Below are 576,716 nucleotides of genomic sequence, written 5' to 3' on the forward strand. Positions count from 1 at the left end.
TGGTCCTCTCCACTCTGAAGCATCTTTTTTGAGCATCTGAGTCTGCAGCATTCCACAGCCTGAATATGCACCGTGGTAGGTAGGTACACACACACACACACACACACACACATCTCTTAAAGAGTTGATCCTGCCTACAGGTAGGACTTGTTCAATGTCCAGGGTTTTCTACATATTTGTACTAGAAAGTAAGAAGTAACTTTAAGCAAAGTAAGTGTCCTAACAGCCAGGAACCACGCTGAGACAAGGAATAGGTCTCTAGTGTTTATTACTGCTACATTAGACAGAAAATCCTAACAAACTGAAGAAGTGTGGGAAAAACCCAGACAAATAAACCCCAAAAGTCAAGGCGGGTCTGATCTGTGTCTCTTTGAATGGCTGCTTAACTCCTCAGTACTACGCATGCGTTTTCCCCCCTGGATAGGGGCCCCTTCCTGCTCACCATCAGTACTCATGACATCACCCTCCCCTCCAGATTCACATTCCATTTCAGCCCCCACCTCTCCAGAGTTCCTTCCTCCCTCCAGAGTCTCATGAGAGTCCATCTCCCCCTCCAAGCTCCCATGGGAACTGGGCAACGATGGGAATTCTTCAAAGGAAAACTCCTCCAAGGATGAATCAGTGCTGCTCTCCAGGTCTGATAACGCTTCTGGCCCAGGTGGCTGCTGCTGGAAAATAGCTAGATAATTAGAAGATTCTTCCCCCCACCCTTGGGAAATGCAAGCCGGAGGTGAAGGGCTGCAGCTCTCCCTCCTCTCAGTCTGGCCTCAGAGCCTCAGGCAGGGGTGGAGGTTGCCAACTTATGAACTCCTCTGCTTGGGATTCCTCTGCTTGCTCAGTCAAGTGAGGAATCTCTGGTAGAGTGCGAGGCTTGGGTTTGTGAGGGAAAAGCTGATGGAATCGATGAACCAGTGTTGGTGCATGCATATCTCTGGCATTTTCCCACGTGCGCTCTTCCTCAGGGTACCCTTTCCAGTGTATTAAATATTGGATGCCCTTTCCCCTCCTCCTAGAGTCCAGAATTTCCTCAACTTCGTATTCCTCCTCCCCCTCCACAATTACTGGAGGTGGGGGGGGGGGGGATTTGCGATTGTAAGGTACTTGGGGGAGGGTCCTTGGCTAGCAAGGCTCTGTGAAAGACTGGATGGATTTTCATGGATGCTGGCAGCTTTAAGCGATAAGCCACGGGATTTATCTGCTGTACCACAGTGAAAGTGCCCACAAACTTAGAGTCCAACTTCTTGGAGGGCCTGGTAGAGGTCAAAAACTTGGTAGAGAGCCACACTTTGTCTCCCACCGAAATCGCTGGCCCCTCTTGTCTGTGAGCATCTGCAGCTCTCTTGTAAGGACTCTTTGCCCTGTTCAGCTGCTCCTTTAACAACTCCTGTGTGGCTTGTTGCTCTTTAAGAAAATCAGCCATGGCTGGAACAGTTCCCTGCTGGGAGGAGGTGGGCAACACCCGAGGGTTAACCCCGTAGATTGCTTGGAAAGGAGACATCTTGGTAGAGGATTGCACAGAGTTGATATAAGTAAATTCTGCCATGGGGAGCAGGGCTGGCCAATTGTCTTGCTGATAAGTGGTGTAACACCTGAGATACTGCTGTAACCATTGGTTAATTTTCTCAGCTTGCCCGTTACTAGCCGGATGATGCGATGATGATAGGTGGATCTGGACCCCTAATGACTGGAAAAGGACCCTCCAGAACCTGAAAGTGAACTGAGGGCCTCTGTCACTCACCGATTTATCATGCCTCTATACCTAAAAACATGGTCCATAAACAACTGCGCTGTGGCTTGTGCAGATGGGAGGCCCTTGCAAGGAATAAAATGTGCCATTTTAGTGAAAAGGTCCACTACCACTAGTATGGAAGTCACCCCCTGGACAGGGGGTAAATCAGTGATGAAATCCATGGAGATTGTATCCCAAGGCCTACTGGGGGTGGGTAGGGGTTGCAAGAGTCCTGTGGGCTTCCCTGGGAGAGGCTTGGCTCATCTACAGGTATGACAAGAAGCAATGTAACCCTTTATGTCTGCAGTCATCTTAGGCCACCAGTAGTCTCTCAGAGCTCTATGGAGAGTTTTGAAAACACCTACGTGGCCTGCCGTTTGATGGTCATGGCAAAGTCTCAGTACTTCTTCCCTCAATGAGGGGGGAATGTATAATTGCCAGAGGTTTTCTGCCTCCACATTAAAGGGGGAGGCAGTGTCTTGTGGGCCCCTCTGGAGGTCATCCATCCTGGCCCTGGCATACGGGTCCTGTTGCTGCTGAGCTCTGACTCTTGTAAATAGGTCCTCTGCTTGTCTGCCTGCTGCTAAAATCTCTGTCTGGTTCCCCCTGATAGACTGTTGAAAGTTGTGAGGTTGTAATATGGTAGCCTGTACCTTCTGGTGAGTGGCGGGGGTTGCCTGAATGGATTGAGACAAGGCATCTGCCAAACAGTTTTGCACCCCGGGAACATAAGAAATAACAAAATTGAAACGGGAGAAAAACTGGCTCCATCTGATTTGGTGTGGGGTGAGGGATCTGGTGTTTTGTAGAAGCTGTAAATTCTTGTGATCGGTGCAAACTTTCACAGGAAAGGTTGCACCTTCTAGCCAGTGCCTCCACTCTTGAAATGCTGCTTTAATTACTAGCAACTCCTTGTTAAAAACATCATAGTTTCTCTCTGCTGGTGAGAGCGTGCGGGAGAAAAATGCACAAGGGAGCAATGTATTCTCTGTTTTGTTGGTATATTGCAATAAAACAGCCCCAATAGCAATATCTGAAGCATCTGAATGCATTATGAATTACTTTGTGGGATCAGACTGCTTTAAAAGCGGCTGGGATGCAAAGAGCTGCTTAAATTCTTGGAAGGCTGCTTGCTCCCTCTCCCCCCAAATGAATTTGGATCCTTTCTTCAAAAGCTGTGTGAGAGGTTTAGCCCTGTCACTAAATTTATTTATGAATCGCCTGTAAAAATTGCAGAACCCTAGAAATTTTGGTACCTCTTTCACATTTTGGGGGGGTTGCCAAGAGAGAATTGCCTGGACCTTAGAAGGATCCATGGATATGCCTTCTGTTGATATTTTATAGCCCAGGAAATGTAATTCAGTTAAATTGAAGGGACACTTCTCTAGCTTGGCAAACAGCTTGTTCTCTCTCAGTCTTTGTAAGACATTATGTACATGGGTTACATGAGTTGTAGCATCCTCAGAGAATATTAATATGTCATCCAGATAAATGACCAGATACTTATCTAGTGAATTAGAGAAAATTTGATTCATAAATCAGGAAAATATGGCTCCTGCATTAGACAAGCCAAAGGGCAAAACAAGGTACTCAAATTTACCAAACCTGGTATCGAAGGCAGTCCGATATTCATGCCCGTCTTTCATCTGGATCAGATTGTATGCATTCCTGAGGTCCAACCTAGTAAAAATGTGTGCTTTCTGTAAGCGATCCAGCAGATCAGTTATTAGTGGGAGTGGGTAATTTTCTTTGACCGTGACTTTATTGAGGGAACTGAAATCATGCACCACTCTCATGGGTGCCTCCTGGTTTGCCAGTGCCAACAGGTCAGGCTTCTTTGGTACAAAGAAGGTAGGAGCAGACACTGGGGAAGTAGATGGTCGGATGAAACCCTTTTGGAGATTAGAATCCAAGTAATCCTTTAAGGTGGCTAGTTCTTTGGGGGACATGGGGTATTGTTTCCTTGCTGGAATGTTGGCTCCTGGTATCAACTCAATGGTGCAGTCACAGTCCCTATGGGGGGGGGGTAGTGCTGTGGCCTCTTGTTCGCTGAAAACGTCTGCAAAATCTGCATACTTGCCTGGCAACTGGACCCCCCCTGCTTCCGTGACTGCGTTGGTTGCTGGAGAGATGAGAGTGGCTTGAATCTTGTGGTGCTGGCATTCCTTAGCTGGGAAGGAGATTGCGTAGTCCAGTTCAACAATGGGTTGTGGATCTTCAGCCAAGGTGTGCCCAGGACTATAGGCACTTTAAGTGATGCAGTAACATAAAGTTGGATCCACTCAGTGCGGTCTCCCGTTGTTAGTTGCAAAGGTTCTGTGAAACTTCTAATTGGCCCTGCCTTGAGGGGCTGGCCGTCAATGGTCTCAACTTCTATGGGACGTGGCAATTCTATGGTCGGGATGTTCAGGTCTTGTACAGTCTGTACATCAATAAAATTGGTGGAAGCTCTGGAATCCACGAGGGCCTCTAGCTTGACCTGGTGCTCTGGGTTTACGTGCATTATGACTGGTAAGTAGTAAAAGGATTGCCTGGAATCCTCGGAATGAGCCCTTCTTAATTGATTGATGGTCTCCCTGCTGAGCTCTGTGGAGGGAGACTGACGGAGTTTCCCTGGTTGGAAGTCGAGGTGGAGGTGGCTCTTGGTTCTGCTGCTTGCCCTGGGGCTCTTACGGAATTTGCTTGGCTTCTCGCTGGGCAAGCTCTCACCATGTGCCCCTGGACTCCGCAGTAGAAACAGAGGGCTCTCTCTCTCCTTCTCTGTCTCTCAGCCTCGGAAATAAGCCTCCTGCTCACCCTGATCTGCATCAGCTTCTCTGGTCCTGAGTAAAGAGATGCTGCGGAGAGAGCTGGAAATCCTGGAAGCGCTCTGAGGCCCCTGTTTCTCCCTGGCTGCATCTGTCTGAGCTCTTCTAGCCTGGCGTCTATGACCACGGACAGTTGATATAAACCTTCTAGGGTAGCTGGTGTTCCCTGGTGCACTAATTCATTTTTAATTTCTTCATCCAGCCCCTGTTTGAATTGGTCTTTCAAGGCACTCTCATTCCAGTCCAGATCTCCTGCTAACAGCTTGAAATCAGCAATGTAGATTCCCACCCTCTTGTTGCCTTGCTTGAGCTTCCGAATTTCCCGGCTGGCAGTGACCTCTCTGATTGGGTCGTCAAAGTGTGCTCCGAACCCTGCCAGAAAATTCTGGTAGTCATTGAGAATTGGGTCGTTGTTCTCCACCATGGGAATAGCCCATTTGGCTGCTTGGCCCTTTAGCAGACTTAAAATGAAGGTGACTCTGGTTCTGTCTGTGGGAAACTCTGCCGGTCTGCTGTTGAAAAATATTGTGCACTGTGTGAGAAAGGTTCTCAACTGTCCTGCTTCTCCTCCAAACTTCTCTGGTAGACTGCCCTTGGATCTCAAGACTACTGGTGGAGCTGCTGCTGCTGGCACTGGTTGTGGGTTAATCGGAGCTGGTTGTTGTAACTGCTGTAGCATGGCTGCTTGTAATGTGTTGATCTGGAGATCTACTTGCTGTTGATGTTGTTGCAATGCTGCTGCCAATTGTTGAATGGCCTGCCGAATTTCCTGGTTTTCCGAAGACATTTTCCCAAATGTCTCTTCCTTTTTTTTTTTTTTTGTTCCTCCCTCTTTCAATGGGAGTAGGAGTTTTGTTCCTCCCTCTTTCAATGGGAGTAGGATTGATGTCCTAACAGTCAGGAACCACACTGAGACAAGGAATAGGTCTCTAGTGTTTATTACTGCTACATTAGACAGAAAATCCTAACAAACTGCAGAAGCGTGGGAAAAACCCAGACAGATAAACCCCAAAGTCAAGGCGGGTCTGATCTGTGTCTCTTCGAATGGCTGCTTAACTCCTCATGCATGCGTTTTCCCCCCTGGATAGGGGCCCCCTCCTGCTCATCATCAGTACTCATGACAGTAAGTGATAATATGAGAAGGATCAGTGATGTAGGTACATTAGGGTAGGGCAAATAATCTAGATAGTTTGCCAATTCAACAGATTTTTATTGCTTTATCTGCTTCAACAGATTTTTACTGCAGGCAGTTCTTCCACTGCAGGTTTGTTCTAGACCATAGGCCAGTCATAAAGACTGGGTGGAGAGAGACCATCATAATGGTCTTCAAGCCACTGCTCAATCTGTTCTCGACTTCTTTCATCCTGCTCTGCAAAATGGAAAAAAAGACATCAAATCATATATATCAGTATATATCAGACACTTGAGATGACATCAGTAGAAAACACCATGCAAATCCTAACTATCAGTCTGGAATATTTTCTCCAAAGGGGGAGGTACATTTGAATTACAGATCCAAACTACCAAATTACCAAACTGAATCCTGGATCCTGTAGGGCAAAAAAATGAGCCAGGGCATTAATTGCTTGGGATACTGGTAGCAAGGAGTTCTTCAGCATCTACAACAGTGTTTCTCTACCTCAGCAACTTTAAGATGAGTGTTAAGTCCATTCATCTTGAAGTTGCTGAGGTTGAGAAACACTGATTTACAGTAAATATCTGGTTAACTTTTTATAAGATGCTTGAGGACCTGTTAAAGCCTATCCTCTGTTTGAAGGTCCTCCTCTTTCGAAGGTTGTCTAGGACATGTCTGGTCTAAAGATCCAGAATCTGAGAAGATGCCATAAAGTTTTCCATCATGGAGACTGCGGACAGAGAAAACCTAGTCTCTATTTTCCCCTTTATGATGAAAAGTATTTCAGTGATTATTTCTGGATTTGTCCATATGCATATAAAATAGCACCTGCAATTTTTATGCAAACACTTGTTGAATCTCATCTTATTTTGGGGTGATCTTTGAGAGGGCTAACTTAAAAATAGCAAGTAAACAGCATCCTTTTAGAAAAGTCTGTATTTATTAGGGCTCTCAAGATTTCAGCTCTGTTCCCTTGCTAGTACATCCAAAATCCTTTCCAAGTTCTTTTCAGAATTCAAGGTCTAATTGTGTTCTTTTCATATGCAGAATGACTTGCAATCTGAGACAAGAAGGAGTTTTTTGTGTATCTTTCAGCAGTATCATGTGGCTCACATTTTAAGAACCATTAAAAAGTAGAAATGTAACTCACATGAAATGGAGACTTCTGAAACGGTATCCAAAAAGTAAAGAAAGATTCCTTTCTTAGCATCACTTTTCTTTCACAAAAGGCCTTCGTTCCCATTCACCACCCACCCCAGCTTAGAATTTAGGCTTCAGCAGTATTTGTGAGGCATTTAAGTTAGGCTTCTCATAACCTGGTACCTTCCTGATATATTAAATTAAAACTCCCATCATCCCCAACTGTCAATGCAGTAGTCAGTGAAAACTGTAGTCTAACACATGTGGAAAGCCCAGCAAATGGGTTGGAAGATGGAAGAAATGTAATGGACCTCCTCTAATTTAAATGTGCTTCTCAGACTCTTGCAGTTCTAGCTGGTGATAGGTCTCCCCAAAGCATCTCAAGATGTTTAACTCTGTGTCCATTCCACTTCTGCTCTTACCATCATGCTCTTCTTCAGTGAAGTTCTCAAATTCATTTCTCTGTTCTTCTTCATCTGCAGTCAGCAGCAAGCGGTTCTTGGCTGTTGGAAAAGGTATATAATATGAGCTAGTGGGCCTGAAGTGAGGAGAAGACATGCCTCTCATTCTTTGTCCATTAACTTACATCTTTTTAAAGACCTCCTTCTCTTTTGCATTTAGCTTCTACATGGTGTCTCTCTTTCTTGAACCAAGAATAGATAGCTTCCCCCAATGGGCTGTGTGGAAGTATCAAAATGCTTTTATATCTTAAAATTATACATATTAGCTAATGCAGCCTGAGTAGATTATCTCAAGATCTTTGAAAAAATGATAGAAGAAATACCTCAATGTACAGCAGTGTTTTTCAACCTTGGCAACTTCTAAGATGTGTGGACTTCAATTCCAGGAAGGGATGGGAGGGCTCTAGAACTATTTGATCTGTGATAACATTTTTTCATCTTTCAATCTGCTTCCAACCCTCCAAAGATCTGGACTGTGTCAAGCTGGTGTGCGAATGGGTTCACTTTGTGTCCAGAAAATTGAAGTTTGTTTAATAAGCAAATACACTTGAAAAATAAATGACCATTTGAACTTTGGGGGGATGTTTTCAGTTTGAAACATTTGGAAATGGCTTGGAAATGGCTGGGCAGTTGAAGTCCATACATCTTTAAGTCGCTAAGGCTGAGAAATACTGGTCTAGAGCCAGTGATCCTGACTGTGCTCACAACTGAACTTGTGCACATCAAAACCCATGCGTCTATATACGGTGGACAACTACCTCATTACAAACACCTAAAGAGCATATCAGGTGATCCTTTTTTTAAAATGCCCCTGCATTTACTTCCCAACCTTGCTCAGCAATGCTAGGAGGTAACTCATACTTGCCCAAGGGGAAATCATTATCCCTGGCATTGTTTGGCACCTGATTTAAGTCTTCCACATTCTAAAATGTTGACCCTGGTACTCCATTTAGATAAGTATGGATTGGTACAATTGACAATTAGCTGTTACCCTGCTACAGTCAACTTCAGAAGGGACACAGTGCCTGGAAAAATTTGGTCCCTTGATGCATCTAATGAGGATGGTGGAGCTGCTGCCAATTCTATCATTCTCTCCATGCATATTTCTTGGTTGGCAGATGCATCAACTCTCTGCGTGGGGACTGCTAATTTCTTCTCTGTTACAAACTTTCTATCCATTTAATTTGAGCTGAAGCTAAGCCTTGGATCCCGTAACAGAGATACAGGTAGTCCTGGACTTACAACCATTCATTTAGTGACTGTTTGAAGTTATGATGGTGTTGAAAAAAGTAACTTATGGCTGATGACAGTCGCAGCATCCCTGCGGTCATGTGATCAAAATTTGGGTGCTTGGCAACCGGCATGTATTTATGACAGTTGTAGTGTCCCAGGGTCATGTGATCGCATTTACAACCTTCCCAGCCAGCTTCTGACAAGCAAAATCAATGGGGGAAGCCAGATTCACTTAACGACCGCAGTGATTCAATTATCAACTGCGGCAAAAATGGTCGTAAAATTGGGGGTGGTCATGGGATGCCTCCCTTAACAACCGCATTGCTTAGCGACTGAAGTTCTGGTCCCAGTTGTGGTCATAAGTCAAGGACTACCTGTACTGAGCACTTAGTGAAAGATTTTCTTGTTTGCCTTGTATTTTGCATGGCATTCCTTGTTTGTTTCTTTGATTTATATCTTACTTTTCATTCAGGAGGTCAAGGGAATGTACTTACAGCATTCCCTTTTTCTATTCCCCCCCACATGAATCCTGTGAGGTAGGTTGGGCTGAGAGAGAGTAACTGGCCCAAAGTCACCCAGGGAGCTTTCACCCAGGATCTCTCCACTCCTTAACAAATACTTTAACCTGTGTACCACATCGCTTGACCTTCTAGCTCTCAGAGAAATAATGTGGGGTTTCCTCACTGTTTATAAAGCTGCATATTTCTTGGAGGCTGACTGAAAATATGCCTACTGAGAAGAGCTCAAAATAATTCAGTGCCTTGAACTTTTGATGCCACACTTGGAGTATTGTGTACAATTCTGGTCCCTGCACCTTGAGAAAAATATTATCAAGCTAAAAAAAGGCATAAAATGGCAACCTTTTAAGGCGGTGTTTTTCAACCTTGGCAACTTTAAGATGTGTGGACTTTATCTCCCAGAATTCCCCAGCCACCATGGCTGGCTGGGGAATTCTGGGAGATGAAGTCCACACATTTTAAAGTTGTCAAGTTTGAAAAACACTGTTTTAACGTGTTGGAGCAGCCCCCCTACAGAGAGAAATTGAAGCAGTTGGCACTCTTGAGTTTGGAATGAAGACAGGCAGGGGGAAATGATAAAAGTATATAAAACTCTGCACTGATCATGTGGAGACCGAGCATTTTTCTCCTTCTCTCCTTCAAGGCCATCCCTTGAAACTAAATGCAGGAACTCAATGAAGGGAGTGGTTTTTACACACACAGTGAAACAGTGGAATTTCCTGCCCAGAATTATGACAAGAGCAGCCCATCTGGGTAGTTTTTAAAAGGAACTGGATGGGTTTGTGGGAGATCAGGTGCTCAGTGGCTACCACTGTTAACAGCTGTTGACTCACTCCTGAATCTTAAGCAGAAGTTCTCCCAAAGTATGTGGCACCCCTAACGCACACAGCGCCACCTCATTCTAAAAAAGATTTGCTAAAAAAGGTTTTAGACTCGACTATAGTTTCAACTGGGAAACTCAAGCTAAATCCAAAAATGCTAGAGAATTCCTGGAAGCTTGGCACTTAGACAAAGCAGCCATCAACTGACACATAGAAGTAAACCACATTTACACACCATTCAAAAGAGACAATAAAAAAGCTAAGAAGGAAACAAAAAGATGCATCCTCTTCAGCGGTCAACAGCCAGATAAGCAGGGATTAACACCAGACAAACAGCCAAGCAGAAAACTATGCCCTCATCAAGGAATTACTACAGAGACAAACAATCAAGCAGACAAACAATCAAGCGGACAACAATGCCCTCATCAAGGAACTACCAAGGAGAAACCCCCACCCCCACCAACACTGGCAGGGCAAGCAACTGTGTATAAACAGGGAGCACACCCCACATGCACCAGCACTGATGATGTTATCTAGTTGGGTAATGAAACATCTGCACGCAAACAACCAAGCTCAGAGAGCACCAAGGACTCCACATTTGCTTTTTTAGAATGATTTCACAAAGAGGGGTGGCACTGACACTCTCTAAGTGTCTAGTGGGAGCCACCCAGAGTTTGGTATAAGATGGGCAGTCATATAAATGTTTTAAATAAATAAATAAGCAAGCCACAGTGGGCACTTCGGCTGCTGAGGCCAGTGCCCACTTGGCCTTCACCTAAAGCCAGCCCCAAGGTCTCTGATACTATTTCTGGGAGATGACAGTGGGACTTACATTTGTCACTGTGGGATCCTGAAAGTTGGATTCAGTGACCTGATCCAGCAGTTTTCCTTGTGCTCTTGATTGATTGATTGATCGGTCGATCATGTGCCATAAAGTTGGTGTCAACTCTTAGCGACCACATAGATAGATTTTTTTCCATGATGATCTGTCCCTAACCTGGTCTTTCTGGTCTTCCAATTGTGTCCCTGTCACCATGGCTGACCATTTAGTGACTTACAAGTAAGTCAGAGCAGATCCCACCATTGCCAACCCTATCATGCCTTGTTCCTCCAGCAGCAGCTTGCTAATCTCTCCCTGTGCATTTGAAGCAGTCAAACAAACACCCCCTTCTTTCAGACATACTGATCTGGCAGATGATGCTAATTCTTCTTCCCATGCAGGATGGCAGCTAATTTAGGAAAGCTACCCCAAACAAGTGAATTCAAAAAATGGAAATAAAATATTATCTTATTGGTGCCTACTGTACACAGTCTTCCTTTGTAACCATTTTGACGGTCACTGTTTTCTTTCTCTGTTCCAGCCCTTTGCAAGAATGGGTACAAACTACAGCCTGTTTATTCTAAAATAGCTCAATTCACAGAAACAAGTGCTCTAAACTATCGTATCCAAGCATTCCCTAATATCCGGGGTAGAAGAGAAGTTGATTCCACTCTGAAACTCTTCAACATCATGCACCAACGGATAACTCTTTTCAGAATCTACTGTACAAGTTAACGAGGTGCCGGGGACGAACGAGGCATCCAACAGCTTTTCCATAAACATCCCACCCGCAGTCTCACCGTTGACTTCATCTGTGAAGCGTGCAGATCTTTTCTCTTGCTTCTTTAAAAAGTTTGAAGCATCCATTTCCTGCACAAAGACCCTTTTCTTCAGATCTGGAACCAGAGGAACAAGTGAATCTGACCACTGGTAAGAAATTGGAACTGGGCTTAAGGCTAAAGAACGTTAAATAATTCCTGTTTTGTTCCTATCTTTCCTCTTTTGCTTTCCCCAAAAGAATTGACATTGTATCTCTTCACTTACTTTCTTCACTTGATTCTTCCCCTGTTGCTTTCACGATAGTATCGCTGCCATCTAGAACTAGGTGAGGAAAAAAATAAAGCATAATTCATTGTTTGTAATTGTGAAAAGAGATAGGATCTCAAAGTCATCACAGATTAACGTTTAAAATTACTACCCCTTCAAGCCCTTCCTAAAGTATATGCTGACTCATCTTCTCAGATACAAGAAACCCTGGATCTTTAGCTTATCTAAAACTCAGGTTAAAAGAAATAGTATTCCTCAGGAAAATGGATCGTAAATATCATTTAGCAGTTGCAAACTGATGTGATCCAAATGTCTACAAGTTTTCCAGTTCCAGAAAACTGGCTGGCTCTGCCATGCATTGCAATAGGACAGGCAATAGCCTAAACTCGAAGAAAACTCAGGTTTTTTATCCTTAAGTCTGGCTGCCAATCATACATACCAATCAGAAGCAAAAAAGTCACGAAGCAGGAATGAAACCACATTTTTCTCCACCTCATTTTTCACTGTTTTTCAGCTGCGTGATAAGGAATATCACGGTGATTTTGGAAGAGACACTGGTTCCAAACAAAAAAAGAAAAATGGACTTCTAACGTTCCTCTAGGAAGCAGCACAGAAATGGGAGATCTTCCGTTTAAAGTGGGAGGGTGAAAAAGTTGGCGCTTGAGTTAGCAACTGCTGGCCACACTGGGCAGGTCCAAGAAGGCACAAAACCACCTGAAGCCTTCATTGATGGATCATACCAATAGCCCATTGCCACATTCACATGGAGAAGCAATATTTTCTAGGCAAATACGCTCTTCAGTTGCAGCTGCTAAAAGAATTGCAGGCAAGCCATGCTGCGATCACATTTGTGCATCAAAGATCTTATTATTAGCTAATGCAATATCATTTTTTTTGGCAGCGGCTAGCTACATAGCCCTGAAAAGCCAGCTATATTTTTATCACCTTCTTCCAATCTTCCCCTGCCGTCATATACAAGCCAAAAACAAAGGAGGTAGGTACATTTTCAGAATAAATTTCCCCTGCAAAATGCAGAAGTAACTTTCAAAGATCGCTAGGCATCCAGTCGTCAAATGGAAGAGAAGGGATTAAGCTGTATTGTCTGGGTCCTGCTGTCAAAAACTGGACATGATAACATAACATTTTGTTTTAATACCCTTCCCCCTGCAGATGTTCCCATATCAGTGTTTCCAACCACAGGTTCAGAAAAATTTGTACAGCCTTTTTTCCCAGCCTTTTCTTCCTTAATGGGTTTTTTTAATAGCACGAAAATAGTTGATCAAAGAAAGGTATTAAGCTTGTGGCTCCTAGCAAGACCATTTGCCAGCTGAATCCCATTACAGTCTTAACATCTATCAGGCTTCCCAAGCTATTCAGGTAAAAAACTCTCCATATAATTGAAAGGGTGTTGGCAGCTGGCAAGTGATGGAATGTAGAGATATGTTGGGAAAGAAACAGTCGCTGTGCTCCTGGCCAAGGAGTTACTAGATCCAGTGAACGAAGAGCTTGAGGTTTAATGATATCTTTGTCCTCTTAATGCTACTACTACAAACTGTACGTGGTGTTTCTCTGAACACTGGATGTTCTTCAGTCACTGAATGTGACTTAAAACCAGGAGTCTGGTAGCACCTTTTCTGCAGCTTTGCAGCTCAGGAAAGCTGATGCCTTTCAATAAAATGTATTAGTTGTAAAAGGTGCTACTAGACCCCTGATGTTTTGCCAGCATAAGCTAACACGGCTCTCCTCCTGTAACAACTATGGCTTAATAATTTTCTTCCAGCAACCAGAAACTGACAGCACATGGATAATTCTTCTGACTAATATTCACTCTTCCGTTTAGCATGGTTGTGACGGTATTTCCCGTGGCCAGTACATGAAAGAATTCTAGAAAGGCTTCTGAATTAAAACTGAACCTCTTTCCATAGCTGTGTCTAAAATTATATTTATGACCTCTGCGCCTAGTGAGCATTTTCTGTCCACTAATGGAGAAATGGCATGTACATTGTTTATTTTTATTTTAAATCAGAAAGGCAGCATAGGGTGTGATTCCTCTCTCACACGCTGGGCTTACAGTGTGGATGTCAGGCGAGGTGGTCACAGCAGGAACTATCAAGCCATTCTTCCAAAGCAGGTGGCAGCACCAACGTGTGAAAGGTCAGAAGCTCTGGGAGAGATTTGGGGCTTCACCCTGTGGGCCTCAGCATTACTACATGGTGGCAGTGTTGACTAAACACCTGGGTTAACCCAGAATATTATTTGTTGTTATTTCATTTTTTATATAGCACAGGAATTAAGAGGCAAGACAAGCAAAAATTTCTGGTGGGTATAGTTTTGTTGCTGGAGCCAAAAAGTCTAAGTATCGGCTCGATCAAGAAGTCAATCCTTTGTCTTCCAAACTGATATGCTAATAGTTACTACGGTAACTAATTGTCAGTAACCTAGATAAAGGTGAATCCTAAACCGCTGATTTTTCAGCAGCTCGATGGTTCCACGGCGGGAGGGGGTCCGGCCACCCAGTTTACTGGGGAGGTTACGTTGCGAATGGGCACACACATCGAACTGATCCAGTTCATAGTTACTCCAGTGGGCAATCCTTTGGTTGTTTTGGGGATCCCCTGGCTAACTGAGCACAACCCGTACGTTAATTGGAAAACCCGTACTCTAACGTTTGAGGATGGTTTCTACCAAGCTCCCGTTGTGGGGAGATCCCTCACTTTGGCTGCGGGGAGGGCTGAAATTGTCGACTCTTGAGCTCCTGCTCCCCCCATGGAGGGACTGCCAGCAAGGTACTCGGACTTTGCTGACGTCTTCGGGGAGGAGGAGGCTGACCAGTTGCCCCCCCATTGCAAGACTGACCGTGCCATTGAACTTCTTCCAGACATTCCCTTGCCCAAGCCAAAGATTTATCCTATGACTAAGAAAGAACTGGAGGCGTTACGGGAGTTCATTGATAAAAGCCTGGCTAGGGGTTTCATTAAACCGGCAAACTCCCTGGTTGGGGCTCCCGTTTTATTCTGTGAGAAAAAGGATGGCACCCTGAGACTGTGTACGGACTATTGTGGGTTAAATTCCACCTCCCTCTCGAACAAGTACCCTCTGCCTCTTGTAAAAGACATGTTAGCTCATTTGTCCACTGGTAGAATTTTTTCCAAGCTTGACCTTCGCGAAGCATACTATCTCATTCGCATTCGGGAGGGGGATGAATGGAAAACGGCTTTTAATTGCCCTTGGGTTTGTTTCAATATAAGGTTCTTCCTTTTGGCCTTGCAGGAGCCCCAGGGGTTTTTATGCAGCTCATTAATGAGGTGTTACATGAACATTTGTTTAAGGGGGTTTTGGTTTATTTGGATGATGTTCTCATCTATACCAAAACTGAGAAGGAGCACGAAAAGCTCCTTACACAGGTTCTCACCAAACTCAGGAGCGCTAAGCTGTATGCTAAGCTTTCTAAATGTGAATTCCATAAGTCTCACTTAGATTACTTGGGCTACAGGGTTTCTGACCAAGGCATTGAAATGGATCCTGTGAAGGTTCAGGCGGTTCTCAACTGGGAGCGCCCACGCACCCGTCGCCAACTTCAAAGTTTTTGGGGGTTCGCTAACTTTTACAGATCCTTTGTCCAGGGGTTCGCGGAGATTGCTCTGCCCCTGATTTGTTGCGCACCAAAGAGGTGGGGGAGACGCGCCAAGTGAAAAACCCAGGGGCCGTGCTCAATTGGACTCCTGCCTGTCAGGCTGCCTTTGATCAGTTAAAACCCCTTTTTACAGCGGAGCCCATTTTATCCCACCCTGACCCTGAGCGGCCTTTTGTTGTTCAGGTTGATGCTTCTGATTTTTCTATTGGAGCTATTTTGTTGCAAAGGGATTCTGCTGGGCTTTTAAAGCCTTATGCCTATCTCTCCCATAAGTTTTCTGAAACGGAGAGGCGCTGGCATGTTTGGGAAAAGGAGGCTTTTGCGGTTAAGTCTGCGTTGGAAGCTTGGCGTCACCTTTTGGAGGGGGCTACCTCCCCTTTTGAGGTTTGGACAGATCACTGCAACCTAGAAGCGCTCTGCACGCCCAGGCGTCTCAGCCCAAAACAGATACGCTGGGCTCAGTTTTTTAGCCATTTTAATTTCCAACTTAAGTTTATCCCAGGCAAGAAGAATTTTTTGGCTGGTGCACTTTCCCGCTTGCCACAGGACACGGAGCCTATCTCCGATGTAATTGGGACTGCGCTCACAGAACCACAATTGGGTTTGGCCACTGTCACCCGGAGCCGCGCTCGGGGGCAGCCCCCTCTCTCCTCGCAAACAGCTCCGGTGCAGCGCTCTCGTGCCCGCAGGCAACTGCAAATGCCTGGTGGGTTGCAGGCAAATTTTGTCTCAGCTTTGAAATCTGATCCCTGGCTTCTTGCTAACTCTGACAAGGTTTCGATTGAGCACGACCTAGCTTGGGTGGGGGGGCGTTTATATGTGCCTGACTCTCAACGAGCTACAATACTTGCCCGTTCTCATGACAGCAAGCAAGCTGGTCATTTTGGTTTCCTCAAATCCCTCCATTTTGTTTGGCGGCAATTTTGATGGCCCTCCTTGAGGAAGGATGTCAAGGCTTATGTCACTTCCTGCCCTGTCTGCGCTATGTCTAAATGACCATCAGGTAAACCCCAGGGGCTTTTGCAGCCTGTGGCTGACCCTTCTCACCCTTGGGAAGAAATCTGGATGGATTTTATTGTTGACTTGCCCCCCAGTCAGAAGAAAACTGTCATTTGGGTGGTCAAATACTATTTTTCAAAGCAAGCCCACTTTGTTCCCTGTGCGTCCATTCCATCGGCGCAACAGCTGGTGAAACTCTTTTTGGTGCATGTCTACCGCCCCCACGGCTGCCCCTCTCGTTTGGTGACCGATAGGGGCACACAGTTTACCTCACGATTTTGGCGGGCTTTTTTGAAACTCATTGCCACCGAATAGGCATTGTCAACCTCTTGGCATCCCCAGACTGACGGATCTCCTGAGGTCCTTAACGCCACCCTGGAGCAATTTCTTCGCTCTTACATCAATTATCACCAGGATGACTGGGTTGATTTGCTCCCTTTTGCTGAGGTCGCTTACAATAACGCAGTGCACCAAAGCACTGGTCAAAACCCCTTTCGGGTTGTTTCTGGCCAGGATTTTGTACCCATCCCTGAGTTTCCCCAACCCCCTGGCCCGGCTGTGGCAGCCTGTGACTGGGGTTATCGGCTTGCTGATTCCTGGCCCGTCATTAAGACCGCTCTCAAAGATGCCCAGGCTTCCTATAAGCTCCATATATGCACACACCAACTTTATTTTAATTTCAAGCTTTTTTGAAACAGACATTATTATTGTGAGTGGTTCATAGGTAGGCAACAAAGGGGTCTGCAAAGAAGTCAAAAAAGGCAAGATGGCACCACAACTGTGTGCTTGAAGCCCCGCCCTCTTTAGGTCTGCCATGATTCACATAAAAAAGGGCAGAACTTTTGATTGCATCGTTGTGGCCACCATCTTGACTTTTTTGACCCCCTCCCTGCAGACACCCCTGGTAGACACGTGATTTTTTTCCCAATTCTTCTTAGCAGAGCATAATGATTTCAACACACAACAGTTACTTTTATTTTCAGCATCAACGTTCAACAGGCCAACTATATTAAAGTCAAGGGGCAGAGCTCCTGTGTATATTACTTCGGAGTGAGAAGGGTTTGCCCATCCAGCTTGCAGAAGATATCTTGAGGGACAATATGCTGCTCATGCATGAAGCCAGGGCAGCCAGCCTATTCACCCCAAAGCAACCCAATAATCCAGTCACAACAATGGAGCCACTGATCCACTGAATTAAATAAATTGGACATCCAAGCCCAAAAATAATGCAAAAGGAGAGAGTTGGAATTCCAGAAAATGCAGTTGACATACTGAGGTTTGGAAGGTGCCGAGAGTGGTTTCTTACAGTGCTGCAATCTGGTTTACAGCCAACACCGAAGATCAGATTCTGAGCAGCTTACAACAGCCCTGCAGTGATGTTCGGCAGCATTAGGTTGTTACAGCTTGAATTGCACTGGAAAAACTACAACAGTGCCTAGAGAATCACTGATGTTCTACCCTCGCAGGTTTGAAAAAGAGCAACTTACAGCAACATGACAGGGTAGTCCCCCATTAATATTAGAGATTTTTTTTTCCTGTCAGAAGCACCTACTTCAAGGTGCTTCTGTGTTGAAAGGATTTGCTGGTGACATCACCACTGCCCAGGGGATGCCCAAGAGGGCTCCTTTCATGTCCATTATTTTCCCACCAAAGTGGTATCTATTCATTGTCAGGGTCAGTCTCGCTTCGCAATAAGGCACAGACTCACTTAATAGGTATTAAGGATTTCCGGTTTATTGGAATGGTAGCTGACAGAACAAAAAACGGGAACGGGGATGTGGTGGTGAGGTGTCCTTTTTATACCCCTCTTGCTGGGTCCCGTGCTCCCCCACCCTCCATTGTCCCCAATCTCCTTGATGGGTTCCTTGACAGCTGTGTGGGTGTTTTCCCGGTTGCTGTCCTCGCCTTCTTGGTTCCGGTGTGTCCTCCGGGGCTCCAGGTGCAGGTTATCGATGCTTATCTGGAGTCCTCCTATTCAGCTGCATATGAGTCCATGGGTGTGGCCGCTTTGGGTGATTAGTTTGAAGGTTGATTTAATCATCTCCTTCCTCTCTTTACTGATGATCATGATCCACGTTGTGAGGCTCTTTGTGCCTTGCAACGGGGTCATGACACATCTACTTGCATTTGCATGCTTTCGAACTGCTAGGTTAGCAGGAGCTGGGACAAGTTGACGGGAGCTCACTCTGTCACGTGGCTCGCACTCTCGGGTTTTGACCTGCCGACCTTAATGCTCCTCTGACTCAGCGTCTTAACCACTGAGCACCACGGCCCCAGTGTTAGAGATCAAAGAGAAATAAAGGTGTTTTGGAATCCCAGATGGAAAACCCCCATATTTCTTAGGCTGCAATAAAAGTAAATCCACAAGGAATTGTGAACTCAGCTCTGCTGACAGATCTTAAGCTGGCACTGCAAAGATGCAATTGAAACATTTGAAAGCAAATTCCATAGATATATTCTGCCAATTTAATGATGCCCAGGGTAAAGCAGAAACTCCATCCTAACTTGAATGAGGAGGCTGCTTCAAACCCCTCCCCCCCGCCACAGGATTCAATAGTAAAGATTTCTTTGAGATCAACTCACTCCTGCTGAGTACTGTGCCTTAATACATTTCCTTGATAAGTCTGTTTTCCATGATTTCAGTCTAGCCTCCACCCTGCTTACCTTAACTTCAGAGGATGTTCAGGATTCTGTGGATCTGAAGAAGAATGACCCAATGTCACACTTTGCTTATTATTGTAAAAAAAGCAAGACTGTTAAAAGTGGGGAAACCATGCTTTGTTCTTTATTATTTTCTTTTTGCATCACAAATATATTAACTGCTTAATGCAAGGTTTTTTCTCCTCAAGGCCTAAATGTCTCCCCTGCAAGAACTAATGCAGAAACTGTGTCTGAAGGAGGAACAAGAAAAAAAAGAGATGAAAAAAATACTTGCACCCTGGGCTATGCAAACAAACCTCTTTCATATCATCTTCTAGCTATTTTCCTTCTAAAGTAACCCCCCCCCACACACACTGTAGCATTCCTGTCAGGGAATCTGCTTGCCAATCATTGCTTGACTTTTCCTGTATCTTTTCCAGTCCATAATATTCTTCTGAAATAAAACAGCTCATTCCAACTCTTGAAAACCAGTAGAACTAGCTGAGTAAAGTAATTTTAGCCTTGATTTAGCTTATTTCCATTGTTCTAAGATGAGAATCCAACACAGTAAAAAACTCACACTTGAATATATGTATTTGTCCACTCGCCAAATGACTGGGACACTAAGAATTTAAAAACATCAGGGATGCCTCAACCATACCCCAAAACACATGTAAACACATAAACTGCTGGAGACAGTAATTCACATAGTAATGGTCGATGCAACATCCTGGCCCAGTGCTAGAGGGAAGAGCCAAGTTTCTGGATGCTCCTAAGCCCAACAACACACCAGGTATTCTTCCATACAGCAAAAAGGTCTGTGCAGGATTACTTGTTTTGCATTCATTTGCTATCTCTTCTTGGGTTTAAAGATTTACTGAGTAGTCAATTTCTGAGAAAAAGCATCACAGAATTCAGTACAATGAATAAGGTCGATACACTGCTTAGCAGAGAGGCAGAATGCTACCCATTCACTGCTGCCCTAACAAGGGAACAAAACAGGTCAAACTTGTATCTGTCAGGCAAAACTATCTATGCACCTTGGTGAAAATCTGTTATAAGTAATGTTTGCCACTAAAATAAATCCTAAAAAAACTTCCTCCAAAGAAAAATCTAAAATCACCCTAGTTCGGAAAAATGGGGCACTGCTTAAAGAGGACTGGAGGTTTTTCCAAATGCTACAAAATAGTTTTACTGTAATGATTGCCCCAGCCCAAATACTCAGACTCACAAGAGGCTGCTATATGAAATCTGATTTATTAAGGAACTTATGGCAAATACAGAGAAAGCTGAGAATGAGCAAAAGCGCGCCAAATACAAACTTAAAACCCTCGGTGCAAACGTCTCCCGCCTCCCTCGTAACAGCCCCGCCCGTCACAGGTGCTAGCAATCGTCAGACCGGCTAGCCTGGGAAAGTAACCTTGAACACAGCAGATAATACAAATACATTCCAGAGCAAAGCCAAAAGATAAATACTCCCATCCTCCCGTGAAAGATGAAACACGCATCCAGCTAATGACATGCGAAACGTAACGATGTATCAAAGACATTGCAACGCGAACATGACATACCGCCTCCCCAAAAATACACCTAGGGACCCGGCTTAGTGGGATAAGCAGAGTGGAAACGGGCAACTAGGACAGGGGAAGCCACATCTGGTGCAGAGACCCACTCCGGATGAGGGAAATGCTTCCAACGAACTAAGTATTGCAGAGTATTGCGAAGGCGTCTAGAATCTAAAATTTCTTTAACTTCAAAATGTTGCTGACCGTCAATCATGATGGGGGTTGGAGGTGGAGGTTGGTGATGCCAGCGGTCAGAACGAATAGTCGGTTTGAGTAAACTGCAATGAAAAACAGGGTGTAAGCGTTTGAGATTATGAGGCAAGTCAAGTTTAAAAGTCACAGGGTTAATTTGAGTGGTAATGGGGAAAGGACCCACAAATTTAGGAGCCAGTTTCTTAGAAGGTTGTGAGGACTTAATGAACTTAGTGGAAAGGTAAACCGAGTCCCCGACTTGAAATGCAGGCTGAGGGGCACGCTTCCGATCAGCATAATGTTTGTAATCCAATTGTGCATCAGCTAATGCCTGTTGAATCATCAGCCAGGAGTCTGCCAGTTGCGTTGCCCAATCACTGGGAGTGGTTGATCCGCCTGGAGGTTGCGGTAGATCCGGGATAGGTACAAAGTCTCTGCCTTGGGCAACACGAAATGGGGTTTGGCCGGTGCTTTGATGAATCGCATTGTTGTAAGCCACTTCAGCAAAAGGGAGGAGGTCTACCCAGTTGTCCTGCTGGTAATTCACAAAAGCTCGAAGGTACTGCTCCAGAGTAGAATTTAAAGCCTCTGTGGCCCCGTCCGTCTGGGGATGCCACGCCGTGGACAGGGCTTGCTTCGTTCCTAACAATTTGAGGAACGCTCGCCAAAATTGTGAGGTAAATTGTGTGCCCCTGTCCGAAATCAAGCGGGAGGGACATCCGTGTAGCCTGTACACGTGTACCAGAAATAGGCAGGCCAACTGACGTGCCGACGGAATGGACACGCAAGGGATGAAGTGGGCTTGTTTTGAGAAATAGTCTTTGACCACCCAAATGACAGTTTTGCATTGACTGGGTGGTAATTCAACAATAAAGTCCATGGAAATTTCATCCCAGGGGCAAGAAGGGGCAGCCACCGGCTGCAGCAGCCCCTGAGGCTTCCCCCCCTTGCGCTTAGACATCGCACAAACAGTGCAGGAGGCAATATAGTCCTTGACATCTTTGCGTAGTGTGGGCCACCAGAACTGCCTCCGAACCAGGTGTAAGGTTTTAACAAACCCGAAGTGACCCACTAGTTTGTCATCGTGTGAACGTAGTAACACCTCTTTTCCTAGGCTTTCAGGGACGTAGAGGCGGTTAGATTTCCAGGCGAAGCCTTGGTCAAAAGTAACATTGTCTTTATTCGCAAGCAACCAAGTATCAGTTTTCAGGTCTTTTAGAAACTTTTGTTGCAACTGGGAAGGAATTGACAAAGCGCTCGGCTGGGCGGCGTCTGCAGCGGGTGGCTGCTGCGCGCGCGTTTGGCTACGCGTCACAGCCTGCATACCTAATTGGGGCGCCGTCCACAGGGTGCTAACCACTTCTGGCGCTGCCCCAGAGTCCTGAGGTTGCCTTGACAACGCATCAGCCAGGAAATTCTTTTTCCCCGGAATAAACTTCAATTGAAAGTTGAACCGATTAAAAAATTGAGCCCAACGGACTTGTTTCGGGCTCAGTTTTCGAGCGGTGCTAAGAGCCTCCAAATTTTTATGGTCAGTCCACACCTCAAAGGGATGATTCGCCCCCTCTAACAAATGCCGCCAAGCCTCTAACGCGGCTTTTACTGCGAATGCCTCTTTCTCCCATACATGCCAATGTCGCTCAGTCTCGGAGAATTTGCAGGACAGGTAGGCACATGGCTTGAGGCATCCTGTCCCGTCTTGTTGCATCAACAATGCCCCAGTGGAATAATCGGAGGCATCAGCCTGAACCACAAAAGGTTTCGAGGGATCGGGATGTTGCAAAATGGGCTCTTTGATAAAAGCTGCCTTGAGCCGCTCAAACGCCGTTTGACAAGCAGGCGTCCAGCACAACAGCACCCCTGGATTCTTTACTCTTCGAGTGTCTCCCAAACCCTTGGTTCGGAGCAATTCGGTTAGTGGCAAGGCAATTTCAGTGAATCCCCTTATGAATAATCTGTAGTAGTTACTGAACCCCAGGAAACTTTGAAGTTGCCTGCGGGTGCGGGGGCTTTCCCAGTCCATGATAGCCTGCACCTTAGCAGGGTCCATTTCAATGCCTTTATCTGAAATTCTATACCCCAAATAGTCAATTTGTGTCTGGTGAAATGCACATTTAGACAGCTTGGCATACAATTCTGCTGATCTGAGTTTACTCAGCACCCTTTTCACCAGAGAGACATGCTCTTCCATGGTTTCAGTATAAATCAATACATCATCCAAATACACCAATACCCCTTTAAACAGATGCTCATGCAGTACTTCATTGATCAATTGCATAAATACCCCAGGGGCCCCGGCCAAACCAAAAGGTAACACCTTATACTGGAATGCACCCAACGGGCAATTGAAGGCAGTTTTCCACTCATCGCCCTCCTTGATTCGTACACGATAGTAGGCTTCTCTTAAATCGAGTTTAGAGAAGATTTTTTCCCTTAGCCAGATGTGACAACATGTCCTTGATCAATGGCAGGGGATATTTATTGGAAATTGAGACGGCATTTAATCCGCGGAAATCGGTACAAAGTCTCAATGTCCCATCCTTTTTTGGGCGGAAGAGAACCGGCGCCCCCACCGGTGAATTCGCTGGCTCAATGAATCTGCGCGCCAAATTTTTGTCCACAAAGTCTCTCAACAGAGTCAGTTCCTTTTGTGTCATGGAATAAATCTTTGGCTTGGGCAATTGGGTGTTGGGCACCAGTTCAATGGCACAATCCGTTTTATGATGAGGGGGCAATTGATCTGCTTCCTTTTCACCAAACACATCAGCAAACATCCGGTACTCCGGCAGCAAGCCTTCCAGAGGAGGGGCCGGGAAATGCGGAGTCGCAGCTGCCGCAACCCCCACCATCTCCTCTGGGGCACCCTTCCCTTCTGTCGCTTGGTAAAACCCATCCCTAAACGTGATAGTCCGGTAGACCCAGTTTATTTGGGGATTTTGCTGAACCAACCAGGGCACCCCCAACACCACCAGGGGACCCCCTACGGGAGCCACGACAAAAGACAAACCTTCCCGATGGCTGCCCAGCTGCAAGGCTACCCGCCCTGTGAAATGGGTGACTGGTTTGCCCCCTGCCATGGACCCATCCAGCTGTGTAAAGGCGATGGGTCGCTGTAAAGGGAAAGTGGGTAGCTCCAGAGCCGCTACCACATCGGGGTGCATTAGACACCGGGAACACCCTGAATCGATCATGGCCCATACTTCTACAGTCTTGGATCGGGAGCCCAACTTCAACTTCACCGTGAGAATGCGATAACTGCCACTCACCGATGAAGGCTCGCGCCCTTCTTCCACCACCTGCCCTGCGGCGCCCTTTAAAGCAGGTGGCTGGCGTTTCCCGCCGGCTGCAGTAGTTCGGGCTCACCCTCATCCTCGTAGAACATCACATCGTCTCCCTCGCTTTCAGCCACCGCGGCTTTCTGCTTCCTCGGCAGGGAAGGGGACTTCGTCGGTGGCTTGCCGAGCCGTTCCTCTCCCTTTGCCTTCGGGCACGCTGCCACTCGATGCCCCTCCTTACCACATCGCAGGCACTGGCCTTTTGCATACCGCTTCTCTCGCTCCTCGTCCCAGGGTCGTTGCCCTGGTCGCCCCCCGGTGCTCGGTGGGCGACTGGGCTTCACCTCCCGCCCCGCTTTGGCGGTCTTTCGATGGGCGAAGATCTCATGGGCATGCTCAGCCCTTCCCGCCAGCTGGATCCACTCGTACAGCGTATAGGGGTCGTCCCTCCCCAAGGACCAGCGCAGCACCTCTGTGTTCAGGCCGTCCTTGAATAACTCGATGATGGTGGCCTGGGACCAGTCATCCACCTTCCCAGCAAGCGCTTTAAACTCTAGCGCGTAATCAGCCATGGATCTTGACCCCTGCTTAAGTTCTTTCAGAGCTCGCTTTGCCCTCTCTTTCGCCAGGGGATCCTCAAAGTGTTGCCTCAATGCCCAGAGGAACTCGTTGAATTTCTCCAGTTCAGGCGCTTCCGACTGGCACATCTGGACATACCAGTCTGCCACCCTCCCTTTCAGTTTGGTGGCAATGGTGATGATCTTTGCCTTTTCCGATTGAAAAAGCGACCCCCATTCTTCCATGTAGGCTTTAGCATTCGTCAGGAAAAATGAGAGTTTGGTCGGATCCCCATTGAACTTGACAGGGAAGTCTCTCATCCCGCCCCCCGCCGGGCTGCACCCCGCCACCGGGGCTACTGGGGTTTGCGCTTCCCGGGCTAGTGGCGGCGCGGGGGTGGCCGCACCGGCGATGCTATTTCCATCTGGACCGTCTGGTCCCCCTCGCGCATCCGCGCCGTCCGTCGCCGCTCCGGGGACTGCCCATGGGACGAAGGGGTCGAATGCCGTTGGCTCGATCCTTCCCGGGTTTCTCTCAACGAGGTCACGTCTAGACTCAGCTGCTTCAGTATAGTTTCCAACGAGTCCATTTTTGACTCCAGCACTCGGATACGATCCGGGGTGGGGGAGCCTACTCTTGGCTGCACCTGAACCACTGTGGGGGATAATGGGTACCTCTGCCTCCAGGATGGGCCCCCCACCACCGAGGCATCCCCTTGGGTCTCATTCCAGGTGACCAGCTCACCCGGGGAAGTTACGGTAGTCTCCGGGGCAGTTTTCATGCCCCCGGCTTCACCCTTCGACTCGGAGCTCGCCTCTTCTAGGATGGCTGACAGCTCCCCCACTTGGGACGGTCGGTCGGGTCGCCTCACGGTCGAATCCGGTTCCCCTTCTTCCATCATCACGATGTCGGGTTCGGTCATCGCTGGCGCTCTCCCTCACAGGGTTAGACAACTTGCCTTTTCCTGGACAGGGGCCAGTGGAGTTGGGATCTTAGATTCTCAGCTTTATGTAATGATTGCCCTAGCCCAAATACTCAGACTCACAAGAGGCTGCTATATGAAACCTGATTTATTAAGGAACTTATGGCAAATACAGAGAAAGCTGAGAATGAGCAAAAGCGCGCCAAATACAAACTTAAAACCCTTGGTGCAAATGTCTCCCGCCTCCCTCATAACAGCCCCGCCCGTCGCAGGTGCTAGCAATCGTCAGACCGGCTAGCCTGGGAAAGTAACCTTGAACACAGCAGATAATACAAATACATTCCAGAGCAAAGCCAAAAGATAAATACTCCCATCCTCCCGTGAAAGATGAAACATGCATCCAGCTAATGACATGCGAAACGTTACGATGTATCAAAGACATTGCAACGCGAACATGACATTTACTTAATTACTTAAATACATCAGTTCAAGTTGTTATATTGAAAATATAATTCTGTGTATGTATAGTTAAAAGTTCAAGTGTGTTCAGTTAAAGGTTTCTTATAGTTAAGCAGAGTAGGATTCCATCTTAAATTCTTTTCATCTAAGCAACAGATGTTCCTTGTAGTTAAACAAGAAAAACGAGTATAGGATTGCAGGTTAAATTCTAATCACTGGTTGTTTTACTCAGAAAGAAAATCTCACTGTATTCCTTGTACTAACTTTAGTATGTCTAGAATTGCAGCCTTTAATTTATTTCCAGATACAAATATCCTTCAAAATGCTTTGAGATTACTGCTAACTACACAGCACTTGAAAAAAGGGAACAAGAAATAAAAGCTTAATTGTAGAAGTTTTCTTCAGCAGTTTGGGAATTGATCTGGACAGCATTTAAAGATTTTTTCTCTTTCCTTTAACAAGTCGAATTCGAAGCTTGGAAACATCCTGAGAACAAAACATAGGAAAAATGAGAAGCTTCTCTCTTATTCCGATTTCCTATTCCAGTTACAACACATGCTGAGATGTAAACGTGTTGGTTAGTTGACCCCAACTCCATAAGGCTTGAAAATTCATTTAAAAACGCAAAATTGTCCAAGTTTGGAATGCAGTACATCAGATGAAGCAAAACCTACCAGGAATTAAATCCTCTTTTTCTAGTTTCCACTAGAAGGAAATCATAATCCATATGGATGTAAAACATACCTGAAAATGTCAGATCAATGCCTCCTGAAATCTCAAAGCTATTAAAAACGATTCTCAGAATGTTTAACCACACAGTAAGAGAATAGTAACAACAGGAAACTTGAATTAAACCTATAAGGGATCCTAATGCAAAAATATAATATATTAGTAGTTATTATTGTAGATGCTTGTTATAGAAGTGGGAGTACTAACTGGAAGAATTTTTAAAAATTGATTTATTTTAACTGGGCTTTACATAGAGATCAAACAGGAACTCATTTGCAGACCAGACAAAAGGGGGGAAAAAACCAGACATGCTGTTATTTAAGATTGTGGTCCAACAATACATTTCCATCTCTGGTATCAAATTTAGCTTTCAAAAGGAGGCACAACTACACTGCAAAAGACAGGATTTACACTAGCCAGAAATCACTCTGGATACAAAAACACTGTATTTTACTACTAGCATCGAAAGGACACACTAAAGTACATGGATATAGGAAATACTTCATCACTTTTTGAATAGTTCGTTACCACATTTGCTATTTGAAGGCTATCAAAGAGTGCTGGTCCTGATAAATCTTACAATGTACTAATTATAGAGAAGAAATATCAGTAATCAAACTGTTCAGCATCATTCTTATATAAACTGCTTCTACTGAAACAGAATTCTTTAGATACTTCCAATTATTAAGAACTCCTTATAAGACAAGTACAATACAAAACACTTTTGAACATGGTATTTTTTAAAAAAGAAAAGACTTACTTTCAGAGCAACCAATGGGTCTATATTATACTTCTTGTTTGCAATCTCTTGAATTTCCTTCTCTATAATTTCCTGCGTGGTCCCTTTCACATCAATATAGTGGCAATCACAACTGGCATAATGACAAGAAATCGCCTGCATAAAAAAACAATGAGAAGTTGCACCATTCTTTACCCCAGCTTAAACTGAAAATATTTAAGTAGTAAGCTGCCACTTTCCAAGCCTTATTACTGAAAAGGATTAGAAATATTACCAAATGTTAATTTAAAATACAGTAAGGCCTTGAATTTAATGAAGCAGAGAAGGATCTCTGAGTACCTTTCCTGCCTACTATTTGGATTAAGATTTTACCTTTCGAAACCCTTGCGTCTTATTACTTCCAGAACCATGAATTATTAAAGGGTGGAAGAACACCGTGTCTCCTTTCTCCATGGCAAGGTGAACCCTAGGAACACTTTTGTCATAATCAGATATTCCATGGTACATCTTGTTTACACCACCCTGGAAAAACAATGTAGAAATTACTTTCTGACTTCTGAAAGATTGCTTACTGCTACAAATACTACAAAGCTACAAAGGGATCACGCTAAATTCAAAAACTGATAAGCAAGCTATTTTAGATACCCACACAAAGACCAGCATTCTATTTCTAACAATGGTCAGATGGAGGAAGCACCCTGCATGGTTTATCCCTAGGATCTGATACAAGAAACGACCCTTAGTATCTTTGGTGTCCATAATCTGGCAAATCTTTTTCATGGTAGTGTAACCAGGGGATCATCCGCACCCCTTGTAGCTCTGAAATCCTTGCAGAGGAAGATCTAATTCAGCCTTCATCATGGCTCCATGCTGAATCTTAGGAAAGACGGTTTCTCATAATCATCCCACAAGGTTTTCTTCTTCCTGAACCGCCGTTGTTAATAATATAATTGTTATTGCCTGTAGTTCTGCATTTTGCCTCACCTTAATCTTACAATTCCAAGTAAAATGCATGGCAATATGAAAGCAAACAAACACGATGAACAATGAAAAAAAGTTGTTTCCAGCAGGAAAGACACTTAAGTCTGCTGCACCCAACTCAACAGAGAATATTGATACGTTAAAAGTGGCTTTCCTCTGAAAATAAATCTGTTCTTTTGATGCCGCTCACCTTTGTCTATTTGCTCATCTTTTCAACCTCAGGAAAGACAGGATACCTATCTTTCAAAGGTCATTTCCTGGGGTCTCTGTGATAAATCCTCACGCAAACCAATCTCACAATTATGTGACCTTACATTTACATACTTCAAAAGTATTAAGTCTACCAAGATAAAATGTGCATGTGTGTATGCACATGTATGTATAAATCACACGGTTGAATAGTCCAGGAACTAACATGAGAACAAAGACCTTGCAAATATTTTGCCATCAAATGGTGTTGTGCAGTGCATGGCCTCTATGGATGCTGTACTGCCAAGCTCTACACTAAACTCTGTGTTAAAATCCTAAGGAGGAAATTAAGGCCTTAAACTGCAGTTAATTTTATCTATGGTTTAGGAAAAACAGAGAAGCACTTCAGTGTAGGGGTTAAAGGTACCAGGCTGGAAACTAGGAGACCATGAATTCTAATCCTGTCTTGGGCACGAAGCCAGCTGGGGGACTTTGGCCAGGCAGTCGCCAGGAGTCAAAAACTGACTTGAAGCCACAAAATATATAAATCCTAGGGGAAAAAAAAACAATCTCATAAATTAGTTTAAATCTGATCTTTTTTCCTAAAACATATGAAAGCTAATCACTTTATATGGGTTCAGACCACACTGAATAAACAATTAAAAAGGGAAACAAAAGCTTCTGTTTTTCAGTTCAAATAAATGATGACCCAGAAGCTCATTTATGTAATGCTAACCTTTAATTGAGAGTTGGTTTGGACTAGTGCTTAAGGTACTGCTTTAGAAGCTGGGAGATGGTGAATTCTAGTCCCGCCTTAGGCATGAAAGCTGGCTGGGTGACCATGCGATACTTCATATTTCTCCCTCGTGAAGGATGTCGTTTCTCCCAGCCGCCTTCTAACCTGTTTTCCATTTATTTTATTTGAAGTCACACAACTATACCCTGTGTTTTTGAGAATGAAATCTCAAAAAACACATATGCCTCTTGGCATATATAACATATATTATAGTACCCTAACTTCTTGATGCCATTCATCTCCCTCAGTTGCACATATGCACGCCTCTCCATATGTTACCTCCCACTCCGGATACCGGTGCTCCTTCAGACAGCCCTTATGAGATCCAGGCAACACTACCAAGCATCCGTTTCTCTGATCCACCCTTTCCATGGCAGTCCAGGAACAAACAATTTGGTCAGCAGGCCGGAAAGGAAAAAAATGCAAATCTTGATGCAGAGGATGACGAGAAGTTTTCTTTCCTGGAAAAAACAGGCATTCCTTTTGTTTCAGAAACAGGGATTACAATTATATGCTAAAACAGCAATTGATGTACATATTTCTCTCTCATAAAAAACAGGAAGAAATGAGATTTATCAACTCTGGAATCAGCACTTCTTTTGGCAGTTCATTTCAAAAGGAAAAAAATATTTAGATTTTTTTCCACACTCCCTAATTCTCTGACTCCAAAGAGAAAAAGCTGTAATTCACATCTCACAGTATGCTAACAGAAGAATGCCTCTCAGAAATTTTAAGTTTTCATTTAGTTAGTATTTCTTACCTGTATCTGGAGGTTTATTAATCAACATGGTGTGCACTGCCACGATGTCTGGCCCCGTGAAGCATTCAACGTATTTTATAATCTAAGGTAAAGAAAACAGCTCCATAAATAAACAAATATTTCACAAACCTGCTGACATGCCTACAATTGTATTATAAAAATGATACGAAAATAGCAAGCGTATATTTAATTAATGTATGAGTTTTGAAAAGCAACCCATTTTATGCAATGCTATCAGAGTTCAACATTTGCAAAAATGCTGTGTCTTGACAAAAACAGGAAACCTCTAAGTTATAGTCACAATTCACCAGCAATGTCCTTAGCCATAAAAAATGAACATCTATAAAAATCATACCAAGAAAAAGCTGCTCTGCCACTGCTAGCAATTTAGATGTTTGCTGATCAAACTTAAAGAGGCAATTAATGTCACAGTGATCTTCAGGCATTATACTATTTCTGTATCTGTTTTTGTTAAATTTAAATCAAGAGAAGTTAGCTCTTTATTATCTAATTTTGTGAGCACCAAGAAGTGAGGCAGGACACCAATTTTGCAACAAACAAGCAAGCAAGCAAACAAATCTGTACAACAGCCCCATGGCTGACTGCGGAATTCTGGGAGTTGAAGTCCACACATCTTCAAGTTGCCAAGGCTGAGAATCACTGCTGTAGAGTTTAGTCAAACCAGGTTAGATTTACAGCAGCTTTGTTTTTTAAATTTAAAAATTACGTAACAGTGGGCCAAATTTAGTATCTTCCCACTATTCTCCAACTGAAATCCGTCCAAGTGGTTCATTCCACAGGAGAAACTATACAGATAGTGCAAAAGGACCTGCAGGTTTCCTTTTACAAGCCAGACTTAAAGGAAAAATAGCTGTGGTAGGAGGAGGAAGAGTTCACAATAAAAGTTACGGCAAGTAATCCTGTGTGTCAATTTTTGGTATCATATGTCATTTCAGCTTCTCTGACAAGTAAACATCTATTAGCAGAGCATGGTAGTAATATCTAACAACACAGAGAGCAGAGCTAGTTTACTGAAGATGTGGCAGGAGATAGTAGCACCCGATAAAACTTTGCTGATCAAAAAAACTTCAACAGGATCAGACCCTATTCCTACTTAAATGGGAGACAAAAGAAAGGCCACACAATAATATTAAGAAGTTCATATAATCATCAAGAGAACCAGCTCATGTAGTGGTTACAGGTCCTGGGCTAGAAACTAGGAGACTGTGAGTTCTAGTCCTGCCTCAGGTACAAAGCCAGCTGGGTGACCCTGGGCCAGTCACTCTCTCAGCCCTAGGAGGAGGCAATGGCTAACCACTTCTGAAAATATTGCCAAGAAAACTGCAGGGACTGACTCGAAGACAGGCACGCACAGGGACACAAATACAAAGTCATAAGGGATTGAACATGACTGAAATGAGTCTTTCATACCAAAGTTCCATATTTAGAATTGTCTGTTTTTGTGGTTGAAAAACATTACAGCAGCATGGTTCTATGTTTCAGAACGTAGATCTTACGCAAAGTTCATTGAAATCCCCCAAGTTTATGTAACTTAAGACATTTTCCAGAACTTCTTTTTAAAAAAGGGGAGGTGCTTAAAAATGCAAATATTTATGATTTCAGCATATTTCTATTTTCACCTGAGGCAACGTGCAATATCTGAAGAGTTCTTCATTAAGTACAAAGTCCTGTATTTTGAAAACTGCTTTCTCATCTGGAGCAAACTCAGACTTTGCAATTGCTATATCTCTCATGATGGTTATTCCAGGCACCTTCACTTCCTGTCTGCAGATCTTTGCAAACTCCTCTCTGAAGACAGGGTTAAAAAACGAAAATTAAAAGCATTTTTAATTGGCCTTGAGAACTCAGTTTAATGCATCTACTTTTGCATTCATTCTGCATAAGACTTTAAATTATGTATCAAAAGTGAATTATTCCAGAGGTCAATTTTTGAAAATTCAAGGGATCTATGCCCAGGAAACTATGGACTGCAACCTGCAGGGGGGCCACAAACAACTTATCTACTTACTTATTTTGCATGCCACTGAATGTTCTCACACCACAATTACAATAAAAAAAACCCACACGGTAATAAAATTAAAATACACCCACTCCAGAAACAAAACAACCCTCTTTGCACAACTCCCACCTGGAGCTACAAGTGCTCAGACTGCAATGACCCAGGTAACTAAGAGCCAGTTTGGTCTAGTGGTTAAGGTGTTGGGCTAGAAACTGGGAGCTTGTGGGTTCTAGTCCCGCCTTAGGTGCGAAAGCCAACTGGGTGACCTTGGGCCAGTCCCTCTCTCTCAGCCCAACTCATCTCAAAGGGTTGCTGTTGTGGGGAAAAAAGGAGGAGGGAGGAGTATTAGGTATGTTAGCTGCCTTGAGTTATTTATAAAAAATAGTAATAAAGGCTGGATAGAAAATAAACAAATGAACAAACAAAGGGCGTCTCCTGGCTTGCCCAAGTAACATCATTGCTGCAGGAGTTGCACTGGTTGCCAACTAACTCCTAGGAACAATTCAAGGTGGTGGTTTGAAGCCCTACATAGCCCTGTGGAACATCTTCTCCCAGTGGTTTCCGCCTGTCCAGTAAGGTCTAGTAGGGAAGGAACCCTCCAAGTCATAACCTTGGGAGACTGCCATCATCAGAGACCGGTGCCTTTCCTGAAGCTGCCCTTCTTCTTTGGAACAGTGCTCAGGTCATTCAGCCCTTTCGGGCAGGCTAGGTCAAAAAACAGACACTGCAGGATCCCAGGAATGCTCTTTATTAGAGGAAGGTAGAATCACAGAATTTTGAAAGCCTGTTCAAGATTTTCTCTGTCTCACCCTATACTAAATAAAATCAAGGTGAGATTATGTTGAGTTTCTTTCTCACACTTCCCTCTTTCTTGGGAGCATGTAATTGTTTCTGCAAGTCTCTCCCTCATGCCTCTCTCATTCCTTCCCCACCCCCAGTGCCAGCTCTACCTTCCTTTACAGGTTGGAACTAACCATGTTGGTCTGCAGGAAACCCACCAAGAGCTGGGTGTTCTGGAAAGTCTTGGGGATTAACATGATGTGTCAACTTCCTGAAGAAGGTGAATGTTGCCCTTAAGACTGTTTTCCTTCGTGTATCCCTGGCTGGGATGTTGGTTGCTGCTGGGTTTTACTTACTCATTTTTCTTTCTTTGTAATTCTTTGTTTCAACTTTTGTATTATTGTAAGCTGCTCAGTGCCTTGCTGAAATTCAGCAGCAGATAAATCAAGAAATACATACAGTACGTACATATATACATACCAGAATACAAAAATCAACCTAAACATAATTAATAACTAATGATAATATGTATTTGGTTTTTTTTAAAACATTTGGAATGTATGTTGGTTTACTTCTGTTGTTTTTATTGTGACATAGACATTTTGGGTGTCAGTGAACTGAAATGGACTGGCATGGGCCACTTCACATCAAATGACCACCAGATCTACGACTGTGGGAAAGCGGACCACAGAAGAAATGGAGTAGCCGTCATAATTAATAGTAAAGTGGCTAAAGCAGTGCTTGGATACAATCCAAAAAACGATAGAATGATTTCAATTCGAATTCAGAGCAAGCCATCTAACATCACAGTGATCCAAATATACACCCCAACCACAGATGCTGAAGAAACTTAAGTAGAGCAGTTCTATGAGGATCTGCAGCACCTACTGGACAACACGCCTAAAAGAGATGTTCTTTTCATCACGGGAGACTGGAATGCTAAGGTGGGCAGTCAAATGACACCTGGAATTACAGGTAAGCATGGCCTGGGAGAACAAAACGAAGCAGGACAAAGGCTGATAGAATTTTGCCAAGACAACTCACTCTGCATAACAAACACTCTCTTCCAACAACCTAAGAGACGGCTTTATAGATGGACTTCACCAGATGGACAACACCGAAATCAGATTGACTACATCCTTTGCAGCCAAAGGTGGCGGACATCTATACAGTTGGTAAAAAGAAGACCTGGAGCTGACTGTAGTTCCGATCATGAACTTCTTCTTGCACAATTTAGGATCAGACTAAAGAGATTAGGGAAGACCCACAAATCAGCTAGATATGAGCTCATTAATATCCCTAAGGAATATGCAGTGGAGGTGAAGAATAGATTTAAGGGACTGGACTTAGTAGATAGGGTCCCGGAAGAACTCTGGAAAGAGGTTCGCAGCATTGTTCAGGAGGTGGCAACAAAATACATCCCAAAGAAAGAGAAAACCAAGAAGGCAAAATGGCTGTCTGCTGAGACACTAGAAGTATCCCAAGAAAGAAGAAAAGCTAAAGGCAACAGTGATAGGGGGAGATATGCCCAATTAAATGCAAAATTCCAGAGGTTAGCCAGAAGAGATAAGGAATTATTTTTAAACAAGCAATGCGCGGAAGTGGAAGAAGACAATAGAATAGGAAGGACAAGAGACCTCTTCCAGAAAATTAGAAACACTGGAGGTAAATTCCAGGTCAAAATGGGTATGATCAAAAACAAAGATGGCAAGGACCTAATAGAAGAAGAAGAGACCAAGAAAAGGTGGCAAGAATATACAGAAAACCTGTATAGGAAGGATAACAATATCGGGGATAGCTTTGACGGTGTGGTCGGTGAGCTAGAGCCAGACATCCTGAAGAGTGAGGTTGAGTGGGCCTTAAGAAGCATTGCTAATAACAAGGCAGCAGGAGACGACAGCATCCCAGCTGAACTGTTCAAAATCTTGCAAGATGATGCTGTCAAGGTAATGCATGCTATATGCCAGCAAATTTGGAAAACACAAGAATGGCCATCAGATTGGAAAAAATCAACTTATATCCCCATACCAAAAAAGGGAAACACGAAAGAATGTTCAAACTATCCAACAGTGGCACTCATTTCACATGCCAGTAAGGTAATGCTCAAGATCCTGCAAGGTAGACTTCAGCAGTTCATGGAGCGAGAATTGCCAGATGTACAAGCTGGGTTTAGAAAAGGCAGAGGAACTAGAGACCAAATTGCCAATATCCGCTGGATAATGGAAAAAGCCAGGGAGTTTCAGAAAAACATCTATTTCTGTTTTATTGACTATTCTAAAGCCTTTGACTGTGTGGACCATAACAAATTGTGGCACGTTCTTAGCGGTATGGGGATACCAAGTCATCTTGTCTGCCTCCTGAAGAATCTGTATAACGACCAAGTAGCAACAGTAAGAACAGACCACGGAACAATGGACTGGTTTAAGATTGGGAAAGGAGTACGGCAGGGCTATATACTCTCACCCTACCTATTCAACTTGTATGCAGAACACATCATGCGACATGCTGGGCTTGAGGAATCCAAGGCTGGGGTTAAAATCGCTGGAAGAAACATTACCAATCTCAGATATGCAGAAGATACCACTTTGATGGCTGAAAGCGAAGAAGAATTGAGGAGCCTTATGATGAAGGTGAAAGAAGAAAGTGCAAAAGCTGGCTTGCAGCTAAACCTCAAAAAAACCAAGATTATGGCAACCAGCTTGATTGATAACTGGCAAATAGAGGGAGAAAATGTAGAAGCAGTGAAAGACTTTGTATTCCTAGGTGCAAAGATTACTGCAGATGCTGACTGCAGTCAGGAAATCAGAAGACGCTTAATCCTTGGGAGAAGAGCAATGACAAATCTCGATAAAATAGCTAAGAGCAGAAACATCACACTGACAACAAAGGTCTGCATAGTTAAAGCAATGGTGTTCCCTGTAGTAACATATGGCTGCGAGAGCTGGACCATAAGGAAGGCTGAGCGAAGGAAGATCGATGCTTTTGAACTGTGGTGTTGGAGGAAAATTCTGAGAGTGCCTTGGACTGCCAGAAGATCAAACCAGTCCATCCTCCAGGAAATAAAGCCAGACTGCTCACTTGAGGGAATGATATTAAAGGCAAAACTGAAGTACTTTGGCCACATAATGAGAAGACAGGACACCCTGGAGAAGATGCTGATGCTAGGGAGAGTGGAAGGCAAAAGGAAGAGGGGCCGACCAAGGGCAAGATGGATGGATGACACTCTAGAAGTGACCGACTCGATCTTGGGGGTGTTGACGACCGACAGGAAGCTCTGGCGTGGGCTGGTCCATGAAGTCACAAAGAGTCGGAAGCGACTGAACGAATAAACAACAACAAACTGCCAAGAGTTGTGAGAAAAACTGGTAGTTGTGCCCCTGGAAAATGTGAGACTCCCTGGTGATATATAGATTTAATTATTAAAAGCAAGCAGTGTGCTTTATTCCTTGCCTAACCCTCACCACAATGAAATGATTCATTTACTTCATGGCTGATCACACAAGTTAATTTATCTTAGTAGCACATCATGGTATCTCAAAGTTTGAGAACTTCTAATCTAGGCAAGGGCAGAATTTCCAGGTGAGCCTCTGAAGAATTACTGGGAAAAAACCAATCCAAGGCATATCACAAGGGAAATTTCTGGACTGCAGTTAAGAATGATTTCAGCAACACGGGTTAGGATACCTAGCTTTGGTTTACCTGAAGCACTCAATATCCTCATCAGCCACTAGATTTTTGATGAGAAGATATCCATTGTCCTCATAGAACTGTCTTTGCTCTAGAGTTAGGACGTTATTATCCAAGGTATAACTGTGGAAACATGAAATATATATATTTTTTCTTTTTTATTGATGCAGAATTAAAGCCTGCGAATTCCCTTGCAGCCCTGGGGAACTTTACAGAACCACAATAAACACAATCCCCAAAACCTTATTTAAAACAAGATAACACAAGATTTTAAATATTTTCTATATTTTACATTTCATATTTATATTTTTATGATGTACTTGTTTTTATGATTTTAATCTCTTGTTATTTTAATTGAATTGTAAACCTCCCAGAGTCACTGGCGAGATGGGTGGTGCAGAAATGTGAGAAATAAAATAAATGAATATATTAAATCCTAAAGCAAGACACTTGAGGTTAAAACACTGAAACGTGAAAAGGCCTGGATACAGAGGTGTTTTTGATCCTCTGCTGGAAAGATACAAAAGAGGAAGAATTCACTGGTGTTGACAAAGTCACCGATCAGAAGATCTTCCTTAGGCCCTAAGAGGGCAAGGGGGATTATGTAGGAGAAGGCAGTCCAGAAGTGTTCAGGCCTAAGAACACTTCATACACCATTGTGAACAAGTTGTCTTGAAAAGCAACATGCAGCCAATAGACTAATTTCCCCACTTGGATAACGTGGGACTTTGGTGAGGCTGAAATCTCTATATATCAATCAGACATCAGCTAACTACATGGCCAAAATGGACCAAACCTTAAATCTGTGTTTTCATGCAAGAAAAACAGAGCAAAGTTCTACTTACCGGAACTGTACTGGGCGTTTCATAGGAGCAACCTGCGCTGAAGTAGGAAATGGTCCCTTGACAGTAAATTAAGAAAATTACAAAGATTGCTTTGGTTGAATATCACAAGAGCAGACGTCAGAAATAGACTCAGAACAAATTTATAATCACAGAAATTACACTCATAAAGAGGAAAGAAATTAAACATAATGCAGCATTTTTGCATCTAAATTACACCCCCCCAAATAATCTTTTAGCTGGTACCAGTTTGAAATTTAAAAGCTGATGAATAAAGAAGGTGCTTAGCACTGTTTGCTCAGATGGGGCATTTGCTTCCTACAGAAGAAAATACAAAACAGAAACATCAGGGGGAGAAAATAAACAAGCGAGGCAAGAAAATAAAGGCGTTTGATGCACATTAACCTGAACGCAGTGGAGCTTTCTCCTAAGAATTGTACTTTCAGACTTGCAAGACTGATGTCAGCCTCGTGGGGCAAACCAGATGGGAATCACAGCCAGACGAGCTAATGCTACTTTATTGCAAAGCTACCTTGACAGGATCTTGCAAGTCTGAAAAGTACAATTCTTCCCCGCATCCCACCGCTTTTACAGCCTGGGAGACTAGCGAGCGTCCCTCCGGAGCCTCTCGCCCCGTCCACTACCCAGCCGCAGGCTACGCCCTCTCTTATCTGACCGTTCCCTTGGCAGCCCCTCTCTGCCCACCTCCCAAGGACTTTGCCCCACACCATCCCTGGTACAGCCCGTGCTCGGATGCCTAACCCGGTTCCGCCGCTTGACGCCAACGGGAACCCCTGAGCCCTGGGCTTCCGGTGGGCGTCCGCCGGGAGGGAGTTCGGAGTTGCTCCGCCGAGCGCCTGAGCCCCGCCGCCGCTCGCGGCGCTCAGCAGCCCCGGCAGGAGCCCCTCCGCCCGTCCGCGCGCTCTGCCCGGAGGCCCCCGCGGGGCCCGGAAGGCAGAAAAGCGCCGCCGAACCACGCGGCCGCCGTTGGGCAGCCCCTGCCCGGCCCCGCGCCGCCCCAGCCAGACAGCCGCTGCCTCCCCTCCCGCCCGGGCGCCTTCCCGCCCCGCTCTGGCCCTCTTCCTGTCTGCCCTGGCGAAGGATACGAGGCCGGCGGGAACGAGGTGCCGAAGCAGGATTCCCAGCCGGCCGGGCGCGCTCGGCCCCTTCCCGAGCCTCTCCATGGCCCACCGGACAGCCTGTCCTCCTCCGCCGCTCAGCCCCGCAGCTCGGGCTGCTCGACGGCCGGGCCGCGCTCGGCTCTGCGGGGATGGCAGGCAGCCCAGCCGCTGAGCCTGTTGGCCGAGGCGGTGCCCGCCGCGGAGGGGCGGCCCGAGGGGCGGGGCGGGGCGCCGGCCGGCCTTCCGGGTCGGTCGGGGCAGGTGGCGGGGCGAACCAAAGCTAATTCGGAGCAAAGGGAGGGCGGTGCTGTCAACAAGGCTTCGGGCACGAAGTCGGCTTGGGTTTTAAAGGCGAAGCGTTTCCATGAGCGCTCTATAGTGCTTGAGGTTCAGTTACAATCAGATCAGTATTTAGCTGACTGAATAAAGTTCCTGAATACGCCACAAAAAGTTTTTGTCCCAGGTCTGTCCGTAGATCATTATCCATTATACTTCGATGTATCGCACTGTGCTCCAAAGAGAGAAGAAAAGTATGGGACAGAACTTGATACCTTCTCTTCAGCCATTTACTGCAGCAGATGTCATGTCATACATGTCAGGCCTGCAAGAAGGAAACACAATTTCAGTTCTCACTTAATCCTTAAGAGTCAAACCCAGTTTCTCAATGTCAAGCTGCATTAGGGACCCAATTTGTCATGGAGGATAAAAATTTGGAATGAACTATGTCCAATTGCACAGAGCTGTGGAAAACCAAATCTGGGTCGCACGGAGGAAGTGGCCAAGGAATGTCGACCTCAAATAAACCGAGGTATTTATATCTATACACCTGATGCATGATGCTAGCTTCTGACATGCATCTGTGTTTGCGCGGCCATTTGGTATTTGTGCGGCCATTTGGTATAAACAGCATTTCTGTTTTTCAGGACACTTCCTCGTTGATCTGAAGATTCTGACTGTTGAGCAAAGATAACACCATTTCTTACAGATTAAACAGAAATCAGAATTTTCTACTCTACCACGTTAATTGGATCATCAGTGTAAGAAAGTATTCAGCACACCTAACCACAGATTTAATAAGTGGCTGTCTAAAGATAATTCTGCTTTTTAACCACCCTTTCATTATTCACTATTAACTCCTTTATCCACATATTAGATGAAATGGATTATAATCCACTAATATTTACACAGTAATCAACCAGATAGTCTTTAAGATGTTGTTCCCTGCTGGTTTATTTGTTTGTTTGTTTGTTTATTTCGTATGGCATAGCAGAATGCAGCATTGTTGCATAAAAATCACAAAATCAATATATATAAGTGTATAAAATATAGGACTTTGGGACAATAAATTATTTTAAAAACACGCAGTACAAATGATGAATAAAATTATGAATCAATTAAGTTATGTATGAGCAGTTGCTAAAGTAACTAGGCCTATGGCTGGATATCTAGATCATTCAGCCATTGGACAGCAGTACCCTCAAGATGATGTAGTTCTTGCAGGGAGCCAGATGTAAAGTTTGTGGGACGTTCCCACAGTCACAGTTACGATTATCAACCAGTCCCCATTTATGTTTCCAATACTGGCACCTGCCATGATTAGTTCGAATCCGATTAAGCGCAGACCAGTTTTTCCTTGGGAGATCAAAGCCGTAAGGGCGTTGTGCTGGATCAGACACTAAATTAAAGAGATCTGGGTTAGAAGTTGCCCACTCCAGGTGCCATGCTGTCTCAATGTCAAAGTTTTCTCTGACTAATTGCTGTCCAAGTTTCCACTGTGGGTTCTGAGATTTGAGTCTAAATATTTGATTGTGGCAATCCTCGTGTATAGGTAATAATTGATTTGCCTCGCATTTCTGCCACTCCCTTTTTAAGGCAAGTTGTCTTCTAAGATGTGGGGGTGGTCTGTTGGATAGTACTGGTAGCTATTCAGTTACTGATTTAATGGTTCCTGATATTAGCCTCATAGTGTGGTTAAGCTGGGTGTCCACTGCTGGTAACATCAGTATTAAAATAACCCTGCTGGTAACATTGCAGTATTAAAAACCATAAAAAAGGATAAGCTGAGACATTAACCAAGAACCAACCATTTTTAAACTACATGCCCTCAAGATGTATTGGACCTAATTCTAAATTCCCTTTAGAATTATGGAAACTGAAGTTCAGCACATCTGGGTTGGGGAAGCTGACTCAACCCTATGTTTACATTAACAAATGCTGTGGTTCTAACCATATTTGATTTCTAAATTTCACTAATATCTAAATTAAAATCTTTGGTCCTGGATGGGGTTGCACTGCCCCAGACAGACCCGGTGCGTAACTTGGGGGTCCTCTTGGACTCATGGCTCCTGCTCAAGGAGCAGGCGGCAGCCATGGCCAGAAGGGCCTTTGCGCAGCTTCGTGTTGCCCTTCGAACGGTCACTCATGCCCTTGTTATCTCCCAGATTGACTACTGCAACACGCTCTACATGGGGCTACCCTTGAAGAGTACCCGGAAGCTTCAGCTGGTCCAGAATGCAGCCGCGTGGGCTATTTGTGGAGCCCCTAGGAGGGCACATATAACACCATTGCTTTGCGAGCTGCATTGGGTGCCAGTTTACTTCCGGGTCCAATTCAAGGTGTTGGTTATCACCTTTAAAGCCCTACATGGCATGGGACCAGGTAACCTGAGGGACCGCCTCTTCCCCGTTACATCTGCCCGCCCCACCCAATCCTACAGAGAGGGCATGCTGAGGACCCCGTTGGTAAGAGAATTCCATCTGACGGGGTCCAGGAGGTGGGCTTTCTCTGCAGTAGCGCCCGCCCTTTGAACATCTTGCCCCCAGAGGCGAGGCTAGCCCCATCACTCCTGGCCTTTCGGAGAAACGTGAAGACCTGTCTCTGCCACCTGGCCTGGGGCAGGGAAGGGAAGAGTCATACTTGGGGTTGGCTAGTGCCTTGAAGTACCCCTCCCACATGAAGACGGAATAAGACTCAGCCATCTGGATTTTATTTCTATTTCTATTATTAATGACATATAATTTTATAAGGGATTTTATATATTTATTTTTTTATTGAGTGTTTTGTTGTAAACTGCCCAGAGTCCCTCTAGTGAGAGGAGATGGGTGGTGACAAATTTGATAGATAGATAAATAAATAAAATATTTATATCTTGAAAATCGATTCACTGATTTCAAAAGGTATTTGGCCCTTGTATTGAGATCAAAATATTGAATGTTAAGTCAGAATTTGTCCAAACCTGATGAAGTTTTAAACATTTCAGAAATGGAATTAAATATTTGCTTATTTTAGGGATGTGTTTTCCCACCAAGTTCAGGGGGACAAAGTGTTCTCTCAGGTTGTTTCATCACCCTGATTTTTAAAAGCCCTGCTGAATTCCTTCTCTAGATTTTGGAAATTTGATTGTCTTTGCCAGCTTTTGCTGTCCATACAGAAAAGTACAAACTATAAAGACGTAGCTTTGGATCATTTCCCTCAATAAATAAATGAAAAAGTATCATGTCTTTTGCTTAATTGTATAACTGGGTTCCCTTTATCTAGTTTTAGGTCTTGTATGGCGAACAGATCACATTTTAGGTCATATTTATGCAGAAATATGCACGGGAGGAGATGGGCGGGGATAAATTAGATAGATAGATAAATAAATAAATAAAATATTGAAAATTCAGAAGGGTTCAGAAACATAAGCACCACAGTTACACACACATACACAACCTATTATTGTTTTTAGGGGTATATTTGAAAGATGCCCAGAACCGTGAAGGAAGTGGGAGGTATATAAATGTTGTCAATAAAATAACTATGCACAACAATTGTATCTTGTGGTCTCTGCTGCAACCTCTAGCAGATACAAAAATCAGACAGCCATATTTGGAAGTGCCACCTAAATTCCTTCATGTAGTTTGAGTTTGAAAAGTCCTTCTGAAGAACAAATGACATTTTCCTTTCTGACGAAGTATTGGGGTGCATGTGAAATTAAAAGAACGAATTGCTTTCAGACTGAACGTGCATGCTGATTCTTTCTATTAGCATCATTCATCTGTAAATACTGAAGGAAGAAAACAGTTTATATCACTGTTTCATGTATTAAATAAAACATTTCTAGCCTACCCTTCTCCTGAGATTCTCAGGGCAGGATACTGGGTGACCTGGCGAGCCACTCTCTCTCAGCCCTAGGAAGGAGGCAATGGCAAACCACTTCTGAAAAACCTTGCCAAGAAAACTGAAGAGACTAGTCCAGGCAATTGCCAGGAGTCAACACTGATTCAAAGGGACACATACACACAGACAAAAAACAAAAACAAAGCCATAATGCAATAATAGAGACAAGAATGATTCCAATAGAAGAGAATATCTGTAGCTCAGGGTTGAACTGTAGAGTCCTTGGTGCTCTCTGAGCTTGGTGGTTTGATTACAGACATTTCATTACCCATCTAGGAAACATCATTAGGAGGTGTGGGGTTTGCTCCCTGTTTATATCTGGTAGCTTGCCCTGCCAGTGTTGGTGGGGTGTAGTTTTCTCCTTGGTAGTTCTTTGATTAGGGTCTTGTTTTCTGCTTGATTGTCTGTCTGGTGTTAATCCTTGCCTATCTGGGTGTAGGGTTCTGAATGACTGCAAAGGACAATGGAGCCTGGCTGGAATTCATGACTGAACGAATAAAAAGCCATGTTTTGACTTGGAGCCCAAAAGCAAACTGTTGGTGTCAGCTTGGCCTCCAGAGAAAGGGTATTCCAAAGCCAGTTGGCAAGATACAGAAGGTCTCTTTTGCATCTACACATCGCATCTCCCCTAGCTGTGAGGTGCTGAGAAGCCACCTCTGCAGATCATATAGCTAAGCTTTTAAAATGAAGAGCTACAGTTCATGGACATAATCCACTGGTGGACAAAGGAATAGTTCCAAGTTGAATTTGCCTTTATGGATATGTTCATGTCGTGGTTGTGTGACAATATGGAAGTGGTTGCCATTAAGGTTTCCAGAAAGTACCCTACATAGCTTTCTGAGATCAGCCAAGGTCAGCCCTTGTTGGCAAGAAAACTACAATCCATGTAATCAGGAGCTGAGCTCAACTTAAGGGTGCTTTTACCAACAGAGACCAAAGTTTATAAAGAACACAATCTTTACCGTCTGAATAGTAAAGTCTGAGGCTCTGCATTTTACCAAATGCCTTCTTCTGCTTGCAGTTTCATAAACTTAGGGGTGGGGAACACCATTTCTTTGTGTGTAGTCTTCTGGAATTCCAAGCAAAAATGTATGGGACCAAAGCCATTTTCTTTCACTTCTCAGCCCTCCATGCACCAATTATCTTTAGGGGAAAAAGAACAAATTTATGGAAATTATGTATTTTTTCTTCTTAAAGCAGATCGTTAGGCAGGGAAAGAATGGAGCCACTACATCCAGTGTGTATGTCAAAACTACGTGCCTTGGGCCCTCAAAATGGAAGTCTGAGCCATTAGACCTTTAATATTTCTCAGTCCTTGGTGTGAGAAGAATGCTCTCCTGGTTTTCAGTATTGAAGATATGACAGCTTAGCTTTTTTTCCTCAAACAATAGCCAGCTGGAACTAAGGAACCTCTGACACTTGTACAAAATCTCTTACTCCTGACTAAAATTAGCTGTCATAGAATATGAGGATCGTCCTATATGAAAACAAATAGAATCAAACCGCCTTCATTATGAGAAACTCCCTCAAAGATATTAGGATCAAGACTTTTCAACTTACTAATCTTCAGGAACTAAGAGTTGAGTAATGAAGTAGTCAGACCTGTCTGCGATGGCAAATCATTTGGGAGAAAGCAAACAAAGGACTGTGGGGAATTCAAAAATAAAATGGCAATAGTGGTTCAGTGAAGGTACAAGTCATGTAAATTGGATCAAAAAGTCCTATCTATATATAGACAATTGGGAGCTTAGCTGAGGTACCAGTTAGGAAAGGAAGCTTGGAGCTGATTCACTGAGAAAGTTGACCTTGAGGATAGAAACTGTAAAAACAGTAAATTCCATAGGAAAGTGTAATTAAGAGGAAGATTGAAAATGAGCCTAGTATTATCCTAACACTTCTGTGCAAATCTATAGTATGGTTGTACATGGAACCTTGTTATTCGCCTGGTTGCAGCACTTTAGAAAGAGCATCACCCAAGTAAGAAAGCTTTAAAGAAATGCAGTTAAAATGATTAAACAGGATAGAGCAATTGCACTACAGCAGTCAAAACATCTGGAGAAATATATGACTAAGAGGAAGGTGAGGAAGTCTATAAAGTAACATGGGGTGGGAAAAGGGGTGAGAAAAATACTACATTCTCACCAGAATATAGGCTCATCCCAATGAAGCAAAATAGTTCGTCTGTAACACAGAAACAGGGAATTTTACTATCTCAGTATAGGACAATGGTCACCATGTTAAATAGCTACCATAGTTAAAACAGGATAGGACAAATGTTTGAACAAAAGGCTAGCGTAAATGGCCACTACTAAGGCTTTACACTACCTCCAGCTTGCTTAGAGGCTGGTGAACAATATGAAGGAACTATTATTTCACTTTGCGTTTGTGGGATCTTCATAGGAACTCACATGGGATGCTGAATGATAGATGATTCTGCTCAGGTCCTGTGGGACTGCTGATAGCTTTGAGAAGCCAGGCAAAATCTACCCCGTTTTCATTGGTATAAATCAGTTTTTCAAACTTGGCAACTTGGAGATGCGTGGACTTCAATTGCCAGAATTCCCCAGCCAGCAAGTCCACACATCTTAAAATTGCCAAGTTTGAAAAATACTGGTAGAAATAGTATTTTATCTGCCCATTTTTAACCTGTTGCTTTGTAATATTTGTTTTATTTATTTATTTATTTCTCAAACGTCTATTACTGCCCATCTTCCCCAAGGAAGGGGGACTCTGGGCAATTTTAGCTGTGTCTGGTATTTTATCATGAAAGTTTTATTTGAACTGCATTATTGTATTTTCTTATTATATAGCTGTGTCCGGTATTTATTTGAACTGCATTATTGTATTTTCTTATTATATAGCTGTGTCCGGTATTTATTTGAACTGCATTATTGTATTTCCTTATTATAAGTTGCCGTGAAGCTGGAATGGCAAAATGGAGAACACAAGTTCTATAAATAAATCAATAAATCACCCAACTACAGAAGCCAGATTCTATTATCACTGAATTGGTAATTTATTCCACTACATTTTCTGCATGACACAGAAACATTACACTTAAAACAATGCTTGTTTGAAATCACTATTTGTGAATTTTAAAAAAAAGTGCAGAAAGAAAAATAAGGTGACTTGAAGACTTATATGCCAAATAATTTTGGCAAAACCTGCTCTGTATTTTTAATTGCCCACTGTACGCTATAATTAGATTTCCTACAGTTGAAACTCCGCCATCCAAGCCAGTTTATGCCACATGGGATTTGCTAAAAATTCTTTTTCCACCCAGAAATTACTCAATAGCTGCTGCTAATTAAAGGACTGCTTGAGGGTAGCATCCTTTTGCCATTATGGGTAAAGAATGTAAGCGTGCGGGGGAAATTGATGAAGGGAAGGGATTTAAGAAGCTACACCCTCTTTGAGTTCTACATATCAGGACGTAATAAAAATCATCTGGTCCTTAGCAGGTCTTAAAATTAGGTAAGTACAACTTCAGATGAACAACACATGACATATTACATGGTGTCATTATTTATTTTACAAAAATAAAGCCAAAATGGAGAAGCCATGTGTGAAAAACTAAGTACACCCTTACTGCTTCCTTAGGTATTAAGAGGCTAAGTAGCAGCTAATCAAATGCCCTTGATTAATTGATCATGGGCAACCGTGATCCCCTCTATAAAAGCCGAAGTTTCAGGAGTCTGCTGGTCTTGAGCATTCAGGTCTGCGTTAACACAATGCCAAAGAGTGAAGACATCAGCAATGAACTCAGAGAAGCAATTGTTGCTGCCCATCAATCTGGGAAGGGTTATAAGGCCATTTCCAAACAATTTAAAGTCCATCATTCTGCAGTGAGGAAGATTATTCACGAGTGGAAAACATTCATGACAGTTGCCAATCTTCCCAGGAGTGGACGTTCCAGCAAATTCACCCCAAGGTCAGACTGTGCAATGCTCAGAGAAATTGCAAAAAATCCAGGAGTTACATGTCAGACTGTGCAGGCCTCAGCAGGTTAAATGTTAAAGTTCATGACAGTACAATCAGAAAAAGACTGAACAAGTATGGTTTGTTTGGAAGGGTTGCCAGGAGAAAGCCTCTTCTCTCTAAAAAGAACATGGCAGAGCGGCTTAGGTTTGCAAAGTTGCATCTGAACAAATCACAAGACTTCTGGAACAACGTCCTTTGGACAGGCGAGACCAAAGTGGAGATGCTTGTTTTGCAGCCACAGGACCTGGGCACCTTGCAGTCATTGGGTTGACCGTGAACTCTCTGTATATTCTAGAGTCAAACGTGAGGCCATCTGTCTGACTGCCAAAGCTTGGCCGAAATTGAGTCATGCAACAGAATGATCCCAAGCACACCAGCAAATCTACAACAGAATGGCTGAAAAAGAAGATAATCAAGGTGATGCAATGGCCCAGTCAAAGTCCAGACCTCAACCTGATTGAAATGCTGTGGCAGGACCTTGAGAGCTGTGCATCAACAGATGCTCGCAAACCTCAATGACCTGAAGCGATGTTGTAGAGAAGAGTGGGCCAAAATTCCTCCACAACGATGCGAGAGACTGATAAGGTCATACAGAAAACAATTATTTCAAATTATTGCTGCTAAAGGTAGTTCTACAAGCTATTGAATCATAAGGTGTACTTTGTTTAGGTGATGACTGGGGAAGGCAAGGGCAAACCACCCCGCTCTATAGTCTGCCAAGAAAACGTCACGAAAGCGGCGCCCCCCCAAAGGGTCAGACATGGCTCGGTGCTGGCACAGGGGGCCTTTCACCTTTCACACACTTAGTTTTTCACACATGGCTTCTCCATTTTGGCTTTATTTTTGTAAAATAAATAACATGGTGTAACGTGTCATGTATTGTTGTTCATCTGAGGTTGTATTTACCGAATTTTAAGACGTGCTAAGGACCAGATGATTATTATTATGTCCTGATACGTAAAACCATAGGGTGTACTAAACTATTATATGTATATAAACTATTTGGAGTCACTTCATATTGATTTCATACACGCAGTTTTCAATTATTTATGTATATTCCCAAGTGGAGAAATATAAAATATGAAGTGAAATACATATGGAACTTCCATAGACGTTGCTGCAATTTCTCTAAACATGACGACTCTCTCACATGTGAAACATCTGTGTGTTAAAATGATAAATCACAATTTAAGGACAAATTCACAATGTGCAAGAGTGCATACCAGATTATTGCATACCAAAAAAACAAAGAACACACCTGGGCATCTTCATTCAAAAGAGCCTGTTATATGCACGGAATCTTTCAGAATAAATGAATTACATATTTCAGATTGCTTTTTAAAATGTAGCTATTCTTTCGTTAAAAACTGTAAGCACAAGAGAAAGTTCTTATTGCAAAGGTTTCTGTAACAATCTCTTTTAAGACAGTTTTATACATAAAACCAGATATAGAATACAGGTATCCTTCATCGTGGTAACTTCCTGAAGAGTCAGAAATATTTATATGTGGCAATTGTTAATAGGAGGAGGTATTTATATGATCTATTATCATGATTTTAGAACAGACACATTTTACATTGTTATACTGGGAATTAAACGCTATGATACTTCAGATGAAAAAGAAACCTTCTTAAACTTAGTGGTAGTTAATCTAAAGGTCACTACCAGATTTAAATGCTTTGCACTCACCCTCCCCAGTAGTTTCGACATAAAATTTAAGAAGTCATCCACTTGCACAAGAGCAATAAAAAATTAAATATTTATTCAAATAATAAGCTTAAGTTCAGGCTGCGAAGTTGGCAACGTAGATCTTAAACACATCACAAAAGCGTGCACAAGAATGTATGCTGAGCAGAAAACAAAAATACTAAGCATTACACTAGACAGCTGCTGATTTTAAGAAAAACAAAAATATATAATAATCACTATACAAAATAGAAAATGTATTAAACACTACCATCCACAGAACAGGTTTTTTTTTAATTGGTTATATTTAAAAATTATTTGTGTAATTATATAGTGAATTGTAAATGATACAATATCCTCCCTTCAACTGGCAATATGTTGTTGCTCTACAGCACATCCAATCACGTTGAAAACTGAGCATCATCATTTATACGATCAGTAAAAGGAAATGATTATTGATAATACAGGTAAACATTGTCTGAGCTACGAAGAACAAAATGACTCCTTTCCTTCAACTCTGAAGGGCCTTCCATGCAAAGTCAGCACTTGCGGGTTTCAGTCAACAGAATGTACTACCAAGTCAAGTCCAAGGCTGTAGATTTTCATGGAGAAGACTAAATGTTATAAATCAAAGACTGAATGGAGACATGCAACCCTCTTTGCTTCTGGGTAAAAACCCTTGTGCATCACTTATCAAATTTATTGCCTCTTAGAATTTCATTCAAGGCATCCAAAATTAGAGCTAATGATAAATATACATATAGCAAAAAAAAAAAAAAAAAAGGACACCAACTCTATTTGATACCACTATTGGTAATGCCTGTGCTACGTGAAAGCACCTTTTAAAAAAGAGCCTATGCGGCAAGAGATAAGTGTCTAAAGATTCAAAATGAATCAACAGTATTGGATAACAATATAATTCTCAACTCAGAAGCTGCCTCAAGATTAGGTGCATCTTCAGTTAATGTAACAGGAAAAAAAGGCAATGGGTTTTATTTTATTAAACTCATTCACTCCAACTGACCTAAGGCCACCAGATTTGCAGACACAATGTGTTTCTTCTTCTCTTTATACAGTTCTTTAGGCTGTAATATGATAAAGGAATATATCTATTTTTTAAAAAACCGAAACAAAAAAAAATAACTATTTCATCTAGATTAAGAAGTTGCCCCAGGTGTTGGGTTTACGTTCTGAGTGGCTACTTGGGGCGCAACTTCAATGATTCGAGGTTTGTCTATAATTCTGGCAGTGCGATTGCCCTTTTCTACAATCCCAATAATCCATGCTTGGTGACCTTCACCGTATTTGGGAGACTTGATTTCAGCGCAGAAACGTGCTGCCTGTTCACGTGGTAAGCAAATGAGAAGGCCTCCTGCAAGGAAGAAGGACTGGCATTAGCTCCTGTTGACGTATCAAATCCAAAGATGCTGTCTTGCTTGCTCAGATTTTAACTATTATCTACTAATTAAACTTATCTGTGACTTTATAGAGTAAAGAAATAATATCCTTCAGCACAAATTATGATGGTGCTTTTCTTCATGCCCCAATCCAAATAACTGTTTCCAAGAAATCTTGCAAATGTCTTTACACTTTATTTCAAAGCAATGCTACTACTCCTCTTAAAAGTACCAGATAGGAACATGACATTTCAAACTAATATCTGTCTACATGTTTAAAGTTAAAAGGAACTTGCTATAAACAAATAATGGTTGTATGCCATCCAGTCACTTTATGTGAGATGGGCAGCCATATAAATTCACTAACAAACAAACAAACAAACAAAATTGTGCCAGACCACCTTGCTTATTAGAGTAGAAGATCAGGTACTAATCAGGTACCTGGACCCCAGCAAAGCCTTCACCATAATATTTTCCTTAATAAAACAATGAAATATGGCCGCTGTTGGATGGACCCACAGGTGGCTGAAATGGCCACATCCGAGAGCACTCTGTAACGGCTTCACATCAGCTCGAAGGCCAATTTCGAGTGGAATGCCACAGGGCTCTGTGCTGTTCCAAAATTTTATCAATGACTTGGATCAGGTCTGCAGATGACACAAAAATGGCTGACATTTTGGAGGACAGCCAGGAGATTTAAAAAAATCTAGACAGGGCTTCAGCAGTGAGTTGAAATGAATAGGATGGAACTAAACAGGGAAAAAAAGTGAGCCAAAAGTGTGATGCAGCTGCTAAAAAGGCAAACACTATCTTGGAGTGGATTAATAGCGCCATAAAGTCCAAATTATCATGTGACTGTTCCGTTCTACTTCTCCCTGATCAAATCCCATTTAAAAAATAAAAAAGAAATAAAAAGAAAAAAGAAAATACTATGTTACGTTGGGTTCTGTGCGTAACAGCTTGAAAAGGGACAAATGAGCAAATTCAGAGGAAGGCCACTGAGCTGAATAGTATGGAAGCCAAATCCTATCAGGAACGAAGGAAGGAAGGTAGAATCAATGCCTATGGCATACTTTAATACCAATTCCTAACAGATATAATTTAATAGAATTTAGATTTATAATTTAAATATCATTTAATATCAATGCCTATTCATCTAGGAAGCATCTAATTCAAAGGAACGTAAACTATTATTGATCCTTCTGAAGTGTGAACGATCTACTATTACAGCTTAAAATGCAAAGCAATGTAACTCACCGAGTGTGAGAAAAAACAGTAATTAGGAATGTTTTGTATAGGAGAATTTCTGACTTGTACAATGTTACTTATATACATACTGCCAAGTCCACATTTGTCCAACAGTTGAACAAAGATTTCTTCAACATGTTTGCAACATACAGCCTAGTTCAGTGTTTCTCAATCTTAACAATTTTAAGATGTGGGAACTTCAATTCTCAAAATTTTCCAGCTAGCACACTGGCTGGGGACTTCTGGCAGTTGAAGTCCACGCATCTTAAAGTTGCTAAGGTTGAGAAAAACTGATCTAGCTGTTTTGTGCTCTCTGGAGAAAACAGCACCATCTACTGACCATTTATAAGAGTCTCTAAGGAGCAATTTTCGTAGATGCACAGTGACTACTGCATGTCAAGGAGATCCCGAGATAATATACTGCACACATTTTCTTTTCGTAAGTCTTCTATTTGCAATAGGACAAAGGGGCTTGAAGATAGTACCTTTCATTATGAAAATTCAGTTGATCTGAAAGGTGATTACTGTTACTTTAAAGAAGTATTTTTCATACACTGGAAAGCCAGAAATTGGCCTCACTAGGAATTCTAGCATTGGTACAAATGAGAATGGCCAGGAACAAACTTGCTAGAAGTTTGATAAGGAAGCACCAATATTATTCCAGTTAGTAAGAATGACAGGCTGAACTACACACACAAAAGGCATTAGAGGCTTTGGCATTTCACTGGCATTGTGGATTGCATACTGTTCATATTTATGTCAATATTTTTATGTCACTTTTAATCTTCAGTCTCAATTGTGCTTGTTAATTTATTGCTGTGCAACCTGAGAAACTTCTGTGAAGAAAATCTGGATGTCTTTTATCATCAAATAGATGACTGAGGAGTAATGTTCACATTTCTTCAGTGCATGGCAGGCTCTCAGTCAGTCGCGCAGATGTATGGAGTTTTCTGCCCTGTCTCTTGATACGGAACAAATTTTGCCACGGGAATGAGACTGTGGGCCCTACACGATAACAAAATGAGAAGTGTTTCCGTCTGTGGATGTTACCTGCCTAGACACTTTGCTCCTTATATCTTTGGCCATATTCAGGAAGATACAAAGCACTAATATGAGGACTGGCGTGGCCATGTATTCTGAGGAACACATCTTGGAGCAGCTGGTATGATCGCTGGATTTCAGTGTCAAGAGAATGGTCAAATGGGCTATCTATTCCAGACAGACAGGTTTTTTAGAGAGGGCAACTGGTGTGATCTCCTCAGGGTCTGCATCTAGTGAGGAGACAGACAGGTTTTCTCATCTGGATGATGAGACAGCTGATTCATACTCTTCCCCAGAGGAGTGGGCCCTTACTGGAGAGAGCTTAAGGGCCACTGTTGTAGACATGGTTATCAGACCATGAGAAAGTCTGGCACTGATCTCAAGCAGCAGTACTGGAATAAAGCAGGAGTGTAGGGTCAGTCCAGGGTGGAATGCCCAAGGATCAACTGAGCATCGGTTTTGGCCAGGAATCTTAAGTCTCCAGTCTAGAGACTTGGGATGGACTTGTTGGCAGCAATTTCCATCTTCTGTATGGTGTCAGATGCCATGGAATCTGGCACCAACATAACAGAGTTTAGAGCCTGGAGAAGGAGCCCTCCCCCATGGAACAGGTTGCAGAAAATCTTCCATAATCAGTGCAAATGGAATGGATGGCTTGCCCTTATTTTTACCCTTGGAAATGGAATCTATTGGGTGCGAAGTCCATTGAGAAAACGGAGCTGGCTGCAATGGGGGGAGGTGGACTCTCTCTTGGAACTGACAAAGAGTGGTGGAGGGCTGAATAATATTGAGTCAGTGCCGAAGCATAATTTTAATGCTTCAGACACTTGCTTATAGCAGACAGTTCACAGAATCTACATGACTAGGTAAGGTGCTCTGTTGTAGGCAAGACAGCACACATATACACTGTACATAAATTTGCACACTGCAAAATAGAGAACTCAAGGTGTGTGTGTGTGAGCGAGCGAGCAAGCGAGCATGCATAGGCATACATGCATGCTCCAGGGATGTGTGTAGGCCTTTTCTTCCCACCTTTTTGAGTTAGCAGACTTTTGAGCATTCTACAAGTCATAAACACCTGCTCAGTGCTTTGCCAGCTGTAGCCCTTCCAGAAAGTGGTGTGATAGCAGAGTTTACTATGTGGTCTGATGGGACTGACAGTTTATATTTTCTCCATATGCCTTTTCATAGGTATTTTCTTCATTCTGTGCTTTGGTTTGTTTAATTCAGAAGGAGTTGCTGAAGCAAGATAGCACATGATCAATCCACCTGGAATCAGCAGGGCCTGCAGAATAGTCAGTTCTCCTTTTTTTCCCCCCCTTAATCCAAAGGCCCATGGCAGGGACCAAACCAAAATTTACAAACCAAAAAAAGCAGATTTAGCAACATGAAGCATCTGCTGTTGGAACAATGTCTTCAGTCTAGATAACTGGCTTCTTCTGGCCTCTTTGGCAGAATCTTTAGCTCTGGAATGTTCTGAACAAGGTCACTTGCGCAGCTATAGAACCCATGTGTAATTCCGAGACACCCAAATGAAGCATTGGTTAAATAATACAGTCCAAAAAGGGGAAATTCTTTTACCTGATGTCTCAGGACAAGTCCCATGCATAAGACCAAACATATTCCCACAAGCTTTGCTAACTGCAGCCATTTTGGCAAGAACAGGGAGATTATGTATAACGAAAGACACTTCATTACGTTGCTGCTTGGCTAAATTTTGTGCATGTCCCAGGATCCCGAAGCCTGTGATGTCTGTAGCTGCATGAGCATTAAACGTATGCATAAGCCCTGCAGCTTGAGATGGAATAGAAAAAAATGTTATGCAACTTCAGAATTCAGCCTATCTCTCAATATTAAATCAGTATTTAAATTAACATAATTTACAGTTTCATTCAAATTAGAGTAACAAGAGCAAAATAAAGTTAAACTTCTTCAAGAGGAAAAACATACATTCCCATATACAGATGATCCGTTTCTGATATATCTTTTGGTAAAACCATTTGGAAATACCATCCCATCTCAGAATATTTATTTTCACAGATACAAAATTCTTTCCAATTGCTGTTAGGGTGTGATAGCCCTGAATTTTCTGATAATGCATAGCAGTGATGTTTTTCCAAACGTTTTTCCCAACTGCAACGTGAACAGCTGCACTTTATTTGGAAAAATTAACAATCATTCCTGAGATATAGATGGTTCCCTTCTATAATAACAGACAGTATGAGAAAAGCAAAGAACAGACAAGTATAATCCACACCTCTCTTCTTACAGAATGATAGCTGGTGAAGATAATTCTGGCGCAACAAGCCAAATCATTTCAAACCTAACCATTCTTCACAGATTTCATTCTCTTTCTTTAATGCAGAATTACTGAATCATATCCTTTCATACTAGCGCGAATTATTCTATTTTTTTACAACTGTTCACATTATAGAAATAAAGGACTGAAGCCCTCCATTCAGAACTGGCCAAAAGTTAAGCCTGGTCAGGCAAAATCCAAGAAGCTGTTTCCGAAGTACCAGAAAATGAATAATGACATGAAGTCGGAATATTTGTATTAGACTGTTTATGCCAATTTTAATACCTTAATAACTGTGCTTAAGGATATTAAACATTTCTTTAGCTGAAGAAAGCTTTATGCAAGTGGGAACACAGGAATTAAATGAACAGGCACTGATACAAATGGCAGAGGTGTCCATGGAGGTGGAAGGAGCAGGGGGGCAAGTGAGAGAACGTGTGTTACAACACAAATGCTGCCCTTTACGTAGTTGCATGCAACGCTGCAACTCAAGCATGAAGAGGCAGGCTTTGTGTTGCCCCATTACAACATGCATTTTGTTCTTTGGTGGTTAGAAAAAGATGCCTATGATGAATGTGGAGGAAAGAGACTAAGATATAGAAAATCAGAAGTTCTGATTTGATTATTAGGGTGGATTTCTAATGTAAGAGGATCACATGCTAGAAATGATAGCATGCTATATAGCAGGGTTTCTCAACCAGGGTTCCGCAAGAGCTCACTAGGGGTTCCCTGGGAGATCGCAATTTATTTAAAACATTATTTCAAATTTGGGCAACTTCACATTAAAGAGGTAAGTTTCATTCTGTTTTTAGCCTAAGAACCATGTAAATGCATATATACAGGCCTACACATGAAAGGAATATAATAATTTGTTAACTTCTGGCCTCTGTTTGAGCCTGAATGTGCAGGGGTTCCCGGAAGCCTGAAAAATATTTCAAGGGTTCCTCCAGGATCAAAAGGTTGAGAAAGGCTGCTATATAAAATGATCTCCATACCATTCTATCATGGAAAATTTCAGAACCTTTCATTCACACATATATATATTACATGTATATTTGTTAAAGAGAAATTGCTATTCTATATGTCTCCACTTTGAACTCTGTTTTTAAAGATATTTTTTAAAATTTCCAATACATTAGACCTGCATTTCCCACAGTGAATGCCATGGACCTAGTAAAAAAATGGCAGGTCCCCCCAAAATATCATCACGCTTTTCCCCTTCTAACCAGAGCAGTGCAGTCATGATCTTGCCAGCGCTCTGGCTGGAAAGAAGAAGCCTCTGCTCTGAAGCCCTCAACCAGGGCACTGGTGATCAGGTGACATAAGCTTTAAGAAATGTTACTTGACACATGTGCAAAATGGGAATTTTGCACATATATTTTTGAGCCACAAAAAGGTACTGAAACCCCCCGCCCCCAAATCCCCAGGTATTTAAGTTTGTGAAACTGTCCTGTTCACTGTTTCAATGTAGTTCATACATCGTAACGCTTCACATGCCATGGGGCTGACGCGCGTTTCTGTTCGGGAGGGAGCTGCTGTGAAACCTTGCACCAAGCTCTGTATGTGAAATCAGTACAATGGAATGTGTTTGGGTTATTTTCTCTGCTCAAGGACTTTTCCCACAGACCATCAGAAGCCGTTAGGAGCACCTGGGATTGTGGACTTGGGAAGATTCTACGGGGGGAGGGATTTAATTTGCACCGAGGGTTTTTAGTTTGAATTTGGCACGCTTTCATCATTCTCAGCTTTCTTTGCGATCCTGCATACTATTCTTCAATAAATCAGATACCTTTGAAACCCTGCTTATGAGTCTGATGTACGTTAGAATAGGCAATCCTTACAGAAACCCTGCATTCTAGCATTTATTAGATTACAATGAGTGTGCGTGTGTTGACTCTGGCAGCTGCCTGAACAAGTCCATGCCATTTTCTTGGCAACATTTTTAGAAGTGGCTTGCCACTGCCTTCTTCCTAAGCTGAGAGAGAGTGACTGGCCTGAGTCATCCAACAGGCGTCATGCCTAAGGCAGGTCTAGAACTCACAGCCTCCTGGTTTCTAGTCCTGATGCCTTTAACCACTACGTCAGAGTGGCTCTCTGTAATGAACTATGTCTTATTCTATAGCTAGATACACTGTGCAAGGTCTCTTAAACATTCCAGAGGGCTATGTTAACAACGTTGCTTTCCAGCAATCTAAACAGACCTGTGCCACGTATACCCATTTCCTTACCACCTCTGTTTTGTCTTGGCACTGACCAAAATAACCTACCCCTTCCCTTACCTGTTCTGTTGAGTCTTGCCATGTTCATCATTGCTTCTTGATACGCTAGTTCCACATCTTCTTGTGTAACAACCAACTTGATTTTATTCCATTTTTCTGGCTAATGCATAGAAGGAAAGAAAAAGGCTACATTTGTCCATGCTGTTGGTAGAATGTGAAGTTTTATACAGTTACTTCTTATCCTTTCCTGATAACTTTAGGATGGAATTTGACATTTCACATTAGCAGCATACTAGAATGATCTTTCTACTGAACTACTCACAAAACCTATTTCTTAGTTGGACACCAATTCAAGCCTAGCAATCTACAGGTGCAGTTAAGATTCCCCCCAGACCTCCTAGTTCACATTATATCTGTACTGAAAAGCATTAAGTGCCAATTCACTCAACCTGAAGAGGTCCTTTGAAGCACTTCATATTCCACTTTGATTTTCACTATTTGAACAATCTAATGCTTATTTAGTCAAAGACAGGTCCTTTGGGGCACACGTAACATTAACATGATTTGAAATGCAAGTTGCTAATACGAATATCAAGAAATTATGCTTTTGGACGGTTTGCTATGCAATACCATGGAGATTCCAGCAATATACAACTATTGCTATAAAGAGGAAATCCCAGTGATCAATGAATCGAGAAGCGTTCAAAGTCTGCAGAAATGCCTGATAAGAAGATGATTCTATCAATGCTAACTATCCAAACTCATCCAAAAAGATCCTATAAAGAATTGGAGCCTGGATGGTTCAATCTTCAAGTCCTCTTGAAGAATCTGAGCTTCCAAAGTGCAGAGATAGTATATGGAGATGCAGACTACACACTCCAATCCCCAATCTCTCAATATTGATGAGAAAGTCTGAAGTAAAGCTTTAAATGGACTGTGCATGGTCCCTGACTACTGAAAACACTGTAACAACTTAATCACTGACTTCCCTATCAACACTCAAGGGAGGACAGTTATCTCCATACTTTCCAAATGTCGGAAGTAGCCTTCACTGGTGGGAAAACAAATAATTAGATGATTCCCTGGACTGTTTGCTACTGTCTCCTCATATTAAGAGGAAGAAAGTGGGCAAATCACCTTTCTCTCAGGATTTTCCCAAGGAAAGACCTAGAAGAGAAAAAAATATCCAAAAGGACCTCAGGGTTATGTCCAATAGAGGCTCTGCCTTAATGCAAAAACAGGAAACATGCAAACAGCTTCCAGTATTGTTAAAATCCAGACGAGATCATCCCTAGCTGTAACCATCAATGCTGAGGGTGGACTGTCCATTATCTGAAGGCCACAGGTTGTCCACAATTGCTTTCATGGAAGACGTTTCTACTCATACAATTGGGAAATCAATTTTATCAATCCTTTCTTCATATTTTGCTTACTCTACTCTGAAAGGCCCTCAGATATCAGGAACAGTTTGGGAGGGGGCCTTAAGCAGGCAAGGGAAAATCAGTAAAAATTAGTGGTTCCACCTTACACAAGCAGGAACGGGTCTGTTAGGCTAGGCGACTGCTGACATACCATGTAACTATTTTTCTATGATGTAGCAGTTCAGTCCGTTTTCCAAGACATTTTTGTAATCCAATTTAAATGTCCTTTAGAAGCTTTGCATATAATATACATGGTGACTAATACTGGTTTTAACATTTTTGTCTTTCCTTGAAAAAGAAAAGAGGCCAAAAGGTGGCACAGTGAAGAACTTGTTTACACAGCCACAATCAGAACACCTCTTTTGTTTATAATTAGATTCAGGTTAACTTCTTTCTCTGCTAAGTGTTTGCTGGATGAGAACCAAAGAGAATTAGCAGCACCTGAAATACACAGTTTCAGAATGTATTTTATATATATTTCAGAATATATACACAACAAATTTCTAAGGGTAAATTAGAAAAACAGTGCATCTTGTTTCTTTTCTACACTTCTTCTTCTTCAATAAGTTTTGCTTGAAGTACAATAAAGTGTTTTTCTGAAACAGAGCTCTACAGTCAATGTGCATCCAGAAACGTATTTTTACAATGACAGTTTTGCATGCATAAATAGATACAACCATATTCCAGGGTCTTATCTCCAGATATTTAATGTGTATGAACAGAACGCTGGCCAACAGAAAAGGCTGGTATTAAGGAAATCAGATTTAGCCCAGTTTGTTCAAAGTTTGGCACAGCTTAACCACAGATAGGGGTATCTTAACATTTCTCTGCCTCTTTATCAAATTCATATTCGAAGTGATTTACTTACAATGTCTAACCACTGATGGACAGCTACAGCTACTTGTGTTCCCAATGGTTTGGTTAATACCAGCACATCTCCTGGTACTGCATTATCTGGCCTGGAAGTAATGAACGTATATTTTTAAAAAGCACACATGCCATCATTATTTTTCAGTAATTATTCCACAAAGTTTATTTAATATTATCCAAAGATCATATTTTTGTTAATAAAAAATACAATGAAAACAGCCAAATAAAAGGCACTCATTTAAATACCATAAATTATCTTAAATGAGTTTATTCATTCATATATCCACAATTATCAAGACTTACAAATGTATAATGAAGATTACTCATAGATCCTATCTGAGTCACGTTTAGTGCTAGCGTGACAACTTTGCCCTCAAAAGAAAATTGTTATTGCATTCAGTCTCTATGACTTCTATACAAAACATTTAAAACTTCAGTATAAGGTTCTGCTGCCTTTATTTTATACACTGAAAATAAGACAGATTTTCAGAGCTTGGATATTTTAACAGCTGGAATCTTGAAAGGGTTTACACCCATACTGTTCTTCCAGTTTGGATGAAATGGAGCAGCTTCCTTCATGGTGCTCATTAGTGGAAACAGCACAGCTCAATGTAACCACAGTAGGGGCAACTATGGAGCTGCTGTTGCAATGAATTCTCAAGTATCACTGAAGCCGCAATGTGATTTTTTTTTGTTTACAGCATTATTTTAATCCAAACACTGAATATTGCAAACCAAAGTTTATTGTTTGGCATCTTATGTGAGCCTGACCAAGTGTAACTTTTTAAATAAACCACAATTAAACCAACTATGGCTTTTCAAGATGAACCCTCTAATAAATTTGCAAAGGTTCATCAGAAAAACATGCATCATCATCAATACCAACTAGTCCAGAGCCAATGACAAGCACTTAATTTCCTTACAGTTAGTAACACATATAGGAGGAAACAATTCAGAATTTTAGAAGTAGCTACCTCTTTTAATACTTTCAGCACCTTTTCCTTGGGATAAAATGCTCCAACTTACATTATAAACTCATTAGGCTGACAGACAGTTGTAGCTACTCCTCCTAAAACAATCCAAGGGTTTAATACTGTTTGACCACCAGTCACTGATGTTCCTGCCTCTTCTGCAGCATCTTTAAATCCTTGGATAATTAGAGGCATTATTTTATCCCTTTCCTTCAGATGAAAACAAAGCACAAATAGGAAAAAATCAATTACTAGTCAAGCATCTACTGAATACATTAACAACTTACAAGCCATCTCATAGGAACTCATACTTCAATAACTACTAAAGGTTAATCACCTTCTCACAGCTTATGTACATATAAAAATAGTTTACGGATTGAAGCTTACACTTCCCTGAACCCCAATAAAGCTAAAAGACTTGGATATCAATGGGTATCAATCAAAGCTGGATTCCACTCAAAACGCTGGATGAGGCCAGTTCTCACAAATTAAATGAGAACAGGCTAGTTTGGCAAATTCTTCTTTATACTTAAGCACCTCACTGGTTTCCAAAATATTCAACAGAGTCTGGTGAATGTTCTATTAGGAAATTACAAGGGAAACTGGCAAAAATATGCACCATGCCTTTTATTTGTAGAATCTCCAGCTGGACTGAAACGAAAACGTTCTTTGACTTGTTCACACAAGTGAAGCTTTGAACAAGCAGATCATACTATGTCTTAACTCAATGTATCAATCGAACCATATTGGAGTTTTTTTTAATGAAGGGTTATGCTTAGGGTTTATGTAACAAAACTTGGTAAAACAAACTGAGGCTTAATGAGGTGTGTGATCCCAACTCCCACTCCAACCTTCTAGCATGCATTTCTAGAAATGTTAAAAAACAGATGAGATGATTACTGGCTCAAGCAATGAGTCAGTAGCTTCTCTTTCTCCATCTCTCTTTCTCTCTCAATTATTTCAAACCTTTTTGTGCAACTTCCCCCAAATCCTGTGAGGAATCATGAAAATATATATTGGTTTAATTCAGATGCAATACTTAAAAAAATCATTATATGTTGTTATGAAATAATGAGCATCAGACTAAAAATCCTCCCAATGTATTTTATTATCAGTTCTAAAATGGATATAGTGAATTCTTTAAATTATGAGGGCTTATTTTGCTTTTCATGATTCTGAACTGTTTGAATATAAAAATCACACCAGAATCTGTATTTTCAGGAATTTTCAGTATTTTCAAGAACTGCGGTATAAGCAACAGCAACGGTTAATCTAAAGCAGCATTTCTCAACCTCAGCAAGTTTTAAGATGGGTGGACTTCAATTCCCAGAATTCCCCAGACAGCCAACAGTAGAGATAGACATTCAGCAGATTCAGAATTATGGATGCTTGAAATATAATTTACTTATATTATTATGCAGATTAATGTTAATTGATAGGTACAGAAGGTAATATATTAGCATTTCTTATCATCACAATTTAAAGAACTTACCCTGTCTGTCATTTTATTGCTGATACCCAGAAGCATCAACATATTGTCACATTCAGTAACTCCCATAGCATAAAGATCACTAAGAACATTGGCACATGCTATGCGTCCCTGAAAAAGGCAACACAAATAATTCTCATTGAATTGCTATTTTAATACATTAAACTGCTTTCTAAGCTGGCTTTAAAAAGACATGTCATACCAAGGAACTTACCAATTGAAATTTGAGGTGGCAGATGGAAGAAGCAAGTGTAATGAATAAAAGAAAGTAACAGAAATGTTATTACTGTTGCATTTAGCTGTGTTGTATCTTGAGCAGACTAAGCATGACACAAGTTTATTTATTTATTGGGACACAAAAGAGTTTGGACCGTTAAAGCAATCTTAAACAGAACCAACAATAAAACCAACAAGCCTTGAAAAACAACATATATAAAAAATTAAAAGATGATTCATTTTAAACAAAAAATGCATCAGAGGACTGTACAAAGCATTTAAGTACACTGGCATAAAAAATTATCTAATACAAAACCACCCTGGCAGCTCCGTCTCTTAAAAAGCTCAAAACAGCTGCTTCAAAGGCCTTCCCAGCTGGTGTGTAAGTTCATGCACATATGACATTTCTCCTGGCAAAGCAAAGCAACTGCATTAAGACTTCCAAGGGACACAACTTCACGGAAGGGCACTTTGTTCACACTAACATTCTTTGCAAAACATTCTCTGAATACTTTGCATACTCCTATTGCTTCACTGGCCTAGTCAAAGCCCAGATGTCCCCAACTTTCGGGACCAGTAGAGTGATTGGACATTTGAGAAAAAGTAATGGGTATTAAAGAGAATGGCTGCATATAGAGAGGAGGTAGGACTTGCCTATTCCACACTGCTACAGTGAATGAGGACAGTGTCAAACACCAATTTATCAGAAGGATTCATCTACAGAGCGGGCCAAACAATTTCTGGCTTAAACTTACTGCAAAATAAAATGCTGTCCTCTTTCTTCTGGCTGAATGTTATTCAAGAAGATGGTGTAAACTAGACTTTAAAAAATAATTAAAAGGTAACTCTGAGATAATTATTAGCAATTTTATCCTAGAAGTTCTCAAAGTGAAAACAATAGAGTTTGCATATTCCTATGACACAGGAAACCTGCAATATTATGAAAAAGAACTATCCTGTTAACCATTCAAGGTAGGCCAGGTCAAGAAACAGACACCACAGGAATTCTTCTTTACTAATGTAGGGTAAAGTAACAGAATTAATTTATCTGATTTTGGTACCGCCAACTCCAGACTGACTCTGGGCCCAATATGACAAAACAATACGACAAATACATACAATATGACAAAGCAAGGTAAAAAAAAAGCAATACACAATAAATAATTAATGAGGTAGGAGGTCTGGCCAAACAACACAGAAAAAATGTATGCAAAACCCAACAACAAGGGGCTCCATCCACCTTAACCCAAGGCCTGGGAAAACAACCAGGTCTTCAAGGCCTTACAGAAGGTCAACAGGGTGGGAGCCACATAGATTTCAGGGGGATCTCATTCCAGAAGGCAGGTGCTGCAACAGAAAAGGCCCAATTTCTGGGTCCCAATAGGTGATACTGTTTAACTGAAGGGGCCCATAGTGAGCCCATTCTGTGTGGCTCGTACCAGTCAGGAACAAACCACGGTAGATGGGCAATCCCTCAAATAATCTGGCCCTATGCCATGGAAGGCTTTACAGGTGATAATCTATCCAAGCTTCTCTCTGTTCTATCTTATACTAAGCAAAATCAAGGCAGGTTATTTTGAGTTTCTTTCTCATGCTTCAATCTCTAGACTGTGTTGCCTCTTTCCAAGTCCCTCCTTAATGGCTTCCTCATAATTTTACCAAGGTGAAAGGTGAAAGGTCCCCTGTACAAGGATGTCATGTCTGACCCTTTGGGGGGATGCTGCTTTTGTGACGTTTTCTTGGCAGACTATAGCAGGGTGGTTTGCCATTGCCAGTCGTTTCACCAAAGTCATGTCTAAATTCCTTTACATACGTGCACTAACTCTGTGTTCAAACTATAAAGTATTCAACATATTACATAACGTGTATTGCATTTGGGACAAACTCACAATCTATAAATACTATCTGATAATGTATGCTTATTATTTGCCTACCTTGCTAGAATTCAAACATTTGATAAAGAATAACAAGAAAGCTTCCTTGTAAACCCATTCATATGTAGTAGGCAAGCTGGTGTCATTTTTGTGTTTTAAAAGTATTAGTCTATAAACTATTACTTTCCAATGTTTGCAAGCAAACTGTTGGGACTGACAACCTTGTCATTGAACCTTGATGGATTATTTTAAAAATGAAAGGGGAAATTAAAAAAAAAGCTACTATTCTATAGATATTCTTGTTATTTGTTAGCAAGGAGAAAAATAAGAGTAACTCATTCCCTAATCCTGCAGGTGTCGATGTATGAACAAACTTTGTATGTTCTCACAAAACCAAGAACATACAAAGTTTCCACAGGTGATTTGCTCTAACCTCTGGCATGACTACCTAGGAAAGCAACAGCCATTTATCAGTGGGAAAGCCTACTGGCTAAGCATTACATTGGGACCAAAGAGCCTTGGGTGCAAGTCAGCGTATTACAAGACATGCTGGCCGAGCGCATTATTGTGAGGACAAAAGGAGAGGGGAGAACCAAGAAAGGAGAGGGCATGCACATTGTACACATGTCCTTAGTTCTTTGAGGAAGAAGTATGAACAAAACAGTGAAGCAAAATAAAATTATTACATATTTTTTTATTCTTTACACCCCAACAGAATGTTGGAAAAAATATGTAAAGGGACCCAGCATTCTGTCTCCCTGTCCATCAGCAGGACTGCTTTCTGAAAACAGAATGGGACCAAATTTGGGGGGTGGGAGGTAGAAGCTGGTAAAAGAAAGATTAAGTTAAAAATGGTCCAGATCAAGTCTGGAGCTTTCTGGAAAAAAATCTCCCAATGCATCCCTATGGAAGATGCAGCTGGGCAATGGCCTGGAATGGTGGCAATGGCTCTATTCTAAGCCTCTGTCCCTTCTGTATCCCTATGTTTAAAATTCTTGACTAAGGCTTGATACTCAACTGACTCTATGTTAAAGTAATTTGCATTTACTCTTTTTAAATACTGGCCAAACAAAACACTTTTCCCCCACCATTATAATGTAAGATACTTCCCATGCATTAACAGAGTTGACATCTAGAACTATATAAAATACATGGTAGCTCTAAAACAGAAATAAAAATGTATAGTCCATCCAGCCCATTCTGTACTAAAATAAATAAATAAAATTTGCCTAAACTCTAAAACGATTCTCATTTAGAGTTTTCCATTTCACCTTTAGATGGAGAAACAGATATAGTTTGTGGGATACAGTACCAATCTTTCATAAATTGTAAGGAAGTTGAAGTTGTTAGAAGACAATTGTGCAAAAACTGGTCCCAACATTGGGCACTTCCAAGATACAGATTAAACCACAGCCTCCACAAACTTTAATAAAAAATAAAACTTTATCTGCAATATAAAAAAGCAAATGACATATCACTGCATGAACATTTATTCATTTGTTGCTAACATCCAGAAGGGCAATGTAAGACTGTCAGTGACATAGCCCCTTTCCCGTTTTCAAAGAAGTGTGTATTTTCAGTAGCAGATGATGCTATGGTATAGGCATTATACATGCTCTTGGTGATATCTGCTTTTATGGGCATATATCATATATGTTCCCAAATGAGATTCCTCGCCCCCCCCCCCGCTTAAACAGTTACTTATGAATAGGGGAACAGTTGCTGAAATACACTGGTGAGAAGAACCTGGAAAAACGCTGAAAGGGAGGCAGAAGGCTACAGAACCTAGCCTTGCCCTCTTCTTGCTGCCCATATACAGATGGTGAATGTTTGCAACAAGAACCTCTCTTGGGCCTGGAGGTCTTCCATACAAATGAGAAATGGAAAGTAGGGTCCTCCATCAACGGACAGTCTCTATGGATAGAAAGGCTCTCCGGTGCAGAATATGACCTTCACACAGAGGAGAACAAGGGGAAAGTGACTTTGCCATGCTGACTGAGCACACCTGAGGACCTAATCATATTTACCTGGAAGTAAGAGCCATTGAACTCAATGGGGCTTACTATAGTAAACATCAATATATTTGTGTCTGCAGTCCAGCACAAAGACATCTATCAACTCATTTCCTGTTGCAATCAGAAGGAAAAACGGAACTCTTCACTTTGCACCTCAGTTTATATAGAGTACATCCATCCCCAGCAGTCTACCTATGCTTACCTGGATTCAGTAAGAGCTTACTGTTATATTCTTATATTTATATTCAAAAGAGCTTACTACAGAATAAGCATGTGTTGATTTATGTTTGCTGAGACCAAATTTCCAGTCTCTCTCTCTCAGTGTTAAGTGTATATGTGTGCAAGAGTTTTTCTATGTGCATATGCACACTAATTTTACAAATAGGGCATCTTATTAGACAATTAATTTTAACCAATGGTTATTAATCCTGTTAGTATCAACTGACATTTTGTCCTTGGCTTACCCTCTTTAAAACTGTAGTCTGTATCTAGTGGACATATACCTATATACATGCATGCATATGCAGATATGTCACATACACATATTTACTGGGGATGGGAGTTGGGTGGGAATCATCTGGTTTAGTTGTAGGGTAATTTGGCAACCCTAGTCAATAAGTTAAGTAGAAAACAGGATCTCTCTGTTTATTATCTTCCTTTGGAGTAAAATAGGGCATTCTAATTTGTTGACTGTTTAAGTCGACCTATAGACTTAAAACTTTTTGCTCTGAATGTTTATATGAATATGACAGAATACTACTAAATTCCTTATATAAGGCAAGCACTTATTTAGTTAAGAGAGTAGAAAGAATTTTAGATGCTCAAACCAAGGTCAGTCTCTAGCTGGAAAAAATGAGATTTCTTCAAATGTTTGCTAGTTCCAGCAAAACTGAGAAAGACTAAACCAAAACCAGATAAAACCAGTAGTCTCTCTCCCACCTTGATTCCTTCAAAATACTTATTTGACAAAAAGTGGCAAATATTTTTAGGCATCTTACCATCATATAAGGGTCATCCACAATGGGATAAATGTAGTCTGTTGTCTGGACCAAAGACAGACCTCCATGTCTTAAAGGAATAACACAAGTATCCATTCCAATTCCTGTAATACAGAACATCAGTAAAAGTAACTAGCCTCATTCTTCAGAATTGGGCTGTCCTTGTAATTTCCCTTCTATTACTACAGATTCCTAGGATACTAAAATAATCCAAACTGTGCATACATTGTAGCCACCCAAGTGCAATTCTGACAGCAAGGAATGATAGTTTGGTTTTTCTTTTCTCATCAACGCTGCTACATTCTTCAGCACTGCCTTCAGCAGGACTCTTCGCAGAAAAAGTTTAAGGTGTATTAGTTGATTAAGCTAAATAATGGTTGTAAATAAATCTTCTCCTCAGTCAGATTCTCTTTAAGAAGTTTTGCTTGTTCCTCCTGCAGCAACGGTCATACAAGTATTTGTGAAATCACCCAACAGCTATACTACAAGGAGTACAGTTGTTTCTACATCTCATACTAACAAGACACCCTCATTTCTCTTTCCATGATGAATTTAGCAGATGTGGATTTGTCATGCAAACCTGTTTTACTTATACTCAGAAATGGAATATAATGAAAATGTTTCGAAAATAATCAAAACATTAGAACCTGCATCAAAATTCCTCTCAAGGGAAAATTATATAGTTAGGAAAAAATCAGATAGGTACATGATTTTTTCTTGGCTTTCATATGGAATTCAAGGTATATCTTCCCCCGACCTTATGATTAGTCAGATCTCCAAGAGTAACATAAAGTAACATTCTTGGGGCTGGTTGATTCCCTAGTTCTGCGGGGACCAGTTTTATGCCCTTATGGTTTGAGTTAGATCCACCATGGCTTGGATTTTATTGCATTTTATGCTGACTGATTAATGGTTGTATTTATGATTTTACTGAAATTTTAATGGTTTTTATTGTGAACCACCCAGGGTTCCCCATGTGGGGGAGATGGGCGGTGATAAAAATTTGATTGATTGATAAATAAATAAATAAATACCAATATTTATACATTACATTCTTAATTAGCAGCTAGTTTCAAGGATGGAAAGTTGAAGGCTAAAACTCTGTCTTCTCACAAAGCAGACTGTCAGGAAAAACCTGTGCCTCAGCCTCTAACCCTTCCACGCATTTCTTTCACCTCCAGGGGACAACTAACACTGCCTGTGGTACAGTTCCCAGATTCAAACATGAAGCGTCAAGTTCCTTTCTACTTAAAAAAATTAAATTAAGCAGATAAATAGGTGGCAACATCTCTGTGTCTATGTATAACCTTGCATTAGGAAAGGGAATATAATCTCAACCAAGCTGTAAATACTTTAAACTGAAAAGAAACCGTATTTGGCAAAATCAACCTGAGCATGCATAACGAAATTATGGGTTCTATACTACATGTGACTACTTTCAATTTTTGGTTTTATAAATTCAAGGATGTATTTATCAATATGAAAAACTATGGAACATTCCTTGAACCAGCTCCCTTTATTTTAAGCACTACACATAATCAAGGACTATGTCAGAATCACTATGCTGTCCAGATTAGCTAGTGCTGACTCAAAAATATGTTGGTCCCTGCATAAATTGAGTATTTATACAAGAACTGGAGCAGCAGTCACATGAAGTTGAGACTATGATCAATCAGCTAGTTGAATACTGCTGAATATCCAGCAAAGTTAAAACTACTTTACATAGATGGCTGTCTTATCTGTTTAAATTATTTAAATTCTATCCAAAAGAAACAAAGAATCCTTCAGCCTTCCTTCATTTAGAAATAAAAAAGCATCAATTGACCTACAATATATAGAACCTGACTTTTCTATGCCTGTCTCCAATGATGAATTATACCTGGAATGTTAAGATAAAAGCCAACATACAGTTTTGGTTTTTAGTATCATTTGCATTTTCACTTACATGTCTCCCAGTCAGATACACAGAAATCAGAAAAACACAAAAATAATTATTATGGACTTAACTCACCATTAGCAGGATATAGTAAAAAAGAAGACTCCCATTTTTACCACATTCAGCCAATTATAGCTATATAATTATATAAGGAAGTCCAGAATTGGCTTTCTCAAAAACATTCTTTCTTAACAGCATTTCCATACATTTATATAATTAAGGCAACAATCTGGCATATAAAAGCTTTTCTGTTATAAAATGAAAAGTCAGAGGTTTTTAAAATGTTATATAATCCAACAAAGTTTTCATATTACTATTTCAGCAGGTAACTAAATGAAACTGCCTTATGCCTGAGTCAGACCACTAATCCTAGACCAGTTTTGCTAATACTGAATGCCAGTGGCCCACTATGGTTTTAGGTAGAAGATTTTTAGAGGCACTAGTTACTTAATCCAGGAGCCTCTATGTTTTACTCTTCAATAATGTGCAACAAAGATCTAAGAAATGACTTCAACATTTAAAACACAAAACCAATAAAAATGTATTCTTACCCAATCTTGGCATAACAGCCCCCAAAAATTGTTCATCTTCTTGGAAATGATTTTCTTGTAAAGATTCAAGCAATTTCTGCAAAATGTCCTGAGGCACTTTACAGCCAGTGCCTTTAAGTTCTGTGAATCGGGTTAACCGAAAACTTTTGTCAAGTTCATAAGTTTCTGGATTAAAGGACTCGCGAACAGACATGATTCTCACACTGAAAGTAATGGCAGATTTTCTTCTTCTTCTTTATGAAATAGGTTGGTTTGTTATCCTAGGTATCAGTCTAGGTTTAAAAAAATATAGCATAAAATTAATCTATAATTTATGATAGTTTTTATACTTTATATAAAAATGTAAGCTCGAATATTTCTGCACAGAAAATACATGCAAATTCTTTGCAAAATAGCCTACGGTATTAGATTTCATTTTATCTCCTAAATTATATAGTAACAATCCAGTGGAGTTAAATCCCAATGAAACAAATGGGAACTCACTATATGCAATTACAAACTGATTTTTGTGCATAATCTTTGTATACTACATATAATTTAGAAATAAAAGGCCATATAAAATCCTTTGAAAACAACTTAAGATTTATGAACGCCAAAATGCAATGCCTATTCAAACAGTAGCTGTTTTTGTTTTTAGTCACCCTGTTCTTGCTTTGTAGACGTTAATCCATGCCAAACTGTGATGCTTGAGCTGAATTTTTTTGAGAGTGCTCTAAATACACACCAAAAGACCAATTCAATTTAATTCAGTGCATAAATGTGGCATTAGTAGAAGATGATAGGGGAAAAAATCAATGAAGTCAAAGACAAACAAATTATTGATCAGGACAATCAATATCAGCACAATTCAGAAGTCCTCATATGAAATGGTTTTGTTGAACAGCCTTGAAGAGGCTAAAGGTTCAAAGTTTTGATAAGTCTTGAATCTAATGCACACCAGTCTTATTTAAGATCAGCTTTTCTAGCTAAAGCTGCAGTTGAGGAACAGGCCAGAGTCTGTAAAAAAAACACACACACATTCCTGGTAACACTAGGCCTCCATGGTAAGGACCACATCTAAAAGTGTACCTGACTCTTTAAGGGGAACCCAGCCCACTTCTCCATTCACACTGAGAGTTCCCCATCAATAACACTTTGGTCTTGCCTGGATTAAGCTTCAATTTGTTTGCCTTTATTCATCCCAGAACTTGTCATCTTTCCACCTTCTTGTTTAGGTTTTCCACTGTATTCTTGGAATTAGAGGAGAGACAAAGCTGCTTACAATTTGTATACTGATGGCCTGTTAGTCCAAACTTCTGGATTATTTTTCCAGAATTTCAAAGGGGATAAAAGGATGCCCTGAAGCATCTCAAACACCTGATGAAATTCCATTAAAAAAAGTTTCACATCTGATGATGTTTCATGAAAGCTTATGCCTTTTAGCAGAATTTGTTAGTCAGAAAAGGTGCTACCAGACTCCTGGTTTGATGCCTCTCAAAGAACAAGAGATGGGAATAGAGATCTCCTCGCGACCCACTTTCTGAACTCTTTGCTCCAAGTTCCAATCCATACATACAATCCAAAAAAATATCATGGATGATAATATGAAAACCAACGAAAATATAAGAGACCTAACTGGACACAGTCATGTCCATTTCTTGACCTGTATCATCTACCAACGTGACTAAATAATTTCCTACCTTGAACCCAGACAGGAAGACAAACTGGAATGGATTCAATTTGGAATGAATTTCAGAGTCAATATTCCTCAAGTCTGTCTGAAAATGACAGCTACTAAATGATCTAGACCTTAATATCAAACAACGTAGCAGCTACACCCATCTCTTATTACTTGAAACTATGGCATTGGATATGGGCAATTTTGTAAAATATAACCGTTCCCCCCCCCATATGGGTCAGCAACAAGCCTGTAACAACCTGGAAAAGCCAATCTGCACATCAAATGGGGGCAGCAAAATAAACTTTTCTTGCCACAGTCCAGTGACAATGTATATCCTGATTCTTCAGTTTGATTATATTAATCCCCAGCCCTTGTTCTGGCTATCAGCCTTGCTACTTCACTGTTCTCAATTCACTGGAATACTAAAAAGCTGCAATAACATTGTGACTTGGTTGAGGAAGCTTATAGTTTCCCTAACCTGAGTCATCTCCCAATTCAAGGGTCAACCCTCTCTTATAGATTTGCATGATATACGTTGGCCTGTTTAAATTAAATCACACACCAGTCCCCAGAGTAAATTGAGGCTCAGTCCTAACTTAGAATGACCAAGTTTTTGAAGTTGCACACAACTTTAAAATATCCTGGCTGTATAAATGGGGCTTCTGAATTAACAACATATTGGCTCAAATAACTAATTACAATTTCCCAGAGATTCCATTGCCTGAAATTGGCAATATGACAAAAATCTGATTTTATTAGGCTCAGGTGTTCTTTTTTCAGATTTTAGAACACACTTATTTTAATTTATCTGGACCCAGCATAGTTCCATAATATCCTTGTTTTCTGTATTGGGCTCACAAATCATGGTACCTATGGTCTATTCAGTCATAATTTGTTGAATAAACTTGGGTTCATATGACCTAAGATTTAGGACTACGGATCATAAACCAAATGCACACACTACACCATAATCAAACCATCCACATTATCACTTCCTATGAAAATGTTACTATCCTGGAGTCTTTTGTCTTTATTAGTCCATCACTGTATCTGCCTTGCTGTCTACTCACACTGTTATCTAGATTCTCCAAGTGTGTACAAGAAATCTATGTGAAGTTTTCTAGATCTCTTACATTATTCCTTGTTATCCTTACGTACCAAGGGACGTGGTGGCGCTGCGGGTTAAACCGCTGAGCTGTCGATCGGAAGGTCGGCGGTTCGAAACCGCGCGGCGGGGTGAGCTCCCGTTGCTCGTCCCAGCTTCTGCACACCAAGCAGTTCAAAAACATGCAAATGTGAGTAGATTAATTGGTACCGCTTCGGCGGGAAGGTAACGGCGTTCCGTGAGTCATGCTGGCCACATGACCCGGAAGTGTCCTATGGACAACGCCGGCTCCAAGGCTTTGAAACGGAGATGAGCACCGCCCCCTAGAGTCGGACACGACTGGACTTTACGTCAAGGGAAACCTTTACCTTTACCTTATCCTTACGTACCACTGTCTCTATTTTGGCTCCTAAACCCCATTTTCCATACTCAAGGCACTTCATATCTTCCTTGATCAATTTGCTGCCTCATTATCTGAGAGAGACCCATTTGTCTTAAGAACACTTCCTGCCCTGATAAACATCCAGTGACCTCAGGGCTCTGGTTTGCTACAGCTATCATTTGTTTTAGGAACGCTTTATGGGTTGTAGGAAGAAAACACATCCTCTTTGTGAGATTCAGGTTCTGAGGTAACCTTTCTGATGGTCAAGAATGCATAAGAAACTGCTATTTACCACCTCAACAAAAATTAATTATTTAGTATTTTTCAAATTATTTTTAGCCAAATTACCCAAAGAATGGCTTGTTTGGCCATTCCATCATCACAAAAGGGACTTTTTGGCACATCTGGTACATTTTTCTGAAATATACTCAAAGATTAGATGCATTTGACTTCATTCTAATTTGGACCTAAAAACTGAGTCTCTACTGCTACCCCCCAAATGTTGCTGGACTGGGCTCTAATAGTATCTGAAAGACCTTATGTACTTCACAACTAAAGAGAACCCCTAGTCTGTACCCAGGGAGACCTTGCATGTAGTCCAATCCAAAATCCCAGTCATTTCTGGATTAAAGAGTTGGAAAAACTGCAGCACTACCCAAGGCTGCACAGAATGGGAGTCTTATGATCTCTGTTGCTGTTTTCCTTTTCACCCTCACTCAAGCATGTGATGAAACAGGGACAGAAGGGGAAATGGGGAAAGGTCAGTGTTGATTTCCCCCTTTCTTTTCCTAAAGTGTAAAAAAAAAGGGGGGGAACATGAGCTATCAGCTACAAACATGGGTGACACACCATTCAAAATGGCAATTTAATTGGGTCAGTCTTTAGTTCTTTCCTTTTTCTAACACTGCATAACCATATTACTGTAGATAGTGACACAGTTACCTGGGAATAGCGGCAGACTGTCACACAAACAGGGTTTGTGGTTATTTTTTTTCTCTCCCTCTCCCTTCAATCTTCTGTGTCAGGATAGTTAGTATGAGAGTCAGTCTGGTCTAGTGGTTAAAGCAACAGGCTAGAAACCAGGAGTCTGTGAGTTCTAGTCCCACCTTAGGCATGAAAGCCGGCTGGGTGACCTTGGGCCAGTCCCTCTCTCTCAGCCCAACTTGGTGCAATGTAGACTAGCCTCCTCGTGGTGCACCCTGGGCAATGTGACTTGTCACGGCTAAGTAGTCTACACATCTGGCTGCTGGACCTCACAAGGATTTCCCAGCAAGAAAAAGCAGCATGAACACCGAACTGCTGTGCCATACGATTTTAAAAAAAAAGTATGTTTTTTAATCCACAAATAACTGAAATACTAACCAATCCCTTTTCTATTTTGTATGCAAATGACTGCTTCTCCAGGCTGTGCGGGTAGACAATTTACTAAACCATGGTTTAACCATAGGTTACTGAATAAGCTGCAACAGGTTATGTTCATACAACCCATTAAGCCTGGGTGCAATTAAAATGGAAAAACAAACAGGTTTGGGGATTTTAAGGGTTCTTTTTAAAAGGATTTTAAGGGAACCAGCCCATTTTAGAGGTGGGCTGGGAACCACACAAGGCTGCAGCTTAAATGGTTTTTTTTTCTTTATTTTGGCATTCCATGTTGTGTGAATTTAGCCTGTGTGTGGGTAAAATAAATGTGTACTTCCTTTGAATATTGTTTATTCAATCATAGTTAAGTCTGAATGCTTAAGTTAACAATTCCCTTTAGCGAGTTGCAGTACAATATTTGAGATAATCCCACCAATTAGAAATTACTGTTACCCTAACACTGAGTCACAGATTTTGCTATTAGGGTTATGGTTGTGAAAAGATCCTTTGCATCAGGTCCTGCATGTGAGTTTGGAGACACAGATGAACAGAGAATACCCAGGGGAAAAAAAAAAGAACATTAATTGCCAGGTCTAACCGCTTCAGACAGGGCCACTAGTAGTATATAACTGGAGACAGTATCAAGATTGCTATTGATGCCTTCCTAGATAAAACTGTTCCAGAGCACCACTGTCATGTTCACCGTTGCAATGTTTGATTTGCATCTTAACGTTTCGCCTGCCATGGTGCCGACGCGCGTTCCAGTTTGGAGGGACCTGCTGGGAGACCTTGTACCAGGCTGTCTATCTGTTTCCTTGGGGATGGAATGTGTTTGGGTTATTGTTGGTATTCAAGGTCCTTTTTGCCCGTTGATTAGCAGAACTCGTTAGGGGCACCTGGGATGGGGAACTTGAAACGGTTGTACGGGGGGAGGGATCACGTTCGCACCGAGGGTTTTAGTTTGTATTTGGCGCGCTTCTGCTCATTCTCAGCTTTCTTTGTACTTGCATACTATTCTTAATAAACCAGATTTGATTCAAGCTATCGCTTGTGAGCCTGAGTGTGTTTAGGATAGGCAAACATTACATAAAGCTGAGAATCTCTGTAATTCCCGTTAATTCCTTCCAAGGCTATTCCTTGCGAGGAAATTAGTTAGTGATGACCGAATCAAGACCAACATCCGAGGGGCTGGAACCACAAGCTGGTCCAGCACCAAAGAGCCCCATTCCCCCCGACCTTTCGTTCTACCAGAGGGGCTCCAGCTCAAGCCCTGAGCTGGGGGGATCCAGCGATGAGGGTGAACCCAAGGAAGAGGCGGCTGGGAGTTCCTGGAAGTATCGATTCCCCTTGACTCCCGAGGGAGAGTCGACCAAAGTGGCCCCAGAGAAACAACCGGACACCCGGCGAGGGGAAGGATCGCTGACCCGAGAGGGTGAGGAGGTTGGAGGCGAAGGTGGAGTCGATGGAAGACCTGCTGAAAACCCTCTCAATTGTGCTGGGTGACCAGGGAAGCCGCGACGAGAGTCCTCGCTCTCCACAGCCCTCCCCCCCTCCTCCTAGCGGACCGCAGCTGGTGCGGGGCCGGAGGAGACATCGCGACGGAGCCTCGCCACAGAGAGGGTCCGCTGGGGTGTCCTGGGCCCCTACAGCTCAACCCGCAACTAGGTTCCCCTCCAACCAGGAAGGTGGCAAAGGACTTTGCTGTCAAATTTGATGGAGACCCCACCAAACTTTCCTTTTTCATGACCAGCGCGAAAAACTACATGAAGCAATATGGGTCGTGCTTCACCTTGGAAGAGGCTAAGGTATCAGCCATCACCCCTAAGCTGAAGGGCAGAGCAGCGGACTGGTATGTCCAACTGACTGAAGCAGAACCTCCTGAGCTCAGGTCGTTCGACGACTTCATGTTCGCCTTGAAGCTGTTCTCTGAAGACTCCCTAGCCAAAGCCAGGGCTAAGGAGGTGCTCAAGGAACTCACTCAAGGACCCAGGTCGGTACTGATTATGCCCTTGAATTCAAAGCTTTGGCGGGCAAGGTTCCTGACTGGTCCCAATCAACACTCATCGAAAGATTCAAAGAAGGACTCAACCGAGACGTCCTCAGGTGGGTGCTGGGCAGAGATGATCCGGAGTCACTGTATGAGTGGATCTGCCTGGCCGGAAAAGCTGAGCATGCTCAGCACACCTACATGCAGACCCGTCGAACCGAGAAGACAACAACCCTATTGCGGGGACCCCGGAGCAGAGCAACAGCTGCCCCACCGAGCCACTGAGCTGGAGACGAGGAGAAGGATCGCCGCTATGCGTGAGGGCAGTGCCTCTGTTGTGGGAAGGGAGGCCATCGAGCCGCTGAGTGCCTGAAGCTCAAGTCCAGGGAGCGGACAACAAAAGCCCCGGCTAAATCGCCCCAGCCGTCACACTGGACGACCACAGCCAAAGGCGCCACGCAGAGGTTGAAGAAGATGCAAAAGAGCCGGCGGGAAACGCCAGCCACCTGCCCTGAACAGCGCCCTGGGGCAGGTGGAGGAAGATGGGCGTGAGGATGCTATGGTGAGTGCTGATTGCCCCACCCTGGCAGTGAAAGTGAAGCTGGGCTCCCGCACCTGAACCACAGAAGTTTGGGCTCTGGTTGACTCTGGGTGTTCGAGATGCCTCATCCACCCGGATCTAGTGACTGCCTTAGAGCTGCCCAGTTTCCCTCTCCAGCAGTCTTTACTCTTTACCCAGCTAGACGGGTCAACAGCGGGAGGGGATCCGGCAACTCATTTTACTGGGACTGTAGCAATGCAAATGGGCAGCCACAAAGAGGCTTTAAAATTCATCATTGCCCCTGTGGGCGATCCCATGGTAATTCTAGGGATCCCTTGGCTAACTTGGCGAAACCCCTACATAAACTGGCAACACCGAACCCTTACTTTTAGCGATGGGTTTTACCAAGCCCCTCCAGTGGGGAGACCCTTATGTGGGGGGGGGGGGGGCAGGGCTGCAATTGCAGCACCGCGCCCCATTTTACCACAGCTTGAAGGGCTGCCGGACCGCTACTGAGACTTTGCAGATGTTTTTGGGGAAATGGAGGCAGACCAGCTACCACCCCATCGTAGAACTGACTGTGCAATTGAGGACACGCAGCTGCCTAAACCGAAAATTTACCCAATGACCAAAAAGGAACTAGAGGCATTGCGTGAGTTCATTGACAAAAACCTGGCACGAGGATTCATTGAAACGCCAACTCCACAGTAGGCGCGCCTGTCCTCTTTTGGGAAAAGAAAGACGGCACCCTCAGACTCTGTACAGACTATGGGGGGTTAAATTCAGCCTCCCTATGTAACAAATATCCTCTGCCTCTAATGAAAGACATGTTAGCCCACCTGTCAAAAGGGAAAATTTTCTCTAAAGTCGACCTCCGTGAAGCCTACTTTCGCATACGCATGTGGGCTGGAGATGAGCGGAAAACCGCTTTTAATTGCCCATTGGGCTCCTTCCAGTATAAGGTCCTCCCGTTCGGCTTAGCCGGCGTGCCTGGAGTTTTCATGCAACTAATTAATGAAGTGTTACATGATTATTTATTTAAGGGGGTCTTAGTCTATTTAGACGATGTACTGATTTACTCTGAATCCGAGGAGCATGAACGCCTTCTTCGGCAAGTATTAGAAAAACTGGGGGCAGCCAAATTGTATGCCAAGCTGTCCAAATGTGAATTTCACAAAACTCAACTAGACTATTTGGGCTATCGGGTCTCTGACAAGGGGCTAGAGATGGACCCTGAAAAAAATTAGAGCCATCTTAAATTGGGAACACCCTTGCACCCGACGCCAGCTGCAAAGTTTTTTGGGGTTCAGCAACTATTACTGCCAGTTCATCCAGGGGTTCACTGAAATTGCCTTGCCCCTTACTGACCTGCTTCGCACGAAAGGGTTGGGTGAAACACGTAAGGTAAAGCACCCCGGGCCAGTGTTGAATTGGACTCCAGAATGCCAAGCTGCATTTGATAAACTAAAGACCTTCTTTATTGCGGAACCCAGTCTGAGGCACCCTGATCCTGAACGCCCCTTTGTTGTCCAAGTAGACGCCTCTGACTTTTCTATTGGAGCTATATTGTTGCAAAAGGACTCTGACGACATCCTGAAACCCTGCGCTTATCTGTCCAGGAAATTTTCTGAGACTGAACGCCGGTGGGATGTTTGGGAAAAGGAGGCTTTTGCTGTCAAAGCTGCTCTAGAAATGTGGTGCCACCTCGAGGGCGCCGCCTACCCGTTCGAGGTTTGGACGGACCACAGAAATTTGGAGGGTCTCCGCACCCCCCGCCGCCTGAGCCCCAAACAAATTCGCTGGGCTCAGTTTTTCAGTCGGTTTAACTTCTAACTGAAGTTCATACCCGGCAAGAAAAACTTCCTCGCGGACGCTTTGTCCCGCTTGCCGCAAGACTTTGACCACACCCCTCAAGTAACTGGCACCATTCTCTCTTCACCACAACTGGGACTGGCTGCGGTCACCCGAAGCCAAACCTGTGCTCTGCTCCCACAGAGCACCACCCCAACCCCACCTAGCAAGCAGCCGCTCCCTTGTCAATTACAATCAGATTTTCTGCAAGCAGTGAAATCTGACACTTGGTTACTAGCTAATCCAGACAAGGTATCCTTTAAGGATGATCTCGCATGGCTCGGCCGCCGCCCTTATGTTCCTGAAGCTTTACGAGCTTCAGTGTCACAATGATCCCATGATGATAGATTGGCGGGCCATTTCGGGTTCGTCAAAACTCTGCATTTGGTGCGCCAATTTTGGTGGCCCTTGTTACGGCGGGATGTCAAAGACTATGTTGCCTCTTGCCCTGTCTGTGCAATGTCCAAACGGAAAGTGGGGAAACCACAAGGTGTTCTCCAACCTGTTGCTAACCCATCTCGCCCCTGGGCTGAGATCTCTATGGATTTTATCGTTGACCTCCCCCCCAGTCAAAAGAAAACTGTCATTTGGGTGGTCAAGGACTTTTTCTCCAAACAAGCTCATTTTATCCCATGAGCCTCCTTGCCATCTGCCCAGCAGCTGGCTCACCTCTTTCTATGCCACATCTACCATCTCCACGGCTGCCCCTCCCGTTTGGTGACCGACCGCGGGACACAGTTTACCTCCCAATTTTGGCGGGCTTTTTAAAAACTCATTGGCACCGAACAGGCATTGTCAACGGCGCCGCATCTGGAGACGGACGGATCTACTGAGATTCTTAACTCCACCCTGGAGCAATTTCTTCGCTCCTACACCAACTACCATCAGGACAATTGGGTCGAACTTCTGCCCTTTGCGGAGGTTGCCTACAACAACTCCATTCACCAGAGCACTGGGCAAACCCCTTTTCGGGTTGTTTTCGGCCAGGACTTTGTTCCCATTCCTGAATTGCCTCAACCCCCGTCTAACCCCTGCTCCGCTTATGATTGAGCTGCACAGCTGGCTGACTCCTGGCCGATCATTCAGCAGGCTCTGGACGGTGCCCAGGCTTCCTACAAATGTCATGCTGATAAACGCCGTTCTCCCCAGCACACCTTTCAGGTTGGGGATCTGGTTTACCTCTCCACAAAGTTCATCAAATCCCCTCAGCCTTCCAAGAAGCTTGCCCCTAAGTTCATCGGGCCATTCCCCATTGTGGCTCTTATCAATCCTGTTACTGTCAAACTATAGCTGCCTCACAATTTATGACGTTTGCACCGTTTTCCATTGCAGCTTGCTCAAACCGGCTTGTTTCTCTGCTCACTGGCATCCCCAGCCTCCTCCACCTCTGCCAATCATGATTGATGGCCAGCAACATTTTGAAATCAAAGAGGTCACCGACTCCCACAAGCTTCGCAACTCCCTGCAGTACCTAGTTCACTGGAAGCACTTCCCCCGCCCTGAGTGGGTGCCTGCTCGACACGTCAATGCTCCTGATTTAGTTCGCCGCTTTCACCTTGCTTATCCTTCCAAGCCTGTGGCTTGACTGTGCCTTTCACCATTATTAACTTTCCTTTGCTTTCTTTTGGGGGGGGCGGTATGTCATGTTCACCATTGCAATGTTTGATTTGCATCTTAACGTTTCGCCTGCCATGGTGCTGACACGCGTTCCAGTTGGGAGGGAGCTGCTGGGAGACCTTGTACCAGGCTGTCTATCTGTTTTCTTGGGGATGGAATGTGTTTGGGTTATCGTTGGTATTCAAGGTCTTTTTAACTCATACCTGGTCAGAGGGAAACATTACTAAGTTATGGGAACCTGGTCAAATATCTAAAATACATGTAACTCTACCTATTATAGCTGATTAAGAGTCTGAATGAACATCACACTGCAAATTAGTTCTGGCAATCAATGAGTTACTATTTTCTGTAAATAACTGCTTATGTGAACAATTTAATCTGTTTCATTCCACAATCAAGAGGGGAAAACATATTTTTCCTGTTTACAGAAAACACAAGATGCTTACTTTGTTTCTTTGTTAAAGTAGTTCACATAGAGTAGAAGCAAATGACTTGCTGAACATCAAAATAAGCTCCCAATACTTAATTTAATAAACATCTAAGGTAAAGGTAAAGGTTTCCCTTGACATTAAGTCCAGTTGTGTCCGACTCTAGGGGGCGGTGCTCATCTCTGTTTCAAAGCTGAAGAGCCGGTGTTTGTCCGTAGACACTTCCCATGGTCATGTGGCTGGCATGACTAAACGGAACACCGTTACCTGCCCACCGAAGCGGTACCTATTAATCTACTCACATTTGCATGTTTTCGAACTGCTAGGTTGGCAGGAGCTGGGACTAGCAACAGGAGCTCACCCCGTCACGCGGATTCAAACCGCCGACCTTCTGATTGGCCAGCTCAGCAGCTCAGTGGTTTAACCCGCAGCGCCACCGCGTACCTCCAATAAATGCCAAAGATGTAAAATATTTGAAATCAGTCATAGAAACGCTTATTCAGCGAAAATGTTACTGAGTTGCACCAGGTAAATTGGTAAAGGAGTGCAGCCTAAATGCTTCACTGAAAAAAATGATACTTGTAATCAAACTACATTTGGAACTGCTGTAAGTATTATTTAAGCTTGTATTTTTCTCCAAAAGAATATTCAGGCTGTATTACTACCTAAAATGTTACCATTCTATTAGTATGTTACTAAATAGTTATACATTATTACTGAAGCATATTTGATATATTCTGCAACAAGGGATGGATAGAAGGGCCGCAAGCCTTAACAGAGGACACATGCTGCAATCTTGATTTGCATATGAATAGATCCATCGCATTCAATATGAATTTAAGTCAAAATCCAGTCAGAGCTGAATACATTTTAAGAGGCCAGCTAAATATTGTAAAGCAAATTACACAACTGGATCATGCCACAATATTTAATGGGAAGTTTTAAATATTTCTGACTTATAACTAGGAGCAATATTTTAAGAACAATTTTCTTTCCTTCTGTTTCCCAAAACAGACACCACCATTTATTTACAAAATGTTGAACAGTAAGCACACTCTTTGTGACAAGAGGCCCTTGCTTGTAGATATATGAAAGACTGGGAGCATCTAGGCATCATACACACACAGAGACCAGAATCTTGAAAAAATTTGGATAGCAGCCTGCAGAATTCCAAAGGTGTCATCCTGGAAATTTCCAGCCAGGAAATTAAACGGGAAGACCACAGAGCCTTTCCAGCCAACTGAGGGGCTGAGTTCATATAATACCCCTGGCTAAAGTGTGGCGGACTGGTGCATTATACGAACCCGAGGGATTAAGCGCATCCAGAAAGCCATGCCTCTGCTACCCGTGGACACAGTCCCTGTTTCACCCCCCCCCGTTCCAGCAAATCGACGCATTTTATTCCGTATCTCCGAGAACACGCGGGGTTTCCACGAAATGCTTCCGCGAAGTCAGTCCGGCGTCCCTCCGAAGCAAAGGCGTGCTCGAGCGCCCTGCGTCGTCGACGTCGGAGCATCCTGAGCCTCTCCTCCGCCATAGTCCTGGCAGCGGCGCGAGCAGCCCGCCAGGGACGGGCCCGCGACTCAGGCTCCACCACGTGGGGAAAGCAAGAAACCCAGCCCGGCCGCAGCCGCCGCCGCGTTTGGCTGCCTCGGAGCGCGGCGAGGCCAGGGGGAGGAAGGAGCCACTTCCCACGCCGAAGCCGCCCGCCCGCCCGCCTTCTCTCCGGCCGCCAGCAAGGCGGGCGGAGGCGGACACGTCTGCTGCTGCTGCTGGAAGGGCCCGGGGTGGGCGTGCGCGCGCGTGCTTTCGGCCAGCGCGGGCGGCTTGAACCCCCGCCCGCCCGCCGCTGGGAGGGAGGGAGGAGGGGCGGCGAGGGCCCGGCCCGGCTCGCGCTCGGGGTTCCACGCGTCGCGCGCACGCGCGAGGGCCCCCGTCCCAGCGCGAGCCGGAAAAAAAAAAATGTCGGCGGGCGGAAAGATTAACCTCTTCCCCTCCAGAGGCGGGCAGTTTTTTTTTTTTTTTAAAGGAGCGCTTTCGGGCCGGAGCGGCCCCTCCGCGCCTTCCTCCGCCGCCCCTCTTCCCGCGCGCCCCACCACCCTCCGGATCCTGGGGCGGGGAGGGGGCGCGTTCCCCTTTAAGTGCCCCTCCCCCCTCCCCCCCCCCGGGTCGCCCTCTTACCGTTCCCTCGGCTCCTCTCCCGCCCGCGGACGGGACTCCCCTGCGCCGCTCCTGAAGCCCCAGTCCGTCCCACAATGCACCGGGCGCCTGGCCGGCCCGGCTCGCGCTCTCTCTCTCCCTCTCCCCTCAGCGCCGCCTCAGTCGCGGGGGGGGGGAAGGAGCGTCGGTGCCGCCGCGGGCACGAGGGGGTTAATCCTCCCCGCCTCCTTCCCCTCCCTCAACGGCCGCTCCCGCCCCGCCCGCTGGGGGGGGCCGAGGGGGGGAGAGACTAACGGCTGCGCCCGAGCCCTGCCTCGGAGGGGAGGGAGCTGCCGCCCCCTCCCTGCGCACGCGCGGGACTCCGGTAGCGCCTGCGCAGGAGGCGGGCGCACGTGCGGCTCGGTTTTGAAGCGCGGGGGGCGGGTCCGGGCAGAGGCACGCGCCCTGGAGAAGAGTCTGTCTCTCTCTCTCTTTCCGCCGCTTTTTCGTTTTCTGGCCGGCTTTCTCCTGTGCTGCGCGGGTGGGAGGCCACCAGGAGATCCAGGGCTTCTAATTGCAACTAAGGATTTCGAAAAAAAAATCCAGAAGAAGACAGAGACACTCCATGACCCATCTGGAAAAGTAGAGATCAGCTGAAGGAGACTGCAGGTGGTAGCACCTGGTTGGCATTGGCTGGGCTAAGCATGGCCAGAACTGGCTTGGATGAGAGACCACTGGGAGATCCCAAGACTTCTAGGCTCAGCTAGGAAAACATCCTGGAAACTGCTTTCAAATTGCTGCCAGAAAATTACGGGAAACATCTACAAAGTCTCTGGAAGTTGGGATCTGATAGCATCTGGGAGGTCTTCTCTGGCCTTAGAAGCTAAACTGGGCCGGACCTGGGTAGTGCATGGATGAGAGACCACCACAAAATGCCATTCAGTAGACTAGACTAGGTAGTTGCAAAAAACAGCTGTGGAGAAGGCAAAGCATTTCTGAATTGTCCAGAAAACCCCATGGATGTGGCCCCTGAAGTCATCAAGCTCAAGTTAAAGGGGAACTTCCACGTTCATGCATTTCATTTTAGTGGTTTCCTTAAAATATATTAGTAAGCACCTGAATGAAGTATAGGTAGTCCTTGCTTAACGACCACAATTGAGACTGGAATTTTGGTTGCTAAGTGAAGCAGTCATTAAGCAAATCTGGCCAGATTTTGTGACCTTTTTTCTGCAGTCATTAAGAAAATCACTGTAGTTGTTAAGCAAGTCATGTGGTTCCCCTCTGATTTTGCTTGCCGGAAGCTGGCCAGGAAGGTTGAAAATGGCGATCATGTGACCACGGGATGCTGCGATGGTCATAAATGTGAACCAGTTGCCAAGAGCCCAAATCATGATCTCATGACCACGGGGATGCTGCCACAGTTTAAGTGTGAGCATGGGTTGTAAGTTGGTTTTGTCAGCGGCATTGTAAGTCTGAATGGTCACTAAATGAATGGTCATTAAGTGAGGACTACCTGTAGCTCCATGACATTTGGAGCATCCCCCCCCTTTTTTTTCTTTCTAGGTATATGTAGGCTGGACTAGGAAGCTTAAAGCAGGCACTGGCACGATGTGACCATGTAGGGCACGTTAGGAGTCAAGCTGGACTTGAAGGAGATGTCGAAGTGCCATTAAAACTCACCTGTGTGCAGATTTCTATTCTGAAAGAAGCAGCTTGAAATAAGGATGACAACCCCCCCCCCCCTTTTTTTTTTTAATTTCCCCTGGCATCTGAGGCTGAATGCTTTTAAGCACATCCAGAGGGCTTCTCCATTATGGAACAAGTTTTATTAAGAATGCCTGGCTCTTGGTGCACCCATGCATAGCGCATTCCCAGCCTAAAAGAGACAGGCTGACCTTATTTTCTGGCAGCTCAGGCTGAATACTTCTAAGCATGTCTAGAGTCTTATGGAACAACCTTTAATACAGATGCAGGCTCGCCAAATATCTACGCCTAGCTGCAGAGCGTGTTTCCTCTCTGAAAGAAGGCTAAAAAAGAAAACAACAACAACAAAACAAAATACTTCTTATTTGCCCAATACACCTCCAGGGCTCCCAAATGCAGGGTCTTTACCCTTAGCAAGTTGCATGTGCCCAGCCAAACTGACAGGCTGAACTGTCCATAATTCAGCAAATCACAATGTTTAGTACAATGTTTGGATCTAGTCTTGATACATGCAAACTACAGCAAACTTAGGGGTTCCCCAAATCATAGATGCTAATTCTAATATTTGAAATGAAACATTAAGCCAATGTTTCTCAACCTTGGCAGCTTTAAGATGGGTGGACTTCAACTCCCAGAATTCCCCACCCAGCATGTGCTTATTCATTGGCTTCCCAGACTCCAAAAGACTGCCCACATTTATTTAAAAAGCAATGCCAAGTTACAGAAAGTAAGTAAACAGCGCTGCATACACATTTGCTTTTTCCCATTGTCTTTCTATTCTGGCCACTGTTCAGAAAGATTACAGCCTGGCCAAGCCACTGAGGAAATTATGACGGGATCCTGCCTGCGGCCAGACTGTTCTCTGGTTGAATTCAAATGCTGCAGCTGTTCTAACATAGTTTGAATTTGGCTTCCTGCATTGTAGGCACTCAGCTAATCCAACGAACCACCATTAAACAATTACGCTTACAAGGAATCAAGTGACCCTTTTTTCCCTCACTACTGTGCCTCAAGTTTTCTATTAAAATATTTACTAAGGAGCTGGATTTTAGCTAATTTAGACTTGATGGGAGCCAGCTTCTAGACTGCATATAAAATTAAGTTGGAGGTTTATGGATCTGTTGGTAGCATTTTGAGTTCTCAGGAAAAAAAATCACTTGATTTTTTTCTTTTTCTGTTTTGTTTAATGAATATCCAAATTATCCCTTTAGCTATTGATAGATTGGTTATGGACCATCAAACTCTTAGCAACCACATAGGGAGACTTTCTCCAGGATGATCTGTCCCCAACCTGTCCCTTCAGATATTCCAGTAGTGCACTCATCACCACAATAATCAAAGCCAGCCCCCTCGCTTCTGGTCATCCTCTTCTTCTCCTTCCTTCCCCTTCCCAGCATAATGGACTTCTTAAAGGAGCTAGGACTTTGCACAATGTATCTGAAATAGGATAATTTGAGCTTGGGCATCTGTGTCTAGAGTGAGAACTTTCAACATTCAAATTATCCTACTTCGGACATGTTATGTGAAGACCCAGCTCTGTGGAGAAGGTTCTAATGCTCGGAAAGGTGGAAGGAAAGAGAAGAGGAGGACAACCAGCAGGAAGGTGGATGGACTCAGTTGCAGAGGCAATGAGGGGAGACCATTGGAAGACCCGAAAGTCCAGGTTAGGGACAGTTCCTCATGGAGAAAATCTATAGTATGTGGTTGCTAAGAGTTGACATGAACTTGATGGCACATAATCAGTTCAAGATCTTCTTCACTCCCTTTGTAAATCTAACTTCCCTTGATTTTCATTGCAACTTTTTGAACTATTGTTAATGGGCATTTTTTAAACCCTTATAAACTGAATTCTGCCCATCAGTTATATTTTTGTGTTTTTATTGTATAACTGATAAATAACTGACAAACACATATTGTTAGACCTTATGGGTTGCAGCTATTAAATAAAGAAATAAAACATGACAGCACATAATCAATCAATGGTATATGTTACATTAAGTCCACTGATATTCCAATGAAGGTTGATAGTCTAATGATAAAAAAAAAGTCTTTACCCAAACAGCCCTAGTAATTATTAAATATATGCCTATGTTACATGTATAGAAATAGCATACCTTCATGGTTGGAGCAAGTTTTACCTAATAATAAAACTACCTGCAGATTGTATTTACTTTTGCCTGGTTTACATCTTCTGTTTTCCATTAATTACACATCTAGTATCTACAGGAAGCTCCGGCGTGGGCTGGTCCATGAAGTCACGAAGAGTCAGAAGCGACTGAACGAATGAACAACATGGTTTATCGTGGTTTAAGCTCCTGCTGCTTCTGCTAGAACTACCATTTTGGGGTTGCTAGCAAGAAGTCACAAGCTTTCCTTATCTCTTTGCTGCCATCGAGTGGTCATCAGGATTTCTGCAGCCCATTCTCCTTCATTAAAGGCCAAAAAGTTGTTGAGCTAGGAATAAAAGAACTCTCTTCCCCATTAAAAGATGCTTTTCCTAGGCCTTAGGGCTTCTTGCCAACACTTGGTTGCAAGGTAGAAGTTTAACTTGTATTAGTGGATTATCCTATTGGGTGTGAAAGCAAATTTGTTCAAAAACTTTTAAATTCATTTTTTATCTGTTTTATTCAATTCCTGTGGCCGCCCATCTCAACCAATGGACAGCTGACAATAATGAAAAATTACGTATCTGCTCCAGAACAAATACATAGTTGTATTTAGTAAGCAGCACACAACCCTCATTTAAAAGCAGCCACCTCAAGGGTTCCAAATTTGACCCCCATGTCTGGGAACACAACCCTGTCTTCAGGGCCTTGTGAAAGGCCAACAGGGTTGGGGCCAATTTGATCTCTTGGGGGGATGATGTTCCACAGGGCAGGTGTAATGACAGAAAAGCCTCTCTTCCTGGGTCTCACCAGACACTTTTTAATGGATGGGACCCAGAACTGCAGCTTCCAGATGTTATTTGAGGGCAGTATCATGTAGAGCCCATTGCAATAGTCCATCTGGGAGGGGACTAAGATGTGAGTGACCATGAGTAGACCCTCCTGGTCTGGGAAAGGGCACAATTGGCACACCACCCAAAGCTGTGCAAAGGCTGTTCCGGTCATGACCATTATGTGTTCCTCAAACAGGAGCTGTGAGTTGAGGAGGACCCCCAAATTGTGTGCAGGTTCTATCTGGGGCAGGGCAACCTCATCCAGAACAAGAGACAAAGAATCCCCAGAAGTGGGAGGCCCTAAAACTCAAAGCCAATCAGTCATGCAAGGGCTGAGTTGAAGCCGGTCTGCCTGGTCCAAACCCCTACCGTCTCCAGATGCCAGGACAGGACTTGTTGTGAAGAATTAGAAGATTTTACAGTTTCATTTTCATGCAGTCTTCACTTAATGGATTTCTTTAGTAACAGTATGTGAAGTTTAAAAAATATCCTATTTGCTGTTGAATTGCTTTACTTTGTTCAAAAGAGAAGAGTTTGGTACCAAGAGAATCTGCTGATACCTGATAGGGGGTAGCTCCCCTGAGGATGTAAATGTGGCCATCAGCTTTCTGTATTACCATCTTAAGCAACAGAGAAACTGACAGAACTAAAGCCAAGCTCATCTTGCAGTGGCTGGCAGCGATCAAAATGTGCTTTTTATTTTACATAATCTCACACATATCCCCAATTGCTTGCATTTGTAAATAGGGTTTCTATGAGTCAAAACCACCTGCTTTAAATGGTGCATATTTCCAAGAGGTTTTTCTTTTGCCATTTCTCGCCACTCACTAAGCAAACCCAATCCTCAAACCACCCTCCTAAGGCATCTCAGAAATGTCTGCTCATACACTTTTTATTAATATCAATTTTCCCTGCTAAAGGATTGTCAAGGGCCCTCTTTCAGAGAAGAAAAGAAGCAAAAGTTCAATGGGAATGGTGAGGTGGATCCCAAAGAGCCAGAGCCTCATTTTGAGGTCTTGCCAGAATTGCCCTCTCTTCTTCCCAACAAGGTCCCACTGCCACGTCTGTGACAGCATCTCTGAATCAAGCAACAGACAAATGGAGGAGCACCAGATGGCTTGGCTGGGCATCTGGGGGTGGTGGTGGTGGTGGCCTACTTGCAAATAGACGGCTGAAACCAGCAGCCATAATCCAACCTGAGCAGCCCTGCCCATGCTTTGATGGAGATTAAGAGCTTTGGGCATCAAAGCTTGGCTTGGGGTCCCCCAAGCTGTCATAGCCAAGCGATGCTCTGTAGCTTGAACCCTGCACTGACAAGGTGGTGGACATTTTGGCCCCTGCTGAACCTCTGCCCAACCTTGCCCTCTGACTCTTTGAACTTTTAGACAACGATCATAACTGTCTTTCATGACCTCTGGACTGGACTTCAACCAACCCTTCTCTACTGAATTTGCTGTAAGTGCCGGGGCTGGTTCTCCGCCTTGGATTGTTAACTTCACCTTTCGCCATGTGAAATTCCAGACAGGCCAAGAATTCGGAGTCACTGAAGCTTAATGTTGGGTGTTTAACCTTTAACTCGGCCTTTTAGAATAATTTTAAAAAACCAAACAAACCTGCCACCACAAAAATTAGCGTTTGGGATATGGCTCCGTGTTTGGTTTCTGGAAGAGACGTAAGTAATTACCTGCATGTGATCTGAAATTCATGAGCAAATTCTCTGCTGTTTGTCAGCTGTAGCTGTTGTGAGGACAAGGGACCATCCATTCCTTTGTTAAGCAGATTGCTGGTGCAGGTTGAACATTGCTTGGGATGTTCCATCAGTTGGAACAAATAGTTAGGAAATGATTTCTTAACAGTTACTCTTTAAATGAGGAAGGTGACAGGTCTCCAGCTGAGGAGATAGAGATGTATGTGTGAGAAAATTATCTTGTTTAAAAGAAAGCTTTATGCATAACCCTCTCATGCTTGGTTTTTATATTATTTGTAGCGACAACTTTCAAAAAGTGGCTTGAATCCCTAATTAGAGAAAATAAAATCAGTGTTCTAATCCTTGGAACATCTCCACTCAAGGAAATGGCTAGCATGGTATATAATTTCACTGTCTATCTTAATCAGTAAAACATTTAAGTGTCTGGTGAGGGTGAATGTGCCAAACAGGGGAGTTGTAAATAAAAAAAGTTCAACTCACACCTCCGAGACCTTGGATGAGAGAACCTTCTGTTTACAAAGGATGTCTTGCAAATCTATGTTATAAAAAACATATAAAATATAAAAATATATTTTAAAAAACCATCAAATGCCCCTTCCTTCGTTCCTTCCTTCCTCCCTTCCCTCCCTCATTTCATGTATTTTATGAAGCCAGGCATTGTGGTTTGTAAATATAGTATATGGTTGGTAGGTTATTCACTAAACCATGGTTTAACAGTGTCTGTGAATCCCGTCCATTTTGCTACATTTGAGTGATGTGATTTGGCTTCATATAGAGATAAGAATAATTTAGAATCTTATTTTCCAATATTATAAAACATGTTTTATGATCTTTTGTATTTTAGTTATAAAAATGAGCTCTCAGCAACTTTAATAATGAAAGATGATTCCCTTAATTAGCATACAAAAGAGTACAATTGGATCATCTTATCCATGTACTTTGTTGACCACGATTGTCAAGGGCAATGACCAAATTTTCACCTATGAAACACCTTAATAAACTATTCAATATATAGATTAGAAAGGATCCAATATATTAGATCGTACAGTAATACTTTCAAGAGCTGGTTTGGGTAGTGGTTAAGGCTACAAGCTTGAATCCAAAAGACTGTGAGCTCTAGTCCCACCCTAAGCATGTTGGTGGACTTTCGCTAGTCATCTCCTCTGGTATGAAGAACTTATTCAAGGAGATAATAAGCCACTAGTTTTGATAGGCTTATGGAACAGATTTTATTTGGGATTCTCTCTGCATGGGATAGTTCACTTTCCTTTCATCCCCCTGTTCCCATTAAATCCTTTCTTTATCTTGAGGTCTGCCTTAATTTGTTTTAGGAAGGAATTTCTTGTTGAAGCTTTCCCCATATGCAAGATCGTGAGATTACACAGCTACCCCTCCTGTTTCAGGACTGGCAGAAGCTTTGGATTTCTGGTCTTTGAGCAGGAAGATCCAAAGAACCTTCTTGTCTGTCATCCTTGATTTGGATTAAAGAGAGACATTCTGGGTAGACTCTCACCCTGGTTTTCATGGTTATCTTATGCTGGAATATCCCTGGTAGAAAGTGTCTGCCAGGAAAGTTTTAAATGATTTCCCCTTCCAGTTTGTAACAATATTTACCAGATGTAGATGCCTAAAGTGTATTTTGGGAATTGTCAGATGTCAATGAAAAAACAATAAAACCTAATTATTGCAAAATAATTCATGTTCCAAAATTGGAAGAGTAAATCTCCACTGACAGTGCCTTAGTAGACAGCAAATGATATTATCTTTTTCAAATTTTAATGTAGTAACACCTTCTACTGGCAGATCTTCCAAACACTTATATTTGGATGGCAGGCTGTATTAACTCATGCATTTGCCTATGTATTCTTTTTAAAGAAATGGTGGACTTGGACTATACCTACCTTATTCTCACATTACTTTTTTTTTTTTTTTTTGCAAACTATAGCCTTTTGACCTTGTATGTGAAGTTCTTGTCAAGCCATCGTCTCTTGTTATGGACAAAATGAAATTCAATGGAAATAGGCATACATATTTATTTTGATAATTTACTTGCTAAGATTTTTGCTGCTACAATTTTTTTTTAATCTGTTCAGTCATGTCTGATTCTCAGAGACTGCCTGGATAAGCCCCTGCTGTTTTCTTGGCAAGGATTTTCAGAAGTGGTTTGCCATTGCCTCCTTCCGAGGGCCGAGAGAGGGTGACTGGCCCAAGGTCGCCCAGCTGGCTTCGTGCCTAAGGCAAGACTGGAACTCCTGGTCTCCCAGTTTCTAGCCTGATGCCTTAGCCACCACACAACACTGGCTCTGTTACAGTTTTAGACAACTGTTATTTCACTCTAAGAATTTCTAGAGGAGTACCTTCTAGGAGTGCCTTATCATCATAACATTATCCATGGAATTTGGAGATGTGAGAATATAATATACCCTCATGGTGTAGGATTTGGGGTGGATGTACAGAATAACAGATGATCTTGGATATTTCCCTCTGCAATCTACAGCTCACCACGGCTGTGAAAGTTGGACCTAAAACAATTTCCTAAGTGTATGCTAAAAAATAAAGTATGTTGAGTGGCATTATCATCATCATCATCATCATCATCATTATGTAGTTTAATATTGGGTGGAAGGCATGATTCTCACTTTATACCTTTGCTTTGGAACTGTGGTGTTGGAGGAAAATTCTGAGGGTGCCTTGGACTGCAAGAAGATCCAACCAGTCCATCCTCCAGGAAATAAAGCCAGACTGCTCACTTGAGGGAATGATATTAAAGGCAAAACTGAAGTACTTTGGCCACATAATGAGAAGACAGGACACCCTGGAGAAGGTGCTGATGCTAGGGAGAGTGGAAGGCAAAAGGAAGAGGGGCCGACCAAAGGCAAGATGGATGGATGATATTCTAGAGGTGACGGACTCGTCCCTGGGGGAGCTGGGGGTGTTGACGACCGACAGGAAGCTCTGGCGTGGGCTGGTCCATGAAGTCACGAAGAGTCGGAAGCGACTGAACGAATAAACAACAACAAATTTTAAGCTACACTTAAAGGACACTTGTATTCTGTGGCATGTTTCTATCTCTTTTTTTCCTGATTCAAATGTGGAAATTAACAAATCAACATAAAATAAAAGTCATAGTCTATTCTGTTATAGTCTATTCTCACATTAAAAATGCAGTGAAATTGTTTGTTCTTATTGATGGTGACCCACCATTTGGAATATATTTAGAAAGTCATATTTGGGGGGAAGTGGGGAGAGGTTGTGATATAGTACCGTATGGAGAAATACATATATAGCTCATTTTCAGTGGTTGGTAAGAGTATTTTTGAACCTTTGAATTACTTATTTTTTGAGGAAGAATCAAGGAAGAACACCTATCAGCCATAGGTTCTGGAGTTGTTACAATATGATTGTCCAGGGTTTTCTACCCCTTTTTCCTATTTTCCTCATTTCCTTAAGTTGTTGTTATTGTTGTTATTTCTATAAGACAATTACAGAAACCTAAAAGCAGTTTCGTTTCAAAACTTAAGCAACGCAAGCAAAATCTCCTTCCACCCCTTCACAGTGCTGAAAAGTTAAACCCTTCTGAACAACTTAAACAAAGCCTTCTTGACTGAATTTATGCTAATGGATCTCCTGTAGGCATTTCTAATTCATTTCCATTTCATTTCAAAATTGCCTCTGAGTTTCCGATTACCATTACAGGAAAAATGAATGCGTAACAGGTCAAATGCCACAAGATGGCATCAGCTGAAGTGCAATTTGCCATAAGGAGGAGCTGGATGGTGGATATTTATTATTTATTTATTTACTAACCCACCTTTATTATTTTTATAAATAACTCAAGGTGGAGAACATACCTCAGACTCCTTCTTCCTCCTATTTTCCCCAGGACAACAACCCTGTGAGGTGAGTTGGGCTGAGAGAAAGGGACTGGCCCAAGGTCACCCGGCCGGCTTTCAGGCCTAAGGCGGGACTAGAACTCGCAGTCTCCTGGTTTCTAGCCCGTTGCCTTAACCACTAGACCAGACTGGCTCAATTCTGCTACAACTGTGTTTTATTCGAAAGAGAAAGTCTACTGCTCGGCTTAGTTATTTTCATCTACAGATAAGAAAGAACTTCCTATAATTAGATGTATTTTTACACCAAAGAAAAGATGGAGGAGAAGCCTTGTCCCTCCCACGAACATCTGCTTGCATTTATGCCAACTTTAAATGATACTGCTAAACCCAGAAGAATGTAGGATCAACACCTGCTTGTTAAGACTCAGTTTTTATGCACTGCTTTGCAAAATTAACTTCCTCTGACTCCAAGGAGAACGTAGGAAATGGGTAGTTCTAAACTGGACCAAGTACTGTTTGTGAAAGAAGTAAGTCCACACTTTCTTCAATTTCCATGGGCACCTTGCTTGCTTATTTATTTAAAGAATTTATACGGCTGTCCAACTTGAATAGTGTGATTCTGGGCAGAATAAGCTAACCCAGTTTAATTTAACAATAAAAATAAAACAATCAACAGTAACAGCAAAAATCACTAAAACACAGCCTGGCTCACCTTCCTAGCCTCTTCGGATGGGAACTTGCTCATCTTGTTCCCGATGCTTGGGGAAATAGCCACATTTTAAAACCCTTTTAAAGGCCAGTAGGGTTGGGACTAAGCAAACATTGCAGGTGGGGTGGGGCAAGATGGTTCCAAAAGGCAGGCACCTTCAAATGGCATTCAAATGTTGTTTACGTAGTTGGAAAAACAGTTCAGAATTACTGTTCAAAATAAATTCCTGAAGTCTTGTTTTGTGAATAAACTATATTTATCAATATAAATATCTAGAGATTTGGCCCTGCTGACTGAATAAAGGAATTTCTCACTAAAACGTTCCCCACTTGCAACCCTGCAGAGACACATGTCTAACTGTGATGTTTCAGGTTTGGTTCAAAGTTTAACTTTGGTTTGAGGCAGGAAGATCTCAATCATTGTCTTAGGGCTGGGCTTAAGGGAGAAATCCAGCTGATCATAGTTACCTTCTACTAAATTATCCTTTGTTCCAGTTTGTAACCCCAAGGTGAGCAAGTCTCAGCAGCCCAGAGCAGCCAAAATGTAGAGCAGTGTTTCTCAACCTTGGCAACTTTAAGATGTTGCTGGCTGGGGAATTCTGGGAGTTGAAGTCCACACATCTTAAAGTTGCCAAGGTTGAGAAACACTGCTGTAGAGCTTGCATAAGTAGAAGAAAGTTGAGTGATCAGAGCTTCTGAATTCTTTGCCTTGCTGCTAAGAGAAGGCAGCAAAACATCTTGCTGACATTTGTAAGAGAGACGAAATGTTCCTTCAAACACTTAACAGCGGTGCCATCAAATCAGCAGAAGGAAAAACATTCTGCTGGACCCTTTTCCTTTAAGAACAGAAGCTTGGACTATCTATAAATCCATATAAATTCTCTAAAAAAATACTTTTCCTTTATTATACTCTAAAGGGGTGTGTTTGTGTGCTAAGGCAATGCATTGCAATAAGAAATGATAATTTTGAAGGCTACCAAGTCTGCTTTCTAAATCATGTCATTGCTTTCATGGGATTTGGATTTTTAGTGCAATGTTGTTGTTTTCTTTTAGTTTACACTGTACACTGCCCAGGAATAAATATTTATAAAGGATGGACTAGCAGTGCCTTAAACAATGTGTATTTTAGATTGGCATTGGATTTATGAGATTCATGAACTGGATGCACTAAAATATTCACTGGTCAAAATGGAGAAACGGGGGCTTATACTTTTAGAGAACTGTCAGCGCTTACATAAATGATCATGCCAAACATCTGGCAGAGGAAGCATGTATAGTTAAGCCTGTCTCTCTCTGGCATATGTATCAGGAACATTCATAGGTGGGAGGTCAAAAAAGTCAAGATGGCCACCACCACTGTGCAATCCGGGTCAGGTACCTTTTTCATATGCAGTGCATGGGCGATGCACGTAAAAAGGGGTAGAGCTTTGGCTGTGAGGTTGTGGCCGTCATCTTTTTCTCTTTATGTTGAAAAAAAAATTACTATAAACATATAGCCAGTTGACATTCTACCAGTTGATGACAGAAAAAAAAAAGAATAGAGATACAAAAGAGTGAAATACTAAAAGCAAAATAAAACATAAAACATAAAAACATCATAAGGAGGAATTTTAGATCACATGTTGTCTATTTACTTTCTATTGTTCCCAACCACTAACTGCTACTTAAGCATTTGTAGGTTTCTGTGAAGGCTGGAGATGGTGCCTGTCATGTTCATCGTTGCAATGTTCAATGTACATCGTAACGTTTCGCATGCCGTGGTGCTGACGCGTGTTCCGGTTGGGAGGGAGCTGCTGGGAGACCTTGTACCAGGCTTTCTATCTCTATTCATTGGGATGGAATGTGTTTGGGTTATCGTTTGTGTCCAAGGTCCTTTTTGCCCCTTGATTAGCAGAACTCGTTAGGAGCACCTGGGATGGGGAATTTGAAACAGCTGAACGAAGGGGGAGGGATCACGTTCACACCGAGGGTTTTTAGTTTGTATTTGGCGCGCTTTTGCTCATTCTCAGCTTTCTTTGTGTTTGCTCACTATTCTTAAATAAGTCAGATATTACCAAGCCCCGCTTGAGAGTCTGTGAGTATTTGGGATAGGCAACTGTTACATAAAGCTGAGAATCACTTTTGTGATACCCGTTAACTCCTGCCAAGTGCAATTCTTGTGAGGAAAGTAGTTAACGATGGCAGAGCTGAAACCAACGTCCGGGGTGCTGGAACTGCAAGCTGACCCAGTACCGCAGAGCCCTCTCCCCCACGACATTTCGTTCTACCTGAGGGGCTCCAGTTCAAGCCCTGAACTGGGGGGATCTAGCGATGAGGGGGAACCCAAGGCAGAGACGTCCAGTGCTTCCTGGAAGTACCAGTTCCCGCTAACTCCAGAGGTGGAATCAACCAAAGTGGCATCAGAGGGACAGCTGGACATTCGACAGAGGGAGGAAACGGTGACCCTTGAAAGGATGAGAAGGTTGGAGGCGAGGATGGATTCGGTGGAGGACCTGTTGAAAACCCTGTCTATCGCGATGGGTGACTAGGGAAGCTGAGACGAAAGTCCTCGCTCCGCACGACCCTCTACTCTTCCTCCCAATGGACCACTGATAATCCGGGGCAGGAGGCGACACCGAGACGGAGCTTCGCCCCGAAGAGGGTCCTCTGGGGTGACCTGGGGCCCTGCCACTCAGCCCGCAGTTGATTCCCCTCCAACAGGGAAGGTGGTGAAAGACTTTGCTGTCAAATTCGATGGGGACCCCACCAAACTATCCTTTTTCCTAACCAACGCAAAGACCTACATGAAACAATTTGGGTCGTACTTCACTTCAGAGGAGGCTAAGATATCAGCCATTACCCCTAAGCTGAAAGGCAGAGCAGCAGACTGGTACATCCAACTGACGGAGGCTGACACTCCTGAACTCGGGTCGTTTGAAGATTTCATGTTCGCCTTGAAGCTGTGTTTTGAGGACCCCCTGGCCAAGGCAAGGGCTAAGGAAGCACTCAAGGATCTTACCCAGGGACACAGGTCCGTGGCCGACTATGCCCTGGAATTCAAAGCTTTGGCGGGCAAGGTTCCTGACTGGTCCCAGTCAACGCTCATAGAGCGATTTAAAGAAGGGCTTAACTGAGACGTCTTCAGATGGGCGCTAGGCAGAGACGACCTGGAGTTGCTATATGAGTGGATCTGTTTGGCCGGTAAGGCTGAGCATGCCCAGCACACCTACATGCAGACCTGGCGAACCGAGAAACCAACAACCCTTATGCGGGGATCCCGGAGCGGAGTGACGACTGCCTCACTGGGCTACCGAGCAGGAGACGAGGAGAGGGATCGCCGCTATGTGCAAGGACAGTGTCTCCGATGTGGGAAAGGAGGCCATCGAGCCGCAGAATGCCCAAAACTCAAGACCGGAGATCGAGCGATGAAAGTCCTGGCCAAGTCGCCCCTGGCATCACGACGATTAACCGCAGCCAAGGGGGCTGCCAACGTCGAAGAAGACATGTATCTCTTTGCAGAGGTCGAGGATGCTGCAAAGGAACCGGCAGGAAACGCCAGCCACCTGCCCTGAACTGCGCCCTGGGGCAGGTGGAGGAGGATGGGCACGAGGATGCTATGGTGAGTGCTGATTGCCCCACTCTAGCCGTGAAAGTGAAGTTGGGCTCCCGCACTAGAACCACGGAAGTTTGGGCTCTGGTTGACTCTGGGTGTTCAAGGTGCCTCATCCACCCCTATCTAGTTGCTGCATTAGACTTGCCTAGTTTTCCTCTCCAGCAGCCCTTGATCTTCACCCAGCTGGACGGGTCAATGGTGGCGGGGGGGGGAGGTGTCCAGCAACTCATTTCACTGGAAATGTAGCGATGCAAATGGGCAGCCACAAAGAGGCTTTAAAATTTATCATTGCACCTGTGGGCGATCCCATGGTAGTTCTGGGAATTCCCTGGTTAACTTGGCGAAGCCCATATATAAATTGGGAGCACCGGACCATTACATTTAGGGATGGGTTTTACCAAGCTCCTACACTGGGGAGACCCTTAACTGTGGGGAGGGGGGGGAATGGCTGCAATCGCCACGCCGCGCCCCAGCTTGCTGCAGTTGGAAGGTCTGCCGGACAGTTATCAAGACTTTGCGGACGTCTTTGGGGAAATGGAGGCAGACCAACTGCCCCCCCATCGCAAAACTGACTGTGCAATTGAGTTGCTTCCCAATGCGCAACTGCCCAAACAAAACTTTACCCAATGACTAAGAAAGAGCTAGAGGCATTGTGCGATTTCATTGACAAAAACCTGTTGCAGGGGTTCATTGAGGCTGCCAATTCCCCAGTTGGTGCCCCTGTGCTCTTCCGGGAAAAGAAAGATGGTACGCTCAGACTTTGTACAGACTATCGGGGGTTAAATTCGGTCTCCCTGTGTAACAAATATCCTCTTCCTCTAATGAAAGACATGTTGGCCCACCTATCAAAAGGGAAGATTTTCTCCAAGCTCGACCTTCGCGAAGCCTACTTTCGCATCCGCATACGAGCTGGAGACGAGTGGAAAACCGCTTTTAATTGCCCGTTGGGGTCCTTCCAGTACAAAGTCCTCCTGTTCGGCTTAGCCGGTGTGCCAGGAGTGTTCATGCAATTGATTAATGAAGTGTTGCATGATCATTTATTTAAAGGGGTCTTGGTCTACTTGGACGATGTTCTCATTTACTCTGAAAATGAGGAGGAGCATGAACACCTTCTTAAGCAGGTGTTGGGAAAACTTAGGGAGGCCAAGCTATATGCCAAACTGTCCAAATGTGAATTCCACAAGACCCAACTGGACTACTTGGGCTATCAGGTCTCTGACAAGGGAATTGAAATGGACCCTGAGAAGATTAGGGCTATTTTAAATTGGGAGCGCCCCCGTACCCAACGGCAACTGCAGAGTTTTCTGGGGTTCAGCGACTATTACCACCAGTTCATCCAGGGGTTCGCTGAAATTGCCTTGCCCCTCACCGACCTGCTGCACACGAAGGGGTTGGGGGAAACACGCAAAGTAAAACCTCCTGGGGCTGTGTTAAATTGGACGCCAGACTGCCAGGCCGTATTCGAGAAATTAAAGACTTTCTTTACTGCAGAGCCTATTTTGAGGCACCCAGATCCTGAATGCCCCTTCGTAGTCCAAGTAGATGCTTCTGACTTTTCTATTGGAGCTATATTGTTGCAAAAAGACTCTGACAACATCCTGAAACCCTGCACTTATCTATCCAGAAAATTTTCTGAGACTGAGCGCCGGTGGCATGTTTGGGAAAAAGAGGCTTTTGCTGTGAAAGCCGTTTTGGAGACTTGGCGCCACCTCCTTGAGGGTGCTACCTGCCTGTTCGAAGTTTCAACAGACCACAGGAATTTAGAGGCTCTCCACACACCCCGGCACCTTAGCCCAAAACAAATTAGCTGGGCTCAATTTTTCAGTCGTCTTAACTTCCAATTAAAGTTCAGTCCGGGCAAGAAAAACTTTCTTGCGGACGCTTTGTCCCGGTTGCCTCAGGACTTTGAACAAGGCACACAAGTGGTTGGAACTGTTCTCACTGTGCCACAATTGGGCCTGGCTGCTGTCACCAGAAACCAGACTCAAACTCCACCAGCCCAGGGCCCCACCCCTTCCCCAAAACGAAGGGCGCCGGTTCCTTGTCAGTTGCAAATGGACTTTCTCCAGGCAGTGAAATCTGACACTTGGTTGCTGGCTAATAGAGACAAAGTTTCTTTCAAAGATGATCTCGCATGGGTGGGCCACCACCTTTATGTGCCTGAGACCTTGCGAGCTTCGGTGTTACAATGCTCCCATGATGATAAATTGGCAGGCCATTTTGGTTTTGTTAAAACCCTGCATTTAGTCCGCCGTCAATTTTGGTGGCCTACGTTGCAGCAGGACGTTAAGGACTATGTTGCCTCTTGTCCTGTCTGTGCCATGTCAAAGCAAAAAAGGGGTAAACCTCAAGGGCTTCTCCAGCCTGTGGCCAGCCCATCTCATCCTTGGGATGAGATCTCTATGGACTTTATTGTTGACCTCCCACCCAGTCAAAAGAAAACTGTCATTTGGGTTGTAAAGGATTTTTTCTCAAAACAAGCCCATTTTATTCCATGTACTTCTGTGCCTTCTGCCCCGCAGCTAGCTCGCCTATTTTTATTCCACATTTACCATTTACACAGCTGCCCCTCCTGTTTGGTGACCAACCACGGCACACAATTTACCTCCCAATTTTGGCGGTCCTTTTTGAAATTAATTGGCACCAAACAGGTGTTGTCCACAGCATCGCATCCAGAGACGGACGGATCTATGGAGATTCTTAACTCAACCCTGGAGCAATTTCTTCGTGCTTACACCAATTACCATCAGGACAATTGGGTGGATTTGCTGCCCTTTGCTGAGGTGGCTTATAACAATGCTGTCCACCAGAGTACTGGACAGACCCCTTTCCGGGTTGTTTCCGGTCAGGACTTTGTTCCCATCCCTGAATTGCCGCAGCCCCCCTCTGCATCCTGCTCGGCTCACAATTGGGCTGCTCAACTTGCTGATTCTTGGCTGGTGATTAAGCAGGCTTTGGACAATGCTCAGGCTGCCTACAAACTCCACGCCAACAAACACCATTCTCTGCAGCACACCTTCAAAATCGGGGATCCGGTTTATCTTTCTACTAAATTCATAAAATCCCCTCAACCTTCAAAGAAACTTGCCCCTAAATTCAATGGTCCATTCCCTATTGTTGCTCTTATCAATCCTGTTACTGTCAAGCTGGACTTGCCTCACAATTTGAAATGATTACACCCTGTTTTCCATTGCAGCTTGCTCAAGCCGGTCCACCACTCCACCCACTGGCACCCCCAACCTCCTCCACCTGCTCCGATCATGATTGATGGCCAGCAACACTTTGAAGTCAAGGAGGTCGTCGATTCCTGCAAGCTTCACAACTCCCTCCAATACCTAATCTGTTGGAAGCACTTCCCCCACCCTGAGTGGGTGCCTGCTCGCCACGTCAATGCTCCTGATTTAGTTCGACGCTTTCACTTAGCATACCCTTTGAAGCCTGCTCCTTGACTGTTCTTTTCCATGTATTTTTTCGGGGGGGCGGTATGTCATGTTCATCGTTGCAATGTTCAATGTACATCGTAACGTTTTGCATGCCGTGGTGCTGACGCGCGTTCCGGTTGGGAGGGAGCTGCTGAGAGAACTTGTACCAGGCTTTCTATCTCTATTCATTGGGATGGAATGTGTTTGGGTTATCGTTTGTGTTCAAGGTCCTTTTTGCCCATTGATTAGCAGAACCTGTTAGGAGTACCTGGGATGGGGAATTTGAAACAGTTGAACGAAGGGGGAGGGATCACGTTCGCACCGAGGGTTTTTAGTTTGTATTTGGTGCGCTTTTGCTCATTCTCAGCTTTCTTTGTGTTTGCTCACTATTCTTAAATAAATCAGATATTACCAAGCCCCGCTTGAGAGTCTGTGAGTATTTGGGATAGGCAACCATTACAGTGCCTTGTATCTGCTTAAATCATTTCATCTATTGTTTTTTATTGGTCTCTTAATTCTTTTCCTTAGAAACCTTATTCCAAAACTTGCCTTATAAACTGCTTGGTAATTTGTTGTATGCAGGGGAGCCATTCCTGCCTGGATTTAGTTAACCTTCTGTTATGAATATATTAAATCACTTTTGCCATGGTTGTATGTTCTCTGATTTTCATCTCCCATTCTTGTATTCTCGGCAAGGTTTCACTTTCCCACAGTTGTGCCAAATCAGTTTTTGCTGCTGTCACTTGTGATACTTTTTGTTTATATGTCTAGAATTAGGATGTTTGTGGTTTCCATTCAAATTTTATTTTTAAGATTTTACAAGTGTTTTGGTGTATTTCCTTCCAACCCTTGGATTTTTTTACATGACCACCACTTAGGATAAAATGTTCCTTCTTTATCATGGCATTTCCATCATTTGTGGTTCTATGACTTACCCATCTTGATAATCAGTGACGGGGTTATATACCATCTGTAAAACATTTTGTACCAATTTTCCCTCAAACTGTAGCTTGGAGTGACTTTTATTGATTTTTCCCCATAATTCTTTGAAGTTTTGGACCTGTCTCATCAGGCAGGTTTTAATTTGTTCCATTTCCATGTCATATTTCAATAACAGTTTATCCATGTGTCCCAATAGCTTATCTGGATTGTGTATAAGTGTTTCAAATTCCATCATCCTGCTTAATGCTCCTCCTTTCCTGAGATACTTTTTATTCTTCCAGTAATTTGTAAGTATATAGGTTGTGGCTACCATCTTGACTATTTTAATCTCTCTTGTGGATACTCCTGATATATGTTCTAAATCTTTCACATTGGTATTCTCCAAATAAACTGTCTTGGGTGTCTCATTTGCTGTGATTACAGATGGAGAAGAGAGACTTATTTACCATAATTGATTTTCTAAGGTTAATTTATATAGAAGGAAGCTGTTGTGTGCTGACTGCTGTAATTGATCCTGAGTTACTAACTGTGTAAAAGACGGACACCTTGAGCAGTATGAAAGTGTGATGTCTTGGTAACCCCCTTACTTTCAAATGCAAAACAGGTTTTAGGTCTTCCTGTGATTTTTACTGCTGCCCTTTTTTCTAACATTATTTCATGACTATTGTTGCTTCTGCTGCAATTATGTGACATCTACAAGGCATCAGCATAAGTGGTTAGCCAGACAAAAAACAAGGAAATGTTGGCAGCAAATAAGGCAAAGAAAATAGATGCTGGATTAGGACTGTTGGGCCTGGGTTGCAATATTCAGGGTTGCCACTGGATGGAAGCAGGAGTTTTGGTCTCTTGGATGTAAGAGGTCTCCAAAAGATCAACAGGTCCTCTGCAAGCTTTGGAGGAAACTATTACTGCACTCATGCCTCAAGGCTGAGGTTCAGACGCTTTCATGGTAGTCCTCTGGGAGGGAACGCATAACTTCTGAATGTGGAATCCCTCTTGATGTTCCCAGCTGAGATGCTTCTGTTTTTCCTTCCCGTTTCAGGAAGAAGCTAACTTCAACCAAGCTGAGCCACCCCTTGAAGCTTTCTCAAGGAAACCACGGTGAAGCGAGAGTCAGAAGCTGGCAAAATGGCTCGTTTTTACACAGTAGGTGTAATGTGGATGACGTTACAACTGGTTTGTCAAGTAATGGCCACGTTGCAATGCTTGGAGCAAACTGCTGCCAAACCTGTTTATAATCCCCCTTGATTCTCTCTCTGTTAACATTACTGCTGGCTGCTTGCTCGGTTCCAATAAACTGTGTCAAGTGTTTTCACCTGCATATGTTATTCTCCAAAGTATTTCTGATTTTGCCATTTATTTGTAATCCTGGAAACAACCCAATATTGGAAATTATGCTCCCCACAGTTTAAGAGTCTCTAACCTTTTCCTGGGACTTGCTACTAACACATCCCATCCATCCTGTCACTGTTTTGCACACAGGAGCGGAAAAACACACACATTGCTTGTTCCTGCGTGTTGGTTTTGCACTCCCTCCCCCTCGTAGAGGTATGTGCAAATAACAGGACGCTTTAGTGCATTGTTGTTGATGAGCCACTTTGCAAAGTTCATTTGAATGGCAAGGATAAAAATTAGGGCTATCCTTTCTCCAGATATCTTGCCTTTGTTATGTGAATTTGTGACAAACTTTCACTCTCCCACTGACAATCTAGAATCATATAGCCATTGTGTTTTCTGTGATGATCTGCTGATTATACCCCAAATTTCTGATTTTTATCCCGATATAAAGCCTCAATCATTAATGAATGGTCCTTTTCTGACAGCCGTAAATGGTGAACATTAAGTCCCTCCTTTCACATTCTGATCTGGATTATGTGTAGTCTTGCCAATGTCTCAGACAAGTAACGTATAATGCCCTTTGAACATGCTAACGATTTCTGTTTTTCTATAGTGCTTGACTATGCATGGGATAAAACAGATTCCTGTTCCTTCCCTGTACCTGAGAAGTTGCTTTTCTATTCAGTTGCCATCAAATAAAATTCTTTTAGAACAGTGTTTCTCAACCTCGGCAACTTTAAGATGGGTGGACTTCAACTCCCAGAATTCCCCAGCCAGCGTGCTTAGTTTAGCATTGTAGTTGCAGTCACGTCGCTCACCTTGGAGTAGGTCAAGGCTGGGCAACTTTATGATGTCTGGAGGTGACACTTGGCATTTTACTGGTGGATGAGAGCTACAGTGGGGAGGAAGACAATGCAAAGTGGATGGACCCAGAGTTTTCCAGGTTTTGAAGTGTGTGTTTCCTTTTACAAATCACACTAAGCCTATTTTCAGGTGCCCATTGTATCTTTGGATATTTCCCCTTGAAACGATAAGACGATCATTTTGGAGTGGCTCCAGGGATTTAGAGAAGGGAATCAGAAGACATGGGTTGCCCACCTCTGGAGCAGACGTGAGAGGACAACGGCATTTTTAGAGGGAACACAATCACTGTGTGCCATTTTTTAAATAAACAAAACCACAATTGTTCCTGTTTGCCCCATCATGTTTTAAATGGGGCAAGTCATTGCCATGTTACAGGTTAATAGCAAATGTCCTCCCTTCCACCAAACAAACAAACAAACAAAGATGAAACTGAGCACGGCTATTAATTTGATCCTGGCTATGGGGCGGTTCATTTGGTCTTACTGCTAGTTTCCTGGATGACAGACAATTGATTAACCACTCTTTTACATTAGTAACAATGTGACACTGAAATGAAGGAATCTGAGGAAGATACAGCTTGTTATTTAGAAAAACTGCTTGTAATTTTTTTTAAAAATGTCAAAAAAAGCATAAGGACTCTGATTAAATTAGAGTAATTTATTATTATTATTATTTTGCTGAACTTGACAAAGAGATTCCCAGAGATTGATAACACAACACAATCATATGCACCATTTCACGACTAGTCCCTTGTTGGTTTTATTAAGAACATAGTAATTTAAAAAATAGCTAAATATGTACATATTAATAAAACATATATACATAAGATTGAGACTTTTACCTAAGTATGGAATGATTTTCCTAATAAAACCTATAAAAAGACTTCTGGATAAAAGTTTTAACAGTAGTCACAGTTAAGTCAACACAATACAATGGTTTTTAAGATTCATAAGACTGCTGATTGTTGGTTAATTGTTACAATATGTATGCCTCATTTGTAGATTTATGAAAAAGACCAAGAATTTTTTATTCAGGGATGAGCAGTTCCATCAGCCTGAAAGAAGGAAATGGGCTTCTTAAAGACTACAGCACTAGCCAAGTTTATCATGTCATCAGGAAAAGACAGCCACATTTCAGTAATAAATTGGTTGTACTGTATTAAGTTTAAAAATTTATAAAAACATTACCGAACGGCAGAAATGATTACTTTCAGCCCAAGATTAGCAAGTTGAAAAGAGGATTCCTAAGCACACCAATAGTCTCTGCTAGAGATGTCTATGACGAATATCAATGAATTTCTCATATGTGTGGCATTAACCCTTCATTTGAAGCATGGCCAAACAGCTTCTCATACAGAACATAGGACAGATACCGGGATCTTCAAAGGTAAGAGAAATACAAATATATTCATATGGTGTTTGTGAGATTTTGGAGTGTAATCGTCTTAAAGATTAGTGGATAGTTGTATGCATACTCATGCCAGCTTTTTTTTTTAAACAGAAATATAACATAGACCCCAAATATCCTATCAGCTGTTAAGGGATGGAATAAGGAGAGGAAATGTTCACAAATGGAAAGAGTCTCCCCAAATTTGGTATTTTCCATAAATATTCTGACTACAGCTCTCAGAATTCCCACCCCCCATGGCCTACCAGAAACGGGGGAACGGAAGGTAATGCAGCTGGGTGCACACATGTTGACAGAGTTGAGGATTCTTAGTTCAATGAAGAGAGAATAAATTTATTGATTTTTACCCCTGTACACATTCAGGTAATTTGCACGTGATACAGAAAGTGTGCAAAGACTCCACCTGTACAAGTCTTTCCCCTCAAAGATGGCTGAAATCAATTGATCTAGCAGTTAAGGCTCCAGGCTAGAAACTAGGAGACTGTGAGTTCTAGTCCTGCCTTGGCACGAAAGACAGCTGGGTGACCTTGGGCCAGTCCCTCTCTCTCAACCCAGCTCACCTCACAGGGTTGTTGTTGTGGGGAAAATGGGAGGAAGAAGGAGTATTAGGTATGTTCACTGCCTTGAGTTATTTGTAAAAATAATAAAGGCGAGATAAAAAACATTTAAAAAATGACTACAGATGGCCAATAAGCTTGTACAACGTCTCATATGAGCAGCAGTAAAGACTCTCTGTTCCCTCCGTTTGCTCCTGCCCAGCTATTCTTGAGGACTAAGTACATAAACCAACTAATGTCAGAGCAAAGGTATGGGAAATCCTTCCTGTACTGAGATGCTGGACAAAAACTCAAGGACAAAGGGAAACTAAGATACATGTCTACATGCATGTCCTCCTTTGATAAGGAAGGGCTGTCCAAGAAGCTCTTGAGGAATTAGGCGAGGAGGAAGACATGAACATTTGTGCAAACCAAATGGACAAATGTTATGGGAACACACAGAAGTGCTTTTGAAACTACTGGCAAGAATCCTGCCTTGGGCAGTGGCTTGGGCTAGGAAATCTCCAAGGTCCCTCCCAAGCCATTGACTCTATGAATTATTCCTGAAATACTCTTTTTTGGAACTGCAAGGAGGTATTAGGAGACTCAACTACCATGGAAAAAGTAAGGAGACTACAAAATATGGAAAACAATTTGTCATATTTAGGAGTATTTGATGTGGATTAAAAACGGCAATGCTAGTAGTATTAATTAGTACCTTATGGTCAAATACAATGACAGCAATTCTGTATCTTATTCTGAGAAAAAGGTAATATCTTTGCCCAAGGAGAAATTTACATTTCAAGGGGATAAAAAGGGAAGGCTCAACTCAGGGAAGAGTTAAGACTCATTAAATTTCAAAAATGAAATAAGTTTTATTTTTGGTCCCATGATTTCTGCACAAAAAAGTCTATATGAAATGGAGGTGTTAAGCGCTCCCTTCTAAGATGAAGGGAAGCCTTTAACTTTTTCCCCCCCCTATTTAAATAGAATAGCCAGCACGCATGTATTTATGTGGGGAAAATGCCATCATAAAAGCAAAATTCATTCTATCACATTGGTTACCAGACTAATTGCACTATAGCCTTGCTACCGAACAAACCTAGTTATTTTGATTAAATTAAAAGGAAAGGAATTTGTCGCTTAATTATTCCACGTTAGAAAAGCATGAAAAAAAATTGATCTGAGATCATGGAACAGGAGAACAGGGATAATGAAGTAATCTAGAAATGTTGCTGGCAGCATCTCAAACAAAGGTCTGAATATGCTAACAAAACACTGGTGCAGAAGGTGTGGCTTCAAAGAGGGTACCTAAAAAAGAGAGAAAGTTTAAAATTAGAATTTTAAGGAACTATAATGGTACATATTCCTGAAAAGCAACCTGTGGGCTTACAGTGAAACTTTATTAATGAAATGCATTCTCTGTACCGTGTGGATGGTCCCGTCTCTTGGCTGTATTAATATCTATGCCTTGCTCACTTGGCAGCCATATATATTTATTTTGTATTTATTTTATATTTTGACTGTTTTAATTATAATTGTTTTAATTGTTTTATGGTTTTATTGTTGTAAGCCACCCAGAGTCACTTGTTGAGATGGGCGGCTATAGAAATCAAATCAATCAATCAATCAGTCAATCAATCAACACTATTATACGCTGTATTTGCACAACATTCTTAAACTATTTGAGGGATTGCACAATGTACTGAATAATAAGACTAACCCAAAGGGCTGAATTTGGGCAAAGCTAACTAACGTGTGTAGCCACACACACACACAGACACACACACAAACTAACCAAAGTTGATGCTAACTCAGTTTTGCACAGTCTACAAATGAAGGTTCTGGGTCTTTAACATGTAGAGCCAATGTGCTTCCATAATTTATTCCTGGATATATGTTGCTACTTCCCAGGAATCACGAAGACAAGGAATTATTCATTTAATAGAAATGACCATCACTGTCACAAAATTATTGGGTGTAATCTGAATCAGCTCTTGATGAAAGTCCCTGTGATAATATCAGACAAAACTTGAGTTCTTTGACAGGCAGAAGAAATGAAACACAACTTCTTGGTTTCATCTTGTCTAGTTAATCATACACACATTAAACCAGAAGAGGGCAAAACCAGTATCCAGAAAGACTTTGGAGGAAGGTCTGAGTTAAACTAATATTAATTAAAGGGTATTTATGATGGAATTGCAGCAAGTTTGGGAAGGAAATTAAGATATTGTAATCTAACTTTTGTTTTGGGGTTGTATGCACACGTTCATACAGATTAACTGAAAATCATTTGCCCATGTCTTCCCCTGGATTGATCTGCTAAGAACGGGTTGCTTCTTAGTCATTATAATGCTTTGAGTGATTATTGGTGAATTCACACATGCAGGTCTATGCCTGTGCAGAGCCTATCACAGAATGTTCTCAAGAACTGCTTTGTGGAGGCACAATACTTTTATCTAGGATAAACAATTCTTCACTAAGGCTTCTATATGGTTGTTTTTATTTTTACTACATGCATCCTATATTTTTTGGCATTTATTGTACTAATTGGAAACTTCTATGACGTTTTAAAAAGTAAAATATTATAAAATGCTCTAAATAAAGAAGAAAAATGTATTTGTGCTTTGGTTTACTCGTTGTGGTCCTCTGTAACTTTTCTGCCAGAAAGATGATAAAAGACTGCAGAAGGATTTAAGAAGATTGATCATATGAGCTGGCAGAAGTCATTAAATTCTGTATCTATGTTGGTAACAGTCATGCTGGGAAGAGTGTATTGTACACTAAATATATATCTAAGTTGCAGGCAGAAGTTCATTCATAATCTATTCTCCAAACAGTTTAGTGAAGTCTGCATCCAAGGTAGATATAATGCTTTATTCTTAATAGAGGTCATGGTGGACCTGGATCCATCTTACGTGCGGCTCCATTCTGTACTGAAAGCACAGTATCTACTATCATAGATAAGGCCTATACTTCCTTGTTATTTTACCTGGGGTCAGCTAGTTAGGACACATGCTTCTGAAACATTTTCCAATGTGCTGGTATGGAACGGATCTACTTAGGCTGCCAAATGATAATCAGGCATCTGGCAAGCACATATAGACTGCTTAGAAGGGTGAGCTGTACCGTCAACAACTTAAAGACTCATGACAAATGAATATACAAGCCCCTCCCAAATCTAAAATCAGATTTAGAACACCCCTTATTAGATATTCTTTAAAGGTGTTTTTTAAGACCAACACATATTTGTTCTTATATAGTCACTGGTTTTTGATTGCCTGCTCTCAGATATCAAGAAAAAAAAACACATCATAGATTGATCACAGCACAAGGCACTAAGTGGGATATTTATGCAACCGTTAAAACCACAATTTCAGAGTTTTGCCGCTCTATATTTTTTGTAACTGAAGATCCAACTAGTATTAACCATATCAATATAGAAGCAGAGACCAAGTAGTATCTTGATAAATGCTGTGTTCATAGAGTTCTCCAAGCCAGGGTTTCATTATCGTATTAGGCAATCAAGTTGGGAGAACTCTAACAACATAATAGGCCAACCCTACATACATTCTCAACAATTACAAACTAGATGTATGTCAGGCAGAAGTACCTCTCTTGCAAATACAACAGAAAAAGCCTCCATCCTTGCAGAATGATCTCTAAGCCAGTAGCATCAGTTACTTGGCCAAGTCATAACCAAATTTGAGAGTCAACATGAGCTACTTTTGCCAGGCACTTTAACAAGACTGGATTGATCTTCTGAGAGCCAGCATAGGAACCAAATCAGCATGGATCCTTCCACAGTACTTTCTAATACCCTGTAGATAGGATGTTACTGCTTGATGATCATTAAGTGTATATAGAGATGTCTCTAAATCAGTTTGGGGCTTTGAAAGAAATGTAGAAAAGATTCAATCCTATCATGAATATAATTGCCTATGAAATTAGGGACTGCCTGGATTTCACCATCAGTTGCTTTTTAGTGTTTGGGCCTGGCAGGTGTTCCTAGGGAGGGAATGTTGTGAATCAACACTACAACTGGACTTACTTGACCTGAAGCAAGGCATCTAAGGAATTTATGATACATGCCATTGTTTTTATTCCCTGATGCAGAATATAGAAGGAAGTTAGTATAATAATACGATGGTTTCCTTCTAATCAGATGGAGGATAGGTAGTGTCTTCGATCTGAATGTGTGTTGGCATTTTTCTTTAAAAGGTTTTGAGTCACCCAGTTGCGGCATCAAGCTGACCTTGACTGATGTCAAAAGAATAACCAGGGTGGACCTGGTTAACACTTGGATGGGAGATAATCAGGAAATCCTGGGCTCATATGCTAGAATGGGAAGTTGAAAACCACGCTGGAAAAAGATAACGGGAATCAATTTTTGTACTGTGGCCAAGAAAACTACAAGGATATTAGCCTTATTAGCACAGCTAATGTAGTGAAAGGAATAGAAATAATATCTCATAGCCCTTCCTTGATATTCATATACTGCGCGAGGATAAAGGTATTTGTATCTGATAAAACATTAGTATTATGTAAACAACACTTAACAGGCTGCATGTTAGGAAGCAGGATGCATTAAAAAAGGATGGGGCTTTGATGGTGCAGTCACAGCTACCAAGTTCTTGATCCCCGTGCCCCGGATGCCACTGTTAGGAAGCAAAGCCCCATGGCAGCAAACCAGACCTACTTTTGAATTGTCATGCACCGTATTAACAGCCAGGCTGTTAAGCAGAAATAGGATACGACAGATAACAGCGATTGCAAATTCTGGCCGTGGTAGAATGCTTGGTGAAAACGGCTGAAAGATGTTGAATAAATAAATAAAAGCAATGACACCCACACAAATGAAGTGAAAGCTATTATTAACTCCTGCCAGTTTCACTTTACCTTCTTTCTGTATTATAGCAACTGTTCTCTGCATCGAGCAAATATTATGATACTGTGTGCCGAAAGAATTGCTTTAATTCCCTGAACTAAGTCCATCTGGTTCAACGTTCTGTTTGCGACAACAGACAGCTAAATGTCTTTTGAAAAGATTTGCAAGAACGTGAAAAGTACCAAAATGCTTGCAGTTGCCATCTCCCAGAGGAACATAAGCTGCTTCTGTACATGTTGCTATCTTAGCTATAGTACAAGTCACAGAGACATTTTCAAAAAAGTGATCTGTCTAGCCAAACTGAAAGAAGTGACGGTGTTCTACGCTAAAAAATACAAAGTTCTGCTGCCCAGCAATCAAATTCTGTGCTATAAAATGCTTGCTTCTATAACGGGCATAAATTATGCAAATTAATGTGATTAGATAGGATGGTTTTCCACTCCAAACAATCTGAATTGAGAGGTTGGACAACCCTCTTCCACCAGCTTCATTTTGTGTTTCTGTCTAACGTAGTTCTTACCATGACTGTGAGGTTCTTTAAGGCTATGTATAGTTGCTGACTAAACCTTCAAATGTACTTAAATAAAGGAATGCAATGGTAGTAGTAAGTGGAACAGGGCATAGGCATCAGAATGGAGCTCAGCTGCAGGCAAGGAAGATCCGAGAGAAGATGAGATGGCTTAGTAGCCCAAATCATGTCCTATCTGTTACAGAGGACTTTAATAAAAAGCCACTCCTGGCTCAAGGCTACAGGGAAGAAAGCTCTCCTGTTAGACCAGCTTTTCACATCACTGTCATACACTGAAAGCAGCATCAGTGAGCTGTGCATCTCATTGCGGCTGTGGAGATACAGGAGGAGCAGCAGGGAAGTTAGAGACTAGCCTATAATTTCCCATTTATGAGGGGTCCCGGACGAGAAGAAGAGGACCAATAACCACCTCCTTTGAACAAGGAGAGCAGGGATCAATAAAGAAGCATTGTGCTTGTTAGTCTGAACTGCAGTGCTGTAGCAGCCTGTTCCAAACTATTCTCTGATAATTTATTCCTCGGGAAAGAAACGATGCCGCACTTCCACCTATCCCGACAGAAGAGCCGCTACAATCTCCTTGCCCTGGAGATGACCATGGACCACGCTATGGATAAGGAAAGGGATTTGAAAGCTTATCTAGAGACAGTTGCTACAGATGACAGAAAATACAGTTCCGGTAAAGACGTTACAAAGGACATTTGAGGAAGTTACCCTGTCTCAATTAAACCAAGAGCAACTATGACCAGTATGCTCTCATTAACTAAAGAAGAGCCAATCCTGGCACCAGGGATAGACTGAAGGTTTGGTTTGGGCACATCTGCTCTGCCGTCTGACGGAACCTCTGACTGAACTGGTAGAGCTGGTCTTGGAGAACTCTTATGGAGCTGGGAGATCTCAATACCCCTTCTGGTGTGGGATCATAGCAATGGTGACAAATATGGGCCTATCTCCATCAGTCAAAGGGACAATCCATGTTGCAGGTAGCAGACTCGATCTGGAGCAATATGCTCTCATCAGGGAGAACCTTAAACCATATGTTGCTAAGGTGGTTGACACAACAGCCTCTAACAGCCCTCTCCAAGGAGCTTCGAAGGCAGCCTTGTCACACAAGAAGAACTGTGGGAGCTGAAGTAGCAAAGCTGATGGTTAAAGTGTAGCTGGGAGATGGTAAGAAATGCCTTAACTAACATCAGGTGTCCAGAGAAAGCAGGATGCTTCCTTGTTTAAAGGAGGCCATTATTAGTCCTCTTCTTGTCCTGGATCCCTCATAAATGGGAAATTATAGGTCTAACCTTCCAAGGTTGGATAAGCTAAGTGAGAGAGGGATGGCTTCTCAACTGTGGAAAAAGCAGATTATCTGGACCTATTTCAGCCTGGCTTCAGAAAAGGCTATGGGGTTGAGTCTTCCCTGGTCAGCCTGATCTTCAGGGACTGACAGAGGGAGTGTGACTCTACTGGGTCATGCTCTCAGCAGTTTTCAGGACCCTCAATCATGCCATCTTTCTGGATCACCTGAGATTTTGGAAAGGGGGTAATGGCTTCGCTTCTGCTTCCATTTTGGTCCCTCAGGCAAATCTCAGAGGATGTCACTTGCAGACAGCTGCTCCCTGAAATGGGAGCCATTATATGGTATCCCTCAGGGCTCCATTCTGTCTCTAATGCTTTTCAATATGTACGCACAACTGCTGGGGTAGATCTTCAGCTGATTTGGAGCTGAGTACTATTGGTATGCTCATGATAACCAGATCTATTTCTCAGGGTCATCTTCAGGAAATGAAGTAATGAGCTAGATGAGGATAATAAACTGAAATTGAATCCAGACAAGATGGAGCTACTCATTGTGAAGCCAAACTTCCAGAGATCTGGCTGATATTCTGATATGAATAGGCTTACATTCTCCCCAAAAGGGCAGATCCACAGTTCAGGGGTACCTCTGGACCCAACACTCTCTCTGTTTCCCAGCCACAGCCAGGAGTGCTTTGATTGGCTTCAACTGATCTGCCAACCGCATCCCTTCCTGCACGATGATGCCCTTAAAACTATGGAAGCTTTTCCTTGAAAGCTCCCAGCTGGACTGTAGCAACGTTCTCTACCTGGAGCTGCCTTTGCACCTAGTCCAGAAACTTTTGTTGGTCCAAGTCTTGGCAGCCAGGCTGCTCTTAGAAAAATGCAGAGTCCATAGTACACCTGAACCAGCTGTTTTTTTTGACAGGTCATTAGCTCTGAAGCCCTACATAGCTCAGTTGCAAGCAGTCTGAGAGAGGCCCCCTTTCTGATATGAACCTCCCTACTCCGGAGATCATCTGAAGAGATCCTCCTACAGTTGCTGGGGGCTTCACCAGTGGTGACTCACGGCCAAGCCTTCTCTGCTTCTCTGTGATAGCCCATTTCTCTGGAGTGCCCTCCCTGATAAAGATGGTGGAGGGATCTGCCCTCTGTATTAGTTTTTTTAAAAGTCCTCAGAATACTTACTTTCATCAGGCTTTTGGTTTTACTTGTTTTTAATTACTATTTCAGTTGTTCTTGATTTTAAAACTTGTTTTTATTGTTAAGCTGCCAAGAGACTCCAGTAGTTAGTGGTATATCACATTCAACAAAATAAAACAAAGAAACAAACCTCAGTGCCATTTACCTGCCTCTAGCAGAGACATGTCCAGTTTCTCATCTCCATCAGTTGTCTCTGCTAAACAAAGATAACACACAAAAGACAATTATTTTACTTGCGTGTTTAAAAAAAAGACTAATTTAGGATAGTGATGGTAGTAAAACCAGACAAGAAATGAAAAAAGGATATTTATTTAAAAACAACAGGCGGAACTATGGTCCAGCTGTTGTTTTTTTCAAAGACCACCCTGGTACCACTTTTCCCAAACTGGTCAGGGAATTATGGAAGTTGTAGTGCAATCTATCTGGGGGTAAGTTTTGTTATTTCTTTATCTACGCTGATTGCAGCTCACTTACTTTATTTAATGGCACCGATACAAGAGAGTGGCTGTTGACCGGCTGCATCTGCACTTTTGTCTCAGTTCAGCTTGGTCCTTGGGCCAAATAATGGTCCTTATTCTTGGTCTAAATTCTCCAGCTCAAACAGGATGTGAATCATGATCAGAATTGGCAACTGGAATTTATACAACTATCAAGGGCTTATCAACTAAATGGGTGAATGCCAGCCCTTCAAGGTAGGTCAGACTAGGAAACCAAAGTCATGTGGGCTAATACTAGAGCATTATAGAGTGATTGTAACAGAATCTGGCATGTCTGCATGCGCTTCTCCCCCTCCCTCCCTCCATCTTCATGAGCATCAGGGAGGGTCTTGCCTGAGACATTTTCTCAGGTTACAGTTCTGGCTGGACTCAGGTTGCTTTTATCTGACAGTTGTCTTGGTAGGTGCTCTTCCTCCTGTTCCTCAAGGTCATTCCTTCTTCCCATTACATTGAAAGTGGGAGTGGCTAGACTCAAAGATTTGCTTCTTATTCCTCAATCCAATTCCTTTTTCTTTGCAATCCAGCTCCCCTTCTCTTTTCTCCTTTTCATCTCACCTAATCTGGGAAGAATCCCTTTCCTTCCTTTATACCCTGGTTTGTGATAGCAGCACTTTGTCGTGAGACCCGAATCAAGGAAATCATAATGACTGCTAGCCAATTTCACCTTACCAGAAACTGGAACAGCAATTGGCTGAAAAGATGCGAGCTCTGGCTGATATATTTGTATTCACAGTACTTGGGGCATCCATAGGGACCGTCAAAAAAGTTAAGATGGTGGCTCCAACAGAATACTCAAAACCTTGCTCCTTTTTTATATGTGTTGCACACCCTTCTTAGCGTTTTTCCCATGCTATGGCAGGGTTCTTTGTTGCACCCTGAGTGCATGTAATACATATTGCAATAGAAGAGAATATCTGTAGCTCAGGGTTGAACTGTGGAGTCCTTGGTGCTCTCTGAGCCTTGTTGTTTTCTTGAAGACATTTCATTACCAACTAGGGAACACCATCAGTGTATTATATTTTGTTTAACATTTGATGTATAGGCAATAAGCTTAGATTGCTTATAATTTTGTTTTGTTTTGTTGGTTATTGGTTATGATTAATTTTCCCCTTTTTAACAATGGCTTATAGTTTTAGTGTACTTTCTTGTAGTTAGTTCGGGGGGATTGTATTTTTGTGTATTTTTTTTTCAAACTTGTACTAAAATAAAGTTTAAAAAACCCTCCTTGGGCATGTATAAAAAGGGCAGACCTTCAATTGTGCAGTCGCCAACTTTTTTTTTTTTTTTTACACTGCCCCAGTATTACTTCTGCTTAAAGTGATTTTAGTAACCTAGCTGCTTCAACCAAAGTTCAATTTGCACCTCACTAAAGGCTAATAAACTTTTGAAGTTGGTGATGATTTTATTGCTGAATAATGCACATGCACTAGTAAGTGAAATTCTTTTCAGATGTAAATCAATAACTGAACTGAGCTGGAAAAATGCCAAGGAACATAAAAATACTTTAATTACGTAAAAAAAAAAAAAACCCGCATTAAGGATACAAAACTGAAAATGTGGCTTTAAGTTCCTAAAGCTGTATTCCAAAAATCCTCTTCAAGGCACTTTTGTTGATGAATTTTTCTCAGCCAAACACTTTTTTGAGGCAATGAATTCTAGGAAAAAAGCCAAAACTTCCAAACAAAGGTGTGAAGTAGACCGTAACTACAGCTCAACAAAACACTGCAAAGTCAAAGTACTTTTTAAAAGCAAAAATCAGGGCAGGGGTGTCTGCAGGGGCGTCAAAAAAGACAAGATCAGTGTTTCTCAACCTTGGCGGCTTCAAGGTATGTGGACTTCAACTCCCAGAATTCCCCAGCCAGCATGCTGGCTGGGGGATTCTAGGAGTTGAAGTCCACACATCTTCAAGTCGTGTCCATTTCATTCACTGTCTCTGTTTTTCTGAAATCATTAAAGTCTTAAAATTAAAAAAAAATGTTTTCAATGTCATTGTAAACCATTTCACTATGGATGTTGATGCAAAACGGTTGTTTTTCTTAGCATTTGTCCCTCTGGGTTGCAGGAGCCCCTTGTTTTGCACCGCGCTTGCTTGGTTCTTATGGCAAAGCTATCAACACATAATGGGACAAAGGTATGTGGCCACAATCCTACGTAAGTGTACCTGGGAGTAAATTCCACTGAGATCATGTTTAAGCAGGCGTACAGGAGACCATGATAGAACGACCAAGCGTTTGAAATAAGCCTTGGCTTTTGCTGTTTTAAAATTGAAATCAAAACCTAATCACCCCTTTTGTAGTAATTAAGTCTAGCTGAAATGTGCTTCTAATTTAAAACCTTAACTACACAGCCTTAGCTGGAAAGTCCTCCCTCTCTAAAGTTTGATCCAGACATGTCGCCACAGGTTCTTTACTTGCTATTCTTGCATTCTCATTCTTAAAATGTTTCTGGGGATGCCACCGGAGGGAGGGCCAGCTTTCATCTGCTTGAAGGCCAATGAAAGCTTCAGGGAATCTGTGCTGGGCACGTATCTCAGATTCATCTTCATTTGTTGAAACGTTATGAAAGTGCCAAGTCCCTGATTATTTTCAGACCGCTCTGCTTCAACATAACTTTAGGCAGTACTGGAAAATCTCCTGCAAACCTCCTCTTAATGTAAAAGGTGGTAGCGATCTGCCCGTCTATCAGATAGTCGCTTTGCAGAGCCGTAACTCGCTCTGTAAAGCTGAAGGAAGGAAAAAGTAAAGCAGTTTTTCCGATTATTATGAAACATACATAACCAAATAGCAAAACAAGATGTTTCTTGCCAGGGTTATGTTGAGAATCGGGTGTTGTTTTGTGCTTAATATGGCCATCCCAATTTAGCGATGAAGCCACAATAGGGAAAGGGGATTATAAAATGACATGAATCTGCCATTGTATTGGCTTTCTGTCTTAAAAGCCCAATTTTGAGTACGGTACAGCAATGTGTGTCTACTTAGGGCATGGAGTGTTCGAATGATTGCAACACAAACCCTGTCCTTCTTCCATGTGCAACGTGTTGTCTTATGCACACCCAAAAGGGGTGGAGGCTGCAATGCAACACTGTGAGATTGTTCTCACCCTTCAGGTAAAAGTAGTGACAACTTGCAAACACTGCTGTTGAAAAATATGGATCTCTTCTTGCCTGTCTTTTGATGGGCTTAATGACCATTGTTATTCTACAACTGCTGCTGCTGTTGTTTCAAATGATAATGTAGAGGTTATTATTTTGTTCCATCTTCTTTCTTTTGTATTTATTATTTAACAGTAAGAAATATACAAAAAATGTTAATGATGCTCTTTTAGGGAGCTGTATTTTGCTTTGAAATGTCACCTGGGGAACATTAATCCTGGGGAAGGATTTACTTCAAAGAGCAATGAATGAATTTTTAAATAAAAAAATCAAATGCACATAGCCTAACTTTGGCTCTATGATCTGCTAGAACTTTGGAATTAGAGAAGTGATGAGAAAATAGCCAGCGTGCCCCAACCTGTAGCCCACCAGTTTTGCACTGCAACTTCCATTAGGCCAAACCAGTCAAGGATGGTGGGATATCAAGACCATGAAATACACATGAAATACACATAAAATACAGAGCTCTCTCAGATAATCCCTGTAACGTAATTCAGGATCATGCACATACAAAGCAATCAGAGATCAGACACCACAGAAAATGTATGTGTCGTCCCCAAAAGGAGAATGTCCGAATGCAAACCATTCACACTTTCACTCCAGACTGAGAACATGGAGTAAAGAAAGACGATGAAGAGGGACAGAGATCTATGCCTAACCTATGTTTAGAAACATTAATCCCCTGCCTCAATTAATGGCAGATTCAACTTCACGACAGGATCATAGGGGCCTTGTTGCCTTTCCCCCCACATTCTTGCCTCCCCTCCTTGCTTCTTCCCACTAACCTGATCCCCTTTTCAACCGTCTTCTGGCCAGCTTGATTTGATCCTGCAGAATCTGTACCCAGTCTCTTGGGCCAGGCAGTTTATCCACATGGTTTACAGTACAGTATTTTTCGGTGAACACTAAAATGAGAAAGGAAAAACCTTGATGAGACAAAAAAACGAAACAAAACTCTCCCACTTTTCAAAGTTTTTAAGCAGATGGACAACTTCCAATAAAAGTTTAAGCAACTGGATTGTTTTGTATGTAACTTTGGAAGCATATGTTTGAAATCTTCTCTCAGGAAATCTCTCCCCCATACACGAGCTTTTTTCCACATCCAACCATTTTCCAAGGACAAGGAGAGATGAACATTGGATGCTTCCATGCGTGCTCCGCTCGTTCAGGCTTCAGATAGCAGAGTTTTGTGAAGAGCATATTTTGGATTAGGTTAATTTTAATTTGTGGCTTAAAGATGCTCACTAAGCTTAGACATTCTGCAAATAAGAGCACAACGTGCGCAACTGTTCGCAACTTAGCACTCTTGTGGTAAGTGCAGCCTCATAATTCCCATCATTTCTAGCTAAAGAGCAAGATAGTTGGGAATGAAGAGAAGGGTAGTTCTCAATATTTAAGAGGGACTTGATTGGGGTGCTAAGCCTTCAAAAACAGAACTGCGCAAGATATGAATAACCCAAGAATATTGTTAACTAGAATTACCTGCCTCCAGACAAACCAAGAAAGGTAAAAATATTGTCTGGAATACAGAGATATAAAAATACAAGATTTAAACTATAATAAAACCTAAGCCAGTGCATTCTACCAATACAGAGATTTAACGAATACATATCCCTGCCCAAACTCATTATGAGTTGGGGCTTTTACAAATTCAGTCAATCAATCAATCAGTCAATCCATTTTTGTTTGTTTTTAAGGAAAGGGGATTGGGGATTAAGAAAAATACTCAGGCTGGCCTAACTCAGGCATGTCCCTACACACATTCTGCAACATGCATTTCTGGAGATCACTGCGACTAGCAGAGGGGATAAAGACGCAACCCTGCTGTTATATTAATGATTCCAACAAAACAAAAATGTCTGCTAAGTCTACGCCACTGACTCTGCTCTCCACATCCTCCTCACATCCTGTTTCACCAGAGAGCCAGACTGGGGAGAAAGTCTGGAGAAGGGGAAGTAATCAGAGCCAGGAGAAGTTTTGATCTTTCACTTGGAAAGACATCACAAAAAATAAAGAAGAGAGAATGTCAACGAAGGTATCACCAACGAATAGACCAATCAATTCCCCTCTCTGGCAAACGAGTACATTTCAACCTTTATGAAGTCAGGGGCCAAGACACTCCTTAATTAAGAAGCACTTAAGAAGCAGAGCAACCCTTGAGCTGCAGAAAGCTGTCTAACCTAGCCATTTAAGAGGAATTGCACAGAGCAAGTTTTTGGCCTTTGAGGACAATTCAGAATTTTTGGGGTGGGGGGAGCCATGTCACAAATATGGGTTTAGCCAGGTTTTTTTTTCCCCCTTGGGAGGAGGTGTGAGGATATGCAACCATGCCATTACTTTTCACAACTGTAGCTGGAGGGTGCTCTGGGGGCACCACAGAAAATAAATTTTAGGCCAGCTGAGATACCACTTCATGAGGTTGCACATGAGGCAATAAACAGAGGCAAGGGTTAACAGAAATGGCAAAGAGAGCAAGGGATTAAAATGTGTGGGAAAACCGGTCTGGAAGGGAAGTAGGGTTTGACATCACAAACTCCATTCGGCGACAGTGCTTTTAATGGTCTCATTACCAACCTCTTTGCTGAGTAGCTCTACAGTAATAAAAAAACCTTTACAATCCCTATTGGACTGATTTATTGGATATAGCCTGCTCAATTCATAGTAATGGGAAAGAGAACCAAAAGTTTGATAAAAGATCATCTTGAAGGAATCTCTTATGCCAAATAGACAACAATACCTTCTGATTCTCAATGAGATCTAAGACTGACTGAGCCACGATAAGAAATAAATGGATCTTCAGTATCTTGAAGAACAGCTTTTCAAAGTCAACATGTCTAAATGGAGCCAGGCAGAGCAAAGTTCTGCAGTGCCATCACTTGTTACTCATGTCTAGGAGAGTCCCTGCTGAAGCCCAGCAGGATTCCTCAAGACCTATCACTTGGGTGGTACCATCAAGTCAATAAAGGGAGTCTTCTTAGAATAGTGCCTACCAGTACCACCCTAGAGAGATCAGCTGCTGGATGGAACTGAAAACTCTGATTCAGATGCATACTGATATTTGAGAAATATATTGTTTTTTTAATTCCACGATGTTGGCTTTCTTTACTCAACTGTCTTGGCTTCTTCTTTCTACAATGTTGGTTAAGAATGTTTTTTTTTTAAACAGAAAACCTGAAATCTAACTGCTTTCTTAACTTTTTCTGAATGTATCGTAAGCATCCTCTGCTGCCTTTGAACAGGCCTAACTATTTTGTCAAATATGCTTCAAAGTGCTGATAATCCATTAAGCTCACCAACCATGATGATGCCAAAATGCACATCATGATGTCACGATACAAACTCCACTCTTTCATACTTGCATCACAACATCTCACCCCAAAAAGTGATCAGTGGAGTTCACATTGTGAACATCACACCAAACATTTTGTCCCTTGTCTCCCTCTCTCTCACGCTCCAACCACACACACCCCAGCCCTTGGTGGACATCTATGGCTAAACTGGAAGCGTGCACACACACACACACACACACACACACACACACACACTTCAGCTACCTCTCTCTCCCTTCTCAGAGCTTCTCAAGATCTTTATTATTATGGGAATCAACTAATGGACTAGTGGCTGTACTAAATACAACAGAGTGTGTAACTGGGCAAATTTGGACTTCTGCTGAAGTATAATTATCAAAGGAACTGTATAGATGGTATATTTATCCTAGCTTCCTTTCTATGGTCTTTTAAAATATTTACCATATCTCAGAACAAGGGACACGGTGCCCATAATGCTAGTTATACACAAAAATCAGAAGCAATCTGGTAGCACCATTTTAGATCAACTAATTTTTTTAAAGGGCATTTCATGAGCTACATTCCTTCAGATTTTTGGCTCCTATAGACTAACATAGCTCTCCTTCTGGAAATTATACATAAAATACAGAAATATCTAGGGCCAATATGTATTTACATTGCATCTTACTCAGAGAATCACAGATTAGGAAGGCATCTTAAAGGTAATCTAATCCAACCCACTGCTCAGTGCAGGATTCACTGCAGCATCTCTAACAGATGATCACCCAGCTTCTGCCTGAAGACCTCTGGGAAGGAGAACTCACCACTTCATGAGGCAGCTTGTTCCGCTAGGTGAGAGCTCATATGGGTAGTCCTCAGTTAACAATGACAATTGGGACTAGAATTGCCGTTGCTAAGTGATGAAGTCGTAAAGGGTGAGGTCACGTGACTGCACCGCTTAGCAACAGCAGTTCTGGCAGTCCTGGTTGCTGTTGTTAAACAAGGACCATGCAGGTTGTTAAGCGAGGACCTCACATGACCGTGAATTCTGACTTCCTGATGGCTTCCCCATTGACATTGCTTCGGGGAAGCTGGCAGGGAATGCTGGAAATCATGCTCATGTGACTGTGGCTTGCTGCAATGTTGTAATTGCAAGCCGGCTGCCAAGCACCTGGATCAAAATCATGTGACCGTGGGGATGCTGCAATGGCCGAAACTCCAAGGACCGGTCCTAAGTCCCCCTTGTTCAGCGCCGACACAAGCTCAAATGATCGCTGAAGAATGGATGTAAGCTGAGGACTAACTGTACAGGCAGGAAGTCCCCCCTGGCATCTAGCCTGAACCTATCTCCTTGCAGGTCCTGGTCCTGTCCTCTGAGCCTATACAGAACAAGCATTCTCTCTTCTGTGTAACAACCCTGAAGATATTGGAACACTGCGATCGTATCTTCCCTCAGTCATTTCTTCTGGAGGCTAAGCAAATTCAGCTCCTTTAACTGGTCCTGACAAAGCTTGGTTTTCAGGTCCCTCACCATTTGGGTAGCTGCCCTCTGAACTTGCTCCAATCTGTCACTGTCCCCTCTGAACTGTGATATCCAGAACTGGACACAACATTCCATGCAGGGCCTAATGAGGGTAGAGTAGAATGGAACGATTACTTCTGTGATCTGGACTCTGTTGGTGGATCCTAAAATAGTATGTATGTATGTATGTATGTATGTATGTATGTATGTATGTATGTATCAAATTTGTCACCGCCCATCTCCTCCGACCGGAGGGACTCTGGGCGGTTTACAACACAGAATAAATATACAATAAAAACTCAAATTTGCTGGCCATGTGTGCCCAAGTCTGGTGTGATGGTTCTTTGTCAGAAACTGACCTGCCTGGAGCTGAAGCTAGATGATGTCAAGGAGTTTGAGAATGCCCACAAGGAGCTTGAGACTCACAAAAAAGCAGCATGAAGAGGTGGATGTGCTAGGAGCCAATGACGGTGAGGGTGTTCTGGCACTGAATCTAGATCACGAGAGTTGGGAGTAGATGATCCATGACTGGATTGGCTACAAATCTCAGCTCAAGCCCAACAACCATTCCTCTCATTTTGGGAACTCTGAATTCTAGAGCAATGGGGTGGACGATTGTCATGTCACTACCTTTGGGCAAGGTAAGGGGGATTATGATAAGCTGATTTAGGAATGGACAAGAAAGATGGATGGAGCTGACAGGATTTCACTCTTCTAGAAGATAAAATAAGATTGGATTCCTTTTCACACTAGGGCTTCTTTCATTCAACTCTTGCCCTATTTGATGTCATTAACACACAGGCACACACTTGGAACCTCGGTGCTTTAATTTTATAATGGCACAGAGAAGCATTTTATTTGAGGGTGGTGGCAGAGATGCCCTTTATTAGCAGCATAGCCTCTGCAGGAAAATGTTTCCAGATTTCACTGCTAATACCTCTGGGAATTTTGGTGGTGTAGCCCTACCTAATCTGGACAACACTGCTGTGTTTCTACAGTGCCACCCATCACTGAGACAAGTGGGACCCAGAAGCCTTCTCCCAATCAGTTAGACAAAGATTAGCTTTCATGGGGTCATCTTTTCCTAGACAGCATTTGCCTTTTTAGCATCTGAACCATTATACTGGCTCATGTTTAATTTGGGGTTAACAAGGAATCCAGATCCTATTCTCATATAGTATTGCCAAGCTAATCACTCTCATACTATACCTGGCCTTTAAATTTTCCTACCCAGATGCAGAACTCGGTACTTCTCCCTGTTAAATTCCATCTTACGCATTTCAGATCACTGTTCAAGTCTAAACAGATCTTTTTCAACCTTTTCTTTCTCCTCAAAAGAATGTGCCATCCCTCCTGGCATTGTGTCATCTACAGACTTGACCAGTGCCCTTCAAGTCCCTCATCCACGTCATTGTTAAAAATATTGAACTGAGTGGGGCAAGGGGCCACTGCCCAACGGAGATGGCTGCATGGAAAGGCAGAAAAGTTGTCACATGGATTAGGGTTCAATGTAATATCAGAGGGTAGATCAGCCATGCTCCACAGCCATGACCATTCTGTATAGCCAACAACTGGCTATGATATTCTGTGTCAACACTTGTGTTGCATTCCCACATATGCTAGAATTTTCAAAGGAATAAGGGTTAAAGAAGAGAACTTATAAATAAGCACAACATGTTTCACTAATCTCCAAGTATAAAGCCAATCTTATGTCTCCCCATACCTCATTCCTTACAAATAAAACTCCTGCATGTTTGGATTTCTTTAACGTTCACCTATAGACAGGCCAACAAAAAGATTCAGAGGAACTGAGAAGCATAGTCAGCACAATCTTACTGTACAATAAGTATATACACTGCCCCTCCTACATATAGACACAGAAATGCATGTACACACACACACTATATAATCTTAATTTTGCATACAGCTTATATGAGGAGACAGTGTCATGAGTAAGGACGACGAGCCGCATTTCTTGGTTTTCTGAAGACATTTCCAAATGTCTCTCCTTAATTTCTTGTTCCTCCCTCTTTTGATGGGAGTAGGAGTTTGTTAGGATTGATGTCCTAACTGCCAGGAAACACGCTGAGACAAGGAACTGGTCTCTAATGTTTTATTGCTTGTACGTAACAGGAATCCTAACAAACTGAAGAAGCGTGGGAAAAACCCAGCCATATAAACCCCAAAGGTTAAGGCGGTCCCGATCTGTGTCTCTTTGAATGGCTACCTAATTCCTCAGTGCTACGCATGCGCTTAACAGTCTGGATGGGAGCCCCCTGCTCGCCATCCTTACTCATGACAGACAGGTTCATATCTCCCTGAGATATTAATTTTCATGCATTGCAGTCTCCAATCTTGATCAGTGGTCATCCAATCTCCAGTCTCCAACCTTCATTATTGAGTGGACATAATCTTTAGAGAGCAGAATTGTCAGAGAATTACCACCATTTGGGAGAAAGCTAATTCATAAAATGACTCCCATAATGGGTGCAGCATTCACAAAACCTAATTCCCAGCAAGGCAAGCAGTTAGGTTAAAAGATAAGTAACTTCCTTCTTCATTGCCCTCACCCACAACCCAACACAAGTATCCCCACTTCCTCCTCATTACTACGTGACCCCCAACCATCACAGTGGTTTTCTCTCTGCCACTCCAAGCCTATGTGGAGTCCAAAACAGTATTCTAGTGTTTTCAAGGTAGCCAGGAGAATCTCAAGTGAAGCACTGATCTCTTCTTCCCAAGAAAGTTACTGAATTCATGAGAAGCCCAAAGGAATCCTGAACCTAAAAGCTGGCTGGTTACTGGCATACTCTGAAGTATTCTGGAATATCTTTAAAAAAAAATTGTCAAGGACTTGTGTGAGGACTATGGGAAGTTGTGGTTCTATAGTGCAGGGCTACATTTTTCATGGCCAAAAAAACCATCTCAGGGTCGCATGGGCTTTGAAACTGAAATTTTGGCCTGTTTGGGCAACATAGATGGATTAAGCCTATTGTAAAATGAAAAAGGCACATCCTCAAAAATAGTAGAAAAGTCTTGGGTGGCTTCAGGAGACCTTGTGAAGCTCACTAGCCCTCCCATAGTGATACAGACATAAATTCTCCAATCTAGGGGACTCTCCAGGAAGAGTTTTGTCCCGTGAAGAGTTTTCTATATTCGACATCAGAAATACAAAGACAGAAGACTTATAGCTGAGCTGAGAGAGGAAGGCATAAAGGTTACAATAGATTTCTATCTCATCTCCAAATGTGAAACAGCACAATTTTTAGAAGACTTCTAAAAGGACAGGTATATAAAAGTGGAAAAAAATACCTTTTATTGCACCCACAATATTTTGGTCTAGTCCTTTTCGGTTGTCATTGAGACCTCTTTTCCTTTTGCCATTGGGCAAAGAGTTGGCCAAAGTCTTGTCATCAAAAAACGCACACACCAGTTTTCGAAAGAGCAGACTTCCTGAGCGAGTGTAATTTGCTAATATAGAGTCCAGTTGTGATTTAGGCATAAAAACATCAAAACCTTCAGCAAGCTGTACTTCTGGCTATCGAAAAGAAAAAAAGAACAAGGTATGATTAGCACCATCCTCGTTCTGTAGCCAAAATAAGTTGGTGCAAATACATGTATAATATATAGGTGGTCTATTACAAACATACACAAATACATACACTGACACCAGAACAGTCTTGACTCATTGAAATAAAAACTGTTAACCAACCATTACAAATGCAGATGAGAAATAATGCATTCTGTATCAGGTCTACACATTATTATAGCTAATAAATGTTAATATTCAGGGACAATTTCAGGCAGATGGTTATCTGTATGTCTATGTGTTTAATACCCGTATACCCATCTCCATTCAGCTATTCCCTTTTAGGGCAAGTAATATTATACAAAGCGCAGAAAAAGACTGAGAAGTATTGGGGAAACGAAATTAAAAATATGAGATAACAGAAAGAGAAAGGACATCTAACTAAATATAGCATTGAATCCAGCATTTAATACTGGCAACTTCAGTTTGGACAAATTTATTTAGCTTCATGTAGCTCTGAACAATTCAGAATTGCTTATTGGGAAATCAAAAATAACCAGCAGGGCTGTGATCCTATCCCTGGCACATTTAAATACAGAGTGATAATCATGTGTAATCCATACTTCTTTGACTATATATGAAGCAAAAGGTAGCAGACTTATATGTATTTACTTGGGAGTAAACGAAGTAAGTGCCACTGATTTTAGGACCTGCTCCCAAGTAGACATGTACAGGTTTGCATTTTGCATAATAATGAGGAAAAATATTAGGAAGCATACATTGTCTTGTTGCTCAAAAAAATCATATATGGTAGTCAAACAGCCACTTACAGACTTTGTGCACAAGCAAGTAACTACCTGCTTTCCTCATTTCCCTCTTTTAACACAGTAAGGCAGCATTTCTCAACCGTGGCTACTTTAAGATGTATGGACTTCAACTCCCAGAATTCCCCAGCCAGCATGCTGGCTGGGGAATTCTGGAGGTTGAAGTCCACACATCTTAAAGTAGCCATGGTTGAGAAACACTGGAGTAAGGCATTACTGTACTGCTTCAGAACATGGAAGCTTCATTTAGCCACTAGGATTGTCAACTATGGAGAGATTTATCCTCCATCACTCTGGCTAATTTTCTTCTAAAGGCAACCAAGCTTTCATTTATTGCCATCTTGTGCTAGTGCATAAAAATGCACTTAAAATTACAGGCTCACAATGATGGCAACTGAAACAATTCATCAGATTTTAGAATCAGTATTATTCATTGGCAGAACCACTATTTTTTAAATTAAGTAATATTCTAATATATTAGTTCAAGAGCAGCTATTTTAAAAATCCCAGTTATTCACTCAGCTTTTTTTTTGCAAAGTCGGAATTCAGAATAAAATTCGATAATTTTACAATACAACTTTTTCCCCCCATTGCTAATCACTTGAATTCATAGCTTGATGATGATGATACGTGCTTTTTCAAAGTGTAGAAAAGGTGGGCAAGTTTAAGAAATCAAACAGATCAACACATACAAACCAGGACACAATAGGGAGTTGCAAAAGTGAGAATAACGGTGCTTAGAGTATATTTAGAACTTTGATTAGAAACAGTGTCCTGTGTGTTAGTTGATTTCATCAGCCTCTCAAACCCTTCAGCTTAAGAAAGTTTAATTGCATGTTGTTTGGCTTGTTGTTTCAACACAAGTACAAGGAAAATAGGTTAGATATAACCTTCCCTAGAAAGTGACAAAGATGCATTGCAAAAACCTGCAAATCGACAAGAGAAATGGCTGGGCACACCATGTACTAATACAGTATTTCCTTTCTTTAGAGAAAACAATAGGTGAGAAAAAGATGCTGTGGCTGCTGGAAAAAGAAATGAAAGGCAACACATTTCAAACTTAGCTTATTATTCTCATTGCCTACACTCTTATCTGTAGATTGCATTTATCTCTTCTTTTCTCAGCAAGCAACAGCCAGCTGAATTGGGATCTCCCCTCATTTTATTTCTGTAACACAGTGTTTCTCAACCTTAATAACTTTAAGATGTGTGGACTTCAACTCCCAGAATTCCCCAGCCAGCCATGCTGGCTGGGGAATTCTGGGAGTTGAAGTCCACACATCTTAAAGTTATTAAGGCTGAGAAACCCTGCTGTAACAGCAACCCTGTGAAGGTTACCCTGAGGAAGAATGCTTAGCAAAACAGCGAGTTTCATGGTGAAGTGGGAACTTAACTTGAGTTTTCTTAAGTCTAGTTTCCACTGCTTAACTCCTTTGTTCCCTTTGCTGTGTCAGCACCCTATGCCTCTGGAACCCACCTTGGTCACTCTTAGGGATGACGGGCAGCAGATCACGAAACAGGAATAAATTTTGTCCTTCTAGATCTCTCAGTAGCACTGAACAGATCTGATGTGGCGGGAAAGAACTGACTTAGGCTGCACAGATACAGACCATATTTCCTTCCACTATCTATTGAGTTCTCCAAATGTAGGGAATGCCTTCTGCTTTTCCTATAGCTTGTTTTCAAAACCCTTCAATGTGCATTATCTATCTCAGTAATTCAGAAAAGGTTAAGAGTGTTACTAGAATTCAGCAGGACATCACTACCAGAGACTGGTTAATCTTAAAGTTACTGCAAACTACGTGCTGGGATTTGAGGTGGCTGGAAGTGGCATGCATTTTGCATTTGACAGCAGTTATCCAGTAACCAAACCACTGGCTAGAGTGAAAGCCACATCTCTCCAGGAGGAGTATATTTGCACATAAGCCACACCTGCATACACTTAACTGGACAGACACTCACACAGGGCATGAATTGTGAACAGTCCTTTTCTCAGTCTATTAATAATCTGCCAATTAACTATCTGAAGCAAACTGCAATTGTAAGCCTTGCTTGCAGATTTGATCTGAGACTAAACTAGTCATTTCAGCTTCCATTCTGATAGACCAAAAGCAGAATAAAAACGTCAGCTCAATTAATAAATTCCAAGGCAATGTCAGAACTCAGAATAAAATTTGATAATCTTCTGTAATGAGTGCACAGTTTCCAATGACCAGACTATTACACAGCAACAATGATAACCCTGAAAAAAGCATGTCTATAAATCTACCAAAAATCTTATTGCAGAAAAAGACAGAAATAAGTTTATTCATCAAGGTTCTTCACAGGGAAGACCAAGTTTCAATTAGAGATCCAATTAAAGTTATCTGCAATTTTGTTTGCGTATATTTCATAAATGAATCAGTTCGTATTCCAGTCACATAAAATAAAATGCTGATTTATTCCAGATTTCCTTCAGTAGCGAATTATCTTTCAATTGCAAGCAATCAGTACCCAATTGAGCTTCACATGGACATCTCCAAGTATGATTTATAGTTAAACAGAGTTTGATAACATAAAATAATCAAGGCAATAGTGTACATAATTAACACTAATAAGATAATTGCCCAACTCTTTGTTGGGCTAAAATTAGTAAACTGCAAATTAAAATTAATCCTAAGCATTTATAAAATGTTGATTAAAACATATTTTCTTTGCCAATTCTATGTATTATTTGCCTTGTATTGAAACAAACAGAAAATATACATAGAAGGAGAACTGTCAGTTGGTTCCTGGACTCAAAATATCATGCGGCTGCATTCTTGAGATTAAACCCAAATGAACATAATAGCACTTCTGAAATCTGCACTGAGAAATATCAGAGCAAATCTGTGGGCCAAACTATATTTTTTACAACATGCTTTAGAAATCCATGCTTAAAACTTACTTAAAAAACCAAAACAGTCGCAACTGCAAGGCCTTAGTCTAGGATAATACCCAATTATTCATAAAACAAAAATCTCCTTTGTTTTGCAGTAAAGTAAACAGCATCCGGACGGGGCAGTTTCATGGACAGGTGTGCGGTGTTGAACCACATACCAGGAGACTGTCTACCGCTGGGTGACTTTAGACCAGTCAATTTCTCTCAGCCCACCCATTGGTTGTTTTTGTGGGAAAAACAAGAGGGTGCATTATGTTGACTTCTTTGAGTTGTACAAAATAAAGACTAGATAGAAAACAAACAAACAAGCAAATAACAACTATAAAAAATAGCCACATGGGGCAGGAAGGTTCAGCAGGAAATTGATCCTGAGCTGCAGCCAGAGCACAAACTATGTTTCTGATCGCAACCTATAGGTACTTTTTAATCATGATTTCTAAAAAAGTTGAAGTTCACACATCTTAAAGATTCTAAGGTTGAGAAACCCTGCTGTAACAGCAACCCTGTGAAGGTTATCCTGAGGAAGAATGCTTAGCAAAACAGCGAGTTTCATGGTGAAGTGGGAACTTAACTTGAGTTTCCTTAGTCCAGTTTCCACTGCTTAACCCCTTTGTTCCCTTTGCTGTGTCAGCACCCTATGGAACCCACCTAACATGGGTCCTGTTTATTCTCAGGACATTTGTTCTCAGATGTTTCAGGTTCCCAGTTTAATCTCACCTGAACCAGGAGCACCCATGGTGGGCTTAAGTCAACCATTGACTCAGCCTTCCCCATTGTAGCACCTTAAAGAGTTTTTGACTGTAATCCCCCAAATTCCCACCCAGCAGGTTGCCAGGTTATCCTATGTTCCTTGTCATTTGAAATATGAGAACAACAACATTCCCCCATTTAAACGCTATTTTCAGAGTTAGTGTTAAGGGAGGATGTGTTAAGGGGATGTACTAAAAACCCACCAATCTTCAAAACGCCATACAGTATAGACATGCTAATTACAACACCTATTATCTCTGGTGTCCCTCTTCACTACAATATAGAGCAGTGTTTCTCAACCTTAGCAACTTTAAGATGTGTGGACTTCAGCTCCTAGAATTCCCCAGCCAGCATGGCAATGGCTGGCTGGGGAATTCTGGGAGTTGAAGTCCACACATCTTAAAGTTGCTAAGGTTGAGAAACACTGATATAGATATTCAAATGGGAGAACTTCTTATGTCAGATCCTAGAGTCACTCTGGAACTAATCTAATAGCAGAGCTGTGGCTAATTCATGTATTTTAGTTAACATGTCATCAATATAAAGTGGACCAACAGAACCTCTAACAGGGTATCAACAGAATGATTCCTATTGTTCCCTCTGGTTTTCCAAACCTTCCTTCCAAGAGACATCAAAAAGTCATTCAACTGGAAAGTTTTGAGCATTCTCCCTAGTTTTCTTTCCAAAAATGTTGATTTCTGCAGGCCTTAGGACAGCCTCCAGTGTGTGGATGGTGCCATTTGTTACATTTACACTTGAAGAATAAATGAGTTATTTTATTTAATATCTTGGTGTTATGGATATGAGTCATAACAAGTTATCTTGATAAATAAGTTTGAGAAATTAGAAGACCCTGTAGCCTGATTTTTCTGGATGTTAGTTGACAGAAAAATTCCACTGATCTCAAGGAGACATAAATGCTTACAGAATTGCTGGTGGGTAGCCTGATCTTATTTTCAGAAATGTTTTCAAGGTCATGGAGGCCAACTAAATGCTATCTTTTCTGTTTTTGTCTCCAATCTTCTGGCACTTTTCTTACCACACATTGATGCAAACATTAATACTCTGAACAGATTAACCAACATTATATTAAAAGAAAAAGGCTAATCAGAATAACGGTAAAACCTAACAAGGAAATGCTTGAAGTGATGTGTCTGATTTTAATAATGTCACTTTTACTTAAAAAGAGATTACGGATAAAGTCTATAAATTGTGCATTGAAAATTGTCTAAATAACTAATGTAGGAGTGAATAGTACACAATGTTCAAAGTTGTGCATATTTTGAAAATGAGTCTGAGAGGTGCTTTGGAAATTCATGAGGGTGCAAGCACAGCATCTCTTTAAAGCAGCCATGTCTTTTTTTAGGACTATGTGGAAGCCAGGAAAGAATGCAGCTACTTTAAAGAGGTGTGTTGCATTTATGCCCCTACAGTTTCCAAAGCACTTTCTGTTCTGAGAGTATTCCCAGCCCTAAAATAACTAATTTATAAAAATATTTACAATCAAGTTCTATTTCAGGGCCTACTAAAAGCATGTTTATTCCACACCAACTCTGGCAAATCCTTGCAAGCAAGGAACTTTTTCACTTGACATCTAAAAAGCAGTCTGGCCTTCAGCCACCAGTATCTGCCAGGCCACAATGCAGTAGCATTCTTCACAACCATGTCCAGTATCTGCAATACCAGGCCCTTAATGAACATGAAGATACTTGCTAATGGGAGAACAAGGGATTTTTCCTTTTAGTTTCTATAAAGAAGAGGAAGAAAAAAGTTGTTCTTTTGATACAAATGAGGGGTAGCCTGAGACCATCTACAGAACATAATGTCCATGATGAAATTGAAGCCCAGGCTTACCAAGTTAAGCCACTTCATGAAGTTTCCATCTAGTTTGAAAGATTAAATTTCTTTAATTCACATCAATGTAAATTCCAAGTCTATTTTTTTGAAAAAAAGATTTGGGATACATTTTATAAAACCTCAGGTTGGTTTTCTCAGAAAACTAACATTGGCTGTACACATAAAACCTGGAATATTTTAAATTGGCCCAAGACACAACGGGTTAAAATACAGAACTCTCTTAGAGAGAAAAGACCAATCAATTACAACACCAGCTCTTGTTAGTAAAACTAGGAGTTCACTTGCTGGAATAGAACCATGTGGTGCTCCTAGTGATGCCTATAATCCCAAACCAAGATTTCAGTCAGACTTCAATTTTCATTGCACCTATGGGGAATACAAAAAGTATAGGTTGTTTTAAAAAATGGAGCCTGCATGTTCAAAATTCTGGAAAACTGAAGGGCAATTAAAGCAAAATTCAGAGTAAGTCATAAAACTGGAAGAGAAGTTCCCAGTCCTCTCCTACCAGACATTTCTAGCCATAATTTTAATTTCAGCATAAGCACTACAAAAGAACATCAGACCCGTTACTATGGATGATATGGGGCTTGGGTATGAGATACTAATCTAATTACCAGCATAGCTTGCCTCTGTGCAAGTGAATTATCAGTCTGCTCTTTTTTTTATTATTAGTTTACACTCCTAGAAAGGTACAGTATTATCTACAGAATTCCTTTCTTTTATGATTACTGATACAGAATTTAATTATGTTCTGTGATCTTGCTGTACTTAGGAAATTGGAAACTGTCTTCTCAAAATTAAAAAGGTACATTGAAGAAATTAATGATCAGCTTACTCAACAGTGAACTTTACAGACCTCATCTGCCTGAAGCTCTAACAAAGCTCAGAAGCCGCCCTCTGGCTCCCCAGACAATCATTCTACAAACATCCGATCCAAAAGGGAAAAATATCAAATGCCACCTTTCTAGATTCCCAGCTCTACATTTTGACATTTACACATTCCACCCACAGGCTGCAAAGCCTATTTTCAAAGCCTGTTGGGATGCACTCTTCCTATATCTTTTCCTGTGCTATTATGAGAGTACAAAAATGGGGTCCTTGATCAAACGGTTAAGAGTAAGCAGCCCAGCCACAAGCTGTGATTTGCACTAATTCAACTCATGAGTCATTATTCTTCTACACAACAGACAAACTGAGCTGATCCAGCTGCTCAGAACAACCTCTCATCACTGTTCAAGAGGTTCTGCGTAACATTGTGATGGTGCCTCTGTGGCCCCACATTTAATAATCAGAGATAATTACTGGCTTGCATGGGAGAACGTTACATCCATTAGGCTTTGGAACAGTCGTTCATCCCACTGTTGTCTAGGATAGGTATAAAACAGAACAAATTATTCTAGTTCTAGCAGAACGAAGTGCTTGTTTTTTACAAAAATGAATTAAAGCGGAGATGACAGAGAAAACATCCTTTTCCAGAAAGAGGTCTGCTTCATACTGCTGCAGAAACTATTCTTCTCACCGGGTGCACGGAACAGAAAACCTGTCAGAATGCATTCAGGGACCCTGTTCTGGATGGGTCACAGTTCAACAGAAAAGGCGTGTTCAGGAGTGATTATATGGGGTGAGTATTGTAAGGCTGATATGCTTTTTCCTACTCCTGTAACCCCACCCCAAAATACTTTGACACACAACTACGTTTCCCACCACACACAGAACAAAACAGCCATGTTTCATTCTGTTTGACTGACCATTTATGTGCCATCAAGTTGTTTTTGGCTCCTAGCGACCGCTTCTTAAATATATTCTGCCAACAGACAGCCTTTTTAGAAATCGAAGAGAAAGACCTCTAGCTCTATCCTTAACAGCTCTCCTTTCTTTAGAGAGTGGCATCACCAACGTAGCATCTCAGTAACTTTGGTACTAAGACCTAGCACCCAAAGATTCCCAAGGGCTCACTTATAAGGCAACCACAAAGCCACAAAGTGGTGCAAACTGAACGAAATAATTGTGACCTATTTCAGTGCTGATTTCCATTTGAAGTGATACTCTCTCAGAAAGATTTAAACAGGATCTGAGCATCCATATGGATTTGGCAGGATATTCCATTTCTGCTTGTGTTTACACATCAATCTCTTCTGGGGAAAAAAAGGCATGCACCAGATATATACAGTATACAATATGATCAGCTTTGATGTTCTGTTTGATAGTTTAAGGAAATATCCCACAGAAAAGTAACATTCATTCTAAGAATTGCTATTAAAGTGTATGACATGGGGCTAGAATTGTCATGAACATTTTTTTTCCTCAGCAATGGAATGTTTTCAATAATGGATTACATCTCATCAACTTACATCTGAAGACGAAGATTCAAGGACAATGCCAAATCCTGAGACCTGTGGCTCCAGTTTCAAGGAGGATTCAGCGACTTGCACGCTTGACCTGTCAGAATTGGCTGGTAACTTTTTTTCATTCTGTACCGCGCTGAGCTTCTTATTCACAGTAAGAGGTTCAACAGTCTTTGGGAGCACTTTTTTCTTTTTATTTCTCTTTCTTGACACTGTTGATTTCTGTGAACTAACCAGAGGAACTGGAGGCTGTTGTCTGTTCTGAGCAGCAACTGAAGAAAGAAATATCTGGGAGTGAGTTTATGAGCTTATGAAATTAGTCTATGAAATGCCAAATTTGCTTCCCATCTCCACTTTGGCTAACAATGTCCAATGATCTGCATATAGTCCACCTCCTTCTCATCTGGCCCTCAAAGTTCACATCCACCCAACAAGTCCTACATATTCAAAGAACGAAAAAGTGAAGGTGATAGATGGAGTAACCACTGCAAGAATCTCCGTGAGTAAAGATGTGTAAGGAACATCTAAAGAAATCGACAAACAGAACGCAAATTCTAGAATGCCTTTTGTGGAACCCAAGGCAAGCAAAAAGGCTGTGGTCCACACAATAAGAACAGTTGTACAATTAGAAAAAAATCCCTACTATTCTTTAGTAAGTGTTTTCTTTGGAGCAAACACTGTAAGCTTTCTAAAAAATGCACAGATTGAGAGATACTATGTAAGCAAGTTCCAAGGGGTGTGCGTTTGTTTGAAAGACTGATTGTCCTACCGGCTTGAATCTGCATGATCTTCCTCATGGTCTTGAGCTCCTGAAGAATGGCCTGCAAAGCTGGTTGGCAATTACAAGTACAGCAGTTTGATCCAGAGGAAGAATTAGCTGCTGGAATTTCTCCTGAGGGAAAGAAGGAAATCAAAACAATCAGGCAGGCCAAGTTCTTCCCAACAAAATCTCTCAACAGGATTCTAAAGCTGTTGTTACTTGCAGCCAGGAAGCTGAAACCTAAAATTAAAACTTCCACCATGGGTTTGTGACAGGCATGTGTTTATTGTCCTCCTCTTCACAAAGAATAAGGTAATACTCTGTGGCGCAGAGAAGACGACAAAACAGCAAATCTCGCTGAAGCGCACAGCATGCAGCCTTTTCGTTAACGAGTTCATGGCGGAGCACAATTGTGCAAACCTCATGGCAGGCCCTCCTCCTTTACACGAGCACCCCTTACTTGCCTGACTTTTGAAGAACGAGAAGACTATATCATAAAAGCTACTTTGTAAAGACCTGGCAGGTCTAAAATGGATCAAATGCCATTTCTTCCTGTGAATGTTAAAATGCACACATAATGCTCTTTGCTATCTGTAACAGACATTCTGTGAAGGTGACCATATTCATAATGCCCCTTTTGCACCATTATATGAACTTCTACTTCCAGCGGTTTATACTGAAGTGCTGCGGCAGAGGAAAATGGATTTTAACTATTTCTGCACCGTTGCATTATAACTGACAAAGGATCAGGGAACCTTGATTATAGTCACTGTAGACTTACCACCTGTTTGCCAATTGACTTTCAAAATTTCCTGCACTCGATTTTTGGTGTCTACTGAGAGCTTAAATATATCCTTATCTATTCTTGGCTCAAATATCATTTTCTGCCATTCAGATGTTTCATCCCAGTAAATATGTAATTGTTATTAGGGTTACTTCTCCAAATAAGCGCTTCCATGATCTCACAATAGCTTTGACAATTTTGTTCATGGAGAAAGATGACCAGCATGCTTATTGCAAACTGGAATGCTGAACTGCAGCCTAAATATGTATCTCAACACCTTCTGGATGGTACCTTAAGAAACATTTCTAGTATATCTACCCTCCTAGAGCATGGACTGTGCAGCCCTGTCACAAAGTCAAGCTATTTTGCACTTTTTAAAAAAAAAAAAAGTGGGGGGGAGGGAGGGAAGATTCTGGTCAAAGTTAACATTTTTTCTTTTTTGCCCTGAAGCAGGTATCTAGCATTATTTTTAAAGAGAGAGAATGAAAGCCATACTCTGCAAAGAATGGCCGAGACTGGCACAGGGGTGTCAAAGAAATCAAGTTGACAGTTAGTTGTAATGGTGTTGTCAAAGCCCCATCCCTTTTTTAGGGGCATCAACAATGCCTGCAGATACAAACTGATGCCATCTCAAAGGTACCGATAACACAGCATTAGAGAACCACAAATTTCTCTAACAAAATACCCTTCTCAAATATTTTTTTAATTAAACAGTGGCCGCAGTTAAAAAGCCAAATTAACCTATTCATCTTTTTGCTAAGATCACCCTTGCAGTTTCTTGTTTTACTGAATTTAAACCCAACAAGGAATAATGTATGCTTCCCATTTTTTCCCCCCTTTGAGACCAGCCGGTTTCCCCATTAACGTTTCTAAAGTCCTGGGCAGCATCTAGATTTACTGGAGGGTAATTCTGAGAAGGGAATTATTTCCCTTATTTCACCACTATGCTCTAAGCGGAAACTGGCAAAAATCTTTAGCTGTAGCCACTGCTCCTTTGAGAAAGCGCTCCTGGAGAACCAGCCTGCGGGCTTCAGCGAGGGGTGGAGGCAAGCCTGGCACCAACAGAAGCTACCTGCAGGCCTTCTGCCTTCCTCCTGCAAGCCTGGCAAAGGGCCAGCAGCGACCAATGAGAGCTGCAGAGCGTGCGCCGCATCTCCAGGAAACCCTCGTCCCTCCACCCCCACCCCGAACAGTGCCTCCTGCCCAGCTACCACCTTCGCCTGGGGAGGTGCCACTGCTGCCTCTCCTGCCTCCTTGACCTGCTGTGTTCCTCTGCCCGGCCTGCCGCCCGGCCTCCTCCTCCAGTTGCGCCGATTAGCTCCCTTTGGCAGAAGATGCTCCGCCACCCTGCCACCCTCACTCAGCGCCTGGATCCCGGGCCAGCAGTGGGAGGAAGAAGATGGTGAAGGTCAGCTGGGGGTGGTGGCAGGGTGGCCACAAGGGCAAAGATGGGGGGGAGTTAGGTGGGTGGGGGAATTGAAGCAGAGGCAGTTTGTGCAGGGCAGGAGAAGCATGAGGTCCTCATCTAATGACTACACGGTCCTTACCTAACAACAACTGCTGTCACTAAGCAGTGCGGTCATGTGATGTTTTGCTTAACGACCGTTTTGCTTAGCGATGGAAATTCCAGTCCCAATTAGGGTTGTAACCTGAGGACTACCTGTATTTATCCTCTTCCCCTCCCGGTTCTTAATATTCTAATGAGTATCTTGGCAACATTTGGACAAAGCAAACTCTGAAATAAATTCCTGCTCATTTTTTCCTGCTACAAATATAACACATTCCTAACGCGGGTGTGCAGATACTGAAGCCCTGAATGAAAAAATGAAGGGTTTGTTCTCTCAGTGGGGCATGGGAGAATTATGTTAAAACTCCCATTAGCACTGACAGAAATTACTCATGTAAATCTACCTTATGTACAATAAATGGAAAAAAGAAACCACTAATATTTAAAATCAATTGCAGGGCTCTGTTAACATCGTACATATTTACAGTATGAACTTAAAAAAAAACAATCTTCGTTCGGAACAAGAAGATTGGCGCAGGCCACGTTACATCAAGTTCAAGTGACTGTAATATCAAGTTCATCATTTATGACAACTGAAGTAATAAACAATCTTTTTTAAAGGCACCAATACATGTAATTAAATATTTAATTTGAGAAGCAATGATAGTAAGGTCTCCCCCTCATCATAAAGGGAAATCAATATGAACTGGACTCCTTTTTAATGTGCAGGGACCAATCGTGTTGTCAGAGCCGTCATCTTGACCTTTCCAGTTCTCCTGTGGACGCACCATGGCGAGGTTTATACTACCCCCTGAGCACTCCGTAACATTCCGTCTATTGTTGTTTCAGACAACAAGTCAACTATGTGGGCATCATAACTTTATTTCTAGTATTACTAAGGAAAATCATTCAATGAATAGTACCATCATTAAAACAGAAGTAATCTGAAACAGCTCACATCTTCTCTATTGCACAAACTAACCACCAACTGCGGCTCATTTCTTGTGAAACAGATTAGCCACGGTCTAGACCAGTGTTTCCCAGCCTCAGCAACTTTAAGATGCGTAGACTTCAGCTCCCAGAATTCCCCAGCCAGGAATTCTGGGAGTTGAAGGCCATACAGATGGACAATGAATACATTGTGTGATATCTTAAGTGGTTCTCCATAACACTGCAAGCCTGGCCTCTTCCTGATACCCAGCTGACTGATGGAAAACAGATGTTTCAGAATCTACCTCCTCCTTAACAAGCACTATACTGTACTGTCAATACCATACAGCTCCACGCAGAATGGCTTACATGTGCAATGCTGTGATTCTCAAAACCAACAATAAGAGAGAGACAACTTCCATGTAGCCTTGTTTACACAGCGCACCAAACAACCATTTGTGGTTTGTTGAATAAGCCACATTTGCACTCTGCCACGAATCATGGGTTAGAAAGCACACTGGTTATGTCCTAACAAGCAGGAACCACGCTGAGACGAGGAATAAGTCTCTAGTGTTTTATTACTGCTACATTAGACAGAAAATCCTAACAAACTGAAGAAGCGTGGGAAAAACCCAGACAGATAAACCCCAAAAGTCAAGGCGGGTCTGATCTGTGTCTCTCAACTCCTCGCTACTATGCATGCGTTTTCCCCCCTGGATAGGGGCCCGCTCCTGCTCACCATCAGTGCTCATGACAGGTTAGGTTCACACAACACGCTAAGCCAAAACCACATAGAACATATTATAGCATACAACCACACAGTTTTAATTGTAGTGTAACTCTGTGTCAGATGAGCATTCCAACAATCACAAAAAAGAAATCAGAAGATTCCACCCCAAACTGACATTTATTTTAACGGGATTCCGTCTCCACGAAGCATTTTCCTCCTGCTCAAGATTAATTATTTCATAGCACTCTTAAAATACAATCTATGGCTCTATGGTGTACATTAGTGTGCTGTCAAATTTCACGATAATTTATTCCAACTTTTCTTGGTCTGGGGCCATAGATAAATACTTCTAGACATCTCCGTCTTAAGACAGTGATCCTCAAACTATGCAATATGGCAACCTCCAAACAAGGGAGATGAAGGTGTGTGCCCCCCTCCATAAATACAGCAAACCACTTCATTGGTGTTAGGGCTAGGCAAGACATAATTATACTACTTCTACTCATTATGATTTAATCTATATGTCACCGAGGTCCTCAAAACATTGTGGTACAGGAACTGCCCCACTGTGGGCTTGTCCACACCAAAGGAAGAACAAAGCCCACAGCAAATTTGGACAGCGTTTCCACTTGGCCTGTGCAAATCAAGTTTTTTCTTAAAAAAAAAAGTGATACCCCCCACCCAGCCCCGTTGCTCATGTTTCCCCAGAGAGACTCAGCCCGCAATCTGAGAACTCATGGCTTAATGACTAAACATCACTTGACTCTATTCTAGAGCAGAAACAGAGGCAGAAGCTAAGGCACCCTGGTTGGATCAGACATCACCTCCCTCACCTTCCATGGTTGTTCTAAGAACTGCTACAAAATAATGTACGTTCAATGCTTCCAATACTTTTAAGTGTTTTTATTAATAAATACTTCTCATCCTTTTATCATTATTATCTTATACTGATGCTTGTTTCCTTGCATCACAATGATTTTAATTTCTCCAGCCCTTCCTTTCTATTTCGATATCTTTCCCATTGAATTAGGGAATAGCAATTCACTTCCAAGATTCACCCTGGAAGTGAAGGCATGTTCCAAACAATCAAATTACAGCTAGAAAAGGATTTGTATGGTGCACTGCCTTAGTCTAATCAAAATGAATGCATTGTTAAAAGGTGAAAACGGTCAGGACTGAAAAGGAATAAAGTTTCTTCTCCATTCTGCATGTTAGAGTATCTTGAGTACCCTCTGGGCCAAAAGGCAGGATATAAATGGAATAAATTGATAATAAACAAATGGGGACAATTTTTTTATCTGTTGCAGTTGAAAAATAGCCAGCTTCCCTTTTTCAACCCTTCCCACACAGATGCTGCAGTACAATTGTGAAGACCCAAGAAATACATTCAAGCTATTTTTTAAGACATAACTAGACAACCCGTGACCCGTTAGGTCATCGTTTCAGAGGAATTTCCTTACCAGATTCCTCAATGCCTTCAACAATGGCAGAACTTCTAATGTACTGAAAAAGTTCTTAAAAATTCAGGGAGAGATGTATCTGCCCTGAAAGCAGCCAACGAACTGAATAGCACAAACATCAGGAGCTGACCACAGGAAATGTTTTATGACATTTTGTATTATGTCATAGAATGTTTTATGGTAATTTTTATGTCATAAAACGTTTTATAAAATTTGCCACATTTCTATTCCATGGGAGTCAGGGGTCCCGGATTTGGGACACATTCTGTAAGTTAGCCCATTTGGGGTACCTTGGTTCAAAAATTCTTGCCTACAATGAACTCTTTCGCCCAGTTAAAGGTTAGGAAGTATCAAACAGACACAAGAGTTTTGGTAGATGATACAACAGGTCAACGTTACGTCCAGAGAGGTAAGCTTGTGACTTTTCATACAGCCATCTTTGGACAAACGATTTTGTCTTCGTTTTTGTCCCATGAACTTAGCATAATGAAAATCAACTAAACAATGGTCTACAGACATAATTCAGATCATACCATTTGTACCCATGGTTCTTGCTTGGTTCTGGAAGGTTTTTGAACGAGTGCCGTACTGCCCTGAATAGTGGCTAGTCTGGGGAGACAATTCATTCCAGGTACCGCTCTGGGATGTGTGGAGATGTCCCTGGGTTTCTGCAGGAGGATTCAGACGCTGAGTCCAAGCCAGATCTAAATCTTGGGGCTCTTCCTTCAATTTTTCTCCTTCTTTGCCAACTCGCTGGTATATTCGTCCTGTGCTGTCATTCAGTAATCTCCTCATCCCTGTAATTTGTTTTTTAATCTCCCGACTTTCATCTCCTTAGAGCAAACAAAAACATACGTGTAAATTAGGGAATATTATAATGTCGCCTGTGAGCACATTCCAAATGACACTTTTTCACTTACCCTGTACACACAGAGCTTATACACATGTAGAAACAAATCAGGGATGGGCAGCTACCCGGATCCAAAGTGGGAAAGATGCTTCGCAGCCAGCACGCATACAATCCCTGTTGCTGTCAGCGGCTCCTTAAATAATTTTACAGACCGAGATCTGAGCTGTGTGCGTTTGTTCTGGTGCGGCTGAGTATGTCCGCATGAGATCCTGGGCCAAGGGAGTTGCTGAGTGAGATCAACCTCTTCTGTGTTCCTTCTAGGCCTTATGATCTTGTTATGTATAATAAAGGATTTGAATTTTTCAAGAAGCAGTGATGCTTAGTAGAAAGGGATATAGCCTTGGCAGTTATCTTCTCACCAAGGCAAGCTACTGAAGGAACTGAAAGGGCAAATCAGCAGCACAGAGAGTCTTCTCTGGAGTAAAGTGGCCGCATACCGAGCTGGGTCTCCCCAGGAGTTGCACGGAGGGCACAGTGGGGTTGTGCATCAGTGGGACCCAAACCTCCACATCTTGGACCACGTACATGCACCACCCCTTTAATGTCTCCTTACTCAAACACGTACAGTATTTTCCTGGGTCCTACTATACGCACCCAAGAAAGAGCATGACTTTTCTAAGGAGCCCCCGATAGACACAGCATCTGTGCTCAAGCTGGCTCCAAAGCACCTTTTCTCCTTCAAATCCAAAGAGCTGCACATCCCTAACATAAACCCATGAGATTTTTGGGTGCTTTATCCCACAGTGATTCGATCTTCGTACGTGACCATGCACACCAGTAAGAATGTATGCAAATTTCAAAACACAAACATGCAATTTATGACAAATGATCACATTCCCTGCAATATTCCCAGCTGTCAAGAGGTCAGTTAAGGAGTGTAAGATGTTCTCATTTATTGAAAAAAAGAAGCCTATTCTTGTCAAAAGAACAGACAGTGATCTCTCCGTGTTAGTATATCAGACTAGAATTAAGAAAATATGGGCTGTATTTTGCAGAAGACTCAGCAGTAACATGATGGGTAGCAGGAACGTTACATCAAACGAGGAGGTAGAGCAAATTTAATAGGAAAAAAATTACATTTTATTGAGTGTCCAGAACACAGCATACAGCCACAGACTTTGATGCATAGCAGTCCAGAATGTAAAAAGGAAAAAAAAGGTGCCAAATGCATCTGTTTCTAACGAGAACTTGGCACATTAAAAACAATTATGTCCTCGGCATCGTTTAATTATTAATTTTATTTATGATCATACTTATTTCATTCTGCGTATGTGCATGTTTGGTGCAGAATGCTGCCATTCTGCTTGCTGGGGCATGGAAATACGTTTCATTAGCAGGAAGAAAAGCCACTAGTAAAACTATCAAGCATTTTAAGCATGAGTGAAAATGGATTTTGAAACCCGACAGCGTTCGTACAAGATGAATTTCCTGCACTGAAATCCCTCCTTCATAAAAAACATCATACATAAAATGATGCCTCGTCAATCTGATTTACCATTTTAGTACCTTTTTAGGACAGTGGCCATCCCATGGACCCAAAGAGATATTTTGGGAAAGATCCAGTGAGAACAGAATCGAAGGGCCATTGTTGTCTAGACAAATCCTTTTCCTTTGCCAGCACAGGAGCAAAATCTTTTGTCCTGACGTGATTATTCTGCCTCCATTATATTTTTCTCTGACCCTAATCTCATTGCAGACAGTGTTAACCAGGGCTGGAGCTGTTAAATTAAGAATGGCAAGTTTTCTTGAGTGAGGGGGGCATGGAATTTGCAAGTGAGGGAAAGCCACAAGGTTCACCCATCTTTTGTGGGAAGTATTCCAAAAAGGTACATGAAGCTTACAATGCACTTGTTTTGGGGAGGGGGGGGAGCTGTTGAGCCTGTAAGGTAGTTCTGCTCCGGGTCACATGACTGGAATGGAGAAGGGAAGGGCTTAAAATGAGGGAGTCAGCAACATTCTGATCCCCTACCCAGCTGCCTCTCCGGGAGGGATACACTGGGGGAATCGGGAGTTTTTTCTCTCATAGCTTCCAGCTGAGTCCAGCCCATCTTCCTTTGATCTTTTCTTTCCACACATCAAAACCGGTCCCTGCTGCTGTGGTTTTAGAGAATTAACCAAAAGATGAAGGGAGTCCTAAAACTCTTGACATGTCTTTCCAACGTTCTGCTGGATTGGGCAGAATAGCAGCAAGTTAGGGGACGTCTCCAGAGAATGGGTGTGGCATTCTTCCAGTCTCTTTCTCAGCAGTCGCCACACCAGGGAGCTGCAGTTTCTTTGTGTAATGAAGTAACGTGTTGTGTCTGTGTGCACCTTGTCCCCAGGGACTAGTTTGTGCATATATGTTGCCTATCTGTGCACACACTTGTGTACGTGGATCGAAAATGTATTCTACCTGTGGGCCTAGAGCGTTTTTCCCCATCTACCCATTTTCAAACTTGGTCTTTCTTCTACTGGCGTCTCTCTCCATACAAAATTCAGTCCAGTCCAGTCCTGTTTTGGAGAATTATCCTGCTGAGAGACAGGCAGGCATACGGAACGAATCTGGACCCCCTCTACGTAATTCCATTACTAAATTCCAATGGGTTGGAAAGGATGAAAATGGCAAGTACATCACCCTTCCAAAAAGACCAATTTGCTACCAAATCTTGGGGCCTCACTGCCCATGAAAATGGAGTTGTGGGACTCTGTTTACTCTTACTGTTAAGGATAACATGGCTTCTATGGAGGTTTTTTATATTTAGCTCTTCATACAGCTCTTTCAAATGTTTTTATGTTTGAAGGAGATCAATAAATTATGCCAGTATTATTGCTATCCCCACTGAAGATGGTGGTCTCACGGATGAGAAACAGTGCTAAAGCTGTTGCTTGCCAAAAGCTGCCTACAGAATATATGGTTAAGGGTGAAATTCAAGAGGCCCCTTCTTCTTAGCCACTAACTCTACCATACTAGCACAGGGTTGAAAAAGATCTCTCCAAAAATGAAGGGAAATTGTTTTACAAGTTGTAGAGTTGCAAGCAGCACGGAATACTCTTGGTTCAGTTATTAAAGGGATTAAATCCTAAAATTGACCTACAAAAAAGCACCATTATCTTCACAATGGGAATTTTTGTACAACCAAATGCAGGAAGTTTGAAACACATTACTAGGCCAAATTATTCCATAAATGAACAGTGGCAGTCCAAGCGCTCGTACAGATTCCAGATGTAATCATCACACCTGCATGCTGCTGATCAAACCTCGTGAAGGTAGGCAGTGGCTCAGCTTTGCATACACCCCTTCTTTGTATGTGAAGACAACGGGGGCAGGATTTGTCCTTTCATGTGGGGGTGGGTTCCAAAACACAGTAATTGCTAAGTAGACACATGTCAGACCTCCAGCAGGTACATGTGAGCGCAAAGTATAGATCTTTGGAAGAAACAGAAATTGCCAGAAAAGCCACATGCTTTTGGCAATTAATTGCACTGTGGCTCTAACTATTGCTGCTTTATTTTAGCCCAAACAGGTGTCTATAACCATGCACGGATTCAAACCACCATTCCTGTGTATTTTTTTTAATTTTCTGAAAAAGTAAGTGTATCTTTTCCTGCACGCTAATTCTTTTGGGAAAGCAGAAATTTGGGTGTACCCTGACCTCCTAGACAAGCAATCTACAGGTAATCCTCGCTTAATGACCACAATTGGGACCAGAATTTCAGCTGCTAAGCAAAGCGGTCATTAAGCGAATCTGACCCAATTTTATGACTTTTGCAGCTGCTGTTAAGTGAACCACATGGTTCTTAAGTGAATCATGTGGTTCCCCATTGATTTTGCCTGTCAGAAGCCAGCCAGGAAGGTCAAAAATGGCAATTACGTGATCATGGGACACTGCGATGGTCATAAATGTGAACTGGTTGCTAAGTGCCCAAATTGTGATCATGTGACCATGGGGACACTACGACGGTCTTAAGTGCGAGGACTGGTCATAAGACAGTTTTTCAGCACCATCATAAGTCCGAACCATCACTAAAGGAATGGTTGTTAAGTGAGGAGGATCTGTACTTTCTAGTCAATTTCACAAAATGATTTTATCAGCACAGGATCTTAATCCCTCCTAGTCAGTTTCAAAGTGCTTACAGAAAACTGTCTTAATTTTCCTTGATTGTAACACCTTTCTCTAGTGATATCTTTCTCTACAAACTTTCTCCATAGGGCAGCTTTTTAAAAAGCATCTCTTAAATATTACGGTGCATAGAAAAAACAGTCCTGATGATACAAAAATGGGAAAATAAACTCAAATTATAGATTATAGATTAAATTTCTACTACCCTTTCCATTTTTAAAAACAATCCTAAATTGGTCAGTATGAGCACAAACATATTTAAGCTTGGTTGCATTGAAAAAGCTGTCAGCTGGTCATGTCAACACAAAACCAAATAATTGTCTTGCCCAGCCTGAAGAATGAAGGCTAAGAATTCACACAAATTCCTAAGCTATATAGAGAAACCACAGACAGGATTTATTGAGTCAGATAAATCTTACATCTTCTTCCGATTTCATTCAAGTTGTCTTTGCAATCAGATTGCATTTACCTTGTCTGTTTCCTGGCACCCAACTAAGGCACTGACAGTTCCCCAAAATATAAGAAAGATGTCTAATAGTAACTGTGTCTCAAGCTAACTGCCAAAAGCTGATCGTGGCATCAACAAAACCAAAAGTCTTTTAGATGAAAACTGTCTCAGACTTTTCAGAGGAACTTCCTCGGTTTCTACGGACAGACCAGCCTAAATGGTATTCTGAAACTAGCTGGCAAACAGAGCCATTCATAAGCTGCTCAGCAATTAGTGCTAGTAAAATGTGTGGATGAATTACTTCAGAGAGCTACTGAGGCTTAGGAATTAAGTGTGACAACTATACAGTAGGTGGAGTATCCTTTTGTTCAAAGTCCATAAACTCACCACGCAGCCATCTTGAAAAAGCAAGGGAAGACACGTGCAACAGGTATGCAAAAATACCTTTCAGACAGGGCTAGTTAAAGGAATTCAGAGGCCCCATGCAACATCAGGTAGGGAAGATTGTCCTTACACACAGCCCTAGATTAACACTGAAGTTGGATTCCTACAAACATGATATTAAAATGATGTATTCAAAATGGAATATACAAAAAAACAGAATTAAAACGAAGGATGCATCTTGATAAAACTTTTCTTCTTTACAGAGAGACACTTCCCTTAGCAGAGAAAAAGACGAAATGCTTTTAACTGGAAAATACTATTTGCTGTGCTCTTTCTCTTCTACATTTCTACAGAACCATTGCAACAACTGCCTTCTTCTCAGCTACATAAGGAAAACAGAAGAAGACTCCATCAGCATGAGAGTCCTCCTACTTCTCTGCTTCCAAAAATAATACCTTGGTATCCATTTATTCTTTCTCTGTTTCCTGTCATTTAGGCAGCCACCTATCCAGTTACCTGTGTGTCTTCTCAACCCTCCAATGCTCGGCTTATGCAAGTGTTTTTGGAGAGAGACTTTGTGAAAAGATATTTGAAAGTCCAAATAAATGAACTGGGCTGCCTTGATCCACATGCCTGTTCACACTCACAAAGGACATACTCCTCCTTGACTCCTTCCCTCTCCAGGCATGCCACCCTACTAGCAGCCTGCTCCCCCCCTGGGCAATCAGAGGGGGTCCAAGGGAGGCAGGGCACATGCTTCTCCATTTCTCTTCAACCCTACTAGGTGGGATTTGCCTGGATGAACAACGCACGGCAAATTTCTCTGACCAAAGCCATATGAAAACATGTTGGGAGATCTCTTATAATTTTGGAAATAACTTAATTTTGCACATCCATTTGCTTTGCTTATTCCAGTTTATTGCAATATTTATACTGTTATCCATCCTATGCCAGGGAAAGGTACAGATAATGCTTAAAAAGCTACCTTTATAAGACAGTGACACAATAGAAACTCAGCAATATCCAAAGCAGCAGATTAGACTGAACTACACTCTCCGGCACCCAGAAGTCTGGGGGCATAGCTAATTCTTTATTTGGTGCCAGGGGCAATGCAGATTAAACGAGGCGGGTCTTTGATCACACAGGCATATCTGCCATCATTGGGACCCTCCCTCCATGGATGCAAATAAATAGGGTACCATTGTTGAAAATGCTCTTCTCATATTTCCACATAGTGTAATGCTCCAAATTACAGGGTGCTAAGAAGGGTTCCCTCAGTGCATGTTGTGAGTACTGGAGGAGCTGCTCTATCAACTATTGTTCAATATTCAGTAATATTGTCCTGTCAATGCACTGGAAAAACTACTTGGACGGTGATTTATGTAGCTATGCACTATAATGCTTTGTTGGTGCTTTGAATCGTGATCTGTCCTATATACCTTCCTCAAGCCATGGACAGATAGGAGGACAGATAATTAAGCAACAGAACAAGTTGGTTCACTTGTTCTGCCAAGCCGTGATTTGGCTGTTTTGAGCCTTGGAAGTTTCAGAGCAATGAAATATCCAGTGTAGTTAGTTATGAGTTAGCTTAGAATACAAAAATATCATTTTACTTGTCTCTAGTTGAAGAACTTGAAATTTTGGTAGAAGCTCCCAAACTCTGACGCTTAAATGGATATAATTGGTGCTGGTTCATCATTCTGTTTTTGGAGGACTGTCTATTTAGGCAGCAGGCAGCCTTCTCTTCAAGCCAAGGAACGAGGAGCCCTCTTCATGTACCTTAAGACCCTTTCCAAGCCATCTCTGAGCATTTCAAGTCCTAAAACAGTTCGACATACACTAAATCTCCAGTTTATGTTCACTACCACACATGGAAGATATAACAGTTAAAAAGAGTGTCACCATATTTTAGAACGAAAAACAGATACGTTGAAAGAGGTGGGGGGAAATACAGATGGAAGTAGAATTGATAATGTTATAGATTCAGTCTTGTGTGGTTTTCAAACCACTTCACCAAATCATCTTTTTCATCCAATGTTGATTAACTGATTATGTGCCATCAAGTTGGTGTCAGCTCTTAGCCACAAGACAGATAGACCTTCTCCAAATGATCTGGCCCTTCAGCCTTCCCAATGTCACTGATCGTTCACTGTTTGGCTTTCGTAAGAGCTCACAATTCTGCCATTCTACAGGTAGTCCTTGACTTAAAACCATTTGTTTAACAATCTTTGAAGTTATGACAGCGCTAAAAAGTGACTTGAGGCCAGTCCTTGCACTTATGACCATTGCAGCATTCCCCCCCCCCCGGTCACATGATCAAAATCCCGGCACTTGGTAACCGGCATGCATTTATGACAATTGTAGCGCCCTGGGGGTCATGTGATCGCCATTTGTGACCTTCCCGGGGGCTTCTGACAAGCAAAGTCAATGGGAGAAGCAGGATTGGCTTAATGACCCCGGCAAAAAAAGGTCATAAAATCAGTGCGACTCACTTAATGACCACATTGCTTCGCGATAGAAGTTCCAGTCTCAATTGTGGTCGTAAGACGAGGACTACATGATGTTAATGATACTTTTGTTGTATTGTTAAAAAAATAAGGTAAAAAGAAAAGCATTATCAACTTCCAAAGACTCATCCAAGACAGACCTCTTCTCCTAACTCCAGAAAGCATTTGCAGCAAGGAATTACAAAGGCTTCTCAGCCTCCTGAACCTCAGCTAAAAATGCCAGGACTGTGTCTGGAAGCCCCATTCAGATCTTTCTGGCCTCTGCCTAGGCCTTTAGGACAGCCTCCCTATCTCCGGTTTCCAGTAAATGCTTTATGCTATTAGAGGAAGCTGCAGTGGACCTTCCCTGCCTAAGGCTCACAAAGCAAGCCCAGGATAGGGGCCCATATAAGCACCTTATTATTCCTGTAACCTCAAAGCAGTTATGAAAAGGGCTGGTGGGGGAAAGCCGATCTGCTTGCAAGTGGACCTTCTTATCTTATTGGTCTTGTGCTTGGAAATGAAGACTTCTTCCAAACCAAGTCTTCTTCCAAGACTTCTTTCAAATGCGTATTTAGATAACCTGTCTTCAGTGAGTAGTTGTTTTACTTCCACTCCTGGTTAGCTGGCAAGGATCTGGACCGTTGAAAGGGGACACCGGGAGAGAAGGTACATTCAGTGTGACGGAGACGTTTTGGGAGAAATGACTGCAGCTGATTTCAGAACCAATCCAAAGCAAACCACAGGTACCTCGCTTGCCTTTCTAATGAACTGTTAAAAACTGGACAATGATTAACAAATGATTCCTGAAATCCTTTCCAGTTACATTCAGTGATTTAATGTGAAAAATACTAAGACTGGCTACATAAAAAGCTTAACTTGGTCCTGCAGTTAAAAAACGATGTGAGGTTTTTATCCATGTACATATGTGTTATAGGACAATCTGAATAGTGGATCTAGAAATCCAGTAATCTGATTAAGCTAGTAAAGGGAATCCTACCTACAAAATGCAGAGATGGGTCATTCAAAACTGTCCCTGCAAATGTTCCTTTGCAGTTAAGTCAGAGCAACCATCCTCCCATTCATCTTCAACCAGCTTTTGCACATCTGCCTGTTGAGCTGTACCAAAAAAGCTTACGAATCAACTCTGATTCTTAAGAACAAGCGTCATGTTTGGAAAAATGCAAAAGATTTTCAAATCTTCAGTCTCCCCCCTCTTCTCAACTCCTTAGAAGAACAGGGAAGTATTCAAAACGAGCAAACAGCAAGTATTTCCTCCCAACTCTTTCAAAGAGCTAGCTCCATGTTCTAACAGCTCAGATCGTTACTATAGCAAAATACCACAGTATCTGCTTCATGATTATATGAGCAATAACTTTAATCCAGAAGTAACTATTCATGCTTAAGAACTATTGAAATTAATGGGTCTTAAATTAGCCACTGTGGGACTAGGCTGAAGCTGCCATAACCAAAGATGAAGCAGGCACATAAGCAAAGAGGACAAAAAGCCAGGAATCTTGTCTAAAAGATCCTTTCAGGGAGGTAGATAAGAAGGAAACAAACCAATAAGGAAACAAAGGGAAAAAAGTCACCTGAACCAGATAAAGGAAGTTGGGTCTCAGCACATGGAAACCTGCCACCAGTCCCATCAACAGCTACCAGACTTGGAAATTAACAAGGCAAGAGGAGCTGCCAAGCTTGTGAATCAACAAAGTAAGAACTTTTGGGGATAAAAAGGGGTCCTGAAGCCTGCCCACTCCTTGAGTTGGTGGCTTCCATCCCTCTAACTCAGTGTTTCTCAACCTTGGCAACTCGAAGATGTGTGGACTTCAACTCCCAGAATCCCCAACAATATTCTTTGAGACTGCAACCTTATATCCTTTACCATGAGCTAAAAGCCAGCAACTTCAATAGGGCTGATTTCTGAATAGATATGTAGAAGACTAAGTGTGAATTGTTTTATACAGTCCTTCTTTGTTTTATATATACCTTCCCTACATGACAAAGCAAGTTATCGGCCTGTCAAAGTCCAATTCATCAAGACAAAAAGGCTGTAAAACACAAACACCTGCACTACAGCATACTTCACTCCCACTTTATATCAGTAATAAAGGTACTTGTTTTCAGCAATTCTTCAGATAAATGCATACTGAAGACTGCACACTACGTAGCATTCTATTTTATGAAACCCTAAAGCTCTTCACTGTTAATTACACAGATCAATGTCTCATCACGCATTTGTATACCAGAATGGTCTAATTAGTTTTCTGCATTAACCTTTCAAAAGCAGGATCTGAATTTCAAGTTAAAAACCATTGTAAAAAGCGTTTATAACAGGGCTGTGCCTTTTCATGCTTGCAAAAAGTAATACATTCCCCAAAAGGCAGAGGAAATGATGGAAGCATGTTGATTTTTAAGGTATATTTCAGAGTTATTGGGGGTGGGAGAATAGAACATAATTGCTATTTCATAAAGTAAAATGAGTAGATACAGTAATATGTTTGGCATTATAATATAATGTCATATTATTGTTCAAGACAGAGGTAATATATCCTGCGAGACCAATGGAAAATGGAAACAAACAGCTGTAGAAATTGCTAATTAGCCATAAAGGCTCCATGAAATAAAGAGACATCTGCTATTGGAGAGAACAACTATGGCAGATCTAGACAGAATATTAAAGTTTGGAGACATCACATTGCAACAAAGGTGTGTATTGTCAAGGCCATAGGTTTCCCAGTTGCAACATATGGTTGTGAAACTTGGACCATCAGAAAGACTGGGAAGACGAAACGATGCCTCTGAACTGTGGCGCTGGAGAACATTATGGAGAGTACCTTGGACAGCTAACCAGCAAATGTTAGATGAGGTACAACTAGGTTGCTCACCAGAAGCCTGAATCCTAAAGCTTAAGTATTTTGGATATGAAGGCAAGTGTCAGAAGACCACCCTGATGCTTGGAAAAAAAAATCAAGGGCAACAGAAGAAGGGGCCAGCAGAAGACAAGGTGGCTAGATATTATCACTGATAACACAAGCAGGTGTGCACAAGAACTCAAAGAAGCAATTCCTGACAGACATTTCTGGTGAAATGATGCCATTGGTCCACAGATAGTTGGAAACCACTGACCAACCAGCAATTAGCTATGAGATTGGATTGGTCCAACTACCACACAAACCCACACAACAAACCCATTGCATGCAACATGTGAGGAGATAACTCAAATATAAAAGGACCTGAAACCAGCCACTGGGCATATGGTACACTGATTCAGAAATGTTAATACTGCCAAAATAGCTGGTTGTATTTACTGCTGTTAAACTGTCTCTTAGTGGCAATTGTATTTTCTTTAATTCAGGCAATTTACTAACGTGAGCCAAACTGTAATGAAATTTAGAAAATCAAATACACAATAGAAAAAGCGTCCACACAAAAAAATAAAAACAGAATTAAAATGTAAGAATCCTATCTCTGGTAGTACAAGGCAACATCCCTCATTCTCACCGAAGCCTGCAACATCTGTATTTAAGCACTTATACTGTTCATTTTTTAGACTCCTTAGAACTAACGAGTAAATACTTTTTAACAGAATGAACAAAGAATAGCTCAGTGTTCTTCCACTTTAGGGCAGGTACAAGGCAGAATATGAACACTGAGGCATGGGGGATTTCTGGTGAGGACATGGCGAACTAGGCACCTCCGAAGGAGTGGAGACGGCATTGCAGTGAGATTGGTGGGCAAAAGGCAAATTCTGGCCAGTGAAATCTCTCTCAAAAAAAAAGAGAGATTGTGAGATCACTCATCTGTACGGATAGCTGCTCCTTGTGGGTAAACTTCAGGAACTGAGGTGTCTGCAGTCGGCTCATGAGTTGAGTGGCTGGGAGTTAAGGGGTTTCCACCGAGCTCACAGCTGCAATGTAGCCTACATTATGGACATAAAGTTCTGCTGAGCCTCATTTCTTAATCTCTTTTGAAAATTGCTTCTTAATTGCTTTTCAACTATTAGGAACCTTTTGAATGACAAGTTTATTTATATGCACCGAGTGAGTTCACTTTTAGTAAAGGTAAAGGTTTCCCTCGACGTAAAGTCCAGTCGTGTCCGACTCTAGGGGGCGGTGCTCATCTCCGTTTCTAAGCCTTGGAGCCGGCGTTGTCATAGACACTTCCGGGTCATGTGGCCAGCATGACGACACGGAACGCCGTTACCTTCCCGCCGAAGCGGTACCTATTGATCTACTCACATTGGCATGTTTTCGAACTGCTTGGTGTGCAGGAGCTGGGACGAGCCACGGGAGCTCACCCCGCCGCGCGGTTTCGAACTGCCGACCTTCCGATCGACAGCTCAGCGGTTTAACCCGCAGCGCCACCGCGTCCCTTGAGTTCACTTTTACCCTTAGCAAAAGAAATTTTAAAGATATTAAGGACTTTAAAAAATTCTTTTTTTGGAATAAACCGCAAAAGAGTGATTACAATGTTAATTTTGGAAAATTATAAATGGACTAAATGTCAGGCCTAACCCAAGAATGACGAGGAATCAGTCCAGCCAAATTTCAGTTCTTTATTGCTCACACCGTAGAGACAGAATCTTGCCAGACTAAATCTACTCTACCCAACCTCAGGGGAAATAACCTGGGAGGCTCTAGGGCAGGCTACTCTGAACCTCTTTGTCTTCCCACAATCTATCTTGGGGCCGTGTTGTCTCTTGTCCTGCCCCCCTCCTTGGAACGTGCTCCCTCCTTCCTGAGAACCAACTGCGCTACTGTAGTCCATCACACTAAGGGTCCCGATGGATTTAAAATAAAAATTTGAAATTAACTAGAAGAATTTTTCCCATGGGAAAGTGCCATTGTTTGGAATTCTTAAAAGAAGACATGATAAGGTGGGAATTTGAATGTTGGACCCTAGAGGGAACCAGAAGCAACTAAAGAATACAATTAAAGGAGAAAAAACACTTAAATTTGACTTACTAACAGAGAATGGAGCAAAATACCTTAACATTAGACATATTGAAGGGTATTTTTGAACAATGGACCCAGAAGTTAATTTTAGAAGTTTCTGCCATTATAAACAGACCGTGTCCAAATGTTAAGGAAGAGGAACAATTTTCACCGGATAAGACTGAGATCGATTTGAAAGTGGATTGAAAAATGTCAAGCTTCAGAAATGATATGGAAAAAGACGTTATACTGGATATACAGTTGAAACTGGCTGACATTTTAGTAATAAAAAGAGATATACAAATGGCAAACCAAAAAACTACTTGGACAATTTTCCTGTATTGGATTTACAAATGAGACCTGTTAAACTTCTGAAGGATTTTGTAAGAAGTGACAAAGAGGGAATGAAAAGAAAATAAGATCTAGGACATTTTTTGAAGGGATTAAAGATTAAGATTGTTAAAAATAAAAGGAAGCAATATAAAGTGGGTTTATTTGATCAAGGTTAAAATAGATATGTTGTTATTTCTGGTAACCCTTAATGGACTTTTGCTGAACAGGGAGATTTTAAGGATTTGCTTATAGATAAGATATGAAATTTGGATGAAGAGGTCATTGGTTGTATTTTAAGAGAAGGTGATAAGTTGTTAAAATCGTTTATACTTGTGACAAAGGGGGAAGTTATTTCTTCATATATTCCTTTTCTTTTTCTTTCTATTCTTCTCTTTTTTCTTTTCCTCCACATTTTCTTTTTCTTTTTTCATTTTTTGTAGTTTGTATTAGCTTTTATCTGTATAACTGTAATGCTTAATCAAATTATTTTTTAAAAAAATGAACACCAAGGCACAAGGAGATAGAAGTGTGATCGTAAAAATAATGAGCAATTCATTGATAGACCTTTCCAGTTAGGCAAGCTATAATATTTCAATATTTTCTTTGCACGTTTCAGACAGCTGACTTAATTTAATTTTGCTGCAGTGAAGATAAGCAGCAGCGTGCCTGCAGAGGTGAAGGAACATTACATTAAACAACACATTAATCCCACCCATGGCCATGGCAAAAGCAAACAAACAGTGACTTCCTGGAAATTGAATTTCTGTTATCCAGATGTCAAAGATGTAATACCCCAATTACACAAACTATTGCTAGTGAAGCATGCCAGCAAATATGCAGTGTAAATGGGTTGAGCAAACTGCACAGTCAGCATTGGTTTTCTGGGTGAGCGATAATTAGCACCATGTGCAATAAACATTTACATCTCACATTACAACATTTTTAGCAAATGTTAATAAAAGATATACTGGCAAACTGCAAAAATGCAAAGCCTTTGGAAAGGACTTCTTATCGAAGGAAAGCAAGTGTACAGACCACAATTGTCATACCCCCATTTTCTCTACCACAATGTAGCATCTGGAAATTAATCCACATGAAAACATACCTAAATAAAGTGGTTGTGCTTCTTTGGCATCCCCATTAACATCATTGCTGTAGTCAGAGATCTTGTAAGCCTCATGATGATAATCTGGAATTTAAAAAATAAGAAAGTAACTTAGAGCACGTGATGCAGAAAAAACAAACACCAAGTAAATTACTGAAAATTTATCTCGCAAGTTACTGATGCATCTTCATTTTATTGCATGCAAATAGGTGGAGTCAAGGAAAACATGCACTGTATCAGCTCGCCTTAAAAATAAAAATAAACCCCTTGACTTACGTTAAAGGCACTTAACTAAAATATTTTACATATTTCGGCTACCAGCTTCAACTGGCCTCTGCTGCGGGATCCACTTTCACAGTAAATTAGCACAGCAGATGCCAATTCTGAGATCTTGTCTTACAAATGCTTCAAGTTTTTGAAAAAACGAAAAGTTTGCTGTACTTATAAACCAGCAGAGGTCTGCAAGCCTTGCTTCACAATAACATTAGTGGAATAACTCTTTATCTCTTTGCCTTTTATTTGGGAAAGATGCCAGTGAATGTTAATGGGCACAGATCAGGCCCCATGAATGGAAATTAACAGCAATTTCAGATAAAACTAAATTGAGACAACGAATGCAAAGACTTCCTCTCTACTGAAGGAAACGTAGTGCCTGTTGCTGTTAATTATATTGAATAATTAACAATAACATGCACTAGAGACAAAGAAGAATTATGACAAGCAGCTCCAGAAAAGCTGTATCCTTGAATTATATTTCTGACTCTATTACTGGGTTACTTGGTGACTGCAGGCTGTAGTGGATACATTAAACCAGTATTTCTCAACTTCAACAGCTTTAAGATGTGTGGACTTCTACTCCACACATCTTAAAGTTGCCAGGGTTGAGAAACAGCGCATTAAACAATCAGAATTTTCAGAAGATGTGGAGTCTGCTATAAATAATATCTATTACATCCCCTGGAAGTAGGATCGTGTTTTGAATTACAGAATAATATTTTAAAATAGAGGGACATCTGGCAGCAGTTCTCTTTGGACAAGTTATGTGGATAGTAGCTCAAAGAAGACTATTAAGACTCTATTTTCTGGGATACTCCATGTCTGTGAAAATCCCTGTGCTTCTCAGGAATAGTTAGTGGTGCTAAAATATGCTTTGGGATCGTGTAATCCCCTTTTCACAAGGAGGCTGACTTGTGTCAGAACTGACATCCTCTTCTGTGCCTATTTCAAATGCGCATTTTTCAATCTCTGTAAAGCAGGACCTGCTCCAACTTTACTGCATCTAACCTCTTTAAGGAAAAACAAACAAACATCATTCTTCAAATGTTTCGGAACTGTGAGCAGGAAGGGCTACAGGCCCCCGTTTAAAACCTGCACACCGAAAAAAACGCTGAACATGAACAAAATGCTTTGATATATCTGAAAGGTATGTTCTAAAATAAGGCATGGGCAACCAGGTTCTCTGCTAATAGTTTGGAGTACACCTCTTGGTAATCTCTTGCAATTGGCTGTGCTAAGCAGGTTAATGGAAGGTAAAACTTAAAATATCTGAAGAATGCCTCTTCTCTGCTCTAAAGACAAAACACAGTTCACCCAAAAAGCCAGCTGGCCTGTAGGAGACACCATAGGCCAGAGTTTCTCAACCTCGGCAACTTTAAGATGTGTGGACTTCAACTCCCAGAATTCCCCAGCCAGCATGCTGGCTGGGGAATTCTGGGAGTTGAAGTCCACACATCTTAAAGTTGCCGAGGTTGAGAAACACTGCCATACACACAAGAATTAAGGCATCCCAATCTTACAGTATGTTACAGAGTTGGTTTTGGGCTTGTAGCCTCCTGCCCTAACCAAGACAATCTTTTGCCAACTGCAAAGTATCTGTTTGTCCTTTGGATGGCTGAGCCAGGGTTTTAAAAAGAAAGGATGCTAAACTGTGGGAGGATTCAACTACGTAATTGAAAAAAAATAAATAAATCAGCACATGTGACTGAGTTGCATGGGCAAGCTTAACAAGTAGAAGAAATGTAAATATTACCAATTCTATGAATTTTTCTTAAAAAAAAAAAAAAAAACAGCATTCTGACAGAGGTGTAATTTTAATGACCTCAAAAGCCCAAATTATTCTGGAACAAGGACAACAAGGACATGAAAAAAGAGGCGTTCAAGGGAAAATTGTGGGAAGGTAACTGACTAGAAATGGTTGCGAGAGAAGAAATTTTAATAGACAGAATATGGACACTGAAAAAGCGGCATATGGGTGAGGAGAAAGCGTAAGAAATCTCTGATTCAAGGATTAAATCGACAGCTACCACACCAGGCAGCGTACAGGTGAGCTAACCTCTCAGCCTCAATTCTGTATTATGAGGGGAATCGCAAAAATCTAAAACTAATTCTGGACACATTTACTGAGAAGACTGTCTTCGGGTCTTTAGAAAGTAAAATTTCAAAGTAAACTGGCAAAGAATAACAGCCTAAACTATTTTTATGCATAACTCGGTCCTAAGCATAATTATTCCGAAGCCAAGTCCTACTGAATTCAATTGGGTTGCTCCTAGATATGGAACTCTTACAGAAAGACTATACCCCCCCGACACCATTTTTAATCTCCAAATGCCCCCCAAATTTCCACTCCTGAAATGCCTAATGCAGTGTCTCTCAACCTTGGCGACTGGAAGATGTGTGGACTTCGACTCCCAGAATTCCCCAGCCAGCTGTGCTTCCAGTCGCCAAGGTTGAGAAACACTGTCCTAATGTATCATAAATGTTGTACTCAAATGAGTAATTACAATAGGTAGACTGCATCCAGAAATGGACCAGCATATTACAAATAGCATGAAAGGACAAAAAACATATGTATTTAATGTAAACATCTGAGTCCAAATACTCATTGTTAAGAACAATATCAAACAAATTAAAGTAACTTTACAAAACAACCATTGTAAGAGGAGAGCCATGTTAGCCTATGACAGCCAAAAATCAGGAGACATCTGGTAGAACTTTTTCTGACTGACCAATTTTATTAAAAGGGGCAGCTCATGAAACATTATGCCTTTTTCTAAAATGTGTTGGTTGGAAAAGGTGCTACAGGACTCCTTCTGCAATCAACCATAATAATAATAATGATGATGATACAGTAGTAAAATTAAGTAAAACAACTCTTTTAAGAAAACAGAGTCATTTCAAACAACTTTTTAAAAATGTAGTATACTATAGATGACACATTTATAGACCCCAGTGAATTCCCATACATTAAGGAAGGTTATATGCAGATGGCAAGATCTGCTTTCATTTAGCATTTCCCCCCATACAACTGAATGGAAGCCATTTCTCTTCTCTGTAAGAACCTTTAGAGGTATGTTCTGGAATACCACTTCAGTGGAAGCTGGACTTCTCTCTTGTTGGTGATGCTAGCTACTGAAAATAAGCCTGTAACCCTGGTTCTTTATCTAAATTCTAATGGTTAGTACCATGTGGTTGATCTGCAACCACCATCATTTAACCTTTTTGGCTGGTCTGATAGAAGCTGGAGGCAAACATAGGCAAACTTAGTTATGGTTCAAACTGCAGCCTTCCACTATAGTATGATATGAGGTTGGAGTTGAAGATCCCATTATTCTCCCTAGAGGCATTCACTGGGGAGTCAAAAAAGCCAAGATGGTCCCTGTGAATGTATGATCAAACTCCTGCTTCTTTTAAACATGTACTGCATCTTATTGCCACAGCCACCATCTTGACTTTTTTGACCCCCATGTAGCACCTAAAAAGCATAAGGCTGAGGTTAGGAGACAGGTCTGTTATAGCAATGTCTCTCCTGTAACTACCTAGCCTTGTTCTGAATCTTCCAGGAATGGTATTTCACCTCAAATATAATGTAACCCCTCCAAGACAGAAATAGAAAATAATTCTTTGCACGTCATGCATTCCCAAAAATTCCTTGGCTTGAAATTTTTAGAATAAATTCCAGTTTCTTGCCGGTCCTTATTTTTCCTGCCTTACATCCACACTCTTATATGCAGTTTTGTTCACAGAATGCATCACAAAATTCAGATAAATGTGGATGCTAAATAGCTGTATCATACATTGATTTAAGAAGATGAGTTCTTATCAAGATGTAAGTGGGATGAAATTCTTCCCTATCCTTACAGACCATTGTTAATTAAAAGCCATAATCTCCAAGACACCATCATGGGTACTTTATCTAGGCATCCAGAACAATGAGTGTCAAAGAGACATTCTTAGTATTTCCCCACATTAATGAATCCCTCTGTCCCTGGATTAATTTGTGAGCCTGATCAATTTTGCAACCGGAAGACTCTACAAATGTTTCCCCCACCTACCTTGGCTAGTTCCTATGTAGCTATAATTAACTATTGTATTGCACCAACCCCTTGAAGGCAGGTCAAATGTTAACGGCATTCATGTTTTTAAAAAAGGAATCATAAGGAAATCCACAAGATTCAGTGCTACAAAGAGTGCAGGAGAGATCGTTTATGACTCAGGCCACAAGACTGACAGGCAAGATCAACAAGCAAGACAGAATTTACATCATTCATGGTATTTCACAGGAGATACATTCGACATACTGCTGACACAGGGCCAGCATAAACGGCTGATGCTGCCAAGGGGTGGCGCTACTGCAGTTTATAATGTTCCAGAGAATCTGTTACTTATTTTAAATCAAAACACCATCCCCAGTCATTATATGTCGGATTATTCACAAGAATGGACGTACTATACAAAATAAAAATGGCCAATTCAAGTTGGTTTATGATGCACATCAAAACGTTAACAGGTACTGTTTATTTACTATATCAAACCCTTACCAGACACAAACTGCTTTAAGTAACGTGGGTATTTTATTTAAAGCTACAGCTATGTGTGGTAAACTCCATATAATTTATGAGTCACTAATGCAAAGGTTATTGCCTCCTATTTTTCTGAGACACTATAGTTCAGGGCCTGTGCAATGTGTATCTGTCCAATGACAGCAAGCAGGATTGGCCCGCGATACTGTATGATTCAAGGAGAAAGGACAGGCCTTCTGCTAAGGAAATGCTTATTAATGCATAATTATAGGGGAAATAAATTCTTGTCTGTGCAAATTAGAAGCAGCAGCCCAGAATGCCAGATCAATCTTGCACATATTAAGGCGTGATTTTAAAACTGCTTAGCATTCACTTGTCTTAAATTTTAAAAGGAATTTTCACCCAGATAATGACAGACACACCATTTGCTGATTTAGAAACAAGACAAAATGCTACATTGCCATAAAGTATTTTAATTTGATCATTAACTTTTTCTTGCTGAGAATTCATTATTAAGGCCTTACTTGATAGAAACTTAAGGGACCACATATTGATCATAGCACTCTCTACTGCAGTCTTTCTCAACCTTGGCAAGTTTAAGCTGTGTGGACTTCAAATCCCAGAATTCCCCAGCGAGCATTGCTGGTTGGGGAATTCTGGGAGTTTGTTTATTTGTTTATTTGTTTATTTATTTTTATTATTCAAATTTAGCCACTGCCCATCTCCCCCAAAAGAGGGACTCTGGGAGGTTTACAATAAAATAGTGGAAGTCCACACAGCTTAAAGTTGCCAAGCTTGAGAAAGACTGTGGTAGAGAGTGCTATGATTAATATGCTTGGTTTCCTAAATCTACCTTATTTACATTACTTAGCTTCAAGTTGTAAAAGGGAAAAAAAAGTTCAGAAATAAATCAGTCCTGCTTTCCTTCCGTGAAAATTTCCAGAGCCATCTCTAGCTTGTTAACACCCAACAACCTAAAGCGTGAGTTATAAACACAGCCTTAGACTCCAAAAGCAGAAAACCCATATTTGAGATGATCACTGATTCCTGACAATATTGTTCTTTCCTTTTGATCTGGTTGATCTGCTCACTGTCTTCCAACACATGAAATATTTCCAACAAATGAACACCGGCCCAGTAACAGTAATCATAATAGTAATCATCGCAATGGTGGCTATGGCATTACGTTCACAATTACCTGCCTTGAACTTATCATGCCAGGCACATACGCAGTTCCTGGAGATATTTGTTTCAAGGCTGAGCCTTTCCCAGCCATGTTTGAAAGACAAATTAAACAGAGTTCAACACCCCCCCCCCCAACAAGGACACCTGTTATACAACACAGAGGAACTACTCAGAGAAGGAAGACGGCGAGAGGAGGCATTTCAAGAGGTTTCATGCTGGGTAAATATCTACATTTCCCTTCTGGAAAGCTCACCCCCCCCGGGCCAAGTTGCACGCCAACAATTCCCAGCTCCACAATTAATTCGCGGCTTTGGATCGGCGCTTTCCATTTCGATGCCGACCCGTGCCAACCACCGAGGAGAGGGGAGGCGAGGGCGCATCTGGATCTCAGGAGGAGGGCGCGGGGATCCGGGTTCAGGTCCTTACGGCGCCCAGTCCTTAAAGGAAAGCGGCTCCCCGCCTACCCACGTTGCCAACCGCGCTGCTTCTGCCATGCAAGAGAAGCCAACGTCGGGGCTCCCCGTCTCTTCGGGGGCGGTGGGGAGTGGAGCGCCTCCGCTTCCGAGATTCCCCACCCGCTCCGGTAGTTTCGACCCCAGGGGGACCCCCGAGCGGCTGGCAGGGACGGGCAGCTCAAGCAGGGACCCCGCCTTCGCACCCCCCGCCCTGGCCCGCAGCCCCCCCCCCGAGGGCCCGGCGCCCCGAGCCCTGCGCGGAGGAAGCCCGGCTGCTCACCTGGAGGGACCAGCTTGAAGCTCTGGGATTTCCTGCTCCGCTTCCTCTCCGTGAACTCCATGGCGCGGGGCGGAGGAAGGAGGAAGAAAGGCAGGGAGGCGGAATCACAGGGGACGCGGGAGGAGGCCGGCCGGGCCGGGGGCCGCCGCCGCCGCCGCCGCGCGAGGCAGAGCGGGCTCTGGGGCTCTCATCGGCCCCGGCGCGCAACGGGCCAAGGCGCGCCGGCGATGCCGCTCCCGCGCGCCCCGGCGGCAACTTGGCTCCGGACTTTTCCCCCGCCTCGCCTCGGCGCCCGCCTCCCCCGCCGCCGCATCCAGCCCAAACTTTGCCCGGGGCGCTGTGCAGCCCCACCGCGCCCGGCCTCCGCGGCCCCGGGCGGAGGAGGGAAGCGCCGGCTCCCGGCCGCGGTCGTCCAGCCCGTGCGCTCCGGAGAGGCGAGGCGAGGCGAGGCTGGCTGGCTGGCTGGCTGGCTGGCTGCGCAGGGAGCCGCAATGGCTCGCGGGTGGCCCTGCCGGAGCGCCGCCTGGGCTCCCGGTGCCACCTGCTGGGGGAAGCCGGCCTGCCAGGCACCACAGCGCACCCCGTGGCGGCTCCGGAGCCCGGCGGCAAGCGCGCGGGCAGGCCGCCACCTCCAGGCCGCCGGGGAGGCGCGCCGGCCGCGGGGAGACCCGCGGGAGCGGCCCGGGCAGAGCGGCGGGCATGTCCTGGAAGGAAGGCCGGGCAGACGGGCCGGCGGGGAAGGGGCTCCCGTGGGGGAAGGCAGGGGAAGGGCGCGCCGCTTTGCGCCCTCGCAGCGCCGGGCTCCCTTTGCCGGGGGACCCTGGAGAGGCCGCGGTCTCCGCCCGCCTTGGCCGGCCGGGCCCCTTCGCACGTGTCGGCGCGGGCAGTCCCCGGCGAGGAAAGGGGGCCCCACGAGCCCCCGCCCCGCGGAGGCGCCGCGCGTGCTTCTTCCCCTCCCGGGGCGGCCGCGAGTCCCGGACGCATCTCTGGCTGGGGGGTGGCGGAGTCGCGCCAGGCCACGCGAGCGAGCCCAGCCCGGGAGAAGTGGCCTCGGGGGGTACAGCCGGGGGCCAAGGAGGTAGGAAGCGCCACCCCACCGCAAGGGCCGGAGACCCCTTCCTAGGCGACCCGGAGCCTTCCCGCAGGGCCTTCGATGGCCAGTTTTGATTCACCATAAGAAAAGGGCATGTTTTTTGGGAGGGAGTTTGTCCCCCTCGCTTTTTTTTTAACGTGTGCACACGTCTAAAGAGTCCAAAAGACGGCATCTTCAACGTTCCGATGGAACAGCCCTTGCAAAACGGCCCATTCGTTTTGCTCCCCGAGATGAGGAAAACACGGGAAAGAGGTTTTGGTACTCTCGAGAAAGAACTTGGGATGCAAGGGGGGTCCACGCGGGGGGGAGGGTGCGAGAAATCAAGGAGGTGCCCGTGTAGTGATTGGAGCCCCACCCCTTTTTGCACGCGTCTTAAGGGGGCAGGGCTTCAACCGTGCAGGCACCTCTTGACTTTTTTGACCCGCTTCAGGGACACTCCTGTTGGGATGCTAAACGTAGGAAGTACTTTTCAAGCATGTTGACCTTCACTTCTCCATCTGACTTTGACTCATTAGATACACAAAAGGGAGAAAAAAAAGGCCAGTATAAATAGTCAATCTACTTAAATAGGAAAAAGAAATTAATGAAGCATAGACATGTAGCCCAAATTTTTAATCAGTTCTCCAGCAGTTCTCTGTAGAAACGGAGTAAGTGCATATTTTCCACATTTGCAAAAATAAAAGTAAATAATTTTACAATTTGAATGATAATGTTTCTGTTGCCCTCCTATAACTTGCTAAACAGTTTGTATATACAAAACAATGTGGGCATTTACAAAACCTGGTGAGTCTTCCAGAATAAAGTGTGTGTATGAGAAACAACTATCCAATCAGTATAGCACTAAAACACATTAGATCAGTGTTTTTCAAACTTGGCAATTTTAAGGTGTGTGGACTTCAACTCCCAGAATTCCCCAGCTAGCATTCTGGGAATCAAAGTCCACATATCTTAAAGTTGCCAGGTTTGAAAAATACTGCGTTAGATGAACCAGTTGTATTTTGAGTACCGCACCTCCAGTAATTAAGTGAAGCTATCAACTTCTTCCTGAAAAAGACATTGTGAAGATTACCTCATTGATTTATCTCATTCCCTGAATGTGAAGCACATTGCCAGAAACATGCATGAGATGTTTATTCAAATACTTCACCTGGGGTGAAGCACATTTGAACACTGTTTGAAAACCAGTATGACCAATGGCAAGGAAAGATTAAACGGGTGCCCATTTTAAGATTTAGTATTTCATTGAAAACATGATCATAAAATTAAGATGTACACATTAGAGCAACCACTAAGATTAAATTGGGTAATGAGCATAATTAGCTTCAGCACAGATTCGAAAGATCAAAAGTAATAATACATCAAAGTCAGCTAAATTAGTAATGACCTACGGGAAGTTGAATACTACACTGCACCAGGAGCCAGATGTTACTTTCTTACCATATAGCCTTCAATGTATTCATTTTTTTTTTCATTGTGCGGTTGCTGCGAATTTGCCAATTCCTTCTAGACAATAATTTTATTGCACCATCACCCTTTCCAAAATAGGCCAACCTCCATTTGCCGTGCTCATTAGTCTTTCTAGGGAATCAAGGAGAACACGATCAAATCACATCATACCCCTACATTTTGCTTGATATCTTCCTGGAGTCCTAAAAAAAGAAATATATCCTCTTCAGACACCGTTGACTTCCTTCTTAAATAAACATGTCTAGTGTTGTGCTGTATATGATACAAGATTCACTTGATTAACCAAAAGATGGGATAGATAAGTTGACTAATAAATTTGCTGTGAATCTGTTCCTAAATTCCTCATTAATGCCATACACTATTTATTATTTTTACCATCATGATCCTTTTTGTCACACACAGGTTTCAATGTAGCTTACAAAATCCATCTAAACGTTCATGGAAACAATGATAATATACAGCAACAAATGAAACACCATTTTAAAAATTCATTATTAATTAACTAGAATTGATCTATATTGAAGCTTCAGCTTCAAAGATTGAACCTTGGTTAGACCAGGTCTAACCAAGCTTCAATCCTTCTGCACCCATGTATCCTTTTGCCTACTTTTTATAACTTAATCTGCTATAGGGATGAATTACCTGCTAGCGATTTGCTAGAGGATTTTAAGCACATGCCATCTATCAAGGATGCCATGGATTTTTTGGAGGGGGTGTGTTGGTAGGAGGGTCAACTAGATGATCTTTGAGATCCCTTCCAAACTGCTGAGATGATACCAAACATTTAAATGAGAACATCAGAAACAATCTGATAGAACTTTTACAAATTTTACACCCTGAACAAATGTGATTAAAGGCATGAGTGTTCACAGCTTTTGCAGCCTCGATCTGTTCACCCCATCTAAGCCCTAACACCAGGAATCGGTTTAGCGAAAATGAGTGTGCTGCCTCCAGCTTCTGTCCAAAGATCCACTATGTTTTAATGATTAATCATCTTGAAAGATCCAAATTAGTAGAGTCAAAGTTCTGAACCTGGATGATCTGATCAACTTTAGTACGAAAACCAGGTTGAAATCGAAATCATCCACATCATCCAGGAAAGTCTGGTGTTGCCTGATTCCCACTTGCTTTAGCTCTTTGCCCAGGAAAGCAACATTAATCTTTGAAAAATGGAACAAATCATTATTCTCCAAGGAAAATTTGGTGAAGTTTCTGACCATTCTCTTCCACTATGTAGTCTTTGGTTAGACTAACCTGCTTGGTTTCAGAATGACATCACAGGCATCCATACGGGAAGGGGATAAATGATGTCATATGTGCCATAATGTCATAAGGGCTTCTAAGGGAGGCCTATGCCCAATATAAGTCTTTAAGTCCCAATCAGCAGATTGGGGAAGGGGAGGCAAGGGTCAGAAATACAGGCTTTAATACACCAGGTCTAACCAGCAATCCTTATTTACTGTACATATATCTTCAGATAGCAGCATTAAGAAATCAACTAGTCCAGGGTTTCCCATCCTTGGCAACTTTAAGACGTGCAGACTTCAATTCCCAGAATGTCCCAGCCGGCTGGGGAATTCTGGGAGTTGAAGTCTGCATGTCTTAAAGTTGCTAAGGATGAGAAACACTGGCCTAGTCAATGGCTGGCAAATTGTTCTAAGGGAATGCCTTCTCTTTATTGTCTCCAACAGGGAGTCTGCCCCTGAGCGAATGTGAATGATTTTATCTGCCCTGCTTAGCAAACCTGTCACAGCAAGCTATCAGACAGGCTGGCATAATAGATTACTGGCCTCACTCCACAAATAGAACTGTTGTCAGGATTTTATCGTTAATGTTCTTCCAACGATTATAACAGCCGTCTTTGAAATCTAAGATTCAAAAAGGGCTTATGCAAAACAAAACAAAACAAAATCATAGAAATAACTCTAGAGCATGTTAAATGATTCTGACAATGGAGGAAGAATCTGAATTCTTTCCAGCTGCTGCTGTGCTGCTGCTGATTTTTATATCTCTCCTTTCTGTTTATACATGTGCCCAAGGTGGCTTATGATGATAAAATACAAGATACAAAACACAACAGTAAAATCACCATTATTGAAATCAGTATCATTAAAAGCTCAGTGAAAGAGGGGTCTCTGCCATTTTCCTAAACTCCAGGAGGCTGGGGAGACAAACAGAGCAGCCACACAGAAGAAGGCTCTCCCTCAGATGTTTAAAGAGTGCTGTCGTATCACCCCTTAGTCATCTTTTTTAAAGGCTAAATGGGGTGTCCACAGGGTAAGGTAAAAAAAAGAAATCAAGATGGTAGCCACAATAGTGCAATTTTCTCGTTTCTGTGTTTCTCAGACTTGGCAACTTTAAGATGTGTGGACTTCAACTCCCAAAATTCTGCACCAAAAGAAGTCAAGCCTTTGGGGAAAATTATTAGTTAATTTAAAAAATTAAGAGTCAGCCTATTTAGTTTCCAGGTCAACTTACCATAAAAAATGCAAATCAAACACATATTATAAGGTAGTGCTCGCTTAATGACTGCAATTATGATGTGCTCATTAAGCGAGACATCACATGACTGCAACTTGTGATTTTACTGCTGGATTCTCCATTGACTCTGCTTGTTGGAAGCTGGCTGTGAAGTGTGCAAATAGCGATCATGTGACTGTGGGATGCTGCGACGGTCATAAGTCTGAAGAACGGTTGTAAAGTTACTTCTTCATCACTATCATAACTTTGAAGGGTTGCCAGACAGGACAGTTGTTAAGCAGGGACCACTGTAATGAAAGCATCATGTGTTTAAAACAAAATATTAATTGATTTCAAACAATCGAAAGCAAAGTGACCACATCTAAAAATTACTTAAAGACAATAATAGCAGCGGAAAGTGAAACAAGGCCACTAAACAAAGCAGGCACCAAGTGGACCTTTTTGAGGTGGGCATTTCTTGCCTGCAGGCCTAATACTGGGCATATAGCCACCTACAAATCCTCAATCTTTAAATATGGGTGGATGTTCTCAGGGTTTTGGTAGGAAGATATGTGAAGAGGCTAAGGTCCAGGAAGGCCTTTATATTGGTTAATATCCTGGCCACATGCATCTGCTAAAGGGGACGGTGACTCACAAAAAATTGTGTGGTAACAGATCTGTTGCTCTTTGAGGTGTTTGGGGATGTCTGTGGGGAGATTGAAGCTGTGTGATTGAAGCTGCACCTCTTCCCAATGCGTGCCAAAGAGCTACTGTCTCCTTAATAGCTTTGGGGTTATTGTGGCCAAATGCCAGGAAATGAAGCAGCTTTCTTTTCATCCTTCCATTCTACCTGAGAATAGCCTTCCTTACCATGGCTTCCACTTCCACCAAACCAGTCTTAGCTCATGGAAAAGGGAAAGAGACAACAAAAACTGCTGTGGGTGGCTCTATAGCTACCATTCTCTCCTTCTCCATGAGTTGTATGCCAAAAAGAGAAAGATTGAGCATCCTTCCCTATGGGCCAGTGCTGAAACAGAGGTGAAGGCAGGACAGCTAGCATTTAGTGCCCAGCCTGAAATTATGCTGTAAACTCATTTTCTCATCCCCTCCCAGGCTTTTCCAGAAATATTCCTTTGCAGCTACCATTTTACTTTCCTGAAAAGAGAACAGTAAAAAAAAAAAAGATGCAAAGCTAGGTAATTTTCTTCTTGCCTGTTCCTTTCCTGCAACATTTTTTATTAAGGAAGATATATAAACAAGATACATCTGATCATAATTTCCTCCCAATTATTTTTGCAGATGAACTTTAGAGTGATTTTTGTTCCTTCTGGAGCAATTCTCGAGAAAATTTGGCAAGGGATTGGGTCGTTCTGAGAAGCCCAGGGGCTTTGTAGAACTGCATGATTCCTAGGTAGGTAGGTGGGTAGGTAGATAATTGTTATTAAAGAAATTTTTTAAAAGAATAAAAGCCGTACAGATTTTGAAAGAAAAAAGTAAGGAAAGTAAAGAAAATAAGTAAGTGAAAAAAAGTGCAAAGCAAGAGAGAAGTGAAAAAAAGAAAAAAGAAAGAAAAAAGTTATAAAGAAGCGGCTTCCAATCTTCTCAACAGTAATTTTGTTGTTGTATATTCGTTTAGTCGCTTCCGACTCTTTGTGACTTCATGGACCCACGCCAGAGCTTCCTGTCGGTCGTCAACACCCCCAGCTCCCCCAGGGACGGGTCCGTCACCTCTAGAATATCATCCATCCACCTTGCCCTTGGTCGGCCCCTCTTCCTTTTGCCCTCCACTCTCCTGAGCATCAGCATCTTCTCCAGGGTGTCCTGTCTTCTCATTATGTGGCCAAAGTATTTCAGTTTTGCCTTTAATATCATTCCCTCAAGTGAGCAGTCTGGCTTTATTTCCTGGAGGATGGACTGGTTTGATCTTCTTGCAGTCCAAGGCACTCTCAGAATTTTCCTCCAACACCACAGTTCAAAAGCATCGATCTTCCTTCTCTCAGCCTTCCTTATGGTCCAGCTCTCGCAGCCATATGTTACTACGGGGAACACCATTGCTTTAACTATGTGGACCTTTGTTGTCAGTGTGATGTCTCTGCTCTTAACTATTTTATCGAGATTTGTCATTGCTCTTCTCCCAAGGATTAAGCGTCTTCTGATTTCCTGACTGCAGTCAGCATCTGCAGTAATCTTTGCACCTAGGAATACAAAGTCTTTCACTGCTTCTACATTTTCTCCCTCTATTTGCCAGTTATCAATCAAGCTGGTTGCCATAATCTTGTTTTTTTTGAGGTTTAGCTGCAAGCCAGCTTTTGCACTTTCTTCTTTCACCTTGATCATAAGGCTCCTCAGTTCCTCTTCGCTTTCAGCCATCAGCAATTACATTTATATTTTACCTTCTCTCTCTAAGATTACAACATAATTTCCTTCTTTCCATAGTCTACCCTTTCTAATCATCAAACCCATAAATCAAATTAATTTTTTTTTCCAGCAAAAAGTCCATAAGGGGTGTAGAACTGCTTAATTCCGAAGCCAAAAACATGCTTGTAGTGGCATGGATGAGTATGTAGGATGACAGGCTGGCTGGAGATTACTGTCTTCTCCCCAGAAACCCTGGGGGGGGGGGTTTCCAAACTTTGGGCCATCTCTCACCCCAGTGTTAGCTCTTGGTATTTACCCCTGCCAGTGCTTATGTTCCAGGGGGCATCTCATGTATCTTTTGACTAAACCCAGTCTATGAGAGAGGAGGGGTCCCACAAAATGTGCTGCCCTGGCATAAAAAGTCAAAGTTGAAAAAAAATGAAATTGCTCTCATGCAATTTCCTGGCCCTGTAGCATCAAGGCATGTGGCTAGAGGGTTCAGCATTTCCTTCTTCCTTGGGGAGAAGGAAATTCTCAACCTTGCAAGAAACAAACAAAATCAACATTTATTCTGATTTTCTGGCTAAGCAAAGTGGATGGGTGTGATGTTACTTTTCTTTTGAGCCATCCTTCTAAACCTTTCTATCATACTATTCCTTGACAATTCCAATCAGCTTTTCATTGACATATTTCTGTCATCTGCTGAAAACCCCACTATCTCCAATCTTTCAGGCACTGCTCTGAAGATATTGCCTGTTAAATCCTGTACATTACAACAGGTATCTGCTCCATTAAATGTACTGAAGTATTAAACACACGTTCTAAGTTTTGCATACTTTCCCGAATTTGGATCAAAAAGGGTTGGATTCGTATTTATACACTGTCAGGTCAGCCTCAATCTAGCCTAACTTCACAAGGATATTGGAAGGGACAAAGCCTACTTACGTTGTCCTTCGCAATGTGGGGACAGGATAGGTTATAAAACCATGCATTTCTTGAATTAAACTGTTACCCCAAATTCTTGCCAATATAAAAATAAATAAAAGCATTTCAGTCTACATTTTGTGCTCAGCATGGCTTGTTTTCATTAATGGAATGTTGCACAATGGCAGGGTTGACCCATAATGTTAAGCCAGGTGCCAGTCTCCATCCATAAGACCCACCAGGTCATGGCCTGAGAGAGCCTGCTGTCCGGGAATTTGCTTCCAATACCAAGTTTTAACTGGACAGTCTCAGCCTGCTTTGTGTTTTTTCAGGGATGTCTGTGGAGAGGGGGGGAGCCAAGATGGTGGTCACCTGTCAGCCCTCCCAGGTAAACCAGATGGGAAACACAACGAGATGGGCTAATTCTGCTTTATTGTCAGGCTACATTAGCAGAATCTTGCAAGTCTGAAAGTCCAAATCTCCCGCCCTCTCTATTTAAAGGTAAAGGTAAAGGTTTCCCTTGACGTAAAGTCCAGTCGTGTCCGACTCTAGGGGGCGGTGCTCATCTCCGTTTCAAAGCCTTGGAGCCGGCGTTGTCCATAGGACACTTCTGGGTCATGTGGCCAGCATGACTCACGGAACGCCGTTACCTTCCCGCCGAAGCGGTACCTATTGATCTACTCACATTTGCATGTTTTCGAACTGCTAGGTGAGCAGGAGCTGGGACGAGCAACGGGAGCTCACCCCACCGCGCGGTTTCGAACCGCCGACCTTCCGATCGACAGCTCAGAGGTTTAACCCGCAGCGCCACCGCGTCCCTCTCTATTTACCACCTGAGTAATTAGGGCAGGTCCTTCCTAAGTTTCTTTCTCTGGTAGTTACTCTGTTGCGGACTCCTTTCTCTTTTATCTGATCATTCCCTAGGCGGCATCTCTTCCCCCGTCTTCCAAGGTCACCCTTACATTTCCTCACACCACCACCCTGTGACCAAAGTCCCACCCTTTTTTACACGTTTTGTAAAAGGGGGTGGGGCTTCAACTGCATAGTTGCGCTGCCATCTTGACTTTTTTGACCTCCTCCCCATGGACACCCTTGTTTTTTTTTCCTATGCACAGTGTGAATTATTTATCTGTAGGAAGATCTCCTTTCAAAAATGCGTAACTCTCGTCCCTGTTGGTCTTATGGAAGGCCTGGTTGCACAGCATCTGCCTTTTGCCAGATTTTTCGTTTCTTCCATTTGCAGAACATTTATTTATTACTCAAGGCACCTCGAGAAACAAACAAACAAAAAAAAAGGATTTTACAAAAACATAAATTATGTTCAATTTTAAAAAATGAAACCAGATGGCTCTCATCAGCTGCTACATTTTTTGAGCATTTGAATGATCGTTTTGACTGCTGCCCTGAAAGGAAGCTGCAATCATGTATTAAATGAAAGGAATCTAAAATTAATGACAGAGTTTTAAAGTAAAAAATAGAAATAAAATGAAAATGAAAATGAAAATGAACTAGATGTGTATCAGACAGGCACTTCCAGTTAGTAATAATAGCATATTATGTATTAGTGTAATAGGTATTATATACTTGTGTGTGTGTGTGTGTGAGTGCGTGTGTGTGTTTCTGCAGTTTGATGTCACCAAAGTAAACAAATAAAATTCACATGATCGTCACATCATCCACCCTACCAGATACCACACGATTAGCCCTAGGATTCTCAGAAAGCCTAATCTTAAAATTAATCATTAAGAGACCGAATCATGTCTTTATTCCTGGTGGATAAACCTTGGTCATTGTCAATCCTAGATTGTTTTTTTCTGAAGATTTTAAATGCAGTCCCTGAAACGAACACATCAGGCAAATTCCTATTCTGAGCTTCTTTTGAAGCAGCGAAAACCCAAATTTAAAAACGACTGCCTGCCTTTCGAAAACCTACACTTTCTGTGGTGTTTTAAATGCAGTTCCTTAAATGAACAGAGCAACCACATCCTATTTTGGGTGTTTTGAAGGATGCAAAACCTTAATGAACATTTTGTAGAAGCCTTTGCAGGAAAGAAGAGCTTTTTAAAAGTATTGTCTACTTTTTGAAATTGAAACCCCGTTTTTTTTAACAAGGTTTAATTGCTGACCCTCTAAATGAACGTTGAGTCAAACCTAGTGGGAACAGCAAGAAAAAGGAACAATTATTATTAATGTGTTTATAATTTATAAGGCTGCCCAACTTAACACTGAATATGGGCAGTGTCCAGATTAAAAATAGGTACAATTGCAAAACACAAAAGAAGTAACATGACAATAACCTTAATGGAGGGAACAGACATATCTTAAAGCCAGCATGCTGGCTGGGGAATTCTGGGAGGAAGTCCACATGTCTTAAAGTTGCCAAGGTTGAGAAACTCTGCCCTAACTGAAACAGGCACTGCAGATCAAGTAGGCATGGGTGGTAATTGAATTGTGATTGAAAGGGTGGGGTGGGACTCTGGGCATGTGCAAAGTGTATTCTGCAAAGTAAATATTTATGCACAGTAACGGCAGGGGAGTGAGATCCAGGGTGGTGTAGTGTTCGAGGCTAGCAGTGGGGAGAGCTGAGTTCTGGGGCTACTTTAGGCATGAAGCCAGCTGGGTGACTTTGGGCCAGTCCCTCTCTCTCAGCCCTAGCAAGAAGGCGGCAATGGCGAACCTCTCCCAAAAAATATTGTCAAGAAAACTTCGGGGACTTGGCCACAGAGGCACCAGAAGTCAAGACTGACCTGAAGGACTATAACATCAACAAAGGGAGGGGTACTGATTAAACGCCCAGGCATGCGCAGAACGAGTTCTGCAAGATTAACATTTATCACCCAGGAAAGGGGGCTGGGTGACGTATCCATCACATGAGACATGGGGGTGATGTAGGAACTGGCCCAGGTCCCCCCCGTGAGCTTTGATGCTTCCACGCCTGAAAGCTGGGTCTCCATGGCTCTTTATCAGAGGTGCTCCTGGCACCCTGAAGTTCAGCACTTATAATTTGCCCCCATCCCTGGCTGGGAATCCTGGGCGCCGCAGTGTAAGACCTTGGGAGAGTGCCAGGTGGGGCAAGACTATGGCGGGGGGATAATTTAGCCTTTTAAAGATGTTGAGATGCAAGCTAATGTGCCACGTTGATAGTTGAGAAGCCTGTTTGGTCAATGATCCAGAGAGAGATACCCAACACTGAGAATACAAGTGAATGTAAGTGAGGCTGTATTTGAGTGGTAGGATAGGGAAGTTTAAGACATGACTACCTAGGTTGCTCGCTTGCTCCACCTAGCTGACCTGGCCAGAGCTTGAAACACTAAACAGAATCAGAATTGGGATGGGAGACCACCAGGAGTTCCTAGAAAGATTGGATATTGGAAAAATATCCTGGAAGAAGACATTGCCAACCACTTCTATGTTGCCGCCAAGAAAACCACATGGCCCAGAAGCCGAGCACAATTTAAGGGAGTCTTCATGTTTATTGTAGAAAATATGACAGTTCTTCCTTGGCCCCGTTTCTGTTCATGCTGGTCAAGCTACTCTTTTTAACCATATATTACTGAAGTGTATCTACTTTACGAATTTTCTGTCTTAGTTTTGAAGCTGAACGGATAAAGGAAGGAGGTGATGGGAATTAGGGAATTACCAGATGTAGGTTGCAAAAATTCAGGGGACCACCAGATGGCAGCAAAGTGATGCAGAAAACGCGAACTCCCTGCTGCCATCTAGGGGGTCATCCAAATTCTTGCAGCAGGACAAAGGAGTTTCAATCTTATTCAAGATTAATTTGTGAAGGACAAGCAACTTTTAAAATAAAGAAATGCAGAATAATTGACCTGGGCTGCCCCTTGAATTATGCCAACCTTTGAAGAGTGTGTCGGAGATCTTTTGCTTTCCTGTTTGGTTTCAAGATGGGTAAATAATTTCAGAGCTTTTAAAAACAAATCCAGAAATTTGCAATCTTTACACATTATCTGATAAGACCGCCTTGAGTTTGCTATGGTGCAATAAAGTCTTGTGTCTGCATTGTTGCAATTCTCTAATAAAACACACAGAGGTGACAAAGCTTAGCTTGAGCTTCTGTCTAATTTTGGCATATGACATAAAGCATGCTTAAGCCCTCTGCAGCCTAAGGAGAATAAACGTTGGTTGGCCTACACTGGTGGGTTGTTGTAAGCCAGTGTTTCTCAACCTTGGCCACTTTAAGACGTTTGGACTTCAACTCCCAGAATTCCCCAGCCAGCCAAGCTGGCTGGGGAATTCTGGGAGTTGAAGTCCACACGTTTTAAAGTGGCCAAGGTTGAGAAACACTGTTGTAAGCGAATGGCTCTCAATAGTTCCCCCTCCTATGCCCCTTATTCTTTGACGATAACCCGTAGGGCCACAAGTTTGAAGAATATAAAATGTTAACGACCAGCTGCTATCCAAACGCCGCGCAACTCTATTTAATTCCGCGTCTATCAACTGCTATTGCTCCTCTCCGGCTAACAGAGGGTGCGGGGAGAATTCTTCCCAAGGAACCCGGAATTCGCTCCCAGCAGAACGCCGCGGCCACTCTTCCCTTTTCGCTCTGTGTCCCAGACGGCGAGTTCCACTGTCCCTGCGCGGAAGTGACGCGCATTGTTTGGCTGAGGGACATCCGGTCGGGCAGGACGGGGCTGGGAGGAGGCCCGCCGGCCTCTCGGGGCTTCGTTTTCCCGCGGGGGAGGGAAGATGGACGTCCTCAAGGCGGAGATCGAGCGGAAGCGGAAGCTGATGGCGGAGAAGGAGCTGCTGACGGTAAGCGGAAGGCAGCCGGGAGAGCGGCCGGTGATTTCCCGCCGCCCAGCCGCTTGCCTACCTGGCAGGGTTGTTGTTATTGGGATAAGGCGAAGGTAGATCGCTCTGCGAGATCCCTGTAGGAGAGAACTCGGATCGGTTAGGGCGAGCGGTAGCATCAATAGGGGGAACCGGTTCTTCCTCCTCCCTGCTTCCCTTTGGGGGTGCGGCGGAGCGGACGGGGAGCCCTCCCCTTCCAGCCCGCCTGCCTTGCAGGGTTGTTTGGGGGAGAAAAACCTGGATGGAACGGCTGGGCACTCCTGGAGTTAAAATGGGTGACCAATATGGGGAACAGACAAATAAGCAGCGGTGTTGCCGGTTGAGGGAGCCGAGTCCACCAGTGTGGGGGGGGGTTGCTCCTTCTCCCTTCGCCCCAGGGTGCTCTGACTTGGAGGGAGACGCCCACGCACGCCGCCCCCCAGGCCAGTGTTTCTGAACCGTGGCCACTTTCAGACTGGGTGGACTTCAACTCCCAGAATTGCAAGGCTGGCCGAGGAATTCTGGGAGTTGAAGTCCACCCATCCGAAAGTGGCCATGGTTGAGAAACCCTGCCCTGGACCAACCTACTCTGCAGGGGTGTTGTTGTGAGGAAAGCAGTAGGGGAAGAGAGGGCTGCCTGCGGACGTACAAGCTCCTGGGGGGGAAGATGGGATGTGAATCTAAGGAAGCCAAGGAAGGCTGTGTTGCAGAGCACCTGAAACCGCAGAGTAGTCCACCTCATTGTAGCTGGGCAGGGTGTCCAAATCCAGCCCATTCTGGTTAAGGGGTTACTGTATGGATATGGGTCGGAAATTTGGGTAGGGGGTGCTGGATATCGGTAGGAAATTTGCCATTCCTGCTGAAAGGAGAAATACGCCCATCGCGTATTTCTGCCAGAAGTAGATTGTATCCTTGTAACCTAGTCTCCACCATGTTTTGTACTGAAACACTTATAAAGTAGTTTATAGCAACAAAATAGTTCCTAACAGAGTATCTTTGTCTATTCAGATACATTTTGGGATAGAATTGTTGAATATTAATGTCTGAGATGTTGCAGCTTTCTTTAAGATTACATGTATTGTGTATGTGGGAAGGAGTTATTGATCACTCTTTGTTTAAACATTTATTTTTAAAATAAAAAAAATTGAAAGAAGAAATATAAGAGTTCACTTAACATGATATAACTTCTCTCCTCTCTTTCAGGGAAATAAGAAATATTTCAAGCGTGGTGAGCTGGCTAAGAAGGAGGAAGAGGCCTATTTCAAAAGATGTGGATACAAGGTAATGGTTTCCTATTCATGTCACTGATGCAGATTCTTTTTGGTCATGCATTAAAATATATTAATCATCGTTATTTTTTTCATTCTGTCACTTTTGTACTTTAGCCAGTAAATGAGACGCCACCGAGAGAGGTACGAGTTCCCAAGCTAAGTTTGCCATGCAGGAAGAGGCATGCATGAATATGCAGCTACTTGGGTTTTTATTTTTAGTTTGGCTTCCTGTGTCAAGGGCATGAGGCTGCTTGGGAATGGAGCTGCTCTTATTTTCTTTATGTTGTGCCCCACCAGGCATGCACAGTGGACCTGATATAACCAGTCCTCCTCTTGAGGCAAGTTCAGAAGCTGTTAAGCTCTAGGCTGCTGGCTTGATTTCTTTTGCGCGTCAAACCCTCCAGAGCCTGGCGAGCAAGCCTCGTATTGATTGGTGTTTTGTGGCTCATAAGACACGGTTCTTCAAAGGCAATGAAACAGTTGCTTTTAATTTGTGATTGGTTGGGAGAAAAGAGTAATAATACAGGAAACTTCATAACAAATGTATCATCCTCAAGACATTTTTCCTTCCTCTGACCTCAGTCTGGCATATCAGATGAACAGAAGGGATGTGAGTGGATTAGTGTAGCATTTTCCATTATGGAAGGGAAGGGAAGGGAAAGAACCTGCCAGGTTCGTTTCTTAGGAAGTGGAAGGAGGAACATGGAGAGAATGTAGCCTGCAGTTAACCTGGCCGATAGGAGAGATCTAGCTGAATCTGTGGCAACCAAAACTGATCTGGGTCAGGTGTGGATTTCAGATTTTAGGAGAGCTGACTTCAAAATACAAGTGAAAAGTTGGATGGGATTCCATGGCTAGAAATGCCACAGGAAAAAGAAGATGCTGGTGCTTGAAATACCAAATGTGCAGTCAGAAACAATTTCCATGCAAATGAGAAATGGCCAGATATTTTTCAAAAAATCAGGCTGCCTAGGGAGCTTTTAGATGATAGTCAGAAGTGATCTGAGCAGGATGGAGAACAGTTAGCCCAAAACCAAACAGGACAGAATAACCTGAACTTGTAAGGGTAGCAACAGGAAGGATAAGAATGATGTCAGAACATTTGAAAGGATTTCCTTGGCTAAGAGAGCAAAAAGCTGAATAAGGAAGGGATGTGTTTCTTCTGAGGAAATATAGTGATAGAAGGAGAAGTGGATGCTACTTGTTATAGTCAAGAACAGAAGAATGACCAATAGGGAAGATGTGGCTTCAATAAAATTGAATCTCTTGTATTGTAATATGGTCAGATAATTGTTTGATCACAGTTTCGTCCTTGGAGTTCAGTTTGGAAAAAAGTTAGGATAGAATGCCAAGAGTGTGGATAAAATCAGTTTCCTGAGGAAATGTTCTTATAAAACAATTTTGAGACGTTCTAGCTCACCTGAATGATGCAGAGTATTCCATGTGTACACATTTGTTAGCCAATGCAAAGATACCTGATAGTATTCTACCGGCATAGATGCTTTTGCTTTGCTTGGACCGCCTTAGCTTGTAGATGTCTGATTTGCTTATAAATAGAAAGTACTTGGAACGTGTATCTTATTTTTTTGTGAACACCCTTTGCTTGCCGGGGGGTCCAGCTGATGGAAGGATTTGCATCTTTTTTCCATCCTGGACTTAGTTCCACTTTTATCATAACCTTCTTCCTGTTTCAGAGGTGAACGTGTTACATTTGTTATACACTAATGCAATGTATGACATTATTTTATGTCCTGAATAAATCATTGCCTTTTGGAAGTTTTAAAATGGTCTTGGGCTCACTCAGTAGGGTGGGAGGGATGGCAGGTGTAGTACCAGCTCGCGTTAGCCTGATGCAGCCAATGCTGGCTGGAGAGTTCTGGGGGTTAAAGGCCACACATAATAGTTGCCAAGGCTGAGAAACCCTGGCCCAATGTAAAAACTTGCATTGGATAATTTCTCAAATGGTTTTGAGTTGAGAATGGTTGGTATTGTGTTATTTGTGCCCAGAGATACTTCAGCCTGGGTGGCATACTTTCATTCAACAACAACAACAACAACAGAAATGGACTCAATTGACAGGCAATGACAACTTTTCTTTCCCTTCCTGTGCTTGGATTCCTTCGCTCGCATTCTCTTTGAATGAAACCATAGTTTGTTATATTTGGGCTGGACAAGCTTTGGTTTGCGCAAACTAGAGTTGAGAGTGCTTCCTGTGTTATGTGGCAGATATGATCCCCCTTTTTCTCCTAATGAGTCGTGTAGATTTTTAAAGTAGCTGGTTATTTATCTGTGAGAGCATCGGCTCCTGAGTGTTAACAGGTTCCCTCCCCTGAAGCATTCAGCTTTGATTTTTTTGATACTCCACATTCTTCATGAAGCTGGTCCAGATGTGTTGCCTTATAACTGAATGGAAGTTGTGGCAGTTGTAATTCCTTACTGAGTTAGCCCGGAACAATGATGCAATTCTAAAAACAAAGGAAAAGTGCTAACTAAATAATTTTATTGGGCGTTCCGGAAGAATTTCTGCATGTCTGCTCGGCGGCATATTGTTAAAGGTGGGAGATCCACGTTCTGTGTCCATATTTAAAACTGTGGGTTCTGTTGTACTCCTCAATGCTACCTAGGTCAACGAGGAGGCGGAAAATGACGAGAGAACAGCTTCTTCCAATCCAGTGCTGGAGCTGGAATTGGCAGAGGAGAAGTTGCCCATGACTCTTTCCAGACAAGAGGTAAAGACAAATAACTTGTACTTGTCCAAATTTTAGCTATCATCATGTAGTAGTTGCTCAGTAGAGGAGATTTACTAGGGTAGCGTTGTCCTATACATCTAATATTCGTGGATGAGTAAAAGCCAGAGAAACCAGGAACTTTTAGTTGCCAGCGCAGTGCGATAAGCAGTGCAGGTTTTTAACCAGGGCCACAACTAGGGTCTGTGTCACCCGGGGCAAATATGGATTCCACGGCCATTTTGGCGCCCCCCCAGCTCGGCACCCGGGGCACATGCCCCGCTTGCTCCCCTCTAGTTGCGGCCCTGATTTTAACTGAGGATGATGGATTCTTCCTTATTTCCTTCTCGAAAGTGGCTGTCTCCTCCCCGCTTAATTATAGCTATGAGGGTCATTAGCCTCGATGACTAGCTCTAATTGACACTCATAAGGGTTCTAACATTTTAAATCCTGGTTTATTGGTAACCTTGAAAGGTAGATATATTCCTTTTCTGCAGTTCAAAGAGGACATGCCAGAGATCAAACACAACCTGCATTACACCCATACCTTCCCCTACAGAATCCATTCTGATTTCTCGCCTGGCACATTTCTAGATGGAGCTGTTTAAGCACTCAAAGTATTAGTGTCTTTTGTGATGAATGTGCCCTAATGGGGCATTTCTGCTGCCTTGCACAGAACTCTTGAAATGGTTAAAGTTTTGAAATGGCAGACTGCCCCTTAGATTTTCACCCAGCAGCTGCCACGTACCCTGTTTGAGACTGTTTTTTTATTTTTATTTATTATTCACATTTCTATTACTGCCCATCTCCCCCCAAAAAGGGGACTCTGGGCGGTTGCTCTGTTGCACTGGCTTTCGAATGAGATGGAGAGTTTGGAGTTGCTAAATGGACGCATTGGGAGTTTTGAGAGCATGCCGAGGGCGGTCTCACAAAATGGACACCACAGTGCTTTTGGCCGGCCACAGAGCTTCCTAGGTCAGAAGGCAAATGAAGCAATGGGCTGGAACCGCCCACAGTTTTATTTTATTAAGAATGCTTCCGTGTCCCAGAGGCAATACTGGAAATTCCAGGTTAAGCCTGTGGCCGGTGCTTTTCTTTGCTAATGTCCCATTCTTATTTTTAATTAAAAGAAACTTTAAAAAATAAAATTGGGTGGACAGGGAACTTAATGAAAGCCAGGGAATGTGCTGTCATGCATGATTTTGCACCCATGCATGACCTTCAGGGTTCCAGCATGATACCATTAATAGCAAAAAAAAAAAAAAAAAGGGGGGGGCCTTGAGATGAAAGGTCCTCTCAATATAGAGCACATATCTCCTTCCCACAAACAAATAGATCGCTGTTTTATTTTCCAGTTAGTCTACTGGAGCATTTTGCTGACTCTTTTCAGGTCATCAGGAGATTGAGAGAAAGAGGTGAGCCCATCAGGCTGTTTGGAGAAACAGATTATGATGCCTTTCAGCGATTGCGAAAGATAGAAATTCTGGCCCCAGAAGTGAACAAGGTAAGTCTGTTCATCGAGGGACATTAAATGCTGAAATAACTTATACAGGACCCCTGCAGGGAACCCCTTGTTTCTTCCCTCCAAAGCTTTAAAGGATCTGTCAGTATATTATGAAAATATCTAAAACAATATTTTATTTATAATACATTTTGCTTCCTTGGTGAAATACAGAACACCTTGCCTCTGCTTATGAATTGGTTGGTGTGTAGTCTTAAGATCTGAATGAATAGGGATTCAGTTTGGACTTGCTTATTTGGAATTCACAAGTAGCCGTGAGTATGTTGGTTATTTGGGATAAACGCTTAATGAGATTGAGCCTGCTTCTCAGCCCTTGCTGTGTGCATTGGCTTTAAAATTTACATGGGAATTTTAAAAACAATGAATGTTTAAGTCAGTGTTTCTCAACCTTGGCAACTTTAAGATTGTGGACTTTGACTCCCAGAATTCCCCAGCCAGCATGCCTGACTGGGGAATTCTGGGAGTTGAAGTCCACACATCTTAAAGTTGCCAAGGTTGAGAATCACTGGTTTAAGTTGTTGCTTAAGATTTGGCACAACAAATTTTTAGGCATAGTAGAACATGGAAACTTGGGGCCAGTGTGTATTTCTGCCAGATCTGTGTGATGGACTTCAGAAATAGGAGCACTGCAGTTGTGCAAATCATGTTAATCCCCCCACTGATGTGCCAGTTCCTATGTATTGCATATTTTATGCCATTTTGCCACTGATGCAGTTAATCATGGGTGGCTCCAAGATTTCGACTGAAGGTGAAGACTGGGTTCCTGAGTTCCTCAGAAGTATATTATAGCTAAAGATCACCAGCTTGATTATCTTCTAGTCTGAATGCTGGTATGTTTTCCAGATTAATTTGACATATTCCTTAAACTGTTTCCCTTTTGTAGGGATTGAGGAATGACCTGAAGGCTGCTTTGGATAAGATTGACCAGCAATATCTGAATGAGATTGTAGGTGGACAGGAACAAGGAGAGGATGACGCACAGAACGACCTCAAAGTCCATGAAGAGAACACAACCATTGAAGAATTGGAGGTATGGTATGAAATTTTGGCTAGGGATAATGCATGCTTAAATAGATAAATTGTACAAAGCAAAACTGGACAGTACAAACTATACATTGCAGGGATTCTTGTTCCCTTCAGGTTTGACAAGGTTATCCTTGTTGGTTGGGATTCAATCCAGAGGAGCCAACCCCCCCCACCCCACTCCCCAGTTTTCCCTTCCTCAGCAAAGCAGGTCAAGAATTTAATGTGCCCTTCATTTTAACAGAGTCTTGAACTTTCTGCAGATTTCAGGATTGAAGAAGTGTCCCACTTCTTTATTGGTGGTTGACTTCTGAAAGTTTTGTTATCTATATGAGAAAATTTTCGTCAACAATATATTCTGGAAAGATTTTCACTCTCAGATTCATGGATTTCTGTGCAGATGTGTATGTTATCTGCACATACTGGGTGTCTTTCCTGTATTTTGGCTCTAGCCTTATTTGGACAAGTTTATTATTAATCTACTGTATTCCATTATGATTATTTATCAGATCACATTGCTTTCCTTTAATAGGATTTTAAGTTTATTTGTTTTCTGTATTGTATGCAATAGTGCAGTAGACATTAGTGTTTCACCCTCCTAATTCACTTGCAGGTTCTGGAGTGCTACTCCTGCATCCTGTTTTTTTCACTCTGCTTAGCAGTTTATAATCAGCCAAGGTTAGTTAGGAGAGCCAGTTTGGTGTGGTGGTTAAGGCACCACGCTAGAAACCGGGGACCATGAATTCTAGTTCTGCCTTAGGCACAAAGCCAGCTGGGTGACCTTGGGCCAGTCACTCTCAGCCCAGGGAAGAAGGCAAGGGCAAACCACTTCTGAAAATGTTGCCAAAATACTAGTCTAGGGAGTTGGCAGGAGTCAAGACTGACTCAAGGCATGCGCACAGACACACATACTTAGTTATTGACACTTCTGGACTTAAGAAGGTTTGGAGCATGACCGTAACACCTATCTCAACTCCTTAAAGCAGCTGCATCTTTTTGTGGAATTGAACACCTGAGTTGCTGCACAATCCTGGGAGAAGGCCTGGGGCCTTTAGCGAGTTGCAGACATGTGCCACGATTGCATTCTGTGCTACCCAGTGCGCCTTCTTGAAATCCAATCCAAAGAGCAGCAGTGCCCTGTTGGGTGGCTTTTTTTCACTCCTGGCTTATGAAACGTAAGAAGTTAGTTTTCAGTCTTGCTATTAGATATTTGTGCCTTTTAATATTTAGGTAATCTACAGTAGAGATGTGCAATACTTGGATTCAAAACAGGCATAGGTGCTTTGGATCCTGCGTGGGCCCCCTCACTGTACTCTGTGAACGTTGGGAAAAGGTTCCTGCAATTCCTATAGGAATTCCTTTAAGGAGCACCAGAACCGAAAGATGGCTTCTCCAGAACCAGAGCACCCTTGCTTGTGTTGGATCTGATCCCTGAACACCCCTGATTTATAAGGTTCTTGAGTTATGTGCGTTTGCATCAGGCTCTGTTGTTGGAAGCACATATGAATCTCTCTCTCCCTCCCTCCCTCCCTCTTTCTGTCTTAGGCGCTGGGAGAATCTTTAGGTCAAGGTGACGACCATAAAGATATGGATATCATAACTAAGTTCTTGAAGGTAAAAAGCCTAACGCGACATACCTCAAAACTGTAAACTTGCTGATAAGCTACTGAAATTAACTGATTTTCTGTATGTGTGATTACAGTTTGAACTAAACATTTCAAGTGGGTTGAACATACAGAAATTGCTGGTAGGAATCTAAGAAAATGAGTAGAATCGGAGTTAGGCTACTTTAAAAACAATCTTCAGTTCTGTCAACCTCCAGGCTCCTCTGGCTTTTGTGGGAAGCTCTGCTGTCTGTGTTGCAGGTGGGAGGTGACAGAAAATGGACCTTTTCTATTCTGGGAACCCTTCTAACTTTTCCCCATACCGTGGACTATACTTCTTTATACAGGTAGTCCTCGCTTAACGACCACAATTGGGACCAGAATTTGGTTGCTAAGCAAATTCAACTTGATTTTACGACCTTTTTTGCGGTGGTCGTTAAGCGAATCACATGGTTCCCCATTGATTTTGCTTGCCAGAAGCTGGCTGGAAGAGTCGAAAATGGTGGTCATGTGATGCTGTGACGATCATAAATATGAACCAGTTGCCAAGTGCCCAAACCACGATCACATGACTGTGAGGACACTGCGATGGCCATAAGTGTGAGGACCGGTTGTAAGTCGGTTTTTCAGCACCGTCGTAAGTCTGGACCATCACTAAAAGGATGGTTGTTAAGCGAGGATTACCTGTAATACTGTTTTTGTAGACGTTGCAAATGGTTTTGACGGATCTTTACAATGAAACGGTATGCAAAAGTTTTTCAAACGTTTTATTTTGGGAGTAAATTGCGTTTTGTAGCCCCTGCTGATATGAGGAATTTTCTTAACTGGCTTTGTTAAAGAGTTACAGGCCAAAACAGGGGGTATTTTTAAAGTGCTGTCCTGGCTAATGCTCCCCCAACCCAGGTGCCTTTCAAAATGTTAGACTTCAACTTCCAGAACTCCCCAGTTAGCAGGCACATTGCTGAGGATTATGGCAGTTGAAATCTACACATCTTGAGGCCCCCAGCTCAGGGAAGGTAACCCTGATTGGCTTGCAGATTAAATGTACCACAACTATGTTAGCCTGTGTAGAAAGATGGCTTAAACAGGCTTGCTGTCTTTAGTTTCTTCTTGGAGTTTGGGCAAAGGAGCTGAACGCCAGAGAAGATTACCTGAAACGGGGCGTCCATGGAAAGCTGAACAGCGCCACCCAGAAGCAGACAGAATCGTACCTGAGACCTCTGTTCAGAAAACTTCGCAAAAGGGTAACGCCTGCAAGCTTTCCACCCTCCCACCTTTGGCGTTCTTTTCTAACTGCATAATATTTACAGCAGTTTTCTTTTCCCTCTGTAAAATTGGACCAATCAAACTGACAGCTGGCATATACCATACTGGATATGCTGGAATGTTTTGTGTCACATGGGTGGATACGGCACCTCAGATTGGCCTCTTCTCTCTGCAGCCTCTGTTGCGTTTCGCTGTCTAAGAACCCTGTATGCAAAGTCAGGAGTATTTGTCGGCAGGGTGTGCAGAAGTGACATGTGGTGACCCCCCCCCCATTTTCTTCACAGCAGTGATGCAGCACCCTTCTTTTACTGACCGTTTCTCCAGGAAGTGCCGCAATTATCCTCACGAGCAGCGAGAGTGGCAACCTGGTTCAAGTGTGGCAAACCAACTGGGGTGGCAGATCAGCCTCCAGTGAAAACCCTTTGGGGATGGGGCGGCCGTCTCTTACGTAAATTAATCAAACCTTGATTGGCAGATAGATTTATTTATTCGATTTATATAGCCATCCAACTCACATACATGACTCCAGGTGGCTCACAATAAAATAAAATATACAACATAAAAATAAAACACATTGCAACTGGACATCATCCAACCAATTATCTACACAGCCAGGAGACAGGCTCTGTCACACACCCAGGGCCCCAGGGCCGGGCACAAAACCAAGTGTTCGAGGCCTTACAGAAGGCCAACGGGAATGTGGCCAATTCTTATAATAATTTTTTAGATCCTTATAACCTCAGCCTGTCCGCCCACAGGAGAGGTTGACTGCTGCGTCTCTTTGTGCTTGCTGCCTTGCAGTCAGGCTTTGGGAATTCTATCCTGTCTACACGACGTGCATCCTTTGGTTATTCTGTCAGGAGCACTTCACTGGCCCTTAGAGGAGAAGGCCTGTTGTGGATAACTTGGCATTTTGGGCTTGTCTCCTGATCAGAATAATCACCAAGATTTGGCTAATTTATGCATGAGTATAGATACTGGGCCTTTTTGAATGGAACATGGGTTTTTTCTTGCAAACATAAGAGCTAATTCTTACTGCTTAAAATAAGCATTTCTAGCTGGGTTTTTTTCCCCTTATTTGGAAAGCGTTGCCCTGGCTATCAAAGATTTGAAAAACTTGCCTTAATGCTGTACAGTGCCTTGCTCATTTCCTGCTCATTCAATGTTTGTGTTTTGTCTGCTTTCAGACTCTTCCTGCAGACATTAAGGAATCGATAACGGATATTATCAAGTTCATGTTGCAGAGGGAATATGTGAAGGTACTACCCAATTTAAAAGAGCCTCATGGCATTTGAAATCTGGAGCTTCTTTGGATTAAGATGTTGAAAGTCTAAACAGCTTACTTGTCAGAGCAATATTACTTACTTTATTTGCTTACTTAAAAATGTAAGTTTATAACATGGGGACAGGAAAGTCTTCAGAGTCTAGAACTGTCAATCTGTTTCCAAAGAGTAGAACTTCAGAACTGCTGTTGCTTAAGTCTTCCTTGCCTGATACTAACTAGGGTGTTTTTGTAGGCCAACGATGCCTATCTCCAGATGGCGATTGGGAATGCTCCATGGCCTATTGGTGTCACTATGGTTGGCATCCATGCCCGTACTGGTCGAGAGAAGATCTTCTCAAAGCATGTGGCTCACGTGTTAAATGACGAAACTCAGAGGAAATACATCCAGGTAAGAGGAACAGAATTGTGGATGTGTCGTTCAGAGACTTGTTTTAATCTCAGCATTTCCAAACATAAGTCATGTAAGGGAAAAGGTGCAAATGCGGTCTCCGTGCATTCATTCTGCAGTAGTTCTTGGGCTCTGTGATTATCACCAATGTCCTTGTTTGCACTGATCTCCGCAGGGCTTGAAGAGGCTCATGACCATTTGCCAGAAACACTTCCCCACAGACCCATCCAAGTGTGTGGAGTACAATGCATTGTGACAACACCACAACCTGTTTCTGCTCTTGGGGACCCAGGCAATGTGGAAGCAGAGCAGTCTTTGTGAGAATTTTGCATCTGAAGCCTGGAATAGACTGGAACTTGGTGTGCATTGCTTAGGTTCTGCCCAAGCAGTCACAGTGGTTTAAGCTTCAACAACATTGTATATTTCCCCACCCCCTTTTTTTGGTATTGTTTTTGTAGGAAATGAGACCTCTAAGAAAAGTTTGTAAAGGTCACATTAAGAGAGGGGCCTCTAGCAAATGATGTGAATGAGCACATGTTATGGCAGAGGATTATCTTATGCAGGTGAATAAATAGACTTGAAAGGGAGAGATTAATTTTATTCCTAAACCTAAGGTTATGGGTAAGTATGACCAAACAAGTTAGGATTTGTAAATGTGCACGAGGAGGGAGTTGCTCTGGGTTATTTCCAAATCCAAGTCTGTCTAAAACAAATCACATTGGTTGAAGGCTGGTTTCTGATCCTTTCCGTGTTTGGACATGCTGTAATTCTGGGTCCAGACCTAACACACGCAACTCCCATCTTTCTGGTTTATTTTGCTGCTTGATCACCTGCTTGTCTGTATAGTGCTTCATTAAACCTGGAGTGCTGACTTAATAGGAACCGCAGATAGGGTCATGATAGCGCATGATAGCAATCTTGATCTTTCTTTTGTGAATCTTGTGAAATTTCTAAAATAGCTGTTATGGGTTATGGGTATTAATAAATAATTATGTTGCTATGGTCAGCAGGAGCACCTTCTGAGTGCTGAAACAACAGGTTCATCTAAAAGTGGTTTTTAATGTCCTGGTTCTCAAGAACCAATAAATTTGAATTTGTTCTAAGTTTCTTAATTTATAAAGTACTTTCCTACCTATTATGTCTGGAGCATTATTTCATTGCACTGAAGAATTATCAGGCACTGAAATTGAAATCCAGAATTATTTCAGGCATTGAAGGCTGAAAAGGTGATTTTGGTCTGAAAAATATTTTGGAAGATAAGATTGAAATAAATGGTGTAGCTGTACTAACTTAAATCATTGCAATTAAGTTAGTGATCAAAGTGTTGGAATAAGATTGGGGAGAATCTGGTTCAGGTCCACCCTTAACCATGTGAACATACGGATTCTGAGCCATTTACATTTTCTTGGCCCAATTTAGTTAACAGGCTTTGTAAGGATAAAATGAAGGGAGATTTCCATGTAAGTTGAATTCCTGGTGAAATATAACTCTAATAGATCAACTAGTCTTGAACTACACACCTGTTCCTTTCTGATGACATGCTGTTCAGTCTAGAGAATTATAGACAAAAGTTAAATGTCTGTAAAATTAGCTTAAGGTAATTAAGGAAAGCTAAAGTGGGTGAGTTCACGAGAACCCAGAGAGTGACATCAGTCACATCATCAAAGCATGACTTAAAAGCAGTGAAGTAATTTGCAAATAGTACCCCAATAAAAAGCAAGTTAAACATGGCAGCAGAGAAGTAAGCCTGCCAAAATGGTATAGAAGTTTCTGTTCAACGTTACCAGTGAGTGGCAGCATTGAATCGACTGTCTGTGTTCAGAATTTGGATTGAGGCTGCTTCGTTCTTGGATGCGAGACCACCAGGGGATCCCAGGGCTGTAGACTAGGCTGGGCCGCTGAAAAATCATCCTGGAAGGAGATGGTGCCAACCACTCTGATTGGTATTACTGGGAAAATTGCAGGGATATGCCTATGGAGTTGCCATGAATTGAGCTCAGCTTGAACACATTCATTACTTTTTATATGTCCAGGAACAATTGTTTTCTGTACCCCTGCCCAGCCCCATGCACCCCCCCCCCCAAAAAAAAGGCAGGGGAAGGGTTTGAGGATGCTTGTAGGGGATTAAGTGCTGGAGAGATTATCCCGTACAATCTTCTTCATGCCCAGCCTTCTTTCGCCTTCATTATTTTCCAAGACAACACAGCAGTTGATTCCTTTTTAAAATGCTTATTTAAATTTCTCTCTGAAAGCAGAACAGATCTGCTTGGCCTCAGAGACTCCTTTTGAACCGTGTTTCAGTTGACTTCTGTTCCCGTTTGAGCACGTTTGACTCCTTCAAAGTCCCTCAGGACAGGATATTACTTTCATCTAAAGTACAAAACTTTATAAACAGTAATAAAGGAGAGCAAGAACCACAAGTTCAGTGTGTAATTTGGGCTCGGATGATCGGGCTGCAGAAATAGAAGCATCGAGATGCTATTAAGACAGTGTGGCGAGTCTTAAGTAGTTTTGAATACATCATCTTTGAGAAGGTTTAATATAATTGGAAGTTGCTCTCAGGTTACAACCCAAATCCTTGCCTTATTTCAGCGGTTTCGCTTTTTCAACTTGGCTTTGGTTGAATGATCTCTAAATAATTCAGAAATGCCTGTGTGATTTACAAGGCTATAATTTTGCTCTGAAAGAGAGACATATAAGGACAAGGGCGAACCTTCTGTAGACCACCATTGGTTGATCTTTCACTCTCCCACAACCAGGAAGACCACTTAGTTGTGACACAAGTGGCTCTGGGGGATAACCTAAGCAGATGGCTTCACCCTTAATTTACTCTTTGGATCGTATAAATCTTTCGCCTTTTGCTAAAAATATTTTAATTGGAAAATAGGAAATGTGGAGGGCACTGTCAGAAAGGCGGTATGTTGACAATAGCTCTTTGTTGGAGTACCCAACTCACAAATAGGGTCTTTGACTTTGGTTTTTGTGTGGCATTCAGGGTGAAATAACTTTATCCCATGGCGCTTTATGGAATGGCACCTTGCCGTGAACATAAACTGCAGAATCTCACCTGTATCTCCAGTTGTCATAAATTGGGTGTTAGCTGCAGCTCAGCCCCTTGAGTTCCAGTGTGAAAGCCTTTTTCCTTCTTGGCTTGTGGGAGGCTCCTGGCCACTAGCCTTGACTAAATCTGTGCTCACCACCTCAAATCATGCTCCCATGAATAAATGTGTTACAGCCTTTCTAGCTTGCATCGTGGCCCCACCCACAGTGGCCTAGCATGTTAAGTAAAACTCCCGGCTGTTGAAAGATTGCACATCCCTAGTTTAGGCCACATTCTCCTCCTAGATCAGTGTTTTTCAAACTTGGGAGCTTTAAGATGTGTGGACTTCAACTCCCAGAATTCCCCAGCCAGCATAGCTAGCTGGGGAATTCTGGGAGTTGAAGTCCACACATCTTAAAGCTCCCAAGTTTGAAAAACATTGTCCTAGATTTAAAAAAAGCCAGTTTGGTCTAGTGGTTAAGGCACCAGGCTAGAAACCAGGAGACTGAGAGTTCTAGTCCCGCCTTAGGCATGAAAGCTGGCTGGGTGACCTTGGGCCAGTCCCTCTCTCTCAGCCCAACTCGCCTCACAGGGTTGTTGTGGGGAAAATAGGAGGAGGAAGGAGTATTAGGTATGTTCACCTGCCTTGAATTATCTATAAAAATAATAAAGGCAGGATAGAAAATAAATAAATTTAAATACTGTCAGTTGGATTTCAACCTGCATACATAAAGTGGAAATGTGAAAACTAAATTGAAAACCTTAACCTAAAGACTCAAGGCTACTTATGCAAGATGGGACCCAGTATTAATAACAGTGTATAAAATAAATTCTCTCCCCCCGCCCCCAGCTTGACTCTTGGAGATCTCATGGATATGTCCATATAATTTCTTGGCAGCAAGATGGAAGTGGTTTGTCACTGCTGCTCTCTGGGTTCTTGTTCTGACTTCCCAGTCTAGGACTAAGGGGGTCCAATCCGGCTTATTTTTTCCATTTCAGTCAAGGCCAGCTAAGTAGAGAGTAACGTAGGCTGAAGAATCGATACTAAAAAAACGTGCACGGGCGTCAAGACTTTCATCTTGAAAATGCTTTAATAAGGAAGTGTTGACAACACTGTTTTTGCAAAATGTAAAGATAACTATACAAATTCTTAATACAAAAAGAATAAATTAAAAGCTGATTTAAAAAAAAAAATTCTGCAACTCTTTCTACAGCGTATCTTTTCTTCTTCTTGACCACTGCTGCACAGGAGTCAAAATCATTTTACATGCTTTACAGTCAATTTCAGAAGAGCTTTTTTTTTTTTTTTTTGAAAAAAATTGGAACTAGGGTCGATCATACGCCATATGCGTGCATATGTGCACCTTCTTTATAACTAATTAACTAAGCAGTATAGCTGGTCGTCATGACAGCACCTGAATGGGTCTGCTATATCCAAAACTAATATTGGGTTGAAAAACAAAACCAACATCCTTTCCCCCCCCCCAACATCTTCAACACTCAACTGCATATAATATCATTTAAAAAATAAACCCTGCCCACCATTTGATATGGTGTGAATGCATGTACAAAGCGGGAGAAAGAAGGGGCGGTTTGTACATACAGACCAAAAGCATTTTCAGACCTAGGGCCTTTTTAATCTATATAAAAGCAGAATTCAAGGGGCATATTATTGGGGTAATCAAGTGCCTGTATACAGTAGCTGCGGATACCCCTTCATGTTATACTCAGAACATGTTAATCTCCTGATTAACATTCTATGTACATTTCTGTATCACTGAATTGAGTTAAACAGTAAAACCTGTTTTACTTAATCTCTGTCTTTACTACCAGACTGGCTCACAAGTGCCCTGGTTGAAAGAAATAAAAATAGATTGAAAATCACCCCGCTTTCTCCCCACAACAAAAATGCCCCAGGACCATATGCAAACTAGCTGAAGGATGTGGTTATTTTTTTAAAAAAAAAATTAACTTTGCAGCCAGGCTGGGGTGTGGGGTAGAGTTGTTTTTCTGCTCAACAACACACCAGATCTCATGCTAGACTAGATGGGTCCAAAATGCCCAGGGAAGGAGCATCTTGCAATCCAAGGATGAGTTCTTGGCTGTGACCAAATCTTGTTGAAGCAATGAAGCAAGTTTAATACCATTAACTTGTTAACTGGGGTGAGACTGTTTGCTTGGTTCCCTTTCAAGAAACTGACAATTCTGTAGTCAACCTAAAGCTCCCTGAAACTCTGGTTTATTCCTTTCCCATTTGACCCTGGTCATCTGCCAGTATTCTGGCTATCATTTGGCATACAAATAATAAAAAAAAAAAATCAAGCTTTCTAGGTGCTGATTGAACTGAAGTGTCAGTATTATTTTTAATAATGAAATTGCTATGTTGTATGCTTTAAAGTAGTAAATAACAACCCCCCGAAAAAAGCTCTGCTAATTACAAATTGGTGAGGCAGCTGAGAATTGTCTAATTCTTGCTGCCCAATACCCTGGTTTAATTTGTCCCCTGCCTTGAGGACAGTAAAGGATGCTATAAACCAGCGTTTCTCAACCTCAGCAACTTCAATAGGTGTGGATTTCAACTCCCAGAATTCCCCAGCCAGCTTGCTGAAGTCACACATCTTAAAAGCTGTCAAGGTTGGGAAGCCCTGCTATAAACCATAAAGACATGAGTATGTGAGAGGAAATGGTTATTTTAACCTTAAAAACATGTCTTAATAAAACAAGGCAATTAAACATCACCAAAAAGTTCTTTTCTTGTTTTGATAAGTGACTGTAAATTATTTATTAAGGGAGAATATTTTCAAATCCCGCTGGTTGCAAATCAGCATAAAATGAAGATGCTGAACCTCCTCTGACTCCAGATTAGACAGCCTACTTCCATAGTTGTTCCCAGGGATGGCTGTTGGAGTGGGTGGGCAGCTGCCATCTTGACTTTTCTGACCCCTCCCCCATGGATGCCCTTGTTTGTTCATGGCCTAATATTGCCACTGTATTTGGGTAGGGATGTTTCACATAATGTTCCCTGGTGGAATAAATAATATGCTGGGCCAAACATTATTCAGCAATTTGCCTTCATTTTTGCTCATGTTTCCCCTCTGCATTTCAACCTTGCTTTGCCGAGTCTTCCTTCTGCTACCCATTTTCTTCCAGAGCGAGCCAATTTCAAGCGCCGCTGAGTGACACGTAGATTCTTTTTATCCTCCTGCAGGATATTAGCCACACCTGATCATCTCTCAGAAACAGGCATTTCTTAATGGAAGCAGGTGGTGGTTTTTTGCTCTTTGGAATCTCTCTCGAATTTTTGCTATTTCCAAGCTGACACACTAACACAAAAGTGAAGGACAGGCAGACACACTTCGTTGTCCAGTGGTGTAAAAACAAAGTAGCACCACAGTGGAGCCTTGGCGTACCTGCTCCAAGATCTGACTCGATCAGGGGTGGGCAATGAAGGTCCCCCAAAGGTGCATTTTGGCTCTCGCTGCACTCAAGACGAGAGACAACGTAGGAACAGGGAGGGATCGTGACTTGTTGGAAAGCCCATGGGTTTGGGGGGGGGGGTCACCCCAGAGCACAGAGATTGTGTCTTAGTTTATTATAAAAATATTGAGGCCTTTTGCAAGTTGGATGGCTTTCTAGATTCATAAAAATCATTGCTCGAGTGTATGCGTAAACTTGTTCCCTCTTTTGATCTTGGCAGTCAAACGTGCTTTAAATGGGGGGGAGGGGAAATATCATGTGGATGGTTCATTTTAGTAATGGAGGAAAGGGCCATAATCCGCTGGTAAATTAGTTCGGCAACACTGTGCAACCTCCCCTTTTTCAAGCCTTGGACACTTCCCTGGTGAGTCCACAAACCCTTTCCCACATTAGTAATAACATATTTTGAGATCATGTTCAATGTATCCTGGGCTGCTTTCCCTTAATTTGACATCCTCATATAGGTTTTTTTTTTTTAGTTAAACTTTTTTGGCATCTTTACATCATGACTGATCACAGTTCTTCAAGCAGGATTGCATGCTCTTCCTTGCAGTTTCTCCCCAGGAATGTTGGAAGGAGGACTAATTTTCCCTTCCTACCATAAACTTCTTCCTCCACTGGCTTCCCCCAACTGATCCTTGGTTATATTACCTAATCTGAAATCATTCAGGATTGTAGACATCAAGAGGAAGATTGGGGGTCATAAACGCTATTGCTGTTTCTGAAAAGCACAATCCTTGTAGAGAAATGCTTCAGGATGAGTAGTTACTGCAGTCTTTGGCAGCACAGAACAAATTGCTTTCCCAATATTCTGGCCCATCTCTGAACAGCTTTGTAAGCTCTCCTGCCTTTGAATGAAACGGGCATTCGTCGTAGCTGTGGCACCATCTTTAACTACTGCTTTGAATAATCTCACCCACTGAAAAACAGGAATACTTTATCCAGGAAGGGACCGAATTGACTTTCTGTCCTTAATGTCCATGGACACAAGGGACTTGCCCTCTGCTCTTGGTGGAGTGCAGTGAGGATGAACGAGTGTGCAGACCTGGGACGGAAGGACTGTTTTTCGCTACTGACACAGTTGTTCTTTCCCTAACATCATCTTCAATTGCCTTATGCAGAAAGTGCTTTTCTTTTGAAGCTGGTGTCGGGCGCCAGAGCAGCTGGGTAAGGCAAATGAGAGGCAGTGAGGTGATTTTTCCGGATGGCATTGATGCATCTGAACAGCTGAGGTTGAGGAGTTCACACTAGAGTCCCAGGCTTGGCTTTGTCCTGTCCGTACCACTGGACATCGGATAGTTCTGGATAGAGGGGAGAATCCAGGTAGCAGCTATCACTGTAGCTCCTGCAGGGAGATGGGATGAAGTTCACATCAGTGCATTTACCCCAAACCGTTGAGGTGGTGAATTTTGTTTTGTTTGTTTGTTTATTCGATTTCTATAGCTGCCCATCTCAGCAAGTGACACTGAGCGGCTCTCAGCTTGTTTCAAATATATACCCTTAACTTGTGGCTTTTTAAGGGAAACTCCTTATTTGGGAGGCTGCTGAGGATGGTTTTCTCCTGCACAGTTTAACCCAGTGTTTCTCAACTTTGGGAACTTTAAGATGTGCGGACTTCGACTCCCAGAATTCTCCAGCCAGCCATGCTGGCTGGAGAATTCTGGGAGTCGAAGTCCGCACATCTTAAAGTTCCCAAAGTTGAGAAACATTGGGTTAACCTATCAATTCACCAACAATTCAGATGATTCATTGCCTGTCATCTAGAGTAGCTACAGATTACACTGTAGCATAAACTTGCTCAAGTAGGCACACAACCCACGTGGAAAGAAAAAGGCAGGTCCCCGTGTCTCCATCCTCACTTCTAGATCTCATGATGTTCTTCTCATCCCAAGCTTACCTCCACCAACCCCACCCTGAGTACTTGTGGACATTTCAAATCAACGCTCCAGACTGCAGTTAGCGGCTATTTTTTCTTACCTAAGAAATGCCTTTGGGGTTTACATGGAGCCCAGAGCTATTTTTAGAAATGAAGATTTTTGCCTTGCCTGGTAGCAGGTTTACTTCCTAGTTTTTTTTAGAAAGGTTTTATGTTTTTAATTAAAAAGCCAACAAAGAGACACAGGGAGTCTGGCAAAAGCCAAGACAGATTGTATGGAAACACTGGTAGTTTCACTTGCAGTTGTCCTCCCTTCAAGCCATCCATCTGGTACCTCCAGGAAACCACTTCAGAAAAACGTTGCATGCATAACCCCTCTTTTTCCTCCATCCCTGGTTGGTTTTACATAAATGCAGACATGTTCAGCATGGGGAGAGATGGTGGTAGGAGCCAAGAGCTGAATGACATGCCAAAGAAAGGACAAGGGCGGAGAGGTGCATGCAAGGCCAAGTTCATGCATTGCAAGGCTGAAACATGCATATGGTGGTGTTTCCTGATTGGTTTGGTTCACTTCCATCAACAATTATGCTACCAGCTCATTTATGGCATTGGGTGGCAAAGATCCTCCTGCCAAGCTAAGAGCAAATCTAGAGGGCTTTCATTTCCCTTGTTCCTGTGCTAGACATGACATCTTACCTGCTAAGACATTTCATCTGCCAATCTTAGGTGACCTCGGTTGGGGCACCAGTGGGACCCCAGTCCTGGACACTACATGCTGTTTACTCAGGCTAAGAGAAGAAATCAGGGATTTCTCTGTGCAGGAGCCAAGATTTACTCAACCCTCACACTCTTACTTATGACAACTCAATATTGCTGATTCTGGACTATAAAGCTATTCTACAACAGGCCAGAAAAAACTACAAGATTTCTCCATGCCATTAATGGGCCAATCTTTGAAAAACTTTACTCTTTTCAGAGAAAATTATTTTAGTCCTAAATCTAGTAGTCCTGTAATGACTAGCAATATGCTGCAGCCAGCCTTTAATAGACCAGTTAACTAGATATGTATCTGCTTAATTACATAGTTCTCTCTTATAACTTTGTCATCCTCTGCATGGGATAAGATCAGAAAGAAATTAAATGCAACTATAGACTATGCCAGTAACAATGTGGCATGATTGTGTATCACTCTTATAATCACAATATAGCCCCCTCTACTTACTGAAAAGTTCTAAGCTTGAAATGAGCCTATTTCCAGCTCAGTACATTTTTGGGTAAGATCACAGCATAGTTTAAATCTTATGAACAGCTGTGTTAAATCTGAAACATTTTGCATGTCTTTGCAACTTGATAATCTTACCAATGGTACATATACTTGCATAAAGCACATTTAAGCTTGGGTAGAATCCTTGATCTGAAACTATCTGTCCCTACAAATTCACCTTCCCCAATAGGGTTACAGACTAGAGAGCTTGCCAGCCTGACTGAAGTTCAATTATTGCTCAGAATCCCATTTCCCCCCTCAATTTATAGTTAACCTGGCTGCCGCATAACTTCTGAAGTGACTGTTTCATTTTCTTGCTAAAGGTGTGGAATAATTTTATAAAAACTGATACAAATAATCACAGCAGTCAGCTGTAGCTTTTCAGCTTGCCTGTCTCAAAACACATTCCTAAGAAATCAGACAAAGGAATCTCTTTCCAACAGCACTAACATGAATGGAAAAGCAGGGTATACATTTAATAGTAAATTAAAAAATAAGCACAGTGAAAGGAAACGTCAGGGAGTCACTCCTTTAAGAGTGATGCAGCAGGCTGAATGTACATAGGAGTCTTTGATACATGTTTTTTAAGGCCTGAAGGGAATCTGCCATGCATCGAAACTGGACTCTTGACAGTGGAAGGGAATCAATGCCTATTGATCTTTGGGTCCAATATCTTTAAAGCAGTGTTTCTCGACCTTGGCAGCTTGGAGATGTGTGGACTTCAACTCCCAGAATTCCCCAGCCAGCCATGCTGGCTGGGAAATTCTGGGAGTTGAAGTCCACACATCTTCAAGTTGCCAAGGTTGAGAAACACTGCTTTAGAGGCAGATGGAGGTAGCTAAAGAACCTGATAAAGTTGCTTTGCTGGTTCCCTTAAATAACTCCCCTACACAATTTGCAAACCCAGATTTCTGTTTTTCAGACTCTCTTCCTCCATGGACATTGACCTCATTGTAGAACTCAATAAAGCTGGTATATTTTTACAAGAAAAACAGCACCCTCCCCCCTGGTGACCACACCTCTGCTCAGTTCTTTGAGCTGCCACTTTCTCACGTTGCCATCTCGGACCTAAGTCCCTCTACAGCTCTGTTGTCCTCTCCCGCCCGAGCAAAGGTGTGCAAAGCACAAGACCAAAGGAACAAGGCAAGGCAATGCAGCAGAGGTGACGTCTGGTTTTAGAGTAGGAAAAAAAAAATCCCCCTCACTATACCTCTAGTCATCAGTACTGGGTTGAGCTGGAGAACGAGACTCATCCATAGTGGGTGAGTTGTCTCTGGCATCTCTGAGCAAAGCAGAACCAAAGCAGAAAAGAGAAAGGGGAGAAGAAAGAGGAGATCAGCTCTGTTAAAGGAAAGCAGGGACACACAACTTTGCAAAGAGCTTATTCACCCTGTCGGAAACGGGTTGGGGGGTCATCTCAGAAGACGAGAAGAAGTTAGTGACATAGGGAAATTTGCTAAGGAGAATAGGGAACACCGAGACTTGCATGGGAAGAATTGGTGAAGGGTATGGAAGCAAAAAAAGGAAACCGTCTTTTTTTTTTTTTGCCAGCTGAGACAGCGCAGTTCCTACAGCAGTGTTTCTCAAGCTGGGTCACTTTAAGAGGGGTGGACTTCAACTCCCAGAATTCCCCAGCCAGCATGGCTGGCTGGGGAATTCTGGGAGTTGAAGTCCAACCCTCTTAAAAGTTGCCCAGGTTGAGAAACACTGCCCTAGAGTAACAAAAAAAGCCTCTTCTTCAAAAGGATAGACACTCCTGTCTTTTTCAAGGGTGCAAAGTCATGTATTATTATTTGATGTATTATTTCTAGCCATGTACTTTTAGCCCAGAGCAACTGTTGGAAGCGTTCACACGCACATCCCTTCTCGTGAAACTTTGCGCAGCCTTGGACACCGGAGTCTTCCTGTTTTGCACCTGACTCACCTGTGAGGCAAAGGACGGATGGAGCTACATAGCTTGCTGTTTCAGCTAGTGCCCCAACTGTACCTCTACTCCTATTTGCCTCTTACTCTTTAAGGCCGAGCTGTGCAAGCTTTTGAGCTGTGCCAACTTTTGAGCGACTGCTTTATTTTTAAATTACTTATTTTATTCATCACTGAACTTATACCCCACCTCTCTTCGTTCCAATGTTCAAAGGCGGCTTACAACTATAAAAGTAGTCCAATGGCTTCATTCCCTAAAATGGGCACTGCCCAGTTAACAATTAAAGTTCTTGCCACCCATTTTCTCCTGCTCTAAGATGCCCCAGTTCATTGGCATATGTTAGGCTGAGAAAGGCCAAAAGGAACCTGGGTGGGAGTGTCTGTAGGTATGTGCCTGCATGTGTCAAAAAAGTCAAGATGACTGTGGTAATCATGTGATCGGAGCCCTGTCCCTTTTTAATGTGTGTTGCATGGAACACACATTAAAAAGGGTGGGGCTTTAATTGCACCATCGCAACAGCCTTCTCAACTTTTTTAACCACTCTGCAGATGCCCCTGATCCTGTGAGATGCCTCCTTGAGCAGGAATTTGAATCTAGACCCTTCCTTATCCAGATTTACTGGTCTTGTCACTCTACAGATTGCTTCTTGACATGGTTCTCAAGAAGTGTCAAAGATAAGAGAAAATGGGCTAGTTTTTATTTCCTTTAAATAATGGAGTTTCCCCCTGCGTTTCCCCATAATACCCTAAAACAGTCACATCAAGTGTCTTCTGCCTTATGCAACATGATAGTAGCTACAGAAAAAGGTCCTTTGGTGGTGCCAAGTGCCATGCGCTTCCCAGACGAACATCACTGTTCTTCTGGTGCCATGTGAAGACATTTCTACTTTTGGGATATTTTAGTAACCATCTTCGCTTTTCATTGCTGTGATTTTATGCTGTGTTTGCTGCTGTTATAAATGGCCATTATCAGCTCCTGATTTTTAACTTGCCTATTGTGCTGTTCTCTAGATGGGCCTTATATGAAGTTTTACTTTCTTTATAGTTTCAACTGCTTGTACAGCATTCAGAAAAACCCTTTACTGGGCAGTAAAATGGTATAATAGATAAAATGTGGGGATCAAGCACTGACCCTTATGGGACGGTGATATTTATGGCCCTAGAATCATCTGTGGGGGAGCATGTAAAATTTTACCATTTCCTTCAAGCAATGTAAAAACATCAGTGAGTCTAAGCCAATTCCTGACACAGCCACACTGTGGCTTTTCATATAGCGACCATTGTGGAAATCAGTCCAGCCCACAGAAATGCAAACTAGATCATTATTTTTGTTGATTCCTTTTTTCCCTTTCTTCTATACAATTAAATGGAGACTAGCTATTGATTGAGATGGTACTGGTGCACAGCCAGTACCATCAGCATAAAAAATCAGTGTAAATGTCTGAGTACCCTATACAGGATCTACAAAAGTTAGGCTTACAAGTGGCATCCTTGCCCAGCCTTTGCCCTCTCCTCGTTGCCCCTTCCCCCAGGCCCAAATACTCACCCAGTTTGCCAAGCTAAGATGTGATGCGGACAGCTGGGGGGCAAAGACCCACAGTCACCAGATGTGGTTGTTGAACTCCTCTGATTGTGAGGTAAGGCAGCTGAAAGAACAATTGACACATAAAGTTGATGCCATTCCAGCTGTATAATTGGAGCTCTTGACCCTGATCCCAAACATGGGGTGACCCTTGGCAAGTTGTTTCTTCCAATCAAGAAACAGCCAGGACAATCTTTTGCCACTGCAGTTCCAGTCTCTCTCCTTTTCCTGCCTGGATGCCAGTCCATCCACTCAGGCATCTGCAGGGAGGGGTCAAGAAAGTCAAGATGGCAGCCATGACCGTCTGATCGAAGTCCTACCCCTTTTTACATGCATTGTAAGAGGGAGGGGCTTTGTGTGATGGTCACCATCATCTTGACTGCTCTGACTCCTGCAGATGATCCTGCATCCACTCAGTTTTAATCAAAGGGGCTGAATTTCTTTCTAATGTGGCTTATTTTTAGTAGCAACAAGGGCCAACAATCCCTCTCCTATGGCCTTAACTTCAGGCAGCTGAGATATTAAAATATTAAAAACTTGAGCATAGCCACTTTCTGCTGTTGTAACCCAATTGGTTTACAATTGGTATAACTTAAACTTAAGTATAATGAGTGCCAAGAGGCACCAGCTACGCAATGCTTTCTGGAATTAGCAGAGCACAACTTTATCAGCCGTAATTGACTTTTAGAGGCTCAGCTTTCTTCAAGCAATGCCTTCAGGGCCAACATACATAAACTATATGTAAACCACCTAGGGTTCCTCCAGATTGATAAATCACACAAATGAATAAATGGATCTTGATTGTATGTCTCTAGAACTAATAAAAGTAACAAAAGGCAAACATTCATATTTTATTTCTGCAACTCCCCAAGTGCTTTGTGATTTGTTTCACAGCAAAATTAAATCTTGTTGAGATTACCCTTAAAAAGCAGCGAGCTTCAAACTTAATTTGTCACATTTAATAATGATATACATTTGAGTACAGGTAGGTCGCCATGAGTGCGTGTTTGATTAATGTGATACTTGATTTCGTGCAAATTGTAAATGGACACCAGGGTGCGTTTAATGCAACCCAAAATTCAGTTAATGCAAAGCTAGTGTGTGTACAGTTGTGGTTTTAGACACTGCTAATCTTTGTGTGGTGCAAATTGGAGAAACGGAAGATTCCATCAGAGGAAAACAGTACAAGTTTAATGCTGTGACTTTGTTAAAAATAAATTTTAAGTTGTACATACATTCTTTTAATCTTTCACTGTTCTATTTTGTTAATAAACCTATAAAGATTTGTTTAAACATTTTCATTGCCTTATTTCCGTCGAGCTGGAACCAATTACCAATTTTCCATAGAAATATCACTTTGAATAGTGCAGATTTGAATAATGCAGCCATTTCGTGGGATTCACTTAACCACGCTAATCGAGGCCTGCCTATTCTTCATTTGGAAGAACCACAGGAATATATACTGAAACAGCGTCCCCACCCCAGTCATGAAACCTCCAGCATGAGGGCATGAAATAATAGCTCTGTCTCTGCTCTGAGAACTCATATAAAGGAATACCTTTTATGTAGAGCCTTCTGATGTAAACACACAATGAGTAGTGGAGTGCCAGATTGACAGTGCTAGTTAGGATTCTTATTCTAGAAATTCAACATTAAAAAAGGTTGGACTCCTAAACTTGGAAAGGAAAAACTGCTACAGTGACTATCAAAATAACCCAGGACCCAAATGACCAACTACTTCAAAGCCCAATGTAGAAAAGAGCTAAGTCAGGTTGGTGCAAGCATAAATGTGCACAGACTTGCATAGACTGTATTTTGTGAACTGTTTTCATCTGACAAAAGAGAGGAAAAACGTGCAGCGACTTTTAAAAATCTTCCATCTGTTTTGGGTGGGTTGACAGATGGTGCATAATCTCTCTGGACTGGACGGTTGGTGAGGGCTGCTGGAGCATGTCTTAAGGCAATATTAAGAGCCATAACCAGAGTCGGTTTACCCTTATGAACATGTTGGCAAATGAAATGATGCACAGATTAAACTACGACTGCATAATTGTGGCACCCCTGAACAGTCCAGCAGGTGTTCCCTCTGCTTCCTTCCAATGCTTTTTTGACATCCCAGTTTAGCTTGGAGCTTTGGGATATTCTGGTGTTCTCCCATCTCCAGACCAGACCCTGTTTTGCAGAGAGAAAGCTGTTCCAGACATGCGACCTGGTAGACTAATTCCCATATTAAATGTGCCCATTTTAGGCTTCTTACTATCCCTCCTCCTCCCTTCCGCCCCAGCTGGCGTGCTCTGCCCCAATTTGCTGTGTAGATAAAAGACTGGATATGTAAATATTACCAAACATAATGATTAGCTAAGATGCTGCTTATACTTGGGCAGCATTCTTTGTTTGTGATTTTTGAAAGGATTCAAGTTCTTACGCATCTGAGAAACTCTAATTACAGCAGTGGCAGCAATATTAATCTGCTTCCAGCTTTAAATAACAACTCTTAGCATTCAGTTTCTTACCAAAAGAACTGTCTCCCTGGGGTATGATCTATGTAATATACAATGTTTTGTGTAAAAGCCAGGGCTGAGACAGAAGAGGTTATTTGAGATCATGGCAAAATCAGAATCTGAAGTCACCTGGCCTCTGCAGTGCCCTGACTTTTGATCTCAGGAGTAACCTCTTTACAGGAACTCACTGCCTGCTTCCCACTGACTCATTCTGCTTGATACGAGAGGCAGATCATGCAGACAGGCAACCCACCATCATCAAGGGACAGCCCTGGGAGACCACCCAGAAGCTTCAGCTGGTCCAGAATGAGGAGCTGCGAGCAGTGATGGGCTTGCCTCGGAATGCCCATGTAGCACCTCTGCTTCGCGGGCTGTGCTGATTGCCCCTTTGCTTCTGGGTGCAATCCAAGGTGCTGCTTGTTACCTATAAAGCCCTACATGGCACCAGGCCTGCTCACTTGAGGGACCACCTGCCTCCCATAACATCTGCCCAGACAATTTGATCCTGCAGGGTTGGCACGCTCTGTGTTCCTTTGATTCAACAATGCCTTCTCTCTAGCAGCACCTGCCCTCTCGAACAAGGTCCCCCCCCATTCTAGATGGCCCCCACCCTGCTATTGTTCAGAGGAGCCGTGGAGAGCTGGCCCTTCACCCAGGCCGTTGGCAAGCAAGAGTGGGACCCCTTCCTTCATCGCCCTTCCATCTTTTATCTTTATTTTTTACGTCCTCTTGATTTTATTGTAATTGCAAGCTGCCCAGAGTCACTGAGAGTTGGATGGTGTACAAGTTTAATAAATCATCATAATCATTACCATCACCATCACCACCACCATCCTCCTATTACCAGCAGACACTCTTTATTTCTCACTGCCCCATCAGAGGGGTCTGGGAATCATTCCTTCAAATGCAACCTCAACCCAGAATCCCTGTCATGAGTATGGATGGTGAGCAGGAGGGGCCCCTATCCAGGGGGGGAAACGCATGCGTAGTAAGAGAGAATTTGAGCTGTCATTCAAAGGGACACAGAACAGACCCGCCTTGGGTTTTGGGTTTATCTGAGTGGGTTTCCCATGCTCCTTCATTCTGGCAGGATTTTCTGTCTACTAGAGCAGTTCAATAAACACCAGAGACCAAGACACTGTCTCAGCGTGGTGCTTCGCTCTAAGTTAGGACAGCCCCTCCCGCTTACCTGACGTTGCTTTGCACATCGGAGGCATCCTGGCTACCTTACTGTGCACCACGAAGGTGCTTTGAGGGGAGCCACCGTGCTGGGAGCCGCTGTCCGACGAAGTGGAGCTTGTGTGCGACAACCGGCTGTGGTCTTTGTGGGAGGCTGTGGAGCGCTGGTACCAGAGTCTGAGCTCGTCCGACACCACAGTCCTCCCCGGTCCCTTCTCGTGACCCTCTCTCCCCAAGGAAGGAGTCCTGATAATCTGGGAGCGGGAGGGGGTCAGCCGCACGGAATCCACTTCGTCTCCGTGCCAGGTCTCCTTAAACATCCCCCCCGCCGTGTACGAGTTGGACGTTTTGAACTGTGCTTTCACGCTGTAGTGCCCCTCCTGGTCGTTTTCGAGGCTGCGCACCACCACGGGCGTCGCGCTCCCTTCGATGTAGAGGGGGTACTCTTTGATCCTGTACTGGGAAGAAGGCTGGCTTTGGCTGTGCAGGTAGACCCCGTGGTGGCTGGCCCCGTTCCCGGCGGCCAGGTTGGGCATGCTCCCGGAATTGGAGCAGACGAGGTTTCCGGCCGACTTGTGCCGCTGTCGCTGGCGCTCGCGCGCTTTGGAGGGCGAGTCCTCCGCCAGGGTGGAGTAGTTGGCGTTCATCTGGGCCGGGTAGTAATGCTCGGAGCTGGAGTGGCTTGTGCAGGAGGAGCAGTCGTCCATGGGGTCCGACCCGTTGCTGCTACGAGTCCTGGGGGTGTAGAAGTCAGGGCTCCCGGTCTCGTTTTCCGAGCCGAGAAGCCTGCCTTGCGACTCTAAACTAGAACTCCTGTGTCTAAAGTGCTGAGCTAAGCTATGCAGTCTAGTAGGACTGATGTCCACCGATCTGTAAGCCCAGAGAGACAGAAAGGGGGGGAAAAAAAGAATTAAGACTCTAGACATCATTACTCTTGGGGGAAACAGGCCCCTTCCAGCATGCCTTACATCCCTCAACCCAAACTGCCACCCAGCAGGCACACGCACAACACACAGTGAAAGTCAGATATGTGAAAGCCTTTCAGAAAAGCTGCTTTAGTCTGTCTTTACAGGAGATAGCTAGTTCTCATTTAGCGACCACAATTGGGATGGCCACTTGGCCATTAAGTGAAGCGGCCTCTACTTGAAACCACGATGGTGCTTACGATCTGACTTCAGCTTTGCTTTGCTTTACAGACCTGCGAAGGTCGTAAATGCGAGGACTGGTCACAAAGTTACTTTTTCATCACTGTTGTAACTGCCAACGGTCACTAAACGAGGAATACCTGCATTTGTGAGCAGAGGTAGCAGATAATTAGAAACTGCTAGTGCCTGTTATACCGGGACGGAGATTTGCCTTGCTCTTAAGTAGGTGCTGCTTGCCTCAGAACCAGCTTTTGCACAATCCTCTGGTCACTTGCTTGCTTACTTGGTCCTGCACAATGATGCAGAATACTCTCATCCAGAAAGCATCAGCAAAACCAAGGCCCAGCTTGTGCAGGATGGAAGAGTGGGAGGAACCACACTGCTCATTTTCCACTTTCCAAAATCTGCTGGCTGATTTTATTTTCTTTGAAATTGAGGGGAAGGAACTGCGCCAGATGTAGGATTAGATCAGCAGCTGTCTTGGGAGCCCAGCCTCTCCTGGCACACCCGCATCATACCTCTCCCCCCCCCCTTGGATGACGGTGTTCACAATCGGAAGGGAAGACTGCCGACGTTTCTCTGCTGACCAGGAGGGCTGGATTTGAATTGACTCTTCCCTGTCCAGAGTTTATTTTCTGGCCTTTGAAGGGGAAGCTGTGGATACCAAGGGCTCAGAGGCACATCCCTTGAAGTACGGCAGAAGGAGCCTTTAAACCCTGATAAGCCTTCACAAACTGCAACCCACTGGGGATCCAAGCCATCTCCACTGGAGAGTAAATGCGACCTGAACAGGGGTTCCCCCTTTCCTCCCATTCCCACAATGTGCAAACAAGAAGGGAGTGTGATGGAGAATCAGTGTCCAGGCATACAATCAAGGCCTGAATATACGCACAGCCTAAGGCTTGCTCCCAGCGCAGAGGCAAAGCAGGGTTAAAGCATTACGTATTCATCTCCCTGCTGTGATCTGCCAGTGGATAGCAAGATCCTCTATGCGAGTAGCTGCAGGGTCTTCAGGAGCAGAAGCAGGTGGGGCTGTCCCTGTGCAGGATCAGACCCCAAGCACAACTGGGGAGTTCCCAGGATTCTGCTTCTGAGACAGCTATGGGTCAGCTTGTAGTGGCAACCGAGCACTGAAGAGAAGAGGATAATGAACACCCAGCTGATCTAACTAGTGACCAAACACTGCCTTAAGAAACAGAGCTTTGTAAGGCGAGGAACGTGAACCTTAAAGTATAAGATGATGGCAACCTTCTCCTAAATTAATTCTGGGTTTAAAGCAGTGTTTCTCAACCTTTGCAACTTTAAGATGTGTGGACTTCAACTCCCAGAATTCCCAGCCATCAAATCAACCACCCATCCAGATCTTTTTCTAGCCCAGAGTTAGCGCAGATTAGCTTGATTCCATGAGCAACATGCCCCTCTTTCTCCATCTCTCAACTAAATCTTTAGCTGAACTTCAAACACAATTCAGTTTGGCTCTTCATCACTCTGACGAAGTGTAAGCAAAAGCTACATGATTTGGGGATACGTACGGAAAGGGCAAAATGTTTTGACCCTGGTGTGTTTGACCTACTCTTAGTGCTGCAGTCTTCAGAGGGAAATGTTTTGGTGCTTCCTGTCCTGGGTGAGAAGGGCGTCCACCTTGGAAGAGAGGCTCAGCAGCATCAGGACAAGCCTAGTGAAGGTGGAGCCACTTGTATTCTGAGGTGGATTTGGCCTTAATGGAAGTGTTCCAAGTTCAGAACAGCGTCAGAACACTTCTGGTGAAGTTGAAACGGCCCATGTTGAGCTCAAAATGTCTCGAGTACAATTTTTCTCCCACGTCGCTATTAACTTGTATTAAAAGCGTATATGCCAGGAGTCCAACAGAAGAATAGGAAGAGAGAAAATCTTGGGACGAAAGGACTCACCTAGTGGAATGCACGTAATGTGGACTGCGTACCCGTAGATCTGGTGTCGATGGCATGCTGGACTGGGTGTTCCAATGAGGGAGGTTCCTTACTGGACTGTTCTGAAGAGAGTTGCTTCCTCCACCTTCCACACAACTACCGGTGCTGGGAAATCGCTTGTGACTAATGCAAATAAAAGACAATGACGAGTTCAAAACCGAACCGTTCTTTATCTTTACACACGCCACTAAAGGGGCATGACCTCTACCTACTGTACGTATTTGGATCCTTCAAGTGGGCAGTAGCAAACCTTCCCAGCCACCATCCCAACAGCTGCTAGAAGAGTCTTCTCCTATGTGACGCTCTCCAGATGTCCTGACATGGCAAGTTCCAGTTTATCCAAAGGTCGCCAGATTGGGGAAGTCAAACGAAAGGAATATTGCCAGCCTAGCAGCTGGATGGAGACTGAGAGAACATCACTGCCTGGGGCAGACTGGTGCATTCAGGCCTTAGATATGGAAGGTATTGATTCAGGCATTTAAAAAGGGCAGTGAAAGAAAGATGTGCATGCTGATGTGATCTTCTTCACCTAGTTTCTTCTCCCTTCCAATTAATTGTCATACACACACACACACGAGCGTGTGCATGCGCGCACGCACACCCACTGTATATACAAGCACAGGTACACATGCACCCTTTTAGGGTATATTAGTCAGCTGCTGAATGCTGCAATATCCTTGGCGAATAATATTTTTGTTTCACTTTGGGGAAAGATCCACCCTCTTTCCGTAGAAACATTAGCCGGATTCACTCCAGAACGGCAGGCAGCAGATTCCGCCACGGTTTCTTCCAGAGTTAAAGCCCTAAGTTACGCCGAAACTTTAGGGAAAGCCTGACGACGCGTGAAGGTATTTCTATGTGTGGCCCTGGAATGTGCAGATGAACCTCTGCTTTACTTCTACGAAAGGGCACGATAAAATCCGATGACTGCTGGGAGGACCGCCCCTCCTGCTAGGGACTCACCTGGAGTGGCTGTGAGAAGAACGCTTCTTCACCTTCTCGTAAGGCTCATCCAAGGAAGACTCGCTCCACATTTTGGGCTTAATGGGCGATTTGTCATAGTCGTTCCTGTGATAGTGCATCTGCCGGAGACCCTCCAGGGATTGTGGAGGGGGGGGCCTGTTGTGCAAGGGGGGACGAGGAGGAAGTCCTTTGTGAGGCGACTGTAAAGGAGATATTGTGCTGGTAACCTGGCAGTCTTCTGGAATGGAAGGGGAAGAGAGTATCCGAAGTCCATTAATACTCCTTGGTTTAATTACTTTACTGCCATCAGGGCACCCTTTTTTTATCAAATGTCAGTGTCCTGTCACAAGGAGCCTGGCTAAGGTTATAAATCTGGCAAGCGGGCAAGTATGGGGCAAAAAGGTCTATTTAATTGAGTTAGGCCCCCTGGATGTGTCTTGATGCGTGTGGATACAGACACACAATGCCGAAATAAAATATTGATGTGCCATGTTTTTGACGAACTAAAATAATTGGGTAACCTTTTTTGATCAAAAAAAAAAAAAGAGCCCCCCTCAGGGGACCCACAAATCAAAAGCTGAAACATTTTTTAAAAAACGTCATTACAAGTAACACCATCAGCAAATTAAAGCAGTCATGAAAATCACTTCAAACACAGGGAGGTGTAGTATATTTAAAATTAATCCAGCTCCAGGTAGCCTCCCTCCCAATATTTTCATAATATGCCTAAAACTAAACAAGACAGGAGTCATACTAATCCAACCCCCCACCTGGGAAAAAGTCCCAGCGGAGAGGACTGTTGCAGAAAAGGTCCCTCAGATATTCTGGATCAAGCCATTTAGGCCTGCAGTGGTAAATTGTGCTTGGAAGCAGTGCTGTGTTTCAGACAGGTTCTCTCTTAATTCTTTTGACATACCATTGCCTTTTTAAAAAATTTGCAGTGAAGAGTTTCTGATCAAATACAGAATACAGGTAGTCCTCGACTTACAACCACAATTAGGACTGGAACTTCAGTCACTAAGCGATGTAGTCGTTAAGTGAGTCATGCCTGGCTTTACCACCTTTTTTTGCCACAGCCATCAAGTGAATCACTGCAGTCATTAAACGAATCTGGCTTCCCCCATTGACTTTGCTTGTCGGAAGCCCCCTGGGAAGGTTGCAAATGGCGTCACATGACCCCAGGACACTGTAACCACCGTAAATACAAGCCGGTTGTCAAGTGCCTGGATTTTGATCACATGACCGCAGGGACACTGTGATGGCTGTAAGTGTAAGGACCAGTTGTAAGTCACTTTTTCCAGTGCTGTTGTCATTTTGAACGGCTGTTAAACGAATGGTCGTAAGTCGAGGAGTACCTGTATTATAAGGCTCCGAAACATTTTACATACCATCCTCCAGAACAAGAGCATCTGAGAGGGAACTGTCCTCACTGGCAATATTTCCATCTAGAAAGCAAAGAGATACAGAGGAGATCCCATCAACAACAAGGAAGTTCATCAGGGTTTATATACCAGAAGGTGGATAATGAAAGAAGAGCCATCTTTCTTTAGACCCATCCTGTTAGGCTAAGGATGCGGAAGCTGTGGATCTCTGGATGTTGCAGTACTACAACTCCCAACAGCCCAAGCAAGTATTGCCAGTGGCCAGGGATTCTAGGAGATGTAGGACAGCAAAACCTGGAAGGCCACCTATTTCTCCATGCTTGCTCTGGCATGCTATTTCTTATAAGCAAAGGTTTCCAGGAAATGCACAAGCAGGACATGCAGGCAATGATTTGACTACTGCCCCTAAACCAGTGTTTCTCAACCTTGGCAACTTTAAGATGAGTGCACTTCAACTCCCAGAATTCTCTAGCCAGCCATGCTGGCTGGGGAATTCTGGGAGTTGAAGTGCACTCATCTTAAAGTTGCCACGGTTGAGAAACACTGCCCTAAACAATGAAGTTCATTCATGATAAACAGCCACTGATAAGCCTGTTTATCACTAATTTGACCATTTTTAACAGCTTTGTAAATCAGTGGCCTTTAACTGGGGATCTTAAAATTTTGTACTGAGAAAATTAATCCAAAATTAAGCATATATTACCACTGGAATTATTTTGTGTTGTAATCCCAACTCCCATGCTGTAATCCCAACTCTTTAGCGCAAACTGCTGGTCAAAAAAGTTCTTCAACAGAAACCTTTGAGTACTGAGGAGTAGGTGCAAATGGATGTCAAGACCAGTGAAATCCCATCCATCACTGTATTTCTCCTATTCCCATTTTCCTTTGGGGCTGCTTGTGGGAGATTGCAACTCCAGTTAGCGCAAATATGCAGATTCACAATCAGTAATTGCACCTGAGCCCTGTTTCCTATTGTCAGTGTCCTGAATTAATGTGGCTAGTTGCTGAGGGGGTGAGGACGTTCTGGACCATGAACATGAGGCGGTTGCAGCAGGCCACATGGTGGACTTCCATCCATCATACTTTGAGAATCTCTTTTCCTGGAAATGGTTTCCCCATTATTTCTTGAAGGCCCTTGAAATCTACCATTTCTCTAAACTCCAACCCACGTAAAGAAAATACCAGGATATCATGGAATGTCAATGTCCTTTACCATCGATGATCAGCGAGGCTCTCTGGGTTGGCTTTTTCCCAGATCTGATACGGTACTCATTGATGGAATTTTCAATCTCCTGAAGCTTCTTCAGTGCATTAAGGTAGGAAGTTTTCCTTTGTTTCTTCAGCTTCTTGCTGACGTTGGGCTCGCTGGCTAGGCGTCGAGCAGCTTCAGTGATCTGTGACTGAATGGCGAATTCTCTTTCCAAGCGTTCCAGTTCAGCTTCCTGTCCGACAGGAAATAAGTTTCAGTGGTCAGTGTGTCTCAGGGTCTGCCATTCTGTGAGCTAGTTTCACTGGATTGGTATTGGATTGCACTGGATCACTGAAAAAGGTCTATCAGGGAAGTCCATCAAAGAACTTTTCACTGAAGGCATCACAACGCTACTGTTAAAGCCACTTCACCTTCTGAAGCTCAAGCTTCCTGATGTCAGTGATGACAGGAATCACAATGCCAGATATTCTATCCAGCCTCACTAGTTTAGTGAGATGTGGGATTCAGTTCGCGATATGTTACTTAGGAGCTGTTTTTCTATAGGCAAGTCCGATGCTACTCCGGACATGGCTAAATGGTGGCTACTAGATTGGCTAGACTTCCTGGCATCTAAGGGAGGAACAGTGCTAGCATGGGAAAAAAACATCATCCACCAATCCCAGGTCCTTCCTACATGTTTCTGGGCTGGTGTGTGTGCATGCGCGTCCTGGGCCTTATGGTCCAGATTTTCCCTTCTATGACATGTTTCTAATTCACAGTCAAAACTCTTGGAGCACTGGCTAAACAATACCTATCTGAAGACAAGTTACAGGAACAAGTTGGAAGGTCAGGCTATGCTGGAACATCATGCCCCTCAGAGCTGTCGACTCTTTAGAAGGACAGCCTCAGCAGAAACACAGGAGAGGTGGAGAAATACTTTGGCTATCTTTTCCCCAACTTCTCCATCAGCTGTTCCACTGTTGACTGGTGTGTGGAAGGAGGTCTTACCCACACCACCAATCTCACTGAACACAGGGACATCACTTATGTGCCAGGCATCTTTCCATGTTCTGGTCAAAGAGGACTACCTGATGGGGATTGACTACCCTTGCACCTGTATTCCTTGATGTCACCTTAGTATTCCTCTCACACCATCTTGAAATTATTATCAATTCAATTGAAAAGACATGCTTCTGTGACACCACCAAGAAATCAGTGGTTAAACTGATTCCTCTTACAGCTATTAAAAATCAAGTCTGTTTCTATCCCTCAGACCTGTTTCTAATCATGCTATGTGTGATGGAAGACTGGAAGCTGGCTTTGACACATCAAAGAGGTATTTCCTATTTCAGTTTATCCATGTGCATATGGACCGAAGGAGCTGATGCTGGCTTGACTTCATCCCTCATCGAGGTAATATAGCTGTCCTTGGCTCAGCTCAAAAAGAACTTTTGATGTTAGTGATGATTCACCACTACGTTAAGTCTGTAACTATAGCGCTTCTCACGCTGCAATTGGCTGAATGGCTGTTATTTGTGTGCGCTTAAAGTTTTGCTTTGAAGGTTTTATGATCTCTGTCAACAGTGAGCTGATTAAATATATATTCCACACAATACATAAATGTTGGAACCTGATCTGCTTTTCTCCTTCGCATCCACTCCCACACTTCTGTTCTCCCCCCTCCCAAAATCTCCCACATCCACTGAAAACAAAGGATTAAAAACCCTGCTTAAGCTTGTCAAAAAAAAAAAAAAAAGTGCATTTGATCTTTGAATTGTAGATGAAGTTCACACTGAAATTCTAAGAGTCTGACACTCCTAAAAGGACTTTAAGAAGCCTTACAGCCATTGCACATTCTAAGCAGAGAAAAAGTAAAAATCAGCCTTACTGCAAAATACGTGATTCTGCAAGAACGGATATGAGTTTGCTACAGTTTTAGGTACAGATAAAAATGTAATGTTTGAAGTGCTCACTGCAGTCCCAAGACATCAATTTCACACTCTTTCATATTAAACAAAGCAATATTTTATCGCCTTTGCATATGTCATGGGTCATGGGATGCTTGTATCAAAAGAGCTGCATATTAACAGCTGACAAGCTATATTATAAATGTGCCCTGAATTTTAAATCTGGAGAAACCCTTCTGAAGGTCCCCCCAATATCTGCCTTGTGGATATCAGAGGGCCTTCTCCTGGGCTGGGATGCATATCAGTTAAAAAGATTTGAAAGAGGTTTATGTTTATATTGTAGACCTGCATTTTTAAGAGTTCAGACGTTCACTAACTGATAACTAACTACAGCACAAAGTGGGTCATTACCTCTCCCTTGGGTAGCATTTTCTGTTCATCCAGTTTAAAAGAAGTACCAATTCTTCTTCTCACGATTGGGGGTTCCTCCCCTGGGTTGAGGGGATATTCTCTTGGCAATTTTCCAGTAAGTTCCTGAAATCACATATCAAAGCCAGGAGTTAATTAGCAGGGCTCTTTGTGAACCTGTGTCAAATCAACAACATTCAATCAATACTGGTGCCCTTCAGGCATTCATTGATGCATCTGTGAAAGAGAGAAAAGAATATGGTGGTAACCCCCCCATCTTGTTAACATTTCTAAGCGAGTGCAGTCATTCATGGGGGGAAGGGGTGTGTTTAAAAAGTCAAGATGGTGGCTACAACTGGGTGATCAAAGCCCCACCCCTTTGTGCTTGACTTAACCTCCTAATTTAAAGACCCAACTGAAATAAATTCTAAATGTGCATAGGCACATTTTCTTCCATCCATCCATCCATCCATCCATCCATCCATCCATCCATCCATCCTTTCTCAATCAATCAATCAACCAACTATATCTGTCAAATTTTTATATTTTAATCTAATTCTAACTCTCCCATGGTTTGTCTCACTCTTGGTCTAAATCAATTGTTTGTGGCTCCAGAACTGATGGTTGATATATGATCTCTGAAAATCCACATGTACTTTAATAATAATTTATATCTTTCCTGACACTCTCAAGCATTTTGTGTTAAGTCATTGTAGTAAAACAATAGCTTCATAAATTTGTCTGCCATATGCTACTTCATTCAATTTAAGAGAATTGGATTTATGTCTGATTTGATCAGGTGCTAAATTTCAAATAAGGCTGGCATGAGAGCTAGACTGGGCAGGATCAGAAGCAAAGGGCCAGAGACCAGACTTGTGCGTTACAAGAACAACACAGAGGTGCCAACCACTCCTTCTGTGAGAAATGAATCATCTCCTATGATGCCCAGACAGGAGAAAAAAAGTCAGATTTGATTCTTGGATCTTGCTCTCTGTATGGCTTAAGTCTTAAAGTTTGCAGTTGTTGGTTTTCTCTGTATGAATGGCTTTTCTAGCATCTGTGATGAGATGCCTAGAGCTCTTACCTGAATCTCTCCCTTTGACCCTTCTAGGTCCAATACCGGTTTCAGTCTAGAGCTAGACTGAAAGGTCATTTGGACTGATTAGTTTAAAATAACAAAGCAGACCCTGCTCCCTTCAGAGATGGAGGCCACTGAGCAGAGGGTTCTGGACTTTTCAGAAGGAAAGAGAATTGGTGCTTGCCATGCAGCTGATACTGTGCTTTAGTTGACCTGTGCTATACATCTGGCTTATACACCATTAAGTGTAATGCCAATTAAATGCCATTCCAAATGAAGTATGGAGGCACTACTGCATGTTTTGCAGAAAAAGGTTCATGCTTGTAGTCGACTTACATCATTAGCACTCAGAGGTTCCCCTAGGCAGAAAACCCTAAATTCTTTCTGTGAAACCTTGACCAAGGCAAGTCAAGTTGTATGACCTCTAACTTACTTGCCTAACTCAGTTTTGAAGAGAGTTCCCCCCCGCCATTGCTCTTTTCCTGATCATCAGGGAAGGTGCACTTGGTATTTCACAAGTTAAGCTAAGCCTTTGAACACAGAAATGCGAGCCACTATGCTGGGGTGCCATGATGGAATTCTGCCCTTTTTCAATGAGAGTTAATCTAACAGACTTCTTAACATGAAGATCATGCGGAGTTAAGATTTCTACTCTGTAGATTAAAAATGTATTTACTGTAGTATTAAATTTATACCTGTTTTTCTGTTTGCATTAACCTCAAGCCAACATACACATTTTAAACATACTGTACAGAACACAAACCCTAACAGTTGTGTAATAAATAGAACAGTTAATGAATCAGGCGAATTGGCCAAAACATCTGGATCAGTTAGAACTTGCCTACACTTCACTGGCAGAAACACAAATTCTTACAAACAACAAATGCTCACTTCACCATCTTAAGTTGTCCTATCATGGCAACACCTCTAGAAGCATGCATCCTTCTAGAAATATACAGTTGTGCAGAGGGTGGTAGACTTAAGTTTTAAGTTTCAAGAGTTTCTTTGTCCTAGTGTCAGACAATCCTATATTTAGGAATGAACGATTATGATAATTCTGTTGATTTATGGTAGATTTGGGCTTTTATTGGCTTGTAGGTTTTTATTATAGTTCATGTTTTTATCATGTAAACTCCTGGGGTTGTTTTCTGAGTCTGGAAGTATACAAATACAATCAATGTATTCATATGTGGTACCCAGGGACATTTGAGGGGATGGTGTCAAAAAGTCAAGATGATGACACAAAAAGGTCAAGATAACGCAATCAAAGCCCTGCACCGTTTTTACATGTGTCACACACACAATACACATTAAAAAGGGGCAGGGCTTTTATCACATTGTTGGGGCTGATTCTTGACTGTTTTAACGATGACTGTGGATGCCCTTGGTGATATCTGTCTCTCCATCCATTTATTCATCCGTCTCTCTCTCTTACACCCATGCACATATGCACAAATTCAGAGTTGAAACACTTTTCACAAGGGCTGTTCCAATCTGAAAACACACACACAAGATTATCGGCCCAGCCAGGAGTAAAGAATTAATCTTGAACTTGGCCTTTTGTGTGCAAGACTCTGAGGTTGCTCCTAACTTTTAAAAGGATACACAGAACAGCGAAACAATGAACCATTTGTTAGCAGCCTGGCTCCTGTAATTTAAGCAGCCCGAGTAACGAACTGAAGCCTGCAGAAATATGATGCTACTGTTGCAAATGGTTAGGGGCCAGACTCAATTGGCTAGCCCCTTTCTGAGCCAGCAATTCCCACAGGAAAATCAATGAGGAGTGATTTATGGGAGAGCAACGAGAGAAGTTTAGAACAAAATTAGAGGAGGATTAATTTGCTTACATGTCATGCAGGCGATTTAAGCAAATACGTTAAGGCATCCCTCTTGGGTGACCTCACCCGACCTTGTACCCCTGACTCACACTGTCTCGCTCCCAAGCCCAAGGAGCACTTGAGAAAAAAGAAATGCCCCTGTGAGGTTCAACCAGTCAAGCATTTCCTTTAACTTCCTTGGCTGAAAAGCAGTTTTCCATGAATTGTCTTTCCTAGGGTTAGAAAGGATTTAGAGCAAAACCTGATGGATTCTGTTTTTAAACAGTGGTGAGTTTAAAGGTGCACAGAACATCACGCTGCATTCTAGATGCAAAAATCAGCCTCTGAAAAATGTCAACCCCTGTTTGAAAGAGACACGCATGGAGCATCCATAAAGGAAAACATGTGCTTCACTGTCCATGGAAATCTCAGAAAGAACAGCGATTGAACAAGAATCCCAGTGATCAGGAACTGGCTTCTGCAAAAAACATCCTTGCCTCTTCTCCATTCAGAAGGAATTATGCAGGATGAATTATGCAAATTTATCTCATTTGCATAATGCAGACAACTCACTGCCCATCATGCTGAAGCAACATTTAAATTATCTGGACAATCATTTAAAACCAATATAAATAACTTAGTAATTATGTTGGTCTGCAACTGTAATAAAATTTAATGAATACAACTTAGTCAAATACTTATTTAATTAAAGATCTGTTTTTCCATGTGTCAGCTTAAGCAATTTTCCTTTCTGTTCTAACACAAGCAGAACATCCACGTGCTCACCTGTTGGTCCCTTAAAGAGAAGGGTGGGGTATAAATCAGATAAATAAATAAATGGCACAATTATCTGTGACTACCAATAAGACTGGATCTATTTCAATTAAATTCAGGCCTGGAGTGCATTAAGAGTCAAATCTGACCTTTGGCCTTCCTATTTTTTCATTCCCTATTGTAACTCAACATGCAAGGGTTTCCCAAGCTGATTCAGCTTTCTATCTTCTGCAGAGGAATGGCTGATTTATTTTATTTTATTCAAATTATTAGATATCAGCAACAGAGGAACTTAGGAGTTATATCCACATCCTCTGAAGCCTGCAGGAATATGGTGTGTAATGTACATGTGAATGACTAACTAAATCTTAATTATTCAATCAGGCTAGAACACAGGATATTTTTTGTTTGTCCAATTTATATAGCCACCCATCTCCCATACATGATTCTTGGTGGCTCGCAAAGTTAAAACATAAAACACAATCCAAAAAATAACCAAAATCATACAACCAAAACCATTAAAACACATTAAAAACAATTAAAACCATAAAAAACATAATCTGCAAGAGGGCAGTCCAACTTACTAACAATATAGCCATTTAGCAGGCTCTACACCAACACTACCAGATCCCCAGGCAAGGTGGCAAAGCCAAGTCTTCAGGCCCTTCCTAAACACCAGAAGGGTGGGTGCCAATCTCAGTTCTGGGGGAATGCTGCTCCAAAGGGTGGGCGCCGTGGTAGGAAAGGCTCTCTTCCTGGGTCCTGTCAGAAGACAGTCTTTAGTAGACAGGACCTAACATGCCTCTCCTGATGGATCTGATGGGATGGGTAGATGTAACCTGGGAAAGCTGGTCCCTCAAATATCCTAACTGATCTATATCAAATAGGTTATAGGAGGGACATTGAGTGAGCCATGTTAGGTATCAGAGCTTACATAAGCCTAAAGTTTGGTAAATTGTGTGCACCAGAACAGATCAAACTGAGACCCGACATTTCATTTTCCTGCCTTGTTTTCTTCCCAGTTAACCTAACATTTCAGCAGCCAATGGTTTCTTACATTTACATTGTTCGCTGACTTCACTAAGAACAAGTGGATTTTTTGGAAATGATGAGACCTTTCAAGGCAGAGGTGCTATGAGAGGTGGCTGTTGGGCATGACTGCCTCTATCTTGCACCTTAAGAGAAACCATGTGGGTAGGATTAGAAGCTTTTCTGCTGCCTACCGCTTCTCGGAGACACAGCTTCTTCAGTTCCTCTAGGCGCTGGCGCAGAGTCTCCTCAAGGGCTTCCTGCCTGGACTTTAAGGCAGCCAGCATGTCTTTCTTGGCAGACTGAGAACTATCGGACTCCTGAGAACCTGTTGGTGAACAATGATGGCATTAGGGCGGCTGACCCACATTTGCAGCAGAGGTGCAGCCAAGGGATAAATAAACCAAAACAAACAGGTATTGCTTGTGTCGTTGCATTGCTTCATCACCCATTCATCACATGGAGATTAATAGAAGATATTCTCAACACACCACATCTTTAACATAATTCAGGCTGGAAGATCATAGACTTATTAATATTCACGCAACATCAGACATCTGCAAACTAAAGATTTATCTTGGTCTCACGGACACTCCTACAGCAGGCCAACAACAATAAAAACCTGCTTCCGCACAACTTCCCATCAGGAAGTTTCGCAAAGTGGTGTTAGGGTTCTGCAGCTGCATCTCATGTAACCACTTTAGCACTGAGCTGATCACACCCATCTTTGTCTCTTGACTCGAACTGGGTTCACAGTAGCAATCTGCATCCATCGCATACTCAGTTGAGATCCCTGAAATAGGCCCTGTGAGTAAGTTGCATTTCCATGACCATTGGGACCCTTGAGTGCAGCAGGACACTCTTGATGGGTCTTGCCCACAAGGAGAAAAAATTGGTCCCATAAAGCATTCACACAAGAGGAATGTGAGAATTCTGAGGAAGGATATAGGTGTATTGCTTGAACATAAAGTACTCTGCAAAGTGCAAAGTTGTGCAGAACATCTGAGGCAAATATAGGAACATTTGATTTTGAGATAGGAACGCTTCTGGTAAGCTCAAAGTAGGAAACAAGGAAACAGGAGGCACATCAGCACTCTTCCAGTAAGGTCAGAATTCAGTGTTTTGGAGTTGTGATACTTTGACAGCAAAATGTTTTGCACCCCTCTACCAGACTGACATCGGCAATATGGAGTTGACAAGGCCGGTGTCTTCAGCTCTCAATATACTTCTGACTCTTCATTAGTCTTTTAGTTGTGGTCTCTCCATCCTCCCACTCCATATTCAGAAGTTACTAATTTTTATCTATCCGAATCTGTCAGCGTTCCCTGACAGAAGGATTCCTAATTAAAACGCCCACATAATTTGACAACCGCTTAATGATATTATAATAATGCAGGGAAGACCATCTTTTTTTGCGTGCAAATATACATTAGGAGAGTGGTAGCATGATATGAGCAGACTCACAAAATGGATGGGCTAAGGCAGTCACAAAACATTGATCTGTCAGTTCATTTTCTAACTCAGTGTTTCTCAACCTCAGCAACTTTAAGCCGTGTGGACTTCAACTCCCAGAATTCCCCAGCCAGCTGGCTGGGGAATTCTGGGAATTGAAGCCCACACATCTTAAAATTGCTGAGGTTGAGAAACAATGGTCTAACTTTTCTTTAGCCTCCTCTGTAACCTCAATTCCTAGACAACTGAACACATTCCTAATAAAGATTTGAGCCATAGCTGTCTGCCATTTTTATTTTTTAGGGATGGTTATATGGAAAACATATTCCCTTCACTCTGGAAAACAGATGATGCTTCATGATAGTAATATGATTTGTAAAATGACCATTTCAAAGAATCTAAAAGAAATAAACTCAAGCAGGACAAGAAGGCTGAGGGACGAGCCTTGCATTCATACGCAGCTATAAAATACACAGAATTATTTGTGTATTTGTTCTAATAGTCTTGATTTATTCAAAACCATTGGTCAATACCTGGTTTATGGTCCATCATATGAAGACCTGGATCATTTATAGATGAATTCAAAGGGGGGGGAGGGGGGTATTTGTGACACATACGTCTTTCTCTGCTTAAAGAACACTGACATTTGTATCACCCACAAAGTTTCTTAAAATGGAGAGGTTTTTCACCACTGATTTTGAGATCAACCAATCCCCAATCTCATTGTACATTTTTACTCGGTCTCCCTCCTCGCAAGAGCTAATGGCTACCGAAGAAAGAATACCAGATTGGATGGGAGGCTCGGAGAGCAGATGAAAGAAATATATCTCTGGGGAAGTGGACTGAAGGACAGCCAGAAAGAAGGAAAATATCCCAGCATCAGCTGGATGACATCACTGGAGTCCAGATGTGCAATCCACCATGGCCTCTGTAATGGAATTGTTGTTTAAAGATGTATTTTGTACACATCTAACACCATACGTAATTAACACAGTAATCCAGGTGCCAGGCGTGCTGATTTCCAGCTGACAGTGTCAGCTCCTCAGCCAAAATCTAACAGTCTGGGAACATTCCTTGATATGCTGAAGTGGGTGTGCAGGGGCTGTGTGTGCGCTCTCTGACTCACTGCCTCAGGATATCACCAGAGAACTGAAAGTGACCACAAATAGCCAGAATCTTGCAACTCTGGCTCACAAATAGGATTTCCTCCACAGCAAACAGCCAAGATAACAGCCTAGAGACCCATCTGGAATTACTCAGCACAGGATACACATATTATTTATATACATATATATCGCCTCTTTTGCTTGTCTGCCGCCTTGGTGACGGCACAACCGATGTTATTCATCAAGCGAAAGTCTTCCAACCATTCAGGAAGTTCATGTCCAAGACTTGATGACGGGAAAAGATCACCCACTGATTAACACCCTGAAGGAAATTCCCATCTGAAAAACTAAAGCATGTTGAAATCTAAGTGGGCGCTCTTGTGAAAAAAGCAAAAACAAAAACTGCAGAAGTATTTTAACTATAATGTGTGCAACCAGCTGGTTCTTTGCCCTAAGCAACAACTGGTGCAATTTCGTGAAAGTTGGTTATATGAATTTAGTTCTGGCTACCTTTTGCTAAAACGCAACATATGTCTTTTTTCATTCTCCTAAGTAGGAGCTTATCTATACAAAGATTGCAGAAAACCGCATCTGCCTTTGACCAAAATGTGACCGGATTTAAGCTGGGCAAATCTTTTTATTATAAATGCTTTGTTTTGTTTATTCATTCAGTCGCTTCCGACTCTTGGTGACTTCGTGGACCAGCCCACGTCAGAGCTTCCTGTCGGTTGTCAACACCCCCAGCTCCCCCAGGGATGAGTCCGTCACCTCTAGAATATCATCCATCCACCTTGCCCTTGGTCGGCCCCTCTTCCTTTTGCCCTCCACTCTCCCTAGCATCAGCATCTTCTCCAGGGTGTCCTGTTTTCTCATTACGTGGCCAAAGTACTTCAGTTTTGCCTTTAATATCATTCCCTCAAGTGAGCAGTCCAGCTTGATTTCCTGGAGGATGGACTGGTTTGATCTTCTGGCAGTCCAAGGCACCCTCAGAATTTTCCTCCAACACCACAGTTCCAAAGCATCTATCTTCCTTCGCTCAGCCTTCCTTATGGTCCAGCTCTCGCAGCCATATGTTACTACGGGGAACACCACTGCTTTATGTGGACGTCGCCACCCCCAGCTCCCCCAAGTCCGTCACCTCTAGAATATCACCCATCCATTGTTGTCAGTGTGATGTCTCTGCTCTTAACTATTTTATTGAGATTTGTCATTGCTCTCCTCCCAAGAATTAAACGTCTTCTGATTTCCTGGCTGCAGTCAGCATCTGCAGTAATCTTTGCACCTAGAAATACGAAGTCTGTTGCTGCCTCTACATTTTCTCCCTCTATTTGCCAGTTATCAATCAAGCTGGTTGCCATAATCTTGGTTTTTTTGAGGTTTAACTGCAACCCAGCTTTTGCACTTTCGTCTTTCACCTTCGTCATATGGCTCCTCAGTTCCTCCTCACTTTCAGCCATCGAAGTGGTATCATCTGCATATCTGAGATGTTTCTTCCAGCGATCTTAACCCCAGCCTTGGATTCATCCAGCCCAGCATGTCACATGATGTGTTCTGTGTACAAGTTGAATAGGTAGGTTGAGAGGATACAGCCCTGCCGTACTCCTTTCCCAATCTTAAACCAGTCTGTTGTTCCGTGGTCTGTTCTTACTGTTGCTACTTGGTCATTATACAGATTCTTCAGGAGGCATACAAGATGACTTGGTATCCCCATACCGCTAAGAACTTGCCACAATTTGTTATGGTCCACACAGTCAAAGGTTTTAGAATAGTCAATAAAACAGAAATAAGACGTTTTTCTGAAACTCCCTGGCTTTTTCCATTATCCAGCGGATATTGGCAATTTGGTCCCTAGTTCCTCTGCCTTTTCTAAACCCAGCTTGTACATCTGGCAATTCTCGCTCCATGAATTGCTGAAGTCTACCTTGCAGGATCTCGAGCATTACCTTACTGGCATGTGAAATGAGTGCCACTGTTTGATAGTTTGAACATTCTTTAGTGTTTCCCTCTTTTGGTATGGGGATATAAGTTGATTTTTTCCAGTCTGATGGCCATTCTTGTGTTTTCCAAATTTGTTGGCATATAGCATGCATTACCTTGACAGCATCAAGTAAGCTCCCCCATTCTCTTAGTTTTGCACCAGATGGTTGCATATTTGCACCCCAAATCTATTATTTTCCACCACTTTGTGCAGAACCTGCATCCTGGCCAAAATGTGTGAAATAGTTTTAATGCCCCATTATGCATGCCATCATTCAAGTGGTGGGTCTATGTCTGGAAATCCCGTATTTAAATAGATCAATGACTAGATTAAAATGTTTTTCTAAAACCAGCTGCTAGCCTTCCAACTTGGACTGGAGTCAAGAAAAGAGGGAGCATAATATTGGGAGATTCTGACCTCATGGAAGAAAGTTAGAATTATTCTCATTTATTCAATTCAGGTGCCACCCCACTGCAGAATGTCTCTGGGCAGCTCACAACATAAGACAAAATAAAATACAATATGTGTAAGAAGAAAAAAAACCCAAGGTAAACAAAGAATAAAAATAGAGAAGATGAGTTGTAACTTGAGTTTGCTCCACTACTTACACACGCACACACACTTGGAGCAGCATAAGTGGGAACTCAGTTCTCCCTCCAATGATCCTGCTCGGCTCTTTTGGAACAAATAACTACAAGGGCCAGGGGTGCCCATGGTATGAGTGTCAAAAAAGTCAAGATGGCAGCTTCAATTATGGCCACCATGTGGACTTCTTGATACACACACCCAAGCAAATGCCCTTTCAGGGGCTGTGTGCTAAGCTGGATAACTTTGCTTTTCCCTTTCCTAATAAGGAATTAAAAAATAAAACAACCAATAAATGAAAGCCCTATATAAACATGAAAAACTGCCTACAGTCCTGATCACCAGACCTGAAAATGGAGATTGTGGAACTGGAAAAGAAACTAAACAAGGCAACTTAAATGATCAGAGAGCTAGCACAGTTCCCCCACCAGAAAAGATTATGGCATCTGTAGCTATTTAACTTGAAGACAAATACATGTCACAGGACATAAAATAATGCCAATATGGAACATCTGGATAGGAAGAATTTCCCCCCTCCCCATAATGTTCATACTTGGCTCATTCATAAAACTAAATGTGAGGAACTTCAGGACCAACTAAAGAAGTCCTTCTTTACACAACACATATTTATACTGTGTTTGATGCTCTAATTTAGATGCTTTACTAGAGGATTAAAGAAATTCATAGAGGATTAGGCTATCAATGGCTATGAGTCTTGACAGCTGTTTGCTACCACTGGAATCACAAACAGCAGACCTTAAATGCCAGCTGCCAGGGAGCCATAACTGAAGAAGATTTTTCACACTCCTGTCCATGTTTGGACAGGAATGCAACTGGTTGGCTTGATAACATGAGCTGTTAGCCTGAATCAGCAGGAACTGTCTTTGTTCTTCAGGCAATGGGATCTACATCCTTCCCTGGTGGATCCCATCAGAGCCAGCACCCCTGTCCCAGATGAAATCACAGATCTTTCAAGTAATACTAAGATGGCCTAGCTTAGTAGAGGACAATAAATGGGGTTGGTTAACCAGTATATAGTAATATCTTATGTAAGCCAAGTTCCATCATCAAAACTGAATAATAATTGAGACATATATTTTTTTAAAATCAAGATTCCTGTTAGTTATGAGATTTAACAGGCAGACCACTTCTAACACACTTGGAAAAATTAGACCACATCAGGGATTTACTTCTGTGAATAGTATACTACTACTTCAAAAACTCTCTTATAACTTGTGAAAAATTATTGGATGTCTATTCAAACACTTGCATTAGCCTCAACTATGAGAGGTCATATGCTGTAAACAGAGCAGAACCTCAGTTTAACTAAACTTGGTTGGGCAAAATAATGAACTGGCTAATTAGCGGCATCCACAAGGGTGTGCACGTGTCAAAATCAGCCCTCTTTATAAATGAATAAACAAGAGATGAGCAACAGTCTGTCTAGACCAGTGTTTCTCAACCTCAGCAACTTTGAGATGTGAGGACTTCAACTCCCAGAATTCTCCAGCCAGCATGCTGGGAAATGTAATGCTGGCTGGGGAATTCTGGGAGTTGAAGTCCACATATTTCAAAGTTGCTGAGGCTGAGAAACACTGGTCTAGATAAAGAAAGAAAAAGTAGTAAGCGAGTAGAATAAGTAGCCAGATATGAGAGAGAAGGATTTTTTTTTCAAACCCTCTCTCTAACAAAAGACATATGAATTCATATTAAACACAAGCTTTCTATATAATCCAAAAATAGAAGTTAAGAAGATGTTCCTCATCTCTGCCTCCTCCCTTTCTGGTGTGATGCAACAACATCATGATCCAGATTTCTGGGCCCCACAAGCAGTGAAATGCAAAGCTGAGCGTGAGTGGACAAAATCAACGAAGTCAAAGAATAAAGCTGATGATTAAGCAACAAGCAGAAGGGACTACAAGATGGCAACATCGCATTCTACCAGAAAACAAAGAAAATAAAAGTTTTTTTGCAGGGGGCACTGGCATGATACCATTCTAAGCTTTGCGTCTGTTCCAACATTCTTTCCCCCCTGGAATGTCGCTTTAGAATAATATTCTTCTGTTTTCACCTCTTTTTATTTTGGGGAGCAGAAAAATATCTGGGGGGAGCCAGGTATTCTACTGAGCAACTTGATCTTACCATCATCAAAGTCTGGAAAAATACTGGGGACTTTTCCCCATTCACCAAGAGACATGCTATGTTTATTAAGGCCCATTGAAGCAAGGGGTGTGAGTCACCCCATACAAAGTGGATTGGAGGGAGCAAAGCCAGACAGAGGTGTGACTAATCAGCTTAATTCAAATGGATCAACTGTGCTCAACAGTTGATGGTGTGAACTTTTCTCACCAGCATGGGATGAGAAGTGACCAGGTTTTCCATTTATCATGCTTGGGGTAGGGGGAAGGAAAAATTCTGTTTGGTTGTTTGCAGGCGAGAAATGAGCAAGTTCATTTCATTCACCAGTGCAATGTCTCTAATGGAGTAAAAAAAAAAAAGCTTTAAGACATCAACATGCTTGATCCTCACAATTTATTTTTCCTGCATCTGTTTTCTTGGGCTAGGGAACACAATAGCTTCTAAAGTTATCTGGCAAATACAGCTCTCTGTTAAAATCAGAAGCAAGTCCAAGATGAGAAAAAGCAACTTTTTGAACTGAGATATAAAATGCAAGGGTAGAACTAGATGTGGGGGCAATGTAGATTGATGTCTTCAAAGCAGACTTGAATTCAAGAAGAAAAAAATGCCAGCCAATAAGTTTGCTTGGACTTCATCAGTCATTGCTTTTCCTTGGCATGTTCCCTCCCTCAACTGTTCTTCTGTTTGGAAAATTTAGGATAAAAACAGCTTTGGAGCACGAGCTTGCAGATGGGAAAAGAAACAAGTTGACAAAGGAGTCAATGCTCCCTTTCTGTCTTTCCATCTTCCTTTACAATATACAGCAGCGTTTTTCAACCTTGGCAACTTTAAGATGTGTGGACTTCAACTCCCAGAATTCCCCAGCCAGCCTCCACACATCTTAAAGTTGCCAAGGTTGAAAAACGCTGCTGTATACAGACTTAGCACATGGTACTCAGTACATGGTAATAATTGGCTGAGCTTGGAGGCTCAGCAGAGATTTTGGACCTGCTTCATTCTTCAGTGGGATACCAGGAAAGAATTCTAGGGTTGCAGGCTAGGTAGAAAAATGGAAAAAATATACATAGTTGGAACAATACTTCTTTACTGTTGACCAGCAACTATATGGAAACATTCAGAGGTGAGCTCAGAGTAGCAGCATCTTTACTTAGGAGTAATAAGGTTCAAAGCCAACAACCCTATGTATTCAAAAGGAAATTTAATTCTTGCACTTGCTTTATTAATAACATAGAATGCGGTTGCTAAGTGGGGTGCTTGGTTAACTTGTATTACTCTACCGAGGAAGCAACTATACATACAATGATTACCTATAGCGGCGTTTCTCAACCTGGGCAACTTGAAGATGTATGGACTTCAACTCCCAGAATTCTCCAGCCAGCATGCTGGCTGGAGAATTCTGGGAGTTGAAGTCCATACATCTTCAAGTTGCCCAGGTTGAGAAACACTGACCTACAGTATTAGCTAGCAGGCCAGGTTCTTAAGACAGCTGGTGTAGGTATGGCACTGGGGTTCTGCAGGTTCTAATCCATCCTTAGCCACTGAAGCTTGTTAGGTGACTTGGGGCCCATCACTCTCTCTCAACCCAACCTTCCTCAAAAGTAGGAAAATGGGAGGAAGAAGCATTATGCATCCTACTTTGGGCCCCTGAATGAAAGTCAGGATAAAAATCAGCAACCAACTGAATAATAGGATCTAGCCTTACCAAGGAAGGCAAAGTTAAGGTTCTCATATAAAAGTGGCAGCTGAGGTGAACTTTATCAAATGCTTGGAATTTGTTAAACAAAAGCATAGGCATCCAGAGCATTTCCTGAGCTTCACTTATCTTGTTTAAACAATCAGGAGGAGGGCTGCCAAAACAAACAAACAAAACTGGCACCTATCAGCTTGCAACCAAACCACAAAATATTTGTGGTACCCCCAAGGAAAGAGAAAAGTACTTCTCTTGATAGGCTCAAAGGGGACCAAACAATCATGGAATGCACATCATTTTGAGCTAACTGGTCACTCATCATAATGAAGACCTAAGAACTGAATGCTGAGCACATAATAAAGAACTGAGTTTAGAACCGAGATTTTCAGCTATGTTTAACTACAATCTCTTCCAGAATACAAACACTGTGAATCATCAAACCAATTAAGGATGAAACTTCATGGTGCTGCTGTTAGATGGTTAACTCAAGTTCCACGGAAGAACCTGTGTTGCTCCAGTGGGAAAGTTTCTCTGTAAATATTAGTGTGCTGGTGTTTTATGCTTGACATTTCTGTTATTTCTAGAAGGTTGGGTAACATCTTCCACGTTTGATTTCTATGTGTTTGTATTTGAACGTTATGATATTGTACATTTGAGAGTTTCAAAGAAGTTATGGCCCACAGGATTTTAGTCAGAACTATACCTTTTGCCATTTTGAGAACAGCAGAAACAAAGAAAAGGCTAATGGCACATCAGAAACAGGGACATCTGCTCCTAACTTTGGTTCTTGGCTCTATCTCTAGTTCAATATATCCATAATAGGCTTTTTGAATACATCTTGATGGCTAAAGCCAAGGCGCCTTCAAATCAAGCTTGACTCCTGATGACTTCATGGACATTTCATGTAATATTCTGGGCAGCAATATGTTGCTTGCCATTGCTGCCTTCTATGATAGTTTCAAACTTCCCAGTGTAGTGCTCAGCCCTGGGGTTCCCAAGTGGTCTCCCATTCAAGTAGTAAACAGGCCTGATCCTGCTTAGCTTCTGAGGCCAAGATCAGCCAGGTACTTCTGCCTGCTGAGGCAACTTGATGGGCCACCCTTCCTGAAAGATGGGAATGGAGCCACAGTAGCCTGTAATGTGGTATTTAATTATCTGCATTGACCTACTGCAATTTAAACATTTTCAGGACAGATAGAATCAATGGGTCCTGGTCTGATTGGGTCTACTAGTCTGAATTAAAGGGAATGTTGCTGAACCATTTTTCCACAATCTACTTTTTCCACTCACAAAGCCAAAACACAACATGGGAGGACAACAAAACGAAAAATTCCTTATAATCATAGATGCACCAAGTGACCTAGATAACATATATAATGAGAATTCCCACTCATTATGCTACCTGCACATGATCTGAAAACTCACTGTCAGATTTTTGGATCTGGTACTAGGACACTTGCTGTTACGTAGGTAGATCTATACAAAAAAAGTTTTGCAAGGTGGAATCTACCTATTTTGGTTGAAGAAGCTAGCCTATGAGCCTGAGGAGAACATTGGTTGTAATGAACATCTTAATTCCAGGAGAAAAAAAAAACAGGTCTATCCTAGGATCCTTCTTTCTTCCCAATAAACTACAGGAACAGAACCTATGTGCCACAGTATCACCAACACCAAGTGTCCTGCCACCCAACCACGCAGAGAAACCCACCACATGAACCTGACAGGAATATGGATTATCTGAAATTACATCATGCAATTGCCATTTCTGCAGAAGCAAAGCAGGTGTTCCATTTTTGGTCGCTGCCCCACAGGCTTCACCATGTCTGGTCTCCTGCTTTCTACTCTGTCCTGATCAAGAGCAAGCTGCTTGCAGCTTGATAGTAACAGCTGATGCCTCTTAAATGTTAACACTTCAGCCAACAACAGCTTTGCCTGTAGTGTTTCCTTTTTAGAGAATGTGTCTGAATGTTTACAACTTCAAACATGGCCAACTAATGGTGGGTTTTGTATCCTAGTTACCACAAATGTTTCCTTCCAGTTTCCAGAACTGCCTAGTCCTCTCTTGGTTCAGCAGAGCTCAATCCTTCAGGATGTCAGTAGTAGTCTAAAATTCTTATTTTGGGACAGACAAAAAACAGAATACAGGCATTTCAGCCCCAGTCCACCCCGCACGGGCATCGAGCCGAATGCATTTAGCCTTGCAAAATGTAGCCCTTACACTGCCATTTGCATAAGGGCATGCCCTCAGTCAGTTTATCAAATGGGTGTAAAGGTTTCTGTATCAGCCTATACATCGTTGGGCAAGAACAGACCTTCTTTCATACCCAGAATCCTTGCTGAATGAGGGACATATATTTTCAAAAGGAAATTTAATTATTGCTTTTGCTTTAGATTGTGGTAGCTGAGTTGGTGCTTGATTAACTCATATTATTCTAGAGATGAAGCTAGGATACTGACTGAATATTTCGCTACCAAGCCAAGTTTATAAAGCTCTACTCACTCCTGTGTTTTGCTATGTCAGTACTATGTATAAACGATCCCACTCCCGTTCTTAAATAAATGTTTTAATTATTGGAATGTTAAGGTATTTACATTTTGTATTTTAATGCTTGCTTTTTTTTTAACTGAACACTACTTGGAGATATCCTGGATATAGAATAACAGTGGACCAAATGAAAAAATATTTTGATCAACCAAGGTTTATGCCCCTTCATTGTTCTTCAAAAGGAACACGCTGCTCTTCCCCCTTTAAATTGTATTTCTGAAATGAAGCAGTGGGGGTTGGGAATGGATGCTTAGGCAGGGGAATTTTTTTTCTATTCCTACTGATAAGCAAATAAATATCTGGACTGAGGTTCTAAATTTGTACATCGTGGGCGCAAACTCCGGGGGGAATCTCAAGGCCCTAATGAAAAACGAAGTAGATTCTACCAGCCCTCCTTTGAAATAGGGCAAATGAGGATTTTTGTGGTGGAAGACAAACATTCGCCGAGCCACTCTGACTTCTGGCAGGCATCTTCTCAATGGTATAATATTGCTCTGGTGGCAGATGGCTCTCCAGGCTTTGAACTGGCAAACACATCTTGGAGGTCCCAGAAAAAAGACCGTGTGTAGGCAAATAGACAGATGGAGGAACAACCACTAAAGATGGTGAGTTCTGGTGGAGAAACGTGATAGTGAAGAAGGGCAGATGGCTGCTCTCCTTGGTTCTTCCAAGGAACTCATAAACAGAACTGGGTTAGAATAAGGCTAACTCTTCCACTGAGAAATAAGCAGAAAAGGGTTTCCTCCCGTTAGAAAGCTGATGGGAGAGAGCCTTGCCACTACAAAAAAGTCTCTCTGTGCCCATGTGCTTCCTCAACTATAGGGATCAGCATGTTCCTACTCTGCCTTGCGGCTACAAGGATACACTATGTCACTGCATGAGTGATATGCTTCTTCCCTTGAACACAAGGCTCGACTTGGATAAGATGCCGGAACACTGAATCTGCTCCTAAACACACTGCACAATTGCAGCAGCTAAATGTACTGCCCTTAATTGTTTCAGACAACGGGAGACTTTCAACATATTTTGAATTACAACTTAACCCGAGGACTATGGGCAGTTTAGGCAAAAAATAAAATAAAATCTGTAGTTATTAAGTTGCCCATTCCAGTAAGGTTCCTAGATAGAAAGTTTATCTCTGGCTGAGATCTTCTTAGCCACGGTGAGGATACATAGGTTTTTAGCTGTTAGTGTTGTCTACCTTTCCCTCCTCTGCTTTTGAGACTTATTAAGAGATGCACAAATAGGGAGGTAACAATAATGCAGAACTTGAACGGAGCTGCCATAAATACTGGAACGCATTCTAGAGTATCACTCTGTAAACATTAACAGCCACAGGGGTTCTCTTTTCTCCCTGAGTGAATACAGAGGGCCATTTCGACCACACACTCTATCACAACGTTTTACCTTATACGGCAACCTGTATGTAGTAAATCCTTTTTCGTACTTGCGAGGGCTAAACAACAAGTGCTACGATTAATCCGAGGGCAAAAGAGTTTACTCCCGTTTGTTTTGATCACTGTTTGGAACCACTGCCAAGAAGGAATTCTTAACTGGTTTCCTAATCTCACTTCCTCTTACCCTGAACATTTATTTGGACTGTCCAAAGCAACTTACTTTCAACTCACAGCCCACAAAAGAAGTTCATTACTTATATAGAATTTCAGTAAATTGCTTTTTCACTCTCAATATTTAGACTGTGACACTGAGGGTAGAATCACAGGGTTCAAGCCACCCAGTATAACCCATTGTTTAATTCAAGAATCCAGTTAAGCATTCTCAACAGCTGGCTGTCCTACTTCACTGGAACATGATAGAGCTCATATACCATCTCCCTAGTCAATTTGTTCCCCTGTCAAATTACATTTTTGATTAGAACCCTTAAATATTTGATGAGTGCTACTATAGCCCCTTCTCTGAAAAGTACAATGTAATTTATCTTCTGGCTCAGCTAGCACAACTTCTGGGCGACATTTTAAGAAACAGGGACTCAGAAATGCAGTTCATGTATCTAACAAGAACTAAACTAAGGACATTACAGGGATGTTCAGTTAATGGTTCCCAAGTGTTGAGTCAATACAGGAGGTAAAAAGAAAGTCAGACTAAGGAGGAATGGCAGAGGCTGAAAAGGGTTCCTACTGTACCTCTTAAGTTCCTTTTTGTTGATATGGTAAAAAAGGGCTTGGAGGCCAGAGAAACAATACAAAATCCAAAGTGTGGGGATGAAGATGCTGGATTCGGAAGGTCACTAGCTAACTTTGGGTCAAAAATCGGGAAGAGTCTGGTAGCACCTTTTCTGACTAATACATGTTATTAAAAGGCAGAAGCGTTCATAAGCTACAGCTCACTTCAAATACATTGGGTGGCTGGACTGATACAAGATTTAAATTGGAATGGGGGAAAAGGAGGAAGGGGAAGATAGGTTGGTTGTGAAGATACAGATTACATGAGTGAGAGATTGCAATTATCAATTGTAATTTGTTAAAACCCATTTTGATTGTTGAGGCCTTCTGAGATTGCCTGAAACTTTTTGATGTGCGAGTTCAGCAATCTCTTGCTCAAGACTGTTGTTGAAGTCTCGTTTTTCCAAAACGCTCACTCTGAGATCTGCCGTAGAGTGTCCTGAGAGTTGAAATACTCTGATAAGGTACTTCTAATCTGTCTCACATGTAACCTGCATCAGCATAACCACTCTGTCTTCTGTCTTCCCCTCTTCCTGTTCCCCGGCATCATCCCAATTCAAATCCTCCATCAGTGAAGCCACTCTAGGTATCTGATGAAGTGAACTGCAGCTCATGCGTTAGTCGGAAAAGATGCTGCTTCTGATTTTTTGCTACCATAGACTAACAAGACTCTCTTCCCACAATAACTTTAGGCGAGTCATTGTCTCTCAGACCAACCTAAATTATAGGGTTCTTGTTGGGATAACATTAGAGGAGACCCCCACATCTGACACCAAGGTGGGATATAAATAATTAACCCATCAAAAGAAATGCATTAAGATGGATTTTAAAACCTTCTTCATGGCCAAGACAGCTTTTGCGTTTGTGAAATCAGCAACCACCACCGCACAGCAGGGAAGATCTGCAACGGCTTAGTCAGAATAGTTATCTGGTTATACCCCTTGTAAGTCAACACTGTGGAATCTGTCTGCTCTCAAAATCTCTCAGCTCCAACAGATGACCTGAATTTTTCAGCATGAAAAATGGCACCACTCCAAAACACTTGGCTGGGATTTGGGCATCATGTAAGTATTATTATAGTCAGTTCCTGGGCACTTCTTAACCGAAGAACCAACTCGGCATCCCAAAGGAACATACCTGATGACAAAAGACTCCCACTACTGCCACTGATAATCTTTCCTTTGCTGCCCATGTTGGCTAATTTGGACGTCTTCAGAGTTCCAGTTTCCGTCAAGTCAATGGCAATTTCACTTAGGCTTCTTGTTGCATGAATTTTGGACTGTGGAGAAAGGAAATGAAGAAATCTGTAACTATGAAACAGAAACCTTACCTTAGATATTTCTCTTCCATCTGTCATCAGGCTGTTTCACCTGTGTATGAGTTTGTCCAAAGGAGCAACACAACCTCCCAAAATTGCAGGCGAGAACAGGGATTGTCATCTGCATGACCCTGGTGCTAAACAGATTATACGTTGAAAGACCTGAAGTGATTAAAACTATGATGATGACGACTCCTTAACAAAATCAAGGCTGATCCCAATGATTACATTTCAAAAATCATATGAGGGTATAAAAGTGAGGAAATTGTTCAGCTATGAAATAACTGCTCTCCACTCATGCCCAACTCTTGTTTTCCTAGATGACCAGGTTTCACCAAGTTACATCAAATACATGAAATTAATGAGTCATTAATTTCTAATTTCACTGTCTAAGACAGTGTTTTTCAAACTTGGCAACTTTAAGATGTGTGGACTTCAACTCCCAGAATTCTTCAACTCTGGGAGTTGAAGTCCACACATCTGAAAGTTGTCACATTTGAAAAACACTGGTCTAAGACAACACAGTTCAGAAAAGATACTGTAGTTTAACTATACTTCTAAATGTTGATGTACCCGGTACAACCTTCCATTGTTTATCAATGCTAAGAGTTTCCTGCTAAGGATGAAATCTTTTAATAAGACACATCTGTTTGACAGCAACTGTGATCCTGACACATCTTACATAGTTTACCTTTAGATCAAAACAGTCTATAATGATGGTATCCAAATTCAGTAAAAGAATTTTTCAATTATCTCAACCCTCTTCCACAGAAGTAACCAGCAAATTAACACCACTGTTTCTCACACGCAACCTTTATTTTTCAACAATAAGCACCATCTATAAATGTATCTGCTCAACTTCATTTATGGCAGTGAATTTAAAAGCCATGTAAATAAGACTTTCTTATGTTTCTGTTTACAACTACTCATCTGGTATTGATACACTGATGTTATTTTTTGGTAATCCAGGGAAACAGCTATCTAGTGGTAAAGGCAACGGACTAGAAACCAGGAGACAGTGAGTTCTAGTCCTGCCGTAGGCATGAAAGCCGGCTGGGTGACCTTGGGCCAGTCCCTCTCTCTCAGCCCAAGAGCCAATCAGGCGTAGTAGGAGAGTTCTAGTCCTGCCTTAGGCATGAAAGCCGGCTGGGTGACCTTGGGCCAGTCCCTCTCTCTCAGCCCCAGAGCCAATCAGGCGTGGTAGGAGAGTTCTAGTCCCGCCTTAGTCATGAAAGCCAGCTGGGTGACCTTGGGCCAGTCCTTCTCTCTCAGCCCCAGAGCCAATCAGGCGTGGTAGGAGAGTTCTAGTCCTGCCTTAGGCGTGAAAGCCAGCTGGGTGAACTTGGGCCAGTCCCTCTCTCTCAGCCCAAGAGCCAATCAGGCGTAGTAGGAGAGTTCTAGTCCTGCCTTAGGCGTGAAAGCCAGCTGGGTGACCTTGGGCCAGTCCCTCTCTCTCAGCCCAAGAGCCAATCAGGCGTAGTAGGAGAGTTCTAGTCCTGCCTTAGGTCTGAAAGTCGGCTGGGTGACCTTGGGCCAGTCCCTCTCTCTCAGCCCCAGAGCCAATCAGGCGTGGTAGGAGAGTTCTAGTCCCGCCTTAGTCACGAAAGCCAGCTGGGTGACCTTGGGCCAGTCCCTCTCTCTCAGCCCAACCCTCCTCAGAGGGTTGTTGTTGTGGAGAAAATAGGAGGAGGAAGGAGTACTAGGTATGTTCGCCACCTTGAGTTATTTATAAAAATAATAAAGGCGGGATAGAAAATAAATAAATAAATAATAAATAACTCGGTTTAATCAATTCAATAATCCAATCTGTCTCAAGGGCATCAGGGCATATTCATATAGTCCTTTGATATTTTTCATGACATCCAGTAAAACAAGGCAGTTATCAATCCATATGTTACATCCACTGATGTTCGTTTTTACTGTCATCTACACATATAAAGCAAGTATCATCTTCAGGCTGGCCCTCAGAATTAAATAACGCTGCAAAGAACATAACTCCAAAGAACCTATGAATTAAGCACTTTCTCCTTCCAGCATATTCTGTAGTTATCTACTATGCCTCTAGTAGGTACAAACTGGCTGCCAGATATTTTGGGTTAAATTATCAAATTTCCAGCAGTGGGACACCCCACCCCCAAATCCTAGAATAATAAAAACCTTTTAGATACACAGATGTCACCCTCTTAACATCCCACTGCTTTTAATACTAAAGCTCTTCTCTAGGATTTTGATTCTTTTGTTAACATCTTATTTGCCTTATATGACTAATATAATTAGCCTGAGATGACTTTCTATTCTCAACATTTTAGTCCTGGAACTTCTAAGGATCTGTCCTAAACTCAAAGTATTCATAAAGACCAAGGTAATAGTTGACATGTGTCAACAGACATTTCTGGATTTACTTCTGTTATGTAGCTCACTTTTTAATCAGCGTGTTCTTTTTAATTGTTGCTGTTATTGTTCTTTGTCTAAACAATTAAGATAAGAAACATACATGCAACCATACTAACCAAATAATGTAACCTTAAAATGAATAATAATGGTGATTTTTTTAAAAAAGGGAAATGTTATAAACAGAACAATTCTGACCCAAATTGATCTTGAATGACTTGTTCCTTAACCTTTTCTCAAAAAACAAAACTCAAACCAAATGTTGGCAAGCAACACACGTCAGGAAGCCATCACTGCAAATCAGGTGTAGATTTCTTCTAGCAAGGTTGGGTAAACATTGTCGCCAACCCCCATTCCCGAAAAATCTGCAATTCTTGAGGTTGTCATAGATTCCAAATAGAGGATTACAGCCAAGAAAAACCACAAGACAGATGGATCAACCCTTTCATAAGAGCAAAGGCAATGTGAGGGGATTCTTGGGGTCCCTCACACTGGTTTCTGAAGCTCTGAGATAAGTGGAACTCTGGAACTTTCTGCAATTATGGGGCATTAAATATTCAAAATACATGGGAACTGTACAACAAGCACCCCCTCCCAAGTATTTTTGGCTTCAACAGCCTAACAGCCCACATTTTCTTTTATTTTATTTTCTGGTGAACAAGGTAACAATTTTGTTGTTTATTCGTTCAGTCGCTTTTGACTCTTCGTGACTTCACGGACCATCCCACACCAGAGCTTCCTGTTGGTTGTCGTCACCCCCAGCTCCCCCAAGGATGAGTCCATCACCTCTAGAATATCATCCATCCATCTTTCCTTTGGTTGTAACAATTACGGTTCCTATTATTTCTGTCTTCCATCTTCTCTATTTTTAAAGGCCTTTTTTAAAACTAAATTTTGTACCAAAAAGAAAAGGTAATCCAAAACTAATTATTTATTTACCTTAATGAGAATCCATAGCACAAATGCTGGTTGAGAATGTTCTTTGGTAAAAGTCTTCTAGTACTATGGTGGGAGTGTCCATTGGATATCCAGCCCAATGCTATCCCATGTTTAGTTAATCATCATTGTATTTCTCCTAGTTCTCTTTTTGAGGTTGGTTGTGCAAGATCACAGCTGCACTTAACATGACTGATTAAGTGCCTCTAAGCATCAGTGTTGACTCTTAGCGACTACATACATAGATATTCTCCATGGTGATCTGTCCCTAACCTGGTCCTTCATGACTTCCCCCTTCCCAGAACTAGAACCTTCTCTAGAGAGCTCTGGGTTCACATACACATGTGAAAATAGAGTCAGTGAATGTACTCCAGGCCTGCTTACTACTGTCAATTTCCTTAATTGTAATACTCATCCTGTTACTTGTACTATCCCTTGTACACTTCAGTGAGCCAGTTTTCAATCCATTTTCATGAACCAACTGACAGGAGAAAGTCAAGGGCTGCGGAGGTGATGATTTCTGGCCAAAGAAACCAGGAAGGCTGCAGCAGACCTTCAGGTGGACCTCCACAGATCACCCATGTTCTGTGGTCACAGTTTGAAAATCACGGCCCTAACAACTCCCATGGAATCACGGCTGCTTGAAAATTGAGGGCAGCGTAGTTGTACATGTAACTACTACTTAGTTTAGTTGAAAAACAAAGAAATGGGGTTCCTATCTCTCAAAGGTTGCACCCCTTCACTCTAGCACAAAAAGCAAATGGAAGCTGAGGCATAGCTATAATGATAATTCTCAAGGAAAACCATTTTCCATTTGTGGACATGCAGGAAATACTCTTCATTTCTGTTCCCCTCTCCCCACTCAAACCTGTGGTAAAAAAGCAAGTTGACATGAAGGAAGGAAGTGGAACATAATGTCACGTTTGGTACAAAGATATTACTGGGGGTGTGCTTTCTTAGAGGGTCATATGAGAGGACTGCACTGTAAAAAATTAACAGTAAACACCCCCTATATATTTACTTAGAAGTAAATCCTATAACGTTCTGTGTGGCTTCCTGCCAGGGATAGATACGTTGAGCTGAAGTCCGAATTCTCAAATATGTTTGCAATGTAGGAATATACAGATGCAACATTTGTAAATGTTGTTCTATATTCACTGACTTGTCCGTTCACCTCTCAGAGGTACAATGCTTAAATTTTTTATAGATTAATCACTGAAGCAGTTTTATGTTTTATGACAGGAGCAAAACAGATGTGTTTCTTATTATCCGTCTTGCTTTCCATATTGCAGCATTTGCACTGCTGTGCTATTGTTAATTGTTCTGGCCTTCACTGTAGAAGGAGAAATGGGACGCTAGCACCAAATTAAAGTGAGATATTTTCTGCAGCTTGGAAAATGGATCTGGAGCCTCACACTTCAGAGAATCAATTCACTCCTGTCATAAAAAATAAGCACTACACTGGAGGATTTCCGCTGTTTCCTGCCTTCACCATTCATTCTCCACTGACAAGGAATCCCTTGGGTTAAGAGGAGATATATTTCCTGATTTCCTGTAACATGTGGACTCTACCTCCATAATAGAAGGCATTTTGCTTGAGTTTAAACAACAAAGGCCACCACTCCAGAACTCATTTCTCTCTCTAATTAAAAAAAAAAGGCCAGGAAGCAGCTGGTTCAAATACAGCCCAAGAATTTAAGCCAACAACTATAGAACGACCATTGCATTTTCAAAATATGCCAACATTCCTCTTTGGACCTCTGTGCTAAGGAATGGTGTTTTGGTAGATGGCACATTTTCCATGTTGTGAACAGAGGCAACTGCTACCAAGTATGTGTTTATTAAATATAACTTCACTGAGAGCTGTACTAAATGTGGCTTCCAGCTCAGTATTCACTCAACTGAATTGGATGCATCTACTTCCAAACACATGGTGACCTTGTCTGTGTTTGGAAGCTAAGTAGGGTTGCGTTTGGATGGGAGCCCACCAGAAATCCCAGGCCTGTAGGCGAGTCTGGGATGTTCAAGGTATGTCCCTAAAGTCACTGGGGTCAAACTCAACTCAAAGGAGACTTTACCATATTTTTATGTTCATACATCTCATTTTTACCATTTTGCTTAAAATATATTAGTTGACATCTTTATGCATTAAGCAGCTCCTTAAGGAGTAAAGTTCTGAACCTCCTTTTTTTCATTCTGTTTGTAGGCTAGATTACAAAGCTGAAAAGGCGTCATGGAAGAAGGGAACCACAGGCTCCTTCTCCAATGTCTGCCTAGCAAATGTCACGGATATACCCATGTCGTCATCACGAAGTCAGCTCAACTCAAGGGAGCCTTCACCTTTTGCCAATGGAAAAAGAATGTATGCCCAGATGGTCTTTGATACATGAACAAGTAACAATCTGGGAAAATGATCTGAAGTTTCCTAGTATAATTTTACTAGACATACAGATTACAAAAATCTCAGTTCATATATGGAACTCTGCTTCTTACAGCAGCAGTTCCCAACCTTTCTGGCACCAGGGACTGGTTTCATGGAAGACAATTTTTCCACGGACCAGAGGGGGAAGGGGATGGTTTCGGGATGATTTAAGCACGTCCTCTTTTTCCTGACCTTTTCTTCTTTTTTCTTCGTGCTGTTTGGAGATAGCGGCCAATGGGCTTGCTTTCTCTGACAGGAGGCAGAGCTCAGGCAGTAAGGCGAGTGATGGGGAGTGGCTGTAAATACTCAGGCTGTAAATTCGCTTGCTCACTCACTGCTCACCTCCTGCGGTGCGGCCTGGTTCCTAACAGGCCATGGACCAGTACTGGTCTGCGGCCCGGGGGTTGGGGACCCCTGCCTTACAGAGTAACAAGTAAAGTCTCCTTTGAGACAAATGAGCCAAGGTTTACCATTTCCTTCTTCTGGGATCTTTCTTCAACTTTGTCTATCGACAGCTCTGGAATTCTCCCCTCCAAATATTAAACAAATCTGACCCTGCTTAGCTTCCAAGCCTAGAATAGGATGCACTGCACTGCTGAGATATAATTCCAGGATATAATCCATTGTTGTTACTTCATTGTAAGCAAAAAGGAGAGAGGATTCAATCTGGTGCAATGAAGGATATCCCATTGGTCCCTGTGTTTTCCTTGGGACACTTTCCCTGTGTCCCTAAGAAGCTATATTCTGCTCCATGAAAACAGAACCATTCTAAAGCAGAAAGTGAGATACAGACTTCTGGAGGGTCCCTGGGCTTGTGATGCCGCATGCCTGCATTCCTCAAAGACTCAACGATCTACTGCAAGTGGGTTGGGGAATGGGGAAAAAAGTGCTTGATAGATTTAACCAAATTGTCAATGTGAAAAGCTGATTAAAGTTAAGAGATTGCTCCATTAGGCACTGTAGATGGTCATGGAATCCAATGGCAACTGAATTCAAGAAATACTTCTAACAACAGTTGATTTATAAACAATAGCTGTTGATGTTTAAATTGACTATAAATGATTATGACTGTGTTAATTACTCAGGTTCTTTATTATGCTAAAGGTTCTCATTCATCTCAATTACAGCTGCAAAAATATTGGAGCTATCAGAGTTTTATTTTGCTTTGGCTAAACAAACATTTGACTTCAAAAATTCTAGGAACCCCAACCTGGTCTTAATTATAAACGCCACCCTTGATTGAAGCAGCCACTAAAAAGGAAAGGAATTTGCTTCCCACATGGATTGATTCATTACCCAGATGGAGCCAATGAGATTAATGGTGGTTCAGGAGACCCTTTTGAAATCTGACCCCATCCAATAACTGATTTCAATTATTTTCAGGCAGCAAATAATCTGGCCCCTATAAATCTGATTGTGTTTCTACCATGCCCATTCCAAACTTCTCTCATTTTAAAAATATTTAAAACAACCCTTTCACAATTCTGCCAAGCCCCGTTCTGACTGACTTCATAAAAATGATCTTCCAGGCAGTTTTATTTTAAAAGCCTACAAAGTAGTTAAACGGATTCCTAGTCCTCACCGCATGTATCATTTCTGATGGGCTGCTCATATTTTGAAGTTTTCTCTCCAGTAAGAAAAAAGCTTATTATAGGCAAATTCTTATCTGAAAACCATACTGCATTTCTGAGTTAGCTTTAAGAATGTCTTTGTTTCCTTAAAATAGGAGCCTGAAAGTGAGCTTCTGAAAGCAAGAGGGGGAAAAAATATACTGTATATACATTTATTAAAAAAAGAACAAGGATAAGTGATTTTGAATATATATTTGGCAATGTTAAAATTGCTTTGTTATTAGACATCGGTGACCTTTTTAAAATATCGTATTATAAATTAAATTCAACAAGCTGAAGATAGTAAGTAAATAAATAAACCAGTAAATTCAAGATATTCATAATTGGCTATAATAAGATCCTTAAGTCTGAAATTGCCAGTGTTGCTATTGTAAATGGCTAAGCTTCTTATGAGAAGTTCAAAGACTAGAAATCCAAATGTCAGACGAAGACGTTCATTAGGACTGAAGGCCATTGTGTCTTTTCCTTGTTATGATTTGATTGTGGATTTAAAGCACAGCTTCCATAGATGAGCTTTAGGGCTGGACACGCTTTGAGCATCATTTGGGAGAAGCGCTTTGGACATTGTGTAAACACACTGCTATTCACTGAATATTTTTCAGGCTATCCCATAACTGAGGGGCTGCATTTGCCAAAGTCCAAAACACTTTTTCTGAATAATTTTGGAGGCCCAGACTGCCCTGCTGAATTTTGACCACATTTCTTAGAAATGCAACAAGTGTCCAAACTCCCAGATGATGGTGCCAAGAACATCCATCAAAACACAGAGGAAAGTCACCTCTAAAGAAAAAAAAATCATTCAGGGTCACTGTGTTGAGCTAACAACTCCTGGTATTCTTTCTAAAGCAATACAGAAGCAAAATTTGCAGGATTTTTGGGGTGGGAGGAAGGGAATGCCATAAGAATGGGGCACTTTGGCGTCCTGTCTCAGCCCAGGGTCCTATGAAATTAAACTCAGTGGCCCAGCACAGGAGAAAAGTGGGTTAAGCACAAAGGTAAAGCATTCAGAGTGTTTAGAAGACTTAGGTGGGCAGATCCTGACATAAATAGAATTTGCCAAACGATTTATAAGATTCAGCGTCAATGCCTGCTTACATTTTCCTGATGGTATGAACTACCACATGAACCCCTGAAGAGTTATCACACTTTCTTTCAAATCTTTGCCTAGAGCAAAGATGCAACTGAGAAGGATCACATAATAGTATGTCATAAGATTTAGAATACCTACTACGAAGGAACAGCAGTAGATATAAGGGCCAACCATGATTTGTGAGCATTCACACCATAAAGATGGATTGCCCGAAGAATGCTTCTTGCCCTGGGTGATTGCAAACTATGGTTTGTTTTCAGGTAACTGTGTGGTTCAAATGATGGCTTTCCAGCTAGAGTAAGTCAGGAAAGGAACATGGGATTTGTTTTAAGCTTGTTTCTCTGGCAATCTCATGTATCTGAGTGATAGAACAACTTCAAAACAAACCACAGGTGGGTGGTTTGCAGCTTTGTTGCTTGAAGCAAGAGAATCCTGAAGTACTTTTGTGGCTAAACATAAGCTAAGTTTGCTGGGTTGTCTGAAGACAATATAAAAGAGAGAAATCCATGTATGCAAGGGAGGGAGAAGATGTGTCTGCTGAAGCATTAAGTCAAGTGGACTCATGTTCAAAGCCAATTAATCTAAATGCAAAGTCCAGATAAAATTTCTTAGGAATAGATTACTTCCTTGGTTTGTTTTCTGACATTAAGCCAGATTTCCTTGTTATCAAAAGTAATAGAAAATTCTAATTTAATGAAAAGCCAGAATCTTCATCCTGAAGTTGGCATATCAGAAGGGGTACTGTACATTGGGCACAGTACACAACCATGCAATTTGCCCATAAACCATGACTTCTGAAGCCATGGGTGATTTTCGAACACTGCTTATTTGTATGGAAATGGTAACTTTTCTTCTTTGGAACAATGAGTGCTATTGACTACAGGGCATCTTCCGTACTCAGAAATTTTACTTCTAGTAACCACTGACTTAAAAAGAGCAGACCTAGAAGATTAGATAACTGATCAATTCCTAGCCTGAAGGTAAACTGGTCTAGATCCAATTCACAGCCTGTAAAGATCACATTCTGCAAACCAAGGTTCCCTACATATTTCTCCCTCTCATAGAACCTAGACTCTTGGCTATCTCCTAAGAGAGACAGTTGTGGAAAACAGATTTCAACCATATTTGGAAGACCATCCCTGTTCAGATGACTCATGAATTACATGGAAGGGAATTGTAGGGCAGCCATGTTAGTCTACGGCAGCCCAAAACCAGAACAAATGTAATAGCACTTTTTCTGACTAAAACTTTTATTAAAGGGCATAAGTGTTCATTATGCCTTTTAATAAAATGTATTACTCTGAAAAGGTGCTACCAAACTCCTTCTACATCCCTTCTTTCTCCTTACTCCATTTTCTTCCAGTGTTGTGCCCAAGGGAGACTGGTTAGAATAAGGTCTACAAATGAGTCTATACAGAGTGGTTCTCTTCCCTCTCCAGCTTATGATCCTTACCTTGCTCTGCTTCCTGTCCAGGTAAAACTGATGTTGGCTAATGGCCATAGCCCAGATGGACTTGATCAAGGCAGGGCAGGCGTACCAAGTGTGCACAGCAATTCCACTATGTCCAAAAGTCCTTCTGGTCACAGATGCCCTAGTAGGATAGGAAAAGAGCAGCGTCAAAGGAAAGGCAAACTATGGTTCTCTATTATAGTAGGGCATTATTTTGCTCCCCATTATTTTTTTACAGATTTATGTTGTGTAAGACCCACTGAAAGACAAGCACGCTACATGGGACTTCATCAACAACAAAGACGTCCCTGACTGGAAAAAGTACAACTTTGCTTTAAAAGAGTTAAACTTCCCTAACGCTGAAAGCTTCAGTTGAATTTTTAGGGATGGCAGTCCACACTGGTACTAGAGTTGGATTTTTAGCAACCATATTTATGGTGACAACCGTACATATTTAGCAAACACGGTGTCAACAGTGTGATGCGATTTAGAACCACATACAGATCCTCTTACTCCTAATTGGTGGGATAACAGTTAAGTGCTGTGTCTATAGTAAGTGAATGTCAATTCTGTGTCTGATATCTGCTGGATGGAGAGGATGTCAATAAAGTCAAGATGGCAGCCACAACCACACACTCAAAGCACTGCCCTTTTGTACACACAATGCTTGTAAAAAGGGGGTGTAGTTTCAATCCTGCAGTCACAGCCACCATCTTGAATATTTTGACTCCCTACCCCTTCCTGGGGACACCCCTGGACTTTGAAATGAAAACTGAAAGACCATAGGCAAGTCCTTTGGAAAATGTAGGCCTCCCTATTCACCTATTCATTTAATTATTATGTTGGCTCGATTTTTCCCCCAACATATATTGACTTCCGAGGTCAACATCTCCAGAAGACCTGGAGGAACAGAAGGCTCATATGAGATTGTAATGCTGCTGGTTATTAAATTTATAGATCTTCTTTTTTAATGCTGATATATTAAAATTGTAAGCCACCCAGAAATTTTGGGGGAGTGAATGATGGATCCATTTGCAAAGTAAACAAATAAATATGAGAGAAGACAACCTTCTCCTCTTTGAGAAGCCAATGTGGTAATGTGACTTCCAGCAGGTATCTCATCTTCATCTCCAGCTGCTTGTGAAATCAGGTAGCATGTACTGGCTTTGCTTAGATACAGAGCTACATCTGGAAGAAAATTGCCTGTATCTTCACTACCTCAACTATGAACAGCTTATGACTCTCAGTGCCCAGTCAAGTCTCATTGTTCCTGCCATCAGAGTTGAAAGCCCCCATCTTCAAGCTTCTGATCGTTCCATTTTTTGCCTTCTTTTTAAAATTTCCCATCAGTTTCCTTACAGACTCCTTCTCAGAAAAGGGTCCTGAACACTATCTCAGATAGTTTCTCTCCTCCATGGCTGCTTTGGATAATGTGAGTGGGCTTCCAAAATGGCTTTGGAAACCCTGAATTATTCTTTAAGCTCAGCTTGACTTGTCCAGCCATGACCCATGCAACTTCCTCATGTTTCCCATTTCAAGTACTAACCAGATCCAATTCCGCTTAGCTTTTTGAGATCTACCAAGGTCAGCCATGTGTGTCAACCTAGCTGGCCTTGGGAAGCTCCACAAAGCAGCGAGAAACCTAATCTGTTCTTTGAAACTTTCTGCTCTACAAAAGCAGATCTCGAGCACATTGCCAAATGATTGCACAACTGCTCCACCTAAGACTGATAGATAGATATATTCAATTAACTTTAAAGACATTCCTACCATGAGATTGCTTCTAGGTCAATCTTGCTCTCTCCTAAGTCTTTCACACATCTATATGGAAATTCTCTCCTACAGATAATTTTAAAAACAGACCATACTTAAAAACAGCATGGTTGCTATTGCTAGGCTTCCAACTCGGCTTCACCAAGCAATTCATCTTAAAATACCATCCCATTTGGCTGAAAGCCTAGAATCCTAAGTATGCTCCCGCTGGATCCAGATTTCCTAGCTGGCAGTTACACCGTGGATAATCTTTTTCTTTTTCAATTATTGGATTAATTACGTCAACATACTCTACGTTGATATGAATATAATTTGGTATCATTAAAAAGCAAGACGGAAATTAAAAATTCTGCACAATGAAATGGCTTTTTGCCACGGAATATGGAATATTCTTTTTTTTCCCCTGGATCAACAGAATGACATGGGAAATCCAGGATTCTAAGTAGGCTACGTCTTTGGTTACAGTGTGGTGTAATTAAGGTGTTGCATTTTCCCCCAAAGGAAACATCAACAAGTAGTTGTTTTGAATACTTAACGAAGTGAGGTTTGCCAAGCTCAGAAATGGCTTTGTTTGTAGATGTCAGTGACTTTTTCAATTACAGGCTAGAATGGAAAGAAATGATTGCTCAAGATATTCCTACTTAGCTATAAAAAATGAAAGAAATCTTAACTTCCCAGTGTAGATGCTGTAAGGCAGTGTTTCTCAACCTTGGCAACTTTAAGCCGTGTGGACTTCAACTCCCAGAATTCCCCAGCTGGCTGGGGAATTCTGGGAGTTGAAGTCCACACGGCTTAAAGTTGCCAAGGTTGAGAAACACTGCTGTAAGGGGTAGGTTTCTAATACTATACAACATAAAGCAGAAATCCAAACGGCTGAGGAATTTTCTGTGCCGGGCAAGAACTAACATCAGGTTCAAAGGTTACCATATCTTTTCATAGTTACAATTTGATGGATGCATTAATGAGCATGCACATCTTCCTCTTCTCCCCCAAAGGGGACAATATGCTCAATTTAATTCCTACGTAATGCTCCTTTAAAAGTCAGCTCATATCCAGGTGGCTGTTCTCCCAAACACACCACACACACCGAATAGGATCCACCACCAAGGGGAGTTTTAAAATCAAGCCACCCCCAACAGCATAGGGAATTCGAAATAAACCCCTTGCTTGCATCAGACCGAAGCGAAGCAGCAGCATTAGAAGGACAGGGCTTGATCTACGCTGGTCCTCGCCCATCTCACTTATGTATTTTCTTTCATGTGAATTCTGCCAATGGTCCCTGGAGAATCACATCTACTTGGAATTCTTATCACAGGCATGCTGTGCTGAAAGGAATCTGCTGTGCCCAAATAAACGTAGCCACTTCCATCACAAACCCTACGCACTTACAAAACTGCAAAAGTTCTTACGTATTTTAAAAAGGCACCACCCCCGGAAATGATTATGCCAGAGTAAAACAGCATCTCCAAACACGAAGCTGATGAAGTTTACGAAAGCCAGAGGATGGGTTTTAAAGGGAAGACAAAAAGTGCTGGGTCAAGGTTGTGTTAAAAAAATGCACACCAGCCTCCAAGAAAAATAAGCTGATCCGTTCATGCAAATCAGCCCCCCCCCCCGCCCGAATATGCCTTGTTCATTTGCAGAACTTTTTTTCTGCAGAAGGGGGTGGAAGGAGCCAAAATCCTAAATGGTGAATTCTTGTGGAGCCAAATCCAGGGTTTGTGAAATTCAGCAGGTTTCATCCAGACATTTTCAACCTTACGTATTCATTTTTTTTTTTAAAAACAAGTGATAGTGTCTTGCTTTGGCTTTTTAAACAACCCTGTTGGGAAGACGAATCCAACCTTGTACTTTACGTGCTTGCATGGAACTCCTGGGATTTTTTTTTTTCTTCCAACTCTAGGAACAGTCCAATTTTTAAGTAACGCAGAAGTGTTCATCAGGCAAAACGTTCTCGTTTTAACCATCTGTCAATACTGATGTACTACATTATATTAAATGGCACTAACATTGTTCACTGTAACAGTTAAACCTCTAATTCAGCTTGATGAAAAACTGCAGGCAGCCACACTAAAAAAAAGCAGCCTAATTTTGAAAAATGGTAAGGTGTATGGAGACTCATTTGTGGTATGTCCTGGAAAGTTGAATCAGTTAAGTTTTAACTGTGTGTGTTCCCAGGCACATATTTAGATCAGCGGGCTATGCTGTTCTTTTTTTAGTCAAATCACAGAAGGAATCATCTATTAGGAAGAAAATATGGGTGGCAAGATCTATCCAACCATGGCTGGCTAAGCAGGGTTGGATCGGTTTAGTACTTCCGTGGGAGAGCACTGGAAAATCTCCGAGTTCTTGGCTAGACGCAGAAGTCAAGAAAAATTCCAGAAGTCAAAAGCAAATCCTTTCCATAAGCTGCAAAAAAGCCCTCATGGACAGGCCTATGTAATCACACAGGGAACTGAGCTTATGCAAGTCTCGCTGAAACCACCACGTTCTTTCACTACTACCCTTATTCATTCAACCGGGATTGCACAGGCATGCTTCCGGGTGGACTACGGCCAAATGTAACATTCTGAAGGAACACAGGGTTAGTCATAACAAAATTATAATTAAAGTGTACTGGATTTGCAACGATTGCTTTGCATAGCTTTAACCCCGAGCATGTCGCAGAAACGTGGAAAGGCCACACAAATCCAGAAGCCCGTTTTACACATTGTAAGTTGACAACCAGCAAGAAATACACAGCAACACAAAACACACTCGATATGCCTCTTTCTTTGTGCTGAAAAAAAGGTTCTAGACCTTTATGCTGATGAGGACACTTTTTAACTGGAAAAATGGTGTGATAGGGAGACAAACTAATTGCCAGAATCTGATGGGCAATTCTCAAATTTTCAAGGGAGGAGATTTTTATGTCTATGAATCAGTTTGCACCAAATATTGTATGTGTATTGTAAGTTGCTGCTTAAATGGGGGGGGGGGGGGACACGTAGTTACAATTTGACAGAAGTTGCAAAGACCAAAGTAGTGACTGCAGAAAGAATTCCATGTACAGTTTATTGCATTATCTAATTATGCTTGCTGTGGACCGCATACTAAATGATAGCAATCAAATTAAGGGTGAGGAGCATATGGCTTATAATAATAATAATAATGCCTCCACATCACCATTAATGTTCTAAGCAATGACTTCAGAATGCAATAAAAAAAAAAATCCATGCAGGCTGGGAACCATGGGCATTGCAGTCCACCCTTGTGGAAGATACCGGGTTAAAAAACGATGCATTTAGGAGGTCATAACTATTAGGACTGAAACCAACCTGGACAATTTCTTCAGTAAGCAGAATGGTTCAAAAATTGCATCAGAGGGCATAAAATCTCATTTTATGGAACTTCTAGGAAGAGGCTTAAGCCCGTCCCCGCACGCCGAGTTTCCTTAGGATCGCCGTCCCGAAGGCTTTCTCCCGGAATAAGCCCCACTCGGCTTGAAGGAACGCCAGCAATTGCCCCGGATCGGAATGGCTTTGGCAAAGTCCGTCTGCAACCGGTCGCCCCCGGGCCACGCTACCTGGGCCATTCGAGGGGGAGCTTGTTGTCGCTGTTCTCCGACCCCGAGGCCACTTTCACGCCGGAAACGCTCCCCTTCTTCGCGCGTCCCTCACCTCGGGCCGCGCGGATGAAAAGCCTCCCTTCCTTACCGATGCCGCGGCCCCCCGCCGGGGGGGGATGGCGCGGAAGAGGCGATCCCCCAGTGGAGTTGTGGAGCGCGCGCCTTACCTACCCCGACCCGCCATTCCCACGCGCGAAAACGCACTGAAGCTTTCCCAGCAATGCCCGGATTCGACGGCCAACCCAACCCCTCCTGATCCCCTCCCCGCAGAAGCGCGCGCCCGAGGGGCCCCTCGCGGAGCACCCCCGGGCCACCCGCCCGGCCCGCCTCTTACCTGCGCGGGTCATGCACCTCCACGGAAAACTTCTTCTCTCGGAAGTACAGGTTCTCCAGCTGGCGCCACTGGAAGATCTGCGGGGGGGAAAGAGAAGCGGCTCAGAGGCGCCTTCCCGGCAGGCGGGCGAGCGGGCGCTCCCTCCGCGGCGCTGCGCTGCGCTGCGCCGGGCTGGGCTGGGCTGGGCTGCGCTGCGGCGAGTGCGCGCCCGGGCCGGCCGGGAGGACGAGCGGCGGCCCTCCGGAGAGGCGCCCGGCGCGGTGGGCGGGCGCGGCGGGCGGGGCGGGCGACCCTGGGCGTCCCCGGCGCGGCCGCCCCTTTCGGGGGGAGCGGCAAGAGCCGTTCCCACGCGGGCGCTGCGTTCCTCGCCTTCCGCCGGGGGGCTCCGGGCTCTCCTGCGCTGGCAGCCGCCGAGTTTCTCCGAGCGGAGGAAGGCGAGGCAGGGAGCCGCGGCGCAGGCGGCCGGCCGCGGGGCTCCCCCCCCACCCCGAAGCGCTGGCCGCGGGGTTGAACCGGCGGGCCGGCTTCCTCCCGGCCCCCGCAGAGCTCCGGCCCCGCTCCGCTCGCAGCCGGCGCGCTCCAGCGAGGGGGCCGCCGCGTCTTGCGCACCGCTGAGCCAGCCTGGCCCTCTCGGTTGGGCTGCGAGCAAGGGGTCCCCGCGGGACCGAGCCCAACCCTTCCTCCGTGCGTGGAGCGAAAGTCGCCCTTACAAAGTGACTCGCAATAAATTCTCCGCGCGCGTCAAACGGCGCAGCGCTTCAAGCCGCTCGAACCGTGCGATGGCTCCACTCTCTTACACGCGGGGAAAAGCAACACGCGTGTATTCCCACAGAGAGAGAGGATAAATTCGCTTTGGGCAATTTCTGTGAAAAAATTAAGCCCTTAGAAATTTTGAAGCACTCCAACTCAACTCCTGGGGACCTCCAGGCCAGGGCCAGGTAGTTTTCCTGGCAACCCCAGGGAAGTGGTTTGATTTCTTTTCTGGACTTCCCAATCTAGCCTGTCATCCACCTTGTGGTCTCCCATCCAGGTGCAGTTCCTCCCCCCCCCCCCATCAGCCATGTTCCCCTAGATTAAACCAGCAAGCTAGACCATCTGAAATGTAGGGTGGTTGATTTTGATTAAATTTGGCCTAGATTTTTTGTGGGGGAGGCACCCTTATAAACATGACCAAATGAATCTTCTCCCTGGCCCACCTCTGGCCTTGTGTGTTTCAGGGGCAATTTTGGAATCAGAAACATTTGATGGGTATCTCATGCCAGGAGGCGCACAAAAGCTATGACTGTAAATGAAATCAAAGCAGGGTATTGAGAAAAGACATAGGAATGCACATATAAAGCTAAGGGAGATGACAGGGAGAGGCCTACTCATGCACACTTTTTCTTTGCTGGCTCTTTCTAGCCCAGAGGCGCATAGTGGGTTGGGGTCGCTTCCCACTTGTGCTATCAATCCAAAGCCTCCCACTTGATTGTACGATCTTGACCTCATCAAGACAGAAAGAGCCTTATGCTGTTGCTTCCTGTGCTGGAAACCAGAGGGGTCTGCAGTGTGGGGTCAAAAAAGTCAAGTTGGTGGCCACGACCACGTGATTGAAGATCCGCCAGTTTTTTAGATCACTGTTTTTTAGATCACTGTCAAGGCAAGAATTGATGCTTTCGAACTGTGGTGCTGCAGAAGACTCTTGAGAGTCCCTTGGACTGCGAGGAGGTCAAATCAGTCAATCCTACAGGAAGTTAACCCTGACTGTTCATTGGAAGGACAGGTACTGAAGCTGAAGCTCAAATACTTTGGCCACCTAATGCAAAGAGAGGAGTCACTGGAGAAGCCCCTGATGCTGGGAAAGACTGAAGGCAGAAGGAGAAGGGGACGGCAGAGAATGAGATGGTTAGATAGCATCACCGATGCAATGAACATGAATTTGAGTAAATTCTGGGAGACAGTGGAGGACAGGAAGGCCTGGCGTGCCATGGTCCATGGGGTCACGAAGAGTCGGGCATGACTTAACGACTGAACAACAACAAGGCAACTGGGGGAAATGACCTCTAACTCTTCTTTTCAGTACTGAATTGAATTGATTTGATTTGAATCCTGCCTTGCCTTGAGGAGCTCAAGGTCACATCTCTTGAACTCCCTCCTCCCATTTTCCCCTACAATAACTATCTTGGAGCACAGAGTTGGTGGTGGGGCGAGGGGGATGGAAAATGAGTATTGTGCCTGAAGGAGAGCAGTGCACGCACTCGTGCATTTGAATAGCTGTATTTGCGGCATTTAACCAGGCAACCCATACATATATACAAGCCCAAAATGAGGTTAACAAGGGCGGCAACATCTATCCCCCTTAGATCATTTCTTGGGCAGTCCATCCCAAGAAACACCTGGGAATCCCAGGGTTGTCAACTAGACTGGGCAGCCCCCACCCCCCCAAAAAACACCTCAGAAGGAAAGAAGCAAACCATCCCCTTAACAATGGCCATGGATGCTGGGATACTGCAGCCATCCCAAGCCAAGGTCAGTTCAAGGGCATGGGTGTTCTCTGTCATGTATGCGCCAATTCATTTCAGTGGCTTTTAACTGCAGTTTGAAAATGTATAACAGATCCACTGTTTCGCCCTGCTGCTTAACTCCAACATCGCCTCCCCTACTCAATATTAAGGAAAATAGCTCCTATTTGGCCTTCTGTCCTCTCCTAAGCTTCACACAGACATCTGTTGGGTCTTCGTGGGAAATGGGATCCTGGGAGAGATCAGCCTCTGCTTGACCCAGCCTAGCCCTTTTTCGTTCTAATAGCGCCAACCTTGTGCTGTCCGGCTGTGTTGAATTACAGTTCTAATCGAGGCCAGACCTCAGGCCAATATGTTGGCTGGAAGCTGCGCGTGCGAAGGACGTTGCACTGAGGATGGCTTTCTTTTCTTTTTTAAAGAGATGAGAGGGATTCCTGCTTAGCCTTAGGGTTTTTATGCAGCGATTCTGGAAATGGACAGAAACGATTGCTCCTACGCTTAGTAAACCATTGAATGTGTGATACAAAGCCAACTTGCTGGATGATCAGGATGATAAGGATCTGCTTCAAACTTTGTTTTTTCCAGCAAAGAAACTCAAATAAGTCTTTGTGATCGCTTGCCAGAAAACAAAAGAGAAAATCTAAGAAACTCGTCCTGATGTACAAATGGCTTTCTAGTCTTGATTATTTAATACTTTTGACAATGAATGAATGAATGAATGAACGAATGAATGAATTTGCATGAGCATGAAATTAATGCATAGCTAGTGTGCAACTGAAATAGCCTGCTTTTCTGGCCACTGAGTGAGCTAAGGCCAAAATAACAACCTGTCTGTGAGGGAAGGATGCAAACTTTCTGCAATTGTAAGTACTATTGTCTGGCTTTATAGCATTCATAACATTGAGAATAAGTTGCATGAATATGAAATATTCCTAGTTCATGTACATTTTCCAGTTCCCCAGAGAAATGCTTAGCAGGCAGGGTGGTTGTTGGGAAAATAGGAGGAGGAAGGAGTATTAGGTACGCTCTCCACCTTGAGTTATTTATAAAAATAATAAAGGCAGGATAGAAAAATGAATGAATGAATGAATGAATGCATATCTATTCAGAAATAAATCCTCCTGAGTTCCTGGTAAGCCAAAAACAATCTAGTTGTTGGAATACTTTCCATGGGGAAGGGTACCCACCCGCACCCACACCCACACCCAGCCCATTCGATCACTGGGAAACGGTTGACTAGACACAATGGAGACTTATACCTTTAAGACAGAAGGGTCAACATGTTAGGGGCCTTTTGGTTTATAGAAAAGATGATAAATTTATGAATAGTGGAGTAAGAGTAAGTAGAGAGAATCATTCACCTTGCGCGACGTGAGAGAGAAGCAGCTGGGATCTGTATTTGTGGAGAATCATCTATTACAGTGTTTCTCAACCTTGGCAACTTTAAGATGGGTGGACTTCAACTCCCAGAATCCCCCAGCCAGCATGGGACTTCCAATTCTGGGAGCTGAAGTCCACCCGTCTTAAAGTCGCCAAGGTTGAGAAACACTGATCTATCACTTGTGAATTCTCAGAGATACCTGACTGGTTGGTATCTCTGACCACATCTGGACCAGACCGTTTTTGGTCCCCTTCTGCAAGGAAGCGATTCTTACATTCTTGTTTTCTAACCAGTGATGCAGTGAGGTTATTTTAGTTTCTGGAACCTTTGGAATCATGACAGTGTGATTATTTGACTTAATCTAAAATGGGGTAAGCCAACAGCTATATTTGGACTCTTGCCTCCAATCCTGCCCTGGTATCACCACTAATATTAACCATGGGACCTGCTAACAGTACGGAAGCATCAGTCATTTTCCTTTACTTCCAGCTGCGTCTGAAAGTTAGAATGAAAAGCCTGGGAAAATGCCATGAAAGAGCCGTAGCTTTTTTCCCTGGAATTCTCCACCATTTGGCACTGATTAATCCGTTCTTTCTTAGAGCTGAAATCGCATCCTTCAGGGATGCTGTTAGTTTAGGAAGACTCTAGACGCAGCAGTCCAACCCGACTGCTACTGCTGTTAATATTGGAGAAAATATTGGAGCAGAGTAGGAGATTAAATCGTTTGCATTTTCAAAAACAGCGGCGGCTTTGCCCTGCTCAGCTTGCTCTGAAGAGAGGAGGGGTTAAAGGCACAAAGGTAGCTAGCTAGCTGTTCTCCTTTTTTATTGCATTGGAATTCAAAACACGCGACATGTTTGCATCGTGAACATTTCCAGTTTCGGTGTGCAAAACAGAGAAGCAGAAGCAAGAAAACAGAGAGAGGTGCCGATAGGATCTTGTGCTCTCTCTTGCCATCCAGAATAACCTCCTTTCAGATAAAGCTCCAGATGTTTGCAGTTGTTGCTAAGCTTTGCTCTTAACTTCGGCACAAGAAAAGCCACTAAGCTACCCTCCCACTCTGTAGTCACAAATCAGTGGGAAGAACAACCTCTCTTGCCTAGGCTATCATTAACAGATTCCCCCCTCTCTCCCAAAGGCTCAGGAAAAACAAAAGATGTTGCCAAAAAATGAGACTGGACCATGTGTAGTGCAGTTAAAAGCAGTTTTCCTACGATGAAAGTGCATCAGAAAAACCCAGACAACAAAAGTGGATTTAACCAATGGCTATGGATGCTCATAGAGTGAGACGTTGTCTTGTTGTTGATGTTATTAAAACAGAGTTTTTTGAATGATATTTTGGAAGTCCTGGAGATATTTGGATAATGCAGCAGGATTCTGAATGGGCTCAGAAGCTCAACAAGATTGGGGCTGCTTAAATATTTGGATGGGAGGCCACTAGGGAAGTCTGTGGCTATAGACTACGCTGGGAAGTCAAAGAAATATCTTGGAAGAGCACCATGACAGACCATTCCAACAAAGTAGCCAAGAAAACTGAACTGGTGTCCCCACATAGAGTCAAGGTCACTTCAAGGACAACCGTACTTGTAACGCTGAATGCCTTGTGCAAGAATTCCACAGGAGACGTCTCAGGTTTAACTGTCAGATACACTGATACGGAAAGTATTCTTTGAAGATGGGATGCCTGAAAAGGATTGACCAGAATGATTCCAGCAGACTGCCAAATATTTGCAGTTTTTTCTCTCTTTAATTGTCTCTCACAGGGCTGAGTCTCACACTGTTTGTAAAACTGGGAATAAGAGGCCACTGAAACATTGCCCTCCAGAGACTACAGCTACAGCTGGTACTATTTTCAGGCTACAAGAACACATCTGGATGCCTTGGGTTGGGGACAGTTGCCTAGGTACAAAATCATCTTGGACTAAGATGCAAGTTTATATATAGGTAAAGGTAAAGGTTTCCCTTGACATTAAGTCCAGTCGTGTCCGACTCTAGGGGGCAGTGCTCATCTCTGTTTCAAAGCCGAAGAGCCGGCGTTTGTCCGTAGACACTTCCGTGGTCATGTGGCCGGCTTGACTAAACGGAATGCTGTTTCCTGCCCACCGAAGTGGTACCTATTAATCTACTCACATTTGCAAGTTTTCGAACTGCTAGGTTGGCAGGAGCTGGGACTAGCAACGGGAGCTCACCCCGCCATGCGGATTCAAACTACTGACCTTCTGAATGGCAAGCTCAGCAGCTCAGCGGTTTAACCCGCAGTGCCACCGCGTCCCTAAGTTTATACATAAGCTAGCATAATTCAATGTTTTTAAGAACTAGAATTAGCAATTAGGACCTGTGTAGTAGAGAGCTAGTGTGGATAAACTAGGAAACTTCACTTGTTATGATGCTCATTCTCCCCCAGTCTAACCTACCTGACTGGGTTCTTGTTTTGATAAAAAATAGAGGAAGAATTCTGTAGATGGATCTAAACCTCTTAAGATGGTAGGGTAGGGGAGCCCACATGAAGTCAAGATGGCAGCTGTCAAAAAGGGGTGATGCTTCAATTGCACAATCACAGCTGAAGATGGGAGGAGGAGGAGGAGGAGGAGGAGGAGGAGGAGGAGGAGGAGGAAATTAAAGTGACCGGAAAGAGCCCATGGAAGGATTTACTATAATTAGAAAATGTGTTTTAATTGCATTTGCATCTGTACCAATAGAAATGCTCTACCTCCCCCTCCCCCCACCAACTGTTTTGATGGGTCATTTTTACAATTATGCATCGCCTAATGTAACATTAAGGGACGCGGTGGCGCTGCGGGTTAAACCGCTGAGCTGCCGATCGGAAGGTCGGCGGTTCGAGACCGCGCGGCGGGGTGAGCTCCCGTGGCTCGTCCCAGCTCCTGCTCACCTAGCAGTTCGAAAACATGCAAATGTGAGTAGATCAATAGGTACTGCTTCGGCGGGAAGGTAACGGCGTTCCGTGTCGTCATGCTGGCCACATGACCCGGAAGTGTCTATGACAACGCCGGCTCCAAGGCTTAGAAACGGAGATGAGCACCGCCCCCTAGAGTCGGACTCGACTGGACTTTACGTCAAGGGAAACCTTTACCTTTACCTTTAATGTAACATTATTTAACACATCTAAAACTTCCAATTGTAGTTGTGCTTCCCCCCCCTCCCAGTTCTCTACCCCATTTATTAGATATTTATTTAATTACCTGAACAATATGTGGAGTACCATAAAAGGCCCATCCAAAGCATTTTTTATGTCTGCCACAGTTTTATTCTGAGTCTTTAAGACAACTGGTGGGCAAAATAAAGAGAGTCTTCGTAGTTGTTTGATTCCCCTTTCCATTAAAGGTAGCAACAAGAGATTTGGTATACCACCTCTATCACCTTAACCAAGACTTATGAGGAAAGGACCTGGAGATATTTAGCCTACAGAAGAGATGCCTAAGGGGAGGTACGGTAGCAGTCTTCAAATATCTGAAGGGTCGTTGCACAGAAGAAATGAACCCAATGGTGGGTTCAGACCCAGAGACATCACCAGGCTAGACATCAGGAAGAACTTCCTTACTATATGAGTTATCAGCCAGGGGAACAGCTGCCAAATGAAGTCCTCAGCTGTCCTTCACTACAGGCCTTCCAACAGAGGTTGGGTGAGCATCTGACAGAGATGCTTAGTGGATTCTGCACTAAGATCCCATCCAACTCTATGATTCAGTGATCAATTTATGACCAATGAAGCTATAATTCAATTCATAGTCATACAGTGAACCTTTACAGGGCTTCACAAGTAGTAGTTCCTTAAAGATGACTAAACTTCTACTGGTTAATAAGCTGTGGGCTAATCTTCACATCCCCTTATCCACCACATGAAGATGCCTTGGTAACCATTTTTATGTGACATGTCCTTGTGGTGTTACCTTCACCTCATCCCTAGCCCATTGCTGAGGCAGCTAAAGTCATATTTAGCTATTCCAGTTTTTAAATTCCCTCTTCTCCCAACACCATGGACATGATGTAGGATGTTTCATTGGCAATGTGACTGTTGGAGCAGTCAGGGGTAGGACCTAACTCAGCTTCTATTGGCTAATTTAGGCTGTTGCAGGCAAGGGCACTTCCTGCCAGGAGATGACCCCTAGTGGGGTAGGGAATGAAACTGGAGAAGTCCATCAATGGTTCACTTAACTCCTTAATTAAAACTGTAACTCACCAGCTTCATTACTGAGGTAGAATAGGGCTCAGCAAATTAACTTCCAGCACATTTTCCTGCCAGCTCAAGGATTGGTGGACTGTACTGTATTCAGTTCTATCTGATTCAGTGGCTCATGAACTGGACAGACTCGGGCCCTTTTAAATCTATGGAAAGATTTCCCAGGGACAGATCTGGGATCACTTCCTTCCAGTTCTCTTCTTATAAAATTAGAAATAAGGGTGGTTTCAGACTGGAGCAGGCCAGCTCCTCTGGGTTAGACAGCCAGGAAGTGGTCAAAAGACTGGCATCCCTCTGTAATCAAAGGTTTCTTCTGAGACAAGAACTCTGGGCAGGACACCAGCAGTGATTTTAGTTGTGGTTTATCTGATGTGGCTACCTGTCCACTTGGAACTCTACATGAGAACACGACATCTCTTAGGAAACCCTTAGAAAATGCCTAAGGACCAGGCTCTACCCCATGGGGCAAAGCAAGAGTTGGAACTTGTCACTGTTTTTGTTGTAATGCAATGCAGCTGTCCAGGCTCCCAATTGTGCCATGAAAGGAGAGGTCATTTCATCCTTTCCTTTGCAGCATTCCCCCTATCGACCCCCGTGATCGTATGCTCCGTGGGCATCAATTCTAATCAAATAGGCTGTTATTCCAAAAGTACAATGAATGAGAAGCATGTGTTTGGGCCTTTAGGACTGGTAGATGTTTTTCCCATGAGATCAGCAGGAGAAAGCTTGGAAAGGGCCATCTTCTGCTGGGGCAGCCACCCCAAGAAATAAGACCAGCATCCTCATTACTAATATTTGGAAGATTGGCAAAGACTTGGCATGGAGGATATCCAGACCTAGGATGTCTGTGGGTGCTGGCTGGGGAATTCTAGGAGTTGAGGTCCACACATCTTAAAATTGCCAAGGCTGAGAAACATTGGTTTATAGTAATGATGTTTATCAATGTGATATGTATTGTATAAATTATTTTGTTCGCCTCTTATAGAACAAGATTGACATTTATCTCTGTGTTTCCTTCCCTTCCTAGCTATCTAGCTGTCCAATCTATTGCCCAATGCTGTAAAAGGAGCCACTGGACTGCCTTAAAATGTAGGCTGTTCTTTTCCTCACTAAAATACGGATTTTAAAAAACCTCACAGTGAAACTGATGATGGGAAAGTGTTCACTGGAAAGCTTTAGCACACATTTCAGTGGAAATTATGGCTTTTCGGCTTTTCAAAGAGGAAAAGAAAGAAAAGAAATATTCCAGAATTTAGTGGAACCAAGGTGGGGGGACCAGATAACTGAGACCATCCTTTATTTAAAATGGGAAACAAAATGATCAGGGGGATAGAGAGCTTTCTGGGTGAGGAAAGATTCCAGTGATTGGAGCAGAAACAAGGAAAATGGGGGAAGGATCAGAAAGAATGTGAGTGAAGACATATTATTCTTCCTTTCTCATTATAGTAGAATCTAGGATCATCAATGTCCTCTTCAGGTATATCTTGGGCTTTTTTAAAAAAAAGGCGGGGGCAATTGCCTTGGATCCCCCACCCAGAGAGGGCCCCACCCAAGTATAATTCAATATCCGAAATAATTAGCTAGCTCAAAATCTTTCATCCAAGGCTGCAAGCATGAATGAAAAAATGTAACGGCCAAGAATTATTTTGGTATTTACGGTTTTCCCATATGCTTCTGATTCCTGGGCTATTGATTTTAATGGATAATGATGGAGAAAAACATTACATACTGTAGACATAGCAGGCAACAGAAGAAACGGTGGGAATGTTCAAATGACTCTTCTGCCCTGGCCCTCTTGAACCTTTAAAAAGGCCTTGGCTGATCAGTTGAATGCATGGAGAGCTTCAACCTGGACTGAGAATGGGCCTGTGTTTGTGTTTGTCTCTGAACAATCTAATAAAACAGGGTTCCAGATTGTACAAGTAAAGCTAGTCTTGGGATCATGCAAACGTGAAGAGAGTTCTCTGCCAGACCTCTGGTCAAATGTGTAGAGGTCAGAAGAAGTGGGGGCAGATCCAGTGTGGCACCCCATTATCTACCCAGTTTGAGCAACCTGAAGTTCAACTGTGGTCAATACAAGACAGATTTAAAGCAAATTAAAGAGATCCATAGAGGTTAAGGCTGTTACTAGCTTCTAGATATGAGGGTAATCATTTGCTCATCTGTTTTCTTTGAGTTAATCATTTGCTAAATATTTTTATTTATTTATTTATTTATCCAATTTGTCCCCTGCCCATCTCCTCCCATGGGGGGACTCTTTCATAAATATATGAAACTGTGCACACTTGAGGAGAGCACTTGAAACAGGGGAAGCTCTACCTAACATTGTATTGAAGGACACTTCATTAATTGTCATCTAGGCATGCACAATGCCAGTTGTGCTTCTTTAGGATGCTTCCGGGAACTCTTCTACTATGTCCCCAGTCTTATTTCTGAGCCCAATGTAATAAATTGAACTGACTCTCTCAAAGTTATTACAGATTCCTTCCACTCCATTAAATGCTTGGGTATCTCTTAGGATAAATACTGCTTAACTTCTAAGGTAAGTACACAAAACCAAAATCTCAATTAAATGTTGCTTTAAGTGCTCTACAACAACAAAGACAAAAAACACGCCTCAGTGACCTCGGCTGATCTTGAAAAAAGCTAAACAGTGTCCAGCCTTGTTAGTATTTGGAAGGGAGATGATCAAAGAGATCCTAGAGCTATACAATGGACTAAGTTAGGGTTAGCGGGGCAAAAATCCAGGAAAAAAGCAAAGGCAAATCACATCACTGTGGTCTTGTAGTCATCAGGAGTTGAGCTTGACTCAAAGGAAGCTCCATTTTATTGTATTAAGGCAGGTAAACTGGATGTGAAATGGGAAGCAAGTATGGTAACTAACCTAGCAACATAATTTGGATTTCAAATTCTTACTCAGCCATTAGACTCATTTGGTGACCCTCTTGGTAAGTTGAGCCAGCTCCAGAAGGTTACTGTGCAAGTAATACATGATCCTTTGAGGAACAGCAATCCCAGACATTGACTGCTAATGAAAGTACTAATGAATACAAAATGTACTCTGAATAATTTCATTGACTTGCAAGACCACCAGAAATGGAAAGGCCACCAGAGATGCTTGAAGAAAAATGTAAAGAAGTTGAGAAAGATCTCCACACACTGTCCCACTGTGGAACCAAGGCTGCTCAACCCAGCAGAGAAGAGTTATGCTACACTTCTCAGTTTCTAGAAGAGCTGGGGTCAGGATCTTCAGCATAGGAATCACGGGCCCTTGTATCTTTATAGACACATCCCTTGGTGCTCTTTATTCATGGTTTTTAAAAAGATGATTTTACTTCTAAGCAAAATTAAAAAAAAAAAGAACTGGGGTGCTTAAAAAAATAGCAGAGCTTCTGGAATTGTTTCTCCATAGGCCTTTGGAAAATAAAAACAGTGAGTGGCTGAAACCCAGTCATCCCTTCATGTGCCCATCTTCCTGGAAGAGGACAAAAGATAAGCTGTCGATAAGGAGTATCTAGGCAGCTAGAGAGGATGGCAGGATGCAACCCTACTGATTTGCCTTCTGAGAAATGCAGAAATCGATGGCATGAGAAAGCACGTCTCTTCTGTGGTTTCTCCAGCAGCCTCTAAGGTTCTGCAAAAAATGGTGCACACAACAGTGTCAGTGGAACCCGCAAGGTTTTGCCTTGGGTGAGTGTGATCACATAAACCAGCGTTTCTCAACCTTGGCAACTTGAAGACGCATGGACTTCAACTCCCAGAATTCCCCAGCCAGTCCACATGTCTTCAAGTTGCCAAGGTTGAGAAACACTGGCATAAACAGTGCAGTGACTGAAAGGTCAATAAATATGGCTCAACCTCTAAGATTCAAAGCCTAGCCTGAGGACGAGATTGTCTCTGGGTCTTCAGCCTCCCTGCTTTATCTTTTTGCACTCACCTGTAGCTTCAGGTCAGGAATGTGTTTCTAATGCAGTTTTTATCTGCTCTCCATAAATTGCCTGAAGCAGGTGTTCATTGTTCTTGAACTGCAGGGAACTGCAGATTCCACTTCCCATCTTACAGGACAAAAGACACTAAGCTCTGAAGAGAGCTCCTGTTGATTTGTACAGTATTTGCAGCTGGAGGTGGGCCATTCATGTTCTTTGTGATGGGATCTTTACAAGGGGCATTGTTGGACTGCTCAGGACTGGGGGCTGAAATTAATCTCTGTGTAAGAAGGTGTGCAAGGGGAAGTAAAGAGCAGCTGCTTAGGTCGCTGGCTGGGGAGTTTGTTTAAGATTTCAGGCTGCCAGGACTAAGTTTGTTTTGGGACAAGATCTGCATGCTTTGGGGCTTGACTCAGTATCTCTAAAATGCAAGGTCACCTGCAAAGGTTGCCTTTAATTTTTCACTATACAGGGAAGGAGAACAGTACATAGTGATCATTGTCTTCTTCATTAAGCTTTTCCAAGTTTAGACATGATGATTTAGTAAGGATCGATCAATCAATCATTCAATCAGGACTTTCCTTAGGGATCCATGCTTTCACAGTAAGGATTTATTCCTGAAAGAAGCTAATGGCAAAACACTAATGGTGCCAAGAAAACAACATGTCCAAGTAGTCACCAGGAGCTTAGCTCTGCTCAAAGGGACACTAGAAATGTGGATATATCTGCAGTGAAATGTAACTGTAGCTATAAATACTCTTTCATCCTCTAACTTCAGTCATTGTGCAATAGCTACAATTGTGGCAGCATCTATCCAACTTGGCTGGTCTTGGAAAAGGTAATCAGCCTAGGATCTGTTTAATGCTAAATAGGAGACCACCAGGAAATTCCAGGAATTTCGACTAGGAAGTTGGAAAAACTTCTAAGGAGACGGCAATGTAGAACCAGTTCTGTACAGCAGCCAGGTAAGTGAAATGGACATGATGTCCATGTATGTCAGCAGGAGTCAAACTCTTAAGAAATGCACCAGAGGAAGAGTCATACAGTCTTAAAGAGACCACACCCCTTCAGGTGTTATAGACATATAGTTCGTCTTTTCCCGAAGCTGAATTCCAGTTTAATTCATTCACCACTTCCTCTCGTCCTAAAGGCCCAGTTGCATTTCCAGTGACATCAACAGAACAACACAGAATTTAAAATGGATATAAATAAATTGCTACAGTCCCATTCAAGCCCTTCTCTTTTCACATCTTCTTACTTTCTTGTAAGGCAGAGTCCTGACCAAACTGTTGGATCAATGTCATAATAAAAGAAAAATTGACTCAGTGCTGATAGCATTGTAAGATACAAAACTCAGCTATTTGGTGTGGCAAATATATAACTACATGGGAAAATTGTCTGGGATGGTCTCATGGGAAAACACATTCTATCTGGTTTTTTTTTTCTTCAGACAAGCAAGGGTTTTTATATGTATTTGATAAACATTTCTCAGTTTGGCATGGTTTTGTTCCATAATTTTCAGCTGGTCTTTAAAGTTAAAGTTTTCCCACTGTAATTTTTCGTTTTGTTTTTAGTCTTGGCAATGAATAGAAGGTAAATCAGGGAAAGCAATGAGAGGTATGCCCCCCTTTCTGTTTGCAGCATTTTTGTACAATTTATTTTACATGTTATTTTATAATACTTCCTTTCTAAATGCAGAAAGACAATCTGAGAAATAACTTCAAGCCAAAACACATGATGTACATTATATTAAGACTCTGCAATTATTTTAAACACTGTAGAAAAAAAAATAGAGGTATGCAAAATGTTTTTGTGATAAAAACATTCCAATCTTGGAATAGGAGTTCTGAGGTCAGACCACATCTGGAAGAAGTGGCCAATGGGCATCCATGGGGAAGGAGCCAGATGTGTGTGTGTGTGTGTGTGTGTGTGTAATGACAAGATCTGTGCAATGTTGTCACCACACAAATGCCACAGATTTGTCATGACACAAGTATTTAATTGCCGTGTTTGCACAATGACATCACGAAGCTTGTGATGTCACTGTGGGTTGCTAGAGATGCTGTGGACTGAATGGGTCTCAAAATATTTTGCACACCTTTTGAAAATAAGAGAAATGTTAGCCATTGAAAATACAGCTGATCTGCCTGGAGAAACAAGGAAGAATGAGGTTCCCCCCAAGATTCGGATGGACCCCACTCGGCTGCTGTTCAGAAAAAGCATGAAGACCTTGCTCTTCACCCAAGCCTTTGGCCAGGGAGGGGGAGACCCCTCGCTTCTTTTGCCATCTTTTATCTCTATCTTTTAACTTTTATTGATTTGATTGTAATTGCTTTGCTTGATTGTGGTATGCCACCCAGAATCATTGAGAGTCGGGTGGCATACAAGTCTAATAAATTATTTTTTAAAAAGTGCTCGAGAACAGAGATTGCAAAACTTCAGATGGGAATAGGCTTTCGTCATTTTGCGGCCCTGTTCCCGTTACGGGGCGCCCTTTTCAGCAATTATAATCTAATAAGTGAGTGGAAGCAAGACACGACGAAACAAAATCTAGAACGGATTGAATTTAGATCAACAATTAAAGTATTATTGAAATACAGGTAATATGAATGCTTCCAATGTCTTTTACCCTTTTATCATATTAAAAATCCCAGGCAATGCTTTTGAAGGGCTTGGGAGATGGCACCAAAGGATTTCGAGGGGTCCTGTAGTTGTGCTCTGAAATATAATTGCCCCTGGGGTCCCTGAAGGATGTGGTCAAAAAAGTCAAGATGGCATCTGTGATGGTGTGATTGAAGCTCTGCTTGGCTTTTAGTGTGGCACACATTAAAAAAACAACAACAGGTGGATCTTTGGTCACACTGTCATGGATGCCCTCTTCACTTCTTTGACCACACCCTGCAGGTACCTAGGTAAAGGTAAAGGTTTCCCTTGACGTAAAGTCCAGTCGTGTCCGACTCTAGGGGGCGGTGCTGATCTCCGTTTCTAAGCCTTAGAGCCGGCGTTGTCCGTAGACACTTCCGGGTCATGTGGCCGGCATGACTACACGGAACGCCGTTACCTGCCCGCCGAAGCGGTACCTATTGATCTACTCACATTTGCATGTTTTCGAACTGCTAGGTGAGCAGGAGCTGGGACGAGCAACGGGAGCTCACCCCGCCGCGCGGTTTCGAACCACCAACCTTCCGATCAGCAGCTCAGTGGTTTAACCCACAGCGCCACCGCGTCCCCTTAATATAATATAATATAATATAATATAATATAATATAATATAATATAATATAATATAATATAATATAATTAATATAATATAGGTACCTATATTCAAGTAAAAATCACTGGATTTTATACCAGATGAAATCCTTTTGTGAAAGAAGTCATACCCATAATTCGCTTAGCTGCTTCTTAAAGGCTTTCTCCCCTTGTACCAAACCACTGCATAAATATGACCCAGCAGTATCTCTTTTCTGCCGTGTCCCTGTGACATTGCCTTCATCTCATCCTCAGTTCCTGAACAAGAAGGGCTTAAGTCATCCTTAGGTGCAACAGCATCAAAGTCATCTCTGTCCTCCACCCCTTATTTCAAAACCACCCAAAGGATGCTTCAAGGGTCACATAGGGTTAGGGTCATACTAAATGGAGCTAAATTTTGGTGCAATACTTCTGAATATTCACTCTGCAAGGGCTCAGAAGGAGCATGATGTCCTGGTGCCTGAAGGTTAATGACTCAACCTAAGGCCACTACATTCACTCAAATGAGGAAGGACTATAGTATGTGACAAGTTATTTCTCTCTCCTTTAAATTGTCATTTGGACTATATCAAAAAGGGAGCAATATGTTATGATGCAGTTATTTTTTGCATGCTTCTTGATTGTTAGGAAGGACTCAACTGACTAAGAATTATAGGAAGCTTCCTTCAGATAAAGTAGAGATGGAGGGTGAATAGGATGGACGTATTCATAAAGATTGTTTGTTTGTTGAACAATGCTAGAAGCTGCTGGCTGAGGATCTTCTTGAGGTCCATATATCTGAGCATTGATGACACAATGGCTTTCTGAAGAAGATCAGTGACTACATTTAAAATGTCATGTGGTTTCCCCCGGAGTTCTTCAACAGTTTGGTAAATCAAGATGACTTCAGACTCAACCTTCCATTGATCTACAACATGGGATATTTCATCATATGACATTGCTTACCTTTCTTGGCTTCACTTTGTCGTGATAGTCATATTGAAAGATTCCTTTGTAGCTAAGTCCTAACCACCAAGGAATTCCCTGCTTATCCTAGAATGATGGGGGAAAAACATGCCTAAGTTAATATTATTCTGAAGTGGGTTCCGCAACATAATATAAAACAGAAGTAAAATAACTTACTATTTTACATACTGTATGTCTGGGCAATCCAAATGTCATAACCTTTGGCTACCAGAGTGCTCCTCAGCAAAGGTTTAGCGTGGAATTGTGATTCTTTTTTCCTTTTTAAAATTTATTTTTGTATAGAGTATCCAAATTTTGTCTCTGTCAACAAGGATGTCTCTAGGGGAGGTCAAAAAAGTAAAAATGGTGGCCTTGGCTGCACGACTGAAGCCCCTCCCCTTTTCTACATGCATTGCATGTAAGATAATATAAAAAGGGGCATGATTTTGATTGCATGGCAGCTGCCATCTTGACTTTTTTGACCTTCCCCATGGACACTCCTGCTATTCATGAATAGAACTAAACAGAAACATTAAAAGGAATACAACCTGAAAGGAGAAAGCTGCTAACCAGTGGTTTGCATCCTGATAGATTTTTGTAAATGGAACCTAATTTTGAGTAAACACTCTAGAATGACCTTGGCCAAATGGATGGGTCATTGCTAGTAAAATGTAAACGTCACTTGGAGGTCCCATTTTAGTTGTGGGACCTTTGTGGAAAAGCCAGTGACTTTGCAGGGAACTAAGAATTTCTCCACTGGAAGCTTACACTCTTTAATATATTTCCCTCTTCTTAGAAATTATGATTTCTGAATTTGGCACACACTATTCTGTTAGTAGTTTCCATGAATAATCTGATATTCTCAAGGTAGAAACCAAAGAATAATGATAACCACAATATGAATTGCACATGGCAAAATTATTTGTAAACCAAAAGCATCCAAGGGCACTTCCACCATTGGACCATTCCAGAATCAGCTCTGCAGTTCTGTGATCTTGCACATCTTGGTGTTTATCAGCTGAGCTGGTTTATTTCTGCCTGAGCTGTCACATATTCAGTACAGTTAAAACACTCTTTAAAAAAAATTAAACAGTGCAAATCTGTGCAACTTGTACACAGTCTACTTCTCCATTAGAAAGAATTCTAGTCTTGCCTTGCCTACCAAGTTCTGACCTTTAGGTCTTTCAGGGAGAATGATGACTTGATGCCTTTTCAGTTCCTTCTCATAGGAACTCCTGGGTTTTTTTTTTGCATATGAACAGATACATACAGCATGAGCTAAGGACATGGATGGAAGTGGAAGATTTATTTAACTTATCTTTTGTGCAGTGAATGACTGAGGGAGTTTTTGTTGCTGTAGTACCTGCAGGAGTTTGGGGCAATGACTGCTCCCTGTTCTCTGTGTTTTGAAGTTGGCATGCTTCATCTACATGCTGCTTTTGAGAGACCGAGAACATGGCAATATGGAAGTGCCCTAAACTGCCAAGGTTCTTCAGTGGCTGTGCTGTTTGAATGAATAGTGCAAAACCACAACTATTTTACACTGCCATTCGGATATCCAAGACCATCAAAACTAAGATACAACATAGTTAAATTCTCAGCAATTATAATGAATTGTGTGCTTTTATGCATTTCGGGTATCTAATTTTTCAGTTTAATCGACTTCACTATGAAGTCATGGAAACTACTTATTCATCTTAACACAGGAAAACAGTCAGAAGTTTCATAACAGAACCGCAGATAAATAAAGAATAATCATTTCAGTTGTCACTGTTCATGGTCGATCAATTCATCAGTGAAATAATATTTTTCAGAGTGCACACACCTTGACTGCATAATAATGTACTCCATATGTTGGAAGGGATTCTACAATGCTCATATAACTAGGGAAAGAAGCATAAAAAAACTCATGTCAAAGATTGAAACAGCATGGTAGTTATGCAAAACAGCATACTGACATTTGGGAACCTTTCTAGTATGCCTGGACTTGCATCTTTTAAACCCAATAGTATGAGTTCTTGTCACTGAAACATCATAATGCTTTACTTATGTAACCCTGATGGAGAATGCTGAGGAGTGGCAGAGCATACTTATCCAATCAGCAAATAACATAAAACATCTTATGAGACAGGCATACACCCAAAGGATGTAAATATGGAGAAGGAAAGAGCCTGAAAAAAATGCCCCCTAGAAGAGGTTTATAGTTGTTTCTGCCTTTATGGAATTCTTTCTGCAACAGTTTGACTTTTGATGAACCCCTTTGCAACTGTACCCTGCAAATAATTGTGGGATATGTTCTAAGAAACTAATTCCATTCTTGTGCATCAACTAAGTACACACTTTGGGGCACACCTGATATCCACCTGAAAACCTGGATTGCATATAGAAATCTGGAGTGCCAGTGATATTTTAAGAGGATCTCCATTATTACTGATATTCACTTTAAGGTATTGCTTATTTTGAAGAGCCAGTTTTCTGGATCATCATTTGAACAACATTGCTTTGAAGCCAAGTATGCTACGAAAGACATACTGTAGAGGTCACAGTGAGGTACAGAATTCACATTGGCCAAAATAGTCTGTGTCTAGAATTCCCGTTCCCAACTTACTTGACAATGGCTTGACCTCTTGTCTGACCATTCAGCTTCTTGTAATGCTCAATTACTCGATCCTCACTTGGAAGAAAAGAAATAGAATCTTATTACATTTAGCAGGCATCGCTGAAAAAGTATGATGGAATTCCACAGTAGGAGAACCATCTCATCGGTGATCAACTCAAGAAATCTCAAAGATTGGACAAAGCAACGGAAAGCAGGAAAAGCAATGCTAGCCATCCTAGAATATATTCTTCCATTAAAAAAGGCTTTATTTTTATAAAATAAAAACATTAGCAACAGAGAAGTAGAAATGCAGGAGGAGCTGAGTCCCAGGTCATGTAATATTTGAAAATGATTGAAGTTTGCTTTACATTTTCTCCTATGCCACTCTCTTGCCAAAAATGGTGAGGAAGCACCATATACTATTAAGTTAAGAAAAAGATTCTCAAACTGAGAAAGTCTCATGAATTATATACAGTATCTAAGCGTGATCATGGTCATATAATTCAATATAAATAGGATCCCATTTGTTTGCTTTTTTGTGATACAATCCAGACTTACAGGAAGATGGCATACATAGTAGAGTTCCCCGCTAACTGTAGTTATGAACCAGATGTTCCAATTCAAGGACTGTGTACTCTCATCCATTATGAGTTCTCTCTTCCTTAATGTTGATTCAGTGTTATACCTGCATTGACATCCTGGTTGAGAGTAATCAGGTTCAAACAAGCAACCTCTAAGCAGGTTGGTTCCCCACTTTTCTCAATTGTCGTCTTCTTTCCATGCTTGCACACCATTTTTCTGCTCTTGGCTTCTTCCTCCCATCCCATGTCCCTACTGTTCTCTGCCCATCTCCGGTGCTCCCCATATTCTTGTTCTTCTCTGCTCTTTTTTCATCCTTTTCAGTCCATTCCTTGGCTCTACCTGTGCTCAGCACTGTGTTCTTCCCAACCCACCCTCCCACTCTCCCTTCCCTCCCCACTTCCTTCCCTTTCCTGCCAGGATCTAGATGTTGTTGTTGTTATTATCATCAATGGAATGTTGTGTGAAGGAGTATTTACAACTGTGTGTTTAAGTGTTGTATGAGAACAAAGGAGTGGGTACACTTGAATGCATCTGTGTTGGTCTTGGATTGCAGAGACCAGATCAAATCCCCACTTGATCAAGCCACTCTCTTCCAGCTGCCTCAGAGTATAGCTATGGGAATAATGTTAGAGCTGATTCCATCCTCTAGAAGCTGCTTGGAGCTTTCAGAGAAAAGATGGGAGAAATGCATTAAAAAATAAAGAGTGTAGAAAAGAATGATAACCCTAATAGGTCAGCAGCTATTATAGCGTTTGAGAAATTTCCCTGATAGACTCAACTGGAATTTCATAGATTAAACTGTGGAGAACTTTCTCCATAGTTTTGCCCTGGCTTAACCCTAATTTTGCAGAGAAATGGGTCAGTCATTCCAATGAGTGTGTGGGCAAGGGAGGGAATAAAGAAAGATCACCCAACCGCAAAATGAAAATCACATTCCCTTGCTGTCATCAAATTACAACACTGTAGAAATTAAAGGGGAAGCAGATAAGAGGGCTTGGAGCCAAAAGCTTAAAAAAAAAACATGAAAGACTCAGAAGCTCAGCAAAGCTTCCTGAACAAATTCATATTTGTGCTGATGAAAGGGATGGGAGAGGGACTTTTCCACAGGGCCTTCCATTTATTTTAAATTGGATGCTTCCATCTTTTCTAATGCGCCAGTGGATTTAATTCTCAGCCTAGCAGGAGGAGAAAATGGGAAAGCCCAGAGATTATTCATAGGGCAGAGTATCTGTAAAACTCCAAATAATCCTCCTGGGTCTTGTACTTGAGAATTTTTATAGTATGTACACAATGCAAAGTGGGGAGGTGGGGGGAAAACAGCTCTTGCTTATGTTGCAGACTTTCGATGAAGCAACCTGTTGAATATCCACTTGGTGAAAAATCTGGGAAGGGTTTAATTGTTTAGAACAGTGTTTCTCAACCTTGGCCACTTGAAGATGTGTGGACTCCAACTTCCAGAATTCTGGGAGTTGAAGTCCACACATCTTCAAGTGGCCAAGGTTGAGAAACTCTCATTTAGATGCTAGGAAGGATCCTACAACACCGAGGGTAGCAAAATCCCATGGGGAGGTGCTGCAGGTAAGAAAGTGGGCATGGTCCAAGGAGCAGACCAACTGCAGCTCTCAAGGGCTGTATCTGAATGACACAGTAGTGTTTGTGTTTACCTTTTAAAGCTTGGCTAGTTTGCTTGGGGCACAGTGGGTAGAGTGAACCCAACCCATCGGATTAATTAAGTTTCCTGACCTTGCCAAGATTCCTGAGAAGCAGCTGAGAGAAATTCCTCTGAGACATTGCATCAACTCCCTGCTCCTCCACCCAACACCCAGCCTGGCCTTGTGGCTCACCAGCTCAGAAGTAGCTGAGGTCTTTCCATCTTGGGAAGTGTTTGGGCTGTCTTTTCTGAAGGGCTGGATGGCTCAGCAGGGATGTTCCCAGCAGTGGCAACCCTAAAGAGGGTGTCACCAAGGATTTTTAAGTAGTTAACTGTTAGTGTGTGGATCAGTGTGTGAGGCATGTAGGGTCTGCATCTGTGAGGCTTGGGGTGGCCATTACAGTGGTGATGGGGAATAGAAGGGACATTAGTAGGTTGGCAAGTCATTACAAGGGGAGCTTGCTAGGTGGTTGACTCAATGGCATCTAAGTGTCTTTCCAATGTGCTTCAATAATGTCTCTGTGATACACAGATGAACTATGGGAGATGAAGCAGTAAGTTAGATGGCTAGAGGGCAAGTGAAGGCCAAACATAGACTGGATCATTCAAGTTGTTATTTTGAAGGATGTGTACATGTTTCTTTATGTGTATGATCCACCACTTGTCCTCTGGATCCTTGGCCAACTTGGCTTGTAATTTCTAGCTGGAAGGCTATAGGAGATGCCTTAGTTAACAGCATAAATACCTTTCTAAGGCAGGACTGTCTGCCTCCTGGTTCAAAGGTGGCAATTATTAGACAGCTTCTTAAGATGACTGTCCTGGGTCCCTCATAAATGAGCAATTATAGGCTAGTCTCTAACTTTCTAAGGTTGGGTAACGTGATTGAGAGTGATGGCTTCTCAACTGTGGAAGAAGCAGATTACAGTATCTGGACCTATTTCAACCTGGCTTCAGAAAAAGGCTATGGGGTTAAGTCTGCCTTGGTCAGCCTGATCAGCCTGATCTTCAGGGACTGACAGAGGGAGTGTGACTCTGCTGGGTCACACTCTCATCAGCTTTCAGTACCCCCAATCATGGTATTGTTCTGGATCATCTGAGAGCTTTTGGAAAAGGGGTAATGGCTTTGCTTCTGCTTCCATTTTGGTCCCTCAGGCAAATCTCAGAGGATGTCACTTGCAGACAGCTGCTCCCTGAAATGGGAGCCATTATATGGTATCCCTCAGGGCTCCATTCTGTCTCTAATGCTTTTCAATATGTACACACAAATGCTGAGGTAGATCTTCAGGAGATTTGGAGCTGAGTACTATTGGTATGCTCATGATAACTAGATCTATTTCTCAGGGTCATCTTCAGGAAATGAAGTGGCTCCTCTCTTAGTAATGAGCTGGATGATGATAATAAAATGAAACTGAATGCAGTCAAGACAGAGCTGCTCACCATGAAGCCAGAGATCTATATAATATGAATGGGCCTACACTCTCCACAAAAGAGCAGGTCCACAGTTTGGGGGTACCTCTGGATCCAACTCTCTCCCTGGTTTCCCAGCCACAGCCAGGAGTGTTTTGGTCGGCTTCAACTGATCTGCCAACTGCACCCTTTCCTGGAAAATAATATCCTTAAAGCTGTGGCACAGGCCCCTGAAAGCTCCCAGCAATGTTCTCTACCTGGAGCTGCCTTTGCACCTAGTCCAGAAACTTCTATTGGTCCAAGTCTTGGCGGCCAGGCTGCTCTTAGAAAAATGCAGAGTCCATAGTACACCTGAGCCAGTTGGTTTCTTGGACTGGTCATTAGCTCTGAAGCCCTACATGGCTCAGTTGCAAGCAGCCTGAGAGAGGCCCCATCTGCTATAAACCTCTCTGCTCCTGGAGATCATCTGAAGAGGTTCTCCTACAGTTGCTGGGAGCTTCACCAGTGGTGACTCACAGCCAAGCCTTCTCTGCTTCTCTGTTGCTAGCCCATTTCTCTGGAATGCCCTCCCTAATAAAGATGGTGGAGGGACCTGCCCTCTTTATTAGCTTTTCAAAAGGCCCTTCAAGCACATTTCTTTAGTATTGGGTTGTAACTGTTGATTTAAACTGTTAATTTTAATTATGAATTTTACTTCTTTGTTTTAATTGCCATTTTAAGTGAAGTGTTGCTTTCAAATCTGTTTTTGTTGAAAGCTGCAGAGACACTTTATATACCAATTTAAATAAATTAGCAAACCATTATATGATAAAATAAGCCAAATCTTCAGAGAACCCACTGTCGGCACAGTGCGCAGTAGAGAAAGTAAGAGGGTAGATCTTACTAAAGACGTCAAATATTTACCAATAAGCCAGAGATGGGTGCTCCTTAAGGGCTTGTGTTGGAAGTGCTGGCAACTTCTTCAAGTCAGTCCTTACAGTTTCAGTGCTGAAAAAGAGAAGGTTCCCCACAAAAACGAAAGAAAAGAAATTCAGTTTTCTAAGTAAGTTAACCCAGAGACTCTGTGGCTAATGGACAGGTCAGGCTTCAACGTTTATTCTTGCTTAATGAAAAGCTGTGGAGCCATTCCTGCCCCATTCTCTTTATTTATTTTGCATTAGGGAGCAGAGTGACCTTTCCACCACAGCATCATCATTGTCTGAGCAAAGCTACCCCAGATGTTGAAGCCTTTTGCTTCCTCCATTTCGTTTGAATTTCTGAACACCACAACACCACCACTACGCTTTCAGAGTGGGTGATCCGGTGTGGAAAGCCATATGTGCAGGAAAAAAAAAGAGAAAATTCTGCAAGGAAGAAAGCTCTCTAAAGATTTTAATGACTTCCAAAAATGCTCCAAGAAGCAGTTGTTGATTAGACATCTCTAGCCAGGAGTTGCTCTTCCTGCCTTGACAAATCTTTTGTTCACCCACCTTCAGGGCATGCTTGAAGTGCGGGTGGGGATTACATTTCCTGTGGGAAGGGACAGGCGGATGAAGCTCTGCAAGGCTGAGAAACTTGGCAAAATAAAATAAAAAGGAGGAAAATTCCTGGAACGGAGAGGTGGTTACAGCGAGACTGTTGAGATTCTGACTTGCCTAATGAAAGAAAGTCTGTAGCTTGGTTTGACTTGTTAAATTTATTTTGGAATAAATAAATGTTTTTAAAAAACAGCGAACAAAAGCCCAGAAAACATGTATCTTTTATGTGCTGAACAAAATCAAACTTTCATTTTTATTTAGGTCTTATCGCATTATAACCACCCAAAGTCCCCCTTTTTGGGGGGAGATGGGTGGTGTTAGAAATTTGAGAAATAAATAAATAAAATAAAATTATCCTATCCCATTATTAACATCTAAATCAGCTTAATTTAACCGTACCGTCCCTTCCTCCCCAGGTGGAAATTAGGTATAAACATGGGGACTTGCAGTCTAGATTTCTCAACTGTCCTCAGAATAGGAGTTTTGTCAGTACAATGTTTTTTTTAAAAAAACAGGAAGATGGGTAATTCTTCAAAGCATTGTGTTAACACACTCCACAGGACAAATCAATAGAGCCAGACTGGTTCCCAAGGAGGATCTATTTAAAGATAAACTACAGAAACAAGATCTCTGGTAGTCATCTGCAGCTCTCACCACTCACAACCACTCACACATTGTTGTTGTTGTTGTTATTGTTATTTATCCATTCAATCATGTCCAGTTCTTGGAGACTGCCTGGACAAATCCCTGCAGTTTTCTTGGCAAGGTTTTTTTCAGAAGTGGTTTGTCTTCTTCCTAGGGTTGAGAGAGAGGGACTGGCCCAAGGTCACCCAGCTGGCTTTGTGCCTAAGGTGGGACTAGAACTCACGGTCTCCTGGTTTCTAGCCTCGTGCCTTAACCACTACATCAGATTGGCTTTCCACTCACTATTAAGAAGCTACAACCCATTTAGGACAAGAACACTCTATTTTCTCAGGCACTAGGTGATAACTACCCAAACTGGCACATTCTCACAAGCACCAGAAACAACAGACCAATGATGCTAATGTGGGAACCAGACCTGCAACAAACCAAGATGTCTACTCTGCCCTCCCGTTTACAACAACAGCGCCATCACAGAATTAGAGACGGCTTCACGTGTTCTTCCTTCAACGTGATGCATGGCATCATCTGCCAGCCACTGGATTCTACCTTGGACAAACTTTGTGCAAAATAATAAACCCAAGTTTGATATCAAGGCTCAAAGTAAGGGCAAAGGAGTATCAGAACATTTTAATTTCCCAGGACATTCAAGGACAGATTTCAGAGTTGCCATTTTTAAAAAAGGAACCGATGCCAGTGATAGAGTGATAGCCTGCCAAACTCAGAAACATCAAAAGGCTATCTCAGAAGGCCTTAACAACCACCAGGGATTTTTAACACATGATAGGTGCTAATTGATGAGGTAACTTGTAATCTGTCTCACATGTAATCTGCATCTGCATAGTCATCTTTTCTCCCCTCCCTTTGCCTCATCCCCTTTTCAAATCCTACATCAGTTTAACCACTCCATGCATCTGATTAAATGAATTATAGTTCACAAAAGCTTTTGCCTTCAACATTTATTAGTTGCAAAAGGTGCTACCAGGCTTCTTCGGATAGATATTGTGTATGCTTCCAGCTTTCTGGTATCATTTTTTTTTTGCAAACAAAAAAAAGAAATCAGTAAATTGATTTCTTAACTCTCTATTTTTATATAAGTCTAGCTATACCCCTGAAGATAAAAAAACATTAACCTTTCTTTTACATGGAGTCAGTTGCTTAGAATCTCTCAAATGAGCACTCCCATTTCAGACTTTTAAGACACTTCTATTTAAAATACGTTAATATACTTCCTGACTAACCGGGAACATATTTTAAAATAATCCAAATGATTAATTAATAAACTTTACAGTCCTAGCTTGGTCAGGGGTGCCTGCAGAGGGTGGTCCAAAAAGTCCACAATGGTGTAATAGATGCTCCACCCAATGGGCATAAAATAGGCGGAGCTTCAGTTGCACCGTTGTGTCTGCCGTCCTGACTTTTTGGACCACACCCTGCAGACACCCCTCCATGTAGTTTTCAAAGGGCTATTCAAGAATGTCCATGCTTGACAGCATCCAAGCAGGAGACCCAGTTGTCTCCCTCAAACCGTCCTGCCTGAGTAAATTCTGTGCATGTCCTGAAACCAAGATCCTATTCAAGCAGGCCATAACTGACTGATTTAGTTGGACTGGCTTTGTGTGCATTTATCGCTCTCCCTATTTCTCTCTTTCCCCATAGAAATTCCTTTTTTTATATCTAGAGAGTTATCTTTGTTAGTTTTTAAGAGGGAATGCCTCGTAAAAACCTGACCACATGCAGGGCTGCTCTGCCAATCTCATGTTCCCCAGAAGATCACAATGTTTTGTTAACTTCTATATTTCTAGCTCCTTGCTGCAGAAAAATCTAAGACACCTTCCTTCCTACAGGCAGTCCTTGCTTAATGACCACTCATTTAGCGACAGTTCAGATTTACGACGGTGCTGAAAAAAACCAACTTGTGACTGGTCCTCACACTTATGACCATCTCAGAGTTCCCACAATCACGTGATCACAATTTGGGCACTTGGCAACCAGTTTGCATTTATGACCATTGCAGCGTCCCATGGTCACGTAATCACCATTTTCGACCTTCCCAACTGGCTTCCAGCAAGCAAAATCAATTGGGAAATAGCATGATTCACTTAACAACCACATGGTTCATTTAATGACTATGGTGGACTGCTTAATGACCACTGCAAAAAAGGTGGTAAAATTGGGTTGGATTTGCTTAATGACCACTTCGCTTAGCAACTGAAATGTCAGTCCCAGTTGTGGTCGTTAAGGGAGGATTACCTGTGCTATCCTAGAAATGAGGCAAAGGAAGAAGGCCTTGGCAGAAGGCTTCAAAATGCCACAGAAGAGAGGCAGTACTTTTGCTTTTATGGAGAATGTGTAAAAGAAGGGGTCTTACTTAAGTCAGCTTTAAGTAATCTTCCCTCCAAGAGCCATAACGTGGTTTTACTTACTATTGATGCCACAAAGTTAACTTAAACTAGAGACTGGCCATAGCCCAAACATGGATCCCCTGCTAAAAAATTTCACAAAGTCCCTGTATTTCACCCCCTTGGCCAGGTTCATAAATCAGGTATAAAGAATTATTCTTTGAGTCTATAAACATGTTACATCCCTACCATGAGTACACTAAATGAAGGACAGAGGCATGTTTATTGATTTAAAAAATATCCTGAGAACATCTTGGCCAATAAACCAACTGATCCAGCCAAGATTGCTCCATATTTAAAAGAGGCAGTGTAAATTATATTGCACAATTTAGCTTGCTGTTACTTGCTTAGACAGCTTCACCTGGGATCTGTAGCAATAGCTTGCGTTGGCTGTGGTTCTTCCAAGAAGACTATAAACCACTAGGCAGACAAATTCTCCTTTGTTTCTCTGGTAGAAGAATTTAGCTTGAACCCTTCACCGCCAATGCAGGATTCCTTGGCAATTTGCCCAAAGACAATGGGAAAATGCATGAGAATCAGAACAAATGTTTCAAGAGATAACTGTTCTATATGTAGCACATTTTCCTCTGACTAACATGGCTTTCTCAGCTCACCAGACATTTCCCTGAAGTGAGTTTCAGTAGTAAATAATTCTTGTCGCTTCCAGATCTCAGTTACACACCTCTTCGGCTAAAATCTTTGGGGAAAGGAAAACTGGATTCACAGGATTTTTGGCTGGCCTGCAACTGATCTGGAATTAATCTGCCCCAGCACCCTGATTAGAAACAATGATGTGGGGTACAGAGCCATATCTTGGGCTGTGCAAAGGCTACATGCGGGAATGCGGGGGCATATGAGCGAAACCCTTATGCATGGGAAGAGGAAATGTCATCTTGTCCCTCAGCCCCTTGGTTTCAAAAACTTTGTTCCCCTCTATATGACAGCAATGGATTTTTTTAAAAAGTTCAGCACATGCATGGGGCAATTTTCCAAAAGAAGCAGAAGGAGTAGCCACCCACGATTTTTGTGGCTCTAGGAAATCTTGCAAGCATTCAAAGGATTAAGCGGTACTTTGCACCCTTTCTGATCTTAGCCCTGATGAGGTCACCCAGATTTACTCTAGAGCAGTAAGTAGAGTTTCTCAACCAGGGTTCCGTGGCACCCTAGGGTTCCACGAGAGGTCACTAGGGGTTCCCTGGGAGATCATGATTTATTTTAAAAATTATTTTAAATTTGGGCAACTTCACATTAAACAGGTAAGTTTCATTCTTTATTTTTAGCTTAACAACACTGTTAGTGCATATATACAGGCCTATCCAAATATAATAATTTTGTAACGTCTGGCCTATCTTTGAGCCTGAATGTGCAGGGGTTCCCCGTGGCCTGAAGAATATTTCAAGGGTTCCTCCAGGGTCAGAAGTTTGAGAAAGGCTGCTCTAGAGTCAACAAAATGACAGGGCAATTCTCACCCATCATGAAACATTCCTCAGAGGCCATCATATTTTAACCCACATTGCAGTTCAGTCCAGAGAGGATGTTCCTCAACCTGATTGTCCCCCCACGTATGTTAGGACAATATTGCCCAACATTCCCAACCAACATGGCTAATGAACATGGGTAACTTGATTCCAGAAAGCCAGATTCATCTGATCCTTTGGCTGATTCTTCTATTATGATTGAGGTAGGCCAGTGTTCCTCAACCTTGGCAACTTGAAGATGTGTGTACTTCAACTCCCAGAATTCCCCAGCCAGCATGGCTGGCTGGGGAATTCTGGGAGTTGAAGTACACACATCTTCAAGTTGCCTAGGTTGAGGAACACTGAGGTAGGCTATCTTAAATGCCTATAGATCCTTGCAACTTTTCTATGGTGCACAAATGCTCAGGCAAGGGAGCTGGGTGAAACTGATTTCCCTCTATTCCCTCTATTCCCTCTATTTCCCTCTCTTATTCTTGGTTTCCTTTTTTCTCTTTTAATTTAGGAGTTTATAGCAATGAGCAATGATAGGGATAAATTGCTGTTTATCACAACTGCGCACTTCTGGCTATGATATCATTTGACAATGGGGCAGCTCATCTTGTGGTCTGGAGGAGTTTGCCAAAGATATGCAATTCTGGGAGTCAAGGACCCAAGACGTCTGGAAGGTACCAGGTTAGAAAAGGTTGAAGTGCAGATTAGGCCTACAGGTCCTTCTGAACATGTATTTATGACCAACCAAGACAAAAAAGCTTGCTAGATCTGTTGAACAAGAACAGGAAGGCAGCTAAACACAGTGATTTGTGAAGGCCTGGTGAGTTCCCATACATTAGCTTTCCCCAGCCTGATGATCTCCAGATATTCTGGGTTACCATTCACAGAGAATGAAGTAGGTTGAAATCTACTTCTGGAGGGCACCAAGTTGGGCAGGGCAGGGTGATTGGATGAGAATGTTTGTTTTGTATCTAAATTAAATGAAGAAATGAAGACAGACCTTCACTTTTCTATTTAAACCACCTGCTGTTTCGGCATGAAAGAAAGCTTTCAGTAGGGCTGAAAGGAACAGCCCTTGTTAAAGCAGCTATGTCTTTTACAAGGTTCGTACAGGTGCTTCAGAAGATCTTCTGGCTGTTTCAGCATGTCCCGCGTGCACAATCACTTTGCTTCACAAGGGGTAGCAGTGAAAGTCTTATCTATGGATGGGTGTGCAGATAACTAGGGAGAGATTTTGAAGCAACTGGGCAAGACTTAAAAAAGATGTAGCTGCTTTAAGCAGTCAGAGAAGGGTACTTCATTTGCACTAATACATTTCCCAAAATACTTCTTTCTTATGCCTTGCAAAGCTCTAACACTGAATTACCTTATAATCTTTAAGACTGTGAAATTGTTTATAAATTAGTAATATTTCTAATCAGTATTTAACTGGACAGATGGGGCAGTTACTTATTTACTTACTTATTTATTTATTAATTATTCAAGTTTCTATTACTGCCCATCTCCCCCCAAAAAAGGGGGACTGTGGGCGGTTTACAATAAAATTATCCTTTAAAAACTCAACACATAAAATTACAAAGTCGACGTCCACAATACTAAAATAATAAATATAAAATCCAAGTGGGAAGATTTCCATTTGGTAGGGGTTTCCTTTCATTTTATCTCTCTCTCTTTTTAAATGGTAAATCCTTAAGAAATAAGAATGATTTAGAGTAAAAAAGCATATAATAATCAAGCTTCCCCACTATGCAAACAAAAAGAGAAATGACCAGAGAGTATTTATGACCGCCTTTCAAAAAAACTGGTGATTTTTTTCTCTCTAAAGCAAAGCTACCCAAAATCACTCCAAATGTATATGGCAACAAAATTCAGATCTGTACTATCTACCTAAGATGCTGTTTTTTCACTGGAAAACATGTTGCAAGACCCATTCTTTGAGTGAAGAATTTGCTATTGAGCAAAGTTATGCAATAGTGCTTTTCCTGATGTTGGGGTTGCCAGTGATTAGTGCATGACTTTCTCTGGAATTCATGGAATGGAAACACATTTCATCACAAATGTCTTTTCTTCTTCTTCTTCTTCTTCTTTTTGTGCGAATCTTAGCAAAACCTGGATTAGTATCTCAAGATTCCTTATTCTATTATATAAACTTTTCCCATTTTATTACTTCCACTCCAGCAATCTGTTCAGTTTCTACAGGATGTATTTTTAGTGGGCTGAAGAGATTTATCTGATATTCTACTTTTCCTGTAAACCTATTTTGGCCAACAAATTGAATAAACCAATGTAAACATAAAGCAATAGTAAAACCATTAATATAAATGGAAACAATTTCCAGCAATGCTGGAAATGTGCTGATGCCCCATGGCACTGCGGGAAACTCAAGTGGCTGACCAGTGCTTTGATCTTGCTTCCAAATAAGCCCCCCAATGTCTGAAGACGTTGATCAGAAGGAACCTCACTTCTGTAAAACATGGGGCTGGCTTTAATGCAAGATCTTTTGTTCCAGTCGCCTTAAATCAGTAACTCTCAACCCTGGCAACTTCCAGATGCATGCATTTCAGCTCTCAGAATTCCCTAGCCAATAATGGCCATTGCTGAGACTTCTGGGAATTGAGGTCCATACATCTGGGAATTGACAGTTTGGGAAACATTGCCTTAAAATTAATCCTCCCCAGACAATGGAGATGTTCTTGAATGTTTATGTATGTTTTAACCACTGGAAAGTTTTGAAAGCTGTCAGCAATAAAGACAGGGCTAGGAATATGGAAAATCAGAAAAAAACAGGTAATATTGGCTTTATTGATCAGAGTATATCAGTGTTGTATGTGAATAATATGAATAATTAGCATGTGTATCTAAGGCTACTTCTACGCTGTCAGCAGCTCCACACTCTAATCCCACAATCACAGTTTGGAAACCATCAGAAATTGTCTTTTGCTCTACCAGCCTCACAGTACTGAAAACAAAGATCACAAATCACTACTTTTCTTCATACTGCTGTAGGAACTGCAGTAAACAAACATCCTTCACTCCCACTCCATGCAAAAAGGAAATAATTCCTCTCACCCCCTTCTCCTCTGCACTGTCTTTACTTGACGTTGTATTCATTTGTCTGGTGGTTGCCAAAAAAAAACAAAAAACAGCAGTCCCTATGAAGGCAACTGCAGAGCTGCCAAGCCACCTTTCCCCTTGAAAGACCTGAAAACCCAGGAGGCAGGAGGTGTGGGAAGGAAGGAGTTCCTGCTAAATGGGAAATGGATCATCTTCAAGCTCCATGGCATTACTATCTCTTTTTGTTTTCTGTTGCAGTTTCACTGCACGTTCTTATATATGCAGCTGAGCCAGAAATTGTCTTGAGCAACGTTATTAGCCTTGCTCAAAAACAGACAGATCAGCAATAATCCTGTGGCTGCCATAAATCAAATTTGCAAGCTATGTTAGTGAATTATTTCTTCTGGCCTTTCAATCAAACACTATTATTAATGACTAAGCAAAGCTAAAAGGTTATGTGTTGGGAAATGAAAACAAGAAGAGGCTTGTTGACATGTCGGGATTTCACAAGTGGTGTAAGGTTTCAAAACTGATGTGTCAGGGAACTCTGCACTTCCTACACTGCAGCATGCCTTGCATCCTCATTATATGTCATTTTGCCCTTTCCTTTTTTCCAATTAAATTCATTTAGGGGTTCATTTAAAGTGTAACATTTGAAGCCACAGCAGCTAACCCATCCACCCTCCATCCCTTGATTTGTACAAACACTAGGGAAAGAAGAGGCACAGAGACCATCTTCATATTGTTGGTACATCTGTGAGGTCTCCATCCACACAGCATCATTGCTGGCATTGGCTTGATGTTGCAATGCAACTGGTTTTGACAGTATGCTTGTAACCTAGTCACCAGGTTGACTTTGGCTGATCTTAAAAGCTAAGCAGGGTCAGCCCTTGTTAGTAGTTGGATGGGAGACCACCAGGGGATCCCAGCGCAGTATGCTTATTTGGGGTGTCAATAAACATCCTGGGAGAAGGCAATGGTAGATCACTTCCTTACACCAAGAAAACTGCATGGAGATGTCCAAGTAGTCTTCAGAAGCTGAAGCTGACTTGAAGGCAACTTTAGTTTTTAACTAATCAAGGGATCCAAAGTCCTTATTATTTAACTGAACAAGTGCCAGCTTTTCCATGGACAAATTGAGCCGGGGGTGAATGAATACCACAATCATTTCAGCTGCACACTCATTCTCTTCTTGTAATTCATTTTTTAAATCCAAACGACAAAAATAACTTTAAGCCTAAAATAGTTACTGTTTGGAAGTGATTTTGAAACCGCTGTATCAGTAGACTGAATACCATGCCTGGCAAGATGAGTCATTTCTTTTGAAATATCTTCCTACTCTAGGGGAACAGACTATTGTACCATTTTATTTATTTATTGCATTATTTATATCCGACCCCCATCCACAAGAATTAAATAGCTCCCTTAGTTCATAAAAAATACAGTCCACAAACAATTGATGCAAACCAGCACATAATCACCACTAATATGAATTAAATATTACTCTAAAAATACCAGTAAACTTAAGAAGAAAACTTTTTAAAAATGGCAACAGCCCAATGGGGTAGTGCCTAAGTCCCAAACTGTCTTTGCCACTTTCCTAAATGCTAGCAGCGTGAGGACCATCTAGAGATGGAAAGGCAGGCTATTCTACAGTGATGGATCTGCCAGCAAAAAAGGCCTTATTTTGGACTTCCCTTTTCTGAGAAGGTAGGGGTCTAATCACCCCTTCCCAGCCCAAACAAAGAGGACGGGCAGATTCTGTTTGGAGAAGACAATCCTGAAGATAACCTGGACCCAATCCATGATATTTCCCAAATTTACAGATTTTGAGCACCCCCCACACCAAGGATGCCCCTGTGAGAGCAAGTGTGTATGTGTATGAATGACACATTTTCTAACCAAATAGCAATCACATTTTCTAAAAAAGTATGTCCATGAAAAATATTCATGCAAAACTCACCTTGAAAAATCCCCTTTTGCCTCCTGTAAAATTACAAAGAAAAAAAGGGGGGGAGGGGGTGCACAGAATGTAATGATTACTTACAATAATCCAAAGAAATATGGAGAAAATACATATTTTCATCTTCAAGCATCATAAAATGTTTGAAAACTCTATTGGAAGATGACCTCAAGATCACCTTAAGAGTTGGGTCCAGATTTAGTCATACTTAGAGTAGCCCCATTGAAATCAATAGGAATGACTAACTTAAGTCTTACAGAGTGTAGGGGGCTGGAATACCACTTCATATCAATCAACCTGCAGATATGTTGTTTACGTGACCTATTGATTCCTCACTACATTCTTTTTTTTTTTTAAATAAAGGGGCCATACCTCCGGTAAGGGTATGAGATTTCTATCATATCATTTAACAACCCCATAAAATCTTGGCAGGGAGGACCTAAAATACATCTTCGGGTGGTGCACCAGCTACTCCCATTCCTGGACCGAGATGCCCTCCGAACAGTCACTCATGCCCTTGTCATCTACCACATAGACTATTGCAATGTGCTCTACATGGGGCTACCCTTGAAGAGTATTCAGAAGCTTCAGCTGGTCCAGAATGTGGCTGCGCGGACAGTTACCGGTGTTGTAAAATCAGCCCATGTGACACCACTGTTATGCGAGCTGCATTGGGTACCAGTTTGCTTCTGGGTCCAATTCAAGGTGTTGGTTATCACCTTTAAAGCCCTACATGGCATGGGGCCAGGTTACCTGAGGGACCGTCTCATCCCCATAACACTGACCCGCCCCACCCAGTCAGGCAGGGAGGGCATGCTGAGGACCCTATCAGCAAAGGAATTTCATCTAGCGGGGTCCAGGAGGCGGGCCTTCTCGGCAGTGGTGCCCACCCTTTGGAATATCTTGCCCCCAGAGTTGAGACAGGTCGGACTTCCAGAAGAAACTGAAGACCTTGTTCTGCTGCCTTGCTTGGGAGGGGGAGAGTGACAGCTCCACCTGGGGGTGGCTGGCGCCATAGCACCCCTTAGTGATTGTGTTCCATCTCCACTTGGATTTTATATTCATTTTCTATTTATATTTTAATGGCAAATTAGGTGGATATGTTTTTAGTGTCATTTTATTGTAAACCATCCAGAGTCCCCCATTGGGGGAGATGGGCGGCGACATAAATTTATTTATTTATTTATTTATTTATTTATTTATTTATTTAAATTAATTAAACATAGAATTGCAAATCTGTTAATTAGCCTTCTCACCAATAATGAGAATTGATTAAAACCTGCAGAGAAGTTTTGATAACACTGCAGCTGTTGCGCAGCCATATGATCCTGGAAAAAGGTGAGGTTGTTTCAAGGTATTGAAAAATGTTCTATGTTGGGGCTCCCAGGTGCTCCAAGCACTTTTCAGAGACTGAAATGTTGCACAGCCTTTTCAGAAGTGACAATACAGCTTCCATAGAATGACCTGCAGAGCTAAATCTTAGAAACTGTGATTCGGTAAAGCATGTTACAAAATGTAGTCTTTCACTTACTGTAGGCTCAAACTATCTTAAAGAGGAGTTCTGTTAACCATTAAGAATACATGGGCAGGTCAGTCCAGAATATTACACAATCAAGGATATTGATGTTTAATCAATAATAGGTTGATTTTCTACTTCGAAAACATCACTTTTGAAGTAGATCTATTTTTTTGTGTCAGAAGCACCTACCAAAGGCACTTCTGTGTTGAAAGGATTTGCCAGTGACATCATCGTTGCCTGGGGGATGCTCAAGGGGGCTCCTTTCATGTCCCTGTTATTTTCCCACTAATTCATCTACTCGCATTTGCATGCTTTTGAACTGCTAGGTTAGCAGGAGCTGGGACAAGTTGACGGGAGCTCACTCCGTCACACGGCTCATGCTCTCGGGTTTCGAACTGCCGACCTTCCAACCTTAATGGTCCTCTGACTCAGCGTCTTAACCACTGAGCCACTGTGCCCCCCGGTGTGGATAGTAGTAGATCTATTAAATTGCTAAAAAAATTCTGACTACCAGCTAGGCCAGATCTCAGGAAGCCTCCTTGTATTCCTGTGTAGTGGCAACGAGGAAGACCATTGTTATTTCGAGGAGTTAAGTGACATATGTTGATTTTCTCCCTCACACAAAGAAGATTAGAGTTTATTATGAGTTATGCTAATGTTTAATTGGCTCGTTTTTATTCCTATTTGGCATGGGGGGGATACGAGTCCCTCCTTGAGGGGGAGATGGGCAGTGATAAAACTTTGATAAATACATAAAATAAAACCACAAGATTGAAAGTTTGTAAGTCCACTCCTCCAACAGCCCTCCAGAACATATCTTTGTTTGGAGTGGGGAGAGAGGTAAGAGAAAACCCCCAGATTGTTTTGTTAAGATCTGTAAGACTTCCCAGGGTCTTGGATGATATCATAGGCAGGTGTTTTTGGGCCTTGGGAAGCTTCCTAGTCAAGGTCAGGTTTTGTAGACTGCCACTGTCCTAACAACCAGGAAACACACTGAGACAATGAACTGGTCTCTAATATTTATTGCTAGTACTTAACAGGAATCCTAACAAACTGAAGAAGCGTGGGAAAAACCCAGACATATAACCCCCGAGGGTTAAGGCGGTCCCGATCTGTGTCTCTTTGAATGGCTGAACAGTTCCTCAGTGCTACGCATGCGCTTGACAGGCTGGATGGGAGCCCCCTGCTCGCCATCCTTACTCATGACAGCCACCATGGAAACATGGTCACGAGGTTTGAGGGCCAGACTTCGATAAGAACTCCTGGGCTTGCTTTTGGGGTTTGGGAGCTTCTGTGCAGACTCTTAAGCGCTGGGGTGCTGCAGAACAAAGAAAGCCAGCCTTTTGGGGATCCCTGTTGCCTTGGTCAGGAGGCTCCTGGGCAACATAAAAGGGATTAAAGGCATCACTTTGCTTAGGTATGTTATGATTTCTTTCTTTATGCTATGCTTTTTATGCTTTTGTTTGATCTGCCTAAACTGTATTTCTGGTTTAAACTGTGTTTCTGTTGAACTCTGTTTGCTTAAGTTTATAATAAAGCTTAAAGTTTCTTTATCCACTGGCGTATTTATTGTCTCTGGATCTAAAAGAAGCAATTGCCTGAGCACCTGATCACTGCTTGGACACTTGGCAGAACATCCTGTTTGGCAGGACTACGACAATGTTGGGAGAGGGAGCTTTCTAAGACCCTTCTAAGACCCGCAAACCAAGGCTGGTTGTGTTGAGCATGTCTCTGAGTCACCAGTAGTTCAAGTCTATTTCATCCAAGGATTTTATCCATAAACCCGGATAATTATTTCCATCTGGAATTGTATTAAGTATAATTAAATGAGTTATATTAATTCATATATTTATTAATCAAATGATGTTTTTGAAATAAACAGTTTAATGAAAAATTGTTTAATTTCACACTCTGGCAATACCTTTGGTGCTAACACTTCCTAATCAGGAATGGTCAGGAAATAAAATAACAAGTTTTAATGCAGAATGATGTGTAAGTCCTTCCTTCTTTCACCCTTGTCTTCACTGCTTCAGCAGTTATGCTATGGAGTAGACTTAAGTACTGTTGATGTATTTTAGATTAATTGATTGCTGTGCTCAGAGGAAATGTTTGTGGATGTCTAGAGTAGAATTTACAATTGTGTTTGTTAATTCCAGCTAATTGGCAATCAATTAACCAGCACTATAATGGAAGGGGGAAAAACCAGTTATTTTATGGTACCCTTGGGGCTAACGATCTTCTTTCCTGCTAATTATATCATGGGGTTGATTATTAACTTGGTAGAACAAAATATACATCTATGAAAGCCAATGGAAGGAATGAGTATCTCTCTGGACTTGATCTTATAATGGAGATCTTAGCAACAGCATAAAATATTATTTTTACCTTTATTTATATTATTTATTATTGTATTTTATACTGTGTATTTTATGGTTGTTGTTTTTAATCAATTGTTGTAAACCGCCCAGAGGCCCCCGACGGGAGGAGATGGGCGGGGACAAATTAGATAAATGAAATAAAATAAATAAAATGAAATAGTATTGATTATACTATCTGCCCATTGATCTATCAGCTAGAAAAGGGATAGAAAATGCTAGAAAATTCTGAGCTGATAATTATCTATCCTGTTTAAACAGGAGAGACAAAATACACATGCAAATAATACAAAAATTAGGACTGTCGGAGAGTTGAATGTAATGGAGGATGGTCAACGTTCACGTTTCTGTCTGGGAACAAAATAACAACAACAACAACAATAACAATAACAATAATAATAATAAATGTAATATCCTCCTTGGAAAACCTTGAAACATAGACAACAAAATCAGCACAGCTTACCTGCAGGATGTATGCAGCCAACTCAAACACAACTTCACTGTCAACTTCAATGAGCTCCTTATGAGAAAAGAGGGGTGGAGTGAGTGGGAATCAAGAAAATGAATGCATCTATTTATTTAATAAGCTACAATAAAGTCTCCAAAGTAGTATACAGTAACATGAGAACCACGGACATATTTCATTAATTTATCTAGTTTAGGTTCCCACCAAAGATTTCTGGCATAGAAAATGTTTGTTGAACAATACTAGGGAGAAGGTGCATAAGACAGATTTTCTCCTGTTTCTCTTAAACATATTCTGTGCTATTTTTGGAACTGCACTGGCTGTATTTTATCATCCTGAAGGTTTCCTGTGGTTTACCATCATTCTTTTGCATGGGTTTCCAATAATAGCTACAGTGCATGACATATAGAAATTCAGGAGAACAAGAGTGTCCAGGCATTAGGATGGAAAGTCAAGATGTTCTGTTGGATTTCTATTTTTCACTGAGTTATTAAAGAAAGAAAATGGAATGCAAGTCAGTCTTTAAGTATTATTTTATTTAACACTACAGTGAAGAATCAGTCTCAGAAGTTGATAACACCTAGCTGAAGCTGGCTGATCTCAGAAGCTAAGCAGGGTCAAGCCTGATTATCATTGGATGGGAAGTCACCAGGTCCATAGGCTAGACTGGGAAGTCAAAAAATATACAGGAGCAAGGCAACGGCAAATCCCTTCCATTTTATTTTCCCAGAAAGTTTTATGGACAGGTCTAAGTACTTGCTCAACTCAGTTTTTACCTTTCAGCAAAGAGAAAGGCCAAGATAGTGATATCAGATAGAGAGCAAGGCAAAGGATAGGCATAGCCAACAAAAAAAGTCTGCCCGGAAGTGTCAGCCCTTCAAGATAGGCCAGGTCAGAAAACAGACATTGCAAGGTCTAGTAAAGCTCTACTTTATTACTGTGTGGTGTAATAACAAAATCTTGAAAGCTTGTCAGAATTTCCCTCCATCCTCTTTTATACCAAAGAGAATCAAGGCAGAGTTTTCTTGAGTCTCTTTCTCACACTCCCTCATATTCTAGGACTGAGTTGTTGTTGACTTTCTCTTTTATATCTTTTTTATTAATTTTTCTTTCTCTTTCTAATTTTTATTATTAATTTTTTATTATTAATTGTTCAAGATATAATTGAGACACATATTATCTCTTCATGGTTCAGCCAACAGTTCTTGCATTCCTTTGTCAATGTTACCTCTGCGTTCTTCTACAGGAAGTTCTGCCTGTCAAAAGCTAGGTCACCCAATTCCAGTTCATTTCAATGAGGCTTATGCTATGCAATTATTACAATGGGTGCTTTCTTATGTTACCCAGCGTGTGTGCATGCACCATTTAAAATCTTCCATTTCAGACACTTTTGCTCTAAGCAAGCATCCAGTGAAGGATAGCTCAGTTCAGCCCCAATAAAATATGGAGACAAAATAAAGATAGTGTCAGATTCCTCTGATCAAAGAGTTCACAGAACCCCTTATTGGAGCATCTTCCATCACTTCCTTATCAATGGCTTAGACTCTCTGTTGCCGGATGGGAGGGGGTGTTAGGTTGGAGTGTGAATTGCATTATTATGGCTACACATTTATGATGGCAGACATCAAGGCCAGTGGTTAGAGATACACTAGCAATGCCACCTGGATGGGAAGGGGGGGTGGCATACTTTTGTGAGAAAGGGAGGCAAACAAGGGAATGTAGTTTTAACTGTATGTTTTAGTGGGAATTCTCCATTTGCAGCTTTACCTCTGTCCTAGTCATTTTGCTTCATTAAACAGTTAAAGGATCCCAGGCTCCTGACTGTAATTGCGTGAATGCTCAAATGGTCTAGTGCTGACAGGTAGAGATCAAATTAAACCAAAAAGACATTTCCAGAAGAGAAGTTAATTAAACGATCTCCCAGATTCATTTTTATACATTTACCAGAAGTCTACACAATCCTATTTGCATCTCTCTAGTGTTTTCTTTCATTGCTAAAATTCACAAGACAGGATACTTACTATCCATTAATAGGTAGAACTGAAAGTCCCTATGTAACAAATAGGTCCACAAATATGGAATGTGGGTGTACAAAATTAGGAATTAACTAACCCAAGACCACATGAAGAGCAAAACTGAGTCTATCTAGTCCAGTGTTCTATTCCCACAGTGGCCAACAGAAGCAGGAGGTGAGTGAAATAATCTTTTCCACATCCTGCTTTCAAGTCCAGCTATCACTTCTAAGATAACCACCTACAATAACAGAGAAAGCTTGGGGCAGCCATGATGATTAACAGATTACGAGAATCTTGTTCTTTATGAACCACACAGGGATTGTAGCCTATGGACTTGGATTCTGTTCCATGAGTTTGGATGCAATTATCATCGCAGCTGAGAAGATGACTTGCAGCTGAAGACTTGGCTATTTTTTTCCCTTTGGGGGCTGTATTTAGCATGTCTCAAAATGGTTTAGGTCATTCTCCTGGCAGCTAGTAAATCTGTCCATAAAAGTATGACAAGCTACAGAAACTCTGATTTAAGATTCAGGTTCTGCCCAAGGAAGTACATGCCACTGACAGCTCTTAGATAGCTGGTCACGTTATATGAAGACCAATCATTGTTTACTATAGATAACAGTCTATACCAGTGTTTCTCAACTTTGGCAACTTGAAGATGTGTGGACTTCAACTTCCAGAATTCCACAGCCAGCAGTCCACACTTCTTCAAGATGCCAAGGTTGAGAAACACTGGTCTGTACTATGACTGGACACCTCAGCAGAAGCCAACACATACCTTAAATTCCACAAAATATCTCTGCATCTATTGTGTAATATCTGAGTAATGTGTTCTCTTTTTTAGAATACTGTGTCCCATACAAAATTGTTCCCTGAAAGGTAGCTTGGTCCATCTTCACTTTAAAGATTAATGGAGGGAGACATGCGTATCAGGGAGGGGGCCAAGGCAGGGCAAAGGGTGACATGTGACATGAAGCCAATGATGTGACTGATATGCTTGCATCAGGCATGGGGACACAAGTAGTAATTCGTTGCAGTGACTTCATGATGCTTGCGCCATTCTGTTGTCATTGTTGCTTTTTAGAGACATCCACAGGGGGAGGGTGGATGACCACATTGGCAAGAGGGTGGATGGCATGTCACAATGAAAGCCCCACCCTTTTTGTACACACAATATCCCATGCATCTTCAAGGTGGGTGGAGCTTGGATCACTACATTCCATCAAGTGCCTTCTCCCACTTATTGTACCTACACATTTCACAAATCCCAGCTTTTTTGCCTCTGTTCTTTTTTCTTCTTCCCAAAGCATTTCAAAGCAGTGACCAGTGTCCAGTTTAGCCAATGAAAACCAGTGTTTTCCTCCTTCCTGTGAGGAGGAAGGTGGGGCATCTTTCTGGGCAACTCGGGGGCATCTAATGCCCGAAGTCCCATTCTTATGATTCCCATCACAAAATCCTCTGGTGCATTATCTATTATTTATTACCTCACAATTAAAGGTAAATTATTTTTGTATACATAGGTCTTTCTTTAAAGTTGAATAATTAAAAATTAAATTTATTTCTTTAATCAAATAAATAATTGAAAAAATTTATTTCTTTTCTCATTCATTCCTCGCATGACTGGACTGAACATTTTCCAGTTAATTCAGGAAGAGAATGTCCGCTTGGCACTTTGCTTGCCCTTGCTGGCCTTTCGTATTTAAACTCTTGTTTGAAGTCTTTAAATTTATATGGTAAGGGGAAAAATGGGCATAAAACATGCAATCTAAATTTAGACAGCTGCAGTAGCATATCCCTTTGGGGAAGTCTGCAGGGAGGGTAAAAAAAGTCACAATAATGGCTGTGACCATACAGTCGAAGGATTGCACTTTTTTCACATGTATTGCACACTCAAAACACATAAAAAGTTGTCTGTGTTGCAGCTGCCATCTTGCCTTTTCAACCCTCCCATGGATGCCCCTGCATGCCATTAAAATGAAGGACACACCGCAATTCACAAGCTGTAAGGACTGTACTAAGTCTGCCCTTTGCAAAGCTGAACAAAGTTATGTTGGATTTTCCTGCTGCACCAAAGCCAGCAGACTAAAAGAAAGCTCCACCTCAAGTCTTAGGTCCTAGTTCACTGCAGTTAATCTCCAAAGTTGGTCTGTCACACCCTTCCCCACCCACGAACAGGGTGTTCCTTATTTATTTATTAGTACGATCCTTCAGCCTGGAATATTTCATAGGTCTTACTCATGAGGTACACCCAGGGTGTACAGTAAAATTCAAGAAGGAACAGGCTAAAGAGAGCCTGTATTTTCGATGTACAAGAAGAGGAGGAGACATGATAGAGCTCCTCAGGTGTGGCTTGAGAGTTTATTATTTAAAGAAATGGTTAGTCAGAAAGAAAAAAAGAGGTTAAAATAGATTCAGAGAGGGAGGTTGGACTTCCTTGTTCAAAATTACTTAAAGAAGGTGCCACTGACAAAGCATGATGGCTAGGGAATTCTGGGAGTTGAAGCCCACACATCTTCAAGTTGCTGAGGCTGAGAAACATAGCCCTAGAGGGGCTACTATCAAAGCAAAAGCATAGACGAACGTCTTTGTGACTTTACATGAGGCCATCATATTTTCACCGTCTTCCTTTAAAACTAGAAATAAAATACAGCCTAAGCTTTTTCGTGGGATTAGTTCCAAAGGAGCTTCTCAGGAAACCCAGCACTTAATACTGAGCCTGCTGGCTGCAAGCCCATGTTGCAGAGCGAGGATGGTGGCCTTGTGCTTCTCATCTGACACCTTTCATTCAGCCTTGGACAATCACAGCAACCTTCCCCGGTCCCTTGGTGGGCACAAGGCTCAAGCTGGCTTAACCACTGATATTGGGGCTGAGTCCCCCTTCCTCAGGGTTTCAGTCAGATACTGGGACTCCTTTTATCTGCCAGGTTCCCTGTCAAGGAGAAGGTAAGTCTTCTCAGCAGGGCCCTGTATATTATCCTTTTCCTGAAGGCACTGAGCCCGGAAGCAACAACTTAGCACCCGTGCCTCATTTAGCTTACCCAATTATTAAGCAAATGAGAAAGACACGCCTTTGAGACAGATGGTAACTTATGTAATGGTTATTAGGAAGGATATGCCATTGCCCCCCTCCCCAAGTTTTGGAAGTAGTTTGATGGGGCCTTCACTTGCTGTGCTTTTCACTTATTGCTTTTGCTGCAGCCTTGATGATTCAAGAAAGTCCAAGGATTTTGCTCTGCCTCCCATGTATCTGTATCCTTTGAGATGAAGGTGGTGCCTCTTAAGGAAAGCAAGATAGGCAGATTCCGTTTGGGATATTCTGAACCAGCTACATACTAAAGTCACCATCCGTGCTTATATGCTTGAAATATCCATGATGAAACTCAGTGATAAACTGAAGAATAGGCTAAAACTAGCCCCACATTTTGTTGGTGGGAGATCCCGTGGTTCAGCGGGTAGATGATTTAATTGTCAAATTTAACCCAAATAATAGGATAGTCCAGATAAGTGGATATATATATATCTGCCTCATCTTCTCCATCTCTAAAATAGGGATGACACCACTCTCCTGATGATGATCTACAAAGTCAGTTAAATGCATCGGCAGCCAAAAGTTTGGCTGATGGTGCTCAGACATTCACTTAAAAGGGAAAGGTGGCTACCCCTAGCAATCACTTAAGCCATGTCCTTTTGCAAACCACCTTTCCTTCACTTAAGTACTGAAATGCCTGTCTGCATTTTTGGGCTTGTGTTGAATTATGAAATTGTGGAGTCCTTGGTGCTCTCTGAGCTTGGCTGGTCCCTTGCAGACGTTCCACTGAATTACGAAATTCAAAGTGCCTTGTGAGCATTGACTGAACTTAAACTGCTGTTCAAATTCCAAGTGAATTTGAATTACATTGGAATTACATTGGAATTACATTGGAATTACATTCCAAGATATATCTCTAGTCCTGAAAGCAAAATGCTATGTGTAACGTATGTGAGTGAATGGATAATAATAATAATAATAATAATAATAATAATAATAATAATAATAATAAGCATTTACAGTATATCCTGGTCAAGAGAGTTCAAACCACATAATGCATTCTAGTCGTAATTCCTGCAATGACCCTGTAAAGACAGGCCATTTTAATCTCTTCTTGCAAAGAACTGCATCCAGAAACAGCTTCCCTAAGGCGATGCAGAGTCCATGAGAGTTACCAGATTCGAATTAGAGAATTTTCCATTAACTCTTTAGAACCCCCCTTCCCCTTCTGCCTCCATTTCTTCCTCCCTCTGAGCAGCAACCGGATTGTGATTTGTGGTGCTCGAAGGCCTAAGTTCAGGCTGATAAGAAAAAAAGGCCCATGTTATTAATTTGCACTGGAGGCAGAACTAATGAATGTAATACAAGACCCCCCATTCAAAGACACCTTGGGAGAAAGAAAATCGGAGAGTTCCCACAGTATAGACATGGCACTGAGTAAATTAACCACTCACCCGCCACCCCCACCCCCACCCCACCCCCACAGGCACGCTTGGGGGCAAGGCAGCAAAGTGGGGAATCCATTTCAGCTGAGGCCCACCTCCAGCTCCTTGTGGAAGACAAAGCTGCCCTTTTTCTGAAACTCGTTTCTCTGCTATCCCGCTGCAATTAGAAGCAGCGTCCTAGATATACATCCAATAGAAACGTACAGGACCGTAGGATTTCCTTTAAGAGAGACTGTTCTGCAGCAGAGAGGAAATGTGAACGTTTAAAACAGTTTTGTTGGACTGGGCAGCCGGATTCACCCTGCAAGCAAACAGTCTACATCCTAAGTAAAAGGCAAAGGCTGCCTTGAGTTGACCTTGGTTCCTGGTGACTTCAGAGCCACGTCAGAGTAGACCTCTTGGCAACAATATGTGAGTGCTTTGCCATTGCCTTCTTCCAAGATGTTTTCCCAACTTCTCAATCTAGCCTACAGGTCCTGAGATTCCCTTGTGGTCCAAGTACAAACTAGGTCTGACCTTGCTTAGTTTTTTGAGGTTGGCCAACCAGTGGTAATATCCCCCAGAGAATTTAATGGGACATCCTTCCGAGAGGACACACACAGAATTAATTATTAAGGGACTAACTGGGAGATCAATCACTATCTTCTAAGAGTGCTTCTAGTCCTTATCCAGCAGGAATTGCTTCTTCTGAGACCCACCCCCCACCCCTCACAAAGGCTACTTCTTCTAGTGCTTTGATGGACATCTCCTGTAGCTTTCTTGGCAGCAAGATGGAAATTGTTTGCCACTGCCTCCCTCTGGAATGATTTTCAACTTCACTATGTAACTTATAATCCTGGGATAGCTTGCTTGCCTCTAGATATCTCATCCTCACTTTTAGGTCTGGGTGTAATGACAGAGGAGGCTAGAAAAGGTACGCCAAAATATATACAAGTGCCCACTATCTTTCACATATGAGTATTCTTCAACAGCCCCTCTGTCTCTGGCCTAGTCATCCAAACATACCGGTCTGGATGTAATGCTGAATGGAAATGTTTAAAATACTTGTTTGTTTGGAACAAATAATCTACTTTTCTTGTAGCTGTAGCCAAACAAGCCAGGAAACTTCCATCATTGGACTGTACTGGTTTGAATTGGGATCCCTGGTTTATGATACTAGATTCTTAAGAGAATACCAATCCCAGGATCCCTGATAGAACGTAACACTAAATAAAGCTTAAGAGAGGCTTTCAGGTTTATATCAATAGCCTTGAATTCCATCCAAGGTTCCAACAGTGATTGACTCCACTTGGCTTCTAGCCAAGACTAGCCAAGATCAGCTCTGTGCTGCCATCTGCTGAGTCCCCCTGAATTGTTTAGCTGCTTTCAATGGTTAGACAAGATAAACAAGAATCACGGGCCAGCATGTTCATTCTTGATCGTTCATAATTCTAATTAAACACACCAGTGCATTAGTGTTACTTACACAGGAACTTAAATAATCTTTTGTTGTAGGTGTAGGCATGCATATCAAAAAGACAGATTCCTTTGGGTAAATAAAATAGGAGAGTGTGCTGATAACCTTGACGCCATTCCTTTTAATACTGGTAACTACACCAGATCCTCATTCCTTGCAATTTAATTTGCTTGCCGCAATCCTTTAAATATGCCTTTTGTTGCTTTACTGCCAAAGACCAAAAGGAAAGCAACAGCACAGTAGAAGCCAATAAAACAAGATGAGAAATTAATACATTAGAAGGACAGAAAGTAGTGAACAACACTGAATGCAAGGCATCAACAGCCAAACCACGCAAATTTGAGTGAAATTCCATCCCAGTGACTTCTAACAGCAATCAGAACTGAGCAGAATTTGGCAACTTTCAGATTATTCTTTACATTATACCTTTTACATCTTTATACACATTACATCTACATATGACCTTTGGCTGAAATGCTTAAGTTAACTTTTTTTAGATAGATAGAAACCCTTTTTAGAATCAGCTTCATCTTCCTCTGCAGCAGCTAGGATTAGACATTCCAGCTGATTTCTGATGAAATAGTTTCATGCAATTTCTTTTCCACCTTATAATAATAGTCTAGTTCTTACTGGTGGGCTTTGCCAGTTTGCTAGACTAGGCTAAGACAATATTATGCATTTCCTAATTCAACATGTTGTTGGAACCAGGCTCTCATATTTAGCCATTGCACAATCAAATCAAATCAAATCAAATCAAATCAAATCAAATCAAATCAATCTTTATTAAGGCCATAATCCAGCAGAGTACAATTTATTGGTTCTGAGATAGCCTGTTTTTCAAGGTTAGCGTATTGTGTGAGACCAGTCATTTCATTAGTAAACAGGGGACTGGAATATACCACTTCAGACTTTAGGGGATACATTATTTCTGCTTGAAGTCAAGGAAGCTCTTGATCTGCCAATGTGTTACATTATGTCCTGCACTTAGGAGGGTTTTATTTTAAGTAACCAGCAAGAACAGGCCAGTCCTCTCCTCTCCACAAAACCCAAAACAATTTGGATAGAAATAATTTCCGCAGCATTGCATGCAACCATTTTTGTTCTGGCATGCATAGCAAGTTTTCCACAACTTTGCACATTTCCCAGCAACTGGCTGGAAACTGCAGCATCATCCTTGTATTTGAATTAGCTGCAAGGGTGCCCTCTTCTGATGGATATCTTCAAATGAGCTCTAACTATTCTTTGACTCCTTGATAACAGTGTTAAAGGCCCATTTCCGCACTCTCTGGATACTATTTCAAATAGCAACTATACATACATACACTCCAAAAATGGCTGATCGTAAAGGCTGGTTGCATTGATGCAACTTCACCCTCTGTCTAAGCTCACATACAGTAAATACTTAGTTAGGTTAATCTTTGGCAATCAAAGATGATGGCTTTTGTTTTGTTTTGTTTTGCTCCTTGGAACTCTTTTCTGAAACTTTTTATCCCAGTGCTTTTTGCTATGTCTTGTAGGTGTCTAGTAGAAGCACAATGATGTCATGACATGTGACATTACTTATGCCCTTGCTATGACTGCTTGATTTGGCAATCTAAATCTGTGTAGGTGGAAGGAAGATGACATTGATGGAAAAATGCAAGAACCATTATCTAAGCAGAAGGGACTGAAATGTTTTATCAGTCCAGAATGTCCAGAAAATGTTCAGAAGCAGCTCAGACAGACACATTCCTAATTCACTGAACTATAAAGAGGAGGAGGAGGAACAACACAACCAGACTTCCAAGATTCTGTCCTTATAGCCAGTCTCAGTAAAGATAGTTCTAGCCTTCCTGTGGAGTTGATTTCCTGGTCTGGTCTACCTAGTGGGGCTGACAGCGTATCAGAGAAATTCAGGTTATCGATTGACTTAGGTAGATGGTTGTATTATGTCACTGTGAATTAAATAGTCAAATGTCACAGCATGGTTGTGTTCACCTAAGAGGCTTAACCTGAGGTTACTGCACTGACCCATTTGCTAAGTTAGCACAGCACACTAAGATGCCAAAACCAATCAGGATTAACATTAACCCAACTTAACATATCATGTAAATGCACCTGCTAGGTTTGTATCTGACCTGGTTAAATGGGTTGTGTGAATGCAGCTAGTAGCTAGCCAGATGAGACACAGTTTGAGTTCGACAACTGCCATAACATGAGGAAAAACCAAAGACTTGCCTTGTAAATACATGACTTCGCATTCAGGAAAAACAATTCAATGGTAGCATTATCCTTCAGGTAAGATATGCTTTCAATATAGAACCTAGAAATGAAAGAGACAAGTCAAATCAACTCAGAAAAGAAACTGGCTGCCGAATAAATAAATAACCCCTTATTCAATTTGTTTTATCTCTTTGTGAAAAAATGTGCTCAGCAGAGCCTTCAGGGCTGAATGGAAAGAAGAATTCTTTTTCTTTCAGTGATTGTGTTATGACTCTTGGAAAGATTTGTGTGTCCCTTAAGACATCATCATTCAGCATTGCTATATGTGGACGTCCTGGCCAATACGAAAGACATTAATGCTTGTTTTATTTCAGAGACTGACTTATAGCTCCATAAATATTTTAGGCTGGGGTGGTTTACTTTTTCCCAGTCACTGTCCTTGATGATTGCACTGCTGTGCTGCATTAAAAAAAAAAAAAAAGGCTGGATCCTAGTCTGGGAATAATTGCTTTTCAAATAGCTTTGGGGAAAAAATAAAGAAAGCACAATAGCTGAATATAGGTTAAAAAGAACATAATTAGAATTCTTTTTACTGGGGTACTGAATCGGCAGAGTACTGCATGATATAGTGGATTGGGGGTGAACTTGGATCGGAGGAACCAAATTTGGAACTTAACCTAACCAAGTCTCCATCCCATGATGGAACCGAGTGGGTTATGCTGGAAAAGTCACTCTCTCTGCCTAACCAACTCCTGGGTCTTGTTGTGAGAGTAACACTAGAGGGAATTCCCAACGATAATGGTGGTGGTGATGCTGATGAAGATGATGGTGTTAATACTACAATGCACAGTACTTTCTGATACGTTGCTACTTATAGCTCAAGGAAGAGATATTCCAGCACAACAGCTATGAAGTTGAATTGTGAAATTTATGGTTGCCGGTATTTCTTATAATGTATTAAATTTACAGTATATCTTGCCTTTTCCACAAAGAACTTAGCAGAATTCATGGTCTGTTCATCACAACAATGAGAGAGGTAAGGCTGAGGAAGAGTGACGAGGACTCGATCATGGATAGCGGATCGATATCCCAATCAAGTCCAACACTGTGGAGCCATTGAACTTTAAGAGGCCCTTCTTCTCAGTTCAGTCCTGCTGTCTGCCTAGTGGAATCATAAGGTTGCTGTTCTGCAGAAGGGCTCAATTAAACTGCTAAGGATTAGCATTTGGGTGATGGGCAGCAGCACAGTGGACAGCCATCATGATCTCCTCAGCAACGCAATCTTGCTTTGAGGAACTCTCATTCAGAAGAGAGCTCCAGAATCAAAGAGTGGTGGACCTGCCTCAAAGACCTTGTGGACCATGAGTTTGGCTTTTACTCTTTAGTCTTGTCCAAACACTCTGCCTCAGCCAAGGCCATTAACAATAGTACTAAGTATGAACCTACAATAAAGCATTAAAAAAAACCAAGTCTTTTCCAAGGTACCTCTTAATGCTTTCCAATTTTCCTTACCCCCCCCCCCCGATCCTTTAATCTACTTACCAACCTTTCTCAGAACATCTGATTAATTTCTATTATTTAGCTTGATTTAAACCTTGAACTTTTTCTAAAAGGTTAGGAAAATACTCATTAATATAATGTGTATTTGATCTCCCTAACAAACTGTAGGCCTTTAACCTTCCCTTTTTATTGATTAGGAAATCAATCAATAAGACCTCTACAGCACAGGCTGGTAATGTTGGTTTATACTGCAGGACTAAAGTAGAAATCGCTAAGTCATATAATAAATGTGACTATCCCAAAATCTCTCAATGGGCTTCATCACAAAGACAGAAATAAAGTGACCATGTTTATGAATGTCCATCCTCAAACTTCAATGTTCCTTAAGCATTTCTTGCAATATTTATTGCACTAATACACTCAAAAAAGAATGAAGGCAGAAAGGCATTCAAATTAGAAAGCTTTGGAGTAAGCAGTGGCCTTGATTACTCCCTGAATGCACAGATAGGGATTTTAGTTATGATCTGTAAGGATTATTTCATAGATAATCAACTGCATTCTAGAACATGTGACTGTGGACTTGAGTCTAAATTGTGTTCAGACTAGTGTCTTTGGAGATGACCCAGAAGCGGCAAAATGTGCTACAGTAAGTCTCTGCATTGGTTTCCAGCAGACTTCCAGGCCCAATTCAAATTGCTAGTTACTACCTTTAAAACCCTACATGACACACACTGGGATATATCAGGCAATGCCTAACCAGAATCAAACCTGCCACATGGTCCAGCCATCTAGAGAAGGTCAGTAGAGAGTCTTCCTCACTACAAAGTACATGAGGTATGGGCAAGACAGCAGCCTTCCCTGTGGCAGCCCCACTTTGTGGAACACTACCCCCAGAAGACCAATCAGCACCCCACTTCATTGATATTCTAGAAATTAGTTAAATCTGTTTTATTTTAGCAAATCTTTGGCCTCAGTGGATTGTTTGAGGACCTCTACCCTGGGTTTTGATTGGACTTTATTGTTATGTTACTCAGATTTGTTTCCTTTTGTTTTTCTTATTGTATATTGCCCAGAGTACTTCATGACTAGGGTGGGCTACACATACATATATACTTACTGTACATAGACTTCAGAAAGGAAAAAATGTTTCTAAAAAGTGGGGATTTAAAAAAAAAAGAATTGGAAGACCAAGAAGATCATTTCCCCCCTACATGCATGGGAGTCCCTCAGAACTACATAATAAGGAACTAGATTATATATCATGCATGAGGAAAACATCTCACCAAATCCAAGGGATTTCCAGCACAAATGAACAATGTCAAGGAAGGGTTTGTTCAGAAATAGATGTCATGTTCAGTTTGGGGGGAATGAAAAGGAACAAACATGAAAGAAGTGAAAGAGGAATAAGAGATGGCCAAAGGATTTTGAGGATTACAGATTACTGCCAACTAGATATTAGGGTCACCTTTCTTTGAATATACAAGGAGTATGAAACTGTTTAGAGAAGCACTTGGTGTCCCAAGTAGTTAGTCAGTCAAACTTAATTTCGGTCAAAGACCAGTATGGAACCAAACAATTAACCAACTGTTTAAAAGTAAAAGAGGAGGCCCAAATATAAAATGCAAGCTAAAAGAATAATACTGTACTGCGGAATATTATTGCCAGTATTGTTACCACTGTAAACTATGTCTCTAGGACTAAAAAAACCAGAATATTTTATTTTAACTTACTTCTATCTTAGAATTTTAGCTTTGTCATAGTTTTAAAGACATAAAGCTAAAATTCTAAGATAGAAGTAGGTTAAAATAAAATAGAATAAAATAACATCTATCAATCCCCTGTATCTATCTATCTATCTATCTATCTATCTATCTATCTATCTATCTATCTATCTATCTATCATCTCTATCATCATCTATCTATCCTTATTTGGTATGTATGTGCATGTATGTATGTAGGTACACACACACACACACAAACACACACACACTACTAGGTAATAAATAAAGACAGATAGGTATCCATGCTTAAGCTGACATTTTAAAGGAAGGAATCTAAGGATTATGATGATTGTGGAATTCCAGACTTCATTGGTCAACAAAATAAACAAATCACCAGATCCAAATGGTATTCACTGACATGTTCTGAAAAAATTCAGTTCTGTAATTGCTACCTTTTAACAACAACAACAACAAAAAACATAGAGGTTGGCCTCTGTACTAGGAGGCTAGAAAATGGCCAAGGCAGTGACATCAGATCTGGGGGAATCTGAAATTATAGACTGGTGCTGTCTAGGCCGGTGGGTAGCACTGTGAATGAATGCTAGAGCAGGGTTTAGAAGAAGCTGGAAAGGTCATTGGTGTGCCAGTGATAAGTCTTTTGGTTTGAGCAACCTGAAAAATACCTAAACCCATCTAGACTTGCCTAATGGTGCCCTGCCAGACTTTAAGGAGGTAGATGAATGCTTCATAGAATCATAGGGTTGGAAGGGATCTTGGAGGTCTTCTAGTCCAACCCCCTGCCCAAGGCAGGAATCCTCATACCATCTTGGACAAGTGGTTGTCCAATCTTTTCTTGAAAACCTCCAGCAATGGAGCACCCACAATTTCGGGAGGCAAGCTGTTCCACTGCTTAATGGTTCTCACTGTCAGGAAATTCCTCCTTATTTCCAGGCTGGATCTTCCTCCGATGAGCTTCTACCCATTGCTTCTTGTCCTCCCCTCAGGTGCTATGGAGAATAAGTTGATGCCCTCTTCTCTGTGGCCCTCTTCCCTGTACTTGTTTTTCCAACAAACTGATGACACTGGGTGGGTGGGCAAATAAAGCCACCCTTTGCTGCACCTAAATTGTCTTGCATTAAACCTCTAAATACTGTACAGCACCACTCACTAGCTTTGTTACTGAGGCCGGAGAGGGCTCATCCATTTCACAGCACAATTTATGCTGGGCACTTTTCTGCCTACAGGGGCATCCGTGGTGTGTGTGTATGTCAAGATGGCGGCTGCGACCTTATGAACGGAGCCCCATCTCTGCTGCCAACTCAAGGACTGGAAGAAAACCTTTTATTGCTTTGAGAAAGAGCCCTGAAGCCAATTTTCCTAAAAGGAATAATTGTAATGTTGAGTTTGCCTTAAAAATGGCAAGGAGGAGGGAATCTGTAAAATTATGTAGGGTATGAAGAAATGTGGCTAATGATCAGGAAGGCTATACAGTATATTCAGGACTGGAAGAAATATAGAAAGAAGCATAAATTAGAGATGGATATTCTGCTCCCTTCTTCCATTGTGAACTTCCCAATGGTATCTACTGGCCAATCTGAATGCAGAATGGTGGATGAGGCAGACTAGAATAGTGCAGAAGAAACACCTAAATTTTCTTTATTGCATGAGAATATGTGGTGAGTGGAACAAAAAAGATGTTTCTGTTAAACACCAGAGGGCAGCATTGTACTTCTTGAAACTCTGAGACAGTTGAAAAGCACTCAATTTCTAGAAATAAAGACCAGGAAGTTATTGCAAAAAAGGAGTCAGCCTAAGACACACACACACATGCACACACATTCTCTCTCTCATTAGCTTTGTTTAAAATAAGTTGGAATGGTGGAGATTCACTGAGCAACAGATTTCTACCGTTTGGTTAAAAACCTAAAATATTATATTTCCTCCAAGGGCAGGCAATTTGATACCCTCCAAATATTTTGAACACAGTTCCTTGCCACTGCCATGTTGGATGTTAAGTTAAACTGAATATGTTAGGAATATCTCTAAGTCCTAAAGCGCTTTTGATGCAAAGTACCCTTCCCCCATTAGATACCCTTTAGACAGGTTAGATCAAGTTCTGTAAGTGCTGCATTAATCTTTGCCCAATCTGGCTGATTCCTGTGGCTGTCAAACTGCACATCTGGATGACCCAAGTTAAGGGAGACTGGGGTACCATCTTTGAAGAAGTATTCTCAATTTTGTGGCCATAATACTATGACCGCACAAGCCACAAACTCACTGTGGGTTGAACTCTGCAATATTGCTTATGACATTCAAGTCTGTAAAAGCTAATGCAATCTGATTAATTTCCAAGCAGCCAACAGAAAAGAAAAATGCTAGGCTACCAGCCAACACGTATTGGTTGAAACAAAAGGTAGTCTCCTGCAAACAGCTTCCCATGTTGGCACTTGGAAAGAATATTTCAAATAACATGGACTTCCTCGAAGGGCTTTAAAATTTTGATTAGGGCACCTCTACATGACCCCATATTCGTTGTTGATTCTGAAGTGGCCACACATTGCTGAAGTCATTCTTGATTCTTAGTGACCACACAGACTTTCTCCAGGATGATCTGTCCCCATCCCCAGCCTTCAGGTCTTCCAACGATGCACCTACTGCCAGTGTAATTGAGTCCGTCCACCTTGCAGCTGGTCCTCTTCTTCTCTTTCCTTCCACTTTTCCCAACATTAAGGACTTCTCAAAGCATCTGGATCTTCACGTAGTATTCATACTGAGTCTGATTGTTTGCTTTGCTAATCTCTTGTCCTTCTGCCAATCCTCTTAATCCTGTTCTAAATTCCACCCAAGGATGTCCAATTACAAGGATGTCCATGTAATTGAAGCTCCAGCATTTTTTGACTGCATAAAAAGGGTCAAAGCTTTGATTACGTGGCCACCATCTTGACTTTTTTGAATCCTGCCTTGGATGTTCTTGCCCCCATCTCAGTGCAATAGGTAGATATTTCTAGGATCCCTCTTTGCATCTGATTGCTCTTACCAAGATATTTGCACAGTCCAAGGATAACAGTGATGAGTTCAACCTGATGTGGATGGCAAGAGAGAAACATGGGCTTCCTCTCAACTATCTTGCGGTGCCCTCAAAAATTTTAACAAGTAAGATTGGCATCGTATAAGCAAGGTGAAAAGATGAGAAATGTATCCACCATTCCTTTCACACAGGACGGTGAGGCAAAGTTCAAACTATTTGTGTCTGCTTTTCCATCTGATCCTGGGTTTTAATATTCAGAGATAGAGCAACATGCAGAATGAATTTGCAAGGGAAAAAGAATGAGCATGAAAATGTAATAAAAAGATGAAAAAATTATTGTAAACTGCCCAGGGTCCCTTCTTGGGAGGGAGATGGGCAGTGATAAAGTTTGATAGATAGATAGATAGATAGATAGATAGATAGATAGATAGATAGATGAATGAATGAATGAATGAATGAATGAATGAATGAATGAATGAATGAATGAATGAATGAAAATAACTACTCTGCAGGAGGGCATGGTTCCTGGGGCAGGGCTCCAATTATATGGTCATGACCACTGTCTTGACTTTTTTGACCACCTGCAGATGCCTCTCCATCATGTCAGTGTGTGTAGGGGTCTGATTTGTTTTATTCCAAAGCCAGCAAACACAATCCTATAAAAGGATGAAGATCATTCTTTACCCTCAGTAGTAAAGCTATTTCTTTTTGGCCATAGCTAACATGGTCACACTCAGCAACTTCAGTATAATAGGATTTAGCCGCTAAATATTTGCTATGAAGTCATTCCTGTCTTCAAACATGGCCTAAATTGCTGGTACAGCAATGAATTCTTGGAACAAGAGGCAGTTATGGAATACAGAAATAAGGAACTCCTTACGAGATTTTGGTTTTTTTTTTTAATGGAATTTAAGCCAGCTATCTCCAGACTTCTAAGATGGCACCCAGGAGTCACGTTTGATCTGCCTTTCTCCTCTCTGCTCACATGGTCCTCTCATATCCTGCTCCTAAGGCAATAAAGGGATGAAGTATGAAAGGCAATAGCCTTTGCATGGAAATAATAATAAATTTCAACCAAGGTGCATGTAATGCTTTTCAGTAGATACAGAACCCATTTCCTGCCCAGTAGCCCTTGTCCCCCAGAAGAACAAGCATTTGTTCTTAAAATGATACAACCTATATGGTCTCTGCTATAGGACAGGCCAAGGTAATGACTTCCAGAACCTTTCTTCCAGAACTTACCTCATCACAAATTCTGCTAGAAGCACATTGGCAGCACTGTTTTGCCCTTCAGGATACATTGCACTCCCTTCCCACTGAATTTCACAAAAAGAATATGGATGGGGCTGGGGGAGGAGGTCAGTTTTCACAGATAACAACAAGCAGGTGAAGCCATCTGTCAAAACTTACACTGGTTTTTCTCCCAGTCTCTTCAAAGAACACCCAACTATCAAGTGACATCAGCTGATAATAAGGCTGGTTTTCCTTAGTATTACTGGAATAACACTACCTTGGAATAAAGTCAGGTCTTTTGTGCTAGACGATAGAACCACACTAATACCAGTCTAAAAGTGACTGGCATGAGGAGAGTCAGGTCATGATACAACACAGAGAAAACTGTCTTCTCACACACACACACTTCGCCATGCAACCTCCCCACTTCACTCCGCTATCACCCCTCGTTGGTTGCCATTCAAGCTGTTTTGGCTCAAAGACACGGTGGGTCTGGAGGGAGAAGTTGCCCAGAACAGCATGGCCCTCAAGGACAGAGATTGGGGACCAGAAGAGAGGACATGCGTCCATACCAAATTAGAGCAGATAACAGGGGATGGGCTGATTCTGTCCTTTATGATCACTGACTGCACTGCCCAAACAGCCAGGGAAGTGTTAGATTGCATCTACTGCAAAATGGTTGCAGCTTGTTGCCTTTTAAGGGCAAAACATCACTGTAGGACAGAACACCTAGACATGGCTTGAAGCTGCCTCAGGTATGGAATGGGGGTGAGATTAAGGACAGAGTGGAAAAAAGAGTTTGCTGCAGCATATTTGTGCCATGGTTAGATGCAAGTGAGCTTTGCTCACAGGGTAGTTGTAGTAGCATGCAAATATGAAGGATGGTACACAGAAGGATATTTTGAATAATGCTGTGACTTAATATAATCTAGTGTCATATCTGGCAAGTCAGGATTAAGAGAAATATTGGACTTCCAGGGGAGGTATGGTGAACTGAAGATGACTCTGCAGAGCTGATGACTGCAGCAAAGACCAGTTCTTCAGAGCCTCTCTGGATAAGGAGAGGATGGGACATTGCACACTTGTGCTCTGGATGGCTGGTCCTCACAAAGAGACCACAGGACAGTGGTTTTCCTTGGGTTTGAGCACTGGGAGGTGAAGAGATTAGCCATCTTGCTCACAACCTCAGTGGACCCTTTTAAAGGACACTAAGTTCGTAAGCCTCACTTTCTAATCACTTCTGGAAATTGCCTATTGACTGTCTTAAAGCTATTAGAGATCTTCTGAATGACAGGTTTGAAAAATCTTCATTGGGTGAGTTTATCTTCAACTCTGAACAAAAGAAAAATTAATTATAAGCTTAAGAACATAAAGAATTTGAAATAAACAGCAAAAAGTTAAATAAGATTTTGATTGTAGAAGGTTATAAATGGACTAACGGTCCAGATAGATTTGGAATATTGACACTTTTAAAATAAGATTTTGGAATTAATTATAAAAAACAAACAGCTTCTCGTGGGAAATAGATCCTGTTTTGGTTTTTACAAGACATAACATAGAGAAAGAATTTCATGATTTCAAAAACTGGACACTAGAGGGGACTAAAGATTTTAGGTAGAGGAAAGATATATAGGCCTGCAAGATGGTGCAAAATGTTATAACAATAAAAATACTGAAGGAGACTTTTGAAGAATGAAATCAGAAAATAGTAGCCACAATATCAACTATGTCAGTAATGGTATCTGCTTCTATGGAGAGATTATATCCAAAAGATGTTATTGAAGAAATGACAGATGTAGAACAAATTTTATCTGACAAGATAGAGTTGGTATCGGAAGTGGATTGACAGGCCAATGAATGACTTAGAAAAGAATGTTTCACTGGATCTACAAAAGAAACTGGCTGATGGAGAAGATGCTGATGCTAGGAAGAGTGGAGGGCAAAAGGAAGAGGGGCCGACCAAGGGCAAGATGGATGGATGATATTCTAGAGGTGATGGACTCGTCCCTGGGGGAGCTGGGGGTGTTGACGACTGACAGGAAGCTCTGGCGTGGGCTGGTCCATGAAGTCACGAAGAGTCGGAAGCGACTAAACGAATAAACAACAACAATTCAATTTCTATAGCCACCATCTCAGCAAGTGACTCTGGGCAGCTTACAACGATAAAAACCATAAAACGATACAACAAATACAATTAAAACAGTTACAACACAAAAGAAATATACATGGCTGCCAAGTAAACAATGTAAGATGTGTATACAACCAAGAAACGGGACCATTACGACACTCGGGGCCCCAGGCCCGGGCACATAATGATGTCTTCATGGCCTTATGAAAGGCCAACAGGGTTGGGGACATCCTGATCTCTGAAGGGAGAATATTCCAGAGGTAAAATTCAAAATTCAAAACGGAAATGCAAATGACAAACCAAGAGACTGATCTGGATGATTTTTGCCCACTGGATCTACAAAAGAGGCTTGTTAAAGCCTTGAATAACTCTGTGCAATGTGACAAAGATGAAATGAAGAGAAATCAGATCCTATGACAATATTTGAATGAAGTAAAGATTAAGACTGTTAGAAGTAAAAGGAAGGAATATAAAGTTGGTTTATTTGATCAAGTTTAAAACAAGGTATGTTGTTACTACTGGCAACCCTTTATGGATTTTCTGCTGACACCAGGACTGAAAAGTTGATGCTTTATGGACTTGTTTATAGATAAGGATGGGACATGGGATGAAGAGATAAATGTTTGTAACCTTGGAGGGGGTGAAGAGTCACTAAATTTGTTTATACTTGTTGTGATGAAGGGTGGATGTCACTTCTTTATATATTTCTTTTCTCTTTCCTTATTATAGTCTTACTTTTTTCTTTCTTCTCTTTCTTTTTTCTTTTTCCTTGTATATCTCTTCTGTAGATATGGTCTACAGCAGTGGTTCTCAAACTTGGCAACTTCGAGGTACGTGGATTTCAACTCACAGAATTCCCTAGTCCACAGCTTTATATGGAAAAATTCATGATTACGATTTATTTATTTTTCAGTGGCATATATACAAGAGATTTCTATCCTGACTCGCCAGTTCAATATGAAATGTTCAAGGAAGCTAAGATGCTTGTTTTAAAAACTGAGTAAGAGGTCAGAACAGCCATCCATTTGCAAAAGACTACATGAAAATTTCTTGAGAGGAAAGAAATCACAGAAAAGGCAGAGAAGACATTTTAGGCTTCAAACTCTGTTTGACTTGTGCAGCTGGTATAAAATTGGCTTCCATTGAAAAGTTCCATTCGCTGAAATGTCTGGCTCCGTGGTTAGAATTGCTTAATCCAGATGCCAAGTAACCCAATTACCAAATAATGATCTGAAGGCTGAATAGATTGTGGTCTCTTGGGTTTTCTTCCCTTTTTCTCTTATTTCCCCTCAACAGGCATGGCTTGCCCCTTTTTTTCCCAAGGGAAATGATAACCACACTTTCCATCATGGCATAGATCTGAGCAAACTTTGACTAGGGTTAGCTAGGATTTGCTTCCAGGCAAAGAAGGCTTGAAAGAATGGGTTTTCCAGTGGGTTTACAAATCATTGTGGAAGAAAATGTGTATGAGAGGTCCTCTTCTGATATCATGGGGGAGAAGATGTAACATAAGGGAGGAAGGCTATGAAGCCTGTTGCATAGTCCCAATTGTGAAAATATGGTTCAGCCATCAGATTTCAAAGCCTTTGATCTGAGCTTTCAAATACAACAAGGCCAGAACTGGAGATACTAGGATAATAAATAAATAATTATGCTATTCAGCTAACTTTGAATAATGTCCTGAGACACCTGCCCACCCCCATTGAAACCTAAATACCTAAATTTCAGAGGGACCATCATTTGAGGTAACAATCTATTCCCCTATTAGCTGACCATATATATGCTTCTTTAAAGGCATCCTTCCAATATAAAGGATTTATTTTCACCAGCTGTGATAACAATGACCAGCTTAGAAGGGATCTCTTCACTGCAGACTTTCAATAAGCCTGATTGTGTGGAGCAGGTCTGTTATATCTGACCTTCAAAAATGTGACCACTCAGAGGTCTTGTTCTGAATCTCTTTGCTGCCCAGACTAGCGGCCCTCTGGAATTTGGCAGCCTAGACATGCTCAGTCCAAGCCCAGGGGTCGTGTAGGAGCCACAACAGAAGAACGTCATGAAAAGAGGAGACAGGGAATAAAGGAACAGCTGCGGCTGCAGCCACTATCTTGTCCTACAATTCTCAGTTAGGTGTTGACTATAGCAGAGATCTAACTGTCAAGCAGGAGTGGGGAAGGAATATTTTGGGTGCCTGGGGAAGTGAGCAGGGACCTTTGTGGGATTTGGTTCCCAAGCTGTGTCAGAGAAGAAGTTCCCATGTGACCTTCTTTCTTCCTTTCTTCCACCTGCCCTCAATTCCAGAGTTGGGGTTGGGGGGTGTCAATGGCTTCTCACCACTGAGAACTTTGCCTGGGGCCCAGATTGCTCTATTCATCCCCTTGGCCATGATAACAGGCATGGGGGCAATAAAACCAATACACTATTTAAGAGGTGCAACCATTACTCAGCAAGGCTTTCTACTTTAATCTTAATGCCACGAAGATGGAAACACTGATTGATGCTAGCTTTCTGCACTGGCATTTTGACAAACATTGCCTTTTTATTTTCTTATTTCCTATCAGTCTTTCTCAGCTGAACCACTGATGTCTTGGTTTCTTATGATAAACTAATACTTTAGCCTTTTTAAATGCATCCCTAAAGGTCACTTCTGCAAACAACGCTGCGTTATCTCCCCAAATTTCCTTCCTGTCCGATTTCTTTCCCAATGCATTATTCTTGTTTGGTTTAGAATGCACGAATACACGAATCTTATATACATTCATAAAGGTCCATGTAACTGATGATCACCTACATACATGACTAAACATAATTTGACTTCCAACATTTAATCGGCACCTGACAAGATATTTTTCTATTATTCAAACCTCAGCACTTCCTGGCCAGATAGGTGGACAGACATGTGTTGATTTTATCAAGAATTTTTCCAAACTTCCCTAAAAATATCCTAGGCAGTGTAGTTTGGCATGGAGAATGAACATTCCCTTAAAGTTTCCAAGCTTCCTTAAAAAGCTGCATTTCCCTGGATTCCTGAAAGATCAGGAATCATCATTAAATTAATTCTATACATGATCCAATCTTAATTTTGAAATATGACTTCTGAAAAGCTATTAAGATGGAAGCCTGCTTGATCTGTGCAACATCAGACATGTGCTGGTACATCCTATATCCTGGGACTATGTTTCTTCTGTTAATAACATTTCCACTGAATTTCTAAAAAAACAAAAAAAAGGACCGCAACACTTTCCTTAGCATTTGTAATGCACATTTCATGTTTTGAAATCAGGCCATTTCTTATTCATTCCTTACAAGAGTCATATGTGCATCTCTGCTGAACACTTATATCCCACAGTTTCAGCTGCATTTTAAGAAAACCGAGGTCAGCAGCATGAAGATGTGGTGCTACAGTAAATTTATTTCAGACATTTGGATCTACCCAGAAAGCTGAAGCATAAAAATAAAACAAGGGAGATTCAACATCCATTATTTCCCATAATACACGAATGAAGGCTTGTCAAAGTCCAACTGGTGATCTTAAGGGGGCAATAATCAAACTGAAGCTGTGACACACTGCCAGGAGTGTCCATGTGTGCATTATGTGTCAAAAAGATGCAGACAAGACACAGTCAAAGGCCCAAACCTTATTCACATGTGTTCCATGTTTTTGACCCTCTCCCCCATGTGGACACCCTGGCACATTGTGGTTCCTTTCCTCTTATGCTTACTGTGATTCAGAGCTTAGTTCTGTGGTTGTGGCTATTCTCATTTTCACCCCAGCAACTGAACTTGGGACTTATCCATGTAATGCACAACTCTCGTTTTCCTCTCTCCTACCCAGGGATCTCCTATTGGATTGGGGGTCAAAAAAGTCAGGATCAGGGGCACAACCCCCCCTTCACAACACACATAAAAAAGTGTGGAAGTTGAACCACATGGTTGTGGCCGTTATCTTGACTTTTCTGACCATTGCCCTGTGGAAACCCCTCCATGATGACTTTCTGAATCCTAGATTATAGTCAAAATCTCATGTTCAGTTAGGCCTCAGTGCAACATATGAAATAATAAAAGCATTTTATTTGGATTCATTTGGAAAGATAACTTGACAAAACTCATCCTCACCTGACACAGAAGTACAAAACAACCAATCCGGATTTTTTGGGGAAATCATGTTCCAGCACTCTGCGGTCCAGCTGAAGCCAGTTCAAATGGCCCCTGGTTGAGAGAGAGAAGGCAATTGGAATAGTAAATGTTTCATTTCATTTCATTTCATTTCATTTCATTTCATTTCATTTCATTTCTTTCTGGCTCTCCTATAGGAGCTTAAGGTAGCATACATGGTTATCTCTCCCACCATTCTTTTACCTTCTCAGCAACCTTCTGAGGTAGGTTAGATTGAGAGAAAGTGACTGGCCCAAAGCCTGTGAGATTTCTGCTTGAGCGAGGACTTGAACTTGGGTTTCCTCAGACCTAGTCCAGTACCCTAATCATTACTGTCCACTGCCTCTCTAACAAAAGCCTCATCCAATTCAGCTTCCCTAACCGAAACATTTCCAGATGTGTTGGACCCCTACTCCCATACTTCTTAGACACCATGGTTTTGCCAGGCTGGTTAAGAATCATGGGAGTTGAAGATCAACACATCTGGAGGGCATCAGGGGGAGGAAAGCTGGTCTGCAGTTATGAAGTGTAACAAGTTCAATAACAATGCAATCATAGAGTACAGAAAGCTACTCATAGGATAGAATGGCACTTAAGGAATAAACACTCTGTTGGGGGTGGCTGTGGTATCATTTCGAGCTCCAATGTTTAGTTCAACCTGTCAAGGCAAGAACTGGAGATGAACAATGAGAAAATGGCAAGAAGAGATAAGAGCCCTGGCCCTTTATTGCTGCCCGGACCACCCTTTGTGTGAGTCGATAATTGAAAGTCTGTCAGTTTTTCCATTAAACACTGTTAATGCCAGGAGTTTATACAAGGCCTGTAAGACTCCTCTGCGGGCTAAAACATAGCCAAACAATGTCTCAGACATTTTATTTGCCACCCGGTATGTCTGGAACAGCCTTGCAAATAAAGTCTGTCAAACTGGCTTTCAAGAGCTTTTGGAAAACACAGCTGCTTCTCTCTTGCACACTCGCTCACACCCAGAATAAGCAGCAGTTACTATGGGCTGCACTCAGTGATACCGTCTCATGCCGTTTTCTTTTATAAAGCTGGACGTAGCCAGGAGCCGGTTGGTCGCCCAGATCAAGGGTTCTCAACTTTTGGTATCTTCAGTCCCTCTAATCCCTCCAATCAAAGGAACTGGGTCCCACCACTATACAAACAAAACTCCCACTTTTCCTGAGAAGGACAGTTACATGTTTGCAGATATTTCGTGTTTATCATAAATTTTGAAACTTAAACAATGGCAACAATAACCTTGACAATTGTCCTGTAAATCTAAAATACCAAGTGGGGGATAACGATAGCTGAAGCAAAGCTCACTAATGTGGGAGCATCTTCTTGTAAGCCCAAACCGAAAAACAAGAACAAATAATGAGAGACAGCTAAATAGCATGCAACGTTATTTGATTCTGGCTCCTAAGATCTAACCTCTCAGAGCCTGTTCCAGCTTGGATTATGAGAATACCTCTGATGAGATGCTCTCCCTACTTCTCTGCTGCCTGTCAGGTTCTTTTCCAATAATCCCACTTAGATTATTTCTGTGTTGAACCAACAGTACGACACTACTGGTTGCAAAACACGGTCTTTAAAGAAGTACAGTGGTGACTCTGACAGGGAGGACCCTTGGCATCTGCTTGGCATGTGGCTGGATGTGCCCAGGTGTTACAAGATTAGGAATCCATCCAACCCAATAAAATCTCTCTCTACAGTTTCATGTAGCCATGTGTCAAAGTCCCTTTAAAGAAATGAAGCCAACATTTTTTTTTTTTGGCAACCTATGTGCCCAGGATCTTTCTTTTGGAGTAGCATCAGAATAAACATTATGCCTGGAGTCAGGAATTGAGAGGAATTGAGGCCAAATGTGTATGGATTGCCCCTGGGTGAGGCAGGCCTTTAGAAAAGCAGCACTGCAGAGATACACAGCAGCGTATTCCTAGATGGTCTTTCTGCTTGGCTGAAAATCTTACCGTGGAGTCTAGGGACCCAACTCCACTTGAAGCATCAGTACAGTAGGTAATTAGGAAGATGAGCAGATCCTGGATCCTAACAAAGAGGATACTCTTGACATCAGTACAGAGGCACTTTTGTCTGTGAATACTTATTCCATTATTTGTTCTATACATATGGGTATCTGATCCTTCTGGCCAGAAAGCCCATCTAGAACTTTGATAGCATGATTTAGACACTGAAACAAAATGTCTGAGATGGGTTTGCCCATTCACAAGATACCCATTTTTCAAAACGCAGTTACTAAGCATGTTCTCACTATGCCATATAATCATCCAAGACTGAGATCTTGCAGAAGATCAACAGGGTATAAATATTTACCAAAATTAATACATAAACATGACAAACATGCACAGGCTGATAGAATGATTCCTGAAGCTTGATTTCCTTGCTGCTCAAATTTAGCCCTACTGAATTTAACACCAACGTCCATTTTTCTGTTCCTCTCCATACAAATAGCATAAAGGTGGTGGCCAATGCTGTTAAGCATCAAAGAACTCTCAAAAGTTCAAAACCCCTCCTTTGGGTGGTGATAAAATTTGATAGATAGATAGATAGATAGATAGATAGATAGATAGATAGATAGATAGATAGATAGATAGATAGATAGATAGATAGATAGAAGTGAGCCTTGCATGACAATCTAATTTTGGTCACCCTGGATGACTCTCCATCACCAAAAGGGGTTATTAAATCCCTAGCAGAAAGTCTGTTCCTATGGTTTTGCTAGTCTGATATTCTGTGCTAGTGCAGTGAAGGAAAGGAAATCTTCCATACAAATCAGTTTTAACTAAATTATCCTTGCAAAATTTTCCTCCTGAGCTGAAGAATTACCTTCACTTGGTTTAGGACTGCGGCATGCAGCAAATGTCCCATTTCCCTTCAACACAAGCTAAACCAACGTTTCTTATTCTGGTGTCCTCCTGATATGTTGGAAGAGTTACAGCTAGGTTGCAGCTGTGGCCATGCCTGGCTGGGAATTCTGGGTATTCTGAAGGACACCAAATTGGGGAAGCTGTAGGAGGAGAGCCATCTTTGTCTATGGTAGCCAAAAACCAGAATGAGTCTGGTGGCACCTTTTCTGACGAACAAATTTTATTAAAAGGCATCAGCTTTTGTGTAGATCATGAGCTACAATATGACAACGTATGCCAAAATTTGTTTGCTGGAAAAAGGGCTATCAGACAAGTTGGAGAAAGTTGATTGAAACCAAATGAGGAGACATAGTTTTAGATGTTTTAAAATCAACATCATGTTTTAACATGGGCAAGTAAATTAAGTCTCCTTCAATTGACTCCTGGGGACTTCGTGTATGTAGTTTCCTTGGCAACACTACAGAATTGGTCTCCCACTGCCTTCTTCTGGCATATTTTTATGACTTCCCAGAGTTACAGTTCTATGATTCCCTAGTGGCCTCCTGTCCAAGTACTGCCCTGGTTAGTTTCTGAGCCCAAACAAGGTGAGCTAGATGCGGTGAACTTCTGAACCTGGAGGATTTAAGGAAACAGTATTTTTCTTGATTACAAAATCCTATAACATACCTGAATCATCAAGATTACTATTACTTCTCTAACTACTTGCACCACAGAGTCAATAAGTGTGTTTCTGCTCCTTTTATTCATATTTTTATATCACTCTTCTGCTAAAATCAAAACACTGCTCCAAGGTAAGAAAGTAAAAGGAAGCAGGATGCAAAACTATAAAAACAGATAGTAGAATCAATATCATAATAACAGGCTTTATTTAAGATGCTAACATGACTCTGTGAAGCCTGAAATGGCTTAGGTCTCCGTGGGTCTATCTCTTCAAGCAGGACCTTCTCAGTGGTAGCACCCTAATATGGAACCCTGGGGAACAATGGCCAGCCTCCACCATGTCTCATTTCATGCAGCCATCAGTAGGGTGACAACTGTTTTGGGACCAGACTACCTGCTCTAAGAAGGTTTTATTTGGTTCTTTTTATTGAAAATTGATTTTATTCTTCTGTACACTGCTCTGAGCTCTTTCCAGGAAGAGAGGTATAGAAATTATTATTATTATTATTATTATTAAATAATAATTATTTTGTAAGTTAAAAGGACAGTTGGAAGAGATTTAGCTTATTATTAAGCTTATTTATTAGCTTAAAAATGGGTTAGAGTTAGGGGAGAAGTGACACATATCTTGAAATAGAGGAGATTCTTATTTTGAGACAGGAGACCATGAATTCTTAGAATGGGTGGCAGCACCAAACAGAAGTTTAAAAAGTGACTCATTAGAGTTCCTCCTGTTCCTTCTTCCCTCCATCTTGATGGCAAAAAGTCAGAATTAAAAAAAAAAAACCACCCATGGAAGATATTAAATCGGGCTGGGTAAATATTATTTTGGAATATGGGATCTGAAATCCAGTGTAGTTTTACCTACAGAAAAGGGTATTCCTGCAGTCAGAGGAAGGGAAAGTAATAGCCCTCAATGGAAACTATCAGGACTCAAAACAAGGACAATGTAATATCAGTGATATTTTATCCTCCCAGACCTTGAAGAGACCATTTTGGAAGAACAAGGCTCTAAAACAGCAAAACTGAGTGAGAAGCTGCTGAACTAACATCCATTAAAAGGTGGCAGGCAGTTTCAGAAGGTCTCAACCAACCCAGTGGGTTTTTAAGACATTACAATGGTTAATTGATAAGGTACAATCCGTCTTGCATGTCACTTGCATCTGCCCAACCAACCTGTCTTCCCTTCGCTCTCTCCCATCCCAGCTTAAATCCTACATGTCATGCGCTGCCTACCTCTGAATAATGCTCAGACACTGGTTCTGTGGAACAGGCTCTGATTTATTCACAGTGTAGGTACAGTATAGGAAAAAAGCTGAGAGTGACAGGAGCGCGCCGGTGCGGGGTTTAAATACCCCGCGCCGGTCAGCGCCCCCTCACTCGCGGTTACGTCACCCCCCTTTGTCCAACACGTTGTCCTGCCGGTAGGTGAGGGGTTGCGAGGCCCCGCTGGCGTTCCGGGATCGCCCATCATCGGTTTCTCTATTCCTCCGGTGATTGCTGTCAGCTGGGTGATCTCCGTTGCGTTAGCGCTAACAGCTTGGGTGTGCCTCGCGATCCGTTTAGCCATTGTTTCTTGTCCTTCAGTCTTTGTGAGTTGATGGCTACTTATCTTGAGCCCCTTCCCCTGTTTCCTTGCTATTGTCATGTGTGCCATTGCGCTGATGTCTTCAGCTCAACGGCACTCATGACACTACATCAGTCAGGCCACTCCATGCATCTGATGAAGGGAGCTGCAACTCCCAAGAACTCCTGCCTTTTAATAAAATGCGTTAATCAGAAAAGGTGCTACCAGGCTCCTTCTGATTTTTGGCTACCCTAGACTGGCATGGCTCACCTCCCGCAGTGCAAACTCAGTAGCTGCTGAGGCTTAGAGGCAGTCACTGTTGAAGATCTGAGAGAGGTCAAATGCTATTTACTGCCACACCAATCTTTTAACTTCCCAAAAGCCATGACAAGTTAATATCCATTATTTAACTTGTAATTAATGAATGAAGTGTGTGTGTGTGTGTGTGTGTGTATGCCTTTTGCACGTCTCCCTGCTTCCCAGCCCAAAGATGTTTCCAAAGGTTCCCCAGGCAGACTGTTTCTGCAAAAGAAATCAAAGCATTCCAAATAATCCATCTATAGCTTTTTTTAAAAAAACATCATCATCATCATCATACCCAAGATCAACTGCACTTAAAGGCAGGTCAGATTTAAAGTCTTCTCTGAATGAAAAGGACTATTTTTCTAGCTTTCGAAAGCAACATTCTAATACTGTGTACCCAGCAAGTTTATCGATCAGCAATAGGCAAGCTTCTTGAAAGTGGGGGTGTTGTTTCTAATAATCCTCTAATATATTTAGGAATGTGTTGTCTGGGGTGCATTCATGCCCAGGAACAATATGGTTCCATCTGCCTGGTTGTTTCCTCTTCAGACAATATAAATCTTCCCCTTTTAATTGGCCTGGGGTCTTCTCTCATGTGAATTTGAGAACAACTCCCCCAAATCCACTACAGGTCACAGGATCTCCGCTAAAGACAGCAAGGCAGACAAATGAATGTAGAAATGGTTCCCAAGAACATTTAAGATCATTGTCCTAAGTGACAGGGGAGACCTAATTGATGAATGAACTCCACTGCTTAATTGATTATTCCTAGCAGTCCTGATGTTTTGAAAATGCTAGCACTTGCAGGTGTGTGTGTATACACACACACACACCAACACACAACCATTCTATTATTTCATTTCAGGCCATTGATTTCTGAATGCCAGGGCTTCAGTTCTTACCCGTGAGCGTCAACGTCCACTGTGTAAGACTGGACCTTGGGAATCAGTGAGATTTTGCCATGGACAAAATCAGTTAAAGGTCTTGAAGGTGCTAATTAAATATCGATTATTTTCTAGCATCTATTGGCTCTTTTTGTTCTATTCACTGCATGATAAATGACTAACTAGAGACACCTTTTGCTCATGAAGAGTCCACATTGTAAAGAGAAGAGAGAGATACAATTATTTTAAAAAAAGAGATGGAAATACTGTCGGAAGAAATTTTTTCTTTTGATAGAACCATTTTATGTAATTTTACATTTTTTCCATTTGGCTATATGCTGCGGAGAAATATATATGCACACATGAGATTTCGTGCTGCTGTGCTCCCTGCTTAGAAGAACAATTCAAAATGTAGAAGCACTAGCTATATAGACTTCTTCAGAGATGGACTGTTGTGCTCCATGGAACAATTTTCCAGTTTCCAGAAAGGAAACCCTTCCTGGATTTTTGAAAATTTTGGATCTTGATCCTAAGATACTTACGTCTCATCGGTGAAGGCAATTCCAAAGTATTCCTTCTCTTTCAGGTTGAAATGTGACGCTACCAGATCTAGCAGCTCCTTGGATAAAAGCTTGGGCTGGAAGAGAAAGACAACAAAAACCATGCTCAGACAGATTGCACCAGGAAGCAGGAAGAGATTCAAATGGGGTGGGGTGGGGATTCGGGTCCTTTGGAAGAGTTTGGTGATTACTCACAGGACATGCGCACAGTGATAGCAACGTTGGCTAGAGCTGATGACACCGACTGGTTGAGCCAGGCCCCCAGATACATTCAGATATTGCAATGCTGAGCCATGCATCTCACAATGCCTGGTGCTCAAAGCCCTTAAAGAAGCCATCAAGAATGACATGGGTTTCTAAGCCCGTGCATGTGCACACACATGCACATGTGATATGAGAGCCAACTAACCTTTTCCCACAGAAATTAGCAAACACCTCAATGACAAATATCCACCAATATTAGTAAACTGATGACGTTAGGCTAAGAAGGTCATTACCAAACCATACCACTTTCATATCTCAAAAGTCATAATTGCATAATCTGTCCACGTAGTAATCTATATCAGGCTGGGTCTGGGTCGATGAGGCAGATACAAATGAAGGTATGGTGATCCCAAACGATGCTGGGATCAGTTTTGCAAAAAATATGTGTTACAATTACTTGTTTATGGACTAACTCTGTTCTGGACTGTTGAGTTTAAGAGGCGGATAAGACTTCCGTGCAAAACATCTCTGCTTTGGAAGACATCCTCAGTTCAGACCATCTTCCTGCCTTGACATCACTCCACCTTGATGCCTTGAACTGGAGATTGAAGTGGGTTGACTTGATTGGGCTGGCCACTTTACTCCAATGGAAAGAGGCCTCTGCATTCTCAAGAACCTGTTTTAAGGGTTGAATCACAAGCTAGAAGAGGGTGCAGCTTCAGTTCAGGGCTCCACTTCAGAGGGGCTCTGTGATGAAAGCTTTGTCAGACTAAGTGCTTCTTTGAAGCCTCACATGGCCTTCACGAGTAAGCAGAAGCAAAAGGTCTGTTTCAGTTGATTGCTGTTCCCTTGGAGAAATCCAAGTATTCCAGGGAATGCAGCTGGAGAGAAGAAGTACTGTTGATGCAGAATATTTGGAATACAGCCTTCACTTGACAGTGTGATTTGCCTGAATACTGTGGTCTTCATGGCAACCAGGTCTTATTAGATGGAGACACTGCATACATAAATAAATAAAGGGGATAACCTGCCCAAATGCATCCCTCCTGAGGTGTTGAACTACAATTCCCACACAAGGCAGGGAGTTAGAGAAACTGGGGATAGAAAAGTCCACTTACAGACTGTGTTCACTTTACCAAAACTTTACTCACAAGAAATGGACCCAGGTTTCAAAGTATAGAATTCTGGCTTCCTGAGAGACAGAGAACCCCCCACTGTTATCGCCATTACCATTACTAGTCTGCCTCTACAGCAGGAATAAGCAACTGATATTCTCTAGATAAGACAGCTTCCATGAGCTACACCTATATGACAATGGCAAGGGATTGTGGGATTTGTAGTCCAAAACTACCAGCTTGCTTACCGTAGCTCCCCAATGCATAAGTAAACTGCAATACAAAAATGTGTATAGTTACTTAGGGTAGATCTGCAACGAACCATTCCCTAGAACATCTGCAATGAGTAAGATGGTTCTTGTTGAACAAGCAGGATAGATTTTGAAAATATTTGAGCATCCCCCTACACCTTTTCTGAAGGAAGCTACCTTGGACGAATACTGTATGAGCTATGTTAGGAAGAAGAAAAGTGTGATTAGTCCAATGGGCAAATTATCTGAAGAAGTTCCTGATTTGAACCTCTGTTGCAGTCTTGTATATACTTACCTACTGATCACGCTCATTAAATCAGAGGGACATACTTTCAACTAAACACACAAAGGAATCCAGTTAGTTTCTAGCCACCAACTGCAATAATCTTGCAAAAATAAAGTCTCCCTTGAGTTGAGCTTGACAACAGGATGGAAGTGGTTTGCCACTGCCTTCTTCTGGCACGTCCTTTTGATTTTACAATCTAACCCATAGATATATACCACTTTTCCTAGTGACCTCCCATCCAAATACCAACCAGGTTCAACTTTTAACATGTTCAAGGTCAATTAGATGCCACCACCTTAGGTGATTACAAGTAGTCCTCGTTTAGCAACTGCCTCATTTAGTGACCATTCACAGTTACAATGGTGATGAAAAAGTAACTTTATGACCAATCCTCACATTTATGACCTTCACAGGTCTGTACACCAAAGGAAAGCTGAAGTAAGGTCATAAGTACAGTTGTGGTTTCTCTTAGCGATCATTTCGCTTAGCGACTGAGTTGCCGGTCCCAGTTGTGGTCATTAAATGAGGACTACGTATTGCCATATTACAAAACAGGATCTTGGTATTAAGAAAGAATTCACGGTACAGGCAAGATAAAACTCAGTCTTCTACATATGATGCTATAATAGTTGTAGATATTGTAACATTTCAGGCAACACAGGAGTAGCATTTGCATGGAGAAACTTGCTGTCTCCTGTGATCATGATAGGCTAAACAAGTGGAAAGTAGAGAGGCTAAATCCTGTTTCCTACAGATGTACAGGGCACTCTTTGGGGTACAGTACAGGTATCAGCACAATAGATTCTCCCATTCCCCCTACCACGGGCCTACCTTTTGTTTCCTGTTTTTTACCATTTGCAGTTTCATAACAACATCCACCCATGTTACAACCACGTTTCCTTCCTGGCTCATAATTCAGCAGGACCGAGTGGTACGGTGATAAAGGATCTGTGCTCCTAGATCAAATAGTTGAATCAGATAAGCAAGGAGAGCCCTTTCTTGGGGGGAGATAAAGGGGATCAGAGAACAATGGATGAGAGCGAGCCAGCGCTGGCTGCATGCCACGTTAATAAGTGTCTTGCAGGGATTTAAGACCACAGAGTTAAATCCTGCTAGTCTTCTGTGCCATGCTATTCACTCTAAGCTTTGTTTGCAAATGTTTAAAGTTGTTGGACTCCTGATTTAAAACTTGTAGTGCTTCTCCATGAGTGGGGTCGATTTGCATTTTTAAATAATTATTTTGCTGGAGCAACAAGACTGCCTTAACCTCACCACAGCACTGTTCCTCTTCCAGAATCAGTAGCTTTATAAACATACCATTTTAAGGGCGATTGGAGCCGCCTTGCACTAGAAAAGGTTTGTCTGGAATAATTTGCCTGCTTTTTAAGTGGCATCCACCAAATACCTCTTATCCCATAGGTTTCACAGACAGGAACAACAGAGTATTTTCAGCTTTTAATTAGCTCTACTTTAATACATGCCTTGAACAGTTTCGTGCACAGCACTATGGGCCTTTGTTTGCAGAAAGGCAGGACCAGAATTGTGAACAAAGTAATACTGTGATTATATGAGTTTACAAGCAAGTATGCGTAGTCCAAGCCATGTTTCTTCTTCCTTTTCTTCTTTGTTTCCAGAGTCCGTTTTGAAGCTTAGCAAAATTTGTATAATGAGTTTCATCAGAGACGATGGTGGAATACAAAAATGGAATGTGTCTATCACGGCCTGCCACCTTCTTAGCTGGACCAACCCAAAGCTGAAGGAGACTTCAGAGGAGGGATGATTACATTCTTGGTCTCAGAATACGTGGGTGTCAAGAAGAGTCTGAGGATGCCAACAGCCCTCCGGACACCACCAGCTGAAGGAGGCCTATTCAGAATGGACTCAGAATCAAAGAACTGGAGAACCCTGAATGGTCTCATTTTTCATTACTGACCACCATAACCACTTCTAGATGCTTAGGACAAAGATGGCAGAAGACCCAAACAGGACCTCAGCATTCACCTGTCTCCTCATTAGGTCTCCTTGACTTTTCCCCATAAGCAGGTGCATACTCTGGATCAGAGTTCTACTGACAAACCAGGAAAAAGTGATTCATCATCTTAACAATAACATGCTCTGTGCAACTTTCCTAAATTTCTTATCCCTGACAGATAGGATTACTCTTAGTAAGGTAGGATTTGATATACATAGTTGGGCTGCAGGAACAAGAGAGAATAGCAATGTCCCTTCACCACTCCCAGCTGGACCACAGCACAATGCTTGGCTTTTTTCTGCTAGTTTTCTTATAGACCTGATGCTGATTTCTGTATAGCATGGAAACTTTCTTTCCAGATATGTACTGAGTAGAGACCATTTCCATTTTCACAATCTATTAAAGGTAAGGTTTCCCTTGACATTAAGTCCAGTCGTGTCCGACTCTAGGGGGCAGTGCTCATCTCCGTTTCAAAGCCGAAGAGCCAGCGTTTGTCCGTAGACACTTCCATGACTAAATGGAATGGTGTTACCTGCCTGCCGAAGCGGTACCTATTAATCTACTCACATTTGCATGTTTTCGAACTGCTAGGTTGGCAGGAGCTGGGACTAGCAACAGGAGCTCACCCCGTCATGCAGATTTGAACCGCCGACCTTCTGATCAGCAAGCTCAGCAAATAAAGTTGTTAAACATTCCAAAGATCACTGGATGCTATTAAATTTTGTCCTGATTCCTGCCTACAAAGTTACTCTCTCTCAAAACTACTTACTTGATCACAAATATATGACACTGGTGCTCTAAAAGAAAAATAAGATTTATCTAATCTAATCTAATCTACGATGTATAAAAATTTATCACGCAATTATATAAAATTGATTTAGTTAGCCAGAATAGTACTATATACTTTAATTTAGGTAATTCAGATAATCTGTTACTATGTCAGGGTCTGTTATTGACTCGATTATATTTGTTCTGCAGTTAATTTGCTAGGAATTTTAAATGTTAGCTAACATGTTTTACTGCCGATCTTGTTTGCCATACAAAGAACCCAGCAGTTTGCTGTTTACCAGTCTGTTCTGATGTATTGTAAGCTCTAGTGTGCTAGAAGGAAGAACATTTTTAAAAGAAAACAAGCTCCCTCTAATATGCTGTTATGTAATAGACAAAACATAAAAGGCATAATGAATATTTGAAATAAAAAATGTACAAGTGCTAATTGTCAGCGGAAAGATGGTTGCGTCCAAGGCCAAGATGAAGAAGACTATGTGGTAAATGAATGTCACATGACAAATGAAACATTGGTTTCAATACTAATGGTATTTCTTGAATGCAAGCTTAACCATATTTAGGAGGACAGCTGCCCCCATCATGGGTCTTCTAGATGTGTTGGTATTCCAGCACCATGTTAACAAAAGGCGGTAAGAACTGTAATTCTAATACTTCTGGAAGACATCAGTAGAAGCTCAGACATACCTGGATTACCAAAAACAAACAAAAATGAACAAACAAAAAACAAAAAACAAAAACACAGAAACCCAAGCTGATCTTCCTGGAGAGAAAGCCTAAAATAGTAAGGTTATACTTAGATCTCTGATATACTGAAAGCTGAAGATGAGAAAATTATCATCTCCTTTCATGAAAGATGCTCAAATGGCCCATTAACCTAATCAGCAGCATCAGTCAGAGACTTTTTCAGTTTGCAGCTACATGTCCTCCCTTTCGGTCCTATGGGTTTGCTTCAATAAACAAAGCACACTGCATCATGACTTCTAATGATGGGTGAAGAAGCATGAACAACCAAAAGGTCCTCACTTTCTTCCCTGGAAGACAGAGAGCTCTGACAGATAGCAATACTTGCTAGGAGCGACATTTCTTACTCATCCAAATCCCACCATCCCTTTCCCCATCTCATCATCTCCAGCTCTGCTTCTAAAGGACACCCACATGACAATGTGTTCTCTCCCTGGGGGAGCTTCACCTTCACTGGACAATCAGGGAGTTCACCAGTTATCTTGGGAAAAGGAAGGGGCCTGTGGCACTCGAGCTGTTCCTGATTTCTCCACTTGGCCAACCTACAGTAAGGAGCATAGTGGACAAACTCACATGAATGTACTTCCAGTCATGCCTGACTCATGCCAAACATTGAAAACTAAAAGAGTATATGCCTTGCCCAGTGGCTTATCTTGTTCTCACTCCCAAAGGGATGTAAAGGGGTTCTAAAGTAATAATGGGAAGCTATCTTAGAACAGCTTGTACTAGAGGTGTCACCACAGGGTATGGGGAAAAAGAAGCTGTTGGCCACCATGATGTGATCAAAGCTCCATCTGCTTTCATGTCTGCTGCACATAAAAAACAGGCAGTGGCCACCATTTTGACATTTTTGGCTACACACTGTGGACATCCCTGTTTGACTACCTGCCTATCTAACTAAAGTGGCTTTCTTCTATAGGTCTTTCTCCACATCCTGCAATCAAGTTCTCTTTCAACTGAAGGTGTTGGGAATGTGGAACTTTCCACATGTCCAGCAGGTAGCTAGACTCTGAGAACTACCTTACAGGGGAATGAAGTGTGACATCTCTTTCTCTCTCAGACTGAACGGCATGGAGAGAAATAACTGTCACTTCAGCCAGATCCCAAATCCCACTGCACTTGCTCAGCACTAATTCACTCTGTTTAACTGGGACCTACTTGCATTTCCAGCCATTCCTGTACTTCATTGTCCCAAATTTGTGCTGGATGTACCCACAATACATCTGGGTTTTCTTTTGACTTCTTTTGTTCTGCAGGATGCCAGTTTATAGCTCTTTATTTCTCTTTCTTACATGAATAATATATAGTGACTTAAGAAACAGCACTTGTGCAAATAACGTCTGATTATAGAAGGCAATTTAATTACTTGCAATTTTAAAAATCCCTTCTTTCATCTTTGTAGGCAGCTGCCCCTCTATATTTTGGTCATCTTATTTTTCCCACCCAAATCAAGTGTATTAATGTAGATATTTTTAAAACCCCCAAAGGCTTATTTTCCTGGTGTTTTTTGTTTACTGTTAAAAACAACATGTCCAAAATGTTCACCTTGATCTGGTTTTTGTGTTACACCCTTGCAACCTGATGCAATATTGCTACAAAGGTGACTATTTTATATTTCTGCAACATTTTGATTGATTTTGGCCATTAGAGTTCTAGTGGCCTCAAAGAAGGGCACATGTGACATGTATTAAAAAGGGGCAGGACTTCAGTCATCTGGACACAACCATCATCTTGACTTTTTTGTCCCCTCCTGTGAATGCCACTGAGATCTGGGAGTGCAGATTACTTATCTCTGCAACACCATCATATATGTTTTATAATTGCATAATGCATAATTCTCAAAATTTGAGGGGATGGATAAATCTCACATCAAGATGGCAACTATTCATGAATGAGCATTGCTGAAGACTGTCTTAGTGTCATCATAACATCCAGCCTCTTTGGATATTCAGTTGTAGTGAAAAGCGCTCAAAATCCATTTTTCACAAACACAATTGGAAGGAAAAGATAACAGGATATCTTTGCAGTGTCTTTCTGCTTAAAGGCTCATATTCTCTGCAAACTTACATCCAAAAGTCTCCTAGAATTTTTCCCCCTGTTGTTTCAAAGTGATGTCTGAGGAAGGATTTGCCAACATCATTCATGAAGAGGTCCTTATCTGACTAGTGAAACTGCCTGAATCACATATGGCTGTAAGAACTCCAAAACCTTGGAACCTTTTAAAGCAGCTTGGAAGACATCGATGTTCCATGAAACATAATTTAAGGAACACTGCAAAGGAGAATCCCATCCCCATATGCCCTCTAAAGATCATGTTGGCCAGGAATTGTAGCATAGCAGACACAGAGATTGCCAAGTTGGGAAGGCCTGCGGTTGGCAGAAAAAGGCCTGACTGATAAACAAGGACAATTTACAATAGGCTAAGTCTCCTGTGGATGTCCATATGGAATGAATACTAAACAGATATGTTTAGTATGAAAAAAGAAATAGGGAAATGAAGATGATTAGAAAGCAACCAGGCAAAGGAAAAACCATTAGTGATAAAGGCTAGCTTAATTGGAAAATGGAAAGGTATACAGATGATACTTTGGCCACATAATGAGAAGACAGGACACCCTGGAGAAGGTGCTGATGCTAGGGAGAGTGGAAGGCAAAAGGAAGAGTGGCTGACCAAGGGCAAGATGGATGGATGATATTCTAGAGGTGATGGACTCATCCCTGGGGGAGCTGGGTGTGTTGGCGGCCGACAGGAAGCTCTGGCGTGGGCTGGTCCATGAAGTCATGAAGAGTCGGAAGCGACTGAACGAATAAACAACAAATACAGATGATAATCATTCCAGATAACAGCCTGCATCACTGGATGTTAAAGGAAACAGCCTGCAGATTTAATGAACTTGAGAAGAAGCAAATGGTCAGTGGATGCAAGAATAATTATGAATAAGGAAAGAGAAGGAAGAGTTTATGTCACCTGTAAGACATCCAATGAGTGCTTATTCGCATTCTCACTCATCTGCAAACTGATGCCCTTCAGGTGTGGCAGGAGTTCAGCTCCCATAATCCCTAACTAGCATGGGAAGTGAAGTCCAATATACCTGAAGATCTTCAGAATAGCGGCAGGTTGCTGTACATATCACATAGGAAGTCAGTATTTCAAGATGCACAAGGTTGAAGGCCCAGGAGAACAAAATGGCGTAGTAGGAAGCCCAAAACAAACTGGAAGAAAAAGATGACCCAGGCCCGACAACTTTAAGACTTCACATTTGAAAAACTGTAGTCAAGGATTGATTGATCTCCATTATTGGAATAAACATCCCATCCAATTGTTTCTCAAATCATGAAGTGTATTAATCTTACTTTGTGGATTAATAGCAACTGATAAATTCTCATCCTCCAATATTTTCCCCATGAAAAGAGGAAAATGCTTTTAAAGCTGACTTATCAAGCCTGACATTATCTGATGGCCTCCCTCACCACTGTAAATTTCTGAAAATGCTCCTTTGTGTAGGGGATGGCGCTCACATTTTCACACCCAATTCCCTCCTTTTATGATGATGCTTTGGGGGCCCTATTTTTAAATTTTTCGCTTGATTCAGTAAAAGGTTCCACTCTATGAGTTGCATTGACTGCCACCATGTAAAACCCCATACTTTGGGACATGGCACAATTTAACATCTGTATCTTTCTGCTCTGAGAGCTTAAAGGAAGATAGGTTGTATATACCATTCTGATATGGCTCCATGTGTTGAAGACCAGTGCTCACTGATATGCAAGAAGGTTGGCTTGTCTTTTTAACTAGGAGAACAGTTGATTCCTCCACTGTGAAGTGGGGCAGTTTGAGATCCATTTGCTGCCCGTGTAGATCAGCTACTGTGAAAAGAAGCCCATATGTGGGAAACAGATGGGATAGTGCCGCACAGCTCATCTCCTTCCCCGGAATCAGGTGGTACATGGCATACCTCTGGCCTCCAGGAGCTGCCTTTCCTGCTGACAGGAAGCCCTGATTCATGTATATATAAGCCTTCCTGTTTTATGACACACACGGTCCGGATTGCTCCCTCCAGTAGTCACTTGACCTGTGCAACATACATGACCATGGAGAAGAATTGATAAGGAATCATCAGGTTTTGGGATGTGGCTGAAGGAGACACAGCCATTCTCAACAGATTAAAAGAGGCCTAAGCAGGGACAAGCACTTTGATGTCCTCCAGTGATTCTGGATTACGATTCTCACAATCTTCTGCCACATTTCGTGTGAGAAGCCAGAGGATCTGATGCAGGATCTCGTCCAGCTATGTAGCCACATTAACACAAACCTTTAAAACACAACTTTTGGAAGAGTTGCAGCCCGGCGGTCCCAGGGCTATGATGGAGGAGAGACATCTCAGACATCGGCCAGAGCATCGGATTCCTGTATTTAGAAATAGCAGCTTGGGAACTCAGGATCGAAAAGTGTATAAAGGCAAAATACAGGGGGGGAAAAAATCTACCTTTTAAGATAGGGAGGAACCAACCTGTGTCAAATTTTGAATCTATCCTAAACAACAGATATTCTTTAAAAATGAATTTGAGTCACAAACAATTTAACTGGTCAGTGTAACTGGCCATAAACTCTTCATGAACCTGACATTTAGGTATAATAAGTATTAGGAAGAAAGCCAGTTTGGGGTAGTGGTTAAGGCACTGGACTAGAAACAGTGAGTTTATAGTCCTGCTTTGGACATGAAGCCAGCTGGGTGACCTTGGGCCAGTCCCTTTCTCTCAGCCCTAGGAAGGAGGCCATGGCAAGCCACTTCTGAAAATCTTGCCAAGAAAACTGCAGGGACTTGTCCAGGCAGTCTCCAGGAGTCAAAAACTGACTCGAAGGCACCAAAAATAAATAATAGGCGTTAGGAACTAATAGTTGTTATTATTATCATTATTCCTGGTTAAGTCCATGCAGTTTTCCAGGAAACATTTTTGGAAATGGTTTGTCATTGCCTTCTTCCTAGGGCTGAAAGAAAGTGACTGATGGTCTCAAGTCACCCAGTTGGCTTCTGTGCCTAAAACAGAACTAGAATTCAGCTCTCTGTGTTCATAGTCTAACACCTTAAGCAACTAGATCAAACTCTTTTTTTTTTTTGTGCCTTCAAGTCAGTCTTGACGCCTGGTGACTGCCTGGACAAGTCCCTGTAGTTTTCTTGGCAAGATTTTCCCGGGGCTGAGAGAAAGCGACTGGCCCAAGGTCCCCAGCTGGCTTCATGCCTAAATCAGAACTCATGGTCTCCCGATTTCTAGTCTGGTGCCTTAACCACTACACCAAACTGGCTCTCAATTAGTGGTCAATAAATTGTTTACCATGGGTTGGATCTATTACCTAGTTGGAGGGGCTTTCTGAAGACACCTGGTAAATATATGCATTTAAAACCAGCATTGATTTTCCCTTTGGAAGATAAGGAATCAAGTGAAAGGAGCATCACAGCACCACCTTCACTTCTCTGAAAAACAACTGTCTCCCACCTGAGTTAGTTCATGCCATCCATGGCTGTGATTTTCTCAAACTCTGCCTGCCTCTCCCATTCTTGCTTGCACGCATATCACACATCTTTAGTGCTTCCCAAGGTAGGACAGACACAGACCTTCTTTGTGAAAGTCCGTCTTTACAACTCAAAGACTTTGAGAATGTGGAGCTCAGTCTTGTTGGGTCCTGGAACACTTTGTCATGAGCAACAAGGTTGGCCTTGGAATTAATTTTAAAAGAGGTGCATAAATCTGTCCAGCCTGTGCCAAATTTCTAGGTTACAAGAGGAAAAGGGAATAGCAACAGCTTCACAAATCACAAAGACGAAAGGTATTAACATATGGCATACATTAGCAAAATGGCTATTGAAAGGAAGTAATATAAATTAGTCCCAGAGACAGCTAAATGGTTTCTCCAAACAAGGGGTAACATTCTTCTGAGTAACCATGAAGATCCTTTTCTCACTTCCTCCTCCCCACCTTCAGCTGCCCTCACTCAAGCTCTGCCATGGCCCTAGCTCTTAAAATTTATTCCCATGCACAGGCTTGGCTTTGAAGATGACCCAGAAATGAATGGACACAGGGCAACACAATTCTTTCTTAGTACCAATCCAACAAGCAAGAAGCATCTGTAACCAACCATGGGCCATTCTGTAAACAAAATGAGAAAGCTTCAAATACTTTTGACTTAATAGTGGAATTAAAGGATAGATGGGTTGGATTGAGAGAACATATATTTTTAAAGAATTAAAAAATAGATCTCTCTCTTCTTTGTCTCTCAAACAAAATCAACCACCCAGTAAACAAAGCATCCAAGATTTGAAGGGATCCAAGAACTGGCATACTTAGAGAGATCAGATAGTGCAGTATTACTTAGCCTTGGCTGTCAAAGCATGGAACCAAAGGAGGAAAGTGTCAGAGGGATGGGAACCTTACCATCTCATTAGGGTTCTCCTTCAGCCTTTCCTCACTTGCATCTAAGTATGGCGTAAACATGCCCTGGCAACCTTTTTCTTCTTCCTTGTTCCCATCACAGTGCCTTCCTGTCATCTCTTTCCCAGCCCACAAGTGAGAAGAAGCCATTGACCCAAGGAGGGTGGAAAGATCTTCAATTCCATTGTGAAGAAATACCACTACGTTGGAAAAGCCTTCCATCATAGCCTCGTCTTTGCAGTATAGAAACATATCGGAAACATTTAACAGATTGCTTTCTGATCATTAACAAATCAACATAGAGCCATTCAAGAAAATTAAAATTATCAACTATCTGAGAAGGACAGACTCTTTCCAAAGGTGCTGAAAAAGCTGACACACAGCCTATGAGTGAACTTGTCTCTTCAAGTCATCTTAATTTGTGCAGAGAAGTAGCTGTCTGAATCAAGAACAGGGTGTCTTGCAGCAAATAAAAAAGAATTAAATTTAGCCCCATAAAATCAATATATTTAGCCCTTTAAAATAAAAATTTACCAAGATCCGATTCCTCAAGCAGCTTCATATACAAGAGCCATTTACAATACAATTGTAATTATACTAAGAGAGAGAGAAAACAAGAGGAACAGAGAAATGTCATATTTCTAAAAAAATTGGTAAATTAATGAAGTACAACTGAAGATGGTGAATAGTGGATTGAGATTACTGAACTAACAAGGCTCTCATTGTAAGTGCTAATATATCTTGTTTGGCATTTATTAAAAATGATACCTAAATATATTTTTAAAAAAATAATTAATGTTATAATAGTGCTTTCAAGTTTTAAAGATTTCTGCTTTGGAACAGCTTACCTCTGACAGCAATGAAACATAGATCTGATTTAACGCCACCTTGCCTATTCCAGGAATCCTCCATTTCTGTGGATTTCATCTCCCATATTTCCCAATCAGCATCACCATTGTGACATTGGGCAGTGAAGTTCTCATATTTAGCCAAAGTGCAGATTGGAGAAAGTGTAGTTAACATAGTGTTGGGTTCCTTCCACATGGTGTATTGCTTTAAGTTTGTGCTCACAGGATCTTTGAAAAATTGAGTGTGTACATGTGTGTGTTTTACTGTATGCATATTTTTGTATATATTCTATGAGAATAAGAAAAGTGACAGCAACAAAGGATTAGGCCAGAGTGGTGGGAAACCCATATTGCCAAACTATACAAATGGCTGAACTACAGTTCCCAGCATCCCTCAGGGCTGGCTATGCTGGATACGACTGTTGGGAGTTGTCCTTTAGCAATATCTGGAGGGGCACAATTTCACTGCCGTATACTAGGCCAGAACTGTGCAATTCCTATTGGTTTCAGAGCCACTTGTCCGGTATTTTAATGAGCTAGAGAGTAAGGGAGATAACCTTGACAAAAATATGCAGGAAGCTGACTTCCGGTGGGGACATGGCTGACTGAACAGCTGTGGCTGCGAGCTCCGCGGGAAGATCTGACAATGTGGCTTTTTTAATGGGCTCAGGCAGGCTTTTCCTGAAGCCATAGAGCATTTTCATGGACAGAAAATGCTTGGAATCATTCCATTTGTACTCCAGAATGGCGCCTTGCAGCCAGAGGATCATGAACAGTGTTTGTGCTAATCTGGTAAGAGCCGCTGGGAGGCTGGGACATCATCATTTCCAAATGGCAATGTAGCCTTAAAGGGACACTAAGTCAAGCCACCCTATTTCTAAATCACCCAATTTATATATTTTAAAGTCTATGTACTCCAAGACAGACTTTCTACAACAAGGAAAAGTGATCTCTCTTGGTGCTTATCATTATTTTGGGGATTAATTCTTAAAAATCTTTCAAAGTTTTGGCTTGTTTCCCCATTTCAATATTAAGGAGGACTGAGAATAAATAAGTACATCCCTGCTATTATTTTTGTATTGAATTTGAAAAATTTGACTTTTCCCTACATGTTGAATCTGCTGTTTTGAATCATCAGCGTTTTGTTGCTACTTTCTCTGGGAAGTTGCCCCTTATCACTTTTACTTTTGTAAACATAGCTGGAAAAGCCAGAAATCTTCTATTAACTCTGACATTTGCCAGTTAAGTATCTAGGGGGTGTCATAATCTACTGATTGTAACATGGAGGATTTTAAGCAGACATTCTCAGAGCTTCATTGTGAGATCAAACAGATTTTCTCTGATTCCTGTCAAGCTATTATGCAAGTTATTTGGGGCATTGTAGAAAATATCAGCTTTAAAATGGCTGATATTTTCAGCTGGCTGAAGAGGTTGTGGAAAAAGTTGATTCTAGATGGAGATATTTTTACTGACAGAGAAATTGAAGCTTTTGTTGTGCCGGATGATGACCAGATTGTGGTTCTGAAGGAGTTAAAGGGACAGACTGGATCGCAAATCACAAATGGAATTGTTTTTCTGGTGGAATGTTATGGGAAAAAAGAGACTTTGCTCTGTGGGAGGTTTTTTGCTGAGAAGTCTTAGTTTCAAAGGGGGGCAATTGTGCTGTTTGACTTTTTTATGAAAAATGCCTTGTGTATATCATGGAGATATGTAAATGCTCTGGTATCTTTTGAAGTGGGGTAAAGATTTAAGAATGTTGATTTGGAATGCTTTTGAGGCTTGTATGATTCTATTCTTTTTTAACAATCTGGATTAAGACTAATTGGATTGCTTTTAAGGTTTGCCTGTTTTTATTCCTTTGTAATGATTTGTTAAGATTTGTAAGATATAGTAATAAGTGTTTGGGTTTAGGGTTAATAGGGTTAAGATAGTTATAGTATTATTAATCATAAAAGTAGACAATTTATATGTCTTAGTCTGATTTCTATTATAGTAGACAGAAATGTATAGAATAGTGGTAGGAAGGAAATAAGTAAATGTTGTCTTTGGGGGTGGAAGTTGATTAGGAGGTTTATATATTTCTTTTTCTTTTAATATAAGGGGAGGGAACAATTGTATTTAGTGATTTTCATAATGTGCTAATGGAATGATTTATAGAAATAACGTGATATAGAGTAAGGGTTTGATTATGGAAATTGCTGTATATTCTTGCTGTTAAAAGTCGGAAGTTAACTCTTTATGTAATCTTTAAAATTCTTTTCTTCTTGTATTTCACACTTTTTAGTTTTTTTTCTTTTTTTCTTTTTGTACTAGTTTTTATCTTTGCTTTAAACTTAACAAAATTCTTATTACAAAAAATGTGCAAGAAGCATTACCTAGGCAAAGAAGGCTGAACCATCCCATAAGTCCTGGGAAGCAAGATAATATTTGGAAGTGGTTCAGGCAGATGCCTGTCTGATTCACTGGGGGTATAAGAAGGAAGGGAGGAAGAGCACAGTCAGGCTTGCAAGATTCTGTTCTTAGAGCCCGTCTCAATAAGGTGTAGTTCTAGTCTTCCTGTAGAGTTGATTTTCTGGTCTGGTCTACCTAGCAAGGCTACCAAAAGTAGGCCATTTTGGCAGAACTTTTAGAAGTTTAATGAGTGAAATAGGTGCTGTAGACCCGCTCAGGGCTTAAAGTACCCATTTTACTCCTCATTCTCATTCCAAACTTCAAAAAATATAAAGAAAAGGGCTGAACATTTTGGTTCCTTCTTGGGAAGGGCTCTGAAAAGAATGCTGGTGGGACCCTTATGGCTCCTGGACCACCTCTTTTGCTCTCCTAGAGTAGCCAAATGGAAGAATGGGGCTTCTTTTCCCTACCAAAAAATATTTCTCTCTGCCTCCTTGTTTGAACAGAAGGCTGAATTAATGAGACCAGCTAAGCACTTCTGGCATGGCAAATCTAAGGGCACCTATGCTAGTCATTCTATAGAAATCATGATCTGTTTGCAATCTAAGGAACAAAAATATTTGATACCCAAGGCATGTTAATGGGTGGACAGACAGCTGGATGGGTAGAGGTGGATTATCTAATCTGTTTATACCCTGTTTCTCTGAAAGGCTCTTTGTAAGGGAAAAGATCCGGAAATGAAGTTGAGAACAGAGTGACCCCATCTCCTGTTCCTCACAATGAGATCATGCAAGTCCCACTTATTTTTATACATGACCCAGTTCTGAGCCCATGGTCTGCTTCTCTGTCCAAGCAGTTAGGAAATGCTACTGTCGTTGACATGCTACGTCTTCCAGGAGGCCCAAATAATGCCACACGGAGGCTAAGGGTCATAGATCTCCTCCATAATAATACTTAGCTTTCTAGGTGCAGAAATTGCAACAGACTCCATTGAAAGCAACACCAACAGGCCCCTGAAGAACAATGCCAACGACAAAAACGAACTGGAAAAAGAACAAGAGAAAGGAGTGCATCCAATTACCTTTACAATCAACTGTTGTAACCAAATACTGCACCACAATTGAAGCCCAAAACACCAACAGATCAGGGAGATATGAAGGAAGAAAGTTTTTTTTTAAAAAAAACTAAGGGGGCAGGATTCTACAAAGCTCAAAAGACCCCATCAAGTGATGCTAAATTGCAAATGGCAACCTTGGCAACAAGGAAAATAAAAGCTCAGATTTCTATGGCTGGTTATTTAGACTAGATTTATGCTCTGCATTTTAAAGCTCCTTTTTCATTATGGCTCCCAGCTGAAGAAACATGGAAAAAAGCTTTATATGACTAGAGCCTCTAGCAAAGAATTCATAGCACAAAACCAAAATCCCCTGGGCTTTGGGGAGCGGGGTTGGATAAGAAGCCCTGAGAATCATATGGGTTGGAAATCAGTGTAAATGTGTACTGAAAGAATATTTTGACCAACCACACATCTGCTTTAAAACAAAGAGAGTGGGTGAATATGGGAAATAGATGTGGAATAACAGTTTCTGCAGTTTACAAGCTGTTTTAATTAGGTTCCTGTCAGAAAAAGAGAAGCAGGCTATTTTCAGTCCTGGAAAATAAATTGAAGCTATAATAGGAATCTTTCCAGGAAGAGTGACTATTTCACAGTAGGAACCAAAGTTTTGTATCTCGGCCTGAAAAGCCAGTCTCTCATCCTGGTTAATGTCAATTTGATTTGTCTTCCTGCTTTTCCAGAATAATGTTCTGCTCTCTATCTATTCCAAGCACCGGTAATAACATACTCTGTGATGTATTACAGGCCTATTGCTGCTTTCAAGGATGCCCCAAGCCAATTTCCTTTGTTTCACTCCTCACAGTTGTGCGTTTTAAAAGTGGAATTACCAAAAAGCTGGGGTAGTCTGTTGATGAAAATGTTAAGTCAAAGGTAGTCCTTCCATTCATAAAGTCTCTCATTAAAAGAAAAGCAAACTCAGAAGAACTTCTAATTGTATATTTGGGTAGGCAACGTAGCAGCTTCCAGTTGTCAAAGACTACGAATCCCATCAGCCCTAGCAGGCACTGACAAGACTCATGGATTATGGGAGTTGTAGTAAAAGATGTGTTGACTGCTGCTGTCTCACATGGGTGCAGTTAAGGATTTACCATCGGCCCAGATTCATTAGTTTGGCCTGCCCAGGTTATCATTCATCTCTTGAATTAATTACAGAAATATCACACCCCGGGGCAGCTTCCCTTTTTTGTGTCCTGTTATACAGTGCCTGACTGAGGTTATCAGGCAATGGTTTCATATACTTTCATATTAATGCACTCCTGGAAAAAATGAAGATCAGCTAGAATTCTCAGCCAGGATAACTGGATAAATTAGGGGACCACAGATGGAAGACATCTGGGAGATGAAGAAAGGGTGTGAATGAGGGGGATAATTATGATTGTGGCCTCATTTCTTCAGGCACATGTCTCCAGTATGAAATATATTGGTTGCTAACATGCAGATAAGCCTCAGATGGATCTGAGGACTGGTTTTCACATCTGCCAATGTCTCAAGAGAGAGGAAGTTCTGTCTGATATATCCTCAAAGAAGCAGGACTAGGCTGCGCTGTACCAGGATGTCTCCAGCACTGCCTCCCTCTGCAGTTTTGGGTTGCGTGTGTGTTTTAGCAGTACTAGTCCAAAGATGCAACAGAGGAAAAAAAAAAGGCTGAGATGGATGGATAGAAGATTCTTAAGGGAAAACTGATCTCCCTGGATTCAAATACAATAGCAATCCCATACTGGGCAACACTACTAAAATGTTAACCATTTCTTTAGTTGGCTGGAACATCAAAGCCTCTTCATATTTCCTATTTTCTTTCATGCAGAGTCAATGATAGAACAGATGCCACTTTGTCCTAAGACACTCCTTACCCCCCCCCCCAGCTTTCATCGCTCTTTCTCCAACTTTCCAGCTCTTTTTCCCATGAGCAGTTTAAGCAAGGAAATCTAGATCAAACAGATCCTGTCGTTCATTTTTTTTTTAAAAAAACTTTGCATTTCTTAGCTGTGGCGTTCATTTCTGTAGAGCTCTTGGACTGAAATGAGCTTTGTATGTTCAGTATGTGTATGCCTTTCAGTCAGTGTGGACTCCTGGCATCTGCCTGGGCAAGTCCCTGCGGTTTTCTTGGCAAGATTTTGGAAATGGTTGGCCATTGCCTGCTTCCCAGGGCTGAGAGAGAGGGACTGGCCCAAGGTCACCCAACCGGCTTCGTGCCTAAGGTGGAACTAGAACTCACAATCTCAGGGTTTCTAGCCTGGTGCCTTAACCACTGCACCAAACTGGCTCTCTTTGACTTTTGGGGGCACAAATACTGCTTGCTTGGATTGTCATTAGCGAATATATTTTGCTTTACTACCTCCCAGACCTTTGTTCCTGCCAGCTCATATTAAAGCACACTTTTATTTTTGTACCTACTTCTAATTAATTTATAGCTGATTGAATATAATTACTTCACATTTAAAAAGCAGCATCTCTTTATCAGTATTCAGGACTACCTAATATTGTTACAAATTAGAAGGAATCTGGTATCACCTTTTCCAATAAAAAAAAAGAATTAAAAGCCATACATTGTTGTGAGCTGCATCTACTTCATCAGTTGCACAAAGCTGCTAAACCAATGTAGGATTTTAAGTGGATTCTACATCAATTTATCTACTCTGTGCATCTGATGAAGTGAGCTGCAACAGCACACAAAGCTCATGCCTTTTAATAAAATCTGAGTCATTGGAAAACGTGCTACCAGATTCCTGATTTTTGGCTACCATAGACTAGCACAACTGTCTTCCTATAATGTCTTTAATACTGCCACAGTAATCAAGTGAGCTCTTCTGTAGTCCCTTCTGTAGTTTAAGAATTAAGCATTCTTTGGTCATCAATGGCTAGAAAATGTTGCCCCGGTGTTTTGTTTACTGCTAGCTATAACAGTGACCCATATATACATAGGTGTGGCCTGAGTAGAGAAAGAAACAGATACCTGAATTCTAGAGCTGATGTATGGGACTACAAGGGAGCACTGTTTAATTCTGGGGAGAACCAATAGTACTTGGGTAGTATTGCTGAGTCCCTATCTTGGCAAATTAACAGATTTTACAAAAATAGCAAAGGCAGTCAGGTTTCTCAAGGGTTCTGAGAGAGCCCCTAGGGGTTCCCTGGGAGATCATGATTTACTTAAACCATCATTTCAAATTCAGGCAACTTCACATTAAAGAGGAATGTTTCAGTCTTTATTTTCAGTTTAAGAGCACTGTTAGTGCATATAGACAGGCCTACCCATGAAACAAATATAATAATTTTGTAACGTCTGGCCTATATCGGAGCCTGAATGGGCAGGGGTTCCCCGAGGCCTGGAAAATATTTCAAGGGTTCCTCCAGGGTCAAAAGGTTGAGAAAGGCTGGAGTCACTCATGGAATGATGATATCACTATGCCTGGCATCCTCAACTTACTGAATAGATCTCGGAAGACAGTGAAATTGATGGCAAGTAAAGCTGCTGAGAGATCACAGAGACTGAATTAGGCCATAGCTTTGGCGATGGAGGTCATCCCTCAAGGCAGTCAAAACACTTTCAGTGTCTGAAATTTAACTGAAACAAATATGGATAATTTGTTTTGTCCAAAATGGCTGGTGTTGAGCAGATCTAAAGTTGGTCTTAGTCACAGGATGGATATGAACAATTTCACCTTCAAAGGATCTTGAAGCTTCTTGCAGATTCCTCACAGCAAGTAATCTAAGGTCTCTAAAATCTAGTACCTCTTAAAGGGTCAGACTGTAACTGATCCTGAATTAGTTGGAACAATTCCACTAGATTACATCTCAGTGATAAAATGCTAGTGGAAAAGTAACATTTCTTTGCCCACATCCCTACCTCAAAGAAATTGTCATTTGTTTGATCACACCTACTTGGGAGAATTTCATCGGGCGTATTGTCCCTTGGTCTATCTGTAGGTTGAGTCGTGGCAACTGGATTTCTTTCTTTTTGGCTGAAAAGTTTCGCTGCTTGTCCAAGCAGCTTCTTCAGTCTGGGCAAAGGTTGGTGAGGGGACCCCATATATGTCTTCCAGGGTGGCTGCATTGTCCCTCCACCAGAATGGCAGCTAACTGTGCCATGGAGGTGTGGATTGCCTTTGGGTTGTCTTACTCCTAGATCCTTTGTTCATCCCCAAGTGGATTGTTAAGAGTGGCCTTCCAGGTGGTCCCCAGGAAGATTAAGACCACCAGGAAGGCCACTCTTAATGATCCACTTGGGGATGAACAAGTGATTTAGGAGTAAGACAACCCAAAGGCAATCCACACCTCCATGGCACAATTAACAGCCATTCAGGTGGAGGGACAATGCAGCCACCCTGGAAGACATATATGGGGTCCCCTCACCAACCTTTGCCCAGACTGAAGAAGCTGCTTGGACAAGCAGAGAACGTTTCTACCAAAAAGAAAGAAATCCAGTTGCCACAACTCAACCTACAGACAATTCCACCTGGATGACTGAGAATCTTCATCAACATCCCTTGGTCTATGTGTCAGGTCTTGGAGAATGACTAGGTCAGGAAACAGACTCAAAAGTGAGTGGAGCTCTACTTTATTTATACAGGATGTAGTAAGAGAATCCTGGAAGCCTGTGTTTTTCCCTCCCTCTCTTATACTCCAGGGAGCTAGGACGGAGCACGTCTCTTTCTAATACTTCCTTTATTTCCAGGGTTTATATGAATTTTGTAACTGTCGCTGCAATTTCTCCAAGGTCATCCCTGTGGCTCTGCACACTATATTCTCATCCTCAGCTCTACAACTCTACAATGAGGGAGACAATACTTGGAAGCAATTGTGTCCACACCCCAATGTTTTACACAGGCATCAAGACTACAGCACATGCACCAGCCAGAACAACAGGAAACCCTTAAGAAATATCTTGTATTTCTAACAAATCTTGTAGTATTAAGCAGTTAAGACTTACTGTTCAGCACTGGAAAGATAAAAATATGGCTTCAGCTTCAATGATCTACAGAACTGATGTTATTAGCAATATATGAACAAATAACTTATTGACATAGATTAGCTATGGATCATTATAATGAAATACAGCTGCTATTCACTGAAATGTTTGAACAGAACTGTTACATACCTCTAGGGATCTCTGAATATATGGCCTGTATATTTTTGCTTCTTTTTAACATTTCCTTTTGTTACAATTTTCTGCATTATTTATTTTCCTTCTGTGTATTTTTGTAGTCAGTTAATAAAAGCAAAAAAGAGGTTGTTTTTTTTTTAGAAAAGGAAAATTCAGAAATCTATTGGATTCTTTTTGGTAGCATTTTCTTGTAACAGTGTCTTTCTACTTTTTTAATTAAACATTTTAAAGAAAGAATATAAACAAGAAGAGATAATAGACCTGGAAAAAGAATAAAAGAGTAAAATGCAAACAAAATATGAATCAGGAAACAAGGAATCTAAACTGTCATTGAGATTTCAGTTTTCCAATACATCATTAATAACTTATGGCATTATAAAATGTATGATATCACTTAAAAAAAAAACTACAAATCACTATTAAGCTTTAACCAAGGATACATATTAGGAACCATGACTAACATACTATAAATCACTGACTAAGGGGATTCTAAATTATCTCCAGAACCACAGCAAAAGTAATCTTGTAGAACAAGTTATTTACTGCTGGTCTAAATCTCATCAGGTACAGACAAATCTTATCTTTGGGTATTGTGGCTTCATTCAAATTCGTTCAGCAGATCTGAAAGATGGTTCATGATTTTGAAAGTAGGATAGAGAGCATCAGGAAAGCTTGGCAGGCTTTTTGGAGGTACCCATCCATCTCCCCAACAGCTGATTAAGCACTCTGGCAACTATTCTGCCCCCACCCCACGAAGATAAATAATGACTTACGACACAGGAACTCTTTAAGATTTAATGCATGGAAATTAGGAAGGCAGGCTCATGCCATCAGTAAAAAAAAACCTGCTGGGTTTGCAGATTTATTTAAATATGTCTATTTTCTCTGATTTGACTTTACCCAAAGACAGGCAAAATAATTAGGCCTGTGACTCATTTACATCTACATAGGTTTATCACTGTTGATATTCTATCTTTGAAAAAGTTTGCTGAAAATTTTGTGTGGGAAACGTTATTCTTGTTCTCAGCAGAGGCATTTTAAACCCTTATCTCTTAACGCAGTGATTCTCAGCCAGATAACAAGAACCGATGTTTGTGGCAAAAATAAAAGGAAACAGTCTAAAATGCTTATGATTTGAAACAAACTCGCACACTTGTCAAGATGTTTAGAAAGCTGATCCACACACACACAAAATCAAACATTCCTTATGCATGGCAGATAATAAAGAGAAGGAACTTCGTGGCCTAACCTTTCATGTAAAAAGGCCTAAGTTTAATACTGGTAGACAAATGTAAAAAAGAAAAAAAAAAGACTTCAAAACAGGAAAACGATTGGAATAAATCAATTCTCTGCCCAACCACATTAAGGAAAGATGCTCACTGCCTGGGAAAGATTAACTCCTTGCAGTCAAGTATTTCCTAAAAAGTGCACTGAGATAAAGAAAATATCTCAAGCAGAAGTTTAAAGAATGGGATCAGAGAACAAAGCTGAAAAAGAGATTGTCTCGTATTTCCCAAAAAGGAAAATGAAAGAAGAAGAAAAATGCAAAAGTTTGTATAAAGATGGTGCATAAATCATATTTTCAGATACCCACTTGCTGCAATTAGTTCCCAGTGTTCCCTTTGGATGGTTTGGGGATAGCCTGATTAGACTGCACTCAAATGTATTTATTCCTTTCCTGAATCAAACTTAAGACAAGCCTGGCAAACACAGGTATTTGGGTGAGAGAGGGGAAATGACTTAATTACGTAATTCCATCGTTTGCCCAATGATATCATTATGTGTATGATGTTGTTGTGGCTTGACCAGACATCTATCTCTGCAAGTTTTACGGGGAGTGGTTATACAGGTACTCCTCGACTTACAACCACAATAGGGACCAGAAAATTTGTTGTTAAGTGAGGCATCATGTGACTGCACCCAATTTTACAACATTTTTTGCAGTGGTCATTAAGTGAATCATGCAGTTCCCCATTGATTTGCCTTGTTGGAAGCCAGCTGGGAAGGTCACAAATAGCAATCATGTGACCTTGGGATGCTGCAACCGTTGTAAATACATGCCGGTTGCCAAGTGCCCAAATTTTGATCATGTGACTGCAGGGACGCTGTGATGATCATAAGTGCGAGGACTGGTCATAAATTTTCAGTGCTGTCATAATTTCGAACAGTTGCTAAATGAATGGTCGTAAATTGAGGACTACCTGTACATAGTGCTAATACTGTACTAAGTAAAAGGATAACTCATGCAGGTTGAAAAACAATGCTTTATTATATATTTTTTTAATGAACATCTGTTGAATCCCATCTTAAATCTTAATCAGATTGGATTCAAATTGGATAATCTGAAAGCATTTTTGCACGTTGGTCTTCCCCCAAAGTGAATCATGAGGTAAAATCACATCATCCAGTTTTCTGAATTCATTCAGCCCGGCCTCGTCCTGATCCACCATGAATGGACAATCTTATTTTGCATCTGCTTTGCATAAACTAGGCCTAACTGCCAGAAAGGGAATATTCTGGAACCATTCCTGAATGCCTTTTTCCCTGACAACACCTAGAGGCAATGCCCAAGGTGTAATTAAATTGACACGGTGCCTTTCTACTTATATGAGCATGCACGGGGGTTTACAGCAGCAAAACAAATCACACAGGAGATAAAACATGGTCGTAAAATTAATGCAATTAAAATTAAAATAAATAATGTAATGATGTGAAGATAGGTTCACTCTCTTTCCCAATATTGCCATTTTGGAAACTATCACCAAGCCCAAACTTCCATTTTTCTGCAATGCCCAGCAGAGCAGAGCCAAAGGGAACCACAGAAATAATCTTAGTATGCATTAGTAAAACCCATATAAAACAAGGAATATTTTACTGGGGCAACATATACATTCTGTATATTTTTAAAATTAAAAATAATTTTGATATACATTTGTTCCAAGGGCTCCACTTCAAGATTGACTGCTCTGATGCACGGGACTCAAACGTGACGTTGTGTTCTCCCTCTTCTACATAAACTGTCATCTGAATGCACCTGTCGTTCATACCTGCCTGTAAAACAGCTTTCCCTGGGCATCCAGAGAGGGGAGCGAAGTCATGAAATCACATGTTAAGAGTGGAATTATGTAATTTGCTTAGTACCTTTGATGACATCCTGATGTGCATGACCTCTTTGTGGCTTCTACCAGATTTCCCTAAGTTGATGTACTCCAGAAGTCTTGTGAGTACAGAGTATGGACCTCTTAGGCGCCATTTCCGTATTGGGAAATACGGAAGCTATATTCTGGTAGTCACCAGGTTGGAAGGCTGCTGCGTACAAAATGTAAATATTAAAAATATTTAATGCTCTTCTCTAACTTTTTTTTAAAGAGAGACTATTTATTGTTACTCCTTTTAGTCTGGAAAGAATCTTGCTGGACTTTCATCATCACAATGTCATCCTGAACTGCATCTCCTGTGACTCAAATCGTGCTCAAAAGGTTCCCATTCATCTACCTTTTTCTGCTAGAATGAGACTTCACATTCAACCCTCTTCACCCCAAGTAGGCCTCACTGTACTTAAAGCATCATGCGTGCTTCACTTCCTGTCCCTTAACTACACCAAGCAGTGTTTGGGCGAGGTGTTCGTTGTTTTTAATCCTTCCAATTCCGATTTCAGGATTTTATGCGAGTCAGTGTGGCAAAATGCTTAAGAGAATATCAGCTCATTTGGGAGATACATACATACAGTTCCCTGAGTCTTTAGGAAAAACATTTTATTAATACACATTATGGTTGTGCTTAGTATTATTATCACTTTTTATATCATTCATGTTATTACCGCCTATGTAGTGTTCTTTACCTCCTCCCAAAAACTGTTCACCAAAGGCACAAACCATGAATATATCTAAAAATGTGTTTTACAAAATAAAGAACTCAACCGATCAAAACTCCTGCCTTGGTTGCTTTGCTATTGTGATATCATAATTTGATCATTTTTCACAGCTGCCCCATTCATATATCCTTTTCCACCCTTTGATCCAATGTGTGGAGGGAAAGTGATAGCGCACCTGTTGGCCTTGCCCACTCTTCACTGTCTTTGGCCCAAATTAAGGAAGGACTACATTTGCCAAGAATATCTTCTGCAAGGAGATATCCTGGATTCTCAGCCACAAGCCAAGATTGTATTTGAGTCATTTCTTACCTATGGTCAAATTCAGGGATATCTGTAGAGAGGGGGTTAATATAAAAAGGGGTGGGGCTTCAGTTGCATGGTGGTGGCTGCCCTCTTGACTTTCTTTTACCTCCCTACAGACACCCCTGGCCAAAACGCTGGAAGTTTGGTAGGAAGGGGGCCATAATAATAATCACAATAATTTGGATATATATGTCACCAGCTCCATTCAGATTCAGTGGTTTACAAAATAACAACAACAACAGCAACAACAATACATCCAATGTCATCATAAACCATAAAACATTACAAACAATAAAACATTAAAATGAAGCATTAAAACGTCCATGGGAAACTGTAGCAAAAATCTACCAACATAATTCATTAGCATACTAATCTCCCCCTAGTCACATAATGAGCCGTTTCTCCAATAATCATCATCACATGGATTTCGTGGAATAGAGGAACCCCACATTTGCTATCCATACTTAGTAATAGGGTTCTCTGTGGTTTGTAAGAGCAATACCAAGGTATTTATCAGGTTTTCACCCCAAGTCCCAGTGATGTTCTCTCAATGCAATGGTTCAGAAGTGGGGGCCGCCTTGTGGGGTTTGCAGTCTGTGTAAGACCTGGACTCAGGGGGTTGAACGTAAGGTTGAATGAAAGTTGAATGTAACGTTCAGGGTGGAAGAATGTTCAGTCTTGCTATCACCCCTCAGGGCAGTGTTTCGCAACCTTGGCCACTTGAAGATGTGTGGACTTGAAGTCCACACATTCTCAAGTGGCCAAGGTTGAGAAACACTGCCTTAGAGTCTGATGCACTGTATTTTACACCACCTCAGTTATGAGGTTTCAGACACAGGAAGAGTAATGGGTTTCTGGGGGGCGGGGGCTGGGGGAGGAGGAATAAAAAATTCAAGATGGTGGTCACAACTGCACAAAGTCCTGCCCTCCTTTTGCATGAGAGCAACGTCACTGGTGCAAAGGGGTGGGACTTCAATTGACTTCTTTGACAGCTCCCCTTCCACCCATGGCCCTGAAACATCAAATCCTGTAAGGGGATGACTAATAGAGATTCCATTAATTAAATCAGAGATCTCTTCCACTGTGCAGCACAGAGCAAAAACATTTTAGAGTTCTGGCAAGGTCCCAAAGATACAGAGGTGGTTAATTACCTGCACGAGAAGTTCCAATTTCCTGTCGTCGAGAAGGTGCACTTGACACCGGCGGCCCTCTGTCATCTAGGAAAGGGGGGAAAAAAACCCAGGAGATGAAAAAGCGAGTTTTAACAGATGCTTAATTCACAAGCTTGCCAAACATTGCTGTCAACATGCTGAAGCCTCAGCTGTTCCAAAGGCTGTGTGGGAGCAAAGGGTTTTTTCAAGCCCTGTTGAAGCTTTCACTGGAGCCGGAAGAAAAGGAAGGTTGGAAGGGAGAAATAAATAAGTAACTTGCCCTGTTAGCTATTGGTGCATGGCACATGCTGCCTCTGTTTTGATCCTGCCCTACGCGGGGGATTGTGCCAGGCTAAGAATGGAGTTCATGGAAAAAGCCAAGGGCATCCACCTTACATGACTCCCACTGTCTTTGTTGCTGCAGAGGGAAAGAGCGATGAACCTGGGATTATTTCCAGCAACACAGCCTAGAGGGAACACAAGTGAATGTACATGGAGCAATCCAGAAGAGTTGGCACCAATGGAGGACCTAGCTGGGTTTCTGCCAACCCTACTGCTTCTCTTGTTTTGTCTCTTTGGCACTCATCCTCTTTCTCCCACCCCCATCCTCAGGCCCAGAGTCAAGAGCAGCATTTCTCAACCTTGGCAACTTGAAGATGTGTGGACTTCAACTCCCAGAATTCCCTGCCAGCAATGCTGGCTGGTGAATTCTGGGAGTTGAAGTCCACAGTCTTGCAAGCCGCCAAGGTTGAGAAACACTAAACAAGAGTATAAACAGAGGAATAATCTGAGTATAAGAGTATAATCATGGTGGGACTGATGGAATAGGGAAGGAATTGTGCTAAGACTCCACACTTGGACCTCACTACTTGAAGAATGTAGCAGGGGTCTCTCCCAGACCTCCATCATTCGCGTGCACACCAGCCACACCTCATGCTCTTGACACAGCAAGGATAGAGGTGGTAACAACCACACTGGGAACTATGAAACATTTTTCAAACCTACATTTGGCTCATCTGAATATAGGTTTGGGTCAGAAAGTGAAACATCTCTTAGCTTTGGTGCCCTGAACCAAGATGTTACATATTTTGCAGGTGTGGTTCTTCTCTCCTTTGCCTTCACAACCAGCTGAGCATAAAGCCAACTGAGATGAACTCAACTTAACCACAGAATCCCAGTGAATGTTGCTGTTTAGCAAGGGCAACCAAATTAAAAGAAAGTTATACATGGAACTCTGGCCCTGAACCTGAAGCCCTACAGCATTCCCCAAAAAGGTGGTATGGAGCTGGTGAAGAACAGCTGAAATGAAAAGCCAATCATCCTGAGTATGAACAAAATCATCACTCAGGCAAGAATCCATCAAGAGGTGGGTGGGGGGAGGAGAGAGAAGGCTTCCATGCTCTGGGGAGGAGTGGGGCAAGGTATGATCTGCTTCCTCACCCCCACCTTCTATAAAAAGCAGGTGTTTGCACTGGCTGATGGATGCGCTTTCTTCAGACACCACATCTTTGTCTTGAGGGACTCTCTCTCCCCAGTTTCTATCCATCCAATCTGGTCAGGCAGGATGGGCGTGCTTCAGGTCCCATTGTCTGAAGAATGCCAGTTTGTGGGGCCTAGAAGCTGTGCCTTTTCTGCTGTAGTGCCCAACTTATGGAACATTCTTCCTCTGGAGATCAGGATGGCCCTGGCTCTGCTGGCCTTTCATAAGGCTCTAAAGACCTGGTTCTCTGCCCGGGCCAGGAGCCCTGAGTGTGTGCAGGACCCATTTCTATATTAGTGATTTGGGTTATGATGTTTCTTGGCTGCCTTGCATTTTAATTTTTGCAATGCTTATAATTGTTTTTTTATTCTGTTCACTGCCCAGAGCCACTTGTTGAAATGGGTGGTCATATAAATTGAATGAATGAATGAATGAATGAATGAATAAAATGAACTTGCACCCTCATTTAATGGATTATCATCCAAGCAGGATTGAGGTTGTAGTTGCTCCTTTTTAGCAGGAAATGAGACATCCCTGTGACATAGAACTAGTAAGCATATAAGCAACCGATGGGAATAGGAAGGTGCACAGGCATCAGACTACTGACTGAGCATTTTTTCTGGATTACAGTAGGGACTAAGGATGGAAGAAGAAAGAAGGGGTGATCCCCATTCCTTGTTGAGGGCCTCCTCAAAGTTTGTAACTTCAAAGAGGCTTTTACAAGACCAAGGATCACATTCAGAAGTTGAATTCTGAAGTATTTATACATTCCAAAGAACTAGGAAGTATGGAGGTCTATACATTTGAATCCATCTCCTTTTCCAAGGAGCTCTTGTCAAGGCATATAAGATGGCTTTATTTCATATTCCAAACAAACCTGATTAAATAGGCTAGTCTGGTGAGTTATCCAGGCCCTAGATATTAAGATTATCTGGATTTTTCAAGCAACTATCATTGATTCCCTTTCTATTCTTCAAGAGTGAGAAATCACAATTATTTCCACTTTACATCTAAGAAACCGATTGTGGTTGACCTCTAATTTGGACCTCAGTCTTCATAGTCCAAATTTGATACCCTTTTCTATATTGGGCAAGAGGTCAACAGAGTGATAAATATCATTTGACAAAAACAATATAACAGAAAGTGACCAGGTGGGATCACACACCTTGACACACACCTTGAGCTCTTTTTATCTAGATAAAAATTTGGGGCAGAAAAAGATTTAAGGAACCAATAACCATGGAGACATATGATATTTAAACACAATGAGAAGTAGTCAAGAGTCTGCAATAACATCAGAACACACAGAGATACTGTAATTAGATCACAAGGAAAGCTAAAATATAGAATTATAGTATGATGCATCTAATGCTGACCTGTGTCACTTCAGACCAAGAGTGGTAGATTTTGTTTTAACATTGCCCCATTATTTTAACAAGCATGCTAAAGTGAATGGTCTAGACAGCCCCAGATACTGTATATGGGGAATACTGTTTCCAGAATTCCAGCTATGACCAATGGGAATTGTAGTCCCAACATAGCTGAAAGACAGGAGATCGGTAGGTATTTTCAGGGGTGTCTGCAGGGAGGGTGTCAAAAAAGTCAAGATGGTGGCCACAATGATGCAATCAAATTCCTGCCCCTTTTTTATGTGCATTGCTCAGATACTTTGTAACAGGAGTTTCAAATTCAAATCTTCACAAGGACTGGTTCATTCGCCCAAGGACCACCATACTACACTAATAGAAAAGCCTCCAGTGAGTAAAAAATGAAGAAAATGAAAGGTATTGCGGTGTGCTATTAAACATAAATGTATTAAATTTGAAAAGAGAACTTGAATGTAAAAAAGAGCTGCAAAGCAATGCTTCTTTTGCCACTTAGTTGGCATGGTTTTTCATTAACCAGAGTATCAACATTTGGTTTTATTATTATCTAACAAGATCTAAATTGCTATCTAAAAATAGCTGATACATTTTCAAGATTTGTGCCTACAGAGAATCACTGTGAGCTTCAGAAAATGCCACGGACAGTGAATGTAAGACACCTGCTTTACGGAATGCCCCTTCTGCAAGCCTTCCATGGCCTACTTTGAACAGGCAGGCTTCGTTTTGCCTTAAGGACCTTTCCAAACAACTGATTCCATTACCTTTGCTCTGTCCCACACAACAGACCCTTCATCTGACATGACTGATCGTTTTGCCTCTTTCAAATGATTTTGGATGGGATGCCACAACTTTTAATCATTTTGCCTTGGCCATTTTTGCACTGCGGTTAGTAGTGTGGAATTTCTAGTCCACACAATTCTTTTAACTCCAGGGCCGATGACCTGGGTGACCATTACTTGTTTCTTCTGCCTGAAAACAGCTGACCTACAGAAACGGAGCAAACACCTGGATTCCTGGCTTGTTTACAAGCTACTGAAGAAATGTCAGAGCTTCCTTCTATCTTCTACAGACTGCAAAATGCAACTCTTACGTCTATGTCACAGCATTTCGTTCCACAGCAATAGTTGAAATGACCCACTCTTCCTTATCACACTGAGGCTTCTGCACCTAATAATTCCAAAATTTGCTAACCCAAATTAAAGGTCTTGTTCTACTGGTAGCTTCCAAGTTTCTCAAGTCAAGGAACCCTGCTCTGGCTTTTCTCAGTTAGATGCAGGGAAGGCAAATTTATTGTTCTAGTTATGATAGGATATTATTGGCCATTAAAACTACTTTTGGCTTGGGGCAAAAGGGGGAGTCACAATATTCAGTATAAAGTACTTGAAAGGTCTTTATTAAAATAAGGGCATGAATATGCAAGAGATCACCTAGCAAGACTTTTTTTTAAACTTCTGTTAAAAAAAAAGAGTAAGAGGTATTTTAAATCCTGATCATAATTGTGTGAAATGATCCTTGATAATTTTTAGCAATTTCATTTATTTAAAAGTTCAGCGACAGAGAATCACAGCAGGTGGGAACACCCATCCTAAATGCTAAGCTGAGTTAGACCTGGTTAATACTTGGTGGAGAGACCAGGAGAAAATTCCAGAGGTGTAGGCTAGATGGAAAACTGGAAAAAATCCATCCTGGAAGAAAGCAGTGACAAATCACTTCCATACTACTGCTAAGAAACTCCATGGATGTGTCTTATGTAGGAATGGAATTTGATTCAAATTTTTGAATCATTTACCATTTTTATATCCTGTTTTTCTTTTAAACTATCAAAAAAGCATGTACAGGTGTCTGCTCTTATCCTCACAATAGTAAACACATGAGACTTTGGAGGATTGGCCCAAAGTTGTAAGGAGCAAAGCTGATGAAGAACCAGCAGTTCCCAGGCTAGACAGAATCGTTATGTCAATCTAGATCAAGAGATTCCCGAGGCCATCAAGAGAACAGTATCCATTGCCTTAGAAAGACCAAAGTTTGAATCCTGGGGCATGGACTTAAATAAAGGTTTTTACTTCTAAGTACTGCATGGCTGTGGTAAGCTAGGTGAATCATGGGTGATAACCTACCACCAAGGAAGCCAATTTTTGAGTCTAGTGAGTTGAGATCTATAGCTGAGTCTACATGAAACCTGACATCATGACAGGCAAACGGTTAAACACATAATACAAGAATGTGAGACTGGAGCCTATGATGGGAACTTTGCTGATTTCCTGATGGCAATTGATGCTGCAAAAGACTATATTTGTAATCTTAATGTTTGTTTTTAGTTATAATTGCCCTATGACCAATCTATATTTTCTATATACCTTTTTATATTCCCAATCTTTTTAGTATAACATATTTGTAATATGTATGATGTGCTGCCATGCAATAGATAGATAGATAGATAGATAGATAGATAGATAGATAGATAGATAGATAGATAGATAGATAGATAACCTGACATCATCTAGTAAGCTTCACATTTGGGTTGGGACTTGAACCTGGATATCCCTGCCCCTGGTCCCATGTCTTAACCGCAATACCACACCGGCCTTCCTGAAGGATGTATGTTTGAAGCTACCTTATATATCAAGCCAAGCATTTGTCTGTCCAGACCACTTTTGTCTTCTCTGTGTAGCAGCACTTTCCCATGGACTGTCCAAGACTAATACAAGATGCTTCCTTGGTTTACAGATTCTAACACAGCTTAGATCCAGGTTATCTTAAGAACTGCCTGTCCTAAAGTCTTCAATAAGGCATATTTTGCAGGTCTCAGCAAAACACCCTACTGCTTTTTCTAGGTCTCTATGGTGGATCAGAATGCTGTTGCAGGCCTATCCTTTCCTTATTAAAGTTGAGGAGGCATGTCTTTTACCCAAACATTTTAAATTTTTGAAATTTTAATGCTGACTGGTGGTTTTAACATCTATATTTGTTACCACCATGTCAGCTGGGAGTAGGTGGTGTATGTATTTATAAAACATATATTTTAAGTGGTAAAAGGAAATATGTAAGAGCAATCAAATATGGCACTATCATGGAAATTAAGAGCCTATCTAGTTATCAGTAGCATTTCAGTTCTGCACTGATCTCACCATCAGAAAGTATACTATAATCCAGTGTTTCTCAACCTTGGCAGCTTGAAGATGTGTGGACTTCAACTCCCAGAATTCCCCAGCCAGCCAAGGTTGATAAACAGTGCTATAACTATTGGAAACTCTTTCAATTCATACCCAAAGCCCCTCATTGGGCATCTTATGCTTTAGAAAGTCTTGGTTCTGGTGGCCCTGCCTGTTATTCGTCCATTTCTAAGGATGCCATAGTCTTTACAATCCAGCCCTAAAAAAATAACATTTTTTGAGAAAGTGCCTTTGAGTCAGTCTTGGTGACTGCCTGCACAAGTCCCTGCTGTTGTCTTGGCAAGGTTTTTCAGAAGTGGTTTGCACTGCCTGCTTCCTAGGGCTGAGAGAGAGTGACTGGCCCAAGGTTGGCTTTGTGCCTAAGGTGGGACTAGAATTCACAGTCTCCCGGTTTCTAGCCTGGTGCCTTAACCACTACACCTACCTGGCTCTCAAGAAATAACATTACTTCAAGTTACTCCCTCACCTTTGTGTAGGCAACAGAAGAAACACAGGGACTAATTCCACAAGGGCAATGTACCTTTGTTTCCCTTCCCTGTCTGCCACCCATCTGATTGAATCCTTTCTTCCTTTAGATAAAATCTTATTTGTTAAGTTGCCTCGAAATATGCAAAAATTGCAAGGATTTGGTAGCATCTTTTCCAGCTCTCAAAAGCTTATGCCTTTTAATAACATCAGTTACACAGAAAAGATGCTAGCAGACTCCTGTTTTTTGGCTACTATAATCTAACACAGCTTTCCTCCTAAATTTCTAGGAGAATCTAGAAATCTCTGAATATTTTAGAAAACACTTCTCTGCCTCCAAAGCTCTTTGATGTAAGTTTCCATGGGGTGTTCATGCAGGAAATGAACATATGCTCAAATTTTCCCTTCTATATATGCGCTGAATATGCCTTATCCACATTTCTCTGGGATTGATGGTGATACATTCACCAAGAAGAAAGAAAATTCCTCTTAAAAATATGTGGCAACTCACAGAGCTTTGCCTATTTGCACTAGGAAGCTATTGTTCTTTTAGCTACCTGTGACATCAGCATAAAAGCTCTAAAATCTCATTTACAAATTGCCGAACACTTATCCAGTGTATTTCTTAACTAAGGGTCATACAGAGAAGAGGGCAATTGTTCTGCACTGTTGCACAACATATTTTGGCAACTTAGTGCCTGACCCCTTGATCTTGTCTACAGTTCCAAACATGTGCTAGAAATGTCCCATATTGTGTCCTGGGAAACATGGAAAATATGCTTAGCAAATCACTGCTTAGATGTCAACTTCCTGTTAAATCATCACTATATTAAAGTATCTGTGGAAATATCTGGATTCATCCACAAAGAAGACATTTCTGTGTGGTCTGGGTGTGCATGCACACACTTAATTAAAGCAGCATCAGCAACTGCTTATAGACGAGCAACCCTGACAGCTAAGATGTTCCTTAAGGCTTCAGCTGGAATGATACCTTCACCTCGATTAAATGAAGTGTAAATGCTGTTTACCATGACGACTTTCCATACAACATTCTGCTAGAAAGCATTTGAATTATGGGGCGTTTTTCATGCCTCATCTATTTTTATTTAAGACAGTGTAATAGGAAATAGTGTGCTTATCAGAGGAGCTTCAGAGGAGCGCAAATTCTGATTCCCATGTAATTGTGCCTTGTATTGTTCCTTGGCCATTACTCAAACATCTTGGTTCAAGAATCTGTTATTTCAGAAAGAGCTGCAATGTGATAGATGTTGTGACTTCTTGAAACAAGAATAGTACCCTTAGAGACATGCACCTCCTTCTTGAAACATCTCTCCCAGTCATTAACATCACATTTGGAGTTTAAGATTACGTTACACACTTCTACTGATTAAATTAAAATAATTTGTTCCCAGGTAAGTATTGATAAAAACCAGCCAACAGAAGGTACTGCCTATGGATTGGGAAATCACAATCTAGGTGCCACAAATAGATCACACTTGCAATGTCTCCATCTCATACTTGCTGATCAGAGGATTTCCCCCCGCTGCTGAGATTAAATGTTCTCTACTCATCCCTGAGTCAAAAAAAACTATTGCCAGTTTTGCTCAACAATGTTTTTTTAAAACGGTTAATGCCCCAACCTGAACTACTGGGAAATGGCATCCTCTTTGGCTTAGCTGCTCTTATTCAGATCCATATGATAGCCCCTGAGTCCAAGAAAGATTACATATTTGGTCTTTCTTGTTGACAGGCACCCAGCACATCCATGGGTCGGTCTCATTTCAAGTGATAAGACCAGGGTTTGCACACTCCCAGGGACTATTCCTTTTGACCCTTTCCTCTAACTGCACCCTTTTCTGCACCTATTCTGTTCATAGGCCTAGATTCCTTGGTTATTTTCTGAGTTACTTTCTATAAGACTGCCACATGAGGACTGCAAAAATCTGGACAACCACTGGATAGTTACCAGTCAGAATCTGGTAATTCTAATCTGGTGGTCACGTATGTCTCGGAAGAACAGTTTATCTTGTATTTATGGAGAGGAATCTTCATCATATTTTGACTCCCAAGTTTTGTTCTGTTTGAAGAATGATTTAAGCAGCCAGCAACTTTACAGCCACAGATGCTTAGAAAGAGCTGCATCTGATGTAGAAATTTTGAATTTTGGGGAGTGTGATTCAATACAGTAACCATCTAGGAAGTTTAGCATTGCTTGGGAAACTGCAGTCTAAAGGACTGTTGGTCATCACATGCAACCACTCCCTCTCCAAATCTTGAGTTCAAGCCCACAGTACTTCCAAGAGAAGACACTTGACATTTTAGGAGGTCAGAAGGAGCAAATTATTAAATATGCTGGGAGTGATCATACTAGCTATATTAAATCCATTTGAATAAAGTAAATCAAATTTAGTGTTATCCCCACCCTACCCATCTAATGAAACATTGCCCCTTGCACACCACTCAGTGATCAAGGGCATCTTTGGGACAAAACTGTCCTGAACTTCTAATCTATTCTCAGGCAATACACAACCATTTAGTTACCTTAAATATTGGATTTCTGAATATGCTGTAAGTAGTACCCCTTGTGCCAACAATAAGGAAGGAAAATTTGTAAAAAAATAAAATAAGATAATCCTTGGTAAAGACTGACACTGAAAATAAGTTATTTTTTATCATTCTCTTCTTGCCATCCACGACTTAGCTCATAGGGGGTCAAATCATACGAAATGAGAGGAAAATATTTTATCAAGCTGCTATCTAATCAGGCCTCAAATGAATACAGTAGTGAATTCTCACAATGCAAGTTCACAGTTGTGGTTTTAGGTTGTGTTCAGACTGCTTTGTTTAGTTCTCATACAGTCAGAGGAGAACAGCTTGATATCAGAGCTAACTATTACCAAAACAAAGGATGGGTGGAAACTGGGTCTCCTGCCCCAAAGTTGGGCACATTTTTTCCACCTGAGCTACATTTGGGAGAAAAAAGCACAAGAATGTGAACCTTGATTACACTATAAATATGACTTGTATTTGCTATACAGCAGTTGCTGGAATTCTTTTGGAAGAAGTTCTTAGTTTTTCTATAACATAATTCTGCATCAGAAATTCCTGCATTCTTATGTGCCTATTTAATTTGTTCTAGTTTAGCCGTCTAGGAGAAGCCTGAAATTGATTAATATTAGTCTAATGTTTATTCATTCGCTTCCAACTCTTTGTGACTTCATGGACCAGCCCACACCAGAGCTTCCTGTCGTTGGTTGTCACCACCCCCAGCTCCCCCAGGGACAAGTCCGTCACCTCTAGAATATCATCCATCCACCTTGCCCTTGGTCGGCCCCTCTTCCTTTTGCCCTCCACTCTCCCTAGCATCAGCATCTTCTCCAGGGTGTCCTGTCTTCTCATTATGTGGCCAAAGTACTTCAGTTTTGCCTTTAATATCATTCCCTCAAGTGAGCAGTCTGGCTTTATTTCCTGGAGGAAGGACTGGTTTGATCTTCTGGCAGTCCAAGGCACTCTCAGAATTGTCCTCCAACACCACAGTTCAAAAGCATCTATCTTCCTTCTCTCAGCCTTCCTTATGGTCCAGCTCTCGCAGCCATATGTTACCACGGGGAACACCATTGCTTTAACTATGCGGACCTTTGTTGTCAGTGTGATGTCTCTGCTCTTAACTATTTTATCAAATTCGTCATTGCTCTTCTCCCAAGGATTAAGTGTCTTCTGATTTCCTGACTGCAGTCAGCATCTGCAGTAATCTTTGCACCTAGAAATACAAAGTCTTTCACTGCTTCTACATTTTCTCCCTCTATTTTATCAATCAGGCTGGTTGCCATAATCTTGTTTTTTTTGAGGTTTAGCTGCAAGCCAGCTTTTGCACTTTCTTCTTTCACCTTCATCATAAGGCTCCTCAGTTCCTCTTTGCTTTCAGCCATCAAAGTGGTATCTTCTGCATATCTGAGATTGTTAATGTTTCTTCCAGCGATTTTAACTCCAGCCTTGGATTCATCCAGCCCAACTGTTATTCATCGAGCCCAGTATTAGTCTAATACTGATTTATATTTTGAGAGGCCTTCTCATGTTTGCTCTATTATACTGTATAATTTTATATTTTAACCCAATTTACAAGATACTGAATACATTTGTTTGGAAAGGATATCCAGTGAGACCCTTTTGCATTACATGGGATAATGCAACTTTTAAAATAGCACCTAAATATGTAACTTGGGTAAACTGGGCTTCTCACAACTTTATAACTTTGGATAAACTCACCTATGAATTACTTAAAGATTAAGAAATTAGCTTGATCTACCTCAGAAGACTTCAGCAAAGGATCGTTACCTTGTCATGGTGCTGGAGCTTGAGCACCTCAATGATGCCATGAGCTAAACCATGAAGGGCCACCCAAGATGGGAAGGTCATGACAGAGAGGTCAGACTAAATGCGATCCCTGGGGAATACTACCCCAGTATTCTTGCCGTGAAAGATATGTCAGTATACCGTCGGAAGATGAGACCCCCAGGTCGGAAGATGGTCAAAATGCTACTGGGGAGGAACAGAGGATGAGCTCAACTAGCCCCAGACGTGATGGCACAGCTAGCTCAAAGCCGAAAGGACGGCTAGCGGCCGACGGTGCTGGTGGTGAACGGCGAATCCGATGTTCTAAGGATCAACACACCATTGGAACCTGGAATGTAAGATCTATGAGCCAGGGCAAATTGGATGTGGTTATTGGTGAGATGTCAAGATTAAAGATAGACATTCTGGGCGTCAGTGAACTGAAATGGACTGGAATGGGCCACTTCACATCAAATGACCACCAGATATACTACTGTGGACAAGAGGACCACAGAAGAAATGGAGTAGCCTTCATAATTAATAGTGAAGTGGCTAAAGCAGTGCTTGGATACAATCCAAAAAAGGATAGAATGATCTCAGTTCGAATTCAGGGCAAGCCATCTAACATCACAGTGATCCAAACCACAGATGCTGAAGAAGCTGAAGTAGAGCAGTTCTATGAGGATCTGCAGCACCTACTGGACAACATGCCTAAAAGAGATGTTATTTTCATCACGGGAGATTGGAATGCTAAGGTGGGCAGTCAGATGACACCTGGAATTACAGGTAAGCATGGCCTGGGAGAACAAACCGAAGCAGGACATAGGCTGATACAATTTTGCCAAGACAACTCACTCTGCATGACAAACACTCTCTTCCAACAACCTAAGAGATGGCTTTATACATGGACTTCACCAGATGGACAACACCGAAATCAGATTGACTACATCCTTTGCAGCCAAAGGTGGCGGACATCTGTACAGTCGGTAAAAACAAGACCTGGAGCTGACTGTAGTTCAGATCATGAACTTCTTATTGCGCAATTTAGGATCAGACTAAAGAAATTAGGGAAGACCCACAGCTAGATATGAGCTCACTAATATTCCTAAGGAATATGCAGTGGAGGTGAAGAATAGATTTAAGGGACTGGACTTAGTAGATAGGGTCCTGGAAGAACTATGGACAGAAGTTCGCAACATTGTTCAGGAGGCGGCAACAAAATACATCCCAAAGAAAGAGAAAACCAAGAAGGCAAAATGGCTGTCTGCTGAGACACTAGAAGTAGCCCAAGAAAGAAGGAAAGCAAAAGGCAACAGTGATAGGGGGAGATATGCCCAATTGAATGCAAAATTCCAGAGGTTAGCCAGAAGAGATAAGGAATTATTTTTAAACAAGCAATGGGTGGAAGTGGAAGAAGACAATAGAATAGGAAGGACAAGAGACCTCTTCCAGAAAATGAGAAACATTGGAGGTAAATTCCAGGCCAAAATGGGTATGATCAAAAACAAAGATGGCAAGGACCTAACAGAAGAAGAAGAGATCAAGAAAAGGTGGCAAGAATATACAGAAGACCTGTATAGGAAGGATAACAATATCAGGGATAGCTTTGACGGTGTGGTCAGTGAGCTAGAGCCAGACATCCTGAAGAGTGAGGTTGAATGGGCCTTAAGAAGCATTGCTAATAACAAGGCAGCAGGAGACGACAGCATCCCAGCTGAACTGTTCAAAATCTTGCAAGATGATGCTGTCAAGGTAATGCATGCTATATGCCAGCAAATTTGGAAAACACAAGAATGGCCATCAGACTGGAAAAAATCAACTTATATCCCCATACCAAAAAAGGGAAACACTAAAGAATGTTCAAACTATTGAACAGTGGCACTCATTTCACATGCCAGTAAGGTAATGCTCAAGATCCTGCAAGGCAGACTTCAGCAATTCATGGAGCGAGAATTGCCAGATGTACAAGCTGGGTTTAGAAAAGGCAGAGGAACTAGGGACCAAATTGCCAATATCCGCTGGATAATGGAAAAAGCCAGGGAGTTTCAGAAAAACATCTATTTCTGTTTTATTGACTATTCTAAAGCCTTTGACTGTGTGGACAATTGTGACTAGTTCTTAGCGGTATGGGGATACCAAGTCATCTTGTCTGCCTCCTGAAGAATCTGTATAACGACCAAGTAGCAACAGTAAGAACAGACCACGGAACAATGGACTGGTTTAAGATTGGGAAAGGAGTACGGCAGGGCTATATACTCTCACCCTACCTATTCAACTTGTATGCAGAACACATCATGCGACATGCTGGGCTTGAGGAATCCAAGGCTGGGGTTAAAATCGCTGGAAGAAACATTACCAATCTCAGATATGCAGAAGATACCACTTTGATGGCTGAAAGCGAAGAAGAACTGAGGAGCCTTATGATGAAGGTGAAAGAAGAAAGTGCAAAAGCTGGCTTGCAGCTAAACCTCAAAAAAACCAAGATTATGGCAACCAGCTTGATTGATAACTGGCAAATAGAGGGAGAAAATGTAGAAGCAGTGAAAGACTTTGTATTTCTAGGTGCGAAGATTACTGCAGATGCTGACTGCAGTCAGGAAATCAGAAGACGCTTAATCCTTGGGAGAAGAGCAATGACAAATCTCGATAAAATAGTTAAGAGCAGAGACATCACACTGACAACAAAGGTCTGCATAGTTAAAGCAATGGTGTTCCCTGTAGTAACATATGGCTGCGAGAGCTGGACCATAAGGAAGGCTGAGCGAAGGAAGATCGATGCTTTTGAACTGTGGTGTTGGAGGAAAATTCTGAGGGTGCCTCGGACTGCAAGAGGATCAAACCAGTCCATCCTCCAGGAAATAAGGCCAGACTGCTCACTTGAGGGAATGATATTCAAGGCAAAACTGAAATACTTTGGCCACATCATGAGAAGACAGGACACCCTGGAGAAGATGCTGATGCTAGGGAGAGTGGAGGGCAAAAGGAAGAGGGGCCGACCAAGGGCAAGGTGGATGGATGATATTCTAGAGGTGACAGACTCGTCCCTGGGGGAGCTGGGGGTGTTGATGACCAACAGGAAGCTCTGGCGTGGGCTGGTCCATGAAGTCACGAAGAGTTGGAAGCAACTAAACGAATAAACAACAACCTCAGAAGACCTCTTGGCAGTACAGTCAACCTAAACATTTATTTACTTCGTTTAATCCACATGCAAATTGCTGGTTGTGAAATAGTAAATAGAGATTGTGGAGGAGTTATCTGTGGCTTCTACAGTAAGTCAATAATCAATTAAACTGATATTAGCTATTTAATTACCTTTGGAATAATGAGCCTGAATGTCCTGTTCATGTAAATCAGTGAATGGTTGCATTAAACAATGTGAAATTAGTTATTATCCTTAGAAATTGCTCTAAGTACCTCAGAGAATGTTTTAATAAGGATTGTTATGATTACCTTGTTACCCATATTGCTGGACTCATGGCTGACATCGCTGTATCTTAAAGATGCATATGTTCCTCTTGGCTAAATCCCCAGGCTATCAAGAATTGTGAATTTTTCAGGCATGGAGAAGAAGAATTATGATGCAATAATAAAAAAAGATTCTTATTCTTTATTATATCATCATAAAGAATTTATTACACAATCACAAAGAATTATGGTACAGTAATAAGAAGAAAGCTATATTTGATTTACAGCAATGGATTGCTAATATGTGTGGTTTGTCAACTTTTGAATTAATCTTTTTCTAACAAATTAGCCAAGCAATATGATAAAATTTTGGAGGTAGTCCTATTCATAATATAATTTTCAAGCTGCTGCTGCTGATGATGATGCACAGTCACAAAGTGTGATATACAATTCAAGAAATTCCCAGCTCAAAGGTGTGTCTGGTAGATGCTTTTTTCTGTAATTGCCTTATTATATTCATGGAATTCCACAAGAATGAAGGGAGGCATTTGGAAGTGTTCCACATTATCCTACCACCTCTGTCAACTTCTTCTTTAAGAGAAATAAAATCTATTAAGGAAGTTAAAATAGATTACTTCCAGAGAGGGGTATCCAAAAAATCGAGATGAAGGCTGTGACCATGCAATCAAATCTCCACCTCTTTTCCTCCAGGAGTGGGGCTTCAATCATGCAGTCACAGCCACCATATAGACTTTTTCATTCCCTGTGGATGGCCCCGCTATCCAATATGTTTGGAAATATCTCAAGCCCTTCCACAGCCAACAAATTTGTCAGGCAGCCTGAGTTCAAATTATTTAACTAGGACTAGCTCAATTTGAGGATAATAATACTGATATTCCATACAGGATTCTGGAGAAGATCACAGAGATAATATAGATGAAATGTTTTGGACACTTCATTAATATTGTTAATGTCCCTGTGCTTGGCAGGAAGAGATTTAAATTGTAGCACCCAAAGAAAATTAAACAACAGTGCAATGTCAGTCAAGCTGATGCAGAAGTACATCTCACACTCTTTGGTGAGATTACTCACCAGTAAATGGATTTCAAATAGGTATAAGCCTTTAAATTAATGGACGAATACAAGTTAAAAAAACCCCACCTTTCTCTTCCTACCCCATTTCTCTACTTTGGTTCATCTTCTTTTGATTTCCAGTTAGAAAATATTTTCTATACTGGAAATTGTCTACTATCAGGCAACTGCTATAGTTTGTTCAATAAATCACAAAGGCTAGGCTATTCCATCATGTTAAACCATAAACCAGAATTTATAAGCAATGATGTCTGGAGTCATGTGACACACTAAACCAAACCCAGACCAAGCATTTGGGCAGTGTTTCTCAACCTTGGCAGCTTTCAGAAGTATGGACTTCAACTCCCAGAATTTCCCAGCCAGCATGGGGGCTGGGGAATTCTAGAAGTTGAAGTCCACGCATCTTAAAGTTGCCAGGGTTGAGAAATATTGATCTAGGATTTCGGTGCAAAGTGTAACTCTGCCACCTCTCAGCAGGGCAGTCCCACACAACCACATTCTTGGAATTCTTGCAGCTGACATTGGAGATGCCATGAGCATACCTGACTGCTCTCTGCTTAGTTTTAACAACATTACTCATCACAATGCTTGTTAGTTGCTGAAGTGGAGTGCTTGCTTCTCATGGTAACCAGAGGGAATTAGGATATACTGTACGTGCCCAGGCATAAAGTAAAATCCAGACAGACAGAAATTTAACGTGTCAGGACTAGGCTAGAATCTTTCCCCTGGAGGTTGGTTTTCTGCTTAGAGAGTCTGGCAAACAGCCACAAAGTGAATGCACAGGGACTACCACCTCAGTTCCACTTGCCTTTAAAAACAAATAAACATGAATCTGTTCAGCTCCACAATCGTCTAACTGTGCCATAAAGCAGCGTGAACAAAGCCCTGGCGTCTGGATACTGTTGAGTCCTGGAAGATACGAAATAGGCTGAAGTTGAATCAAAGCAAGATGGAGTTCCTGCTTGTACCCTGAGGTTCTTTGGCAGTCCTGGTGCTGACTCACAAAGGCGGAAAACGGGGGGTCCTCCTGGACTTGTGGCTGCTGCTAAACGGGTCAAAGAACACCTTTGACTAGCTTTGACTGGTGCATCAGTTGTGACCCAACCTGGAGCAGGGGGGTCTTGCAACAGTCACTCATGATCTTATCACTACCTAACTAGACTACTACAATGTGTTTCACATGGGGCTGCCTTTAAAGACTACTTGGAATCTGCAGTTCCTGAAAAATGCAGCAACTTTATGCACTCAGCTGGTGCTGAACTCCAGGAGCACATCACGCATATACTGTGAACTGTGCACTGGCTTCCAGCAGGTCTGAGTGCAATATAAAGTGCGGGATGTAAACAAGGATTCAACCCATCCAATATGTACACCCCAAGAAAAATGGAAGACTGAGGACAGGAGGAGATGTTTCCCCTTCATGGCTCCTGTGTTATGGAACAGCACTTCCCAGGAAGTTTTACCTCTTCTTTCCCTTTCTTCCTCCACCTTTCCACCCTCAATTTAAACCCTACGTCAGTTGAACCACCCTATGCATCTGATGAGTGAGCTGCAGCTCCTGCAGGCTGATGCCTTTTCATAATATTTGTTAACTGGAAATGGTGCTATAAGACCCCTTCAGTTTTTTTGCCACTGTGGACTAACGTGACTCTCTTCCTACCCTGCTCTGACACTGTAAACTTCCAGAAGCCAGTGGAGACAGAGATCTCTCAGAAGGTTTTTGTCATGTTCACTGATTCAATGTAGTTCATACATCATAACGTTTCACATGCCATGGCGCTGACGGGCGTTTCTGTTTGGGAGGGAGCTGCTGTGAGACCTTCTACCAAGCTCTGTATGTGAAATCAGGACAATGGAATGTGTTATTCTTTCTGTTCAGGGACTTTTCCCGCAGACCATCAGAAACCGTTAGGAGCACCTGGGATTGTGAACTTGAGAAGATTCTACGGGGGGAGGGATTTCATTTGCACCGAGGGTTTTTAGTTTGAATTTGCCGCGCTTTCATCATTCTCAGCTTTCTCTGTGATCCTGCATACTATTCTTTAATAAATCAGATATCTTTGAATTCCTACTCATGAGTCTGATGGTGTTTTAGAATAGGCAACCATTACATAAAGCTGAGAATCCCCAAAGTTGTACCATTAGCTCCTACCAAGATCAGTCTCTTGTGAGGGAAAATAGTTAACGATGGCTGAGTCAAAATCCACGACCGGGGGACTCGAGGAGACAGCTAGCTTGATGCCCGAGTCGATGGTCAAGAGCAGAGAACTGAATCTCACTCCAGAACCTTCAGAATCCCGAGACCTGTCAAGGGATGAATCGAATTCCAATTCTGATGCAGAGGAATCTGACAACGGCGAAGAGCCAAAGCAACCGGCACCCAGCGAATTGCTCGCAGAGTTGATCACCTTGGATGAAGTGGGGGAACCCCAACCAGGGATGTCGGGGATATCCTGGAAGTATCAATTCCGCTAACCCCAGACAAAGAATCTACTACGGTGTCAACTGAGAGGAAACCGGGCACGCGAAGGAGAGGGGACTCTTGAACCCCTGAGAGACTAAGAGTGGTGGAAGCCAAAATACAATCGATGGAGTACATGTTGAAAAACCTGTCTTTGTCACTGGAGGAGACTTTGAAATTTGTTGTAGCACCTGTTAGCAATCCCTTGGTAATCCTGGGGATCCCCTGGTTGACCTATCGAAGCCCCTATATAAACTGGGAGCACAGAATTCTGACTTTTAAGGATGGGTTTTACCAAGCTCCTACAGCAGAGATAGTTGCACGTGTGGGGGTTGGAAGGGCAGTGCTTGCCACACCGCGCCCTGACTTGCCACATTTAGAAGGCTTGCCCGCTCAATACCAAGAATTTGCAGACGTATTTGGGGAGATGGAAGCAGACCAGTTACCCCCCCCACTGGAAAACTGACTGTGCAATAGAGTTGGTCCCCAATGGTCAAATGCCCAAGCCAAAAATTTATCCCATGACTCAGAAGGAGCTCAAGGCATTATGGGACTTCATTGACAAAAATCTGTCAAGGGGGTTTATTGAAACTGCTAATTCCCCAGTTGGGGCTCCTGTGTTATACTGGGAAAAGAAAGATGGCACCCTCAACCTCCTCCTCCTGCTCCAATTATGATTGACGGCCAACAACACTTTGAAGTCAAGGACATCGTTGATTCTCGCAAGCTTCGAGGCACCCTGCAGTATCTGGTCCGATGGAAACACTTTCCTCATCCTGAATGGGTGTCTGCCCACCACGTTAATGCTCCTGATTTAGTTAATCGTTTCCACCTTGCTTATCCTTTGAAGCCTGCTGCTTAATGTATTCTTCATTTTGGGGGGGCAGTATGTCATGTTCACTGATTCAATGTAGTTTATACATCGTAACATTTCACATGCCATGGCGCTGACGCACGTTTCTGTTTGGGAGGGAGCTGCTGTGAAACCTTGCACCAAGTTCTGTATGTGAAATCAGTACAATGGAATGTGTTTGGGTTATGTTATCTGTTCAAGGCCTTTTCCCACAGACCATCAGAAACCATTAGGAGCACCTGGGATTGTGGACTTGAGAAGATCCTACCGGGGGAGGGATTTCACTTGCACCGAGGGTTTTTAGTTTGAATTTGGCACGCTTTCATCATTCTCTGTCCTAACAGCCAGGAAACATGCTGAGACAAGGAACTGGTCTCTAATATTTATTGCTAGTACTTAACAGGAATCCTAACAAACTGAAGAAGTGTGGGAAAACCCAGACATATAAACCCCAAAGGTTAAGGCGGTCCCGATCTGTGTCTCTTTGAATGGCTGACCAATTCCTCAGTGCTACGCATGCGCTTGACAGTCTGGATGGGAGCCCCCTGCTCGCCATCCTTACTCATGACATTCTCAGCTTTCTCTGTGATCCTGCATACTATTCTTTAATAAATCAGATATCTTTGAATTCCTACTCATGAGTCTGATGGTGTTTTAGAATAGGCAACCATTACAGTTTTTTAAACTTCAAATTTAACTTTGTTAAGAAGACGCCATCTTGTGACTTTTTTTGTTTTGTGTTGCTCCATTGTGGTGTTCCAACAATGTATGCTGGATTGCTTTTTATTGGTTTCTGATTGTTACCCTTGTTCCGTGAACATCCTAAATTTTACTATGAATATTTTCTCATGCTACTGTGAATCTTGAGATTGTAGTGGAAGAATAAAAAAATAAAATAAACCCATGAACAATTGTTATGTTGATTTCAACAGCTCAGGTTTCATTTTAATGGGAGACTGTGAGTTGTAGTCCCCGCTTAGGCACAAAGCCAGCTGGGTGACCTTCGGCCAGTCATTCATTGTCAGCCCTAGGAAGGAGGCAACGGCAAACCACTTCTGAAAAACCTTGCCAAGGAAACTGCAGGGACTTGTCCAGGCAGTTGCCAGGAGTCAACACTGACTTGAAGGCACAACATAAAATAAAACAATAAAATAAAAAGGCATTCATTTGCCACTTAAATAAAACAAAAAGTGTGATCTCTCAAAAATATTATCTCCCAAGAAGTTTGATCTAATAAAATGATACAATTATTTTATCAGTTCTCTTTACAATGTAATTTATTGCTCTTATAACTGTACAGTTGCAGAGAAAGTATAATTACTAGAAATCAGATAGCTATAAAAACAAAGAAACTTCTTGTTTTAAAGGATGAACTTTTGGTCTCCAATAGGGTTACTAGATCTGGACTGCAAAAATCTGGATAGCCGCTAGATGGCAATAAAGCCGCTTTGCTGGCATCTAGTGATTTTCTGGATTTTTGCAGCCCACACCTGGTAACCCTCAGCCTAGAAGCAAAATTGTGCTTTGGTGAAATGATTGATATTGACTGATTATGTGCCATTGAGTTGTTTTTGACTCCTAGCGACCACGTAGAAGTCTCCCAACAGTGCCCTCATCACCGGTCAGACTCCACAATCAAATGATTGCTAAATCATCTGATCGTGTTCATCTGCCATGATGAGTCAACGCATGCCAAGAAAAGATGGGAGGGGGGAATTGCAAGGAGTGTGAATCTCTGTTGTTTGGGCTGGAAGGGGGGAGTCAAGGTTGTCCTGCCAGAGACATCTGCAGCTGGTACGGCTGACCGTTACAAGGATGGGTGAGAAAGAGATAGGAGGGTGGAGTGGGGTGCTGGAAAGTTTTAATGAGTGAGTTTAGGCGGGAATCTTTTAATCGCAGCTTTCTTTTGTTCTGTACACTTGATCTCAATAAACCTGAATTCTGCATATACCAATTGTGCATGAGCTGGGTCAATGTTGGGACTTACGGTGTCAGTTCTTACATCATCACTGAAACTGAGTCTATCCACCTGGTGTCCAAAGTAGGATAAACTGAGCCTGGTCATTTGGGCCTTGAGTGAGAACTTTGGGTTGCTTTGGAAAATGCAGTTTCCATATTGTCATGCCAATTTGCTTCCTAGGAGAAAAAGGTTCCTTTGAATGGACTTCAACTCTGGTGATTTCATGGACACATCCAACCAATCCAATGTGTTGTTCTTTGGGTCTGAAATGGGGATGGCATTCTGGATTTAGCCTGGGTGCCATCTCCTTGATTTGAATGCATATTTTCTTGGGACTGCAAGGCCAGCAATGTGAGCTCAGGAAAAGGTGCTGTTTCTTTTGAGGACTTGCTGAGAGGTACAGTGAGTGTACCTTCCTTGCTTCAGATCTGAACAGCTGCACATCTGTCCAACCTAGATAGTCAGCCAAGTGCTACCACCTGCTAAGACATTTACTTTCTACAATGTTCCTTCTTAAGCTTCCTCAAATGAAAACTCCATTGAAGGAGTTGAGTTTTTTTTTTAATGAGCTGCAATTAACCAGGAGCAGTGACAGAGAAAGAGGATTTGCAATAGACCTTAGCTAGCCTTGGTCAATACTTTCCAAATCTTCCAAGAGCTGCTCAAATCTGATGTAAAAAACTGCATCACAGGAAGAAAAGTATAAAAGAAGAATTCTATGTTTGGTCTTTTCAGGAACATCAATTATTTCTCCTTCCCATCTCCACACCCTTTCTATTAGTTCTGGAGGCAAGGAGGTGTCACCTTTTCATCAGCCACTTGAGTGTGCAGGGACTAATTAAGACTAACACATCTCATTTTTGCCCCACCATTCCTCCAGGGACCTTAAAACAGTACTGTCTCAAAGCAGAAGAGAATCAGCTTTGCACCTATGTGATTGCACAATGCCAGCTGTGTTTGAAAGCAATTTCTTTCTTTCTTGCCTCTGCTACAGCTTATTTGAAACTGGAGCTTTCTTCACAAAACGGCAGCTTTGCAAAGATGATCCATGTTCCACTGGAAGGAATTTTGCATGTGGATGATCCATGTTCCACTGGAAGGAATTCTTGACTCACACCAATTCCAGGCCCCTGGACTCTAGAACAATCAGTGTCCTCTTCAGTTGGAACACAATTTCACCTCTCTTCTAATTTGGCTGCCAAATAGGTTTCAGCTACTGGGGGAAAAGCTTTATTGCAAGAATGCTGGAATGCTACTCTTTTACCATCACAGCTCATAGGGGTTGTTAAATGCAAGAGAGGAAAAATGGCTTGGCAGTTCTGGAGCTTCTGCTCTTAACAGTCTTTCAGAATGATTTGCAAATACATCGGATATATATTCAAAACTCAAAGGAAGGAGTGCTAGAAATGTACTTTGCTTCTGTTTTGTGTGGGGTAGGGCTAAGGGGTTTTCTGATAACCTGGTGGCTTAGGGCAGTGGGGAGGTCCCTGAACAATGTTATTTACAGTTATCAGTTGAAGGGAGCAGTGATTGGCTTGAGGTGTTCTCAACCTTTCAAGCTTAGCAGGAATGATGAGGATAATCACAAGTCAACTTTGAATGGCCTTAGTATTAAGGAGTGGAAAGGGTGGAAGCCCACAGAGGAGAAATCCACAGAGGAGACATTTCAGTGACAGATTCTGCAATGCTATATCCAGAGAGGCATCCCTAAAATCCTCATTACTATCATGAAAGAGCCAGGCAAATGTATTTTTCATTTCTGAAACTTTCAGAAAATAGAAGAAGTTAGAATTTTTATCTGAACAGTTTCATCCTACTCCTTAAACCACTTTAAAAAAAAAAAATCATTGTATTTTATTTTCTATCATGAAGGCCTTGGAAGAGATATTCAAATGCCATGATGTGACCATACCTACAAAGCCCAGAATTGTGCAAGCCATGGTATTCCCTGTGACGCTCTATGGAAGTGAAAATTGGACTTTGAAGAAACAGGATAGGAAGAGTATTGATGCTTTTGAACTTTGGTGTTGGAGAATATTCAATATTCCTGAGAATACTGTGGACAGCCAAGAAAGCAAACTGATGGTTCATCAAACAAGTCAACCCAGTGTTCTCACTCAAGGCACAAAGGACAGGCTCAAATCCTACTTTGGACACATTATGCAAAGACCCAGCTCTCTGGAGAAGACTCCAATGCTGGGAAAGGTAGAAGGAAATAGAAGAAGAGGACAACCAGCAGCAAGATGGATAGACTCAGTTAAGGTAGCAATTAGTGCACCATTGGAAAAAGGAGCAGGTTAGGAACAGATCATCATGGAGAAAATCTATCTATGAGGTTAAGAGTCAACAAAAACTTGATGGCACATAATAAATCAAAACACAAAAGCACCTTTACAATAGAAGCTGCTCTATCATCCCTTGATATTGTTATATCCCTTGATATTGATATATCATCCCTTGATATTGTTATATCCCTTGATATTGATATATCATCCCTTGATATTGTTATATCCCTTGATATTGATATATCATCCCTTGATATTGTTATATCCCTTGATATTGATATATCATCCCTTGATATTGTTCTGCATCATCCCTTGATATTGTTCTGCATACTTTCAGAACTTTACTTTCAGGAACTTGGCAATAGCAAGGCAAGATTGGCATGCCTATCACACAACCTCCATTTCCCTGATTCTGTTCCTGAAGATAACTATGTTTTAACTGCCGAGCTGGGCACGTATTTATTACTGCTGCTACCATGTTTATACCCCAATTCAAGAGTTTACTGTCTCAGAAATACTACCTGCACATTCTGTAGGCTTGAAAGCATTAATGCATGTAGCCAGTATTGGCATTTCAAATGTATGGCTATAGTTTCAAACACTATAACTCCAAGACGTTTTTTCCCCCTCATTTCCCCCTCCCTGCCTCCTTCTGAGAGCGCTTACTATCATGACGTGGTGCTGTTTTCCATCACCCACAGCTCTTTAAAGTACCTGTAGGCATTTTTTTTAAAAAGTCCCAAACATTTCCCTCCCATTTGTCTGTGCCTAATACTTTCTTTATATATATATGCACGACTTGGTATTTCAAAGTCTCACCTAGCTACTATTTCTTTTGGAAGGTTTTCTTCCTGAATGAAGACGGACTGTACAATTTAAGCGTAAAACTACACATTACTTTTCATGTTTATGATTCAATCATCTGCTGTATAGGTACATACTCTGTAATTTTTCAAGGAATGTAGGGGAAATAGAGAATTCATGCACTTGGCCATAAGGAAATGTCAGCCTTACCACATACTATTACAGGAGAGTTGCAAATGTAACACTCTTGGTGGCATTTAGAGAGGCAAAAGATTAGGGTAGCCATTCTAATCACCATCAGCACCAAAATGGCTTCTTGGCGGGGAAACATCCCAAGCTGAGGACTGTGGTTCCATGACATGTTGCACTAAAAAGTTCAGTTAACAAATGTGTGCCTGTTATTATTTTACCAACTCTTTAGACAAGCTCGGTGGACATCAAACATCCCTCCATTTTTGGAAACCCAGAATGGCAACTACTTCACTTTAGAGATCATAGGAAGCCACAAAGCCTATTTACATGACAGGGAATCAAATAGTAGTGTGGGTGCTCTTTAGCCAACCTTTTTAACCTAGCATGTTATGCAGACATGGTTTATGAATTAGGATGATGGTCTAGGTGTAGGGAGACCTAGGATCAAGCGACCTTCAGTTAAGAAATTCATGGGTTGACTTTCATCCAGTCACTGACTCTCAGACAAAGTAACATCACAGAGCTGTTCTAAGGTTCAACTTGGAGGAGAGAGTGATATGAATGCTACCTTAAGCTCCTAGAGAAAAATTGGAATATAAATCTAGTACAGAAAGAGATGATGATGAAAAGAGAAAAAATGCACACAAGTCGATTAGAAACAATGGGGTTAACCTGAATTAACTTCTCTCTCTTCAGAGATTGTCAGATACATTTAATGCATGGGTTCACACAATACAGCAAATTGTAGTTTGCTTTAACTATGGCTAATAGCTCTTAGCATAAGGAAATTTCTCCTAATAGTCTGATTTCTTCTGATTTCACCTCATTGTCCTGCTCTTGGTTTCCAGAGAGAATAGCTTGATACCCTATCTGTAGAATGCTGCCCTATCTCCTGTTGGTCTTCTGTTTTGAAAGTTAAACCTGCACAGCAACCTTAACCAATCCTCATAGGATTGGTTGTGAGCCCCTTATCATCTGGTAGCTTTCTTTGGAACCTGCTCTAGCTTTGGTATCCAGAATTGGAACACTATTCCAAGTGCTATCTCCCTAATGCAGAGTACAGTAGAATTATTACCTCCTGTGATCTGGACACAATTCTTCTGTAAGGGCAGAACAAGATTACACCAGCATTTCTCAGCAGCTTCATTGCATTGCTTGCTCATTTTCAGCTGGTGGTCTTCAAAGACTTCTAGGTCCTTTTTACATTTTGCCAAGTCAGATCTCCCAACTCCTGTACCTACACACTTGATCTTTCCTACCTACTGTAGAAGCAGACCTTGCTATACATGTCAGTTCAACCAGACATAGCTTCACATTGTAGAAAAAACACTTGCCACAGGAAGATTGTTATTGCCTCAGATGTTCAGATTTATGAACCCCTTCCTTCCTCCCTCTCCCTCCTGTAATCCTGACAAATCTGGATCCTGGAGTTTTCAGAGTGCAAATTTTTTGCAAGGAAAAAAAGCCTTTAATTAAGCAAGCAACAACAAACACAGCACATTGTTTTAATTAAAGCAACATGCTGCCTTCCACAATCCTGTACTGAATTTAGTTAAGCTAGGGCTTAGCTTTAAAACACATGACAAAGTCTGTTTCTTTAAAGTCATCAGACTGGGCTTTCAGCAGTTTGAGGCTTTTTATTGCCCAGCCAAATATTGCAGATTATTTTTAAAAGATGGTCTGGAAGCTGCCGTTTCCCTCCCTCCCACCATGAAAAGTTCGTTGAATATAGGGCTGCAAAGTCTTCTCTGAGTCTAGTTTTTCAAAATACATTGGTGGAAACTTGCTGCTTTTGTCGAGGAGGAGGTGGTAACTATATTTACTTAAGAGGACTGTTTGAGCATCTTTCAAAAATGACTCCAATTTCAGAGCTGAGCTCTTCAAAAACAAACAAGCGATCAACCAGCACGATCATCTTAGCATGTCTTGCACCTTTAGATGGCAGCCAACCTAGATATTCTAATCATAATAAACTAATCTACAATTCCGCCTGATCCAAGAGCTGTTTAATGTTTAATCCAGATTCGTTTTCAATCAGCTGCTGGGGATGATGGCAAGTGTAGTCTCCCAGTCACAGTTATAGAGGACCAACTTGAGAAAGTTTCCTTGAAGGTGTGCAGGAATCAAATCAATGGGCTGGATGAGGACTGGGTTGCCCCAGTTGGTAAATACTTGTTGGAGGGAGAAATGCATGGAACTCTGCTCTCTCTCACTAGAAGATGTCAACTATAGCAAGCTTGGAAGATGCTTTCCCTTGGTTTATGCTTAATGACAGGCACAAGTCGGCAGTGGAGGATGAAACTGCTGCTTGGTTTGCAGATTTAGGGAATCCAGTTGAAAACACTGCCATGGACATTTTGGACTGCTGGATTTTGTGTTTTGCTTGCTTGCAATGGAAATTTTGTCTAGCTGCCTCTGCCTATTCAAAATGCCCACTGTATGCATTAAGTTACGTGTGCTTTTCTTTGTTGTCAGAAAACAGCTTCTGGTCACCTAATTCCTAAACCTGATTACTGTAAATACTTGGAAGAGTGGTGCCAGATATTCCTTCTTTTGAAATATAATGTTGGGTTGGAAATGAGGTTAATGCCATGGATTAGATTGCCCTCTCCAATGATTTTTGTGCCAATATTTTTGATCTTGCTGGCTCTTGCTGACTTGTAGATTATTTCCATGGATGGCCATTCCTAAATCTAAGAGATGAACATGAGTTCACACATGACCCTAAGCATGATGTGGTTTATTTGGTCTACCTTATGATGATGTATAAATTGCTTCACAATTTAGTGTTACGTGTGAGATGGGCCACTATGGCTTGCTCAACATATAGAGGTTAAAACGAACAGTGGCTTAGAATGGGAAGGCATGGAATGATGTCATACTGCAACATAGCCAATCACATGATGCCTATGGCAGTGATGTCACTGAGGTCAATGCAAACGAAGGAGCAAACTTTATCCCAATGCGGGATATCTGTGAAATGGAAAGGAACTTTATGAAAAAAGTCTTCTTCAAAGAAGTCAAGCTGAGCTGTAATGCTGACCAGCTCAGTGGACACATTAGAATACCCAAGGAATCAAATGAAGATGTCATTGATTAAGCTTGGATTTATAGTGTCTTTTAGGAACAGGGTTATCCACAAGGGTGAATGTCAACATCTGCAAGATGTCAGGCACGGTGTTGAGATGTTGAGATGGAGGTTAAACTGATAAACAGGAAAATCTCCTCTGACGTGCCAATATAATGTTGATTACTAAAGGCATGTGGTTCTCCCCAGCTGTAAAGAATATGCATAGAAACACAGAAGTGTTATTTTTCTCCTACTGACTCCAGTGGATCCATGACAAGTAAAGATGAGATAATATAATACACTCTGACATATTTTTCACTAGCCCCGTCTGGGTTCTTCCTCTGTCTTGGAACTAAGAGGGTCCAATTCTTCCTGGAAGGGGAGGGGGGTTGGTTTGGTTTAGCTTAAAACCTGAGCTGTTGGGGCTAAAATTACCCTTTCTGGGTTAGTTTTGGGTGTTAATTAAGTAGATTGAGCAGTTCCCACTGCACCGGGGCTGTTCTCACACAATATGCTTACAGATGGTTGATAACCATAACTTACAGAACTAACCTTCTTTGGAAGGGTTCACATGATAACCTGAATCAAAAACCAAAGCAAAGGCTGGATTTGAACATATGCAGAAGGCAGCTTATCTGCTCAAGCTTATGGGATGATTATCCACAGAACCACTGATGTGCTACTTCTAGCGCTGGGCTGCTTGAAATGCCACCCACCTTTGATGTGGGTCTTATTCTTACTGGCCATGATCACATGACACATTTCTCTGAAGTTAATGTAACCATGGATTACTTAGCAAACCTAATTTTCTGATGTACAAACCATAAACTAAGAGTCCCTTTTGGGAGATGGGCGGTGATAAATTTGAATAATAAATAAATAAAATAAATAAACTAACCACAAAGGCTAGATGTGCAGAACATACTATTTTGTGGTTCAGTGCATTGTTTGACAGAGTTTCCAGGTTATAAGCGAGGCACATAAAACTATCACAGCCTTGCTTCTACCTGAATTTTAGCCACAGTTTGTTAGCCTGCATTTGATTGTCCAACTTATCCATCAAGTGCATAAGAATAAACACCAAACTGGACCTAAATTAGAAAATTGGCTGTTAGTGGCTACATCTGTAAAGAGGAACCCTCATATCTGATGTTAGGGAGTTAAAAAAAATTAAGCCAGTATTTCAAACCTGGGCAATTCTGAGATGTATGGAATTTGGTTCCCAGAATTCCCTGGCCCTCATGGCCATTGCTAAGAATACTGGGAGTTAAAGTCCACACATCTCGAAGTGGCCCAGGTTGGAAAATACTGAAGTAGGCAAAGCAAGATTTGGGGAAAATGACAAGTTTTCAGGATGAGGTTTAACAATCAAGGCAGGATAGAAAAGAAGTAAGCAGTGAAAGAAATCAGATAATTTATGACCAGAAAATACAGGAAGGCCAAGTAGTTGGGCATCAGGACTGAAAAGTTTCAGACATTGCATTAAGTCAAAACCAAGCGGTTCCTCAATACAGCTGTGTTCACATAACACATTACATCACATGTTAAAACTATACTTGATCACAATGGTTTGCTGGAAAGGCTGAAACAAGCTACTGAATGTTAGTTCCAAAGCAGTGGGACTTGGGTGTACTTTCTCTATACCAGTGTTTCTCAACCTTGGCAAGTTTAAGATGTGTGGACTTCAACTCCCAGAATTCCCTAGCCAGCATGGGAGTTGAAGTCCTTACATCTTAAACTTGCCAAGGTTGAGAAACACTGCTCTCTACAGTTCTTTTTTTCACCTGGTTGCTGTATCATATTAAGTCACTGTTTGCTTAACTGTGGCTTACGATCATGGATTACAAACACGAAGTCTGATTCATACAACATGTCACATCTAAACCAAAGAAACCCTATTATAGGTTAGTGGAATATATGAACTAAACTTTTAAGCTTTTTAGCAGCACTCTGCAGGTGAAGGCACTCGGCAGCTGGCTTCATGCATTGTGCTGTCATAGTTTATGATGGTTTGCTATTGGTTTGGTATTGGTTTAGCATTTTAAGTGAAACCTGCCAATTCAATATACAGTATAAGGATTAAACAAATCACAGCTCAGAGTGTTGTTAAAGTGCAGACTGTATGGCTAATTGAACAATCAAGCCAACCTTTGTCTATATCATCTGATCATAGCCACAAAGAAATGTCCTCATATAACCCAGTTAGAGAAACCCAATGAAAAGTAGAATTGCAATGCATAACCAATAGTTCAGAGTAATCATTAAAAACTTCTATTTGCAATTGCATCCTAATTAACATACCAGAAAAAAATTGGGTATTATTTTAAGCCCCAATATTTATAAAAACATTCCATTATTTTCCCCACCCAAGAGAGCCCCTCTTTAGGTCATATCCAAAAAGATAAACATACATATTTTTAAAATAAAGGAAGTATGGAGCCAGTTTGGTCTAGTGGTTAAGGCAATGGGCTAGAAACAGGGGGCCGTGAGTTCTAGTCCTGCCTTAGGCATACAAGCCGGCTGGGTGGCTGGGTCCCTCTCTCTCAGCCCAACCCACCTCACAGGGTTGCTGTTGTGGGGAAAATAGGAGGAGGGAGTATTAGGTATGTTTGCCGCCTTGAGTTATTTATAAAAATAATAAAGGTGGGATAGAAAATAAATAATAAATAAATAAATAAATTCCCAACTGTTTTTAACTCAGATGCAAACAGATATAACTTTTACCAATTCTTAACTGCGTAATGAAGTTATGTGATTCCTATATTCAGATGATTGTCTGAACAGGGTATGGATTTCCTAGGTGAAGGAACGCTGATATTTTTAGAAAGGCCCACCCATCACAACTGGCTATAGGAATCTTGATTTTACTCATTTAAAATTAGTCTTCCATTCTGAGTGATTCTACTACTAAAGATTATTTGGAAAGGTTTATGAAAGTCCCAGTTGCCCCAAAGTTTATAAATTAAGTGTATAAAAATCAGAAAGTTGGACAAAGGGAGGCTGTGTCTCCTAGTTTCCTTTGTGATGAGAGTTGTCCCCTCCCATTTAGCGGAGAACATTGAAATATGGATTCCCATCCTTCACCTCCAATCTCACATGTCTGTAATGCCATAGGAAAAATTCTCTCTTAGTTTGGCTAGATTGTACTGTATATCTTCTAATCTTTACCTAACCTGAATGGACAAGAGTAAACTTTGAAAACTGCCAATAATGAATAGTTCATTCCTCACTACTGCAGCTTGCAGTATTGTATAATGAGTAACAGTCCTATACTTTCCAGGTAGAGAAACACAGACTACTGAATAGGATGTTTACAAAATTCATATATGAAAGTGTAAAAAGTTACACTGAGTAGTTACAAACAGCAACTTTGTAGAGTTTTAAAGGAACAGTTTTAAATTATATTATCTCAAAACCATGTTTCTCTAGAAACTTTGTTCTAGTTTTGTTTATAATCATTAAAACGCTAAACAGAATCCAAAAGTTATTGTTCTTTGTTTGATATTTGCCAATCTAACCCATTGTTCATTCACTGTCTTCAGTGACCTTTGTAAACTTACAAAAACATGTGTGGATCCATGCAGAGAAACCCTGATTGGTCACTGCCACCTAGCAAATGCCTATGTCCTTAAATAACAACACCGATTTCTATATCAATCTGTCCCTAATTAAATAGCTAGTGAAACACCCAGGAATGAATGACTCTCCTTTGTGACTGATTTTTTTTTTAAAAAAATGCTTCAATGGAAGAATTATGATGGTCCAGTTTCATGCTGCCATCAAGTCTCAAAGGACTATCAACATTTATTTACTTAGGGCTTCTAACTTACAACATAAAACTTGCAGGAGCATCTACCAGTGGTCAGAATGATCACCCTTTTAAGTATCTCTTCCATAAGGAATAGGGCCAAGTTGGGAGGTGGGTTTCTGTTTTTGATTATTGCATGGACATTTTTAAGGTCATCTCTCCTGTTGCAGATCATCACTCACTGTACAGCAATGTTCTGCATCTCAGGTACGACTTTCCCAGGATAGAATAAAGCCCAAAACTTGCCCAAGTTCTACTAGAACTCTGTGACCATCTCTGATTGGATGGGCCTTTCCAAAAACTTGAGCAAACCAACAAACAATCCTTCCCACAAATCTCACCATTTAATTTTTATAGGAGAATTATTTTCACCTCCAATGTCTTTCCCAGCCTTGTATCATGAAATCTATATAAACAGAGATGCCACAGATTTAACTTGGAATGGGCTGCACTTGTACTCCACAGCTAAACTTGAGACTCCTTATCAGTGCTGGCCTTCCATAACTTATATTCCGAAAGTTTGATTCAGTTGCCATAAGGGTGGCAATGTTGAATTACACTTGGGAACTGTGAGTTGCAAATATAGTTTGTAGGGTATTTTCTGGAGTTGGTAACTTTTGCCAGAAAAAGTAAAACAAAAAACAAAAAAACAACAAGGGCTACAAACAGCTCTTCCCTAGTAGAGGCTATATTGCCACAATCAGCAGCCATGGATTAAATTAGTGTAAAGTCAGCTATTCATAGAATACTTAGCCAGCCCTTTGCTTCTCCACAGTATAGGGAAAAAAATCACCCATTCATGCACAGTAATACAGCCAAGCTCCCTTTGGTGCTCAGTGGATGGTGGGGGTGGGGAAGGAACAGGTTGAGAAAAATCAGCATAAACTGAAATAACACATTTCCCGAGACACTTCGAGAGTAGGAAGCTACTCCAATGTGAATATAAATTAAACATAAGACAGCTGCTGATGATACACACCCCCTTAGGAGGCTGCCAAAGGAAGAGCTTGAAATTCATTGTCACTTTTGAAATCCCAGCAATAAACTAACAAACAGCCTTATATATCTATCCATGGATGAGTCTTTCTTTCTTTCTTTCTTTCTTTCTTTCTTTCTTTCTTTCTTTCTTTCTTTCTTTCTTTCTTTCTTTCTTTCATACAATTTACTTTTTTTTCCAGTAGACCCGAGGTGCGTAGCATGGTAGTATGTTATTATTATTAAAATGCAGCCAGTGCTATTAATAGAAGCAATTGTCTCTCGTGAAAATTTTGCAGAGCGTGCCGATCTATTTTTCTGCCTTTGCTACTCAGCAGCAAACATGCTTCACAGCACATTCAGGGAAGATGTATTTGCAAGATACATTTACAGCATGGGTGAGAGAAACAGGCTGACTGCTATTAAAAAAAAATGGGGGAGGGGAAACAGGGAAAATGGGATGATTTATCAAATGTGGACCAACTTTTCTGCAGCAGCATCAACAGGAATATTGTTTAATTGACAAATAAAAATATTCCTTCCCCAAGATTCAAGCAGCAGCCATTTAGAATAGGGAAGGAGGAGTAGTCCATTTTAGCAGATCCTCCTAAGAGGCACACAGCCTTGTTTGAATTAAATAAGTCCATGCATCCTTTATTCTCCCCCCATCCCTGATCAAAACCACCTTAGCACACCCCAAATCGGTTCCTACCACCAGCAACCTTCAGCTCTTTCCAGATTGCTGCTTGCTCGCAGTAGCCTGTAACACAGCATTTCAGAATAAAAGAGGGGTGCCCCAGAGGTTCAGTGTTTTTAAGCAGGTTTTTTGTTTAAATCTGACATCCGAAGCCAGCTCCATTCCTGTGTTTTGTCTTAGCCAGATTTCTTTTCCTTAAATGCAGCACATTATCAATGGCTCCCCCCTTTCTGGAAACAAAGACACACATTACCTTTTCCTTTTTCCCCTCCGCCTGAACAGGCGCAGCCTCAGCACTTCAGATTTCAACCCAATTGTCCCCTGGAAGAAAGCATCCCATTAATTCCAGTTTAACCAGGCCTTTGGCCTAACGAGCAGCAGCAGCAGCAGCAGCATCCATTGCTTTGAGTTTCCTTGTCTGTGGTTTGTTAGAATTCAGACACAGCCCTTTCGCTTCTTCCTTTCCCTGAGTCTGCAAGGAAGGCTCACGCATCCCATCTCCCTCCTAACGGTCTCTCCGATAGACACTGGCTCGGCTCTTTCGCAGCAGTCAGTCCAGCCTGGGTGCGACAGACACACAGAAGCTTTCTCTGACATGCAGAGAGTGAGGGACACCCACACACACACCCACACCCACACCCAGACACACCGACTGTGTTTGCAATGCAGTGGGGAGCTCTGGTGTGCCTCCAGGCTCCGAACATGCTATCCGAGAGCAACGCCAGAGCAGCCACGCCACCCAACGGCTCTTCTGCAGAGGGTTCACTCTTTCTCTGATTCCCCCTCCCCCACCTGAGACATTTATTTTTAAAGGCTCAAATGCAGACAAAACACCCATGTTCGGTGGGTCGGGGGGGCGGTTAGGTGAGAGAGAGACGGGAAGGTGAAGGAGAAAGAACAGTGGGAGGGGGAAGTTTGGAGGGAAACAGCAGCAAGAGCTGATGATCGGTCAGCTAAACACCCCTCTGGGTGGGAAGACCAGAATATGCCCTCAGCAGATGCCAGTCAACATCTGGGTGGATGATTAATGCTAAATCTGGGAAGGGAAATGGAAGTCTGGCAGATGAGGAGACCAAGATAAGACCTCTTTCTTCAACTGCATGTGTGCCGTACATCGAATCACATTTCATACTGATCACACTGAGGAGATGCCCAATATGAATTCCTAGCTAGACAAGCCATTGGCCGTGCTGGCCAGGAAGGAGGGGAGGTTGAGTGTCCAAACATCTGGGGCTCACAAGTTTAGAGAAGGCTGGCCCAGGTTCTTAGAGCAATGCCCAGAAGGAAAACATCAAGAGTAACAGGAATAAAATCAACAACTCCAAAATTATAATGATGGTGATGATCGTGATATAGTGAGTTACGTTGAATGGGGCAGAAAAACAAAGAAGGAAAAAAAAAGGTAGCCTTGATTTGTTAATCTTTCCATTTCCTTTCTGGCACAGCAGACGTTGAGTGTAAAAGTTATGACTTGAACTCTGTGAGCAGCAGGAAAGAGGTATGCTGAGTCTGTGAGAAGTCTTAATGGAAAAGGAGGAGGGGGGAGACAAATCACCCAAGACAAGCACTCCTTGCCCCCCCCCCCCTGGTTCAAGCAAGACAAAGCAAAAGAGAAAACATACCAGAAAATCCTGGCCAACTTGGAAAGAAGCCACAATGAAAAGTGTGGTAAGTGGACATACATCAATATGGACAGTTCTGAAACCAAACTGGGTTAATTTGGACACATTTGGGAGGGGACTCCACTCAAGCAGACCGAGTCTGAATCCCACTAAAGCTTCAGGTGTGAATTGGAAAATCAAGGGATGCAGATACACAGTGCTTAGCTTCTCCCCATGAGCTCCAGATCAGCAAACTTCAGAGGGTGGAGAGGGAGAAGGACGGATGTTATTTTGTGAGTGGCAGTTCTGGTTTCTAATTCTAATGATCGGTCCTGCGAGGCTTCCCAATTGTGGTGCCCTTAGGGAAGGATTTTGAAGTAATCTCTTCACTGTTCCATTGGAAGACTAACTGTGAACTCTGTGGAAGCTTGGAGTATATAGCACTGAAGGTTAACTTAGACCAGTGTTTCTCAACCTTGGCAATTTTAAGATGGTGGCCTTCAACTCCCAGAATTCTGGGAGTTGAAGGCCACCATCTTTAAAACTGCCAAGGTTGAGAAACACTGGCTTAGACAGTACCTGGCCCATCCACTGTCCAAGAGAAAAAGCAGATTTTGCTATCACCTCGATAATGTCCCTAAGCAGAAGTCTTCACAATCCTTCAGTTCTCCAGAAGGAACTAAAATAAGTGAATTTGGGATGATTATAACTGAGCGACCCCTGATCAGAGATGTAACCATTCTGGGAATTTTGAAACAATGGGAAAAAGGCCACTCTTTGTATCTCCCCAGCCCCCCATGAAAACTTTGAAAGAAAGATATATTTAATTCGACTGAATGCTTATCTTTTTGGACCCTTTATAGTTATAAAGTCTCTTTGTTATTTTATAAAACGTCTAAAGCATCGCTTGATTTGGTCATAACGCATCTGGCATGGTTTCTACATTTACAAACAAACAAACAAATAAATAAAGATTGAGTTAATTGAATTTAGATTCAATTAAATTTGTTACTAGAGGAGCTAACAAGCTGTTAGTCTAAAAATGTCAGCATTTCTTAATCCTTGCCTATTTTGGAGAAGGAAGCAGCAGCTCCCCTCCCTTACATCTTAGAGTAAAACAAAGGAAATTATATATTCTGTGCTAATCTTCCACATGAAAGATTACATTTATAATTATGTAATAATATATTTTGCCACATGATATATTGTCAGGCTCTGAAACCGAAGTACTATTACCGTTTCTACTTTGTTAATCTCCTGAGGTTTCCTTCATCAGAGCAAGCTTTTCTACCTTTTCACATGTTGGTTTATCTCCTGATTTGGCCTTTTCCCTAAACTCTTCTGCTTTTTTCCAAGAGTTTTACATCTCTACCCTTCCTTTGAGAATCATTCTGCTGCTCTGATTTCCATTTACATCCCCTCCTCTTCTGGATTCTACTCGTCATATTCAAGGATAAAACCATGCTGGGAATTGGCTTTCCTATGCAAAGTATCCAATTGTAATGCTGTAGGTTGCATAGAAACGAACATATGCTCATTTCTTTATGGAAATAATATCTTGCTTCTTGGAAGTTCTCAACTCTAACTCTTAATTGTGGGAATTAATTATGGTACACAGAATAGGATGGCTAGTACTTGGGCTATTTGGCTAATCAATATGCGATACAAACTGCAGGAAATAGAATCTGTGAATTAAACAAAGCAATGCCGTGGAACCTGCGATGAAGAGGCAAAGCTCAAGTGATCAAGTGATAGAAAGTGGAATGTGTCTGAGTGAAGTTTAAAAATTTATCCTTAGTCTCCCACAGAACCCCATCAAGTTAACCCCACCAGAACAGAATCTGAAAAACCCTGTAAGAGAGAGAATGCAAAAAGGAAGAGTTCATGGGAGCTAAAAATGCCACTCATGAAGAAGGTTGCATTTCCCAGCATTGCCTGGCTTTCTAATCACCAGTCTCCCTTCAGGGATTCTGCCACATTTCTGTTTCATGTTGGGTTGGATAGTTTGGTTCTTCCCATTGCAGTGTTGGAAATTTTGGCAAATCCAGCATGCCTCATTAACATGTAAATTAAGTTGCCCCACAAAGCAACTCTGAGGAAGCTGTTTGTTGCCACTCCCACTTCCTTTTTCCTCACTTTTTCCCCCTTCTCCACCCAGGGAGAGGCAGCATGGATGCTGCTCTCTTCAGCAGGGCCATGTGCTTGGGCCTTGATGAGGGATTCTGTCCCTTTCTTTCACACACACACCTCTTGGCAGCTGTAGGGCTGAGAGTTTAGGGCAAACTGTGTAATTAGAAAGACAAGAAGAACAAAGGAACCTCATCTTTTCCACCAAGATGGATGTTACAGAACAACAAAGAATAAAGTCAGTACGCTTCTTTTTACTTCTTAACCTAATACGTCTGAGTGTGTGATTCTTTATGCTTGGGAGGGCTGAATGTGTAACAGCAATAACCTGTGTTTCTCTGGCGTGCTCTCTGAAGCTCTCTAAGATAATATCCTTTTTCTGTGCCAGCTTCTCAGCTGTGTTATAAGCTCTGGTCCATTTCAGTGGTTCTAGCAGGCCACTGAATTGGCTTCATGCAGAAAGACAGACCTGTCTGCCCTTAGACAAGGCCTACAGAGAAACTGGGAGAGCCATGCTCTTGGTAGATGTTGTTCATCTTATATCTTACACAAGTCAACTCTGAAGGAAGGAAGGACATCTTTAAATTAAAGCTGTTTGCAATCAAGTTGCAATATAATGTTAATTTTTGGACATCTGTATGTATAGATATATTCTAGATTGTGCTATAAGAAAACTTACAACAATGTTTTGATTGATTGATGATGTGCCATCAAGTCATTTTTGACTCCCAGGGACCACCTAGATAGATTTTCTCCATGACAATCTATACCTAACCTGTTCTTTCAAGACTCCCAGTGGTGTATGTATACCAAAAATTATATTTAACGATGTCAAAGATAGAGCTGCTTAGATGAGATGGGAGGCAAATCAAATCAAATCAAATCAAACATAGTATCTGAATTTTATAAAGGAAATAATAAAGATAAAATTTCCTTCAAATTAAGTTTGGCTCCTGCTAACTACTGGATATTTCTACGTAGGTTTTTTTTGACAGCAACAAGTATATGGTTTGCTATTGCCTTCTTGTCAAATTATTATTTTTTATTTCCCAGCCCAGCTTACCACCAGGATTCTCTGAACATCTTCCTTCCAAGGGCTAAACAAGGCTGAACATCTTAGTGTCCAAGCTTGGGCATTCCCAGTCTACCCCTTTTCTTTTGTCTCCTCTTTTGAACAAACATCCTCTGCAAACTTAATAATTTTGGTCTCCAGTTGTTAATTCTGACAGTTACGTGCTTCACTTTCTAAAAAACGATTGCCCTGCAAAGTAGAAATGTTTGGAAAGAAGCAATCAGGATCGGACTGATGGAGAACCCGGGGAAGCTACATGTTCATAGTCTGAACTCCAAAGAAAGAGTGGATAGAAGAGATGGTTTCAGTGGCTCCAAAAAGTGCTGAATCTTTAAAGAGAGGCTTGCAAAACATTTCTGGGTGTGAATCAGTGAGAAAACCTTGATTCAGTTTTGAAGGAAGGACTTTGAACTTCCCAAGCTTGTTAGTCTGACAGAACAGAACATACAAATCCATTTGAAATATGCTCCTGAGTATTTGATTGCTCACGTCTTGGAGTAAATAACGGGTGAACGCATCATTCTTTCACTCTGGTTTAAATGTCTGTTATGGCTTGCTTTTATAGACAGAGTGATAGATTAAATGAACACTTGGTCTGCCCTACTGTGGGTAGTAGTTGCATTCTCGTGTTCTGCTCAGTCCTAAATTGTGATAAATTGTCCTTCTGAGATTTTTAAATAGCAAGCCCAAAGTAGTAACCCCAAAACCACAGGCAACTCACTCAAAAATGCAAAACGGGAATCAGTCATAAAAGGCACCTAATTCATGTAACAAGATCCAGCCAGGATAACCTGTAAATAACGGGATAAAGCCTATACAATAATAACCAGTATTGCACAATGTGGTTCAAGTGAGATCTAATTCCCAGGAGGATGAATTGTTCTCAAGAGGTTCCCAGTCAGCAATCACAAAGCAGTGTTACAACTTTAGAAACAGCAAAATCTTTCTCTTTCACCCATGTATTCAATGTATTCCTACCATAATTGTCTGAAGAGGAATGGTGGGAACAAGAGAAGGACTTGGCCTTCATCAGACTATGACTTTGGGGCTTCAGCTCAGTTTTCATACAGGCTATACTTAAAATTATCTCCAAGGGCTTGAGAAACAACTCAGTTCAATAACCCTTCTATTAAGGATATTCAGACAAATCAACTTTGGCAGCATGTTGCCGTACTAGATTGGTACATTGAACACAGTCGGGACACTCATAACTTATGCTTACTCAGAGGCAAGAAGGCATTTAATGCAAGAAAATACTGAGACCTTATCTAATTAAGTTTAACAAGAGAGGACAAAAGCAACCCATTTAACCTGGTTACTGAATTAACCAATTATCTGAGTTTACACAATTCAGTGAATCACAAATGAACTAAGTGGACTGGGTTTCACTATCTGCTAAGCCACAAAAAAACCTAACCAAACATAGCATGTTGGGTGAATGCAGGTACTAGATCATAATTGATCTGGTTGTAGATACTGGATGAACACAGTCCTCATATTTGTTCAGTTGTCTTTGGAAAGAATGACAACCCAACTATTAAAGCTTCTTATGATACTGTTTTATTTAGCATACAGGTAGCCTAGAATGCTGGTATGGTGGTGGTTAGAAAGCTTGTTAGCTAGAAAAATTGCAGATTGTACAGATTTTTAGAAGATGCAGTACATGTACTCTTTTAGGACTCCCATGAGTGAGGACCAGGCATGAGATGTTCTCCCACTACATCACTTGACCATGACCACCACCCTCTCCTTACCAGTAAATAAAAACCATTCAGTGATAGAAATGGACACTTAAGGAACCTTTTCAAACATTTCCTAAGCTTTCTAACTTTGGGGGTCCAGCCACTAAAAATCAAGTCTGCTCTTGCATAAATTCTGTCCCAGATTCCTGCTGTGTTTAGAGCACCATCAGGCACATGGACTTTTACAGAATTATAAACAGGATGAATGCAGGTCTTTTTCTTCAGCAGTTTATCATCAAAACATTAGAAAATGGAGAAGGAAGAAAGAGTAATAATATGGAGCAAATGGAACCAAATGCTGTTAGTCATACCAAGCTCCATATTGACTCATGGCTTTTAAAGATGGAACATGGGCATTTTTATTTAAAAGTAAAGTAGCTTTGGGGGCCTTATCTGGAATGTGCTTTTGATCTAGACTGAAGCTTTACATCACTTTCTTATCACACTCCAGCTGCTATCTGATCTCACATCAAGTGCTCCTTTAAAAGAAAAAATCAGGAATTTTTGCACTGAAGATGAGGGAAGTATTTCATAGAAAAGGAAGGGGTTGAGAAGTGATTTTGAAAAAAAAAAAGAACTAGACAGAGAAATGCAGAATTCAACCACATTTTCATTTCTCTCCATCAATCAACATGCTGAAACAGAAGAAGAATCACTGTGGATATTGTGAGATATCCAGAAATCCATGGCTCCTACCCTAATGATGTTCCAGAAGTCATTGAAAATCTGGTTATTCTCCTGGGACTTTGGGTAAGATGCTAGTCAGATCACCCCTGTAAGATTTGGTATGGTTTTGTATGGTTCTTCTTTTTTCTGGACACCCATCTCTTTGTTCTTTCATTTTCTTCCTCTAGCTTTTTATAGTGTAAGGCACCCAGAGCTGTTGGGAGTTGGGTGGTTTGTAAATCTATGTATATAAGTGAGTAAGTAAGTAAGTAACAGTAATTTCCATAAACGATCCAGGATAGCCATACAGAACTTGATAATGACAATATAGTAACTGACAAAATGAATAGAAATGGATCAGGACACCCCTCCCCCAACAGTTTAGATAGCCCGTCTTCAAACAGTTTCCATTTTAGCAAGATTCTTGTACATTCCTGTGTTTATTCACTCAAAAGTCAAACTAACAAGATCAGGAACGTTTAACCTTGGGTAGATGTCTGTGGGAATGCTGGCTTTGTAAATAATTCAGATAGCCGATATGAATAGGTTTGGGTGTGTGTCTGTGTGTGTGTGTGTATGACATAAGATCAAGAAGGAAAATGTTGAATGGCCAAAAAACCTTCTCACATACACAAGAGTATAGATTTTTAAGTACAAAGTTGTAGCAGCTCCACAAGACTCTGGGCAGCTTACAACTTTAAAAGCAAGAAAACAACAACAACATGGATCTTACATGTCTGCAGGGAGACAAATACTTAACAAAAAATTCTACAGAGGCTCAGCACCTATCACAAGGGCTGGGAGAATAGCCAGGTTTTCAAAGTAGGGAGGGTCAACAGATTCAAGATGGTGGCCAAAAGAGGCTAGCCTTTGATCACATGATTGAGACTACCATCTTGTGATTTTTGACATCCGTCCCCCAAAGACACCCCAGTTTTGGAACATCATCAGGGTGGGAGCCGTACATAACTCTGGGGATATGCTGTTCCAAAGGCAAGTGCCACAACAGAAAAGGCACACTTTCTGGCAGCCACGGCATGCCCAATGCTGCCCATGTTTTTGCCTTCTGGACCAGCTGTAGCTTCTGAGTGATCTTCAGGGGCAGCCCCATGTAGAGCACACCCTAGTGGTCCACTCATGAGGTGACTAAGGCATGCACAGTAGAAATCCAGTTTTCTAGGATAATCACATCAGGCTTACCTGCAGTAATTCCTCAGTTTAGAAAACATGAGGGCTGGAAACCACTTTTCTGACCCCCAAAGACCATAATCCTCAACTTACTTACTTTATATAAGTGATTTGCAATCCAGTATGGAAATGAGTTGAAGAACTAATCCAGTCTGGCAATTAGCAGATGGCAGGAGCTAGTTGATTTTGGCTGATCTCCAGAAACTAAGCAGGGTCTGATTAGTTAGTACTTGAATGGGGGACCACCACAGACTCCTCTTCCCTGGGAAGTCAAAACAAATCCCCAGAAGATGTCAGTGACTAACCACTTCCATTTGGTTCCAAAGAAAACTACATGGATGTATCCCTGATGGCACTAAAAGTCGAAGTCATTACTTATTCAAGCATTTAAGCTCAGCCTCTTCAGCCAAATTTCTTAAACCAACTAACCAAATTGCAGGACATTCTGATGGTTAAATTTTCTTTCATAAAAGCTCTAAGATAAAGCACACCTGGTCCGAGATCCTTTGGAATTTTAATCCAGGTATTTTATCAAAATCTATTTTGACAGAGCAGAGGTGATGCTAGGTCACATGATCACACTGAAGAGGTTTGTTTTCGGGTCCTGGGAGCGGAAAGACAGATATTGTGGTTCCTTCCTATAGCTGTATGCTCCTTCCTCTCATTGACCTCCTGGATACAGAAAGCAATACTGCCAAATGGGAGGAAACATGGCTTCTAAACTGCAATAACCGAATGCGTAACCATCTGACCTGACATAATAGTACAAGCCTCTTTCAAGAGAAGAAACACATAAACACCTTATTAAAAAAGCATAAACTCATGGGCCACAGAAACCTAGGTGCTGACCTGCAACATTCGCATTGTATGTGCATGTGAGTCTCCTAAATGCTGTGTATTAGTTTTTTTCAGACTCATGTGAAACCATGGTAAAGCATAGGAAACAGGCAACCTAGTATAACTTAGCATTTGTATTACAGGATGGATCCCATCAGCTCCAGTTAATCAGTGATCAGGGTCTAATACAAACCATCTGAAGGATACTGGGGTTGGTTACCCGAATTTGCCTTCCAAAGATGTGACCTGCAGAGCCTCACTTTTGCTTCACCCTTTATGTATGAAAAATAATTAGGATTTTGAGTAAACTGCGTATCTCCATTAGGTTAAAACTCAGAAAACCGAAGTTTATTCACTGAGGTTACGTCAGACAAACCGTGATCAAACAACAGTTGCAGTCCCTACTTTGTTAACAAATTATAATTAGAATAACACATTCCCACATTGGATAGCGGCTGGAAAGGAGTATAATTCAGAATGAAAGTGGCCTTTTGAATCTCACCTCCTTATCCAAAGGAAAGAAGATTGTGTGCAAGGCCAGGGCTTCTAACAGCTTGTGGTGCTAAACAAGAATTGAGTACAGAGACAGACAGCATGTCAGCTGTAGAAGAACAACCCACTGACCCAACGCAAATACACAAATTAATGGCTGAAAGCCTCAACTTTTGACAATTGTGCGAGAATACAGGTAAACCCACAGAAGAACTCTGAAAGTTGTAAGGTTTTGGAAGAGAATGCCGAAAGCTTGTGAACGTCTCTGGTGGGATATCTGGGGGCAGGGGGTGCCAGAACTATCAAGATGGTCGCCATGTGATTGAAGCCCCACCGCCATCTTGAATTTTTGATCCCTTGGTGGATGGCCCTGTTGTCCAATGTCTTTGGAAGTATCTCAAGTCCTTGGCCAGGCAGCCTTGGTTCAAACTATGTCATTAGCCTTAGCTCGGTATGGGAATAATGATAATACTAATCTTCCCTACAGGATTCTGGTGAAGATCAGTGAGATAACAGAGAAGAAGTGCTTTGGACATTTTATTAATATTGCTCACGCCCCTTTGTATGGAAAAAAGAGTTTTAAATTGCAGCTCCTCTCCCAGTTTAAGCAACAGTGCAGTGTTAGTCAAACTAATACAGATGTAAGTCTCATACCCTTCAGTGAGTTTAAAAGGGGCAGAGCTTCAGTCACATAATAGTGGCCATGCTGAGTTTTTTTTAACCTTCCTTCCGCTCTTAAAATAGCTTCACTAACATTAGCAACAGAGAAACCAAACCTTTACATAAACATCTGGAATAGAGATTATCTTAAAGATATTTCATTACATTTGTTATTTGTTGATGTGCCAGCTAAGTGGCAGCACCAATCCAGCTAAGAAGAGTTGAGTCTGGTTAGTACTTGGATAGGAGACCATCATGTAATTCCAGATCTTAGATTAAAGAAAAAATTTACCAGAAAAAGGTACAGTATTGGCAGCCCACTTTTGTATCAGGGCAAGCAGACTGCAAAGATCTGTCCATGCATGTCTTTAGGAATTGAACTCAACTTGAATGCAACTTTATTTTTTTATCAGTTTTATCTACACATTTAAAACATTTTATGTATCTTGTCCTTTTGCAAGTTCTGGATTTCACATGACGGTTAGTCCAAACAACATGCTTTTAACTAAACTGCTTGCTACCCAAAACTTGTGAGCCAATTGTAATTAAATCATCGGAAAAAAGTAGAGAGAGGCATCCATTCCATAGCATCTGACATTTAATTAAACACAGCCCATTGGTTAGAATTATTCTCCCATTAAATAATCCTTAAAGAAATAAAACATCCATCCAAAAGAATGAAGAATTCCTATGGGCACTTACTCAATAAACTCCACTGATTTCAGTGGGAGGTCTGACTAAGCAAACACAGAACAAGGGGAAGGGATGCTTGGCATGTGGGACAATCCATTAAACTCAGTGACACCCACTTTGGAGTGAAAATTGAGAGGAAAAAAAATGCAAGGACCATAATTTAGGGGTAGGGCACATATTCAGCATAAAGTACTTCCAGATTTGTTCTTGATGCCTTTAGTTTAAGGAATCACAGAGCATCATATGGGAAAATCTCTCTCGGCCTGAGATTTGGGGAAATCTCTGCCAGTAAGGAATGACAATATTGTGAGGCTACACACACACACACACACACACACACACAGACAGACAGACCAGGGATTATATTTCTGACAAGTCTGGAAGGCATTGGGAAACACTGGCCAGAGGATATTTCCTACATTAAGGCAAATGGAGGTGAGTATCAGGCACTAAATTCAGAGCTAAAACCTTCACGTGAGTATCTAAGTGGATTAATTAAAACATCTGCAAGGAAAAGTATCTTTCAAAATGAGTTGAACTGAGCGACTTCATAGATGGGCCCACACACTTTTCTCAGCAGCACTACAGAAGTGCCTTCTTCTGTTGTTGTTTTTACATTTCCCAGTCTAGCCAACATTCCTGTGACTTTTTGGTGGGCTTCCATTCAAGTTACATCTAGATCCAACCTGGCTTATGTTCTGAGCCCAGACAAACAACAACAACAACAACAACATTTTTTAAAAGGCTCTTTCTAGGTATTTTGCGGCTGTGAGAAGGCATGTTGATGTCCTTCTTTGTGACAGGAACTGAATGGTCTGTCAGGATGTGGTGATCTAACTTGGTGCCTCTGAACATGGAATGGGCAAACCCCTCATTTCCTAAATCAGGGACCCTCCTCAAGCTGAGGAAAGGAGCCAGCTTTCAGTACTTGGAGCACAGAAGAAAAGTCACTGCAAAACAATAGTCATAGTGGTGGAAGTACAGAAGCACTCATATATCCAACAGAAACACCAGAAACATAGAGTGGAGAAGACAACTGTTATCATGCCCTGTATGTTGCCTTCTTGGAGCACTAGACTGACAATTAACGGCCCTAGATTAATCACCTTCTTGCTATATATTAACCATCTTCTTGCTATATACAGCGATTTTGAACTGTATATAGCAATTTTGAGATGCAACCCGTATTGCCATCTTGTTCATTATTGAAAATATTTCTTTTTTTTTTTTGGTGCCTTCAAATCCATCTTGGCTCCTGGCATTGCCTGGATGAGCCCCTGCAGTTTTGTTGGCAACATATCTGGAAGTGGTTAGCCCTTGCCTCCTCCTTCCTTGGGCTGGGAGAAAGTGACTGGCCCAAGGTCACCCAGCTAGCTTTGTGCCTAAGTGGAACGAGAGCTCACAGTATCCTGATCTCTAGCCCAGCACCTTTAACCACTGTACCACACTGCCTCTTGTGAAAGGCAAATTATTAGAATAAAGTGGGGGGGGGAGCCCTTGAATAAGACAGTCTGTTGGCTCTGTCAATGTTATTAAAGCGGCATGTTCTAAAACCATGTCCCTGCTTTTTTAAAGCTGTTTACTTAAATGGTTAAAAGAAAAGAGAAGCATCAGCTATATGCAGTTTATTGATTGTTCAGTGGAATAACTGGCTTTATGAGCATGAAAGTGCCTGCCAGTGTAAACAGTTAATTATCCAAGGACAGGGTTCTGGAATAGCATCCTAAGGAGATCATATGATTGGCTTGTTTTATCTGTATGGAGTCAGAGAAAGAGCTTCAAAAACAAGGTAGGGTTCCTCCCCTCCAGCTTTATCCTATAGTGGCAACTGCCCATTCTGGAAAGACTTTAGGGCAGATATGGTAGAGCAGAAAGTCATTTTCAAAGTCCCAAATGCATAAATATGTAGCTACTGTAGATACAGAGAGAAATGGTTGAAGTGCAGGAAAAAAAAAACACATTGGGAAAGAAGATAGAAAGAAAATGACACTAACTGGAGCCATCTGGGCAAGTGGTACAGTAGCGTGGTCCAAGAGAACAGCACTGGGATTGCTATGGATGACTCCAAGTGGAAATTTCAGGTTGCAGTGCTTATTGAACAAATGATTTGTGCTGGATTTGGAGCAAAAAAATGCCAGACAATCTCAATTAAAACCCAGAAAGGAAACAGAAATTGATATGCTCAGAACAAGGAATGGAGAAATGATCTGGCTTAAGGAGTCTAGACATGTGAGAGTCTTTTTACCATGTTAAAAGATGAAAGTGAACTAATCCTCATAGTGGAACAATGGTCATTGAAAAATCATCCATGGTTCCCCATTCTTTCTAGCTTTTTTCCTGGCAATTTGCACTGCAGGGTGTCCACAGAGAAGTTAAAAAAAAATCAAAATGGGGGCCACAGCCATGTGATCAAAGCCCTGTATGTTTTCTATGTGTGTCACATAGTTGCAGCTGCCACCTTGACTTTTTTGACCCCCTTTGCAGACATCCCAATTGCACTGAGTCCACTCTTCTTCCTTTTAAATCCTCACTCCCGTAGAAACTTTCTTAAGTCTTAACTTTTACAGTCTTCTACTGTAAAAACCAAGGCAAGGTAAGTCCATGCTTCACAAATCTGCACTTTCTGTTTGGAAACTTGGAAAGAGCCCAGGCAAAAATAGTCATTTCCATCTTTGTGGTCCAGAAGCCTTTTGAAGTGCAGGTTCCTGGTAAATTCAGAAATGTGCTTTTTTGAAATAATTTGACCTTAAAAGTACAGTTCGGTTTACATCTTTCCACAATACAGGTTTATATTTTTCTGTACCGTTTTCCTTGATATACACATTCCCTCCCTCTTCTGTTTTAGTTGTAACTGCATAGTCTGATTATATTCCAATCTGCATATGTGAGAAGGCAAACTGAACATTTTTTTCACCCACACCTATCTTTGAAATTGAATAGATATAGCAGCATTCCTCAACCTTGGCAACTTTAAGATATGTGGACTTTAACTCCCAGAATTCCCCAGCCAACATGGGGAATTAAGTCTACACAGCTTAAAGCTGTCAAGGTTGAGAAACACTAAGATATAATATTCAGAAGTTGTTCTAATTTCAAGCCTTAAGAATAAAATATCAGAAGCAGTGGATTTTAAATATCAGAAGTAGTGGATTTTAAATGGGTTTCAAACATGGTTGTATTGAAGTATAAAGCTTTTACTTTATTTTTATTTTATTTTTAAAATTCAAATTAAAAATTTAAAGACGGTGCATTTTTCATTGTGTGGTATATGAACAAAAGGATTTTTGGCAGATAAGCCCAGAGCTACAGCTGATGACAAGCTATGCCAAGGGGAAATCAATTTAGTTATTTGTATATCAAATTTAGTCACCACCCATCTCACTCAGAGAGCTACTCTGGCAATATTCTGCCATTGTTTTTACAGCAGGCCTGAAACCATTAGTAGTAAAGTGAACTTTTTTTTTTTTAGAAAGAGCTATTTGGCTTTAAAATGGTTCTAAGCATCAAACATTATGAAGAAAAACAGAAAGCCCAGCTTTGCAGGAATTGCATTTTAAATTAAACTACTTTGTTTATATTGCAATAAACTATCATCTTACTTGTGTGCCTGCTCATACATCAATGATCTAATGAGGTAATGGGTTCTGGGCACCTTTAATATATGGGAGAGAAGCCAGGGTTCCTTTCTGGATAACGCAATCTCAACAAAGTGGACCATTTCTGATAAGGAAGCCCTCACAGAAGAAGAATGAGGGCATAGCCTCACCCAAAGTCAGCCAAGGAACATCTCAAATATCTTCTGCTTGCATTCTGTAGTTTTTTCTTTTTATATATTTGAGGATTCTCCAACCCTTTCCTTCATATCATTTCCCACTCTACCCTCAAGGCTCTATCTGTCTAGGAATATTCAGAACTTCAGAGCCCAAGATTAAGAGGGAAAGTTATACGGAGCTTCCTGCTATTGCGTCACATAAGTCCAAGCCTGACAAATCTGTTACATGCGAGGAGAATGGTGGGTATCCTTGTCTATACAGAACATGCATTATTCTTTGACTGAATTATGATCCTCTTCAGTCCAACATTAAGGCCAAACAAGCTCAGCAAAACCCATGCTCCACGCTTCTTGCAGGGAGCTGCTAAAGCCTCAGGAGGTCGGAAAGATGCATCATTATTTGCCTATGTTACATTCCCCCCCAGTCCAAAGTTATGGGATCAGATCTCCATTTCAGAGCAAAGCAAACAATCCTCATCATAACAAACATACAAATAATACAGTAAAAATAAATACCCAATCTGTTACAGTAAAAATAGTCTTGGGCAGAAAAGATTCCTCTTAATTTATGGCAGTTTTTCTCAATCTCAGCCACTTTAAGATGTGTGGACTTCGACTCCCAAAATTCTCCAGCCACCTGGCTGGGGAATTCTGGGGGTTGAAATCCACACATCTCAAAGTGGCCGAGACTGAGAAATATTGATTTATGGTTTCGTCAGTTTGCAATCACTATTACCAATAATGTGTTTCTATACTTGGAAGCCCAGCACAATCAATTGCTTTCTTTTAACCATAAAAACAGGTGCTGTATTGGAAATAATATCTGAAGATGAAAAATATATTCCAAGCTTAACAGTAAGCTAGAATAATCATTTGATTCCCTTCTCCCACTGCATGTAAGGGACGTTTGGCCTCATGTTCGTATCATGTTAGCAAAACAGTGGGACTATTAAAGGTTCTTTATTACCGTAGGCAATGTCCTTTCCTGCTCATATGCGTTGTATGTATAGTTCACAAACCTTGTTTTTTGAAGGTCATGGTTAGCTAGTATTAGGGGTTGAACTAGCATATAGTTGCCTCTAAGTACAGGGTGGCATTAAAGTTAATTATAGATTTGGCTGGAGAGCACAGAAAACCCAGATCTTTTTTTGTCAAGGCAAGGAATCCCTAGAGCGACAGAACTGAAAATATTATTCTCCCAGTCAGAGCTCTGCAGACTTTTACAACAGAACTGCCTGGACCTAGAGCTGTTTGATAATACAAGTAAATATACAGAAGGGAGAAACTGAAGCTCGGGGGGCTTTGGGGAAGGACGTTGCTCTGCTGTGGTTCTGAATTGTAGGTTTCATTGAGCAAATTACAACTGTTCCAGGATATGCTTTCTCTTCCATAAGAGGTCCACCAAATCTTACGGACATGGGTTCTTCTGCACATGATGGATACTGATTTTCATTCACAAAATCCTACCAAATGTCTTCATGGTTCCATTTTGAAGAAGAAAGATCTGTGCTGAGAGCAGCTTTGCGGCAGCATGATAAACCTGACATAAACATGTTTTTGAGGCTGTATATATAACTGAAAGTTTGGGGATCAGCTTGGTTCCTATCTACCAGAGCAATTCAGCCCCATTATAATCTCTGCCACTGAACGAAGCTATACACGGTGAACCAATACGGTGCAAAAGAACTGAATTGCCATTTCTCTCGGCCACACCTCATTAACCCTTTTAAGGGCCAAACGGTACATGATACCTTCCAGCTGAGTTTAGGTGACAACTCTGAGATTTCCCAGCCAAAGTGAGTAAAGGTTGCCGTAGACAAGGGAGTTTGTTTGGATGACTCCATGCTGGAAGATTTAAACCAGTGTTTCTCAATCTCATGCTGGCTGGGGAATTCTGGAAGTTGAAGTCCACACATCTTAAACAGAGCCAGTTTGGTCTAGTGGTTAAGGCCCCAGACTAGAATCCAGAAGGCTGTGAGTTCTAGTCCCACCTTAGGCCTGAAAGCCAGCTGGGTGACCTTGGGCCAGTCCCTCCCTCTCGGCCCAAGAGCCAATCAGGTGTTGTGTGAGAGTTCTAGTCCCACCTTAGGCCTGAAAGCCGGCTGGGTGACCTTGGGCCAGTCCCTCTCTCTCAGCCCAACTCGGTGCAATGTAGACTAGCCTCCTCGTGGTGCACCCCGGGCAACGTGACTTGTCACGGCTAAATAGTCTACAGATCTGGCTGCTGGACCTCACAAGGATTTCCCAGCGAGAAAAAAAGCAGCATGAACACTGAACTGCTATGCCATCCAAAAAAAAATCCACTCATCTTAAAGTTGCTGAGGTTGAGGAACACCGATTTAAACCCTTCCATTAATTATGGTCAGTCCTATATACAGTAGATACAAATAGACAGCATGTTGTTGCTTTTAAGAAAAACAAAAACAGGACACCAGGTGTGCAATGTTTAGTTTGCTTCTCAGATGACCCAAAACCAGTCAGGTGGTTATTCTGTTACCATTCTAATTATCTCCCCTAAGTAATGGTAGAAGTTGTGCATTAAAGTCCAGCCTTTGCCAATATCTCCATCGTGGTCAATCTGCGTTGTGTCTCAAGCCTATTATTTTCTTGATATAAACACTTTTCAAGTCATGTCAAAGTTAAAGCAAAAGAAGAAAAAAAATGGGGGGTGGATAATATGATGGTTGAAGCTACAACCACCATTTCTCTGTTTTTAATGCAGTCTGCCATCAAACGATAAATCTCAGTCCATGAAAAGCTGGACCTTGTTCAAATATTTGCACTAGCACTTGTCCTCTATTTGGAAAAGGAACATTCTTGGCATGAAAACAAAATTTTCTTCATATTAGAAAGGAAGAAAAAAGATGAAAAACATAAATATCAGTCTGTCATTAGAAGACTCCTATGGCACATCTCCTGATTTTGTACATTCCCTTCCTTCTTTATAATATTAAAGCTAGGGAATATATTTCTTTTCTAAATAATGCACGGAATTCCAAAGAATCCTGCTACTGATGGAGGCTGTTTCTAAATGCCTTTCTCAAAAAGCAAAGAAAAAGATGCCACGGCAAAGCAACTTTGTATCTGATTAATCATGGTTTAATCAGATCTGATGCCAAACAGGACAAGCAGAATTGTTCAGCTGTAACCAATTGTTTTCTGTTCTTTTGAAATCATGAGTTTCTACATTTGTCCAACTTCCTGTGGCATTTTCTGTAAGACAATAATGGAAAAAGAGGAGAAAACAGAGGCAAATTTATTTTTGTCCCGCACGTGACAGAAGATGTAATTCAAGAAATTATGACACCAATTAAGTGAAGCAGCCACTGTTTCAGACACCTTTTTTTTAAAAAAAGGAAGAATTCAGTAAGACAATGAAGCTTAATACTGTATCCTCATCACCACCACCGTCATGTGTCTAAAGGAGGAGAATGAAGAGCTGATTAGGGGCCTGTCCCCCCTTGCATCTAACCATGGTGTGCACACACGCCAGCAACATCTTTCTTCTGCCATGTTCCCATGCCCTCTGCCTTCATCTCCTCTTTGGCCTATCAGTGACACAGGCTTTAGTCACCCTCAGTTGTGCTAGGGTTAAAGTAGCCTTTTCCTCTTACTTCAATACCATTCAAGGGCAGCCTCAAGATGTACACAATTTTCATCACCATTTCCTTGGAGGGAAGTCTGCTAACTGCAATGACTGGCAGCAGAGGAAGCATAATGGTCTGTGAGAATGACCTTGGGAGGCAGGAGGGAAAGCCGCAGACTGGAAAACCATCATGCAAAAGGCATCTCAGGCAACAGAAGGAAAATAGGCATGGGAAATGTTTCTGAAGGGACCCTCCCTAGTTTTCTGGAAAGGAAAAGTAAAGGAGGGGACAAATGCTCTTAGACTTGCATGATTCAGTCACTGTAAACTTAACAATAAAGGTAGTGTTAGTCATCATGGTTCATGCTTCTTCTCTAGACTACCTCAAAGGGCTAACAGGCAGGGTAGGGATCAGCAACAGAGACAGCAAATTGCATGGGAGTAGAGTTTGCTACTGACTCAAGGATAGGTGGAGAGAACTTCACCTCAGCAGTGTGGAAAGGCCCTAAGAGAAGCAGCTGCATTTTGTACTCTATGATACATTGATGCAGTGCTTTGGAACTGTAGTACTTCAAAGCAGGTGGAGATCCATGGAAGAAGTCCAAACACACTTGTTCCTGGGATGAATGTCAGCCAGCTGCAACATTTATGCTTCTTAACTGGGAGCAATGGTCCAATAGATCCAGCGAGTGCAAATGATGGCTGATTGTTTCATGGATAAAATCACTCACATTCACCCTGTTGGAAATACTGGATTTGATCAGTTGACAGAGGTAGCAGTGTCTTCTGGGACAATTTTGAGTCTGTGGATCTTGAGGGAGAGGACAAGGTTCTTTGTGACCTTAGTTCCACAACTTGTTGACTTGATTGCTGCCCCTCCTGGTTGGTTAAAGTGCCTAGAGAGGGGCAGAGAGGTGGATATGGACCATAATTGATGCCAGTTTGCAGGATAGGGTGGTACTAGCAGCACTGAAAGAGGTGTTGGTACATCACCTCAAGAGTTGCATCCTGGAGCCCTATTACTGGACAGCTATTGTCCTATATCCAATCTCCTCTTTATGAAGAAGGTTTTGGAATAAGTGATGGGGTAACAGTTACAAAAAACCCTGGAAGAGATGGATCATCTGGGCCCAAGGCAGTCAGGTTTCAAGTCAAGGTGTGGGATGGAAACTTTAATCACACCTGGATTACCATCATTTGCTTTACAAAGGGCTGCCCTTGAAGACTACTCAGAAACTACAGCTGGTACAAACCACAGCAGCCCAAGTTCCTATTGGCTATTCTTATTACTGGATGTGATACCTCTGCTTCAGGAGCTACAATGGCCACTGGAATGTTTGAGTGGCATCAGTGGATGGTACCTGTTATCACCCCTAAAGGCCTATTGTCTTGAAAGCCACGTATTCCAGGCAGATCTTGCTGTCCCATATGCATGAACAGAGATGGTCCAATGAAGGTCCCCTGAGGAGGGGCTGAAAAATGGGCTTTCTCCATAGAAAAGCACAACTAAAGATCAAACTTTGAAAGACTATGGTACTTTGTTTTCTGCTTCTGAAATTTGTGCTCTGCTTACCCATTATGCAAAATAGGTTCTTCCTCAGAGCAAGCTGTTCAAAAACATAGCAAAAGCAACTTATTACATCAGGGGTAGCCCTTAACCAACCTTGGTTGACCTTAGAAAAAAATCTAAGTTGGGTAAGACCTGGTTAGCACATACCCGGGAAATCTCAGGATTGTAGACTAGACTGAGAAGTTGAACAACCTCTCCGAACAAGGCAGTGGTCAAACCACTTCTGTCTTGCTGTCAGGAAAACTATGTGCCTCTGTCCATGTGGTCCCCAGAGATCAAAGTCAACTCCAGGGATATTTTACTTTTTAGGGTTTTTCTGAAGGCATGAAGCTCACGTGATCATCTTGAACGGTAAGTCACTGGGATGCAAGTATAAAGATGATGATGATCCTAACAATGAAAAGGCAGACTTTTTCATAACAAAACATGTACAGCATAAGGATGCCTTTCTCACATAATAAAGGAAATATTTGTGTTATATTGGAAAGAGGCAGAGACAGGGGTAAAATAAAACAATTGCCTTGTTCCTTTATCTATAGTTAGAAGCTACATAGACTAAGCTTCTGTTTAGGGCTATCTACACAAAAACACTTCTATAAATAATAATAAATATTTACTCTTTTCTTTTCCCTGAACCAAACCAAGAGCAATTGTTAAAAAATGCCCATGGCACAGAATAACTTTTTAAACTCATTTCATCAAGTCACCAAAGATGGTATCATGTTCCTTTAAAAATGCACTATATACATTGCAACTTTTCTAGACTGTTGGTGGCAGTGTAAATAGATTACTCCATATTATCTTCCTTGGTGGCAATAGCTAATTAGTGCTTCTGGTTGATAGTTTAGTAAGAAATTGAGAATGTTACCCAACCATATTTACGAACCTGAGGATGGTTCAGTGCTATAATTCCTAATTCATGTAAATCAATCCAGCCCAAGAGACTGGATTAAACCCTCACTGTTAGCCACTAGGTTTGTTATCCAAAAACATTAGACAACTAAAACAATCTTTTGGTGGATCAGAGATACTTAGAAGTGTGAGGAATGGCTTTGGCTGAAAAAAATTAACCTGACAACAGCAACAAGAAAAATGATCAAGAGCCACCTGGAACTGGATTTAATTGATTGATTGATTTACTAGCACTGTGTTTTACTTATTGTCGTGTTATTTTGATGGACCTAGTAATTTTATTTGTTTTATTTTGCTGCTATGAGTCAGTTACGATTTGGTGGCATAAACATTCGACAAGACCAAAAAAAATAAAATAAAATGGAAAGGCTTTAAGACAAATTCAGTCTGATTTGCCCCCATGAATCATCTCTATTAATAATGTTTTTCCTAATAAAGTAGGAATAGGATTCTGACTTTTGGTGTCTGAAATTCTCAAAATTGCATATGTATTCTTATATAGAGGTATTTGTATGTATGATACCTGGAAGTATTCTTAAACACCACCCCCACACACACATACTTATTTTCTTATTTTCTGTAAAGAGAGTTAGATTCCTAAGTACAGATGCAAAGATTTCTTAAACTTTGAACCTCTTTAATACAAGTTGAGTCAACAGCTGCAGAGGAAAATCTTTCTGCAGTGAAAAGGCAATGGCAACCTTAAAAAAAGGAAACAAAAGGAAGCTTTTTAAACTGCAGCTGCACCTTGGCCACTGGGAAAATGGTGTGTACATGTGTTACGCACACTGCTTTGTTCTCAGCCTCATTAGAGGAGAATCTCCTTTGTTTTATAACATTAAACTCCCTTGTTTTGTGGCTACTTCCAATAAATGACCTTCATGGGATTTCACCATCTTTGCAATTACAATTGTTTAGAGCCTTTTTTTTTTTAAAAGAGGTTTATTTATTTACACAGCTGTATGTGAGCCTTTGGTGGACAGGTGTGCATTGCGGGTCAGGAACACAGTTCAACAGAGACAACAAGGTCAGCATGGTGCCGGAAAGAACAGTCAGGCAAAGCAAGGCTCCTCCTGAGGTATTCTGATACCTGGCTCAGTTGTGCTTCCTTAACCCAAATTCAAGGTTCACAGTACCTGAAATCATCCAAGTTATTTGGAGGGCATAGGGCAAAAACCTTAAATACCCAGTTCCTGCTCCCCCCTGCCCAACATGAAGACACCTGACTTCATTTTTACAATCAGTTGAGTAGCTCAGTTTTATGAACTGAAGAGGCAGTTGTTCTAAAGCCTCTTCCTTGCTTTCCCTCTGAATGAGACAGGTTTCAGTAAGTGGGTTTGCTGCCATCCCATGACCTTTGAGATGGTTCTGGTATGCTTTTTGATCCTTTCACATTGCATAATTATGGACTTATTCTGACTGGCACCAACGGCATAGGATGTTTGCTCCTTACTTTAATGTCCCTTGAAGAACCATTAACTGACTTGAACCAACCAAGTGACATGACTTGAGAACAATATAATTGAAAGGTTTAACATTTGACGACTCTGAGCACATTATAAACTGATTCCTCATCTCATCTCATCTCATCTCATCTCATCTCATCTCATCTCATCTCATCATTACATTTAAATAATTTGGGGGAGGAATCTGACAGGGGTTTATATGGCAATTCCAGGCTTCTGTCTTGGCACTAAGGTACTGATCAAACCAAACCTGCTTGCCTTTACATTGCTCTCAGGTTTATATGGTGATTTCTCAGATTCTTAGGCATAAGTCACATATGCAATAGCTAAAAAGTATTTCAAGAAGACCTGAACCCAAATGGAGCCACACTTGCACACTGCTCAGATTGTACAGGTAAGGAGTAAGCGGCTTTATGCTACATTAGAAGTGTTTACTTCTCCTGGCACTTCAAGTTCTCTTGCTTTTTTAAATGCTAAATTAATAGAAAAAATATAATACATACAACAGTATTAATGATACGTCAGATTATTAATAATAAAGTAAAAATTAAAAAATGGTCCAGAACATTAAGCTATAAACAAAAGACCTGCAACAACTTCACTCATAATACACACAAGTTTTCTTTTTTGCCCCTTTGTTGAAAAAAAAAGTAGTTAAAACATCGACAACACATATCAACAGTCCATTGTTGCAAATCAAGTGAAGATTTTTCCTTCTGGTGTTGTATATGGTAATTCTCTTAACTAACCCCATACCCCAAAAATCTATACTTAATAGCTTGATAGATTCCAAATTCTGGGGAAACATTCAAGAAGAAAGCATTCCTCCTTAACATAAATTAGTTGAATTTATAATAATTTAGATTAAAAATCCTGTTGATATCAGCCTCAAATGTGACAATAATAGCAGAACACTAAACCACTGGAGTTCATGTTCCAACTCTTCAGTTACCTCTTGAATAGCAAGATGACTGTAACCAGTGTATATATGTATGTGTGTGTGTGTGAATGTGTGTGTGTGTGTGCACGCATGCGTGTGCATTAACCTCTTTTCATGATATGCAGGAAACTAATTTTACGCTGTTCAAAGCAACCCTCCATTGATTTAATCAGGATGGGGTTTCCAGAAGTCATGTAAATAACTGATATCAATTTCATCAATTTCCTTCCAATCAAAAAAGTTTAGTGACATAAGAGCCACACTGAATTCCTCCAAAATCTCTAACTGCCATAGAACTTCAGAAGCAGCACCAGCACCAGGGCCAAAGAAATGGAAGGAGAAATATTTACATTGAATAAACTGCTAATAAACCCCCTGAGGTAGGACAAAGATCTTTTTTAATTTCTGAAAAAGTTTTTTTTTAAAGGCATCCTCAAAACTGATTTGATTTAAGGCGTCTGGCTCAAGGGTTTCCTAGTTCTGACCCCAAAATCTTTTGAATGAGGCTCTTCCTTAAGGAAAATAGATCCCCTGCCACCAAGGAGTAAGATTCATATAAGTGAGATTCATACAATGTACTCTACACTTACTGAATGAAAGACTATCATTCAGTTAGGGGTAGGATGAAAATAAAATAACAGCTCCGCAGCCAAACTGCAAGTACAAATTGAGAAGGCATGGTATTTAATCATCATAATGGTGTTCATATTAATAGCCATGTGGGCAAAAAAAGGAATTATCTCAAGTTTTTCATAAAGCTGTGAATTAGGAAAACTAAAAAAAAAATTGCCTACTTTAAAAAGTGGAGGGGTGGGGGGAGAATAAAAATGCATGCTCAGCTTCTAGCACTAATAAAAAGCTAGTTTAGGCTTTGACAGGCGATTCTTCAGAAATAAATGATTGGAAAGGTTACATATTTTAGCACGAGTGCACATCCATCCAAAGGCACTTCGGCATTAGCACAAATGGAATATGCCTCTGGTATTTCTTTTCATTTAAGGTGCCCTCAGAGGGTATATAAGTCAAAAACTTTGCATTTTCCCTATTTGTACGATGCAAAGAGAAATATCAGACACTTGTGTAGCTTATGCAGAAACAACCTTCATGCTCATAATTCATACGATCTGCAGAGACAAAGTTTTCTTTCCTTGGGTCAAAAGGGAATTCTAAAGGTAGAAGCAATGAGTATTTTAAAAAGAGATAGAGCTGGCCCTGATGTGGTAGCAAGGATGTTGTGCTAAGTGAGCTATGTGGCCTTACAACTGCAACACATATCAATGAAGTCTTTCATGTGGCGGCGGTTGAATGCTTTCCTCCAGGATGGGAGCTGGCAGGAAAGTTGGCTGATATAAAAATCTGCTCCCAGCTGGGGGAGAACACTTTTGACCTGTGTTCTCCCCCAGCAAGGAAGCAGATCAGGACTTCATTGCCGAAATGGGAGGGAAGAGGTAGGGGAAATACAGAGAAGAGATGGGATGGAGATGGGACATCATTTATGGTGACAATTCTTCGGGCAACAGATCTGTTTCCACCCACGGTTTTTTGTGCTTGAGTGGGGGCTGAAGACTTGTTTCCCTACCCATGGGAGAACTGCTGTGAAAAAGGCTGAGGTACCAACCTGAGCCAGAGTTACTCCATCTTGCCCTGCCAAGGATCTTCCCCTCAAATAAATTGAAAAACAACATAGGTGCATGCAGGGAGAGACTGTCCTTGCTGAACCAGCAACTGGTGGTTTCTGTAAGATAGCAGAGGGATGTTCCCAAGGGAGGCACATCTTGTACTGAAGCTTGAAGTTTATTGACATATGAATATTTGTAACTTCTGCAATCTTGCAATTATTGTCGAAACTCTACGTTGAAACTGTATGCAAAATCCTATATAAGCCCACACATCCCATTAATTTGGGAGATTAGCCCCTTGCACCTAGAGTAAACTTTTGCAATCTCTACTCTCAGTGTGTGGATTGGCTCTCTGGAAACCAGGTCAATGAGCCCATTTCAGGGACAACACAGCCATTTCCCTCTTTCCGTCCACTGCTCTGCTTGCCATAAGTAGCAACGGAAGGTGTGGGTGTTGGAGAACAGCTCCTTTGGTGCCCCTGCTCTCATCCTTTGGAGAGATCCCTCAATGAGATCAGAGAGCAGAGAGCAGAAGCCCCACTCCCCGCTTTTATTCTTTCCAATAAATCTGCCCCTTCCTGCAGAACAGGCACTGCACCACTCCATGGGTGGGAGGGTATTTTTGACACGTGTCCAGTGGTATCCCAGAAGACTGCTGGACATGTGTTTAAAAATAAACCCATCCATCTCTCCTGCTGTGTTGCTCTTCCAGAGCTAGATGGTGGTGTTGGTAGTGGCTAAAAAGCCACTTTTCCTGTGGCCCTTCTCTTGCCACATCTCCCACCTCCCTCTCCTGTGGATCAATTCCAGGGCTGGCAAGAGAAGGAAGTGGGAAGGCTCCTTCAGCATAGTGAAAGAGCCCTGATTTTCCCAACTAAAAAAAAAAAGTAATGGACTTGAAAATCAGTGGCTAGTGACTAGAAGGGAAGGCATGCCTGCAGCAAACCAGGTGGCCAATTCAAAAAAAGCTCCTGTTCCTAACCTTGACACAGGGCATTGGAGATAGGCTGCATGGTATGCTTGTGCTGGAAGAAGCTGGAAAACCCCACATTAGGACCAGTGACTTCACAGGATGGGGTGCAAGTGGAAGGTGAGCGCCACCATTTATATTCTCTAAAGTGCAGAAGCTTCATCCACGGTTGGTGGGCTATGAGGAAGAGCCCAATGTTGAAGCAGAATTAAAACCATCAGGAGTAGTTCTGGCGGAGGGGGAGAAGAATGATTAACATCTCCAGATAAGATTTTTTTACATCTTGAAACTAATACTAATATTTTTATTATTTCTTTGCTACAGTACGTTGTAAGCTGCCTAAGCATCAGGCTCTTAGGAACTCTGCTTCAGACGCAAAGAACATGCATGTTACCGATATCACCAGCATCTCATGAAAGACCCAGTTCTTGTTTCAAAATGTGGGGATACCACCATGATTTAGAGATAGCAGCCACGTCAATTTGGCCCATATGGGCCCTGATCATCTGAAACAGATCGTGCCACTTTAGCAGGTGTTTTATGGGCGTGGGGGTGGGGAATGGGAGTAGTAATGTTAGTCTGTTGTAACACAGAACAAAAGAATCTCACATAATGCTTCAGAGCTGAACATTTGCCGGTATGGGCTCTGATTTATAAAAGAGGATGCCAAATCATAGAGTTGGAAAGGAGGTTAGAGGTCACCTAGTCCAAAACCCTGCTCAGTGCAGGATCCACTAGAGCAGTGTTTCTCAGCCTTGGCAACTTTAAGATGTGTGGACTTCAACTCCCAGAATTCCCCAGTCAGCATGGCTGGGTGGGGAATTCTGGGAGTTGAAGTCCACACATCTTCAGGTTGCCGAGGTTGAGAAACCCTGCACTAGAGCATTTCTGGCTGGTGACTATTCAAACTCTGTTTGAAGACCTCTAGCAGAGGAGAACTCACCACTTCATACGGCCGCTGGTTTCACTGGCTGACAGCTCATGCAGCAAGGAAGTTCCTCCTGATCTCTCAGTAGCTTGAATCTCTTTGGAAGTGCAGTGCCCAGAACCCTAAATAAGATCTGACCAGGGCAAGGTAAAGTGCAACAACTATTTTCAGCAATCTAGACTCCATGTTAGCCTTGGACAAGAGACAGGGCGCTGATGGTTGCTATCTGATAAAGAATTAATAGGCCTGTAGACGTGCTTGGCATCTGCCTAATTTCTTACTGCTGTTTCAGAAGGAGATGGAGAAGAGGAATAGGAAGTAGTCGTAGTAGTTCTACCACCTTCAAGGCTGGCCTGGCTCAAAGCATCAGCTTCCAGGGGCATCTTATCCAAGCACCATTGGTTATTCTTCTGGAATCAAAACCTGATTCCAAAAGAGGAGTTTTGTGTTTTGGATCTCAGACCCCAACATTTCATACCTCCCAAATTCTAAATTGTTCTCCATTCTTCAAGGGTTAGACATTGCTATCTTAAACATATTGGTTTCTTACACGATCTTGTTTCTATATGATTATACTACTTTTAAATATTTGCTAATATGTATGAATGATAGATTTTGAAGTACCCCAATCATACATTCCACTTTATAATGAAGCAGATTGTTTTGTATGATAGGAGCCTTATTAATAGTTAGAACTGTAGCCTGCAGCTCCACTTCTTATCTATTTTTTTAGTTTTATTAAAGACTAGAAAAATTTGTCAGTTTACTTTGGCTTTGAACTGTGACCTATAATTAAATGTGTCATCTTTTCTGTTATACATTTGCTGATGAAAATTTACTGGAATCCTTCCTGGCTGGATGGTTATTTCTATCTAACCTTCCTTCAGGGTATATTGAATTTATATCAATACATTTGCCAAAGTATCTTGAAAGTAATCATTAGGGAAAGAAGCTCTAAATGAATTACAAACCATTTTGTAACAGGGCCCTATTGTACAGCATGGCAATTAAGCTGAGTTATTTTCAATGTAATCAAACTGGGTTAAGTCTAATGAATAGACCTACTCTTAGATCTTGCAGATCAGTATCTCAGATCTGCCCACACTATGGCTATTTCGCATGTGAGTGCATGAGTGCAATGTGCTGATTTTGTTTTTTTCCTCAAGCTTCCGAGTTGAAGACACATGTATCATAACCATGAACCATGGGTTCTTCTTGATATTATCATTTGTAAGGCTTTTGGTTAAAGTGCACATTACTATGAAATCCCATTTTATTTAATTACTCTTACAAGCAAGGTATTACAATTTTCAAGGAGGAAAGAGAAAATAAAATAGTTTAAAACGATATATAAAAATAGATAGTAGAGATGATGATGATGATATAACCAAACAAATCTAAAATAGCTTATGGGTAATACATTTTTATACACCATTACAAAGTACTATGAAACATTTTGTACCCAATTTATAGTCAAAACATGTTTCTGCTGAACTTTGAGAAAATTTGTTTAACACAATTAAAATCAATAAGGAGAGAAAAGACAAATTATGGATAATGAAGACTCTGTTACAAGAATACCGTAGAACATACCTAGATTATATGTCAGATTTAAATATGAACTCAAAAACCCCAAATGACATCACTTTTTAAGCTGCTTCAGGGATTAGATAAAAAGGCGACCTCACAAATGAGACCAAGTTCAATCTGTGCCTAGAATTTGACCCTGGGAATAAAAAACCTTGGAGTGACTGCCACAATTGAAAGGGAACTGAATCAACTCTCTTCTTAAGGTCACAAGGCATTTGAAAGACTCGCATTGTTCCAAGGTTGGAAAAAAAACAAATAAAAAAGAATGAACTCAGCTTTGCTAAACCTGATTCACTAAAATGGCAGACACATTAGTAGCAATTGTTTGTTTGCATTTATCATAGCCACCCAACATCAATAATTAACTTACTTCCCTGGACTGATACCCCATGAAATGTGAATCTTGACTTGCATATGTAAGATAAATAATCCTTGGTCTGATATAAAGCAATTGCTGATTCTTGATGAGCTCCACACCAATCCTATTGAGCCTCCTCTTCCTCTTCTTCCTCCTTCTTCCCAATACTGCTGCTGCTGCTGCTGCTGCTGCTATTATTATTATTATTATTATTATTATTATTATTATTATTATTATATTGTAGTAAAAGTCTGAGGCTCCTTCCAGAGATATAATTTTTTCAATCATAGCTCTCAGAACTTAAAACATATTGGCTACTTTAGGAAATTCTCTTACATGTCCAAAACTATCAGAAAATTTGGCAAAATATTATTTCATTCACTCCAAATGCAGAACACTGATAGATTACACTTGCATCTCTTTTCTCCAATTCAACAGACGATTCAATAGTTGAGGATAACTAATTGCTTTCAAATCCTATACTGGGAAACATTGGGGTTTTCTGGAAAAAGTTTCAGCTGGTCTTTGAGGAGAGGGTGGCATATGAACAATAACTGTGGTTTTATAGATGACATAATCCTCACTTCAAATCTTGCCGAGATGATGAGGAGGATCTTTATTATGAAAGGGAACAGTGAGTTTTCTTATTTTTATTTCAGTCAGGTTGATACCTCAAGTTTGTGCAGGGGAACTTCTATCTTTAAAATTGCTGCTTAATTTCAAACTCTTGAGAATTCCACCTCAGACAAATATCTAATGGAAAAAAAAAGAGTCTGACAGAACCAGAAAAAGTGAGAACGATGAGAAATGTCTGTGTCTTTTAAAGCAAAATTTAATTTAATTTAATTTAATTTAATTGTGGGCATTCCTGGTTTAGGCAAAATATCTGAAGAGGGAAGCCAGTACAATTTCCGCACATGGAATCTAACTTCTGTTCTGCACATCGTGTCTTAGGTTCCGGTTTGCCATCATTTTTACTGAGCCTGCTCCTGTTTCTTAAACCATAATATGAAATCTAGACATTAAGCAAGTGATGCTTTTCTTATCTCTTTTCTTAACATTTTCGGAATACGACAGGATATTCTCCTCAGCACCACAGGTCCAATGAAGATCCAACAAAAGATCTCCCAACACTCCAAACTTAAAACAGCACTTGGTCTATGAACTTTAAATCAATGTGCCCCAGGGCAGACAACTGCACGGAGGGTTATTTTCAAATTTGGTATATAATCATGTTTTGGATGCTTAGGTTAGCTTAAAAAAACCTTTCCACTGACAACCAGCAATCTTTCAGAGCAAGCTTTCAAGTCTCTAACCACTGAAGAGTTCCATTAGTTTTAAAATGCAGACGTACTGAACTAGAGCATTAAGGTCTAAAAAGGAAAAAGTTGGATAGAGCGGAGTAGGAAGGAGATGCATATGGGTAAGAAATCAAAATTAAAACTGTGGTGGGGAAGACAGGAATTTGGTCTGAGCAAACAGTTTCCCACAGCACAGCTGCATTTAATATAACTTTCTACTGATCAAGCTGTCAGTCACTTCAACAGTGTGTTTTGTGTGTTCAAAGTAATGCTACGTTGGCTTTGAAATTCTAAGGAGTTCACCTGCTCTGGTGAGGCTGAAAATGAATAATTTACAAATGCATCGGCAATGAAATGTGGCTTTTGAATGTTGAGTTCACAAGGCCCGCAAGACAAAAACTTATGGAGAAAGGGAACCATGTTAGAATGACAAAGCTTGCAGTGAAATACCAGTGAAAACTCAAGGGTGCTGCAGAATTATTTCTAAAGAACACCATGCATGAAGAAGACATTATGTCATCACAGGAATTATTAGCTGGACTTATCTGAAATGTATCCCTTGGTATATATCGAGGGGATGGTGCACTGCTAGCCTAACACAACCATCTCTTTCTAACACAGTAGTTCCCAAACTCAAAAATCAAGACTCTACTCTGATTGCACATTGAAGTCACCATCAGCAGTAGCATCCCCCCTCCCCACAATTCTCTGATGTGGCTTCCTTGCACAGAAGTACTGTGAGTCGGCATTATTTGAGCCATCTCCTAGCAGAGTCAAGGCAGGATACCTCCTTATGGTCTGACAAGCTGATTCCAAAGGACTATATCTCCCAGAATATTGAGTGGCTGTATTCCAAGTGACTGCCATTCCAAGGGTGCAAAACTGACAATACTGCTTGGTGGTGACCAGATCCAGTTAAAAGAAATCCAGCAGATGTGACTCATTAATATGGCTCTCCCCACCTTTCCACACATTCCTTCTATATCCAGCAGCTTCACATATGAATAGTAATAGGCAGCCACAAAGCCAAGGGCATTGTGACAGAATAGTAGATATCTGCAGTGGAGGGTAAGTTAGGGTTCTCATCCTGGTGCCACATAGATGTGTTTGGCTACATCTCTCATAATCCCAGCATGATAAAGAGTGAAGGACCTGTAGTCCAACACATCTGGGAATACTGTGCCTGACTGAGGATGGTTGAACCCTTTAATATTTGCCTAGAGCTGGATATTTTGAGAAGTGCAAGGGAGGTCTGTAAAAATGTGGAGATTCCAAAATGTCTTTTCTGAAATGATTCTAAGCAAGTGAAAGGGTTCTTGAGATATTAAGGGTATCAATTGCTCCTCATCAATTTCATCTGGCCCCAGAAGCATGGCCAGAGTTTGAAGGGAAGATCTCCAGTCTCAAAGGGGAGTTCCAGGACTAAAAACTAGTCTGGATGTTGAAAAAAGTTAGGATCCTCCTCCTCAACTCAAGCTTGTCTCCTGGTACCTTCCTGGACAGAGCCATATAAGGATTTTGGCAGCAATATAGAAGTATTTTGTCAGTGCCTCCTCCTATGTTGCTGCCAAAATCCTTATATGGCTTTGTCCAGGAAGGTACCTCCTTAAAGCCATGGGACTTCCCTTCCATTTGTAACATAATAATATATTTGCTTTTTCTCACATTATAAATCTTGAGAGCTATTTATCCAAAGAGTCCCTGAGCCATCTTCCAGCAGAGTTGAAAACAGATGCCTTTTATGTCTGAAACTCAAATAAGTTCAATATTTGAGCATGGGCCTTCCATATTCATTAGATCTGCCAACTCCTTGACACAAGTGGGGAACCTATTGTGGAGCTCCATCTCCCAGCAATTCTAGCTGAGGCTGCTGGGAACTACAGTTCAATATAAAAGTGGAGGGAGTTAAATTGCGATGCTGCGTGAAAAATCAGAGCCATTTTGAAGCTGTATTGAGTAAACCTTTGGGAGGTTATTCAATGTAGAGACATACAAAGGAAATACAGAAGGTATAGGACTGTTTCCCATATCAAGGCAAGTCCTCCACACAGGAATACTGCGTATATCAAATCTGAAACATGTAAAATCTTTGGGGAACTAAGCAGAGATTGTACTGGGGAAAAGAGGGTCTCAAACAACATAGGATATAATTAGTTCCACTGAGAATACAGTTTGCAAGGGAAAAAGCGATCAGATAAAACCAGCAGCTAAGAACTATTTTTTTTTTAAAAAAGAAGGTTCTTTCTTCACTCCCCAGCTTCCTTATCCGCCTGGGATTGTTGAACCAATTTGAGCAGAACTGAGATCTAAAAAAAAAAAACCCACCCAGGTTATATTCTCTTCTCCATCCCTTGAGGCTGATTATAAAAGAGGCAATTTACCTTGTTAACTCACTCACCTGTAATCAGAGTGAAGTGGTACTGGGAAACTTGGAACAAAATAATCTTTTAAAGGCTTGATCCGCCATCCATTCAAGGTTAATAGGGTGATGGGTAAGAAGCTTCCTACGGACTGGCTCACAATGACACATATTCTTGACTATTTTCATGATAATTTAGGTTTAGTAATGTCTTTGGGTAGATGCCAAAAGAGAACAAAGAACCATGAAGAAGCATATTCAGATTTCCTTTCCTTATTTGAGAAGGTAGAGTTACCAACAATTATTCTTTTATACAATTATTAAACATTTATTTTGCATTTAAAACAAAACAAGAATGTTAATATTTTAAACAATGAAGATCCTATTATACCTTTCCTATTTCCCTAAGCGGCAAGAAATCTGGGGAGGTAACACTATGTAATTTAGTTTGGCTTGAATGAGAGCGAGCTGGAAAATTCAGTCTTTGTAATATGGGTTGTATATAACATTCTTATAATATTATATGTAACATTAGGGGCGAATGGGGTTTCAAAGAGGCAGTTCTTCACTCATATTTCCCCTTGAATGGGCCCGAGCAATTTCAAGGATGGATCGGAATAGCCACAACATTTTGATCCAGGTGATTTGGCGCTGGCCAAATCAAATCAGCCTACTGACTGGAAGGGCTGATGGGGTGACTCAGTTTGCCAAATCCAAGCAATTGTTTGATGATCTGAAAGGAAGAAACACTGAATTGGACGGTAGAAGATTCGTACACTTCTAAAATATAAATCGCATCCTATATTAGGAGCCAGTTTGGTCTAGTGGTTAAGGCAACGGGCTGGAAACCAGGAGACTGTGAGTTCTAGCCCGGCACCTTAACCACTAGAAAGCCAGCTGGGTGACCTTGGGCCAGTCCCTCTCTCTCAGCTACTCTCTCACCTCACAGGGTTGTTGTTGTGGGGAAAATAGGAGGAGGAAGGATATTAGGTATGTTTGCCGCCTTGAGTTATTTATAAAAATAATAGAAAATAAATAAATATTATATTATATTGGAAGCAAACACAGCACACAGGACATCCATTGACCCTGAATCAGATTTCCTTTCGATTCAGTGTGGACTCTTAAGTTTTCAAATTTACGTTGAAAAATCAAATCAGCTTGTTGTCATTCTGCATTCTAATATGACTTAGATTCCAAGGCTGAAGAAGGTTATTGAAGTCATTACACCAAAAAGAGAACACACAGCCTTTCTTTTTCTACCCCTTTTTCCAAGGGACAAACTACACTAGATTCGCCCCCACCCCCTTAATATTGCAAGAGTTGAACAGTGTCTTCAAAGAAACAAAGCTGGTTTAGGACATCCTTGCCCTACCTTCAGATGGGGAGAGGAAAAAGAAATCCAGGTTGATTTCTATTTCTATTTTCCTTTCCTTTGACAAGATGGATAGTTGTTCAGTCAACTCTTCTTGAACAATTGTGCAGCTTCCCAGGTTTTCACCAGCCTTAAAAAAAGCAAGGAATGCCAGCAGCCAGGAGAACTTTCTCCTCCTATAACTGCCATTTGTCTAGAATGAGCATCCGGTGTAAACACAGTGATAAAACATGCAGAAGCTTTTCAGATCCTTTGTAAAATTATAATATGGGTGTATTCCATATGAACGTGGGGTTTCTTTATAATCATTAATGTGACTGGAAAAAATGTGACTGTGAAAAAAAGATATATCGGCAGAATAACGCGACAGAATTAAAAAGGGCTCCAGAGAAACCATAGACAAGACTTCACTCATATCCGGTGCATATTCTACATATATTTTCCATTTTCCCAGAACAGGTCGTAATGAACAATGACATAACTTGAAGTGGAGTGAGAGACAAACAACTCAACTACCACTATTAGGTTTTGCCTTTTAAAATGACTGGACTTTGTCAATTATTTCTCCTCTTATGGCAAAGATCTAAATTGGAACAAGAAGTTTGTAACTTCCTGGCAAAATTGCACCCCAGAGGGTCTTGATATGACATAGTAAGCATTTGGCCCAACAGACGGAGTTTGTTTGCCATGTCACTTATCCTAGAGGCTTCCAAGCTTCTGCTCCCAATTTTAGAAACCCTCGCTTTTTTGATAGTTTATATTTTCCCACCACTTATGTGAGAACTGAAATTTTCCCCTAAGAAAAATGTGCCCTTGGGTCAGAGGCTACTGCCCTGAAAGTATCAGCAGAAGGGCGAACTAAATATAGTGCAGAATCAAAATCTTAGAATTCTTGAAAACCACCCAGTATAAGCATTTGTCTAGGGAACTCACTTAAGGAAATAGCAGTATAGCCTCCGAGATTTTAGATATGTACATTTTTCTGGTATAATAGCTTTAGATTACTGGCCCAAGATTCTCTTCTGTGCATTGCACAGTTTGCAGATAATACGTGAAAAATTCCAGTCTGAAAGAGTTTGCAGTGCCCCTTTGCTTGGGTGACCCTGGGGGATGGGGGTGGGGGGTGCGGAAGGGGGAGCCCAGCTTTCAGAAATCAGCAATTACTCACTATCCTTGATTGTTTATTGTAATGTAGCCACTCTAATGACGGCGTTGTGTAGTCTGCCTTCAGGGAAACAAAGAGCTAGTCTATATGAGATTGCATGTGTCCCAGTTAGATAGTTCTAAACAGTGGTAACCAAAAAAGCATTATACAGCTATTCCTTCTTAATGGACTTTCTGTAATAAGGTTCTTAAAAAAAGTGGTGGAAAAAGCAAGAGTGTTACAAATGGAAGCTCTGATTGTGTGGAGCACCCATCAAATTAAATCAGTGAAGAACTTCTCCATAAAAGCAATGTCATTCATGCCATGCAGAAAAGAAAAGTGATATGGGAAGGTATTAAGCTTTCCTCACAGTTTAATTTAAATAAATGAGAACAGTCTGTTAACATGACTTCACCGTTAGAGTCAACTGCCTTCCCTGGCTCGTCTTACATTTATTGCACCCAGTTCCTTATAATGGCCAGTCCTACTTTTAGGTGAAATAAAGCAGCAAATTTGAGACAAGTGCCCACCAACTGTACGGTGAACTGTTTAACTGTCCCTAAGATTTACTGCGCTATCAAAGACTGGGGGAGGAGGTTCAGGGGGAGCAGGCATGGCATGGATGCCACTGCCCCCCCAAGAATGCAAAGCTATTCAACTGGAACTAACAATCTCACCCAGATCACATCTGTTTTTAAACTAATATGCTCCTGATTAGAGGACCCCACTTACCCTGGCTCCCTAAGATCTGATAGTTAGAAGCAGAGAGATCTGCACAGTAATTACCACTTTCTAGAGAGGAACACAACCAATGAAAATTGTTATCGTCTGCACCCATCCCAGGATACCTTGCTTATTTATTTTTGAATATCTATATTCCTTCTCCTGAAGCCACCAGAGAACTCCTGTGTTACATCCTTGACTCAGGAAAGACTGGTAAAAAAAATAAGCTAGATCTTTCTTGGCGATAACAGCTGTTATATCAGAACAACCCTGCCTGATGCCATCCTTACTGTTATTCTATTAGCCAAGCATTGGCTTAGCTGTTTGTTCTTCAGAGCTGCTTTTAGGTTTTGCAGATATAATACTAATGTTTCTATTGCTTCTAAAACGTATTCTAATGGTCAAAGTCTTGAGTGCCATCTAGCACAAAATGCAGCATACACAGTAATGCCACGTGATTAGTTTGCTTTATTTTAATTATTAATTCCATGATTCCAATTTAAAAAACCTTATAATTTTAGTGCCACCTAGATGTGGAAAAAGTTTATGCTTTTGAAGACATGAATATTGATTTATACCATTTCTAAGGACTCCACAGTTCAACTCTTGTGGAAATCAGATCCTCTGCCAGCAAAATCTCTCAGGCCCAGGGGTTATAATAGTGAAGCTAAATTGACCACAAGAATTACACATTTATCATGTGCAGAGGAGTTTACAAACCAAGCCTCAGAAAAGACATCTTGTAACATCTGCCAGGTGTTACAGAAGCTTGTCCTTCGTTGACCTAGCAGATGGAAGACCACAGTGTCCAAGAATTTTGACCTTGGATCACTTTCTGAAACTGAAACAAAGATTTGAGAAAGCAGGATAGAAATGTATTGCAGAATAAATAATTATATACAGATGGGGTATTTTTGTAAGCCAGTGAGGAAATTGCTGGATACCTTCAAAAGGGATTTTTGAGGGAGGGAGGGAGGGAGAGATGTGCTTGGGTAGATTGCAGACAGTGTAAGAAAAAGGGTGAGGTTTTTTTTTTTAATAGGAGTCCATATGATGTGAAAAAAGATCAAAGAAGGGGAAACAGGATCCATCTTTTTGGAATTAACAGGAGCAATTCAGGGAGAATTTAGAGCTACATGAAGTTATCTCACAAACAGAACATTTGCTTCCTTTTGTGACCTGAACCAAGCTTGCCCACCACAAATGCCAATGTACTTCTTTCCATTCCCAAACTGACCGGTGCTTTTCAACTACTAATTCTTGAACCACCTAATATGTGAGTGACAATCCAGTTTAAGTAGCACCCAAATGCATGGCCTTTTACACTATGCTTAGCGTAATGGACACTCCCCCTAGAAAAGCATAAACAGTTTTCCATGTCTAATTCTAGATCTGAATATAAGAAATCAGAACATCTCTTATGATATATGCTATTACTGGCAAGGGATGGTGTTCTGATCCTTAGATACAACAATAAGCAACAGCCAATGGGTGGGAAAAGATTCCTTCTCAATAAACGGTAAAAGCAATTATTTGTCTTTATCCGAGTCCTTTATCCGAGTCTCTCTTTTAAGACAGATGCTGAAAAAAGGCACATCTCTTAGACACCTTCATTTCCGAAGAACCTCCACACTCAAATATAGCAAGATCTACATTTCCTCCTCATCAAGCCATACTTTGGATATTGAGAAAAGTTCAGTAAGGGTGCAGATGACTTACTGTTTTGAATATAGCCCTGTTTCATGGCCAGAATCAGCCCCACCACCTTCTCCTCAGCACCACCTTCTTCTCATTTGAACAGAACAGATTGGGATCATTAACCAGAGTCTCATGGGGTTGGAGGGAGGAGACTCTCCTCTGGACAGTTTGGTTGGTTAGAGTAAGGAAAAAGGAAAAGAGCCCACTGGGGAGAAAAGGGTATGTTGCTACATGAACACCCACCCCCCACATACATCCTCACTTCTCCAAATATATAGTACTCCTGTCCAGAGCAGAATGAGACCCCCAAAGCACTTGATGCAATTGTACATGCCCTCAGTTGCTGCCAGATTGTAATTTGCAATGATTAAAATGGGAGTAATTGATGTAGTGTAATCATATTCCCTTCAATTAATGAAATTAAAATTTAGTTATATTTGAATTTAGTGAAATCAAGAATCATTTCTGTTCTCCCTCTCTGTCTCACACGCACACCACCCCCAGCCTCCCAAGTTTTTTGCCCCAGCCCCACTTACTTTCTGGGGTGCTGCTTCTGGCATATCAGGCAGAAGCCAAGGATGATTCCCAGGCCCAAAAAGGTTGTGTCTCCCCAATGCAAGTGAATCCCATTAGTAAAAGGTAAGCAGTAGGCTGATGACACTCAGTCATACTTGTTGCAGAATGCTGGGAAAGCCTTTAGCCCAGGAGAGGTCAAAAAAGTCACACACCAAGCATTTCTATAAAAATAATTTATTTACAGAAAACAAAAACAAAAGCAAAACATTTAAAGGACCTAGCTCCCTTTTTGGAGCAAGCCTTGCTGAGCTACATTTCCAGCAGAGAGAAAAAGAAGAAGTGAAGAACAAGTCCGGGCAGGTCCTCCCCCCAGGCTATTTTGCATGAAGCACGTGAGAGGAGACAATCACTTGCAACCTTTTCACCCAGCCAAATGATTAGGTATAATAGTAGCTTAATCTGTTAGTAGGGAAACCTTAACACTCCCCTTTTTACACTACAGATTAAGATGCAAACCAATCTTCTCTGACTTTATATGTCTTTCCATTCACATTACCATTATCTCCCCTTTGGTTTAACAGAAAGCTACCATTCTTCTTCCTGTGTTTTTCCAAACCTAGGTAATTGGTCACAACTCCAAGGCTTTTTAATATGAAATGGCTTTTTATGCAGGCTTTAAAATCAAGCCTTTGTTTTTCTGTTGATGTGAATAGCAGCAAATCATCAACATAAATGCACAGATACATACAGCCTTGTTTGTCCTTCTTCATATATACACAGGGATCTGCTTTTCCTTTTTCAAAACCAAAATTCTGCAGTTTTTTTTTTTTTTACTTTTTGGTTCCAGGATCTAGCAGTTTGTTTTAACCCATAGATTGACTTCTGCAGTTCACAGACTAGATTCTCCCCTTTTTCATAGCCAGGGGGTTGCTGCATGTATAATCTGTGGTCTAAATCACCATAGAGAAATGCAGTTTGAATGTCATAGTGGTTAACTGACATTCCCTTGAGTGCAGCAACTTTTAACAGTAATCTAATTGATTCACCTTTAGTAACTGGTGCAAAAGTCTTGTCAAAGTCTAAATCTTTCCTTTGAGTGAACCCTTTTGCAACCAACCTTGCTTTATATTTTTGGATTTTGCCATCAGCATCCCTTTTCAGTTTGAAAACCCACCTACAACCCAGACAGCGTTCATTGGGAGGTAGATTTACCAGTTTCCATGTTTTATTTTCTTTCAAGGATGCTAATTCCTGTTGCATGGCAGAATGCCAATTTTGTGCAATCTCAGGTGGTAAAGCATTCACTTGTTCTAAAGACTCAGGTTCTGTGAATATGTGAAAAGCCTTTACTGTTTCAGCCTGAAAACGTGATGGAGGAACACCTTTATTACTCCTCTGAGATCTGCGAGGTAATACAGGGCTTAAATTTTGACTCCTATCACTTTCCTGAGAAGCATCTATCTCATCAGACAGATCTTCAGTTTGCTTTTCTGGTTTATTGTCCTCATCAGGCAAAAGATCACCATCAGCAAGTCCTTGCTGTTCTCTTGTGGTGGTCAGTTCAACTGGAGAGCTAGAATTTAATCTCCCCCAGTTTTGTTCAGCAAAAGAAGCGCTTTTGCTAATTATTAATTTCTCTCCCATTATGAACCTGTAGCTCCTCTGGCTTTGTTCATAGCCAACAAAGATGGCTTTCTTTGTTGTGGGGCCTCCTTTCCTTCTCTGCTGTTTTGGAATGTGAACCCATGCAGTGCTACCAAACACTCTAAGATGGCTTACTTTTGGTTTCACACCATAAAACAAATGGAATGGAGTGTCCTGAATCATAGAGTTATACAACCTGTTCTGAACATAACAAGCAGTCGATAAAGCTTCTCCCCAGAACTTAAAACATAATCGTGAATCTTTTAACATGCATTCCATCGCATTTTGCAAGGTTCTGCCCTTTCTTTCAGCAACACCATTTTGCTGAGGGGTGTACGGGTTAGAAAGAATTTGTTCTATCCCCTTTTCCACTAGGAACCTTCTGAATTTGTGAGAAAGGTATTCTCCTCCTCTATCACATTGGAGTGCAGATACAGGCCTAGGGAATTTTCCATTTGCCCATGTCACAAAACTTTTAAATTTCTCAAATGCCTCATCTTTATGTTTTAAGATGTAGATAAATGTGTATCTTGAGAAATCATCAATGATGGTCATTGCATACCTTGCTTGTCCAAGACTTGGAGCAAAAGGACCAATAATGTCAGAGTGTACAATTTCCAAAGGTCTAGTTGTAACTCTGTCACTGTGCTTACTCACAGGAGCTTTTAGTGTTTTGCATTCTTTGCAAACTACACAATCTAAGTATTTATCACAGGGTTTTATCTTTAGGTCAGCACACAGCTGTGGCATTTGTGCTATATACTTGTAATTAGCATGACCAAGTCTCCTGTGCATCATTTGTACACATTGGTCATGATATGGAGTGTTACCAACTGCAGCCTTGCAGCTTGGCCTCCTTGCATTTTGCACAATGTACAAGGAGTCTTTTAACATACCAGTAGCACACAATTTCCCATTTTTACGTATCTCACAACCATTTTTCTTAAATGTTATGATATACCCTGTTGCAGCCAATTGTGCCACAGATAAAAGGTTTGATTGTAAATTTGGCACATACAACACACCTTTTACAGTTTCTCCTAAGCAGGATAAATACAAGTCACCTTGTCCCATAATTTTGGTGACAGACCCATCAGCCAAAGATACACTTTGTCTTTCAGTTTTAGACAGTGACACAAAAGAGCTTTTACAATTACATAAATGACAACTGGCCCCAGAATCTAACACCCATACATCAGAATTACCCTTCTCAGCAACCTGTGCAATCTGGGTTGTCTGAAGAGCCTTCTTCTGTGTTGCCCTTGTGTTCTTCTTCTCTGTCTTTCTACTCTTGGGTCTCAAGGCAGAGTCTTTCTGCAAATGTCCAGCTGAACCACAAGTGAAGCATCGCTGGCTTGCTAGCGCTGTGGCCTCAGGTTCCTTTCCCTTCTTTTCCCTCATTTTCTGGTCTTGCAGCTTTCCAGAAGAGATGGGGGGGGATATTTCCTCTCTCTTCTCCCATTCAGCGAGTAAGCGCTGTGTAACATAAGATGGGGTGAGGTCTGCTTCAGGCATAGCCTCCAGGGTACAAATCAGCATGTCCCACGTTGCATTCAGTGAGGACAGGAGGATATAGGATTTTGTGAGAGGTGTAAATTCCATTCCTCTCTCCTGCAACTCAACAAACAGCTGCTGAATATAATGCAGGTGCTCAGGAAGGCTTTCTCCTTCTGCAAGATAGGCTCTGTACAGCTTTTTCGTCAGAGTAACTTTACTCCCTGCTGTTGCCTTTACATATAAGTCTCTCAAAGCGTCCCAAAGTTGCTTTGCAGACTGCATGCCTCGCACGTGGACTAGCTGATTGTCCTCAACTCCCAAGATAATGGTGGCTCTAGCCCGCTCATCCTGTCTCAGCCATTCAGCACTGGGATTTTGGGGGTTTTGCTCACCAATTGGCAGCCAAAGATCCTCTCTGCGAAGATACATCTCCATCTTCAGGGCCCAATTCAAATAGTTGGTCTCTGATAGGCGCTCCAGAGGCATCGCTGAGGGCTGGGAGGCAGCCATGGCTTCTTCCTTCTTTTGCAAGTCACCTCAGCTAGCTTCTTTGTCCTGCAGACCGGCAGTTGCTGGAAAATCTCCAGGTGGCTCCAAAGAAAATCTTCACAGGTCTTTGCTACCTGCCTTTAAATTGTGCATGAGGTGTGGAGCTGACCTCTCTTTTCTCTCTGGGTTTTACTGCGTTGTTTACTGGGCACATAACCTGTTGCAGAATGCTGGGAAAGCCTTTAGCCCAGGAGAGGTCAAAAAAGTCACACACCAAGCATTTCTATAAAAATAATTTATTTACAGAAAACAAAAACAAAAGCAAAACATTTAAAGGACCTAGCTCCCTTTTTGGAGCAAGCCTTGCTGAGCTACATTTCCAGCAGAGAGAAAAAGAAGAAGTGAAGAACAAGTCCGGGCAGGTCCTCCCCCCAGGCTATTTTGCATGAAGCACGTGAGAGGAGACAATCACTTGCAACCTTTTCACCCAGCCAAATGATTAGGTATAATAGTAGCTTAATCTGTTAGTAGGGAAACCTTAACAGTACTGACCTTGTCATGGAATAGCAAGGAAGTGATCCTGAATGTTGCTCAGATTCATAATGGGTTGAATGAGCTGCTCTCATTGAAGGTAACACCAGACAAGGCAGAAGTGCTTTCTGGAGTTAGAGTGTGTCTTGGGGATTGATATTTAAGGGTTGTATCACCCTTGAAAGAAGATCTTCGCAGCTGAGTAAGTTCTCTTGAATCTTCTTCTATTCCTGGATTGTTAGTTAGACGAGATGCGAAAGAGCATACTTATTTAGCCAGCCTTATTTGGGCCTGGATACTTCCCATTTACACTAGAGTACTGCAATATACTTTACGTATTGCTTCTTGGAAACAGAAGCTTCAGGGCTTGCAAAATGTGGTATCCAAGCTGCTAATCGTGGTATACTGAATAAATGTCACACACATTATTGAAAGACCGATATTGTCAGTTGCTTTCTGGGCTTAATTCAAAGTGTTGTTTTCAGCCTTTGAAGCCTAACAAGACAGGGGCTTACCTATTTAAGGCTGTGTTCCCACCTGCATCTAACCACGATCTATCAGATCTTGGCAATGCTTATTTCCCCTCTTGTCTCCATGATACTGTCCTTACTTCATTCTTAACCTGTCACGGCAACCTTAAGTTGTTGTTTGATTTACCAATGTTAACTAGTATTTCCCTCCTTGTTCCAACACCATCCAATTCTGAAAATGTGTAAAACAGGTTAGGCTTGGTCACGCATTGGACGAAAGTCAAGGAACGTCCCAGTGCTTGGGAAAAGAAGCAGTCAAGGCAAGAGATGGATTAGCAATGGAGACAGTTTAATGCCAGAATAGTTTTCTGTCAACTCCAAGTTGATGAAAAGCCAAGTTTGCCTTTATGAACTTTTTCAGCTATTCGCATGTTAAATCACTTCTGAAAATATGAGGACTTAGTTGGCAAGCTAGAGAGCAATCCCTTTAGAGCTACAACACACCACCATTTTCTAAAGTCAAAACATGTCTATTCAATGCATCCTTTGTTAGCATCCTTTAATGGATGGTTGCATTGGTGGTTTTTAATATAAAAAGATTAATAATATATAAAATTTTGGCAGGTAAATATTAGACTTGCTCTATAAAGAAGTCCCTTTCATTGGTGAATGGGTTGCACATTCCAATGATGCTATAGCAATGCTGTTAGGAATACACCCTCCCAGTTGGGCTAAATATGATCCACTGGAGAAGGAAATGGTAACCCACTTCAGTATTTTGCCAAGAAAACTAAATGAATGTCCACAACTAGGATAGTATCAACAGAATACTGGAAGATGATCCGTGTCGGTTCAGAGATATCCAGTGAGCTACTGGGGGGTACCAGTGGGCAAAACCAAATTGCACTGATGTTTACAGTGGAGTAAAACTGAAAGGATGTCCAGCTGTTGATAAACAAGAAAAGTTTGGTGCTGCAAAGGTACACGTACCATTGATATGTAGAATATCCAAAGTATGAACCAAGGACAACTTGATGTTGTCAGAGCAGAAATGTCATGGCTGCATTTATTTATTTAAGCAATTTATTAGCTGCTGTCAACCACTGGAGCAACTCTAGGTGGCGTGCAAAGATTAAAAAAAACATGTAAAACTGATATAAACATAGTTAACAATAAGAAAAGTATAAACCTCCCATATCAGGGAAACAACAATACAGAACAACATATACCAAGCAGGGTCACAAATACCCCTGTTCCAGGTCTTATTGGGGGGAAAAAAACCCCAGCTCTTCAAAAGGCTGAAGAAAGGTGTTAGAGGAATCCATTAACTAAAACAGACTGGAATAGATCACATCACATCAGGTCTACTGTGGATAAGACAACTATGGAGAACCGCCCAGAGTCCCCCTTTTGGGGGGAGATGGGCGGTAATAGAAATGTGAAAAATAAATAAATAAATGAATGAATAAATGCAAGGAATGGAGAAGCTGTCATTAGTACCCAGATACAACCCAAAATGGTAAAATAATGTCAGTTCCAGCCAGTCAGGGCATGGTGGTCCAAGTGTCAGCTCTAACCAAGGAGGAGGAAGTGGAATAGTTACCTGGGGGCTTGCAACCCTGTGTTAACATAACACACCCACACAAAGAAAAAAAAATTCTTACCCCCATCCTTCTAATTACATGAGTCTGGAAAGCGAAGGTTGGAAGTAAAATGGCCTTTGGAATAACTAGAAAATTTGGCACTGGTGTATGAAATGATGCAAGAGACAGACTAATGGGGCACTGCCAAGAAAAATTCGATGTTCATAAAGCAAATATCTTATTCCAAGAACCCAAAAACAAATCTGTGGCATTACTGAATGGACCATAGCAAAATCAAATTGAATTTACTGTATACTCTGCAAGCAAAACTGGAGACGTATTCAGTCAATAAAAACAGGACGGGCTGCTGTCTGTGGCTCAGATCACGAGCTCCTTCTTGCAAAATTGCAATTTAAACTGAAGAAACAGAATCCCCAAACAAACCAGAGACAGCCTGTGCAATATTCCATACGATTATGTGGTGAAAGTACAGAATAGATTTAATGGAGTAGATTTGATAACTGAAGTGGCTGAATTACTCTGGACTGAAATTTGTTGCATTATTAAAGATGAAGCAAACAAAAATATTCCAAAATGCAAAAAAAGCAAAAGAAAATTAAATAGCTGAAGAAGGACAGAAAGCAAAAGCCACAGAGGCAGAAAGAAAATCTGCTCAGTGAAGCACCAAGTTCCAGAGAAGAACAAGAAGAGGTCAAGAGTTACATGTATCTGCAATGCAAAGAAATTGAAGATAAGAACAGAATGGAAAGGACAAGCATTGTATTTAAGGAAGCTGTAGACATTTATGCCAAGATGGCACAGGAAAAGACAAAGAAGGCAGAGAAAAAAAGGGATGGTACAAATACAGAGGAGAACTGTACAAAATGATCTCCCAGTTGATGAAAGCCTTGGTCCCTGAAGCCAGATGTTCTGGAACTAATGCTCCTGACAAAAGTTGCTGAACTGCTGAAAATCTTATAGGATCAGGTAGTTAAAATGAAAACACAGCGGAGGGAAAAGATCAATTTATATTCCAATATCAAAAAAAGGCAGGGCCAAAGAATGTTCAAATTACTGAGAAACTACAGTTATCTCACTTGGTAGTAAACCAATGATGCTTTCCCAGTCCAGGTCTCCCTGGTCTATGGAACAAGAACAGCCAAACATTCAAGCTAGATTTAGAAGAGGCAGAGGCGTTTGAGATCATGTTGCTAAAATCTGATAAACGTTGGAAAAGACAAGGGAGTTTCAAAAAGATATCTATTTTTGCTTTATTGATTAGACAAAGTTGTTTGACTCTGTGGACCACCGCTGACTGTGGGTAAGCCCCCACCTGCCTATTGAAGAATGTGTATGATGACCTGGAAGTAACAGTTACAATGGAATATGGAGCAATTAAATGGTTCAAAAATGGGAAAGGAGAGCACTGAGTTGTATGCTGTCCTTTTATTTATTTAAGCTACATGCTTGAGAAATAAGAAAAAAAAAGTTGGAATTAAAATTGCTGGAAGAAACATCAACAATTACAGACATGCTAATGATACCACTTTGATGACCAGAAATGAGGAGAACTTAAGACATCTTTAGTGAAAGTCAAAGAAGAAAGTGTAAGGTTATGTATGCAGGCAGTGCCAATCCAATGCAAATAGGTGGAAAAGAAGCTGAAGTGGTAACAGATTTTGTCTTCTTCGGCTCAAAAATTCCCAGGGACAGTGACTGTAGCCGTGAAATGCCAACATATCTGCTGTTGGGAAGAAAGACAGTGACGGATCTAGACAAAATGTTACCATGCAGAGACATCACACTGGCAACAAAGTTCATCTTGTCAAGGCTATGATTTTCACATGGCTATGAAAGCTGGACCATTAGAAAGGCTGAATAGAAGAAAAATAGATGCCTTTGAATTGTAGTGCTGGAAAAAATTATTGAGAAAACCATAGACCAGGACAAAACTTTCCATACTAGAAGAAATAAAACCAGACCCTTCTCTGGAAGCATTAGCTATAAAGCTAAATAAGTTGGATACTTAATGAGAAGGCAAGAATCTATAAGAAAACTGGGATGTTTGAAAAAAATCAAAGGCAATTCATTGAAAGAGGCCAAGAGAAGACAAGATGGCTAGATATTGTCACTGGTGGCAAGCCAAGAACAAGAAGCCTTTACTGACTGATGACATTGTTTATCAGATCATGGAGTGATTGAATGTGTAAAGAACAAAGAACTCTAACAAATCTAAGTTTTGTATGCACCTTAAGGTCCTTTGAAGCCTGGGGAGATGCTAAACTGATTCATACTTCATTCTGATCTGATCAGTCTAAGCACTGTATGTCCGACCTGTTTATTGAGAGGTTTGATATGGTGGCAGGAGGTAGAATCAGCCAGGTTGAACCAGTATTCAGTCTAAGATTATTTTATCTTGACCCTATATTTAAATTGCCTTTTAAAAAAGTGCCTTTTTTAAAATTGGCAACCATGAAGTTCTGCTGAGTTGAAGAAAACAAGCATTTGTGAGCACAGTGGAAGAAAAGGAAAAATTGCCAAGATGGAAATCCCTTACTTGAGCCAGAAAATCTGGGGAAATCAGGTTAAGGAAGGTCATAACACATGCAGCACGTTTTGTTTTAATGTGTGTTGTGTAAAGGCATTCAGCAAAGAATTTGATAAGCAGCTTGCTTGTGCTTTCTCAAATGCAGCTATGAAAAGCTAACTTTCTTCTTCAGATTTTTACTCTCGTATTGGATTATTTTTCTGGCATGCAAAGGTTTTAAAAATATTTCTCCCCCCACATCCCTTTTTTCTGTGGCCATAATGATACTAAGCAATATTTAAATACGCACACTTACACACACAAAGGGAAAAAGGCAAGTACTTTATGAAACATTTGGGCCCAGTTATCCCTTTCTAGCGTGTTTGTTTCCTATTAAGAAGAGTTGTTTGAGCCTTATAAATGCTTAAATATGTAAATGTGAAGTCTGAAGAGTCTCAAGGGTAGCTATAGAGTTTGTTAACTTTTTGGCCAAAGCACTACAGGAAAACCTCACTGTCCTGCCCTTGTATTTATAATACAGTGACCAACCGCTTCATTTCCTTTGGTCTCGCGCTGCTACATTATAGTGCATCAAATCACAAAGGTTTGAAATACGATGGGAAAAACAATGGTCATTAAATATGCAGATCAATAGCAAATGTTCTAGGATCTCTGTCAAAGTATTCTCTAGATTAGAGCACAATATCTGCTTTTTTTTTTTTTGCAGTGTGTGTGTCTGTGGGTATGAAATAATGCATGGTTATGATCTTCTCAGAGCCTGAGAAAGAGGGTGTCAGTTTGTCAAATATTACAAGTTTGGGACAACTGTGCATTCCCCCTTTATCAGGAAAACGGGTCTCAACAAGCAGTTAGCCAGAAGATCAAGGAATCCCCACCTGGTGAGCTTAGAGATAAACAGGATGCCAGAGAAAATGTATCTAGCTGCCAGGATCTTTGTAAACTAAATCCCCCTCAATGAACATGTTTAAATAAGACTTTGAGAATCCAAGGCCTTGACATTCTTGGCAACTCTCTATTATCTTTACAAGGGAAGCTACCTGGTTTTGTGTTCTTGACCTAGAACATGGCAATCAACCCACTGGGAACACCACTGACTATTGAACAGGAGACCAGCACCATGGAGATGCCTAGGTCAATCCGCTGCTGTGACCGTAGAGCAATAACTGTGTTGCAAGGTCAACTACCAGCAGGGGAATTGGCCTGACTTGTTACCTCAGATGAACTTGCTCATAATAACTTAGTGCATTCTGGCAGAGAACGTCCCTTTTCCAGATTCCGTATGGCTTCCAAACCTATTTGTCCTCCAGCGTGGTCCCTTACTGTTCCTAAAGATGCCACTAAATTCCTGAAAGAGTTACAAGCAGCAAAATTCCCCCAAGGATTGCTGGATCTTTCCAAGGCTGCAGGTCACAACTGGCAAGAGGGACCTCCTCTAGCTGTAGGGGATGATGTCTGGCTTTCCCTTAAGTTTTGATCCTCCTCTTATTCCTCCAAGAATCTGGATTTGGAATGTGTTAGTCCCTTCCCTGTGTTGGCTTGGATTAGCCCAGTTGCCTATTGCGTAAGCTACCAGCTTCAGTGAAAATCTGCCCAGGGTGTTATGACTCCTTACCCTTTCTTGAATACCTTCCATATCTTTTGCCATCTCTAGTGCCCTCCACCTGTTCCTCTTGGGGAAGGTGGAACGTAGTTTGGATTCCAGATGCAGGAGGGGCAGGATGGAGTAGTCGATTCACTGGAATGGATACCCAGAAGCTTCATGGGAAGGGGTTGCTGATGTTCACACACTCTACCTCATCTACTCATCTATTTCATTTGCAATATTCTCAAAAATCCAACCTGCCCTCTCAAATGCCAGACGTGCCTAGAGACTTGTCTGACCCTGAGGGGGCAGTCGATCAATTGGAACTCAGCCATGATGAGGATGATTTCTCTGTTCTCCTCCTCTCCCAGTCCAGCCTATAGCTTTGGAACTGGAGAATGCTCGCAGGGAGGGATATCCATCTTGGACTCTAACTTAGACGATATTCAACTGCCTTCTTCCGAAGCTATGGCTGCAGGAGAGGCCCTTTCTATGACTTCCCTCCCTCCAGATTCTGGGACCAAGGAGCCTAATTTAGATTATTTTTGTGGCCCTTCATCCTGGGGTGAGATGAGGACCTTTCTCTCTCTTCACTCTTTGGCAGACTTGAGGGGTTTTTTTTTTAAAAAATGTATTAGATTTCTCAGAGCCTGAGGAGGAGGATGGTGGTTTGCAAAATTTTGGAGTATCTGCACATTCTTCCTTTATCAAGACAGTGGTAACCATTGTATCAACAGACAGTTAGCAAGAGGATCAAGAAATTCCCACCGTAATGAACTTAGAGCAAAATGGGGGGCATACCCGGCTGTCAATATTTCTGTAACCTAACCACCCTTTTTCCTTTTCAACAAATCCAGGTAGTAAGGTTCTGAGAGAAACCGGCTTTCTTGGTTGTGATCAGCTGCTAGAGGTTGGATAGACCTTTTGCATGAGATTAGATTCTGAATAAATGAGAAGATTAGGACATATGTAAGCCCAGCAGAGCCTTTCCTATCATGGTGCTCTCTATGTGTCCTGGGGCTGAAATTTCTCAGACTGTTACATTGCCACATGATCATGGGCATCCAAGTGACGTGTGTTGTAGTGCAAACTCTACCCATAATGTGTACAGTTGTGATGCAAATAAGAAGGGGTCTTGGGCTTGTGTTATGACATCATGGCACATGTTTTGTCATTTAGCCATGATTGTGGTTTGTACCAGACCCCTATGCAGGTAGTCTGGGAATTTGGGGACTTGTAGGCTCCAAATATCTGGAAAGTATCAGTCTGGAGAAAAATGATTTTGATAACTACTCATTCTCATTTGTTGATAACCAAATCAATTAAAAGTGCATGGAAATAAATCACAATCAGCCTTCATTCCATCATGCTTACTGAGAACATCTCTGGAGATCTGGATACGTTGAGCTCTAAATTCTTGTTGAGGGGGCAGGGGAGAGATTATAAGCATTTCTGTTGAGAGCAGTATGAAGAATATGTGTAGCTCAGAGCTGAAATTTTGGGATCTTGGTGTTTGCTGAGCTTGGTTTTCTTCCTGCAAATGTTTCATCACCAAGGCTAAGTAACAGTGTTAATGGTTTGAACAAGGGATCAGGGCACTGACAACGTTATTTGGCTTGGTAATGAAATGTTTGCAAGAAGAAAACCAAGCTCAGCAAACACCAAGATCCCAACATCTGTTGAGAGCATTTGCAAATTTCAATTGGGAATCGTGGTAAGGTAAAATTGAGGTCAACGTCTAGTGTTTTCTCGCAACAGTACAGAAGTAGTTTATTAATGATTGCCTCTGGGACTTTTTTCAAATTCCCAGTTCAGGCTTTTCCTTGTGGTCTCCACACCAGATACTAACCTACTTAGCCAGTTAAATTTAGGTTAAGTGCTGCCACCTGCTAATTAAACATGGGGAAGCTAACAGCATTCAGGCATATGCTCCTGGGGATCAGAGTATTCAATATACAGTGGTCTTGTTTTTAACTGAACACTTTGAAGAAAGCACATAAACAAGTATAAAAGAGAACATGAAAAATATTTTTAAAATATAATACTAATAAATAAATCAGGGATTTAAAAATGTCACAGCGGTTATAGATTTCTAAAGTATTGTTAATTAGCTGTGAATAGCTAAATATTTTATATATAGGATATTGCATTAAGGGACTAAGAATTGCCACTGAACTTAAGGTGAGCATCAAAAACTATGGACAATACAGCATAAATCACAGAAGGGAATTACACACTCTAGTAAGTTCACGTTGCTAAAACTCTGTTCTGATTTTGGTATTTTACAAATTTGAGATATAGATTCTACGTATAGTTAAACCCACATTTTGGATGCTCTACCAGTCCTTGTGTTAGATCTATATAATCTAAGAATAGTTTCCAGTTTGAATTGAAATCTGTGAGATATTTGCTTTTAAGACAGAAAGTTATGCCAGACATCAAAGCATATTCCCACAGCTTGGCTAGCCATTCTTCCATTGAAGGGACCAGATATCCTTTCCAGTATGAAACACATAGTATCTTTGTAGCAGTTATCATATCAGCTACAGAATTCAGTATACTTTGAAGGGAAATGGAGGAGGGTCTTATGAGGCAAGGACCTTGGCTGGACCTTCTTCTCTGTGCAGTCTGAAGCCTGCAGAGAACTATTGTTTTGAACTGATCCAAATGGATTTGGATTGGACAGGTGGAAAAATGAAGGGTTTGTACTGTGTTAGAACCACACCATCTCTGTACATAATAATAAGCCAGATTTCTTGTCCTGCCCACTTCAAAGTCAGCAAGCAACATGCTAGTGCAGCATATATTTCATACATGTAGGTGAAATGCAAACGGAAGCATCAGCTTCGCACAAACCAGTATGTTGCTTGTTCTGATAAACCCTGGATAAATCAGACAGCCTGGCTATTGTTATGCATAAATGTGAGCTAATTAATTCTAAGAAAACGGATTTCTGTCATCATTATCATCACCTCTGAGATGAAGTTATGTTTCTAAAATTTTAGTCCTCAAGAACTGTTCATCTCAAAACAAGTTAGAGAAGATGATGTCATCTACTGTAAAGTAAAAGTAGGAAGATGTTGTATATCAAATAAAACTCAAGCTGATCAAGTCTGTACAGTTGAAAGCAGAGATTTTTTCCCCACCACTTATTATCTGATCCATTTTTTTATTTCACACAACTGATATGTTATTCCAATCACAAGCTCAGAGTAACTCAGAAATCCTAGGAATTGAATACAACCACTGGAGAGCGAAGTATACCTTATATTCTGAGTGACCATCCCTGCAAGCTGCTTTTTTTACCTTGATCATGTCTTACACATGCTAGATCCATTTTGCTGTTTTGAGAACTAACCTCTTTAAGCCATCTGCCATCTCTATCTTTCAGGATCAGAATCAAGAGTCGGCCCTTGAATTTCCCAAAATTTCCTTGCCCTTTGGTATTTTTTTCAGCTTCTCTTGTTGCATGACTCAGTTAAAATCTTCCTCTTAGCGAGCAGATTATTCAGAATATTCTACCAAAATGAAGATGGTGTTCCACTAGCACAAGGCATTGGACCCATTTTTGGTCAAAAGGAATTTCTCCTAATTTACCCTTAGCTGATGTTTTGGAACCAGGTTCTGTTTTCTTTTAATAAACTTCTTCATAGTACCCAAAATCCTTCCACTCTTAAATTTCCATTTCTACAAGCTTTATAATCTCATAACCATGAAGATGAATGTGAAACTTAATCCCTCTTGTCTGAAAGCAAAACAGAAATAGATCTACAGAACCTAGATCTCATTCATCTACCCAATGATAGAGTTATAAATCAAAAGCTCTATCTTTTGCAAATGTTAAATGGTACATTTAATATTTAAGGACTCATCTTTCACAGGCACAGTGATCAACCATGCCTCTTTTTTTTTTTTGGCAGGGAGCAGTAGATGAAGATCTTCACAACATGAAGATAGATGTATGTACCTGCTCATGCCTTTGTATCAAGCACCAGGGGAACCAGACCAGTGGCCAGAGAAGGAAGAGAAAGGGAAGAGAAAAAAGTTCCCATGTACTGCGCTTTAGCAGAAAAGAAATGATGATGACCACGATGATGATGATGACGGTGATGTTAATGCACTGACAGCAAGAAGGAAAAGGTCTGAATGTGCAGAAGAGAACAGTGATGAAAAACAGAATGGAGAATGGAGGATACTGATATCCATATGCCTGCCTGCCACCTCTCTCTCTCTCTCTCTCTCACACACACACACACACACACCAGATAGATTTTTTCTGGTTTTCTCCAAATATGCCATAAATCTCCCTTCTATAGCCCAGCACCCTATAGGTGTGTTCAGATGGCAATTTAGAATTCCTGTCCAGTTGGACACACTGACTAGTAAATCTAGGACTTGACTCCCAACATCTAGGACTTCCCTGTTTGGGGAAGGGTGCTAAAAATTCTTCTGTGACCTCGAATATAAAAGAAAATTAAATTGTGAAGAACTTCTCCTGGAACTTCTTGTGGCTTGGAGCAGCCTGCAAGACTGTTCTTCAATTCAAGCTTGTTTTTCCAAGTGTTCATTTTGTTCCTTGCCTTAAAACAGATGTGGATTGATGGCTTCACCTGATATTGCCTGAAAAACAATGTGGGAGCTCCTGAGGGAGATCCTGTTATGTAAGAAGACCCTTTCATACAAAGATCTGGCATATTCACTTCCTGTGCAGCAGTAGGAAGAGCAGAGGGCCCAATCTTGAAACAATCTTAAAACTTTTTTTCTGGCTCCCACACAGTCAGAGGAGAATTCCTCTTTTACTGCAACCTCCAACATCGTGGAGGAAAAGGCACAGAAGAACTTGAAAGTAAAACAAATAAAATGAATCTACTACACCCTGGAGGAAATTCTGGTGCTCAGTTTCACTGGGGAACATAGTTCTCCTGTTATCTAATTCCACTCACCATGACATTTTATAAATCCGTTCAGCTGCATTTGCCAAAATTCAAGCAAAGTGTAAGAAAGGGCAGGACCCGGTATTATGCCAATATGGGGCTGCTGTTGGAACCAGAAATTCTTCTCTAATTTCCCCTTCTTCTGCATAAAAGCTAGTGAAACAATCTGCTTGATCCAATGTAGTCACCTTGGTCCTGTGCACGTGATGCAGTTAACTGGGTCACTGCAGGAGTTAATGGGTTGGGCGAACCTCCTAATTCACTCAGCTAATCCTGGTAAAGTTAATTTTAATCTAAATGAAGCCCAAGGCTGTTGAGGGAGAAATTGCTCATCTGTTGCCTGCCAACGGTTGAGAAGGGATTCTTTGGCCCTTCCTGTTTCTGAGCCTAAGTCCTAAGGAAAACACTATTTCTCTTTGAACCCTATCTCTATCTCCTTTCACTTGGCCATGCTGAGGGGAGATAAGTCCTGCCCAGCCTTGTTTGTGGTGGTGCTGACCCCAATCACACCACCTCAGGTTTGTATTTTTTTCTTCTTCTTTCAGAAGTAGAAAGTCAACGAGCAAATGTTCCGGGAAGTGACAGCCTTCTCTGCAGCCACTGGGATGATTCAGAAAATGACTGCTTTGAGAGGCACTTCATCGGCCATCCCATCTTTCTGGAATACTGAAATAAGCCAACTGCACAGATGGGTCAAGGATTCAGGCAGTTGTGTTGCCTGAATAGGGACACTGCACGACAAAGCTAATCTCCCTCCATTGGCTGTAATCTATCTCTGAATAAACAACTCTCTCACAATGTCAAGCAGGACCTTAACGCAGTGCTAAACAGCAAAACTGTGCAAAGTGTTTGAGAAGCGCGTTGCAAAACACACCCATGTGAGAGAGTTGTTTATTCAGAGATAGATTACATTACGGCTGTATCCTCTGTTCAAGCTGATCCTAATTGCACAGGCATGTGCAGACAACACTTCCACTAGGACAAGCAATGAAGCCAAGGGCTTGTGCACGCCCACACCTGCTGGAGACACCTTATGAAGCAGCTGCACTGGCTGTGGAGAAGACATGGGCCTACTTGACACTTGACTTAAGCTGACACGTTTGATAGAATGCCTCTTTCAAACGCTTTGTACCGTGTAACTGACAGTTGTGTGCAAGAATCCCCTGGAGAATACACAATCAAGTCATCACAATGTGAACTGAACTCTCTTGAAGCTTCCAAGCACCCACAGAAATACTTTTGTGGCATTTTCTTTAGATTTGAGACATTGGCAAAAAGTAAGATTTCCCAGGCCCTAAACCACAAGCGCTGCCCCAATGACCCTGATAACAAATTCTCAAGGATTCTGCTTTCTGATACCTGTTAATATGTTCCACTGTATTAAAGCGAATCCTTTGAACATTACTAATTTTCTCTCTGCTTGGGACTTTGACTTAAATTGATTGGATTCTTTTGCCTAGCCTGAAATTGGTCTTTTTCTGTATGAAAACACATTAATATGGATTTCTAACATGTAAGCAAGAGCAACTTCAAGCTAGATAAAAAGACTAAACCTCAGTTCCTAACAATGTAGCTGTTAAAGAAATGGAATTCTTGCATCCCTCCAGCCCTGGCCCAACTTTTTCATGCAATGTCCTCTTCAAAATGTTTTGCAAAGGTTATTCGGAGTAGCACAGCTTCTGGATTCAGCACACTGGACAACCTGAGAAAAAGTTTTGAAAGGAGGGAGAAAGGAGAATGGGATTTTTGCTCTTGTTATTCATTTTTCCCCAGCTGATTAGATAGTGAGAGTGGGAAGCAAGTGAGCAGGAAAAACAGAGAAAGAAAAGGAAAACAAAGCAGCTGGGAAATTCTGCAAGGATCCAGAAAGCATCCTGAAATTTATAGTGCAAAGTAGGTCATCGAATTTAGGTATAGATGGCTGGAGATTATAGAGAGCTATAGACTGTAAGAGCCATATGTTGTATCTCTTTCCACTTTAGGAAATAGAAGATAAAGGTGGATTTGGTTTCCTATTGAAAACATTGACATTTGCCTCCATAACAATAGTGGGTTATTCATGAAACAAACAGTGAGAATAATATGACTCCTTAATATTATCCCCAAATGTGTTTTCTTGCTCAGTTATGCCAAAGACATATATTTTGTTGCAATCAGTCACATTCATTGAAATGCAGGAATGATGGTGTGTACTCAACATTTTTATTCTATTCTGCTGACTAGATTTATACACTATACTAAACAATGATTTAATTCACAATGATTGTGGGATAAATTTGAGTTGCTACAGTTCCAATAGGTTTGCCCAATAGACTGACCCCAAAGCAAGCAAACCACATTATACTGTGCAGAGTGAAGTGCTGACCCCACTTCTTGCAAGTCCTAGGAATTGCAAATCATGCAGACAAACTCTGCTGTGGAGCTGTAGCACCCATCTCTCATCAACTTCATTTTTTAAAAATTAAAACACCAACTTTCTTTAACTGGTGCCTGTGCAAAAGAGAAACAGTTGGATCCTGAGTCCAGGAGGTCTAGAACCAAATACATTTTAGTGCTTCTGTTATTAACAATTGGGGAGTCAAAAGTTCTTGAATGTAGTAGTACATATCTCCCTTCTGCCCAAACCTGGTCTACATGCCCCTCTTTTTCTCGGAAAAGGGAAGGAATATTGAACTAACATACACCCTGGGGGTATCTATGGCCCTAAAAAATGGGATTGATGAATATAATGCTCTTGTTTGTAATTCTGGGACTTTGTTTATCAAAAGAAACACATAGAACCAAGGGTGTTGACAGGATATGGTGGAAAAAGTCAAGTTGGCAGCAACAACAGTACGATTGAAGCTCTACCTATGTGCGTTCCATGTGCAAAAAAAAAAAGTTGAGCTTTGATCACTCCATCATGGCCACCATCTTGACTTTTTTGACCCTAGAACTAAAGTTATACCACTTCCATACATAACACTTAGCCTTCTCCACTTTGCCAGTCCACCATGCTAACTCAGATCTTTTGAAATAGGCCACATTGCCATTTCCTTCTCTAGTATGAAGTAAGTTGTGTGTGGATGCATAATAGGTCAATCCTGCCATGCACCTCTTGTGTTCAAGCAGTACAAGGGGCAGAAGGAAGTCAAAACTGAAATTCTAAAATGTAAGTTTTTTAAAAAAAACAAGTGGCCCTGGCAGGAGTGCCAAATGCAAAATGACAATGTCTTGAAAATGTCTTATCAAATCAACATTTCAGAAAAAGGTAAGTACACTGTGGTGCCTAAATTAAGGTACCTCTATTGCTCTTTCATCCTTCATTATGTGAAATTTTCCTTAAGAAAATAAAGTTTGTGCTGCTTTGAGCAAGAGAAGTTGGACACTTCCATACCATCATCATTCTTTTCTCCAATCTCTGCAAAGTAGGCTGAAGCCAACCAACAACCTTGAAACACAGAGAACATCATGAACAATTCAGTGCTTTCACCAGATTACCAGTTAGAGATGCAAAGCACATTTAAGGTTGTGCCCCTCAGCTACAAACCCCAGATTATAACTATGTTGTATCCCTAAAATACCAATATCAGATTAAAAAAAACACACACTTCACCCTCATTCCACAGAAAGTAAAACAAAATAACTTCTGAACACCTGCCCCTATCCATGCTTTAACTTATATTCTGTGCATTTATCTAGTCCTATGCAAAACAGACAAAATCCAAACATTGAACACTTGTAAAGAGAAGGCACTGCAAAGCCGACAATCCACCTTTCTTTGCTGTATTTAATAGCCCCTGTCAGCTGTGACAGTAAAAGGGCAGCTTGTCAGCATTTTTGCAATTATGTGCTTTTCTCACCAGTTGTAACCATGGTTACATATTGCAGCAGCAGTTGGATTGTGGGGGGATCCATTCTAAACTAACAGGATGATGAAGTGTGTCAGGTGTTCTTGTTCATGGGAAACAAGGCCAGTTAAATGTTCTGCAGAGCTGGAGAGTTGTCCAGAAAACACCAGCTTTGTTCCAGTTTCAAATAAACAGCAGGACAGCCAGGAACAACAGCAACAACTTAACTTTGAGAATTGCTTTCATTCAGTGGCACAGGTCCAGTGCTCATTCATTGGCACAAAACTCTCAAGCAGCTCTATTCCATGCCATCAGAGGACATGAGAGTCTTCAGACTATATTCAAAAATAAGGAAAGAGAAATCCATAGAACTAAACCAGAGGTCATAAAATATATAAAACTAAAACCAGAGATCAGCGTGCGGCAAATATGAAAATGGTAGCTGTGTTTCTAGATCAAGAAAAACACACAGATTTGGGGGGTTATGGGTATACAGCCAGAAGAAAGCAACTTGCTTATCACAACCCATCAAATCATGATTTGTTTTCCATGTTAGAAATCCAACTTCTGTTTGCAACTGACTAGGTAAGACTCAGAGAGAAGAGCATTTCATCACAGCAGCTGACCTGGAGACGCAAGAAAAGGTAGTAAGAGTTGTGTGTCAGAGGTAGTCTGGAACCTATGATGATGGCAGCTGTAACAGGGTGCAGCCAGCAAAACTTGTTAGATGGGAATGAAAGGGGCCCCTTTCCCTCTTTTGAAAAAACAGAAGTATGAAAAATAGGCCATTCAGCCAATAGCTATTTAGAGCACTCACCAACATCTAAAGCAGGAAAGGAAACATCTTCCTTTCCTAAAACCATTTTACAGTCAAGGCTGGAGGAAAAGCAGAGCATCGTTGGAGCAGGGCCCACCATTTCCTTCAGAAGCAGGGCTTCACTAGGGCCATCCTGTTCGAGACACTTGCAGAGTGACATGGCCGCAAGTTGGGAAAGCATCTGCTCAGTCAGCAACAACGGTTGTGGGGTGACGGCAGCCCTGCCATTTTAGAAAGGAAAACAAGGATCCACCTTCTTTCTTTACTCGGCTTAGCTGCTGGAAAGTGGGGGCGACTGGGAAGAGAGGCTCAATGGCCAGAATGAATGTGAAGTTGGAAAAGGAATGATGGCAGAATGAGAAGAAGGGGGTAATTATGGCAGCACAGGGGAACCTTGTGCTAAGGATCACCACCAGCTTAAGAGTCCAGCTCCTTCCTCCATCCATGATCCCCTGCTTTTACAGCAAATGGAGACGAGGAAAAGCTGGACTACCAGTAATCCTTGTTTGCCCTTCTCCTTGACCTGTTTTCACTCCAGCAGATCATTGTAAGAGCTCTGCAACAAAACATAAATGTCTGAGTATAGGGTTTCTCCTCCCCCCCGCCCTTCTTCCTCCCCAGTCCCCTTTCCTTCTTGCGCCTTTTAGACTGCTAGCTTGAGGGCAGCGTCTGCATTCATGTTACAGGACAAGAAGTCAAACAGCATTCACAAACATCCTGATAAATAGCACCCAAGCATTTCAAGTTATAAGCAAGCCTTTATTGGGAGCAATCTTTGCAAACACCTGATACTTGCTCAAGAATTATATCAGTATAATTGCACATCCAAAATCCATTTACTATAGATTTAGTAATCTGGCATAGCTGGAAGGGGCCAGGCTGAGAAAAGCTGCCGTCTATGGAGAACAATAGAGAACGTTAGGAGTTTCTTTCCTAGGAATTTCTCTACGCTAAAGAATTGCTAACAAGGATTGCACCTCCCCCTCCATCCCCAGATTTTTAAAATATAGTTTACTCTACCTGGTACACTGCTCTGGAGATGCACCATGGTTTAAGCATCAGACGTACAACCTGTAGATTTCTGAACCGGTAAGTGCCCAGCACTCGTGAAGTCAGATTCCACGCTACGGTATGCCAACTGTATAGAAGATCTTCAAACCTAAAAGGGACAGCTGCCATGCCAACTCACAAGGCAGAAAATCTGGCACGGGTCCTCCTGGTGGTTTGCTAAATTTTCAGACTTCTATAAAATGAAGTTAAAATGTCAGCATTATTTTCCATGAAAGGAAGGGGAAAAAAAACCCAAATCAAAACCCAATTTCTTTGGTTTTCAGAGAGAACAATTTCTCCCAGTGTCCTCTTTGTGTTGCTTGTCCCAGAGATTATGCCAAAATCTCTTTTGCTACAAAATGAATTTCTTATCTTTTAAAAAGTCAGCCTCCCTGCTTTCTGTACAGTTCCATGCCGAGGAACTAAGCTACAAATTGAAATCTGGAGTCATTAACTTAGCCTCCCAAAATCACTTAGCCTCCAAAATGCCAGGATTCTGTCCAGAGAGGATGGAAAACAACCCCTTTTTTGTCTCCTCTCCTTTACTGCCAACATTCTCAGGACATTCCATTTTTCTATTTAACTCTTGAAGATGCAAAGTACAACTGCTGAAAAATTGCCTTGCCATACCACATCTCGCTCTTATATTTTTTAAAAAATCACCCTGTCAGATATTGATGATGAACAGTTGCTATAACCAATCATCTTCCACATTCCAAAATGATGGAGGAGATACGTGTGGAGAGGACAAAGTCCCCTAACTTACATCAGTTTTGGAAAGTGACACTTATAGGGAATGCTCAGTGCATTTCAGTTGCAGCCCGTCCTTAGGCAAAGGGTCTGGCTGTGCAGGACAGAATGACCACCTGATGCAAGTTCAAACTGAAATCCATTGATCCACCCGCAGAAGCCAAACAAACTGGAAGCTGAATCTTCCATCAACCTAACAAACAGCAGCATGCTCTTCGCTGCACCTGAAAGCAGTAAGATTCCTTAAGGAAGGTCCCTATCTCTTGAAAGACACTTTTCCCCATGGCTTCCTCCACCATTTTTGAATCCTGGATAGGGCTACCAACAATCATGGCTTCTAGCTGAGGTCATAGGAGAGCTGATGCTTACAAGGTGAAGCCATGCAGCACTTTAAGGCAATCGTTCCCACTGTGGGGTCTTCTGAAGGGTTGCACAGTAACTCCATGATTCCCAGCCAACACTTCTGTGGGATTATGGAAGTTGCACTCCAGAGGGCAGCCTCACTGAGGCATCTCCAGACAAAAAGGCTTTGACTCCAATCTTTCATTTCATATTTGGAAAAGAGAGGTCTGTTCTGACCATGAAAGACACTAGGCTGCTTGTGCCCTGCAACTTCTGTGAGGAAATGGTGGCCAATCATCCTATCAGAATTTGCCCTTCTGGATCCAGAGGTGAGCAGAAACATCTTGGCCAATTAATATTCAGCAACTATTGGCTAGTAACTGGAACAACAGTGAAATCCACCCACTTCTCATCACAAAGCTTCAGGATTAGAGGAGGGGGAAACTGGCGCATTGCACATACACACAGTGCTGGCCTTGACTGAAAGATGGAGGATCAATTCATTCCATGCATGGATCTAACCTCTGATCAAGAAATACCTTTTATCTAGTGGTAGAACCACTGTAATGTACAATGTTTGCCTATCCAATGTCAGTTTTCTTTAATGTATGATACCAAGGTTGTTCAGATGCACTTCTCTTTTTCTGCTCACATTTCCCATCAGATGTGCTTTTGTCATTCCAATTTAGGACACGAATGAATGAATGAACGTTATATCACAGTCCAAGACCAGATCATAGAAGTTAAATCAACCAAATACAATCTGAGAATACAACAAAATCCCATTAATTAAGTAAATCACTGACTGTGGTTGTCTGGTCCGAACGTAGTGAGGCCTTATGGCTTGGGTGCAGAAATTAGCTACTGTATTATATAGGCAACTTCAAGCTCTTGCTTTTTAGGAAAAAAATTAAATATTATTGCTCTTAGTGGCCAGGCAGTCTATCTATTAAGGGTTGAATTAGCTGGGAGTGCAATGCCCTGTAAAATCTAGACTTCAAGAAGACATGTTCTAAGGTTTCAGTTTAATCAGAGGCACTGCAGCATAATCTGTGTGAAAAGGATATCTGAAAGAGTGCAGAGAACATCTCAAGGATGGTAAGACACTTGGAGGCTAAATCCTATGAAGAATGGTTAAAGGGACTTGGTAATTTTACCCTAATGAAGAGAAGACTAAGACTAATGAAGAGACATGAGAGCAGCCTTCCAATACACGAAGGGATGTCATGGGGCAGAGGTGTGGATTTATTCTCCAGAGCACTTGAGTTAAGATAAGACCCAATGGGTGGAAGCTTTACTGGGGGTGATCCAAACTTGATCTGACTGGGAGAGCTATTCAGCAGTGGAACAGCCTGCATCCTAAAGTCATGGGTCTCCATCACTGGTTTTCAAGATTGGACAGTCATTTGTCCAGGATGGTATGAGGATTCCTGCGCTGGGCAGGGAGTTGGATTAGATAACCTCCAAGGTCCCTCCCATCCCTATGATTTTATGATTATATCTACTGTCCATGATTGCAGAAGGAAGGACACTGAAGCAGGGTCTAGAGAAGGTCCAGCAATATTGGGGACAGAATAACGTGCATAGGTATTGTATGGGCTGCAATTTCCTTGATTTGTTATAGATTTGGTATAACCCTGGGGCCCCTGCAAGGTTATTCGAGGGTTCTTTATCTTCTAGTCTTTGTTTGATGGCCTTCTTTGTTTGATCAAATCTCAGGGTTAGAAGGAAAACAGGAATCATACTCAGATGGAGCAGCTTGTTGGCTATAGTCCTGCACTATTTGGATTGGAAGATGTTCTGCGCTAATTAGGATCAAATTTAGGAGATGATGGCTCTACATTATGCAAAGCTATAGAAATAATGATATGACTCTTGATGCTATATGGATAAATATACACCATTTTCTTGGCAATAATACAGAACTGGTTTGCCAGTACCTTTTTTCCAGGACGATCTTTTGACTTTTCAATTAGCTTACAACCCTGGCATGTCCTGGTGGTTTCCCAATACAAGTACTAACCAGGTGCTAACCTGTTTTGCTTGTAGAGATTAGCCAGAGACAGCTGGGTGTTATTATTTGTGGGCTATAAGCTATCATTTTAATTTCCTAACGAGCCTGTAATACATTGTTCCCGCTGAGCCTTGTGTGGGGCATTCATATGACAGCTAAAGTCACCCACTTTGCATTGCTCAAGAGAAGTGGGACAGAAAATTCATTTCAAAATGGCAGCCTGATTTTCAAACACTTGTTGAAGATGCCAACTGGGTCCAATCACACTTCCTCAATATCTCATGCAGTTCTGCCCATCTGAGGACCCAACCACTATTGTAGTTTTACAAAGGAGACAAGTACAGTTCTCCCTTTTCTTAAAAATAAAGTTGTAAGTACACAAATACACACCACCCACAGATGTTATCAACAAAAGTTAGGGCATAGTTGTGTTTGGACACATAACTGGAAAGGAGACAGGAGCAGAATCATAGTCCCTGATTATACCACTGAATATCCCCCCTAAATAATCACAATATGTATTTATTTTATTGGATTAGATTGTCAAAAGACTCCAAGTGAGTCATTTAAATGCAAGCTCTCTAAACAAGCATTAAAACGATGGGCCTCCTTGATTTAGAACAGCTTGCTCAACCTCCTGCAGAGCTCTTCTGGCTGAGGAGGTTCATATAATATTTAACATGGATTTATCAAAACACAAGTAGCTGCCAATGGAGGAAAAGGATTACAGGTCCTAACTGGAGAATTTACTCTCAAGAAGGTGCTTAGACCCCAGGGAGAAGAGCAAGAGCTTTTGTGCACTTTACAACTGCCAAGCAGAGCAGGCTTGGTCTCGATTGTAGCCACACATTCTACATAGAGCTACTCTTGAAAAGGAGCTGCATTCGCTGCAAAATGTGGTAACCAGATTGCCAACCTGTGCAAGCTAGAGGGGTTAAATGATGCCTGTACTGAACAATGAGCACTGGGCACAGTTTAAGGTGTTAGGATTGACTGTTAGACCTCCAAATACCTCACCATTTAAAGGGCTGCATCTCTCATGAAATTCCTGTCGGGTGGTGAAGATTTATAGAAAAGGCCCTTTGCAGATGACCCTGCTGTTAGAGACCCATTTCTCTGGCTGCTGGAGAAACCTTCTCTAGTGGTGCTCCCAGGTTATGGAAGACAATTCCTGGGAGGTGCTGTGGACCTCCACTCTCCCATTATTTAAAAAAAAATTCTGTAAAGGCACCTCTCTTTTTGATTGTTAAAGGGTTTTAGGACCTATTGCATGATGAATTTTAATCTGCATTTTCAACCTTTTATATTCAGTTTTTGGTTTTGGTCCTAAATTTCATTAGCTATCTTGAGAACTTGGCAAAGTAGAAAGACAGGGTATAAATCAAATCACCAGCTTAATTTTCCCCGAAGAGAAAAGCTGCATCTGTTTAAATTCCTCTCTATTTAAACAACTGTGGAAAAAAGCAGAAGCTTTGATGCATCTGCTTGGTCTGTTTTACCCTCTACCACCAAGGATGTAAATATAGGGCTTCAGATTCAGTCTCCAAAAAGTGCTTCCAAATGTGCAAACGTAGCATTTACTTGCAAGGTCATAAGCCAGCTCATAGTCCTGAGAAACGAGGTAGCTGCTGGAAGGTGTTGTGGACAGGGGTTATGTTCATGTCCATTCCAAAGCATCTCTTGCAGATTGAACCTGGAACATCACACAGCTCTAGCAAACACAATGGGCTGTAGAGCATCTCTAGAAATGGAGCTTCTGCCTTAAGACACTGAAGTAGTAAAGCTGTGGTCCTGGCCCAGAATGCAGGGGCATTACTTGATGAGAGATGAGTCCTTTTTGTCTCCCCTATTTCACCACCTGTGACATGATGTTCAGAAACGCTGGATTTGGGAAAGAAGCTTGTAGTATGCAATTCAGCTAATATAGATGTATCAGACAGATCTTGGTTTTGATCACTGTGTGCTGTTAATTATTCGTACAGCTCAAAACCACAAGTTCCCTTTTAAAGATCTAAACCCGTTAGTTTTTGATCTTTTTTTAAATTAAAAAATAGCTATGGCATGATTGCATTATATTGGGAATTTATGTATGAATGTTCATTTCACAGGACGACCTCATGGCGCTTCCATGCTTTGATCTTGTTCCTAGGGAAATGGATGCCCAGCTCTCTTTTATATTTGCAACTGACTTCTGTCTCATTAATTAGAACTTTCCCTTTCATCAGATTCTACTGAAGGCCTGGTTAGATCAGAGTACCCATGTATAGAGGCACTCACTTGCTAGCCAGATGCTTCTCAGAACCTCACAAGCATGGCATGCTCTGGGGGTCATAGTCCCCCCATAATGTTTGTCTCTTCCATTACAGTAATGGCTTCTAACTATTATAGTGATTGATAGCAGTTGACATTTGGGGCTAAATGTTTTAAGGTGAACAATGTTGATTCATTAGGCATCTCTTATTTTTTTAAAGCGTGTCCAGCTAGCTGTAAAATCCATTACAAAACAGTGAAAAGCCTCAACTATTATCTGGAAGGCACTATAGATTAAGATTGTGCTTCCTGTTATAATATAAACTAAAATCAAGATATACCACTCTGGTTTTTCCAAGTAGTTTGATCTGTTGGTGGAGTTCTGTTGTGAGGTTTTTTACTTCCTCATAAGAGAACTGGTCAAGCCACAGAAACATCTGTCTCCTTGATGTTTGTTTTTCTTCATTTCCTGCTGAATTTTGGTGGCTGAATAGATTGCTAATTTCTATAGAGTCTGAAGGAAACTAGAAACTTATGGGGTGATAAATAAGTTTAAGGGAAACTGGAGGAAAGTTTTAAAAAGTTTGGGCATCTATGGCATCCGCCTGGTGGGGCATTATGATGTAAATGGATGGCAGGAAGGATATAGAGAAGAGGGAAATTTTTATAATATTTTATTACAGTCTTTCCATATTAAATTTATTTATTACACATATTGCTAGCTTCCAAGACTACAGATGGTACACAACTATCATAAAAATTATAAATTAAAAAAAATCAAGAAAAATCCCAATATCTACCAACCCAATATATTAACAAGACAAAAATATGGAGTCCAAAAGTTCTTTAAATAGGATCCAAATTCAAATGCAAGATAAAAAACAAGAGTCAAAACATTTAAATCCCAAGAATTAGATCTTGCAGTCCAAGTCATCTCTCAAAAGCTTGCTCAATGAATCAATTTGCCAGAACTACAATACTTTGTTGTAATTAATGAAGGGAGAATAATGGGCTAAAGAAATTCATTGATGCAATGTTGATGCAGCATTGACACAGGAAAAGAAAATTAACTGGTGGAGGAATAAATTAACAGCAAGTTGCATGGATGTGGAAAAAAAATCAGTCACAGTTTTTCTCCCCCCTCTCATCTTGCTTGCTTTTTCACATTTTGGCCCTAGTGTCAACCATTTTTGGAGTACTTGTAGCAAGCATCCTTCAGAAGAATGACTCACCCCACCCTCAATTCTTCAACCCTACTTTATGGAGTTGTCACATGACCATCTTCCAGTAGCATTGCTGATTATGAGCCAACAAGGTGGTGTTCACTCTTAGCAACCACATAGAAAGATTTTCTCTAGGGGGATCTGTGCCCAACCTGGTCCTCTAGATCCTCCAATGAGGCACCCATGGCTGCTGAAATTAAGTCCCTCCACCTGCTTCTGGCGGTCCCTTTCTCCTCTTTCCTTCCACTTTTTCCAGCATTCTAGATTTCTCTAGAGAGCTTGGCCTTCGCATAATGTGCCCAGAGTAGGATAATTTGTGCCTTGAGTGAGAATTCTAGGTTAATTTGTCCAATGTTTCATTTGTTTTCCTGATATTCTCAGGAGTCTTCTCTGACACCAAAGTTCAAAAGCATCAGTATAGCTGGGCTCTAAATGCCAATGCTTCACTATTTTGATTAAAATAAAATGAACAAGAATAACTATTATTTCCTTATTATTGGTTGAAAGCAGGGGATGGCAAATTATAGTGCTAGGGATGTAAATAACTCATAACTTTAGAAAGAACTCAAATATGATCAAGGACATCTGGAATGGGGTAAAAATCTGCATAATGGCAGATGTGGTGTGGCAATCAAAGCCCTTCTTCTTTTGCATGCATGTAGAAAAGGGGCAGGGCTTCATCATCATACCACAATCACCCGCTTGCAGATGTTGACCCCATTTTGTGGATGTTGTTGAGTATGGTGATGGGTACCACTGAGGAGGAATATAGCTGTAGTAGAGGCAAGCATTCATATGATGGCTGAGTCATAGGTCTTAGCAAGCTCTTAGTCTGGAAAGACTGACAGTTTTGTATGACAGAACAGAACAGTTATGGAATTTGAATGTTTGAACATACAAGATTGCAAATTCCAAGACTGTTGGAAAATATTCTCAGTTTTTCATGTATAAAAGCATTTTAGAACCCTGGGAAAGTATGAAGTGGGCACTGAATATACTAATTAATCTCTTCTCTGCAAGAAATGAAAGAACCATTTTTAGATCTGCAGACAGCTAATAAATTGGAATTGAATCTGGTCTTGGAAGATAGTTCATTGTCGGATAAAAGTGGGAGGGACTGACCAAGAATGAATTTTCTGGGAGTTATCACAGTGGCTAACTCCATAAAACAACAATCCAGAATGAATTCCATATTCGGGATCTTCATGAAACAGACTGAAAGTATAACATTTATAGTGATGATGGTTATGGTGGTGGTCTGTGGACCATGACTCCTTACACTATGATGGTCAACTTTTTACAGGGCTACAAGATTCTGTTTTGGTTTGGCTGCAACTGACTAACATGGCTACCAGTCTGGAAACTGGAAGATTGTGTACCTTTCTGGTTGCCACAGCAAAAGATCTACCACTGTGTTATAGTCACAGTGCTGGACTGGAACTTAAAAGAACCAGCTTCAATTCCCCATTTAGCTATGAAAACTAGCCTACCTGACAGATTTGTTATAAAGATAAAATTTGAATAAAATTATGTATGCTGCCTCAAGCCCCCCAAAAAATGGAGGACACAGATACAATGAATAAATAAGCAATCAATCAGGCTGGAGCAAATGCATAAAAAGTTAACCGCTACATGATTAGTTCTCTAAATTTACTCTACCACGGGGAAAAGTTGAGACATTTTTTAGCTAAGAAAAAGGTAAGAAATATGGGGGTGGGTTTATAAAATTATGCATGGTGTAGAAAAGGGGGCTAGGAACTGTATTTTTCTTCCTCTTTCAAAACATTAGAATTTGGGTCATCCAATCCAGCTGAATTGTCAGAAACGGATAAAAAGAATACCTGGCTACAGAATGAGTAAGCCAACTAGAAAGGACATTGGCTATCATTAGCTGTTGTGATGGACATCAGTTAAAATGACTTTTAATGGCTGGTGGTGAAGGGTTACCACTCCTAGATATCACTTGCTGCTCAAAAGCTGTGGAAGATGATGACTTTCTCATGGGTTGTCTGCTGAGAGCAGAACTCCAGACTGGAAAGCTTTCCTTCTGATCCAGGAGAGCTCTTTCTGTGGTCCTTTGTCATCCCTTATGCTTACAGAGTGAGAAAGTAACTGAGATAGAGCTAATCCATGAATTATCCATCATGTGGAAGGCGCTACAATCTCTGATCCATGGGGTGTGGGGCGAGATTTGTTCCACATTAACAAGAGCATCACTCATTGCCTTTATTGCAGAGGCAGATTTTTGACCTTGGCTATGGGGATAAAGCTAATGATTACCTTTTTGCAGACTGGTGAGAAGAAAACTCATTAATGTGGTTGTCTGTATATGTCAGCCTCACGATGGAGATCAGACCAAGCAACAACTCCACAGAAGTCTAAAACTACTTTTATAAGGATGGACTATAGTAACAGAATCTTGCAAGTGTGCTTATGCTGTATCTCCTCCCTCTCTTATACTCATGTGAATTAGGGGGTTTCTATTTGAGATGTTTATTGTTCTGGGCTTAAGCTATGTTTTGTTTCTCATTGCTTTGGTAACAGATCTCTCCTCTGTCAAGGTTACCTTCTTTACTCTCTACAGCAGTGTTTCTCAACCTCAGGAACTTTAAGATGGACTTCAGTTCCCATCATGGCTGGCTGGGGAACTCCGGGAGGTGAAGTCCACCCATCTTAAAGTTCCTGAGGTTGAGAAACACTGCTCTACAGGATAGCTCTGGGTTGTGACTGTTCTTTGGAGATTTACTGAACTCAGTAGGCACTGTACCATTAATGTGGTGGATTTCATCCAACCCCTGAAGTCAATGGGGTGAGATAGAGGGGTTTTTAATTAGATGGGTTTCTTTCTTTTTTCTTTTTAAAAAAGGATTTGCATCTAATATCAGCTGGCCATGGATGGAGGGCGAGAAGCAATGGCATCTTTTGAAACTTGTGAAACCAAATTCTATTTTAAGTCAGAAAATCTAAATTATGGTCCCCTTTCATCCAGAGTTAAACATCAAATGAGGAGATACTTGATTATTTTGGTACTCCATCTTGCTCTGTGTCTATTTTTTTTCACTCTTATTTATTGAGCAATAAATAGATCATTGTGTTTTTTCCCACTTTTTCTTTCATTTAGTTCCCATTAGCGGCTTTGATTTCATTCATTCAAAGGCAGAATAAATATTCAATCAACCGATCATGAGATGCATGCTGCCTTTACCTCATAGGGATGTCCTGAGATTTCATGAATGTACCTGTGTAGATTCTGAAGATTGGGAGCAGAACCCTTGCCTTCTTCCAGAATTTTTTCAACTTCCCAGCCTATGGTACCTACAATCTGGGGATTGTCTGGTTATCTCCCACCCCAGTACGAATCAAGACTAACCTTACTAACTTCTGTTACCTGACAAAGTCAATCAGGAGGTGTCACCTGCTGATATTGTGAATCAGAAACCGCTCCTGCACCTAAAGTCTCATTGTTTCTTGCCCACTGACACCTTATCATGTTGATCTGTCTAGGCTTTGGTTATTACACAAGCAAAAACTATGTTGCAATGTGTTAGCCTCCTAAGGAATTGGATTTTCATTTAAAAGCAAAGACATTTACAATTCTTCTGACTGCAGACAGGTTCTAGGAAATATAGTGGCAGCTGGTAGGAGGACAAATGCTACAAGACAAAAGAATTCAGAAAAAAGATTTGTAGATAGGTACAAGGGTATCTGCCGGTGAGGTAAAAAATCAAGATGGCAGCCATGACAGTGCAATTGAAGCTCTGCCTGTTTTTAAGGGTGTCAATGATGCCCATAAAAACAGGCAGACCTTCCATTGCAATGTCATGGCTGCCATCTTGATTTTTCTTTTTTACCATACCCAGTGGACATCCCTGGATAGGTAGGCAGATACAAAGACAAACAATTAGAAAGCTCATTTCTAAAGCCCATTAATGAGCTTCAGCTATTCTCATTATAAACCGGAATCCAGCCAGCCAGAAGTTTCTGCTAATGAGAAGGGACTTGTTAATCAGTCCCAATAAACCAGGAATGGCTTTTTTGAAAAGTAAAAAACAACGAAGATAAACCCCACAGCACCACAGAAATAGAATATTCAGTGGATGGATTCAGACATGGTTTCTTGAGCAAACTACAGTGGCCTTGCTAGCATCTAAGGGCCAGCCCAAAACAAATCACACTGTAGCTTAATTACTCCTTTCCAAAGAATAAGCCTCACTGAACATGGTGGAACTTATTTCTAAGTGAACATGCCTAGGACTGCACTGTCAGTTAAATAAGAACAAGAACAGATGGTCTTCCTTGGAATAATCTTGACCAATTTCTAAACTAAGAACAATACGCACATTATGTCTCCTGACACTATCTAAAGCCAAGCAATAGTATCCTTGTTATTACCGTTTTATCAAAACAATTCATCTCGTATCTAATTAGTTGACACGAGTCATCAGAAATAAGGGGAACTGAGAGTCAGATGCCTTTGCTTATGTCCATATTACTTTGAATCAGTTATGATAGTGAGCTGAACAGATGCATGGAATTACTCAGTTAAGTTATGCTCCATTGGCTAATTTAGCACTCAGCACCCCACTGCCACTAAATCAATAGTTAGTACTAGTGACAGTAGCCCAAGCCAACCAACCATTTTGCTTTGTACTTTTTGACCTTGAAGCCAGGTGACTGTTGGTTGGTGACATAACTGACGTTTCTGCCCTGAGAATCTCTGGCTGTAAACTCCTACAATTCATTTGTTTTGGATGGTTCTTTGGGTCTGATTTTGGAATAATCCAAAGGGATATTCACAACAGGGTTGGTTTTCTGAGTACCAAAATCTACAAGAAAGAGCACCCTGGTGAGTCCTGCTGTTTATCGGTTTGTTTATACTGTAATTTATATTTTTATGGTCTTAATTGCTGATTTTATTGTTAACCGCCCAGAGTCTCCCTTTTTGTGGGAGATGGGCAGTGGTAGAAATTTGAAAAATAAATAAATAAAATAGATCTTTTTCTGTTTTGGGACCAGTTCTTACAGAGGCCAATGACAAAATCTTTCCGGTCAGATTATTAATATTGTAGCCATAAATGGTGTGAAGTCTTAGTGTGTGTGAAAGCGCCAAAGAATACTGACTCCAAGTAGCATCTGCTCCAAGCTCACATATACCAAGAACAGCCTATTCAAACATATAACATCTTTCAAACTTGTTTTATAGATATTGTTTACTAACTTGGCAAAATACGAGTTCTCTGTAACACTTAGGGGCACTGAGTGAGTTACATTTATTTATTCAGTTTATACGGCCACCCATCTCAACAAGTGACTCTGGGTGGTGAACAAAATTAAAAAGAAAATAACAATTACAATAATATAAAAATCAAAATATTGTTTTCTGTTCATAGCCAAATGCTTAAGGGTACATTTTGGGAAGGGAAGCAGAAAGAAGTAACAAGGAAAAAAAAAACACATTTCAAGACAAAAATATCTCAAGGGATTGCATTTCTCCTTGATGCTCATATACCTACTTTTTCAGGTAGAGCAGGCACACTAAATTACTTAGATCTGCTTCACCAATAAGTTGATGGGCCATAAAAATGGAGTATAAGAAAGAAAATATTGCTGTCCATGCTTGGATATAAATTTTTTTCTACGTAGCTCCAGCATTACCAAAGGAGAAGTTCCTCTTTGCATGATGGGAAAAGGGCCTATTGCTTTCCATCTCCCTCATGGTAAATCAGTTCTGACAGTCTGACAGTGGTTAATTTTTTACAACTTCCCCCCATCTTACTCAGTCTAATCATGCAAGCAGAATAATGAATGTTCTACTTGTTTAGGAGGGAAAAGCATGTGAACTGGGGCTCTGTGCAATTTGATGCCCACAGACAGCAACAACTTGATGGCTGCATTGGTCCAAAAACCTTCTTCGGGTTACCAAATTAGACTATTTTTCTAGATTCTCATATTTACAGCAGACCATACAACAACCCCAGGTTTGATTTGCATGACAAACTAAGCCACAAAAAATCTAAACAAAGTTCTCTGATCTACCTCAAAGGAAATAACCCTGAATTTAAGATAACCCTCCCACTGAAAGGTAGATTAAAAAAAATGGACACAAATCCTGTATAATGCCCAGCTTCCCTGTGTTGTTAACCTAGGTTGCCAATTCTGCTTGAATCTCCAAAATAAATCTTTATGTGAAGTAACATTTGTATATGGGTGTCATGTTCATCGTTCCAATGTTCTGAATACATCGTAACGTTTCGCATGTCACTTTCCTGATCCGTGTTTGCTGGGTGGAGATTTCCAGCCGTGCCAGGCTGTAATCTCCTTACTGTAACTGTGGAATGTCTGTTTGGGTTATGGAATGTGTTCAAGGTTACTTTCTCAGGCCGATGTGGGCAACGGTTGCTAACACCTGGGAGGGGGTGGTTGCTAAGTGCGAGTGAGGGCGGAACCGGGTTTGAAGCGAGGGTTTTTAGTTCGTATTTGGCGCGCTTTTGCTCATTCTCAGCTTTCTTTGTATTTGCACACTATTCTTTCAATAAATCAGTTATCCTTAAGCACCTGCTTGTGAGACTGAATCTGTCAGAATAGGCAACCATTACAATGGGTGTGCATATATCTATATCTGCATACAACTATGCCAGAAACCATGCTCTGAAAAAAGAAGGGGAGGGCCTTACATGCTCAGGACAAAAAGGGTATATTAATTTAATAAAAAGTAATTAAAATTAATTGACTGTAAAATAAGCTATTCCTTTTATAAAATTAATTGATCCCCATCTGTGTATATCAGCTATTCTTTCTCATGCACAGAAACACACATGTCCAAGCAGATTCCTCTCTGTTCTTCTGGCAGAAGCAGTTAAAAAAAAAAGGAGAGAGAGAGAGAGAGAGAGAGAGAGAGAGAGAGAGAAGGGAACAACAACAACACAACAGCAGAGTGGAGATGGAATAAGAGAAGGGGTCGCTGCACTGGGAAAGGAAGGAAAGAGAAATCAGAAAATAAAACTGGGTAGAGATGAAGTGAGAGGGAAAGGGAAGGAAAGAAAAGAAAAGAAAAGAAAAGAGAGTGATGCTGTGTTCAGACATTACAGAAAGGGTTAAATTCACCAGGCAAACAGCCCTCACAGGCAATCGGTTTTAAGATTAATCTTCAAAGGTATCCGAGCTTGGCTTATCACCAGTTGCACCTCATGTTTTTCCCTTTGTTTTTAACAGCTTCTTCTCTTCTTATCAGGGAATGTAAGAAACACACACTCCCACACACATGCTTCACAAGTAATTAACTGGGAGAAAAGGCTTGTCTTCCTATCCTATACATTAACTAACTTAGCACGTTAAACAACGCCAAGGCAGTTTTTAGTGACTTGGATTGGCGTATTGTGTGAACACAGCCCACATCTGAGATTGTTTGGGGGCTGAACCAAGATACCCAAGATAACATTTGTTCATCTTTCTGTTCTGTGTTTCCAACACAGACTCAAGGAGAGGCTGAGAAGTTGATGCCAAGTTTCAGGCTCAATTCTGCCATTTTAGTTCATAAATGTAGAGGCATAGCACAAAGCTAGAACAAAGCTCTCCAGCACAGCGTATTCTTTGCAAATGAGTTTGGCTGTTACTGCTTTATTTCCAGTCCAAAGGCATTTGTGGAAATGAATAAGAATAGTCAGCTCAGCTCCTAGTGACTTACATGGACACATCTATGCAGTTCTTTTGGCATCACATGAAGTTTTTTACCTTTTTTTTTTAAAGCTTCCTGCTCTAACATACTGCCTTGGAAGTTCCTTGTGATCCTTCATGGATGTTCCAAACATGCCCAGACCTGGGTATCCTTCTAGATCAGCCCAGGTCATCTAAGTGCTAGCATCTGCTGCGGTTTGGAAATGATGGATGTAAAATAAAGGTCCAATTATTTTGCTAAAATAAAAGAGTGCCCCCTTCCATTTTTAGAAGATGTTAAAAAAAAGAAGCTTCTCTCATTAATATCTTGCTTCTGAAAATTCTGTTTTTAATTAAAATTCTGTTTTTTAATGCTTCATGGTAAGGCTGGTCCTAAATAAAGAAATTGTGGACTTCACCCACAATTTAAGGGAACAATTGTATTTAGGAATTTAAGTCATGCTGCCTTAGTTGAATCTGATCAACCCCCCCCACCCCGCACAAAAGAACAGCCAGCTGATTCAAGACACCACATTATCTCAAAAGAAAACAGATGGAGGTTCTCCAGGAAGCTAAAATGGATAGCTAACAAAAAGGATCTTAATTCAGAAACACATGACTCATTCCTATTCTGGAGATGGTTTGAAACTTTTGCCACTTCCCGCTTCTCTCTTCCCTGTCCCAATAGAACAAGAATTTCAGAACAAAATACGTTATTCTCTTCCCTTATCTTGATGCACAATGCACAGAAATGCCACGCAGTCCTTTCTGTAAGCTAGTTTCCTGTTATTAAGGAGGACATCCTAGTATTTAGAAAGATAAAATCTTCTCCTCCCCACTTCAAGACCCAAGCAATGGGTTTAATGATTTGCAGTTTGCTTCCTGGTGGTGATTAAGTAGGTCACAGCTGTGAAGCAAAGCACACAAGAAGATACACTCAAGTCATACACAAGCTGAAGCAATCAAATCATTTGTAGATATAGGAGAAGGTAGCTTAAAATGCACACACTCAGTACAACCACCAGCTCTGACCTGGAAAAATCTGGATGGCCCCAGATTGCAACAAAGAGATGCAAAAAAGCCCCCAGACCTTGGATGCCCTCATGGGATCATTCATATTTTTGCAGCCTAGATCTGATAGTCCTAACCCTCAGGCACACACATAAACATATGCATGAATCTGCGGTCCAAGTCACTTAAAAGGAAATTTGAGAGAAGGCTGATGAACTATAAATTACCATTTGGCTTCAGTGCAGAGATTCAGAAAGAGATGATACTTTGGAGGGACTGCAAAGTCCTTGTAAAACTCCAAGCCCTTAGAGCAGTGTTTCTCAACCTCGGCAACTTTAAGAATGGACTTCAATTCCCCAGCCACACATCTTAAAGTTGCCAAGGTTGAGAAACACTGCCTTAGAGAATTAGTGTGCTTCTATTATGACAGTAACCAATGGCAGCTTCAGGGGGCAGGGATGGTGAGTACCCTTCCCCTGGAAAGAAGCGCACCCCCCCAGGCATTAACCTGACCCCCCATCATCTAGCTGGATCATTTTGCTTGTTTTGAGGCAAGGCACTTTCCCACACATTCAGGTTGATAGCCTTTTCTTCATTCCACAGATTTGGGCATTTTTCACAGCTTTACTGCGCCCTTGAGGAAGGGCAACTGTCTTGAGAGTTGACTGTCCCAGTTGTGGAACAGGGCACTTTTAGAGAAGGTCGCAGGTAAATTGATTATATTTGGGACTTCAGTCCTAAGTGACTCCAGAATTACTGAGATGTAACCTTGACTTGGAGAATGTTCTTGTTAAGATACTGATCCACATAAAATCTCATAAGAGTATATACTGTATTTTATGTGTTCACTATGGCATAGTTTGTCTTCCAAATCTTGGAATAACATTTTTAAAAGCCCCCAAGCTGACCTCGGCTCTTCCTGGGGGCTTTTAAAAATGTTCTGCCAAGTTTTTGAAGATGGGAGTGGGATTCCCCTGGGGTGTAAAACATTCCCTTTCCACCCATTTCAAGCCATTTTTCTTAAAATAAAGGTCTGAAATTGTGCTGCAAACATGTATCAGCAAACTCCCTAAATTAGTGTACAGCAATGTTATTTCAGGCTGCTTTGCAGGCAGGGCTGAGCCCGAGAATAGGATGGTTTGTCTCTTCAAAGATGTCCACTTCCATTCCCATCCTTGGTTTTGAAAAACAAAACTTTGTGCAGTGCAATCTCAGGGTGGTGATGGGGAGGGCATCCATACTCCACAGCCATCATTTGATTACCACTTAATCTAAATCAGCTAACCTCTGTCTTCAGAATATTGCATCCAGGCCTTGGCAATATTTCTGGAATCAGCTGGAATTGTGTGAAGGAAGGAAGGATTCCCAACGATCAAAGATACTGGTGTAGGCTTTCATGGCCAGTATCTGTTGGGCAGTGCTGGGCTTCAGGGTTTAGTGGCCCTGGCCTAGACAACAGACATAAAACCTCCATATATTTGGGTGATCCAAAGAATTTACAATCCAGTATATATTTTAAAGGAATGGATATTATGTCACAATACTGTTGTTCAGCACTTTTTTTTCACAAGTCTCAGCCTTCATTCCATGAACATTGATGTTTGATGGAGCACAGCAACGTGCTTTGGACAGACTTACATTAATTTGTGCAAATGCAGAATTTGGTGTCAATTTTATCTTTGGAGGCCTATTCATAATGACCCAAAGGATCCCCAAATCCAAAAGGACAGGCTTGTTGAATCTAAAATAAGTGGCATAATATGTTTCCCTCTAAAGAGACAAAGGCTCCTGTTAAATTCAGAGTTTAAAGTTATGTAACTATCACTGTTTGTTGAAGGCAGAAACCTAGTCAGTGGAGATCTCTTGGGAATGTCATGTTTTGCATAAGTAAATGACTTCATCTAATGGCAAGATTACTATAAGCAGGATAAAATATTAAGGAAAGTTCTTACACTCCAAAGTTGGAAAGTAGTTTTATGAATGCTGGCTAGGAAAATTATCATGGGAAAAAAATGGTCTTTGTCCTTTCGGTATCCACAACTGACTGGTTCATTTGAGGACACAAGACTGCAGACAACTAAGTTTTCCTTATGAAACGTATTTGTCTGTAGTGACGGCCAACTGATACAGTAATGTGTCTATGTAAGATTCCCTGAGGAACAATCAGTGAAATTGTGAATTTGTGAAATTCATCAGTAATCCATCCATTAGATTTACAGTAGAATAAACGCTCCTAGTGGCTTCCTTTCCCTACCCCCACCCCACCCCTTAGCTGCACACAACATGATTTTTTCCTGTTTACCCCAAAACATGCATGTGGCCAAGCAGCTGTTTCAATCCATATCTGGACCTAATAAATATTTTTTTGGTCTGGACAAAGATTACTCCAAACCAGCTGTTTTGTGCACAGAACATTTTGCTTGTCTATGGTTAAAAAATTTTTTTGGGGGGGGTACTCTTCCTTTTGTGGAAGATTGTCCACACAACAGGGCCATCTTTTGGGAGGGGGTGGTAAATTGGGTAGATCACCGTTTCTCAACCTTAGCAACTTTAAGATGTGTGGATTTCAACTCCCAGAATTCCCCTGCCAGCCTTACAATGAAATGGCTTACATTTTTGATCATCTCTTCTGTACAATAAGGGTTAGAAGAACTTTGGATGTATGAGTTCCTTTCAAAATAAATCAAAAACAAAACATTCATTCAGCCCACAAAGTATGGTTTGTTCTATTTTCTATTTTATTTTTTAATGGATAACTAGTAACACTTCAAAATGAAGTATTGGTCTTCAGCTCCTTGCTACCTGAAATCCTCTGGAGTTAAAGGGTTCAAAAGAGGTGTTTTCTCTTAGGAAGCCTGACCTTTCTGTGGCATTCCCAGTTTGCTTTTCTCTGAAACGTGTTCCTCTTCCCCACAGAAGCCATTTTTTTGATGGCATCTCCAACTCTCAAATTTCCAGATGTGCGGCCAGCTCAAAATGGTTATAGACCCAGGCTATCTAGCAAACTGGTGATTATCTTAGGAAGAACATTTGTGTAATGATACTTTTATGAAGGCTATTATCTGCCCTGAGTCTTTGTGGTTAGAATTATGTATAATAAAAGTTATATGCAATTTTATACATCGGGGGTTTTGCTACGCTTCTTTGATTTTTCCATATTTTTATGTTATAATTTGATTGTAGCCACGGTTTTAATCTTTTAGTATGTTTGCTCCCCAGAATGTTCTTAGACCGTTCAGAAGACTTGTGCCCCAGCTGAAATAAAATAAAAAAATATTTTTAAAAAATCAGCATGGGTTCACAAAGTGTGCCTTATGGTACACTTCATCATAAAAGTTCTGTTGAAAGGGAAAACAAACATTTTTATTACATTAATCAAATAAGTACCACAGGCATAGAATTTCAGCATAAAATCATTAATGGACATTTCCCCCCTTTTCTACCAAAGATATACCACCAAAACTGCCTATACTGTTGATGTTAAAGTCTTAATGTTTTTCAAGGGTGTGTCTTAATTGATGGAGCCAAGCTAGATAATGAAATAGGCTTGACCCAACCATTATACTCGTCCCAGCTCCTGCACACCAAGCAGTTCGAAAACATGCAAATGTGAGTAGATTAATTGGTACCGCTTCGGCGGGAAGGTAACGGCGTTCCGTGAGTCATGCTGGCCACATGACCCGGAAGTGTCCTATGGACAACGCCGGCTCCAAGGCTTTGAAACGGAGATGAGCACCGCCCCCTAGAGTCGGACACGACTGGACTTTACGTCAAGGGAAACCTTTACCTTTACCTAACCATTATACTGAATCAAAAGCTGGCTTTGTAGAATGGATATCCCATACAAACAACAGTTTGCACTTTAACTAGAGCATGCTTGCATATTTCAGATTTTACACAGATTCATTCATTCATTCATAAGATTTTTTTATCTGCCTTTATTATTTTATAAATAACTCAAGGTGGAGAACATAAATATTCCTTCCTCCTCCTATTTTCCCCACAACAACAACCCTGTGAGGTGAGTTGGGCTGAGAGAGGGTGACTGGCCCAAGGTCACCCAGCCGGCTTTCGTGCCTAAGGCGGGACTAGAACTCTCGTACCACACCTGATTGGCTCTTGGGCTGAGAGAGAGGGACTGGCCCAAGGTCACCCAGCCGGCTTTCAGGCCTAAGGTGGGACTAGAACTCTCACACAACACCTGATTGGCTCTTGGGCCGAGAGGGAGGGACTGGCCCAAGGTCGCCCAGCTGGCTTTTGTGCCTAAGGTGGGACTAGAACTCACAGCCTCCTTAACCACTAGACCAAACTGGCTCTCATAAAAACACCCAATCTCACTTAGCATGCAAGGGTGACTGCAGGATATTATTTGTAGCTCAGAATCTTAACACCCAGTTTATGTTGCATTTTACTTCTTATTTTATTATAATTGATTAATGCTTATCTGAGTGCTGATTGTGTCTGGAAGAAAACTGCTCTGGATCCAGAGGATTTTACTAATTACCACCCACTCACAAACTTCCCCTTTTTGAGGAAGGGTCTTAAAAGGGTGGCAAACTAAAAGAAAGCAGTCTCAAAGCAGGCAACAAGGTGGTCATGCAGTCTAAGCCTTGCCCCTTCATACGTGACCACCATCTTGCCTGCTTTGACCCTTGCTATGTCTTCCCACAGCTGTTCACAGGTGACGGGTTTCCCAACACATCTAGAAGCTATTCCTTTCAGAAAGACATTTGCTTTAACTGCATCCTGGGAAATTTCAGGAACTAGAATGCAATAAATGAATTGTTCAATAAATTAAAGATAGGAAGAGAAGCAGGCTACCATGGAGAAAATCTCCCATGGGCCTTGCTTGTGAATCAGACACTCTCTGTTCCAGAGATTACAGGGGAAAAAGAACTTTTCAGAAGAAGTGGTGCAATTACTACAATTTTTGTGGCCATTTTTCTCTTTCCTTGTTAGATATTTAATAACTGAATGGGTTGCAACCCCTCACTGTGCGCAAAATACCCTTTTGCTTCTCAAAGATTTCTTGACTCTTTTTCATGAGAGCAAGGGTCTACTTAATGATGTTCCACTCACATTTTGGGGAGACTTGAATGAAACTGTCAATGGGCAGAAGAAGAAAAACTGTCTGGGAGTTAGAGCTGGATCCATGCTGTTTTTAATGAGAGACATCCCTAACTTGTTTTCAAAGCGCTTGCAGAGCAAAACTATCACAATTGAGGAAACAGGATTCTTGGATCAAATGCATATTTGTTGGAGACCGGAGAATAAGTCTGTCCTGAAGCAGCAAAATTCTCTGAAACAAGACTAAAGTCAACCTTTTAATATGATCCAGTAAGAGCCTACAAAATTGCCTCTATACGTTGCTTGAGCCCTGCTGAGTTGCCATCTCCCAAGTAATCCCATTGCCATCTGCAGGAGCACTGCTAGCTCAGTTGGAAGAAATCAGTAATAGAAGAGATGAACTGAGTTCCTATCTGTCTCCCCTGTTAACTCTGTTTAATGTGAGGCACTGGTGCCTCACATTAAAGGCATTTGCAGAGGTATAAATGGCAGGGACATCTACTGAACACAGGCTGGGCCGGCACCACTGACCTTAATTGTGTACACAGGTTGCAGATCCTCAGACCATCTGGTGGAAATCAACAATACATACAGCCATCCTATAGGAGAAGAGTGAAGTACTTGTTTCTACAGTTGGACCGTTTGGTTTGTACAGAGGAATTCAAGCATTAATCAATGAGACAATCCGATATGGCAGATAGGTTTGATTGGAAGGTAGTTTGTCTCCAATATCAGTATTCTTCTACAATATGGAGGAATAAAATGTAAGAACAGCCCTGTGGATCCAGTCAAGGCCCATCTTAGCCCGGTTCTTGTTTCTCCCAGTGGCCAACCAGATGCCTTCAGGTGCATACTGTTGGAGATGTTAACAAATCAGCATGCCTCATTGGCATATAGATGAGTTGATCCTGTGATGCAATTCTCTATGTGCGAGGAAACTGTTTGTTGCCACTCCCACTTCCTCTCTCTCTCCTTCCTCCTTCTTCCACCGACTGAGGAGGCAGCAAGCATGCCGCTCTCCCTCCCTCCATTATGGCCACATGCTTGGGCCTTGAAGAAGGATTTTTCCCATTTTCTGCACACAGCTCTTAGCAGCTATGAGGGCTAAGAGTTCATTAAGTTTAGGGAACAGAAGAAACAAAGAATCTTCATTTTTCTACTGAAGATGGATGTAACTGAACCAAGAATAAAATCAGTAAGACTCTTTTTACTTTTAAACCTACTTTGTCTAAGCATGTGATTCTTTATGCTCGGGCGGGCTGAGTGTGTAAGATCAATAACCTGTATTTCTCTGACATGCTCATTAAAGCTACTTAAGATAATATTCTTTTTCTGTGTGCAGCTTCTCCACTGTGTTAAGCTCTGCTCCATTCAGTGGTCCTAGCTGTCCACTAATGGCTTCACAAACAAGCAACAGACCCCTCTTCCACCATTGTTTCCCTGCAACTGGAATTTGGAGGCATAGTGCCATTACCCTGCAATTTTAAAACATTTTTGACCCATCATGAAGAACTGATATTCAGCATGATGGTGCTAGATGTGAGAGGGCCATGGATCTTCCTGGGGTTGGATTGTTGAGGAAAGTTGAGAATGGGGTGTTAAGGAATGAGAATGTTGGGAAAGGGTGTGAGGATGTGTGGTAATGTGTGTGTACACAAAGAAAGGATCACAAAAAGAAATGACTTAAGTGAATGCATCTAGCAGGTTGAGTCATGTGGATATGGTTTGAGGGAGAGAATTTGGATGATTATCCTGAAGAAGAGAGAGAAATTGCTTGACAGAGCGGGCTTGTGTTTTGGGATTTTGAAAATAGGAAAACTATCCCACAGCCTGCACACTCCTTTGCCCTACTGGACTGCAGAGTAAGAGAAAGAGAAAAGGATGGGTCCCTGCTATTTTGTGATAGCATCTCTAACAGCTTCTTAAACTATGAAGACTAACCTCCAAAGGCTGGAGATTCCCTTTAGTCCTGCTGGTAATAGGTCCATTTCTTACTTGTTTTATTTTAATCCTGTCATTCCTTTGAGGCAGTTGAACATTTTGTTCTTACTAACAGCTTGTAAAGTGAGATGGGCCACCCTTCATCTCTCAGCCTAAGATCATATTCTATTATATTTTATCTGGGGGTAAGTCCAACTGAACTCAGCAAGGCTTACCTCAGAGGAAACCTGAATAGACTTGTGCAGTCAGTATGACTTCATTCTGAACTGAGAGTTACAGTGGCTCTGCTAGTTCTTATCTCTAATTATGTGCTGGAAGGAAGGCAGGCAGTCAGGCCAGCCAGCCATAATTTTACCTTTTTTCTTGCATCTTGGGTGGGAAGGGGAAAAATGACAGAATACTTGTCAATTTCATTGGTTTAAAAAAGAGTTCCATCCTTTCACTGTTCCATCAGTGATCTTAATAACAACAAAAAGAAAAACCCAGCTTTTCTCCAGTCCACTGGTGAACTTATAAAATAAAGTAACTGGAGGGCAGCAACCAATGACCAGAGCAGGGGGCTGGAGTGGGTGTTCCCATAACAGGCCACAGTGACTAAATGGAGTGCTTGCAAAGAATTGAAATACAGCACAGAAACACGGCTTGAGTCAGTGCACGATGGAAAACACTACTTGTGACGTGGAGCTGGAAATCAGGGTGGAGCTGATGGCTGGGAGTGAATTGAGGAGAAGGGCATGCATTGCTGCCCTCCAGAGGTGGTGGATGGCTCATGGTTGGGTAAGCTGGAAGTGTGGGTCTTCCCATGGCACCTTAACAACTACAAAAATTATGTTGGCACAAAACAACAAAAATCAGTAGTTAGGCTCGAAAATGCCACAGGATTCTTTGCTGCAAGCCATCCGAACACACGATGTTCAACATGTAAACCTTGCATTGCTGCTGGTCCTTACCAATGGGTCAGCACCCTATATTGTAAGGCACAAAACAGGCAATGGAACAGCTGTTTCAAACCCTGCGCTCCCCAGATATTGGGTTGATTCCCATTATCCCCAGTCAGCAAGCCAGCAAGATAGTCAGGCTATCTGAGGGGCATAGGCTTTATAATGCAAAAGGAAGGGAGTGAACACTGGGGAAAATCTGCAAAAAGGCATTTCAGATAAGGTTGAAGTTTAGGTGAATATGAGGCTCTGCTTCACAATCTAGAACTTTTCCAAGAGCTACTTCATAAATTGCTTCCAGAATGGACCAGCCCTATACATGATCCTATTCTCTAAACCGTGATTTACAACCACAATATATTACATGAATCCTAAGTGGTCCTACATACATGTTCTAGCACTGATGACTCTTGTCTACCATTACAGAGCTCTTCTTATCGATCTCTTGGCATTACACATGAAATCCCATTCCTGCCAGTGAACATAATAAATCGTAGCCAACCAGCACTAATGCTGATTACAATTTTAGCCCATCTTCATTAGTCCTTATTAGCATATAACCACAGCCGGTAAATCATGATTATCTGTTTGCCTGAAAGGCTGCAGTGAAGGGCACTGGGCAATTCGCAGCTCGGTCAAGTCACAACTGGGGCTTATCGCAAAGCATTTTAGGATCTGCCATATCGACATCACTTGGATGGATTTCATGAACTGCTGACAACGTCTAGCTAAAGCCCCAAGTCACAAAAGAGGCTTTGCTAAGCACGACAGACAATTGCTGCTTACCCCTCTGTACTCAATCTTCCCAGAGATCCATGCAGGAGTTTGAGAAGGAGTTTTCCACTCCCTCTGGGAGTCACAGCTGCCTTCACCACCACAGTACAGCGTAAAATAGTACGGTGCGTATGTGCGTGTGCCCAAGTGAGCAGGAGAAAGAGAACAAATTATTAGACCAAAAGGGCTTCTTCTGGAATGACTTACAGAGTTCCCAGTTCCTAAATATCAAGTAATTCAGTGGTTGTTTTGTTGTTGTTGTTGTTTTTAAAAAACTCCAGACAATGCGTCAAGCTGTGTCTTGTTTGAAGCAAAGGAAATAAAAAGGAAACAATTCCTTCCAAGCATGCTTCAGGGAACATATCTTTACATCTGGTGGAGATTATTTGAAAAATATCAGCTTTGCTTCTTAGAGCTAGAGAGGGTAACCAGGTCAGTGGTATAATTGAAAACTGTATTTGATTTCATTATACATGTCACTGAGTGGAGACCATCTCCCCCTGTTATTTTGCCCAATAGTAATCAAATGTTCTCCCCCAAAACAATAAGTCATGTTCCACCATCTGGTGTGGAGATTAATGTTAAACCCCATGTTCAAATTCTGCTTTCTTCCAGACTTGAAATAATATCATGTCTGCAGCAAAATGTGTCTTCTATCTGCTCAAGTCTAGTGCAAAACACTATGACCACAATGTATAGACATTAGTATCTATTATACAGAAGTAGAGCCATGGACTAGAAGTGTAAATTCCAAGTTGTGCACAAACACACACATCTGTATATTTTCAACCAAGGAAGCAGTGCAAAAAGATTGAGGAACACAAATCATTGAGTTACAGCTGCAAAATAAGAAGGCTAACTGATGGGTTGAAAAGCCAGCATTCTACCTTCCTAACGGTGAGCAACCACCAGATAAAAGTGGCTTTTTTTGTAGGAAATCAACAATTATCCTTCCTCTTCTAATCATTTGTCTTAGTCTCAGCTTATAAGAAACCAGACCTTCATTATTTAAGTATGGGGACAAAGGGGTAGCTCTAATTAATCAGCTACTTTTAGACAGGAGAGTCAGCACATAGGTGAGACCAAGCCTGTGAGTTAGAAAAGGTCTTCAATGATTCTGGAGAAGGGAGTAAGAGAACAAGAATCTGCTTTAAATGAAAATAAAGTAAGTTGGCCTTGACAGTTTTATTCATTTATTCATTAAATTTATATAGCTGCCCATCTCACGTATGTTGCTTTATATAAAGTCTTTATATAAACGCAAGCATCCAGTGGACCTTTAAGTTGAAGACCACAAGCAAAGATCCTCATGGAGATGTAGACAAAGACTGGGTCTTCAGATGGGAAGAGGAAGCAGACACCCAATCCCACTGCCAAATCCAATGCGTATGCAGGGTATTAATTTTGGGCACCTTTCTTCTCACATGAAAATGACTTTAAAAGATCCCTTTCCTGCCAGATCATCCTTGGGCATGTAAGCAAAATTCAGGGTCTCTAAATTCTTCACATTATTATCAAGAAGGTTCATGAGGCCAAGAAGAATCAGAAGTGGAATGAAGGATACAAAGAAGATTCACTGCAGAACTAGAAAGTAACAGTGCTATTTAAGAGTGTATTTTGGACAGCAAATGCATGCTTTTGGAGCAATTCCTTTTTTTTTTTTTTGAGTTTCTTCTAATTTAAAACATGTTAGATTTCTTCCTCTTTTCAAACTGAATCCATGCTGCACATAATACTTAATCCTTTGGTCTCATAGGAGACGTACAAATCTGGTTTTAAAAATATGCACTACTTCTTATAATGTCAACATTTGTCCTATTTCTTACCATTTTTTTGTCATTCTATAATCAGTTTCTATGGCAAAGCCCAGATGTACCTATGTACTGAATAACAAATTGCATCCGGTTTGATTATAGTTAGAGACATGACATATCACTTCCCTAAGAGATAACAATCCTACCATATACACAGTCAGGGTGGGGTTTGCTTCAGGGAACTTCTAGATACGTTTGAAATATAACACTGAAATATAACTAAGCAATGAATCATATCAATTTGTATGTTATGCCCACCCGCATAATGAATAACCACCACTGTTTTCTTACAGTTGTCTTGAAATTTTACATCACACTAAAATAACCCTATGATAATTCAGGCAATAGCAACACCTGCCTAGCCAAAGGACACCCATCTGTCAGCTGGCAGACCAGATTAGCTCAGCAAGCAATATGATCTGACCATTGTCTTATACAATGCACTTTTATTTCAAGTGTGCTAAAAGAAAATGTCTGTTTGTATGTACTGTATGTCTGTGTGTGTGAAAGAGAGAAACTGAGAATGAGAAAGCTTGGTGTATTTTTTCAATTTCTTGCTGGCTTCTGAATGCCTGTGACCAGGTTACACCATATATAGTCCATAATCGTAACTTTTTATTGCTCAGAAGGATAATCTGTGGACCGTGACCTCATCACGTGAACTCAAGGTCTCCAGATGCCTTTGGTGGCTGAAAGAGCAGCAAAAGGTTGTCTGCTCCTGCTGGATTGTTAAATGTTGCCAACATAATTACAAAACCTGTTTGTACGATTTCTGACCTGGTGAGGTCAGACACAGCTTAGCTGGCATGTACTTTAACCCACTGTGCTTGATTAACTTTCATATTTGCAGTTAGCCTCAGAACGCAAAAGTTATAGGTAGTTGTCAAGCTCATGGAGCAACATAGGGTATGAAATGCAGACCACATTCAGTTTGGAGAGAGACAATTCTGCAGGCCTGTTATAGACACTAACCATCTGCGAAGTGGGGAGAAAGATCAACTTCAACCTTCAGCTTACTTTTTGGAAAATCAAGTGGCTCTTGCAAATCCTGAAGATGGCCATTGCTGGCCAATCCAAAGTTCTAATTCAGTGCAAAATCCCAGCGGAAGAAGACTGTAATAATATGCAAAGGTGGATTTTTTTTTAAAAAAAAGCAGGGGAAAAAAAGATTTGGCTGACATAACTGCACACCCATTAAAAGGCATTAAAGGAAAAAGTGGCAGCTTGTTGTGGGAAATTCTAAATATTAAAGCAATCAGCCTTTGCTCCTGATGAGTTCCATATGGGCCCTGCAAGTCAAGTGAGCGTCTGTGTGTGAGAGAGGAGGAAAAAGGGAAGGGAAGAAAAGCAGAAAGGGGGGAAATCTTAGGTTCATTTAAAATGTCTTGGTTTAGGGTTACATGGCTGGCCTTGAAAATGAAGGGAAAGATTTATTTAATCTTTTTTTTTTTAAGTATCTCTTTGGACAACCTCTATCCTTTTGAAAGCAAAGGGTGCCCGTTAATCAGGGCTGCCTGGATAGCAAAGAATGGAGGTTGTCCATAATTGCAAGTGTACAAATAGAAAAATAGATGATTACTTTAGCTTGCTCTCTCTCTGAAGACAAGAGAAGCACCTTATTTTTCCCACCACCGTCTATGTATTTATTTGTATGTATAACCCTCCTGTCCATCCAACACAGTGGATCTAGGCAGAGATAAGACAAAACATGGAATTAAAATGTAATTAAAAGAAAAATACTGAAAAAGGGCAAGCAATTCAAAATGCCGGATTAATGTGGTGAGTGTTGCATCATTTCATAAAGGCAGAGAAAAAGAGGAGAACTCAACTTTAATCGAGGGCTTTCTGTATGTTGGGAGTGCAGGGGAAATGAGCTTTGAAATCAGGGACATCTTCAGCATTGACAGGGATTTAATACAAGAACTGCACCGCTAATGAAGAAAGAGGATTCAGCCATTTCTTCATCCCAAAATAAAATTGATGATTAAACCAAATTGCTTCCGGACTAGTCAAGTTCACTCTTAATGATGGCTTTATTTCCCTTAGGAGCAATGTAAGTACAATTTATATGATTTGTTTTAAATTCATAAACACATTTTGCTCTACTCAAAAGGTGGCAGGATGGTAACAAGATGGTCATATTATCATGTCCATCAGCTACCAAAGACAGTTACATCAAATTGTACTTACCTAACTCATATCTATTTTTAACAGGATGCATTAATGGGCAGTTTGTGGTTAGAGTGAATAGCAGGGAATTCCATGTCTCCTTTTCATTTTTAAGTGAAAGGATGGTTGCGCTATTGGGATAATGGCTGGTTGTAATGATCGGGCATCAATCAAATGTAGCAATAAGTTGTTATGGGAGTTTGTTTAAATTTGTGGGTCAAGTCAATAATGCCGATGTTTAGTTTTGAGATTTTATCCTGTTATTGTAAGATGGATATAGTGATATGGATTATAATTTGTGTTATGATGTCATTGATTGGTATTTATTATATTACCATTGATATTTTAATACTGTTGTATCAGCATTTATTGCTTTAGACCTTACTGTAGACACTTTATTGTTTATACATATATTTTATACTAAGGATGTTTTAATTTCTGTTGTAAGTTGCCATGAACCTGTATCGGGTTGGTGGCATGTAAATGTAAAGCAAGCAAACAAATAAATAAATAGCATCAAAACTAAAAGAGACTTAGAAAGGAAGATAAAAAGAGGATAAACCAGGAACATAAAAAGGGGTAAATACAAACATTAATAATATATGAAGAAAAACACTATTACTATAGTATAGAAATGGTAACCAGATTGGAATAAGTTTATCCTTAATTGTAGAATTTTTCAAAGCTCGCTCTTGTGCTAATTGTTCCCGCAAAGCAACTTCTCACACTTTTAAATGTCACTAATCACACAAGAGATGCATTTTAGCTTTTCTGTGCTTTGAGAAAATAAATCTAGCGACAAGAATTGAATCCTTTTCTTATACTGCAGCATTTTACATGCCTTAGGAAATATCAGCAATCACCCAGGATTTGCTATGAATGAATATTGGGTAATCTTCCTGCATTCACATTGGGGCCAGTTGCCAGAACAGGAACATTTTCACATGAGGCCCTTCTCCAGATGCCATTACCCAGTAAGGCAAGACAGGTAGATCCTTGTCCTGACTTCACAGGTCATAGCTCTTACTTGAGTTAAGGCTGTAATAGGATGGTCTTATATGCATACATACAACCAACCTTCCCAGGAAGACGGCATCCACAGGAGCAAATGAGACAGAGAGGGGAAGGGCAGAAATCAAGACTGAGGATTTTGCAGCTAGGAGCTCCATGGACTCAAAAACTTTGATAGTCCAGCATTGTTCTAGCAACTTAACCAAGCCTAGGTTGGCCCCTAAATATCAGCCAAGTGGCCCTGATCAAGTCTGGCTTCCTGAGCAGTCTTGCCAGGTCTGGAAATCTCTATCATATCCAAGCCCTGTTCTGATGCTCTATCTTCACATCTTCTTGAAGGCTAGCTGAGAAGGCTCTTGGGTTAGAAACTGTGAGGTCCAGGACAGGATGTTAGGAACAGGAGGGTTGTTGGTTGGCTTGTCATTGTTGCTGGGGCCTGGTAGCCCAGGGACTGCTTCTGGGGATGCCTTCTCCTGCTCTTCTTTCTTGTCTGAGCAGAGTTCTCAATAGCAGACCATGACACTATGAGAGAAAGGGCTTTCTCAGTGATGGTACTCCATCTGTGCATTGCACTAGAACGGCTTGCCTGGCAACTACATCCCAGACAGTTGAAGGCTTTTTTGTGGGGGTGGGGGGTGGGGGGGTGTCTTTGTGCATTGTAACTATCATGGTGCCTCATAATTTCAGAGTTTTGGGGGATAATTTTTGATTATCATTGTGGTTTCTGATTGTCCTTTTTTTAAAAAAAATCTTACCAGCTATGCTATTCCCTGTGTAATTATTTTTTATTATTTTCATGCTGTTTTTGTATTATTTTTATAATGCTTTATTTTTAATAATATGTTTTAATTAATTATACATGATCCAGAGGAAGCTTGTTAAATTCTAACTAAAATATACAATTTTCTAACTAAAATTCTAACTAAAAAACCCATCAGGCATGAAATTTGCTGAGTGAATGTGCAGTGCAGTCTAGTGATTAAGGTGCTGAAGTGTAAAATAATCTAAAAGAAGGGATAGAAGCATTAGATGAGTGTAGGGGAGCATTAAAAGGTTAGATGTGGAAGACTATATCAAATTACAGAGCTCTCTAATATTTATTTTATTATTTATTTATATTTCAAATTTAGTCACTGTCCATCTCACTCAAAGAGCAACTCTGGGTGGTTTACAGTAAAAATAAGGAGAACTTTTAGGTGCTCATTATATATACTTTCTGTTTTAATACAGGTATCTTTTATATCTTTTAGATTTTCATAATTTTTTAAGACTCTGATGTATTTTCTATGCTTTTAATTGACGGTACCCTACCCTCCTCATGCTGGTCTATGACTGTAATAAAGATTTGATTTGATTTGATTTGATCTGAAGGTGTTGGAGTGGGATTGGGAAGATTTGGGATGAACTAGAGAAGTCCCTCTCTTAGCCCAGCCTGCATCACAAGGTTGTTGCTTGGGAATCACTTCACGAGACAGACCCTCATCTAAACAGTCTTGAGCATCAGAGTAAAGATAAGATATAAACATAAACAATATGATTCAAGGGAGTATAAAAAGAGAATGGGAATGTCAACCTTTTGGGCTTTCCTGAGGATATACTGTAAATTAAAATCTTGGAATCAGCATTTAGCTTCTTTTTCTCCTTGATAAAGGCATACATGTGTGTGTGCTTGCATTTGTAGTGTTTCCAAATTTTTGTTTGAGACAACTATTGACAGTAATTCTTGCTGCATTATGCAAAGGACCTTCAGCCTATTCCTCATGCCAAACAATAAACAGATACAAATTGGATATCAGAAATGGCAACAACAACAACAACAACAACAACAACAATAATAATAATAAAAAGAATAGTGGCTTTCAGTGTCCGAGGATGCAGTGTCATTGACCTGAAAATATTCAACCAAGGAACTTCAAAGATAGGCTGTAACACAAAACAGCTGAGCACCACCATTTCAACCGGAGGTTCAGTTGTACTTCCTAGGGCTTGATCACAGACCACACTTCCTTGAATCATACTGCAAGTATTAATCTGCTCACCAATGGAAGGATGTTATCACTCAACAACTGCTTCTGAACTATTAGTATGGTAACTATCAATGTGTGTACTTTTCTGCATTTAATTTCCCTCTCATCTCACTCACTCCCCCTTCCTTCCTCATGCATCTGTCTCTCTATCTATGGATGGATATCACATCCCTTTGGTTGACTTCCCTTCAGTTCAAGCCCAATTCAACCCTTCCATGACTTACGCCCAAGCTGTCCACCAACCCCACTGCTGGAACATTAATAGGGCAATGAGAATCTCTGACAACCAAGCTGGCTGTCTCCATGGCGGGGCCTGATTTATGGACTAAAAGGCTACTGGAGTTCAGGCAAGCCCTCATTTGTGCTTTTAGGAGATAGTTCAAAACATACTTTTCCCCAATGTATCACTTTTTAATGCTACTATCTGCATGTTTATGTTTTCTCTTTCAACGTTACTTTAACGGATATTTTTATTGTGCAAGAGCCATTAAGGGAGGGGAGGTATATACATTTTCTGAAAAATTATTCAAGAAACAGTGGATGCATTTAATGCAGTGGACTAGTAATGTAAGTGAGTAAAGTCTCTTTTGAGTCAAGCCTGATGTCATGTATGCATAGATGAAGTAAGACATCCATGCAGCTTCCTTGCCATTGGTGTCTTCCTGGATGTCTACTTTGACTTCCCACCTTTAGATGTCCCACTGGCTTCCTGTCCAAGGACTTATCAAGCCAACCCTATCTAGCTTTTTGAGATCAGCCAAAGGGATGGCTAGAAGCTACCACCCAGTTAGATACAATGGTTCAGCTTCAGTCTATGAAAGCTCTTGCCATAATTCATTTGCTACTAATCCTTATGATGTCACCAGACACTTATAATTTGCTTAGAGCAAAGTTATAGAGTTGTATTTCTGAAATCTGTGGAAGATTATTATGGTGCATTTCTACCTGTAATAGTTTATTTACATGCTAATTCAACAAACACATTGGTGTTACTGAGGTAAGCTGGGAGCAAGACTTCTGCTGCTGAAAATAGCCATTCAATGCTTTTCATCCTCTTCTTCTTTCCCTTATAGTTCTAGGCCTATAATGTGACATCACCGTACTGTACTGTGAGTTATTTTGTACACACTATAATTTATTGGGTTGCTTGCAGAGAAGGAAACACAATATGCATGTGCTTTGGAATCAGACCAATCCTGAGCAGAATCTGGCTGATTCAGGCCAAGGGCCATTCCACATAATCACCCTTTTTGCTCTTCTGTCTCCATAAATAATCTTGAACTGCTTCCTGTCCACTAACCTTGAAAGGCTAAAAACACCAAAGTATTCCCTTCAGCTGACCAGCTGGCACCTGCCCTGAGCTGCCAACAGTCCTGAGCTAAATTCTCTTAGAATCTAGAAATTCTCTTAGCCCTAACCTCTACAAAAGGGAAAAGCATACATTTTGCTATCACTACATGGCCAAATGAGTAGTTGTTAGAAGTGAGCTGAGAAGCTACCATGGCTTTATCTCTCTGAGTTGGAAGAATTCCATTATTTCATAGGCCTTTCAAACAGAGTTGGAGGGAGCCATGGAGACCATCAAGTCCAAACCCCAGCTCAGCAATCCAAGATAAAGTGTTTCTGATAGATGGCTCTCTAGCTGCCACCTGAATGCATTCAATAAAGCAGAGCCCACCAGGTCTCTGGGCAACTGGACCTATTGCTCATAATTTTAGGAAGGTTCTCTATTAGCTGCCTCCAGATGACCTAAATCCAAAGTTTTGCATCCTGCACCCTGGAACAATGGATAACTAGCCTAAAGCATGTTACCTTGGAAATCCTTGCATTTTTTGTAAAGGTTCATCCTGTCATAAGGATCTACTAGGCAGAAATGTAAAGTCTTTTTTGTTTTTCCCATTTTTGGTATTAGGATTTCCAAATCTTACTTTGGATAGAGGAATCAGGTAGAAAAACTCTGGTGGCCTGGTGCTTCTCACTCCAATTGGTACCTTGTTGGAGAGAGGGAGAAACTGACAAAAATCTTGTGAATTTCATATTTGCTTGTTTTGCTGGGGTTTGGGAGGGGGTGCAAAGCTGTCAAGCCAGCATTCCCTTTAGAAGACCTCAAGATGAAGAATCAGGAAGAGAGTGAAGTAAGAGATCCCCTACCTCCCAGCACTGCAGTGATTTCAACCACATCATAGCTGAGCTGGAAATAAACCAGATCAACAACCCAACATTACTGATATTACAAGAAAAGGGAAGTCTGAAGCTGCTTTCAAAGTAATGCACATTTGTTGTGTGGAAGTTCAGTTCTGAAGTACTAACTTAGCCTTTCTCAACCTGGAGAAACCCTTAAAATAATTTTCAAGTCTCAGGAAACTCCTGCATAAAAATAGCAAAAAATACAATCCAATTCATTTCTGCACAATCCACATTTTACAACATTTACAACAGCAGAGTAGCAGGCCAGCAGCTGAGTTGCAGTGTATAAAAACTCCCATCATTGAGAGCACTTAGCACTGCATGGTGTGCAAAGTTGTGTTATTATTTTTTTTCCCCAGTCACAATCTTTCGTGGAACCCCAGTTGAGAAAGACTGCACTAAATGTTCCCAGAGAAAAAGATGATGACATTTCTGGGAGCAGAGATACAATTCTTACAAATGTCCAGTCACAACTTTGGAATTCAGCATCTGAACTAGCTTCCCGCTTCTAAATCTGATATCTTGTTGTGAAGACCATTTTACTTGTTACTAAACTTAAAAATAAGGGCAAAATTTCAGCGTTTGACACCTGAAGGAAAAGTCTTAGCAATCAATGAAAACTAAAATATCTTGCATCGGTTTTCTGCAAGACTGTTTGCGTTAAATTTAAAATGTTTTCTGCCTTGCCAGCTGCAAACTCTTTTATTACTCCTGAAATAGTAGTGACTCATTCCACATGAAGTTCCCGAGCATTAAACTGTCCTTCTTATTCAGACCCTGGGCTTATTCATTATACTTCTTTATTATTCCTGAGTCAATTCCACCTGTCTGCTCTCTCCCAAAAAACCCTCAAAACCCTTTTCTGACTACCACATGCCAGTGAGTTGCAGCATGTCCATGGTGTTAGCAAAATGCCCATAAAGTGCTTTGAACCGGCTGTTCTAGCTGTGCCTTTAACAATTTGTCCAAGGATGTTAACCGTAGTTATTAATAACACTATAACATTAGTTATTAATTAGCTTTGAATTTTTTGCATTCTAGCAATGGTTCATTTTGGCAAAACCAACATGCCTTAGGGCCGTGTGGCTGAGGGAATTCTGAGAACTGGAGTCCACACATCAAGTTGCTAAGGTTGAGAAACACTGCCTTAGAGTATAAAAAAATCACAGAACACAAATTCCCTACCCCATCCTAACTTGGGCTCTACTACTACCAAAGTGTACGAAAGTAAAACGCTAGCTACCTAATGTTAAAAGAACTTCTTCAGCTCATACTGCATGGCAAAACAAATGTTAGCTTTCTGTGACTTCTGTTCATCAGGTTTCTGGGCTTGTGCAGATCATCAAGAAGACCTGGGCAAGGAAATGTCCAGGGCGTCATGCACGAATGTTGCTGCTGCTGCTAATGACCGTACTATAATTGGTACACTAAGGTAATTTTTGAGTCTAAAGTTAATAGAACATTAAGGGCCGCTACTCTCTTTAGTTGGTAAGATGCTGAACTTTGCTTATTTCAAAATGGGGTAAGCAGGAGTTGGTGCATTTGGGAACCTTCTTGTTTATGCTCAGATTTAGACAGGGATCAAATTACAAAAGGTCTGGGGGCATCTTGCTGTTTAGAGTCCAGGGGAAATGATATTTCTTGAAGTCCTGAGCATATGAGAGGTGCCATTTCAGTATTCCAGGCAGCATGGGAGGTGGATCAGTAGATATCAGTGGGTATATGCAAACTCAGAAGTCTACCTGGAATCGCCCATTTCCAGGTTGGAAAGGGTCATTTTGAGAGTATAACAACCTCTCTGTAGATAAAATGGATCTTTTGGAGAAAGGAACATTTCTACCTCTCAATATTCTGCCCGCTTACAATAATCACTTCTTCCAAAGCCTCATTATTATCGTTTGTGAATTCAGACAATGCCTGAGAACACATTCAACTGATCTCCTGAATCTGCAAGGAACAAGAAAAAGGTACTTCTGGCGGATAAACAATCCTTCTTGGAAGGACCCTCTCAACTCTTTATCCAAAATGAACCTAAGTGTAGCCCTTCCCTTGTTAGCAAATTAGAGAGGAAGAAATCCAATGGAAGGGACAAGAATCACATTGAATTCTGCCTCTCCTATTGCCTTTCAAAACCAAAAGAGAATGACAGATGTACAGTGTAACACAACTTTGGAGTAATAGACAGAGAAAAGCCTGTCTGATATGTGCATTTTCTCCGTCCATCACTCAGTCATCCATGCATCATTCTGCCACTTTTAGTCTAGTCATTCAGATAGTACAGCTAGATTACTTGGAAAGAGACCCTAATTCCATGTCTGCAATCCAGACTACTTGTACAGTATGCCCAGCAATAAGCAAAGGATTCTTTTTCTATGCTGGCCTGCAACAAAAGCAACCATGATTGTCCCACCAAGCTAACCAGTGGCCCGTTTTAGTTATGCTTCCCTTGGATCTTTCACTGCCTCTGAACCTTTCCTAAGTAGACATCTGTAATTGTTGACAGCATGAACTTTCTCTTGCTGTAATTCATTAGCACTAGTGGGGGAAAGCCTGGAATTGATAGGGGGTTTCATAAAAACAGCTGCTTGCAGGAAGTCATTTGTATGGGCAACAATGACTTTTATTAGTCCTGCAAAGCCCATCAATAACACCGAGTATATTTCAGTGTCATTTACAGACTCATTCCCATTAAGAATTTATGCGTGCACAGTCTATTCCTTTCTCTTTCTTTCAAGAATTCATAATGATAAACACCCCAGAGGTCTGGTAACCAAAAGTTTAGCACCATCCATCAACATCTGCTTATACAAACTCACCATAATCTTGGACATTCCCACAAATCCAGATGCACATATATTGTGAAGGCTAATTAAAGACGCCGACAAGAGATAAGAAAGAAGTACATATTTATGTCGCACGAGTGAAAACTGGAATGTAATCTTGATTTAACAACACAAAAGAGCTCACATGGATCCTGAAGCCTATCTAGCCTGGCGTCCTGTTTCCAATTCTGGGCAACCTGACACCGAGGCAATAGCAAACCATTCCTGGCAGGTTAAGAGGATGACCCCGGTGAGAATCCTGGACTCTTCTCTGTAGAATCAAGGTTGAACATGATCTATTTCCCCAGAAACTCTCACTAGGGATTCATCTGGGACATCTGTATGATCTTGCCATGGGGTGAAGAGAGCTGCCATGTGATTAAACATTCTTTTCATTTGTTAAGAATAAGCTAATGATTGCTAACCCACAGTTAGTAAATGATCTGGTCTTGGAGCAATTTGGAAACCTCCATGGAATTTGTATTTCAGTCTTCTAGTTACTGAGTTTATTCCAAACAGGCAGGTAAAAGTGTGTGTGGCCACTGTTATTTTTTCTTTGGATCAGGATGGCCAACTTGAATTCATTCACGCTCCCCACAGGAAGGAGAAATCCAGGAGATGCAAAGGCTGACAACACAGTCTTTCACATGTTTACTCAAAAGTAGGCCACATTAAATTAAATTAAACAGGTAGGTGGTGCTGTGAGGAAAATGCTCACTTAAGTAAGGAACCAAAGCACTTGGAGACAGATGTGACAAAGCATCTTTTATTGGTGTGCACAACTAGTGATCAGTGGCCTTCTCGCTAACGGAACACAGAAGAGACCCAAAGCCCACAAGGTTACAGATTATATACCTTCTGAAATAATATATAAGACTTACAAAAGCAGCATAAACTGTAACATGACCTTTATCACAGGAATGTAGAATCTGATAACAACATGGGGTGACCTTACTATGGACTGACCAGGTGCCTCTCCATCTGCTCTTCTAAGGAGGCTGCCCTTTCTGCTGATACTAGCATCTTCTGACATAAACAATGTCCTTTATGGTACCCATATCCTGACTCCCTTCACATCATGGAAAATACAACAATCTGTTTTTTGTTATCTGTCTTCTTCCCCTCCAGGGTCATCAGGCCCTGTTCTGTTTTCCTGTTCTGCCTAATATGCATTTCAGAATCAGATCTACAACTAGAATATGATTTGTCTCCTACAGTAGGTAGAGGCCTGTTGTGAGTGTAGAAGTTTTGGAAGGAAGCTGTTGCAGTAGGTGAAAAAAGTGGTTTGCCCAAAATGGAGTCAACATTTTGTTCCATCTCTTGAGCTGCCCACGATATGCCAATTGACTGTTTATACCAGTGAAAAGAGTTCTGGCTAACTCCAATATCTGGAAATGTGGACTACGTTGGCCTTCCTTCCTCTGTCTCCGTATGGTTTTGGCTTCATAATAATCTAAAATGTTCATTTGCTGTGGAAAAGGTGCATCACAAAACTATTGGTAGTTAGGAAATCTCTCAAAACTGGGCTCTTTCAACAGACTTGGGGATCCCACAGACGTAGGGACTCTGCAAGGTGACTACACTACGTGAAGGATGCTGGTCCATTCTCTCATGGTCTTATTTATATCTGTGTCTTAAATTATTTTATATTGTTTTAATTTTTAAAATTGTTTATTATATTGTTGTTTTATAATTGTTTACTTGATTATTTTATTGTATGCTGCCCAGAATCACGTATGTGAGATGGGCGGCTATATAAATTTAATAAATAATAATAATCGGAATGATTCTCCAAGTGCTGCTTGGCCTTTATCAGGAAATGATCGCTAGATGGATTGTGTCTCAGAGGGAAAGAAGCTGTTTGTTTCTGTATTTTGTAAATGTACATGCCTAATTTATTTGACAGGATAACTTGATAATCTGACTACAATCCAAAGAAAAGTAAGCTCTGATGGTTCTTCAACATGGGATTTAAGATCCACTTGATTAACGGGAGTTTATTTACATAAAAGTACTTAAAAGTACATAAAAGTACAAACAAGTAGATACAAGTTTACTTACCTAAAATTTTTACCAAAGAATCACTGTGGTGAGTTTTCTTCTGTCATATATGAACCAGAGAACCCTGAAAAATTCCTTCAGATCAGTTCAGCCCCACAAGTTACAAGTAGTGTCAAAACCATGAGCACCACCAGCTTAAAAGAACGAATATCAACCCCCCTTCATCATTCCATGATTTTGTTACATATTTCTTATGCATCCTTAAGCCCAGACTCCCTTTCATTGCTGCCAATATACTGAATCATTTGGATTTTTATCTTTCTCTGCATGCTCTTATGGGACACCCATTAATCATAGAGGGACGTTGTTGGACGTGGCTGCTTCTGAGCCATGTTGCTGCAATGTTGTCAGGGATCAGCAAAGTGACCTTTGGTCTTGAGACTTCAAGTGAACTGAAGTTTTCGGGAACTGGAACGCGTCCTTTCCACACTGTCACCATTCTGCTTCCCAAACCCTTGGAAACTCTTTCAAGCTCACCCATGGTTGTCCTTACCCTAGCAAGCTCAAATCACAGAAATTGCTACATGAGGCAATCAATGCAATCATCCAAGTGACCCAACATTGGTGTCCAACTGGTGGCTTGCTCCACCCAGCCACAGCATGGCTCCCCCATCCACAAGCTATTTTATTTGGCATTTTAAACATTGGAGGATTTGTGATAAGAGTTAGTTGCAAAGCCACCAATGCAATGTGTCACTATGGGGCCATTTCTCTGCTCAGGTGAGTTAAGCAGAGAAATGATCGTTTGAAACAACAGGAGCTTCAATCTGCAGAGAGGGGAATAGTCTAGGAACCAGGAGAAAAGGTGAGGTAGAGCTTCCACTTATGGGGAAATGGTGCACCCCCAACTTCCGGAGAAATTTCCACAGCTTCTGCTAGAAAAATCAATGGACTGCATTCTCTGTTGAACTACAGCTAAGCCCACTAAGGATCTGACATCATGTAATTGCTTGGGTGGGGAGCTAATCCAGGAACATTTTTTGATTATGATTGCATTATTCTTTTGCAAGCTATTTCCTGAAAACTACAGGTCAAGGTCCCAGGAGCTGAGCAACTTCCAACACTGGCTGATCTTGGAAGTTAAGCAGGGCTGTCCCTGGTTAGTATTTGGATGAGAAGCCATTGGGTCATTTCAGGGTTGTAGAGATGTCAGAGAATTAAAAATGTCAGAGAAATAGCAAAAGACCCTAGAAGAAGACAGTGACAAACCACTTCCCCACTTCCATGACACTGCCCAGAATGGATATGGTCACTGGGAATCAAGTTCAACTGGAGGATATTTTACCTAAATTCCATTATGCATATACAATGAACAGCTAATAGAAAGGCACTTAACAAATAAAATATAGCCTGTAGATGCTTGTGATGATGTGAAAGGTCCTCTGTGCAAGCACCGAGTCATGTCTGACCCTTTGGGGGGATGCCACTTTCGTGACGTTTTCTTGGCAGACTATAACTTTATTTTAGACTTTTGCACTTATTCTCGTTATTGCTTTGAAACGATAACGCTGCCTAATTATGTTGATTTTAGTATGGTCAAAAGCTGTCATAAGGATCACTTCAATGACCTTACGACAGGCCTGTAATGTGGATCAGGCTTGACCTGCAAAGGCAGGTTGTGGATGAAAATGGCTTGCCTCAGGCTAGTTAATGAATTGCATGATAATGAGACTGTGGTACAGCTCGTACAATTTCCTTTGACCTTAAACCTGACCCCAATATCATGCACTGGGTGAGGACTGTACCTACCACATCTACATGTGATGCATGTAAAAAAGAGGCAGGGGTTCAATTGCACAGTTGCAATTCCCAGCTTGACTTTTTTGACCCCTCTCCCACATTCCCCCCTGGTTCCTATTGCAAATGTCCAATATGGATGTCAGGAGCACAAAAAGCCAAGCACAGAAATTGTTTCTTCTTACCGACATTAGTTTGCCCCTCCCCTTTCTACTACCACGTCCTCACAAAAACAACCTTCCTATTTCCAAGTGTGTCATTTTGTGCAGAATTCCAGGGCACCATCAATTTAGGGTCAAAGTCGGAACCTGGCCATCTATTTTTGAAGTTTAAACATTGATATCTGTTATGGACTGAACGTTACAGTGTTGAATCAAGAAAATGGGAAACAGTGGGTAATGTTAACCTTTGTGACATCTTTGAGTGCCTGGACTGGTCATAAAGAGTGGCCTTTGCTCTGTGCTGGTCAGAAGATCAATACTTTGTTTCTTGCATTCAACCCAGTAGCTCTGCAACTGAACCCAGGCAGGTATACTGGGCAACATGCAGTCCAGCCATCTACAGCCCAACCCCGTTTCTCACTGTGACATGGACGAGCCCATTCCTCTTGGCTCCTGCCTGTGCATAGGAGCCAGGCGAAGCAGCTCCTACATTATGCATGATTTGTGACAGTACAAAGTACCTGCCGGCTTCCTTTCCGCTCAATTAGCAGGTCCCAACAGCTCTGCAGAGCAGAGCAGTCTATTGTTTCTCATATAGGTTAATGGAACACTTTACATTGTGAAGGTATCAAAAATTATGGCATGTTTCATTAAAATGGATGAAACAGTTTTTCATATTTGGAATCCCCAAGATCAGAAGAGACTGCAAAGATGTTTAGGCAATTAACACACATAACGAGGCACGCCGCCTGGAATTTGCTTTGGGAAATCCCATTGTCCCCTTCTTCTGGAGTGCAGATTTAAGGACTGATATTGGGTTCATAAAGCAACAGTAATCAAACCAACATTTGGGTAACAAAGAACATTTTGGCCACAGTCTACACATATAATTCATAACTGAATGCCATCAATTCCTTAAAGAACTAGGGCAATTTTGGCCAGCTTCCACTGCTACTATTAGCATAATTGCAAACTATTGTTTGTCCAGTCCTGATCAGATCTGTGTTGGAGCTGTGTTTTCTTTTGCACTGGGGTGGGGTGGGGGGGACTTATTTCTACCACAGCAATGACATCTGTGTGCCTTGTACACGTCCTGCCTTCTCTTTAAGCTCCTGTCTTGACTTGGCATTGCGAGGAATGCCAGATGGCTGGATCCAGCCACCCTTTTAATGTCTCTAAAGTTTCCCTGATCTGCCTCAGGAGCACTGTGAATATTTAAAGGCTGAGCTCCAAAAGCCAGCAAACAGTGAGGACAAGCAATTTGCTCAGGACTTTTTTTTAAACATCTCCTACCCCCCGCCCCACCCACCCACCTTGCAGGCACCCCTCTTGGTCTTATGGCTGATGGTTCCTATTCTAGACCAACAAACAAACCAAATACCATTTAAGAGAACTCACTCAGCCAATAGTGTAACCCTCCCAATATTTCATGATAGTCTATTTTCCCCCCAGATTTATCACGGAAAGCATGGCAAAGGCAAGTTCTGCCTTCCTGAGTTTGGAGAAATTTTATCTCATTTTTGGAACCTGCTTTGGCTAAGATATGGCTACCAGGGCTGCATTTTCTGGTCAATATAGCCTGATGATAGTTAATGCTCTGTCTGATGCTTCCCCTTTGATCTCATTTCACAGAAGCCAACAAACATTTTAGGTGTCCTTTTAGAACAAAGAGAAAGAAAGTGCCAGCATTACAGCAGCTATATGGGGTGGGGTTACTGTAATGCCAACAGTGTTAACAAGAACACTGTTGATAATGTGACTAATGTGTGTTTGCAATGCTGCATATGAGAGAAACTTCCAGATATCGAGGGGAAGCAAATATTCTAACTGTCAGGAAACAATTGCAGATTTGCTTCCCTTCCCTAATTGGAAAACATGGCTATTTGCAACACAGGATAGTTCTCCATATGATAAGTGGGCTACAGGAAAGCAGGTTTTATTTTATTAATAAAATAAGGAATTTGAAGAGCTATCTCACATCCAAGTCTATCAAGGAATGATATTCCAAGCAGCCTCTCTCAGGCAGAATATCATGTGCTGATGAAATGTAGGAAAGGACCCTTCAGCACTTCCATGGCTTCGGCTGAGAGTTTTAACTCCCCCCCCCTTTTCTTTTTTTTATAAATTGTAAGGCCTGTTACCTTGAATAGTCTTGTCATCACTGCAATGCCAAGGACCCATTTCTCTTGCAATCCAGCCTACAGTGTTGGGCATATTTTGAAATACTTGCCATGTAACTCATTTCTTGCAGAAATCAGCAAGTTGAATTTCAATAGGGACAAACGAAAAGCCTAACAATTGGGTAAAAAAAAAATCAAAGCCATGAGTATAGGATAGGGCAGTAGTACATGTGAGAAGGATCTGGACATCTTGGTGGGATCACAAGTTGAACATAAGCCAAAAGTGTGTTGCAGCTTCAACAAAAGCAAATGCAACACTAATTTAATTTAATTTAATTTAATTTAATTTAATTTAATTTAATTTAATTTAATTTAATTTAATTTAATTTAATTATCATATTCCTTTATCGCCCATCTCGTATTGCAATGACTCTGGGTGGTATGAGCAGAAGTGCAGTGTTGTTGCAATCAAGAACAATCATAATTCCTCTCTATTCTATATTAGTCAGGCTGAGCCTTGAATATGAATCCAGTTCTGGGCACCACATTTTAGGAAGGCATTACCAAACTAAGGCACATCCAGAGGACAACAACCAAGATGATAAAGGGCCTGGACAGAAAGACTTACAAGGGATGGTTGGAGGCACTGCACATGTTTAGCATGAAGAAGAGAAGACTGCAGGGAGACAGGATGGCTGCCTTCAGGTATCTGAAAGGCTGTCATGCAGAGGACAGGGTAGAAACATTTTGAAGGCAGAAGAAAAAATAATGGATTCCAAGTAGATTTTGGCTGAACCTTGCCTTCATTGGAGATGTTTAAACAGAGGGTGAATGGCATCTGACAAAGATGCTAACCCAGACAACTGATCCAGATAACTAGCACAGAGGAGGCTTAGGTAACCCCAAATCACCCTAGTCTGGTAACCTGCTTACTGGGTGGGGGTGGGGGTGGGGGTGTTAATTGGCTCTTCTCCCTTCTGAGATAGAAGCAAAGTCCCAGAGAGCTCCCAGGAACCGAGCTTTTCCTGGAACTCTGTCCCTGTTTCAGCTTTCACCTTCTGTAGCCGCATAGCCAGATGCAAAAGGTCTCCTGACTCTATCCTGACTCTTCCCAGAGTAGCACCACATGTATCAAGCTTTTACAGTAGTGCTTCTCAACCTTGACAACTTTAAGGTGTGTGGGCTTCAATTCCCAGAATTCCCCAGCCAGCATAGCATAGCTGGCTGGGGGATTCTGGAAGTTGAATTCCACACATCTTAAAGTTGCCAAGGTTGAGAAACACTGTTTTACAGGTTCAAAAAACAAACTCAGTCCAACAGAGATGGGAAAGGACATGACCAGCTTTCCACGTTCCTTTGAGGCAGCTTGGAGGACTGACCCAATCATCTTGGATCATGTGCATGTTAATTCAATTGATCAAGAGAGGGGATGTCTTCATCCAGCCTATCTGTTTCTGCCATCTCTTTTCTCCTTTTCCATTTCTCCTTCTTCATCACCACCAGGGAGAGATCGCTTTTGCAAAATTTATTTATTTATTTATATTTTTATCACCACCCATCTCTACCACTGCCCATCTCCACCATGTAAACTTCCTCTCAGCATTCAGACCCTCTCATAGGAAAACTTCATTTTGAACACGTGCCTATTACACTTGTTCAAAATGTCTAGAGTTTTTGAGAACAGACAAAGGACGGCATCCTTCTGACCAGCAACTGGGGAAGTGCCTACATACATATTGATATTCTGTGGGAACTTCTCATGAAGTTTTGATTGAGTCCCATCAAGCATGTGATTGATCAGACTTTAGGCTGCCCTTGCCTCTGATTTACATGGATGTAATTCTGTTATAAGCGTTGCTCAGTGTAAACCCATCAGTATGATTTATGCTCTTAAAGTGAAAGGAAAAATAAGAATGCATTTCTTCATCTCAGCCTGGTGCTCTTCTAGGGAAACTGGGATTTAAAAGGTCCCAGAATTGTATATTGCCACGATTTGCAAATATATATGTCAGTTTAGAAGACATGAGGCCACAGGAGCATTAAAGAGCTCTGCTATGACATGCATCATTTCACGTTTAAAGTAATAACACTGACAGAGATAAAGATGTATGGGAAGAAAATTCTGGGGGGCTGGTTGGCTTTCCATTATCTGAGATAATCCAGATGAATGGCCAGATGCTCATCTGAATATTGAGTTTTATGCTGCTGGGAAATTGTTGAGCAGTGTTAATTTTAGCACCTTAATATACTTTGCTTTCTCCTGTTACTTTGTGTTAGGAAGAAACACTCAGGTCTTTTTCACTGTCCCTTTGCTACCTAAATACATAGGATAGTGATGACCAACAAAATGTTCAATCTTCTAAAGTTAGAGGACTTAGAATCATAGAATCCTAGGATTGGAAGGGATGTTGGAGGTCTTCTAGTCAACCTCCCTGCCCAGGACAGGAATCCTCACACCATCCCAGACAAATGGCTGCCCAACCTTTGCTTGAAAATCTCCAAATCTCCAACGATGGAGCACCTACAACTTCAGGAGGCAGGCTATTTCATTGCTTAATGGCTCTCTCAGTCAGGAAATTCTTCCTTATTTCAAGTTTGGACCTCTCTGTAAAGCTTTATGGACATGTCTGTATTATCTGTGCCATAATAACAGAGTGTGGGCCTAGAGATATTTTGGTCCATTTGTATTAGCCAAATCATAATGGGGACTGGAGGCAAAATGAAGACTTATAGGATTAAAGTGATGGGGAATATAGATGGCACAGCGTAACTGCAAACAAAAATGGCCAGGGTCTCCATCAACCATGTAAACTTCCTCTCAGCATTCAGACCCTCCCATAGGAAAGCTTCATTTTGAACACGTGCCTATTACATGGAAATGGACAGCTGGACAATAGAAATGGATTTGCTCTGTCATTCTTCCCATTGCTAAGAGATTTATCCTCCAATTCATGATGCCAGTTACTCAGGGGATTGAAGACCTGATGCTACCTGTGCCTTTTGAATGAGTTGCTTACAGATGTAGATTACATATGGACGATCATGATGAAATAAGATCAGCTTTTATTGAAACTGTTGGGTAAACCTTATACCCACATGTGTGTGTGTGTGTGCGCATGTGCGTGTATGAAGCCCTCATATATATGTATTTGTGTGTGTATATTTTTTGTTTTGCTTTCTGTTTCCTTGTCCTTTTTTCTTTTTCCTTTTCTATTCAACTAAATAAATAAATCCCCCCCTCCATTTACCAATCACAGTTGAGTGGAAAAATAATATTTTCTTCACTTGCGTAGCTGTAAGATATTTTCAGTGGCAAGTGCTATGTTGTTGCTGTGTTGTTTTTTAACATTTGTCCCATCCACATGGTTGCAGGGCCCATATGTTTTTGCACCATGCTTACCAGCTCTTACAGCAAAGCTATCAATGCACGATGCAATGAGGGTGGGTCGTTTATCAGCCAGTGTCACTCCTTCGAGTAGGCCACCTCAGGAATCAGACCCCTGCAAGGACTATTGGAACTGAATTTTATTGTTGTAGGGCATTATAACAGAACCTTGAACACCTGCTAGAGTTACCCTCTGCTCACTCTTATACCAAGCAGAATCAAGGCAGGATAATTTTGAATCCTTTCTCATGTTCTATTCTTTCCCAGGACTAATTTGTCATTTATTTTCTCTTACTGGTTCTCCTAATGACTCAGGCCTTCCTTCATCAAGGCTATCTTAGGAGCTGTTTTAACACTGGGGTTTTAATTTCCAAAGCCAAGATAACTAAGATTTGGCTGAAGCATCCTTTACCAGTTCTGCTTTTTTGAACTCAGAAGTAACCAGGAAAAATAAGTCATGGGCACAGTTGTCATTGGGCAACAATGGCCCATTCAAACAAGGGTTCGGACTTACACAATGTCATCTAGATTCTGGGAAGCTCAGAGGAACACTGTGCCAATGGGTAAGATTTGGTTCCCAACTTTTGATTCATGCTCCCCGTCTGCTACTTATCTTTTCACAGAGCAGACAAGCTCAAGTAGGCTCATCCATAAACTATTATTGGATGTAATTATAATTTTCTTCTCTCCTTAATCAAAAAGGTCTCCACAGCAGCTGTTACATATTAATACAGTCTCGCTCCTCAGGTTTATGATCTATAATTGGCTTACTAAATCAGGAACAGCCCCAACTGAATGGGGATGCTGGGAATTGTAGTCTAGCCCCATCTGGAAGTCTGTTGTAGATATTTGAAAAATCTTGTAGATAGTTGAAAGGCAAAGCATGGGCAAACACTATCTGCTACATATAAAGGCCTACAGTACATGACAAGCTACCACCATCTTGGGTTTTTTGACCCCCACCCCCATCCCCATCCCCACCCAATGGTCACCCACAATAGAAAGAAAGCAGTTTAGAGCAGTGTTTCTCAACCTTGGCAACTTTAAGACATGTGGACTTCAACTCATTCCCCATGCTGGCTGGGGAATTCTGGGAGCTGAAGTCCACACGTCTTAAAGTTGCTAACATTGAGAACACTGGTTTAGAGAGACAGGAAGCACAAAATGGTATCTCACTATTCTCACTTGCTTCTATCTGAAGGAAAGGCAATTGGTTAAAGACAGTTAGTGGAAAGAATTGACCCAACAGTTTATTATTTTATTTATTATTTAAATTTGTATCACCGCCCATCTCCCCCGACGGGGGACTCATGTCTAAGAGGATTTGGCATTTGAATTAATATGGCAATGCCACAACTGGCACCTGATGATTCAAACTCTACACCACATGACCAAGTTGTTGACCATCTTCCCTAAAAGTGTGACCAGTCATTTCTGTGAAGACTTCAGCCCAACCCTTAACATTCATCCCCACATGAAACCATTCCACTTGCTCAAACAGAGTCCTCTTTTATTCTTCTCTCTCCCCATGACTCCTGCTTCTGCCTCTCCACTCTTTGTCATCTCCTCCCTATCAAACCTTACCCTGTTCATGTGAGAAAGCATTTTTCATTTTCATTTGTGGGAGTCTGCAAAGGATCCTATGTGCTAAGAACCACCATAGGAATCTGCCACAAGCCAGAATGAGATGTGTGATGTTCCTTGCCTCCCCATCTCACCCACAATCACCCATGGGAATCCAGTATACATAAGCAATTTTTAAACAAGTAATTTAGATCAGCCTCATAAGGTTCACTAGGGACAATGTATGCTTTTTGCTGCGTCTTTAAAATCTGCAAGAAAGTGCCAGGAAAACAAAAGTAATCTATTGACTTAGGCCATAAGCTGTGTTCTAGGTAATAGCAAAGAGAATAGAAGAAAGATGGTGGTATTGAACTGAAAAGGCTATGCAAGTCCACCAATAAAAAGTGTCCCAGAATATTCCTTGCCTTGCTTTCAGTAGAAATTTAGAGGTGATAAGAGAGAGCAGATATGGAAAACAGTTACAACCAAAATGTCAGGGATAGGAATGTGGAGGAAGAGAATTAATGAATTCATGGAAGAAAACAGTAGCTGCAAAGAGGAATAGAAGAAAGTGAAATAATGATGTTGGCTCAGCCAAGAAGGGCGACTGTCCTGTGCAGAAGGAATGGAATTTGCCAAATGATGGAGATAGTAAAAGAATGTTACTTAAAGGAAGAAGTACCTAGTCATGTGTAGTGGTAGTGAATCCTTTTCCCCATATAAAATAATTACCTGAAGGAGGCTGGATTTGATTCTGTCAAATGAATAAGGTAAATTTAGACTATCTCTTTTGATTGCTAGGCATAGTAATCTCTAATAAAATCTGGTTAAAAACCAGTGCAAGTATATCTCTAATATATCCAATACACTGGTTCTCACATTCTTTTACAACGACTACAGGCACATCACAACAGCTTTCTCAATTGTAGAGGCAAGGCTGAAGTCCTGCCCAATATATACTGGCCCTGAGATTTAAATTCTGCACGTTTTCTTCTTGCCTTTTTGAATCAACACCATCTGGCTTGTCATTCCTCAGCCTTCTGACTCTTGAAGCTGCTGCATCCGTTTCAACTCTTACCACATGCACAGATTCCTAAATATACCCTGCCTACATTGGAGTCTAACAGGATTATACATACCACAATAATCAGTAAAATTAATCTGCTGCTGTCCGAACAATCAGCTTGTCCCTTTGAAGAGAAAGTCAAGGTCTACTTACAAACACATCCATCAGCAGGTGCTCCAGAGTGACTTCAATGTCTTCTAACTTGGCAGCTAACGTCATTGCAACACTTGCTCAAATCCAGCAAGCCAAGACAGTCGAAGAGCCCCAACCCAATTGGTCCCAATGATCTCACTCAATCAACTGTGCCCAGCTGGACTATTTACAGAACCACAGAAGCACAAGTCCTCCCAAGAACCCCTGGATCTCACTGTGCTGACCAAGAAATCTTGATTTCTGTAGCTAGAGGTGAAGGCATCAAAAGGGGGAGGAGTTGCGGTGTTATCCCTCCCTGAACTTCACAAGTTAGATGAATGGCACTGGTGCATCAGGAAAGCCCCCAGAAGAAGAAGTCTCATGAGAAAGGTTCACAACCAGGCAGCTGCATTAAAGATGGGACGTAGAGTGCAGTTACTTTAACAGAGACTGATATTTATAGGAGAATCAGAGTTTTGGACCCTGGTGCATTTCACTGTTTAGTTTTGACCTTTGAGCAAATGGCTCAGCACACTGGAGGCCATTGTAAAGTGGGAGCAGCAAGTCCCACAGAAGCTCACTGTGACCAATTCCAGGCCAATTCACACAGCCACCCTTCTCAATGGCTCTTTGTTAAAGGTCTATCAAACTCAGCACTGTCTGCTGCTGACAGAGGAGAGCATAGATGTGTAAGAAACAAGGCACTGAAGTTTCACAGAGACTTTTAATCCCCCCTCTCCCCAAGATATTATTAGCTCCCTTAGATACTTGAGAAAGAAAACAATGCCTAAGCCAAACAGAAGGAATGGAACTACATTGGGTTTTTTTTTTAAGTAGCCTGTCTTGAGTTGGCATCTTCCTTTCTGTAATGTCTAGGACTCTTCAAACTGCTATCATCACCAGGTGTTCTTCCCTGAACAAAATGCAAAGAAGAGACTGAGGAAATGCACAATGTGATGATATGATAGATCTGGGACATAGACAGAACAATGTTTTAGATCAGGGATAGGCAATCTAGGCCTATCAGATGTTTTGGACTACATCTCCCATAAAACCCAGCAAATCTACTCTTGCTTGAAATGCTGCAGAAGGAGGAAGACCCAAAAGCCAAAGCCGCTATTAATTTATTGGTGGAAGACCTGTTATCTTTTTAACCTTGGGGCCAGGATGTTAGGTGAGCACGTCTTGGGAGTTGTAGTATATGCTGGCATGCCTCATCCATGTGCATTGTTGTTGTTGACCTTTGGCTTTTTTTTCTTTGGTCAGTGGGACATTGTAGTTTTGTTTTCATCATTGTACAATGCCTTAAGTCACATTGTTATGAGTCGGGCCATAGAAATCTTCAAACAAACAAACATGTAGTTTTTACATCCAGCATGGCCAAAAGGTTGGAAGGGATGAGAAATCTCCACAACAATATTTTCTTACAGAGATATCCAGTAATCTATATTTATCTTCTGGGGGAGATGGGCGGTGGCTAAATTTGAGTAATAAATAAATAAAATAAATATTCATATTGTAGATAACATGGATAACATATATTTTGTCCTACTGCCTCCATCTCAGCCATCTTTTTCCAGCAATTACAGTCTCCACTTTCTATCCTGAGTTCCTTTCATACCTACCACAACCTCCTTTCAGTTTTTAACATCATTTTCTCTCTCTGCTGCTAATAATGTAGAGGAGAGGATACCAGATCTTCACTACTTCATTTTGAAGAGAAGAAGGGTGTGGAGTACCTTGTTAGTTGTGTAATCATGGCAAGATGCCTCTCTCTCTTCTAGGGGCTATTTGTGACCTGAGGCCTCCCATATCTTTCTTTATTTCACATTATTTTAACTTGGGAGGAGTCTAAATGGGGTGTAGGAGGCAGATAAACCAGTCTAGAGAAGTCCAGGCAGGCAGAGTTCCCGTTCCAACCATAGTGCTGTGATTGTTGGACCCTTTCTCTGCTGGCTGGTGATGATAGCAAAGATGAAGAAGAAAAGCAGCCACTTGCCTATTGCAAATGGCACACACACAAATTAGGACAACGCTACCAGCAGCCCCTCAGAAAAGAAGCAATAGAAGCAGGATAGGGACTGGCAATAGATCAAATATTATCCTGGTGTTGTTTGTGCCCACTTGAAGATGGATAGAGAGCCTTTCAGCCATAATGGACAAAGGACTGTAACAACTCACTGTGCAAACTGTGATGGGAAGATTCACCTCCCAGGAGTTTGTGTTGGCAGTGACACTTGAGGGTAGATAGGTATTTGCATCAAGGAAGCATTTGCATATACAGCATGCAATGGATGCTTATCTGTAAGGAGTGTCACTGGTTTCTACTAAAACTCCCATGATGACATTGTTTAGTTAAAATATTGTCTGAAAGGGATTGTTGTGCATGGAAGGAAGGAAGGAAGGAAGGAAGGAAGGAAGGAAGGAAGGAAGGAAGGAAGGAAGGAAGGAAGGAAGGAAGGAAGGAAGGAAGGTTATTCTACCAAGAATAATAATTCCTATGCTTGAAAAAAACTTGGGGTGGCGGGCACTGGAAGGGTGAAAATTTTTCAAGATGACATTTGTGCAGAGTACTAAGAATCATAAGCTATAGAAAGATTCCATTCCAACTGGAATAGGCATTACTGGTTGAAAAGGTAGATTCCCTTGAATTGAGCTCATTTCTGATGACTACATGAACATGGACATGTACTTTTCTTAGCAAGAGTACAGAAATGGTTTGCAGTTGCCTTCCTCCAAGATGACTGTTGGACTTCCCAGTCTAGCCCACAGGTCTGAGATTTCCTACTAGTCTCTATCTAAGCACTAACCAAGTGTAACTCTGCTCGTTTTTTTGAGATCAACCAAGATTGGAGATAATGCTAGTTGGTCAAACATGTTCCTCTAGATGCCATTGTTGTACTCTTAATCTATACCTAAGGTTACAGAAAATTCACTTCCTGGTCCAGAAGTTACTTTTTAACCATGTCTGACAGAGTTTTAAAGTTCTAACTTTTAAAGTTCTTTAGTTTAGGAGCAGCACTAATAATGTAGCAACATAAATTAATGAATTGGAACAAAGTCAAGACAAACAAATGTTCTGGGCAATTTATAGAAATAGGTAATCATGCAATAGATACAGGGTATGAAGTTGTAAATTCTGTCTATGTATTTTGATTATAGCTGGATTTTTGTTTTCAGCCATATACCACAGTTGGCAGGCCAAGAGCGATGGATGACTTTTGCTAGACAACAGTATGACAATCCATTTAGTGCGCACTGTGATGGATGACTTCATCTATAATGAAGGAAAAGCAAAATGTTTCCTTGACAGGCAAATTCTCACAGATGCTGTTCTTTGTGTAAGATAATAGATGAGTTCCTCCATAACCAGGTCTTTTAGCAAAGGAGAGGATTTGAAGATTCACAACCTGCTCATCTTTGCAACAGCTGTCTTTTAATACATACACAGAACTGCCATTAGAATTACAAACCGTTACTTTAAAAAAAAAATGCATCTCAGAAAAGGACAGCAACAAGTTGCAAAACTGATGCATGATGCATTATGGGTAGAAACTGGTGGTGTTTAAGAATCTATGAAGAAAGTCTCACTAATCTGCCATTGATTGGCTTTTAAGACAAGATTCTGCATTTCTGGGGGAAAATGTCTTTTTCTTTTAGGTCAGATCAATAAAATAGTTGCTGAATCAATTAAAGACTTACTGATGAGCAACCCTGATATTTATGATCCTTTATAAAAGCCTTAGGGTAAAATGTACACAGAACAGATTCCTGAATTGTTGAAAGGGGAGCAAAATAATGGGCGTAGGGATCTATTTGCTTGTTAGTGTAATGGGAAGTAGGAATAATCTTGAGAAACAGGAGGAAGGGCCGCAAAGAAGACAATGGTCAGATAAAAGATATCTGAGTCTCAGGCAAAAATGTAATTTGAGAAAGCGTCTCAGACGTGACCCTCCCTAGTTCTTACAAAGGTAAAGGAAGGGGGGGGGGAAGCACATTCAGACTTGCAAGGTTCTGCTCCTGTAGGTAAAGGTAAAGGTTTCCCTTGACGTAAAGTCCAGTCGTGTCCGACTCTAGGGGGCGGTGCTCATCTCCGTTTCAAAGCCTTGGAGCCGGCGTTGTCATAGACACTTCCGGGTCATGTGGCCAGTATGACTCACGGAACGCCGTTACCTTCCCGCTGAAGCGGTACCAATTAATCTACTCACATTTGCATGTTTTCGAACTGCTTGGTGTGCAGAAGCTGGGACGAGCAACGGGAGCTCACCCCGCCGCGCGGTTTCGAACCGCCGACCTTCCGATCGACAGCTCAGCGGTTTAACCCGCAGCGCCACCGCGTCTGCTCCTGTAGCCTTACAATAAAAGTACTATTAGCAATCATAACTTTCGTTTTCTAGTCTGGTCCACCTCAAAGGGCTGACCAGGAGGCTATGAGTAAAGCAAACAAAATCCAGATGTTATCTTTATTCCAATAGAAGAAACCATCTATTCACTATCTAATCTGGGCCTCACTGTAGTCAGTTTGGAAACTGAATGAGAGAAAACAACCCTCAGTGTAGGAAATCACAGTCTAAAATAGGGGATGATATTGAACTGTTATCATCAATATCATCAGCTGAAACCAACCAATGTATGTTGCTTGCTTAAGTCAAGTGAATACCACTCTGTCAGTCTTAGGACTGCCCTTAGTTGGCATTTGAGATGCAGGTTGAGGGCCACACTCCAGAAAGACAGAGCCATCCTTGGCAAATGCTGAACAGCTAACTGGGATGGGCATGGTTTTAATGCTTGGATGGGAGACTCCCAAGCATTATCTGAAAACTAAACTGAGTTGAAAGATGGCCCAGCTGGTAGCAGTTAGAGAAAAGAATCTACATGGATTAGCTTTCCTTAACTGGTCTTGAAAATCAAAATAAGAATAGATCTGGTTAGTACTCAGATAGGAGACTATCAGGAATTCCAGACTAGATTGGGAAAATACAAAACACCTTGGCAGTGGCAAATCACTTTCATACCATGGCCTAGAAAATTACATATATGTCTTCACCAGGAATTGAATCTGACACGAGGGAGTCTTTACTTAAAAAAGTAAAAATCAATGTTCAAGAGAAACAATAATGTTACACTTTTCTCCCAGGGCAAGCATTTACTTCTTTTCTTATGCTCACTTTGTAGCTGGAGGAGGAGGAGGAGGAGAAAAGATGGAAGTTGGGTCTCCCAGGAGATGTTGTAGGAAATTCCCTCCATTCAGGGATATGAAGAACTGTCAGGGATGTTATTTCCATGGCAAAGCAGTCTGGGAAATGTAAGAATGCGAGGCAGAGAAAAAGTGCTGTCTAATGGTCTGATGCAATGTCCAGCACAAGACAGTCACAAGACAATGACAGAGCAGGCCGATGCAAGGTGACATTTGATTGGCTAGCAGCCACATAAATATGGAAGCAAAGCATAGGCATTCTCTCTCTCATTTGTGAAAAGTTTTCCTGTTACTCTGCTGGTTTGTTTGACAATTTAACTGCTGTATTTGGATATTGGATTTACTGTACACTGGACTATGTTTATTGGATTATGGATGTTGGTTTCTCTATGGAATTTGTATCTTTTATATACCAACAGCTTCTGGAGTGCTATATGTGTTATTGTTCTTTGCACATTTTTCTGTAAATAAACGGGTGAATAGTGCACCACAAGGACTGCTATTTTTAACCCCAGGGACACGACGCTTAGTGGAATTCTCTCCCCAACAGGTTATGGGCCCAGAATGTGTATTTTGTCTGGGTTAATATAACTTATTGCGTGGCGAATATTTTTTTTTTTGTGGTGCAAGATTTGTTTTTCTTTTTGAGCACGTTGCATGGAGTTGTGTGGTCACTGTCAAGATGCAGTTTTGTTCTACCACATCCAGTTCTTTCCCACTCACCCATTTGAATTGCACCAATTATCTTGTCTGGTGTGTTAAAATGGAGATGTTTCTCCACAAAGAAAATTTATGGCAAATAGTGCACGCTCCCCCTGAGAACATGAACGATGAACAAATGCTGGCAGATGAAAAGGAGCTTGCCAACAACATACTCGCGCTGGAAGACGATCAGTTAATGCATGTCTGGGGGTTACAGACATCGGCGGAATTCTGGGACTCTTTATGCCGAGTGTACGTTCAGGAAACAGCGGGCAGCAAAGTTATGCTGATGCGGCAACTATATCGTGCGTGGCTCCAGGCAGGCGAGTCTGTGGAGGAGCACCTCCAGGTGATGGGCAAGCTATTTGTTGCCTTGGAGGAAAGAGTCATGCGGTTTCCTGAAGCACATAAAGTCTACATGGTAAAGCAGTCTGGGAAATGTAAGAATGCGAGGCAGAGAAAAAGTGCTGTCTAATGGTCTGATGCAATGTCCAGCAATGTCTGATGCAATGTCCAGCACAAGACAGTCACAAGACAATGACAGAGCAGGCTGATGCAAGGTGACATTTGATTGGCTAGCAGCCACATAAATATGGAAGCAAAGCATAGGCATTCTCTCTCTCATTTGTGAAAAGTCTTCCTGTTACTCTGCCAGTTTGTTTGACAATTTAACTGCTGTATTTGGATATTGGATTTACTGTACACTGGACTATGTTTATTGGATTATGGATGTTGGTTTCTCTATGGAATTTGTATCTTTTATATACCAACAGCTTCTAGAGTGCTATACGTGTTATTGTTCTTTGCACATTTTTCTGTAAATAAACGGGTAAATAGTGCACCACAAGGACTGATATTTTTAACCCCAGGGACACGACGCTTAGTGGAATTCTCTCCCCAAACACATGTGCTTGCATCTCTCCATTATAGCTCTCATACATTTAATCTGCAACTACCTCAATTAATGCATTATTTAACACCCGAGTGTTACACTCAGGATCAAAATCATTTTTATTATGCCTGTGAAATATTGCTGGGAATAAGTCATATATTTGCTCACCTGCATGTCATGAGTAGGAATGGCGAGCAGGGGGCTCCCATCCAGGCTGTAAAGCGCATGCGTAGTACTGAGGAATTAGGTGGCCATTCCAAGAGACACAGATCGGGCCCGCCTTAGCCTTTGGGGTTTATATGTCTGGGTTTTTCCCACGCTTCTTCAGTTTGTTAGGATTTTCTGTCATGTAGCAGTAATAAAACACTAGAGACCTATTCCTTGTCTCAGCGTGGTTCCTGGCTGTTAGGACACTGCAGATGGATTTCACTGTATGGCCACAGAGACTAAAAGGAGACATTTCATTGCATCTTTCTCTCTCTGTTGCACAGCAGCTCCCTTGTCATATTTAATGAGCAATGGAGAGCTGATAAATAAATACCTTACAGCCCTTTCTCTGTAAGCCCCATTGACAGGATGATCTTAGGTTCAGGGCACACTCCCTACAAGCTTTATTAGCAGACTCTTCCTGAATTAAAATCTAGGTGGCCAAGGTGAGTTGTCCTGGGAGTTTAGACTGATGTTTTAATCGGACAGAGTCAGCCAAACAGATGTGGTTCCCTTTCCCCTCTTCTCCCATTCAGAGAGAAGACACTGCAAGATCTCACAACCAATGGACAATTAAAACAGTGTAATGAGTAGAGAGAGGAAGAGAAGGCTTTACATTGGACAGATAATGGCCTCCTTGTTTTTTGCTTTGTTTTGTTTTTATAAATCCACAGCCACCTGTCATGTTGTTTTCCTCCTCCATAAGCTATGGACAAGAAGCCTCAGAAAGTCCTTCATTTCTAATTCTGGGTGGCTGTTGAACTTACATTTACTATAATCAGGTCTCTCAGCATTGGGCTACCAGCTTTGGACTGTCTAAAAATATGGTGAAAAATGGTTAACCACAAGAGGGCAGCAAAGTGCATTTTCTGCATCTCCCTGCTGCCCTCTAGCGGTGGAGTGATTTTTTTCCTCCCAGATGTGATAATTCTAAATATTATAATATTATCAAAAATTGTTATCTATTTTTTGTTTCTCCATTTATTTGTCCTCTTTTTTCTTGATTTTAAATATCTGTTAAAATAAAATTAAACGATTAAAAAAAGAATACTGGCTGATTCAAGCTATTCACTGAACCTGAGGCCACAAAGAAATCTTTCCTGTTGCTGCAGGCTTGGCTCCCTTCCAATTTTTGCATTCTAGGGTTAAGAATAAATGACATGAGAAGGAGAGAAAAGAAGTAAACAAACTTGTCTCCTGCTGGTCTGGTTCACATACTTTTTTAATCTATGCATTCATGATTTATTGAGAAATTCAGTGTGATATATTGACACACACACTCTACACAAATACCGAGTTCTGATTTCAGTAAAAAGGGAGAGTGCAATTGTCTTATTCTAAAATTATTAATTTTCTGCTGTTTCTGTTCTAATGGAGACCCAGGATTAGTAGGGTTGTTATGTATGGAGAAAGACATGTCTGGTATGTCCCTATAGTTGAACCCTTTGGTCTTTTCATATCATTATGTTGAAAACTGGAGGAGCAAGAAAACAATAAACTTGGAGGTTGATTTGATTGCCAATCCTTTGCATTTCATCAAGGGTCACTGAGTTGGGTCAAGCACGGATGTCTGTTTCTGTCAATATCCCAGAGACAAGGATACCCAATCAGAACACTATTTACATAGTAAAACATTTTTGGTCTGCAGGGCAGGCATTGCGGTAGAATCCAGTTCTGGTTGTCATCATCAAGGGTGCCTTTTACATCAAACATTAAAAGTCTTCCTGAAAGAATTGCATCTCAGGCGCTTTCCAAGCTTACAAACTCTTGTTCCTCGCTTGATTTGGATATAGGTAAACTACTGCAGAACAAGTCACCAATCACTACAACATTCTCTCTCTCTCTCTCTCTCTTTTTTTTTTTTTAATCTTCTTCTCAGAGAGGCCTGCTGCAAATCAGCAGGGATTTACATCTCAGGATATTGACAACATTTACTGGAGAGATCACAACTCATGACATCTTGCAGACATTTAAGGGAAAATAACTTGCATTGTTCCAGTCTATTATTCAGACGGATGACAGCCCTCTAAAACCCACCTCCACCGTCTCCCGAAGAATCCCAACTGCACTGACATGTCACATCGTCTTTCATTTAGGTAGAATAGTAGTTACAATTGGGACATATCACTCCCGCTCTTTGGCTGTGAGTTGATGGCTTCTACTTCCAGAAGCCAAAGTAGAAATAGTTTGAATTTGGAGGTTAGGAATGAAAACTGGGGTCACGGATGGAAGGTGGAATGATGCTATTCTATTGCATTTTTGAAAAGATACTCAGATAAATGTTCTTCAGCCACAGCAGTGGGAAAGGGAGAATAATAATGAGATTGTGAAACTAGAGAAGGTAATTAATGGGAGAATAAAGTAAAGAATGTGTCATGCAGATTATTTACAGATAAAGTAAAGGTAAAGGTTTCCCTTGACGTAAAGTCCAGTCGTGTCCGACTCTAGGGGGCGGTGCTCATCTCCGTTTCAAAGCCTTGGAGCCGGCGTTGTCCATAGGACACTTCCGGGTCATGTGGCCAGCATGACTCACGGAACGCCGTTACCTATATTTACAGATACTTAACATTAAATTAGGGTTTTTTTGTTCATTATGGAATTAAACAAAATAGATTAGGAACCAGCAAACCACTATTTGCTATGGAAGTAGTGCCAAAACTCAGGATGATTTGCTTTAAACTATGGGGTTTTTTTAGGTCAGTTATTTAGGATCCAAGCACCATTTCCCTGTGATGTATTTATCTAGGCTGGACTGTTAAAATTGACAAACACTACCAGCTTTCAGCAGAACTAGGATGTGAAGGCAAGTGCATCTTAGGTGTATATTTAGATCACTTGACAAAGGTAGGTATGTAGGGGTGTGTGTGTGCACGCGTGTGTGTGTTTGCAGGGCTGAGTATCTTTAAGGCTATTGTATGCAGGTTAAACAAAGCTTCTGATTGTTTCTGGAATTTTTTTCTGCTCATCTTCTCAGGTGGATGTTGTTACTTAAAAGTTCAATCTCATTTGGGTCAAGCTCAGTGTCAGTGTTCCCATGCAAATTTTTTGGCAAGAATGCACAAATGGCTTGCCATTGCCTGCTTTTGGCATGTAATTTTAATCTTCTGGGATTAATTAGTTTATTTATTGCTTGTCAGATCTAATAACTCTGGCAGTCCAGCCTACAGGCTTGGAATGTCCTGTACTAACCATGTCTGACCCTACTTAGCTTTTTGAGATCTGCCAAGGTTAGCCATTTGCTGCCCTCTGCTGTAGGCAGCTCTCCCTTATTCTATGCAAAATCCTTCTGCTAATCCTGGATTGGTTAGTTTTTTGATGGGTTCTAGGTGGCTTTCCATAAACTACAATTCTTAGAGAGCCAAGCATTCAGGAGCTAGAAAGCAATGCTCACAGAATACAGACGTTTCTGGGAAATTTATTTATTTATTTATCAAATTTGTCACCACCCATCTCCTCCGACCGAAGGGACTCTGGGCGGTTTACAATATAAAACAATAAATATATAATAAAATCCCTCTAAAACAATTTCTCAACTACCCCATCTAATAAAATCCAGATGGCTGTGATCTCCTTCAGTCATTATGTAGGAGGGGCACTTCAAGGCACTAGCCAACCCCAAGTATGGCGATTCTCTTCCCCAAGCCTGGTGGCAGAGCCAGGTCTTCAACTTCCTCCAGAAGGCTAGGAGTGATGGGGCTAATCTAAGAAATAGTAAGCCTATTCTCTGAAACTCACTCATCAATGAGCTCATTGAAATAGTTTGAGCTATTTCAATGAGCTCATTGAAAGATGTATTGCAGACCAACTGAACAGGACCACTGGTACCTTTGGTGCTTGGGCTATAGGTGAAGATACAGGCATTACCAAATCACTTAGAAATAGGGCCCACAATATGGTATCTTTCAGCTCAGAATCAAGAAAAGCAAGAATGATTAAGAAGCAGAGAAAAGGACTTTTGGGGGAGCTTTGTCCAGGCTAAGCTTTGTCCAGGCCCCTTTCTGATAGCCCATACAAAGGCATTTGAGTTTTGCATTCACTAGTGCAAGCCATATATATGGCTCTGTAGGGTCTACTAAGAATGACATATGCATGAGAACATGAACCTGGCCACAAATAGCTAACTATGTACAGGGAGCCAAGCACACCACGATTCCAAGCAGTCAACATTTGCTGTGATGTTCGTATCAATTAGCACTGGAGCTGAGATCAAGGAAGTGAAGAGCTGAATTGTGCTAGGATCAAATCCCAGAATAACTATGCATTTTATATCAATAGGAGATGATCCACTTCTGGCACCTAGAACAGCTGTCCAGATGGTCCGTGTATGGTTTCTTCCATTGCTATAACCTGTGTTCCGGAGCCAAATGGTCAAAAGCATGAAATTGGATTTTTAAGCCTTAACGAATTTCTTTCCTTTTAATTGCAAATGGAATCCCAGTTGCCATTTCTCCCTTCTGACTTACTGATTTGCTCAGTCATTCAGACTTCAGCAGATCGGTTATTACACAAGGATAAGCTACTTTCACTCCCTCATTCTACCTTCAACCCCTGATAAAGCTCTTTGCCATCTCTTTGTGTATATTCATATGACCAGACACATACATTCACACTTTGAAGTCAATTAGGAATGTGCAAAGATTAGGAAAATATCAGCTGCTAACCCACTTTAGCAATTGAATAGAAAGTTATTTTGATCTACAATTTGTACTACTATCATGCTTTGTTTACAGTCTTGCTTCAGTTAAGTTTGCAAAATTTCAGATGGCTATCCCAACTACTATTATTTATTATTAAGATACAGTCTCCCTCAAGTCATACTCATCTAGTCTCTAACTACACATATAGGATAGTCTGGTGATTTCCAGGGAGACAGTCAGGAAATTCATGCATGCAAGACTGGGAAGCAAAAGTAAACCCTGGATGAAGGTGGTGGTAAACCATTTCTGTACTGTTGTCAAGAAAGCTCCATGGATGGGTCCATAAATTCACGAGGTGATCAACCTCAGCTCACAAAAGGCTTCACTTTTGGCTACACCAGGTAGCAGCAGCTAGGCAGTCATGACTCATCCTGAAAATAGCTAAAGCAGGAGCAAACCAGGCTAGAACCTGGATGGGACACCATCCAAGAAATTCCAGAGCTATAGGCTAGCTGAGAGGGAACCCAGAAGAAGATAAAGGCAAACTATCTATGTATTACACTCAGAAAACTGCATTGATGTGTCCATGTAAGTCACCAAGGAGACTTCACCTGTGTGGACAAGCCAGATATCCATATACATGCAATTTGATAGGTTGCATTTACTCTAGAAAGGGAATGGGAGCAAATGGCTTTCTAAGCCATAGTCTTACTCTACATAGCCAAAGAAATATTTAGGAAAAACTGCCCTTGCAGTCACTAGGAATAATAGTAGTCATTAACCTTGGCTCTTAGGGGTTTAATATCACTGGTCAAAATAAGTTGCTTAGCTATTCTTTAATTAGCCTCCATCAACTTGCTGCCCTAAAGAGACATTGCACCAATTTCCCATTATCCCCAATAGCAGGGGATTATAGGAGTTGTGTCCAATATATTCAGGGAACCCAAAGCCAGCTAAGCCTGTTTTCTATTTATTTTCTGCAATGCTAGGAAGTCTGCATGAATAGACCAGATTCTGAACACAAGATGTTTCCAATTCAAATTCATTAACAACGTACTCAAGCAGCTGGAACCAGAAAATTCATTTTAGACAAGATGGAACAGCAACTTCCTTTCCGATTACTATAACCTAAATCTAAATGAATAAATACATATAAATAAGGGTTACTGCTGTGTGTTTCAGAGGGGTTTCTGCATGATCAGTTTTTCATGCATGAAAGCAAGTGCAAGAAAGCAGAAGTAACTGGATTTAGGGAACAAGGGTACAACCAGGATAATTTTTATTACATGTCCACACACTCAAAATCTATAATGGTTATGTCTCCTTCTTCATCCAGACAGAAGAATCTTTTCTACAAGGGAGCTGCGTGTTCAGAGAAACAGGTATACTACTGTAAAGCATGAGTGAGAATCCACTGCAAAATCAATAGCAGGGAAGTGGCTAGGATCTATCTTGATGCAGAGGACTATGTGGCACCTAGGTTAAGGTGCTGGACTGAGACCAAAGAGACTCACCACAAACCTTGGGGTCATTTAGTCTCTGCCTCTGTCATACCCCAGACTACATCATACTGTTGTGGGAAAGAAAAGGTGAGACATAAATGCAACAAATAGATATTTTAAGAAGACTGTTTTCTTAAATCCTGTCCCAGAGGTATAAATGGGCGAGGTATAAATCCTGTCCCACAATTCATGGTGGGACCCTGATTCATTTCTACCATTATGACAACTCTTCAAAGGCCTTGTCTTTCATGGGAAAGATCTGTCTGGTATCTGTGATCCAGAACAGAATGGTACTGATCAGTCCAGTCCCAGTTACCCTACAAAAAGCTTCTCCATAGATTTTAGCAGTTATCACTCTCCTTTCTACAGCAAGCTACATTTCTGAACTCTTGCGGTAGTAGAAGGTGGGGAAGCCATGAAGGATCGAGGTGAGCAGAGTTCTACGCATCTCACTTCTTCTTTCAAGTTTTCTTTTTTTTAATTTAAACCTTTTGTTGGCCAGACAATACATGAATTACTTTGATTTTGGACTCTGTGCCTTCAGGACTCTGATAACAACCTTCTGTTCCTCAATAAGGAATGCTTGCTTGATTTTATCACAAACATACTTAACACATATAGAACCTTTCTAGGTTCTGCCATCATACTTCTTTATTTTGGAAGGTCTCATAAGAACTTTAGGGCCAAAGCATGGACACCAAAACATCTTCCTGGGCATACCCCATATGCAGACACTGGTGCCTTGCCAACTTTCTTAGTCTAAAGGTCCTGTTATTTGGACAGCCTGGTCCTGTTAGAAACTGTGTTGTAAGACAACCTACAATGGTATGTCAGACATTGGATCATTTTAATGCCTAATTTTTCTATACAATGGGTGGGAATTGTTTCAAACCAGCTCCCTTCCAGAGAAAATAGAAGAAATGGAACTGACCTATCTCCTTTCATGTTTCAAGCAGGGTGTTCTCTTTTTGGGAAATCCCCATTTGAATGTCCATGACATCCTTAATGGTAATGTTTTGTGGCTTAGAAGAGAGACAATGTACTGGAAGAAACTAAAGAGCATGAAAAGACAGAAGAAGGGGCCTAGAGAAATGTGAGGGTGACCTTGGAAGACAGGGGGAAGAGATGCTGCCTAGGAAATGATCAGATAAAAGAGTAAGGAGTCCTCAACAGAGTAATGGCCAGAGAAAGAAACTTAGGAAGGACCTGCCCTGACAACTCAGGCAGTAAATAGGGAGGGTGGGAGATTTGTACTTTCAGACTTGCAAGATTCTGTTAGTGTAGCCTTACAGTAAAGTAGAATTAGCTCATTTTGTTGTGTTACCTGTCTGGTTTACCTGGGAGAACTGACAAGAAAAGAAAGAACGTACAGAGAAGCATTACAGAGGAGAACATGCGAAGCATTTAGGTAGCAGGGATGGAAAAGATCTTTGCCTTGGTCACACTGGTCAATACTGGGCAAGAGGGACCAAAGATCTGACATCAGCACTTCTTTATACAGACATTTGAAAGCAGCTCCAGATCTTGAAGTTCCTATATTGCTGTGTTTGAGAACGGAGACCAGTTGTTCCTGGCTAGGCAATAAGGCATTGGAAACCTCAGTGAAATTAGAAGATATTTTTGCAACTTTGTCATGACCATTTGCAGAACACCTGCCTCTCCACACCTCCCAGTTGCTGAGCTTCAGGTCTTTCAAGGGGAAAAGGGGATTGGTATCTTTGCAGATTTCCTTCCTAGGAACTGCTAGGATCTCATTCTGTTCCTTTTTGCATCCAGCCAGTCAGATGCATACAGTAGAACATGAAATCAAGATGTGGACTTGGGTATGGTGCAAATTTTTTATTTCTCTTTTGTGTTTGGTAGAAATGAGTGGCTTTTTGGTACTACAGATGCTCAGGCCAGGATAGAGAATTTCACTCCTTGATCTCAACTTTTTGAGGATGGTAGGAACATGGATCTCCTTCAAACAGGGTTTATGTGACAGAGGAGCAGAAGTGATGTCAGCATGGAAATGTCTTTTCTATAAGTCTGCTTTAGGGGTGGTTACATGTAACATCTTCAGCAAAGGATCATGACCTTGTCGTGGTGCTGGAGCTTGAGCACCTCAGTGACGCCATGAGCTAAACCGTGAAGGGCCACCCAAGACGGGAAGGTCATGACAGAGAGGTCAGATTAAATGCGATCCCTGGGGAAGGTAATGGCAACCCACCCCAGTATTCTTGCCGTGAAAACTAAATGGATCAGTACAACCAGAGGTATGTCGGTATACTATCGGAAGACGAGACTCCCAGGTCAGAAGATGGTCAAAATGCTACAGGGGAGGAACAGAGGATGAGTTCAACTAGCCCCAGATGTGATGACGCAGCTAGCTCAAAGCCGAAAGGATGGCTAGCGGCCAACAGTGCTGGTGGTGAACGGCGAATCCGATGTTCTAAGGATCAACACACCATTGGAACCTGGAATGTAAGATCTATGAGCCAGGGCAAATTGGATGTGGTTATTGGTGAGATGTCAAGATTAAAGATAGACATTCTGGGTGTCAGTGAACTGAAATGGACTGGAATGGGCCACTTCACATCAAATGACCACCAGATCTACTACTGTGGACAAGAGGACCACAGAAGAAATGGAGTAGCCTTCATAATTAATAGTAAAGTAGCTAAAGCAGTGCTTGGATACAATCCAAAAAACGATAGAATGATCTCAATTTGAATTCAGGGCAAGCCATCTAACATCACAGTGATCCAAATATACGCCCCAACCACAGATGCTGAAGAAGCTGAAGTAGAGCAGTTCTATGAGGATCTGCAGCACCTACTGGACAACACGCCTAAAAGAGATGTTATTTTCATCACGGGAGATTGAAATGCTAAGGTGGGCAGTCAGATGACACCTGGAATTACAGGTAAGCATGGCCTGGGAGAACAAAACGAAGCAGGACATAGGCTTATAGAATTTTGCCAAGACAACTCACTCGGCATAACAAACACTCTCTTCCAACAACCTAAGAGACGGCTTTATACATGGACTTCACCAGATGGACAACACCGAAATCAGATTGACTACATCCTTTGCAGCCAAAGGTGGCAGACATCTATACAGTCGGTAAAAACAAGACCTGGAGCTGACTGTAGTTCCGATCACGAACTTCTTCTTGCACAATTTAGGATCAGACTAAAGAGATTAGGGAAGACCCACAGATCAGCTAGATATGAGCTCACTAATATTCCTAAGGAATATGCAGTGGAGGTGAAGAATAGATTTAAGGGACTGGACTTAGTAGATAGGGTCCCGGAAGAACTCTGGACAGAAGTTCACAGCATTGTTCAGGAGGCGGCAACAAAATACATCTCAAAGAAAGAGAAAACCAAGAAGGCAAAATGGCTGTCTGCTGAGACACTAGAAGTAGCCCAAGAAAGAAGGAAAGCAAAAGGCAACAGTGATAGGAGGAGATATGCCCAATTGAATGCAAAATTCCAGAGGTTAGCCAGAAGAGGTAAGGAATTATTTTTAAACAAGCAATGCATGGAAATGGAAGAAGACAATAGAATAGGAAGGACAAGAGACCTCTTCCAGAAAATTAGAAACATTGGAGGTAAATTCCAGGCCAAAATGGGTATGATCAAAAACAAAGATGGCAAGGACCTAACAGAAGAAGAAGAGATCAAGAAAAGGTGGCAGGAATATACAGAAGGCCTGTATAGGAAGGATAACAATATCGGGGATAGCTTTGACAGTGTGGTCAGTGAGCTAGAGCCAGACATCCTGAAGAGTGAGGTTGAATGGGCCTTCAGAAGCATTGCTAATAACAAGGCAGCAGGAGACGACGGCATCCCAGCTGAACTGTTCAAAATCTTGCAAGATGATGCTGTCAAGGAAATGCATGCCATATGCCAGCAAATTTGGAAAACACAAGAATGGCCATCAGACTGGAAAAAATCAACTTATATCCCCATACCAAAAAAGGGAAACACTAAAGAATGTTCAAACTATCGAACAGTGGCACTCATTTCACATGCCAGTAAGGTAATCCTCAAGATCCTGCAAGGTAGACTTCAGCAATTCATGGAGCGAGAATTGCCAGATGTACAAGCTGGGTTTAGAAAAGGCAGAGGAACTAGGGACCAAATTGCCAATATCCGCTGGATAATGGAAAAAGCCAGGGAGTTTCAGAAAAACATCTATTTCTGTTTTATTGACTATTCTAAAGCCTTTGACTGTGTGGACCATAACAAATTGTGGCAAGTTCTTAGTGGTATGGGGATACCAAGTCATCTTGTCTGCCTCCTGAAGAATCTGTATAACGACCAAGTAGCAACAGTAATAGTTAAGAGCAGAGACATCACACTGACAACAAAGGTCCGCATAGTTAAAGCTATGGTGTTCCCCATAGTAACATATGGCTGCGAGAGCTGGACCATAAGGAAGGCTGAGAGAAGGAAGATAGATGCTTTTGAACTGTGGTGTTGGAGGAAAATTCTGAGAGCACCTTGGACTGCAAGAAAATCAAACCAGTCCATCCTCCAGGAAATAAAGCCAGACTGCTCACTTGAGGGAATGATATTAAAGGCAAAACTGAAATACTTTGGCCACATAATGAGAAGACAGGACACCCTGGAGAAGATGCTGATGCTAGGAAGAGTGGAAGGCAAAAGGAAGAGGGGCCGACCAAGGGCAAGATGGATGGATGATATTCTAGAGGTGACGGACCCGTCCCTGGGGGAGCTGGGGGTGTTGACGACTGACAGGAAGCTCTGGCGTGGGCTGGTCCATGATGTCACAAAGAGTTGGAAGCGACTAAATGAATAAACAACAAAACATGTAACATGGAGTAAAAGAAAAGAAACCATTGTGGCTGAAGTTTTGAAAATGTGTAAAACCAAGTTTGGAATGAAAATGATATGAAACTGAAATACAAGGCACTGTAGGCATACACATGCTAAAATCACTCTGTTGCTAAATTCATGAATGTTTTATGTTTCAGATGTTTCCTCATTCTCACCTTTCCCATTTCACCATCACAGAGGAAAACAAAATCATGTTCCAAGCTTGGCCAAGCAACCTCTTTTTATATCCAGCATCCTTCTTGGTTAGAGAAACCTCACAGTGTTGGAAAAATAAATCAGGTTGGAAACTCTTAAAAATAGGTCGGGCAAATCTATTTTCAGTATTTGACCTGCATTCAGGGTTCATTTCAACAGAGTTCTGGCATAAACTCTGCTTTATCAGCTGGAATGACTAGTTCACTGATCCTGCCTTTTTGTCATGGTACAGAAACCACATCAAAAGAGACCTTCAAAGCGAGGAAAAGCTACACTTTGAAGGATAACTGTCTTCCCTAAATTTTACCAAGTGATTAAAAACACCCTTTATATGATCTTATAGTTGCATAAGGAAGTATCAGGAGTTAATGAAGAATACTGTATGTTAACCTGTTCTCCGTCATACAATGCCTTTGCCAGAATTATGTTTCAAAGGCATATATTCCAGGTATAACCATTTAGGAGTAGAGGAGGTGTATATCCTGCACTGAGTAGAGGAGGTATACATCTGAGCAAACATATATAAATATATATATTAATTCATCTGTCCATTCAATCGTTATCAGATGATTTTAGGATAATGTGTGGGCTTTATGTTTAGTTATGAATACATGGTGAAGCTGATCCTGATAATTTTAACAAGTCTAGAAGTTCCAGCACATTTTCCATTCCAACACATTTTCATAACTCAGAAGTTATGGATTGTGATTTGTAATTCTGGAACTTTACAGGGAGCCAATTTGGTGTAGTGGTTAAGGCACCAGGCTAGAAACCAGGAAACCATCAGTTCTAATCCCATTTTGGGCCAGCCCCTCTCAGCCCTAGGAAGAAGGCAAGGGCAAATCACTTCTGAAAATCTTGCCAAGAAAACTGCAGGGACTAGTCCAGGCAGTTGCCAGGAGTCAAAATAACAAGGAGGAGGAGGAGGAGGAGGAGGGAAGAAGAAGGGGGACTTTGCCGTTGGTGGAAACTCCTGGCAATCTCTGCCTCTTTGCTCCTTGGCCTTCTCCCCTCTCTGCAGTCACTAAGATGCTCTAAGACCCCAGTGTCCTCACACTAAGTTTCAGGACAATTTTACAGCTAGCAACCTGTTTTTTTTGTCGTGAAAAACATGCCTAGTGGGAAGCAATGATAGTGAGTCCAATTCTGGTGTTCATTCTTAGTCAGCTGGAGGCAGTGGTGGCTGGCTCATCCTGAGTTCTTGCAATGGCTATGATTAATTGTGAACCTGGTTTTGAGGAACTGAGAAGTGTTTGGGGAATGATGAGCCCTTGGAAGTGAACATTCAAGATGTCACATGCAGCACTTGATTTATGCATTCAAACATTTTTCTTAGCTTTCCAGTTCATGGAAGACTTGTCATATTTACTTGAATGCTGATAAATTAAGATTGCCAAAGAACATCTTAGTGTGGAGCCTACTGGAGCTTAGAAGATGCTGGATAATGGCCATAAGACAGCATATGTCCTAGATCAGAGTAGGCAAACTCCAGCCTCAAGCTATAGGAGGCAAACATCTTTTTCAAGCTGTTGGAGCTCCCAGTGTCCATGACTACTATGATTTCCCTTAGACCCTAAAATGTTGCTCATCTCTGCCCTAGACTCCAAACCACAACAGCTTATCAGTGGAGATATTTTGCCAAGTTAGATTCTGAGGAACAGCAAGAACCCTTTCTTGGAGCCCAGCTGGAAATATACAGTACTTGTAGGCAGAACCATACTAGGTATTTATGAATAGTAACCACATCCAATATGCTCAACTCAGGAGGTTTAGGGAAAACACCTACACATTCAGCTAGAAAAATAGATAAAGGATGTACAAATCTCCTTAACACTTGTGACCTCATTCATATATCACACAAATCCTAGTGTGGCCCTCAAGCTAACAGAAGTTGTACAATCCACAGAGAAACAACTAGGGCAGTGTTTCTCAACCTCAGCAACTTTCAGATGTGTGGACTTCAACTCCCAGAATTCCCCAGCCAGCGTGGGAGTTGAAGTCCACACATCTGAAAGTTGCTGAGGTTGAGAAACACTGAACTAGGGCAATCATTTGGGCTGTAACATCTGCAGAATCTTATTCCTGCTCATCACTGGGATTCAGAATAGTAATAGGGCTGGATGCCTTTCTGGTTAGCTGACATGCCATTTTTATATGAAGATGCTTTTGAAGTGCCAGCTGAAACATGTAAGCAGAGGATGTCACTTTCTCAGAGCCCAGGAATGCTAATAATCATTAATCAGCCCCCCCCAGTTCCCCAAAGCATCAATATTCACAGGTGCAGCCTGCAGAGGGTGACAGCACGGTTCCAGATGCAACTTGCCCAAAGTTAGCAAATTATATTCCCTACCTGTACGTAACGGAAGATTGCGATCAATTTCCAGGCAGTCAGCTAAGGCCAGCTCCATTTCAGAAAAAGAAATGGAATTAAATTGGCTGCAAAATTTTAACAGGATACAAGAAGCCAGAAGCCAATTGCTTTAAACATTGACCAGAATGCCATAATCAAGTCTTTCCAGGTGGCTGAAATGGAGAAGGTGATTTTATGCTAGTTTTGCTACTCCTCCACCCCCAGGTGAAGAGATCACAATTTATGGCTGCAAGACAAAGGCCTCAGAGGAAAAATAACAATGCATGAAGCTTACAGCAAGTATTTTTAGTTTCATCCCTTCCTAAAAATCATCTAAGAATGTCATGTCATTGATGGGACAGCTATCCAGAATCAGATATCTTTAATTAACTACCCAGAAGGACACAAAACAGCAATTAGAAAGCAGCAATATATAAAAAAAAATCCCCTTTGGGAAACACAGAGGGAAAGTATGCAACTGTACTTTTTCTGAAGAAAATAGTACCCACCAGTGTGCTATTTATCTGAGCTCCTTCCCTTCTTGGAAATTCTGTTTTGCTTTGATCTAGTTTGCCAAATGCTGAGCTTCAAGCAAAATGTTAAGCTGGGGAGGAGAAGGAGAAGTTGTTGTTTCCAGCACATTAGTCTGCTAGAAAGTTTGTCTTATTAACATCAAGAAAGAGCTGGTTTCCTTCCAGAAATCCTTCCACCCTATCTTCATCACTGGAATCCCTGATGAACACAAAGGGCCCAATTAAATGACTTTGTGGCCATTCATAATTCCATCTTCCTATCCAGATTCAGTTTATCATGCAGCTCAGTTAAGCAGGGGGGTGGGGGGAATTACAGGGAAGCATGGCATTATCTAAAGATTTCCAATCAGCAGATATAATTCATTTCCTCACATGCTGCTGAGCAGCAAACTCTCCAGACTTTTCAACAGTAGCAGGCACAAGCAAGCCAAGGATGGGGTGGGGCGGTGGTGGGGTGGTGACCGGAACACAAACCCCCTCTGGCAACATTCTGGGGAAACAGCACAGCCTAGTGTGTGTTCCTTTAACTGCAGCCTCCCCAAAGTGAGAAGGAACGTGATTGCTCAGATTATCTGCAAAACAAGGAACAGAAGCAATATTTACACTGAGTGAGAATAAATCCGGGTTGTACTCAGAAGCTGTACTTCTGTCTATCTTGTGCTTTTATCCTTTCCACAAGCTTCATCTTTTAGCCCATGGCTTATGAAATATACGATACACTTTGTGTCATGAGTACTGATGGCGAGCAGGAGGGGGCCCCTATCCAGGGGGGAAAACACATGTGTAATACTGAGGAATTAAGCAGCCATTCAAAGAGACACAGATCAGACCCGCCTTGACTTTGGGGGTTTATCTGTCTGGGTTTTCCCACGCTTCTTCAGTTTGTTAGGATTTTCTGTCTTATGTAGCAGTAATAAACACTAGAGACCTACTCCTCATCTCAACGTGATTCCTGACTGTTAGGACACTTTGATTCAGCAGGGAGTACAGTGTTTAAAATACTGAGGAGCAGGGTGGAGGGGGGCGGGAAGAGTCCCTTTATGTATGGTTTTTAGAAGGCCAGGAGAAATGGAATACATACGTGGAGCATCTTAATGCCTGGATCCATAGGGAGGGTCCAAAAAAGTCAAGATGACAGTGGCGGCAGCTACACAGTTATAGCTCTGTCCCATTTTTATGTGTGTTGTGACAAACAAAAAATGGGACAGACTTTGATTGCATGACCACAATTGCCATCTTGCCTTTTTTGACACTCCCCCTCTGCCATGCAGATGCCTGCAGTCTGGAGTGTTATTTTAAGTTAGCTTCCCCTGGAGATCTGAATGGCACTCTCCTTATTGGCCTTTAAAAGAGCATTAAATGCATGGCTGTTTCCCCAGATGTGCATTAAGGGGATTGTGGGGGGGCAGGGGTTGATCTGTTTTATCTTCATGGTGGGGGGAAGGGTCTGCTGTTGATGCTGACTTTTGGGGTTTTGAGTTTTTACTGTTTTTATATGTTAAGTTGTCCAAAATCTGGGTGGCCTGACAATTTGAAGTATCAATATAAATCAGGTTTCACAGGAACTGGAAGCCACAAATATTTTCGTGTGCTGTGGAAACACCTTCAGTCATGTTTCCCCAGATTAATGAAATTGCCCCATGACATCTTGTTTCCACCAGGAAGAGTCCCCTCATATTGATGTTTACCACATCAATAACCCTAATAAGAATGGATGAGATATTGACCTTGTCTGCAGAACGTGCTCACTGGGTCGTGGGGGAATCAGGGTGTCATGCAAATAAGAAAACCCAGTTCAATGATCCAGACCGGTAGCCCTGAGGTGAGTCCTTTTAACTCCAAAGATGTTCAGGTTTGTCTCAGGCTAAAGAATGCCTCACTCTCACCTACCCCTGTAGCTGTGGCATGCGAACTGTGCCAATTTGGCCTAGTGGTTAAGGCAATGGGCTAGAAACCAGGGGGCTGTGAGTTCTAGTCCCGCCTTAGGCATGAAAGCCAGCTGGGTGACCTTGGGCCAGTCCCTCTCTCTCAGCCCAAGAGCCAATCAGGTGTGGTATGAGAGTTCTAGTCCCGCCTTAGCCATGAAAGCTGGCTGGGTGACCTTGGGCCAGTCCCTCTCTCTCAGCCCAAGAGCCAATCAGGCGTGGTAGGAGAGTTCTAGTCCCGCCTTAGGCATGAAAGCCAGCTGGGTGACCTTGGGCCAGTCCCTCTCTCTCAGCCCAAGAGCCAATCAGGCGTGGTAGGAGAGTTCTAGTCCCGCCTTAGGCACGAAAGCCAGCTGGGTGACCTTGGGCCAGTCCCTCTTTCTCAGCCCAACTCACCTCACAGGGTTGCTGTTGTGGGGAAAATAGGAAGAGGAAGGAGTATTTTGTATGTTCACCACCTTGAGTTATTTATAAAAAAAATAATAAAGGCGGGATAGAAATTTAAATTAAATTAAATTTATTTAATTAATTAATTAAATATTGCATATGTCAGGTGAGTGGGGGATTGAATGCAAAAAAATACAGAAAGGGACAGTTCAGCCTCAACCTCTTTGAGATAGTTTGGGGAACCACGAGATACCTGTCCCATGAACTCTGGATGGTGCACTGCCAGGGCAGAGAGATGAGCTAATCTCCAGCCCACAGCTGAGGCCAAAGTTAAATTGGTGTTTTCTCTCTCCAGACACAAGCCTGATTATTTGCACAACTGCAGTGATGACACGACAGGGGCTGGAATTTGTCCAACTGCTATTGGCTGCTTTCAACCTCAGTGTATATGCCCTTTCCCTCTGGGAGTCACCTACATAGTGCTCCTTATTAACAGGCGTTTACTGCTCAGGAGGAGGAGGAGGAGGAAAGAAAGAACTTAAAAAACAGTAATGGAGCAGCAGCTGTAAGATCACTATGAAAATCAACAGCAGGGTGTTGATCTCCAAGTATGGTGCAGGAAGAGTGCTGGGGGGTTTGTGTGCTCTGATTCAGAAGTCCTGTCCCCCTACTCTACCCCATTCCAACATGTAATAGATGGCTTTCACCACCAGCATGGGGAAACACAGCCACCAATCCTTGTTCTGCATTAAAACCAACTGGAGGGACAGCATACTCATTGGCCTTGTTACTGTGGCAGAATAAAGACTTGCTGTCAGGACAGAGCAAATTATATTAGCGTGCATGTAAGCTGCTTTGTGGAGGAAGGCATGTCAAAGTGGCTGTCGGGATGAGCCCTCACTCAGCTGAGTCACATGAACAGGAACATTTTGGTGAACATATGATCTTGTGACGTGCTACTTCTGCATACATGCAGCAAACCCATTATTGTTATTGCTATTTAATATATTTACATATTGCTTCTCATTATTATAAATCTCAAGGCAGTCATTTAGACCTACCCTGGATGAATTTCAGCCAGCAAGTAGACGCACGCATTGAAACATGTGCTTGGCAAGGCGACGAAAATGCTAGCCACCTTGGAAGGCCTTCCGTTCCTTCTGAGTCCCCATTTTTTAACTGTGCTCATTAGAAGTGCATTCGCTATTACATTATTTTCAAATTACTTATCTGAATCTTTTTTTTAATCTTCTGGTTAACAACTATTTTTGTGTATTTTGCAGGAACCTACAAGAAAAAGGGACAGGAGAACGAGCGAGAGGAATAGGAAGATGCACATTAGAAAGCTCAACTCTGAGCCATCCTCCAGGCTGGTCCTAGAATGCCCACTCCCCCATTTAAAGATTATGCAATCCAGAATTGTAGACCAGTGCATTGCGTATAATTTGTCCCACTTTTCAGACTTAGATTCCTTGCTGTTATTGCAAATCCACCAGTCTATGGCTGAATCCAGCCTGTAGAGCACTTCTCTTCTCAGCCTTTCATTGCCCGTATCAATGTTTATTCCTGCTGGGATATTGGCAGCTGTTAAGTGTGAACTATACTATACTAACTTTTTAAAAAGGTGTGCACAACGGTCATTACAAGAGCCTTGGATCACCTGCCTGTTAAATTTTGACTACCTGTTCCGAAATGGCAAGTTACCTTTCTTCTCAGAGCCATCCACAGGGACAGCCAAAAAAGTCAAGATGGCAGCTGCAACTGTGTGATTGAAGCCCTGATCCTGCAATGCATGTAAAAGAAAAAGATGGGTATTTGATGACACTATTACAGCTTCCATCTTGACTTTTTTGTCACATATGCATAGTCCATAGACGCCCTTGTCTATATGTTGCCAAGAGAACATGGACGTCTCCAAGTAGCCACCAAAAGTCAAGCTTAATTTGAAAGAAGATATTTACCCTGTTACCAAATAATAATAGTAATGATGATAATAATATAATAACAACAACAACAACAACAATAATAGAACTTTGTAGGCTTTAGATTCAAGTATGAAGCACATGATCTTTCTATGCCTGACCATCTCTTTTAATGGCAAGGATTCATAAAGAATATGTAAGCAGTCCGGAGACATGGCAACATAAATCACCATTTTAATCCAATATTTTCAGAACGTTCTTAATCAAAACCACATGGAAAGCACCCACTGATGTTGATAAATATTGGCTTTGAAATTACCTCACAGAATCCAAGCTATAGTACTGATATAAAGGCAGAGAAGAATAAATGAGAGGAACTTGCTTAATGTGATTTATGGTGTAGATTATTTCAAGTACAGTAGAAAGGCAGAAGGAAGTGGCATTTTTCACAAAAATTATTTAGGAAAGGAGAATTTGTTTTAGAATTACTCTTCCCACATAACTCTCACCAACCCAAACCTTTCAAAAGCTGCCAGAAACATTAATCACCGTGTGGGTGTTGTGTCACAAAAGCTCTTCCATGTATAGAGGAGATCAGAAGTCCATGAGAATTAGTTCTAAGTAGCACCAAAAATAGAGCTCCCTTTTTCCCCCTCCCTGGACATTTGGGAAAACCTCTCCAATCCAGTGAGATGTACAAAGGGCACATTGGTCAGAGATGCTCCTCTTTAGGAATGTCAGGGGTGGTTGTTGATCACAATGCGCAATGACATAGTGATGGACATAACTTCATGACCCCCCTCCCCATTCCTTATGCTCATCCATTTGGACCAGCTGGGTGATATTTCTGGAGTTTAGTCTTTGGCAGAGGTTCATGACATCCTGGAATATCTGAGTTTGTTCACAAATGAGATAAATCAGCAGAGTCATTGCTTCTACCGTCCACCACCATCAGACGTCAAAAAAGAGCCAATCCCGAATGAGGTTAGTTTCCAAAGCCCAAACTCAGCTCTCTCGGTCTCTAATTCTGTTAGTAAGTTTCCTTGTTAGTGACTGATAGTGTCTTCCAGCATAATCCAACCATTACTCTGCTGATATTATTGTACCAGAGACAGACTTTCTATCAACAATGGCTGGACAAGGCTCTATAAGTCCCTTGGGAAGGAGAGCATTTATTTCTCCTCAAAACCTGTGGCCAGCTTCCTCTCCCTGTGATGCCCCTGATCTACCTTGTCCAGTGTAAAATATCAGATCAGGAATAAACAATGTGTGGCTCTCTCTTCCATCACTCCTCCCCATTGCCTGTTCACACTAGGCTTCATGAGAGCTGACCGTTACCATCTTAGATGGATCGTCCCAAATACTATGGGGATGCAATTACTGCCTTTGATCCATCATAAATACAGCGTGTGCTGGTCTTCTGGCCTAAATTCACAATGATATTTCATATTTTATTATGCCCATGCCTAAGCCACAATTCTTGGGAGAGACATTAAAGCCCGAAAAGGCATTTCTGAGAGTAGGCAAATGAATAACGCTAATAACGTGTTGGCCATTAGGAAGCTGAGGAGATGACCTACAAGAGCAGTTCTTTGGATAGAGTTCCCTTTTGGGGAAGAAGCAGCTTTGCTACATGTTCTGTGCCTGCTGATGTCTTAGGCCTCTTTATCAATATAATTGAAACCAAATTTTCTTTAGAGCCACTTCAGCAGCCACTAAAGGACTAATTATGTGAGCTCCCTGTGGGAACACTATTTCATTCTAGGATTAGGCTAGGGAATAGAAACAGCACTGCCTCTTCTGGGTCACAGAGCTATTCCTAAGAGAGGAAGGAAAAAAGCTGGTCTGGGGTGGGCCATTTTAACTATTTGGTTTATGGCACATGCCAACTGGCCAGCAACGTATACTGGCACGCTAGTCCAGCTATGCTACTTCATTTAGAGAAAGACCTGGAAAGGGAGAAGCACAAGAGAGAGAGACATGCAGCGCCAACCTGAAATCAACATCTTGGGAAGTTACTGATTTGGGCTTAAGGGAAATTATGAAATATACTTCTCACAGTGGAAAGTTGTAAAGTTAGACCCTTTGTCATGTGTAGTTAGGCAACTGGGATGACAATAACTAATGAAATATTTTTTTAAAGAAATCTCTTCTGGATTGTATATCTTCCACTCAGAATCCCAAGCTTTAACGAGTCTGTAGACTTTCAGGGACTCCAGTCTACATTCTGGGGAAGCCACATCTCTACCAAGAGACTGACAGGCTGCAGAAGAGAACAGAGAAATAGAAATCAAAGGCACTTTCCAGATAACCAATAGCTGGTTTTCCCCAGCACTGGCATGGTCCGTTCTCCTGCTATATGATGCTGTCATCCAGGGAGAATCTTTCCCTAGTTTTGGGCCCCAGTTCCATTCCCTCCCCTTCAGTACAGCCACTTTTTCCTTCCATGCCTCGTTCCATAGCCATTTCTACTTCACCAAACCCTCAGACTCATTTCTGCACCATCTCCTGAGTCGTCTCACTGCTGCCACCAGACCCTCTTCAGGAGCTGTCCAGCACTTCTCTAGCTGACAAGTGAGTAAAATTGACATCGAACCTCTACAACTATACCTACATTTGTGCAGTATGTATGCTGGAGCTCTGGGGAAGGAGCATGTGCCAATTAATAAGGAACTACCTGTCCCAAAGCTCCAACATACGTTCTGCAGATTTACTACAGCACTTCCTTCTCTGTGCTCCGTGAAGTTAATTTGCTCAGCTCCAGAAAAGCTACGGAAGAATAAATACCTGAACTAGGGACCATAGTCTACGGTGGCAAAAATCAGCATCCTCTTTCCTCTTTCCCTTGCCCAAACTCCTTCTACAGTTAATCACTGCTGCAAATAACAGCTTTTTTTTTCTTAAAAGAAAAAGATACCTCTCTTAACTGACTACCACTTCACATCTATTCTCAGTCATCCTAGCCTGAAATGCATCTTTCTTGCCCAGACCTGATTTATTTCTAAAAGCTGAATATGGGAAGCTTGTTGGTATTCCTCGGCAGTGTTCACACAGTGGCCCAATTTTCAAAACAATCCATCAAATGGTCTTGGTTTCTATTTTTCCGAAGGGTTGTTGGTCGGAGAACTGAGCAATTGGAGCCATGCAGCTCAGAGACAATGGACAAATGTGCACCCTGTAGGAAGATGCAGCAAACCATCACTTAGTTTTCACTTCCTTAATCTTCTTAGTGTGGTATAGATTGCATTAACCCCAAAGCAACCTTGAAAGCTGGATCAAGTCACGATAAACTTGATAGTAGCATATTAAGACAACGCTTCTGGCATTCTTCCTTCAGAATAAACAACCTTGAATCATCAGTTTGGTAGCTGGAAAAACTGCCCTTCTTGACGTTTGCTGGATAAATGTTGCAATATTTGTTATGGTATTATGACAAAACCTAATTGTATCTTTGCAGAATTACAGTGATGCACGCAAACATGATTTACATTATGGCTGTAATTCTGTATTAACTTAGGCATTTGCCCTATGAATACTGGGGCAGACTTTTTAAGAAAAGTTGTACAAGGTTTACTTTGTTTTACCATCTGGTTCAAACTACAGCTTGCCCAAACTGTAACTAAATATTATGGAGGACGCCTGCCACTACATATCTCCTCCTCAGAAAAATAATATGATGTGACAGTCAAGCATTCTGCATTTCTCTATTTCTTCAAACAGCAGCCAATGAATTGGAATGGTGGAATCTGGCAATATCACATTATACCCTTCTTTTTTCTATTATTGGAGGACAGGGCAGTAGGGAGAAAGACATGTGGCTTTGCTAGCAGGCATATTTTTGCATCGCATTTTGCCAGAGATAGTGCAAGGGGTGCTATGAATATTTGAAAGCATAGAGTTTAATTTAAACATTCGTCATGTACATGGCTTTTCACAAGTGCCCTGGATGAGTTTCATCAGTCTTTACCAGTCTTTCTTCCTATCCTCCAAGATTGGATGACAAGTCTGATTATTATCACCCAGCCTGGGCACAGACCAACATAAATGGAAATTCAGGTTGGGGAAGACAGCATGGATGGAAGTGGCCAGCCTCACCTGAACTGTGCAATAGGCAATATGCTACCAACTGGAGGTTTCACAGAATGAGTCCTGGACCTTCTGTGCATCAATGTGAAGATTTCTCAGTTGACAAAAGCCCTGGTGCGTCTCCTGGAACAGGAGTGGGTGAAGAAGATATGAAGAAAACAGGAACCATCTCCTTTACTTATGCATCCTGTCCTCTTCCCAAACTTACACCCTGAACATCTTGCCTGGCTCTTCAGTTGCACAATATTTTTAACTGCCCAGAGTCCCCCGATGGGAGGAGATGGGTGGAGATAAATTGGATAAATAAATAAAATAAATAAATTTATTTATTTATTCAGTTGGCATCTTGCCTTTCATTCAGGAGCTCAAGACAGCATAGAAAGTGCCCCCTTCTCCCTTCCTTCCCCACAACAAAAGCCCAAAGTTCTCCAAGGATTTTCTGTGGCTGAGTGGGGGGGGGGGTCTAGAACGTGGGTCTCCCCAGTGCCAGTGCAATACCTTAATCATGATACACATTGACTCTCGGTTGCTTCCCTCGCTTTATTACTATGGCTAACAGCCCCCATACATGGCAAAGACACATTCCACATTGCCCAGACCTCTGAATGTGATGGATCTGCCCTGAATGTTCTCCAGACAGACAAGCTTAGCTGAAACATTAAAAATGAAACAGTGGATTTTTCTCCTTTTTTGTCAATCAATCAAACCTTTATTGGCATTATAAAAGCAATAAAATACAAAAGGCACTAACATATCATGAGAGTAACAAAGAAAGAGCAATACTCATTGAAAAATCTGATTACATTTCCTTTTAAGTACTTCCTCTAGGAATCTGGCAACAGTTTGGGTGGTTTCAGATACAGCATCACTCAGTAGATATTGGCAAGATGATACAGTATCTACAACATTTAACAGGTATTTACTCTCTAAAGGTTTTAAGAGTAATTTATGCCGAAGAGACACAAATAAGTGGCAGTCAAAGATGATGTGATGAATTGTATCTGGACTGCCACAGAGACAGACCTGTCATGGATGGGAATGAGTTTGTACCTTCCAAAGAGTACCTCGGAAGGGAAAGCATTTACTCTGGCCAGAAAGAAGATCCTACACTGAGATGGTACCATGAGATCATGTAAATAATGCACCATCAGATGATTTTCTATGCCAAATGTAGCAGGCAAACAGACACGAGGTTGAGCTGGTCTGAGTTTATGATATTCTAAGTCCAAAAATCTCTGTTTAATAATACTAAATAGATAGGTTTCATCCGAGAGATATAAATCCTCAATTGCAATCCTGATTTGCCTGGGCTTGGACATAATATGTCGAGTCCAAAGCGAAGCATAGTTATATTTTTGAAGATATAATAACAGACTTTGAGCAGGGTGATCTGGCTGCAACATCGGTCACCAGGGTTGATTCGGCTGATCTCTTTTTTTGTCATTTGATTAGTAGTAACAAAAACCTGGATCCCCAGACTTACAGCTTCTTTTTAAATCTAAACACCTAATGGTGTAGCATCTTAATATGTTTTGATTCCTTGAGGGACCTCTTCTGTCATATCAATAGCTTTCACCGTGTCTTTCTAAATGGATAGGCACAACGTACCTTGACAACAGGGGCATCTTCAGGCAGAGGTTGGAGCAAAGTCAAGATTGCATGCAATGCACATAAAATAGGGACAAGCCTTTGAATGTGTGTTTGCAGCTGCCATCTTGACTTTTTGACGCATCCCTGCCCCCCCTTTCAGATGTCCTTGCTCGGCAATCTAGAGACTTAGTCACACTGATAGAGTGAAAGCATCAGGATGAGCAACCAATACATTTTAAGCTTTACTGCACTGTGTTGGAGACAGCCACTGCATGGCTAGCAATTTTTTTGTCCATAGGCCCCCTATAGTTTAGCTAGAAGCTGTATTGTGACATGGATTTCCTATAAAATGCTTCATGCCACTAATGAAGTGGACAAAAGTTTATGCCACAACACATTGGTAAGGTTTTTTTGTTTTTTGTTTTTAAACAAAAGCTGCTCTTTGTTGTCTCTGCAGCAGCAAACTAGCACATCTACCCTTCTGGGAGTTAACAAAAGAGTAAAGGTGTCAGCACTTTGATTTCTCCTTTGGGAGAATCAGAGTCAGAGAAGAAGGAGTGGAGGGAAGGAGTACAGCTAGCGGATGGCAGGAGGATAAATGACCATGTAACCAGATCAGTGACATACTTAGCAGCTGTATTCACACAACCTCCTCAACTTGGGTTAGATTTTTTGTTTGTGTATGATCGAGCCTGTGGTGCAAAGCTAATGGCTTTAGTTAGATCACTGTCTCTCAACCTTGGCAACTTGAAGATGTGTGGACTTCAACTCCCAGAATTCCCCAGCCAGCATGGCTGGCTGGGGAATTCTGGGAGTTGAAGTCCACACATCTTCAAGTTGCCAAGGTTGAGAAACACTGAGTTAGATTAAGCTTCAAAGTACTGTGTAAATCTAAAAAGCTAATTAGCTAAGTAACTGGCTAAGCTATTGGTAGCATCTTATAGAATTTCAAATTTATATATTGTTTTTGGTTATCTGTCATAACGTTAAACTGACTGGTTAGATGAAGGAAATATTGACTTTCTGGTATCTTCAGAGTGTTCACTCAACCCCTTACACAGGACTGTATCTTATTCTCTTCATAGCTTCAATAATACTTGCTAGAGCTCTTAATGGAGCCATTTCAGATTTATATCCTGGCAAACCACAGAGAAACAGAGTTATTTAATTCTGACAAGCCATATCACTGAACTGGAGTTTATCCCTTGGGGTATAATGAAGTTATAAATAGTTGGTCATCCTCCTCACCCCACAGCCTGTCCTCTGCCACAATCTTCCATATAAAAAATACTTTAAGAGGCCTCCTTCAGCTAGCAAGGAAGACATCTTTGCATGCAATGATTCAGTGTTTCATTGCTGAGTGCAATTATAAACATTACGGTGCAAACACAGAGGAGTTATTGAACAGTCACACTGTTCTAAGTACTTACTAATTACATTACATGCAGTACAAGGGCAGGCCAGATTGAGTCCCAGTAAGAATAGCCATGGCCTGTGGCATCCATCTAAATTAAAAACCATCTCAAAAATGATAACCTTACGTAGCTGCACGCCTTGGAACAGCTGTGGAAGAATTAGAATTCAGTGAAATGATACAGGAATGCATTTTCATCACCAGGTCCTGGCAGAAAGAAATCTGAGTTACAGACTAACCACTAGGATTTCTTAAAAGCTGAAGTCCTATCAAGGCTGAATGGCTGAGGAGGAAAATGAAGAATTTCTATCTTTTCCCCAATAAGGTCCTTCTCATTTGCTCACCTAGAACATAATGCAGGAAGTTTTTTCTTCCCTGCAGTCATGAAGCTCTAATGCGGACACCTGCAACTGTGTTCCTGTATTCCTTTTCTATTCCGATCCTGGCTCCTGATTCAAATTAAAATGATGTGCAGATTTTGTTTGCATTGTATTTTCCCCAAGTGCACATTTTATGTTTACAAGGAAATGGAAGGAAAAATGTGGGAAGGAAAAGAATGTACTAGGGAATCCTACATGGGTAAGAATTTAAGCCTTATGCATCACAAGTCCCCCTTCATTGAACTGTGTTCTAGGATGTAACTCATCTATGTGGTTTCATTGAAATCAAGTAAGAGCTGTCAAGGTCAAGCTGCTTCTTAAGTTCTAAATTCTGTTTCTGGAGGGCGATTTTTCCAAGCCGTTTATCTTGGTCCTCTGACACCCGATTCACTCAGTTGGTGCAAGACACACCTTTCAAGTTCTCCTCCTATCATTTCCCCCCACAATATTCCATTTTTCCCCAGACTGTGTGTATGAAGTGTCTTCAGATTATTGTAGATGCTACCGAGTGCCACTTGTTTCAAGCTTTATGGAATTTTTTTGCTAGTTGGAGAGCTTTTAATGGATGGGTGGAAAGACATGAGAGCTTGCATCCCATAATGCACAGACAGCCATACTTCCTTTTCATGCTACCAGGGATTACAAGAGAGGGGAAGGAAGAATGGACATCTATCTAAAACCTAAAATACAATACCAAAATTGTAAAATACAATACTGGTTAAGGCAATGTACAACTAAGAATATAAACAAAAAGTGCTATTCATTAGAGTCGTGCAGTGCTTTGGTTTCTATTCCAAAAAGTGCTTTGGATGTGCAGGTATGTCCACAACTTCTTAAAGGGGCTGGAGCTTTCCCCAGCAGCCGTACAATCCTACAAAAAGACACAGTTGTTTTAGGGCGGTGTTTCTCAACCTTGGCAACTTTAAAGTGGGTGGACTTCAACTCCCAGAATTCCCCAACCAGCTCTGCTGGAGTCACTAAGGTTGAGAAACCCTGCTTTAGGGAATGGCAAACAAGTACATTTGCACCCCAGACTCTGACAAGTATCTTGTCAGAATCAAATCCAAGGTGCTGCACAGACTTACTCTTTATATTTTAGTACACTAATGATCTCTTTTCTATGCTGGCCAGGACCCAGGGACCTTAAGATCTTGGTTGCTGGAGTATGAAGAGAGAGTTTAGAACCTATGATAAAATGCTGGTTTAGCTTACCTTTTTGAGAACTGTACTTGTAAGTTGAAGCAGAGAAAGTAATTACCAAACTGGAAACACCAGGGTTGAGCAGGTAGAAAATAGATAATTAACTATGGTTTGAACAATCAAAACAGATTTAGTTTATAGTTTAGTATAGAAAACACTGCATACTCTGGAATAGCACTGTGTGCCTTCTGGTTTGGTAAAATAAAGGTGCACAATATTTTTTTTCTCGGTTCAATCATGTCTGATTCTCAGAGACTGCCTGGACAAGTCCCTGCTGTTTTCTTGGCAAGGTTTTTCAGACGTGGTTTGCCATTGCCTGCTTCCTAGGGCTGAGAGAGCAGGGTTGCAACTAGGGAGGGGCAAGCAGGGCATGTGCCCTGGGCGCTGTGCTGGGGAGGCACCAAAATGAGCACCGGGGGGCACCAAAATGGGTGTGGAATCCATGTTTGCCCTGGGTGACAGAGACCCTAGTTGTGGGCCTGTGAGAGAAAGTGACTGGCCCAAGGTCAATGTTATGGAATGTGACTCTGAAGCGGGAGGTGATGTGGTGGATTTCAGTAATGCTTCTGGTTCTCAGGAAGGAGGGAGCACATTCCAAGGAGGGGACCAAGATAAGAGAAAACACAGTCCAGGGATGGAACGTGGGAAGACTAAGAGGTTCAGACTAGCCCTGCCCTGGAGCCTTCCCAGGTTATTTCCCCTGAGGTTAGGAAGAGTAGCTTTAGTCTGGCAAGGTTCTGTCTATACGGTGCAAACAGATAAAGAACTGAAGTTTGGCTGGATTGATTCTCTGAAGTTCTTGCACTGGACCTGACAGTCACCCAGCTGGCTTTGTGCCTAAGGTGGGTCTAGAACTCATGGTCTCCCAATTTCTAGCCTGGCACCTTAACCGCCACACCAAACTGGGTCTTGTACAATGTTTAACAAAGGCTAAATATTGGGAAGTAGGATAGAAAATAGAGCAAGAAAAGCAATTTGCCATTAAAGAAGAAACTGGATTCCTCAATAGGGCTGTGGAAAGATTCAAGGGCAGTGCCTCAAAAGTTTTTCCCAGCTGTCTGTGCGTATATCAGCTGGGGCTTATATACTGATGAAGTGAAGCTGCTTTGCACAGGTAAAGACACCCAAAGCAAACCACACCCGCAAGAGCACTTGTGAAGGGCCTGTTGCAAATGCTTTCCAAGACCCACAGTACACTAGGGTGAGTAGAATCGCACAGATGGGGGAGCCCATGCATTCAACGGAATTATTACATGGAACCTCAGGTGCTTCCCCACGTTCCCAAAATAGATATGTATAAATAGGCTCCTTGAAAACTGTTACGGATTTTTCAGAGGCAGAGACAGCAGACATGAACTGAACTAGACATGAACCTGACAGACTGTCAGCCTGCTGTGGAACAACAGATTGGCTCTTACCCAGCAGAGGAAGACACTTCTGCTAATGAGCAACATCCGGCACAGGCAGCTAATCACTCCGGAGTGAGATGTAGGTAGACGCTGGCTAAATGCTAAGCCCAGTGCGATGGAATGTGAGGGTGACCTTGGAAGGTAGGGCGGGGGGGAGGAGATGCCACCTAGGGAACAATCAGATAAAAGAGAAAGGAGCCCGCAACAGAGTAATGGCCAGAGGAAGAAATGTAGGAAAGAACCGCCCTAACTACTCAGATGGGAAGCAGGGAGAGCAGGAGACTTGTACTTTCAGACTTGCTAGATTCTGTTAATGTAGCTTTACAGTAAATTAGAATTAGCTCATCTAGTTGTGTTACCTGTCTGGTTTACCTGGGAGGGCTGACACCCAAAAACAAGGTGACAAATGACAGGAGCAAAGCAAAGACAGTCCTTCCATTGTGTAGAAAGAAAGACACAGTAGCCAACTTCCCAAACTTTCTAGAAGAGGGATGGTCTTTGACACTTATCAGTTTCACTGTCTATTGACCAACGTTCCAACTGTTGGGTTCTTAAATTTACTATGGTTTCTGGCCCTTGGGATGGGCATATTTTGCATTCATGTTGCCTCCTGTGAGCTCTTCCCTTCGATTAATATAGCTTTGCTCCTGGACTGCCTTCCCTGACACTTATGATGAGGTCCCCTTGACGTGTACATCTGATATGGCTTTTGATGGAGACTTGACCTTTTTTAGGTTACTGCTAAAGCTTTCCTCTATCTCTGGGTTGATCAATGGCTACTGGTTTTTCCTGTTCTCACCCCACTTCTAATTTGGCTGCCTGCTTTGGTTTTGAACCATGGACTGCCATGTTGACTTCCTTCTCTCGATGAAATATGATAATCCTTTATATCTACAATTTCATATACATATGAAAATTGCACATACATATGCATGAGGAGCCCTGATATGTATAATTCTGTATGTAAAACGTTTTGTTAGTGGTGGTCTAATGCATTGCTTCTTCCTTTTTAAAAGCTATCTTTAATTTTTGCTCTGTTTTATTAAATAAAGTGAAAACAACCCTTCCTGTTGCTTTATGTCATGATTTTCATAGAATCATAGAATTGGAAGAGATCTTGGAGATCTCCTAGTCCAACCCCTAGCCCAGGGCAGGAAACCTCAGAACACTGGGTGTTCAGCCTTTGGGGGAAAACCTTCAGTGATAGAACACCCACAACTTCAAGAGGCCAGCTGTTTTAATCATTCTCGCAGTCCGGAAATTCCTCCTTATTTTGAGTTTGGAACTCCCTCAGTAAAGTTTCCATTCCTAGGTTCTTGTCCTACTTTCAGCCACCGTGGACAACGAATCCACTAACTCTTCCCTGTGAAGATTGGTCTCCTGTCTCCCTTCATCCTTCTCTTCGTAGGCAAAACATACCCAGTCCCTTTAACTGTTCTTCATAGGATTTAGCTTCCAAGCCTCTTACTTAACTCTTTGGTAATGAACTATAAAACCATTATAGGAGATCAGATGAGGAGATCACTTTGCAATGTCATCTGCAAAGTTGCTGTATTTGCAGCAGCAGCCTTGGCAGTTGGAACTTCTTAAAGATTAACTCATTACACTATTGTGACAATTTGATTTACCTGTTCTTTATATTGGTGCCATACAGCACATCTTGCTTAGTTATGTTTATTATGGCTTTCAGTAAAGTGGACACACTTGACACTTAATAACATTGCACATTCAGGAATAAATCAGTTCCAATACTGATGACACTAGCAGCGTTATGCACTGCCTTCTTGTCCAGATAAGGAACAGACTGAATCAAGAAACCTGATTGCTAAAATAAATGCAATGCCCAGAGGAGAACACTGCCACCCCTATCTGCAGCTAAGAATATTAGACAGCCAATTATTATTTTGCCTAGGAGATCCGGATAGAATGGAAATAAAAATATGTGGGCTAAAATAGCATAAAGGTTGGATGGAAAATGCCAAGGATAGGTCGCAGTAAAATGTTACATGCTTCATATCGCAGCTGAATTGACTGAATTGAAATTCTTAACTTCTTATTTAATATTGATCAAGTAATATTTGGCTAGTAATGGCCAAATCTAAGAATGCTTGAACATGTACACTCAGTTTTTATGTAGGGTCAATACAGGGAAAAGTGTGGGTTTGTACTATACATAAATTCTATGGAATATCAGAAATTGTGGAACTGTCAAAAATTATATAGTAATGTTAGCAATCCATGCAGGAGTTTGGGAAACTAGGCCATATTTTAACATTCCATTTACATTCTAAAAATAATACCTACCTAGACCAGAATCATGGATAATTAAAGTAGCTGACAGCAGATGTCAATGGAGATGACTGTGTGGTTACCTGCAAAATACAGTTTTGGATGCTACAAATTATGGAGGGCTCTCTTTTCAGGCACAAGAGCAGCATCTGGATCTGCACATTCTCACACACCTGCACACAGACAAAGCTGCCTAGCCCCACTCTCCTCCAGCACCCTGTTGAAAATCACTGCTTCTCTATCACCATGAGCAGCCGATTTCTCCGTTTGTTACAAATGGTTCAAGAATGTGTGTGTGCTGTCTCCTCTATTTATTAATGAAACAGCTCTTTCACAGGCAGCTTCCTTTATGCCAGTCATAATCCTATTTACTTTGGTCAGCTATCACCAGAGTTTTCAAACCAGGATGGGGACTGAAGGAGAAAAAAATGCCTTTAGGTAACAAGATAGTAATTAGGAAGTCAAGTGAACTCAACCTCCATGGCAATGGAGGCTGAGGCTGGAATGTCAGCCCTTCAGGTAGACCAGACTAGGAAAGCAATGCCATGTAGGTCAGCACTACTTCTATTGTGCAGCTCTAGCAACAGAATCTTGCAAGTCTGAAGGTGCTTCCCTTCCCTCCTTTTATATTTGTGTGAACTAGGGAGGGTCTTGCCTAAGATGTTTACTCATGTTACATTCTTGCCCCAGACTCAGGCCCCTTTTATCTGACCATTGCCTTGCTAGCAGCTCTTCCTTCTGTCCTTCAGGGCCATTCCCTCTCCCCTCTACATGGAGTGAAACCCCAGGTTGTCTGCAATGGAAACAGGTCTTGTTGCTTTTCAGCAGCTCTGGATCAATCAAATCATAGAGAGAGACCTTCACTGCAAGAGGAACAAGGGGATTCCTCAGATGCTTAGATAATTTACTGAAATAAGATGGGTAAACAAGACAGTTATACAACAAGGAGCCTCAGCAGGAAGCAGCACCTAGCCAGCCTTGTCTGATTGTGGAAGCTAACTAGGTTTGACCCAGGTTAGCAGTTAGATGGGGATCCCACGGAATGCAAAGAGAATAGAATAGGCTCAGCTAGGAAGTTGAAAAACTGCCCCCCCAAAAGGGAGTGTCCGATCACTTTCTTGCCCCCCCCCTTTCTGTTTCCTACCTTTCCCCTTTTTCTTTCAATTTCACTTTCTTTCATCTTTAGATCGCTCATCTTTTCTTTTTCAGTAAAAATCAAATAGTTGACAAGCAATCCAAAGCAAGGGAAAACGCACAACATCAGCACTATTGGCTGGGAGAAGGCTTTGGATGGCATAGCAAGGAACATTTATTATTTCAAAGCACTAAAAGAATGAAACCAACCTTTATACATTTGACACAATCCTTTCCATCTCTTCTCTTTCAACAGACAAATCTTCAGGATCTGCATTTATCATTCTGCATTTCAAAACACTGTTGAAATGTTAGACTTGTTTCTAGTGTCATTGCATTTCCTGCTATTCTCACCTAGCTTTTTGTCCGTGTGTGTTTATGTATCAAATGATCCCCAACCACAATAGTTTTGAATTCTGGGAGATATCATTCCAACATAGCTTCAGGACACCAGACTGAGAAGGGACTCAATAATCTCTTCAATTCAGGCCACTTTCAGGTTTTCAGGTCTGTACTCATCCTCTTCTACCTCATCATCATCAAGGATGGGACAGGAGAATCAAACAAGAAAAAGTAAGATAGAATTTAAGGGTTTCTTTTTAAAGGCTGCATTCAAGGCTATCCTTCAGCTTGAAATCCAAGTCAAATGTCCTTTTTAATCCCTCTCCATTTGCTTTTAACAAATTGGAAGAACATTTCCAATTAATGTGTTTTATTTTTCCTTTGAAGAACTGCAGAATTAACCATCTTACCACTTACACTCTTGTCTTTTATTTCTTAAACATTTTCTTTCCAAGATATGGTGGAAGTGCAGAATCCAGACTTAATGTTCCATAAGGTTGAACATCCCTACCCTACTATTTAAGACTGCAGGTAGGACCAAATGATCTTCAGTTATGAAAATTCCATTTGCCCAGAAAATAAAGTACCAGGGGAAAAGCTTTCAGCCTTGATCTTCCCCTTAACATATTCATTCTCTACATGTGGGGAGATATTGGATTGAAGTAGGCCCTTTCCTTCTTTTCCTACCAGTTTCATGAGGTCTAGTCCTTGTGTTGGCTTACCATTTTGGTGAGAAACTAAGGTGTTGAGGAGGCAAACAATAGTGATTTTTGAAAGAGCATCTTGGATATCTACCCTTCTTGCTTTTACAGATAATGAAAGTTTTGCAACTTGACAGCATGGCTGTCCATGATCAATCACCTGAGCTTGCTCAACAGGTCAGGGAATACTGCTGAAGTTACCTCAAGGCAACGCTTTAAATCAACCTGTCTTTTGTCACATGGAAACTTTCACTGATGAATGGCACCCCATTCTTGAAAAATGAGAGAGAAAGCTGGAAAGTGCAAAAAGATACTCAAGCAGATTAAATAATTAATCATTCCATAATTCAGAAGGTCCACTTCCTTGGCTAGTAGCTTCCTACTGGGTTTGAATAAATTTCTAACAAAATACTAAGCACAGATGGGCATAGACAATATCATGCTGTTGGGGATAAGCAATAGCAACTTGGAAATCACACCATTTAATGAGATGTAATCTGCATAATTGTATTTTTGTGGGGGGGGTCTGTCTTGCAAGTAATGAGGACTCTAGGGCACAGTTTAATATTTATTCTATTACTGTAAAATACTATTTAATTTCCCATCCCCTGTTGTTTTTGAGTAGTACTTTTAAATGCAATGCAGAGACATTTTTGACAGTTACTGATGGGTGAGATGCTTCACTTGACAGCATCTTTCAGGAATGATCCAGGCCCTCTTGAGAAGACATCTGTAGCAATTCCTCCTCAAAATTTTCCCACAACAACCCTCTGACTTTGGCTCTCTCAGAGTCACCCCATGAGCTTCCATGGCTTAGGGGGAACTTGAAACAGGGTCTTCCAAATCCTAGTGCAAAGCCTGAATTACTGCATTCAACTATATTGTATTACATCTGCATTTTCCATGTTGGTCAAAGGTCTTTTCTGGTGACTTATTATGACCAACTTAAACTGTATTTTGCAGGTAAAACCAGTATTGACTTGGATATCATGACTGATACATATCTGGTCAACGTAACTTTGACTTCTCTTTATCTATTTACATGCAGTACAGGTTATTGTACTGATGTTATTTAGAATATTTTCTGTGTGATCATTGCCTTCCCTCGATTTTCCAAAATTGCCCTTTCCCCAGCAAACTCCTTGGCATCATTGGTTTAATAAGGGATTTTCTCGTTAAACGTTGGTCATGTGTAAGACTCATCTTGCATAGCTACTCCTTGTACTTCAGGATTGGCACCAAGTTCAATATTTACAATTTTGGGGCAGGACGATTGAAAGTAATTTCCTTTCTATTTTTCTGAAGGGAGAACTCCTTGGCAGAAGGTCCAAACAAATAAGTTAGAGGTATCTGGCTCTGTGTGACTGGGGGCAGTCTATTATATGTATATTTTACTGGGGATCCTTTGGAAGAAAGGGTCTGCCAGTGAAATTATTTTAAATTACCAGCCCTCCCAGTTTGTAACACTCCTCCACTTCAATAAACGTGCCTGTGAGAGAGACTTGTAAATGTATGCGATTTTACATATGTACGGATTCATCTTTTAGAAGTCACAGTCAAAAAGAGCAACACTGGGGGAAAAAAGATTATGTCATTTAAATGTATAACTGCTACCTAAAATTAATTGCCCAGAAAATAAGATTCCATACTTATAAAATTTACTGATCCTCTATCTGCAACCATCATTTCTCATATACAAAAACTACTAACAGTCTCAGAAATACACAAGTAAACATGCCCACATGTACACAATTCCCCTCCCTCGTTCCATCTGAAATAGTCACAATGAAGAAAAGAAAGACAGGATGAAGAGAGGAAGGGTAACTGTTTTAGGAAGGAAAGGAAAGAGAAAGGGAAAACAAAAGTAAGTGGAGATAAGATGTAATTGTATGCGAGAAAGACCTTGAGAGATGGGGCAAAGAGATGCTGCCTAGAGAACGGTCAGATAAGAGGGGGCATAGCCCACAGCTGCAAAATGAGCAGAGAAAAAGGCTCAGGAGATAGCGGGAGATTTGTACTTTCAGATTTGCAAGATTCTGTTAACGTAGCCTTACAACAAAGTAGAATTAGCTCATCTGGTCATGTTTCCTGCCTGGTCTACCTGGGAAGGCTGACATAAGGAGAAGGAAAGGCTGGGGCAGAAGAGAAAGTAATGAAGGAAGAACCTCTGTCACATAGAGGGCTAAAATTCACCAGGGAAGCAGCTCCTAAAGAAAGGCTGTTGTTTAGGCTAACCTTCAAAGGCACCCACAGTTTGCAGCCATTTGCCTCTCTACCTCTTTGCCGGTTTCCTATTTTTTCTCAGCAAATGTAAGAATCTTCCCAACACCACCAATTCACAGATAATTAACTGGGCCAAAACTCTTCTTGAGCATATACAGCATGGTAAATATGAAGCTAATCAGAAGCTAATTGCCTGAAAATGTGGAGTTTGCTGCCACCAGCAATGAATCTAATGCTCCCCCCCCCCCAATTTTTATTCTTCATCAGGATCCAAAGAAACTAGTTTACTTTAAAATCAGTGTCTAAAACAGCCTAAACTGCCCCAAATCCAGTGGGGACAGCAATGTATTTACAAGCTTAGGCTATTCAATCACTCACATTAGTTCCCAAATATGCTAATGTATAGTAATACTGTACATTATTTAGCTTCATCCCAATCAGAATATATTAACATACTGTAGTTTATCTAAGGTTGCCTTTGGTAAGTGTTCTAAGGCTCCAGCTGGTTCAGAATATTACTGTGGGTTGAGTCTTGTTCCATGGCACATAGGAGTTTACCGCTATGTCACAGCAGAATTTTCAGTCAGAATTCAGAATTGCTGGTGATTAAGCAATATAGCAAAAACAAAGCCACATATGGTTGCCTAACTGGGCTATTTAAAAAGTTTTATGATTCTTATGGACATGCTCAGGCTAAGACATGCAGAAGACACCCTTTCTGTAGCGCTCTGTGCTGGAGGCAAGCTGGTCTTGGAACTCCCTTGTATGGGAGATCATGCACACGTCCTTTCATTTACTCTTCTGCTATCAGGCAAAAATGTTTTGATTGAGGGAAGTCTTTGGCACACGAGTTGGATAGAGGCTAGATGTTTTATTAATGTGCTTTTAATGATGCTTTAATGAAATTTTAACTGGGTTTTTACATTTTAAAAAGCAACTATACCTTGAGCATCAGCCTTTGGTGGAAAGCTGTATAGGCATGTGCATTTATGCATATGTATCCCTCATTATGGTCCTAGTAACTTGGATTTATACATCACAGTGAGTTTTAGAAAACAGCTGCATGTAAATAGGTACGTGTAAAACCTCCTTTCTCTAAAGATGAAACATTCCAGCTAACTCTGAATATTCCATTCCACCTCCAGATCACACTGATCTGGCCAGTCCAGAGGTGGTCCAGCATTTTTCCAGAAACGTATAATTTGCAACAGGAAGTGTTTCCCACCCATGGAACAGCAGATCAACATGGTCTGGAGTTCTCCGAAATGTTCTGTCTCTATTTTGCTCGTTTATGTTCAACTTTCCTGTAAATTAAAACCATTAACTGGATACATAGTCTCAAACCATGAAAATGAGAAAATAAAATGTTGAGTTTTGACTATGTAGGACAGCAGATGTAAGAGGTGGCCTTTGGTGAGACTTTTGGTAGATTAAATTAAATTCATTCTTAAGCAAGGATGCCAAACATGGTACTTAAAACTAAAACTAAAATAAATTGCCAACAGCAGCCACCATAACTTAGCATAGCATGAAATAATAAAGTTCCATCTCAGGACGCTCAGCAGTAAATAAAAATTGTTCTTACGTGCTGATTATTTTATGGGTGTTCCTGATAATTATGCAATTTCTGTACCAAAGCTTACTGAAGTCATACAATATGCTTTGTCTTCTGGTATATCATTAATGGGAATAAATCAATGTTTTCCCCATATAGATCTATTGCATCTATAGATTAATGTAAGAGATTAGGATTTACAATGTCGACAGACTCTACTTGGGTTTATAGCTTTCTCAAAATGTATCACACTATGTTGAGTTAAATATGTCTAAACATATAAGTGCAATTTCAGTATATACAACTGGATGGTTAAAACTCCCATTAACCATCCAGTTATATCTGGGCAAAATCAGTGTTATCAAAATGAATATTTTAGGAGAGATTCCAAAGTGAATCCATATTAGGTAGCATTCTTCAAGGAGAAAATCTATCATTGTGGTTGCTAAGAGTCAACACCAACTTGGTGGAACATAATCAATCAATCAATCAATCAATCAATCAATCAAAATATTTTACACAGATAGATAGACAGATTTATGAAAATGTTTTTATGACAGGCTAAAGCTCCTATATCATTCCTGGCCAAAGTGAGGTTTCCTTAGGGTGATGGTGGCTTCAACAGACCAACTATAACATTAGGCTTTTATTCTAAAATTTATAGACTTCTGGAATGAGAAATTTTTATGAATATACCCCTCTTTGGGCCTATAACATCTGGATTCTTGGTAAATTTTAGGGTCCAGGTTTATTAAAAAAGGATCCAGGTACATATGTTCATTAATAGGTAGTACAAACCTTTATTACAGCCTTTGGACCAGAAAGCACAACAATAATTACATAGACCTGTAATTATTAATACATTTTTTTAAAAATTGCAATAAAATGACATTAAATACATTAGTACAAATAACAGTGGCAATCACCAAAATTTGTGCTAAACTAGCAGGATGGATACAACAAACATCTAGTGGTTAAGGCAATGGGCTAGAAACCAGGAGTCTGTGAGTTCTAGTCCTGCCTTAGGCATGAAAGCCGGCTGGGTGACCTTGGGCCAATCACTCTTTCTCAACCCAAGAGCCAATCAGACATGGTAGGAGAGTTCTAGTCCCGCCTTAGGCATGAAGGCCGGCTGGGTGCCCTTGGGCCAGTCACTCTCTCGCAGCCCAACTCACCTCACAGGGTTGCTGTTTTGGGGAACATAGAAGGAGGAAGGAGTATTTGGTATGTTCTCCGCCTTGAGTTATTTATAAAAATAATAATAAAGGTGGGATAGAAAATAAAAAAATGAATGAATGAATGAATGAATGAATGAATGAATGAATGAATGAATGAATGAAATGATAGCACAAAATTGGGCAACCTGGAAAGAGAGGTCAGGGTCCTGGTCAGAGAGGAGCAGTGACAGACAGACTTTGTGCCCTCTACCAGGGTGGTTCTTTAAAATGGGATAAAGATATATATCTTCCTTGAGTCCCTATAGAGAGAGCAGCAAAGGAGCAGATGGCGCAGGGATTCCAGAGAGCATCTCCACATGGACATGAGCGCTGCTGAAAAGGGGTGTTTTCATACTGTCCCCACAGAACTGCAGAGGGTGGGGCATCCAACCTGGCCAAGGTGAAAGCCCAGTGAAACTTCAGAATTAGAATTGAAGAGCGATAAGATGATGGCACGTGCCCATTTGAGAAGAGTCCATAAACTGTAGGGTTTGAAGCTAGGCTTAAACTGGTTTGAAAATCAATATCCCAGATACGTTGTTTAAGATGACTCTTGGCATTTCAAGCCCTAATAGACAGAGGCTCTCCAAAGAAAGTCCTCAGGACTGGAGTTTGCTATTAGCTTTTGTTAGCCAGGTGGATTTAAAATGGTCTCTGAGAACCAGTGGATCCAGACCCAGAGGGGAGGAGAGAGGAGAAAAAATCAATTTCAACCAGAAATTAAGGAGACAGAACCAGGCTCTGGCACCCACAAAAACCAAACCTTTCTCTAACTGTAAAATAGCATTCTCGATTGCATCTTGAAACTGTGAGTATTGCTCTTGTAAATGTGGACTGGACAGCTTCCAGGATATTACACTTTGTAAAAATGCAGATTGGAACACCATAAAGAAGCCAGGAGATGACCTTGGCAAGAAAAACCTTGCAAGCTGCAGGAATAAAATATGCCTCCTTTGAATGGAAGAATCTTAGGACAGCTGTGGAGCTACGTTGGGCCACATTTGCCCAATAAAAGAAATGTGCGCTCCAAGATAAGGAAGCTTGGAACTTCACCCCGAGGTATTTATAAGTACATACCTGCTCTATGAGGTCCCATTAATTTGCCATTTACGTAACCTACTTTTGTGTCGTGCAAACACTAGCACTTTAATTTTTTTGATAATTTACTACAAGTTGTTCTTTTGGGCAAAAGGAAGCCAATGCCCTCATGCCTCAAGGTAAGCAATTACATTTTGATCCCAAATCATACGAGAAATTGATGCTGTGGAATAACTCAAATTTGAGAATAGCAGGGAAGAATGCTTAAGCGAAACAAGGGATCAACACTTTGCACCGGTTGATTTCTGGCAGTTATTGTAAAGACTTCATAAGACTATATGTTCAATATGATCCACCTCCAACACTGGATTCAGGATATGAATCTATTGCCTATTTTTGAAAGGTCTCTGAGTTCTAAAAATGAAAAGATAAAGCATTATGTTTCTGTATGGTCTAGATTTAATGATTAGGATGGAATTATTGATTTACTTAAACAATGTACATGACGGCCCATCTTATTCTCACGATTCTGAAAAGCTAACAACTTACCCAGCAACCAACTTTTTAAAAAGAACTATTAATAGGAACAAAACCAGCAAAACAGCATCACTATCAATCGTTATTATGTGACTCCCTTTTCTCTTTTTTTGGGGGGGAGTCAGTTTGTTTACTTATTTTGTTTACATTTATTTTAATCACCATACTAGATCTAGCTATTTTTCTTCACTATATTGTTTTCTGTTGGCACTACTGTTTTTTATATTTCACCATTCTTTAAAAAAGGGTCTATGACAATTCTGTCATCACAGGTGGGCCCCCAGAGTGTGATTAAAAAAAAAAAAGCCAAGATGTTGGCTGTGATGGTGAGACTGAAGCTCTGCCTGTTTGTTATGAATGGACACCCCTGCATCTGAGTGCTAGTCCGTTGCTCTTCTCGTGGAGTAAAAAGTGATGATAATATTAAGCAATTATCAGTATGCTGTCCAGTAGCTTCTCAGCTGCTTCCTCTGCTCTTGTCATTTCAAATTGCCAACAATATAGCAGAGCTCTGAGTTCATCTGATGTTTCCCTTGGGCATCAGTCCCAGCTATTTAAAGTCCATTTCTGGTAATGTATGTTATGAAGATCTCCCTTCTGGACTTAGCTCTGAGGTGCTTCAGGAAAGTCATTCACTTCCTCCTAATGTCTTCAGCAGTGTCCAATCAATGGACACTTCTGCACTTCCCTGCTCTTTCAAGCATTCAGGTGCTACATTAGAACTGCACAAATGGATAGTCCAGAACTGCATTTGATGGGAGCAAGGATACTTTTTGAGTATAGAAAGGTACTGGTTAGAGAAGTTCTTCAAATGGTGTTGAAGTAAGCTACATCTTAGTTAGTTTCTTTTTGTCCTTCTTTTCTCCAGCCTTTATTTTCTTTTGCTTATTGCTTCTTTTCTTCCTGTTCAGCACTCTGCATAAGATTGCCCTCTGAAACTTGTGTGGTTTCTGGAGGGTGGGCCCCAGGATGTCACTCAAGGACGATATGGCCTCCAGTCCTCAAAATACTAAATACCCTTCGTCTGTGCTTGCTTCAGAGCAGTTATCCATACACACCAGCAGCCTAGTTAGTTCTTGATCCCCTTTAAATAAAGTATGTACATGTGGCAGGCACAAGGAGAACAAAGGGAGACTTGATAAATAAGAGTAAGAGATGAAGCAAACTGGAAATAAAATAGGAAATAAAATATTACTTGTTTGTTACACTTTCACCCACCACTGCTAGTATCTGATTGCTTATTTAGCTAGTACTACCATACCTCAGGACAATTCATTACTGGGAAATGAAGAAGCATGCACAGTGGCTAACCAGTCCTGTACCAAATACCAGGAGATTCCTTTGAGATTAATGAGCTTCTTTAAACCGTGTAACTAAAAAGAGAGAGAAAGACAAAAAAATAAAAATAAACACTTGGCCAGAGAACATGCCCAGATTGACACTGGAAGACTTATGTGCATGTCTTTTTGTTATTTGCAGATGGCTCAGCTGGATCAGAAAGTTAGTGAAATGTTGCCTCGTTACAAAGCCCAAGGTTGAATTTATTTCAGGGTAGATTAGAAAAAAGGGATCCATAACTTTGTGAGTTATGCCAGCCTCTTTCTGTTAAAGATTGAAGCAGTTCAGCATAAGCCTCTCATCTAAAGCCTTGCAGAGTAGCTTGAGTCAATTGATTTTTTATTTTGATGTCAGCTTGCCCTCCTCAATCTGAAAGTTCAGTACATTTTGGATGATGAACGAAGTCCCAGAGGGGATGCCAGCTTCAAAGACTGGCATGAGACACTGTGTCCCCAAGCACCATGGAAGGAAGGATTGGCCAGCTGAGGAACTGGGGAGATATTATCACACAAGAGGTTAAAGCCCTTTTTAGGAAAGTCCAGTGCAGCACACCAGGATCTCTACTTTTCATCTCAACAACAGTTGTATTTTGGTGATTGAAGCAGCAGTACAACTACCTTCTATTTCTGGACAGTTAAACTGAAAGAGAGCTTCTTAAGGCATTTCCACACCACCACAGCTGTCGTATCCTGAACATTCAGCGCCAGCCTTGCAACAACCTGCAATTGTTGTCATTACTGCTGTTGCAAGAAGTCAGGATTAGCCAGGCAGAGCTGATCAGTGCTGATTGCAGAGATCTAAGGCATGATTTCCTTCTTGAAGAATGTTGAACCTGCCTAATGATTGGGGTCCTAGCCCACCCACTTCTGGACTGCATCTTTGGCCTGCAGTGCCTGGTATGACAATCAAGCCAATGGAGTTTGCGCACCCCTATCCTTCATCATTTAGGGGCTTAAGTGTCATGAGTACTGATGGCGAGCAGGAGGGGGCCCCTATCCAGGGGGGGAAACGCATGTGTAGTACTGAGGAATTAAGCAGCCATTCAAAGAGACACAGATCAGAGCCACCTTAGTTTTTGGGGTTTATCTGTCTGAGTTTTCCCACACTTCTTCAGTTCGTTAGGATTGATGTCCTAACAGTCAGGAACCACTCTGAGACAAGAAATAGGTCTCTAGTGTTTATTACTGCTACATAAGACAGAAAATCCTAACAAACTGAAGGAGCGTGGGAAAACCCAGACAGATAAACCCCAAAAGTCAAGGCGCATCTGATCTGTGTCTCTTTGAATGGCTGCTCAACTCCTTCCTACTACGCATGCGTTTTCCCCCCTGGATAGGGGCCCCCTCCTGCTCACCATCAGTACTCATGACATTAAGGGTGAATATAAACAGTCAATCAGTTGATGCCCAAAGTTGTTCCTTGGAACTTCAGGATAATCCAGGCAGATTAGCATCACCCCTGCCAGCCCCAGCTACGGCTCAGAGATATGACCATCCTTTTTTTCTCAGCTTCTGGACTTTCCCCATCGCTATCAGCAATCCTGCAGCTCATGGCCAGAATTGTGATGCTTCTTCCAAGGTGGTGCCCTTGCTGACTCTGAGAAGGAATCAATACCAGCTTGTCAAACACCAGAGGCAGTGGTTTTATATTCCTCTTGGAGCAGAAACCCTGGGAATCATTGGGTTAAGTTTCCACTGTTCTCCTCAAGGTGCTATAAAACTGAAATTAACCGACTTACAAGCAAGGCCACTCTAAAAGCCTATAAAACTTAATACAGAATCATACGGTTCTTAAAACAATCTTCCAGCAGTTCTCCACTGTAATCTCTAGGTTGTTGTTTTCTATTAAATTTTATGTAGTGTTTCTTCTGGGTTGAGAGTAGGACATGGGGGGAGTTAGATACTTGCTTATCCGTGGGAAAATTGTAGATTTTTTAAACAAAATTAGGAAGATAAAGAGAGAAATCTACCGTGAGAATGCTTTTTGTAGTGCATGGAGGATTAGCAATTATTTCTCTACCCTCTTTTAAAATTACCCTTAATAGCAAATGCATTAAAAGGAAATTTCTAAGGCCAGAAATATACAATTCTTATGTAAACAAGGAGGAATTGCTATTTTATCTAGGATTATGCTGCATAATTACACTTGATCCTCCTCAGTGTGAAGAATTTTCTTTTCAAAGGAGATGGAATTATTGATCCCTTATTTCTGCTTCCATTAGAGCTACTCAGTAATTGCTGGCTGGGGAATTCTGGGAGTTGAAGTCCACCCATCTTAAAGCTGCCAAGGTTGGGAAACAGTGGTCTAGGACATCCTTTCTACTCCTCTTATCTCTAGCAGCAGTGTGGGCAGGAGGCTGTACGGTGAAAGGCTATGTTGTGGAAATCTTCAACCACTTTCTAAACTTTCTGACATTCCAGCAAGTGTGTTATCTTTTAGCCTTGGATGGCTTAAAGCCTGCCTAACTGAGGGACCCATGCTCCTGTTACATCCATGCAAAATTCCTTATATCAGCAAGAGAGCCCTTTTTGAGAAGGCCCCCATTTCTGGAAGCTCATGTATCGGTTACCTCAGAAAGAGCCAAGGAATGCTCTCGCCAATGCCCTTTATTTTCCCAGGGTATAGGGAAATGGTAAAAATTCACCTTGTGCCAAGTTTTTAATGACCTTGATTTAAATTTTGACTTTGCACTGAATTGTATTGCTTTTATTGCTTTTATTGTTATGTTTATGTTTTGTATTTAAAAAAGAGATGTTTATAAACTGCCTTGGGGTGTTTTTACAAACAGAAATCATAAACTTTTGTGATATAATTTAGGTCTGCATTACATTTGTATTAGATTTAGGGTATAAATGTAACCCTAGAGAAAAATAGGGGGGGGGGTTAGGGGTAAAAAGTGTTTGCAAAAAGTGTTTTGACTCCAGTTGACAATTTATTTCCAGCCTACTTCTGCAAAACAACAGAACAAGGTTTTATTATGTTTGCACAGGTGAAGCTTTGCTCCCAGTACCATGTTCCCATGAAGAGACTGAACCAGGCCAAGACTTTGTGTGGCCCTACTGCACTTTCCCTTTATAAGGCAAGAATATCTCAGTATTCAAGTTCAAGTTGATTCTTCTAAGTTTCCAAGTCAAATCAAACCATATGTGAACCCACTCAGGAAACCTAACTTGATTCTGATTCTGAATGTGTTGAATCAAATTGACTTGTCTTGAACCACTGAACGAAATCAAACTGACAGTCCAAATTGAATTGGTGATTGGATCTGATCCATACACCTTACTAATTAACAAGACGATTCTGAGGAATTGTCTTGGTGCAATAAACACTTTGCTTTTTAGCTGCTCTCCCTTTTTGAAACACAAGGGCCAAAGTGTTTAGACACTATGAATGGGGCAGTGCTTTCCTTTTTCCCATCTTTGCACCTATTATTCTTACTCTGTTTTGCAAGGAAAGAAGGAAGAAGCAAACATCCACCTGCTTACACTAATATACGCAGATAGAACCCATACATTCCATTAATTACTCATGTTAATCACTCCCAATGATACTTAATAGCACTTAGTCCTGTAACTGTGTGACACCAGATAGTGTATAGCTAATATATTTGGCCCCTTAGCAACATTTACTAGTTGTGATTACTCTTCACCATTTCAGCTGGTACTTTGATGGTGACTCTGCCTGTTGGCTTAGCTCAGAATAGCTTCTCTCTAAGGCCTGAATCTGACAGTTAACTCTTTGATTATTTATTTTCTAACATCTACTGTTGTATATTTAAATTCTTTTCACATTGTTCTCAGTCTTCATGGCAGGAGTGTAGTAAAAAATGTCAAGATCGTGGTGCACATAATAACCAGGCAGAGCTTCAATTGCACCATCACTGCTGCCATTTTGACTTTTTTAAAAAAATAAAATAAAACCGTGATGTGTTGGATGGTAAGTTCATCATACCAGGTTGGAAAGACCATTACAAGATATTGTTGGATCCAACCAATGGGCCAAAGGTGCTGAATTAGAAAAGAGAATTACAGTTACCTCCCTAATGCATTAAGATTTTATCCACATGAATGAATGAATGAATGAATGAATGAATGAATGAATGAATGAAATACACACACACACACACACACACACACACACATACATGCTTTCTGATTATGCTTCCTAGACAATGGCAATGGGAATTGGTATAAATATGGTGAGAATTGCTGAGCTGATAGACAAGAACAGATCTGTAGGAACTTTGAGAACTGAGATTCAATAGCCATAGAAAGCCCCTTCCCTTTTCTCTGTTTTTTCATGCTTCAGATCTGCTCCTAAATTCTCACTGATTTCAGCAGGGATAGGAGACCTGTGGCCCACCAGATGCTGATGAACTGCAGCTCCCAACTCAGATGGTGAGGACTGCTGTGATTTTTAGGTTAACAACATTTGGAGGACATAAGCACCAGAGGAAAGCAAATAATAAGCAGCTCACTATCCCTCATTGATTAAACACTTCTCTGCTTAGACTGTTTCCTCCAAAACTATTTTGGAGTTTTAAATTAATTTAAGTTTATCTTTAATAAAGTAAATTATTCACTTAAAGTAATTTAAAAACCACCCATCCAGGCTATTGCCCCTTGTTGGATATTTTAAGTTAAAGTATAAGTCCTTCAAGTTGAGCTCAGCTGGCAACATTATGGACACATCAATGATGTTTTGTTGGTAATAATTGTTTCCATTGCCTTCTTCCAGAACGTTTTTTCAACTTCTCCGTTTAGTCTACAGCCCTGAATTTCTTCCACTGAGATCGGCCAAAATTGATTGGGTACTACTGCCAACTTTGACCTCTGGGTGATCTCATAAATACGTCTAGGCAGTATTCTTGACTACAGTACATAAGTAGCTTGCAACGATCCTTTTCTATCTTTTTTCTGTTTTGTTTTGTTTTAAAATCTTGTTCAAAGATTTCTACAGTCCTGGAATTTCCTGTTGGCTTCCCATCCAGCTACTAATCAGGCCCAATCCTGCTTAGTTTCCAAGCCAAGCCAGGTATATTATCATTAAAATAAACCAACAGTGGAACAGGGCTTTTAAAGTCAAGGCAAAAAGCTTTAATTAAACAAAAACAAATACAACACTTGGCATTCAATAAGGCCTGTTCTGTTTCTTCCTTGAGAATCTTTCCCACATATCAATTAGAGCCTTGTTTTGGAATTACAGTCCACTTCTGGGTAGGTGCATTTAGAGAAGAAAGAATGAATTAGAAAAGTATCAGCTTTTGGAAGGAACTTCTTGCATGTGTCCACTGGAGAGTCTCTTTCACCCCAACAATATTCCATTGTAAGGCAGACCTTTCCCTGACTGAAAGACAGACCTAATGTTAAGAACGTCTTGTTATTTTATTCATGTTTTTCCTAAGAATCACTTTGCTAGTTTTGGGGAACCTCTGACACTGCATACATTCATTAGTCTATCGAGTGCATGTGTGCATGGATTTTATTAGCATGTCCTAGGTTGACAAATATTCTTCCAGCCTCTCTTCTTTTCTTCCAATGGACTTACTTAACTGATTTTTGCCCCCTTCATTAAACATTCAGAATATTAATCTTATCTGCTTTCTGATTCTGAACTGGAATCTCCCAAAGAATAGCAACTTTTCCTATTTGTTCTACTAGAGAGATTCCGAGCTTTCTCTTTCATCAATCATGATCTCTTCCTGAGATGTCTAGATAGGATAGGAATTGGTGGCACTGTTTTTATTTTTCAAATATGTTAAAATAAAACAACTATCATATGCATCCATCCATCATTTTATTTTATTTTAACGGGTATTTGAAAATGCAACTGAGATGAAAGAGGAAGACAAAAAAAAGAAGCAAAGGAAAAAATTGAAGAGAGGTTTGCACGCAATATAACACTGCATAAGGATTTTCAAAGTAACTTTAGATTACTACTGCCTATAAAACTGATCTTACATTAATTTAGCACATTAAAACTGTTATTAAAATCAAATCAATATTCACTAATTAAGAAAGGCATCCAATATGATAAGATTCATCAATCAGAATAAATTTGGAATTTAATCTGAAAAAAATCTGTTCTTACTAACAGCCTGCCTGTGGGGGGCACTGGTGGTTTTCATGCTGTCAGACAGCTATTTGTCTGGGATAGTCTGATGATTCCAACTCTGGGCAGGGGGTTAGACTAGATGACCTCCAAGATCCCTTCTAATCCTATGATTTTATGATTCTATTATCACAAATCAGGCCAGATCTAATATTTTAAAGCCTTAAGTTAAGACAAACCCAGATTCTGGATATGGTACAAATCCATGTTCAGAGTTATAGTACATAAGTAGTTTCCAAGTTAAATTCAGTATCAGCCTTTTTTAAAAAATACAAGGTTTATTTCTGACATTGATGTATACTGTCATAGTTTAAACCACCATTCTTTTCAAGAAGGCATTATGTGTAATTTCCAATAAAAAACATAAAGTATCCTACCAGCTGTTATCCTATATCTTGTAGGAATATAAAGCTTAGTAATGCTCAATAGAAAAACAGCTGGCAGGAAAGAAAAGTTGATATGTAAAAATTGTTTCATTTCATAGCTAGCAATCTGGTTCAGAGCATAATTCAAGCATTGTTTATGATCAACAGTGCCCAATATAACATGACACTAGGTTATCAAACGGCTTTATTCTCCTTTCTTTTAGATTTTTTATCCCGCCTTTATTATTTTTATAAATAACTCAAGGCTGGGAACATACCTCATACTCCTTCCTCCTCCTATTTTCCCCACAAAAACAACCCTGTGAGGTGAGTTGGGCTTAGACAGAGTGACTGGCCCAAGGTCACCCAGCCGGCTTTCATGCCTCAGGCGGGACTAGAACTCTCCTACCACGCCTGATTGGTTCTTGGACTGAGAGAGAGGGACTGGCCCAGGGTCACCCAGCTGGCTTTCATGCCTAAGGTGGGACTAGAACTCACAGACTCCTGGTTTCTAGACTCCTTAACCACTAGACCAAACTGGCTCTCCTTTACAAAGCCATCTTCGGAATCTTTGGAACAGACCCTTCTTTGGACCCACCACCACCAGAGCTACATATTTATGTTTTCCAATTCTCCATATATATCCTAACTGTGTCAGTATGTTGTAAATACCTCCTTCTGATGGGATGGAAGCAGCAGAGTGTTGGCTTGCAAGTTAGAAATTAAAAATCCTAGGTTGTCTAGAATAGCATGGGTATGCTTGGAGCAATCGTAGGCTTTGTTTGCCCTTGTGACATATTGGCCAGAATGTGCCAGGCCTGAGTGGAACTATTTTTAATGTTAGCAGAGAACACTACCTGTGACATGGGTCCATCACAACCAGTAACCTAGTCCATACACTCACTTACTAAAACACATTATGTGAAGGGCTTGATTGACCAGGATGGGTGGCAGAGGTCTGGGGGCCAACCTAGTGATGACCAGAATATATTTAAGAACTTAATTTATTTTGCTTATTATTTCTTACCCCTTTTCTGTGCACTTCAGAATGTTGCTTACTCTGAAAGGAAGTAGCCTGATTATTATTTAGGTATATATGTACAGCGAATTTCTCTATCCTCTTACAATTTCATGCACGGAGTTACTAAATCTCTCTCATAGGATTTTACTATGCCTGATGAAATGAGCTTGATCCACAAAAGCTTATGTGCAAACAACTTCTAGTCTCTAAGGTGTCAAAAGTCTCCTTTCTTGTTCTTTTTTACTGAACAGAATTAACATGGTACTTCCTTTGGAAAGATTTATAAATGTTTTTGCTATGAGAAAAAGTGTTAGAGAAAGTAGGATAGAAGAGTTTTGTACCTTGGTGTTGGAGAAGACTCCTGGGAATACCATGGACAGCCAAAAAACCAAAATAGATCATCAAACAAATCAACCCAGAGTTCTCACTCGAAGCACAAATGACCAGGCTCAAATTATCCTGCTTTGGACACATTGTGCAAAGACCCAGCTGTCTGGAGAAGGCTCTAGTGCTGGGAAAGGTGGAAGGACAGAGAAGAAGCGGATGACCAGCAGCAAGGTGGATGAGATCAGTTACCGTAGCAATGAACGCACTGTTGAAAACCTGAAGGACCAGGTTAGGGACAGATCATCATGGAGAAAGTCTGTGTGGTCACTAAGAGTTGACAACAACTTGTTGGCAGTTAATCAATCAATCAGTTAATCTACAGTATATACTTAAATTAATATTTTTCTCAGATTAAAAAGAATGGTAGATTCTAGATTAATAATAATAATAATAATAATAATAATAATAATTTATTAAATTTATATGCTGCTGGGATACTAAAAGAAAAAAAAATGAAACTGTGGAAAATTAACAGACTTGAAGTACATTGACTGGTCCCTTTCTTTGTCCACAGAGAAAAAGCTTTATGCTGAAGCTCAGCATAGTTTATGACAGAAAAGGGAGGCTCTGACAGCTGGTTTTAAATAATCAGGGAGATAAATATGATAGGATACATTTCTTTCTGGTATGAAGGTATTCCCTTGTGTATTCTTAGTGTTAACAAAAGGCTCTCAATGTTCTGAAAATGATCCACTTCTACACTCTGTAATCATATTTGCATCACTGCCCAATTTGCTGCTGCATTTGGCCATCCACAGGGGAAGTAAAAAAGTCAAGATGTGGCCTTGACACGGCCTGATCACAGTCCTGTCTCTTTCTTACATGCAACAACCATGCAAAATGAATGGAGGTGGGTTGCATGGCCACGGCCACCATCTTAATTTTTCTGATCATCCCCCTGTGAATGCATAGGAATGTGACATATTGCGATAGTTCTGCAAATCTCACAGGAATATTTTTACCAGGCTGGACAGTGATGCGATCTTTTTTAAAAAAAGAAAAAATATCAGGCATGTACACAGGACCAACAGGAAGCTCTGGCGTGGGCTGGTCCATGAAGTCACGAAGAGTCGGAAGCGACTAAACGAATAAACAACAACAACATGTACACAGGAAAATACTGTCTCTCCATTTTTTTTTAAAGTAGAAAAATGAGCATAAAGTGGTTTAATCTACTTGTAAAAGGATGTTGGATTCTGATTTTCAACCAGAAAAGTTTATGGAACATATCCAACATTTGCCGAATGACAACATTCACTTAAGAATAATGAACAATCCTGGTGATTCTGCTATTTTTCAGAAAATAGGTTATATTCCTTGACTCATTTAATATATGCAACTGAATCACATTTATAGTAACGCAAAATCTCTTTTCCCCAACATACTGTATTTTTAGAACAGTATTTCTCTCTCTTTGCTGTCTGGGGAATTCTGGGAGTTGAAATCCACACATCTTAAAGTTGCCAAGGTTGAGAAGCACTGCTTTAGAGTTTGAGGACATCAATAAAATGCATCCCTCATGCTATTGACATTAACAGATTTGATTATTCACTGCAATATCTATTTATCTATCTGAACCCCAAGTGGGTTATTGGGAGATAATCATAGATGACAAACAAACCCAGAATTGTCTCATTCTTCCAAAATCGGAGCCCACACCTTGGAGAAAATGCTTTTTGCCTTAATTATGATGCAACTCCAAAACACTAGGTTTGATAAAGCATGTAATTAAGGGAGATTACTTCTTACCAACAAAGCCAGGCCTTTAATTAAACTCTCATACACATCTGGTTATAAGTAGGTTTGGCAAACCAAGACCTCAGTCAAGTTGCATACTAAATTTTGAGGAAGTAATAGATGGGGTGACTGAGGTTGTGTGGTGCCTCCTGCCTGATTATCACATGAAATGTCTCCCTTCTGGTGAAAGATTAACATAATCATTAGCAATGAAGCTGTAGACCCAGGAGGTATAAACAAGCACCTACAGAGCAATCTACGGCAGATTGAAGTTGCATTAGCTACAATCCAAAGCACATTTACGAAAGAGGAAGCCTTGTTGAACTCCGAAGAATTCTCATGGCACATGCAAATAATTACACTAAAAAACTATGCACCCTTTTCCCCCCACCTCTGAAGCCTTCCCAGATTACACCACTTAAAATTTCATGGGCTTTTTTTTTTAAGTGAAAAAAGCAAGCAAACTGGGTAGCATTAAAAAATTGTGAGAAAAAAACCCCTAAAAACCTTCCAAAATGGGTAACCCTGTCATGCAGTGATGCAGAATGCTGGATTAGATCACTTCTAGACTCTTTTTACACCCTCGTGTTCCTGGTAAAAAGCTAATTCAAGATTGTGGCCACCACCTTAGAGAAATGGCCCCAAGGCTATGTAGTATTTATACAGCATTTTTTTTCTTTCCATACATGAAGTGATGCTTGGAGAGAAAAATGCTGTATAAATGCCAAGTATGACAATGTATAGAATCATACAATCGTATTCAGATGTAAAAACGGAAAACCTGCAGTGTTTCTTTCCAAGACATGGACCCTGCAATGAAAACTCTTCAGAGCTTTCTGCCTTCATACAAGGGAAACTTCATGTTCAATCCCCGTGAAGTGGTCTCAATTTTGTTCTTTTTCCAGAGACCACAAAAGGCCACCTACTAAAGGAAGGGTATCTCCCAGGTTGCCTTGCTTATGCTGCAGAACCAACTTGCCACTGAGACGGTCTTTGTGCTTCAGAATGGACAAAAGGGGGTCGGAATAGAATTTAGATCCAACAGATTGAGAGTTCATGCCTCCCAGCCAATCCCGATTAAAAAGATACAAGAATGCAAAACCTGACTGATTGAGAACACTTCCTCACCACCGCAGTTTTCTTTCTCCAGTCACCTCAAAAGCTACTTGGAGAAGATGTTGAGCATAATAATCCATAACAACAAGCATTAGAAATATCATTTCCACAGGAAGCAACCAAGATCTGTTAAGGTGAATGGCCATCCACCTTCCTTGAATGCATAAACCATGTGAATAGATAAAGTTGCAAAGTGTAGCTGTTTTTAGCATTTGTCAACAATGTGCCACAGCAGAAAAAAGGCTAATTTAAGACCAGAATTCAATTCTTCCCATCCAGACAGTTTGGGGGGAGATCTCAGAGCCAAATCTGCCTCCTTAACTATAAATATAAATCAAGATAATGAAGATGGGCAATCAAATCTTAGCAGCAGAACAGTTTTGAAATATCCTGCAGCATCAGAGGTGTTGCCAGAGAGGGGGCTAAAAAAAGTCAGTCTAGGGGCCACAACCATGGGATCATGTAAAAAAGGGGCAAGGCTTTGCTTGTGTAGTTGTAGCCAACATCTTGACTTTTTTGACACTGACACACCCATACACACTCCTGTGGAGCATATAGATTTCAAAAATCCTAAAGAAGATTTACGCGTATGCAGGGAGGAAGGTTTTTTTTTAAAGCATTGCATGGACATATAGATGGATCCCCTACCATATCCAATAACCTAGCACATCACTGTTACAAGATGGGGATAATTCTTGAGCTCACCCACACATGCTCCAGACAGTTGCTCCTCATGAGGAGACCACAAGACAGCAGTCTCCACCGGGTTTAGAGCTCTGGGAGATGAGGGAAGAGCCATCTTGTTCAAACTGCGGTTGGTGCCTTCAAAAAGGACACTGGGTTTGCATACTTTCTTTTCTAATCACTTTTGAAAATTGCTTGTTAACTGCTTTTTAGCTATTAGGAACCTTTGGATTGACAAGTTTTTTACAGCACTGGGTGAGTTTCCTTCAATCCTTAGCAAAAAAAGTTCTAAATATAAGTTTAAAGGCTTAAAAAAAAACATTTTTGGAATAAACAACAAAAGGGTGATTAGAACATTGATTTTGGAAAGTTATAAATGGAGTAAGGGTCCAGATACATCTGAAATAAGATTTTGAAATTAATTATAAGAATCCTTCCCATGGGAAAATGCTGTTGTTTTGAATTCTTAAAAAAAAACATGATAGGATAGGACTTTGAAAGTTGGACACTAGAGGGAACCAGAAGGAACTACAGATTACAATTAAAGGAGAAGAACACTTAAATTTGACTTACTAATACAGAATGGAGCAAAATACTTTAACATTGGAGGATATTTGGGAGCGATGGACCCAGAAGTTAATTTTAGCAGTGTCTGCCATTATAGATAGGCTGTGTTTAAAAGATGTTATGGAAGAGGAACAAGTTTTACCAGACAAGATTGAGACTGTTTTGAAAGTGGATTTTAAAATGACAGGCTTCAAGAATGATATGGGAAAAAATGCTACAATGGACATACAAAAAAACCTAAGCTGAAGTCTTAATAATTAAAAGGGATATACAAATAACAAACCTGGATAACTTTCCCATATTGGATTTACAACAAAGACTTGTTAAAGTTTTGAAGAATTTTGTGAGAAGAAAAAAATGAAAAGAAATCAAGTTCTAGGACATCATTTGAAGGGATCAAAGACCAAGATTGTTAAAAGTAAAAGGAAGGAATATAAAGTTGGTTTATCTGATCAAGGTTAAAATAGGTATGTTGTTATCTCTAGTTCATGGACTTTTGTTGACCAGGACTGAATGACGAGGCTTTAAGGATTTGTTTATAGATAAAAGATGAGATACGGGAAGATGAGATCATTTGTTGTAGTTTAAGAGAAGGTGATAAGTTACTAAAATTGTTTATACTTGTGTTATGGAGATTGCTGGTGAAGAAGAGGGGGCCCTCTCCAGGGTGGAAAACACACGCCCAGTACTGACTCTCTTTGCCTCCCAGTCAAGAGGTACAGCAAAGAACTGCCTTAGCTTTCTGGACTTTTACGACAGGGTTTGCTAATACCTTTTCAGTTTAGCAGGATTTTGTATTGTAGAGTAGAACAATAAACACTAGAGTTAATCTTCTGATCTCAGTGTGGTTGTCTGCTCTATATTCCTGACTACTTGTGATGAAGGAGGAAGACATTTCTTTACACATTTCTTTTTCTTTACTATATTCTTATTCTTTCTTTTCTACTTCCTGTCTCTTTTCTGTACTTTCTGTTTTTTCTTTTTAAGTTTGTATTAGTTTTTATCTTTTTAATTATAATGTTTAATAACATATATATATATATATACACACACACACACACACACACACACACATATATATATATAAAGATTATAGACAGCTTACAAAACAGGTTCTCTCAAATTAAGTGCCAAAGAACAATGTTATGGGATTTTGTTAATTACAGAACCTAAAATAAACCAACAATATTATTAAATATTAGAGCTTGGATGGTGGTGGTGGGGACTCAATAGAATTCCAGGTTGGATTGGCTAGATTGGGAAATCAAAACAGCCTCCTGGAAAATATTGTGGCAAAACAACTTATGTCCCGTTGCCAAGAAAACTGCATGGGTATGTCCATGAGTCACCAGGAACCCAGCTCAACTTGAAGGAGGTTTGACTTCAATAAAAATAATAATTTCATTAGAGCATTAAAAGATCTTTTGGAACATTGCGCATAATTTTCTGGAGTGCCTTTGCTCATCACTTTATACGCAACCCCCTAAAAACTCATTGTCTGTGGCTGCACTGTGGATCCTATGTAATGATAATTAATTGCCCATCTATTTCCTGGGGACCTTGGCAGAAGTCAGGGCAACTCATCTTAAAATCCTTTTGGATAATCTAGAAGAAAACACGGCCTTTGATGAGGAGGAACAAAACAGCACAAGGCCAAGAAAAACAAGACAGAACAAAGCAAACCTGCCAAACATGGTTTCTGGAATTCTCACCTTGGCAGTAGCCATAAGAGGCCTCTGCATTTTCTTCTGGGCAATGAACTGATTCGGTGTGGGCACGTGAGTCTCTGGTCTCCCTTAGGGTGCATCGGTGGGTGGGCGTGCTTGGCTCAGAACCGTGTGACCGGGGGGTAGGGGGCACGCAGGTTAGAATGGAACCCTCGCCTACTTCCAAGCTACTGCTCCATGACTTCTCCCAGAAGGTGCATTGGAGATTTTTTTCTCTCTCTCTCTCTCTGCAATCCCTGGCTGGATCCAGATAATTTTTTAACTTGCACGTTCTTTTGCTGGCTTCTCCCCAACGCCAAATTTAGTTCCATTCACTTCAATGTTCTTGATGGGTTGGAAACAGGGCCACAACTGTGGGGGGGGGGGCAGCGGGGCATGTGCCCCAGGCACTGCACTGGGGGCGGTGCCAAAATGAGTGCTGGGGGGCACCAAAATGGCCACAGAATCCATGTTTGCCCCGGGTGACACAGACCCTAGTTGTGGGCCTGGTTGGAAAGAATAAAAAGCATGCCAACCTCTCTCTCTCTCTCTCTCTCTCTCTCCCCCCATCTCTTTCCTAAGTAAGTCTTTTAAAAAAAGTCATCATTATGCTGGCTTCTAAGCCAGGTGCTCATTGGAAATTCAGAACCAAGCTTTGGAAATGGGTTAAGAGCAAAGAAGCTGAAATCACAGGAACACTCTCACCAGATGTGTTTGCTAACGGCAAAGCTCAGGGGATTAAGAAAGACTGCAAAAGGCCGGGAATTATAAAACAAATTTTAAAAGGCAGACTTTTGAAAGCTAATTATAATTTATGTATCGCTCCATTCTTTTTCATACAGCTGCATTTTTTTCCCCATTAAGCCCACAGCATTTGGATGGCCCGGTTCCAATGTTACCGGAGGTATTCATTGAAAAATGAAGACTTGCTGTTTATTCTTGGTGGTGATTAAGATGAGGAGAGAGATTCTCTGGTTTATAAAAACAGCTCAAACTGATAAAATTAGCAAATTCAGAGGAATCGCAAAAGAAAGGCAAATATTTTCTAGCTTTAACTTTTGCAGTTGGCCCTGGGGGACCAAGAAAAAATTGTTGGGTCAGACCTTTAATCAGTAAAGGCTGGATGGCTCAGAAGGTGTAGCATTTATAATGTTGCATAACCCTTAGGCCTTGTGATTTGCTGCACAATGTGATGATTGTACAGCAAATCTCAGCTCTAGCAGGATTACATCTACTCCCTTGAGATGTTTTCCCCTGCAAAGCACTCCTTCAGCTTTTCATTTCTTCTCTCTTGTTTATAAGGAGGAAGGTCACTGATATTCTTACTTTCCTCAGCTAAAGCTGAGAGATAGTGCTTTATTGATATAAGTCAAAGGCTGACCACTTCAGCTTGTTCTCTGCTGAATCTGCTGCAAGGGCAGCTACAAGAATCCTCTGGAGAAGAGAAGAGAGCAGAAAATTGATCCAGCAATTTGAATGTTGGGTCCTGACACCTAGTAACTACATGGACATAGCTATGTAGTTTTCCTGGAATAATACAATACGGTTTGCCATTCATTTCTTCTGGGAAGTTTTTCCAACCTTCTCAGTCTCAGTTGTGGAATTTCCTGGGAGTCTCCCACCTAAATAGTAGCCAGATCCTACCTACGTTCTTTAAGACTAGCTATATTCAGGTTGGTGCTGTCACCTAGAATTTACCCACATCTGCTTTGTCTCCAGGAACACCCTCAGTCTTCCCCTTTTCAGTTTACGTCACCCTGATTTCTTTCATCTGGAAGAAAAAATCCACACCTCTCTACTCATTTCTACCATGTTCTGCTTTGCTTCTTTACCTCATTCCATATTCTTATGCACATTATTAAGCTTTGAAGGCATAAATGCATTAAGAGCCATGTTTTTATGTGCTTCACCCTGCTATATATATAATGCAATTACTGTTTGATACCTGCCTTAGTGCAACATTTTATTTCTTAACTGTGATTAAGTTATTAACTAACCACAATAGGGGAGGAGAAAAGTGCTCACTAATGTGGCCAAACTAATCAGCAGTGTGTGAAATCACTATCATTATGTGCCCTGTGAAATAAAGCTGATTCTCTGTAAAATGATGCAGAAATGTAGGTGCTTACTTGGTTCAATTCATAGCAAGTGTTAGGTCTCTCATCAACACTGGACAAGTCTTCCAATGTAATTATAATTTAGCTAGTATGTTCAGGAAAGGCATATATTGTAGAACCCATCCTTTTTCTCCTCCCAGCAACCATCTTGTAAGGTAGAGTTCAATTAAGAAACTGACACCTAATGAGGTTTGTGGCTGCGTGGGGTTAGAACCCTCAACCAGTTGAGTCCAACTCCTTATCATAATATTCAGCTATAAGAGGTTGAGTATCTGTAGCCGAACAGCTGCATTTGACTTTAGACCTAATTTCAACAGCCTTTTCAAAGGGGCTGGCAAAGGTCATCTGTGGAAGGAAGGAAGGAAGGAAGGAAGGAAGGAAGGAAGGAAGGAAGGAAGGAAGGAAGGAAGGAAGGAAGGAGAGATAAACCTGGATCATTTTTATTCATAGCCTTGGAAAATCTACTTCCCCTTTATTAAGTTTTACCCATTGCATTGCCCACAAATTAGAATACCTGGTGTCAGATGCCCCTCAGCATGGATGACATTCCATAATTTTGTGCCACCACCAACAAAGCCCTTGACACATTCCTCTGTTAGAAACATCTGAAGAACATCTTAATGCACAGGGAGGTTGACATGTGAAGAGAAGCTCTTTCAAATATTTGTTTGTTAAGGCACCAGGCTAGAAATTGGGAGACTGTGAGTTCTAGTCCTGCTTTAGGCACAAAGCCAGCTGGGTGACCTTGGACCAGTCCCTCTCTCTCTGTCCTAGGAAGCAGACCACTTCTGAAATCTTGCCAAGAAAACTGCAGGGACTTGTCTAGGCAGACTTGAAGGCACCAAAAAAACAAACAACCCCCCCCCTCCCAACAGTCTTAAACTGAGCCTAGAAGACCCTCAGTAGCCATGAAATATACTGGCATAATATGCAAAAACTTGGCTAAATTAGTCATTAGTCAATTCTCACGGCCATATTCTGCAGCAATTTCTGCATTTTTAAAAAAATTTAGTCTGCCCTATATATATTTCAATAATTCAACCCAGGCTGAGTGTTAGGATCCAATTATGCTTGTCTACAGCAAAGCTCTATCCAGTGCAACACAAGACATCAATTTCTTGGACCCAGGAACCATCATATTGCCTTTGTCTTCTCAGGATTCAGTTCCAATTGTACTGGTTCTCTTTAATCTCATTTCTGTATTCATTAGAGCACAATGGACTCTTTTTCTTTGTTCCAGATATGTGAATAGCTGCAATAATGAGAGAAAAGTAAAGCCTTCTAAATGGGTTTGGTGGCAGATTCTTTGTTATTCTATCAAATGATCCCAGACTGAGCTTGGAACTCAAGCAAGATGGAGATTATTTCCAGCTGAAAGAATTGGGGAGAAATACCATTCCCTCTCCTTCTTTCTGTAGCACAACCTGATAAATACATTGGAACCTCCCTGGTGTATTCTTTTCAAAACAACATACTAGAGTTGTTCTTTCCAGGAGACTATATAAAAGTAACTGATCTTATTTCTGATGCAAAAAAATGTAAAGGGGCAATTAACTTAAGATAAAGAAATGAGGTGAGATTATAGATGTTTGTAGGGTAAAGTTCAGAGGCCAAAGGAACGACGTATTAAGGAAATACTGGCTTATATCTCACTTTTTCTGGTAGTCTATACCCCCCCCCCTCCGAAAATAAAAGGTATGTTGAAAGATAGCTCTACATGCAGAGTCTCCTTTGAGTGGTCAATTTTGTCTTCCTTGAGTTAAAAAATACCCCGAATTATTTTTCCTGGTAGGCCACGATGGCTTGAAATCACCTACGGCACACCTTTTTTTATTCTTATTTTACAAATGCAGAACTTGAGCATGCTGGTGTGAGTTGCCCTATTGGCTTCTAAGAGAGCCCAAAACCTCATCAGGGGGAAGAAAAGAGAAAAAGAAAGGCGACATTTTGTGCTTTGGAGCACAGCCCACCAAAGCTTTACATGCTTGATTCTTCAGTTCCCCATTTGTAATACAGCCTGTTTATATGGACATTTCAAGAAAGACTGAAGGACACACAACAGGTAAAAAGGTTGAACCCATTTTATATAGCATTTGCCAATTTTTAAGCCCCCCTTTTCAGCAAATACAAATAGGTTAGAAGAACCCACAGTAATGTTTTTGACACAAGGCTAGACAAAGAAATATTCCCATAACTTTGTGTTCCAGTGGTATTTTCTTTCTAGTATGGGTTACAAGTCCAGCTAGGTAGTAGCATCTAGCTGGCCTTGGCTGATTTTGAAAAATTAAGCAGGATCAAACCTGGTTACTACTAGGGAGGGAGATCTCCAGGGGATCTCGGGATAGTTAGATTGGAAAGTTGGGGAAAAAAATCATGACACAAAGCAATGGCAAACCCTTTCATACTATTGCCCCAAACAGTTCATGGAGGTATCATTCATCTCACCCCAACTCAAGCTCAACTTGAAAAAATTTTTTTATCTACAGGTGGAAACAATATGTGTATCTAACCACTCAAACAGTTGGAGCAGAAGGGCAGATCATTCAGAGATATGGGCAGGTTATTTAACTGAGCTGCATTGTAGTGACCCGATGAAATCCCTTATGTTAAAAGAAAAGAAAAGAAAGAAAAAAGAAAAGAAAAGAAACCAAGCAACCTAAACAGGGCCATGTTACAAACCAACAAGGGATGTATGCCAAAGCCTGCTTCTTCAGCAGGACAAGCTATACAACAGCGAACTGCAATTTTGCTTGCTATCATATCAGTGGACAAATGAACGCTTTATACATCTCCCCCATTATTATTGTTGTTTTGCTGTTGTTGTTGTTCCCACTAAAATAGCATTTGAAATAATTCTGTATAACTCCAACACCATTACAGGAAAAAATATTCCTGAATTCTACCTTGTATTGTCTAATACACTGGGGTGGGTGGTGAGGAAGGGAGGGGGACACATTAGCCACTAGGCTTCATTTCTAATTACTGGAGCTGCATTCAATTTTCTGGAAATTCAAGCATTTGTCTTGCCATCTGTTAAGTATTTTGGAAAGAATGCAAATTAGTTTAAAAATATACATTAAAGTTACTCTCCATATGGTTCCATAGAAAGAAATGTCAGCCCCCTACTCTCTTCCCTTAATTCTGATTTCATTTAATTGTAGAAATGCAAATTGACACTACATTTGCAATATCATTACTATTACTATTACTATTACTATTATTGCTGCTGCTGCTGCTATATAGTCTCTTAAGAATATTCAACAAATGCCAGTAATTTATGGCCAATTCAAGCTTTATCCCAAGAATAGTATCACTACTATTACTATAATTATTATTAAACACTTGCCTGAAATTGTAAAAGACCAAAGGGCTGTCATGAAAATCACTATTTAACTGTTTTACACAATACTGGCATATCATTTTTTAAAAAATGTTCTATTAACAATGAAGTAGAAGTCGGTGTACAACATGATTACAGTAAACAAAGAAATATTTTTATGATGCAATATTTTCTTTTACAAGCTGCTGTCAGTGGATAAAGATATTCAATAACTGGATAAAGCACTGAAGAAAATCTGAAAAAGAAAACTTTATTCCAAGTAGTAAATCAATCAATCAATCAGTCTGTCTGTCTGTTTATCTGGGCTGCATGTAGATGTATCCTAAACATTCTTCACATATATGAGTGTAATTCTTTCATACTTTCCAGTCACTGCAAACCATAATATGCTAAAGAAGCTCTAGAGTATTTGAACTCTTATCTATTGTAGTGTATTCAATAATGACTTGTCTATATTTCTGTATTGAAATGTGAGAAATAATCTCACGCAGGAACAAAAATATGTATGCCTGACTGATTCTTGAACGCAATGATGTATCACTCTTCTTGACTCTAATAAAATATCTACCACCATTTTCCTGGGTTTTCACTCTGTACAAAATGTTACTAAAGGAAACTATTAGTCATGTTTGCATAGAGGTAGATGGCCACTGAATCCAACCCCTGCTTGGTGCAGGAATTTATTATGAGGCTTACAAACTACCCCAATTATACCTGAAGATATAATATCCAGCTAAAAACATCCTCGACGGATGGCTGTCCAGCCTCACTTAAATACATCAGAGGAAAGGAAGGCCACCACTTCTCAGGGTTGTTGTTCCCACTGTCAGCCTGCTCTTCTGGTTAGACGTTCAACATCCTGACACTGAACCGGAATCTGCCTGCCTGCCAATTAATCCTATTATTCTGTGCTTTGCACTCTGAGACAACAGACAACAGGTATTGATGTTCTTATGAATAACACCCTTTCAAGTACTTGAAAAGTGTGATCATGTTTCTCTTCAAGCATCTGTTCTCAAGCCTAAACTTCGCTAAAGAGCCTGGGTCTGTCCTGTCCTGCAGTCCTCTGTCCTACTCTGCAAGTCATCAAGTTTCTCTGAATCTGAATTCTTTCTCACAGGGTCATGCCCAGAAAGAGTCACAGGACTAGAGATTTATTTATTTATTACTTAATTGATCAAATTTATATAGCTCCCCATCTCACCCGAAGTGACTCTGGGTGATGTACAATAAAATAAAACAATAAATATATCAAAATAATCATTGCTAAAAAATATAAAAACACAAACCATCAGGTATAGGAGAGAGTAATACAGCCACCTTAGATGAGCCCCAGTCTCCTGGGACCCCCAGGCCTGATGACAAAGCCAGGTCTTGAGAGACTTATGGAACATCAGCAGGGATGGCGATAACCTCACTTATCTCCACTTATCTTCCCCTGGGTCAGGGGGAGAATGTCCCATAAGGTGGGCACCACAGCAGAGAAGGCCCATCTCCTGGGATCCACCAAGTGTAAGCCCCTAGTGGACAGGACCCAAAGCATGCCCTGTCTGCCAGATCTAATGGGATGGGCAGAAGTAACTGGGGAGAGGCAGTCCCTCAGATAACCTGGTACCATGCCATGAAGAGCTTCAAAGGTTAGGGTTAGGGTTCCCAAACCCCAAAGCCACTCCATCTTGCCAGGGTTCAGCTGAAGCCTGTTGTTCCCCATCCAGACCCTCACAGCCTCCAGGCACCAGAATAAGACATTCACGGCATTGCTCAGTTTGCCAGGGGCAGATATATAATTGGGTATCATCAGTGTACTGATGATACCTCACCCCATGGTGACCGATGAGTTCACCCAACAGCTTCATGTAGATGTTGAATAGGAGAGGAGAGGAGAGAGCACCAAACCCTGCAGCACCACATAGTAGGAGCTGAGGGCAGGACCTCTCCTCCCCAATCATCACCGACTGGTATCGGCCTGGAGAAAGGAGGCAAACCAGCACAACACAGTACTGTCCACCCCAATCCTCTGAGCTGATCCAGAAGGATACCATGGCCGATGGCATCAAAGGCTGCAGAGAGGTCAAGGATGGATGCACAACCCCCATTCTGCCCACACCAGAGATCATCCAAAAGCGCAACCAATGCTGTTTCCATCCCATACCCAGGCCTGAATCCCAACGGAAAGGGATCCAGATAATCCACTTCTTCCAAGGTCCTCTGAAGCTGCTGCGTGACCACCTTCTCAATCACCATCCCCCAGAAAGGGAGGTCAGATACTGGACAAATATTGTCCAGTATTGTGGGGTCCAGCAATGTCTCCTTGAGGAGGGGGGGAACCATAGCCTCTTTGAGATGTAAAGGAACAACGCACTCACTCAGGGCTGCAACTGGGGGGGGGGCAAGAGGGGCATGTGCCCCGGGTGCCGTGCTGGGGGGATGCCAAAATGAGCACTGGGGGGGGGGGTGCAAATATGGGCACGGAATCCATGTTTGCCCCAGGTGACACAGACCCTAGTTGGGGCTCTGCCCTCACTCAAAGAAGAATTAACCATGGCTAGAACCCACCCACACGACAGCCCCCAGGCTGCTTTAATAAGCCAGGAGGGACATGGATCTAAACAGCAGGTGGCTGAGCTCACAGTCCTAAGCTCCCTATCCACTTCCTCAGGTCCAACAGGTTAAAACCATTCCCAGATAACTGGGCAAGACGCCTCCCCAGGCATCCCCTGTGGGCCTGTACCGCCCCTACAAGAGGTTCTCCAAGCCCCCTTTACCCAAGAGAGCTCGTGTCACCTGAAACAGAGCCATGGGGCAGCTATCTGCAGACGCAGTAAGGGGGGAGAAGTACTGGTGGTTTGCTGCCCTTACCGCCACAAGATAGGCCTTAATAGTGGCTCTAACCCACGTTCAGTCGGGTTTGTCCCTTGTGGATCGCCAGTGATGCTCCAGACGTCTCTTCTCTCGTTTCATCTCCCTCAACTCCTCTGTGAATCAGAGAAGTGATGGGATCCCCAAGTGTGGGGGGTTACAGTAGAGTGGCAGGCTGCTGTGGATCCCCTCCCCGTCATGGAGATCACTTCCCTCCAGTGGAAGTGGATACACTGTGGATCCAGTGGAAGTGGAAGTTTGAGGGGGAAGGAATTGTCACCCTACAATGGAATCCTGCTTAGGTTATACAAGTTATAATTATCTATTCCCTCCAGTGAATAGGAAGGAAAAGAGGAAGGAAGAAATGACCCCAACTCCATCTTCTAGCTGTGACTTGATGTTTGATACTCTAAGACACTCAATGTCTCTGCATCAGCCCTTTATGATCGGCCAATTCAAGAAATGGCAGCGATTCCAGGAAGCTCTTTATTGTGTTGGGTAAAATATTAGAATTTGGCATTTCTTTCGGACCCATCTTATCATAAACAAAATCAAGACAGGGCAGTTTTGATTTTCTCACGGTCCTCTTTCTCAGGACCATGTAATGTAAACTCCTTCTTTAATGACTCGCTCATTCCTTCACCATCTTCCAGCTCAGCTCTATATTCCTTCACACTCTGAAAACAGAGCAGTGTGTAAGTTGTAGGTATAAATAAATAAATGACTGAGCAAAGGGCACAGGATTGAATCTTGTGGTACCCCACTCAGCGCTTCCCTCTGATGCTTATTTATTTTAAAATATTTTTCTGCCATGCTCATTGTAACCCTCTTGGCAGCTTTGATGAGGAACCACTGACTAACCTTTCTGGAGTCTGATTATCACATCAGCTAGGCATCCACTTCATGATGTCATCAAGACCTGAATTTCAAACTGGTTGGGTTAAAATCCCAGCACTGGGGTCCACAGGCTGCATCTCCCTCTGTCCCAATAATGAAAGCAATATCACCCTGCTGTGCCACAAGCTCCACCCCTTTGGGACACATGGGCAACATCATAATGCCCATACAAAGGGGAATGGACTTGCGCTACGATGCCACAACACTTCTTTTGTCACTCTGTCCCGCTCCTGACCCCTCACACAAACACCGCTGATTTCAAGGATGAATATTGCAGGGCTATTTAGGCTCAACCGTATAACTGAGATGGGTTCAAAGTGATAGCCAATGTTCTCCTGACCAAGTACGATCATCAAACAAGGATAGTAAAAGCAGGCACATGAAAGATACCAACCTAGGGTATCACTAGTGTGTACAAGCTCTGTACATATTATCAAAGGCCTTTTCTGTTTGCTTTTTGCTAATTCCCCCCAAATGATGATGGATTAAATCTATCTCACAGTTTGAGCGGGAAGGAATTCTCACCCTACAACGGAATCCGGCTTAGGTTATACAAGTTATAATTATTGCATTTTATGCAACCATGAGTGATACCCTGTAGCATGTAGATGTTTGTTTCTGTCTCCAAGCCCATTTTTCAGCTAATCCCTAGAGATGCTGGGGGAACTATTTGCATATCTGCTCTTTAACAACCACCACCACCAAATCAAAGAAAAACCTATGCAAGAAAACAGCTCCTTTGATCACAGCCTTGGTTCTTCTGATGAGGCCAGGCCATCACCTTACACTCATATTTTGAAGAATTTTGTGTGTGTCAGGAAACTCCTGAGCACTAGCAATATGACTAAACTCTAAGTCCTTTTATAATAGTTTGTCTTGAACAGCTTTCTGTCTGGTCTTATTCCTTTCTCATTTAACTCTCTCCTTTGGGTGAGTCAGAACATCGGCAGCACTAAATGATACCCCAAGTTCCAATATTATATTTAATGCAGATCATAATTCCAGTGATAACCAGATGGCCAATCAGTACCCTGCTAGTTTGCCTCAGGCAACCATTTTGAGGAAAGGGATAAATACCTCACCCTGGAAATATCAACCAGCACAATTGTAATTTCATCCATCAAGAAAAACACATTGGGAATAGCAGCAATGTTTAAAATATATAGCCAGGGAAAAAAACAACTTATTAAAATCCTGTATAAAAATGGTCCTGTGTCATCTTTTTTTGATAAGAGGTAACAGTTCCTCAGTCAAGATTACTACATCAAGTTCAGCACCATAAAAACGAGTCCAGTGAAGAACACAGGGATGGACCCAAACGCAACTACAACAATAAAAATCATTTTGGGGGGGCCTTAAGCTTTCATGCAACAATGAATAGAATCAAAGCCCAGTATTCATGTAACATGTAAATGCACAAACAATCATTTGCATTATGCTTCTGTTCTTGCTATCATTAATGTTTTCTATTAAAATGGTAGGGTAACATATGAAAATAGTTGATTCATTGGCTTGCACTTGGAAAAGGCAGATGCATGCTGAAGGGTGGGGAATCTCTCTTTCTGTAATTGCTTTCAAGGAAAAGAAATCCACAGTTGGGCTCTTCTTGCTTTCTTTAAGTGTCCATCAGCATAAGGGTTTGGTTTAATCACATACTCAGATAAAAACAGTATTATCGTGGTTGCATGTCGGCATGAATCGCTTGGGAAATTATGCCCTTTTTAAAACTGCCATTCTAATATTGTCATGCCTACTAATACTTAACATTATTAAAATCATCAACAACAATGGCAACAACGAAGTGTGTTGCACACAGCAGACAGAGCTTTATTAAGGCAAGAGGTCAGCTCAAGCATCTGCTCTTAATGCCAGAAGACACTTTCATATCAGAAGAAATAAGGAAGATTCAAAAGCTCCTGAGCAAATGCAGAGTGCATTTCCCCTCTCCTCCCCAAAGAGCTGCAGGATATCTGGGTTAACATAGAAGGTCTCAACAATGGAGGATATTTTTCTCCTTTTTTCACTCATTCTAATTAACTTCCGGAGGTCCCTAGGAGATTACGGTAGTATAGAAGTCTAATAAATAAATACATGTGAACTGAAATTATGTCCAGCAGGCATTTGGATGCTCAGCTACTGGCCTTTTCTCTTTCCAGATTCACCTTTAACCTCACTTACTCATCCACTCCCCCTGTAACACTGTCTACATATCTTCCCTTTATCTATCTACATCAATCATCCTCTCTTTCTTTCATCTCCCTCATTCTCTGTTTCTTCTTCACTTGCAGAAGAATGTTTGTGGCACCCCTTGACCCAGCCATGGTGTTGACCCATTTGTGGATTGCGTCAAAGGGAAGGGGGGATCTAGAACCGATGAATGCATCTGTGGATTCAAGGGGAAGGGGAAGAGAATCCAGTGGTTGTGACAATCCAGGAAAGTGAGGTGGGACTGGGTAGGGAAAGCCTTTATTAAATGGATGGTTAGATGGTACTCGATTTGGTTTGGAAGGCAGTACAATGCAGAAGATGTCATTTGATAGTAGACAGGGAGATTCTACCAGCCTTTATCCCCCCTTGGAGACTTCACGCCACAGCGCATGGGTGTGCTTTGGAGATCTGGCGGCCCGTGGGTCTTCCCCAAGTAATATGGTGAGACTAAACATCATCTATGCTAAGTTACTGTCAGTGTGCAAAGGGGAACACCGCACCTGGCATTATGAGGGACAGAGACAATAGGGGATAAGGTTTGCCTGCCATTGCTGCCTCACTGATTTGCCATACTGAACTTTATCAGAAAAACTAAAAACCATGGTTTATGTTTCTTGGTCACGGAATGGTCTGACAAAGACCAAAACACAAAAAACAGAAAACACCCCACCCCATGATGTGTACATCACACGCACCTACTCATGACCCAAAAAGCCGGTATGTTATTTCAAACTTGAGAAGTTTGATCCAAGTCCTTTCTCTTCTACAGACGCACAGTATGGCTCTGAAGCATTCTCTCCCAGCCTGAAATCGCCTCCTCTGTATGAACAAGGAACAACTACACCTTACTTTAGGGTAGTCCTGCAAGATCTAACCCCACCAAGAGTGCAAACATGAGGCTGCAAGTTAGCAGTAGCAGGAGATGGTGATCCTCCTATCAATCACTCATCACAAACTCCGGAAAATTGCTAGCCTGACAACAGGATCCTTGCCACCTTCAGCTTCATGCGCTAACATGCAAATGAGAGTTGTAAGTGCAAATTCAGACACGGTCCCCAACTTCACTCCTCTGGCGTGCTCGCTCGCTCGCTCGCTCGCTCTTTCTTAGACCCAGAGACTCTCTGCATGGAAAAGCAATCGGTAGTTTGTGTCACGCTCGAAGGACAAATAAAGCAAACGCGGTCTCTTGTCACACCAAATGCTTCCAGAGAAGGCAGCGGTGAATAACAGTCATGCTGGTTTCTTTGTAATTTGTCTGAAAAATGCTGCAGCTTCACGATTTTTTTAAAAGCCTGACCTGCAGCTACTCTTTCAACTGAACAGCTCCCTCAGCGGTCCCTTTCTCCTCCACGCACCGCACACCAGGCACCGCTTTCAGCCTGGAAATTAAAAGTACGCGTCTAAGGGGAACTCCTTTACAAAGAAAGCCCTTTGAAGCAGGGGGCAAGAGAAGAAAAGGAGGGGCCTCTCGGTTACCGAAAGTGCAGATACAGTACGGACAAAAAGTCCAAGCGAACCTCGGGTTGATGGAGCCGCTTTCTTCACGCCCCCGCTCTTCCCAACACTTAGAAAGGCAGCGGAGACGCCGGGATCCGCTCCCTTACCTTGGTTCTCATGGGAGATAGGAGCCCTTCCATTTTGCCTTCCTCTTCATGCCAGTCCTCTTCCTCCAACTTGGCCGCTCTTGTTATTTTTCAAGTAGCCCATCCAGATGAAATCATGTCAAAATGCAGCCATGATTCCCTTTCAGAGGCACCCGTAGCAGCCGCCCACCTGCTTCCTTTCAACCCCCCTCGCCCACTACTGTCGAGGGAAGCGCCTGTTTCTACGCACCCTCCTTCCGTCCGTCCCTCCCGCTCGCGCTCTGCACAATGCGCCTGCAGCTCAGCACCAGCGTTCCTGCCAAGCGCTCATTCCCTCGAGCGCAACGTGCTCGGCACCAGGAGAAGCGACCCAGACGCACGACGGAGCAATCGGCTCGCACGGAACGAGGAGGAGAGATGCCTTGTCTCTCTGAGCATCCAGAGAGCGAACCTTCCTTTGGGTTTCCAAGGAAATTCGCGGTGACCAAATCTGTCTGAAAAATAAGTTTCCTAAATGTTTGTTGCCCGTGTGCTTTGAAGACCAGAACTGGTTCCCACCGGTCCCACAAAGCAGAAATGGCCCACCTTGAGCTGAAGGACACAGGTGATTCTTATCCATCAGGGGCTAACTAGGGAGGGGAGACTGTGAAGAGAGGAGGTTTGGAAGCCCCCAGGTGACACACTTCACCCCGGGTGGTTAGTGCGATGACAGTGATGAGGGCTGCAATTGTATATCTACCGGCCTGGAGTAAGCGTTCTTGAAATCAGTAGGACTTGCAAGAAGACATGCAGAAGACTGTGCTGCAAGAGGCTGGTGTGGTGCGAGCCTGTTTGAAAGTCTGCTTCTCTTGGCCAAGGAGTATTTCTGTGCCTTTAGGTAGGGATGAGGGAGAAAGAGAGAGAGGTAACAGATTTCTAGTAGTAAGAATGATTTTGTCTAATGTGCGTACAGAGGTATCTAATACAGACCCAAATAGGACCCACCCTGTTCAAATGCACTGCTTAGAGGGCCTGGAGTGCTTTACAGAAGCAGAAAGCCAAGGCAGAATTTCAGCAATAAATACAATTCGGAGCAGAGGATATGCTGACACACGATGTTGATGCATTTTGAGGGTGGAAATATACAGTCAAACACGTTCTGATGCAAGCTCTAGGTCAATGTTTCTTCAACTTTTCGCTCTCAGGACCCCTCCCCACTTTTAAAAATTATGGAGGACCCCAAAATAACTTTTGTTTGTATGGGTTATATTTACCAATATTTACTGTATTCAAAATCAAAAGTGACACCTTTGTAGAATATTTATTGAAACGTGTAAAATTAACAATATTAAACCGATTAGGTTTTAACATAAACAAAATAATTTCCATGAAAAAAACTTTTTTTTAACAAAAAATGAGAAGAGTGTCATTGTTTTAGATTTTTGCAAATATCTTCAGTATCTGGCAAACCATTTTGATCTTCCGGATCCCTGAGAGGGTCTTGGGGTCCTCGGACCACACTTTAAGAAACACTGCTTGAGGTCCATTAGGATTTCAAATTCCAGAACTCCCAGGGCATTTCCAGACAGCTGTTTTAATTTGTTGGAATTTGTTCCCAAGCCAAAACATCACTAGTTTGGAAACTGCACCAAAGGCAATTCTGTGAGTCGAAAAGTTCTGAAGCCCTTTGGAGGAAACCATTTCCCTCTGGGGGAGACCCTTCTCCCCTTACACTTTTCAGTTCCTAGGCTCGACTGAACCATTATGCAGCAGTTGCAATGAAGCAACTCTCTCTCAGCATCCTGTTCTTGGCGCTTGTTCATTGGGGTAGCACTGCTTAGAACTTACCCTTGAGCACAGCTGCCAGAGCAATGTGCAGTCATGGCCTCAATCATTGGGAAAAACACATGGTTGCAAAGTGACTGGCTGAACGTTATGCCAATTTCGAAAGTCACAGATGCCTTTAATATAATCACGGTCACTGAGGTCTGTTTCAATAAGGTTTTAAACTTGTTTCCTTTTTTACAATCTGCCATTCCCACAACTACTCACATTATTTTGCAAACCACCCAACAAATGTACACAAATACCCTTACTGAAAAATGGGCCATGGAAAAGGGGGTAACATGCTAGCGATTTGTTATATTTCCTTTTCTTTTATATTTGTTTCTCCATGACTAGCCGTAGCAAAAGGGCCAGGACTGGATGGCATTCTTTGCATTCTCCTATTTGTCAGCTGAGGGGTGGGAGGTGGACATTGGGCATCTGGTGACAATTAGTCTACCAAATGTAGCAGTACAATGCATTTTGATGTCAACGAAGACCTGCAAATAATAGCAATCTAGATTTCTTTTTGACTGTGAGCTCTTGGGAAGGAAAAGCTCTGTGATGTGGTTGTACATCCAGCCCGTGTGTCTGGAAGCCCCAAGCTGAGAAGATCTGTTCTCATGGAACTCTCTTTTTTATCAATTTGTTATTTTCTAATGGGACCATTTTCTGCTCATGCCAAGAGAAAGGCTGGCTTACTTGGCTGCACACATACTTCCACTGTTTTCTTTTATAGCCAGAATCCACAAAGTGCCAATTACATCCATCACTGAAGGATTTCCCAACCTAAAAGCATGCTTTGTAGTAAATAAGCCACACTGAGCTAACTTGTACTTATCTTTCAGTGTAGGTACATAGTGCTGAACTATGCAACATTTTGAGGACTAGTGATAAGTGCAAATGCAAGTTTCCTCTTCTGAGGGGGTGGTGACGAAAACTTTGAGGTCTCACTGAGTATAAATTCTGAACTTCAACAAACAGTTTGTTATCTGATATGACTCCTTATCTTGGGATAAAGTTATCATTCCTAGCCATGTTAATCTTTGTATTCAGGGAGAGCCTCACCCACCGTTAAGACTGACACTTCATCTGACTGAAAGCTTATTAAAAATTTATTGAAGCCTATACAGTGAGATGTAAGTATACAATAATTAAGAGCAGGAGCTGTGAGCCAGAAAAATCCTAGATGAAATTCTGAGCTCTAAATTGGCAGAAAGTTGGATGTCTCTTTGTCTCTCAAGTGTCACTGTAAGATGAAAATAACTGACTGACACTGCAGGGGATTTATAAGGTTTACTAAAATAATATAGGTGGTGTAGCTTGACCCATATCACCATTGGAAAAGCACCATGTAAATATTAAATACTATATTATTTCATTAGAAATATTTCAGTGAATCTACAGTTCCTTTAGTAAGTGTCCTAGAAGAAGGGTCTTCTAGATCTGCCCATAACAATAACAACAAAACGTAAGAGATACTTTGCAGAAATGTTATTCCATTTACTTATGGTTTTCAGACATATTTAACAAGTTATTAATTTTCTAATGTTGACACGCATACAATAAAGCAGTTTTTTCTCAGATCCCCTAACAATTTGCCATCTCTTCCTATTGTATTCAGAAATGGAAGGTAGAGCAATAAATATATATCTATGGAACAGATATTACTTGGAAAACATACAAAATGTGGCAGGTTCCATATTTGCTGCTTATATTGCATTTCTTATGAAAGATCAGTTTAAAAGTCAAAATAAATATACACAAATTCTGGATCCAAGAAAATAAACCACACTCAACTCTCACTGAAATTAGAAGAACAATAGTTACTCCATTACTCTTAAACAAAATAAGCATTCTCTGTATTCAGAATGCTTGTCGTATACAGAATAAGAACTCCTTAAAGAAATAACCAACAGTAACAGCAAAGCTTGATTTTTTTTCTTTACAATTATGGATTTTTTATCTCTGGGGTTTCTAACCCACTTTCTGAAATGTATTAAGAAATACATAATTTACAAATGAAATCTAAAACTGATTTGAAAGGATCAAGAGTAATATCCTTAAAAGAAAACATTTCAGAAAAGCTAGATTATATATAAATATATCTGCCTGACTAAAAGCAGACACCAATAATTCTTTAGAGATGTTTGTAGATAATTGGTGCATCACGAAATCCCCTGAGTTATTTAAATCAAGCAGGGCTTGACTGATCTGTCTATCTCAGATTAGCAGGACTCTATAGGACAGCCATGTTTACTTCTTTGCAAATCTACAGCCCTCACAGAGGCCAAGTAGCTAATCAAGGCTGTCTCTTCTTGGCCAGTAGATGAGGGCAGAGCTGTCTTAACTAATCAGAGCTCTTCTGATAGTCAGAAAGGAGTGCTTCATCCTGCCTTCATCCTTTCACACCTTCTCCCTTAAAAAGAACCACCAAAGAAAGCAGGCTGCAAATCTCTCATCTTCTCACCATGGTGGTACACCCCCTGGCAAGATAAATGTGGACCTCTTTCTGCGGTCTTGAGACCTCACCACTACAGCAACATACCAGGAGGTGGGGTGAGCCTGGTATCGTCTCCACTGCCTGGACAGACCATCCAATATCAGAGGAGACCACTGCAACACAACTCACTGCTTAGAAATGGGAGTTCCCCATGTAGGGTCCCAACGTCTGAAGTACCTTTACTTCCCAATGTAGACACTTCAGACAACACGTATTTAACTTCAACAACAGTTTATTTGATCAAACAAACGGCTGGGTGTTCAATACAGGCTTCGCTTGGGAAACCGCATGACCCACACACGATGGAGGTATTGGGAGCTTTTATACATGCCTGAGACATGACGCATGTCCCCTGAGGAGTGGCATGGTCCAATCACAAAGCTACCCTCAGATCTTTGCCCTGGTTCAACAGCAATTTGCTTGTCTCCTCTGTCCCAGTGCAAGCGTATTACAAAAGCGAGATAGCGATAGTTAGATCAGCTCTTCATTCCACCCTTTTCCTTTTTCCGGACATGCTTGTCTGGTTACGAGAGAGCTACAGATCTACAAGAACCCTGTTGTTGCAGCATCCACTGGAAATCTTTGGGTATCCTTTTGGGATCTCTTGGAGGTAGAGCCCTGACAAGCATAAGCGTGCCCCTCCTGGATACGGCCGTCTTGGGGTCCGAGGGCATAGTAGCAAATTGCATACCTTGGACCTCATGGGTGACTAGGCACATAAAACAAGGGATTATGCAAGGGAGAAAAAGGAGCCCTGCCGCTGCGCAGAGGAGGATGAATGCAACCTTTTCCCACCAAGCCCCATTGAAAATGCTGCCCCACCAATCAGGCCATTTGGTGACCCATGTTTGAACTGGCACGTGGGCCAGCTTCCTGATGTTATCTGCAATATTGGTCACGGCTTTCCCATTATCATCTATCTCCAAGCAACAATTGGAGAGATTGAGCCTGCCACATATGCCCCCCTCTTCTGCTAAGAGGTAATCCAGGGCTAAACGGTTCTGGTAGATTGCAGTGCACATCTGGGTGCTTTGTTGGGCCAGCAGTACCAGTGCTTCGGCTGTTTGGTTAGTGATGATTTCTAAAACTGCCTGGAGCTGAATGATACAATTCAACATATATATAGGAGTCCGGTACCCTTAAGTTATCTCATGCTGGTCCCAAGTGGCCGGTCCGTAATACTGAATGATACGTTCCGGCGGCCAATCGTCCTTTCCCCAGACTTGCCTTCCTCCCACCATTAAATCAGTGCTAATGGGGGCGGAACATTTAGCTCGCCTAAGGTCGTCAAAGATTGGGACTCCTAACTCACCTCCCTTGTTCTGAGGAAGGAGGAAGAAGTTAGGCCTTAGAGCCCCTAAATAGCAGGACCCTCCCCATTCCTTAGGTAACTGCTCTAAGGCCTTCTTTCCACAAATCCAGTAAAAACCCGGGGGAGCATCCCAAGGTATCGACGAGTTCCAGGGGGATGCCCAGAGGTAGCTAATCGGGGAGTTGGCAAAGGGTGTGGTCTCATTGGCCAATTCCATCACCCAAGTGGCATTCTGGGTCTGGGTCTCAGTGATGAGAGTGAATTTACAGGAACTCGATCCTATGTGGACCCTCCCTTTCCGCTGGATTCAGTGCAGGCCTTCAATCCCTGGATCAACTTGCCATTGTTGTGGTCCTGTAAGAGGCCTCTGGACCAAGGTGAGGTTAAGGTCATCAGGGTCTACCGGGATGGGGCGCCACAGCCACTGTCTTCCATTGGTTAAACCTCCACAGATCCAACAGGACATAAGGTTTAAGGCTTGGATTATGCGCTTTGCCAAATCTCTATATAAGTTCTTCTTGGGGGGTGGTAAAGGGATTTCTTCTAGCAATTCCCTCCAAGGCTGGGGTGGAGGGGATCTCTGGGTTGACGAGGGGCCAGGTCTAGCTCTGCCCCTTTGGGCAACCTTTTCCCTCTGTATATCCCTGAGCACTTGCTGTCCAGCCCCCCACTGCCCTCCCGCAGTCTTACACGCCCAATAAGGGTGTTGGTTACCCAAGACGGGTTTAGGACACTGGACTCCATGAACGCTCCCTGTACTGGTCTTCAATTGCACCTGATAGTATCATCTGCCACTATCAGTACATTCCTCCAATATGGAGTAGCAGGGGGATTGGATCAGGGTATGATATTCGAAGGTACAATAGATTTGCCTCCCTATACATTGAGTCTTATAGCACCTACTGCACTCCGAGCTGTTCCAGGGTATTCGGAGGAGGATCCCTAAGATGGAGTACCATCCCATGGGTTTTAAGATTTTGAACATCCTGGTGCCGATAAAGGCAGAAGGATCCCAGAAATTGCGGTAGTCCCTTTGCCCAAATTACAAACCTAAAGAGTCTGACTTCAGAAAAACACGTAGAAACATGCAACACACCACAACCCATATCCCTTCCTCACATGTAAAGATGCTTTACATGTGAGGAAGGGATATTTACATCCAACCGAGTTAAGTACACTACTGAGGCCCTTTAAAGAGTTCTCCTAGGGTCAAGTGGGTATCAGAATGTCTGCGTCGTATTTTAAGTTTGAGGAGGCTCAACGAAGAACACTGCCATTCCTCAGTTGGTGGTTCAACCTTCTTAAGCCTGGAGCAATATACCCACGACTTAAGACCCTCAACTTTCGCCGCCGTAGGGGTGCTGAGTAGAACCTGTCATGGCGCTGACCACTGGGGTTCAGTTGCCTCTGGATCCAGTTCCTTCACTCGAACCCAAGATCCAGGGGGCACACACGGTATGGATGACAGATGTTGGAGAGGTAATGCAGCGGCAACCTGGGAATGTAAATCAGACAGGACCTGCGACAATTTACGACTATACAGAGAGACGTTTCCCTCCCCACCCGTGAGCTCCTGTGGATTCTGTTGTACCAACATGAAGGGCCTTCTGTACAGAATTTCGAAAGGAGAGAGACCGAGTTGTGAGCTTGGTGAGGCTCGGACATGAGCTACCACTAGGGGTAGGATTTTAGGCCAGGCAAGGGACGTCTCTTGGCAGAGTTTGGCTATTTGGGTTTTCAGGGTACGATTGGCCCTCTCCACTTTTGCCGAGGCCTGGGGTCGGTAGGCGGAGTGTAGGTGCCAAGGGATCTGGAGGTTTTTCGCAACCCCTTGTACTATATTAATGATGAAATGAGGGCCGTTGTCACTCTCGATGCTTCGGGGAAGCCCGTGTCAGGGCACTAAGTCCTCTGTCAGATGCTTCACTACTTCTGAGGCCTTCTGGAAGGAGGTAGGAAACGCTTCAATCCACCCTGAGAACATATCTACAAAAATTAGCAAATTTTTGTTCCTGCCATATCGCGGCAGTTCGGTGAAGTCGACTTGCCATGCTTCCCCTGGATAGGTGGCAGTCCGCAGGTGTCCTGATGGTACGGGGAAGGAACCTCGGGGGTTATTCTCCTGGCATAGTGTACACCCAGCTGAGATTTGGCGGGTGATGGCCCTCAACCTTGATTGCAGTATTGTTGCTGGAGCCAATGGGCCAGCGATTTTGGCCCCCAATGTGTGGACAAATGTCCATGCCTCACGACATGCCACAGGAGATGTTTAGGTAGTTGGATCCAGTGGCGGACGACCCACCACCCTTTCTCCCATCGGCCTCCCTTTTCTAAAACATCGTGCTGATCATAAAGAGGTGGGAGGTCCTCGTGCGGGAAGGAAGAGAGGAGTGACAGGATCCGCTGGGATTCTTGGGTAGTTCCTTCATGGGCCATCTGCCTTGCAAAAAAGTCAGCTGCCCAGTTGCCTTTTGCAACCCAAGAGTCCCCTGCCTGATGGCCACGACAATGGACAATGGCCAGTTCTTTTGGTCTTCGTATTGCACTCATAAGTTCCTCCAGTAGGATCCTGAATTTCAATGGCTTCCCATCAGGCCCACGGAAACCCCGGGCCTTCCACAAAGCACAATGCGTATGGGCCGCCAGGAAGGCAAAGCGGCTATCAACAAAAATGGTCACTCGCAATCCCTCAGATAGCTCGCACACCTTGATGAGTGCCAACAGTTCGGCCGCTTGGGCAGAGAAATGGGTCAGCAGCTTTTCCCCATACAGCAAGCCATCTTCAGTAACGATGGCGAAGCCTATGTGACGAACTCCATTTTCCACGAACGATGACCCGTCAGTCCATAGACACCCATCCGCCCGTTCGAGGGGTTCCGTGACTAGATCTGGGCGGATGCCCACCACGGTCTCGAGGGCCTGGAGGCAATTGTGTGACTGGCTCGGCGCTTCAGGTACAGGCAGCAAAGTGGCGGGGTTGAATTGATTGGTGCGGCACAGGGAAACGTTCTCCTGCTCTAGGATCAAGCTCGTGTATTTGGATACCCGGGCCACAGTAGCCCAGGCAGGTAATTTCTGTTCCAACAGGGTGGCTATTGAGTGGGGGCTGTACACCCTCATAGGCACTCCTAGAGCTATCTTCCGGGCCTCCTGGATCAGAATAGCTGTGGCCGCCACAGCCCTTAAGCAAGCGGGCCAACCAAGGGTCACCGGGTCCAGAGTCCATGACAAATAGGTCACGGGCAACCGCTCCGCCCCCAGGTGTTGGATCAACACCCCCAGGGCATACCCTCGTCGTTCGGTAACATAGAGAGAAAAGGGTCGGCTCTGGTCTGGAAGCACAAGGGCTGTTGTTTGAGCTAATGCCTTTTTAAGGTCAGCCAAGGCCTGTCTGTGCTTTCCCGTCCAATCCCATGCCACATCCTTTTGAGTCAAGCCGTACAAGGGCTTAGCCATCAGGGAGTAGCCGGGTATCCACAGATGAGCAAACCCAGTAACACCCAGGAATGATCTCAGCTGTTTGAGGTTTTGGGGCTCTTGTAAGGCTGCCACCGCTTTTAAGTGACTAGGGTGTAGAGAGCGAAAGCCCTGTTTTATCACATATCCCAAGTACTGAACCTCCTGGGTAACCCATTGGGTCTTTCCCTTGGAGGTTGTGTATCCTCACTCAGCCAGATGGTTCAGAAATCCAATCCCAATTTGGGTGCATACCTCTCTCATCTCAGCTGCTAGTAGCAGGTCATCTACATACTGGAGGAGGGAGGCTGGGGCAGCCGAGAACTCTGCAAGATCTCAGCTTAAGGCCACTGTGAACACTGTGGGGCTATTCCTATATCCCTGGGGTAACCGGGTCCAGGTCAACTGAGTGGTCTGGTGGGTATAGGGCTCCTGCCATTCAAAGGCAAACAAAGGCTGGCTCTCCTGAGCTAGGGGGATGCAAAAGAATGTATCCTTTAAATCTATCACCATATACCAGACTTGTGACCTGGTTAGGGTGGTCAAAATGGTATATGGGTTGGCAACCACGGGGTGGAGGGGAACCACTCAGGTGTTTACCTCCCTCAGATCCTGGACAAACCTCCAGGTTCCATCAGGATTAGGAACTGGAAAAATAGGGGTGGACCATGGTGACTCACACACTACTAGTAATCCAGTTTGTTGAAACAAGGAAATGAGGGGCTGAATCCCTTTCCTAGCATTTTGCAAAATGGGATATTGCTGGATGGCAACAGGCAGGGCCCCAGGCAACAGTTTAGCCTGGTGGGGGATAGCGAATTTGGCGAATCCAGGGGTTCCGGAGTACCAAATATTCGAATCCACCAGTAATTCATCTAGGGCCAAGCTTGCTCTGCCCCCTTTACCCAGGAAGAGCACATAAGACTGATCAGGAGCAAAGGTCAAAACGGACCCGTTAGGGGAAAAGGAGACAGTTGCTTGTAATTTAGTGAGTAGGTCCCAGCCCAAGAGGTTCACGGGACACTCAGGCAGTATTAGGAAGGGGTGATCCATTCGGGGCGGAATTCCTGGGCCCTCCACTGGCAAGGGGGTGGTCACGATGGCTTGCCAATCTTCTCCCGATATCCCGGTCATGGGAACCTGACATCCCGAATATGCTTGGGAAGGAGCGTCACAGAGGACACTGAAAGTTGCCCCCGTATCAATGAAGAATTTACATAACTTTCCCCCAATTTCCAACTCCACCAGGGGCTCGGGGGAGGAGAGAAGAGGACTGCCCCTGGAGGAACGTCAGAAAGAATTGGGCATGTCCTCTACCTCCCCCTGAAACTGTTGAGGTTTTCCTACTAACGATTAAGACTGCTATTGTACCTAATCATTTTGGCCCGGTGAAGAGGTTGTATTTGATTGTCTCCTTTCACGTGCTTCATGCAAATCACCTGGGGGGAGGATCCTGCCCGGACTTGTTTCTTACTTCCTCTTTTTTCTCTCTGCCGATATGTAGCAAGCCAGGCTTGCTCTCAATGAGAGCTAAGTCCTTTAAATATGTTTTGCTTTTGTTTTGCTTTCTGTAAATAAATTATTTTTATAGAAATGCCTGGTGTGTGACTTTTCTGATCTCTCCTGGGCTAAAGGCTTTCCCAGCATTCTGCCAACAGAAACATCTGACGAGGTGGCCCTCCCTTCCAGGGTCGTGGGGGTGGGCCTGGCGGCCCCGATTCTGGGGGCATTCATTACGCCAATGCCCCACTTGCTTACAGAGGGCACACTGGTCCCTCCCAAGGGGTGCTCGGAAACCTCCCCGTGTAATTGGGGGTCTAGGCTGCCATGGACGGGGGTCTTGATCTGAAGAGGGGCACGGGGGGGGGGGGCTCTGGAGGGTGACAGCCAATAAATGCACCTGATGGTGCATTTTCTTCTCCTCCTCCTCCTCCTCTTCTTCCTCATCTTGGAACGCATATGCAGTGAAGGCCAACTGAATCAGTTTCTCTAGGCTCTCTGCGGTGGGGGCCTCCAACTTCTGCAATGTTCTCCTTACGTCTGGGGCCGACTGCCCTATGAAGGTCATTTTTAAGATAACCTCACTGCCAGGGGCATCCGGGTCTACTGGTGAAAACTATCCTTCAGACAATGAAGGAAATCAGTGGGAGATTCTTTTGGCTCCTGCAATGTCTGGTGAACCTGGTGGAAATTCACTGTCTTGGGGACTCCCGTTTTAAGGCCCTGGAGGATGGCCTGTCTAGCATGATTAAGGGCCATAAGGCCATGCAGGTTATTAGCATCCGCCTCGTATGTCGGGTTCAAAAGCACGTGGGGCAATGGCCAGGCAGCGTCGGGATCGTGCCGTTCTGCTGCCGCAGCCTGTAAAGAGGCATGATGTTCACTAGCGGCTTTTAGGACTTGTCGTTTATCTTCAGCCCCTAAAAGGCCAGACAGCAAGGTAAAGAGATCAGGGACAGTGGGACGGTGGGTCGCTATTATCCGCTCCACTAAATCCACGTATCTTTGGGGTGATTCCCTGTAAGGGGGAAGACTTTCCTTCCAGTTAAAGAGGAGATCGGTGGTGGAGAAAGGGGTATGGATGAAGGTCAATCCATCCCCTGTCGGCACCTGCCTCAAGGGCGCCAGTAAGTGAGCCATCGAGGTTGAGGCATAGGGATGGCCAGAATGAGTGTGGGGAGGGCTAGAAAAATCAATAAGAGACTCTCCGGGTGCATGGGGTTCTACCGCGGCAGGAGAGGGTAAAGAGTCCTGAGGGAGGGGAGCAGTGGGCTGACAATATGGCGGAGGAAATTCCCTTTCCTCCTCATCTGTGGGGTCCAAACGGACCCTTGCCGGACAAGTAAGTGCTGTTTTATCCACCCTTTCCCTAGGGTTACACTTATGCTGTAGATCCTTTCGTTCAGCTAAATTCGAAAAGAACTCCAGATAGTCTTGTTCCTCCGTTTTCCCTTGGGTTGCCAAAAAGACCTCCATATCATGTATAATTTCTTCCAATAGGGTCCCGCCAGGCAGCCATTTTCGGCAGCCTGTCCCTAGGAAGTAGCGCGGCCAAACATGGCTGCACAAGAACCTCAAACTGTCGGGCTTCAAATTCGTTTTGTATGCCAATTGGGGATATAGTTCCTTAAAATGCTTTAATACACACGATAGGGGGTTATTTTCCTCACCCACTGGTTTCCCGGGCTTTCCTCAAGTCTTTTCCCTCAAACTTGAAGCTTCATTACCCATCTTCCTCTGTTAGGTCCTTATTTCTCCACCCTTGGGAAGTTTCTCGGGCCTTTCCGTCAGCTCGAGGTGCGGGCCCGTCGGCCTTTTCAACCACTGCCCCCTCCCTTTTCTACCTTGGAGAAATATAAAATATAAATGCCTTACCTGCACTGAGTATCCTGGCTCCCCAATGTGTTTTCTGCCCCCCCCCTTTTAAAAATATGTGTTGTTTTGGCGTTTGGGTTTGGAATCCACAAGGTCTGCTGCCCGTCCCTATTCAACGAGGTGGCCGAACAATTGGTCCAGGGCGCGCCACCACATTGTTGCTTACCGAGGGCGGTTTTCCCCGGGATCCGCAGACGAAGGCGAACCGACCTTAAAGGTCGGTTTCATGGCCCGAAGGAATTTGCCTTCGAGCCCCACGTTGGGCGCCAGAAATGTAGGGTCCCAACATCTGAAGTACCTTTACTTCCCAATGTAGACACTTCTGTCCTAACAGCCAGGAACCACACTGAGACAAGGAATAGGTCTCTAGTGTTTTATTACTGCTACATAAACAGAAAATCCTAACAAACTGAAGAAGCGTGGGAAAAACTCAGACAGATAAACCCCAAAGGCTAAGGCGGGCCCGATCTGTGTCTCTTGGAATGGCTACCTAATTCCTCAGTGCTACGCATGCGCTTTACAGCCTGGATGGGAGCCCCCTGCTCGCCATCCTTACTCATGACATCTTCAGACAACACATATTTAACTTCAACAACAGTTTATTTGATCAAACAAACGGCTGGGTGTTCAATACAGGCTTCGCTTGGGAAACCGCATGACCCACACACGATGGAGGTATTGGGAGCTTTTATACGTGCCTGAGATGTGACGCATGTCCCCTGAGGGGTGGCATGGTCCAATCACAAAGCTACCCTCAGGTCTTTGCCCCGGCTCAACAGCAATTTGCTTGTCTCCTCTGTCCCAGTGCAAGCATATTACAAAAGCGAGATAGCAATAGTTAGATCGGCTCTTCACCCACTTGCCAAAAATGATGAGGCTGAAGCAGCAGGATGAGAGAGGTTGGTGAGATGGGACGTACTGATCAAATGGGGGGTGGGGGGGAACTCCATTGCATTTCCTGTTGCCACAGCATCTCCCCTGGAAGAGCCCAAGGAGGAATGATCCAAATTCTGGCCTCACAAACAAGAAGGCTGCTTTTGGTGCCCCGTCCATATGTAGAGTGCACAGCCTTTGGAAGAAGGGCTTCAGAAGTGGGGCAGACTTAATCTGGGGAGCAGCAGTTCTTGAAGCGAGTCCAACTTCTATACCAGCATGTTTCTGTTTTTTACAAGAAGCCTCTGTGATCTCCCAGATATCATTTGCCATTTGGAAAACACTACTCTTCTATAATCTGGCAGGCGCTGATTTCCATGAGAGTTGCTACTTTGCAGCAATAGCCTCCTAAGCTTATGCCCTCCAGAGCAACTGAGGCAAACACCCACCAGTTTCCTTACCATGATCTCTCTACCATAATGTGCAAACATTCAGTTAATCTCAGCCACTCCGTTCCCTGTCTGGAGCTCTGAAGTTGCAAAGAACACATAACAGAAGCAGCAAACAACATCTGTCTTTCTGTTGATACTTAAGTTTAGAAACACCCAAACTGCTCAGTCTTTGCTCAGAAGTCTGACCCAGGCTATACCATAAGCTGTCAAAGGCAGAATGAGCCCTGCCTCTCTTGCTGGGGTCTACGCAAACAATTCATCTGCAGCCTCAATTTAAGGAAAGATGTTCAGTGATTCCAGAATCCATTTCCCTTGGCCAACGACTGCCTGTCATTCTAGGACAGCCAGGATTATAATGGCAAAGTGGGTGCCCATTCCTTCGCCTACACAGACATGCTGGTTAATGCATAAATTATTTATTTACATCCAGGTTTAATTTTGCAGAAAATTTACCAAGTCTTCACCTCGGAGTACCCATAAAGTCTCCTCCAAATCATGCTCAAACCACTGAGACTACCCGGACACCACCATGCCACTTTCTTGACAATGACATAGCAGTGATATGCTTTTGCTTTCGTTATTTCAACTTCACTGAGTACTGTATATAGTCCAGGTACCAATCAGATCTGACCCTACTTAGCTTCTGAAGATCAGCATATCTCAGAATCTAGCTTCAAAGCTAGGGCTCAGCCTTGGGCATCTGCAGAATACCTCTCTCTTCCTGATATTCATCCTTGTATATCTGAAATAGAGATTCAAGGGATGTATGTGTATGTGTGAATTAAACTCTGATATTTAATATGTGTTACAGCTTTGCCCTAACAGCATAAAGTCTACCACTTATTCATAACAACACACTTATTTTGCACAATGAGGGCATGTGGATAATCAGAATTTATTTCCTTTTACCAAAATGCTAGGACAATGGCATGGGTGTCTAACCACAATGATCTCATGTTGCTCACCCCCCTCCTTCCAGTAGATGTCCATGGATGAGAGACAATAAGATAATCACTTTTTCAAATAGCCCAGAGGCACAATAAGCCATTCTAAGCCTAGGTCAGAAGGTGGATCATTATTCTGATAGGTCACCCCATTCGGCTTTATTCCTATTGCTCTTAGCCTCAATGTTATTATGATGATGGTGGAGGATGATTTATATAATCACAAGGCACTTGCTTTTTTCATGTCCTCTCTCAGTGCTGGTGAGTTGCTAAGGCATTTCCCTCGTACACATTCTACTCCATTTTCCCTTCCCAAAGCAATTGGGCATTAAAATGTAAATCCATTTGACCAAACTCAAGTTACAGAGCAAAGGCAATGCTTTCACAACTGCGACCAACACATTTGTTTCTGTGAGCTTACTTTGCTGTTGATATTTAAAAGGACTCTAATATGGGCTGAACGTGCCTGTTCTCATGATTTACTGTCTGGTAACCAGATACCCTATAGACGACATGCAACAATGCTTCCATCAAACGGCACAGGCATTCACTGAAGCTGAGCACAAAAACCATTTTGTTCTACTGGATGCATGTGCTGTAAATGAATGTGATTCATACTGAAATCCAAGGGAAGTCCTTGCGCTGACATCAGATATTGCAGAGATCTCCCCCACCCATCTGTGTGGATTCAACTTTAATTCTGCCTTTTGCAAATATTTGTTAGTTTGGTTTATTTCTTTCTTCCAAGGCCCTAAGGTGGCTACAATGGCAGTCTCCCTGCACTTTAACCCCACAAAAAGGTACACCATCTTGTGGGGTCAGTTGAATGGAGAGAGAGTGTCACCCACTGGTTTTCCATTGTTGAGGGTAGACTTGTACCTAACATCTTAATTACTACACCACACAGGAAACATGAATGACAGGGCACTTCCACACAACATCAGTTCCAGAAGTGTGCATTTGCATGTCCTCAGCTGGCTTTGAGAACTGAGCTGGTTTTTCTTGTCTCCATACTGGTTTATTTGATCACAGCTGCTGTTCTCTTGACAAAACATCAACTCTGCAAAACTTATGGGCAGTCCATTTCCATTTTCCAACAGATTTGAATGCTTGTCTTGCCCATCTCTGGAACTTTCATCCCTGACTTCAGTGCCCAGCTCCTTGCCTTGTTCTTTAGGATGCATCTTCCCCATTTCCTACTTAATCTATCTTTACCACAATTGGAGGTTGAAAAAAAATACCAACCTGCAACCCTTTCACCATCACAGCTTACTGTGGCAGTACTATGTGGCACTGTGGCACTGTGGCACACAGTGATGGTTGCTGTACAGTAAGGTAGCTTCCCATCATACCAACTGCTCAGTCTTCAGGGAATAAGCAAGTGAATGGACACAGCATGTACCGAAAATATGGTGGAAAAGGGGTTGTAACCATTTATTTCTTCTCCTTTTTTAACGGGATGGAAGGGAGAGGATTCCTGTTGCTCAAGACTGTTGACACAGAAGGCAGAATGACTTTTTTTGCACTCTCCTATAGGTCAGTGGGTTGGTTTATCGTGATCTTTGTGAGTGCAAAATGCTTCAAGGTCAGCAGAAATAAGCACTAGAGATGTGTGATTTGGCAATAATGGAAGTCATAATCCAACAATATGGAGAACACCAGCTGCAGCTGGGAAAGGCTACCTTGAGACCCAAGGAGATTGCTGATTCCGACGAGGTCTGAAAGTAACTTTTTAATGTTCTACCACAGGAATAAGCTACCTTTTGGGGCAAAGGGCGTTTTGGGACTTTGGAAACATGGGGAGGGCAAGCTCACAAAGTAGTTGCCATGGGAGACTTCCCTATTCACACCATGGCTGCCCTATTGGGCATGAGTAGATACACAATAGCTTTTTACAGAAAGCAAAGGTCAAAGACATATCTGCAAATAAGTTCATTGTTTTGCCACCTGCTACCTTCCTATTTTATTATTTTTTTATGGGGCAGTGTCTTCGCCAAAATAAGAATTTAAGAATCCTTCCAAGGGGTGGCAAACAGGGGGCACTTTGCAATTTGCCATCCCTAGTCATGCCCAGTGTCAAAGAAGCCCCATCTTCCAGTAGCCCTTCATGATCTCTGTGGCATTTGCTGTGGACAATCAACCAGTTTACTGCTGCTGTGCCCCATTTCATATCTACACGGCTTGACAATCATGTGACCTGGCAGATTATCAGCTGAACAAAAGGTAGCATCAAAGGGTTGCCATGGAGACTGGTTGGCAGCTGGAATGTCTCCGGCATTATGTAGAGATAAAAGGGGGAGGCCCAGAGGGAGGGGGAAGCCTATCCCTTGCTACTGTGATGTTGAAATCTTTTATTTTAGAGCACATCACCTGTAGAAATTTTAATGCAATTAATACCTTCCATTCAACATTTTTTCTTTTCCTAAAATCTCAATGGAGCTGCCTTTGCAATCTGTAAATTGGAAGAACCGATTCAAATCATTTCCCTCCAACTTTTCACTCTTGCTCCTCCTCCTAAAATTAGCCTACCATCTGCTCAGTCCCACCTAATGCCAGCCAACAATTGGGTGTAACAGACCAGAACAAAAGCCAGAAAATAACAGGACAGAAATTAAACAGGTGTGGAAGATTGATACATACTAGTCTTACTGACCCCACTGAAAATCCTCTACAACTCCTTAGTTGCTTTGTTCCAAACAGAGCATCCTATCATTGCTGTTGCACCTATAAAATCAAAGGCAGCATTTTCTGTGCCTGTTAGATTCCTCTCCAGGTTTTTTGCCCCACAGGGAGCATACAGATTCCTACCAAATATTATTGGCCACATGTTGCTATTTGTGCAGAAAGCTGTAGCATTAGAATAAGCAGAGGGAAGGATTCCATAATCTATAGCCTACAGGTGAGTGCCAGACCCATTTCTGTGATCTCTAACTCACCAAAGATTGCACTGCCAAATTTTTCCAGCTAAACACCAATTCATAGTGCACACTTTTTGGCATTTGCTCTGATAAATACAACAAAGGTGTTAAAACTGAAAGCACAATCCTGAGCCCTAGAAACTAACTTCAGTAAGGAAGGCTGGAAATTTCAGTTCCATGCTTTCTGGATCCTCTAACTCAGGGTTTCTCAACCTTAGCAACTTTAAGATGTGTGGACTTCAACTCCCAGAATTCCCCAGCCAGCCATGCTGGGAGTTGAAGTCCACACATCTTAAAGTTGCTAAGGTTGAGAAACCCTGCCCTAACTGGAACCCAGTCTTACAAAAGGGGGCTTCCAGCCAAAAAATACGGTCTATCCTTGCAGTGTAGTTTAGTGGTGAAGGTGCTGGGCTGGGGGCTGGGAGACGCAGGTTCAATCCACCGTCAGCCATGGAGCTTCCTGGGTGATTTTGCACGATCTTAATTCACAGTGTTTTTGCTATGGGGAGAATGGGAGGATGGAAGAACTACTTGGATCTCCTGAAAGGCAGGATATAAACTGGAAAGAAGAATCAAGCTAAACTTGATAGCTGCATTCAGCTACCCAAAAGGAAACTCTGGAGAGGATAATTATGAACTATTTCCTATGGCCACAGAAATGAGGATGAGAAACAATGTGTCTAAGTTGCAGCTACCTGGATTTCATTTAAATATAAGGAAAAACTTCCTGAGGGTAAGATCCATACAAAGGTGGAACTATCTGCTTATGATGGTTGTGGATTCTCTATCTCTGGAAGCTTCTAAGAGGAGGCTGGGCAGCTGCTTCTCAAGGATGGTTTGATTTTCCTATACACTGCAGAGGGTTGGTCTAGATGATCCTTCTGGACTCTTCCAACTCTACCATTCTGTGATTCTACGAATCATAGCCTAAAACAACTCCAGAGATTTTGGGATTTCAAATCCAGAATTCCAGTCAAAATGGCTGTTAGGAACTGAATGCAGCCCCTGTACTTCCCACCCATATTTAAAGACCCACCAGGTTGGGAAAGGTTTTCCTAAGGGTATGTTCTATCTGCAACTACTCCCATGAAGACTGGACAAATGAGGAGAGAGATAATCTTCTGTTCTGCCCCATCACCTTTTAGCATGTTCCCAGAATCTTTCACCCATCCTTTCTAGCAGAGATTGCCCGATGCTTAGCAGGGCTGTGGCTAATCCATTTCACAACCACTTAGATTCAAAATCCTCTGAACAGCCTAGGAACCAGTTGATCCAAAGAGATCCCAGAGTGTTTTGATTGCAGCAGATATCCCGGGAGTCCTCCATTATTGAGATGTGATTAACAGGACCAGCAGCTGTCTACCCCAGCAAAGCCACAAACCTTTTACCTTATCGTTTCCCCACAGTCTATTCCTCATCTCCCATAATCTCATCTCTGCTCCAGATTGACAGTGCAATCACATGAATTAATGCTGTAGACTAGTGAGATTCTAGGTTCCAGTTCTATGTTCTCATAAGGTCAAAATGCTCTCTAGAAATCCAGTGGCACTCTATTACTCATTGGCAACGAAAGAAAGGTGTTTAGGAGCCTGCATCCTCTTGGAGCTCCACCCACTTTCCAGATAGCTGGTGGAGGAGCATCTCTTAGAGATGTGAGGTTAACACATGGCAAATTTAGAGAGAAAAGGATGCAACTATATAACCTAGGAAACTGAGGGCTGCATTCTCTCTCTCTTTTTCTTCTGTTCTGTTAGCTAACCTTTCAATATCAAAGTTAGGTTACGTGTTTTTCACATACAATCAGTGGCTTGTTTGTAATTTTAATGGTTGTGTGTCCACACATCATGCATATGATCTGTCCTGTGATGACTGAGATTTGTGCTAATTAATCAGTCACAGAACTTCACTTACAGCTGCTTTTGTATTTGGTATTGTTAACTTCAGAAAAAATATTGGCTTATCTTTCCTATGTAGCAGGAAAACTGTGTATTCCTAACCAGTCATTTAGGCAATTCTCCACTGGCAAACAAGGGGCAAAACCTGGTGGCTGCAACAGCTGCCTTTTCTCCTGTCTGTTATGCTTTTCTCAGCAACCTCCACTGGAAGCTGGCATAAACAGGCATTCCAGGACCCAAGTCTCTGGTAAGTTGGTTTATTGCAAAAAAGTTAAAGAAGCCCTTCTGAAAAAAATCCACCAGTCCTATTTAAATTCTTGTTCCTTTTTCTCTTTAGGGAATGGTTCCACCAGTCTCTTGTTTGGGGGATGGATTAGGCTGGTTTCAGGCTTCTTATCTTGTGAGAACTGGTTCTCACACCCTCCCTGGAGAAATTCCATTGCCTCATTTTCCCCTAACTTTACCTAGACTCTAGAGGAGAAAAACACAGCCCAGGGATGCATGTGGCCTGCCAACACATTCCTTTAGTCACCTTCAAAGCAGCCCTCAAAGAGATGGGTCCAAAAATATGGGACCTTTTTGCAGCTTTTAAAGTTAGGTGGGCTTTAAGGGTCAAAAAGAATAGCTGCAGTTACTTACAGCCTCTTCAAACTCCAGAACCCCTCCCCAAATAGGTCTTGGTCCTGTCCATCTTTGAAATGTGGGCCTCGACATTCTGTTACACCCCCCTTAGTGGGGGTGTTAGACAGACAGAATTTATGCACAATTAACCTAGAAGTTGGGAATGCGAGCAAGTGTGCCCTTTACTGCATAAAATTGCACTTTAAAGAGTCTAGTGGTGATGAATCTCAGTCCTTGTCAAATTCTCCTATGAAGGCAAATTCAGGAAACAAGAACCACTTGGATTCCTGGAAAAATCTTTACTGCTAGTTGGGTATTGCAACAGAATCTTGAAATCCTGCCAAAACCATTCTCCAACTCAACTTACAGCTAGCATAATTAAGGCAGTGTCTTTTTTCTCATGCTTTCCCCCTCCCCTGGGCTGAGATGTCTCTTTGGCAAGTGTCCTGTTTCCTCACCCAAGTTCCCAAGCTGTGCTAGGTAGTCTATCAAAGGCCTGCAGGCCAGCTTCAACCTATCATGACTCTCCAATCAGTCACAGCACCTCTGCAAAAGAGAACTGACCGCAGACCTGTTGGCAGAGTGCTGGAAAGCATTTGGCCCAGGAGAGATCAGAAAAGTCACACACCAGGCATTTCTATAAAAATAAATTTATTTACAGAAAGCACAAAAACATATTTACAAGCTTGTGCATTTTCACAGGCTCTCAGAGAGCTGCTTACTGGCTGCAAGGCTAAAAGAAAACTGAAACTAAAACAAGTCCAGGCAAGGTTCCTCCCTTCAGGCAATACAACTATTAACACCTAAACTGAGGACAATTAAATTCGACCTCTTCACCTGGCCAGAATAATTAGTTACCATAGTAACCTTAATCTGTAGCAGAAAAAA

General features: G+C 41.8%; 7 protein-coding genes and 2 pseudogenes across 11 annotated transcripts; 2 read left to right on the forward strand and 7 right to left on the reverse strand.

The window, feature by feature from the left end:
* Nucleotides 1-5,794: 5,794 nt before the first annotated feature.
* UCMA (upper zone of growth plate and cartilage matrix associated) lies at nt 5,795-12,251 on the reverse strand. The gene is made up of 5 exons (XM_063309365.1): nt 12,151-12,251; nt 11,709-11,765; nt 11,465-11,560; nt 7,234-7,314; nt 5,795-5,905 (listed from the first exon to the last, which is right to left on the reverse strand). The coding sequence occupies exons 1-5, from the start codon at nt 12,206-12,208 to the stop codon at nt 5,808-5,810; spliced, it is 390 nt and encodes a 129-aa protein (XP_063165435.1). The 5' UTR covers nt 12,209-12,251; the 3' UTR covers nt 5,795-5,807.
* A 13,375-nt stretch (nt 12,252-25,626) lies between these two features.
* On the reverse strand, nt 25,627-38,795 carry PHYH (phytanoyl-CoA 2-hydroxylase). Its single transcript, XM_063308182.1, has 9 exons — nt 38,585-38,795; nt 37,482-37,537; nt 36,649-36,759; nt 31,790-31,958; nt 30,150-30,231; nt 29,669-29,850; nt 27,796-27,945; nt 27,445-27,579; nt 25,627-26,441 (listed from the first exon to the last, which is right to left on the reverse strand). The coding sequence occupies exons 1-9, from the start codon at nt 38,660-38,662 to the stop codon at nt 26,388-26,390; spliced, it is 1,017 nt and encodes a 338-aa protein (XP_063164252.1). The 5' UTR covers nt 38,663-38,795; the 3' UTR covers nt 25,627-26,387.
* Nucleotides 38,796-48,483: 9,688 nt separating this feature from the next.
* SEPHS1 (selenophosphate synthetase 1) lies at nt 48,484-83,743 on the reverse strand. Of its 2 annotated transcripts, none has more exons than XM_063308187.1 (9): nt 83,719-83,743; nt 68,970-69,241; nt 66,483-66,586; nt 61,383-61,490; nt 59,946-60,100; nt 58,918-59,008; nt 56,689-56,788; nt 53,692-53,904; nt 48,484-49,796 (listed from the first exon to the last, which is right to left on the reverse strand). In XM_063308187.1, exons 2-9 carry the CDS (start codon nt 69,160-69,162, stop codon nt 49,582-49,584), a joined length of 1,179 nt encoding a protein of 392 aa, XP_063164257.1. In that variant the 5' UTR covers nt 69,163-69,241; nt 83,719-83,743; the 3' UTR covers nt 48,484-49,581. The 2 variants fall into 2 exon arrangements, with proteins under 2 accessions (XP_063164257.1, XP_063164256.1); XM_063308186.1 differs by lacking the exon at nt 83,719-83,743 and adding an exon at nt 82,081-82,370.
* A 29,305-nt stretch (nt 83,744-113,048) lies between these two features.
* Nucleotides 113,049-161,531, reverse strand: BEND7 (BEN domain containing 7). Its single transcript, XM_063308201.1, has 8 exons — nt 161,210-161,531; nt 154,491-154,574; nt 140,321-140,620; nt 134,386-134,508; nt 133,623-133,888; nt 124,704-124,929; nt 117,368-117,487; nt 113,049-113,130 (listed from the first exon to the last, which is right to left on the reverse strand). The coding sequence occupies exons 1-8, from the start codon at nt 161,268-161,270 to the stop codon at nt 113,066-113,068; spliced, it is 1,245 nt and encodes a 414-aa protein (XP_063164271.1). The 5' UTR covers nt 161,271-161,531; the 3' UTR covers nt 113,049-113,065.
* LOC134501112 (anaphase-promoting complex subunit CDC26-like) lies at nt 121,728-121,989 on the forward strand (annotated as a pseudogene).
* Nucleotides 161,532-174,153: 12,622 nt separating the features above from the next.
* Nucleotides 174,154-187,807, forward strand: PRPF18 (pre-mRNA processing factor 18). 2 transcript variants are annotated; one of them, XM_063308203.1, is made up of 11 exons: nt 174,154-174,284; nt 175,506-175,583; nt 175,688-175,714; nt 178,198-178,302; nt 179,690-179,803; nt 180,705-180,851; nt 182,390-182,458; nt 183,552-183,692; nt 184,902-184,973; nt 185,232-185,387; nt 185,563-187,807. In XM_063308203.1, exons 1-11 carry the CDS (start codon nt 174,219-174,221, stop codon nt 185,641-185,643), a joined length of 1,056 nt encoding a protein of 351 aa, XP_063164273.1. In that variant the 5' UTR covers nt 174,154-174,218; the 3' UTR covers nt 185,644-187,807. The 2 variants fall into 2 exon arrangements, with proteins under 2 accessions (XP_063164273.1, XP_063164274.1); XM_063308204.1 differs by lacking the exon at nt 175,688-175,714.
* Nucleotides 187,808-189,496: 1,689 nt separating this feature from the next.
* FRMD4A (FERM domain containing 4A) lies at nt 189,497-481,399 on the reverse strand. 3 transcript variants are annotated; one of them, XM_063308199.1, is made up of 23 exons: nt 481,251-481,399; nt 341,695-341,760; nt 315,105-315,199; nt 308,222-308,314; nt 294,511-294,595; nt 284,347-284,403; nt 279,990-280,012; nt 269,846-269,929; nt 265,312-265,377; nt 264,529-264,586; nt 262,704-262,790; nt 246,501-246,577; nt 240,790-240,928; nt 230,686-230,827; nt 216,065-216,198; nt 211,176-211,298; nt 208,882-209,110; nt 207,675-207,731; nt 206,287-206,524; nt 205,285-205,446; nt 202,240-203,099; nt 198,514-198,613; nt 189,497-193,249 (listed from the first exon to the last, which is right to left on the reverse strand). In XM_063308199.1, the coding sequence occupies exons 1-23, from the start codon at nt 481,314-481,316 to the stop codon at nt 193,147-193,149; spliced, it is 3,144 nt and encodes a 1,047-aa protein (XP_063164269.1). In that variant the 5' UTR covers nt 481,317-481,399; the 3' UTR covers nt 189,497-193,146. The 3 variants fall into 3 exon arrangements, with proteins under 3 accessions (XP_063164269.1, XP_063164268.1, XP_063164270.1); XM_063308198.1 differs by lacking the exon at nt 481,251-481,399 and adding an exon at nt 432,982-433,291; XM_063308200.1 differs by lacking the exon at nt 481,251-481,399 and adding an exon at nt 374,385-374,758.
* Nucleotides 481,400-494,880: 13,481 nt separating this feature from the next.
* On the reverse strand, nt 494,881-495,212 carry LOC134501357 (large ribosomal subunit protein eL34-like; annotated as a pseudogene).
* Nucleotides 495,213-562,716: 67,504 nt separating this feature from the next.
* LOC134501525 (uncharacterized) lies at nt 562,717-566,818 on the reverse strand. The gene is given in 3 exon segments (XM_063309366.1): nt 562,717-562,789; nt 563,597-566,001; nt 566,651-566,818. Coding segments are annotated over 3 exon segments (2,646 nt in total).
* Between the last annotated feature and the right edge of the window lie 9,898 nt (nt 566,819-576,716).

Source organism: Candoia aspera, chromosome 7, assembly GCF_035149785.1.
Source record: "Candoia aspera isolate rCanAsp1 chromosome 7, rCanAsp1.hap2, whole genome shotgun sequence".
Lineage (NCBI taxonomy): Eukaryota > Metazoa > Chordata > Lepidosauria > Squamata > Boidae > Candoia > Candoia aspera.

Excerpts from the sequence above, each read along its gene's own strand:
- UCMA (XM_063309365.1), bottom strand. The coding sequence starts at position 12,208 with ATGAGGTGGAGAAAAATGTGGTTTCATTCCTGCTTCGTGACTTTTTTG. Across the intron at positions 11,561-11,708 it reads GGAAGAATCAAGTGAAGAAA|ATCTGAAGAAAAGGGTCTTT; the intron begins GTAAGTGAAGAG and ends CTCTGGTTCCAG. Across the intron at positions 7,315-11,464 it reads CTTCACAGATGAAGTCAACG|CCAAGAACCGCTTGCTGCTG; the intron begins GTGAGACTGCGG and ends CTTTTCCAACAG.
- PHYH (XM_063308182.1), bottom strand. The coding sequence starts at position 38,662 with ATGGAGAGGCTCGGGAAGGGGCCGAGCGCGCCCGGCCGGCTGGGAATC. Across the intron at positions 36,760-37,481 it reads AAACGCCCAGTACAGTTCCG|TTATACCTTGGATAATAACG; the intron begins GTAAGTAGAACT and ends ATGTTTCCACAG. Across the intron at positions 31,959-36,648 it reads GAGGATATTGAGTGCTTCAG|AGAGGAGTTTGCAAAGATCT; the intron begins GTAAACCAAAGC and ends CCCTGTCTTCAG.
- SEPHS1 (XM_063308187.1), bottom strand. The coding sequence starts at position 69,162 with ATGTCTGTTCGCGAGTCCTTTAATCCAGAAACTTATGAACTTGACAAA. Across the intron at positions 66,587-68,969 it reads GGCTGTTATGCCAAGATTGG|GAATTGGAATGGATACTTGT; the intron begins GTAAGAATACAT and ends TCTGTATTACAG. Across the intron at positions 49,797-53,691 it reads GACTTGTCCTGAGACATCAG|GAGGCCTTCTCATTTGCTTA; the intron begins GTAAAAGAATTT and ends TCTTCCTTGCAG.
- BEND7 (XM_063308201.1), bottom strand. The coding sequence starts at position 161,270 with ATGGAGTTCACGGAGAGGAAGCGGAGCAGGAAATCCCAGAGCTTCAAG. Across the intron at positions 134,509-140,320 it reads AAGAACCATGGGTACAAATG|GAGAAATTCCAGCAGCTAAT; the intron begins GTATGATCTGAA and ends TCTTTCCCTCAG. Across the intron at positions 124,930-133,622 it reads TTGAATCTTCGTCTTCAGAT|CCAGAAGTACAGCTTGCTGA; the intron begins GTAAGTTGATGA and ends TCTTTTCGATAG.
- PRPF18 (XM_063308203.1), top strand. The coding sequence starts at position 174,219 with ATGGACGTCCTCAAGGCGGAGATCGAGCGGAAGCGGAAGCTGATGGCG. Across the intron at positions 175,715-178,197 it reads ATGAGACGCCACCGAGAGAG|GTCAACGAGGAGGCGGAAAA; the intron begins GTACGAGTTCCC and ends AATGCTACCTAG. Across the intron at positions 184,974-185,231 it reads TGCAGAGGGAATATGTGAAG|GCCAACGATGCCTATCTCCA; the intron begins GTACTACCCAAT and ends GTGTTTTTGTAG.
- FRMD4A (XM_063308198.1), bottom strand. The coding sequence starts at position 433,140 with ATGGCAGCTGTCCCTTTTAGGTTTGAAGATCTTCTATACAGTTGGCAT. Across the intron at positions 262,791-264,528 it reads TACATTATTATGCAGTCAAG|GATAAGCAGGGAATTCCTTG; the intron begins GTGTGTGCACTC and ends CCATCATTCTAG. Across the intron at positions 246,578-262,703 it reads ACAAAGTGAAGCCAAGAAAG|ATCTTCCAGTGGCGCCAGCT; the intron begins GTAAGCAATGTC and ends TCCCCCCCGCAG.